Source organism: Natator depressus, chromosome 13, assembly GCF_965152275.1.
Source record: "Natator depressus isolate rNatDep1 chromosome 13, rNatDep2.hap1, whole genome shotgun sequence".
Taxonomy (NCBI): Eukaryota; Metazoa; Chordata; order Testudines; family Cheloniidae; genus Natator; species Natator depressus.
In genome coordinates, this window is record NC_134246.1 from 10950858 (window position 1) to 11506666 (window position 555809).

The following is a 555809-nucleotide window of genomic DNA, read 5'->3' on the forward strand; positions in this document are numbered from 1 at the left end:
AAATCAATTATGCGTGTGTCTGCACCTCAGTCAGATGATGATACAGACAAAGTTCAGCTGTGTTCCTAACCACCTGAGAAATTGCAGCCTTGCATCATGAGTGCATGCCTTACTGGTCCTGGCCCATTATACTGTGTTTGAACACAACTGTGAGTGAATATATGTTTGTAATGATTTTTTTAAAATACATCTGTTGCCATGTGTCCCATCATGACAACTGGTATCAGTAAGATTGGAACTGCTGACTGTCTTGCTATGCAATCTTGAGGGGCCAGGAGCAGCTGTAGAATTCTCACCTTGTGATCTATCCCAAAGTATATTAAAGGCACCATTGTGAACTAGAATTTGAAGTTTTCAGTTCCCCTTTTAGTTATATATTGCTTATGTTCTGTGGCTTTGCTGACCATTTGCCAAACTTTGTTCTCACTCTGGGATTAAAATGGGTGTGTTGTCTTTTTATCATAATTGATCTCTTCAGTATAGTTTATTAAGGCAGCCAGAGTGCCCACAAATTAAAGATCATCTTTATTTTATTAAAAATTACACCCAAAATAAAAAATGACAAGGGATTAGATGGGACCACTATATAAAATAAATAAAAGAGCATAACAGAAGCTGCCAGACCTTTTCAATAGGTTTCTTAATTAGTTGTGAAGGCAATTTGGAATGACATTGGCCCCCCAAAATAAACCAACACTTATTGCTGAGAGAATTACTATTTTCTTTTCCATCTCTATTAATGTCCTCAAGGAGATGCACTTTGCTGAATTATGCCACCTCTCTCAGCGTTGATTCAGATGAAAAAGAAATGATCCATTATATCTTTATAATGATAGGCCGAGTAGGACTCTCACTTGCCATTTACAACTACATAGGTTTTTAATGGCTTACAGTTTAAACAAATATCTGTCTGCAATGGCATTTATTCCACTATAATTATTATGGCACCAAATGCCCTCTGGTATCTGGAGACCAGAAGTTGAAAAGAAGGTTTAGTAATTTTCATTCTCTTATTTAATTATTATTTTATTTTAAATCATCAGGCCAGGTGATGAGCCTGTGTATGTAACAGGAGGGTATTTGGAGGGTCCTGTGCTAAGATTTTGCATAGATTATGGTCTAGAGACATAGATACACTTAAAAAGACAGATACATACTGATGCACAAATGCTTCTATGCATTTACTTGTCTGGGATTCTGGCAAATGCTAGTATTCTAAGGGATAGTGCTGTGAGCTTGTAATTTTAGAATTTAGTTGATTAAAATCCCAGAGTGAAATCTGTGTTTAGTTACTTTCAGTAGTAATATTAATTGGCTTTCATGTTCTCATTGTTTTATATTTTCTTAGCATTTTCATTGTTGGAGAGTTTTAGCTGAATCTGCCTATGATTGTATAAGACACCAATCATTTTGTGGATTTACTTGGCTTTTCAGTCTCTTCAGCATCCCTGGAACTCCCTGGTCTCACCTTTTTGGCCTCCCTGGACCCCTCCATTTTTGAGTCTTCAGCCTCCTTAGAACTCTCCAAACTCATCTTTTCAGATTCGTTGGACCTCTCCAGTCTCAGCTCCTCAGATTCTTTGGACCTTTCGAGCAACACTTCTTCATCCTCCCTGGACCTCTCTGATCTCGCCTCTTCATCTTCTCTGGACCTCTCTAGTTGCAGCTCTTTGGCCTCTCTGGATGTCTCCAGCATTAACACTTCAGTTTCCTTGGAGCTCTCCAGTCTCACGTCTTCAGATTCCTTGCAGCTCTCCAGTCTCACGTCTTCAATCTCGTTGGACCTTTCCAGTCTCACCTTTTCAGGCTCTCTGGACCTTTCTAATCCCAGCTCTTCAGTATCCTTGGACCTCTCCGGTTCCACTTCTTCTGCCTCCTTGGACCTCTCCAGTTTCTCATCTTCACCCTCCCTAGACTTCTCCAGTCACACCTCTTCAGCTTCCTTGGACCTTCCTTATGCAGTCTCTTCACCCTTTCTGGATGTATCTGATCTCACCTCTTCAACCTCTTCACCCTCACTAGACCTCACTAATTTTAACACTTTAACATCTCAGGGTTCCTCTGATTTATCCTTATCAACCTCTCTGGATGTTTCTAATCTCGTCTCTTCACCCTTTCTGGACCTCTCTGACCTCACCTTTCAGGATGCCTCTTCTCTCACCTCTTCAGTTTCTCTGGACCTTTCCAATCTCACCTCTTTAGAATCTCAGGACCTCTCTGTTAGAGCTCTCTAAATGAGTTCCTTTTTGGGAGAGTTCTGGGTTTGGGGCGAGTTCTATAAATTGTACTCAACCCTGGGTATGAAAACAGTTTGTACAGATCTGTAATGGTGCCTTGTTTATGGCTGCAGAAAAGTTATTCATCTATATTATAGAGTTTTTGTAAAGCTCTGCTTTTATGTTCATACACTAAGCCTCATTCTGTCTCAGCCTGCTACCTCTCTCAGAACCCTGCCTCTTTTTAGAAACTCATATTGATTTTTCATCTTCCTACCAAAGATCAACGGATGACAAAAGGGCTAAATGGTCAAATAATTGTACTCAGTTTGCATGTCTGCAAAACTTGAGCAAAGTGTGCGCAGTTCAAGGTAGGTACTATGTCACACTGATCTATGGTGAGAGGAAAGACATGGATAAAAGTGGAAGGCAGGATGAAAAAAAAGAAAGACCAAAGAGGAAGAGAGAGAGACAGAGCTAGAAAGACAGGCACGAGATGGAGTTGGGAAGACAGAGAAAAGTAGAGTAACATTTAGTGGGATAAATTTACGCAGGGCTTCTAATATCCTAATAAATTATCTTGGTGGTTTGGGCAACACATGAGGCATCAAATGACCTTGCTTGGAGCTATGGTATTTATCAAATGAAATCACCAGGTGTAACAAGTCAAAGCAACCCTAGTTTAAAAATAACCCTTCCGTCTCTCCAACCAATACTAAAATAACTTGGATTTAACAAATAGAACAGTTAGCTGTGCATCACCTAATTTGTTGGCACAGTGGAGGTGAGCATATTCCAATGCTGCTTTCTGTCCTGCTGCTTTTTTTTGTTTGTTTGTTTGTTTCATCACTGATGCTACCTGTGCTTTCAGACTGTTGATTCAGTTTGTTGGGTTTGATATTGACTGACTGACTCTCTCTCTCTCTCTCTCTCTGGCTGTTGTGCCCAAAGTGCTGTGTGTGCAGTAGAAATAATTTGTGTTTCTGTAGTAATAGGTTACTTTTTACATGCTGGAAAACTATTCCAACATGCCATGTATGCCTCATAAGTAAGAGAGCAAAAATGACTTGTAGAAAACCAAGCAAGAAAATAAACACATCAAAGAAGATTATCTGCTTTTATAATAATTTTTGTGAAATTATAGGAGAAATTGTGAGATGTTTTTATTTTATAAAAGCTTTTAAAATTTAAGTTTGACTTCAACTGCTGCAATTGATGTCAAGCTGTTGAGTAGCCTCTTAAAAATCAGCAAATTAGTGGCTTAGGTGAAATGAGCTGGTCAAGTTCAGTTCTGTATAGATAAGTGTCCACCTTAAAACACACACAATAATCACCAGTAGCACTAATTGGAACCCTTGCTAGCAATCTCTATGGAAAGGTCAAGTAGGGAATGTAAACTCCTCCTTCCAGACTTACAGGGTTTTCAGGCACACTGGTGTGGCAAAATGGAGACGTTTTCACTTTTACTGCCTTTGCTGTACATGCTGTGTAACAGTCTGTATCTGTGCATGAATAGATGTCTCCAGGACTGAGTCTCACATCTTTCATCAGTGCTATCCACCAAGCTCAGGTTTGGATTCTGGGGAAGCTATGTTGTCATTCTTATCATGTATGAATTTTTTATTATCATGGTTTTTAGATCAAGTGGAAGCTCTAGTGCATTGAGAAATGACCTGTTCTTTGCCATGTAGAGACTTCTGTGTGTGAGACAGACACACTAATAAGTTGATATGTTTATTGGAGGGATTTGCCAAGTGCAGTGTCCTGCTTCTCTCTGATGGAATGAAATAGGCTTTGCTTCCATGATGAACCATTCAAATACTGCTTTTCTGGCAACAGCTCTGAAAGGATGATAGAGAGGCTGGTTTTCAGATCATGTCCAGTTTAAATCCATCTCCATAGCACCGTCTCTGCCCCTTCCCAGGACCCCTGCACCGGGAGCAGGCAAACATGCATATGTCATCTCGGAAGGCAACCAGCAGTAAATCTGCTTGAGGCTTCACTTCATAGTGGAGCCAGTTCACACTTGAGAAGTTTCCTTTAAAGGCATTCTAAGGAGCAGTCTCTACTGAGGAAATTTTTGCAGTGTAGCTTCTATGGAGACAGACTGCAGGATAGCCCAGAATAGCCATGGAAGAACAGTGAATCTGCATGAATGGCACAGGTCTTCAGGGATTCCCTAACACTTATGTTGATCCAAAGGGACCCATAATTTTTTGTTTTGTTTTTGGGGTGGGAGACTCACATGCACATACCTTAGTGGAAGAATTCCATGGGTCTGATCCAAAGCCCATTGATTTACATGAGCTTTGGCTCAGGCTCCATGAGGAAAGCTCAGAGATTCATCCTCAAATTTCTGACCTTCAATTTGCAGGAGGGCGTGCTTGCATCCATCTTTTTTTAAATTATTGTTGTTATATATGTAAAGTAACCCACTGTTTTCAGGCCACTGTAGAAAATGATTAAATTAGGGTTTCAGGTTAGTGGTATATATTTTCCCTCCTTTCCATGTCTATGTTTAGGCAAATGATGGGTATAGTTTTCAGGAGTATACAAATATTAAAAAGACAGCTTTCTTTTGTTATATATAAAGGAGGACCCTTTTAAAGCCTCACTTTCCCAAGGATGAGGTCTGTGAGTGTGGGAGAATTTTAGGGTCTGCAGACACCTTTGCTAACAATTTTCAGCTCTTCAGATATGATTATCTGGGCGTGGGTTATGTGCATTTTATAAAAGCATATCTCAGATGTTTGCTTCAGCTATATTTTAGTCAGTTGTAACCTAAAACCCTACTGAAAGGTGTTATATAAATGTAAAATGCCATTATGTGATGATGAATAAGACCATCAACTGTTCTCCAGCCTTGTAGAAAATAATTAAGGTTTCCTTTCTGTTTTATTTTGTCCTAACTTTTGGTGATTTTCAAGCAAGTTACTGGCAGTGGTTTTAGAAATGAAAAACCAAGGCCCTGATCCTGAAACTGGTTCCCTTGAGACAGACCTCTGAACTCATGTAGCACCCCATTAGTGTTTGAAACATTGTGCAGGTCAGCAAAAAGAAAGGGAGTACTTGTGGCACCTTAGAGACTAACATATTTATCTGAGCATAAGCTTTCGTGAGCTACAGCTTATGCTCAAATAAATTTGTTAGTCTCTAAGGTGCTACAAGTACTCCTTTTCTTTTTGCAGATACAGACTAACAGGGCTGCTACTCTGAAACCTATGCAGGTCAGAGGTCTGCCAGCCCAGAGACAGTTGTCAGGAGTGGGGCTGTGGTGTCTAGGGTTAACAATACCCCCAGATTGTTGAACATTAGAAAACATTTTCATAAAAATATATTCTTCAGTGAACAGTCAACTTGAAATCTAGTCAACTTCAAGAGAGTTCTGGATACTACACCTACCCTTACATCCCCTTCCCCAATTTTAGTGTGGTTTTTTTCCCCTCTCTCTCTGGTTGTTGTGTTAAAGGCCCACACAAAGCAACAGGGGGAAAAGGCCCTGATCCTGTAAACTGTTCCCTGCAGGTGGGCCTCCTTTGGCTTTATGAAACCCGGAATCAGGTCCTAATTGGCCATTGATCAGGGAAGAGTGGCACTGACTGCCCCCAAGGCATTCTTGAATGCACCAAGAAACAGAAAGGGAGGGATGTTTTCCCCTAATCTCGTTCAGTGACAGAGATCTTGGGTGTCACCTGGGGCAGCAGTAGGCGAGGCAGATTTCAGACAGAAGTGTGGGGTTTTAGGTTAACGATGCCCGTGCGGGGGTTATCGTGTTCGCACGACCTAGCCAGGGCTGTGGAGGTGGCGCTCCGCCTGGACTGAGCGGGGCTTGGGGCAGGCCCACTCGGGGCTAGCGCTGGGGGCAAACCCCACCCCTGCGCTGACTGGCTCAGCCTCGGTGAGATTTCGCCTGCAGGGGCTCGGGGCGCGACCCGTGGTGGCTGGGCGGTGCCACAGGTGCTATGCCGGGGATTTCTTGCCGCCGCAGCCGCACACCCAGGCCCGTCAGGGGCCGCCGGTTGGCCACGAGCGCCCACCTGCCTCCCGCCCGCACCGCTTTGCGGCCAAACCTGGCAGCAAACGGGGCGGTGCCAGGTCACTCCGCACTCTGATTGGCGGCACAGGGGAATCGTGTTGTGATTGGTGGGAAGAGCTAGTTGGCCGCGATTGGCCGAGTTCCTTGAGGTGATGTAAACTTTGATTGGTGAAATGGGACGGCTTCTGATTGGTTACCGGCGAGTTCCTCGGCCTTTTCTCTTCCGGTGCGCGCTGACCTTGGTGCTTGGGGGTCTCGGCTGCTCGCGCCCTGAGGCCCCGGAACCGCAGCCATGGTGGCGTACTGGAGACAGGCCGGGCTCAGGTACCGGCTGCTCGCGGCCAGCCCGCGCCTGCCTTATACCCCCGTCTCCTGCGGCTGCGGGGGGAGCGCTGAGGCCTGGCTCGAAGGCGCCTCAGACGCTAGTGGGGCAGCGGCTCCTCAGTGTCCCCGAGCGGAGGGGTGCCCCGTGGCCGCCTGGGGTCCAGGCGCGGCGGGGAGGAGGCCCCTGGAGAGCCGAGGTTGGGAGCCCCGCCTGGCCGCTGCCGAGCTAGGGAGCGGTCCTGGGTGTTGCCCTGGAACAAATTCTGTAGCGAGGGAGCTGAGAGCCATTGAAGGAAAGCGCAAACCCTGTATGCGATGGAAACAATTTCGAGCCAGGAGGTGCTGCCACACCCCTAGCTTCAGCCCTGTTGGCCTCGTGGGGCCAACGGCGAGAGCCTGTCCTCCCCGTCCCCCCCCGTGCGATCACACCCACTGACCGGCGATGTTCTGGCTCCTCACCAGGCAGAGGAGGGGCCCTCGCCAGGAAGGGCCCGCAACAGAGGGAACTGCCTAAAAACGTGGCAGTACAGTTGTTGGCAGCACCTTCGGCTGCTGTTAGAGTCCCTGGAGCTGATTATGTTAATTCTTGGGCCCCGCCTGATTTTCATCCTTTTGTTTCCTCTTTTCAGCTACATCCGCTATTCCCAGATCTGTGCCAAGGCTGTCAGAGCAGCAATGAAACCACAATACAAAGCTGAGGCAGAAAAAGCTGCTGTGGCCACTATAAAAATAGTGAAACCTAAAAAGGAGTAAGATGTAAGTAAATAGTATGGGAAGGGTTTTTTGGATCCCTTATTATAGGTTCCTAACTTCTTCTCAAGGTGAGTGATATTGAGGAATCCTCTCATATTACCTTTCAGGTTAACAACAATCTAAAACCTGCAAGTAGCTTGTACACTGTGCAGAAAGTGTAGCCCAGATCTTAGTGCATAAGACTGGTTGCATAGGCTGTTGAGTAGCATGTTGGAGCTGTGTGCAGATTTCTTGGACTACCAGTTGGTTCAGGGATAGGAGGAAACTATTTAATCTCAGCTCAGTAAAATGAGATCCTCTCAGCCCTCAAACAAGAGTTTAGGCTGTGGGGACTTTGAGTTCTATTTGTGTCTGGTTGGGTCAAACTGTTACAGGCGGCTTAAAAGGTTTTCGCTTGAATAGCTGTTTTGTTTGGGGGGGGGGTTCCCCTCTTGTGTGTTTTGTTTTGTTTTAGAGTTTCTCCACTTCATTTGAACAAGACCAAGCAATTGATTTGGAATCTAAACTCTGCCCCGCCCTACCCCCTGCCCAACCTAGCAAACAGAGCCAAAGTTCATTCCTAAATAACCATCTGGGGAAGAGTTAACAGGCAACTTAATCTCCCCTACATTGTTTTTCTGTTGAGCAAATGTTTTATGCTTGTGAAAGGTGGATACTACTTGTCCCTTCACTTGTAAGGGTATGTACACTGCAAGCAATTAAAGATGTGTTTTTCCAGCTATCTATGGACTGGAATGACTATTGATGAGAAATCTAGTGTGTGTGTGTCTGGTTTAGCCTGGCTAGTCAAAACAGGCCAAAGAATACATGAAGTCATGTGACTAGAACTGCAGTCTGAGATATCTATCTTTCTCAGTAAAGGTGCCATGTTTTCCTTCAGCATCATGGGCAAAACTTCCATTGTATTTATGTTGATAGTAACCATGTCTGCATAGTGTCACTATTCAAGAAGTTGGAGCAATGTTATCTAAAAATTTGCAGATAAATGTAAAAACTGAAATACAAACAACTGAACTAGGATCATCTGTTACAAAGGTTGACAAAGTAAATAACTTCAGTCTTAGTGTATTATTGTCCTCTGAACACAAAGGGCTAGATTTACAAATTGGGCACTTACTTGGGAGGTGGGAGCTCCTAGTTTGAATCCCCAAATTGGAGCAGGGATTTGAACAGTTGAGTGCCCTGACCACTCAGTGTCGTATTCATGGGTGGGTCTCTTTATGTTGATGCTGTTCCATGTTGAATAAATCATTGTTCATTGAGCTAGTGAGACTTATTATGTTCTTTAAATCTCTCATAGGATTGACCCTGTGATGAACTGTATGGACAAACTATCAAGTGAAGACAAGGTTATGGGTCTGCAGATGTGCAATGTAGTCTCTCCATGTTAGCTATAAAATCTGTCTGCATGTGTAAATCAACATGCTAATAAACTGAACTGTTAGTTCACTATGACCATAGAAGCTATTGTGGTTTCTCTTTGAAAGCATGAGTTACTATCTTTGGAAGGGGCATTTACTTTTACTTTTGTGTGTGAGACAAATTATTAGACTTCTTCTTAGAGGAAATTTTAGTGGCTTTTATATTGGAAATTCATGCTCCATCTACTCTAGATGGCTTAATTACTGCAAAATGAATAAAATGGTGAATTTGAGGAGTTTAATAAAAGCTGAGAGGGGAAGAGGGTTTTTTTGGTTAGACTACTCAACTACTTACCTTCAGTGACTAATGAACATCTTGGAGAAAGGCATTCAATCTTTACAAAAAGGCATCTATCTCCTTTGAGGAGCTCACAATAAACATGTTCTGTGATACCCCTTCACTCCCAACAAGTCTACTACCAAAGCCCAAGGATACCAGAGTTGACATTCCTGGTATTTTGAAAGTAAAAAAACCAGGGGGGAAAATAAAGGCACAAATCCAGGTTCTTCACAGATTATCTTTAGGACTTGATGTTCCCAATTCACTGCAAGCATTAAACAAACTTCGACATTCAAGAAATGGTAAATTTTTGGACACATTAATAGTTCTAAAATGTGTGATATCTAAAGACCAAATTTCCTCTGAAGGTTATAATTTTCTTCAGCTTAACACCTGTTACAGTCTTCTATTGACAAGTGTCATAGCTGTGTATGGAAAGAAATGGAAACCATTCCGTTAGCGTACTTTAGTTTCCTCTGAAGGGATTTCATATGTTGAACATTACTTTCATTCCTTGGTCTGAAAGGAGCTCTCCTGTTTTTCTGGATTGTACTAAAGGGTGTTCATAAGTAACAGCAATAGCATTACTGTTTCTGAGTTTGGAACCAGGAGGGTGTCCTCTTTCCCAGAATGCCTACATAGGGAAAGGGGCCTTTTCTCTGCAAACTCCCAAGGAAGCCCCTTTCACTGCATAGATATCTACTTTCCAGGTTGCTCAGCAAGTGAGGTCAGGATTGAGGTTATGTATGTGCACAAAATGTGTGTGGCCCTAAGAACTGTTCCTTGCGGGAAAAGTCTGTTTAAAAACCTCGGCAAGGAAGCAGAAAATTCTAGAAATGTTTAAAAAGAAAAAATTCCAGGCATGCTATTGAAGACACAAGAATTTTACCAAATTGCAATTATTTTTAAAAAGCAGTCAATGTGGAAACAATTCAAGCTCATAGACTTGAATGAGGATGAGTTTGGGGTGTAGGAGGGTGCTCTGGGCTGGGACTGAGGGGTTTGGAGGGGAGGAGGGTTATGGGGCTGGGGTACAGGAAGGGGTGTAGGTTCCAGCTGGGGGTGTGGGCTTGGGTGGGTCTTGGGATGAGAGGTTTGGTGTGCAGGAGCGTGCTCCAGGCTGGGATTGAGGGGCTTAGAGAGCAGGAGGGGGATCAGGGCTGGGGCAGGGGGTTGGGGCGTGGAGAGAGGCGCAGGATCCGAGCAGTGCTTACCTCAAGCGGCTCCCAGAAGCGGTGGCATATCCCTTCTCTGGCTCTGGTGCAGCCAGGTGGCTCTGCACGCTGCCCCATCCGCTGGCACTGCCCCTTCAGCTCCCATTGGAGCATGTAGGAGCCGGAGCGGGTTAATGCCACGGCTTCCAGGAGCCATGTGGTGTGGCCCCCAGCTGGAGCACCAGAGCAGGGCCAAGCTGCGTGGGGCGGCCCTCATCCTGTGGCTGGAGTGGGGCCAAGCTGTGTGATCTGACCTCCGACCCAGCACCTTGGCCAGAGCAGGGCCAAGCTGTGTGGTCCAGCCACCGACCCAGTTCCCTGGCTGGAGCGGGGCCGAGCCGCGTGGTGCAGACCGTAGTTTGCCCAGCCCTGTTCTAAGACACTTTGCTTGCTTTTTAAAATCTCACTTTTTTTTTTTTTCTCTTGAAATTTATGCAACAATCACAGTTAAACTCTACTCAAACACTTGAAAATTATGGGTGCCTTGTACATGGTATTTTTTGCCACACTTGCTGAATCTTTCTTCTGGGTTGCTATGTTTTATGGGGCAGTTAGAAAGACACTATGGGGAGGAGGTTTCCATGGTGGTTGAGTGGCCCTACCATCGATCAGCTAACCTTTTTATTGTAGCTACAGGAAACAGTAAGAACCCACAATGTTCCAGTAGAAGGTGACAAAACATGAATTTGACTAATAAAGTGCATCTCATGTTTTTTTGTTACTGAAATCACAACTCTGACAACCCCAGTACTAAGTACAGTGCCCGAGGTTTTTTTGTACCATTCCGTTACTACCCCTTCCCCCAGAGTCTAGTTGTCTAGTCTCTAAAGGTACAAATGTTCTATATAAATTTAATAACATCTGATGCTCTGGTCCTATCTTTAATACTTGAACATTCGTCAGCACTCACACATCATTGTGTGGGCAGAATAACAGGAAGGTGGGGTATACACCACAACCAATTCTATGGGTCATTTCTTGTAAGTTGACACAGTTTCACCGACAGTAATGACAGTCATAAAAGGATAGGATACTCAAATGTGTTCACCAAAAATAGAGCAGTATGGGAGTAAAGGGGAAATAGCAAACTGCAAAGGGGTGTCTCAGCTAGAATGTGGCTCTCCCAACAGAGGTGGACTGTATGGCCCACAACTTTGCTAACCTATCCTAATTCAGATGAAATAGATACACGCCATCTAAGATTCTGACTTTGTTCAGCTATTCCTGTTCGCATATAATGATAGGAAAATGGAAATAGCATATGCAGAATTGTCACTAAGTAGAACAACTAGTTTTCATTAAAAGACAGCATCTTTAAAAATAATTCAGTGTCATTGAGGCTTTCATACTCCTAACTTGTTACTTATCTCTTTGCTACAGGAGTCCTTTCAAAGTTAATCATTCAGCAACAGAATGTGTGAGCTATGTAACATTGTCCAAGTTTAGGTGTACAGAATAGCTGGGTCACTGGGGTGTGTTCACTTGTATGACCAGACTAATGCAACTGAAGCGTCAAGCATTTTGTTCTGGACAGTACACAAATCTTGAACAAGTTTTTAATGTTCTTGGTTCCTTGTATTTGAATTTTTTACAGAAGGAAAAAGTTACCTTAAAGGCATGTATAAACTTCAGAGTGCTACTTGGCTTGTAATACAGTTATCTAGACAAAGTTCAAGTTCCATTTCTCAAAACAGAAGGCCAAAGAGTAGAGGTCTAGATGTGACAGAGCAGGTCATTGCGCAAATGAACTACTGCAGGAGAACCTGTTCCTTGGAGACTTTCAGTCTAACCTAAGCTGTGGCTCAGAAGAGTAATGGTACAGATTCGGTTTCTGACTTGGGAGTGAGTATGAGTGAAAAGCTTAGTGCTCAGAGAGAGACACTTTGGCTGGGATTTTCCAAACAGCCTAAAACTTTTTCTAGATTAGGATGTAAAGTTGTGATGTTTGCTAATATGTGCTAGCTAACGTGTTTGAAAAGCCCTGTGTAGACAAAGCACAATGTAGTGAACAAACTGGGTGAAAGTTGCAGTTCTTCCCAAGCCACTGGGACTTGTGCTCCTAAATCAGGCTCATTTGAAAATGTCACCTTTTGTTTAATGACTCTTTTCTGACAGAGGGAATGCTGTGGACCATGTTGTCTGCATTTGAAGCAAGAGACTTATAAACAGGTCAGACCTGGCTCTTCCACAGATAACTGGCTCGATTGTCTTATTTCCCAGATAAGTAGTAACCAAGTTTTGTGGTTTGGGCTGAGAAAAATAAATGTCTTTTATCCATTCATGATGGGGCTTACCCTACTCTTAGCATCGCAGTGGGGACTGAGTAATCTACATACATAGTCGTAACCCATTTGCACAGCAAGACTTAGTTAAGTCACCTTGCCATTCACCTCTCATTGGAAGAGAATGTAGTCAGTTCGTTGGTACAGACCATAAAAAGACAGATGAAATCACATTTTTAAAATACTTTCAGAACATACACAACTGAACTATGATTCTGTAGTTGATTCTAATAGCCACTGGCTGTAAGATTTTAAAGTGTTCATGTGTTAAGTGGAATTGAATATTAATGGGACTTGCATTCATCTTTTAAGGTTCTACCCTAGAAAAGTTAATTATTTCATCTCCAAGCAAGTGGCAAAGTTAGAGCTTGAAAGGATGGGAAAGAAATGACCTAACAATTTTTGTCTTTTCTTTTTATTTAAATAATGCATAACTTAAAAAAGCTCAAATTTGTCTGGAACATAAACATTTGTTTTTTATGAGATTTAACTTTTAATGAAGCACATTTGATGGACAAGGAAAAATATTTTCAAAAGAGTCTTGTAAAGTTCTTAGAAATTATTTGAGTAAACTGTTAAATATTCGTTTAAAGTGGGGGAATGATTCAGGAAACATCAAAACACCACAGTAATAGTTGCTATATTATAAATAGCATTGAATGGATAACACCACCACAACGGCTAGCAACAGGATCTGTCTTTGAGTGAGATGCATTGTTGTTTTTAACTTTCCTAAATTTTGTAAACTGAATTGTGACATTGGGGTTACATCTCAAACTAGCTGCAAACCATTCTATTTAGTTCACTGTATGAAACGATAAGAGGAAAAGTTATAAATACACTTTTTAAAGGGAGAGGGAAGGCACCAAAAGAAACTTCTAGATAAAGTTCACAAAACTATGAGCTAATATAAACCACTCTAAATATGTAATTGAAGATGAAATATAAAAACATTGTGAATACAAAAAATCTTCCATAATATAAAACTAAAAGAAAGTGATGTTATTGGTTAATACTCTTTCAATCTGTTAAGAAATGTTTTAGAAGGTACCTTAAAACTTTTTTCTACACTCCTTAACAAACACTGATTCAGCTTGCTGATTGGTGTGCAGAACAAAATAGGTACTTACTGTTATAACCTGATGGATAAATACACATGTATGCTTCTAAAATTCCCAAATGTAAAACCTAAATCTGCATTTGCCTGAGAATAAATAAACGTTATGACAGTTTAGAGCATATTACACCAACACTCATTGTCATGACTTTTGTCACACACAACACGCTGTTACATTCAGAATCTGACTATACCATTCTAAAAGCTAGTGAATTGTGAAGATGGCTGACATAGCACAACTTGCTCTCGTGGTTGTTATTTTTGTGGGGTTTGCTGTACCAGACATTGTTTACGAGGAAAAGGCACCATGGGTGTTAATTTCAGCGTCACAATACTTTATACTCATATATACAGTGGATATGCTTTGATTTAATATAGAGAAAAGTAGATACTTTTAAGAGTTCTCCCTTCAGATAGGTAGGTGAGTATTACTTTTTAATAGAGGATGTACATTCAGTAAGTGTTCTTGGATAGTGTTCTGATATTAAAAATCTTTTTCAAGTGTTTCTTGTTCTTGGTTAACTTCCACTTCTACCTCTTTATATTCATCTACATCTCCTGAGGCATCCTGATACTGTTGGTACTCAGACACCAAGTCATTGGTATTGCCTTCTGCTTCAGAAAACTCCATCTCATCCATACCTTCACCAGTATACCAGTGGAGAAATGCTTTCCGTCTGAACATAGCTGAGAACTGTTCAGAAACTCTAATGAAGAGCTCTTGGATGGCTGTGTTGTTGCCTATAAAGGTGGCTGCCATCTTCAGCCCTCGTGGTGGTATGTCACACACTGCCACTTTCACATTGTTAGGGATCCACTCCACAAAGTAGGCACTATCTTTGGTCTGGATAGCCAGCAACTGTTCATCCACTTCTCTGGTAGACATCTGGCCTCTGAAGATGCATGCCACAGTCAAATAGCGTCCATGACGAGGGTCACAGGCTGCCATCATGTTCCGTGCATCAAACATTTGTTGGGTAAGCTCTGGGACCGAGAGGGCTCTGTATTGCTGACTGCCTCGAGCTGTCAGTGGAGCAAAGCCAGGCATAAAGAAGTGCAGGCGAGGGAAAGGCACCATGTTGACAGCCAGCTTCCTCAGATCTGCATTGAGTTGACCAGGAAAACGGACTGAGGTGGTGACGCCACTCATGGTCAGGGACACCAGATGGTTGAGGTCACCATAGGTGGGGCTGCGGAGCTTTAGGGTTCTAAAGCATATGTCGTACAGAGCTTCATTGTCAATACAAAAGGTGTCATCTGTGTTCTCTATCAGCTGGTGGATAGACAGTATGGCATTATATGGCTCTACAACTGTGTCTGATACTTTGGGTGAAGGCACTACGCTGAAAGTATTAATAATCCTATCAGGGTATTCTTCTCTGATTTTGTTGATAAGGAGTGTGCCCATACCAGATCCTGTGCCTCCTCCAAGTGAATGGATGAGCTGAAACCCCTGCAGGCAATCACAGCTCTCACACTCATTCCTGACCACATCCATTACACTGTCAATCAGCTCAGCTCCTTCTGTGTAATGGCCTTTAGCCCAGTTGTTGCCAGCACCTGAATTACCTGTGAATATAATTACAGAAAACCAGCCACAAAGTTACCAAGCCAAATGTAAAAAGTCATTAATAAATGCTGCCAAATACTGACAGATGTAGAAAGGCCATAGAACAAATGACATAGTGGACAGACATCATAACTGCCCACAAATACAAAAAAAGATGTTCTAAAGAGGCCAGTGTCTAATCATTCCCATTGACTAAGGAGTAATGTGCATTCACTGAATCTGGGAAAACTTGGGTTGGACAAACTCCATATATGCAATTGCACACCTCTCTTCCACATTCAGTTCAGGAAAGAGTCAACAAACTGATATGTTTCCTCCAAAATTGTTATGAAGAAATGGAATTTCCTTATTTTGCTATTTATCTTCTTTTGAATTTTAACACAGTTCTGCTGTTAGTTGCTAAATTTCTAAATTCATACAAAATTGCTACCATTTTCAATAGTAACACAATTCTTTATTACGTGCTGCTTACACACTCAAAGTTTCCAATAGCACTAGCACAAGTTGCTGCATTTCAAATACAGATAAAAAATGGGAATTTATTAAACTTTTTCAGATACAAAATATCTATGACTCATCCCTTTTGTGAACCCAGAACCATTCCAGGGTAAAACTCCTGTATCTTGATTTTCAATAACCCTCTAAACCTCTCCTTAATCATAATACCCTAACTATTTCTGCAACTAAAAACATTCAGAATGTTACTTATTCCCCAGAATGTTATATTTTCACTATGGCTTTATTGGCATACTTTCCAATTTAAAAAAAATGGTTTTCTCTTCCACGTTGCTCTGAGAAAAGGACCCTACACACAACAGAGGAAATATGGACACTGACTATATACAAAGGGTTTTCAAATGCAAAAAGTAAACTGAGAAAAACAGAAATTTTTATCTGCTTATCTCTTCCAATCTTTGTAATTTTAGGTGTTAATTGCAACATTTTGCACACTATTTTCTAATTATTTGACTTCTTGACATTAAAAAGACAAATTCTGCCAAGATTTTGAAAAACTTGTTTTGAATAGGATGCGTTGCTTAGCTTAGCAGCTGGGATTTTAAAGACCCACTGGCATCTGTATATGTTTCTAAAACTTAGGTTTTGTATAAACCCGTTTTACAAATCTGAAGGTACAATAAAAATGATTTCTTGAAATATTTTGTTTTAAATTCCTGTGCAAAGTGTTCTGGGTTGTTGGGTTTTGTTTTTGTTTTTTTGCATTTTAACATTCCCAGGCATTTTGGGGGACGCAGTCATTGCAGTATTGCATTAGCTGACAAAGGCTGAAAAGTGAAATTGACTAGTCTGTTTTAATTGAATTAAATGCATACAGAATTAACAGTGAAGAGTGAATCAGATTTCAAAAATTCAGTTTTAACAATTTAAGTTCTTATTACTATCCCAGACGTAAACTTAAACAAAATTGTCCATAACGGTCTCCCTCTAACACTATTGTAGCAATTCTTTGTTAAGGGTGAATACTGTTTTGATTTATGTAGGGATGCTTTTAAAAACAAGCAAACAAACAAAAACGATATATTTTAGGGAGACCCTGTGTTTGGGATTCTGGGTCTGTCAACCTTCGCAGTGTCCCCATAATGTCCTATTTATATGATTAACAACATATTGCACATACCATGAATAAAATTGTCAGGTCGAAAGAGTGGGCCTATTTTGCTGGATCGTACACTGTCCATGGTTCCAGGTTCCAAGTCCACCAAGATAGAACGGGGCACAAACTTCTTGGCTGTGGCAAAAGGAAAGTAAGACTATGTTGACAGGTAGCCAGGCAAAATCTTACCCCCATCACATCACATCACATCTCCTCAGTTTAGACATTTCAGTCAGCACATTCTACAAAAATTCTACCTTCTACAACAGAGCAAAGTGCAATCCATGCTATTGAAGTGATAGTCCCTTTAATAATTACAGAAGATCAACTAATGTCACAACCTGGAAAAACCCTCATTGGTCAATCAACATTGGGCCCACTCCTCTAGTGCTTATAGGGAAAACTTTTCTTGATTTCAGTGGGAGCTTTGATTTGTAAGAACAAGCTAGGACTACACGACAGGGAGAGAAGACACAGGGTGGTATTTTTCTAAAGCACCAAAGTAACTTAGGAGAACGATTCCAATTGGCAATGGGACTTGTGCTCCTAAAACACTGACTTTGAAAATCCCACCCACCCACAGTGTTTTTTATTTTAACCCTCCCGTGTTGAATCTGCTCAGCCAACCCATTAAAGACCCTGAGCACTTACAATGAGCTTCGTTGAAGTACACATTAATTCTCTCAAGCTGCAGTGGCGAATCACCGTGGTAGTTCCCAGTGACATCAATTCCATGTTCATCACTTATCACTTCCCAGAACTGAAAAGGAAACAGGGCTAAATACAATCAAGTAAGCGATTCTTCAGTCCCACTATTTACCTATAAACACTGCAACAAGGGGGAAAACATCTTACCTAATACAAGCAGCCTCATATGAAATGCATCAGAGGCATTAATAGCAAAATCCATAAGCGCCACACACAAAAAGTCAACAGATATGTGTTTACAGTTCTAGGCATCAACTGCGCAAGTTGGCTAAAGAAGGTCATTATAGTCAATGGCAAGACTCCCATTGATTTTTGAGGGAAGTAGCACCAGGCCCAGCCTATATGATCATATACAGTAAGGGTCAGCCTGTGGCTTTTGAGGATTGGCCAGAACTGAAGTGAGTGCGAAGGAATTCTAACTGAGTCAGACAAGTTTACACATTACAACCAGAACTCAGTCACCCTTTCCTTGGGTGTAGCTTGCATACCTCTCAATACCAAACCAATGGGACCAGTTAGCTACATAAGTGATCACTGCCACATGCAGTTGCACACACAGTCCAAGTAGCTGTGCATGGGCATTAGGTCTGCAGTTGTGTTTGGGTTTCTCTGAAGATAATAGAATAAGGAGTCTGGCATTGAAATTGTCAGATTCTAGGATGCAGATGCAGAAAATACATTCAAGAGTTCAAGCTTGAGTTTACATTCTAAGCCATTTCACTTTTCCTAATGAATCATATTTAATTTTAGTAATGCAGGTTTAGTGATACACATTTGACAGTGTTTGGATCTGGAGTTTGCTTCTGGCCCATAACTATTCAAAATAAACACGGCTTTCTTTTAAGAGGCAGACTTGAAGGCAACACGCTCAGAGCATACAGGAACAGATCATCAAAAAACAAAATTAGCAAAACTCCAATCTAGACCTCTCTGCATACATCCAGCCCTGGAGTCTCTTATCTAAGCAGCTCACTACAGCAGTGTTAATGCAGTCACACCCTCTGTCATGAGCAGGCTAGTTTAATTTTAAAAGTCTCTTGCCTTTAGCACATAACTTCATTTTAAATTTATAAATGTAGCAAATCTAGATGATGGCCCCTTGTATTGTGTTTTGCACCAACATTACTAGAGACCAGCAATTTGCAGAGCAGAGTTTCTGAGTATGTGTGGATGTGTAAGAGAGAGAGTAAAGTGTATACACCTTTAAAAAGCCACATTGACTTTTTCATTCAGAAAATATTTCCTCTCGGACTAGTCCTGCATTTCCCAGGGAAAGAAGTCAGTGGGCACTGTGGATGGGTGAGAAATCCAGGCCCAGTCTTTCTGTTTTATCCATCTGCTAAAAAGCTAATTTTTCTGAATTGTCACACGTCATTTTGATAGACTCCTACTAAAGAGAAAAACTCCTGCAAAAGTCATGCAGCACAAACAGTATTTCTCCCATAGCCTGTGAACACAATATATAACCATTTCCATCACAGCCTATGATATAGGTTTACGCTTAAATAATATTTCTTTCTTCACATACAAACAAAATAAGTTACAGTCACAAGTAATGGCAGGAACCCTAACCCTAAGTGCTGACAACATCACTTAAAGCCCCGGGGCAGTAAAACTTCAGGATACACTACAACCTCTTCATTAATATCATCCCCATCTAGATTGCTGCAAAGAGGTGTTCCCTGTCTGTTCTGTCTACTTTTTATGCCATCTATCACTGCCGCATCTGCGTTAATGCTTGTATTTAATTAGCAGGGTACTTACTGTATAGCATTTTATGTGCAGTATATGACACTCAAAGGTCATTGAAAAATTAGCCATCTTATACCCTACAACGCGCTTTAACAGCAATCTCTGTGAAGCTATTTCCAGGGTATGTATCTCTATGTATATAGATCTCTCAAAAATCGTTGAATCAGTTTATCTAAGGATTTTTTTTAATCGCTTTTGGTCTGAACTCTGGTCCTTGATGCAGTTGTTTTAGAGTTATGTGAATATAAATATATATTTATTTGTCTTTTGTAAGGGGAGTTTTAGACTGGAACCTTAACTCTGCTGTCTGTCAACCTGGGAAAATTCTACTCACTCATTTATCAAAGTCAAGTAATTTTTTTTTAAGGTCAAGTAAAACACCTTTTAAAATAAATTATTATGATCAGGAACATATGGAGTGTGGGGGGTAGTACATTATTTGGCTAGACAAATACATTTGCATGAGAACTTTTCAAGACTGGTATAAATAGGTTACCCACACACATTCCAATGTTTTTTGGCAGGACTGAGTTCCCTTGAATGCTGATAATCTTCACCTAACCAGATCGTCACGTAACTATTGCAGATGTTTTATGCTCAGCCCTTGCAGTTGCCCGATGAAGAAGCTTGTACATATTACATTAAAACCTACACCTTCACTTCTCATGCTTCTCAAGCTGCCTATGAACAGAATTCCATGATACCCCACATCAGGCCGTATTTAATCACTCCTGTACTGCCCATATGGTCCCAAATCATTTACCACTAACGATGGTTACTGAAAAACAATTCTCACCTTAGCTCCAACTTGGTTTCCACATTGGCCAATCTGAAGATGCACAATTTCACGCATTTTATGTAGATTGGAAAGTTCAGCCTACAGCCTATTCCAGTTCCTCTAGGCTCAGCCTCTGGCAGAAACCCTCTCTCTCCTGCAGTATCAGCTACAGCCACACTGGACTCATTTCAAAAGGGGCCGTTTTTATACGCCGTCACTCAAACAAGCTTCAGGGGAGTATCCAACTCCACACGTTATGCTCATCTTCCTATTAACAAAGCCTGCGTACATATAGGCAAAACTCCCATTCACTGGGCTTTCTTCCTGTGTATGGAATGTACGATCAGACTTACGTTGCAGAGTAAGTGGAGAGGAAGAATTTGCTTCTCCCTCAACTAATGTTAATTCTGTGCGGCATGAGGAATGTGTCGGTTCAGACACAGAGGCACTAAAAGTGCCTATATTCCATATTGAAGGAGTGCGGCTCTCTTATCTTAAGACTGCTTTAGACACAGAGGCAAACAAACTCAAGCCAAATCCTCATCTGTTTCTGAAATAAAGGTGTGATTGTTAAATGCCACATCCTCTCATCAATCTTCAAGCAAAACTCCCATGGATTTCAATGAGAGCGCCATGCATGGATTGATAGTGGGCTGTTGCCCATAACTCACTAAAATATAGTCTCATCGCTACAATACAAAGCTCCAAATACTGAGCAGCAGTGAGGATGAAATCTAAACATCTGCCAACACCAGTGCTATTTACATCCCTAAAATGATGGTCTGAATAGAACTAGTATCCATGACTTTATAGCACTATTCTGTTTAAGAGAAAGGGCTGGAGTCCAAAAGAATCAGCTGCTTTCTCCAGACATTACACATAGTCCCCATAAAAACCCTTGCTAACTTAGAGATATGTGTGTTTCCTCACCACAATTAAGTTAAGGCAACATTCACACCCAGTAGTGACCTTCAAGCATTAGGCCACTACTCTCACAACTCAGCCATATCAATATCTTCTGACATTTTTCAGTTCAACAACTTTATCAGCACAACACAGGGCACAACACAAAGAACTGAAAATCACTTGGTAATGCATACCCTTAACTCTGACCTTAATAATTTAATTAAATTATCTTAAAAATTACAGTTTTAGTCTCTTCATTTACTATACCCCAGGCAGGGGAACAACCAAAATCAATTACATACTCAACCTCTCTCTATTTTGCCTTCATTTCTTTTGCCTGCACCTCTCTCGCTCTCTCCCGCATCCCTGCAACTATTTTATATTTTAACGTTGTAACTGGTATTCACCCTATGAAGCACTTTGGGTTACATGCTGAGGCAAAGCATGGGGGTGTTTTGTTTTATTGCTATTCATTGGCTTACTATAATCCATGTTACACTGCCATGAAGTACTGAACATTTGTACAAGGCTGCTGTGAAATCCTCCTTATAACACAGGGACATTACTGCCACCCACGAGGAATTTGGCTAGGAAGAAAGACTAGTACGTCCCATAGAATCTGCGATCAAAATAGAGGGGTAAAAGCCTGGCCCCATTGCAGTTACTGATAAAAAAGAGTGTTCCCAAGGAACACTGGAAGTGCTTCATTGCATCAAAGAAGTAACATAACGCCAACCAGTCCTATGACATAGGCATGTCCCCTGCAGATAGACACAGATCTGGTATCTCAGAGCACCAGATGTCCAAGCCAGGACACTTTTGTGAGTTTAAGATGGCTTCATTTTACATTAAGCACGTAGTACAGTTCAGTGACATGCGCCTTTCAGTGTCCAACTAGGAAGAAGAATTAAGAAGATGATTCCTTTAAATGTTTATTTTGAATAAACACATAAGACCAGCCCAGTGGAAGAACGTGGCTCATTGAATGAAGTTCTAGTAATTCGTTTTATCACATTATGGCTCACTATAAATAAAAGCAGACAATCTAGAGGCCTCCTGTCACACCACCCAAAAGGAATATCTTCCTAATCCAGACTTCCCCACCACCATGTAGTGTCAATCTTGCTAGCTACTAAAGAAAGAGCCAATGTAAATAAGCCACAGAGTAAAAAATGCTCCCAGAACAACTGTTTGCAGGGAATATAGCGCAACGTGTATGTGTAAGCACCAGGATAATGACCCTGTTGCACCTAGACCAACCTATCAACCCTTCCCATGGCTGAGCATTATAATTCACCCAGTAATTAATAACGATAGCAATAAGAGGTAGAATGAGATCATTTCATGTTTTCTTTAGAATGGGATAAGTGCATCATCTTTCAGATGCAGAAGAGATTCTAACCATTCTGTTTTAACAGACAAGGAAGTTGTATCTAGCTCAGGGATGGCCAACCTGAGCCTGAGAAGGAGCCAGAATTTACTGATGTATATTGCCAAAGAGCCACAGTAATACATCAGCAGCGCCCCATCAGTTCCCTCCTGCACCAGCAGCCCTGCCAGTCAGCACCTGCCACAATCAGCTGTTTCTCACGTGCAGGTGGCTCGGCGTGGGAGGAGGAAAGGGGGAAGCAGTGAGTGCATGGCAGTCTCGGGGGAAGGGGCATGGGCCTTGGAGGGATGGGGGGAGTAGGGGCAGGGCTTGGGGAAGAGCAGAGAGCAGGGGGTTGAGTAGTGAGCACCCCCTGGCACACTGGATCTTAATATCTGTAGCTCCAGCCCCAGAGTCGGCGCCTATGCAAGGAACAGCATATTAACCACCCCTGATCTCGACTATCATGTTCACCTACTGCATCATGGGTATTTTCTAGAGCTGGAAGAATGAGGGAACAATTATTTGTGAATTTGCCTTTGAATTGGAAAGCAAATTTGAATTTGGCCATATATATTGGGGGTGAGGGATAGCTCAGTGGTTTGAGCATTGGCCTGCTAAACCTAGGGTTGTGAGTTCAATCCCTGAGGGGGCCATTTAGGGATCTGGGGCAAAAATTGGGGATTGGTCCTGCTTTGAACAGGGGGTTGGACTAGATGACCTCCTGAGGTCCCTGATATTTTGTGTTCACTGCCTGAAAACATTCAAAAACTCAAAGTCTACTGATAGGAATATTTGCACAGTCAAATTGCACATTCAGGTCTCAAGTGGAGCTTAGTTCCATCAGTCATCTAGTTAGGGCAAAGAACCAACATTGCCTGACCAATGAAATTTACTTACACAGTTTGGATTGTAAATAATTACAATTAGCTAATGAGTGGCAACCAAGAATGAGTTGCTGATGAAATTGGCAGAATGGTTTTGAGTAACCCACAAATTTGAGATTGTCGCAATCTTTTTGAGAACAATTCCTGAGCAAAGAACAAAGAATGTGAAAATAAATTATTCACAGAGACTCATTCATCCTTCGTTAGTATATTTTTCGCTGACGATAACCACCTGAACCCGTTTGCCTTTTTTAACAGCTTCTGAATACAGCCTAGATAAATTGTTGCCGGGGGCAAAAAGTACCTTCATATCTTCAAATATGGAATTGTTTAAAATGCACTTTTCTGTAATGCACCGTCTTTATACAAACAACTCTGGTTTTTACCCTGTCATTCCTTGGCAATTTCAGGCCTGTTTAATAACACTAAGGCATTTGCTATCTGCCAATGCTGTACATGTGTTACCATTGATAAGCAGTGTATGTTTTCAAGTGATCAGCAGCTGTAGCATGCAGGGACATGGCTGGAGGGGTGCTGCTCTATAAATATATTGACTTAGTTTAAGTGAATGTGACAAAGTGCAGGAGAGCGCTGTAGTGCACATTAATAGTATCAGCCCACTCCATGTTTCCACTGACTTTAATGTGCGTTACATAGGGGCAAGGCATAAAGATGGGCCCCAGCCTAGTAACAAGTCAATTTCTTTGGATTCCCCCCCCCCCCCCGCAGCATTGTCATCATTAGGACTAAGTGCACGTTTCGCTTTTTTAAAATCTATTTAGTGCTTGCTGAAGGAGATAGCCTCTCAGTCCTGGAGAGACCTCTGTACCTAGCCACAAATTGGGTGCAGCAGTCAGTGCCAGCATACAAGCTACACCCTCTGGTCTCATCCTTGGCATGCCTGGCTCACAACTGAGGCGAGGAGGTGGAGGGAGAGGAGTGGACTACACTCTGGAAGGCTTGATTAATCCTTGGTTTATTTGCTGAGACTGCCAACAAGACAGTCATTGAGAATTCACTGTTACAATGGTGTTCTGTTTTGTTTTGTTTTTGGGGGGAGGGGAAGGAGCTTATGTATTTATTTATTTGTTTTAATTTTATTGTGATGAGACTGGACTGAGGCCAGCAAATAATTTGACTTACAGGGCACAGACGGGCCACCAGCCTGTAACCAATTCTAGTCACAACCAAGCTGGGCCATAATGCCATTTCTGGGACTGTTACAAACAGTATTCCGCACGGCCAGCGCATGTGCCAGCTTCAAAGCCATTTACAACCCCTGTTTAAAGTCAAGCCACTTGTGTTCCACTTATAAAAGTATAGAAATAGGTCATGCTGCAACACAGAAACGAAACTGCTTGTTGCAAGCGTAAGATGTTTGCTTTCGAAGTTTCTCTCTCTCAATACAGTTTAGGTTAAAAGACCAGCCATTTACTTTTTCTGCAAAATTTCATCTCGTCAATCAGGCTTAATGAAGTCATCAACAGGCTAGGCGTTGTGCAGGTAAGATGGGCCCTGCTGCCTCATGGACCGTTTTAATGCTATCTGACCTTCACCCACATTTTGGGATCGCAACAGGCATTTTCTTTATGGTGCACAAATTACATGACTGCCGGGTAAAATTTTCTGCTAATTGGCATTTTCAAAGAAGTGCTGCAGCCACCCCAATGCTGCAGCCACCCCAAGTGCTGCAGCCACCCCCCAAGGAGGTGCTCATAGCTGTCGCCCAAGCCCAAGTCCTGCAGGCCCTGCAGCAGAATTGCCACAAAGAGCCAATCACAAGCGTGCGCTGAGCATGCCTACAGCCTGACACCTGTCAGACCCTGCAGCAGGAGGGCCTGATGATGGCCACTGTTAGGAGGGGACAGAGGCAGCGTTAGCACCTGCACAAAAGACAGCCAGGGCACAGTGAAACACAGGGCAACCATTAGCGAGGTATTGTGCATATGAGAGTGTTCTGGCTGCGAGGGCATGGGCTACTGAAGTGACTGACCTGACCTAGGTGGAGGATAGTGTTTGCAGCTGAGGATCCTGAGCAGAGGGAGGAGCCTAGCTCTGGCATGTCAGCCACATGCACCAACTCAGCCACTTAGGCACCTAAATCCCTCTTCGTCCCCCTCTCTCCCCTTCTTGGCATTTCATGCCTGGCTACATTCGCTGGTTCCCCACTCAGCTTGCTGGCTTTTGAAAAGCCCTTTCTTAGGCACTTAATTACCCCCTTGCACTCCACAGGGAGCTGCTTAAGTTGCGGCTGAAAATTCCAGTAGGCACCAGGCCACGTAAGGGCTAGGCATTGCTCCACCCAGCCAAGCAATGCCAAAAATCCCTTAAAAAAACTGGCCTTCATTGGCTTGCAATTGGATTAAGGCTCGTGACTGCCTAGCACTTTTGAAAACAGGAATTAGGCTTTTAAGTCACGTTAGGGCTTTTGAAACTTTTCCACATCGATATATTTCTATATATAAAATCTGTAAAAACCAGCACAGGAAGGCCTGAGAGGTTAAAAACTCATGGCTAACAAAAATGGCCATGCCTGTGGTCATGTAATCTCTGGCCACAGCTTACCAATGTGGTGTTGTGTAGCTCTGTGCTTCCAAGCATCTCCTGCATCTTTTCATACATGAGGGGGCCTTTCACCTGGAATGTGTCATCTTTTCAAAGCATTTGTCCTAATGCATGTGGATCACAAACCTTTGTGTTGGGAGCATCACATCGGTTGCCTCATCTCCGTATGCTAAGTGCAGCAGACGCTATTTATTTTCAAATTCAGTTTTAGTTTTAAAAAAGTGTCACTCCCAGCCTGAGCCTTCAGGTGTCAATCTTAATCCCACAGCAACACCGGCGGAGTTGGGAAAATTCTAGCAGAGTGGACGGAATGTCCCAGCTGCCATGGCCTGAATGTGGGGAGCAGCTAGCACAGGGATCTGAACTCGCTCACCAGTTCATTGTTGATCAAAACTGGCACAAGAGGATAATGACCAAAAATTGTTACTAGCTAATGGCTTTAGTGACTTATATGTAGTGCATTTCATGTCCCCTAGTGCCTAATGGACAGGTTTCCATATCACCAAAGAACTGGGGAAAACCCACTACCAAAATTCCCCCCCACCCCCATGTTTGTCAGCTCAACAGAAAGGACAATCACTGAACAACCATGGAAACCGAACCCTCAGAGATGCTCATCCCAGGTCAGCGTTAAGACATATCAGTGCACTGGAGGGAGCTTGCACTGCCATTGCCAGCCTACATTGTACCTGTTTGATAGTTCAGCGGAGGATTTCAGTCTCCGGGGCTGGAAAGATGGCACTTTTCATATGCATGACATTCACTTAGAAAAATAACTGTCAGGGATTTGTGTTTGTACCACTGTGTGCCAGCAAAATGTGCAATTTAATTTAATTCTCCAGAAAGAAGTGTTATGAGACACAAAAGTTGCACAACAGTCAGAAATGGGCATAAAAATTGCACCACAACTGGTTTTGCTTCTGCTTTCTGTTCCCAGCCAGAGTTTGGTCAGCACTCTAAAGGTATATCTACACTGCACAAAACCACACCACCAGCTGTGAGGCTCAGAGGCTGTCTTCACAGACTGGGGCTTGTGAGTTATGCTAGGGTGTTTTTAGCTGGAATTACCGTAGCTGTTCCTGCTTGGGCTCCAGCACTTGACCAGGGGGAGGGTGTCAGAGCCTGAGTTCCAGCCTGAGCTGAACATCTACACTGCTATTTTTAGTGCCACAGTGTGAACCTGAGTCTACAGACCTGGGCTCTGAGACTTGCTGTCACAGGGGTTTGGGTTGGGGTTTTTTTTTTTGCCATGTAGACATGCTATCTGTGGTTTAGAGCAGTACTGGGACGTGGAATGCAAGGCAGTGGGTCGCGGCGGCTCTGGTCAGCACCACCGATCAGACCATTACAAGTCCTGTTGGTGGCGCTGCCCGGCTCATGCAGGCTAGTTCCTACCTGTTCTGACACCGTGCTGTGCCCTGGAAGCGGCCAGCAGCAGGTCCAGCTCCTATGCGCGGGGGGATGGGGCTCCATGTGCTGCCCCCCACCCCGAGCACCAGCTCCACACTCCCATTGGCCAGGAACCATAAGATGGGCGGGGGTGCGGGAGGAAACAGTGCCTGTGGGCGAGAGCTGTGCAGAGCCGCTTGCATACCTCCGCCTAGGAGCCGGACGTGCTGCTGGCCACTTCTGGGGCACAGCGTGGTCCGCGGTGCCAGGACAGGCAGGAAGCCTGCCTTAGCACCCACACTGTGCTGCTGACCAGGAGCCACCAGAGGTAAACCTGCACCCCAATCCCCTGCCCCAGCCCTGAGCCCCCACAACCCAGAGCCCCTTCCTGCACCCCTGAACCCCTCATCCCGGTCCCACCCCAGAGCCTGCACCCAGAGCCCTGACCCTTTCCTGCACCCCAACCCCCAGCCCAGAGCCCTCTCCCACACCCTGAACCCCTCATCCTCAGCTCCCTTGGGTCACGGGCATCAACAATTTTCTTCAAGTGGGTCGCCAGAAAAAAAGTTTGAAAAAAACCCCAAACCCTTGTTTGGACCACGCTCCTGCAAAGATTTCAGTGGGATTACTCACAGTGCATAAAGTTACGCACATGCACACTTCTGGCAGGATCAGGGCCTTGATGGAAATACGTCTTAAAGAACATTGTTAAGGATTTATACAGGCAGGGGCCTCAGTGTTTCTGTAGGCTGCCTGGGGGAACTGCCCTGCCCAGTGAAGTCTGTACCCTGGCCTGAAAAACATCTGACCATAGCACGAAGGCACTTTCTTGGCAGATACCAGATGTTCCTGCACGTTTATTAAGAGAAACCATCGCAGTGTAAGGCGGGAAGGCAAGGGGGGAACGGGCTGCAAAGAGGCCGCTGAGCGCTCAGGACCCCGTTCCTCTGTCTGCAAATGCCTCTAACTCCCGCTGGAGGAAGGCGCCTGCTCGAGCAACCGAACACACCCGAGACTGCGGGGCCGCTGGGGCGGTCCACGCCTGGGATTCGCGGCGAGGCCGAGCCAGTCCCAGGAGAGCCGCTGACCCTGGCCCCTCTTGCGACACGCGCTCGCCGCCCATTCCCCGCGGGCGGACCCCGGGCCCGGCGCCTCCCGCGCCGCGGGTTCGTGTCCCTCCCAGCCCAGGGCGCAGCTGGGGATTGGCAGAGTCCAGCCCCTGGCTGACTCAGGCGCCGCAACCTTCTCTTATATGCTGGCGCCGACGGGGGGAAACCGGCCCGGCTGCGCAGGAAGCAGCTGCCGCTCCAGGACCATGCCCAGGCTGCCCCAGCGTCTCCCCCCGCTCCTCCTGCTGCTGCTGCTCGGGGGCTGCCTCTGCCCGGCCTCCGACGCCGGCCTCTACTTCAGGGAGGGGCAGCACTGCTACAAACCGGCCCCGCGCAAGCCCCCCGGGCTCAGGTGAGCGCAGGGCTGGGCGGGAGGAAGCGGGAGCCACGAGCAACGCCGCCGCTACTCCCGGGCCGCTGGCCGGGCGAGGGGCGTAGAGGGAGCAGACAGCAGATGTGAAAACTCCGGAGGGGGTGCGGGGGTAATAGGAGCCTATATAAGAAAAAGACCCACAAATCGGGACTGTCCCTATAAAATGGGGACAGCTGGTCACCCTAGGAGGGGCGGCTCCTTGCTGCAGGGAGACTGGGGCCCGGGACTCGGGAGAAGCCGCGGCCAGCCTCTCACGCGCTTCCCGAGCCAGGCAGGCAGAGCCCAGCTGCCGGCCGGAGCCTGCGGGGCCAGGGTTGCGGGATGCAGGGAGGAATCAGCTGGGGCTGAAATCCCGGACTGTCACTGTTCACGGGATGCCGAGGCCGTGGCAGCCTCTCCTTCCTGTACCCCGCCTGCACCCTCGGGCTTTGCCCTGCCCCTGCCCGACCTGAAGTGACCCCTCCTAACTGCCTAGACCTGCACCGCCGGGACCAATTCCTTTCGATTACATCCATGCTCCTCACCATCCCCTAGGGAGGTGGGGAAACGGGGTGTTTGCAATTGGCCCCAGTTTCAGCAGCAGGGCCAAGGATTCTCTGCTTCTCTAGGCGGCAAATGGCCAGGGCCCAACTCCTCAGAGGGAATTTGGTGCCTAAATACTGTGGGCACAGGGTGATCATTGTGGGGAGACAGGGATTTGCCCTGCTGCTAAATTATTCCTTGATACAGGACTCCTGAGTGATGCAGAGGGGGAACACTAAACCCATCCTCTTAGTTTTGAGAGTAGATAGAAAACAGCGTGAAGCCTGGAGTGTTTCATGTGAACTCCTGGGAAGTGCTGCAGTGGCCAGGCCTCTCATTTCTCAATCCCCACTGCCTACCTGGGAGCTGTTTCTGTGAGTTAACACTAGTCACCAGACCATATATAGAAGAGCATTAAAGGTCATGGTGGCTAGAGCTGTCATGTGATCTCAAGCTAGGCTGGAAATTCTCACACATCATATTGAGACGGGAAGATTTTTTTTTTTTCCTTTTCTCTCTCTGAAAATATAAAAGTCATCTACTACTTTGTTTCCATATAGAACCTACCCTCGACCTCATGAGTACCTGGACATCGCTAAACTTCCCCCGAGCTGGGATTGGCGAAATGTAAATGGGACCAATTTTGCTAGTACCACCCGGAACCAGCACATTCCTCAGTACTGTGGGTCTTGTTGGGCTCATGGCAGCACCAGTGCCTTAGCAGGTACTTGTTACTGGGTATCTGTTGTTATCGGGTATTGCTTTTTTGCCAGTCAGTCCATTTCCAGGATCCCCCAACATTCTGAACCCCTGATGATGGGTATCTTCGAATTGCAGGATTATCAGCACTATTAAGGGATGTCACTGCACAAGACTAAGGGCCTAACTCCTAAGTAGCTTTGATTATCTGAGCCAAGGTACCTGTCCTACATAAGACACACAGAGGCAGGGGGAGAGGGGAAGGAAGAGTCTAAAATGAAGGTGGTTTTGGTGGTAGCAGGTGCTGTAGGAATTCCCCAAATGGCAGCTGAGGAGGGGAATTTTTTTTTTTGCTGGTGGAATATACCATTGTGGTAGGGGTATCCACCCTCATTTAGAATTATACACAGATTAAAAAGGAAAAATTGGAGTGATTAAAACATACGTAGCAGAATGGACATTGCTTGTGGGGTGGGGATGTCGCACTCCCTTCACTGTACAGTTCTCTTCTCCCCCTTCCATTCAGTCACCGTTAGGCCCCAGAAAGCCAGGAGAAGTTGGTAGATAAATTATTCTACCAATACAGTGAAGACCGAGATACAACTGTGACTTCCCTTTTTTTGGGCGGGGGAAGCTGCTCAGCTGGAGTTTAGCTTTGGGTGGAGGAGTTTCTCTGTGCAACAGCAGCAGAGGGACAGATGCACATGGGGCTGGGAGCACGTTATACAGGTTGAGCGGACATACTGAAGCAGGGGAAGTCTCACAGGGATGAGATTTCACTACCCGTCACTCAGGGAAATAGAAGTACAGGTTTCATTGCCAGTGTACATGGCCCTCTGCAAAACACATGCAGATGCCTGCAGAGCTTATCTGTTAATTCGGATAAATATAATACATAAACAGTGTCTGGGGTGGGGGGTGGGGGGGAGATGCAGAATAGAGACAGTAGGGGCTGATGGGGAAACTAGTCAGGGACAAAGATGGAGTTATGAAGAACCAGGTTTTTAATTAATCCAAAAATGCAGATAGCCAGGCAGGGCTTGGTGATCATGTATATCAGGGAGCTGGACTTCAGTGTAAACACAACTGAAGTTTCTGATTGGCTTTGTTTATTGTTTTGAGAAAAAAATAAAGGTGCCCAGGACATTAAAACAAAATCAAACTTATAAAAATTCCTTAACTTTAGTAATAGAAGGGATGTCAAATCTCTGCTTCCTTGCTTTCACTGGAGGACCAGGGAAGTAGAGTGGAAGTTTTCTCAGGCCTCAGTTGAAGCAGTAAGAGTGTCTACATTTCATAAAAAGCTCTTCTCAGACCTCTGAGAAGAATTAATTATCATTATGATTGGGGTAGAAGCATTACCCAAGGGTTCCAGTTAGGATCATGGCCCCATCGTAGTAAGCATTGTACAAATGCTTATTATAAAGTCCCTGTCCCCAAAGAACTCAGTCTAAGTACACAAACAAGTGGGAGGGCAGAGAAAGCAAAGAGGTGGAAGAGCAAGTAAGAGTAAACCAAGCAAGTACAATTGGGCATAAACTGTCAGAAAATTTGGCCCTTGGTCTCTTTGCTGCCTAAATCTATGCAGATTTGAGATTTCAGAGCTTAGCAGAACATCTAGTGGACCTGGGATCTACAGCCAGCCATACCCCTGACCTGCTGGGTGACCTGGGGCAAGTCACTCGACCTCTCTTTTTCCTTTATCTGTAAAAGAGGGATAGTTATGCTTCCAAGCTTTGTAAAGGGCTTTGAGATCTGTAGATGAAATATGGCATAGAAGAGCCAGGTATTATTGTTAGTTACACCTGAGTGCTTTCATAACTGGTAGATGTTAGGATTTACCTAATTAACGACTGAAATGAAACATGTTCATCCAAATATATCTGCTCCTGAAGCCAAACTTAGAATGGAAAATGTTAGCTGCACCTGCAAAACACACAGACGCCATCATTGTGCCCACTCAGATTGGGTCATGGTGTGTGCACCTAGCCATTCTGTTGGCATACTGTAGGCTTTTGTACCCACAGCTGTCTGCAGATATTTAACAGATGCAACTAAGGAGACGTAGCCGAAACATTTGGCCCAAAATGAGCTACAAACAGTAAAACTAACAAGCACCAATTGCTTATTCTTTTGTTATTACCACAGATCGCATCAATATTAAGAGAAAAGGAGCTTGGCCTTCTGCCTACCTCTCTGTTCAGAATGTTATTGACTGTGCCAACGCAGGGTCCTGCGAAGGTGGAGACCACTCAGGTGTTTGGATGTATGCTCACAACCATGGCATTCCAGATGAGACCTGTAACAACTACCAAGCCAAAGACCAAAGTATGGCAACAGATTGCAAACCTTCCTAACTACTACTCACTCTTATTTGGCAGGGGTTGGTATTAGCTTTAAAGGAACATAAATATAATTTATGTAACACACCCATTTCTTTTTCTGCTTCTACCTACTGCTGGCTGCTAGTGAAGCACCTGCTATCTGCCTAGGAGCAGCAGGTTCCCTTAGAGTAGCTGTTTGGGTTATTTTTGCACCAGAATCAGACAGCATAGTGTGTTAGCAGCATGTCTGAACAAGCATCCACCATCCAGGCTGCTAATTTGAACTCACTAGTCACTGATGTGCATCGGTGCTTCCATGCAGTAATATTTAGAAGTGTCATCTTAAGTTACCAGGCAGAACTTCAGTCTGTTCTACTTACTTGCAAACAAATCCCTTGAATTGTTTCTATAGCTCCACAGAAGCAGTTTAATTATTTGCATACCGAGACACTTATCAGGAAGTAAAAAGAAAAGGAGGACTTGTGGCACTTGAGAGCTCTCCCCACTGTATTTTCCACTGAATGCATCCGACGAAGTGAGCTGTAGCTCACGAAAGGTTATGCTCAAATAAATTGATTAGTCTCTAAGGTGCCACAAGTCCTCCTTTTCTTTTTGCGAATACAGACTAACATGGCTGCTACTCTGAAATTTATCAGGAAGTAGTTTTTATAACCTACGACTGAAAAGCATGTTTGAAGGCTGTCACAGATAAAGAGCGCATATCATTGAAATATTATTGACTGTGGAGACTGCCTTAATTAGCAATCTGAACTTGCAGCTTTATTTAACCTGAAGAAACAAGCAGTTTTCTCTGCTATATTTAATCTTATAATTATGGATCCCAAAATGGAATTAAAGTTTACCATTAATTATATTTCATTTGAATAATTAACTGTAAGAAGAAAAACACTAGCTTGCAATGGTAATCTAATGTCACTGCTTCTTTATAGCATGTAAGAAGTTTAACCAGTGTGGAACATGTGTTACCTTTGGGGAATGCCATGTGATAAAGAACTACACGCTCTGGAAAATTGCTGACTATGGCTCTGTCAGTGGGAGAGAAAAAATGATGGCAGAAATCTATGCCAATGGTCCAATCAGGTAAAGACAGTATTACAGGGTAAGAGTTATCCTGTTAATTTTTATTAAAGTTGTTTTCAGTTTATCGCAGGAAGCTTGCAGAGCCTCCTTGTGTAGCTCATTCAGCGCTTCTTCACCAGAACAGGCCTTAGCCTCTGAAGACTGAAGTGTGCTAAACTTTTGCACAATATCTTATATATAGATCCACTTAAGTTAAGAACTTTTCATTTGAAATGAGAGAAGGTGATGGACACTGTTCTCCTTTAGCCTGCTATAAAAATTATTTTTGAATGAAGAACCTCTTTTTGCTTGTTACAGTTGTGGCATAATGGCTACTGCACAGCTGGATGCGTACACTGGAGGACTTTATGCTGAATACAACCCCTCAGCTGTGGTGAATCACATTGTATCTGTGGCTGGCTGGGGTGTGGAAAACGGAACTGAATACTGGATTGTCCGTAACTCCTGGGGCGAACCATGGGTAAGGAAGAGAGAAAAGGGATGTCCTCAAAGATTTTAAAAATGTGCATTTCATTTTGCAAACTCCAGAAATTTCTGTATTACAAGCTGTACAACTAGCTTGTTTATAAAAAACTAAGTCTCCCTCTTAGCCATAGGAGTTGTCTCAATCTATGATTTTTAATACAGCTGACAACTAGGAAAAAAATCTAAATGGAATGTAATGTTACCCTGCCACAAAGAACACCACATAAGGCAATAAGAGCAGGCCAGCCTCTGTGTGGTGTCAACTCCGTAAATCCTAATGCTGCCCTCATATGTGTATGCAACTCCCATTGAAGCCAGTGGTAAATAGCTATTGGAACCATAAGTCAAACTCATTTGGCTATGGAGAGTAGGATATGGAAATGGATTCCTGGCTGGAAACAAATGAGTTCACCAGAGAACCACTATTTCAAATATGCTTGTTTTGTGAATCCCACTCAAACCCTTTGCAGGTATCTGCCTTCACCTCTAGTCACCCTTGCTCTGCCCAAAGTACACTGCTTATGAGACAAGTTACTTTGTTACTAATTTATAAACTTTTTGCCAATACTAATGAAAATTAATTTACTATAGGGTGAACTGGGCTGGCTGAGGATTGTGACAAGTGCATATAAAGGTGGAAAAGGAGCTGAGTACAATCTCGCTATTGAAGAAGATTGTGCCTACGGAGATCCTGTATTACCTTGATTGTTTCTAGAGTTTATGGGGTACTTTCTGGCTTTGAAATTTCAGGGTTTTTTTGTTTTTTCCTCCAATCAAGTCTTTTTTTTTTTTAATTAAAAGGCAGTTAAGAGGAATTAGCCCAGATCACCATTATGTTTTAAAGTGGAAAAACTGCCTCTAGATTTTGAACTTACACTGCATATTGAAAAGCAGTTGTTTGCTTAAAAGACAAACTTGCTTATCCTCTGCTTTATGTGCCTGGTACTTACCAAGCAACTTATCAGAAGTTTTAGGTACAAATCCTCTCATTGGAAAAATCATTCACTTGACAATATTTAATCTAAAGGAATATATAAGATTTATTTTGCACTTGTAACAAAGGAGGTTTTCCTTCTAGTACAAACTTTAAAGTTTGCTCAAAGCAAGAGGTACTGATTTCTTTTAAAAAATTTGGGTTTAGAGACTTGTAAATCATATACACAAAGTACAATAGCACATAGTAAATATCACTGAGCTACATAAATGCAGAGACCATACTATGTTTTTTGTTCTCTGTTTAAAAACTGTGTCCTATAGTCACATCCTATTGTTTCACTAAGGCATGTGTTGCATTGCAGATTGTCATTTTTATCTCATTGAAAGTGATGCAACAGTAATCAAATCTCTTTAAAACTACTGGAAAATGTTTAATATAAACACTGATTGTTATTTCCTGGTGCTTTCTTTGCTCTAATTCTAGGCTTTGGCATTTGAATGGCTGTGCTATTTTTCTGCATTAGAACAATGACCGGTTTTTTTTAAAGGGGGGGAAGGGAGAAAAGGGGAAAAGGGTTCTAATGAGACATAACTTTTAACACGTGCTTTTAGCATACAAGGAAAGATGGTATGTTATCTTCCTCTTTCCTGCTTACTCAACCTGATGTGCCTAGTTCTCTAATGGTGTAAATTACAACCCAGACCATATCAAACATTAACTGAATCACAGTTGTTCAACTGACATTGTTTCGTATGTTAAGTGATTAGAGGGTGTGCAAGTGGATTGTAAGAGTTTAATGGAATTTGTTTCTCAGCATTAACTTACTGGTACCTATGGCAGCATCTCCTGGCAGGGCACAGACATGGTTTAAACAGAATCTGTACTTTAGTTAAATGCCACCATGAGGTGCCAGTGAAGGATGAGTGGGGGAATGGAGCCACGTTCAATGACAGCACGTGTATAGGAGTGAACTAAGGACTCCCTACAACTGCACAGAAACTGAGTGCCCCATGTCACCAAGGGTCCTGCTCCTGGACTGAGATGCTAATCAACCACAACATACTACATGTGGCAGTATGTACTGAAGGTCACATTTACCTAGAGCAGAGATTAGGGTCTGCATTTCAGGTGTGCTATAGGGGAGCTACAGCATTCTGCATTTCATCTTGGCAAGTTAAGGAGAAACTGATCTTCCAATGTCTTAAAACATCTCTAATTTCCAGAGCCAGAGAATGTGCCAAGCTCATACAGCTGTCTTTTTGTTTTAAATAAAAGCTTACTTGTTCACCTGTGACCTACAACTGACAGGCACATTACTCATCTACAGTTGTTTCATTGTGACGGGCTTTATTTTACAAATTATTAGCTCCATCACTGTCCCACTGATCTTTAGCACCATTGCTGCTGCTGCTTTGATAAAGCGATACCAGGTCCAATCTTTACCTTCAATCTCACAGGGAGAAAACTCTCAAACTAGTTGCCTAGCAAAATACAGAGGACAGTCTAGGGGCCTATGATCCATATTAGAACATGCAGCATTGTCTCATAGATACAGTATAGGATGAGGGCCACAAGAGCTACATTTATTCCTAGTTGTGACAGATGTTCTTTGTGAACTTGACCAAATGCCTTTCCTTTAGCTGTCAAAAAAGGATACTAAAACATTAAGGTTGCAAAGTTAATAGTCTTTAGTTACATGGTTGAATGTTAGCATAATTCATATATGCAAAGTAAAGGTGCATGGGCAACCTCAGTTCTGCACTGCTGACTCTTGAAAGCTCAACTTTGCACCCTTCCTATTCTTTAAATGTTTTTTTAAGTTAATTTTAGGTTTACTAAAAATCTAAGTTCCACAAGATGGAGCTACAGTGACCCACATGGGTCATCAGCAGGGTTGTCCCTTGAGGTCCACACCACTGACCTTTCACTTGAAGGCCAAAATATGGTTGTAGGGGCAACTTGAATTTTGACATTTCCTAACTCTTGAAAGCTCAGCCTTAAGGTTCTTTTTAACAGGATTGGGGAGGAGTTAGCTATCAGCCTCTGTGAGCCCACCACTGGTAGGGGATGAGGTACACTAGCTGACCTTGGATTTCACTGCTATTTGCTGATAGCAGAGTAACGAGATCGAAGAATCCTGGGTACCATTCCAGTTTCTGGAAAGGAGTGTTTTCAAGTAATTATAAACCCTTTTACCATCTGCCCCATTGCAGGGGAGTTAGATTGCTTCCTCCTCACTGCCCAGGCATCAATAGGGGAAAACACAGAAATGCAAACAAAACATTCTCCCTCCGTTCAGTCCAGTTGCCAGGAGCAGCAATTCCAAGGCAAGTCCTGCTTTGCTGCTACAGGGAAGGAGCATGCTCAGTACCAACTGAACACTGCTGCCAGCCTCTAACAAACCTCAACTTACCTTTGTGCAAACTGAATTTTCAGAGGCCAAATGTGTGGATTTTCAGCAAAGACCATTTGCCTGAGAGCAGGATGATTCCTGCTTCAACACATGGAGGTAGTAGAGCTTCTCAGTGAAACAGTTGTAAGAAATTTTTCAACATGGGCAAAACATTCAGCATGGAAAACTGCAACCTGAATGCTTATAATTTGGTAAAGTTTAAACTGTTGAAAATAATTTATAATGGAAAGTGTTAGCCACCTTGACAGCTATTTATATGGCAGTCATGTCATGGAGTGAGTTGTGCTAGGCACTGTATGAAAAGAACAAAAGCTTACAATTTAAGTAGAAGACAAGACAAGAGATGGATATAGATGGGGGAGAACAAGGAAACAATATTGGTCAGCATGGTAAGCACTAGTCTTGGCATACCAGTGGCCTAGCCATTTTTTGTAGGCATCACAGCAAAGGAGAGTTTTAAGGAGGATAATGAGGTAATTATCCTGATGTTTATAGCAAGCCCCTCCCAACCACGAGGGGCAGCAGAGGGCAAAGCATGAAAGTACTTTCTTGGAAAGTTAACAAGAGGACAATGGAGGCCAATCCAAGGCAGGAGTCAATGTCTCAATAGCAAATGAGAGACGGTAATAGGGTGAGTATTGGCCATGAAAGGCTTTTAGAGGAAAGACAAACAGATTCTGTTTGGTGAGACAGAGAAGGGGGAGCTTATGGAAGACTGCAAAGAGTTAAAGTTGGGTGTCCCTGTCTACCTATAATACTCCCAGAGGTGCCTGAAGCCTTATATTTTAAATGTTGACAAAGCACTTTGGAATGCTCTAGCACCTTCCATTCAAGAACTAGGAAGCATTATTTATGCAAAAGATTCACCACCTTTAAGCAATGGGCCAGTGTTATGGTAGTAATAACCTAGAGTTGCTGCAGCAGCACTGTCTCTGATCTCTTTTAGGAAGCACTGTCCCCTTTACTCAACTACTACAGATTACAATCTGATAGAGAGTCCCACTTGTATTGGGAGCATGGGGGGAGAAAAGAAGGTTCTTGCAGTTCTGCAGAAGAGTCCACAAACAATGGCAAGTTATCTTGTGTATTAGTGCACCCATGCCTGCAGTATCTCATTACCAGAGACTCATGAACACGTTTATAACCCACTTAACTGGCTATTTTGAGGGTTTGGTTTCTTTTTATGAATGTCACTCTAAACAACAATTTTGTGCCTATCATCAGTTACAAGTGCAATTTATCGGGATGAAATTAGGGCATATAGATATTAACATTCCTTAAAATGGTATGGCAAGTTTGGCTTCTCTGTGCCCCCATTTTTTTCCGGCATGCGTTTGTGTGCGAAACAAAACAAAACAAAAAAAAAACACACCCCAGAATTAGGTTTTAAAAAGTCAGGCTAACCATATAAAGCATAAAAGAGGTCTCTGTCAAAGTACTGTTTATAAAAATGTAGATTAGAATCTCAGTGGTTTATTTCCACTGCACTTCTCCACACTAAATTAGTAAATGCTAAAGTAATAAAAAAAGCTACATCAGGAAGTGTTTATATATATTCAGATAATTTAGCTACAGTACCAATTGTGACATGGTAATGAAACTTACCAGTAACGTGTAACACATCTATTTAAACAAAAAAAAAAAAAAAAGAGAGAATTCAGAACAAGGCTCCTTGCACACAGAATTTGTCTAACAGTACAGAACTGGCCTTGATTATTACAACTCAGTTTGCGTTCCACAACACACGTAGTTTTTCAGAAGGTGATTTTGTAGGATATTCAGAACATTCACCTGTAGAACGCAATGACAAGAAAAATCATCATGGGTTCTCTGCAGCACAGGACTAACTGTGTGCTCATCAAACCACAAGATCAAAGCCTGCAGCACTCAGGGTTACAGTCACTAGAAAAGTGTCGAGGGACGTGTGTGTGTGTGTGCGTGTGCGTGCGTTACATACACACACACACGATCAGTAGAAGAAATTTCTACAATCTGTGAAAGTAAAAAAAAACATTCCTTGAAATAGGACTATTTCTCATGTTGCTCTTAGGCTGGCAAACTGATTTTTGTAATAAAAATATCCTGAAGTATTAATTCACTTATGGATTGATCCTTTCCCAAAGATGCAATAGAAGACCTCTAGAATAAAGTTCAGTTACTGTGCAATATGGATCAGCAAGCATCTCTACACTTCTTCCTTGTTGGCTGCCATTGTATTATCCAACTACAGAACCCTACTGGTGATGGGCATGGCAAAGAAGTGATTGTCCATAACCTCAGTATTCATGGTGCTCTGCATTCTTGTTTTCTCGCTTCCTCAGTTCACCATAATGAAGTTAGATTTGCAATGAGCTTAAAGAAAAAAGATTTAAAAAAATTGTTCAGCACATTGTTTTGGTTATAACTGCTTTCATGTGCAATGTCTGCATTATATAATTGGTTTGTGACAATTCAGTAAGTTAAAATCTAGGAAACAGATTGACCCTTTTTGTTCTGATGCATGAGTGCGCTATGGAGGCAATAGGAAGGGACTTGCACTGCTATACAGCAACCTCTCTAGAAGCACTGGTGAAGGACTTTCAAAGGAAGTCCCATCTAGCCATCCCTGGTTAAAGGAAAATCTCTCCACATGGGTCTTTAAGAGGAAAGGGAAACTGGAATGTACACAATAGTGCCTGTATAATATATTCTGTTAAATGTAATCCCCCTCCCACAAATATTATCTTCAGAATGTAACAGGTATGTAAGGGAGTGAGGAGTGAACAAACATCTTACCTATGAATTCTGTGACAGGGTCATGTTCACCTTCTGTTTTAATAGTGCCTGCAATGCTTTCATTCTCTAAGATTGGAAGGAAAAGCTGCACAAAGTCTGAAGTATATGGAGGAGCAATCACATCCAGTACCTGAGATGTCAGACAGAGAACTGTGGGTTACTTTTCCAGTTTGGTGATTGGCAGAGACCACTGACTTGAGTTACCCTCCTTCCTTAAATCAAACTGGTGGTACATTACTAATTCACATTTCTTTCACACCACCTCTACTCTCCTACCATGCTTGGGCCCTGTACTGCCTCTAGCTTGCTGATGTTGCAAACAAACCTTTTTAAAATCACTACAGGAACTCCTGCCCCCTGAAAACAGTATGCCATGTCCTAGTGAGTGTCCAGTGTTAAGTGTATATCTCAGAATCTGTGTCGTCTTGAAGTACAGGTATTTGTAAAATCATCAGTTAGTAATCTCTACCAATAGTCTAATCCAAATAGATATAAAACCTATATTAAATCTCTTCTGGTTGTGTGCTAGTTGTCCCTTCTCAAAGCAAAAGGAACAAAAAGAGCTACATGAATAAAAGTGAGCAGCTGACCTCGGTAACAAAGTATCTAATGAGTGAGATGTCTGTGTCTAGTTTCTCCAGACACTTGCGGATATAACCAACGACAGGTAGGACATATCCCCGACTGAGTAAGTGAACCATTCTGTCCAGAAGGGTTTTCTTCAATTCCAGCTGAAAAGACAAGAGGAGAAAAAAACATGCATATGAATCAGAATCACCTAAAAAAAGGTGTTATTGTTCATCCCTATCAATTCAGTCTGTTAAGTAACTTTTTATGATGACATAATATTCTTGAAGCAAGTTCCACTGGGAATGTTGGGGCAGCAAGATCAGTTGTCATGAGTCTAACTAACAGATAAAGGATTTGTTCTTTATGTTGCTCCTTAAGTATCACCTGTTCCATGACATCAAGCTGGGAGTGTTCCGTTTCAAAGAGCTTGACAAGAAGTTGCAGAACTTGGGGGTGAAGCAGCTGATGGCACGTGCTGATCTGCAAATATGAGGTAGTGTTAAGATTACCAGTATTTCTACTTTAAAAGACAGTTATTCAAGCAGGCTTACCCTTATTTTCAGTTATTGATCCACTGCTCAGTACAGAATTCTTCAGGACTGAATGTATACAACTGCCAGTCATCCCTTTGGGGGCTAGAGTTGCAAACTCAGTGGGACTTGCTCTAGGAAATCCCATCTCATTGTACCAAGCAGTTAACTTGGGGTGCTGAAATGGATTTGTAACAGTAAACTGACTGATGTAATCCAGTGTGTGACTTCAATGGACTTTGGATCAGGCCCTTAGTTCCACTCACAAACCTAAAAATTGCCATTACCATCACCATTCAGTAACATATCCATTATGGTCTTACCTCATCTAGTAATGCCAGATGCACTGGAGTGTGATCAGTCTGAAGCTGAAAATATCGTGGTTCTGACACTGTCCAGTCCACCCACTTTAATACACCCATTGCCACCACAGGAAACCTAAATAGAATAAGCTCCATTACACAAACTGATTTAGATACTCAGTCCTAAAGTGTGTTTTTAGTCTTGCCTACAAATCAGCTGAAACTTTCATATTTAACTTAGATTAGAATTAATTCTCAGAGAGGAAAAGAAATACTCTTCCTGCTACCAGCATGTTCAGAACAGGCTCCACTGATAAAGTAAAAGGAGATGCTCAGCCTAGAGAAATTTCTTTTCCCTTCACAAGAATGCTCCCTTAGCAGAGAATGGTATGTCCCATACACCGTGGGCAAGATGATCTCGCTCCATATAATCTACTGTAAGGCTGAGCAGGCCCAAGAATTTTCCAGTCAGATTACTCAACATCAGCTGTCTCAGACTTGGGGGAGGGTGGGGATTGGGGGGACTGTGGTGTGTGTGAAAGGAAAGATTTTTGTGCTGAGAAAGATTCATTAGGTAGGAAAAAGTGACTCCGATGTGACTCATCTCCTTCCAACTGTACAAATGCACAGTCTTCTACAGTACAGAACATTTCAGTTTGGGGAACGGAGTAATAAGATGGAGGTAGACCAAGCCGACTTGATTACAGACTGATCCTGATGAGGTATATTTGGAGCCTCAATGTCGCTTATACCCTTGCAAATATGGCCATGAGAGATCTTTCACATATAGGCTCAGAATGATGATACTCCTAATAGTGCCCACAAGGAAGCAACTGCTCCGGACGAGTGAGCTGTGCATAGAAATGGAAATAGCTTCCCAGTTCAACATTCCCAGAAAAGGTCTTTTTGGACCTAGTTATCTATCCAGAACACAGCAATTATATCACAACTTATTACTGAGAAATACACCTCCCCATGAACAGCAATTCTGAAGACTGAAGGAGTTTCACAGAAATACTACACGTTCTCCCAAGGGCTGCAGCGCAGTTACATTACATAATACAGAAAAGAAAGAGAAGCAAGAAAAAACAGAAGTCAACATCTAAATAACAATCCTCTGAAGCCAGTGACGTGTAGCATTATGAAATACAAAACAGAGCTAGCTACAGCTTGCACTATTTGCTTCCTTTTATTACTACGTACTTTCTTGTTAACAGAAAGGAGTTTCAGCTCAGGAATAGACTTTCTACCTACCTGATGCACTGATAGAGGGTGCTCAGCTCTGCAACCAGCTCTGAAGCTCCTTTGTTCTCGTTGCAGCAAAGATTGTGAACAGTTTCAACAGCTTTCGAAGTTGATTTCAGCTCGTCTTTGTTTATGCTCACTCTCTTGTTCTGAAAATATTTCAGAATTAAGCTCTGAATGCAAGAGTTGTGAATTTACAGGAAATTGTTGGCTGTTTAGGGAAAGAATTATTATATGACACGTCTCACATAGCTTTACCTTTCACAATGCTGAAATCTGTATATAAATTTGTAAAGTAACCGAAGTCCAGATGCGTGTAAAGTACTATGAATGTTTATCTTGTATTATTAAAAGGACTATTTTCATAATTTTAAATTAATTCATTTGCTTCTAAAAGGAGAGTTCAGATTTTCTAGCACAGCACAGACCACTGCAATTGCTACTGTAAGATACAATGGCAAAAACCCCCAAACATTTAATTCCAAACGTTTGCTCTACTGGCCTAATCTACAGAAGACCTGGAGTTCCCATTTTTTTCAGTTGGAGCTGGGGGTCTTTAATTCCTCTGAAAAATCAGGTGCACACAGTTTTAGTCTAAGCAATGATGGACCTTAAACAACAAGCCTGGATTTTCCTTAAGTATATTTACATTACTGCATTAACTTTAACTTCTGCACAAAGAATCTGATATTACCTTTTTCCATGTCTCCACTACACTGGCCGCATATGCTAATATGTGGATATACTTGTGTTTATGGTCCTGATTGATCTTAGCACCTGGCTTAAATAGTGACTGCATGAAAAGGTCCAGAAAGGCGGGTACTCGAATCTGTGAAGGAAACACAGGGTTTCATTAGTGCAACAGATTAAAAAGCACCAAATAAATAATATCTGCATCTTATGTACACACACAGAATAGGGTACAATAATGCATTAGCTGCTGAGTGACAGACCAGATGGTTTAATGGGTCATATTTTTAAAGGGGCTCAAATCAAAGTGCTGGCATAAAGTGGAGAGTACAATGAGTAGCATAGACAATATTATTTAGAGATCTAAATTTTCCTGTTTATTACTTGAACTCCACACATAATCAGGTATTTAGAAATCTAAACAGGATCATTTGCACCTGTAATTAACTGTGAGGACACTTTTTAAAATTTGACCTAATAGATCTTTTCCATATTCAACTTCTGGGAAATGTTGTAAAAGCATTCATAATTAGATGCTACATGTAGCATGATCACATTTCTGTATCCCTTAATGAGAGGAGTCTCCATAATGAGTAACTGAGTGCTAGCAAGCGGCAGCACTTATTACTATCTCTTATTTTGGTGTTTGTACAGCACCTTGCGCGATGGGGCCTGAAGCCCTGATTAAGGCCTTGAGATACTTATGTCACAGAAATAAAAAGAAAAACTTAACAGTATAAAGAGGCAACTACAAACCAGTTCTACTGGAGGTGGGTCCATGCTTGTAAACATTTTGAACAGGACTGTGATGTCCGCTGGATTCAGAGCTCCTTTGGATAACATGGCACCGAGTGCTTGACATGCTCGAGGGTAGGAGGCTGCAGTACCCAGGGCTAGAGTGATCTGACTAGCATCGTGGCCTCTTGGTAAAGAGCAAGACACACATGGGCATTATATTTTTCTTATAAAGAAATGGAAACATGTTAATTTTAGCCTCAGAAACATACAGATAGAATAATCAGCGTTTGTCAGCTAGTGTGCAGAAGACAGCCTTAAAGACTGAACCCTTTCCTCAGTGAGATAATACCAATGTGGCTAAAGCAGGAAATAAAAGATTTGCATAGGATATTTTAACAAGTTTTTACACAATCAGAAAATCAACATTAATTAATTCTTTCATAATTGCTACTTCAGGTATCCCAAAACTGGAAAAAGGGCTTGTTTGTTGCTCTGTAGATAGTTGTTTATTGACCACACCTGAGCAGCTCTCTTACTGTGCAGCTTTATCCTACTACGAGCAGGATGAAGAAATTTAGAAATTCTCTTTGTCAATCAAGAATGGGTAAAGCTGACATTTTGTGATTTACCATACTTTTACCAGTGAAAGTCTGCTCGTGTGAGAAAGACAAATTAACAAGGACTTACTTCTCATGAGCAAATCGCTGAACCTCCTGAGCAATCCTGTGCACAGCAGACCCACCTTGCTCTTCTTGGGCTAATATGGACATCATGGATTGAGCAAAGAGATATGTGTGTTCTCCATGGCAAACCATTTTCTGTGAACACATTCAAGAAGATGTTATTGGCCAGTCTGAAAAATCTGGGTCACCCTTCAACAAATATATTGCCTTAATAGCAGCAGCAAGGTCAGTTATGGTGCTGTCCAGTTTTGGGCCCCACACTACAAGAAGGATGTGGAAAAATTGGAAAGTGTCCAGCAGAGGGCAACAAAAATGATTAGGGGACTGGAACACATGATTTATGAGGAGAGGCTGAGGGAACTGGGATTGTTTAGTCTGCAGAAGAGAAGAATGACGGGGGATTTGATAGCTGCTTTCAACTACCTGAAAGGGGGTTCCAAAGAAGATGGATCTAGACTGTTCTCAGTGGTAGCAGATGACAGAACAAGTAGTAATGGTCTCAAGTTGCAGTAGGGAAGGTTTAGGATGGATATTAGGAAAAACTTTTTCACTAGGAGGGTGGAGAAGCACTGGAATGCGTTACCTAGGGAACTGGTGGAATCTCCTTCCTCCGAGGTTTTTAAGGTCAGGCTTGACAAAGTCCTGGCTGGGATGATTTAGTTGGGGATTGGTCCTGCTTTGAGCAGGGGGCTGGACTAGATGACTTCCTGAGGTCCCTTCCAACCCTGATATTCTATGATTCTAAATAACTGAGTAAGCTATAATGTAAATGGAAAGGTGATACCAGAAAATCCAGTGCAGAATGACATCCTTGTATGTGATGCTATTCCAGAACAAGCTAGATCTAGAGATCCTGCTTCACTTTACTAACCAACATAAAAGGCTTCTTGGAATTCTCTCTTCTGCACCCAACTGTCAGATCTCATGGTTTTCCAGTATTTCTCTCACTAAATTTAGAGAATTTATTAGCATTAAGCTATCCAAACCTCACTACAATATTTAACAGAAAAGAGCACGCACTTGTCACAATTCAGGGCAACTGCACCTGTATTTCCCCTCAGTGGTACATCAACGGGGTACCCACCCTCAGACATCCCGCTCCGCATCTGTTGCCTTTCTTGGATGGACACACATTTCTCTATCCCTTCTGACTGGGGTATTCTCAGGCTGCACAAGGGTATTCCCTTGACTTTACTTTTAATTCCCAGCACAGAAAGGTTGCCCTAGGACACCTGCTTGCTTTCTCTTCAGGACAGAGAACAGTATAAATTGCTTGAGATATAAGTTACCACACAGTTATTTCTAAGCAAGCCTACTTTATTCTTCAGAGGAAACCTATTAAAAACAATAAAAGACACATGCTAATAAGCTTACCAGAGTTCATCCCAACTCTCACATAGGCTTTGGCAAGTGCAGTCTTTTAATACCCCCATCCCAGGGGCATCCTTGTGGTTACAAGTTCATCAGAGCTTCAGCTCAGAACAAGCACACAGTCTTATGAGGCCCCACTAGGCCAAGTCCTTCCATTCCTCCCCTAAGCACTGGGATCCTCCATGAACCAGGGGTCCTGTCCATTTGCTGGAACAGGAAGAAGGCCCTGAGGCAGATTAAACCCCAGGCTTTTATCCAGAAGTATTTCCTTTGTCCGTTGGTCCCTGAAGAATCCAATTTGAACTAGTATATTTATTTCTCTGCGTGAGGGTGACTTCAAAGGGTCGATAATGGAGGCAGTATATTAGCCCCGCTCCTTACTAGAGAAGGTACATACAACGCCACAATACAAACACAACTGCATTTTTACTACCATGTTCCCAAAGGTGTTAACCCTAATGAATGAGGTTTAATTTAGTAACAGAGCATCAGCAGCAAATTCCCAGTCCCAGACTTTCCCCCAGAAATGTGCATCTTTTACTGCCCCGTCCTCTTCTGGGCAACACAAATTCATATAATATTAATAGAAAATGATATGCACAAATCCTGTTATCTCAAATGGAATTTCCCAAACACTTCTATCCAAGCACACTGTTGGATGCTGAGGAACTTCCAAGAGTTGCTGCCTTGAGGTCCCGCATCATAACCAACATTCTTCTGGGTCTAGATTTTCTAGACCACTACAATTATGCCAGGACTGATACCCCGCTGTGAACTGATAGCATGTGTCCATCAGGACACTGGTGATACTGCTGAAAGCATAATGGGCTCTAAAATTCCTGCTAGACTTCTACACCTTCAAATTATTCAGATTAATGAACCTCAAAAAAGTTATTTTTGAGGCATAACTCTTGGTGTGCAGTTTTTTCTGTGGGCCCATAAACAAGACTGCATAACCATTTCACAACATTCTGAAGATACACTGAAGTTTCTACACCTCCCTTATCACCAGGGAAGCAGTGAGATTCCTTTTGACAAAAGGTAAAATGACACTTACTGCAAACTCCGGGAGGTTCTTCTCAAGGTTTTCTTCCCCTCCATCTAAAATTGTAGCCAGAGAAGTTCGTAGCACTCGAGAAAAGACTTCTAATTGCTGACATGCTGTTGATACACTGGTTATTTCCCCTTGATAACCAGCATCAGATATAAGCTATAACAACAAACAGTTAAAATGATTTTTGTATCTCAGCACAGCTTAGCAAGATTGGATGAAACTACACTGCACAGAATGTGCAAAGAGTCTCTGCATACACTCCATGGAATCCAGGTAATACAAATAAATAATAATCAGCATCTAGACAGACTAAAAAATTTGATAACAGGACAGGTGGATAAACCCAGGTCATAACATGGGGAGGAATAGCTCAGGGGTTTGAGCATTGGCCTGCTAAACCCAGGGTTGTGAGTTCAATCCCTGAGGGGGCCATTTAGGGATTTTGGGCAAAAATAAGGGAGGATACTTGGTCCTGCTGTGAAGGCAGGGCACTGGACTCAATGACCTTTCAAGGTCCCTTCAAGCTCTATGAGATAGGTATATCTCCATTTATTAGTGGGGATCAGTGGTTTGAGCATTGGCCTTCTAAACCCAGGGTTGTGAATTCAATCCTTGAGAGGGCCATTTGGGACAAAATTGGGGATTGGTCCTGCTTTGAGCAGGGGGTTGGACTAGATGACCTCCTGAGGTCCCTTCCAAGCCTGATATTCTATGATAACACATTCCCTGTACTTTCTGGAAAAAAGAAAAAACCTCTAGGACATAATATAAAACAATGCATTTCCATTCCCTCTCAGTGAAAGGTTTTGCTAATGTCATAAATTGTTAAAGCAAAGTTAAAGCAGTTCACATAAAATATAAGATTCACCCATGAACTGAATTAAGCTTCCTAATTAAGTGTTCTCATTGCTATCAGGCACCATTAAGTTACCTGCAAAACCTTACACAAAACAAGTTTATGAAGCAGTTAGTCTCCTGGTTTGCCTGTGTGCATGTAAGAGATCCAGGAGACTATCTACTTCTTGACACACTACCAAAAAAAGGTTAACCATCGGTCAGCTGTTCTATAACCTACACGAAATGGGTTGGTGGTCAGTCTCCCTTTACATCACAAAAATACACCGTAACTGTTGGCATCCTTGCAAGTGGTTTAAAGGAGGCAATCAAGAATGGGTCCCCTGAGGTGAAGCCTGTACTGGGGACATCTGTACAAATACCTGCTCTTCACGTAACCAGAATGCTATAGATTTCAGTACATTATATTTCATAAACACCAAACTCACTTTAAAGAAGCCTTACCACATGGCAGTCATAATGAGAATGGTTTAGATTGCCTACAAATGAAATGTAACAATTTACTATTAAAATCCACACATATAGATTACTGTCTTTGATCCTTGATTTAGCTATGTCAAACTAAAAGAAAAATATTTCCAAGATGCAGTCTGCAACATTCTTCCCATAGGAAATAAACTCTTAAAATGCACAGAGTTAACAATACGATAAATAGTATTAATATGAATGCCCAAGAGATTGGGAAAGGTTACAGTTGGCATGATTGGAGGAAGAATTAGCTTATTACTGAAACAATGATTTCTGTTTATTAGACTCCAGTATTGATTACCTTAACAGTAAAATTAAGCATCAGACAGTCTGGATGGGCTTCAGCCAGTTTGTAAAAAAGATCTCTCCATGTAGGATGTGCTATCATTTGCTCAAGCCAGGCTGGAGTCTGCAAAAATTACAAAGACAGAAAGAAACACTGCTGTACAGTGCCATAAAAAAACTGAATCTAAACATTTATATAATCCAACAGATTCCACTTCTTAAGCTTATCCAGAGTAAAATTTTTACATGCATTATTTCAAGAGTCTTGAAAGAGAAATAGCTAACTGGAACCTTGTAACAAAATAATATGTATTCAGCACTGAGCAGTTTCCACTGTCTAAGTGAACCTACAGGGCTGCTTAGATATGCAGAGTAATTTTAACAGAGGGCTAGTTTTAGAAAAGTATTAAAGAGGAATCTACAGCTTCCTTCCCCAGTATTTGAATCCAAGGGCCACATTTACCTTGGTCTAAAGAGATACAACCTCATACAGATGAGCTCAGAGACATTATGTCCAACTATTGCAATCCTGAGTTTGGCCACTGAGCAGCTGGTCTGTACTTGGCAATGTGTATTCTATGCATTACCTCGCCTTCCTCTGTAAAGATGGAATCTGCTTTCCGAGGGTCAAAGTGTTTGATGAGTAAACTTTTCAAGTGATTTTCTACAGTTTCCTGAACCTGCACCGGCTCAACACCTGCAAGGAAGGAAATGTCACTGGGTGGAATCTAAACTGTCAGAGCAGTAGCAACTCCTTGAAGTTTCTCATTGCTATTAGAATAATAGAACAGAAGTCATCTAACAAATTAACTAAGAGGCAAAAAGGGAGACAGTATTCAAAACTCAAAATAGGAATATCAAGCAATATTAAATCAGATTTGAAGAATTTCTCTCTCCTCAACACAGACCTACCAACTGTATTGCACAGACACACACATGTGCAGGTTACACTAATCCTTTTCTCAACTTGTCTTCTCCACTCATGTGAGCAAGCTGGGCACTGACATTTACAATACACCTAAATAGGCTGATAAGTACGTTTCAATATCTTGTCTGTTCACAAGAAAACATATGGAGAATAGAGAGTGAACCTACATGGCTACAAACTAAAAGACAGCTGCTTCCCATATGATAGGTTCAAATACACGCCCACCAGCCTCCAAGTATCCTTTTGAATAACGTGTAATGAAGTAACCAGTATCTGTACTGTGATTGCAGTGATTTAAGACATTTCCAACAGTGTGCATATATGCTTTTCATACTAGTTACATTTGAATCTACCAAGATGTAGATTTCACCTCTTCATTACACCATGGCAAAAATCCAGCAAAATTTACACTGTGAACTTGCCCCTTAAGAGGCAGAGCTGCAGAGATCCCAGAAGGTTTGACAGTAAAGAATTTCATTCTCAATCAGTACTTTTGATAACTGCATTTACAAAACTGTATATTTAACTGATCCACAAAAAGCAGACTGCAACTAAAATGTAGTTAAATCAATATTAATTATGTTATGCTATAATAAGATGTTAGGTATTTCTAGAGTATCTATCACAACACTACCTAAACACTATTCTCTTCACATGGGATTAAAATAATAGACAAAAAGCAAAAAGTCTAATAGACAATAGCTCCTTTCATACTACAATTTTAGTATTTTTAGTGTTCATCACCACACTACCTCACTCATCTCTTGGGTACAATTGTGTTCTATTAGACAGCTGCCACATCACTACACAAAAGTGGAACTAAAAATATTCCCATCAGGTATATCGGGATTAAAGGCAAAAAAATGAATTTAGTCATATATTTCGGTATACAATGGCAACTTTGACATCATCCACCTTTTGGGTATGATCAATGTTGTCACAGAATCACAGAATATCAGGGTTGGAAGGGACCTCAGGAGGTCATCTAGTCCAACCCCCTGCTCAAAGCAGGACTAATCCCCCATAGTTTCCCCACATCCCTAAATGGCCCCCTCAGGGATTGAACTCACAACCCTGGGTTTAGCAGGCCAATGCTCAAACCACTGAGCTATCCCTCCCCGCCCCATATCTGCCAACAGTTCAGAGGTTTCTGATGTATAAAGAAAAACTACAGCCACAGGACAATGTTAGGCCACTGTAGCATACCTGTTTGAATGAGCCACTCTGCCAGTAGATTTACAGTTTGTGCCACTGCAGTATAATTCTCTGACAGCAGTTGGATAACATTCTCTGGAGAGCCACCTGCCTGGAAATACCTGACACAGGATTAAAAAAAAAAGAAAAAAAGGGCAGTTATTTCAAAACTAACTTAAGAAACAAAAAGCACCCCACCCCTATGTAAAGACAGAACAATGCACTCAGGTATCATTTTCACACAGTTTCTCTTACATGCAACATATTATCATTACCTATCAAAATCTTTCACACTCACCTTTTCAGTGTGTTAAATATAGAGGGTTCCATTATATAATCTCGAGTGGAAAATTTATGCAAACATTCTTGCTGGACTTCAGCATCATCTTCTCCTTCTCCATACTCATCATCCTGCTGTTTACAAACACAGAGCCAGAGCAGTTATTTCTCTTTTACATTTGTTTTTTTCTACTGTGCTAGTTACATTTTAAATATCTTGCTCGTTGCCTATAAAGGTGCACATACACCATGATTTCCTACAGCAAATGCCTTCTACAGTAGAAAGCACAAGCTCTTAACAGAGTTTACTTCAACACCTAACTGCATTTAGGGAAAAAATGTATTTTTAGGGGGGAAAATGTATTTTTAGGAAGGCGAGCACAATCAAACCTTAAATACAAATAATACTGCAACTGTAGAATCAGGGCATTAAATTATAAATCTCTTGGAGCAAGACATGTCTCTTTCCTTTATACTTTTTCAGCATCAACTGTGAAAAAATCCAGGCACCAGAAGCAGCCATAAAGAATAGGATTTTTTAAAATATACCCCACATTTACAGTATTTGCCATGTGAAGGCGGACTGGCAGGGTCTAAAGATCAACCATGATTGCCAGGAACTCATCCCAAAAAGGACAGGGGCTCAGGAGAGCACAGGTTTTGATATCACAGGGGAAACCAAAGTTATTTTAAATACTGAGGAAACATTTTTTATTACTCCTGACAATCACAGAGGGGAACCCCGTGCCCCCTCTGACCATGCCAATGGGTCAGCGAATAGGAAGCAGGCAGGCAGACATTTGGGGCCACCGAGGACACTACAACCCACCCTCAGCACGGCAAGAGGAGAGAGGCTGTGCTGCTATGTGCAAGAGAAGCTGCTCTGGTGATGGCGCAGCGGGGACAGGACAAGGGGAGAGTCAGCCTCTCGGAATACCCCTGGTATGAAGTGTGGGGGGGGGAGTGGAGCTCCCTAGCCAATATTCCCGCCTCTGCTCCCCCTCCAGAAGGGACCTCCAGCCACAACCCCTCCGCCAAGCCCCCCCCGCCTCTCACCGCCCCTCCATCCGCATCGTCCCCCCACTCCGCCGCGCTGCCGCCGAAGTAGTCAGTGTCCTCCATGGGCTCCTTCCGCTGTGAGCCTCCGGCCGAAACCCCCGCCCGCCAGCCCGGCTCGGCCGGCGGAACCAGGCCAGGCCCAGGGGGAGGGATCCCTGGGGGGCGGGGAGCCGCATGTGACGGCGGGGGCGGGTCTCGACCGATGGGGGGGTTGGCTGGGCGGGGAAGAAGCTGGGCAGGGCCTGGCCGCGTGGGCTGAGGCGGGCGGGCCCGGGGCCGCGCGCGGTGGGGGGCGGGGCCGCGCTGCGCGGCCGTGGGGAAGGCTCCTCGGCGCGGCGGGGTCACGGTGCTAGGGTCTCCCCGAGTCGCGCTTGCCCGCCGCCCCGGCGGGAAAGAAGGGGCCCCTCGCTGCCCAGGGCGGCGCCTTCCGCAGCCCCTGCTGAAAAGGGGCAGCGAGCGGGGCGCTCCCTGCGTCACGCCGGGCCGGAAAGCTGCCGCCACACGGCGGCGCGCCACCCCCGGGTGTCGCGGGGGCCGGGGCCCACCCCGATTTGCTTTTCCGTGCAGGACGGAGCCCCACGCGGGGGGGAGACTCCATCGCCGCCCGAGCCGGTTCGCCAGCCGCCCTGGAGCGCGCGACTTACCTCAGACCCGCAGCCGCCGAGCCCGCGGGCAGGTCGGCCGGGCACGGCCCGGGTGTCCGTGGTGGGTCCTGGAGGCAGATGGTCTCGCTGCAAATTTCAGAACATTTCCCCTGTTTTATGGAGTGAAATGGTCACAGCTGAACAAAACTCTGGGGTTTAACCCCCCCCCCCGCGTCAGTATTTGTGGATTGACACGTTCACGGTTGCAGGAGGGTAGGGGGTGGGGGACAGAAAACCAGGGGCTCTCAAACTTCATTGCAGGCGACTCCCCTTCTGACAACAAAAGCTACTACGTGACGGGGGGGGGGACTGAAGCCTGAGGGGGCCCCCCGCCTCAGGCATGGGGGAGGTAAAAGGGGGGGGACAGAGTCCGAGCCCCCTTGCCCCATGCAGGTGGGACAAAGTCAAAGCCCAAGGGCTTCACCCTCGGGTGGGGGGGGCCTGTAACCTGAGCCCCACCTCCAGCCCCGCGTGGTGGAGCTTGGGCTTCAGCCCCAGGTCCGAGCAAATCTAATGGCAGCCCTGGTGACCCCATTAAAACGGAGTCATGACCCACTTTGGGGTCCCAACCCACAGTTTGAGAACCGCTATAGTAGACATTAAGACTCAAAAAGTTAAAAATTTATAACTGTTAAAACAAATGATCAATGTCACATGTCAAAATATATAAAGTAAATATCCTTACGTCAAAATCAAGTAAGTTCTCAAGCAGCATTTTTCTTACTTTGCCTACCCATAAATGTTGTTGATCATCAATGGAAATATTTTCTTGTATGTTTGTGTGTGTAGTGTGAAATTGATTTTTTACCAACATTCACCCATAAAAACCAAATCCTTCCAAGCTTACATATGGGGTTTGATGGCAGAAAGCCGCAGGTTAATAAACAGCAGGTCTGTGAATATCAAGAGAGTAAGTATGAAAGATCAGCCATGAGTCCACTTCTCCAAGATGTCTAGCACCTCTCAATGCCCAGAAGGTTCCCACCACCTCACAGGCTCAGGTAACTGGTCAGAGATGGTTCAAACAAAATCTGGGACACATTGCCAAGTGATCTTTGTCTCCCAGCCCACTATTCTATTCTCCTGTACCATGCCAGCTGTTTGTGTAGGTGGTGGTGGGGTACTGTTGTTATTCCCAAAGAGGCTATGGTCCAGGATTTACACCCAAGGAGAATAGTGGGTGGAAATTATGTGTTAATAAGGAGGAAAGAAACTAGGATGCATTCTGACGAGAGCCACAATAAAGGGGGAGAGACTCTAAATCCCAAGGGTTCTCAAGTTATCCCCATGATGCACTTTTTACACCAAGCATCACTGAAGAATGAGTCCTTAACATCCCATTAGCATTAGTGGGCCTCAGAAGTCTCCTGCAGTTACAGGTGTGGCAACCTGATGTGAACGGACTCTGAGTCTTCTTTACAACAAGCACATAAGAAATTATGAGATAGGATCATTGTTTTTGAGAGGAGAGAGATGGGTCTATGGATGAAGCATATTGTACTCCTCGGGGAATTCTGCGCCACTGTGTGTGTGCAGAATTCATGTCCCCTGCACATATCTTTGCTTCCCCGCAGAAAAATGACTTTCTGATAGGGAAGCAAAGGGAATCTGCAAGACTAGACACACACAACTCCCTAGCTGGGCAGGTATATGGTTTCAGGAACCCGGAGCAGCCAGCGGAGAGGTAAATCACCACAGGGCTAGGGATACCCCAGCCAGTGGCTCCTACCCTGAACCGGGATCAGCTGCTAGTCCTGTCTGGTCTGGACGCAGAAGAGGGCAGGACTTCCTCTTCCCTTGCAAGGGGTGGCTGGGGCTGTATTAGAATCACCCCCAGAAACCTCCCACCGGTAGCAGGAAGTTCAGCATCCTCCCCTGCTTCCTGCCCCCATCGCTCCTCAGCTGCGGGGGGAGGAGTCACTGTACGGGAAGCTGCTCCCCCATCTGCCCAGCCCCCATGCATCTGGACCTCCCATACCCAGACACCCCCACCACGCCTCATCCCAGACACCCGGAACCGCCCTAGCCTTCCATACCCAAAATGAACCTCAACCCTTCATCTGGAGCCCCCTGTCTTCAAATCCCCACCCCTGCACCCAGCCCACCCGCCACAGAGCTCCCTGCACTCAAATCTCCACCCTGATGAGCCCCACCCCTCTGCATCACCATGAGCCCCCACATCCAGACCCCCAGGTCACTGATCCCCAATTAGTTCCACTCGGTCCCCCACTCCACCAAGCCCCGCTCCTCCACCCAGACCCCCTGCTGAGACCCCCACACGCAGACCCCTCCACTGAGCCCCAACCACTTTCACCTGGAAGCCCCAGCAGAGTCCCATTGCCCCAGCACCTGGAACCCCCCCCAACAAGCCTCTGTGGATCCAGATCCCCCCTCACCTAAACCCCCCACTGAGCTGCCTGCACCGACTGTCCCACACAGAATCCTCTCACCCCACACTGAGCCCCTCTACACTTGGATCCTGCTTGGTTGAGCGTGCCTGCCCCACACCTGGTGTGCCTGGCACAGAGGGGCAGGGCTCCAGGGTGTTTCTGTGTCAGGGTTAGGTGCAGCCTCACCACTGAGTCCATGTCCCTGGGGTGTGGAGGCTGCTCGGTGATCTCCCACCTTCGTGGAGCCAGTGGCCTGTGCTCCCCACTACCATGCTGGAGCCTCTGAATTTATTTATTGGCAAATAAAGCTTGCAGAATTTTGAAATGTTCTGTGCAAATTTTTTAATTTTTTGGCATAGAATGCCCTCAGGAGTAATATAGAGATAGTTTATTTGTAAATATGGATTGTGTTGCATTTCTTCTGTCTTATGTATTCAGAGTTTCCTTCCTGGATACTGTGTAAACATAGGTCTGCCCCTTTTCTTGAAAATATTTTAAATATTTCTATTTAAACCCTAATTCCAGCTACCATATATTTAATAAAGGGGGAAAAGGAGCTTTGATGCAGCTCTTCTACATAAGAAGTTCCTCGTGTTGCTTTCCTGAAGTTCCAGTATTCACTGCCTCTATAATTAGCATTTGTTTTGCTTAGGGAATTGTGAATGTTTTACATACTTGCTGGAAACAAATTGTTTCTCTCTTTCTTGCTCTTTTAAGCATGTTTGTAAAAGCCACTAGTTGGTAAATTATGGGTGAAACCATTTTGAGCTTGGGCAGATACAAATGAAATGTGACAATTAAAGACTGGCGCAGTAATGGCATTTTCCAGTGTGGGGTGTGTTTGTTCTGTCTGCTCCATTTTAAGTGATTTATCCCTGGTTACAGTTGCTACCAGAAATTGAAGGCTAAAGGCACAATGATATTAGCAAAAACATTAAGCTAGATGTCAGTTAGAAGAGAGGGGGGAAAGTAGCTACACACTGAAGTTGTGAGTTCGTAGCAACAGCTTCCTACTTACTGTTCTTTGAAATGCTGAGGTGAAATGGGAAAGCCAGTGATAAGTTTGTTATTAAATATTTATGTTGTGGTTGCATATAAACACTACACCAGGTTAGGGCCTAATGTGTAAACATATATAAGCAATTACCCCCCCCCCCTTCTGTTTTTTTCCCCTTAGGACATGCTCTATACAAAGACATCCACTTGTATGATCTTATGGACATAAACTGTACATCTTGTTTACTACATTTAAAAAAATAATTCCTGGTGTGTCCTGGTAGTAATAAATCATATTAGGACCAGAGCCCATGTATTCTACAGCCAGAGCACAGAATTGTGTTTCAGAGTCTTAGTCTCTTGTGTGTTTGCATGGGTTTTTTAAGGTTTACTTCAAGTTTTTCTGGTTGTGAATAAGACCTTCCAAATGATAATCAAGTGGTAATTATTGCCCTCCTGGGTCTACAGAGAGCCCGAAACTGTAGCTCTGAAATCTGAATTACTCTGCTCATTCATTTCATCTGATGTTAACTGTAAAGCCTACATATAACATTTTAAATGTCAAGTTTCAGAGTAGCAGCCGTGTTAGTCTGTATCCGCAAAAAGAAAAGGAGTACTTGTGGCACCTTAGAGACTAACACATTTATTTGAGCATAAGCTTTCGTGAGCTACAGCTCACTTCATCGGATGCATTCTGTGGAAAATACAGTGGGGAGATTTATATACACAGAGAACATGAAACAATGGGTGTTACCATACACACTGTAATGAGAGTGATCAGGTAAGGTGAGCTATTACCAGCGCTAGATCAACCTTTGTGTTGACTTTTGGAACCCCATATAGCCCATATCAGAATTTGGCCCTCTGATGTTTAGTCCAAATGTACAACGGTTAATCAAACTAATGTGACGTGGAGTGCTAACCTAAGGAAATAGGCCAACAGTGGTGCCAAAGTGAAGGGAAAGACTGGAATAGCTGCACCAGGAAGGGAATAAAAAAGGCAGGGGGAGGAGGAAAGGAAGAGAACTCAAAAACTGAAATGAAAACTGATCAAACTATCTTTAAATAAGGCAAAGAGATGAGTATTATCAAAACTGAGCATGAGAGCAATATACAGAGTCCCTTTGTTTTAGTTCAGATTGACTTCCTTTCTTAAGTTGTATAAGAGCTTATATGTGAGACATAGGAGGATGAGGGTGTATTCTGCAGCCCGTAGCTGATTAGTTAAAAGATCCTTTATTCCAGTTCAGGATCCCTTTAATTGGAGGGAGGGAATTATACTCTCTTCCATGCTTGTCTCCATCTCATGAAATCATGTAGTAGAAAGGAGCAAAAGACCTGTCTATAATTAATTTCCAATAGGTCCTGCTACAGATGCACTCCTGAAATATCCAAGTGATGATAAGCAGTGTTAGTTTATTCCCCTTGCAATTTTGATTGGATGAAATAGTTGTTTGCATGTGCCCCTGAACTGGGTGTAGATTGGCTGTATTGCACTTTGCCACAAGCACAGCTGTGTTTCATTGGTGGGCATTTGTAAGAGTTTTGGGAACAAAAATTCTAGATAAATGTAGAGTAATATCTCATGATCCTGCCAAGGAGGAAAAGAGACCTCTTCACAAACACAAGGACTGAAGCAAAGAGGAGAAAGGAGCAGGCCTGTGATACTGTTCTTCACCTGTGCTGACATTGCTTCCTGGCTGCAGGAGTGTAAGACACAAAGTAACATTTCAATTATTAAAGCAACGTTGACCACTTTTATGAGAAAAGACTGGGAGTAAAGTGACAGTGAGAGCCTGGAGGCCAATGGAAATCTCCCTTTAGAATAAAGAGCATGTTCTACTTCTGAGGGCATTCTGTGCCAAAAAAATAAAAATTCTGTGTACAATATTTTAAAATTCTACAAATTGTATTTGTCAAATAAATGTGGAGGCTCCATCATGGCATTGGGGAGCACAGGCCATTTGCTGCCCATAGGTGGAAGATCATTGTGCAGCTCCTGCCCCGAGACACGGGACTCAGTGGTGAGGCTGCATCCAACTCTGACACAGCACAGGGGCTGGGTCTGCCCCAGAAACACCCCAGGACCCTGACACGCTGTGCCAGGTGCACCAAGTGTGGGCAGGCAGGCTCAGCAAGGATTCAAGTGTGGAGGGATCCATGTGTGGGTTGAGAGGGTTCTGTGTGGGGCAACCTGGGTGTGGGCAGCTCAGTGGGAGATCCGGGTGCAAGGGGCTCTGGATGGACAGGGGCTTGTTGGAGGGTTCTGGGTGCAATGGTAATGGGACTCTGCAGGGGGGTCCAGGTGAAGGTGGTTGGGGCTCAGTGGGTGGGAGGTCTGGGTGTGGAGGGGAGGGGAGGGGATAGAGCTCGGGGGGGGGAGGATGTGGGGTCTAGATGCTGGGGGTGTGGGGCTCAGTGGAGTGGGGATCTGGATGCAGGTGGTTAATTGGGGTGGTCCAGGTACAGGGGTAATGGAGCTCATCAGGAGGGTTCTGAGTGTGTGAGGGGGGTGGGAAGGGGAGGCCCAGGATGCATGGGGATTGGGTGAATGGAGGAGCAGCTCCCTGTATAGGGATTCCTCCCACTGCAGCTGAGGAGTGATGGGTGCAGGAAGTGGGGGGAGTTTGCAGAGCTTCCTGCAGCCAGGGGAGAAATCTGTGGGTGGGTCTGACCCTGCCCTAGATGCCATGCAGGGGAAGAAGAAGTCTCATCTTCCCCAGCCCAGCTGGGACTAGCAGCTGAGCCTGCGCAGTGTAGGAGTCCCCTGCCCCTCAGTGATTTACCTCTCTGCCAGCTGCCCTGGATACCCAAAACATACTTCTGGGGAAGGTTGCATGACCGCTTTTGTGGTTTCCCTTTGCTTCCCCATCAGAAAGTCATTTTTCTGCAGGGAAGCAAAGAAATCTGCAGGGGACATAAATTCTGCGTATGCGCAGTGGTGCATAATTTCCCCAGGAGTAATGCTCAAACCACAGCTTTTGGTACATTTCCCTTTAGTCAGGTGGTAATCAGCACCTGACCGCAGTTAAAGGAGAAGACCATAATCCCAATGACTGGATGGGTGCTAACAACGTGGAGCAATTCAACTTATGGGAGTGGCACTAAGCAGTAGGCAAATGGTACCTCATTTTTTGGATAATGGTATGGGTAATTCAACCCCAAGTTTTGTTTTCAGTCTACATATATTTTAGTTGGTGCAGCCCCACATAGCTAACAGAAGCAATATCTGTGCTATTTTTGGGTTATCGGATTCTAATGCTACCAGTGTCGCTGCTGAGCAGATTGCGCTGTTGTAACCAACTCCTGAGTGCTGAAACTCTGTGGATAAAAAAGGCAAGTACTAAGCAGCAATGCAATGTGTTAGCAGTTAGAAATGCCCCATTCAAGCTCAAGGAGAAGTGAGAACTCCAATTACATCTTCAGTTCTGGTGTGAGTAGTTTTAATTCTGTCTCAAGGTACATGGCACACCTGAGCTGTATGGAATAGTTGACTTACAGAGATAGAAATAAGACATTTCTATACTGCACCTGAAGCTACTCTAGCCAGAGCAAAGACAAGAGGCAGATCCTCCGAGAGTAACAAAAATGCATGTACCCCTCATGCTTCATCAGCTCACTTGTATGTTGTGTTTATAACCCAGAAAGGCTGCAAACTGTAGGACACATTTTTGGAGGATAGTTGTAGGACAGCTACTCTGCTGTCCCATCTAATGGAAGGTGGAGGAAATTCAAGACAAGTTATCCTGTATGAAAAAGGAAACCAAACATTAAGACTTCAAAGTCCAGCCTGATCAATACTCACATGGGAAACCACAAAGCAAAAACCTGGTATTGCCAAGAGTAGTGCCGGTGACTGCCCAGAGCTCCCTTCTCTCTGAGTAACACAGAACATCCCAGCATTAGTGGGGATGTGGTTGTTACTGCAACTTTCATAGGATCTGTAATACCAAGGTCTGAACCATTTCTGATTGTTTGAGATCTGCTGCACCTTTTGGAAAAGTAACATGTTAACCTAAGAGCTATGTACAAACTCCAAATCAAGCTGTTACGTTGGTCTTTCTGAATTCTCCTTCCTCTTTCAATTGGATTGTTAGTTTCTCCTAACAAAAAAAACAAAACAAAAAAGAAACAAACAGAAAAAAAAAACCCATTTCAGTGCCTATATACCACATGCATGTGTTATATAGAAATGATTTACATAAAGTAGCACTGGTACAGAATGGCTACAAGAAGGCTATATTTTGCTGGTGGCTGAAGTGATCCCTGGATATATATAATGAACCATAAAGCACTTTGCAGACTTGTTATCTTTAAAGTATTCTCATTACTAGAAGGCTTTCACTGCCCTAGCCTTTATTGTTTGTGATGTATGTCATTAGAGAATTCTGGGTGTTTCTCTGGATTGTAACTAAGAGGTTTTTCCATACAAATGTGTAGCCGTTATGATACAAGTTATTTCTGTCATCTGTATACACTAGATTTCAGTTAAAATATTACAATCCTTTCACTATGAAGAGGAAACGTGGATCAATTATTAATTTATATAGAGACAAATTATTTGCATAGGCTCCTAACTTTGGCATTTTACTGTGCGTCATGTCATGTTCCTTGCTTCAAAAGCACCATGCAAAGTAACATGATTATTTCTGTAGCTATTTGGAAGAGGTCCAGGCTTGCATTTTATTACCACGTTACATTTTCTGGTGTAGATAAGACAAAACGATGGAAGATAAGCAGCTGCTTAACTCTTTTGGTTACTGCAGATCAATACCCAACATAATCTATGTGCTGGGAATACAAACAAAACAAGTAGACAGGGCCTGGATGGAAGCCATATAGATTTCAAAATACAATCTTTAACATTAAAATGCACTGTGCAGCAGTGACTTGCAAAATTATGCCTGTATATTTGCACCCACAAATAGTTGCAAACTATTCTATAGAACTCTAACACGTAAAACACTGCATCTTCAACACTATAAAATACACATGCAAAAATGGAAGGGATGGTTGTGGAGAAAGGGGGACACATCAAAGACCCTTTTGGAAATCAGGGCATGACAGTGAAATTCTTCCTTCACTGATGTTAAAGCGGTTCTGTGGCTTTGAAGGTAAAATTTACTCCTTACTATGCACGTAAGTTTGGTTTGTCCCCACTCTAGGCAGACATGGAAATTGAAGAATGAGCTTAAATTTAAATGTGGCCTGTATTCTTGGTCTGTGGTATTGAATATAGAGGATAAATTCATGGCTGAGCTCAGTAATGCAAGAGTCAGGTTTCTCCTGGAACAAGTTGGCAGGTATTGGTGAAAGTTGCCTGCTGAGTCTGGAAGGAAGTGGGGGAAGGTGGAAGGACGAAGTGATTTACCTCACTGCACACCAACCCCTCTGGCTAGTTAATTAGTAGCAATGACATGCTCATAAAGAAGTTTCTAGTCCTCCCTCAGCCAGCAGGATAGCAGCAAGAAGGAAGTAGCTGAATATTGGTGGTTATATATAAGGAAAGAATCAGGGAGAGAGGCCGTCCCAGAAAACCACTGAGGGAATGGAGACAAGATTGGAGAGAGGTATTGGGAAACAAAACAACAGCCTTGACAAACGGAACAGAAAGTTCCAGTCCAATTATCAAAAGTGGATGCATCTTAAAATGTGGCTGTACTCTGACAAGTGACACTACAATGGTAGTAGGAGGTCTGTGTGGATCTTATTGATTCCCTATATAATAAGTTCAGTATACAAGTAAAAATGTGTTTTCCTTTAAATGCCAGTCCTGCAAGGTAAGCTCAGTTATTTCTTGCTTCTACTGCATCACCATAAATAGACAAGAACTGTCCCACTAGAACAGACCAATTATCCATGTAGTGCAGTGGCCAGTAGCAGATGGCAACGTTCAAGAAACCCATAGACAGAACCTGAAAAACCCACGGCGAGGGGAAGTGGCTTCCTCACCCTTATCAGTTAGTATTGACATTTGCTTTGAAGCATGAGGGATGATTTTTTTTACCCTATCTCATTTGAAATAAGTGTCTGGATTATACCCAAGAGGTTTTTCCATGCAAATATTTAGCAGTTATGATACAAGTTATTTCTGTGGTAGTTACAGTCATCTGCAAACACTGGATTTCAGTTAACATTTTTACAATCCTTTCACTTTGAAGAGGAAGTTCGAAGAGCCTTTATCAAATTCCACCAACCTCTTGGCCTCAATGATTTCATGTGGCAACGAAGTCCACAGGTTAATCACATGTGGTGCAAAAAGTTTTTTCCAATAAATACGTTTTACAGGCCAAATTCTGCCCTTAGTTACACTTTCGCAATCTCTCTGTCTACAGAGGGCAGAATTAGGCTCTGCCAGTGGAACTTGTTTAACAATGCAGTTAATAATGCACAAACCAGAATAGAATCTGTTCTTTCTCCCACAGCTGTACTATTGTATTCTAATAGGTTCCTGTGCCATCTTCATCACCATGTTATTTGGATTCCATAGCACCTATGAGCCCCAGCCATGTACCAGAGCCCCATTGTGCTAGGGTGCCATGCAAACATCTAAGCACCTTCCAGTAGTGCAATAAGTGACATGACTTAACATGTCACAGGTGCTTCATTCTCTCTCATCCTCTCCTCCTGGGAAGAATTGTGTGTGCCATGCAGTTTTGTGTTCTTTATTAAATGTGCATGCTGCTCTGTGTTTGTTAGAGAGGGTAGGTTGAAGAAATGAGCCTTGCTTTTGGAAGGTAGCAAGGTCTGTGACGGCACTGAGTCTGCAGTTCTGAGGTTTATTATTTTACAGAACCTAAGAGTGTCTTGGGCATTTTGTAATAAAGACATTGCCACTGTCCCAGAGAGCTTACTGTCTAGTTGCAGACATGAGGCAATGAATGGGAGTAATAAAAACAATACAGAAGGGTTTGAAGAGGAAGGAGAGGGAAGACGTCAGTGAAAGCTATATCAAAGTAAATAAATGGTCACTAAAATCTATATATGGCATTGCTGGCTCATATCGTGGAGGTATAAATAATTTATATTTCACCCCACACAAACTATAGGTTTAGGACCAAATCTTCATTCCCTACAGAAAGCCCAAATAAAGGAGCTTTGCACAGCAGATCTCAGGGAGGTGTGTGCATGTGTGGGAATACCATTCCCCCACTACCCTCTGACGTGTGCACCTCTTAAGTAGGGTGTTTGGCCAGTGGACAGATCTGTTATGTTTAGCGCTTCACAGTCAACACACTCTGTTCGTAGTCCCCATAAGCATTCCCAGTACAGATTGAGAATTCACCCAATGACAATGATCAGGACTACTGTCCTCTGGGGGTGACAATTACAGTCTTGCTATAATACCTAAACTTATCACCTAGGCCGTGCAGGAGGATTCAATAGTCCACAGCAGCAAATGCCATCATTAGATCCAATATTAAGAATAACTGATATGAGCACTTTCAATGACTGGATCTTAACATTAAAATAAGTTTTTAACTCTTTTTATATTTGTATTTCTTTATTTTGATTACAGTAACAGAAAATTAATTTTCACCTTTTTATATATAAGAATGAACAATACTCAAAGCATTTACTTCCAACTTTCCTGGAGAGGAAAACTAGGGACTGCACCAAAGTCAAACTTTAGCTGAATGACCCTTTCAAACTTTAGCTGAATGACCCTTTGCAGAAAAAGCGTGATCTCCAGGCTTTTTCCCCCTAGGTCAATAAACAGCAGGCAAGATGAGATAAGAAAGACAGCCTCAACGTATCAGTTAAATTGTTACTAAATAGTCTGAGTTTACCCGAACTTGCAATTTGCAAACTATGCTTTTACAACTCTGAATAGAAACAATGTTGATGTCCCCTTGGAATTATTGTACTTTCCTGTATGCATTGGTGTTTTTCAAGGTTTCAATGCAACGTTTAATGTTGCATTATAATGAATGCACTTAAATTTACCTGAATGTCCTAGAGGTTTTTCATTTTCCAGTAAATAAACAAACAGGACTTCCCCTCTTAATTGCACAGTTAATTTACAATACCTTTCTTTCATATGTGAGGCTAACATGGTCCAGAGGAATAAGCTATGGGTGGACTGTCAAATGCCTGAATTTTAATTCAACCCCTGCAATCAAGTAGCTGTGTGGTCTTGAACAAGTCACTATACCTGCTAGCCTTAGACTTCCTACTGCACAGGGCTGTTGTGAGGATTAGTAAAGCACTATGCAAGTGCTAGGTATTGTATCAGAGACCTGGATGTGAGTGTGACCAACCTGACTTATATGCAAGACTGGGAAATATTTGTTGCAAACTAAAGCTTATCAGGGAAATAAAAATAAAACAAAAAACAAACCCCAAGGAAAAGAGCTGATTTCATACCAAAGTTTGTCTTTCATTTATGTTTTCACACATTCCACCCTGGAATTGTTCTCTCTAACCTAATTACCCCTGCCCTCACCTCTCACTGTGTTCATTTAGTAGAAGCTAGTATTTCAGTAATCAGTAGCCCTTTAAGACCCAGTCAATACATTCAAATAGAGATAAGAAGGTTCTAATAGCTTTCAGATCCACCAAGAAAATATAGCAGCATCAAGTTAGGCTAATGAGATGTGGCTGAAGGGTTCTTACTCTTGGAAGAAAAGCTCAAGATTAAGCACTTTTTTGACCTTGAGATTCACAATTTAAGGGTAACACTGCAACATGAAGACAATTCGCTAGGTATCTGGGAAATACTTTAGAGACAAAACAAGAAAGTGGGGGAAGAGAGCATGAGTGGCCACTAATTAGAGAAGAAGCAGCACAATTATAATACCTCTTTAAAATGTTCAGCTAAACTATTTTTACATACTGTAAATTGCTAAACAACAGACTCTCACAATACACGCAGGTGCTTTTCAAATGGAACCTAGAGCAAAACCATGTTACCTAATACCAGAGCAAGCACCAACCAATCTCTTCGTGTTACATGTGCATAAGCATGCTTACACTTTACTTAAAAACTTGTCGATTTCCCTTGTACTTTGGATATTTTATGTTTTTCAGTCACGTTCCTTAGTTTAGGGCCTCCTAATCTTTTTAATGAACTAGCTCCCATTGCCGTGGAAAAGTTTTATAAAGATCCAAACTTGAGAAACTTACTCTGAGGAATGAAAAATTCCTCCCAATTTTTTTTTTCTACCCCTGACACAGGCATTAAATGCCTATTTAACTCATTTTCTCCAGTTCCTTTGATCCTTCATGGGGCTGTCTCCTGCTGTCTTTCAAAGCAGCTGTGGAAAAGAAAGAGGCACAACCCAGTGGTATTCCCAAGAGCAGAGTAGAGGCTCATGGGGGGCACAGTACTGAACCAAACAACCTGGTTGCGGTGGAATTTTAGGCACAGGTCTGTTATTAACATGCTATTGTGTGTATGAGCACTGGGCTCGCAGAGCCTGGTACACATGTGGAACTTTGCAGCCCAGCATGGCTCTAACCTGCGGGAATGGAAATCAGGGCAAGCCCTTTCCAGAGGCTTTCATATAATCTATTCCTTAGACTCCCTTTTGGAGATGGTGCCTTCAAGCAAACAGCAGAACTCAGATTATGGCTACTGAGAATCATCATCAACTCTTCCCAAGATACCTGCATTGTTTCATAGAGTTCTGGGTTTATAGAAGGTTTAAGGTGTCTTCGTCCATCAGTCTCTATTGGGTTTTTATCACTCCCTTCCATGGAAATTCTCCTTGACTTGGCAAATCTAGGAGTGGTAACAGAGTGAAAATGAACTTGAATGGGAATCCCTTCAAAGGGCCCTCAATACTGCATTCACAGAATTTAAGTGGTGCTTAGGATCCTGGTGAGACAAACCCGGTTCTCTGGCTGCCCCTCACCTTCACCCTGGAATATTGCTTGTACGAATTATACAAGCAAATTCTTACATGGGACCAAGAGCGGGACAATTACAAAAGGAAAAAAAACATACTTCATGTTTTATAGTCAAATGAAAGTAACTGTCCCACAAACATTATTTAGATTATATAACAAATCAGCAAAATCAAACAAATTCCAAACACCACTACCTCTGTCCTCAGCCTGCACTCAATTTGTCCTTACTCACGCCTTGATGAGGTATTGCAGAGGTTTGACATTAGCACAGGGTAGTTATTACATGACATTTTTAATGCAAAAAGAACCAACGTGAGTTAAGGAAGGAGAGGAGAGGAGAGATGTTCAAGCCTTAATTTTTGAAATTCTTTGCATTTGTTCCAGCCTCAGAGTGCAGTTAGCTCTATTTGATAAGAGACTACATAAAGATAGCATCTCTTCTTACTCAACACATGGGTCTATTCTGGGTCATGTTTTCAAACTTTATTGACCTAAGTAAATTTTTGCTGCTTTTCATATTAGCAATGCAGAGCCAGTGGAATGAGCTGTGGATTCTATTCTATCTTGTTCCTCATCAAGACAATTGTTTACCAACTTTCAGTCAACTACATCTCACTGCATAGGTGTCAGTGAACTGTTATTACTGTGATGATGCACAAGATGGAAAGAACCCAGCTTGACTTCCAGAGCCCTGGCCAAATTTGCAGGGCTGGCAGACAAGTAAAAAGGCATTTTCCCTATCAAGCACATTTGATGCAGAAATCAGTGACAGACATGGACACAGAGCCCCACAACATCACTCTTTGAAGAATCGCTTTAAACTGTGCTCATTTTAGAATAAAAGAAATGTAGCACTGGAATGGACCTCAAGAGGTCATCTAGGTCAGCTCCTTGCACTGAGGCAGGACCAAGCATGGGTGGCACGTAATGGAGGCTGGGGGAGGCTAAGTCTCCCAAACCTTGCACTGTCCGGGGAGGTGGGGGCAATGGCAGATTACTGCATGGGCCTACAGGACTCCAGCCAATTTGGGGTTCCCAGAAAAATCTCCCCTCTCCATAGCCCCAGGCCTGGAGGAGCAAGTCATGGGGCCACAGTGTATGTGTGTGTGTGTGTGGGGGGGAGCGGGGAGGGCTGAGAGGAGCAAGTGGGGGGCAGGGCCATGGGGGAAGGTGCGGAACGGGGGAGGAGAAGCTCTGGGCTCAGAGCTCCAGCAAGGGCTGAAAGCTTCACCATGGTCCCTGCTGGGACTGAGTGCTTGACCCTGGACAAGCTCTCAGCCCTGGGCCTCCCATGGCCCTAACCGAGCTCTCAGCCATTCCCACCCCCTGCCCTGGCTGGGGCTACGTGGCGGGGCTGAGAGCAGTGAGTGGGGGCCTGGCCTCGGCCGGAAGAGGCAGGGCAGGGGGCTTCACCTGGAACCCATGGGAGCCAGTAAATCTAGACCACCCTGACAGGTGTTTGTCTAACCTATTCTTAAAAACCTACGACAGGGATTCCAAAACATCTCTCAGTAACCAATTCCAGTACTTAGCTATCCTTATAGTTAGGTTTTTCCTAATATCTAACCTAAATCTCCTTTGCGCCAATCACTTCTTTTCCTACCCTTGGTGGACATGTAGGAGAATTGATTATCGACCTCTTTGTAAAACCTTTAACATATGAGAAGACTATCAGGTCCACCCTCAGACATCTCTCTTTTCACAGTTTTTTCAACCTTTCCTCATACGTCAGGTTTTCTAAACTTATCATTTTTGCAGCTCTCCTCTGGACTCTCTCCAATTTGCCTACAACTTTCTTAAAGTGTGGTGCTCAAAGTTGGACACAGTACTCCAGCTGAGTCCTCACCAGTGCTGAGTAGAGTGGGACAATTATGTCCCATGTCTTACATACACTACTCCTGTAAACAGGGCTGTCTCTAGGGGGGTGTGGGGCCCGGTACAAATCAGCCCCCGCCGACTTGAGGGCCTGCTCTGCATCGGCAGCGGGGCAGAGCCCTGGGCATGCAGTGCAGCAGCTGGGACCCCAGGGCGGCAGCCGAGAACCTAGGGGTGCTGCATCATCCCCTGCACTCATAGTTCCTGCACCTATGTCTTCCGGGACCGATCGCGCTGGCCAATCGCATCGGCCTGCGGGGCCCCCCAAAGCGCAGGGCCCAGAGCGGTTGCCCTAATTCACCCTACCCAAGGGACTGCTCTGCCTGTTAATACACCCCAGAATGATATTAGTCTTTTTCATCACTGCATGACAGTGTTGACCCATATTCACTTTGTGATTCACTATCACCCCAAAATCCTTTTCAGCTTTGCTCAGCACATTAAAAGTAGACAGGATGAAAAGCAGTTTTCACCATTAATAAAGAAATTTAACTGAAAATACAATTATGTACAACCATTATTATGAGCCCAATACTGATGGCTGCCATTTACTGACCTCTGTGTGACACTGACAGGATGATACTCAAAAGCAGTTCCCATCCTGCTCTAACACTGACCTAAGAAATGAAATACCATCTTGCATGCTTAATATTTAAACAAACCGATTAACTTCATTTTTGGATGGTTTCACCAATATTAACATAGGATGGAAACTAGTTCCGTATGTTATGCTGGAACTCCCACCTTGCCAGTCTCCAAATGAGGTCATTTTTTGGTGTCAGGAGTTTCACCAACTGAGGTTCAGAAATCCCCTTTGTAACTTATTTTATTTTCAAAAGCTTTTCTAAGTTTGTTAAAGCAGAAGAAGGTTCCTCCCCCTAACGCTGAACTTTCAGAAACACCAAGCTGAAGGAGAGGGATACAGTTTTCCTCTGTGAATGCAAAGAGATTTTGCCTATAAATACTTTTCATGGTGGTACAAACACAACATACGTTATGAAGGAACAAGCGTCCAGTTTTGTAAGTTACTGACTGCCCTCAGCCGCCACTGATGCCACTCGATGTGCCTGATTCTGCTTTTTAAAGTTAACAGGAGTTTTGTCATTGACTTCACAGGGAAAAGGATTCAGTGCTAAGATTGCCAACTTGGATAAACACATGTATTGTACGAAAAGGCATAGACGGGGTTTCTCCTCCAATGTAACTTGTATTGATAGCTCATAATTATTTTATCTACCTTCAGCATTTATATAGCACCAATAACCAATGGTTTCATTGTTAAGGCACTGGACTGGGACTCGGATGACCTGGGTTCTAGCCCCAAATTTGCAACCAGCTTCCTGTGTGGTTTAGGTAAATCATTTCATTTTTTTGTACCTCATTTCCCCATTCGTAAAACGGGGATTTAATACAAACATCCCACTTCACAGGAATGTTCATGGTTATAAGGTGCACAGATACTACAGTGATGAGCACCACAAAAACATCTATAAACAAATGATAAATCTATGCATAGATTTATTGGTTAAAAAATATTCTTCTGTGTGTACCAATTTTGATAGTGTGCAGTATGAGACAACAGGAATTAGCTCCCGTTCCTCATGTTAGTCCCCATTCACACACTTTCGGTGAAATCCTGGCCCAGTGAAGTGATTGGTAAGAAAACGAGTCCCATTGACTTCTGTCAGGCCAGGATGTCACCCTCTATTTAAAAAAATCATTGTTGATTCTGTCTGAGCTATCTGGGTTTGTAGGGTAAATCCTCCACAGTTAATAGATTATTTCCCTCAACAGACTGTAGAAAGCACCTCTGGAGACACGACTATTGACTGTATCACACTGGCTGCTGCACATATACACTAAGTCCACACTGTTCAAAATCCTTGGGTTGAAATAAGTTACTGCAAATGCACAGTAGCTGATTTTGAAACCACGACACTGCTACCATTTATTATTATCATTTTTACAAAATACCCAAAGTGATCAGATCATATGGTAGATTACTGGCTTGCCAAAGGTTATGTTTTAAATCAAAACCGTTTTTGAGTTATACAAGTGCCAAAAATATCTTGAACCAATCATTTTTTTAAAATCAACCCCTGTCCAACAAAACAGTTGTATAATTTAAAACAGAACCAAAAGTTTGTGTTGGAAATTGTTTAAAAACCAACCCTCCAAATCATGCTTGAGCAGAAGCCTTGTATGGCAAGATTTAGCCTGGGGCAATTTGGTGCCAAGGTATAGACTCCCCTATGGGTTTATAATGGAAATACTGACACAACCTTAACTATATAGTGATGCAAATGTGCCCCTAAAACACTGTATTTGTTTTTATTAATAGAAGTGGTAGTGTTTACATTTGCAGGTATCTTACACTTCAGCATCAATGAATACTGAGTAGAATGAGTAAAGTCTTGGATGTAAGGGTCAGAAATTCCCAAACAGGTGAATGAGACAAAAGGTGAAAGTCCTCAATTATGAAAACAAGAAGTTCAAATAAATAAATGAGGGAAGGGGAGGGAAAATAACAAAACTAAGAAAATATAAGCAAGCATTAAGTTGGAATGGTTCAAATAACTTCAAATTATGGCTACTAAATTAAAGACAGAAGAAAACACACTTACTAATTAAACAGCAAGCATTAAAGCTTTATGGTTTTGTATTAAAAATAAAAACAAAACAAAAAAGAAAAGCTGTTAAAAATAAGACTTGCGTTTACCAGGCCACCAAACTGCATGGACTACTAAAGAAACTAACAAAGGCAATACTGAGACATTAAGACACACACACACTCCATACATGTGCAACCTGACTTTTCAATACACTGCCTTCTCTCTCTCTCTCTCTCTCTCTCTCTCTCTCTCAAAAAAAGCATCTCCTAAACATTTCCATTCATATAAAGCTTTATAGGAAAGTTTCTTAAAATGGTATTGTCTTATCTATTTCTTCTTTGTTACATATGCTTGTGTATCCTTGTCATTGTCAGAGGAAGGAGTTTGACATTGTTTTTTTATTTTTAAGAGGAGGTGCTTTCTTTTTCTCAGATCAGAGATTACATTCCTTACCATTAAGAAAAGGAGGACTTGTGGCACCTTAGAGACTAACCAATTTATTTGAGCATAAGCTTTCGTGAGCTACAGCTCACTTCATCGGATGCATTTCCACTGAATGCATCCGATGAGTGAGCTGTAGCTCACGAAAGCTTATGCTCAAATAAATTGGTTAGTCTCTAAGGTGCCACAAGTACTCCTTTTCTTTTTGCGAATACAGACTAACATGGCTGCTGCTCTGAAACCATTCCTTACCATTAGATTTCCCCCACTTGTATATAAATTTGATGCTTCCACCAACTCCCTCCAGGCTTAAAAAGATAAGAGTTGGCACTAAACTTAAAAGGTTTTTGCTCCTGTAACAAAAATTAAGGCTCATGTTTTATTTTCTTTTTTTCCCCGTCCCACTTTTACCTACTGAAACCCCAACCCTTAACCTCCAGATTGTGATGCCAATCGAAGAATGTGAGGGCTATTTTGGGTCAGGCTCTTCTACCGATTTACAAAGCTAAGGTGGCAGCTTTCCAAATTGTGAACTCGACAGACAGGTTTTTCAAATCTGATTAGCAATTGCAGCCAAAGTTTCAAGACAATTTAACGTCTTCTGAAAGATCACTAGTCATTTTGAACCAAATGGGGAATGAGATATTACCAACACTAAGTCCTTGCTTTCTACATGTGTTAAAAAGGACCAGGTGGTTAATTTTCTCATTAAAGGAAGCCACAAAAGCAAAAAATTCTCAATTCTGAATGGTTACAGTTTGTAACATTAAAAAGGCATCTGGTACCTGTAGCAAATCTAGCCACACACACATTGCTGACCACACCCTAGCATTAATTTAAATTGGACCTCTTCCCAAAAAGTAATTAACATCTTGTGAAAAAAAAGCTAGTGTGAAAGGCAAAGAGGTAATTTTTAAAAAATTCACTGCATTAAGATCCAGATTGGTTTGGGGGAGTAAGTAGGAGGGAGGGAGTGGAGAAGGGCGTTTGAGTAATATATGCTAACACTGTTCTAGATGTGTTATTACAGCTGTAAGTTCTGACTTTGTACAAATTGTACACGTAGGTTTAGACACATGAAAAAGTAATACACTCACAGAGACATAAAACACCTAGGTATAAAATATAAAGCAGTGTAGTAGTTACTAAAATTACATGCTCTCTTATTGCTACAGTGATTTTTGCTCTTTTTTCTTTTTACTGTACCACATGTTGTTCTAAGCATATAATTTGCATAAATTATTCAAGTTTAAGAAAAAATCCACACATCTTCACTTTAAGCTACTTATATAGTTAATATAAAATAAAAAGGTTCTAAGATATCTCTTTATTAAAAGAGAGATAAAAATGTCATTTGAAACTGGAATTCAGTGACCAAATCCAAGGGCGGTATACACCTTATCATTCTTGTAGTATTATGCCCACGCAGGATAGTGGAGTTTGGTGGGGTGTTTGGCCCAGTCTACAGATGGTCAGCAGACCTGCATGATGCCTATGTGTTTGTTTTTGTTCTGTTTTTGACTTTTGTGAAAAGGACTATGAATGACCAAAGACTAACATTTATAATTTGTAGCAAAATTTGGTTTATGTAGAAACAAGCCATGTTTTGCATTTGGATAGAGATTTAAATGAATTAAAGCTAAAAATTAAAAAGCATGATGCTGCAACATCTGGTCACTTGTTGAAGACCTCACTTTTAAAGTGGTTAAGTTTGCACAATTTGTACTTTTTTTTTGTTTTTTTGTTTTTTACTAAACAGTATTTTTCCTTCTTTTATAAACCAGAAAAACTAAACTACAGATAAATTTTCCCTACCTTGAGCTAATGCTGCAGATAGGGTTGACAAAGCTGTACAGCGCAATCAAACATACTTACATCTTAGCTCATTGTACAGGTACAGCCATAATCAAGGCACAAAGATCTTCTACAAGTTATTTTTTCAATAAAGTTGTACAAAATAATACATTTTACAGTCTGTACAAGAATAATAATCCAGCAGTAAAATAAAAAAATGAGGGCAGGGGAGAAGAAAAAGAAGGGAAAGACCGTGAGGACTAAAGTCCAGATAATGATTTTTATAGCAGACAGGATCATCAGTGGACAAACGGAAAACAGTGTGTGGTTAACTCTTTCTGCAATCACAGGCCATACGCAGTTCAATTCATAACGTCCATGGTCATCTTAAGACCACCAAGACTGGATTTAAAAATACCCTTCTGAAAGGTAGCGGTTAGTTTTTGCACTGTCTAGGTCTGTTGTAGAATTGTCAGTATTTCCGTTCAAAGCCACATTACAGTCAGAGAACCAAACTCAAGTGTCTGTCTTCAAACTTGGTCTGTGACTTGGCACCTTCTTTTGTCTGATGCAGTGAATGGATACAAAGTTGAAATCATGGGTTATATGATTATGCCCACAACAGTGCTAAATTACCTAAGGTTTTCTCTCCCCATTTTTTTGTTTACTTTTTTAATTTTATCCCCAATCCTTTCAGGTGCTCCACATTCAGGGCCCTTAATTCATTAATTAATTAATTTTGTTAACAACAGTGTTAGGGAACCCACCATGAAAATGGCCTTTAAGTTTTAGGTGCCATCTCAAACTGTCTGAGGGGGACACAAGCAAGCTTAGAAGTGCTGCTGTTGTCCAGCAAGGAGAAAAAGTTGAGGGGTGCAAATCAGAGGGAGACTGCAACAGTTCTCTTCCACCCTATGTGGGCAAGGGTTTTTTTTGTTTCTTTTTTGTTTTTCTTTTTTTTTTTTTTAATAAGGAATAAGGAGTCCAAAACACAGAAAAAAGTGCTCTCCATCACAACAACTCATATTGGCGAAGGTGCATCCGTTGAATAATGTCCCGACAGTCATTGAAAACCCTCCGGATGTTTTCTGTATCCACTGCACAGGTGAAGTGAGGATAGCAGTAATGTCTTCCATCTCCACTTGCTGTGCTGATTCTCTGTAGAAATAATACAGAGAAATTGTGTGTCAAAATAAAATTGTCTGGAAAAATGATGCTCTCAAGCCTCAGCTGAATGTTGGCGAGGACATTATGTAAGTTCTAAGACAGGGGTTCTCCAACTTCATTGCGCCACGACCCCCTTCTGACAACAAAAGTTACTACACAACCACAGAAGGGGGGGCCCTGAAATCTGAGCCTGTCCTAGGCCCGCTGCATGGATGGTGGGGGCCGAAGCCCAAGGGCTTCAGCTCCAGGCAGGGGGCCTGTAACCTGAGCCCCGCTGCCCAGGGCTGAAGCCCTCAGGCTTCGGCCCCGGACTGCAGCAAGTCTAAGTCAGCCCTGGCAACCCCATTAAAATGGGGTCGCAACCCACTTTGGGGTCCTGACCCACAGTTTGAGAACTGCTGTTCTAAGATGAAATCTGGAGCCCACTGAAGTCAGTGGCAAAACTCCCATTGACTTCAGTGGGATCAGGTTTTCACCCCAAGGATTTAACTTGAGGGGAACAGGGTTGCTTGCGGAAAAATTGAGTATTTGGGAACTTTGGAACTGAACTGTAGCTACAGAGATAAGAGAACTTCACTGATTCACATTAATGGGGAAATTTATGTGCAGGTGGGAGGGAACTGGCCCACACAACTCCCATAGTGAACTTCCCCCTCCAGAGCGCTGAATTTTGCCTGCGTATGAATCTTCAGCCCCTCTTCACAAACTACACACACACAGCCTCTCAGTATTTCTTTTGGCTCTGGTATAGATGAGTCCCAATTTTTATTGCAATGCTCAGTATCCCTAATAATAATGACACCCAATTCAGGTACTTATTGTACAAATACTTAAACAATTGTTACTACAACTAATCAGCTGGCTAATGAGATGATGGGAATGATACAGGAGAATATTAATATTCAGCAGATAATATATTGATTTGAACCACAACTTCCTTTAGAAGTGATGTAGTGGATGAAATCTTGGCTCCCATTGAAGTCAATGCGAGTTTTGCTACTGAGATCAGTGGGGTTAGGGATTCACCCATTATCTCCCATTTGAGAATTACAGATTCTCCACAATTATTCTAACCATTTAACTGTGTATCTTGTTAAACAAATATATGAAAAGTAGCTAAAAAACCCAACACCTTTTAACCCTCTAGCTTAGGTACATTACCTAGCACCCAGGTTAAGTATAAGCCACTGAAAGGGCAGGCAAACAGTTCTGCAATATTAAAACACAGTTAAGTGTATGATAGAAAAACATACGTAGAAAAAAGAAAATACTTACAAGAAACTCATCTCTAATAAAATACTTGGCCCTTGTAACTCTGGGATCCTCACCAGGCTCTGGTGTTGCTAGTTAATAATAATAATAATAAATAATAATAATAATACAATAAGCATTTGTTAAAGTAGGTGTTTCACAGTAACGATTCTGAAAATCATAACTTACCCACTGACTATCAACTTTATGAACTAGTCTGTGTTTTCTGCTCAGTTGCAATAGAAACAATTTTCTTAACGTAAAATATTATAGTTCTAGTCTCTAATATGGTACCTAAAACAACAAGACTCCAGGAAAGCAAGAAAACATGATGGTGCCCATAATGTCAGAATTTAAGGAAATATTAGTGCAAATACGAGCTTCGGTTAGAAACTTACAGGTAACCTGCATAACCATATGACCCCTAATGCCATTGACTGGGTTGGCTGAACTACTCTGGTTGCAGATAAAGGAAGGCTGATGGGCATTAAAGTATATTTATTTGATAAGTAACCACATAATATGAGATGGAAACTTCCTTAGAGAGTCTTTTTTTTTTTTTTTTTTTTAAAGGATCATTACTGACCCCACTTAGTTATTCTAACTTCTTGCTACCTACCACACCTGGGATAAGGGACAAAATGAACCTTCAGTGCTCTCACACACAGCAAGGGTGTTCCCATGGAATCTTGCACCTCAAAGGACACTGCTGCACCCCACCACTGCACTGAGGCTGCAGTGGAGTCCAGCAACGAAGTGCGTAATAAAACACTAGCATGCTGAGATGCCTCTGTGTATGTCCAACAGATAATGTCCTCTACTGGGACTGAAGAAATATTTAAATTACAATTTGTCCGAAAGGTACTGAACATTTTTTCAACGCTGGAAATTTGCTTGCTTTAAAGTTTATCTGAAACTTCCAATAAATGTTATGTACACAATTAACATATACTATAGTCCAAGGAAGTGGTACTTTGATGATACTGGTTTATTAAAAAGATGAGAACAATGCTCTTACCATCCTCTGGTGTAGTGTAGCGAGCAAATTCTGGAAAGTACTCTTCAATTTTAGATTTCCCTGCCAAAACTTTCTCTGCTAGCAAATCCTGTTTATTCAGGAAAAGAATTACTGAAATGGTCCGTAGCCATCTAAAGAAAATTGAAGCCAAATATTGTTAGAATGTATGGCTGAGCTTAAACACCAATAACAAAAAACATAATGCACTACACTTTAGAGAAGTGGTTTTCAACCTGTGGTCTGCAGACCTCTGCAGGTCCACAGACTATGTCTAAGATTTCCAAAGGGGTCCACACCTCAATTTGAAATATTTTAGGGATCTGCAAATGAAAAAAGGTTGAAAACCACTGCTTTAGAGAATATATTCATATTCTGTACTATCACAGTTTTTCTTAAGCTTATTTTATTTTTTTCCAGTTTTATGACTTCCATTTTTCCAATACTGTGTAGTTTTCTTCCTTTAGATTTTAATACTGTATGTTAGTATTCCATATAGCAAGTTTACAGTGGAGATCAAAGATAATGATTGAATGGGCCATGTCAGAAATAGAAATGGTGCACTTTGTACCAAAGATTAACTTTATCAATATAACACAGTGTTACTAATGCATGTGAAATTAATGATAAAACTTCAATTCATGGACCTGTTGTTCCAGATACTCTTGAAGAGGTTTAGTGCTTCTTGAAGCCGATTGGTCTGATTGTCCTCTCGTATAACCATGTTGTAGCTACTGCTGGCCACCACAAATATGATAGCAGTCACATCTAAATCAAGAAACACCCAGTAGTTAACATCAAGATCCCGAAAATTTTTGACTAGATTTAGCTTTACAAAATTATGTGAACAAAAGAAATGCTTCACACACAACTGATATACAGACACCTCGGGGAGAGGGGGAGGGAATGCAGCAGCTGTACAAAACTCACACACATTAGGTTCAGGACACATAGGCCTATGGACAATTTAAACTACAGGGGGAATTTACGAAAGACTAGATTACTCAAAATGAATTTTGGCCAGGACACAAAAAAAGTGTTAACAGTCCAGCTCTTGAGAAAAGCGCGAAGGACTTTTAAGTGCCATTCTAGAGGAAGGAGCTTACCAAGGAGCTTTCCCCAGCAAGGTGGTTAGCGTTTTCCTGGTCAATTTAGACAGGGCCTAACACATTCTATACGATTATTTTAAAAGCTGTCCTACAGAAATACATGGGTGCCTAAGAAAGTGCAACAATTTCAAAACTCAGTGGAAAACTTTATGAGCAGTGCCACTCCAGACCTCAATTTTACAACTTATCCAAAAGACAGAACCTCCAAAGGGCTCCCTAGCACCATACTGAGGCAATGGTTCACTCTTAACTTGGAAGAGTGGCATCTCCTGGGTCAGCAACATAGCTTCTCTTACACACAATAATGTGTGCATTCTAATTTGATCATCCGTATTTATGCTGTACCTCTCCAGAAGACATGTAGCCCTTCACTTGTTAAGACAGAACAGACAGAGTTTGGAAATTCGTGGGCAAATCACAAAAGGGAGAACGAATTAAATGACAGCAGGAAGTTTGGATAAACTATTCTAATTTACCCAGCTTGCTTTCCTTCCCACCCAAATTTTCACTCAAGACATTCAGAAGAGTTACAGTAGATTACATGATGATACAAATTCCAGCCAATCTGTCTGTTCAAAGAGACACCTTATGATTTCAGACAACTGAAGAGGACAGGAGTTAAATATCATGTGCTGTTATTTACATTAAAATATTGCAATGAACTTTTATTTTTTAAATTTTATAAAAAAAATAAATCCAAAATCTTACCATTGAAACATTGGATCCATTTTCGGCGTTCATCTCGCTGCCCTCCAACATCAAACATGCTAAAGAGGAAAAAATCTTAGTCACTTACTGTACAAAAACACCGCTGCTCTCCTGACTCGGACATACAGTATTTAAAGTAAGGGTAAATGCTGTATGTGAATAGAGCATGTAAACAACCTCAGGACTCCCCATTTTTTAGAACCTAATGAGACAAAGGACTGCCAGAATCTGCAGGTAGGAGTAACAGCCTATTTGTCAGTGCAAAGAGGTTTTCACCCCAGAAAGTAATGTAGTACTTTTAGGGCTACATGAAAAGTTAGTGTGCGGCAAGCTGGGGTGTAAATCTACGGAACACAAGACAACTGCACATGAACTGTTGTCCGTGTGGATGGACTCTCTACGGCGCACTAAAAGTCTTACAGTTCTATTTGAAATAGCAGTATGTCACAGCACACTATCAAACTTTTAATACGTGGTAGCAGGATCACACAGTGACTTAGTGAGCTATACATTCATACCTGGCTTGCCGCCCACCAAGTTTTCATGCAGACAAGCCCATTCCCTCTTTTGCATTAAAAAGACAAGAAAAACTAGAATTGCTGAAGCATACCACAGGGTTCTTATTTGTCCTTACTGATCAAAGAGACATTTAATAAAACTACTACGAGAGGTTTCCTGACACAGATACTGTAGATCTAGATTCAACAATATCAGACTGATATTTAAGAGTCAGCATTTTTGGGTCAAGGCCATCAAACAACCGTTAAGCATCAGCTCCTTATAAACTGGAAAAGGGCGGAAAGTGTGCACCTTCTGTTACTCTGATACACACACGGATTTTGGACAGCTTTGTCAGTACACTGATTTTAAACTTTCGTTATACATGGAACACGACAGACCTGGAAGAAAAGGAGGCATAGAAGCAGTTCAAAGAAAAGTTTCTCTCTGTTCTTTTATATTTAGATAAAACTGGTTGACAGACACTCTCCAAGAGATAATATGAAAGGCAACAGGAAGGAGAGGAAAAGGAAACTACAGGAAACCAAAAGAGAATTAAAAAGGCAAGCAGAGTACAGACCAACTCCAGAGTTTAAATTAGAGATTAGGTCATAAAATGAAGAGATTCGGGAAAAAGAATCTAGGTAACAGCGCAGATAGTACAAAAAGGCCTGTGGCAGTGAGTCTCAGAGCCTGGGTCAGGTGACTTGCGCTTGCAGGGAGGCTTGAGCTGTGGAGCCACAAACAGCGGTGTACATGTTTGGGCTTGGGCTGGAGCCCAGGCTCTGAAACCCGGTGAGGGTCAGGGTCCCAGGGCCCGGGCTCCATTTTAAGCCCATACATCTACACTGCAATTTTATGGCCCCGCAACCTGAGCCCCACGGCCCGAGCCAACTGATACAGGCCAACCACTGGCGTTTTATTGCAGTGTAGACAGACTCTTAGTGCTGAAGCAAACAACAAGATCCCAGAGTACAATTTTAGGTCCCAATCTTAAAAGTGAGATATGTTTAGGCAGGTGCCATAGCCTACACCAAGTGCCACTGAAATCAGGAGGGCTCCACTCAGATGCAGTGGCCCACCTGTACAGATTGGGCCTAAGTGACTAATTTCAAAAATTGTGCTCTGTGGGACAAATTATATGCGGTTTCCACTGAGAACAACGAGAGCTGCAGACCCTTACCAGAGGGCAGAATTGGTCCAATAAAATGGTTTTTGTATACATCTTCTTTTAAACGTGTGTGTGTGTACATATCTTCTTTTAACTCTACTGCTGCGCAATTAAAAAAAATAAGTAGACATGGCCCCATTATTTTAATATTATCTATAAAAGTGCATTTTCTGCTTCCTCTTCTGGCTTTGCATTATCAGAGAAGTTGATACAAATGCACAAAACAGATATTTTGGTAGGATAAAATGCTATATACACATTTGTTGCTAAACAAAACAGTATCCATTTTAACGTCAGCTGCATTAAAACCGAAGAAAAGATGTTTGCCATTTAAAAAAAGCAGAATCAGCAGGAAAGTTATTTTCAGGCTTATAGAAAGACAGAGTAAAGGAGAATCAAGTTATCAAAAAGCTTTATCAAAACTTGTGAAAAAAACCCACCAGTTCTTTGGCATTAAATCAAAAGCAGAAAGAGGTCGGCCAATTCCCATGGTGTTTTTAAAACTTAAAATGGAAAGCTCCTAGACAGAAGTATCTGAAAATAATTGCTTTCCGTTAAGTGTTAAATTCAGCAATACGAATGCTGTCTCCAGCATATAAACTGGCCTAAAATGGCATTTTCTCCTCTTTGCCTAATCACTTTTGCCAGGTGTCATTCTTCGGAATATTAAATGAAGAAAGATACTTACTGAAAGTTTACTTTGTCCACCTGAAACTTGGTTTCAAAAATTCCTGATGTCAAAACTCTGCATCTCAGCAGGTCCTAGAGAACAAGAGAAAAAGTCATTTATTCAAAGCAGTGATCTGATTATTCTTCAAACCTCCAAATTTGAAAAGAAAATATAATAATTTGCTGAGTGCTGCTCTTGTACTCAGTGCTGTAGAGAAACGGCACGTATGTGAAGTTGGGTGAAGTTGAGAATCAAAGACCCCCATCCTAAAAACTTGTACACATGCTTAACAAGCATTTGCACAATCAGGATCCGAGTGCCAAATCCTGAGAAGCAACGAACATTTGCAAAATGGCAAACGCAGGTGCTGAGCACTTCTGAGGATGTGGCCTTCAGATCTACTAAATCTTATAAGAATCCACTGAAGGTCTGACATTCAGGTGATGAGCCACAACTTCCACTGCTTTACAGAGGGGCAGTGAATGCTCAGCACCACCTTTAAAAATCAGACTATAAACTTCTGAGCATAAGACAACAAAATTAAACATGCAGGCGAATAGTGGATGGCTTTGTCACACAGGAGTGCAAAATAACCTACATTTCTGTTTCCCCACATGAGACAGCACCATGCCCTATAGTGAGGGATTAAGACTGAGAGGCTACATGGAACAGGCTCACCTTGAGAAAAGTAGATGCTTAACACACTGATATATGGATAATAAAATGTTAAGCTTTTCAAAATAGATAACTGAGCTCACACTGCTATTTGCTTATCCTGTAGCTTGGTGAAGCATCGTTAGGGACAACAGATGCCACACAGCAATTGTCATCCCAAACATCACATTTTTGTTCAAAAAAGGAGCAACAATCTACCAAATAACCAAAATTATTATGGCTTCATACATTCAGGAATGTATCAGGCTGACATTCTCCAATGGCTACCCCCCGCCTCCCACTGGAGTTCCTTTTAAGTCGAACATGGCTCTTCCCATAGGGTTTCTTTCTCCAGAGAACCCAGACTTGCCCCTGGGGAGCAGTATTTAAAACCAAACTGTAAAGTCTAATATTAAAGCTCAAAGCAAACACAAGAGGCTTCTTCCTCCTGAGGTTCCCGATTCTCCCCAGAGATTTGAGGGTTAAAGGAGATGTAAGCAGGCAGAGCTCTCCCAATCACTGGGAGATACTTCCAGCTCCTGCCTCCATCCGCTGTCTCTCCTGTTATCAGAGAAAAATGTGCTTATTTTCTGCTTCCCTTCCCAGTGTGTCATGCTGGGGAGGCCTAGACACCCCAACACCCCCTGACACTACACTTCCTAGAAATGCTTTTGGCTGAGGGGTTGGGGGCCATGAACTTGCCCACACTTCCAGGCCTGTTCCCAAGCCCTAAACAGACTGCAGCCTGGATTCTCTCCCAAACCCAGCACTGCTAAGTCTTGCAAGAGGAGGGTTAGAAGGAGCTTCCAGACACTGGGCGGCAATAACCTTAATGAAGTGGCACTTTAAGATTTCTCCCCTTCTTCCCAATACCTGGCTACTAGGGAAAGCATGAGGCTCATGTTATTATTGGTAAGAACTAGGAACTCAAATGATGGAATGTTATGTGAAACAGATTTTTAAAAATGTGATCATATTAGGGTTTTCCTATAGAGACACAAAACAATCAGATCCCCAGAGCTGCCAACAAGTGAGACAGCCATAAAGTCAGAAAGTTGTGATATTGGCCTACATAATAAACAAAAGCCACCAGAGGTGTTTTGTATGGATTGGAAAGCACGTAGGCAGCCTAAAGCAGAGGTTCTCAAACTGTGGTCCGAGCTCCATTCAGGTGATCTGCGGATAGTTCCTTCTAAGGAATGCACCTGGGTGGCCGCCCATGAAAGAATGAAGGGCTGCCCACCTAATAAGTGGAGCCGCACAGGCGTGACTCCACTAATTAGGTGCCTGGACCCTGGAGAAGATGCACATGTAAGGTGAAGTGGTGGCCTTGGGGGGAATAGAGGGTAGGTGTGGCAGTGGGGTGAGGTGGGGGAAATAGGAGGTGGTGGGGGGGGAAGTGGGGTGAGAAGAAGGGGTAGGGGGAATTTAGGATGTGAAGGGCTGCGGCAGCCAGAGAAAGAGGAGACTTGCTCCAGTTCTAGGGCTGCGGCTGCAGGTGAGAGAACCCCCTCCTTCCCAGCCCAGCTCGGTGGCTGCCATGGTGGGGGAGAGACTACTGATATTAAAATATGAGTTGTGTGCTTTTATTTTGTAGAAAAAAATCATGTTAATTAGGTTTTTTTATATAGCACTTTTATCCAAAGAGCTTTACAATAGTTAGCTAATGGTACAAACAACATTTGGAAAGATCATTAAGTGGTCCACCAAGACCCTCAGCAATTTTCAAGTGGTCCGCGAAAAAATAAGTTTGAGAACCACTGGCCTAAAGGGTAATTAACATAGACGCAAATAGATATAGATAGAACATGAACTTTCAAGATTTAATTTATTTGAAGCCTATCAGGAAACATAATTTTGAATCTGACTGAAGGTTTTTAAAATCCAGGACTTAAACTACCATGGTTACTAATCTTGGTATTACTGAGACTGTACTGGGCACTGTTACAAATGGATCTTACATTTGGACCATACAGATAAGACCACAAGAATGGAGAAGAATATTAAAGAATTGATGAGTGCATTAAAAGCCACTCCCTTATTGCACTGATCTTATATTAAAAGAATCATAAGTTAGTCACTGTTTAAGCTTAAAGAGTCACACAACTATACAAAATCCAAAGGTTAGACAATACTGTTAAATAGTTAAACAAAATGGCTGCATTTTACAGACACTTCTTTAAGAGCAAATTGTTGCAAACTTGCTAGTTTTCTTGAACACTTATTATATTTGATATATGTGTGCTGAAATATTCTAACTAGATCCATTTGTTAGGAATAATTTTTTAAAAAAATTATCCGATAATTAACAAATGAAATATGAAAAAACTAGAAGCTGTCAGGCTCTAGAATCAGTGCAAGTTTCAAAACACAAGTGGCCATCTTCAAAATGTCTGAAGAGAAGCACTACTCCACATGGGCATTCTCCTGCACATATATGAAGCTCCACTGAAGTGGTCAGTGGTCCTAAACAAGCACATAATTAATAAGTATACACAAAGCTCCTGCCATCACTGGCCTCCAATATAAAATTGAAACATTACATTTATGATTTAATATCTGCAGGCTAATCTCTTTGCAATTCAAAAAGAAACTTTTCAGGTAATCTGTGTTTATTTTTTAATACAGATAATTGATCCCAATTTTTTTTTAAAAAAAGAATAAATAGTTTTTAAGAAACTCAGCTTTTAGAAGGATAAATGAGTAAATTGACCCCCAAGTAATCTCAAGAGCAAAAGATGCAAATTGGTCTCTCCTCATCACTGTTGCTTGAAACAGTTCTGGGAAAACTAACGCTGCAGCTGTGCTTTTGTAAGGTGCACACTGGGCTGTAGCTGCTCTTTGTCGCTGGGAGAGAGCTCTCCAGGCGACTAAATGAAACAACCTCCAGTGAGGGGCAGTAGCTTTGTTGGCGGGAGAGCGTCCCCCACCGACTAAACGCTGTCCACACTGGCGCTTTTCGTTGTTAATACTTTTGTTCTTCTGGGAGGTGTTTTTTCACATGGCCTAACATTTTTGGCTACTGTTCTGCAGAAACTCATGTGCACGCTTTATGGGACTACTCATGAGCACAAAGTCAAGTGCATGTGCATTGTGTCTTGGGATTGGTGGTTTGGTCCTCAAACAAAAGCTCAAATTATTTGCAAACTAAACAAAAGCTACAATCCTTATAGTGACAGAAATAAAATGTTGTTGGTGTAGCTGTGTTGATCCCAGGATATTCGAGAGACAAGGTGGGTGAGGAAATATCTTCTACTGGACCAACTTCTGTCGGCAAAAGAGAGAAGCTTTCAAGCTACACAGAGCTCTTCAGATCTTGTATTTTTCATAAACACAACTGGTCTGATAAAAGATATTACCTCACCCACTTTGTCTGAAAAATAAAGCACACTGACAAAGCTGCTGTATACAAAGCTCTTTTCCAGTAACTCTGGAAAGACAATTAGAAGAACCCTGAAGGGACTTTAGACTATTAGAGGAAATTAGATGAAAGGGTGATTTTAGAAGGGACAAAGAAAATCAGAGTTGTAAGTGGGTAAAAGTCAGTCTGCACTTCTAATCCTTCCTGAAAACAGGGGTTAGATAACACTGAGCATGAATTAAATTTCAGATCATCATCAACTATTGGAAAACTTACAAATCAGAAATGACTACACTTATTTTATGACCATTCTATCTGGTAACTTGAGAAACGGTTCTCTCATAAAGAGGAGGGTCTCCACCTGAAGAGGAAGCAATCTGTCAGAACGCTCTTTTTTCTCTTTGTGGTAATTAAAAACTGACTTTTCTACTTCTTCAAACTTCTTGAACCCTGATCCTGCCTTAAGATCTAATGGAAGATCCCTATGGCCCACGTGGAGTCCCCTGGAACTCTGCACAGGTACAGGAAGTCTGCTTGCATGGATCCAGTCATGGGATCGCATTTCTTAATTTATGATGAGCTGGCCAGTTCACATAAAGAACCATATTTTGTTCAATATGAGTTAAAGGGATTGCAACAGATTCTAAAGAAATAATCAAAGGCTATTTTGATGTAGGGAAATGTTTAGAAGTATCAAGTACTGTTAGAGAAGCCACAGTAATAGAAAGCTCTACCAAATCCTAACAAAACATGTCCTACTACAGCCTCTGGTCTACTGGAATTGGATTCTTTTCAAGGGGAGGTTTCAGAGTAGCAGCCGTGTTAGTCTGTATTCGCAAAAAGAAAAGGAGGACTTGTGGCACCTTAGAGACTAACCAATTTATTTGAGCATAAGCTTTCGTGAGCTACAGCTCACTTCATCGGATGAAGTGCTCAAATAAATTGGTTAGTCTCTAAGGTGCCACCAGTACTCCTTTTCTTTTTTCAAGGGGAGGGTGTTGATTCTAATCTATCCATAGCAGCCTGACCTTTAAAATTCGTTCAGTTGTTTGACTGTTTTAGTAGAATGTGAAAGCTTTGTTGTTCTGCTGTCTAGATATCTATTCACTGGGCCACGCATATGATAAGTCTTGTGAGCAATTTTTGGCCCCGATGCTGCAGTCGGATCCATGAGGGTAGATCTCCGAGTGCTTGCAGAGCACTGGAGCTGTGGACAGGCACAAGAGCTCACTTATGTGGATCAGGGCTTGGATATGGACTTGAGTGTTTTAAAATGGATGTTGTTGTTGAACAGCATGTTAATAAATAAAATCAAGGACTGCCACATATTTTGCTTATATAAAGTACAGTCCAGCTATGTACCAAAAACTGACAACAGCTGGCTTTATCCAGGCTCCTGTGCATTATGGAGTAGTAACTGGTCCACAGTTTGTTATAATTAGGTTTCCCTAGCCCAATTAGTTTTACATTTGCATACTCTACCATAATGTTAATTTAAATCTGAGAAACTGAAATACTAGCTGTACTTTAAGCATACTTTTTTGGGGGTAACTAATGAAGTGATTCTGCATGAAAGTGGGCATATTATGAAAATAGGATAGCTTCACTTTGATTGGGCAGAACATGCCTGGAGTTTAGCTTCTGCTAGCTCTGGATGCATTGATCCCAAGCCAGTGTCATTTGCAAAGGAAGTTTTGCCAGTGCTATTGACACTTGCCTTTAATTACAAAACACTGAGTCAGACTACATTTTCACTACAACAATATTGTCCTGTAGAAAATGCTGTTTTAAACTGATAGACTATTGATTGGTAGGCTATTCTGCCATTCAGTTTAATAAAAGGCAGTCCTCTGATTTTACAGGTAACATGTATGAAAAGGGCTGGAAAGCTAATCTTTAATTGTCAGCAATGTGGCCCCCTGCCTTATGTAGAGAGCTAGTTTGCAGTGGGAGCCAGGAGGACTGAGAAAGCATAAACCAAATTTAAGTTAAGAAGGAATATCTATGGCAGTTATTCAGCTGGCGGAGTTGACTTTATGAAGCTCGAATTCCAATGGTTACAAGGGAAGGCTTTTACTAGTGCAGAAGTTTGACCTTTACTTTAACCTGGGCAGTTTTTCTCGTCACAGTTCTTTGCTCCTGATACACTTGAGCTGAGATCAAAGCATATAAATGTAAACTTTATTTTCAATGCAATGTTAAACATCATACAACATAGGTTGGCATCTATCATGGAGACTGCAGCTGCCAATTCAACAAAAGGAAGCTAAAATATATATTGTGAAATTCAAAGCTTAGTTATTCTTGGCAATGGGAAATAGATAGAGGTTGGGTTATAGAATTACTTAATAGAAATTTTACTCACCTGGTCAGACGGTGTATATTCATTTTGTTTGACTATGTCAATCTTGTCTAGAAAACTGGGAAAAAAATTCATTGTCAAATAAATTTGTGATCTGTATCTAAAGTTTAAGTACAACTTTTGAGTACGCTTCACCTAAAAGATAGGCTATCAGGCATTTGGGTCGTCCCCACCCCCGTCTTACATTTCATACATACAAAAAATGCTGAGGTGATGTAAATTATTTAACATACATATGGCACTGTGTCTGCAAGAGCAATATAAAAAGAATTGCATTGGCTACCGCTAACCAGCAGGGGGCCAGGAACACAAATTTAATCAACTGTTCTGATAATCTCATTACAGTTTTCACTAAAACAGTTTCATTGTTAAGAAACACACATGTAGTTTTATTTTTACAAACCGTGTGGACAAATATCAATATCTAAACATTAACATAACTTGTGCTATGATACTCTGCTATTCCAAACATTAGAACATTAGGCAAAATATTTCTTTCATTGCATTTAGTTATTACAAAAATAAGACATGAACACTGTTTTGAAATCAAACTTTACTACTTTATTTCAAAAGAATGGGTGAAATCCCTGCACCAATTATGTCGCTAATGAAGTTCAGAGTAAGGTAGGACTGATCCGTCCTTTGTTTGCAGAAGTGCTTCTAGTTTACTTACCAGAGTAGGCAATGGAAGATTAATTAGCCATAACAAGATATGTATTACTCAAATTGATTAATACAACTAAAGAAGATATCAAGGCTAACGTGGTCTTTAAAATGCCTTTAGCAGTAATCATTCCCTCCTGATTTCCTTTCATTTTAACTGGAAGGAAAAATCCCAGGAGCAGCTTTATTAATTACTTGTTTCACAGCAGTTGCAAAATACTCACACATTTATCAAGAAAATGCCTTAATATATATGCTTTATACCCCACTAGTACAAAGACAAACAATGGATGAAGAGAACAGGCTGTAGTGTACATTGACACCAATGCAACTCAACTATATGAAAGTTCTTCCCTCTCAGCCCACCTTTCATAGATTCTCAATATTTCTGCCTACAGCAATATCTAGATTTTATACTACAAACTTATCCATATCACACCTGTCATACCAAGTAGGCATCCAAGCGACACAGCACTTTTACAGTCTCCATATTCATATTACCGAGAGGCCTGAAAATACCTCTGCAGTTAGCTTTTTTGGTAATTTACTACAACCTAGAAGCACCGTATTTTTGAAAGATGCCACATTGAAATTCCTTCTGACCAAACTCCTCTGTCCATAGAACAGCAATAGCACAAGTAGTGGAAATACAAGTTTTCCCCTCCTGTTCCTACAGACTCTTTGAACAATGCATTTCAACCTTCACCTGGCTGACCTTCTCTAGGGTCAAGAAAGCATCTCAGTCTCCATGCATATTTATTCACTGGTCACTCTGCTAAGACTACAAATAGGGGCAATTAGCACCAACTCTACCATAGGCTTTGTGAAGTAGACGTTGTGCACTGGGAACTGGACAAAAATGATCAATTCCTTCCACAGGCCAGTGAAGAGTCACCAGCAATGAATTCTGGTCACTACGTACCCATATCAGACTTTTATACATTTCCAGGTTTGCACGTTTAAAAACATTTGGCTATATCTTAGGAAGCAGTAGTAGCATTATTTAAAAAAAATAAACACCTAAAAACCAGCTCCTATTGACAATGTTTTCACAGCGATACTGCTGAAGACTGAGGTAGAGCTAAAGGCATGAAAACAGAGCAGTATAGGGAAACTTGTATTGCCACTGCTCATACTGGATTTGTTCTCAAATCTTCCAGGGTATTAATCAAATAGTATGTGTTGTTTAAAGTAAAAAACAAACACCATTTTGAAAAAATTAAAAATCAGGGTGTTCATGGTAAGACTATCTATGGATTCAGACTAGACAAACGGTTCAACAGGTAATAAAGGCATTCTGCTTTTAAAACTGCAGTCTCAGGAACATGTGGTGACAATGTATATTTCATAAGCAGGAGAATATTTGATGCAGAAATTCTTGCTATGTTATGAACGCTGTTATATTAATCACCTATGCGACTTTGAAACATCCCAGTCTTTCCACACAATATATATCTCAGTGTAACATTTTACAACAGGCTTCCACAAACTCTCTTTTTCACTTTCATAAGAACGCAAGGGGTTTTGGAAACTCTGACAATTAGAAAACAACGAGAGATTTCTAAAACCTGGAACTGAAAGTACAAACCTCTTACTGTTGTTTATGCAGACTATTTTTAGACCTATGATTTCCTTGAAAAACACCAGCCACATAGGAGAAGCAGTAATGTACGGGAGATGAATTCCAACGGCTACATCCATGCCAGGTAAAATAAGTTTGAATGTAATAAATATTTCTTTCCCCACAAAAATAAATTGCAGCATTCAATGAAGTTTGATATTCAAAACAATACTACTTTAGAGGAAAGTATGTAATTGTGTGACAGTTACCAAAAAGCCTACAATCATCCTTCCAGCAGCATTTTTGGAGAAAGAGAGCAATGTAAGTTTTAAATACAGAGCTCTCCTTTCCGTGCATATTCCACTTCATGAAAAGTGTTTGAGAGACCTCAATTCCCAAAACACACACAAGAAAATCATACTGATTCATAGATGTATATGATACATATTTGTAGGGACACCTCTTGAACTGACTGAAGCTGCCTATCTGCAAAATTAAGGTGATATTTGCAATGAGAAAAAGACAAAAAGAAAACCAAAACGGCAGTGGAAAAGCTATCATCTCTCCTGTTGAAACTAAAGTGAGGGTGTGTTGGGGGTGGGGTTGGGGGGGTGGAAGTGAAGAGACCTCAGGAAAGCTCACAGTACAATACCTGGAGAATACCCAGTTACTACAAATCAAGACTGTTTTCTTTCTGAGTATGCAATTTATCCAGTAAAAGAGATTATGCCCAATGGGAGTGGAACACTTACAACTTTGGCTTCATTTTAACATGCAAAATCAGTGAGTAATTAAAAATACATACAAATTTATCGTAATCACTATTTTTCTTTCTGAAGTTCCTTTCATGATCTGTCCAAAATGTGAAGTTTTGAGTGAGGACATTTCAGTGCCAGTCTGCATTCACTATTAGGGTAGACAGGTACAATTCCACTGATTCCAGAGAAGATGTGCCCATTTATGTCAGCAGAAAATTTAGCTCTGAAAATGTATGTAAACAGATTTCATCTATGGGACTTCAGGCTGGAGATAGAAAATGAAGGGATGACACACATCTTCCAATTTACTGGAGAACATAATCTGCTGTGGAAGAGAAGTTGGAAAGTAATTTGTTATGGGCTCTGGGATGTTTAGAGGGACAGAGAAAGGTAGCTGTGATGAAATAAACAGCAAAACAGTTGCTGTGTTTCAGAAACAAAGGAGCCAAAATCCATCAAGCTAGATCTTGTATCAATAACAATTTCTGCTTCAAACTACAAAAACAAACACTGACATAAAAAACCAACCCCCCAAAACTACACTGCCTTTTTCCATGCTGCTTTCGTTGAGACTAGAGGAAGAATTTATTTTCCAGCAAGCAACCCTGCCATTCAGTCAGCAGTCATTCCCACTTCTCACTGGGGGCCCGAACCTGCCTTGGACCAAGTTGCAGGACCGGGTCCTTGCTCTGCAAAATGTTATCTCTTTGGCACAAAATATTCTCTCTTTATCTACACTATTAAAAAAAGTGCTAAGAAGCAGGGTGGGAGGTGTTAAATGATTTTAGTTAATTTGCAGCTAGCAAAACAAACCAACTGATTTCAACAGAAGCAGGAGCAGAGCTCTAGTACAGCATCAGACTTCTGTCTTGGATATTGAAATTCATTGTATTAAAACTTAAAGGTAAACTAAGATGATCTGAAACAAAACCAGGATTTTTCCTCAGACCGCCTCACCTAAGGGAAGGGAAAGGACACACAAAATGTAGGCGATATAAGCCATTGTGAACCATCAAATTCCCTTCCACTTTTTAGGAACTGCATTCATTAAACAAATCAGACAGAAAGCTGGCACAAAGGTTCCTTTTTTGCCCTTCTTGCCATAGCGTAAGGGGACACAGAAGTAACTGAATCATTCACTCCAAAGACTGTTCCAAATTTTAATAAACCTACCATTCCCCAAGCAAGATAAGATTTCCAGATAAAAGGATCTACTTATTTCCATTCTCTCTTCAGCAGTTCTGGAGTTTAAGAATTATCTGTTCAGAAATCTTTTCTGCTACTACTGTGTGTTCACATTTGGGGGTCTAGTTTAGCAAATGAAAATGGAGAGCTATTAGCATAATATTACCAAGGCTCCAGTTCCAATGAGGGAAGTTCCCCTTATTTTCCCCTTCAGAAAGATTTGTAACTTGAAATTTTAGTCTTTGAAATCTGATGAGGTGGTTGACAGACAAGCAAAAAATCTAAATCTCAGTCTAAAAGAGGCTTTTGTTCTAATCAAGGAGAATAGAGCAAAGGTCTCCTTCAACAGATCACACATCTATTTTCAGAGAGGCAAGTTTTATTCCTATCAGATACTGTTTTTTGTAAAACCATCACCTGAGTTTACAAGCAAAATGAAACCAACACTGACTTTTCTTCCTAGACCCCCTTCTCTGACACATTAACACCCCACAAGGTACCACTGCACATGATATATTTCAAAATATTTCAGGCTGAATTTTAAACAAAAACATTTATTTGAAACCTGTTTCTTAGTAGTATTAGCACTTCTGAGTTGTAAAGCTCCTTCCATCTGAGACTCTCAAAGAACTTTACAGATACCAAATCAGGCTCACAATGCCTGCCTCCCCACCCCAAGGGAAATATCAGTCACCCTGTTTTAAAGATGGGGAAATCAAGACACCAAGTAAAAGAGCTGCCCAAGGTCGTACATCAAGCCAACAAGAACAGATTCCAGGTCTCCTCTCAGTCTTGTGCGTTTATTACTACATTATTATCTGAACTAATCACAGTCCTATTTGTCGTGGTTAGGGGCACCTCCGAGGGAGCAGTCACAGTTCAGTTTCTGTTTCTGAAAATGAAACCATTAGTTGTTTACTGATTTTACCAATGAAGGGCCTGATTCAGCAGACATTACCTATGCAAACTTCCATCAAAATCAATGACAGTTTTGCCTCATCAAGCACAGCAAAATTAGGTTCTATTGTCATTTAAGAGAGAGAAAATAAACTGTAAATTAAGGGCAACACTAATATTATTTGTAAGTAACTTGTGCCTTTCTTGCTCCAGAAAGATCATCACCTTTACCTTTGAATTTTCTGCCTTTTGTCTCTTTACCATAATTTTAATGTTATTTAAGTGTAGCTTTTTAAAAAGCAAAAGATCTAAATATCTGAGAATTGAAATTCTTTTCTCAAAGACTTTGTCATTCTGCAGCTATGGAGTTCCAAGTTACTGTATAATTATATAATATTTTCCTTAAAGGGACATTAAGGCTGAGAAGTCCAAAATTTTATGTACTGTAACTTGAAAGTAGATTCCCCTTCCCCTTTCCCCCTCTCCAAACACATCCAGAAGAGTTTCCCAACCCCTGAAAAACAAGGACTGCAACACTGCTAAAACCCCAGCTTCTCACCCAGGTCAATATGCTGACAACAAATCCAGGGCACCAGGTTTATTTGCAGCCGCGAGCATGCACACGTCGGCTGTCCCTCCGTTTTGCCTACCCTTTCTACTCTTGGGAGCAAGCAGGATTTTGAAAAATACAAGAATTCTACTCTTTAAATTGGTGGAAGAGGTTTCCTGCATATTTCTACTAAGAGAAACAGAGAAGGCAGGGACAGTAGAGGATTGGTGGGATATGGAGGCAAACAAAAACGAAGCTGCTGGCATAATGTTAGATCTGCTAATCTTTATGGTGTCTCTGCAATCATGCATAGTAGATAAATACAAACCTGTCATGCAGTTATGATACATGATATTTCCTCAACATTTAGTAAAAATCCAAAGAGGAAATACTAACACTAGATTAAAAAAAAAAGCATAGGTTATTTAAAGTGAAATTTTCAAACGTTCACTAAGATGGGTCATGCAGACATGTTAAAATTCTTACAGATCTTTAAAAAACTTTCATATAGGCACAGTAATATTTAGAAAACTTAGAATGAAGGGTAAAGAATCCCACCAAAATCTTAGTTTATGGGTCTATTAAAATACTTGTAAAACTGCGTTTAACACCACAAACAATTGCTTTCAAATCAGAGGCACCCAAGAAAGCATGTAATGAATCTTGTACTTGTATAATAATGAGATGAGAATTGCAGTTAAAAAGAAAAAAAAGTGTTACTGGGATGAGATTTTACATCCAAGTTCTCAGACCCATTAAGGCACGTTTAAAAACAGAGATTTATAATGGAAAGCAGCTTTCCTACAACAGTGCAAGCAATGAAGCTGCAATAAACCAAAAGACACAACTATTAGTAAAAATATCCCCACTAAGCTAGAAATATATTTCTTTATATTTCCAGTTTTGAGTCAATTATTTATTAGGATGATCCTCATTTAAATGTACATTTTAAAAAATCATGCACAGGTCAGAACACTTTTAAGTATCCAAACTTTAGAATTTGTGTGTGTGTGTGAGTGTGTGTGTGAGTGTTACATCAAAGTGGTTTTGAGAGAAGAATCAGCTTTAATTTCAGAATAACCTCAGAGCATTCCAGCCACTTGGAGGCGGAGGGGCACCACTGGTCTAATTTTGAAGCAAATAATGAGAAAGCTGAAAAGTATGACTCCATATATTTGGAATCATCTTGCGGTAATCAAGGTTACAGTTCCTTATATGGCGTGGAGAGCACAAAGCACACACGAAAAATTTAATATTAAAACTACTGGATATGAAGAACTACAAAACTACAACCACTGTAAATTAAACCATTACTTTTGTGTTGCCACCAAAAAAACCCAGAACAACCCACCCTTCCTTAAAAACAAAAATGCAGCTTGGTTACGTGTATTGCTTCCTAAACTGCATAATTAAAAGCGTAACCCACAAGAGGCCACAGGACCGAAAATGCATTTTGTTTCACTGCAGGCAATACAAAGTAGAAAATGCATGCTTTTCAAAAACTTCCAAGAAAAGAACAAATGGGGAAAAAGTAGGAGAAACGGAAAGTGTATTTAAAGAAACTGTGGATGTTTTTTTTCTCTCTGCCTGTCTAAAGTTAGTCTGGCTTAGAGGATGCACTCACTTTCCCAATCAGTTTTACATTACAGCACAAGTCCAGAAATAGCTCCCAGCCGCCTTGGCCTCTAGCACGGTTGTCATGACAATGGAACCACAGTTCTATAAATAGATCATCAGCACCAAATCTTGTGAGACACATCTGGAATGGGGCCAGCCTAGCCCCAGCTTGACAAATAAAAAGAGGCAGAGGCTGTTTGAGAAGCTGAAAAGGCACAATGCATCTCTCAACTCATACACAGAGACAACCAGAGTGAGGCAGAGAAACAACTTTGATTGCTTTTTAATGCTGAGTTGAATTTATGGTAGGTTTACAAAAAAAAGTGACATCACTAACATGAAAGCTGCAGTTTTCCATCCCCCTCCCCCTCCCCCTCCCCCCCGCCCCCCCATCTGTGGCAAACCATGCCACTTTAAAGAGTAACAGTACAATCACTTGCTTGTGAGGCCTTTTTTAAAAAAGATTTTTGTATATTTTCTTTAAGGCTTTGGCCTGAATTCAGTAAGTTTCTGTTCTTACAATAACTAGATGAGAGACAGGCAGACATCATGGGTCTGATGGGAAAAGGGCTTAAGCAAGTATCTCCAAGTCACCGGGAATTACAGGTGCTCAGCACCTTTCAGGATCATGTATTTTGAAAGCTTACTCATACTACTTTGCCACCTCCTAAGTTGCAGCACTCTAGCTATTCTTGTTCTAGTTCTTGCAGGCAAATACTGCCACTTTGTCCCAAACGGCATGGAGATTTCTGAAGGACAAATAATATAACAGAGACTAGACTAAGATCACAAATTAGCTTTACTTGAACTCAAGTCAATCTGAACTCTTGAATTCAGAGGTGAAAGGCAAAACCTTTAAGTCACTGCAGAACTTCGTTCACTTCCCTATGCCCCTATTCGACGATGGCTGCCTTTAAAACATCCATTTTCATGGATGAGAGAATTTTATATTTTTAGCACATAGCCTTGATCAATCCATTCAATTATGTCCAAATTATCTATATGGGCACAGATTTGTGTCAAAAATGTTAGCTGGTTTAGCTGACAGCAAACATTTGTACAATCATGAGATTCAGCTACCAGCTGATACATCAACAGTCTAGGAATAAGCCTTATGAAGTTATATATAATAAATGATTTCACGGATATCAGAAATAGCAGCCATTGTGATGTAAAATAGGCAAGAGAGATTAGATCCGTTAATGAAGTAACCATATTTTATTCTATAATCAAGAAACGAGACAATACACAAAATATAAAGTCTTAGTAATTCATCAAAAAACAATGGGGACTGCAGACGTAATCAAAGTAGTGCAGCTGTAATAAGCATTTAAACCACGGCAAAATATCTTCCAAATGCCATAAAGACACGAATACAGGCATTCTATGCAAACTGCACCATCAGCCCACAGGATTCCTTTAGGTCCCTACATGGATATTTTCATTTCTAAAAATTGTAGAGTAAGTTCCATCCAGGCTCAAATATATATAAGAGCTTCTCCCCCTCCCCCATTAACCACATATATTTTGTTCGTTTGCCATTTGAACAATGCACATTTCAGAAAAACAGCAGATTTCATAGAAATTCTTTGGAAAGATGTACTTCGTAACATGCATGTTACATATAATTCAGAATTTCCATTCATTTATTCTGAAAAGATACTCCAAAAGCTTGGGATTGGTGTAAGCAACGGAAATCAGTGCCAAGCTTCATCTAGCATGAATCACAAGACACGATAAAGAATAAAGAAACATTTTTCAATGTTTTACTAATTCGGAGTGGAATCTTCTTCAGTCACAGAATGCCTAAGTTTTCTGGCTTTGTGTTGGTGAAGCACGGGAGTGAGAGTGATTGAAGACAGAGAAATTAGCTCTGCAGCAGTGCACCCATGGCTAGTACCTAGAGCTGGGCAGGACATGGTTTTCCTGTCTTGTGAATATTTAAAAATGGTTACCCTCCCAAATCAAGACGAAGAGTCACAATCTAGAAAATGTTAGTGTATCCAAAAGACCCCCCCCTCCCCTTTTCAGGTCAATCAAAATGTGGCGTTTTTATTTTGACGGTACTACTTTAACATTTTTCAATCTAATTAACTTAAATTTCTGAATGAAAAATCATTTTGAACCAGAATACTGGATTTTTTTTGGTTTCCAAAATATGAAAATGAAATAATTAGACAATTAAAAACTTGTCAACTTTTTTTTTTTTTTTTTTTGAGTCAGGGGATTTGTAAAAACCAGCCCTGTTTCGTGACATTTTGGTTCCGACAAACTGGCATTTTTGGATGGGAAAAGTATTAGTTAAAAAATCCCAGACTAACCCTATTGCTACCTCCAGCCTACAGTCTCCGAGCAGTCATACCACTTCCAGGCCACTTGTGCATGGTATTAAAGCAACTAGATGCTTGCTTCCCCCAAATCACTGGCCTGCCCCATTATTGCTCAGGCCATGTCTATACTGCAGCTGCTACAGCAGCACATATATGGTGCTAAAGTAATGCTGGTGTAGCACGAGAGCATACACGTTTACTGCTGTGACAGAAGGGATTTTCCAGTCACTGTAGATTATCAGCCTCCCCAAGCGGCAATAGCTAGGTTGATGGAAAAATTCTATGCTAGGGTTAGGTTGACTTAACTACAGTACTAAAGCGTGTGAATTTTGCACACTACATAGCTAGGTAGATCTAAGTCAGGGATCTTAAACTGAAATCACCCTGAGGGCCACATGAGGACAAGTATATTGGCCCGAGGGCCGCATCACTCACACCTTTTCATACGAAGATACAAAAGCCCCCCTCCCTGCCTCCGCTCCACTCCTTCCATGAGGCCCTGCCCCACCTCATCCCACCCCCTCCCTGCCCCTATTCCAACCCCTTCCCCAAATCCCCGCCCTGGCTCCACCTCTTCTCCGCTTCCTCCCCTGAGCGCGCTGTGTCCCCGCTCCTCCCACCTGGAAAGTCCTAAGCACAGCCAAACAGTCGTTTGGCGGTAGGAAGCGCTGGTAGGTAGGCGGAGGAGTGGGGACTTGGTGCGCTGGGAGGGTGGAGGTGGAGGGGGGTGAGGGGAGCTATGGCAGGCCACAGGAAATAATTCCGTGGGCTGGTCGCGTGTTTGAGACCCCTGAGTAAGTGCAGACCGTCTCTGCAACATACAGTGGGAGTGGATGCCTCCACATGCAGCTGTTTTTCCAGTCCTCCACGCTCTCCACTAAACCAGGGCAAATTTAATTCTAGAAGTTTATGTCCATTTTCGATGTCTTGGCCCCTTGAATGTATTTGATTATCCACCTCCCAAGCCAAACATCCTCCTCATAGCCCCCCAAATAAACAACACAATTAAGGCTTCTCCAATTGCTTTATCCATACCTTTTTAACTTGTAACGAGGCATTTTGGCACTCTCAACTATCAAAATCAACAGAGTGTTTAAAAAACTTACTACTGTATGCCTGCATGGCTCACTCTTCACTGCAAGCCTGCATATGTCAAATAACTTCAGAACAACCCCTCACCCCACCCCAGAAAATTATTTCACCAACCCAGTAGAAAGCTTAAACCAATCCAAGCACACAGGGTGCAGAAATGAAAGGTAACGGTATGAAGGAGATCATGGTGTCATGATTCAATTCCTGGGCAAGCCTGAGGCTGGAACACTGTGTGTTAGTGAGCAGTGACGAACATGCAGCAATCCCTGTTAACTCGTTTTTGTTTTTTTAATATAGCTTAATTCATCATGTTTCCTTTTTTTCTTCTTTGCAGCCTAAAGTGTTCACATATCAAACCCCAGGACTTATTCAAGTCTAGAGACCCAAAACACCCCCCCCCACATTTTTTTTTTTGGCAAACCCTCTTCTCCCTGAATTTTGGGCAGTAGGATAAAAATGGAAACCAGTTCTGATTCATGATCCTTATTCTAACAAAAACATAATCAAAACAGCTTTTCTGGCACAGGTGCATCCAGAATACTATTTCCTTGGACTCAGCATCCCGCATCCCAGCCAGTTATTTAGATGTAGGCCTAAGAGGAACTCAAAGTGCAGTGACCTTATGCAAGTTTTTTCTCCCTTTTTAAAAAGCAAGCTTGCTTGGATGGCTCACCTTAGTTTACCTAACTCTATTTACCATGCACTTTGGAATAAAAGGACAAAGCTGAATTAACGAGGTCAAATTAAGACTCCCATCCCTTAAACAGGCCACATGTTAATTCGAGGTGGATTGAAAGGCAATGGTATATATTATTCCTAAGTAAGGCTAACTTCAAGATGTTCACGTGGGAACTAAGATCAGCTACAGTTTGTGTAAAAGTTGATAGGAATGCTAAGTGCTAATGTTCAAAGCTGTCTCTATAAAATATCTAAGCGATTTCTGCCTTTTTTGCTATTTAATGTGATTTTAACTTTGTATAATTCTCAGACAAAAACTGTTGTCTAGAAGAATGAAATTCTGTAGGGATGCCTGGAAGACTCATGACTTTTTCAGTTATTTCACTGAGAAGGCGCATACGCTAAATACTACAATTTGTACTTTTACATGAGTAATTAAAAGCAACAGACTAACAGGTCAGCTTAATGCTGTATGTTAATCAATGATACAATGAATCTTGCTTTCATGGTCTTTAGCCACCCTCAATACCATCAAGCTAGAAGAATTAGGGCATTTCTACATGGGGAGTTAAGACCAATTAACTAAAGGCGTGACGTTAATGTGTGTAAGTTAAAGAGCATTAAATTCCCATCTGAATGGTCAACGAGAGCATCTACATGGGATTTCATGCTTTTTAACTAATGTGCATTAACTTCACACCTTTAATTAATTTGTCTTAACTTTCCTAAGTGTCAATGTGTAGAGAACCCCATAGTGATCAAGTCTGGCTGACCATACATGGGTCTGATCATAAACATATCTTTCTGTCTTTTCGCATCCATGTTTCACAAATGTTTTTGTCCCACCTGTCTGCTGGAAGATGCTTATCTGAAAGGGGATAGGTCAGTGGTTCTCAAACTTTTGTACTGGTGACCCCTTTCACATAGCAAGTCTCTGAGTGCGACCCCCCCTTATAAATCAAAAACACTTTTTAATATATTTAACACCATTATAAATGCTGGAGGCAAAGCGGGGTTTGGGGTGGAGGCTGACAGCTCACGACCCCCCATGTAATAACCTCGCGATCCCCTGAGGGGTCCCAACCCCCAGTTTGAGAACCTCTGGAATAGGTGCTTAAGAACCAAACATTTACTTGTATGATGTCAGTTAACATGCTTTCTCTCTCCTTACTTCCACAGTTTTATAATGTTGTACAGCTGCAGGATTGTTACCTTCGCTGACTGAGGAATTTGGTGAAATTTGAGACCATATCTCTCCCAGCTGCAATATGGGCTGGCCTTGACAGTATCATTCTGAGTGTAAGGCCACACAGTTATTCATGGACTGAGGATGTGTAGAAGAAAGAAGCAGGACTGTGTCACAGAGATGGTTTACTTTCGCACAAGTTGGACTGCATGGTGGCTGAGCTGATGGGGAACTATTTTATGGATCTTCAGAGCCAGCTGACAGATCAGTGTGGCTGTTGTAGGCTGTAAGGGCTAGAGTCCATGTAATGCCAAAATAGATGGGGATGTGTCCTCTGGTGAAGTCTTTAGATCTTGTCTACACACAAATTTGTACCAGTAACTAAAGCAGTGTTTTAAAATTGATTTAATTAAACCAGTGAAAATCCCTGTATGGACACTGTTAAACTGGTTAAAATGACTGATATTGATGTATCTAAGGTGGTAAATTACTGATTTAAATTACATTTTAAAAAATCCATTTTAAATCCAATTTAGGAGTGTCCAAACAGGAACTAAATCAAATTTAAAACACACCTTTAGTTAAACTGATAATGACCAGCAATGAGATTTTAGACATTTCATTTTTAGGAAGACCACAGTCTGGTATGCAAAATGTGTATTAGGGGCCGCTCTAAATAGTTAAGAAATAGATGAACCTGATGGGATATCCTTTAATTGTGTGTTAACTAAATATTTATACGGACTTTCTCCTCATGGTCTTTAGCTCCCACCAGTGCCATCAAATAAGTAGAATTATTTTCCTCTCAATAAAAATAATTTACCACATCAATACAATCTTTTAAAATTTAAATTAATACATCTTCTAAAACTCCCTGGAGTAGAGAAGTCAGGTATTTCTGAAAGGCAAACATCAGATTTTTGCAATGTAATTTTTCTGATAATTTACTATGAGTAAGGTGACGATTTAATCATGGAGGTCACGGCAGTCATGGATTCCGTGACTTTGCCGGACACTCCATGCCTTCTAGGGCTTCAGGAAGAGGAGGCAGGACTGTGCGCCCTCGCCCTGCAACGGGGGCTGACTGGAACAAGGACCCTGCACCCCGAGCCCTGCGACTTCCTCCAGGGGCTGCAGCCAGGCCGGGGTTGTCGCAGCGCTGCAACACCCAAGCCCCCTGGCTTCCTGGGCATGGAGGGGCTGCAGCCGGGGCTGCAGCCAGGGCCACGCGCCCCAGCCCCGCAGCTGGTCCAGCTCTGGAGCAAGGGCTGTGTCCCCCCTGTAGCTGTACCCCCCACTGTGGCCACTGGAGTTGGGGCTGTGCCACCTACCATGGCGGGGATCTCGGCCTGTCAGTTCCTCCCCGCCCTGTCAGTCCTTTCGTCCCCCTGGTTATTTTTAGTAAAGTAACAGACAGGTCACGGGCTCTGTGAATTTTTGTTTATTGCTCGTGACCTGTTCGTGACTTTTACTAAAAATAACCATGAAAATATCTTAGTCTTAACTATGAGATAATGTGGCTATTTTACGTAAGATAGAGTGTATTTTTCTAGTGTCCTTCATGCAGGTGGCAGAAAATGCAGAGTGATGGGAAAGGTAACATTGCAGAATTAGATGCAAGTAGAAATGGAAAAAGATTGGGTAAAAAGTTGACATTTAACAACACTGAAGAATGTTAGCATCAGCAGACTAATTAAAACAGGTGAGTGAGAAAAGAAAGGAAGATGTTGTAACAAGGGATGGGAAAGGAGAGGAGAGTTTAGGTTCCACGAAAGCTAAAATGAACAGGAACGTTTTAAGGTGAAATTTAAATAGATGAAGTGACTTCTTTCGGGTAGTTGAAGTGATGTCCTGAAAGTGTACCTAAGCATTTACTGTGGAAAGGGAGAATGCCAAGACTGGAGGAAGAAATTCAGTAACTGAAGGGGCTAAATGAAAAATAGATCAGAGGTGGTCATAACAATGTATACTTCCATGAATTTTCCCATTCAAGGGCCATGAATTGGTCTATAGACAGTAAGCCTCACACCACCTCTTTGAAATGGGAAAGTATTACTTCCATTTCACAAATGGGTCAAACAATACAGAGATTCAATGACTCGAAGTCAGTGAGTGACAGTGCTGTGAATAGCCTTTATTTCTCCTTACTCACATGTGCCAAGTATAGTCTAAAACCTAGGTTCCCTCTAGGCAAAGTTGCACAGTACTGACAGAGAGAGTTCTGAAAAGTGGAAATGGAATTTTGAACTGTAGTTAAAGATAACGAGAGAAACAGGGATGGTATGATTTCACTTTCTAGGGAACGAGAGAGAGTATTCTGAACACAGGATTCTGGTTTCCCTGGAAGATTAGGAATGATTCAGGAATTCAAATAGTTGACAGGCCAGGTCAAAGTAAGGATAAATGATGGTCATGTTCTGGAGATGGTGACAGTGAGACCCTACCTGCCTACTTTTGAATATGCTTAAACACAAAAGTTCTTCAGATTAATATATCAAATAATTCAATATATTTAAAAATACAGCATGTAAATTCAGCAGAAGGTAAATGTTCATGTCTTTGCCTTGCAAGTCAACGTCAAACTTGAGATATTATGTTCTGTATTTTCAAGTAAAATTCTTTTGCAAAAAGTAAATACTTTTGACCTGTTCTCCTCATGGGAAGCTCAAATCCACATCACATCTTCATGCCAATCCTCATATCCCCAGGCAGTTGTTGGGACTGGAATGGCAGTAAGTTCCTTTACAGAAACAACCTGTCGATACCTGTTCTGGAGTTGATCGCTTAAACCGTTCACAACAACTCACATTTCAGGTTTTGTTTTCCTCTGGGGCAAGCTACCCATTTTTTCTTTTTCAAACTTAAGAAAAACAACTCGAGGCCTCTGCAAGTGGAGACACACAAATTGGCATCTACTGTTGAAGCTCCTACAAAAGGTTCAGTGCTCTAGAATTGAATCAGGATATAAAATTATTATCCTTTCTTCTGACAAACATTCCATTTGGCCATGCAGGCTAATACCAGAGACAGATTAAAAGCCTGACTTCTAATCCAATTTATGGCAAGTGAGCTAAAGCTCCAAAATTGATTTTACAAAATTTGGTATATTTTAGAGCAACTCAGGCCTATTTTTCTTTTCTCGGGTGCAAATGCCCTAAGAAATTTTCACCTGCCAAATCTCTGACTTTTTCTGCCATAAAATAAAATAAAAAGGTGCACAAATGAGAGCACTTGCCCCTCTGCCTGTTTTGTACCCATACTAATGTAGACAGAGGCACAAATATTCAGGTTTGCACCCATTCTCCAAGGTGAGGACAAAGTTGAAGGTGTAAATTTTGAGGGCACAACCTGCATATACGAAAGAGAAACCACCCTTCTGAAAATTTCCAAAATGGTCTTACTTTGATATAAACTTTAACAAGTAAAATGATAAATCCATCCAAATTTCACTGTTTGTAGCTCACTTAGTCCTGGTCTACACTACAGGGTTAGGTTGAATTTAGCTGTGTTAGGTTGATTTTAAAACGAATGCGTCTACACAACCAACCCCATTCCGTTGACCTAAAGGGCTCTTAAAATCGACTTCTGTACTCCTTCCTGGCGAGGGGAGTAGCGCTAAAATCGACCTTGCTGGGTCAAATTTGAGGTAGTGTAGACACAATTCAACGATATTGGCCTCTGGGAGCTATCCCAGAGTGCTCCAAGGTGACCGCTCTGGACAGCACTTTGAACTCCGATGCACTAGCCAGGTACACAGGAAAAGCCCCAGGAAATTTTGAATTTCATTTCTTGTTTGATCAGCATGGCGAGCTCAGCAGCACAGCTGACCATGCAGTCCCCCAGAATCGCAAATAAGCTCCAGTATGGAGCGAAAGGGAGACACTGGATCTGACTGCTGTATGGGGAGAAGAATCTGTGCAGGCCGAACTCCAATCAAAAAGAAGAAATGCTAATATATATGCCAAAATCGCACAGGGCATGGTGGAGAGAGGCTACAACAGGGACACACAACAGTGCCGTGTGAAAGTTAAGGCGCTCAGGCAAGCCGACCAAAAGACAAAGGAGGCAAACGGTTGCTCCGGGTCAGAGCCCCATACATGCTGCTTCTATGATCAGCTGCATGGCATTCTAAGGGGGGACCCTACTACTATTCCACCACTGTCTGTGGACACCTGCAAGGGGGGAGTCTCATGCAACAATTTTGTGGAGGAGGAAAACGCGCAGCAGGCAAGCGGTGAATCCGTTCTCCCAGTCAGCCAGGACCTTTTCATCACCCTGGAGCCAATACCCTCCCAAGGCTCCCCGACCCTGAAGCCGGAGAAGGCAGCTCTGGTGGGTGCACATTTGTAACTACAGTACAGGGTTTAAAAGCAATAGTTTTTAATGTTTGATTTGCCCTGAAGAATTGGGATGCATTCGCAGCCAATACAGCTACTGAAAAAGTCTGTTAATGTGTCTGGGGATGGAGCGGGAATCCTCCAGGGACATCTCCATGAAGCTCTCCTGGAGGTACTCTGAAAGCCTTTACAGAAGGTTTCTGAGGAGGGCTGCCTTATTTCGTCCTCCACAGTAGGACACTTCACCACGCCAAGCCAGTAGCAAGTAGTCTGGAATCACTGCAGCACAAAGCATGGTAGCGAATGGTCCTGGGTTTTGGTCGCATTCAAGCAACATTCGGCCTATATCTTTCTGTTAGCCTCAGGAAAGTGAGATCATTCATGGTCACCAGGTTGAAATAGGGGAATTTTTGTAAGGGAACAATAAAAGGACCCCGTTCATGCTGGGTTGTTTGCACTTGGCTAAAAGGGATCACGTGGCTGGGGGAGGGGTGAAGGGATCATCCAGGAGAATAGTCACGTGGCGGGATGGGGGGAGGTGTGTGCTGCATATCCACCTGAAAACCGCAGGCCCTCCTTTTAAATGTGAAACCCAACCGGCATTGCTTGCTATGAGAAAGGGTGGTGCTGCAGTTTGAAACCACTCCCACATGTTATGAAGGTGTAAGAAGCCAACCACGCATACCATGGCTGCCTGGAAACTGAATTCTGTTGTCCAGCCATTTGTGATGTGTCACCATATCGGCAGGCACTCAATATAAAAGGCAAAATGCAACCTTGTACCTAAAGCACATGTGCTGTCTGCTGTGAATTGCTTGATTCACTGTGAAAGAGTCTCCCTTTTGTTCTCAGAAATGTATCATCTTAAATTTTACTCTCCCTTTTTATCCCCCTGCAGGTGCAAATGTTTCTATGCTCCCCCTAACATCTCTGTCCCTGAGGTTACTGCAGATTAAAAGGCGAAAAAAATGCACTTGCGATGACATGTTTTCCGAGCTCATGCAGTCCTCCTGCACTGATAGGGCACAGCTTAATGCACGGAGGCATTCAGTGGCAGAGGCCAAGAAAGCATTAAGTGAGAGCGAAGAACAGAGGCAGGCGGCGATGCTGAAGCTAATGTGGGAGGAAATGGACATGATGAAGCATCTATTGGAGCTGCAGGAAAGCCAACAAGAGCACAGACCCCCACTGCATCCATTGTATAACCGCCTGCCCTCCTCCCCAAGTTCCATATCCTCCTTACCCAGATGCCCAAGAACGCGCGTGCGGGGGGGGGGGCACCCTGCCACTCCACTCCAGAGGATGGCCCAAGCAACAGAAGGCTGTCATTCAAACAGTTTTGATTTGTAGTGTGGCTACAATAAGCAATGTGGCCTTGTCCTTCCCTCCTCCCGCACCCCACCCCACCCAGGCTACCTTGTCAGTTATCTCACTTTTTTTAATTAATAAAGAAAGAATGAATGGTTTCAAAACAATAGTTACTTTATTTCCTTTGCCAGCTGTGATAGAAGGGGGGAGGGTGGTTGGCTTACAGGGAATTAAAACAACAAAGGGGGCAGGTTTGCAGCAAGGAGAAACACACGCAACTGTCACACCGTAGCCTGGCCAGTCATGAAACTGGTTTTCAAAGCCTCTCTGATATGCAGCGCGCCTAGCTGTGCTCTTCTAATTGCCCTGGTGTCTGGCTGCTCAAAAACGTCCGCCAGGCGATTTACCTCAACCTCCCACCCTGCCATAAATGTCTCCCCCTTACTCTCATAGGTATTATGGAGCACACAGCAAGCAGCAATAACAATGGGAATGTTGGTTGTGCTGAGGTCTAACCTAGTCAGCAAACAGTGCCAGTGAGCTTTTAAACGTCCAAAGGCACATTCTACCACCATTCTTCACTTGCTCAGCCTATAGTTGAACTGCTTCTTACTACTGTCCAGGCTGCTTGTGTACGGCTTCATGAGCCATAGGAACAAGGGGTAGGCTGGGTCCCCAAAGATAACTATTGCCATTTCAACATCCCCAACGGTAATTTTCTGGTCTGGGAAGTAAGTCCCTTCTTGCAACTGCTCGAACAGCCCGGAGTTCCTAAAGATGCGAGTGTCATGCACCTTTCCCAGCCATCCCATGTTGATGTCGGTGAAAAGTCCCTTGTGATCCACCAATGCTTGCAGCACCATTGAGAAGTACCCCTTGCAGTTTACGTTCTGGTTGGCACGGTGGTCCGGTGCCAAGATAGGGATATGCGTTCCGTCTATCGCCCTACCACAGTTAGGGAACCCCATTGCAGCAAAGCCATCCAATATGACCTGCACATTTCCCAGAGTCACTACCCTTGATAACAGAAGTCAGTGACTGCATGGGCAACTTGGCTCACAGCAGTCCCCACAGTAGACTTGCCCACTCCAAATTGAGTCCTGACTGACTGGTCGCAGTCAGGTGTTGCAAGCTTCCACAGGGCTATCACCACTCGCTTCTCAACTGTCAGGGAAGCTCTCATCTTGGTATTCCTGCACTTCAGGGCGGAGGAAAGCAACTCACAAAGTTCAAGGAAAGTGGCCTTACGCATGCGAAAGTTTTGCAGCCACTGTGAATCATCCCATACCTGCAACACTATGTGGTCCCACCAGTCTTTGCTTGTTCACCGGGCCCAGAATCGGCATTCCACTGTATCAACCATCCCTACTGCCACCATGATGTCCCAATTGCCAAAGTCCGTGCTTTCAGGAACATCTGTGTCCATGTCCTCCTCACAATCATCCTCGTGCTGGCATCTCTTAGCCCGGTTCTGCACATACCCCAAGATAATGTGTGAGGTGTTTACAATGCTCACAACAGCAGCGGTGAGCTGAGTGGGCTCCATGCTTGCCGTGGTATGGCGTCTGCACGGGTAACCCAGGAAAAAAGGCGCAAAACGATTGTCTGCTGTTGCTTTCATGGAGGGAGGGAGGGAGGGGCGACTGGCGACGTACCCAAAACCACCTGCGACAATGTTTTTGCCCCATCAGGCATTGGGAGCTTAACCCAGAATTCCAATGGGCAGCGGAGACTGCAGGAACTGTGGGATAGCTAACCACAGTGCACCTCTTCGTAAGTCGATGCTAGCCACGGTATTGAGGACGCACTCTGCCGACTTAATGTGCTTAGTCGGGACATACATAATCGACTGTATAAAATCGATTTCTAAAAACCGACTTCTATAAAATCGACCTAATTTTGTAGTGTAGACATACCCTCAGATACACTTTTCATGTTCCTCGCTTCTCTTTGTAGAAGCAAAATCTAACAAACCACCAAGATCTGGATAAAACCCTCGGCCTTCACTCAGGGAAGTTATCCTCAATAACTTTTAAAGAAGGTGATAAATTTCCAGAACTGTTTACAAAGGTATTTTGATAAGTTTTTAATTTTAAAAATTGCAGTGGAAACTTCACAGAACACCAAAGTTTTACAGTCAGACAGGTACTGTCCGTCTGTTGCGGGTGGCATGGTATGCCATTTTAGAATAAAATAGATAAACCATTTTGGTGCCACTTTTTCGCCCAGGTCTACTGGTTGTGAGAAATTTATTCTTAAACAAAATTTCCATCAATTAATTTTTCAAATATTTAAAGAAAACCCAGCAACATGGTGTAGGTTTTTTTTGGCAGACCATCAACATGTTATTAAGACTAAAACAACAGCAGGGTTCATACAGCTATGAGCACAGGGAACGTAAAAGCCCTGACAAGGCACGACTTCAGCTTTTCCTCTACAAGCTAAGAATCACGTTCTTGATTTCAGCATACAGAGGGATTTCCATTGTGATTTAATGACTCATGCAAGAGGAGGCAGATGCCACAAATAATGGAGCAGAAACAGTGTTAGAGTTGGTGTGTATGTGTAGGGGGAGGTGTACACAGACCAGGAAGAGGGAGGGAACCGGAGGGATTGTTTAAATCCCCTGTTCTTAAAACTTTAACTTATCTACTTAAGAAAATGAAATAATGAGGGAACAGTGGAGAGTATGGCCCTTTCAGACACAAAGTGGTTTTAAATTAGCTGCATGGTACCTAGTTACTATACTGACAGGAGTTTTATAAATACCTAGCTAGATCAATAGATAGAACAGTATCCCACTGAAAGACAGTCCCCAAAGTTTCAGTAAAAAACTATTAAAGACATTAAAAAATAAAACACCAAAATGGAGGGAATGGATGGCTCAGAATAAGAGCAGGAAACTGAGCCTTTCACTGATCAAAATATCAAGTGCAGGTTTATATCAAATATCGAAGACGGTGGTTCAGTGACTTGCATGAAATGATCTGATGCTCTCAATATGCATCACAGAAAAGCACCATCACATCTGGCATCATTGTTAGCAGACTCAGAAGGCTGAATGGTCCCTGGAAAATTAACTCTCCAAAAGGTGGTCACTCCAGTTCAAGGCTGAATCACACTGGCAGGTGGCAGAGGAGTCCTGAATGGAAACTACCTGGGCTAGGGCTCAAATTGGGCGGTTATGTGATGATATGGCATACTGGTGGCAACCCTCCCATCTGCCTTCTTGGTCTCCAAAAGCTCAGCTTTCACTTTTTTTTTTTTCTTTTTAAAGTAAGTCGCTAGCTGTTGCAAAGTAAACCTTGTAAATGTGATTCATGTGCAAAGCAATGCTGTGACATCTGCCTGAGCATGTGGAGAGTGTGAAACAGCAGTTCTGAGAGGTATGCACTGCCTTCATCTCAATGGATGTTAATTCAGAAGCTCAGTGATGACAATTTAAAAGTTAGCATCATTGACTATTTCACTGCAGGGAGGAAGGAAAATATATTATGAATATTTACATAATCAACTCTGAGTAACAGCTCATTTTAACATCACAAGTGGGTGGACCTGATACATTACAAACACTTAGTTTTTCCCCCCTCCTCAGTAAAGAAGCAGTCAGTCCCAAACTTCCCAGCAGGACCTCTGAGCCTCTTTAAAGGGAGCCAAACCCAAGGAGCCCAATAGAGTTAATGGGTGGGAGTTACACTAGCAAAAGACTGAAAGTCCAAGGAGTCAAGAGGAGCACACGTGATCAGATTTTTAACATCCACACAGCCTGAGAACAGTGTCTCATTTTTGCATTTGAAATGGGTAAAGCTTGGAAGAATACCACTACTTTTGTTTTCCTTCCTGATTTCACCTATGCTATGTTGTATATTTTCTGGGGTTCAGTATCAAGAGATGCTAATTCACCAATTTGCATAATGAATAAGTTACAAAATTCAGATTAAAAACCCTAGAATGTATTTACTGAATGGAAAATTGGGCTGATGTGCAGCAAGGTAATGCCAAAGTGGAGAAGGAGCTGAGCAGCAGGGGGTCTACTTTCACTAGTTTTATCTGTGAAACAGACCCTCCAAATTCTCCATCTATACTCATCCAGACCCAACTTCAGACGCTAAGAGGAAGCTCTAAAAACCGTTTAAACACTTTGACACGTCTAAGATTTCCCTCACCAGCATTGACTCTCTCAAAGCTCTCTCCATCCTCATTTCCCACCCCCTTCTTCAAGTCCTAAACCTTAATTATCTCCACCGTCAACATAAAAAGGAAGAATTTAGACAATCTAATGACAAACTGAACAGAACTGGGCATTTTAAAGCAGTGTTCAAGAACACCACCACATTAACTTCTATCTAGACAATCAAAGGTAAAATCTCTTTACAATATCTCATTGCAGGGAAACACCACTAATTGCACAGCACACTTTAATATTGCAGTGACAGCACTGAGTCTGAGCCCAAACCACAGTGGGAAGCTTGCACCCACTGCTTCCAGGCCCAGAGGTGAGAGTACTACTAATTAGTTCAAAGTTATACTAGCCACTTCACAGATCTATACCAAACCTCGTGGAATGATTCAGAATTCGTCAGACTCTTCGGGTCACCTATTACTTTTATACCTGTAACTTAGCACTTGTATGATCTACAGTGCAAAAGACAATTCCAGGATTTCCATTTGTTTTGCATTACTATAATTAGAGCTTCCGGATTACGGTTTAGATTCTAGACGAACAGCAGGAACTCTGGGGGTAGAAGAGAGTCAACTGGGATCGATACGGGAGGGAACTTATTTTTAAAGGAATAAGTGATTCTGGATGAAATGGGGTTGTGTTACACCATGCTATATCATATGATATAAAAATATGATTAAAATACTATATATAAATATTGTAGCTTCACTTAAAATATCAACTTTTACCACACTGCAGTGTTTTGACTCCACTGAAGAATTTCCTATAGTTAGAATGTAAAATATATACTGCAGCAAAGTATTAAACTTTCCACAGTAAAAGAGATGACTTTGAAAGCAACAACCGTAACTTTAAGTACTAGTTAGTATTAATAATGTGCAACTACTAAATATAAGAGTTTTTGGTTCCGCCTTTCCTTTGCTCTTCAAATCTTTTCCAGCACAACAAGGCTTTCAGTACCTTGAACATATTGTCTGGCCTCCAGTGATGATGACCCTGAGAGCCAGTGCCAAGAAGAGGCCTACCAGGATGTGCTGTAAGGGGCCCCTTTTTTCATCTTTCTTCTTCTTCAACACATCTAGATGCTATTTCTTATGTAACTTTACTTATCTTTGAAACAAACAAACCAACCCCATGCACAGCAAGTTCTGTGGCTGGAATACCAGCATGCAGCTAGGAAGGCTGGAAGTCAAGATGCCAGAGTAGTTGGGAACCACCAACCTCTCTAGAAATCTATATTTCATGAAGAAGAAAATTAGATGTAAACAAAAGTTTAAACGTAGCATGGTAAAAATATTTATTGCATGGGGAAGTCCGTCCTGCATTTCCATTAAGGAGAAAATACTATTCCTTCCCTTTAATTAAATAATTTTAATTTCCAAGACTTACATTTTAATAATAGGTACCACAGCTTTTCTGTTTAGCACAGGAGACTAGCTACTCTGATTTACGTTGGGGTCACAAATTTTCTTGATAGTGATTCTAAATGCTATATTGTTGTTTTTGTTTTTTAACTTCCCTATGCGCTAATGCGACCACATGTTATTCTATAAATATCACAGGTCTTGTGTAGTCAAGGTTGGAAGTACCACAGAGAAAAACCATCAACATGATGGGAAAAGTGTGATTTTTCTGTTGCTTTAGCAATTTTCCACTTTTATGCATCCGATGAAGTGAGCTGTAGCTCACGAAAGCTTATCCTCAAATAAATTGGTTAGTCTCTAAGGTGCCACAAGTACTCCTTTTCTTTTTGCGAATACAGACTAACACGGCTGTTACTCTGAAAAAAATCCTGATATTAATTAAACTGAGGTAAAAACAGAAGAAATAGCTATTTAGGTTTTTAAGTATTAAGAGTACTTAAACAAACAAACAAAGAAGTCAGCCATACACAAAATCTTTTTCATGATGAGACTGGAACTGTTCCAGAGTTTCCTACCTTTGGTAAAATATGTATAGAAGTCCAACCAAAACCTATAATGTCTCTGCCCCACACTTAGGGCTAGTCTACATTGGCAGCACTTTGACATGCTTTGTGTGGTTGCGGTGCAGTGCTGGGAGAGCTCTTTGACTTTAAGACTCCAGAGTTTGAGCTGCTGTCTTGAGGGAAAATCAGTTTGGTATTCCTTAGCAGACATGTGTCTGTATCATAAAACTAATGTACAGAGCTCTCCCAGTGCTCTAAAAACCCCACCTCCACGAGGGGCGTGGCTCCCAGCACTGGTGCACTGTCTACACTAGTGCTTTACAGCACTGAAACTTGCTGCGCACAGCGGAGTGTTTTTTCACACCCCTGAGCAAGAAAGCTGCAGCGCCAGACAAGCCCTGAGTATTCTTCTTAATACCCTCTCTGGGGTTGCTATTACGAATAAATGTTAGACAGGAGACAATTTCAGAAAAACACTATTAAGACGTGAATGTTGCAATCTACCAGTTCTGTAGTCCAAACTTTTATAAAAGGGACTTTTGCTACTCCAGATTGTTTATTCTTTAATAAAAAAAATTGATGGCAAGTAAACTTCAGTTTCAGACCGATAAATATCTGATGCTCTATGCAGTATCAAAATGGTGATTAAGTGTCACTCCTATCTTAGAATTTACATTTTCATTTAAATTACATAGAACAAAACAGAACGGCTCATGACACCTTAACTGGGGAGCAGATACCACATCTCCATAATAATAGTAGGAAAATCATTTTATTGCTACAGTTAAGGCAAAACTAGTTTTTTGTTAAAACATTTCTTACAAACATTTCTTTCACCCTGTAGTAAGGTGATTAAGCTTAATGGATGAAACACTAATCTTTCACTTTAAGACACCAGGGTTTGAGCTGCTGTCTTGAGGGAAAATCAGTTTGGTATTCCTTAGCATACATGTATCTGTATCACAAAACTAATGTACACAATTTTGGCATTATTAGCAGACTTTTCTTAAATAAGGCCCAGGAGCAAGCTCTTATGGAAACAATCACCTTTCACTTCCTTATGGAAAGTCAGAGCTGAAACAGAGATACATTCTTGTCGCTGCATGCAACAGCAAAGATCCTACCTATTTTTAGGTTTCAGAGTAGCAGCCATGTAAGTCTGTATCAGCAAAAAGAAAAGGAGTACTTGTGGCACCTTAGAGACTCCTTTTCTTTTTACCTATTTTTAGTTCACTTTTTCACTAAGAAAACAGCTGGGAGCCTGATAAAAATACTTTGGTGACAAATTTAATGGTTTGAATTTTAAAGCTATTTTTAAACAAGATTCTAGTCATCTTTCAAAATAAGAAACATGGTTAAGCATCACTTGGGTTACTGCCTGATAAGGCTCTGTGATCCAATCAGAGCAAAACTGGGAAACTTATCAACACCTCCTCTGATCCTCAAGTTGGTTGCAGGCCAGCTTTTTTCTTTGAATGAAAGCAGCTCTGCTTTGACCTGCCTTGTTTTCCTTTCTCCCCTTCCCTGGGCTCTAACCTTCCTTGTGCAATGCTCTGTATCAACTACAGAATTAGTGATCTACCTACGCTGAATATACATTGTGAAGCAAACAGATGTCGAGATCACTGCTTCTGGAGACAGCCTGTGAAAGCTGGAAATTGCATTTGGTAATAAGGTGGGTGGGTCCTATGGTAGTGTGACTCCATGGAGCACGGGCAGAAAGTAAAGTGTTCTAGCAGAAATGGGGAAAGGTCAAGGATCTCCTCTATGAAAGCACTCTCTGAAAGAATGCAAAGGAATTCACAACTCACAATCTATTGATGTTTATAAAAATATTAACGACCACATAATTTACATTAAGATCAGGATATTAGCACTAATCTTGCATATATTGTTATCCTCTAATCTTCAAATCTGCATTCCAATCTACTGCTTTAAAAACAAACCTTTTAATGACATGTTCATCTGATAGAATATGCTCATGATTGTTACACGTATTTTACTTTTACTAATAACTTCACTTACTGATACATCAGGTTACATACACCGTACATCTAATTTCCGCAGCCAGTGATATTACCCACAGGAATAATGATTATGTAAGACTATATTGCTACTTTGAATTCACTTGATATCTTATATCCATACATTTCAAAGCACTTTGCAAATATGAATCTCTACACCTTTGTGTGGTAGGGAAGTATTAGGCCTATTTTACAGATGGGGAAATTAAGGCACAAAGAGGTTAACTGGCTCACCCAAGTTCCCAAAGGAAGTTTGTGGCAGAGCCAGGAATAGAACTCATCTTGTGCCTTAACCACAAGTCTATCCTTCCTTCCTACTGCACATAAATATGTACAGTACTAAGGCACAGTAGGAAAGAAAAATTCCAGTTCTAGTATTGTACTAGAAAACTAGGTAAAATAAAGACCAGATCATTGCTGAGACTCAACTGAGTATAAAATATCAAGAACCAAGTAAACTACTACATTCATAGTTTGTTATAAAATTACCATAGGCAGAAAGTTGCCTTGGCAGTCATGAATTTTGCAGATGCCTAGAGTACCATCTTAAAGGTGTTATTCAAAGATTTTGGAATGTCTATACAGGAATAGTTAAAGTTCAGTTGTGGCAGCTTGATATCTAGTGAGCTAGATAGGTACTGCATTCTACATACCGTCTTCAGTAATTTCACAAATACTTCCTGCCAGTATTTTACAATACATGAAGAGGAATAGTAAATTAACCTCAGTTTCCAGGATTTTAAGTGTACTTGATTATATAGTGATCACTTTTCAGTTCAGAAAAGATCTAATTTGAATAATTTTTACACAAGTTGCTATAAAAATGCTGCAGTACTGAGAGGCCACATGATCAGGGCTTGATATAGCTCACCGCAGGGATACGCCCCTCTGATATGCCCTCCTACATGACCCAAAGCCCTTACCCTCCCCCAACTGCAGCAGCCTTGGTAAAAATAGCTCTTTGCTGGCTTTTGCTTTGCCTGTAGTTTACATAAGCACTTTGGGGGAAGGGGACCCTTGCAGTGGATTTAAGTTACTCAGCAGTCTAGTAGAAAATGTCTTGGGTGGCTGGTGCATTTTGAATACAAATTGTGGAGCAAGACTGTTGGAATTGGCCTTAGATGTGCATACCTTTTTGCAATATTAGTGTAACATACACATAGGTTTTACAGTAACTGTAATTATTCATTTTCACACAATTCAGATAAAAAAATCAATTTATAATATGTTTATTGGTTTATATTACACATTGTGTTTTAAATCCCAGTAGCCATCAATTCAGATGCTGCCCACAAAACACTGAAATGGGTAACATAAATCATGCTTATTTAAAAATTAGCTATCAAATTTTTTCTTTACCAGCTAATGGTTTATCTAAGATTAATTTAGACATGTATTATAAATAGTATTTTTGAATGATTTTTTTAACCTGATGAAAATGTTTGTTCCTCATGCAGAAGAGAATACAGTATATGGCATTACAAAACAGCTTTTTATATTTCATACAATACAGGTCTGATAAACTTATCACACTTCATTTTAGTCATGTTTCTTCTTCCCTCCCTCCCCCCCCCCAGATCTGTTCTTTCTTTCCCCCCATCCCTCTGGTTTTCCCCCCCCGCCTGCTCCTCCAAGCATCCCACCTTTTGCACACCCCATTTTACACCCTTATTTCCAGTACCATAAAAACGTCGTATCAGCCCCTCCCACATAGCCACTAGATGCACCTCCTTCAATAGCCTGTCAGTACAGCTCCTAGATCTGCCACAGAAAGTGTTACACCACAATGGAAGTGCGCTCTCACCCTGGGAACCCTGTGTGCTGCATCTGCAGTGCTCCCAGCCCAGGGAAAGACTGGGAATCGAACCTGGCTCTATCACATGACACGACAAATCACTGCCAACTCGGCTGGCCTCGATTCATGTTTGTGTCTGAAATTTTCTATTGCATTTTACCTTTTGGAATACTTTTAGCTTTATTCTATTTTTTTAAACAGATATTTTGTGAGGTTTTGCTGTCACTCTCTTTAGGTGTTGACTTGATAAATGCATTCCTTCAATTGTCTTCCTCACTCTCATAATGTTCCTTCTGTGTCGACACACCAAAAGTAACAAGAGCTCTCACAGCAGCTCTATATTTTACAAGGTGTAGTGCTCCCTGAGAGGGAGCATCAGAAATGACCGATTCCAAAGTCAGGCAAAAATTTCTTAGCGGCTATTCATAAACAATGTCAAGTAAACTGTAAAATTCTAAAAATATCACTGTCACACACCTGTTCCACATTTGCTGCTGTCAGAACGCTTTGTAAAAACATACCACTTCAGTAAGCTATTTCCTGTCAGAGCAGCATTTGCTCTGGGCCTTTCACAAAACCACCCAGTCCTAAATGGAGAAACTCCCTTGCAGGTCCCCTGTATGAAAAGCTGATTGTTCCAGCCAATAGAATTCTGCAGTTAACATCAGCTGTCATGACACTTTAATCATAGTGGAGTCGACTAGCCTATCATAAAATCCACTCAGCAAATACGAGTCTGGCTATTACAAAGGTAATGCAAAAATGACGCAGTCAACTCTGCACTCTTTTTTGCTTCCTCAAGCATTTATTTATAACTTATAACTACATTTTATGCCCACAGATTTTCTTTCCAACAGATGTTGCCTTAGTACACAGCTGCAGAGAGACTTTCCTTTTTTAAAAATTTTCCTATTGTGCTGAAATGCTACTCTCCCTCCACGCCACTCCCCCCCATCACAACTTGAAACAACCTCACACAAGGATTTTTTTAGCTGCACAAAAAGAGTTGGTGAGAGAGAAGGCGGGGGGGAGTGAAAATGAATGATCAGGAAGCAATATTAAAGAATGTTAGAATACCCTCATTTTGATTTATTTTAACACTCAAACACTGTGGTTTTACACAGGAATAGCAACCAAAGTCCAATATAGTTTTTAAAAAGAAATTTCTGACAATTTACATTTCCAATTATTATTGAAAACGAAAACAAATTAAATTATGCACAGAGAGTTTTGCTGATTTTCTCAGCTTTTTTTTTTACACTATTAAAAGTTAACAGAAGCAAAACAATCTATTGAAGCATACTGGTACCTCAAAAGCAAGTAACTAAACACTGTATACGGTTTATAGAAACACAACCACTTCCCCCCACTTAACCCTCCGACATGTCATCCTAAGTAAATCCATTCCAGCACAGACTGAACACAAGTTTTCTTTTACAGAGGAAGCTAATTAAAGGAAATTTTTAGCACACAAAAATAAAAAATTCAGCACAAAAATAACCTACTTTCTTATTGGTTCACATTTTAATTTTAAATGGCTGTTTCTTTTAAACAGAATATAATTTTCGCCAAGTACCCAACGGCAGAGAAAAATTATTTCCCCCCCCCAAGTTATACAGATGCTAACGCATGTTCTTTGGAAGGCAAACTTTACAGTATTCAGCTTATGGAAGACATACTTCACCTATAATGTTACAGTTTACTCTGTGTAAATTTGATTTATTCAGAACATTACTTTCATGTCTTTTAAATCAACATTTTAAAAAATGTATTTGGTGTCAGGAGGACATAAATTTGATGCTCATGAAAAGGAAAGATTAATAACATCTGTTAGAGCCAAGTATAGTGATAGCAAGCACTATGAAATTCCCCCACTTAGCTCTATCAACATGTCTCAAATCTCTGGGTATGGCACATGGCTGCTTTTTGACCCTTAAGCTTTTCTTGTGATGAAAATGTCAATTATGCCATTTTCTTGCCAATTATAGCCTGGTACTATGATGAGGTACCTAGTACAGGGCTAGAATCACAAAACTTAAAAATCTCCTGGTGACGTAAGCTAAGATTTTAAAACAAAACGCTTTTACTCCAGCCCAACACATGCACAGCGCACCCGGTCAACAAATTCTTTAAAAGTTAAACTGCTACTTAAAATAGTTACTAAAGATGATAAAGCCTAATTCATTGTGGGTCTAAGATTACTAACTTTTAATAAAGTTACAACAAGGATGAATTCAGCCCATTAAATCTTTATTAAGTTTTACAATCATAAAACAAAATAATTAAGTAATACAATGTTTGATATAAAAGAGTGTTGCTTTATATTGTACTACTAAAAATGCACCATGAATTTCATGAAGAATTTATTTTGAGTCAATGCTGGGGCAATACTGATTAACTATTTAGTAAGAACTTGGAATACATCCATCAAATCACACATTAATGGATTATTCTTATAAGTATTGGACATTATAGTTAAACTGAAAATAGCCAACAAAGCCTCTAACCTTCACAATTTATTGTCAACCTGTCAAGAGTTTTACACCATCTCTCAGTGACCCCAGATGAACTTTATCTGCCCTGACAAGTTATGAATTTAAATTCTTCTCATATGGCCATCAAGTAAATCTGTCTTAATTGCAAGTTAAAAAATATTGGCTTTGCAAAAAAGAAAACATTGTCTAACTGAAATTTGCTTGCCTAAAAAAAGATAAATTTGTCTTTATGTTCAGCCTTCTACCCCCTTGCTCCCCTATATAATTACTAGCACTTTGGTAATATATTCCATTGGTTTATATTCTGTAGCTGAGTTTGCATTTATGTATTAAAAGTGCTCTCTTCACAAAAGCAACAAAAGCCAATCTGAAATCTGCCACTCTCTGCAAAAGAGTTTAAGATATAAAAACCATAAACAGACACTGAAAACAAATTTACAAATGGTCTTCCCATCCTATTGTTCTCATGTTGATAATTTATGGAACAACAAAGCAAACTTTGGGGAAGACAAGCATTTCAACTAAAATACAAAAGCCAGCTAAAGTTAAACCACAAACTTTTGACATATTTTGTAGCTTCCTTTGTACCAAACTTCCAAAAAAATCTCAGTAAATTTGAAAGGGCAGATTTGTACAGTCCAATTCACCAATGCCATCAAAACACATGGTTCATTGCAGATATAGGTTTGTGTGAGAAATGTATGCAGTAAAAAATTTCAAATATTAATACTGTATCAGAGCAACTCCACCCACCAATAATACATACTGTACGTCTGCTTTAAAAAAGTTTAGCTCTAGATTTTTTCTCTGTCTGAAATAGAAATCGCACGTGTTTATTCATATATTGTCAATCATCTGTACTACTCATACTCATTAGAACATTGCAAACCATGCAGTGATGTAACCATAATATCCTTTATCAAACAACAATGAAATTTGCCATTTTTACCATGAAAATCTATCATCTTCATCAATGACTCATGGAAGTCTTTAAATATATATTTCTAATACCTGATTGTACTATTTTAGCATCATGTTAATTTTATGGACATATGGCAAGGTCATGAAGAAAAATGGGTGTATAACAATTTCACTTTAGTCTGTAGAACGTTCAAATCCAAGTGAATTACTTTCAGTATTGTATCATTTAGTTGGCTACTTTCTGCAGATTGTATCTGTTTTCAAAATTATAATTTAGTGCTTACTCATGTGATCACATTCTTTCATATTAACTTTGATTTTAAAATAGCCTATTAAAAGTAAAAAGTGTTAGATACAGAACATATGCTGAGCAAATGATCTTCCAGATTCGCATCAATGTATATATTCTTTAGCAGCCCAGAATTTTATTGTGCTTTGTCACTTCAGCATACATGTCACCAGCTGACTCCTTGTGCCTTTGCCATTCAAAACAATCTTAAATGTACTCCTTTCTTTTAGAAGGGAGAAAGTCTAACTGGTTATCTGAACAAAACCCTTATGGCTCTACCTAGCCCTAAAACAAAATGCAATTTTACTAGAGAAAATTATTTGAAAACTTTTTTTATTCCAGTAGACACTGTACAACAGATTAATTGTAGTTTTTTAAAAAAATGTATACATGCAACTGCACACCTGTTCAGTTAACTCAGTTGCCATGACTTTGCATACGTTAGAGATTTGAACATGCAAATGGATATGTAGGCATGACTATCTGCATGAGCAAATGCACTATTAGCATGTGAAATTAATGGAACCTACAGCTAAAATGAATGCTCATTTTCTGAAAATCAGCCACTAAGCATTTTGATGATAGCTCATCCTTAAACCTTAAAGGCACTGGGGATTATATTGTTCACTTTGGACAATCCAGTTTCCTAGGTTGTGAAGTGCTGTTAGGGTGTGCTATGAGCAGGAAAAGGGAGGATCTGCTTGGAAGCAGGGTCAGGTTGGGACTCTTAAGAGGAGCCAGTTCCAACCCAATCTCTTTGTTTCGTCTCTCCAAGGAGAGTGCTTCACAGTGCAGGTAGACAGACATGCTATTTCTGCTTGAGCTAGCACACTAAAAATAGCAATGTAGTTGCAGTGACATGGACTAGCCACCCACGTACATACCCAGGGGGTCGGGCAGCCAGCCCTACCTGGCACCTTTAAGTTTGTTTGGGGATGTGGACCACTACTTTCTAAGCGATGAACAGAGGTAGGGATGGGGTTCCAGTCACCAATTATCTATCTGTGGTGGTGATCACGTGCTCTGGATGAGGTAGGATGGTCTTGTGGTTAAGGCACTGGACTATCAATCAAGAGTTTGGGCTCCATTCCCAGATTCCACACAGACTCCCTGCGTGGCCTCGGACAAGTAACAGTCTTTTTGCTTCAGTATTCCACCTGTAAAATGGGGATAATAATATTTCCCAACCACCCAGTGATGCTGTAAGGATCTATTCATTCATGTCTGAATAGGGGCCATAGAGCCTCTGTCCTGTTTGAAAGAATATTGAATGTGACACATCATAAGTAGCCCACAGAACTGTGTCAAGGGATGGGACTCAGCCACCAAATCAAAATGGTACTAAACAAAGAGATTAGAAGTACTTGTGGCACCTTAGAGACTAACAAATTTATTTGAGCATAAGCTTTCATGAGCTACAGCATCCGATGAAGTGAGCTGTAGCTCACGAAAGCTTATGCTCAAATAAATTTGTTAGTCTCTAAGGTGCCACAAGTCCTCCTTTTCTTTTTGCGAACTCAGACTAACACGGCTGCTACTCTGAAAAGAGATTGGAGCCATTTTAATAAATACTAGGAAAAGGAAGCTAGGCTAACACAAAAGTGGCCCCATTAAGCCAGGTATTACCTGTAAAGGACTGACTTTCAGCAGGAGACCCACTCTTTATTGGCAAGAGTGAGAGAGAAGCTTGTAACAAAATGCAGTCAGTGTGGAGGAGGATTATCAAGGAGTAAACTTGGGGGTCTTAACTGCCTACCCTTCGCTACTGGACAGACTCACAGAAAACACACACAATAAAAACAGAGATTAAAAATAAAGAGTTCCAACACCATGACAAATTAAAAATAAAATCCCCATACATCCGTGCCGGCTGGCTTTTTATCAGCTGGTGCTATTGTGCAGAATTACTATACTGCACTCTTCCTGCTAAAGTAGTTAAAAACAAATGAATTTTTAAAAATTATTATTCATAAAGTTCTCCTGGAGTTGCCTGGCTCATTTTCAGGCCATCAGAGTAGCTCTGCTGGTGTTGAATTACAAGAAACGTGTCCCACTGTACCTACACTGGCAACCTCCCCTAGCTTTCTCCTTCTCTGAAATGGCAGACAGCAGCAGAAGAAAACATAGCAAGGCATTCAAGCAGGAAATAGCGTGAGAACAGGCTCTCTCACGCTACTTCCAGCCCTTCCTGATGTTGGAGGAGTGTGAAATGGCTTGCGAATAGCTTCTCTCACACTGTTTCCCTTTCCACTCCAGTCAAAGTGTCAGCTTTGATGTGCACAAAGAGATGTGCACAAAAAGCACAGTATTAAAATGAACCAAAAATCAAATTGTAAACAAGGTACCCTAGGCAAGCCAAAGCTAATTAAACCAGAAATTCAAATGTTGGGGGGCACAGTCCACTGCTTAGAATTGTGTAAATTCACTAGGAAAGTTCTATTCCCAAACTCTGCCTCTCACTTGCTTAGGCCTGACCCAAAGACTACTGCAGTCAGTCAGTTATTCCATGGACTTCAATGGGTTTTGGATTAGGCATCATGGGATCCTGAGCAAGTCACTTAAATCCTTTTTGCCTTAACTGACCCTGTGAAAGGGGAACACAACTTATTGTTCCTACCCACTCTATGGGTGTTTGTGAGGCTTTAAAAAAAAAGAGAGAGAGATCCTTGGATGAAAGATGTTGTACAAGTGCTCACTATTATATTACTATTAAAGAGCTCAGGACTGTTCTCATTTATAAAATGGTTCATCTATCTCCAGTCACAAATGAAGCTTCTCTGACTGACATCAGCTCTGAGAGTTCATTATCAGGTACAGTTTTAAAAGGCTCCCTGAGCATGATCCAAGTAGCCATTAAAATGGTCACCAGACTGGATGGAGTCTGGGACGAGAGTTTGAAGAACTTTCCCCAATTACCTCAAAGAATCAGCAGGCACGGCAGATCTATGAAGTAACCTGTGGTTCAGCTGCTGCAGAGGCTATTTCTAATATTACACATACAAAAACTAAGTTAAAAGATTATGATGAAGGTTGCAAAGTCAAGCACTCAAAAGCTAGGAAATGAAAGAATTATGGTTGCCAGTGCAACCCTAATTTGGCCCCCTTATATATATGCATTATGACACAGTCATTAATTACGTGATGGCATAATATTTTTTCACAGGATCCTGCCTCATTTGGTGCACAGGATGGACGGTGCTCACTTTATGAGCATCTATTCAAATACTTTATTTTTTCCTCATTGTTCAGTGTGTGGTTATATTTGCTGCACACTTTTCAAACCCGTCTGCATTGAAAACAGAAATAATTTCCACATGAGGTTTTCTATGGTGCTCATCACTAAGTCCTTCACAAACATTAACAAAAATATTTTCACAACACTCCTGTGACATGAGGGGACATTATTAATCCCATTTTACAGATGGGGAACTGGGGCACGGAGAGATTAAGGTCAAAACGATCCACTGATTTTGAGTGCACAATTTGAGATGCCCAGGAAATGATTTTTCAGAGTACTTAATGTTATATAGCACTTTATATGTTCAAAGCACAGCTCCCATTACTTCAGTAGCATCTATGAGTGCTCAGCAAATGAGACCCCAGGGTCTCTTGTTGGGGATCCAGAAAATAGAACACAATTAGTGATCACGTGTGAAAAGTTTAGTTTAAGTGACTTGACTAGCATCACAGAGGCTATAGTTATGTCTACACTTAAAATGCAACAGCAGTCGCACTTCCATGCGTAGAGACTCCCCACAGTGACAGGAGGGGTTCTCCCATCGCTGTAGTTAATCCACCTCCCTGACAGGTAGTAGCTAGATCAACAGTATTCTTCTGTCACCCTAAAACTGTCTATAGTTAGGTCAGCACAGCATAGCTGAGTTAGGTCAGCATAGCTACATCTCTCAAGCGTGTGGACTTTTCACATCCTTGACAGACACAGGGCTTGTCTACACTGGCACTTTACAGCGCTGCAGCTTTCTCGCTCAAGGGTGTGAAAAAAACACACCCCTGAGCGCATCAAGTTTCAGTGCTGTGAAGTGCCAGTGTAGACAGTGCACCAGCACTGGGAACCGCACTCCCAGCGCTGGTAGCTACGCCCCTCGGGGAGGTGTTCTTTTTTGAGCGCTGGGAGAGCTCTCTCCCAGTGGCCTGCCACAACTACACAAGCCATGGTAAAGCGCTGCCGCGGCAGCACCTTAACATTGCCAGTGTAGGTTAGCCCATAGTTATGCCTGTGTAAGTTTTCAGTGAAGACCAACCCTATGTCTTCACTACAGATTTATCTTGAATTATCTACACTCAAATTAATGCCTCTTGAGTTAGCCTGGCTTGAGTTAGTGGCCACACTGCAGGTAACACTTGGCTGCACAGAGTGGACTGGATTACTGCACAGAATGATTGTATTAGTAACACAGAGTGATTGCATTAGCACCTGACAAGTTGTGCCAACTAGCTCAGCGTTTCTCAAATGCGGCCACCAGGAGCTTTTCCTGTGGCCACAATTTCCTGGGCAGTGACCGGGGGTGAGGGGGGGAAGTGGACCCCCTCTCCCAGGGCTCCCAGCATGGGTTGGACCCTGACCCCTCATGGAGCCACAAACACTGGAAAAACAGGTAGCCAGCGAGTTCCCACCTTTCCGGGGCAGTGAGGCTCTAGCTTTGGGCTTCAGCCCTGGGGTGGGGGAGCAGAAGGCTTCAGTCAAGGGGCTTTACCCCAGTCACACGGAAGCATGTGCTTGGATCACCACCATCCCTTGGATCACCCCTGGACCCCGCTGTCTCCCTACCCACCTCCCCATCCAGGGCTAAATTTGTCCCCTGGCTTTCCAGGGTTAAGTAACTCTGCTGTGAAAACTGATATTTGTATGTTTGTTAATATCACTTTTCACAGCCTTCCAGCTAGCTAGTAAGTCTGCTGTGAAAAGTGATATTAACAAATATTACTTTTCACAGCAACAGACTTACTAGCTAGCAAGTCTTTTTAAAAAAGCAACCAAAAAAAGCAAAAGAAACAACAACAAAAAGACAAGAATGTGCAAAGCACCTTATTTGTATCTGTATTCTGTTTAGATCCAGTAAAGAATAGAGACAACTGTATGTTATGTTTATTATTGAGCCTGCAAAAAGAAACTCTACGTAAATAAATTTGGACATGTATATTTATTTGTTTTTCCTGACTTTAGTTAAGTATTTTAGCAAAAATTGTCAGAGTGACCACCACACAATTATCAGAGAGGGCACCACTCTGAGGCCACCAAAAAAATTGTTGTGAGAAGCCCTGAATTAGCTAGCTCTGGCCTATACCTCCTGATGGGCCAGCCAACACAACATTCAAGCTAAGGGTTTTTGTGCATGCACGGGACTCAAGTTAGGATGTCAGCATAGGATTGCCAGGTGTCCAGCCGAAAAGGGAACCTGGGAGTGTCCAGTCAGATGTACTGACCGAACACCAGAAGTCCAGTTACCGCATGTGGGGAGGAAGTCGCCCAGCCCTGTAGTGGTGGCTCCCGTGGCAGCATAGATGCACCAGCTTTGGCCACAGGTGGCCCCTTCAAGGAGCATGGTTTGCAGTGCTGCAGTGGAGGACAGAGTGTGGGGGCCCATGATGAGCTGGGTAAGGGGCTCTCAGTGGGCATGGAATATTTCCCAGGAGGAAAGGAACACAAGCTGCTCTTCCAGCTGGCACTTCCTCCGTCCACGCTCTCAGGCAGCTCCAGGGCAGGGAGAGCTCAAGCAGGCAGGGAAGGGGGCTGCGGGGCAGGCAGCACAGAGAGATGCAGGGGGGCAACGAGGCAGGAGAGAGACCTCATCTGGAATACTATGTGCAGTTCTGGTCTCCCGTGTTTAAGAAGGATGAATTCAAACTGAAACAGGTACAGAGAAGGGCTACTAGGATGAGCCGAGGAATGGAAAACCTGTCTTATGAAAGGAGACTCAAGGAGCTTGGCTTGTTTAGCCTAACCAAAACAAGGTTGAGGGGAGATATAATTGCTCTCTGTAAATATATCAAAGGGATAAATACCAGAGAGGGAGAGGAATTATTTAAGCTCACTACCAATGTGGACACAAGAACAAATGGATATAAACTGGCCATCAGGAAGTTTAGACTTGAAATTAGATGAAGGTTTCTAACCATCAGAGTGAAGTTCTGGAATAGCCTTCCAAGGGAAGCAGTGGGGGCAAAAGACCTATCTGGCTTCAAGATTAAACTCGATAAGTTTATGGAGGAGATGGTATGATGGGATAACATGATTTTGGCAATTAACTGATCTTTAACTATTCATGGTAAATAGGCCCAATGGCCTGTGATGGGATGTTAGTTGGGGTGGGATCTGAGTTACTACAGAGAATTCTTTCCTGGGTATCTGGCTGGTGAATCTTGACCACATGCTCAGGGTTCAGCTGATCGCTATATTTGGGGTCGGGAAGGAATTTTCCTCCACAGCAGATTGGAAGAGGCCCTTGGGGGTTTTCGCCTTCCTCTGTAGCATGGGGCACGGCTCACTTGCTGGAGGATTCTCTGCACCTTGAAGTCTTTAAACCACGATTTGAGGACTTAATAGCTCAGGCATAGGTGAGAAGTTTATTGCAGGAGTGGGTTGGTGAGATTCTGTGGCCTGCATTGTGCAGGAGGTCAGACTAGATGATCATAATGGTCCCTTCTGACCTTAATATCTCTGAGTCTGTGAGGAGAGCCGTGTCCTAGCTGGTCAGTGGGGCTGCCTGGTTGCTCCCATACAGCCGCAGGGCTCTTCTGATCTGCGCTCTCAGGCAGCCTGCTGGAGCTGGGGTTTGCAAGTCCCTTGGGAATGCTCGTTCTGGAACTGAGGGGGGAGAGCAGTGAGCAATGGGAGGAGGCTGGGAGAGGAGTAAGTGGGGCGTGTGGGGCGTTGGGGGGAAAAGACAGGGACGGGGTGGGGCCAGTTTTCAGACTTCACGTCAGCAGAGAGTAATTGAGAGCACAGGAGAGATGGTCTCCCTGCTCTCAGTTCAGGTGCCTGAATCCCACATAGCCAATAGCAGCCCAGAGCTCTACACTGACGAATGCCCAGCGCAGAGGGAATCTTGAGGGAATTTAGCTGCTGAAATCTAAGAAGCGTACTGAGTGCTGTAGAACCTCAGAATTAAGAACACCAAAGTCACGAGCTGACTGGTCAACCACACACCTCATTTGGAGCCAGAAGTACGCAATCAGGCAGCAGCAGAAACAAGCAAACAAACAAAAAGCAAACAGAGTACCAGACTGTGTTAAATGTAGAAGACTAAACAATAAAGGGAAAGTTTAAAAAAAGATTTGACAAGGTTAGGAAAGTGTTTTTGTGCTTGCTTCATTAAAATTAAGATGGTTAAAAGTAGCATTTTTCTTCTGCATAGTAAAGTTTCAAAGCTGTATTAAGTCAATGTTCAGTTGTAAACTTTTGAAAGAACAACCATAAAATTTTGTTCAGAATTACAAAGATTTCAGAGTTACAAACAACCTCTATTCCTGACGTGTTCATAACTCGGAGCTGCTACTGTATGTGCAAACTGCGTTTTTTCAAAGGCTTATTCCTTGGCCAAGTTTGGGCAGATTTCACAGACTCCAAAAGTCGTATCCCTGACATAAAAGCCACCTCAAACAAAGTTAAAGTCCCTGCTCTAAAGCATGGGGGTGGCTAGAACTTTTCAAAAAACCCCAACTTTTTAATTTGGGCAAAACAATCCATTTTCCCCTAGTCTTGCTCTTGGAAATGGCTGAACCGTATTGGATAAAATTTTCCCAAAAAATTCAGCCTGAGGCAGACACTTGGCATGCAAAATTTCATACCAAATTATTAAAGTGTGGCAAAGTTATAAGCACCTGAAAACAGGGTCCTATCATGGGAAGTATCTCACAACTTCAGTAACAGCTGGTTTTAACAGACCTGCCTATACTAGCTGAGCCCTAAAACATTAAAATAATTATTCAGATTAGTTTTAGGATTGTGTGGGATAAGATTGCACTTGACTAAAAACATTTGCTGTGTATACAGCACAATTTCTGAAGTGGGTTTAAAAAATGTTAACAATCTGTGTGGACAGCTTGATCAGGCAAAAGTCTCCTCATGAAAAAATGGTAGTAATTACTGTAGTCTGATCCTTGAGCTCCTAGACCATAAATTAAATCTTAATACATTCCTTTTTTATATATATTTAGACTCTTAATGTTTCCTACTGTATCCAGTTTCACAAAAGTAGAATATTAACTCATTCACAAATTACAGCAAAATTAATGGCCCTGCTGAATTAACTCGATACACTTGTGTTCTGGAATCCTGTGGTTTTGGTAATATATTTAAGACAACAATCAGTGCAACTTGTATTTTCTGATAACAAGACAGCCCTCCAAATGAGATTATGTCCCTTAATGGATTTTATTCCTTATAAACATTATACGAACTGCAAGGTAGATCGATGTAAAGACTGCCTTGAACATTAGTGACAGGAAGCAGTCTGATTAATCAAGAGCACAGCATCAAGACAATGCATTAGAACCTAGTTAATCCATACCTCAAGTGTCTGCATGTACAAACAGTGATCTCCCCAGTTCTGAAAGATTTAACAGCAGAGGCTGTAGTGAGGACTCACATTACTAAGATTTCACTACTTTTACAAAATGCACCGCGGAACATTGACAAGTACACTAAGCATTACAACTATTTTAAAATAAATTATAAATGTCAAAATCGAAGAAGAGAGGATAAAAATTTTAAAAGGTATTTTGGCATCTATCTGCATCTTTAGGCACCTAAATACTTTTACAAATCTGAACCACAACAAATTTGTTATGTGTTTGTACAGTACCAGGTAAAATGGGGCCCTCCCCCCACAGGTGCTACCTCAATACATATAACCACACCAATGTGTATTTTGTGATGATTATTATTGTTTTGTAGCTGTGTGGCTTCACTTGCCCATTAACCATTAAAATTCAGCTGATAGTTCACAATGGCTATCCCACCCATTAATACGATGCAGTGAAGCTTTATTACAAGACAAAACCAAATTCAAGCTACAGAAATGTGCCTTTGGTGCTGCAAACAAGTACTGAGGCAGTAAAATGGAGACAATGAACCTTACGTTCTTTAATATTAAATAGTAATGTGTATCTTTGAATAAAAATGCAGTTTTGTGCTCTTCATGGACTAGACAGGAATGTTGTTAAATCATCTATCATTGCTTTGAGTTTTCTGTATTCTATAACACCAGCCAGAAATAATGATAAATACGACAGGGCAACTTCTGTAAACATTTCTGTTTTTTCCCCCAATGTGAATCTCTAGAATATTCAAGGACAAGGAGTCCTATTTTCCTCCTCAATGTAGTTCCCTTCTCACACCTACAGAACATTCCGTATTGAGTGAAACTGATGAAAGCTCCCAGACAACACATTTTCTAAAAACAGAACTGAAAGTAACTAGTTACTAAGTTCAGTTAAGAGAAGGGAAACAGTCTCCTTCCTACTCCCCTGAAACTACAAGCGTTAGTAAGCAGGAAGCACAGTAAAGCTCATGATAAGTAGAGGCAGCTACTCTTTCAAAATCAACAGGGATGCCACTATGCTGACAAATTTTATTTACTCTCAGCAAACCTGGGTATAGTTTCAAGCTGCAGAACTGGAAGAGGGGTATTAAAGGCATAAGTGAGGGACAGAAGACAGCAGAAGAGTTGTTCTTACAGTTAAAGTTACAGCCCTGCACCTCCCAAGTAGTTCTATGTAAATTTCATCATAAAGCCTATTTCGGTGGGGAGGAAGGGGAAGAGAAAGAAAGAGGTATTCCGGGTGCATTAAATATTTAACCTACCATGGGAAGATGCTGAAGTTTTTAAATAGTCAGGATAAAGTAACTATAGGGCTTAGCTGCTGGACATGCATGGGAGAGAGATACTATTCCAAGATACTGATGCCTAGACAATACAGTGAAGTGTGCTCTAAAAATATGACTGATTAGATAGGGGATGGGGCTTCTTTCATGACGATGGGAGAGGCAGCTAGGATAAGCGCCTCTGCTCTACACATGGGTGCACTTTTCTTGGTCTGTGAAAGAGTGAGTCTGCACATCCCAAAATCTCTTGCTTTTCAACATGACCTAAAAGTAACATCATAATTTAAAATATCTTGGAACCCTCTGTTGGAAAATAGCTATTCTTTCTCTCAATATAGAGAACCAACTTTCCTCTTTAAACACCCCGCCCCCCAACTATAAAAGGAGAAACAAAGCTATGCAGAAGTAAGACCAGCCAACTCCTCAGATTTTTCCACTTAAAAAAAAGAGACTAGAGGGGCCAAATTATTTCACTTTTTAATTTCTAAAAGAATGAAGGTCAATCTAGGCCATGGGGCAGGGCTTAGTCTTTCCATCTTGGCAAGTTACAGATAGGCAGATGGATTCAGAGAGAAGAAACAGAATGCAAGCCCCAAACCTAGGAAAAATAAAGCTCAATTCACACACCATTACACACAAATTGCTGGCTTGAGGTGTGTCTCGCCCTAATACAGAAGGCCCACCCCTCTGAATCATTTTAACCTCCGTTGTGCCGCTGTGCAAGGAGGCATGCATGTGGAAAGACCATGCAGGTCTGTCTCCATGCTCCCTTTGCACTGCCAAGAGGACTACAGCTCTGGCTCCAAATCAGCAAGTGGGAAATGAAAGGGAGGAGTCACAGAGTCTGCCCCCAAAAATGCATAAGAGGATCCATGGAGGGGGCAGTGGCTGCTGTGCTAGCTCACTGGCTGGAACAGTAGCCATGCAGGGGCTGGATCACAGCCTGCCCACTGACTGAAGGCAGATGCCATCCCTCAACCTCCATTCTTCCTGCACAAAGCCTTTGTGTGGGCTTTCTGCAGGCTCTGCACAGGGATGGGTCAAGTTCACCTTGATAAGCAAACTTTTGGAATGCCAAATAAATACATAAATTCCAAGTTGATTTCTTCACTGTTACTTTATAGAAAGACTAAAAAGCTTGGTTTCAAACAACTTATGAAACCCAAGTGTCCTGTATCTTTCAAAGCCTTTTGTACATTAATACACTACCTGCAAGAGTGCAAACATGCTTATTAGTAATATATATAAACATATATAAATAAAATAATTAGACTGCTCCTGTAAAACACAACTATGTATTACACACTTGCAAGCAGTCCTAGTGAACATGACTATGGTAAAAAGTAATACACATTTACAAAAAAACACCAATCAGCCTTAGAAGTTGATAATTGTCAATCTCTAACAGCAAAATTGTATAAACTTAGAGTGAGTAGCTCAGAGGAGACAGAAGTCACTGAACATTTTTAAAAAGATTAACTTTGAGGAGCAAAAAAACTTCTTGGAAACTACATTTATTTTGAAAACAGAAGATGATTAATAGAATTTTTATTATTTAAATTCAGTAGTGCCCATTTCTTGTTTTACTCTGCAGTTTTAAAAAGCAAAAAGCATTTAAAAACCTTGGATATTTTCTCTGAACAAATTGTCCACTTAGAAGAGTAATTTTACTGTAGAATAGAAACCTAGCTGCCATTACTATTATTAATGGCGGTCTTCACATTGAAACCAGAATAGCCCTCAGTGATGGAATCTCTGTTTTGTCTTTGGTGGATTTCTTTTATTGGTTTGTTTTAAATGTGGCCACTGGATTACTTTCAAGATAATCAGTCTGTCATTATAATTTTGCTAAAAGTACTTTTTGATACTTTTCCAGAAGATTCAGTAGCAATGAGGTATGCTGTGATTTCGAAGCAGAGTTAATTTCTGAGCAAACATTTCTCATTATCAACTTTTTCCCTTTGGTTCTATGATATGAAAATTACTGAATAGTGCAGTATCAAAAAGCACCAAAAGGAACTATGACTAACAAGGACAAAATTCTTTATAAAAAGAACTACTAAAATGTTGCAATAAATTCTAAGTTAAAAAACAATCTGAACTTTGAGATTGTGGAATAAATTAAAAACAAAATTGGACAATGAAAAATAATCTAGAAAAAATTCTGCAATTTGTCACCAGTGGTTAGGATTTATTTTTGGTTCAACAACCCATGCTGTAAAAATCAATGTTCCACTAGATGGAGCAGGATGGTAAAACCATCAAAGGCCATTCCTGCCTGCTGACCCAACACAAAATCCATGTCCAGCGATCATGAATGACTGCAAAAAATATTTTAAGTTTTCTCCTGAGTTTTCATCTTAAGCAAAACATAAAACTGGTATCCCATTCCAGTACAGATCAATGTGACAGAGGGAGCACAAGTTCCTAATATTACCTACTTCTGCTATGCTAGCAGAAACACAAGGTAACAAACACTGCCAGAAACATGGTTTTTACTAGTTCCGTTAGTAAGGACAGGGCAACACTTCAGAGCATAGTGTTAAACTCAAAATCCCAAGCCCTTAAATATTTCTTGTTGTGTAGCAAATAAACTTACAATGAAACCACTTTAAGTGACCACATAAAGGACTAGAAAAATATCAGTAACCTAGAGGAGGGGGGTCTAAATGCAGGTCAAACAAAATTGTCCTAGAAACACTGTCATAACTTTAAAGTGGTTTCTTAAGACCCAGAACCGTGCAAGAGTCATAGTAAGCAGTCTCTTTATAGCAAAGATAATTTTAGACTTACTTTTGGTCTGAGGTAAACAGAGACATAAAATCATATTCTACTTTATCTAATGCTTTTAAACTTGTGAAAGACCCAGTCCTAAACACACAGTCTCAAGCACTCCAGACCGCTGATCGTTATATGAAATGAGATGCAACTGTTTCCCCAATCACAAAATCTTGCTTTTGACTTCTACCCTAAGCTAAAGAGAAAGACAGACTCCAATATTCATAGATGGTACCTTTTAACTATAACTCTTCCAAATAAAAAAGGTTTCATTATGCACTCGAGAACTAGATGTTCTGGTGGTCCCTTTTGGCCTTCAACTCTAAGACTATGACCAAAGTATAAAGTAATCTTTATAGAAAACATACTAACATAGTAAAACAACCAAACTTCTGAACTATGCTATGAGTAAAGAACTGCAAATCTGCCTCCAATCTCTTAACATCCCTATAATTATTACTATACATAGTAATATTAATATGGGAGTGAAGCGATTCCCATTCTGAAATGTGCATGACCTGTGCATCAAGCCCCTGCTGGTGGTTCCACCACCTTCTTTTTAGCTGCTCAATTGCATTAAAAAGCTACAAATAAAGTAGATGTTCCTCCCGGTATAACTTTTCCACGTAAACAATTGCTGATGCCGCAGGGATTTTATTTGATTGCCAGTGGAAAAGGAGGTGGGGTCCAAGTGATTGTCACTGGAAAGGAAGGGGACTGGCTTTCAGATACACTATTAAGACACAGTTTATCTCAGGAAAAATTGAGTCCCCTGTCAAGACTGCTTAAAGGGATCTCCAATGTTTGCAATACAATTTTTCTTTAACATGTAAAGACTACCATTAGCTGACTATTTTTAGAGGTCCCACAAGTGGCTGATTAAGATAATGTTTACTATACAGTGAAACCTTATTCTTTTCATGGGACAGAATGTGTGTGTGTCAGGAAACAAAGTGAATTCTATCATTTGCAAATACTAAAATTATAGCTATTGACAATATATATCAGAACAGAAGTACTACTTACTACTGTGCACAATCAATCAGTTGATATTCATTAGACCTCTCGTAGCAGGCTTTCACACCTTCATCTTGCCAAAGTGTTTTTGTGTGTTCATAAAACTCCTGAAAGCAAAACAGAGGGGGAAAAAGTCAGCAGGAAAAGGAGTATGTACATACAAAGAAAAACAATTATAAATGTTTTATGCTTAGTGCTAACTTTAGAGCACAGCTAGATTTCTGCACCATCTTGAGTTTATACAAACTGATACACTGTCTCTGAACTGTTTTGTCTGTGGGCACAGATCATGTTCTCATACATGTACAGCTTTGAGCATGCTGTTGGTACTTCTCAATAAGTACCGCTAACTGTTTGGCAAAGCTTGCTCCCTAATTTCTCTCTTCTGCCAACTCTTGGTATTACCTTCCCTATGTTACTTAGTTCACCATTTTCAGGGGCTAGCATGTTTACATTGCAGAGTGCCAAGTCTTTTTTATTTTATTTTTTTTCACAAGGCATACATACCTGTAATTCTTATGTAAAGGTAGAGACCACATCCCTGATTTTAGACACAAGATGCAGAGGCTCAACAACAAACTAAAATAATTTAGAACTCTTGGGGAATCCACAGGCCATGTGACCAAAGGGCATACACAGAATATCACCGCCTCTGTCAGCTTCAAACAACAACAAAACTCCAATTCACAGGAGGTGACTGAGTGTGGATCTAGGTAAAATTTTCCAAAAGCACTAAAGTGACCGTTTTCAAAAGTGACTTAAGTGCCTAAGTCCCGCTAACTTTCAATGATGTGGGTTCCCAAGTGCCTACTCCACTTCTGAAAATGAGAGCTAGGCTCCTAAGTGATTTAAGTGCGTTCAAAAATGTGATTCCGCTAAAATAAATCACTACCTGCAGAGAACAGGAACTTTCTTCTCCACCAATAGATCCATGCCTGAAGACTACAAAGATCAAAGGATGTCTCTTAAAAAGAACATTTGCTTTTGTAAAAGTAAAATGTCAGGAATAAAACCTCACAGAGATAACTCAACCAAAAGCCTAGATTGGGAGGAGTAAGAGGTGGAAAAAGATGTCATAAAAAGTAAGGTAACAGAAACACACTTCTGACATCTGTCCCCCAGATCCTCAATATCTACAAGTAACAGTGGTGGGACACTAGCCCTACCTACTACATTCCATAATGTGACAGTCTGAAATCACACACACTGCAGCAGGAACATTTCTCAAATCAAAACAGAGCATGACCAATACATTAGTAAAATGATTCCATGCAGTAAGTCAAAATCCTAATTCAGAAAATATGTATGGTAACAAATAAAACCCTCCCTCTTAATAAATGTACTAAAAATAAAAATACATATCTTCAGTTTACCTGTACACTTAGATTATCTGAGAAATATATATCTACAAATTCCAGTTCCGCACAATATGGGTATAATAAGGAACTAATGGGGAAAAGGAGACAAATAAACAATACATGCTATAGTACGTTCTAAGTAGATAGTGATGCAGCTACCTGAAAAGTATTTCCACACAGACCTACAAAAGAAACAGTGAAACATCCCATCCCAGAATGCAGACGTAATACAAATTGGAAAGCATGTGCTATGCAAAAACACTGACACTTTTTCAAAAAGACACAGAAATAAAACAGTGCAAAGGTCTCTCTCTTTGTCGTAAATTTTTTTGTTTATTTAGTTTATTTATTTATTTTTGAAGTAAAAGGAGAGTGCAGATCCAAATCGACTTTCTCCAAGAGATGATTCACAACTTGTAGATTATATTGACTGACTCTACATGCTAGTGACAACTGATTTCCCTGCTGCGTAAGTGACCACTTGGAAGGACGGTTTGGACACAGTTCAATACCCAACTTTGAGAGTTTTCTGATATAAGCAGGAAGATCTTGTACTGTCCATATGTGCAGAGAGTAAAAATAAATAAATATTTAATTAAAAAAACAACAACAAATGCCTGAATATCTGGTTTGAACAACATAAATTCCAAGAACACCAGGCCTCCAAAAGTCTAAAATGCATAAGGGGCCACTCTCCATCTCAGTCCATCATTGTGACAACAGGAGGCCTGAAAATTTCAAATTCCTTGAGGGAAGGAATATTTGCTGTGTAAGATATTTCAAGAGATGCATCAATGTGATTTACTTGAAGACTGGGTAGAAGTTTTAGGTAGAGCAAAATGCAGACACTTGCTGGGCAGAATAGGGCTAAAGGAAAAGGGAATACCTGTGCTTTGAGCTTTGCACTGGCTTCCTGTTTGCTTCCAAGTGCAACTCAACATATTGATTATCTCCAAAGACCACATCTCTCTATGCTATGCTACTGCTGGCTGGAATACCATTACTAAACCCAGCGATGGGCAACAGTGAGCTCTTGGCTAAGGGTTACCACCTCTGAAGCCTGCTTGGCTGTTCATCTATCAAAATGACAGCCTATCAAACTGCAGTAAACTCTACACTTGATTAACACACATTCAGTTCCTTAATTTGTACATATACTTTGCACAGATTAAATACTACAGGGCCACATTCATCCAGTGGAATGATTTATTTATCTAATCAGAATTTTTTTTCCAGTCTTTTCATTTATTAATGACTAATAAGTTAATTTCCACAGAAAGAGGTTCATTATAGGGGCAGCTTGTCATTTACCCGACCTGCTGAAAATAAACAATGTTTAAAAAAATTAAAAGGGAAAAATAAGAATTCTAAATTTAGTTTTGAGGCATTTAAGCTGGGCCATAACAAACATTCTGGCTCCCTTTCAAGTTCCCCAAATCCGCTATGATAAAAATATTTATTTTATTCTTTTCCTCACTTAATGGTGATATATTGCCTGAATTTAAGGTCTTTGTTTATAGTTTTGGAAGTGTCAGCAATCCACTCAATTAAAAAAAAAATTAAAAAACACAGACTGGTTCATTTGTGTTCAAATCTACACAGAAGTGTAAAGGTATTGCTCTTCTGGGTTCCAAATAAGTGGTGATTGCTGGAAGGTATCTGTATCTCAAGAATAATATAATTGGACAACATCAGACTTCTAACATCTGTATCTTACAAAATAAATTATCAAAGGATTTACAGGATTTAACTTTTTGCAGTGTAACAACAGATGTAAGCACACTGGATTTATGGATTAAAAGCACCATACAAAAGCTAGATATTATTATTATGCCAGAGTTAAATACTACATATGTTCCTAAAATGGATTATAATAAAACACATATCCCAGGAAAGCTCTATACTTCAGTACACCTGCCACAGACATACTAAAAATACTATATGAAAAAAGGCTTTCTGCATGTGAAAAAGTAAGTTTCAGCTCCAGCAACTTTACATGTTTCATATATAATCATATTTCTTGCTTCTAGCCCAAGAAAGGATTTTTGAATAAACTTAAAAGAAACAAGCAACAACTTAGTAATTTAAGTACACAAAACACTGCACACATTACTGTTACAAATAACCAGAGTCTTTTCTGCCTATCAGAGCTTTTAAGCAGTTTGGATTTAATTCCCTTAGACCGGTTATTCACTGGCTCAAGTACTATATTCTGGTCACCTTTTCTGCGAGCAGAACTGCACGTGACCTTTCAAATAATCATTGTACAGTTGTTGGGTTTTTTAAAATTACATTTCCCCTACTTCTTGTTTAAAGGAAAGAAATTTCTCTAAACAGCCCTGCAGTTTTAAGACACCATTGCTTGGATATCTCTTCAGGAGCTCGGCTATGGAAATGGCAGTTTACCAATGAGCAGAATATTCCTGTTTCATGGGCATACGTGTTTAGGTTACACCCTCGCCAGAAAAATACGTCAGAAGCGCCTCACATTCTTATACTGTCCATGTGATCATAAGACAGCAGCCATATCCAAACCCAATTCCCAAAGTTTTATTTTAGGACCTCTACAAAGAAATTCAGCTTCTTGGTTTTTGCCAGCTGAAACCCCCCTTTCAGCCAATGTGTTTAGTTACAGCTCTAACTATTCTAGTATGTTAATGGTGATCACAGAATCATAGGACTGGATTGGACCTCAAAAGGTCATCTAGTCCAGTCCCCTGCTCTCATGGCACGATTATCATCAAGACCATCTGCCATTTGTTAACTGGAAGTAGATTTAGCAGTCCAGATGAATTTGCAGGTCTAATCTGCACACATGATCACCCTGAGTGTTTGTGCAATTGTGGCAAGCAAGCATCTAAATGAACGGTCAAGCACACATTAATCACTATTGGGTGTTCACTCTCAGTAACAGTGCACACAAATTAGACACAAATGTGCACTCATTTTTGAATTTCCCCAATGGTGTAATCCTAATCCTCCCTCCACACATTTTTTTTTTCTATTGAGGGCATGGAAAAATGTATTTAGAGAATGAGGTTAATTTTTTCAGCCTTTTTTTTTTCTTAAGTGTTTATGGAACGAAAAGCTCAATTTGACATCAACTGGTGTTACACCAAAGAAAGACTGTGGGATTCTAAATATTAACAGTATTAAAGTTAAGTCAAATTCAAAACCGCAGCTGTCTCTCTTTAACATCAAAACAACAAGGAGTCTGGTGGCATCTTAGCCTTTAAGGTGCCACCGGACTCCTTGTTTTTGTGGATATAGACTAACACGGCTACCCCGTCTCTAACATGAATTTTAATCGATATTTGCAGAAAGAGAAACAACAATTTCCTTGCGAAGGAAAATGCGGGTGGGATAGGAGAAGCAGGATAAAGTTTCAATCACTATTACTTCAAAAATCTCTCTTGCCACTCTTGTTAGTTCAGGGTAGTTCTTTTCCTTCCCCCCATCCCTTTTTTGTGCCCAATTAATTTTCTACTTCAGTAAATTCTTAATTCTCAGTCTTGGTTTCATTTCTCCTACCCCATGAGTTGCCCTCCGATTAAAACTTTGTATTTTCTAGGCATTTCTTGTTCTGATTGTTCCTTTCCCCTGGTCCCAAAACTTGGAGTTTATTTTTAGTTATAAAGCTATTCACAGTGCAGCGAGGGAAAGGACGTGTTGTCCAAAGTCCCTGCTGCTCCGGTTACCTGAGAAGAAAGGAGGAGAAAGAAAGATCGATTTGCATTTCCGTGGAATTTTCTCATAGCTAAACTCTTATTGCCCTAACAGATTTGGGATAGCTAGCCCAGCAGTTTGGTGTACATTTAGTATGAAAACAGACTTAAACTGAAGACATCATCTGAAAGGTGAATTATCTTCATATACGCCCTAAAATATTAAGTTTCTTTTTTCAGATCAGCAATCAGCATAAAAATGAACACAAATTTACAAAAACGTCAGCAAACCATATAGCGTCCTCAGGCGCTGCAAATGTATGTTTGTATTAGGAGAAAAGAAACAGCAGCTTAATGAAAAAAAATGCATTAGAACAATGAACCTCTGTTGCATCTATCCAGGATCTTAACTTTATGTTCCAACACACTTTTGATCTTCCTCCCCCACTCTTGCCATCTCTCCCATTAACTTCTCGTCCCAGAGTTTTGTTACCTTGATGCGTCTCTTCAAAACAAGCAACAGCAAAACAACTGAAGAAATATAAAACTACCACAATTTTACTGTACTTTTTACGTTGTATTAACTACTTAGCTGCTGAATGATTTATCAAGGCTGTTCAGCATGTTCTGTTCCAAGACTGTTCAGTGTTCTGACTTTCTATTTATTTGAAGTCCATGCCTAAGAATGCTCAGTGTAGAACTTTTATTACTGTAATCGTGGACAGAAAAGACCACAAGCTTTTTGAGATTGTGGCATAATTTACACTAATTTAATTCTCACGTATCCAGCTCTCATACCTATGGGCAGGCTGACCTTGTAAGTTAATGACAGCCTCTTTTCACCCTGAACTATCATCCAGGGACAGCAATGTCTCACTTTGGCTCACCTCAGCAAAACACAACCAAGCAGTCAAAGGGGCAGTGACACACATTAACCTGTAAAATGCCTAAATCTCAAACCGCGAGGTTGGAACCTTCCACGGTTGAACCTACTTCAGTCCCCCAATGGCTGGCGTGTTAATCAGTGAGAGAAGGAATCTCCCCACCTCTCAAATGCACCAAGAGCGATAGGTAATAGACTTCCCCTATTAATGATGATTTAAAAGTCAGTCAATTCTAATACATTGCACTTTTCCAGACCCTTTTAACCCAGAACCCTAACATGCTTTGCAAACATTAATAAATTTAGTCTCAACCCCTGTGAGGAAGGAACCAAGGCACAGAGGTTGGATAACTTGCTCAGGATCCTAGAGGAAATCTCTGGCACAGCTAGGAACAGAACTCCTGGACTCCCGACTCCCATTCTGATGTCTTACTCACATTTTACAGTAAGAGCTTCTCAGGAGGACTATTCATCACAGCAATTAGGTCTAAGAGCAGCAAGCTTATGTGAACAGAGGAAAGTAAAAATAAACCATGAAAAAACCTCCCTGGAAACTCAACATGGAAGCAATTTAAAAATGGACATTTTCCAGAACAAGCCAATGTAATAACCACGCTGAAAATATAACCAAAGCATTTCATCCTACAACCAGGATAACCTAGTGCAGGACAGAAACAAGATACAGTAGTTAAGCACATAACTGAATATACACTACTCTTACAGGAAGGAGATTAGGAGAAGCTCCTCTTGTCATGATGTTATAGAGGAGGAAAAATAACACCAGATTATTGCATTACAAGCTTTTAGGGCCATGTGAGCTCTAGGCTAGTCAGCAGAAAGGCTGAGTCTGGACTTGACACCTAATCAGTGACGTGCCAGAAAGAGTGTCCTCACAGTGATATATCCCATGTCCCCAAAATAACATTTGGGTCACTATAGTGGGAGATGGGTAAACGAGAGGCCATCTTCTTTATCCTCCTTCCTGTCATAATAGGCAGGAAGACTGGGCCAAATTAGCAATAAAATATTTTAATACTGCAGATTAGACTTTTCTGGTGTCTGTCCTGCTAATCTGAACTGCACCCACAAATATTTATGCAATCTTTTTAATATGGTTATTAACTGTTCATGTGGGATGGAAAAAGAATTCAAGTCCACATTCCTTGAACTTTATTGGTGTTTCAAAATCAGGAAGTACAATAAACAGTGAGTAAGAGATTAGTGTCTTAGAAAGTAAGAATTGTTTTTTTTGTTTTGTTTTGCCCATGTGGGGCAATCTTTTGTCTTGAGACCATCTCAAAAAATCCTCAAACCTTTTGGCCTCAATTCTGATATCGCTTACACAAGTGCAAATCAGGAGTGTAAAACTGGTGAGAGATGAGAACCAGACACAGGGAGTATAACTATGCTCTACCTTTATTAGAAAACCACTTCCATTTCAAGCAGCTGATGTGAGTAATTTAAAGCATGTTAATTGGTTTCTTAAAACAGATTTCAATCTTTAAAAATTACAACAGCTGCACTCTAAGGATTCTGAAATAATCTTTAGTATCACTAAATTAGCAACATGAAGGATGCATGTAGCAATAATAAACGGGAAAGGAAAAAAACTGGAGAAAACCTTAAGGTCACATTTAATTCACAGATGTTTGCCTGAGGGGCAAGATAAGGTTGGAAGATGTTTGCTTACGGAAAATATAAATTTTTTGCTTCATATTTAGGTGAAAAGCAGAAACTAACTGAAGTCAAGCAAGGCCACTGTGGAGAAGCGAAATAAATTCTTTGCACTGGTCATCATGGCTGAAGACGTGAGGGAGATTTCCAAACCTGAACCATTCTTTTTAGGTGAGAAATCTGAGGAATTGTCCCAGATTGAGATGTCAGTAGAGGTGGTTTTGGAACAAATTGACAGTAATAAGTCACCAGGACCAGATGGTATTCACCCAAGAGTTCTGAAGGAACTCAAATGTGAAATTGCAGAACTACTAACTGTAGTCTGTAACCTATCATTTAAATCAGCGGAGGATAGCTAATGTGACGTCAATTTTTAAAAAGGGCTCCAGAGGTGATCCCAGAAATTACAGGCCAGTAAACTTGACTTTAGTACCGGGCAAACTGGTTGAAACTATAGTAAAAAACACAACTGTTAGACACATAGATGAATATGATTGGTTGGGGAAGAGTCAACGTAAAGGGAAATCATGCCTCACCAATCTACTAGAATTCTTTGAGGGGGTCAACAAGCATGTGGATAAGGGGGATCCAGTGGATATAATGTACGTAGATTTTCAGAAAGCCTTTGACAAGGTCCCTCACAAAAGGTTCTTAAGCAAAGTAAGCGGTCATGTGATAAGAGGGAAGTTTCTCTCATGGACTCATAACTGGTTAAAAGATAAAAAACAAAGGATAGGAATAAATAGTCAGTTTTCAGAATGGAGAGAGGTAAATAGTGGTGTCCTCCAGGGGTCTGTACTGGACCCAGTTCTATTCAACAATTCATAAATGATCTGGAAAAAGGAGTAAATAGTGAGGTGGCAAAATTTGCAGATGACAGCAAACTACTCAAGATAGTTAAGCCCCAGGCAGACTGCGAAAAGCTACAAAAGGCTCTCTCAAAACGGAATGACCAGGCAACAAAATGGCAGATGAAATTCACTGTTGATAAATGCAAAGTAATGCACATTGGAAAACATAATCCCAACTATACATCTAAAATGATGGGGTCTAAATTAGCTGTTACCACTCAAGAAAGAGATCTCAGAGTCATTGTGGAAAGTTCTCTGAAAACATCCACTCAATGTGCAGCAGCAGTCAAAAAAGTGAACAGAATGTTGGGAATCATTAAGAAAGGGATTGATAATAAGTCAGAAAATATCATATTGCCTCTGTATAAATCCATGGTACGCCCACATCTTGAATACTGCGTGCAGATTTGGTCGCCCCATCTCAAAAAAGATCTATTGGAATTGGAAAAGATTCAGTGAAGAGCCACAAAATGATTAGGGGGTATGGAACGGCTGCCATATGAGGAGAGATTAACAAGATTGGGATTTTTCAGCTTGGAAAAGAGACGACTAAAGTGGGATATAATAGAGGTCTACAAAATCATGACTGGTGTGGAGACAGTAAATAAGGAAGTGTTATTTATTCCTTCTCAAAACACAAGAACTAGGGGTCACCAAATGAAATTTAATAGGCAGCAGATTTAAAATAAACAAAAAGAAGTATTTTTTCACACAATGCACAGTCAACCTGTGGAACTCCTTGCCAGAGATGTTGTGAAGGTCAAGACTACAACAGGGTTCAAAAAAGAACTAGATAAATTCATGGAGGATAGGTCCATCAATGGCTATTAGCCAGGATGGGCAGGGATGGTGTCCCTAACCTCTGTTTGCCAGAAGCTGGAAATGGCAACAGGGGATGGATCACTTGATGATTACCTTTTCTGTTCATTCCCTCTGGGGCACTTGGCATTGGCCACAGTCGGAAGACAGGATACTGGGCTAGATGGACCTTTGGTCTGACCGAGTATGACCTTTCTTGTGTTATGTTCTTAAGTCGCAAGCTTTTGAGTTTGAACAATTCTGATTTGTATCTTCTATAAAAACAATTAAATAGGAACCAAAAGTAGCCAAAAATTACCTATCACATTTTGTAGTAGGGAAGTTTCCTGGAAAGAAATAGCCAGGAGACTAGTCCTTGCATATCTATTTCTTGTTTCCTATAACACTAATTCATCTGTCTCAAATACAATATACTATATAATTCATCAAATACAATATACTATATAGCAGTGTCAATGTAGGTTTTTTCTGCACTATATAATGAAACCCTTTAATAGGACTAAAAACAAACCAGAATGACATTTTAATGACGGATGAGACCCCATAATCTTATAAGATCTAAAACCTTAGTCCAAAAGTTATCAATATCATTGGACAACTACAGTAGAGCTACCAGTCTGCGTTAACTGATTAGAATAGTTTAGTTCATCCCAGTAATTTCCCACTAAAATGAATTAACAGTTGCACAACACACATCCAAACTGTTGTTGAACTGGTGTAAGCTATAGTAGAGTTTCAAAACCACTGCTGACAACATGGCACACCTGAGCAGGGTGAAGAGAGATTCTTCCTGAAAAGCATGAGCATAGTTTGGGGGGAGGGAAGGACAGGGGGAACGTTGCCCCCCAAACTGCAAGCCTCAGAAGGTTTGGAATTTGCCTACCCCATGCTTAGCCCCACTGGCCTTACTGGAGCTGTCCCCGTTCCCCCCAAATATAGAAGTCAAACTATGCCTATGCTGAAAACCATGTTAACGAGACTGTGCACTTGCCACCTCAGTAGTGTATAATTCAGTTTCATGACACAGTGATAACATAATTCCGAGGAGGGAAGGAAAAAAAAAATCCATGCCCAAAGCGGTCAGGAAAACCACGCTAGCATGACACTGACTATAGTGAGGACAGGGCCGGAGTTGAAACTGTGCATGTGGGGTAAGGACACGGGCTATCAAGCTGCAAGTTTGAGCACACTCCTTAAGCAACAGGCCACACTCCCTTGAAACTCCAGATTATAGGTCAGTACACTACCTGGGCATGCCTTCGGAGTGTTTGCTTGTGTGCTAGGAAGGTCAGGGATCGCATGCTACTCCTTACACAGAGGTAATGTGGGTTGTGGAGGAAAAAATGCCCTTTTCATTCCATCTAATGTTCATCATGCACACAATATTCTGATCAGGGCAGGATCTAGACCAATATTTGTAGCAAATGTTAAGTGGTTCACTTTCAAACTGAGCAATGGGAAAAGATATATTGTTAGTAAACAGAAAAGAGCCAAGAATATCGATGAGAGGCTTGAGAAACAAAAAATAAAAGATGAAATCTCCAAACTGCAGGTCAGTAAAACTCAAATGTATTATAGTATGAATATACAACAGACTACTCTATTTGCATGCTTGAAAGTAGGGATACAAATCTGATAGATTTCTTGAAGCAACAGCCCTGAAAATTCTGAGGCTAGATACAGAAGGTGACACAGTAACATGATAATATTTAAGATTCCTAATTTACATGACAAAAACATGCTTAGTGGGGCTTTTTGTTTTATTTACTAGGAGATGCTTTATTCCTCTGTGAATTGTGGAGAATACTCCAATACAGTGAATGAATAAGCAATAGTTTGAGTCTACATATATTTATTTATGGTAGTTTAAGCAGACTTCTGGAAGGGAAAAAACTATTTACAAGTGAGACAAAGAAACAGCGTTCCACCCAGGAAAGAAGTTAGCGAGATAAAACACTGGATGACAGCAAGGGTATGCTCTACTCAGTAGTGCAGAATCTAATCAAGTTAAAATGCTCTTTATAATAGAGGGGTCGGCAACCTGTGGCACACAAGCCGATTTTTGCTGGCACACTGCTGCCAGCCAGGGTCCCAGCCGCTGCCCCTGGTCAGCCCGCTGCTGGCCTGGGTGAACGGAACCTAAGGCTGGCAGCGGGCAGAGAGGGGCCGGTGGCTGGGACCCCGGCTGGCAGGAGCCGGCAGACGGAACCCCAGACCGGCCGCGGGCTGAGCCGCTCAGCCCGTGGCCGGTCTGGGGTTCTGTCCGCTGGTGTAGTGTATTAAATTTCTCCCCATAGGAATGTGCTACTTGCGGTGCACCAGGACTGGCAGCCATAAGTAAGTAGCACATTCCTATGGGGCGAAATTTAATACACTACACCTGGGTGGGGAAAGCTCTGCCTCCCCAAACAGCCTGCCCCCTATCCGCCCCCTCCCACTTCCCACTCCCTTACTGCCCTCCTCATAACCCCTGACCCATCCAACCCCCCCCCACTCCTTGCTCCCTGACCAATCCCCTCCACTCCCCCCCCCCGGACCCTCCACCCCTATCTGCCCCCTCCCCTGGGACCCCACCTCCCCATCCAACCCCCCTGCTTCCTGTCCGCTGACTGCCCCGACCCCTATCCACACCCCTGACGGACCCCCCCGGGACTCCCACCCCTATCCAACCACTCCTGTTCCCTGTCCCCTTACCATGCCGCTCAGAGCATCAGGACTGGCAGCCATAAGTAGTACACCGTAAGTAGCATCTTTCTATGGGGAGAAACTTAATACACTACACCTGGCCCCGCTCAGCCCACTGACGGTCTGGAGTCCTCAAAATATGTTCTCTCACCCCTTATAAAAAATTACACTACAATTAGCTTTAAAACATTGTTTGTATATTACAGTAATTGTTAAAAAATATATATAATGTTAATAAATACATAGGGTTGATGAAACAAAGTAGTTGTACTTATGTGCCTGTGCTTAATTTGTGTTTTCGATGATTTACCTTCTAAAAAAAAAAAATCTCACATCTCGCACCCCCAGAAAGGGGATCTCACACCCCCAGGGGGTGCGTGCACCCCAGGTTAAGAACCACTGCACTAAACTGATAAGATCTGCATTTTAATTTAATTTTAAATGAAGCTTCTTAAACATTTTAAAAACCTTGTTTACTTTACATACAACAATAGTTTAGTTACATAATATAGACTTGTAGAGAGAGACCCTCTAAAAACGTTTAAATGTATTACTGGCACACGAAACGTTAAATTAGAGTGAATAAATGAAGACTCGGCACACCACTTCTGAAAGGTTGCCGACCCCTGGCTTAGACAAATGTTTAGTAAATTTAAGTAATGGCATCCAGGTGAGCTAGTGTTCTATAAATGTCAGCTAGAGAAAGTGTTAAAGACTTAAGAACACTTGAGGTTGAATGCTTCTCTCTCTCTCTCTTTTTTTTAAAAAAATATAATCCTCAGGAGAAACTCCAGGCCTGGGAAAAAAATAAGAATCCAAGACCAGGCTCTTGAGAGACATTTTAAAGGATAAAGTATTAGTAGAAGAAAGAAAGAAAAAACTGGACAAACTGTCTGAAAGGCTTTGTTCCCTCCAAATATATAAATACCCAAGAGACTTTTTAAAATGTAGTTTATGAAGCCATGTTTTATAGGCATTATGAAGTTGGCAGGGCAAGTGAAACCATGACACCACATTCACAGGAACATGGATGCATAATCTTACCTTCTCTTTGTAAAATATAACGTAGGGTGGATCTGACATTAGAACTGCTTGTTTACTGATTCCAGCTAAGTCAATGTTACTTGGGGAAAAAAAAAAACTTAAAAAGGTGTGTACAGCAGTTACACAATGTTGTGGTTAAAACTGGGATTCAATTTCGTTAGGACAAAGTTCAATGTCCCATGAAACTACACGTTTCATAATAAGAGTTTTAAATAGGTCATCCCCTAGTAAACCTAGTGATTAAAGGTCAAACAAAATCACGTCCTGAGCTGTAAAACCGTATCTCAGGAGACATTTCTCTTCCAGGTTGTTTAGTCTTTAGACATAAAAATAACCCCAAAACCTTGGTTGCAAATTCCCTTACAACCAAGATCTATAAACTGTGGACCTACAAAGTTTACTTTTGTGAGAGTCAAGCAGCATTGTTGCATTCCACTTACACCTCGGTATAAGAACATAGGAGCTCCAGCAGGAACTGCAGAGGTTGATTTTTCTTTCTAGGATAAGCAAATACAAGAGAAACAGATTTATTTTATTCTACTCTGATTTGAAATCAAATTGAGTACTACTGATGTTAAGGCTACTCAGACTAGGAACCCAAATGTACCACTAACATTTATGGGATAACAGAATACAAGGTTTAATTAGCTGCTCATTTGGATAGGAAATCATCCACATTCCTAAATGGTGTGAATAAGTGCTAATTATTGCTTGCTATTTCAGGGGAAATGTGGTACTGATGCTATCGCAAAGGAAACACACACCTACGAATAGTTTAAGATATTCTCAAGTAACTGGCTTGTATCCAAAGCTGAACACAAAGCTCTATGGGAGGGGCCAGGGTACTCAGCACTTTCTGTAACAAACATTTTGAGTGAGGATTCAGTCCCATTATCAAGAGTTTTTCATGCTTAGAAACAAACAAGGAAGATGAAATATTTTGGACTACTGCCTGCAGCACCACTGTCCTCAGATTTCTGGTAGCACAAGTTATACCGGACTTGGCTGGAAGGGGAAGAGTGGATGGTGGGAGGGGAACTGTGTTCCAGAAGCACCTGTGAAATTTAAACTTTCATTTTCTCCTTTGCTAGCATTCAGAACCCTACTGTATTCAGCACACAGTTCTGTATCCATTATCTGCACAATGCCTTTGGTTAAAAAGCGATCACTAGCATGGTCACGTATTTCCATTTTTTCCCCCTTCCCTCCTCAACAACATACCACATAGGCTGCCTTTGCTGCAACACAAACCCTGAGAGCTTTATTTCTCTTCTGTATGTAACCACCCATTAAAAACACCAACCTCATTCTGAAGGGGAGGAAGAATGGACTCGTGGTTAAGGCATTGAGCTAGAAGTCAGGGCATTTGGGTTCTATCCTCTGGTCTGCCAGAGGCTCACTGTGTAACCCTGGGTGAGGCACTCAACTTCCCTGTAATTCTTTTCAGTAATTATTAATGCTTAGCAATACAACATCCCTTTGGAAGGGAGCAAACTCATTAACGGGTTAAATTCACACAACGCTCTCTGTACCACTTTGGCTCTGTGGTGGGGCACAGAACACAGAGGCCAGGGATGCACTGCAAAACCTCTGACAGAGTGTGGATTTGAGAATGCTTTGAGATTTTTATTTTTTTTGAGTCTTTTAACCTGAGGATTGAGAGACTCCTTTAACATCAAGTCAGTTAGTTGATTTTTGTATTGTGTGCACTTGCAGAGATGTGATAAGTACATGGTAAATTTTAAAATAAATACTCAAATCTAGTGGTTTTATCACCCTATGTAATTGTGGCAAACCATAATTCCAACCCATGCACTGAAGGGAGAGGCCATAAAGGGGCTGTACTGTAGCCCTGCTGCCACCTTTCAGGTTGGAGAGAGAAAAATCTATCCCCTCCCACAAATCTCCACATTGTGGCCTGCACAAAGTGCAAATCTGGTTTTATGCAGGAGAGGTGAATTTCATCTAATGATTCTAAACTACTGAGCACTGTATCATCTACTCAGGATTATCCTTTACTAAAATAGATCGTTTTTAAATCAATGGCCAGTGATTGGTTGGCCTAAGTTAGCCAAAGAATTCAAAACCATTAAGTATCTTGTAAATCCAACAGTAGGATCGAAGTCTAAGTCACCTTACATACTCAGTCAAATGTGGCTTTTAGACACTAATGAACCTGGCTTCTAGATGCAATTACTACTCCATAATGTTTTTTTTTTTTCACTGGACAAAATGAAAAACGCTTTGATTCTTAGAAGATCCTGTACATTGGTTTACCTAAAAGTATAACTGGTCAGCTGAAGCAGCCAGGCAGAGATCATCAACAGAAGAGGGTAAAATGAAATAATGTACTTGATTTTTTTGCATATTAGAAAACAAGAAAAGACTGAGGATCTCTCTCAAACCATCCTACTCACTTTTTTCTGGAGAGAAATTCTATGTATGTATTACTCAGAGAATGGTTTGTATGACAAAGACAAAGCGAACACAGTTTGGAAAGGAGGAGTTAAAAAAAAAAATCAAGCAAGGCGATATTGAGGAGGAGCAGGCTGCCTAGTTTTCCTTGCAAGCCAGTGCATGTTTTATTTTCACTTATCCAATGAACACTGAAAAGGCGGGAACAATTTCAACGTTGGCTTCCCATTTCACATCTGTGACTGAAAACAGAGGATGATGATGAATAAAAGTGAGTTTATATGATGTTATCTACCCCTCATGTAAGCTCATAAGCAAGTGCATGATTCGTAAGTAGAGCCCTGCAAATCCAGAGATATCCGTGGACCATTTTTGCAGATAGTGGATCGGATGCAGATACAACTGGGCAGGGCTCTACTCATCAGTGGCACCTGGCCTGCGGTGTCTGTCTCGGGCAGCCTGGGGTACGCAGTGCTCTCAGGGCCAGCAGCCAATGGCTTGGGCTAAGCGGCAAGTTGGAGCTAGGGCTGTCCAGCACCCTCTTGCCACGCCGCTTCCTGTCCAGCAGCTCAGGCCCCTGAGGCAGCGCCAGTGTCCCCACCACAGCCCAGCCCAGCAGCACTGGCTCTGCTTCCAGTCCCGGGCCTGGCCCTGGCCCGCCACCGCCTGGGTAGCAGGGTTCGGGCCCTGCCCTAGGGATTGGAGTGGGCAGGGCCCCGGCACCCCACCCCTCCACCCCACTGTGATGCAATGCCCTCCTGCTGCCATGTGCCATTGCTTGCAAACACCCAGGAGCAGCACGCTATGTGCTGCCCCTTCCTCTCAGTCTCCCCTCTGGGCGCCCCTTCCCCTCTGGGCGCCCCTTGTCCCTGCGCTGCTCCTTACCCCCAATCCCCACCTTCGCGCTGCCTCTTCCCTGCAAGACCCTGCCGCCCTCCTCGCACCCTCCTCCTACCCCCCCCCCAAGTCGCTAGCCCTTGTGAGACGGCTTGCTGTTGGGGTGTGGATGCAAGTAAAAGACAGCTAGTGGATTGCAGGTTGATACTGGCGGTTGCAGATCCACATTTTTGAATACACGCAGGGCTCTATTCATAAGAATACACAGATCTGATTTTTAGAGAGAGGCTCAAGTCCATGCAACACTCTCTGTGCCTTCATCTGCATCCATGAGGACAGTATGTGTGCCCAGAAGAGGCCAGACAGGTAGGTATCTAGGCATTAGCAGGTGCAAATAGAAGTATAAACATGCACATGAAGCTCATGTTTCTAATTTTTAAAAATATCTTGCTCTGAATGTACAATTTATTACCCCCGTATGTAGTTATAGCTATCAAACTGTTTACACTCTACCCTGACTTTAGTATAAGCTGTTCAAGCTATGTGCTTTCAGGAGAGCTATAGAGGTGATATTAGCATCTGAAAGTATTACTATGATGTGGGATAACTCAGAAATTTACTATGGAGGGATTTAAATCAGAATGCTCCCTTAAATCTAATTCATGTTCATGACCCAAGTTACAAAGGAAAGCATTAGGTCCTGCTGCTTTCATCCAGCTTTTTGGAACTCAAGCACAAACACCCATTAGAAGGTAGTGTTATGTTAAATAGAACAAAACAGATTCAAATTATATGCATAGTTTTATAAAAGAAATGGAGATGCTTTTACTGATCCTATCAAGGGGAAAGGAGAGACCTAGAAGGTGTTCTGACTTAGGAACAGAACAGTTTCCTGAGTTTAGCAGAAAGCTTTGAGAACTTGCTAGTTGGTTTTCTGGAGAGCAGGAATCTATGAGAGAGATTTGGAAAGTGTACAATGTAGACAACACATATATAATCTAACAGAGAAATAAAGCTGGCTGTACTTTATCCACGTGGCAACTCATGTGTATGTCCAGGGCTTATACAAAATTTTGCTTGAGAATAAAAATTCCAGGCCCTAACCAGCATGTTTTTCTGCCTGAGCAAACCTTTATTTGCACGTGAGGTCCAACCAGCTTTCATTGGGACCACAACAGGAGTGAGGTCCTACTTGTGGATTCATTTGCAAGGCTGAATACTGAGTGTTTACACATTTCTCTAGCCTCAGTTCTAACTAAAACTAATGTAACTGTTCTATTCCATGCCGTAAAGCAATTTCTCTCTTTGTAGGGATTTCTGGAGTTTACACCTATTTATTGGGGAAATATTTCAATAGCTTTCTGAATTTGAGATAGTAAGCGAAACTGTGCAAAAAAACACAATAAACATTGTGTACAATACCGTAATGCTAAAGAACAACAAATCTAGCACTGAAGGACATGTACAAAAAGACAGACAGTGATATCAGTAAAATTGATATTTACTTAACATCAAATAGCTTGCACTGACATTTAGGTTTTCCTTTAAAAAAGTTTTTTATAAAATCTAAGATCATTAGAAATGTTGATGACTTTAAAAAAGAAAATTCACCTTCAATAGTGAAAATAAATTTTAATTTTTAAAATTCTTCAAGATTTACTTAAGGTGTGATTAGCAACATCAGCTGGGAAAAGGGTTTTTTTCTTTTTCTTAATTGCATCATTTTTAACCTGACAGCACCCTTTTTAAAAGAATAGCATAACCATAAATCAGTTTGTAGGTCTTCTATAGAGCTAAAGTTCTTGTGAGCCCTTGGTGTAAACTCTTAACATTTCTGTATATTTTCAACAAGATTCAGCTGACATCTGCTTTTATTTCGGTAGCAATTTAATTAATCTGTTCCTACACTTTAAAATTGCTTTGAGAAAAGCAAAGAAAATTATACCTAAATTTAAGGCACTACTTCCCCAACATGGATTCAATCCTAAATAAGAACTCATGAACCTAATATTGCAGGACTGTGGGGATTTGCTGGGTGTGCACACAAATTTATGATATTAAATATCTCGTGTACTATTTAAATAAATTAATAAAGAGCAAAGTACTAAAAATAAAGCAGTCAATAACATTGTACAGTAGAAGTTTTTCACCATCATAATTACTACAGAAGTGATATGTGCACAATGTCATATAAAAATAGTGCTGAATTTTGGGTGATGTAGTTTGAGAAACTCTTAAAAGTTTTCTGTTGAACCGTGTAGATGCCTTGCTGAGAACACTGCAGTAACTGAAGGGCATAATCATACAATTTTCTAGCTGACAATATCTTAAATTTATGCACGAGATGTTATTTTATGGCACGTGACAAATTAGAACCTAAGGCCAGGTCTACACTACCCACCGGATCGGCAGGTAGTGATCGATCTATCGGGGATCGATTTATCGCATCTAGTGTAGACGTGATAAATCGATCCCCGATCGCTCTGCTGTCGACTCTGGAACTCCACCAGAGCGAGAGGCGGAAGCAGAGTCGACGGGGGAGCGGCGGCCATCGATCCCGCGCCGCGAGGACGCGAAGTGATTCTAATTCGATCTAAGTGGGGTTTGAATTGCTGATACTGGCACAATCTTTGGATCATTATTAAAAAAGAAGGCGGGGTTACACTCTTTCCTGCAGCTGCTGACACATTTACTTAGCAGCTAAATCAGGTGGGTTTTTTTGTTGTTGTTTTTCTTTCTTTTTTTTTTTTTTTAAAAGAACTAGGAAGTACTGTAGCAAACAAACCAAGCAACCAACCACTGTATAAAAAACAATATTGTTAGAAAGGCTATTTTTATCTTATAATATGTCCCATTTCATATCTGTTTAAGAAACAAGACAGGACTCTTTTTTTTTTTTAAACAGACCTGTATTCAAAGTTTTGAGCTGACAGCAAAATGGTATTGCTCTTCCAAAAGATTGTATGAAATATTTATCCTCAATGCAGACTTCAAGAGAATTTCGACATTGCATGAGTGGTGCATGCTGCAATGCAAACCTTCTGCCTTTTTGACTCTTTAGCAGTGGAAACCAGTCCCAGCACCTTTTGTTACAATTGAAGCTTGTTAGGAAAAATAAATACAAATCGAAAGGCAAAGCTAGGAAACTTAAAAAAAAAAAAAAAAAAAAAAAATAGGATCAGGCAAACTAATAAAGCTGGCTGCCAATGTTACTACAGAAAGGGAAAAGGAGATTAATTATAGAGCATATCAGCAGAGAGCTACTTTGCTAGAGATACTGTCATATCTTTTCTGACTATAAATTGGTTAAAAAAAAAGAAAAAAGAAGAAGTCCTGTATGTTGTAGACTGCATTGATAATGTAGTAATAGATTAAAATGTTTCCTGTTTCATGGACCTAGTAAAATAGGACCTATTCTTTCATATCTGAAACACATCAAAATCTCACTAATTCAAACAAGTGCAGCCTACACAATTCAGTAAATCGGGCCCTGATCCTGCAAAAAGTTATCACCTGGTATAGTGCATACTCCTGAAAGTGACCAGTTGAAGTCAGCTACTACTCACTACTATGCACAGGTTTCAGAGTAGCAGCCGTGTTAGTCTGTATTCGCAAAAAGAAAAGGAGTACTTGTGGCACCTTAGATAAGACTAAAATTTATTTGAGCATAAGCTTTCGTGAGCTACAGCTCACTTCATCGGATGCATTTGTATTTTCCACTGAATGCATCCGATGAAGTGAGCTGTAGCTCACGAAAGCTTATGCTCAAATAAATTTGTTAGTCTCTAAGGTGCCACGAGTCCTTCTTTTCTTTTTACTATGCACAGTGTGCATTATCATGAATAGCAGTTACTTACAAAGGGACCACTCTCAGTAATCTGCAAAATGTTAACACTGGGCTTATTGCATGATCAAGCCTTAGTCAATAAGTAAACATTATTTAAAAAAATCAAGGATATTGCACCACAAAGTATACTTATAGTTTATATATTTTGACAAGTGTACTTTAGTTTCAATTATTTATTGTGAAACTTCATAATATCCTAGCACATGTACTATGTTTTGTAAAAGTAATGGGGCTAATGCGAGATCTAGCTACAATCTCTGTTTTTAAAGTGGGGAGACATCAGTGGGGTTTTTGTTGAGAATTAGCCGGACTGCAGGTTAGCGAAGTGTGAATTAGTGAGATTTTACTATTTAAAAAAAATTTCCCATAGCCACGTGGCGCAAATCAGAGCCACAACAAGCAGCTATGCTGCATCTAATTAGTACAGTAGTTATATACTTTTTAATGAAAAACACAAGAATGAACCTGAGGGGCTAAGTCAGAGCCCCCTCTGTTAAAAGGCTTTATAAAACCCTTCCTTCCTAATTCATCAGTACTCAGGATTTTATTTGTATTGTTGAAGCTGGCTGTTTGTTCTTATCCTGTACTTCTGGCTCGCCAAACTCAGTTGAGGTAACAAACCCCTGAGGCTAACTGAATTGTTTGACTATTCATTAGAAGAGCTGTTTACTGAGAAGGCGGTGGAGTGAAGAAGACATAAAAGTGTACAGAGATGACATCAGAGGCTCAAACATCCAATCAGATCAGCCTCTGATCATATCTGGAGCATGTCTTATTGCTTTTTAATAAAGATGGTAAAAAACACATTGCACTTCTGTAACACCGACCAGTTGAGCATCTCAAACTACTTTATAAACACTAGTAATTTAAGCCTCACAACAGACCCCCTGAGATAGACAGATACACGTATTTTATAAATGAGAAAAACATGACAGAATAGTTGACTTGGCCAAGGTCACACAGCAAGTCTGTGGCAGAACCAGGAATAGAAGCCAGAGCTGCCCACAAGTCCTGTTCTTTAACGGCTACACTATGCTCCCTGTTGTCCATAGACACCCCAGATAACAGTTTCTCTGTTTTCCAGCTCACCACTATTACCTACTAGATAATATGTTTTCCCTATCTCCACCCTCAAAATCTATGAAATTTAGAACTGTGTGAAGATGACATTCCAATTTAGAAGTGAACAGGTTTGTCACTGCACCGTATGGCTACGGAAGAAGACTGGCAAATGACAGTCAAGCACTGTGTTGAACCTGGTAACCTTTTAGACTCTACCTTTGTGACTAAGATATCAATAAAAATTCTGCTAGCATGCACTAAGCTTTTTATGGCAATCATGTGCAGTATATAAGCAGATCTAACTTTTCTGTATTTTTTTTCTGCTGTACCTTAAATCATTATTTCTTTGATCTGGACTAAATCAGACTGTTCTGTTTAGGAAAATATTTACAATTCTTCTGTAATAGAAAAATGTAATTCGGAAGAGCGGAATTTACTGTTGCTATGTTGGTCTTGCACTGCAGGATTGTGAATCAGAGAGACCAACTTACACTGTATTTTGCAGTTCCCATGAGTAAGCAGGACTTCGAAAGGTCATAGGATTAAGAGGACAACAATTTATGACTCTTTCCACGCAGAAGGATTAATTTTCCTTTCCATACACATACAACAAATGTTATTGGGAATTATACATGTATGTCAATGTAAGTAGAAATCTCAGCATTGGCAAGTGTATTTTGCTGGATAAGAAAATCAGTTACACCATATTTGTGGTATTTGGTATAGAAATTATAAATCAATTACATTTGTTAACTATTTTCCTGCACACATAGTTCAGAGAAGATCATTTCAAATCATAAGTAAGAGACAATAGCATGTACATAAAAAATCTTGTTTACATTTTCTTAAATTTCCTTTCTCCATAGATTCCCCAAACTCCTTCAATACCCCTTACTGCTCTGGTATAGAATTTAAAAGGGGATCTAGAATTTTTAATATCTAGTTAATAGAAATTATGTCAAGAGAGTTGAAATGACTTTTCATTCTAGTTAAAAAACACATCTGGTCAATTATTAAGTTAAGTACAAACTTAGAAATAGCAAGCAAGAGTGAGTATCAGTGATACTCAGACTGTGGCTCTTTAATGTGTCTCATGAACCGCAACGGGAAAGAGCACATTTGGTAGAGATATAGCAAGAAGAGAGAATGCAACATTTTAAAAGAGATGAATGCAAATGAATGCATACTGCCATCTTCCCCAGCTAACACTGGAAAGTCTATTCAAGACTGCCACAACGTTAGAATAGTTTGTTGCAAAAAGTTCATCCAAAGTTCTGAGAAGTCACAAAGCGCACTTCTTCCTGTACTTAAGATTTAATTTGCTGCAAAATTTCTTAACATAATGTGACTGCTTCAACTACAGACTCTCTACACAACTCTAAGCGACCAGTCAGAAAATACTTTTGTGGGCCTGCAACCACAGGGACTATCATTCCCGAGGGAATTCTGCACCAAAAAAGGAAAAATTGTGCACCCGCCCACCAAAAAAAAAAGTATTCTGCACACAGTATTTTAAAATTCTGTAAAATTTTAGAAATTTTATTGGTCAATAAATAAATGTGGAGCTCCAGTATGGCAGCGGGGAGCATAGGCCACTGGCTGCACAGTATGAAGGTGGGAGATCACGCTGCAGCCCTGCCCTCTTGCCCTCCCCAGGACATGGACTCGGCATTGATACCGCACCCGACCCTGAAGCACAGCGCAAGGGCTGGGCCTGCTCGAGAAACACCCTGGGGCCCTGCCCCTCCCCACCAGGTGCACCAGTAGGCAGGCTCAGCCCTGCAGGATCCAAGTATGGAGGGGCGGATCCAGGTGTGGAGTAAGAGGGTTCTGTGCGGTGCAGTCTGAGTGCAGGTGGGTCAGTGAGGAGTCTGGGTGCAGGGTGGATCTGGATGCACCGGAGCTCTTGGGGTGGGGGTCCAGTTGAAGATGGTTGGGACTTAGCGGGGGTGTGTGAGGGGGAAGGGGCTCAGCAGGGGGAGTCTGGGTGCTGGGAGAGTGGGGCTTGGTGGGCTGGGGGTCTGGGTGCAGCTGTTGGAGCTCAGTGGGTGGGGGTTTGGGTGCAGGGGGCTTGTCAGGGTGGTCTAGGTACATAGGGGGTGGGGCTTGTCAGGGTGACTGTTTGAGTGCGTGGAGCTCAGCAGAGGGTGGTGTGGATGCAGGGGTGAGGGGTCAGCGGGGAAGGGCAGGTGCAGGGAGATGGGGCTCAGAGGGGACAGCAGGAGTCTGGGTAGGGAGATGTCCAGATGCATGGGGGTTGGGCAATGGGGGAGCAGCTCCCTATACAGTGACCCCCTCCCCCCATGGCTGAAGAGTGATGAGGGCAGGAAGTGCGAGGAGGTTTCTAGGGATGGGTCTGACCCGGACCCGGCTGCTCCATGCAGGGGAACTGTAGTTCTCCCCCACCCCTAGCCCAGCCAGGACTACCAGCTGAGCTCAGAGCAGGGTAGGAGCCACCGGACGGGGTGTCCCCAGCACCCCGCAGTGATTTACCCCTCCATCGGGGTGAAAGTAGCTTAACGGATTTACTGGTACGCAGGGTGGCAGGAGTCCTGGGCAAGGTTGGGCAGGGGGGCGGCTCTGGGCCCCTGGAAGAGGTGGGGCTGGGGCCAGACTCCCCCAGCCAACCCTTCAGCGCTGCCTGGCCCGCGGCGGCGATTTAAAGGGCCCAGGGCTCCGGCCACTGGTGCCCTTTAAATCACCACTGGAGCCCTATGGTAGTGGTGGCCGGGAGCCCCAGGGCTTTGGCCGCTGCCCGGAGCCCTGGGCCCTTTTAAATCCCTGGGCCCAGTGGCAGCTGCCTCTTTTGCCCAGCCCACATCAGTGGCCCTGCCACTACGCTCGGCTGTGTAGTGGCAGCCACTTTCTTACCAGTACATCGTACTGGACCGTAGCGGCTTACTTTCACCTCTGCTCTCCACTGGCTGCTCTGGGCACCCACCACCATAGTTGGTGATGGGGGTGGAGAAACCCCCCTACAGCACTACGAAGTATGGGGATCAAGTGTAAAAACATCACTTCCACCACATTTCTAGTCCATCACCACTCTGAACTCAAACTGGACAGAAAGATAGTCAAGATTATCTGAATTTTCCCCAGGCCCATTTTCACATCTCACGGAAACTGCAGAGGGGGTATTCTACTGTGTTGCACCAAAAGTGAACCAAATGCATCAAAGAAACATACTCATGGAGACCACATTCTGTTATGACTTACCCCACCCCGCACCCTTGGGAACACCACTGAAATAGCAACATGGACTGGTTTATGTTTTCCATTTTAACATATTCTACAACCTCAAACATAGAGCTGTGATGTTCTCGCAGTTTTTAAGCATCGAGTTGTCCCCTATACAGCATTTATTATTCTGATTACATGGAAAATGAGAGAGTATCACCTAATCTTGGACAATTCAGTTGGCTGAGAGATGACAGTACAGGGAATATGATGGGTGAAGTAAAAGCAGTCCTAGCACAAACTCAGCAAGATCTCCCACTTATTAGGTTTTTCACTCAAGCCATAAACCAAAACATTTCTATTTGCTACATTTGCAAAGTAACCTCAGTGATCAATGTTTATCCCATACTTCAATTCCTCACATCCCAATAAAAATCAAATTTCTCCTCATTCTTTATTTTTTCTAATGACCGAACCATACATTTTCTAAAAGATTCAGGACAGAAAACCAACAACTATTTAGATTATTCTGTATTTTTACAATGTGTCCACAGGAAGAAAAATCACGCCAATTCTAAGGCTTCCTATCATTTCTGTTTATCATCAGCTCTGTTACAATTAACCTCCTCAGCTATCTTGACCTGGTTCACTTTGATTAACAGAGCATTTTTGTCAACTTATTTTCCTCCCCTAAACTAATCACACTGATCATTGTAAATTTAAAACCATAAATTTCTACTACAGAAAAATATCATCATTCGGTTTCAAAATTTAAACCCTGGTTTCAATGATGTACTTTTCTATTCACCTAAAGAAGTGAAGGACAATGATGCTGTCTTCAGGATTGTCTTTTTTATTTTTTATTTTTACACACACACACACGCAAATGTGCAGTAATCCAACATCCATTCTAAGCAATTTAGAAACCAATATGTAAAACTGGCTGCTAGTTAATAAAAAGGAAAAAGTTCACAAATGAGAATTTTTCCAAGCTTCACGCACCATCAAGAAAAGTGGTTTCTACCTCTTCCCACATTTTTCACAGAGCTAAACTGAGGTCTCATATTACTACACAAATCATATTACTACATAAGCCTTCATTAGCTTTACAAAATATATAACAGAACGCTTACTAGAACACTAGGAAGTACAATGGGTACAACTGACTTGATCTCAGATACTTCAAAACTGTTGAGAACTTCTGAACACTGATAAAATGCTTCTTACTGTGACTATATAGGACATGGGGTTTTGAATCTCTTGATGCCGCCAGGCAGGTGCTTTTGCTGGGAAGCACAAACTACAGCAAATTCATGTGTAGCTAAGGGAAAACCCTTATAACCAGCTGTAAATGGCCAGAAATTTTCTAATTATTAGGAATTATTTTGGTACTGCTGGTTTACACTATTTTTTTTAACTTTGGATTTCTCTCTTTAAAAATGTTTCTAGAGTTCATAAATAGTGCAAATTTTACAGTTCCTGAAGGATGAAATCCATTGTTCATCCACAGACACGGTACCAACATGGCCATGGCAAGTGCTGGGCTTCCCTCAAATCTTGTCTGGAAGCAACACCTTATAAGAAGACTTTTGAATCTCTATGTCCATTCAATCTTTTTCCTTTGCTTGGACTGCCCAAAATTGTGTGTCAGTTACGTTGGAGGTTCTTAGGGTGAGGACCAAAGCCTCTCATTTCTCATAGGCCACAGAACAGTCCATCAAATGGTAATGATTACTTGTGGCCACTTCTGATCCAGACTGGGTTCAGACTGGAAACTTGTCGACAGTCTCCATGTTATTTTATCAATCCCCTAACTCAGCCAGTCCCCTTTTAAAATTTAGATATTTGTATATTTAGATTTCAGAAACTATCTGCTGAAAATATGCTGAAGACAAGACGTTGGATACAGTGCTATTCAAAACACATTGAAGCTCTTTGGATAAGTGTCAGTAAAACAGAGAAGGTTTTCTCTGAAGGTTCATAGCTTCAAGGGAGTCTCCTAGCCTCCTGCCACTGGAATACAAGGTACACTGAAACAGGAAGCAAGGATTTAAAAAATGGGGATGTTACTGTGAATTAAGCACTTAACTGCTTACTGTCAGCTGGCCAGATCGCCTGCCACTAAATGCTAATACAAAAACCAAGCACTTGTTTTCAGGAAATCTAGTTGTCCATTACCAAACGTGCTGAATTTTTAACTAAATCATGTCACCAAATACACTGTCTTCCTCTCAATTTAAAGTCATGTTTAAGGCTAAGATTATGTCATGGAAGTCACAGATTCCGTGACATTTTCTGCTTCAGCCCCTGGGGGGGGCCCCCCCAGAGATCCCTGCTGCCGCGGGTGGTGGGGCGAGGGAGCCCTGGCGCTCCCAGCCACCATGGGGAGCAGCTGCTGGACTCCACCTTCCCCTCCCACAGCAGGGCTTAGGCTTTGCCCCATTTTGTCACAGTTGTTCTTAGTAAAAGTCAGGAGCAGGTCACGGGCGCTCGTGAATTTGTGTTTACTGTCCGTGACTTTTATTACAAAAAACTGTGACACAATCTTAACCTTAGTCACATTTAATAAGACACTGCAGTATATCAAATTTATTCCCAACTCAGAATCTTAGGTGTTCCTAAGTTATGTTTAAGACACATCTTTCAAATAGCTCAGTACATTAGTGAAGATAATTTTACTTTTTTTTATTCATTTTTCTGCTCTAGCCAGATTGCATGGTCTAAAGCAGGGGTTCTCAAACTGGGGGTCAGGACCCCTCAGGGGGTCACGAGGTTATTACATGAGGGGTCGCAAGCTGTCAGCCTCCACCCCAAACCCTGCTTTGTCTCCAGCATTCATAATGGTGTTAAATATATCAAAAAGTGTTTTTAATTTATATGGGGGGGGGGAGGGGTCACACTCAGAAGCTTGCTATGTGAAAGGGGTCACCAGCACAAAAGTTTGAGAACCACTGGTCTAAAGAAACTTGAGTTCTAACAAAATTCTACCAGTGACAATGAAGTGTACGTAAATCACTTAGGTAGTGAAGTCTTAGGTGAATCAATTAATGTCTCATATCTCTGTTTCCTCATCTACAAAAGGGATGTTATGAAGATTAGCTAATGAATAATGTTAAATACATAAGAACGGCCATATTGGATCAGACCAATGATCCATCTAACCCAGTATCCTGTCTTCAAACAGTGGCCAATACCAGATACTTCAGTGGGAAAGAACAGCATAGACAATCAGCAAGTGATCCATGCCCTGTGGTCCACCCCAGCTTCTGGCAGTCAGAGGCTAGGGACACCCAGAGCATGCGGTTGCAACCCTGACCATCTTTGCAAATAGGCACTGATGGACCTATCCTCTATGAACTTATCTAATTCTTTTTCGAACCCCATTATAGTTTTGGCCTTCACAACATCTCCTGGCCACAAGTTCCACAGGTTGATTGTGCGCTGTGTGAAGAAATACTTCCTTTTGTTTTAAACCTGCTGCCTATTAATTTCATTGGGTGACCCCTAGTTCTTGTGTTATGGAAAAGGGTAAATAACATTGCCTTATTCACTTTCTCCACACTATTCATGATTTTATAGACCTCTATCATATCCCCCCGCCGTTAGTCGTCTCTTTTCCAAACTGGGGGGGGGGGGGGGAAGGCAACCCAAACACCAAAATGTCATGTGGGTGTTAAATTCTGTTTATCTTTGACTCAGCACTTAGAAAACATGTGTTTTCCAGACCACCTGCAAATGAGTACTTTGAAGATGATCATGTGAGGTGAATTCAAATGGCAGAGTGCTCAGCATCTTGCATTATCTGGCCCTAAATATCTATAGCCCTCAAAGGGCAACTCCTTTATATTTTGGAGATGTAACAGCACAAGTGTTCTCTCTATTATGTTTCTCCATCTGCTTACTTTGCAGTTTCTGCATATCCTCATAGAAAATCCAGTTCAAACACCACACTGAGAGCAGAGTGTCTGGATACCAGCTGGAACATGAGTTCCAAATGAGCAAATGGGAAAGAAAGTTGGTAGACCCTAAGATGTAAAAGAGTATATCTATTATTGCATTTAAATGCAATTAGATATCATCACTACTGCTAAAAAAACTCCCCAAATTCCACAGCATTAACACCCAATATATGAAAGGTGTCATTACTATCTTATTTAAAAAAAGGGGTGGAATGTGTTGTTTCAATGTGCTGCTGCTAGCCCCAAACACTGGTAAAGAGTCAGAGCAGGTAAAGTCCTTCTATATTTGGGTATTGGCACTGCATGTGTCTGGGGGTAAAGCAATGTACAAGAAAAGACAGAAAGTGTGGGAAGGGTAGAGAAGCAAACTTATTGGGGGACCTTTTACATTCTCCCTTCCCTCGCCCCACAAAGACTGATACTGTAGCTTTCTCAGGTTAAAATAAAGTATTAACTCCCATATTGTGTCTCTTCTGTGAATTCAAACATGTAGGCATAAGCAGAAAGTAAAGTTAAATGAATAATTTGCTTTTAGAATTCCCTTATTTTTTCTCTCAACTAATTACAGGTTTCATTTTTATTTTAAGTGATAGTATTTACATTTAAAAAGTAGTAAGTGGAGGTTACTGCAGCACACACATACAGTGATACTGGCACCTTGCAGCCTCTTAAAACAGTTTAAAATGATTTTAGTGAATGATGACATTTATCATATAACCAGGATCTGCTTAGCTGTACTGAATAACTTGCAAACCAGAGGGCTGAGGCTTCTCTCTCCACCTACAGAAAATTGTGGGCTTTTTGGAGTTTTAGATTTTGTGTTTTTTTGTGCAATCTGGGGCATTTAAATCCTCCACAGCACATAAAGTTTGCATCATTCCTACCGAGACATTCACAGACTATATATTTCAATTACTATGCCCGGGGAGTTAACATCTCGGGACATCCTCAGTCTTTAATTTATTTAATTCACATAATTAATACACAGGTTACATTTTTTAGGTGCCAGTGGAATATAACCTACACTCAAATCAGGTCAGCTGAGACTACAGTTCATATCATCACTGGGGACAGAACCTGCTAACAGTATTTGTCCAAGTTGGTAGCTAACGGAAACCCAGTTTAAAACCTCAAATTTTTCAAACACTTATATACAACATGCTTAACTTTAAATATGCCAATTGGACTACTCAAAGAGCATAATGTTAAGCACATACATACGTCTTTGCATGATCGGTGCTTAAAAATTGAAACAATTTCTTTGCTCAAGAAAACATGGGAGTTCCATGAAGCATTTGTAATCACCCTAAACTGGTGATTTGTATCCCTAAACTGGTGTGTCGCCTTTTACCTTAGAAATATACACACAAAGGCTCTTGTCTGGAGATGAAATATCTGTGGACTTGGGCAGATTCCCTCTCTTACTTCACACACAACCAACACAGGAGAAAGAGCAGATATTAAGGGAGGTGGCTAAGAGGAGTAGTAGTATAACAGGAACAAAGTGGATGATAATCCTTCCATTCCTGCAGCATCAGAGCTATTCTAACAAAAAGAGTTTTCGGAAGCTGGATGATGGAATGTTAGGGCCCAAAGCATCAGTTGTAGTTGGGAAGCCCATTTTGGAGAGCTGGCACTGGAATGTTTAGTTCTGTACATAACCTGCCAGCTGGGGGCACTAGACCGCTCAGTAAGGAGAAAGAAAAGGAGTACTTGTGGCACCTTAGATTTGTTAGTCTCTAAGGTGCCACAAGTACTCCTTTTCTTTATGCGAATATAGACTAACACGGCTGCTACTCTGAAACCTGTCAGAAAGGAGAGAAACCAGAAGTGGGGGAGGTGGGAAATTTAAAAGAAGCTCTCGTCCTAAGCTCTGATGGATCAAGTCCCATTCTTCTCTCTCACAAGCTGATAGAGATAACTGGGGCTTCACAGCAGTTAGTCAGCTTAGAAGAAAAACGGTCCAGCTGAGTGAGAGGCAGGAGAAGTGGGCCAGTGCCCTCAGTAAAAAATTGCTCAGAATACCAGAATTCTTGTCTCTCTTCTTTCACACTTCCCCATCAATGCGGGAATGAAGGGGTTTTCCAGCCTCACTAGTGTTTGCATTCGCATGGTAGTCTGTAGCTTCAGCCACAAGTGTGTAAGCATCCCAAAGCAGAGCTGCTCTCTCTGGGGGTTCATATCCAATATTGACAGATTAACCCTTTCTTTCTGTGGGATCATCCATGACTGACAAGTCATCACCTAACAATCAGTTTTCCTAGGATTCTGCCAGCCCACTGTATCTGTGGAGTGCCAGATGTCTTCAAGTCTTGGCAGTGGATCAGTGTCAACAGAACCCACTTGCTAGTCTGTAACCATCATAAGAATACAGACCAGATCTCACTATGAAGCTCTTAGGGCATAGTATTTAGAGATGTCTATATAACAATAAAGACACCACTGACCACGCCTCTTGCTCATGCCAAGGACACCAAGGGTTGCAGTTGTATAAATACAAAACAACGGCCTATCAGTCAGTCAGGTGAATCAATGCCAGAAGAATCAATCGTATCTTCCACTTCTTCAGTACTTTCCATTAAAAATCCCACAAACCTCTACAAACGTTAATGAATTAATCAACACAATATCCTTATGAGGTTGGATTGTATTAGTCCCTAGGATAACTCTCATAAAAAGTAGAATTTGAAATTATCACAAAACTAAAATATTGTAAAAATGGTTCATTTATTAACGGAAGCAGGGAGAAGATCGTTAAACAAGTTCAAATACATCTGAAAGAGAATAAGATTGCTTCTATGAATTCTACCTTGCTCTAACGCATGAAGACATTTATACTGGATGAATATAGCACATATATTCTATTACTAAGGACCATGGAACAAACCCCAAAAATACTTCATTGTGTGACTGTTTCTAACCTTGCTGGATTTGTAAAGAAACATTCCCTAAAAATTGTATTTCTATAACTAATTGCCTTCAATCCAGACTGTTGATTTACTCAGCTCTTAATCTGTAAATAAAATAAGGCAAACTTTTGAGGCTTCCTGATTGATTAGAAAAGGACTGATCCATTTATGTTGCTAGAGAGAATAGCAAACAAATATTCCATATTATATTGAGCATTCCCCAACCAGATCTTTGTGTCCCTCAAAATAAGCATGTCTCAAAGCCACCAAAAGGAAATCCTATATTTATGAGAAAAAGCACAGAGGATATTCCAAATATGTAAGAGGAATCTCTACTAACTGCAAGCAGGACTGAGAAAGGGTCCAGATGAAAGTTTTTCAGGTTGTGACTGGATTGAAAAAAAACAGGCTGGACCTCTTGATTTTCTTCATTGTATATTGAACACAGCTTAATTTACTGTACATGCATGTGCACATGCATTGTCGGTTTATTCAATTATTTGCTGTTCCCAGACTATAAAACTATCGCTTGCTTCAGGAAAAAAGTCACAAATATCACTAACTGGAAGAAAACTCTGAGGCCTGCAACAAGCCAAAAGAGAAGAGTCAGATTTAAAAATCAGAGGTTGATCACAGAGAATCATAGGAAAATATCACATTATTATATGTCTGAACCTGAAGCACCAAAAAATGCTGGTCTTGGTGAGACCTGCAGCCAATGCAAGAGTGAGTGGAGAGGTAATGCTTTGGCCCTCAGAAATACTTCTAACTATTGCACTCAAAACATGGAATTCTTTGTAGCACTGAAGCACAAGATTTTTCATTTAACTAAAAAACATGAGAGGTAGTTTTAAATTAAAATCTTACGTGGATTCACTGCTTTACAGAGATTGATTGTTTATGCTAATTACTACTACTACTTTGGTATTCTTACTATATTGGCTTTGGGGCAAACAAGACATTACCCCACCTTTCTGATTTTGTTGAACTTTGCTGGTTCTCTGGATTGTGAGATCACAGTGCCAATCTCAATATTGGAGTGCTGGTCATTAGTGACATGTTCGTTAGATACAAGGTATGTGAGGACATTCCTTGTGTAAGCTGACTGATGCAGAAAAATTATCGGCAGCAATAATAGCTATAAAATGTCTCCATCGCTGAATTTGTAGACTAGCTGGTTTAAACAATTTTTAAAGCTTAGATGGGTCAAAATCTTGCCAGGGCAAGCGATCCCACATCTTCAGGACTTCTTGCACCTTTCTATCTAGCATCTGGTGCTGGTCACTGCTAGAGACAAAATATTGGACTAGATGGACCCTAGCTTTGTTACAGTATAGTAATACACCCTTCAGTCCTCTGGAACCCATGAAATCTTTTGAAACTTGCCACTGGAACTGCTGCCATAACACTACAACTAAGTATCATATGCTATGAGGTAATTAACAAAACTGCCTTTCCAGTGGTTTTCGAAGTAACTAGAAGTAGCACCTTGTATTTTTATGGGGCTGCTGAATGTCTCCAAGGTCAAGTGACAGCATTAGCAAGCCAGAGGCAGCAGATATATCCTCAAAAAACAAGTTAACTAATGATACCTTTTGTCATTTACTCTGGGCTTGCTCTGGCTTTAAAGCCATTGGCTAGGTTTAATGAGGTTCAGGGAGTGAGGAGGGGCAGTCCACTAGTGAGAACTCTCAGTGTAGCTCTGGATAGGTTAGCTGTGGTGGCATGTAGGATGGAGTCATGCCAGAACTCTGCCACCCTTCCAAAAGATATAGCATGCATCATCCCCTACACTAGCTCAACACTGCCGGCTAATGAGCTTGACCCCACCCTATCTGGACAGGCTGGCTTGCAGCAGTGCACCATCAGAACTGCCAGTCCTACATCCCCTAGATCAGTGGCTCTCAACCTTTCAAAACTACTGTACCCCTTTCAGAGTCTGATTTGTCTTGAATACCCCCAAGTTACACCTCACTTAAAAACTATTTGCTTATAAAATCAGACATAAAAATATGAAAGTATGATAGCATACTATTACTGAAAAATTGCTTACTTTCCAATGTTTCCAATTATAAATCAACTGAAATATAAATATTGTACTTATATTTCCATGTATAGTATTTAGAGCAGTACAAACAATTACTTGTTTGTAGGAAATTTTAGTTTGTACTGTCTTTGCTAGTGAGTTTTATGTAGCCTGTTGTAAAACTAGGCAAATATCTAAATGAGTTGATGTACCCTCTGGAAGACCTCTGTGTACCCCTGGTTCAGAACCACTGCCTTAGATTGTGGCTGGCTAAATAAGAGAAACAGGGGGGAGAGGAGTGAGCTCCTGGAGTCCCAGGCAGGACAACCCACAATCTGGTCCTGCATATTTTAGTTATGTTACTGTATATTTTATTTACTTAACCAACACAAAAAGTAACCCAAGCGGGACTTGTCATTTATATGGATAACAAGAATAGCATTAGCTATTATGGCTAGCTATCAAAAAACTTGGGAAGGGGATATAAAACCTAATGTTTCAGTGCTTAAACTATCTCTAACTATATGGGATTAGAAGGAGATCTTCATGAGGGACAAAATTATCCCACATTTGCCTGCTGGGGGGCTTCTTGCACCTCTTCCTCAGCATCAGGTACTGGCTTTTGTCAGAGAGAGTTTACTGGTCTCGATGGACAACTGGTCTCACCCAGTATGGGAGTTCCTATGTGCCCAGTAAAGAAGGCTCATTGAATTGCATGATATTCTTGTAAACATCTACTGTGACACAGGTGAAAAATAATCATCCAAACAAAAAGTATGATTATAACCGAAGAGGAAATTTACTTACTGGTGAGAAATCAAAGTCTATCTGGTTAGCTAAGTTTAAGATATAATCGATTCGAAACTGGTTCTCTGGATTGGCTAGCTCCACTGGTGGTGCCAAATTGCCCATTGCTGTCACTATTGTCTGCAAAGAGAAAAATACCCCATATTTGTTAATGAGATAGTGGTTAAAAACAGCTTTTAGAAGCAAGAAATAATGGTTTGTAGACTTACCTCTATAGCTTCTTTAATATTGTTTTTAATATCCTGAATTTTCATTTTTTTCTCCCTGTAACCAAGGAAACATACGAATTAAATTTATGCACCACAAAAACAGAGGTTTCTGAAGTGGAATGCAAATGAAAAAGTACTTCATTAGAACAAAACATACAACAAGTGAGATGCCTGCTTACTCCCATTCAGTCACTGAACACATCTGTAGTTAGACCACCAACTATCTTACCTGTTTAGGAAAACAGATTTTGATTTCAGATACATGTGTTTAATCATAATAAACCCATATAAACTTATTAAAATTGCAGTCTTGGATGGAGAGGAACTAGTCTTAGTGCTACTACGGACCTACTGTAGATCAAGCAGGTTTGGATTCATTTGAGTGCAAAGAATAGAAATACCTGGAGGCTGTTTATAGACGAGCGGAAAAGAAGAGATAAAAGAGACAAGTTACCAAAAGTCAAAACAACCAAGAAAAAACAAAGCAGACCAGGGTAACACAAAGATTTAAGGGTGAAAAGAAAATCAGAGAGGAAAACGTCTGTAACAGAGAGCTCAGACCAGAAGGAGATATATAATTTAACCACCTGAACATGCAAAGTATAGTGTGGATAGGAGGGCTAATCTATTACATAGAATTACCAACATAATACAGGGGACAAGATGGGTGAGGTAATATCTTTTGTTGGTCCAGCTTCTGTTGGGGGAAGGGACAAGCTTTCGAGCTTCACAGAGCTCTTCTTCAGGTCCTGAAGACATTGACTAACAAAATTACTCTCAAGGTAAATCCATCAGGTATGTCATGTAATGTACGTCATAAGCAAATCTGACCACAAAAGTTATTTTAATATTAAATATTTAATATTAAATCAAAGATGATGTATAATCAACATATTAAAAACACCTGATGTAACCATGAATCTTAATGCAGTAAAATGAAACTGGAAGTATAATCAGCAATCAGGAATGCAGAAGAAGAGCTGAAGGAAAAAAATTCTGCTTCAACAATAATACAGGCAGACATAGTTGGCTGGAGATGGGTGGAGAAATCTGTTTATAGAATAAAACATGAATAAAAAGCCTTTGGGGAAGAAGACAAAGTCCAAGAACACACATACAGTGCACTAGCTGCTTGCCACGTTGCATTTTGTGACTTGCTGCAGGTCTGGAGGTAATTTTTCTACAGCTGCTAGGATCCAGCTTGTGGTGCAAGCGTTGCACTTATGGACTGAAAGAACACAGCAGCATTAAGGCATCTTGCACTGATGCGCCATGTACCTTGAAACAGACAGGCAGGGTAGTGGAATTCTAGAATCAAATAGATGTGAAATCTCAGTTGTGGTTGTGTTCCTAGTCTACCTACAGACCACCTGATTCCAAATTTATTGTATTTGACGACTACCAGTTTTTGCTTCAGGGATTTGACACAGCTGATGGGAACAAAGCAATGAATCAGTAGAGGCCAAAAGCACTGAACTAAGAAAAATACGTAAATAAGGGAAGGACGGGCGCCTGCTCTCCCTCTTTTCCTTTTCATTGTCCTCCTTTCATTTCTATTCCCGCTGCGCGTGCACGCGCGCGCACACACACACACACTAAAGAGATGACAAGGGATTCCCTCCCTCCCACCGCCCCCCCCCCAACACCAAGCACACTAACATTTTACAAGACATAAAGGTGGGTACAAAAATGCTATGCAGTTAATACAACAATTGCATTAACCGCTGTGACTTCCCACTTTTAAAGGTTAGTGCTCTTACAGAATAGGGTAAACATTAAACAAAACAATGCAATGAAACTGCTAGGGATGAGAGAAGATGGAAGGCAGGAAGCAAATGGGAACTGATTCAAACTTCTCAGTGAGAGACTTTCATTTACTCTGGTTTGATTTTGTTCCCTTTATTCAAAGGGTCCCTGAATCTGCAAACACACGCAGTTCTACTGAAGTCAACGGGACTACTCATCTCCTCAAGTTAGACGTAGGTGTCAGTGTTTCTGCAGGACTGGGATCAAACAAAGAATGGTTATACTTAATTATTTTGCCTTATTTTGGTACGGCATTTAAAAAGGCAAAACAAAAATCTAATAGGTTTTAGTGTTTGTTTGGAGACAAGGTGGATGAGGTAATATCTTCTATTGATCTGAAGAAGAGCTCTATGTAAACTCTAATGCTTGTATTTCTCACCAACAGAAGTTGGTTCAATAAAAGACATTAGCTCACCCATCTTGTCTCTAATATCCTGGGACCAACACAGCTACAACAATGCATACAATTAATGTACATATGTTTGTTTTAAAAAAAGTCAAACATAATCACACTCTTCTCCAAAACAAATGAGGTTTTATTTAGAAAATTTTCTCAATGTATTTGCTAAGTGTGCATTCATGAAAAATTCCCAAATCACACCACAAAAGCTATATACTTAATATTACATTCAGATTTTCAGTCAATCTTTCATATTTACATTCACAGGTCCTCAAGCTATCAGTATCACAATAAAGTGATAATGGATTCTGAAGTAGTGTAAAACTCCTACAATTAACAAATTGCTAGGTAATCATCACCATCTTTACTACAGGAATACTTCGACCCCCTATTTGTGTTTTTGTTGCCATGGCCCTGTGGTATGTCCTGTAAACAAAGAATCTTATTACACAGCAATGAATGTATCATCTCATTTTCTGTTTTATAATGTTTACTAAGCATAAATTTTCCATAGCAATGAGGTGCCTCACTCTTCAGGAAACTCAATGTGCTCATCAATAGTTCAGCCAATATCTGATGTACAGTGCAATTGTTTTTAAAAAGTGCTACTTCGTACCAGCTTTTATTCAGGGATTTATAAAGTGTAGTGAATTCATCTCTTCACATAAAAACACTATTTTCACAAATTATACAAATATTTTTAGCCTACTGAGTTCTGAAACCACCACCACCACCCATTCACCACTGCTAGAATTATTTTTAAAGGAACATTGCCAGGCTAAAAATATTTTCTAATTTAAAACAGCTTTTCCTCTTGTATTAATAATAAGACAGCTCAGATTTTAAAAACGAAGAATTTTAAAAATCACCTACATCTCACCATTAATGTTGATTGTTTACTTGCGCACAATATTCAGCTTTAAACTGAAAACATTAGTTTGTGTGCTAGCCCAATCCCCAAAACTGCAAGGGAATGTTTATATCCCAACCAAATCTTTTCATGGGGACAGATTAGATAGAATATCATGGAAACTTTTATGTTTAATTTACTGACAGCTCTATATGTCTTCTCCACAGCTTGTGGTATACATAGATCCATGCGGGGATTAAAGGCACCTTTTAATACTCAGTTTATAACATGGTTTGGGCCAGTCCGCACAGCCCAGAACAAAGGGTTAAATTCTGTTGCGGTTGTGCAGTTTTAACAGTAGTTATCAGACGCCATTGTTTTGGCTATTTAAAAGGGTGGGAGGAAAGCTGTATCCATTTATCAATGAAGGCCACTAAAATCTGTTTGAGGAACCATGGAAAATATTACCTTTAATTTCAAAAAGGGAAGAAAGTCAAAACACAAACCACCTTAAAGCTTAAGAGACTCAATCCTTCCTTGAAGTGCACGCCTAGACCCTGATTAGTAAAAGCATCCCTATTCAGTAAAGCACTTCATGTGTAAGTGTTTTTCTGAATCAGTGCCCTAATGATTTTCTATTAAAGAAGACGACTACTATTTTTTTGTTTTGACTTTATAATGCTTTATCAAATCCTACATAGCCAGCAGGCTACCAAGCAAGTTTACTTTTTGTAGTCTGATTTAATTGCAACTTTTATTGCATTTTAGAACCCAGGAACTATATGAATATCCATCTGTAAACTGGGTATAGGGACCTTTTGAAAAAACTTACAACTTCTACATTAATATTCCAAAAGCTTTATTGGTGGCAGCAAAGACCAGGAAGTCAGTTCACTCTTTGTGAACCAATGTACGCTTTGCTAGGAGGAGGGGAGAAAATCAGACTGTTGGCCTGAAGGCATTAAATAAAATGTGCTATGGTAATTATTAAAACATGGTCATATTAATAAAACGTGTGACATGATTGTTCTACTGGTTAAAATAATTGACAGAACAAAGTATTAGTTTCAACCTCTCATTAATCACATGTTCAGTTAGAACTGCTGGCAGGTTAAAAGTCATGTACTGTACTATAAAGGAATGGGTACAGTACTGTTGGTGTTAAGAATACAAATAATACAAAGAAAAAGCAAGTTTAAAATCAGATACTAGAGTGTTTTACTCTTTCTACAAAACAATTACTATTAAATATATTCTATAAAGAGACATGATAAAGAAAAAAAATACTTTTCTCTATATGCTATGGCAGGCCTTCAGTGAGACTGCTGGAAAAACAAAACCCAAATCCCTCAGAAATTCAGAGTAACAAAACTGTTTTAATTATTTTTTCCCTAGAAAGTTAAAAAAAATCCATTACAATGTGCCACCATCATTTCAACGTTCATGAAGTACCTAAATTCTTTTTTAAAAGTGATAGAGAAACATTTTCCCAATAAAATGGGGACTGCACAGCAAATTTCACAGCCTGATTATAAAAACATTTTTAGTTACCAAATGTGTTATAAAAGATGCAGTGAAGAGGTGATTAGTAGCTGTTTGATGTACTATACCTTGGAGTCAAAGTAAAAGCCTTTGATCAGAGAGTACATAACAAAGAAACACTTCTAATGAAGGTGAAGTGTATTTATGAAAGTGGATTATGATGCTAGTTAATCCAGGCATGAAGACCACCTAAAGCAGGGATGTTCCCTGAAAAACATAATACACTTAGGCCTACTGTAATGTGAGTACAATAATTAAACCTCAGCATTGCTTATATAAGCTATGCTGACATTCATTTTTAAAGGATGTTTGCTTTCTTTATTGCTGAGCCTGCCTTAAAATCTGCAAGAAATGAATAGAAGTGTCCTAGGCATAATGCATTTCCTTTGCTTGTGAAATAGTAGTATGCCCTTCAGTTCCATTAATGTATTATTTGACCAACAGCCAACCTGTCCAGAACCCTAAAGGGATTAGTAGGATACCTGATTGGAAACAGGAACTCTTCCCTGTGATCATTGAGTCCAGATTATGTAACTTTTCTCAAATAGAATTAAACACACTTATTCATTATTCTCGGATGCTGCCAATTTACTGTAGCTGTCAGACTGCACTATAATTTACTAAATATTTATATGACTGCTGCAAACAACAAACAGCAAAATTCCCTTTAAATCTACATTGCCAAATAGAACAACCAGAGGGATATTTGTTTTAATATACCATATTAATTGACTTCAGCTTCCTCTCAAGGCTGTTAACAACCTGGCTTTTGCCACTTACAACGGTCAATGTCTTAGGCATTATTGCATAAATATCTCAACTTCTGAAACAATGACAAAATTAGCTCACTGTCCTGAATTGCTTACATGACCATTCCACTAACTTGTGGGGGCGAAAAAACTACCAATTTGTACCTGGCAACACTATGTTTCCAGTTAAACAAACTAGTTGCTAAACAAAAACAGTACATATAACCAGCATAATTTTTATAAAAGTACCCAAAAAAGCAACTTCACTTAGCTCTCTATCACTGAAAAAAAGATATGTACCTGTACTGAACTAACAGAATATCAATTTGTTTTCATATTTTACAAATGAATGGAAAGGCTGAGAATCACTAGCAGTGGAGCACACCCCTCTTGTGTGCTTACAAGAGCTCATCACAATTGGAAAGCAGAAGAATAGCCTCCTGCAGGTAAGGAATAATCCATATCACAGCACTGATTTAAAAATAGTATAATTTTTATATTACATATAAATAAAATATTGTATCAGCAGATGTTCTTTGCATCTGAATTTACTGTAGCTGTACATAGTCATTTTTTCAGCTATACTAATGTGCTAGTGTAAGGGAAATCATGGCTCACCAATCTACTAGAATTCTTTGAGGGGTTCAACAAGCATGTGGCAAGGGGGATCCAGTGGATATAGTGAATTTAGATTTTCAGAAAGCCTTTGACAAGGTCCTTCACAAAAGGCTCTTAAGCAAAGTAAGCAGCCAAGGGATAAGAAGGAAGTTCCTCTCATGGATTGTTAACTGCTTAAAAGATAGGAAACAAAAGGGTAGGAATAAATGGTCAGTTTTCAGAATGGAGAGAGGTAAATAGTGATGTCCCCTCAGGAGTCTGTACTGTTAAACATATTCATAAATGATCTGCAAAAGAGGGGTAAACAGTGAGGTGGCAAAATTTGCAGAAGATACAAAACTACTCAAGATAGTTAAGTCCCAGGCAGACTGTGAAGAGATGGTGTCCCTAGCCTCTGTTTGCCAGAAGCTGGGAATGGGCGATATGGAATGGATCACTTGATGATTACCTGTTCTGTTAATTCCCTCTGGGGCACTGGCCACTCTCGGAAGACAGGATACTAGACTAGATGAACCTTTGGTCTGACCCAGTATGGCCGTTCTTATGTTCTTATCAGTATTCACAAAATGTATATTAACATTTATGTAGTCCTCCTATGAAAGTTGATAAAAAAGTAAAATATGCACCATTTTTGAGTTTGCCTAAAATATATCCAAGATCTACAGGATTAGGACTATAGGCCATGAAATTCATCAGTATTATGAAGATAAAGACAACAAAACTAAATTAGGGTACATATTTACAGAAATTTCCTAAATTACTTTGTGATTCAGCAGTAAGCCAAGTTTTGCAGCCTGGCTTTACCAAAATTCTTCCGTTATGCACATTATGATAAGATTCTAAAGTCCAAAGAGCTTTCTGTTTTGAGTCAAAGTACTCTCTTTTATAAACACATGACTGAGACAATGCAATAGGTTAGTTTAGTTTACCAGCACCCTGTCTATTTGAAATATGTGACGGTCACCAGAGTTTTGAGTTTGCCTAAAATATATCCAGATTACTTTGTTCATTTTAAGTAAACTATCTCGAAATGAAGTGCAGCAAATTAACAATAAAAGTACCTTTTTAAACTGGCATAATAAATCCGTGTTGGATGCACTTCATTTCGATATAGTTAAACATTAGGTCCATACAACTCTGTGCTCATTTAAATTAACCTTGTAGCATTCTGGGAAGATATCTCATGGTGCAGCATTCCGCTGTTCAGCAATTTCTCGCAGTGCACTGTATGGGGTGCCTACCGGAAGTGACAGGAATTCTGGGAGTTGGAGTCAAACTAACAAACTCCTAAGATTACTCTCCACATCCCATAAATCATCTGTAGTTTGCCAGTGCCATTTGTGAACAGCTATCAGGTAGCATGGACACCACACTGCCAAGTGCAACAACCATGACAGTCACTAATAAGAACAGCATGATGCACGTGTATTGGCAGTCACGCAGCTGGATGGATTTGGCTTGGAGTCTTCCGATGCCACAATGATATGGCTACAGGTGGAGGAGAAGCAGTTAGATGAAACTGAGCAGTTACTTCTGCAGGGGCATTTATCTGGCGCAGCTTTAGTTGGTGGAGCACCGCTTATGGGCTCAGGCAGTCAGCACTGACCAGTGAGACAGGACACTGCTGCAGAACAGGGACGACTAGCAATGGCACATAATACTTACTAGTAGAGCTCCCCATCAGCAGCATCTTCAGGCTGGCTACCAGCAGAGCTGTCCTCCACAGCTGTTTCAGTCTGCTTGTCTGCATGGGATTCATGTAATCTCTGAATCTGCTGCGCCGTATATTTCTTGGCTGCCCAGGAAAAAATCTCCTGTGGTTGGACCCCATGGTATAAGTAGGGTCATGGTTGCCTTCTGTGGAGTCTTGGGTGCTTGGCATGCTGTCTTGGTACTTGTGGTGTTGTCTGGGATGCTTTCTGGATAACTATCCATCATATCATTCTTGGGTGCCGTGGTGACATTGCTTGCAAAAATGCACTCCCAAGTGCCAGCATTTAAATGGAGATGTGACAATCAGTCATGACCCTGGAGCAGTGGAGGGCACACAAGTACAAAGACTGGCCAATCAAGCTGTGAAGCAATGCAGTATGGGATAGCAGTTGCGAGGACTACCAGCAGTGGAGTAGTTAGGAATGGGTCCACACAAACCTTAAAGTGAACAGACTCACTGCGAAGCTAAATTATTCCTGTTTGGAGGAGGATTATTTACTCTAGCCTAAAACGCCAAATAATTTGCTTTAAACAATGCATGTGTGTGGGTGCAGGGTACTGTAAGGTAAAAAACCCTAAAATTACTCCAATGTAACATCCCTCTGTCCCACATGCCACTTGTGCTAACACCACCACTATTTTCAGGGCAAGATGTTATGATTTTCAATGTCTCGATTTCTTAATGGATTATAATCTTCATTACCTTAAATACTTCCTAAATATAGCCTTACAACACGCTAGAGAGTAGATTTTGAAAGTTCTTGCCTGTCAAACTGATAGGTGACAAAATACAATTTTATCTTCTGATTTTAAAAGGAATGTCTTAGTTGGCCCACTGAAAATATACAGATTTCAGAAGGGTAATTTTCAACTGACATTAACCTAGAAATAGGAAAAAACAGGAGGTAGATAAGTAAGTACAATTTACGACTATACCAAAACCTGGGCAAATTCTCCAAAACAAGTTTTCACAAATATTCACTTACATTTTTCCACATGAATTAGCTATGGTCACTCTCGCTCCCTTTTAGTCCCCGTCTTTATGTGCAAAAAGGGTGCTAGATGTCTAAACACTAAGATGGGTAAACTTGAGTGCCTGGTATTCAATGAAGATATTGATATAACATCACAGAAACTTGGTGGAACAATGATAATCAATGGGACAAAGTAATATCAGGATACAAAATATACAGGAATGACAGAGTAGATCATGCTGGTGGGGAAGTGGCACTGTATGTAAAAGAAAGCAGAGTCAAATATAAAAATAGTCTTAAATGACTCAAACTGTACCACAGAATCTGTATGGATAGAAATTTCATGCTTGAATAATCAGAGTATAGCAGTAGGAATATACTACCGACCACCTGACCAGGATGGTAATGGTGACTGTGAAACGCTCAGGGAGATTAGAGAAGACAAAAACAGAAAACTCAATAATAATAGGGGACTTAAACAATTTTCATATTGACTGGGTTCGTGTCACTTCAGGATGGGATGCAGAGATAATTTCTAGACACTATTAACGACTGCTTCTTGGAGCAGCTAGTCCTGAGACCCAAAAGGGGAGAGAAAATTCTTGATTTAGTCCTAAGTGGAGCCCAGGATCTGGCCCAAGAGGTGAATATAGTTGAACTCCTCCGCAATAGCAACCATAATGTAATTAAATTTAACACCCTTGCAGGAGGAAAAATACCAAAGCTACTTACCACAGTAGCATTTCACTTCAAAAAGGGGAAGTGCACAAAAATGAGGAAGCTAGTTAACCCGAAATTTAAAGGAACCATCACAAGAGTGAAATGCCTGCAAGCTGCATGGAAATTTTTTAAACACACCATACATAATACAGGCTCAAATTAAAGGTATACCCCAAATTAAAAATAAAACAGCAAGAGCACCCAAAAAATGCCACCATGGCTAAACAGAGTAAGAGAGGCAGTTAGAGACAAAAAGGCATCCCTCTGAAATTGGAAGTAAAATCCTACTGAGGAAAACAGAAAGGAGCATAAACCCTGGCACGTCAAGTGTAAAAGTATAATTAGGCAGGCCAAAAAATAATTTGAAGAGCAACTAGCAAAAGACGCAAAAACAAACTGCAAATAAATTTTAAGTACATCAGAAACAGGATGTCTGACAAATAACCGACAGGGGCACTGGATGATTGAGGTGCTAAAGGAGCACTCAAGGAAGACCAGCCCATTGCGGAGAAGCTACGTGAATTATTTGTATTGGTCTTATTGCAGAGGATGTGAGGGAGATTCCCAAACCTGGGCCATTCTTTTTAGGTCACAAATCTGAGGAACTGTCCCAGACTGAGGTGACAATAGAGGATGTTTTGTAACAAATTGATAAATTAAACAGTAGTAAGTTATAAGGACCAAATGGTATTCAACCAAGAGTTCTGAAGGAACTCAAATATGAAACTGAAGAATTTCTAATTGTGGTATGAAACCTCTTGCTTAAATCAGCCTCTGTCCAGATGACTGGAGGATAGCTAATGTAACACCGATTTTAAAAAAGGCTCCATAGGTGATCCTGGCAATTACAGGCAGTAAAACTAAGTTCAGTACCAGGAAAATTGGTTGAAACTATAGCAAAGAACAGAATTATCAGACATATAGCTGAACACAGTTCGTTGGGGAAGAGTTAACATGGCTTTTGTAAAGGGAAATCATGCCTCACTAATTAACCAGAATTCTTTAATGGGGTCAACAAATGTGGACAAGATGATCCAGTGGACATAGTGTACCTGGACCTTCAGAAACCTTTTGACAAGGTCCCTCACCAAAGGCTCTTAAGCAATGTAAGCAGTCATGGAATAAGAGAAAAGATCCTCTCATGGATCAGTAACTAGTCAAAAGGTAGGAAACAAAGGGTAGGAATAAGTTATCAATTTTCCAAATGGAAAGAGGTAAATAGCAGGGTCCCTCAAGGATCTGTAATGAGACCTATGCTGTTTAACATATCTGTCAGTGATTTGTAAAAAGAGGTAAACAGTGAGGTGGCAGAGTTTGAAGATGATACAAAATTACTCAAGATAGTTAAGTGCAAAGCAAACTGCTAAGATTTACAAAGGAATCTCACAAAACTGCAAAACGGCAGATGAAATTCAGTGCTGATAAATGTGGAGTAATGCACATTGGCAAACATAATCCCAACTATACATACAAAATGATGGGGTCTAAATTAGCTGTTGCTACTCAAGAAAGATCTTGGCATCATTGTGGATAGCTCTCTGAAAATATCTGCTCAATGTACAGCAGCAGTCAAAAAAGCTAACAGAATGTTAGGAAACATTAGAACAGGGATAGATAAGAAGACATTAAATGTCATAATGCCACTATATAAATCCATGGTATGCCCACATCTTGAATACTGTGTGCAATTCCAGTTGCCCTATCTCAAAAAAGATACATTAGAATTGCAAAAAGTACAGAAAAGGGCAACAAAAATGATTAGGAGTATGGAACCACTTCCACGGGAGAAGAGAGTTAAAAAGGCTGGGAAAAAAGATGATTAAGGGGCGAATGTGACAGAGGGAATAGTGTAGAGAAAGGGAATAAGGACGTTTTATTTACTCCTTCACATAACACAAGAACCAGGGATCACCTGATGAAATTAATAGGCAGCAGGTTTAAAACAAACAAAAGCAAGTACTTCTTCACACAACTCACAGTGTACCTGTGGATCTCATTGCCAGGGGATGTGGTGAAGGCCAAAAGTATAACTGGGTTAAAAAAAAATTAGATAAATTCATGGAGGATTAGGTCCATCAGCAGCTATTAGCCAAGATGTTCAGGGACACATCATCATTCTCTGGGTGTCCCTAAGCCTCTGACTGTCAGATGCTGGGACTGGATGACAGGGGATGACTCACTTGGTAACTGCCCTGTTCTGTTCATTCCCTCTGAAGCATCTGGCCCTGACCACTGTTGGATGACAGGATACAGAGCTAGATGGACCACTGGTCTGACAAAGGACGGTCATTCTTAAGTTCTTAAGGGGTATTTTTCAATTGAGTTCATGAGATCAACTTAGTTTAATGCGAGCAAAAAGCCTCATTGAGATGCCTACGGTGCCTAAAGGACAACACAGCCACCTCATGTAGCTTCAGACGTGTTAGCTGACATCTTAATGAAGCTTTCAATTCTTTAAGCTAACTCCATTGAGCTAAACACACCCTCTTTTTGCCCATCAAGACATACGCTTTGTGTTGCTTCCTCCAAATATTTAAGTGGTTGAGGTTTACTGATATGAATGTTTGTGGAAAATGAATTTAAAAGTTGCATGCACAAGTATTCATGGAAATTCATACATAAGAATAACTGGACAAGAAAAGTTCTTTCAAACACATCCTATCAGGGAGCAGAGAGACCATACCATGTAACTGATCTAATTAATCACAGCTAGCCAAACCAGCTCAGTTGTTTGCAGAAAGCTATATGCTATTAATTCACAGACGATTTTTTAAAAAGTGGAGATATCACCATCTGTCTTTATATACTCTGTAAACAAAGAAAGATGATAAATCCAAATAAATTCATCATGAATTATTCACTCAATTCCAGTTATAGACTTCAGTCTGAAGGGCAGTTGTGTTTTCCTCAAAAGGAAGATATAACCAAGACGCTCACCCTATGAATTCTGTGGTAAGTTTCTAGAAGTCCCCTGCATTCTGCTGGAGATTCTGCAGCAGCTTCAGATCCAATTTTTAAAAATTGGAAGTTTTTATTGAACATGAAAATTAATAGAACAATTATTATATCACCTCTACTATTTAATTTGATCTTAAAGTCCGTTTATTTTTCATGAACCCATTTTTAAAAAAATTTCCATGTGCTATAGAATTTAGTGTTCACTTCTGTAATGCAGTTATGTTTTAGTCATCAGGGAGAAGCAGTTGCATAGGAGATGTGAACTTTTGGCACCTTGAAAGGTGTGGGAGGCAGTTTTAGAGGTGGGGGATAAGTACGTTAGCTGGAATTAAAATGATCAGCAGTGAAATAGTTCATGTCAATTAAAATTGTATAGTTATATTTCAAAGTTAACACTCCATTGAGATGAATGGAACATTTCCTATTTCTCAAAGCTGTTTTAGGCTGTCTGCACACTCAAGCAAGCATCACTGCTTTCTTTACCACCATGCACCTAGAAACTTGATTTTGGAGCACAATTCTGAATCAAGGCAGGATTCTGCAGTAAATTCCAGAGATACATAATTGCAGAGAGCAACGAACCCTAAGTACTACTCTTACAAAGATTTTTTTTTTTTTAAATGCAAAAATGCCTGAATTAGAGCCCTGTGCAGGACTAGCCTAAAGCCCTGCAGTGAGACTGAGATCCTGCGAGTCCCTCAGGACCCACTGCCATAATAGTGGGAGTAGGATTAAATAGCCTGAGCCCTATTTACACAAATGCTTACAACCCCAGTAGTAATGGGGTAGTTGAAAATTAGTTCCAGTTATCTTAGTGTTTTGAAAGCCGAGATTCATAGCCATTCTTATTAACGTACTATGCCATATATGTAGCTGTCAGTATCTTAAAAATAAATTAATGTCTAGTTATGATTTACATGGACACGATTAAAAAGCTAAATATCGTTAAAAAGCTATGTTCATTAAAATTATAGATAAGGCTCTGTTATTGTTTCAATGAAAACAAAAACAAACCAACCTGTTTACTTGGAATTACTACTCAACAGTACAAATTCATTCTGTGCAAAAACTTGGCAGGTAGGGTTATAGTTTAAAAACTGTGCATGTGCATTTGTGCACCCACTTAGTATATGCAGTTATTGTGACTGCATATGCAAATCATGTTTCCAGCATGCACAAATGAGGTAATTAACATTCAAAATAGGCATGTAAATGAGCTGTTCTGAAAATCTGGCCAATAAATTTCAAGTCCAATACATAGAATTCCAAATAATTTTATAAGAAATAAGTCCATAATGTGGGCACAATGCTGACAACTTTGGCAGATATCCAATGAAACCCTTTAGCACACATTTAACTTTAAGCCCATGAGTAATTCTACTGACTCTAATAGGACTACTCATGCTTAAACCTGGATGGTATTGGGGCCACAGCACTCTGTACCTTGCAGGATCAGCCCTTATTACATGGGCTATGTTAGATGGGAAAATAAAAGAATTATCACAAAGTTAGCTATTGAATATGAATGTTATTCTCCATCAGAAAGCAAAACTTAACTGCAAGTCAAGCACATCTCTCTCTGTGTAAACATGGAGATATGGGCTATTCTGCAGACTGGGAATATAACCCAAGAATTTAGTCATAAAACTTAATACAAAAACTCTCACAAGGAGGAGGTTCTCATATCTTTGTATACCTTTGTTTTTCTTTTACAGCCCAGTATTATTCCCACATTTTGCTAATTAGGCTATCTACACAAAACTGGATACGTTCGCTGGAGGGAAGTAATCTTTGACAAATTAAGCTTATTCCTCTAAATAAAATAGTAGCAAATAAAGTAAAAAAAAGTTTGCTATACAATAAACTCTCAGACAGTCCTTGCTTATATAGATATCAAGGTCATATGTCAAAATGAGGCAAAAAAAAAAAAAAAAAGGTGAATTTAGGAATATTTTCAACCGTTCAACTCTGATCTGCTGTTGCCTCAGGTATTTAGCACACCCATGTTATACAAACTCCTAAATATAAACACAATATGTGAGGAAAGTCATATTTGAGTAAAGGACCAGATGTGTTTGTATTTTTAATTTAACAATTATTTTGATCAATTCAACACTAAACATGTATTACCAAGAACATACCGCATTGAGATTTTCTAGTTTGAAAATTCTATAAAACATCAAAGAATAGGCTGTTTTGTTGGTCTCTGATCAGCATTCTCTAGAATGCTGTAAATTTCTGTTATCCAAAGGAAGGTGGTGAGATTTTTACCATATTATAGAAACAGACTTTCTAAAACATAAATAAAAGAAAATGGGACATAATGTTATCCTACTTCCTTACATGACGACAAAACAATTGTTTTTGTGTCGGCCCTAGATTATATCTTCTGCAACTTCCTCAGCAATAGAATGGTACACTTTTTAAAAAGAACTTAGAATTCAGAGACAATTCCCTCAAAGTAACATTTAAAAACAGACTGTTTAGATTCTAAACTATTGATAGAGTCCCTGTAATTCTGGGCACGATTTTCCATTCATTAAAATAGTGTAGCACTCAATTTACTCTTTATTACAATACCACTGTTTTTCCAATTTAGAGGTGTTTCTTTTTTAAGCCATTCATTTATTTAGGAAGTTTTAACAAGGTTACAAGTCCTTGCCATGTAGCTATGAAAGACAATACAATAATCATTACAACGGTGAGCTTTTGTTCAAAAGAAACATGATCTACCTGCTACTGAAAGTGAAGCCGCCTACCCTCTTCCTCCCTATCCCTTCCTAAACCCCAATGCTAGTTGTGTAAGCAGTGAAGAAATCTGAACTGAACAAACAGTTGCCGAGTTATCTTGTGATTACTGTGTTTCTGTAATTAATGATCCTACCCCTACCCTATTCTCCTACATCATCTCAAGTAATCTACACTTGGAGCTAGGGCTGTGACTCCCAGTTCACACAGATATACTTACGTTAGCGCTCACCAGGCTAGCATGCTAAAAATAGAGTAGCTGCAGCAGCACAGGAAGCCGTGAGCAGAGGCATGGGCTAGCCACCCTGAGTACAAACCTGCCTGGACCCTATGTGTATGTCTACACTGCCATCAGACACCCATGGCTGGCCCGTGCCAGCTGACTTGGGCTCATAGGGCTTGGACTCACAGGGCTATTTAATTGTGGTATATATGTTTGGGCTTGGGCTGGAGCTCTGGGACCCTCCGACCTTGCAGCCCAAGTTAGCCGGCACAGGCCGGCTGCGGGGGTTTTATTGCAGTGTAGACATACCCTGTGGGTACATATTTGGGGCAGTGAGCCCATGATGCCACTTGTCAGTTTCTGTGCTACTGCGGCTACATTACTATTTTTAGCATGCTAGCTCAATGAGAGCTATTGCAAGTATCTGTCTATTCAAGCCGGGAATCACAGCAATAGCCACTTAATATAGAACCATTACCACAGTATCTGAATACCTCACAACTCCCCTGTGAGGTAGGGAAGTTCTATTATCCCCAGATGAGGAACTTAGGGACTGACAGATTAAGTAACTTGCCCAAGGTCACACAGGAAGTCTGTGGCAGAGCAAGGTTTTGACAGCAGGTCTCTCAAGTCTCAGGTTAGTGTCTGAGCCAGTGGGCCATCCCTCCTTTCTTTCTAGTGAAGGTGCAGACATCTGTTTCTTGCAACTTTCAGTTTCCACTGATTAGTCTAGATATTTTTGTTCTAGATTTAAACACCCACACAATTTGGAAGAGTTTGGAACATAATCCTAAATGGAGTTCAAACCCATCTCTTGTTTATTCAGTGGGATATGACCAAGTTCTTGTATAGTCCTGACCACTCAAAATTCCTTGCCACTTACAAATCTTTCATTACTATACAAAAGTGAGCAAGTAACCCCCTTTCCAATTTAGGGGGGAAAAAAACTTGTGTTCTAGCAATTCTGCATGGAGAATCCTGGAATTAAGTGCATCACTTGGGAAACATCTACATTAAAAGCTAGAGATGTGATTCCCAACTCATATACACATACTCACACAGGCAAGATGACAGCTAGCAGGAGTATAAATAGCAGTGTAGCCACAGTAGTATGGGCTGCGGCATCATGGCTTAGGTGTGCCAAGTACAAGCTCACCTGAGACCCATGGGTACACACTCAGGATGGCTAAACAGTTTTCAAAAAGGAGCCTAATGCATCCGATGAAGCGAGCTGTAGCTCACGAAAGCTCATGCTCAAATAAACTGGTTAGTCTCTAAGGTGCCACAAGTACTCCTTTTCTTTTTGCGAATACAGACTAACACGGTTGTTACTCTGAAACCTATTCCCTACTGAAATTCACTGGGAATTGAGCACTTAACTTCCTCAGAGTCTTCGGACAATCCTAGCCTTATACATTAGGAGTTGCTCACACTGGTCCAAAGGGTGCTTCACAGAGAAAAATTGTGGGCACATTTCCTTATTATGTTCAATCTCCATATCTTTATATAGCATGGGTTTGTCGCTGTCAAGCTGATGCATTTCTTGCTTATTTCTGTGCAATAAAGAGCAACTACATCATGACATGATCAATGATACAGGAAAATTAAAAAAAAAAAAAACACCCAGCAAATAGATGGTCAGCTAGTCCCATTAAATAGCCTTTGCAATCCGAAATCAAAACTTTTGCACAGAGATGTAGGTCTAAATATGTGGATTCTACTGCTGCTAAGAAACACTCCTCTTCTTGCACAATTGGTGAAGCCATTGTTGATACTACATTTTTACTGAGATGAGGCAGTTGGATAAGAGGCCACAAAAACACGGCAGCCATGAGCTATGCTCAGAGTGCATTTCTTGCTAGGGGAGGAGTTCTGATACTTGTGAGTGGTTCCTAAATAAGCTACCATGCTGGATTACTGCTGTGGGGGAGGGATCAAGGATTGAACAAGACTCATAGAAGGTGGAACTCAAGCTGCCATGCAGGTCAGGCATGAACAGGCCACTCATTATGCTTTAGAAACTAAAATTTCCTTTAGAGAAATGATATCTGCAATGACAGTTAGATGGCACAAGCCAACTCTCTTAAGCCAGAAGCATCAAAATGTTTCTACTGAGGGGCAAAATTCATCCCCATGCACGTGGCGATCACAAGGGCTACTCAAGTTTCAATTAAGCCTTATTTTGAGTGCCTGAGTTGTGGTGGCCCTCTGTACAATGGTAAGTTTCATCCATTAGACAATTCTTGTCCCTGTTTAAATATCTTGAAGATCTAAGTACAATAAAGTTGGTTCAGTTACAAACAATGGCCACTAGTATAGTCAAGATGAAACATGCCATATCCTCCGTAAGAAAAGGGAAGAAATAATTGCACTTAAAAGTGTTTAGTAGGAAGTGCATGAGCAATCACAGTGTTCAAATGTGTTCTAGAAGAGTCAAGGGAAATTTGTAATTATTAACATGAAACTATACAATTGAGAAGGTATATTTTTTCCTGGTACAGGATGCAGTCATCTTTAAAATCTCAATTCTGATTTTTTTTTTAAAACCTACTACTGTTACAAGTAACACTTAAGTTTAATAAAACCCAAAGAGATTAGTGGGGAAAATTCTCTGGCTTTTTAGACTGGTTCTTTTATACATTTGACTGCACTTTTTAAAGAGTCAGTTTCATTCTTTTCTCTGAATAGTCAGTTTCTCCTGTTTTGTGTGAGAAGAGAAACATTTTTTTAAAAAAAGGAAAATGTGATAGTAAAAGCATACAAAAGGGGAGGAGGATTCTGGAACTGGTATAGTAAACCCCAAACAAGGTTTAACTCTACATTTGTAACTGATTAGATTTAAAGTTGATGCTGTTCCATTGATACATCCCATGTTAAAAAAAAAATCAACTAAACTTATGCATACACAAGTCTCTGAAGAGGAATTCAGAAGGGACAGACAAGACAGCACACTGGGAAACCAATACATTTGCTAATGGATCTGCAGCCAGCTCTAAAACTTGAGCAATGAAGTGGCAGAAGAGATACGGTTAAAATAGGGCATTCTATTGGAGAAATATACATAAAAACAGAAATCTCCACTTTTGAGAAATATGTAATATGTACAAGCAATATTTTTCAATTCAAAAGCACAAATTATTTGTAAGAAATAATTAACATACTTTCTTCTGATGTTCAGTAAACCTTTATCATACTAAATAAAGATATCCTGACAGTGGAGTGGCTCTATAAGCTAATGCTACAGTCTGCACAGCTCAGGTTCTCTAATGTGTAAACTGTCTAGCTAGGATTAGGATTGCCAGGTGTCTGGTTTTCAACTGGAATGCCCGGTCGAAAACGGACCCTGGCAACTCTGGTCAGCACTGCTGACCAGGCTGTTAAAAGTCCAGTTGGCGTTGCTGCGGGTCTAAGGCAGGCTAGTCCCTACCTGTCCTGGCACTGCACTGCACCCTGGAAGCGGCAAGCAGGTCCGGCTCCAAGGCAGGGGGACCCCAGGGCTCTGTGTGCTGCCCCTGCCCCGAGCACCAACTTCACACTCCCATTGGAATCACAGCCAATGGGAGCTCGGGGTACGGTGCCTAGGGGCAAGAGCAACGCAAGGAGCCTCGTGGCCTCCCTGCCTAGGAGCTAGGGCGTTTGGCCGCTTCCGGGGATCAGTGCTAAGCCAGGACAGGTAGGGAGCCTGCTTTAGCCCCGCTGCATCGATGAGCGGGAGCTGCCTGAGGTAAGCCCATGCCCCAACCCCCTACCTCATCCCTGAACCCCCCCCCAACCCGGAACCCCCTCCTGCACCCCATCCCCAGACCCCTAGAGCCCTCACCCCCCACCGGCACCCTCCCCCACCCCAGAACCCCTCCGCCCTCCAAACCCCTCGATCTCAGCCCAGAGCATCCTCCTGCACCCCAAACGCTTCATCCCCAGACCCACTCTAGAGCCCGCACTCCCATCTGGAGCCCTCACCCCTCCACGACCCAACCTCCTGCCCCAGCCCAGAGCCACCCCGCCCCCGTACTCCGAACCCCTCAACCACAGCACGGAGCACCCGCCTGCATCCCAAATCCCTCATCCCATGCCCCATGCTGGAGTCTGCACCTCTCCCTGCATCCCAACCCTCTATCCCAGCCCTGAGCCCCCTCCTTCACCCTGAACCCCTCATTTTTGACCCCACCCCATCCCAGAGCCTGTACCCTCTCCCACACCCCAACCTCCTGCCTCAGCCGAGAGCCCCCTCCCATACTCTGAACCCCTCAGCTCCACCCTCCAGCCCGGAGGCCCCTCCTGAACCCCAAACCCCTCATCCCTGGCCCCACAGCAGAGCCCGCACCCCCAGCTGGAGACCGTGCCTCCTCCCGCATCCTAACCCCCTGCCTCAGCCCGGAGCCTCCTCCTGCACCCTGAACTCCTCTTTTCTGGCCCCACCCTGGAGCCTGCACCCCCAGCCTGAGCCCACACCCCCTCCCACACCACAACCCCGAGCCAGCCCAGTGAAAATGAGCTGGGTGTGGAGAGCGAGCAACAGAGAGGGGGGATGGAATGAGCAGGGGCGGGGCCTTGGAGAAGGGGTGGGGCAAGGGCGTTTGGTTTTGTGCGAGTAGAAAGTTAGCAACCCTAGCTAGGATTCACTTCTCATGCAACAAGTGAACAGATCAACCCCTTATACTGTTATTGTTTGCCCTTGTCTGGTGAGCTGGATTTTTACCGTTTTTTAGGAAGGCTGCTCAGAAACGATTTTACAAGATCAGTTAATTATAATGACTTCTCTGTGTCCAGGCTTTAAACCATACATATTTACTTGGGATACTTGTTTGAATAGGTAATATAGCCTCAACATAAAAGAAAAAGACAGCCATTTTATCTATGAAGACCACAATTCAATTAAGCAGGAAGAACTCAGAAACTACAGCAATAGATACTAGTACAAGCAAACCCAGAAGACTGGTAATGTCCTCTAGCCACCTTTCGCTTTGGCTGCTCCTGTTACAGTTCCTTTTTGGCAATATTTTCAGCACTGGTCCAACTATTCCACAACAGGAGGTGGCAAGCCTGACAACGTGAACACCAGATTTCAGAGGGGAAATACACAAGTATTAGCCAGTAAGCCAGAAACCTCACAAAAATGGTTTATTGAAATGGACTTTGTCCCTGGGTGTTCTAGAACAGTAGTTCTTAAATCTCTGGGTAGCATAGCAGATTTTCAGAAATTAGCAAAGTGCACAGCCAAGAATTAGAGCCCTTGAACCAGTGGGCCACAACAAGGAGCAGAACAGTTGTCATAAGAACAGCATGCCCCCCTGAAGTAAGTTCTTTAGGGGGGCCCCAGTTGAGGGAGTCTCTTCCCCAAGCAATATGCTGATATCCAAATTAAAATGAAGAAAAAAAATGTAATCTGAGTCATTGTTCAGGCTGCTACTGAGGTATCAAATGGATGTCAGTTTTCTCTTGAATACAGTATTTCCCTCACTATTAAAACCACAGCTATCTTGCTCCACAATTACCAGTGTAAAGAGCATATACACAACAGGCTACAGTGATTTTTCTATTCTGTATAGTAAAGACACATGGAAGCAGTGGAGATAAATAACATTTGTAGACTTCAATTTGCTTCAAGGACATATTGCACCTCTCCTTTTGAAGGTTCCTTATTGTTTAGCAGTTCTCAAACAGAACACATCATAAGCAACACTTTTGTAGTACCTGATCAAATAGGGGAGTCATGAAACCTGTAAAAGTATTGTACCATTTACATAGAAATTTTAGTTCTGATGAAAGAAAATACTTTCATTTCTGACAACTTCAAAGAAACAGTCATTGTGGGAAATCAACTAATTTTAGTTATGTTCTATTACTGTATTATCTATTTTTAGTTACTGGATACAGTTTGATTGTTTAATAATCCTGAAAGTCAAAAATATTCCCAAAGCTAAAACAGGCCCAAAAGGTTGATTTTGGAACAGTAAAAGTCCGATCGCAGCCTGGGGTTTGTGTTCCATTTTTCCTGCCCCATTGGCAAGTAATGTTGTGGGTTCTATCAAGAATCATAAAAGTAAACATATGCTATCATCAATGTTCTCAATATATGACTGAATTATTTACAAATATTCAGATTATCAGGATTTTAGAAACGGCTCAAAGTTAATAACATGGACCCTGATCCTACAAGGTAAGGTCCATTTGGTTTCTGAAGCCACCCTACTCCCTGGGCTTCAGAGCCTGAGCTCCAGCCGAAGCTGCAACTTCAAAGTGCTTTCTACACAGCTATTTTTAAGGGGCAAGTGCAAGCCCCAGTAGCCCAAGTCCAGCAAACCGAGCTGAGAGGATCACTTCCATGGACTCCAACACACTGTGTAGACATAAATAGGTCAAATTCTTCCCTGATTTCAGTAGAGTTGCAGGGATGACCTTGATTCAGTATCTTAGTTTTTCAAACACAATACAGATGTGCCTGACCTAAATACTCTAACGGGCACCACAGTGGACATTAAATTAAACTCCACAGTAGGAGGGAAAAAATACATTCTTGATTTAGTTTTACATTTCCTTTGCTGTATCACAGCAAACTATTTTTAACTACAAAAGCTTAAGAAGACATGACTGCAGTGGACACCAGCAAGAGTTTGCAATTATGGTTTTTAAGAGCATAACTAGTACCCACTGCTAAACTTTTAGGTTAGCCTTGACTAGATCACTGGATGTTACGAGGTCTCTTCTTTTAGAGAATTAAATTCTTGTTATAAAGGCCTATCACTGTGCCAGGCATTGGATTTGCAAAGCACTGTATTTACTAAATATTTTTTCTAAACTCCTGGCAAACATCAGTGCAGAGATTTCACATGGACAAGGTCCCCTCACAAGGGACGAGGTTATTGGCAAGCTATCATCTTAGAGGCGGTGACACTGACTTGCCTAGCCACAGTTCAAGGTGATGAGCTAGTTCAGCAATATCACAGTAAGGTCTGTCTTAAATGTAAGCCCCCCCCGCAAATTACCACTCTCTTTAAAAGCCTCTCATAATCCTGTTCATAAATTGGAGGGACATTACAATGCTGTTATTTTATGTGCTGCCAGTATCCTTTCATCTCTCCATTAGAAATCTGTATTACACTCAACCTGCCTTTCTGCTTATTGCATAGTTATCTTCTCCTTCCTTAACAGAGTTTGCCATTGCTAATGGAGAGGTCTTGAACAAGGACATTCATTATTTCCCTCAGACAACTGTGATTTCTTTCGGGCATTAATCTACCTTCATCTGTATTTATAACATTGAGAGAAGAGTAGAATCAATGGGAAAAGAGGAGAAAAACGATATTGGGAAGAAAGAATTATTACACTATGCTTATACAACATATTATCTAATGACGTAACGCTTCTTTTACAAGTTATTTAAAATTTATCATAATTTTTGCTATGCTATTTAATATTCTAATTTTACAATTTTAGAAATGAGCCATTTATAAGCTCTTAACCCTTTCATTTATGTGTGATGATATTTTAGGACATTTTAAGTATCACAACTAAAACAGACTTGTCTCTTCAGCACATTTATGCTCTTATAATCATATCCACATTAGGAAAGTTGTACTAGCACAGCTGAAGTGAAACAACTTGTGTTTGTAGAAAAGACTTAACATTTCTACAGGTAGATAAGAAAAATAAATAAGTTACAGTTCATAGTGAGATAGTATGTAATATAATGGGGTTTTCAGGCACTAGAGAAATCTGAGAAATAGCTTTCTTGATGTTTAACCAATATGCATTAATCAAAATACACAAATTCCATTATAAGTTGTCCCGTTACATTCACAATTTACTATTTGTATATTTAAATGCACACAGTCGTAAAAAAATTTATAACAGAAATCAGCCATTCATTAAAACAATATCTCAAGAGAATGTGTGCTCACTATGAAAAATTATTAAACAATAAATAATTTAACAGTACAGGTTGGACATATTTATTGATTCAATTCGATGCTTCACGGGTCATTATGTGAGTACAATAACAGAACTCAATTTGTCATCAGAATCTGATCCTGCTTCGTTTGACTCTCATCGGGCTCCACGTGGTCACAAGGCTTCGTCTATGCACAGAAAGCAGCTTGCAGGATCTGGGCCCTATTCATTGCACCCAAGCATTTATGCAGAGAAATAATATAAAGGAAATATCTGTGGATATTTTTTAAAACTCATCTAAAAAAGTCTCTTTAGTTATTAATCCTTTCATTTTATATTAAGAAAAAAAGAATGATGAAATTAGTAAATGTGATTTTATTTTTAAATCTGTTACGAACCTTGCCTTCTACAGATATACTAGTAGTTGAGGTATTTGTTGTTGTTTTCAGAGCTCCTCCTAGTACCAAAAATTTAAGTTGACAAAAAGTTCAAAGTAGTACTTGGAAATAATTAATATTGACCACACCGCACCTTTAAGCGGAGGGGTGGGGTTGTCCATCTTGCCAGAAGGAGAGGGAATTGTGCTTTACCAGCAGTGGGGAAATGAGGCTCAAAAGCTGCTGCAAAAGCAGGAGAGAGTCAGCATCCCCAGGGACTGGAAGGGCTGGGGAGTTCAAAAGGAGTAAAACCGGCAGGGGAAGCCCCTTTTCCCTGAACCAGGTGGCGCAGCACGCACCTACCCTCCCGCCCCCTGAGGTGGCAAAATACCACGTTTGGTCAAGACCTGCTGTGGGCATCATGCTAGCTGCTCCTTTCTAGGGGACCTGGGAAGGAATTTTTTTCCTCACTAGCAGGTTGGCCTAGGTGGAGTGGGGGGTTTTCAACTTCCCCACAGCGGGTTGTTATGGTGAGTCGGGAAGTGTCTGTTCTGTCGTAGCTCATTATGTGAGGGTGGGGTGGATGTGCAGTACAAGTACTCCATAGGGAAGGTATACAGTGACAGGATAAAGGGCATAGTAAAGGACTTAAAAAGGAAGTATTGGTTAAAGGAGCGGAACAGGGGGTGGGGGTTCAGGGCCCTATGACTGGTATGGGAGGGAGACAACCCCCCTTTCTTATAGCCCACCATAACCCTTGTTTGTGGCAGGGAAGGGATGGTAAGGTCCAAGCAATGGGTTGGCTTGGGGGACTGGATGGAAAAAAAACAGGTGGCTGGCGGAAGCCCCCCAGGTAGATATTGAAAGAACAGGGAGTTACCTGCCCTGTATAATTTTCTCTCCTGGGTATAGTCCCATACATCTAATAATAAAGTTGCAGCCTAATGAAAACCATATCAAGTGCCTCCTCTCCTTCTTTTAGTATAGCCGGACAATTGTCAATGTGTATTTAAAAAACAAAACAAAAAAAACAAACGCTATTCGTATTCTGAGCTATCCATGAGTTCAAATAAAGCAACGGTGTACTTTAAAAAGGGAAGCTGTTTCTCAGCCAGTGGGCAAAGCACAAAATTTTGGCAATGCTTGTCTTGGAGTGAAGACTGTACAATGAAAAGATGCCTTTTTATCAATGGAAAATATAAAATTTTGTCAATTGGATTGAAGGGCTAAGAGCCGTTTTCCAAGAGGATCTTTTGGCAAGTTACTCTAGGGAACAAAAAAACTCTAAAGGGATACAAACAGTTTAAACTTAATATCCCTATCTGGAGATTTAAGTGGACCTGGGTGTGCATCCTTCTCTCAGCTTTGTTTCACCTGTGTAAAGGAGGAAATGTGAGACTTACCTCTGAAAGGTTCAATTTCTACAATTTATAATCTTGCTTTGCTGAAGAAATTTAACAGAAAAAGAAAAAAAACCTTTATCTCTCCCCCCTCCACCAAGTACATATTCTTAAACAGGTGAACTTTAACAACACTTAAGATGCAGAAAGGTGATGTTGTAATACACAAAGACCCTTGTTTGATAACATTTTAAAAGCAAAAAGACAATTACGAAGTGGTCTGATAATATGTCTAACGAAAGCTGTAAAATTTAAAGAAATTCAACATACTGATCTCTGCTGCTTCCCCACTGTACCTGGGTATCATCTAATCAAGAAATCTGGACCTAGTACACATCAAGGTAATGAAAGTGATCACTTGTAGGGCCCGCATTCTTTAAAATGGAATGAAATGTTCCAAATTATATGTTTGAATGGGTTATCTGTAGTTCGTGCTAATGAAAAAATATGAGCAAAAGTCATAAAAAAATTTTAATGGAATCACTCTAAGCCTAGTAGAAAACCACATTAGGACTGAGATTTTTTCAAATGCTGTACAGTCATTAACTAGTTAAACCTCACAACTTTCCTAGGAGAGCGGTTAAGTATTAAAGTACATCCAAGGTGTGGCATTGTATCAGTGTATCACATGCCTTCTGGCAGCTTATGCTTACATAATTATGACTGCTTCTCCTATCAACTTCATTCTTGTGAGGACAAACTGAGTATTCAAAAAATAAACAAAACACCAAACCATGACAATACTGAACTTTACAAAATGGCATGGAATTGACAGAGTAATCCTGCTGGACAACTAGCAACATAAGCTGTGTACCTGTACCTGGATACCAGGAATATGAAACCATGAACTGAAAAATTAAAATAACTATAGTCATGCTGAATGGAGATTATGATGTGATGTAGAAGTTTGTATGTTATGCCTCAGAGCCTACTCAAAATATCTATTTGACTTTGCTGCACATTTATTATTATTTTCCCATTAACAAAGAGAGGAGAAAAAAATGTCAACTGGGTAATTTTCCCCTCAGGCCATCAACTCTTACATCCAGTCATTAATATCCATGAAACGCCCCAAGTACCGATCATTAATCATTACGTATCATCACACCGGGGAAAATCTTACTACACATCTGTATTGACATCGTAAGCACCAAATTTCTAACACAATTCCTTGCAAGTTTAAAAGTTCTTCTCAGTATCAGGAGATACTACGGGTACAGCAAAGTCCACCTTTGGACCAAGTTAACATCTTCTGAAATCCAGAAGCTGCAATTTAATAACTTCCCGTTCTTCTGCAGCTTGAAGACATATTCAGGGCATTTAAAAATATTAATAACTTCTTGAAGACGGAGGAGGAAGTAAGATGTTGGCACCCAGCCAGAGGTTGTCATGTAACACCAAAGATTCTTGAAGTTAGAGTACTTAAAGAACTCAAAAAAGAGCTCCTTGCATTAAACAAGGTGCCACTATTCTATTTCTCCTAAAATTATACATCCACAATTTGGCTCTGTAAAATGTTTACAGGTTTACTCCTGGGCTCCCACAATCCAATTTCTGGGAAATATGAGGAACAGCATTCAAATGGTCTTAAGAGGTCAACCAAATGAGGTGATTTCCACTGAAATCAATGGACACTTAGTATCTTATAAGAATGGCACTAAGGGCCAGATTTTTAAATGTATTTAGATGCTTAAAGATATAGAAAGATGCCAAGTGGGATTTTCAGAAATGCCTAAGTGTGTAACACTCATTGACTACAAAATTTCTGACTAGCTGCTAGTTATATCTTTAGGCACATAAATACCTTTAAAATCTGCCTTTTAGTATTTTTAAGAAAAGTACAGTTAAAATGTTTCTTTTTTTAAAAGACTTACAGAAATATTTGTATGGCAATTTGATCACTTCTTCCAGAGCCAATTTTCAGCAACAAAAGTTTGACAGCAGATGATTTAGCTAACAAAACCGGATGTATGAGTTGTAACTGGAACTGAAGTTAACACTCCAAGAAACCTGAATTCATTAGGTTTCCTCCATGGATCCAGCCATGGATCGGTTATGAAAAAGCATTTAATGCCCAGACAATATCTTAGTAGCTATTTTTATATACACATTTACAAATGAATAAAAGAAAAATCTACTTTTAGAGGGGAAATTCAAAAAGGCAACAGTACTCAATTTCTAAGTGGCTACCAATTCTAGGGAGATAAAAAGCCATCTCAAAAAAAGAACACAATGAAAAAGCAACCATAAACAACCCAAAAAACAAACATGTCATGTATTTACATTATATTCTCCAGAACCTCCTCCATTTTTGCCACAAAGAGGATTTCCACAAACTAAATGGATGCACTTCTGTTTTGTTGAAACTAAAGCCAGACAGAAGGAAACAAAACCACAGAGTTCTGAATCTGCTACTTTAATTTTGGTGTCATGTTTACTTTGTACCCTAAAATTTAAGAGTTTGCAGTCACACTTTTTATTAGCTCCTGCATAGTTAGTTTATAAAGTGTGAAGTGATTAATAATAATAAACAGTGTATTAAATTGTATATCTAGATCCTGGAAAACTGTGTTTCAAGCATGTTCAGAAATCTTGCTTCCCAGATAATTATCAGCATTTATTTTATTTGGTTTTAAATGACTCAGAGAGCTGTACAACAGTTCTAGTGGATAACTTTGTCAACCCTGGGAGCTGTTAACCCTAGAAAATATCATATGGTATGGTTCTGGATCCACATATTAACAGAAAGAAGAGTAACAGATCACCAGCTGACTCAAGTCCACCAAAATCTGCTACTGGCTGGTAATACACCATCACCCTCTTATCCTAGGGCAAACTAGATCTTCCCTCTTGATTATTAATTTTTCCCCATGGTCTCCTCAGGCCTGCACATTCATCAACATCTGGATGGTTTGCAGCTGGATTATAAAATTCAAAATATAAAGTGCACTCCTGATAATCTCAAAGTATCTTCCCATAAATTGGTCCAATAAAAGATATTACCTCACCCATCTTGTCTCTCAAAGAATATTCCTAACCTTCAAAATGTCCGATTTTTACAAGCTCACTTATGGGGGATGCAGAAGAGTAGGAAGATGTATTGTCATGAGATGCTGTGAATTTGCATTCAGTTTTTGTCTTTATTTGTGTGACTCAAAGAAAGATTCCCATATTATATGGTTTCTCTCTCACTCATATCTTATACAAAGTCAAAATGGAAGCCTCTTGCCAAAACTGCCTAACCGGTCATCCAGCATATAAATACGATCAACCATGAGACTTAACACAAAAGGTGCACAACAATGAATGAATGTCACACTGTGAAGAAAATACATGGCTGGTATGTATTTCTCCCTTCCACAGACATGATGGGTAGGGTACATCTACACTTGGGCTGCAGGGCTAAAAACTGCAGCATAGACACTCAGGCTGGTGCCTGGGCTCAGAGACCCAGCAAGGGAGACCAGACACCAGCCCGAGCTCCTCAGTTCAGCTGTCTCCAGAGTTGCAGGTTTTTTAATCGCAGCATATACATACCTTACGTGAACAATTTGAAATACATTGTGTATGAATGATGTGTGTACAAAATGAATCTGAATCAGGGATTTGCTACATTGCTACTTCTGACTCATGTTGAGTAAATCTCCTATTATGTTGATTCACAAAATAAGTAGGACTGTGCTTTTCAGACCACCTCCTTAGAAAGTAGACTGAAAACTAAGGCATTCAGTCATGAGAGGATGAGGTGAATATTCTCTACAGTGAAACTTCCGTGACAATTTAATTTGCTATAGGATGACTGTATGTTACCCAGAGTTCCAGATCAATGTATCAGAATTTGCTTTTGGTTTTCTAGCAGAAAGGCAGAAAGATTGTTCACTGCTGAATTTTTTTGAGTTTAATTCTGAGATTTTAAACTTATTAAGCTTTAATTATGGGCAGGGCTGGTAGCAATGGCATAAAAATGCAAATGAACAAAACAGCTGAATTAAGGTTACACCGGCAACCTTAATTATGGCATTTCCTAATTTCTGAATGCTTGACTTTACAACTTTAATAATGTTCTTTTCATGTGGTTGTGTGTGTGTGGGATGATTATATTCATTTTAATTCAAAATAAAGAAAACAATACAGGCCCTAAGATGATAAAACTGCTGGTTCCTGCTGAAACCAGCTCTTTCAATATCAACTTCAGCCTTCGCCAAGCTATCCTTGCCTTTGAAGGTTTAGAACACCTGCGGCTCATATTGAAGCCATTTTCCACATAGGAGATAGAAAGAATATAAAAAAATAAAATAAAAAATACTACTTCTTAACCAGTAGAGAAGTGATTCTCAACTTTTTTTCATTTGCAGACCCTACAAAATTTCAAATGGAGGTGCGGACCCCTTTGGAAATCTATTGTCTGTATATATAGTTGAATTCTTTTCAGTCAGTTTTCAGTCAAAGTTTTTTGCAGTTTCTGAAGACAGTCTGCGGACCGCCATGGGTCCGCAAGCCACAGGCTGTGAATCACTGCACTAGAGCACTATCTAGCAGTACAGGCCCTAAATTTCACCTACATACCTCTAGTTTATGTTCTAGTTGGGAAGATCTTCTGGATTCTAAATATTTTAATGAAGTGCAGTATACCATCAGTTTAGTAGTCTCAGTTAAATTTGTTCTGCAGCTGACATCAGTGATGCTAATGCATCAATAAAGAAATCAACACCACCACTCTCCATGTTAATTTAAAGCTCAATTAGAAACATAGGAAGTCAATATTTGTCAAATAAAGAAATACACAAACCAACCAACTCCCTGCCCCTTGGGACTGAATTCTGCTCTCAGCTGCATGAACCACAAAAGCAATTGACTTCATCTTTCACTGAAAGGAAAAATAGCCCTTTATTAAATAATCCTATGATTGTTTTTACAGTGCTTTGAAAATATGAAGAACTACTTAGGTGCTAAATATTAGCCATTTCAGGACACCAGTTCCAAAACTTTCCACTCCCCATCCCATCCCTCATGAAACTCATCATTCATGCCCATCAGAAGGCATCTTATGTTCAATAACACCACTCACTTCATTTTTTAATATTTCTCCATGTGCAGAAGTACTGTTGAGGTTGTCTGGTAACAAGTGAGACATATCAGAAAAAGAGAGAGGGTCCAGAATGAATGGAACAGAAAAACAGTCGCATCTAGTTTCACTAAGGGAAATTAAGGCCCCCCCAAATTTGAATTTTGCTTAGTGAAGCAAAGATCCTGCAATCTGTTATGAATGAAGATAGACCCATATACATACAGAGTCCCACTGAAGTAATTAATAGGGCTCCACACGTGCATACATGTCCACCCACACAACAAATTAGAGGCTCAGGGCCTAAACTTTTACTTGCCTTAACAGTAACAGCAGTTTGGAATCTTGAAGGCTAGCCCACTAGGAATCATTGTGCATATTTCTCCCAGGAGTAACATCAGTATTTAATAGATATCCTGGGGTTTTCATTCCCGGATTTAACAGAAGAGATGCTATGAAGAAGTATATAGCTTTACAAAATGAAGAGCTGCTACAGTGATTCTGTTTATGACCCGAATGATCAGGACCTTAATCTTCTTTTGGGATGGCTAGGGGAAAATAACCCATTGCTGTTTCAAGGAGATGTGTTAATGTGTCTACATACAGTACTTGATAGCAAAAAGTAATTGGTTTTAAAAATGTTAGTTTCCCACAGCAAAGGTCTAAGAATCTTTCTTCCTTTTATCTCCACCTCTTTTTCCTTCCTTCATTCCTCTTATGTTTCCAAGACACCAGATGTTGTACAAAGAAATGAAATTTCACCACAAAATTCTGCCCATGCTCTTGCAACATACTCTGAGGTGCTAGGGAGAATGCAAAATGGTCAAAAACCACTTCACTAAACTTAATCATTTTCACATTGTTTCTACCTTCTGACCTTCAACTGTGGTAAAGATAGGATCACTCATCTTTACATAGCACAATGAGATCCTCTGATGAAAGCCATTATGCAGGAATTAAGTATTACTTCCAGGGCTGTCCAATGTAGGTAAAGGCAAAACACAGAAGCAATACGGAACATTCTAGATTCTCATAAACTAAGTAATAAAATAAATAAAGGCAAATAAAGCTTTCTGTTTTTAAAATCAATCTTTTTTGCATCACATTTCTACAATACTTAAAAATTTTTCTAGATATATTATCGGCAAGACTGGAAGCACCACCTATTACTAAGGTTGCCTGACAACTCTTTACTGTAAGACACTGTTTTCAGTTGCTTGTAACTTTGCCAAACTCATTGTATGGGCTGAAATTTTCCATGCTGGGTGTCTGCCTCAAGCTGATTTTTTTTCTGAAAATTTCAGCCAGAATTGTTCAGCCATATTAGTCGACGCTGGAGAAAATACGTTGTTTTTCCAATGTTAAAAAAATTCTGGCAATCTTTTCTTTGGAAAGTTCTAGTGCCCCCATACTTTTGAGCCAGGAATTGAAATACGGCATAATTGGGATAGTCTTTGTGTGAGGGACGTGCCTTTTGCTGGCCCCATTAAAATCCACCCAAATTGGCTATTAGCTTTTGGGGAGTGGAGAATCTCGCAGTTTGCACATGCTCAGTTGAGACTTGCTAGAGTTTAACTATTAAAAGCTTGACTATTCCTTCACTGAACATGCTTGACCCTCACACAACTCCTATTCCAGACTGCATATGTGCCATCCCTACAATGCAACTGAGCATGCTCCCTCCAGCCAAGGCTAAAGGGGCAAAGCTTGACTTTCCCTGCAACAGCTGCTGAGGGCCAGGATAGGGCTGTTCACAGAACAGACCTGCTCTTGGAATGAATCAGGGTTACGTAGTGAAGGAGACTTGTCTATAGGTAGGACCCTACCAAATTCACAGCCATGAAAAACGCACCACAGACTGTAAAATCTGGTCTCCCACCATGAAATCCGGTCTTTTGTGCGCTTTTACCCTACATGATACAGATTTCACAGGGGAGACCAGGATTTTTCAAATTGGGGGTCCCAAGCCAAAAGGGAGTTGCAGGGGAGTCACAAGGTTTATTTTAGGGCGATCGTGGTATTTCCACCCTTACTTCTGCACTGCCTTCAGAGCTGGACAGCCAGAGAGCAGCAGCTGTTGGCCGGGTGCTCAGCTCTGAAGGCAGCGCCCTGCCAGCAGCAGTGCAGAAGTAAGCGTGACAATACCATACCATGCCAGCCTTACTTCTGCGCTGCTGCCTTCAGAGCAGGGCAGCTGGAGAATGGCAGCTGCTGACTGAGGGCCCAGCTCTGCAGGCAGCAGTGCAGAAGTAAGGATGGCCTGGTATGGTATTGCCACCCTTACTTCTGTGCTGCTGCTGGCGGCAGCTCTGCCTTCAGAGCTGGGATCCCAGCCAGCTGCCGCCGTTCTCGAGCTGCCCAATTCTGAAGGCAGCAGCGCATAAGTAAGGGTAGCAATACTGCAACCCCCCCCACTATAACCTTGTGACACCCCCCCCCTTTTGGGTCAGGACCCCTACAATTAAAACACCATGAAATTTCAGATTTAAATAGCTCAAATCATGAAAGCTATGATTTTTTAAATCCTATGACTGTGAAATTGGTAGGGCCCTAGCTATAGAAGTTGAAAGGTGTGTCATGAATGAGGCAGGATTCCTGTGGAAAAAATAGTAGATCATGTACTTAAATGACTATATAATAATGCATATGCACAATGGGGTCAAATTAAGATAAGGTTACCTGTGCAACTTCTGGAAGTTATTAAGTTTTGACTGCTTGACTTTGCAACATTAACAATGTTCTTTTAATGTAATTTTTTTGTAATGTTTGTGGTACATATTTTTCCTTGATGGTTCTGCCTATTCCGAACCAAGTTTCTTCCTTTGAGTCAGGCATCCAAAATGGTTGTGTCCTACAACTCATCAGTTTTACTTTTAAAAACAAAAGTTATCTATTTTTCTCACAAACTATTTTGTTACGCTCAGATTTGTCTAGTGAAGCTTTAGCCTTTCCTACCCCAAATTCTGAAAATACAAACAACTCTTAGAAATAATTGAAAAACAAATTTTTGTCGATATAATTCAATCACTGACCATTCAGCCAAAATTACTAACATGAGAGTTATTCCCATAAATCAGAACCTCCACAAGATTGAGCAATATACTTAACATTACTTGCAGCAAGTGAAGCACAAGACATAGGAAACAGTGCACCTAAACGGACACTGACCTATTGGGATGTTTTTTCAAACCTTAAAAATACTCTCCTGTTGCACAAAATAGATAAAGGGGACAGGATGTCTAGAGGACACAATGGACCCAGAGCCAAGTACTATTCTGTTACAACTCCATAAGTAACTCTGGACTTACATAGTGCAGAGCAGAACTGGCCCATGAATTCTATTCCCAGCTCTTCCACCAACCTACTGTGTGACCTTGAGTAATTCACTTATCCTCATTTTACAGGTAAGAAAACAGAAGCGCAAAGAGGTTAACACTTACTTAGCATTATAAAGTGCTTTGAGAACCTTACAGATGCTATACTACTAGTATGTATTCACTTTACAGATGCAGAAAACAAAAAGTATTTTTTAATTAGCTGATATTCTGAGACCGATGTCTTTACAGGTAGGGAGTTTTGCTTATATTTTAACAATATTATTACATACTAGATATATATTTGGGTCTTTCTGTAAAATGGCCGTAAAGAGTTTAGCTAGAATACAAAATATCGAAGTTGTTCTACCAATCACTTGATGCAATTAAATTAATTCATAAAGTGAATTAAGTAGTTTCATTTTTCCACAGTAATGACATGGTAAATCAAAATTTTAAACTACTTAAATCAAGGTTAAAAAAATAGATATACAGACAGTTTGCTGAACTTACATCATGTATGGAAGTGTCCCATTACACAGTCTATAAAAAACCGAAGGGAAAATAAAATACCAAGAGAGATAAGGGTAGACCATCGTCCCAGATGCGAACCTAGGAAAGCAGCCTAGTGCAATCAAAACCACAACGTTCTACACGAATGTTTTCTATTGAATCTAAACATTTTCTAAAAAATTCTATTTAGAATCAAAATAATCTATTAACAGCTGGAGTACAACATTAAAGTGTATGCGTGTGCATGTGGGGGTGTGGAACTTGTATCTAGGGACAGTATTTGAATCACAATAGTTAAAAAGACAGTGACAAAATCATAAGAATAAATTGTATGAAAATCCCTTAGCTAGCTATTAGGTTGCTATTCAGGGCTAAATGTGATGTCTCCTGAGAGCATCTGAAGCCTCAGAAGGAAGTATTCCACACCTCCACTGTTCCATTAGCTCAGTGCTCTTGGGAGTCTACAAAGGTGCAGCAGGGACAGATGATTATTTTCTCGTGCCTCAACTAAAAATACAAGCGAACACAGTGACTTATTTAATAATCCTTTGGAGAATACAGTAAACAAAGAGGTAACTAATCCATCCGGTCACAATCCTAATGCAAGAACATCTGACACAAAGCAGAATACCTGGTCAAGATATGCCACAATTATCTTGTTCAAAAAGTAGAGAATTTTGTCCAGTGGCTACCAAAAATGTACTTATAAGTACTGTTGACTGTAAATAACTAGGCCAACTGAAAAGAGCACCCAATTATAATTAACTATGTTCTTAGATCTAAAAGCAAAACATGTAACTCATGATTAAAAGGGGGCTGCTATTGTGCATGTGTTAAGTTACAAGGTCTCACGTGTGCACCAGCAAGTCAAACCAGAACTATCTGAACAGAACAGGCGATATTGTATTAATCTGGGTAAATGAGGAAATTTTCAATGCAATTAATCCTTATCAGCGGACATGCCCTTATTTTAGTTACTGAGATTTGACTGTACAATTTATTTATTTATTCTTAGCCCTGCCCCAGCTCTTCATTAGAGATGTGGCCTGCACAACCATTGGGGTAGATAATAAGACAGAAAATATCACAATGCCGCTATATAAAGCCATGATACACCAACACCTTGAATACTGCATGCAGTTCTGGTCGCCTGCTCTCAAAAAAGATATATTAGAATTGGAAAAGATACAAACAAGGGCAACAAAAATGATAAGGGGTATAGAACAGCTTCCACAGGAGGACTGATTAAAAAGTCTGGGATTGCTGGAAAGGAGGGATATGATAGAGATCTACAAAATCACAAATGGTATGGAGAAAGAGAATAAAGAACAGCTATTTACCCCTTCACTTAATACATGAATGAGGGGTCACCCAATGAAATTGTTAATAGGCAGCAAATTTAAAACAAACATAAGCAAGTATTTCTTCACACAACACACAGTCAACCAGTAGAACTGCTGCCAGGGGATGCTGTGAAGGCCAAAAGTAGAACTGGGTTCAAAAAAGAGCTAAATAATTTCATGGACGATAGGTCCATCAATGGCTACTAGCCAGGATGGTCAGGGATGCAATACCATGATCTGGGTGTCCCTAAGCCTCTGACTGCCAGATGCTGGGACTGGATGCCAGGTAGGGTGACCAGACAGCAAATGTGAAAAATCGGGACGGGGGTGGGTGGTAATAGGAGCCTATATAAGAAAAAGACCCAAAAATTGGGACTGTCCCTATAAAATAGGGACATCTGGTCACCCTAATGCCAGGGGATGGATCATGTGATAATTGCCCTGTTCTGTTCATTCCCTCAGAAGCACCTGCAATTGATCACTGCTGGAAGACAGAATACTGGGCTAGACGGACCACTGTTCTAACCCAGGATGGCTATTCTTATGTTATGATGTTCCCCTAACATATAAAAGGCAAGACATGTCTAAAAATAAAGATGGAGATTAATCTCAGCAGGCTAAGCTGCATATTTGACTCCAAAGCATTAAATTATACTTGCCACAATCTTCGAGAAATCCTGAAAGGATGCAAAAAATTGAAATCAACATGTTGGTGAGCCTTATAGCAATTTATTCCCTTGTCATCATCAACACTGAATCCACCCTAAAGACCAACAGAAATGGTATAATACAATCACATCTTCACCCTCAAGTTTGAAACTCATTGTGTACAAAACATAGCAACCAGTGCAAGAAGCCAAGTCATTCAGATATTTAGTTTGAAGGAGCATACAGTAAAGAGATTGTATTGATGAATAAAGCATCTTTGACAGGATCAGCTCACTGGAATTTGAGAAACAGATTTCCTCCTGGGAAAATTCTAGCTGAAATTCTATGCTTGATTAAGGACATAGAGAAAATGGAGTTTCTGCTGAAACATGGAGAGACTCAAAGGGTTATAAAAATCTGAACGTATGGTTTTAAAAGTAAAAATGCAACACTCCACGAGGCTGGAAAGCTCAGGAAGGCTCTGTCCATGAACAAAAGTATTCATTTTTCCCCAATAGGAAAATGTCAAGAAAACAGCAATTTTAACTGGGAAAACATTTGTGGGAGAGAGAGAGAGAGAGAGAGAGAGAGAGAGAGAGAATCAAATTACCCCATGGTCTGCCCATTTAAAAGGGTCTGGACAAATACAAAGCTAAGAACATTCATGGTAAGATGCTGATGAGATGAATTGAAACTGGGCACAGACTCTGTGCAACAGAAAGAATATAACAAGCAGCATGTTGGTCAAATTCTTGAGGGAACTATAGGAGGCTGGTAGGAGGAAGCAAGACATGCTGAAATTTCTTCAGGATAGAGTTTGGGATATGAGCAAATTACATGGAACACCTGTATGACCAGTGACTCTTTTCTTTAGCTCTGTGTTTTGTAGCAGTATTTGATGATACAGCTTTAGATTGTCGCCGTGCAAAAGATTAGGAAGATGACAATATTCTGCTCTACAGTTACATGGCAAAAATTTACTGTCGGAAATTATGGACAGGGGGACAGATAATTTTGAGAAATAATGTTACATCCCCTTTAGACCCCGATATTTTTCTGAGTATTTTTGCTCCAATCATTCTCAAAGTGTTCAAAAACATGTTTTGAATTAGCAACATTTTTACTGCAGCTGTAGGTGATTTTTTGATATGAGGGAAGGAAAAGGAGAGATCCTTGGAAAGTCATGAGATACAGACCACAGACATTTGTTTTAGTTTTAACCATTGTCAATAAGTAATTAACAAAAAACAAAAGACACACACAAAGTCAGTTCTGGAATAGTTTGCAATTTATTTTCAGCAGACAATAATCTTTAAAGGACTGTTTTATTTTTCCATTTTGTTTCTCAGATGACATCAGTCATGCTTCTTCCACTATTTGTAATCATAATCATTGCCCTCAATGCCCTCTAGAACTAACACTAAAGCTCTGTACTAGATTGAAAACTCCCTATGCATACTTAACGAGCTTGAGTGAAATTTAAACCTCAAAACTGAAGTGACAGCAAATGCTATATTTTTGTACAGTCCTCCTAATATGCAATAAAGACTTAATAAATCAAGCTGCTTGTGACATATGTAAATGTAGTTTAAAGGAAGAGATTACCATTGCAGTTTATCAGAAAACTGCAACATTTAAATACAAGCACAAATATCAAGTTACAAGGCCAGGAACAATAATTCAAGAGACAAACAGTTCTTTACTTGTGACAATATTAACTGGCAGAGTGACTACTGTTTTACCAGAAGGACTCTCAGTTCTCCACACCCCCCCCGGCCCCAAATAAATAAATCTGCATAGTCTGCCATCGAAAACGCTGTTATTCTTTCATATGCAACCAAAATCTAGCAAATTTTCTGAGGGGGAATAAATCACCAAGACAATCAATTTGCAAATAAAACATTCTTTCAAGCAATATATCTTTAAAAAAAAAAAACAAAGTCTGAATCTTCTCTTCGATAGTGTGCTTTAAAACTAAAGCCTTTACATAGCAGCATGATTCTGATAGAAATAGACAGGACTCTCCGTTTTTAAGGAACTCTCAAATGTTTGTGTGTCAGCTGTCTGCATGTTATTGTATTTTAAGTGACTACAAACAAAAAAATTCAGTTCAGTGTATTTGACAATATATTCTTAGGGCCTGATTCAAAGCCCACGGCAGTCAATGAATAGGAGGAGTTCTTCCACTGATTTTAGTGGGCTTTGGATCCAGCCCTTAGAGACTTATGTTCATTTCCAGAGGACATTAGTGTTTGTAGACCAAATTAAGCGACGCACAAGGCAGACGCTATGAAGTATTAGCACTTTCAGAAGGATAGTCTTGGCATATGGATCATACACTTCTCCTACAAGGAGATTCTCCTGTCCAGCGTGTGTAGTCTTTTCAAAAGAAGTCTCCCTCCAACTCAGAATTCAAGAGCCACACAGCAGCTGCTTTCAATGCTAACTTTCTAAGAATATGAAAGAGACAGTTGATTTGGAAGTCAAAGCCTAAAGGCCATGACATGAACAACTGCCCACCTCAGATTGCAGCTCAAAGGCTAAATGATCTTCAGGATCTCCACCAAGAAAGATGAAGGGTACATCTACACTGGCAGAGTTACATCGCTGGCAGTTACAGCGACACTCAGAGTGCTGAAGGGAAACCGCTGTTGTGTGTTCACACTGTCAGCTGCCTGCGCAATAGCATGTTCACACTTGTGGCATTTGCAGTGTTATTCAGAGCGGTGCACTCTGGGCAGCTATCCCACAGAGCATCTCTTCCTCTTCTGCTACCAAGAGTTGTGGGAAGGCAGAAGGGGTCGCCGGGTATCCTGTCCCAATGCTCCATGATACATTGCTTTGCATCCCAGCAACCCCTGTGCTTCAGTCTGCATTTGGCGCTTTCAACGGTTTGTGCACTGCGCGCTCGGCCTCTTCAGTCTGCAGGAATGGATCCTGCACCGTTGACCAATATGCTGCTCGCTCTCACTAACACATCACGAGTGGCAGTGGAGTTATTCCTTAAACTACAAAGGCAAGAAGAGTTCAACATTGATCTCGCCACGCGTAGTAGCTACAGACATGAGATTGCCTGTGGCATTCACGGAGGTGCTGACCACAGTGGAATGCTGCTTCTGGGCTCGGGAAACAAGTACTGAGTGGTCGGATCACATCATCATGCTTGTCTGGGATGAGAAGCAGTGGCTGCAGAATTTTCGGATGAGGAACGACACATTCATGGGACTGTGTGATGAGCTCATCCAATCCCGCAGCGCAAGGACACGAGAATGAGAGCTGCCCTGTTGTTGGAGAAGCGCATGGCAATTGCACTGGGGAAACTGGCTACTCTAGACTGCTACTGATCGGCTGCTAACCAGTTCGGCGTGGGAAAGTCGACCATTGGACTCGTGTTGACAGAAGGCTGCAGGGCCATTAATCACATCCTGCTCCAAAAGACCGTGGCTCTGGGCAACGTGCGTGACATTGTGGATGGCTTTGCACAAATGGGCTTCCGTAACTGCAGAGGGGCAATAGATGGTATGCATATTCCAATTCTGGCACCAGACCACCTAGCCACCAGTACATCAATCAAAAGAGGTATTTCTCTATGGGTCTCCAGGCGCTTGTGGATCACCATGGGCATTTCATGGACACTAATGCAGGCTGGTCCAGAAAGATGCATGATGCACGTGTTTTGGAACACTGGCCTGTTCAGGAAGCTGCAAGCAGGGACTTTCTTCCCGGACCAGCAGATCAACGTAGGGGAAATTAATGCCATGGCTTATAAAGCCATACGCAGGGCACCTTGACACAGCAAAGAGCGGTTCAACAACAAGCTGAGCAAGTGCAGAAAGACTGCTGAATGTGCTTTTGGCCGTTTAAAGGCCCGCTGGTGCTGCCTATATGGGAGGCTGGACATGGCCAATGACAATATTCCTATGCTTATAGCCGCATGCTGTATGATACATAATATTTGTGAAGGGAAGGGTGAAAGCTTCACTCAGGGCTGACTGCTGAGGCTCAGTGCCTGGAGGCTGAATTTGAAAAGCCAGAGACCAGGGCTATTAGAGAGGTGCAGAGCAGAGCCACAAGGATCAGGGCTGCCTTGAGGCAGCAATTTGAAGCTGAAATCCACTAATATTTATTGCTGTGCTCGGGAGTGCAGTGCTTGTAATGCTAGGAGGTATTTGTGATTGGTGCAGACAATGCACTATGAAGGTTTAAGAAAATTGTCTGTTGCTTTGCAGGGCTCTGTTTGATTTCAATTAATGGAATAGATTGCTTTCAAACCAAAACAATTATTTTATTAAAAAACAACCACCGGAGGAGAGAGACAACCAAAAAAAACACATCAGCACTATGGGGGTTTGGGAAAGGGAGGGTCCCAGGAGGAGGTGGGGCCCAGGACAGTTAAAGATTTGTGTATGTCCAGGTATCATATGCAACCTTATCCTTTGGAGTACAGTGCAGTGGGTACTGTACTTCAGCAGGACTAAACTGCAGAGGGATGGGTGTTGAGTGTAGTGGGAGTCTGCAGTGCTGGACTGTGATGGGGCAGGAGTGGAATGCAACGGATACAGACTGGAGCCAGGAGGTTGATAAGAGTGTGCTGGAGGTGTCTGGGGGGCGCATGGGAAAAAGAGAGTTTTGTGACAGCAGCTGCAGGGGAGGGCGGGGGCGGAACAGCTCAGTTTGTAGTGCTTGTAGCACCTGGAGTGTGTCCGCTTGGCGCTCCATTACTTTTAAAAACCGCTCCATGGTTTCATTCTGGCACACCGCATTCTCTTTTCGGTCCCTCTTCTTGCTGTCCTGCAACTCCTTCAATTCTTGTTTTTCGGCCGCAGAGTGCAGAAAGTCTTCTTCAGTTCTTCATGGCCCGTTTCTAATTCTGCGCAGCTGTTCAGCCGGTGATAACAAAGAAGGAGGCTGGGCTCCCAAGATCCTATCTGTGAAGCCAAAAATGCAACATTTTACAGAAGCAGTATTGTTTGCAACACACGGACCACTGACTCATTGATTTAAAACACAGCCACTATTCACATACCTGTCACTAACTGGCTAACCCCAGGTAAGCACACATGAGCCACAAGACTCCCAAAATGGTAAGTAACCGCAGGAGCAGGGGAAATCATTGTTGCAGGACCGTACTGTACCCAGGGTATGTGGCTCTTGGGGACAGCCAGAACTGTAGGGGGGTAGGCCTTATAATCATTACTGTCCCCACATTTTCCACAGGCTGTGATTATTATGGAAGATATCTTGCTGCTGAGGTGAGCAGGGAATCAAGGGAGGGTCTTCTCCAAGACTGCGGCTTCTGCCCTGGCCCTTATGCGGCTCGCCTGTGTGCGGAAATGGTCCCCCCCCAGTGACGGCACAGTGGCGCAGGAAAGTTACCCTTAATGGGGAAAGAAACAAAAGCAGCTCTGCCAAAGAACCTGTGGCAGTGGATTTCCCAGTATCTCCATGAGAGCTTCATGGAGATCTGAGGGAGATTCCCATGAAGTGAGGGAGTCAATCAACACCTTGTTCCGCCGTTCAGACTAGGCATGTGGTGGTATGCGCATCATACAGATGAAAGCCTGCTTTCTGCAACCCTCCTGCCCCCAACAACTTACTTCAGTGATTCCCAAAATCAAAGCTACTTACCAGGGACCTCCTCTCCTGTTTGCACCCCACCAAGCTCCAACAGCTGTGACTGGCTAGCCTCCTCCAGGGTAGAGATGAGCTCCTGGCTGCATGCATCTCTGAGCTCCGAGTCGTCTTCTGCCTCTGGGTCCCCCTCCCCGACCAAGATTTCCTCCTCCTGGCTCAGTTCACTCTCAACTGGCACGCGAGCCACTGAAGCATCCACAGCGGCCTTCACAGTGGAGGTAGCGTTGCCACCAAATATTGCATCCAGCTCTTTGTAGAACGGGCAGCTCATGGGTGCAGCACGGAGCGGCAGTTTGCCTCCCACACCTTGTGGTAGCTCCCTCCGTAGCTCCCTCACTTTGACCCTGCACTGCAACGTGTCCTGGTCATAGCCCCTTTCTGGCATGCATCGTGAAATCTGTCCGTAGGTATCATAATTCCTACGGCTGGAGTGCAGCTGGAACTGGACAGCCTCCTCTCCCCAAATGCTGATGAGCAGCTCGGCATTGCTCCAAGCGGGGAATCATCTGATGCGTGGAGCAGGCATGGTCACCTGGAAAGATGCGCTGTGACCACTGCACATGTCACCAAGCAAACAGGAAGGGGACTTTCAAAATTCCCAAGGAATTTAAGGGGTGGGGCTGACAGTTGGTCACCTGAGGGCAGGGCAGTAGAGTTCAAACCAATGACCAGAGAGGTGAGAACAGCCATTGTGGGACACCTCCTGGAGGCCAATCGCAGTGCTGTAATCGACCAGGGTGTCTACACTGGCACCGCGGCGCTGTAGCTCCGACGCAGAAAGCTGTACGCCTCTCATCAGGGTGGTTCTGTGCACTAAGTGGCTTGGCAGTGGGTACACCTCGGGAGTTATACTGCAGAAAGCTGCTTTACTGTGTGGAAACTTGACAGGGTAGACAAGGCTGAAGAGACAAGACTGGGTTTTGCTGTCTCTTTAAAAGGGTGATTACCCCCCCCTTCTAGAAATTAAAATGTTTTCCATAATATTTAAAAAAAAAAAATCACCTTAACACAACATTCAGGTTCCTAACAACCAAGTTTTTTATTTCATCAGATATAATAGTCTTCCATCAGACTGAAAAAAATCGGAGAAGACAATGTTTAGCTTTTATAAACAGTGTTGCATCCATTGCAAGACACATGCAGGACCAAGTTTTAATCACAATATCTACTCAACTGACACACTGCCAGTTTATTATTATATAAGTAGCCTTATCAAAAGACAACCACATTTATTTTTAATAAAAGATTTATAATACAATAAACTGAAATAAATTCTTCCTCCCCTATTGATTCACCCTTTATCTCACATTCCACAACACAGACCCCCCTATCAAAATCCATGACTAGTTGTTCAGTGGGAAAGGGAGTTTTGAAGATTCTTCAAGGAAACCCCACATGCTCAAACACAGAATTTGCAGGCTATTACACCTAAATGGCTCAAACAACTTGTGAGTTTTACTTGACCACCAGAAAAACTTGTTTCTGTTGTTAATGGGAAGGAATCTGCTAAAGTCACTTTATGTTTCCTGCTAATGCACTGACAAAAACCATTCTGAAAAAATGATTCTTGTCTGAAACAAATAGTGAAGACACAGGAACAACGTTTGTATGTGTAATATCCTATCTATATAGAAGATTTTCCTCTTCCTTCTAAATGACTTAATTAGAATTGTTATATTCTTTCCCTTTGTCTTAACGATTGATTTTTTTAAATTGCAAAATAAACCAAGACCAACATTTAGAAAACAAAACCCAAAAGCTCAATAATTCTTAGATATCAACTGTTCAAAAATGCATTTCAAAGGATAGGTTTGGAGAATGAGTCAAAGATTGCATATGCTGGGGAACTGGATGGTTGAGGGGAATAGGTATTGTGGACCAATATACTTGTAAGGTCACTTGTCTTAATTTAGTCTGGATTGACAGTGACCACACAGTTTTTCACTCTGTCATTCACTGGCTTATGCAAAATAATTGAGGTCTAGTGGACCAGTGTACAAACAGGGATTACATTGTGTATCAGACAATATCTCCACATTCCTGTTAATATACCCCAGAATATTAGCCTCTTTTCCTAGTGCATCACATTGTTGACTCATATTCAATTTCTAGTCCACTATAACCCACAGATCCTATACAGCAGTACTACTGCCTAACCAGTTATTCCCCATTTTGTATTTGTGAATTTGATTTTTCCTTCCTAAGTGTAGTACCTTGTCCTTGTCTTTACTGAATATCATCTTGTTGATTTCAGACCAATTCTCCAATTTGTCAACTTTATTTTGAATTCTGATCACAGAATCAGATTCATAGAAATGCATTGCTGGAAAGGACTTTGAAAGGTATGCTAGTTCAGCCCCCTGTACTGAGGCGGGACCAAGTATACCTAGACCATCTCTGACAGGTGTTTGTCTAACGTTCTAAAAAACCTCCAATGACAGCAAATCCTCCACCTTCCTTGAAAGCTTATATGGGTAGTTAAGTTCTGGAATAGTTGGGAAGTTTTCCTAATATCTAACCTAAATCTATCTTGCTGCAGATTAAGCCCATTACTTTTGTCCTACCTCCAGTGGACACTGAGAACAACTGATCACTGTCCTTTTTCAAACACCTCCAATGCTGTCCTCCAAAGTGCTTGCAACCCCTTCCAGTTGGTGTCATCTGCAACTTTTATAAGCACACTCTCCACTCCGTTATCTCAGTTGTTAATGAAAATGTTGAATGGTACCAATACCAGAGACAAGGCAGACCCCGGTGGGACACCAGTAAATACGTTCTCCCAGTTTGACAATGAACCACTAACAACTACTTCTTGAGTATGGTTTTCCAATCAGCTGTGTACCCACCTTATCATAAATTTAATTGAGACCACATTTCCCTAGTTTGCTTATGAGACTGTCATGTGGGGCTGTGTCAAAAGCTCTACTAAAAATCAAAATACATCATATCTACTGTTCCCCTGTTCACTAGGCCAGTTTCTCCCATTATCTTTAATAAATAATTTGCATTTCTATCAAGCTTTACATAAAGTGCTTTAAAATATTAGTAAACTAAGCATGAGATATTTAAGTATTATGGGAAAACTGAGGCACAGAGAAGCTACTTGATCTATTCATGGTCTTGCAATAAGACTGAGCCAGAAATGCAATCCAAGTCTACTAACTAGAAAGCCATCTTTCCCTTATTTGTCACTTTTCCCAGTTGATTTCCTGTGTCTCTTTTTCAACACCTGATTTCCAGCATTGTTTCATTTCTGTTGAACTATTTCAACCTCTCCTCTTTTTTAATAAGTCTTTTCCAGATTACCCATTCCCTGTTTATTCCTCCCTTTCTGAAGCCACACACGATAGTGACCCTCCCTCCAGAGCCTGTCAACCTAAGCTGTCACCAAAACACCATTTTTTTAACCCCTAAATCAACTCCTCCTTGTGTCTGCCCTTGTCGTCGTCTCCATTCAGTTTGCTCCCTCCTGTTTCATTGAGGCTGGTATATTGAATCCTGCACATAATACTTCCAAAGGAGGAGCAAAGTCAAAGAGAAAAGGATCATATCAGTTTCACTTTATTACCAGTTGCTGGAAAAATGCAACATGCAGCAGCACAGACCTGCTCCTTTGCAGTATTCTTATGAAAATACAGTTTCAAAATATTAAGGAGGGAGGGAAGGGAAGTCACAGGCTTCCTGCTATTAGTTGCTGAATTTAAACCCTTACTACATCACAAGGGGCCCCATTGTTGGCAGTCTTGTGGAGGCACAAAGGATTTGGTTGGGATGGTGTCTGAACTATCTTTAAAGATGGCTTCTCCTAGTCAAGGATGAGGCACAGCGAAAAGGCAGCATGGGGAAGCTTGTACTCCCAGTGCCCACGCTGTAACTGCTGTGTGAATATGTCAGTCCACAGTGTTACCAATTCAATACCTTCTATAAGAATTGCAAGCACTTACGCTAATGCGAAGCACTTCTGAAAATCCCATCCTAGATATATTTCTATTATAGACCATGTCCTGCTTCCCCAATATCACAGAAGTTGTTCACCCATACCACAATGCTTTATCTCCCTCTCATAAGGAAGACAGACATTTTTTTCTGTTCACAACCAGGATATAAGACCTATGTTTGATTTTCTGAAGCAGTCTTTGCTGTAGTTACCCAGCTAAAAAACTTTAACCACCTTCAAATTCACCTCAATGCAGATAACAATTAAACATCTTAATTATTTGGAAAACACTCGCCATTCCTCAAATAACTAATTAGCTAAAACAATCAAGAATTTGAATCCCACAAGGACAATTTATAGTTTGGTATGTATGTATAAATAAAAAGATTCCACCTATTTAAATACTACACATAGGACTCAAGGCCAAGTTTAGCTGAGTGCTCAGATACAATTGCCTTTGATATAAAATAGTGGTTTTCAACTTTTTTTCATTTGCGGACCCCTAAAACATTGCAAATGGAGGTGCAGACCCTTTTGGAAACCTTCAACAGTCTGTGGACCCTCAGGTGTCTGTGGATCGCAGATTGAAAACCACAAATATAGAATAAAGGCAGAATACAAAAATTGCTGCAGTAAACTAGCACTGGAAGTTTAATTAGCAGAATTTAAAAATATCTGACCAACAAAGAAAAAAAACTTGCACCACCAAGCACATTACGTGTCTTTTACAAGATGTACTTTCTTTCTGCTTGTAACACACAAGATCACAGAGGTGACCAAATCAAGGACATCCAAGCTTTCAACAGTACAACCAACCTAGATTTCTTTTAAGCCACACAGTTAACCTGCATCACTGGAAAAGATTTAAAACCACATCCATGGTAGACAGCTGAAGGCATTCCAAAGGATAATTTATACTAATGAATAACTCCTCACTTACAGTGTATTACAGCATTTACAAACAACCTATCATAAGAATATAAGCCAAACTGGGTGAGACCAAAGGTCCACCCAACCCAATATCCTGTCTCCAATGGTGGCCAGTACCAGAGCTTCAGGGGGAAATGTATAAAAACAGGGCAGTTGGAGCCATCCAGCCCATCTTCTACTCCTGGCTGCCCGAGGTTTAGGGTTGCACCAAGCATGGGATTGCATCCCTGGCCATGTTGGCTAATAGCCATTGATGGACCTGACATCCACAAACTTATCCAGTTCTTTTTTGAACCCAGTTATACTTTTGATCATCACACATCCCAAGGCAATGAGTTCCACAAGTCATTCATCACATCCATTTATTTTGTTGTTGTATATGTGACTGAGTTTATCCTTGACTTTTTCTAATGGGATTAGTATGATAAATAAAATAAAAAATGTTTAATTTACCAGACCAGAAAATTAAATCCCTACTTCTTATATATTGAAAATCTGGCAGGGAATCAAGTGCGTAGGCTGCAGGGGGATGGGCAAGAAAGAAGGAAGATGCAGGGAGCAATTAACTCACTTTAAGAAAAATACAAATAATGTAAGGAACTAGTGTAAAATCTGCAAGGTCCTCACCATTCTTAAACATACCTTTCCCCTAACATTTGAAGGGTAAGTTATGATTTATTTATTCTTTGGGGAGCAATTAAAAAAAAACTTAGATGCCACATGACATGCTTTTCCCACATTCTGTATGCTTCTCTACTGTGGTTTCCATGTAACTAAATGTCCCAACACCTATTAGTGATAGAGGGAACGTATGAAGGCAACGTGTCACTCGTTACTCATGAGCCACATCACATTTGCAACCATTAATATCTTTACTAGATTTAATGTGTCGGTTTTATGGGCCAATTTCTGAAAGATACCCATTAACGTCAATGGGAGTTACATATGCCGAGTATTGCAGATGCTTAGCAATTCTCAGCATCTGATCCTATGTCAGGGTCAAATCCTACAACCCTCTACCCACCTGACTAGCCAAATTAAATTAATGAAGATTACTCGCATGAGTAAGATTTTGCAGGATTGGGCCCTAGACAGAGAATGTTGTCTTGGGCAAAGAGAAAATATTCTTTACAAATAGCAGCTAAAAGGTCACAGTGTAGAATGTTATTTATTGTCAGACAGTGTAAACTTTCTTTCAAGAGAATGCGTACCTTATGCTGAACTAGCGTTTGGGGATTACGAGGAAGTATTGTCCAGGTTCTTTGGCTGGATGTTTAGCTCAGACATTTGTCCTGAACAATTATCTACTGAAAAACTAACTAATTCTCTGAGACAGACAATTCATATACTAAATGATGATGTCTGAAAGTCAAAATATCACACAATTGAAAAATATATTATCTTTGAAGAAAGTATAATGTGGATACAAAGCAATCTAACAAAAAGATGCTGGGCTTTGAAATTCCAGTGCCCAGAAATCAAGTTGAAATTGTTGTAATTCTAAGAGCACACACCTTTCTCAAGCAGAGATTGTCTGTAAGCATAAACAAAAGCCAGGAGGAATCATTATCTCACCTCAATAGGATTAAGTGAAAAATTAGAAAACAAAAACCTTTCGACCAAAAAATACGGTTCCAGGGGTTTTTTGTCCAGTTAATGGTACAGAAGTCTAATTAATTATTATTATTATCATCATCATCAACAACTTGCTATAGCATTGAAATAAAGCTGAAAAGTTGTTTTAACTATATGTAAAGTTAAAAACTGAACTATTGATAAGAATGACTTTTTATGCCTAACACTTTCCCCATCAATACTGCCAAATAATATAACATATATAATATAAATAAGTGTAAACACAGAAAGCTTTAAGCAACATTATTTAATACACCATCACTGTAGTCAAACAGCAAACACAGGAAGAGAAAAGAAATTCCAACCCAGAATCCCAATACCTCACAAACCAGAGTATATAATAAAGATACTGAAACATAAGCTCCATGTTCGAAATAAAGAAAACTGCATTTGTTTCGTACTTTCGAATCTAACGAGAAAATGTTTACAGCAGCATGAATCAATGTGCTACAGCAGAGGTAAATCAGTGTCAGCCATGTTATGAAAGAAACTGCAGTGGAAGAAAAAAATCTTAGTCTTAATCAAGTCTGGTACACAGAGCCTTGATAAAATCATTGTATAGCAATGTCACTTATTTATTACTAGTGTCCGACTTCTTCCAGATAAACTGCACATAAGAACATTAGATGGGAATAATCAAACATACACAGCTAAATTCTCAAAGTCATAACATTACGAAGGAAATATACTGGATATAACACAAAAGCAACCACTATTGAATAGTACACACATCCTAAGGTATGGAGTGAAAAAGATGAATGCACTTACTCAGCATTAAATCCATTCACATGTAAGATCCTCATCTGTTTGACTATTGTGCTTTTACCAGATTCACCAGCACCTAGAAAATGAAAGTAAATCAGTTTCAGAAGGAAGCATGAGTGATGCAGGGGCACATAAGAATCTTCTCTTCAGGAGCAAAATCAAAAAAATTTGGATTACTCAGTGCGAGAGTGAAAAGTGAAAGAAAAAAGTAACTGCCATAGGAAACTGCAGACATGGCTAAAAATAAATGCCCATTTCCAGTCATGTGTCAGAGCTCAAACTTGAAGATTTTACCGACCATTATTTCTAGTGTCAATGTTAAAAGCAGGCTGGTGGTTTGGAGGAAGAGACAGGGGCAACTTTAAGATTTTTTATTTTTATTTTTGGGGAGGGGGAGGACTGACAAGTTTGAATCTTCTCATTTGGTCACCACTTTCTGGTGGAGAGAAAGATCAAGTCAATGAAACCCATGTGATGCAAAAGCATTTTTTAGTTAGATCCTCAAAATCTTTGAGCCTTAAATGTAGTGCCTGTCATACAAACACTGAAACTTAACCACTCAATATGCAAGATACGGACATTATCATCTGAATAAGGAAAGCAGTCCCTCTGACCCCTCCACCCACACATTTGCAGAAAAGCTCCCTCCTCCTACCCCAGTCTGCATCCTGTAAGCAGCCTCCCCTATTCTCTCCACATGCTCCAAACCTCTCTCTCACACACACTCTATGGGTTGCAGAGAAAGCCCTCTCCAGTCTGCATCCTGTAAGCAGCCCTTCTTGTCTTCTCCCACCCCCACACACACCCTGAACTAAAGAGAAAGCCCCTTCACTTTAGTCAGCTTCCTATAAGCAGTACCTTTCTGGTTTTCCCCCACCCTACACACTGAGCCTAGGCTGTGGAGAAAGCCCCCTTTCTCCCATTCCAGTCTGCACATTGTACCCACTCCTCCTGCATACTAAAGGGCTTCGGCAACAAAATCCAATTGAGCCATCCACACGTTCAGATCGGTGGCTCTCTGTGCAAAGCAGACAGACATTTTTTGCAGAGTAAACCCCCTTGTCCTAGTGAATTATACACATAGATGCTCTCTCTAGCATCCTTTGGCTGCTTGTTTTCCCCTGTCGTGAGCCTGGGTCTCACTAACAGAAAGCGCACACAGACCTTTGCAGGATGGGTTCATGGAAGCACAGTTTGTGTTTCTAGGATGCCAGGCCTTCCCTAGCACACACTGACAGCACAAGCCTCCATTTTGAGTCTCACGTTCAAAACTGCATTTTAGTAGTTATATTTCAAAATTTGTTTTCTGACAGAGACACTCACCTCTGTCTTCTGCCATAAAAGCTGTTTTTCCCCCCCACCCAAGTCCTTAATAGGCCTGCCCTCCTTCCAAACAAGCCTCTTTAGACATTTTGCTGCCCAGACGCCAAAACCTTATGCCTCTTTTCTCCCCTTTTCACCAGTTAAGAATAGTTTCTGCCCCTATCTTTGCATGTAGACAACCACCATATCCCCCCACCAACAAAAAGCAACCTTGGCATCTGGTAAGACAGGGAGCAAAACCAATCAAAAACATGAACATTCCCAGTTAAAGCAGAAACTGGGTCATCTCCACAACTGGAAATAACCTGTGTATTGCAGTGAATGTTGCATCTGCTGAGATACTTACACACAGAGTAATTAATAACAGAATTTCAACTCTAATGCGGAATTTCCTAATGATTGCCTCAGACAGATTTTAACTTCCAGTTTCTTAATTTCCTTTTCTAGTTTTATTTTGTTAAGAGTAAAAACAGAGTATAAAATGTGTAATTGACATGCCATGGAATTAGAGGCTTGTCTGGACCAGACAGAACATCAGTGGACCAAGTTGAAGCTTTATATATTGCTCTGAATGAGCCCGTTCCAAAAATGTGTAGCTCCTTATGGAGCAACAGGGACATATAAAGGCCCCAGTAGTGTGAACGCTTACATACATGCTTAACTTTACCATCATCGGTAGTCCTACTGATTTCAGGGAGACTACTCATGTTTACAGGACTAGAGCCTAAGAACAGTATTACCGATGCATCAGATGGAACGTATTTAGGTACTCTGTATTATTCTTAATATTTTCTCACATACTGTTATTATAATGCTTTGCATTTAAGAGTTTCTCATTTATAGATTTCAAGTGCTCTACAGAAGTGGATAAGCATAAGACAATAATACACAAATACAGGCATTTTACCATTAAGGTATGTGTGTTATGGATTTCACATAAATTCATGACAGCTACTGTTTTAAATGTGGGTCATTCACATTAAAAAAAAAAAACATGAAGAGGCCTTATACCTATTATAAAGAGCCTACAAGTTTTCATTTATAGATATCTGAGCCATTTTCCCATTACCAAAGACAAAAAAAAGCACATCACAACCAAATGTCTTCTATTTTTTGAAATCTTGTGGCTTGCTTACACAAACTAATTTGATAGGATTTTCCTGTGTGAATATTTATAAAACAGTCTTTTGAATCTCTGGCTGAAATTTCCCCCAGACTGAAAGCCAAACTGTACTAAAAAGAGGGGTCTTCTATGGGAATGCTGACAGACCCTTAAGCATAGGGGATGCTACAATAATTCTTCTGGTTATTTCTCCATTTATGCCAAACCTCTTTGCTTCTTCTAAATCGGCACTTTAAAGATTTTACTCTAAGTCTGCACCCCACCAAAAAAAAAAATTAAGATGTCATTTCATAACAGAACTGACTCAGTTTTACCTAGGGCAACCTCTCCTCCACACAAAAAGAAATCCTTAATACGTTCACGAGCAATACACTCTACAGTGACTGAATTTGCTTACATCTCATTTTAAAAACATTTCAGAACAATATGCCTGCCCCAATACAATAAAAATATTAATTAAAAAACATAATTTTGGGGCCTTCACCACCCTTTAAACCTCAACCTGTATTTCTAATTGTATCTGCTCAAAAATACCACACATGCAAATAACCCAGTCATTATATATATATGTGTGTGTGTGTGTGTGTATATATATATATATATATAAAATAAATAAATAAATATAAAAAGGACCAAGCCATAAATGCTCCCCAGAACAAATAACATTTAACTAGATTTGCAACAAAAAAATAATAATAATAATGGTAACTGACATGACAGAGGAGAGAGTATATGTCCATGACCCTCTGAAAAACAGCCTGTTTCCCACCACAACCCTGACATTACACTTCACTGCCTCCCCACCACAGATATTCACACACACCCAATCCCTTTCCTTGTTCCCCTCAAGGATTAACATCCCTTCTCCAACCACTTCCCCATCCTATTTTCCAACACAGTATCCCCCTCATTAAAAATCCATTTCCCCATCTCTCTCCTCCACAGCCTGGCTTGTAAGGTGCATTTCCCTGTTCTCATCCCCGATTTCAAAGAGGGGGAGTTCCTCCTGATCTCCCTTCCCCACCCACACCCCAACAAGCCCATTTAATTCCTCCTTCCCCAACAGTAAGTGGGATCAGTGAGTTGCCCTGTAGACATGCTCATCCGTGAATAACTCCTTCCCCTCCCTTAATCACCCCACTCCCTGTGCCCCTGAACCCTGTTCCCTCCCTCACCTATTAGGAAGAGCCTGAGTAGGCCCTGAAGATTTACTAGCTCTTTCTGAACAGCTGCTTCCCCCCACATCTCCCTCTAGGCTCAAACCCCGATCTTTCCCAGTCCCCAACCCCCTTACCAGACCTATTTATCGTCCCATAACTCCCTCTCTCAGACCCAACTCTTTTCCCGCACCCCTTTACACAGGGTCAGGTCCTCAGGAGCCAATGAGCATCCCTACAGACCCACTTGGACCATGTGCTTTCTTTTCCCCAAGGCCTTCTCCAGTCCCTCATTACCCAGCAAGAACCCTCATCTGCTTCTCCCCCTTTCGGAAACCTCCACCCAGACCACTCTTCTTACGGACTCCCCCAATAGATGGTGCTTTTGACCTGTTTCTCCCAGCTCCCCCAGGCCTTCTCCTTTACTCAATGAAACTGCGGGGCCCTAGAGACCTACTTCCCACCAGCCCCCCTCCTCCTGGCCTAGGGCCACCCCACCTTCCCCAGGGAGAGTAGCCTAGACCTTCCTCCCAACCACTCTCTCCCCTAACTCCTGAGAGACGAGCCAATGAGTGGGCCCTACACACCTACTTCCCCCGGGCCAGGCCCCTGTCTCCTCACCCACCCACCCACCCCCCGGAAGAGCAGCTCGTGCGTGGCCCTACAGACCTGCTCCCCCAGACCCCCGTCTCCCCAGGGCCCCCCTGGAAGAGCAGCCGGTGCTTAGCCCTACAGACCCCAGCCCTGTCTCCCCAGCCCCCTCACCCAGCAAGAGCAGCCGGGTGCGTGGCCCTACAGACCTGCTCCCCCAGGCCCCCGTCTCCCCAGCAAGAGCAGCCGGGTGCGTGGCCCTACAGACCTGCTCCCCCAGGGCCCCCCTCACCCAGCAAGAGCAGCCGGGTGCGTGGCCCTACAGACCTGCTCCCCCAGGGCCCCGCCTCCCCAGGGCCCCCCTCACCCAGCAAGAGCAGCCGGGTGCGTGGCCCTGCACACCCCAGGCCCCTGTCTCCCCAGCAAGAGCAGCCGGGTGCGTGGCCCTACAGACCTGCTCCCCCAGGCCCCCGTCTCCCCAGCAAGAGCAGCCGGGTGCGTGGCCCTACAGACCTGCTCCCCCAGGGCCCCCCTTACCCAGTAAGAGCAGCCGGTGCGTGGCCCTATAGACCTGCTTGTCCTTCTGCAGCTGCTTCTCGATTTTCTTGTTGGCTTCTCGCTGCGCCTTCTCCTCGTTGCGCTGATCCTCGGTCTTGCTGTTCCCTAAACAGCCCATCTTGGGGAGGGGGCGGCAGGGGGGACCAGGGGAAGGGGGCAGGAGGCGGCTGGGGCTGCTGGGGGGAGGGAGGGAAGGGAGGGAGACACTCTCCCGGGCTCCCTTCTTCTTCCTCCTCCTCCTCCTCCCCCCCCTTTACTCGCTGCTGTGGCTGCCGCTGCCCAGAGACATGGAGAGAGCGGAGCCAGCCAAGGGGGGGCCGATGGCGATGACTTTGCTGCTGCTGCTCAGCCGGGCCTCCTCCCCAGCAGCTGCTGCTTCTTCTCACTCTCCCTCCCAGACCCGCTCCGATCCCCTCAATGCACCTTTCCCGAGAGAAAAAAAAATAGGGGATCTCCGCACCCCTGGCTGGATCACCGGTTAGTTCGGATTAAAAAAAAAAAAATCCACCCCCCGTTTCCCCTACACACACACACAAACAAACACACAACAAATCCAGTTGCAGGTCCACCCCCCCACAAAAAATAATTCTCCTTAGATCCAAGGCACAGGCTCCAGACGGAGAAACCTCCCCAAATCCTGATCACAGAGAATCTAGAAATGTCTCTTCCTTGCCTCTCCCCCCTCTCCAAAGGGCTGAAGCACCCAAAGGGGTCAATCCAACCCCCAGCTCCCTGCTGGATAAGAAGTCCCTTTTCCTCTCTGAGCAGTGTGGGTTTTCCTCTTCTGCTGCCGCCGCTTCTTCCTCCCTAATGGTGGTTTTTCCAGTCCAAGGCCCCCCTTTTTTTTTTCCTTGCTGCTGCTGCTGCTTTTTCACATTAGGTTTCCAGGCTGCTGAATCCTTTGGCTTTTCCAGCAAACAGAGGGAGTGGGGGGCAGGGAGGGGTGGGGGGGAGAGAGAAGTAAAAGCCGGTTTGGTCTCCCCCCCAAGCAAAACTGGCCCCCCACTAGCGGGTTTTCCCCCTAATTTGTTTTTTCTCCTCTCTCTTTTGCATTTCTCTTAGAGAGAGAGGGAGATATTTATTGAGATCTATAGAGAAGGGAGAGAGAGATGGGGTGGGGCAAGCAAGCTCACACACTGAACCATGGGAACTGAACCATTCACATGATACCCAAACGTCAGGAGTTGCTGACTAGAGGCGCCCTCTTCAAACAAACGCCCAGGGAGGCACCAGGTCCCAGAGACGAGCTGTAGGGAGAGGCGAGCGTGCTCGCTCTTATGCGCCCTTTTAAATGCTCCCCATTTGTTCTTCACGTTCAGAAGTTTGCTTATTTAGTGGCTTGGCTACAGCAACAGTGCAAACAAGTAGAACAGCGGAATTTCCCTTGACAGGGCATCCTTGTTTGTGTGACATGCAAAACCAAGGTCCCGAGCACTTGTGTTCAGTAAATCCCACCGCAGTTTTGGTATGTGAGCTTTGCTGTCTGGTCCTAGTAATACTTTTCTACCTCCTAAAAATGCCCCTGCCAGTTTCAGAAAAAATATTTTACTTTTCTTCCTCCATCCTGATTTCTTTATAGTGGTGCAGTGTAAACAGCTACTTCATTTCCCCACTAAACTCACCATATTAGGGGTAGGTTTCAGAGTAGCAGCCCTGTTAGTCTGTATTCACAAGAAGAAAAGGAGGACTTGTGGCACCTTAGAGACTAACAAATTTATTTGAGCATAAGCTTTCGTGAGCTACACCTCACTTCATTGGATGCATTCAGTGCCTGTCCTGCAAACACCACAACATAAGGCTTCCTGCACCCTACAGGCCCACTGAAGTCATTGTAGTCTGATTAGTTTATCCAATTTAGGACTAAATTATCTTAATTTTATTCATTAGTATCATGTTTTAATGTTCTAGGCCTGATGCTGCAAACAATTTGGTACATGCATAACTTGAATGACTTTAAATTTAACAATCTCATGGAAAGACTATTCATGCTTAAAGTTAAGTATGTGCCTAAGTGTTTGCAGGATTGGAGGTTTAACTATTTGATTAAAGTTTAAAAACTTTATTCCATACACATTTTAACTAAGCTGTTCATGGGGAAACAGGTGTCACTTTATAAACAAAATACTTATTAGAGAACATCTTTGTATTTAAATGTACATGTGTGCATGTCATTGGTTGATGAATTTTAAGCCTTTTCTAAACTACATAAGGCCCATCCTGAAAACACTTAAGCATATGACCTTTACTTGATGTAGGTGGTTCTATGTGAGTAAAGTTACTCAACTAGATGTTTGCCACAACAGTCCCATCTACTTTGATCCTGGAAGGAGCTCAGCATGGGCAGAATCATCTCCCTGCAGGCCTGGGACCAGAGGCAGATGTGTAATTTTAAGCATGCAAATAATTCCACAAACTAAATGGGACTACTCAGACGGTTAAAGTAAGATTGCTGGATTAAAGCTTTAGACTACATTGCACTACATCCTGTCCCTTGTGTAAATGCCTTTTGCTAGCTAACCATTTCTGGTTTATTTTTAAAAGATTCAAAAAATAAAAATACCCTACCCAAAGCAGGCAGTAACAAGCATAAACAAGTGAACTGCACTTGCAGTTGAAAAATAAAGGTTAGTGCCTTAGTGTTTCTTCTTGTAAAATACTAGTTCCCCAACATTTAGCAAAAAGGGATTTGTTTCTCTAAGGCTCTCATCCTGTAATCTGCAGGTGGAAGGAGGCTGTGCAGAGCCTCACAGACTTCAGTGGGGCTTCATGGAGGTATAGGTATGTTTATGCAGAGACACTTACAAGGTCAATGCCAAAGAGTTATTTTAAAAAAAAACAAACCTGGCACTGTAGCCTCGATCCTGCAAACACTTGCACATCTATTAACTTTATGTTTTCATGTGGGTGAAGTTAATTCCTGAAGGGTTTGCAGGACCGGGGGCCATTTTTGTAAAAACCCTTAAATTTGTGCTCCCTCTGTTGACTTCCTATCAGCAAAAACTAGTCTCAAAGTTGTGCTAATACTGTTGGTCAGGCTGGTACAGAAGCAAAGATATTTGGCATGATGTTCTGGCATTCCGTAAGCTGAAGTTGTCAAACAAAATGACTGTATTGATATCCACTCCATTCAAAACACCAGAGGAAAAGAAAAGATCAGGGACTGCCTAATGGAAAAGAACAAGATGGGCAGGGAAAAAATATTTTAAGTTTTTAAAAATATTAAAGCACACAATGAAGATATAGATACAATTACCTGATAGGTAAAATATCAGTTTGGGGTAGATGCTAACTAAGATTCTATATTAGTTATCACTGTATTCTCTCTGAGATTAGTGAAAATGTATGTCCCTCATTCCAAGTAAATTTATTTATCCTCCTTTGGAAAATTAAATTCTGCATAAGAAAATTCCAGTGCTCATCATCCAGTTAAAATACTGGCAACCACCTGCAGTAACATAGTTACCTGAATACAGTAAGCATCCAGGAAGTCATCTTGACCTATTAGACCGCACCTATTCTGTTGTCCTTACTTACAGGGACATGGATCTGAAAGCAATCATAGGTCTGGAACAGAATACCCACCCAGCCTAAGGCTTTGGAGATTTTTCATGGCTTTCAGTGATTCTGTTGGTGTCAATCATGAAAGTGACAGGGAATCTGGGCCCTGATCCATAATCCTTTGAAGACAATGGGAAGACTCCTAGCGACTTTACCGGGCATTGGGTCAGGCCCAAAGAAGACCTCAAAGATTTGTCTTGAATCCCCAATGCCCAGAATCAATTGAAGCAGAAGATATATAATTTTCCTGGCTTTTATTAATTATTATTTGAAATGTATTTGGAGTCAATTTATTTTCAAACAAATGCCAGTGATATAATAGGGTATTTGCAGTGGGGTGGGGGCCATAGAAGCCAGAGTAAAATTTACACTGAAAATAAAGTAAAAACTAGGATTGTCAAGAGATTTTAAAAAATTAATTGCGATTAATCGCACTGTCAATAATATAATACCATTTATTTAAATATTTTGGATGGTTTCTACATTTTCAAATATATTGATTTCAGTTACAACACAGAATACAAAGTGTACAGTGCTCACTTTATATTTATTTTTTATTACAAATATTTGCACTGAAAAAACAAAAGAAATAGTATATTTCAATTCACCTAATACAAGTACTGTAGTGCAATCTCTTTATAATGAAAGTTGAATTTACAAATGTATAAAAAATAACTGCATTCAAAAATAAAACAACGTAAAACTTTAGAACCTATAAGTCCTCTCAGTCTTACTTCAGCTAATCACTCAAACAAATAAGTTTGATTACAATTTGCAGGAGATAATGCTGCTCACATCTTGTTTACAATGTCACCTGAAAGTGAGAACAGGTGTTCGCATGGCACTGTTGTAGTCGGCATTGCAAGGTATTTATATGCCAGATGCGCTAAAGATTCATATGTCCCTTCATGCTTCAACCACCATTCCGGAAGACATGCGTCCATGCTGATGATGGGTTCTGCTCGATAATGATCCAAAGCAGAGCGGACTGATGCATGTTCATTTTCATCATCTGAGTCAGATGCCACCAGCAGAAGGTTGATTTTCTTTTTTGGTGGTTTGGGTTCTGTAGTTTCCGCATCCAAGTGTTGCTCTTTTAAGACATCTGAAAGCATTCTCCACACCTCATCACTGTCAGATTTTGGAAGGCACTTCAGATTTTTAAGCCGTGGGTCGAGTGCTGTAGCTATCGAGTGCTGTATCTCCCATTGGTACCTTCTTTGCGTTTAGTCAAATCTGCAATGAAAGTGTTCTTAAAACGAACATGTGTTGAGTCATCATCCGAGACTGCTATAACATGAAATATATGGCAGAATGCAGGTAAAGCAAAACAGGAGACATACAATTCTCCCTCAAGGAGTTCAGTCACAAATTTAATTAAGGTTTCAGAGTAGCAGCCGTGTTAGTCTGTATCCGCAAAAAGAAAACGAGTACTTGTGGCACCTTAGAGCATTTTTTTTAATGAGTATTATCAGCATGAAAGCATGTCCTCTGGAATGGTGGCCAAAGCATGAATGGGCATATGAATGTTTAGCATATCTGGCATGTAAATACCTTGCAACGCCAGCTACAAAAATGCCGTGCGAACGCCTGTTCTCACTTTCAGGTGACATCGTAAATAAGAAGCAGGCAGCAGTATATCCTGTAAATGTAAACAAACTTGTTTGTCTTAGCAATTGGCTGAACAAGAAGTAGGACTGAGTGGACTTGTAGACTCTAAAGTTTTACACTGTTTTGTTTTTGAGTGCAGTTATGTAACAATAAAAAAATCTACATTTGTAAGTTATACTTTCATGATAAAGAGATTGCACTATAGTAGTTGTATGAGGTGAATTGAAAAATACTATTTCTTTTGTTTATAATTTTTACAGTGCAAAAATTTGTAATACAAATAATAATACAAAGTGAGCACTGTACACTTTGTATTCTGTGTTGTAATAGAAATCACTATATTTGAAAATGTAGAAGAACATCCAAAAATATTAGTAAATTTCAATTGGTATTCTATTGTTTAACAGTGCGATTAATCGCAATACATTTTTTTAATCACAGTTAACTCAAAAAAATTAATTGCGTGACTTAACTGCGATTAATCGACAACCCTAGTAAAAACTCATCCGTTACCCATTGTAACAGTTATGAAGAGAATGCAGAATTGTCAATATGTACCACCTTATGAAGAAGGGGAAATCTGCCCTCAGCCTGAAGGCGCTTCTGTATTTTCTTTGTCATTAGTCCCTTCCAGATGCGGGGAGATCTTTAACTGGAGTCTCAAAGTATTTACAAATGTGTACACAAATATGATAGTAATTGGAGGTGGAGACAGAAGAAGGCTAAACAAGCTCTCTGGATGGGAAGTGTGGTAGAACATTCACCAACAAGTGCATCATTGCTGTGAAATTGTTTGCATTTGTATATGATGGAACTGGCCATCAGGAAGTTTAGACTTGAAATTAGATGAAGGTTTCTAACCATCAGAGGAATGAAGTTCTGGAACAGACTTCCAAGGGGAGCAGTGGAGGCAAAAGACATATCTGGCTTCAAGACTAAGCTTGATAAGTTTATGGAGGGGATGGTATGATGGGATTTTGGCATTTAATCGATCTTTGACTATTAGCAGTAAAGATGCCGAATGGCCTATGATGGGATATTAGATGGGGTGTGAGCTGAGTTACTACAGAGAATTCTTTCCTGGGTGTCTGGCTGGTGAGTCTTGCCCACATGCTCAGGGTTTAGCTGATCGCCATATTTAGGGTCAGGAAGGAATTTTCCTCCAGGGAAGATTGGCAGGGGTCCTGGGGTTTTTTCACCTTCCTCTGTAGCATGGGGCCAAGGTGACTTGCTGGAGAATTCTTTGCACCTTGAAGTCTTTAAACCATGATTTGAGGACTTCAATAGCTAAGACATAGGTTAAGGGTTTATTACAGGAGTGGGTGGGTGAGATTCTGTGGCCTACGTTGTGCAGGAGGTCAGACTAGACGATCATAATGGTCCCTTCTGACCTTAAAGTCTATGATCACTATTCTAAAACAAAATGTGAATTACGTGTGTGCTGAAATGACACAATGATCTGTATATCTGGAGCAGCTGCAGGACAAAGGAATTGTGAAGGTCCTCATATACTGTATACCTGTGTCCTTCTGGGTGGAATAAGACCTTGGGCTACGGTGTTGGATAAGAAGGATGTATTCAACTAATTTACAAAACTCCCATTGATTTACAGTGGAATCAAGATTTGGCCCATTGTGTTAAAACTGGTGCTCTCTTTATTAAAAACGGTAAAAAAGGAAGGATCCAAAATTGTGCATTCTGTGATCACATGACACTTGTATTAGGGACTGTTCCTCATTTATCTGAAAAATGTCTTCTTCACCCACTGCAGGCCTAGACATAGGGAGACAAAACCTATTGACCAGAACTGCACTGTTTAAGTTAATGGGAGATCAGGTTCTACACGCATTAATTTGTGAGGCTGGGCAACTTTTAGTTTTTACTGTGTTTCACACTTTCAGCTAAATATTAAAACCTGTTGATATTCCTCCTGGGTCTAAATACAACGATAGGTAAAAGCTCCAGAAGAAATGTTATACTGCAACCCAGTATTATCCTGTTGCAGATTCTTTTTTACAGTCTAAAAGAAACATTCCCAAGGAAACTGATACCTCTGCGTGGGTCTAGATCTATGGATTTTGAGGAAAGGGGCATGGAATTTACCCTGGTGGCAAGACAACAATATTCTGTCAAGGTGGTTTATACCTGAAGTTAAAAATTGCTCCAAAGCAGAGACAGTAGGATCTTTGGAAATCAGTAACATTAAAAGACCACCTTTGTACTTAGGTGATTGTGAGAGGTTTATGTATTGGTAAGTTTCATATAATACTTTTGATTATATTTGATAGATTTGCTGAATTAATAATAATTAATTAACACAATTATACGCAGTGGGTGCCCAAAAAAGTTCCACTGGTCCTGAGCACCTGGCAGGATTGGACCCTTGAGTAGAAATGAGAGTTTTCCTTGGGAGAGGTCCATGGTTACTCAGCACATTGTGCTGCTGCCCCATAGGTTGATGACCCTAATGTTCCAGTGAGTCTCAGAGAATTCCTCCTTGTAAAAATAGGGAGCATCTCTGGAACCAGGTGGCACTTTTTAAGGGCACCTAGTGTATCTCTGAGTGTGTGCACGGACACTCATGTGTTGATTAGAGATGTTTTCTCTCTTCTGCAGGCTAGGTTTTTTTTTTCATTTAGCATAATAAATAAACAAAAGCATAAAAGGCCTATGCTTTTGGGTTAAGACTTCAGAAATGCAGGATCAGACCTATAATTCTCAACATGATTAATTCCCAGTAAACTTGGCCTTCCCGCCAGTCTGATGTGGTGATTAATTAAAGCTACGATTTAGACTCAGATCCACCTTTTATTTACCTTGATTAGTTCTGTCATTGCCCGAACAATTCCTCGGAGGAGGTCTCAAAATGCCACAGAGACCCCAATTGCCTCTTGCAGTGAATCAAGTCTACTGCTTACACTTCTGCTAGATGGAGCCATCTTCCACCAGCCATCATCATGCAAAATCCTTTGGGCTCGAAATTAACAACATCTCAGTGATAAAAAAGTTTCTAAGTCTCCTGCTTGCCCTTTGATATGGTAAACAAGGAACCCTTGAGCAGTGGTTCTCAACCAGGGGTCCGGGGCCCCCTGGGGGGGGCCATGAGCAGGTTTCAGGGGGGGCACCAAGCATTGCCAGCATTAGACTCACTGGGACCCAGGACAGAAAGCTGAAGTCCTGCCACATGGGGCTGAAGCCCAGGGCCCTGAGAGCTGCCACCTGGAGCTGAAGCTGAAGCCTGAGCAATGTAGCTTTGTGGGAGCCCCTGTGGCATGGCCCCCAGGCAATTGCCCTGCTTGTTCTCCCCTAATGCCAGCCCTGGATTTTATATGCAGAAAAACAATTATTGTGGCACAGGTGGGCGGGCCTTGGAGTCTTTATAGCATGTTGGGGGGGGGGGGCCTCAGAAAGAAAAAGGTTGAGACCCCCGCCCTAGAGTAGCCTCACGCCGGTTTAAGGGGAACAAATACCTTTTAGCCAAGCAATAATCTCATAAGGAAAAACAAAGTGAACTGGACATGGAGCTATCAGCCTATGCAAATTTTTGTCCCCTGCAGTCACCAGCAAAAAAAAAACAGTGAACAAGCAGTAACAGGCGAACCAGGTCAAAAATTAAATTATCCTCAATGAAACCCAGGTAGATCAAGAAACTATCATCAAGTAGGACGACAGAAGGTCCTATCAAATAGGAAACGATCAGGGTGTAATAAAATGTGCAATGTCACTAATAAACAAGGAGGTGTGCCATCAATAGTTTCTCAAAAGAACAAACTGAAAACACTTTATGAACACACCAAAACAAACAGAGCTAATAGGAAAGGTTTCCCTCTCCGGTAGAATAGAAGAATGTTCCCTACAAAAATTCTCAGCTTAAAGTTTAAAAAAAAAATCCCCAAACCTACTTATCGAATCGGCCACAATGTTGTTGGTTTTTTGAAGTCCTACCTTCCTCCTTCTAAACTTCTCTTTAACTAAATGAAAACAGACTTTAAGGAATTCGGGATTATGATAATAAAGACACAAACTTAGAGCCTTTCATCTTCTACCTTCACCCATCTTCTCTTTTTTATTATTTATTTGTTTCCCAACCATTCTGGCATTCAGCATTGAACTTTGTAAAAAGTTTCTTATGAAATTGCAGCACAAGTACATCCTAGTGCTCCAGGCAGCACATGTGACATGTTGCTTTCAAAGGGTGGGATCTGAGAGGCAGATTATGAGTCTGAGTTACAATTTCATTACCAGTTTGTTCTTTAGGCAGTGCACGGTTTAGCCCTAAATAATATTATTATTAATTACTGACTGCGCATTCTCATTTTATGGAATGTAACAGGAAGGGGTATAAGAGGATTTCTAAATAGATCTTGGTACATTGTCACAGGTTCTAATGTGCTGTAAACCATCTGCCACTTTTTACATTTTTAATTCAAACTGCATTCAAACTATCACACGCAAAATAGATTTTATCATTGCACATATGTTTGAGTGTGGCAAAGCTATAGTACTTTCAATACCAACCGCCATTATTAAAGGTCACCTGCAAAGGAAACAGAATTGAGTTTTTGCTGTTTTTCTTACCACAGAAAGCCTGAAAGGGTTATCTAAAAAAATATTTTTTTCTTGCCTTGTTATTTTTACATTAAAAACTAAGGCCCCTATCTTAAAGCTGTATTCATACAGCACACAAATGCAGTTCTAGAGCTTAAGTTCTTATCTACGCTGACTTTTTTCCTGGAAGACTCTACAGATAACTGGAGATTTGATAGGACTATGATTTCAGAGGTGCCATGCAATGAAACCATTAAGTCAATGGAGAGGCATTGCAGTCTAGTGGACAAAGCATGGAATTGGTATTCAAGATACCTGGAATCTAGACCTAGCTCTGCCTCTGATCTGCTGTGCAACCTTGGGCAAATCACTTGGCCTCTCTTTCCCCTTCCATCCTTTGTCAGTTTGGCCTCCTCAGATTGTAAGCACTTCAGGGCAGGGACCATTTCTTATGACTATGTACAGTACCCAGGAAAATGAAGCCTCCATCTCAGTTGAGATCTTTAGGCACTACTGTAATATAAATAAATAAAATAAATAATTATTACAGTGGGAAGTGATCTTTAGTAGACTGTAAAACTGTTTTGTTTTTTATTAATACCTATTTAACTCAAACTTTTGGGAGAACGATGGCTTTGTTAAAGTTTTAACGCTCTTGTATTTCAGTGGCGGTCTCAGAAAACTCCCAGTTCTCATCTGAGCTCCCAACATTTCCATACATTTTATATACTTAAGGTAACAAAGAAGCAAACTTTCCTTTTTGGAAATATACACACACACACACACACACACTTTTCAGGCCTTCTTTATCCACCATCAAGAAGCAAACAGGGCAGAAACCCAATGGCTTGTTCTTTTACAGGTCACCTGTTTGCTTCATGCTCTTTGGTATTGTAATGCGGAATTTGTTTTTCCATTGCTCCATGCATGCTCTCTCGTCTGAGTAATAGCCTATCCACTTCTGGAGCAATCAGCTTGTTACAGCTTAGGCTACACCACGTAAACATTGAGCAAGTTTCATAGCTGAGAGCCCAGTCCTGGCAGGTGCTGAGCATATTCAGCCTGCATGGCCTTCAATGGGAGTGGAAGATGCTCAGTATCTTATAGCATTCGGCCCTTAGTTACTAAGCCTCCTGCTTGCTCCACATAAATGAATGAGTAATACTGTATGTGTACATCACCCTCTCCTCTTCAGTCTGTGGGGTCACTGTATTTGTGCTAGTAAAGAGCTGTTGGTAGAAATTCACCCCTCCCTGCACTAACGCTGAGAAATCAGGATTTGTGTAGGGAATGCTGCAAAAGTGAGGACTCAGATGGAATTCACACCCCACCGCCCCCACAGGCGGTAAGGCTGCAGAAAAGCCTTCAGTGTGTCCTTTGCATGGTTTTGGAATAACTAGATTCAAGAAAGTGCAGGTGCAGAATGGGGCTCCTGGCAGACTCCTTCTCCCTAATAACTCTTCTGCTGCAGTCTACTTGAAACAGCGTTGAGTCCCCTCTAGCACAGCGTTTTCCAAACTGTGTTCCGCGGAACACCGGTGTTCCGCACGATGTGAATAGGTGTTCCGTGAAAGAATCGTAATGAAAAAAAAGGGTCTTACACTTTATTTTTGTACTACTTTATACGCGCTTTCCAGTTAGAAATTGTTAGTTCAAGTTATTTTACATTTGTATTTTTGCTTTGTTTTATAAAATAAAATATATTTGAGCATAAATAATGCAATTTTTTATTTGAAAACCAAACGACTACAAAATAATATTATAAGTGTTCCGTAAATATATACCAGGTGTTCCGTGGCCAAAAAAGTTTGGGAAACGCTGCTCTAGCATATAGGGGAGGGACAGTCCCATGCTCCATGCAGGGTTCTCTCACTTAGCTGCATTTCATTTACATAGCCACACATTTATCCTGCAATATTTTAGCTTGGGATTGGTGTGAGTATTACTGAGGAAGACACTAACTCCATGCAAATGACTGGTCAGGCAGGCGTCTCCCAAGGATGTCTTCCAGAGGAAAATTTCAGCAGCCACATTATTTGTTTTGTTTAAAATGATTTCGGTCTTGATAGTGTCTCTGTAGCAAAGCGGCACACGTGCTAAGCATGCACAGCACTGCCTATTGTGAGATACACAGAAAGGGATAGATTTAATTGATTTTGTTATTTGAAATATCTTGTAGCTGCAGGGAGAATCCTAGCCAGCAAGCTGAAATACAACCAAGCTTTTAGAGGACATTTTGGGGCCTAACGTTCCTGCATTGCCTTTTTAGGATTCAGCCTTAACTTTGTATTTCTAGGCCCCTGCCCTGTTTGGCCTAACTCATGCATGGGCATGTGTGTTATTACTACTAGAGCTGGGCGAATGCCACACAATATTTTCCATGAATATACACTTGAATGAAAAGCGTGTTCACTTTCCCTGAATATTCTAGTGAGCGCGTTTATAGACAGTCTCCTCAAAGAGAGACTTTCTCCTTTAATATTGTCTCTGATCCTTTGGTCATGTGCCCAGGCTGAGAAAGTCCAGCCTCTTCCCCCCAGGCAGGGATTCTGCAGAGAGTTCATCATCATTTTTGTGAGTGGGTTGTTGGGAGATGGTCAAAGCTGATGTTCCTAGATTGCTCTGTGTCAGCTCCTGAGGCAGTCATTCAGTCAAGCCTCTGCTACAAAATAGATGCTGTAATGCACAATGGGAGTTGCAATGCAAGATGAAGGTCACCCTCCAAAATGAAAGTTACAGTAAAAATGTCGTTCACAAAACAATGGTGCTCACAACATGGCACTAACATCCCCCAGTGTCACAATCACAGTGCATCCAGGAAGACAAGATTACAGAGAGAAAAGGTAGGAAGGGCTGCCTATCTGGTGGACACTGACCAAACCAGGACTCACAGGAGAGGTGAGATCAGACTATAAGGGATGTGTTGAGGACTGGGTTATTTTTCAAAGATCTGTAGCTCTCTAGTGCTGTTTAAGAGTAAAGTGACTATTATTGCTAAGCCTTGCTGTCCTGCCACGTTGTCCCTGAAGGAGTTAATTAAGACGTTCAGAGTGCCAACAACATTCATGCATTTTTTTAAAGAAAAGTGTATTGCTGCAGAAGTTGAACGTGCTGATATCCACAGTTATACAGGGAGGCGTCCTATTTGCCATGGGTTAGCAGATTTTTCAATCTCTGCTCAGGTACACATGCAGCTGTCATGTATTCTATACATATGTGAACGACTGACATCTTTCTAGATGAAGTACAGCATATTGTGGTTTTAGCTCAAGGTTGTTATTTGTCTTTGTTTCTTGGAATGTTAGGTGTAGTACATTTGCTAAAGCCCCATGCACTTCCAACTTGTTTAGAGACTGTTTAATCCAGTGGTTCTCAACAAAGGGAAGGCGAAACTTTGGGGGTACACAGAGGTCTTCCAGGGGGTACATCAACTCATCTAGAGGTTTGCCTAGTTTTACAACAGGGTACATAAAAAGCAGTAGCAAAGTCAGTACAAACTAAAATTTTATATAGACAATTACTTGGTTATATGGCTCTATATACTATACACTGAAATGTAAGTACAATATTTATATTCCAATTGATTTATTTTATAATTATATGGTCAAAATGATAATGTAAGCAATTTTTCAGTAACAGTGTGCTGTGACACTTTTGTATTTTTAGGTCTGATTTTGTAAGCAAGTAGTTTTTAAGTGAGGTGAAACTTGGGGGTATGCAAGACAAATAGGACTCCTGAAAGGGGTACAATAGTCTGGAAACATTGAGAGCCACTGATCTGGTCTAATCAACTGATCTGTTCCCTGTCTTGTATTCCTTGCCTTGATCTACACTTGCTACAGTAGATGTATTGAAGCGTGATGGCTGTAATTTAGCGTATAATTTTTTGGTTGGGGAGGGGGGGGAAGGCTACACTGAGTGAATGAATATACATTCTGCCAGCACAGCTATGATCCTAAAATAGAATTAAATTATTATGCTGCTCCTACACTCTACACCCTTTACCCATTCTAAAACAAATCTTTTGCTCTAATCCTTTTTAGATTAACTACTGAACTATATGAGGAAATATGGGGCAAATGGGAAGATCTGATACAGAATCCCCCCTATAACTTTTACAAAAACAATATATACCTACTGTCATTCATAACCTATAATACCTCAACTCTTCTGTATTCCTTTACCATTGGCATTTGTTACATCTCTTAATATGTACGTAAGAAAATAAGGATCCACCTGGCTGCGGGAGCGCTGGTTTTCTAGTTAAATTCATCAGGGCCAACAGGAGAGTAAAGCAAGAACACAGACTTAGCAAAGGACTTCCTAACCACAAACATTTTACTCTTAAAAAAGCACAGTAGAATTATGGAAAACAAACTCCTGAATTCAACCTACCTCCCGCAGTCTGATCTCACCCTGTCTGTGAGTCCTGGTTCTGGCCAGCATCTTTAGGCAAGGGAGAGTCTCTCCTGTCTTCACTCTCTCCAGGAAGTTCTGCTTACAAGTGGTGACAGAATACATAGCCCCTTCCTTAGAAACCTCATCTAACCTTTCTTTTAAAGCCATCTCCCTCCCATTCTGTCCAGGAATTCTCCGCTCCAGCCCTATGTCTCCTCGCCCCTGCTTCTGTGTCTTTTGTCTCAAGGAACTGGATTAGTCATTGAGAGCCATTCCAAGTCAATGGCCCTGCTAGTAGAGAACTCATTGTTCCAGTAGGGAAGAATCATTCAATGAAATGAGAGAGCTAGCAAGGGCCTTTATTAGCCCTCTTTGAGGTGACCCACACCTTATCACCAATACACAGTCTCTAGAATAGACTGACTATTAGGATTAGATTGGTCTAATTATTAGATTGGTCTAACTATTAGATTAGATCTAACCAGGATTAGACTGGTTTTCAACACAGACTGGATATCTTAGTCTAACATGGACATTGCAACACACAGTGAGGCTGCAGTAAAGGTTACAATCACAAAATGGCATTCACAAAGCAAAACGGAATCTGCAATTGAATACAGACATATCTCCAAAATGGTCACCAGATCAACTATTATATTGATCTTTAATAAAAACGTTTTAGTCACTAAAATACATTTTGTTCTTTTTTATACCGATTTGTACAAATATTTCTATGGATTCATCTTTGGCTACAAAAAAAAAAATCTATTTTTTCAAACTACATTCCAGTGTAGGAACATTTCACTTTACCTGCTTTACTTTAATGCTATCATGAAAGGAACCTCTTTGAAGTTTTCTTATTAGAAAAGCTTTAAAAATTAAGCAATCTGAATTATTTTTCTATGAACCATATTATCTTCTTAAGCAGTAAAAAGTTAACTTCAACTCAAATCATTTTATTGGAAAAATTTATAAAGAGAGTAGACCAGATTCACATATTGCTGCCCTATATTCTCTCTAAACGTAACATCTAAATTCTTAGAATTTTTCATGTTAAAGTTTACAGCCAATTGAGTTTGGCTTTTATATCAGAAAGTTTGTCATGTCAATGTCATTCTCTAGCTGTAACAAACCCATTAATGAATATGATCCCCAAGAAAACGTACATTTCAGCACCAAATCCAAGTTCAACCATGGTACTTCAAAACACAATCACATTTGACTCATTGTGTAAGAAAATTGTATCTTGAAGATGCTGTATGTTCAAAACCAAAAAGACCAGCATAGGTTCAATTCACACATTGTTCTCAATATATTCTGGCTTCTGAATTGTCAAACATATCAGTTGTCAAGATTTTGTGTTATTGTCAAAGGGACATGGTCGATTACTTTCTATAATTAATTGGGTGTGGTTTTTTTTTTGTTTATTTGTTTTTCAGTACAGTTATCAATTGTTTAGCAGAAATGGGCTAAAGAGTCAATGCTGGGGTTTCAATTCCAGGCTAGTTTAGGAACAATGTTCCCATTTGGCTTCAATGGTTATGGCACCAAAACCGCATGAAGTCTTCTATTGAGATATCACTTCCATCCAAACAGGAAAGAGAAAATAGTCCCTTTCTGGTTTTGAATCCAACCCAGACTCAGATCTGGGGAGGCAGGTTCAGATCCAGGAATTTATATACAACTCCCTTGAAATGTGCAGAGATTCCATATTAACGGTGCCATTTTTGGCCTCTCTCAGTTGTTTAGTAATACTTAGTTTAACCCATTTTCCTCTGACAAACTGCAGTCCCCACCCTCATTTCCTGTAGACCACAAATCAACATGGCTTTTACTTGTTTATTTCGTTATTTGATTTCTACTAACCTGATTTATGGTGCCATGATTGTTGACATCCCATGGCTCTCCGAATAGTGGCTGTTAGTTAACTTGTGCTCCCTCTACTGTCTGACTTGCTTTGCAAAAGCACAGCAAATATAGTGAAGAACTTTTCAAATTTCCTGGTGACAAAGAAGTCTATTTTATTTTTTTAATTTTAGAACAAAAGGTTATTTGCCTGCAGATTTTAATGATTGCAACAAGGTCCTAAATTAGAATCTTTTCAAGATGAGAGAGAGTATGTATCCCTCTTGTAAGGCCTGCATAGTGCAAAAGCAACATGCATACAACTCCGACTGAAGTCCATATTTTCAGAACATTTGTCTTCCTTTTCTGACAGCACTGTGAGGAACAAAGGGATAATGGTCCTGCTCCAGCTGAACTCAGTGGACAGAATTGGGCAATATGTTAGCTAATAACTGTGGACCAGATTTTCAGAAATGCTGAGCAGCCAGGATTCCAGTTAAAGTCAGTGTAAGCTGCAAATGCTCAGCCCATGTGAACATCACCTCCTTTTATCTTGATTATTACGAAGATTAGACCAAATCCTTCAAAAGGGAGCAAAGCCTGAGTAAAAGGGCTGCTGTGGGTTCCATGTTTCAGCATGCTGTTATGTGCTATGCTTGGACCCACTACTTCTGTTTGACAAGCCTGTGCTCCCCTCATTTCCTTTGGAAAACCCACCTGCAAACTGCCCATCAACAGTGCACATGCAAGGATGTGGAAACCCTTCTGTGATCCCTTCACCTTTGTAGCAGCAACACAGGCTTTCCCACTGCTTATGGGAAGAGATGTGCTCTCTAGTCATAAACTCTGAATCTAGCTGAACAGCTCTTGGATGCAAGATTTTGACTGGAGACACTCTCTCTCCTTTAGAGCTTTTGGTGGCCACATTACCCAACTTGCAGAGTGACTTCTGTAATTCCTAGAAATATTTGCAAAAATTTATATCCAAGTCATTTTTATCCCTTCCACCTGAAGTAATATTTATAAACTAGAACCAAACAAATTAGAGCAATTTCAATTTTAACTCTGAGGCTAGGCAAGAGCTTAAAGATCCTACTGCACTATTTACTGTATTTCCCTCTATTTAATATTTTGCAAGCAGAATAGGTTAGAACAGGGGTTCTCAACCTTTTTCTTTCTGAGCCCCCCCATGCTATAAAATACCTATGCCACAACAACTAGTTTTCTGCGTATAAAAGCCAGGACCGGCATTAGGGAGTAGCAAGCAGAGCATTTGCCTGGGGCCCCATGCTACAAGGGACCCCAGGAAGCTAAACTGCTCAGGCATCGACTTCAGTCGCAGGTGTAAGTGCTCAGGGCCCCGGGCTTCAGCCCCATGTGTGGGACTTCACCTTTCTGCCCTGGGCCCCAGCAAGTCTAACACTGGCCCTGCTTGGTCAACCCCCTGAAACCTGAATATGTGCCCCCCTCTCCCCCCAGAGGGCCCCAGACCCCTGGTTGAGAATCCACTGGGTTAGAACAGTTGCAAAGAGCTATTCCATTTAAATAATTTGTCCAACTAGAAGGTTAGGTAGTATATGGACATGTATGAAATATTTTGGGCCTGTACTGCACTTGTAAATAGGTGATAAACCCATCTTTCCCGTAAGTGATTCAGCAACAATAAGTACTTACTGTTATTTAATGATGCAATGGTTTAAAGACTTGACTACTGTACAGCATGTAATCTGACTCAACAACAGACAATACATTGGGCTGAAAGGCCATTCAGAGAAAAGAATAATAGATTTAACCTCTGTGTTTAAAAAAAAAAAAGGAAATATTCTGTTACTCTTAGAAAAGGAAAACGTATAAGAAGAAAATGAATAAAATAGAAGAGAGGTTTATTCTATCTTTAGAGATGACAATTTGGGTCAGTTTATTTTATAAACTACAACATTATTCCAAAAAGTAGTTAAATAGTTATTCCTCTTGGGAATTAGGGATGAATTGGAATGGTTCACATCAGACTATAGCTGAAATGCACATGAAAATAAATTCCAGTAAAAATAAGCCTATAAAATGTTGTTTACGCTGGCAAGTAACCAGCTGGACTATAAAAGCCAATGGTACGATTGACTACCTTACTTATTTTGCAACTGTTACACTAAATAGGTGTTTTAGAGAATCAATTTCCTCACAAGAGATACCTTAAACAGACTTATGGGGCTTAAAACAAAGAGAATCAGACTTTTGGGATCGATTTCCTGTTTATTATTGTACTTAATTATACTTTAAGGATGAAATTCTCCCTTCCTCAAACAAAGCACAAGTAAGTGATTGCCACTTAGTGGTGAGGTGGCTATGATTTCCTCCCACCTGAAAAGCCCACTGTTTTTTGTTTTAATGCAGTGAAAATACTCACTGAAAAAATCCTCACAAAGCCTTTATGAAATGACACTCAAAACACCTCCTATGTGATTTGCTTTGTAAGCATAGTTATTCCTCAGACACACAAGAGCACACACCTATTGTCCAGAATTAAAAACTTGTAATTCTATAAGTCAAACACAGTAACACAATAACCAAGTCCCCGCTCACTAATTAGTTAGGCCTGCCATTCTTCTGTATCTGCTTATAGATACTTATGCACTTTAACCAACTTATTTGCTTTTTCAGCAACTTAACTTCTTATGATGTTTCAATCAAATCAGTCCTAATGTGCTAAAAGCCCAATGCATTGGTGCTGAGCTGGCCAGACAGGACCACATTTTGAGATGAGCATGAATCCCGTCTGTAAAATCTTGACAATATTTACATTTTACTTTAGAAGAACTATATCTGTTTACATTACTTTACTCCATTCACTCATTTGTTTCCTACCACCTCTTTCAACTTTATGCATGTATAATTCTCATTATAGAGAGACTTCAGTGCAAATGAGAATCAGGCCCACAGATTTAGATAAATTTTTACACTGATGTTTGGTAATTGCAAAACATTAAACTCCAGTTTGTAGCACTGATCAACAGCTTTCATGTTTAGTACAGTTAGAACGAAAAATACTGAGCAAATCCAACTCTACAAAGACTTAAAAATTAAGTTGAGCAAGACAGGTTTCTATAGAACATTGTATGGGATACCCTTCTCACCTTCCAGAAATTTCTAGATTCCAGAAAACAAACCTGCAAACACTAGTTCACAACTTCACTCCTTTCTCTTCAACATTCTCTGACAGTTCATTCCACTCATTAGCCACATGCCTCTTTAATCACAGATGTAATAGCACGTTTCCTTTCTCTATACTTCTGGGCAGCTTTATAACATTCTTATTGTTTCTAAATAATAAGGACATTAGAACCTAATGTTGTTGTGTGTGTGTGCGTAACACCCTTTTAAATATAGGATGCATTCATGTAAAACTTTCGCAGTGACAAGCATTTTTAACAAAATTTAAAAAAACACCTTATTTTAGGCCTCTATTTTCAAAAATTACACATGTTCAGTTATAGGCTCCAAAATGCATGCCTAATTTGTCATGCAATTGCCACAACAAGGCATGCAGTGATGGTAACAATACGTGCAAGTGAGACAGTCCTGAAAAGTGGGCCCTTTATGGCAGGCATTACAACTGAATTGTAGATTTCAGACTATAAGACAGGAGGTCACATTTACAAGAGCTGAACATTTTTAATACAAGTGAAGAAAGGTATCAAATGACAAAGAGGGCACATTACCAGAAAGCAGGCAGAGGCATGAACAATAAATTCCTGTAGATTCCATACAGCTACAGGTTTCAAAGTAGCAGCGCATACAGCTACAGTGAACTACAGGGAAAGAATTCCATAACACACCCTGAGAACAGTGGCATAAATATAGAGTCACAAATATATGATTGGGCTTAAGTAAAAAGGCAAATAATTTTAAATACTTGCTAGCAAATAAATTCTGGTAATAAAATTATAGTCTTCAAAGAATTCTAAATGGGCTATTATTGATGAATCTGGACTTTTTGATGATTGACAGGTGCCCCCAGAAACTTGATGTAGGTGTGAGAGGTTTGCTGAATTCAGTGGAGCAGCCACTGCTTTGCTGTACTTGAAGAAATCTTACCTGTAAAGTATAGTAGAACCTCAGAGTTACGACCACCAGAGTTACGAACTGACCAGTAAACCACACACCTCATTTGGAACCCAGAGTACACAATCAGGCAGCAGCCAGAGACCCCGTCCCCCGGCACCCCAAAAAAAGCAAATACAGTACAGTACTGTGTTACATGTAAACTACTAAAAAAAAGGGAAAGTTAAAAAAAAGATTTCACAAGGGAAGGAAACTGTTTCTTTGCTTGTTTCATTTAAATTAAGATGGTTAAAAGCAGCATTTTTCTTCTGCATAGTAAAGTTTCAAAGCTGTATTAAGTCAATGTTCAGTTGTAAACTTTTGAAAGAACAACCATAACGTGTTGTTCAGAGTTACGAACAGTTCAGAGTTATGAACAACCTCCATTCCTGAGTGGTTCGTAACTCTGAGGTACTACTATACTGATGTTATGTCATAGAACCGATCAGCATTAAACAAGTCAATTACACTCTTCAGGAAATGATTTCCTGAACTACCAATGTGATATATGCCATCATGTGCCAGCAATGCCCCTCTGCCATGTACACTGGCCAAACCAGACAGTCTCTACACAAAAGAATAAATGGACACAAATCGGACATCAGGAATCATAACATTCAAAAACCGGTAGGAGAACACGTCAACCTCTCTGGCCACTCAGTAAAAGACTTAAGGGTGGAAATTCTGCAACAGAAAAGCTTCAAAAACAGACTCCAACGAGAAACTGCTGAGCTTGAATTAATATGCAAACTAGATACCATTAACTTGGGTTTGAATAGAGACTGGGAGTGGCTGCATCATTACACATATTGAATCTATTTCCATATGTTAAGTATCCTCACACCTTCTTGTCAACTGTCTAAATGGGCCATCTTGATTATCACTACAAAAGTTTTTTTCTCCTGCTGATTATAGCTCATCTTAATTAATTAGCCTCTTACAGTTTGTATGGCAAATTCCACCTCTGTGTATGTGTGTATATATATATATATATATATCTTCTTACTATATGTTCCATTCAATGCATCCAATGAAGTGGGCTGTAGCCCACAAAAGCTTATGCTCTAATAAATTTGTTAGTCTCTAAGGTGCCACAAGTACTCCTGTTTTTTAACAATTCAAAATGACCCACTGTTTCGGATGATAGTCATGGATTCTACCTAGCTTCATGCGTTCAAAGGTGCTTATGGTTTGCTAAATTGATCTCTCTGCTTGTAAAATGCACTTTTTTGGTGCACATCTTTTTTGTACGTTGTCACAGGGCTGCTAATAAGAATTAGCAGGACTTGAACAGGTTTCTGCAATTGATTCTGATAATCTGTTCATACTGAAGCTAGCTGGGCAACTGAAACTTTCTTTTGGGGTAAAAATTTCAGAAGTGCCTGTGGGCCAGATTTCTAAATGTAATTAGGCACGAATTGGGATTTTCAAAAGCACCTAGGCAACTGTGGAAGTTAGGCACCTAGGCCTTTTTGAAAACCACACTCTCTATCTGCATCTTTAAGCACCTAAATACCTTTAAAAATCGGGCCCACGTGATTTAGGAGCCTATGTCCCATTTTCAAAAGTATCGGAGGCATGTAGGCTCCTAAATCACTTGGGTGCTTTTGAAAATATTGCCCTTGGTCCAGTCCATGGGAGTCTTTTACAGCGATCCCAAAGAGGGTGAACATTTATTACCATTTGTTTCTCTACTTGCCCACTCCAAATTAGCTATCGATCAAGCTTTCTTTTTATTTGGGAAGATGTACTACAAGCTCTCACACTGTACAGACACTGTTGATTCCCAATGGATTCTGACAAGTGTTGCAGCCTAATATTGTGTGACTCTGTACACACAAATGCCTGTTTCCATGTGCAGAGACTTTACAATTATTTTGAAGAAATGCCTATTACTTTTTATTCAATGACCGTGCTTGGAGTTTGTTCCTTCACTGCTCCTCGGTCGGTCGTTCCTGTTAACTGCTGGAAATGGCCCACCTTGATTATCACTACAAAAGGTTTCCCCCCCCACCCCAGCTCTCCTGCTGGTAATAGCTCATCTTAAGTGATCACTCTCGTTACAGTGTGTATGGTAACACCCATTGTTTCATGTTCTCTATGTATATAAATCTCCTCACTGTATTTTCCACCGAATGCATCCGACGAAGTGAGCTGTAGCTCACGAAAGCTTATGTTCACATAAATTTGTTAGTCTCTAAGGTGCCACAAGTCCTCCTTTTCTTTTTGTGAATACAGACTAACACGGCTGCTACTCTGATTCCTTCATTCACTTTTCAATCTTTTCCTGTTCCTTCTTTGTCTCCAGAAGCAGCATTTTTCCTACGGCCACAGTGACAGTTTTGCCTTTAAGCCTTCAATTAATATCCTCTCATTAGTGATGTATTTCATTCATTTAGACATGCACGTACAGTTCTGCATTTGCCACTGCAAGTTTATAATGAAAACGGTGATTATATCTGAACACCTCCTGTTTGCTTGCAAAATGTGAAACACGGATGAACACACACATATCTGTACAAAGGTCCAGTCTTGCAAACGCATGTGAGCAAAGGGCCCCAGGCCCAACCCCAGGCTAGGCGTGTGTATGCCATTCTACAGATGACTGTTGTACATGCAGTTATCTGTACTCTTCCTCTTTTTCTAGGTGTGCATCTCCTTTAGAAAGTAGGGAAAATGTCAGCCTCCATGTAGCTCTTGCCATGTTCAGAATAATGAATTCAGGATTTAGCAGCTGTAAATGTATGCTTCAAAATCAACAACTATGCTGTATAAAATGAATCTGTCCCTCTATCTAAAAAAGAATGCCTCCCCTCTGCTCCCAAACTATCACAGGTTTTTTCCCTATCCGTTGCCCATTTTTCTCACAAAACTGCCATCTTCTGCTTTCTTACATATGCATGGGTTTCAGGGATTTCTGTTTCTGCTGCCTTCTCAGATTACAAATTTCTTTTGTGTTAATTAAGCTGAAAAAAATTGAAAGAATGTCACTGACTCTACAAAGAACACAAAACAGACTTGCTTGAAAAGCTAAAAATAGATTGTTCCGTCCTGAGTACGGACTGCTCAGTTTTCAAACTATTTGTACAATGCAAATTAATTGCAGCTGGCCAATTCATCTATTTAGATCTATGTGACAGAAATGAATGTACTACTGTAAGTGTGAAGCCCTTTCAGGTAGCTGGATCATGTCGAATACGGTGGTGGCATGCTTTTAACGTTCTGAAAATGCAACTTGGCAAATGGTCTATTGATTTGACACTCTCCCTCAATAAAACAAAACTGAATCCAAACAGCTGAGATTTTAGATATGAGGCTGATGTGCACATACAGAAAGCTATAAGCAATCTTTCATGTATATTTTTAGCATCCAGAGTATATGTATGAAAGCAGTTGCATTCATCTTGCTAAAAATAAGCTTTTCCGTAAGGTACCTAAAAATGTCTCTACCCACCTCTTTAAGATAATTTCAAAAAGGATAAATAAATAATCAGATCTTTTTGTCTTTTCTATGCCTAAATATTTCCATTAAATAATTTTATAAAACTTTTCTGGGTTTTCTCCCCAAAAGGAAATTAAATAACAAGCTACATTATAGCTATTAAGGAGAAAACATCAGGAAAATCTAAAAGGAGGCTGACAGTCAATCCTGGCTGTTATTGCTGTATCGCTGGTTGGATCTTCCAAAATATTGTGAATTAGGCAAGGATCCATATATTTTAAACTGTGAAATTAAAACATCAGTAAAATAAGACACATTGTTCGGGAATCAAAATGATCTGTGTCAGAGCTTCGCAGCAGATCCTGCCTCGCAGGAGTCCTGCTCTATCCTAAAAATTAAAAATGTTGTTTGGGATTCCTCTAAATACTGCCAAGAAAGAGAAACTAAATATCACAGAGTCACTTCCTACTCCAGCGTCTCTCCTTTGCAACGTCACTACTTCACATTCCCCAAATGCTCTTTGTAGCCTTACTTTCTTGAAAAATGTTGTGCAAAGATTAATACAATACACAAAGGACCTTTGCCAACGCGGTGGTAAGAAAACCTCCCAAGAAGCTTCAGATGGCATTTTATTAGCATGCTGATAACATCACAGAAATAATATTTTTTAAGAGAACATAATGCGTTGGGAACATTTTCCAAAGCTGCTCTCTGCGTTTTGAAGCATTTATTACAATTTGAACTTTTAAAATCAAGGCTGGATATCTTTCAAAAGTTACACTCAAACACTGGGCTTGATGCAGAAATTACTGAGTTTCTGTTGTGTTATGCAGGAGATCACGCTAGATGATCATAATGGTCCCTTCTGCCCTTAAAATCCATTAATCTTTTTCCCGTATTGCTGCTCCCTATGAAATGTTTCTGATGAAGCATGTGGATATTACATGGCCACGCTAGTTGCAAGAGGGGGACTCACACCCCTCTTTTCCTTTCCACCATCCCCATATTTTAAGTTATGTTGCTATTTGGGGCCCCATTCAAATTTCCATGTGAAAAAGTTGGTCTCTAAGTAATACAGTACAAATTGAAAAGGAGTACTTGTGGCACCTTAGAGACTAACCAATTTATTTGAGCATAAGCTTTCGTGAGCTACAGCTCACTTCATCGGATGCATACTGTGGAAACTGCAGAAGAAGAAGAAGAAGAAGTCTTCTGCAGTTTCCACAGTATGCATCCGATGAAGTGAGCTGTAGCTCACGAAAGCTTATGCTCAAATAAATTGGTTAGTCTCTAAGGTGCCACAAGTACTCCTTTTCTTTTTGCGAATACAGACTACCACGGCTGTTACTCTGAAACAGTACAAATTATATATTGCACTGCAGCTGCTTTTCAAGTTAAAAAAAGGAGTTAAGGAAGGCTATTTAAACAAGAAATAAATTCTTTGTGCGGGGGCTGAAAAAACTGTAGGGTGCTGCCCCTTGAAAAGTGAACTCTGTCCTGTACTTTTCCAATGGTTAGCCTGTACTACCTTGAAATTCAGGAGGTCGCTCTTATTGGAGAGGCAGACAATAAAGCTGCTGAATAACAGCTCTATCCATAAAGAGGGAAGAGTGGACTAGTTCCCACCAGTTCTGAACAGGTCCAAGTATTAAGCCCAAATCTTTCTGCAAGTTCAATTTCTCTTTGCAATGTTGGCAAGTCTCAGTGTTTTGTGTTTTTCTTAATGCCCCAGCTCCTGGAATCATGTGATTAAGTGAGACTCCCAGCTTTAGTTAAAACAAACAAAAAAGTAAGTTTCTAGCCCTACTGGTTGCAGTGAGAAGCTTGCAAATGTGCACCCTAAAGGTGCAAAAATCAGGATGCAAATAAAGAGACCCAAACCACATTATTATTTTTTTTAAAAATCATGATTTTCTTGGGCCTGACATTTTTCAGCACTTGGCGTGGGCAACATTGCACTTTGTCTAGCATTTGCTTCTACCCTCTCTCACAATCTAAGACCTCTTCTTCCACCAACAAGTTCTTCTCCTTTACAGGAGCACAGGATACAGCTTCATGCGAAGAGCCAAACGCGTCGCCATTTGCCTGGGCAACGGTTGCTCAGAAGCTCCTATGTGACTGTTATTCCAGTCTCTGAATTGAAATGGTGAGTGGGACCTCTGTGTAAACCCTCTCCCCTGCACCCCCACAACGGTTGTTTATGGCTCTAATCCATGCTGACAGCTCTACCTGCTACCACTCTATTCCCCCACTTCTGGTAGACTATGCAGAGTTGGGTGTTACCACAGCTGGCAAAAAGGCTAAAAAACTTTCCACAACATTTTCGTTTAGAGTATTTGTTTGCTTGCTTTTCAAGTTTGAAATTTCAATTAAAAAACTTTGACTTTAAAAAAAGAAATTTAAATTTGTGTTGATCAGCTGTGTGTGTATCACCAATCTCTGTGGCAGGCAGGGCTCGCTTGGGCTTCCTGCTCCCCTACTCTGCGGCGTCTATGCACAGTGGAACCACCACAGGGTTTGGGGCCCAACTCCCCTGGATGAATCCCAGCCAATATGGGTGGTGCTTTTCTAAACAGAGGACGCTAGGGCTGCTATGTGGATACAATAGTAAAATTGTTTATGCTCCAGAGCTGCTCTATGGCCTGAGGCGTCCAGTGTGTCCTGAGGCCCCTGAGACTTGGGGGAAACCAGATAATGGGTTGTACGTACAGGGAAGAGAGAGCTGGAGTCAAACTGGGCACAAGAAAAGATCTGGATGGACTGAAAGAAATGCTCCAGAGAAGAACCCAGAGTGGATCTGAACGCCGACTTTGCAGCCTACTTATCACTGGTCATAAATATGCCAATGTGACTCATCATTCTCGGCACTGTGCCAGAAGGTCCCAGGTTCAAGTGCAGTAGCACTGGGGGGAGGGGGTGCTGCCTGCTGAAAGGTGCCAACTTTCAGAGGAAACCCTTTCTACCCTCATTGCTAAATGGTTTTAAAATGCATGATTAAATTCCCTACCCGCCTTAGCAAGAGGCACATCCTTATTGCTCTTCTGTTGTTGCAAGGAAAAGGCTCAACATAAGGGCAAATCTTTCTCTTTCCCTTGAGAGTAAACAGCAGCAGAGCTGGTGCCATTCCACTCCATGGGGAGTTTTGGGGGAAAGCAGGGGTGTCACTTAGTCAAGCGAGAGCCTGTGCACAGGCAGCAGAGGCTACTGTGCCTAAATTATGGGGGGAAGGAGAGGGCCCTTGAATGTCAAGTGGCATGCTTCAGTAAGGGAGCCATATGACAGAAGAGAGGTAGGCCCTAAAAATAATATAGCAGCCAGCCTCCCCGTCTCCACCCCTTACCCCCAATTCAAGCAGTAGAGGGCCAGGCTCTGTGCTGTCTCTATCGTACAGAGGGTTTTGTGGGTGCAATACACAGTTGGTGCTACATTTACGCTTCGTATCTGTAGAGTATCGCACTCTGTGAGGCTTTCCCCCCAGAGGCAGGAGAGCAGGGATCACTCCAAGATTTGGAGGAAACCTTTGATCCTTTTGCTCTGTTTTATGTCTGTTTGTCAGCCAGATTAATGTGACCAATGCACCAGTTCTCTTCAAGCAAAGAGGAAATTCCAATCCACCCTAGCATCCCTGTTCAGAGTTTGTGCCTGTCAATTTGGTTCAGTTAAAATCAACCACAACAAAGTGTTACAGACTGATGGAAAATGATGATTTCTAAGAGCACTATAGTATTTCTCCTTCGTGCAAGGGCTGTGCAGTTTTTGCATTATCCAGCAGAACACACCATGTCAACACTAAAACAACAATTTACTAGTGTCTGTCTTTTTCTTGTTTGCATTCAAAACAAGCTCTTGATTTATTTGCATGGTGGGTGGTAACGAAAAATTAAATGTTGGTAGGTGTCACAAGCAGGATTGGTCAAAGCTATCTTTTTCATGGGAACGGAACCAGAGATGTCACAAAAAGTAACAAGCCAGGACATTGCTTCCACCCATGTCTGATCCAGGAGGAAACTGCAGCTTGGTGCAATTGCTTTGTAATTGTTTTCATGTTTACTATGAATCTAAAGTGTGTGTGTGGAAATCTGCATTTGAAATGGGTGTAGAAAACAAAGGGAATCTGCACAAGCACTTGAAAAGGAAAAAGCAATTGCAGATTTCTTACGGTGGCATGGCAGATTCTGCAGGGATCCAGTCCTTGCACATGCACTGACAGAGAGACCTTGTTGCTTTCTCCACCTATTTCTGTTAATATTTTTGCTATTTCTAAAGAGTTATGGTTTGTAGATAAAGCAAACAACCTCTGAAAGGAGCTTCACTATCTGAAACAGTGACTGCTGTGTCAACTTTTCCGAATAATGGATTAACGCAATACCTTGTTATGTCCCAGAAAGGAGACAAATGTAGATCTGTGTTGATAGACAGAAATGGCCATTGTCAGGCAATCAAATATCTTCGAAGTATTGTCAAGGTAAAAGGAGATGTTTAAACAGACATAGTCCTAGAGCAGGCCTGTGGGAAAGATGGTTATAGAATATTCTATTATGTGCTCTTTGCATGTGTGCAGAAAGGAACTCACACTTAGGCTGACCCTTAACTCTAGGGGCGGGCTACTGAAGAATCAAGATTGAGAATATTCTGTCCTTTGAAACTCCCAGCAGTGTGTATTACACGTGGTGGTGAACACTCATACCATCAGGTCCCTTGCCTGTGTGTGGTCCCTGTGCAGGGTGAAAGGGTGACAGCCTTGGGCTACACATAGAGGTGCCAGCTACAACGGTACCAGGGCTCCACCGGACTGGTTCGACTGTCAGCATTAGTTTAATTGACAGGGCTACGTCTCCTATTCCCTGTATACCTGACACAGAGAGCACCCTCTCCAAGGCAGCACACCAGCTGTGCTGTCCTGTGCTCCAGGAAGGGAGCGTGCTTCCCCAGGCATGATTCCACATGGCGCTCCCATGGGAGCGCCTGTGCACATATCCCATTGCAGGCCATTAGCGAGCCCATTAGGTTCATTTCACTGCTTTCACTGGGAAAACTGGCCAGCTCATATCTCACACTCTTGCTTCCCATGGAAATGCAGGACTCCTAAAGGATAGTTCAGTTCCCACAAATACTGCTTGGCGTTTGTTTTATTGTTTCCTTGGGGTTGCTGCAAACATCTCAGCATTCTGAGGGCCATTTTCCTTCTGGAAGGATCTGGCGACATTTGCTTTGCATTTTCCCTTTTGATTGTCTGTAAAAAGCTTTACTCATGGCAGGAGAGAGAAAACTTCCTTTGCCAAAAGGAGAAAAGCCAATTAGACAATAAGGCGAAACAGAAGAGAGCCATGTTATTAACAAATAAACAGATATCAAAAAATAAGCCTTCCACTTACTGGGTAACTGAAAATCTGTAAACAGTTTCATGTAGACATTGGTCCAAATCATCCCTTCCATTTTCACTGCACTCTTGATAGCTTCAGTCCACAAGGGGCAGAGCCTAATCTTTGCACAACATGCTCTGAGAAGAGGTAAATCACATCATGGTAAAAATTAGGGATGTAAAAGTTTAACCGGTTAACCGATAAGCTTGATGTTTATCGGTTTCTGTTAACGATTAAACTCCTCCCGGGGTCCCGGCTCCCTGGGTACCAGTTGCCAGCCCTGCCTCCCAGGTCCCAGCATGCACGAGATCCCGGCTGCTGCCATTCGCCCGGGGCTCTGCGCAGGGCTGGCAGCCGGAAACCCCAGGCACGAGGTCAGCAGTGGGGAATTCCTGGGCGTGAGGCTGGCAGTGGAGTCCCTCCTAAAATATGGGAGTGGTGCAGCACCCCCCGTACCCCTAGTTCCCCAGTTAAACATTTAACTGTGTAATCAATAGAATTTTAATTGGTTACATGATTATTGTTTTTACACATTATTTACATCCCTAGTAAAAATGCTGCAGGAGCCACTGATGGAGCATCACTGGGATTAGCAATAGTGGAGAAAAAAATGCCACAGAACCCTAGCACAGACTCAGGCTAAGCTATCAACAAGTACAATCAAGTGGTTGGGGCTGAAAAACTGAGAGAATGCACAGGGAGTCCGACTGTCCAAGAGTACGGGCCTGATTTTCAGAGGGGTTGAGCACCCCCAGCTGCTATTGGCTTCAATTAGAGTGGTGACTTCTCAGGTCCGTGGGACACGGCAAGCACGACAAAGCATCTCACACACATCTGGAGAGAGGTTTCCAAAAGGACAGCGAGCAAGCTTACAGAACGCAAGTTACCAAAGCATAGACCTGAAGGATGATTTCCTTTCAGGGACAGCTGACAATCTAAAATCTTAAACAGAGTGCAGCATCTTGGAATTGCAACCGCACTAGAAAAATCCAGTAACACACAAGACAAAGACCACACATTTACGTACCAAATGCCTAACTGAGGAACCACACTATTCGTTCAAATTACGACAACAACAGGGAGAAAGTAGCTTAGACGTTGAAATGATACTTCATAGATTGAAAATTGTCAAATGAAAACATTTCTCTAGCTGCAATGTTTTCTAAGCATTTACAACAAGGAATCAAAAATGATTAGAGCAATGTGTGTTTTATTAATTTTTTTCCAAAGTCACCACAAGAAGGTGTAACAGACAGCTCAAGAGAAGGCAAATCAAACACATTAACTAACTTTTCAGCACTGGGATCTTCAAAAACCCACAAAAATGAGTTTTTCCTTTATGTTTACTTAGGTAGCCTTGCACAGGGTCAGGATAAGATTCAACATTTGCACTGCCATTCTGATGCTCAGCAAAGGGGGGGAAAAAAGTACATTACTTACCACTTCAGCGTTTTTCTGAAATTGTAAGGAGTAGGGATTTAAACTTTCACTCATCAAGCAAAATGCTGGTGAGTGAAAGTTTAAATCCCTGCTCCGGTAGCTTTCTCAATTGGAGGAAGAAAACTAGATCTTAGCCACAGAAGAACAGACTCAAGAAGTGGCAACCTGTCATTCATTTTCCATTTAGGTTTGGCTCTGAGCCAGTGTTAGACATTGGAAAGTCGAAGCATCCCAGGATTAATAGAGGGAGAAGAAAAGTTAAGGATTTATTCTGCTCCTTACACATTTATTGCTCCTGTTCTGACTGAAATGCTTGATCCTTTGGGACAGGAGCTGCTATTGAAAAGGAGGCGATGCAGCTGAACTACAGATCACAGGAGTTTTGGGGAAGGAGGGGAAAAAAACAACAAAAAACAACTCACAACAGCCTCATGGCTTTCCAGAAGGGCTGAGTGAGGACTTGGGACATCCATGTGTCCATTAGTCCCTGATTTTTTATTTTAAACACCAATTTGGTCAATGTCTAATGTAAATGAGTCCTCGTGTAAATACCAGGAACTTTTAAAAGCAGTCATGTGCTGTTGTGTTCTGAAACCATTTATATATAACCCCCCCCACCCCATGTTAAATTTCCCCTTCTCTGTAATTCAAAAAACAACCTTGACCAATTGCTTCAGGTTTTACCCAGATCAGAAATGTCGCCTCCGGCTTGAGATTTCACATGAGAATTTTCATGCCAAATGGAATTTGTTCTTTAGACACAGCTGGAGAGGGGGGATTAAAAATAGACCTAATAATAGACAGCTGGTTCCATCTTTAACCATGGAACCATGACCATGACTCCATAATAGCATCAATAGTTTTCAAAATATGGGTATTGTGCTATACATAACACTGAAACGTCGTGGTCTCGGCTAATTCTCTGCGCCTGCATGGTTTCCATTTTATTTTTCCAAGCAACTAATTCTAAGTCTGGGATTTTAAATTTGGAAGCACCAAGCAGCTGCTGCCGCCCTAAAGTGGCAGTTTTGATACTGGCTGCTGCATCTTTTTAATTTCCAGCCAGTAAGTAATGTTCTCTCTTATATTGCTGAGTAGATCCACAGTCTCACAGGTATTAAATATGGTTCATGATAAATATGTTGATGGTAACGACAATGTATAGTGAGATGGAATGTGCAAAAAAAAAATTTGACACGAGGGAGCAAAAAGTTCCCAGATTTCAGGGGGTGGGGTTGGACGAGCCGCAAAACAACTGCATTTAGGCAAGTTTGTTATAAAAAACATGAGGTTCTCAATGTGCTTATGCGAGCGGTTCTGTTGCTGGACCAGTGAGCCAAGCTCACATCAAAGGAGTGTTTTCACTGCAACTCCAAATCAACGGATGAACATCAGGATAGCCACTAACAGCGCCACAAGGTACTTCAGAACATTTGTTGGCTTAGAAGTAGCGTAGGCCATTAGCAGGCCAATGACAGCAAACCAAGGGTATTAAACATTTGAAAGAAAGCAGCTACTGTATGATTTAACTTGCTTGATACAGTTACACTCCAGCGAGAAGCAATCCCTTTGCTTTTGCATTTAAGGGTTTAGGACCAGGTATAATTTGGGCAGGGAATGGACAACTTGTCTGCACCCTACTCTGTAAGGTAAGAGTTCTTTTTTGTAAGTGGACATGCCCGAAGGAGAACCTGAATTTCCAGGCAAGTTGTCCCAGAAGGATTAAAGGTTGTCCTGTTTCTTCCCATTCCTTGCTGTAGCCATTCATAACTTGTTGTATGTTCTCTTCCCAAAGTGCACATGGGTGAATGTAGCCAAAAGCGGAATTTAAGCAAATCAGTAGCCCAGACTGGCATATCATCTCCCTCTTCAGCAGTCTGATGTCATGTACAGAAAAGGGAAGGGGAAGACTTCATTTTCAGCTTCTGATCAGTCATACTTGTCAATTCAATGCATCCAAGGTTAGTAGCTTGTGTGGCAGTCAGTAAGTAGTTAGATTTCATTTATCCATGGCTGCCAAACAATAACTACATCATTGGCATACTAGGGTTTCAATAATCCTTGTAATGTGTTCTGATATAGTGGTAATGAGCTTAGTATAAATCCTTACATAGGCAATTATAGATTTCCTAATCAGCACATTTACCATCGCAACCTGTTCTCTTTCAGTCCTGAAACCCTTTTGACCAGACCATCGGATGCGCCATACTGTTGGGTGGTTCTATGGTGGAAACAAATATCCACTGTGGACTACTATGTCACAATGAAGCCCCTTTCCACCCAAGCAGTACTTAAACCTGGAGAGTTAAACATTGGCTCAATATAATGCCCTACCTACACTACACTCATTCCCACAGGGGGATGGCACACTTTTGGGGATGATTACTGAAAATAAAGTGGGCCTCTTGACATCTATAGCCATGCCTGTAGGTGACATCCACTGTCAACTACTACTCCTTGACTCAGGCAGACATGGCCTCTAAATCAACACCATGGCTATCCTGTTATCTGTATGTGGCATGAATGGATAAACCACACAGACCTGAGCAGAGCCAAATTCAGGCGAAATAAAATTAATACTCAAGTATTCTGTTCACCAGTGCCTCACTGCAGAAAGGAGGAGCCCAGCTGGCCCAGCAAAGGCCTCCTTGGGCCTCCTCTATGGTCTGAGGGCCATAAGAAGCTGGAGTCAGTGAAAGAGGTGCTCCCTGGTACATAGTACCAGTCTCCCTCTCTCTTCTGTAGGAATAAGGGACAGCTGCTGCCAAGAAGAAAGAGAACTCCAGCAGTAGGGATTGGCAAACAGGCTATTTGTTCTGGGGAGTCAAATGTGTCCTGAATATTAGTGTAACCCACACACCTTCTGGGTATGGTGTTCTGTCCCATCTAGTGGCACTGAGACCTCTTAGAGAGAGAGAGAGATTAATGAGTCTGCTCTACAGCCTTAGCTAAGAGCCTTGGCAAAATAACTGGCAAAAAAAGTTGTACTATATGTTTAGCAGAATAAAGAATATTGCACGCACGTGCACGCACGCATACGCGCACACACACACCCCTTCATGCCCCAGCTGTTTTGTTTGTGTCCAGAACTCAGAGATCAGCACCACTATGACACCGGGCCAGATCCTGCATGCCTACTCAGGCAACGTTCCCAGAAAAATAACTGGGAACTTTGCCTGCACAAGGGCTTCAACTGGGCTTTATAGTTAAGGCTAGAAACTACTGTGTTCTGGGTACTGGCATGCAAAAGATCACAACAAGCGTCCAACTTTGCTTATAAAACTCCCATATTCAGCACAGCCACAACAGAGAGCTTTAAAAATCAGAGCAGGGTTTTCCCATATATGGGAAAACTGACCCGCTGTGCAGTTCCTCAAGCAAAGCATTATCACAGAATAGCAGTCTGATCCTGAGAAGTCCTGCCTGCCTGCAACTTCTGCTATCTCCAATGGGAGATGGGAAGTGCTCAGCACTGAATTACAACACATAGTTAAATGTAAGTCAACCCATAAGGATTTGCAAGAAAGCATACAGTCAATTTATTCTCTTATGTTGGACTCACTCACCTGCATGACTGATAATGGATCAACAGGGCTGTTAACTTCAAAAGGCTAATGGTTTTAAACCTGGCTGCCTAAAGTGAGGCTCTTAAGTCCGTATCTTTGCACTTAAAGGAGGCCTGATTTTCAGAGATACTGAGCACCTGCAGCTCCAATTGGATTTCTGGTCTTACCACACTAATGAAAATCAGGCCACTTTAAATTTAGGTGCAGAATATACAGACTTAGGAGCCTAACTTTAGGGCGTCAGGTCTAGAAATTTTGGCCAAGATGGACAAATCACAGGTGAGACTGTGTGGCCAAATTTCAAGCTGCAGCTAACTTCTGCAGTGGAGAGATGAACTCCTGAAATCAGTCCCTTATAATGGAAGTGCTAGTAAACTCTTACCTAGAGCTTCACAAAGAATATTTGAATAAATAATATTTATGCAGTTTCCGTGAACGGAATCACCCGCAAAGGCTTGAGGAACGGTGTCTGCTTTCCCAGCTGATGGGCTGATTAATCCCCCTCCTGTCACCAGTCTCCCGCAGCAAAGTTCCCCTGCACAAAGCCTGGCTGTTTAGGGAAGGGGAATTGTATCTGACCCATCATCACTAATTGCATCGAAATACTGAAATCAAGAGTCTATTATTTTAAATTCATCGTAAGCCTATAGAAATCAATAGCACAGTGAGATAGGGGAAGCCAGTCACCGCAAAGACAGGAATTTTATACTGATTTTGAAATGCTGCCTCTCAATAAAAGAGAGTGCTATGAAGACAGATCTCTTAAATGGATTTGGTACAATAAACTGCAGGTCATTTTAACTGCACCAAATAGCGCATCTGCTCACAGAAACAAACCTAGAATAGAGAGAACATTTACAACTTCTTAAAGCAGAGCAGCATGGATATGGTGAGAAATATATTCAAGCATTTCTGGTTGTACTGAATAGAAGTGTACTCTCAATAACATTGGGAGATTCTTCATTTGTTGGCAGGGGATCTCTTGTAATAATCCCCAGGAGTTTGTTTTCAGTAGGCATATGCTGTTTTAGGGAGAGATTTTTGAGTGGTTTGTTATGTCAATGATACCTGGGTATATCTCCCTCCCTCCCCAAAATCCCAAATGACAGAGGGATTTACAGAGCACAAATGATTTGCCTGAGTAAGCACTCCTAATCACGAAATAATCATCGATACATATTTTCCCACAGTGGTTAAAGCGATGTGGACCAATCATCTATTATTTTCAAGTTTCTAAACGGACATTTTATTCACTCTAGGTTTCAAAAATCTGAAATGCACATTAACATGATTGTTAGGAGTTTAGGGCCTGATCCAAAACCCACTGAAATCCATGGGAATCTTTCACTGATTTCAGGGTTTTGGATCCGGTCCTAGAGCAGTTACAGTCCATCATGCAAACTCTTACACACATCCAAGGATTTACTGAGAAAGACTCTGACAGAACTCTCAGGAAATCAGAACTTAGAAACTGTTAGTTGCAACACAGATGAACAAAACAATGTCACAACTGAGGCTGACTCTTCAACCTTAACTATCCTAAAGTGCTATAAGGCTTTCCTGCAAAGTTTGCTTCCATGCCTAATAGCAAAAATGAGTTAGGGATGGATTGCTTGGTTTATGTTTGAATTTTTTTCTTTTATCAGACTGCAGCGTTACATAGTGTGTCTGTTAATAATTACACCAGTGGTTTTAATGTGAATGAACTTAATAGAGTCTTGTCTTTTCAATTTGCCAAAGCATCAAGAATATTTCAAAGACAATACTTTTAAGATGTGCAAAACAGAGCTGGGCCACTACTGAGAGTTCTGTCCAAGGCTCCTTATTCCTTCACTTAACTCAGGAGGGTACGGATTGTTTTATTTTTTTAAGAGGGGCCAGGATCCAAACCTTCAGTGGGTTTGGTTCTGCAAATACTATAAGTGACCAGTGAAGTTTTCCAAACCACCTACAATTTTCCCCTTGTCTAGTGTGAATTTATAAAAACAAGTGCAATATTAGCATAAAGTTACTTAAGGGTTTGTTCCTGCACTCCTTGCATACAAAGAGGATAGGGGAGGAAAGGGGTTGATCTGGGAACACAAGGAAAGCAGCATGAGGCCTTTAGTGATTATCTGTCAAACACAGTTCTGGGCAATTTTTCAAGAGAGACATCACTCTTTTTAAATGAAGGAAGATAAGTGCATGGTGGTTTCATGGTTTGAACAATCTCAGCAAACATGAGCTGACTCCATCCTCCTCCACCAAAAAGAAAATACTATTTTCCTTGTTTGAATTTTGTCTTACCAAAAATTATAAGGGGTCAATTTAAAATCCTCCAATTAGTGTCTCACTGGTGACATTGCTTCTGTTATTTAAAAATGCAATTTTAAAAACATATCAAAGTGAAACATGCTATAACTTCCCAGAATATTGGTTTTCTTTGTGTATGTGGGATTGAGTTTGCTATTTTCATCATCAACTGGATGATTCTGGTATTTAATTTTAACTTTAGATTTTAAATGTTTAAATGTCTTTTTTGTAATCAACTTGTAAATTAATTGTTTTTCACATTTAAAATTCATAAATAACTTCCTATTAATAGTAGATTTGCTACTACATTTTCTTTTAAATGTAGTCATTGTTATTAAATATTTAACACTGTGGATGTAAATCACCTTTGGCACAAAGCTGATCCTTGTCTAAAGAATTTACGGTGTAAAGATTAAAAAACAAAATTTGTGAACCAATTTTATATCAATTTATAGCCTCCATGCATTTTAGCACATTTTAAAATAACATGGACTAAATTAAGTATCAGTCTGATACTCTTCTCATGTTTAATCGAAAATCTGATCTACTATAATCTCATTAGCTATAATAGGATCTTATAATTTCTGTAATCTCATTACAGAAATATCTGTATCTAAAAATAAAAGGAATGTTTCCATGATTTTTGATGAAGGAAAATTTTAGCTATTCCTAAATTGTTCTCATTTGGATCTAAAATTCAGACTGACATTTTTATTTAGTTCTTAAAAAAAGACAGAGATATACTTTGAACTATTACGACAGAAAATGAAGGGACACACTCTCGAGTATTTCAAATATCCCATCTGGAAATTTGTTGCAATAAATGTGTTGTGGCTTTTCTGTTATTTTAGTTTTGTTTTTTCATTTACAGTTCAAAAATTGAATGGAGAGGTATTTTTCCTGGTTAGGAGTCCAAATATCAAAGGAGTTATTCAAAATTTCCTGCTTCTTCGCTCTCATCTTTTACATTCTCTGTATGATATCAGGCAACCGACAAATTCCCCAGGAAAAAAATATGTTAATTTAATTCTTTTAGGGGCATACAGAATTGTATTTATTGCCCTAGCAATTTTTTTTGAGGGTCACATCTCTAACTTTCTAGGGCTCAATTCTGAATCCCTATTCTAAAACTGCTACTGATGTCAGTGTCATTTTTGACAAACAAACAATGCAAGATCCTATATATAATAGTCTAACAATACTGTCTGTCTTCATGACTAAGAAATAGAGCATTTCACTCTTACAAAAATTGACTCATATTTTACATATCCCCCCCAAGATTACCTCACTATATTTATACCAACATATTAAAATTTTAAAAATACATAGTTTATCTAGCTAATTATAACTGTTCTTCATTTCAAATTATGGTGTTACCTATCATGTGTGTTTCCAACCTTATATGTATGTATTTAGTTTCTTTATTTTTATATTTTCATTTTTACTTTAAGTTTAGAGGCTGTTTTAAAACTATATATTGGCATTTTAATCACTTTCTGTGTTTTTACTGGATGAATTGTTGAACACCGTGCCAGCTGCAGAAGGAGTTTACATATTACTGTTATTTATATTTTCACTTGAAAATAGCAGAATCACATAAAAATCACATTTACATAAAACTTGATTTATGTAAGTCTCAGAGAGGTGAAAAAATATAAATTGTGGAATTCTTTTACTCTAAAATGACATAATTCCAGTGGGTAACTCTTAGTTAGCTGTTTATTTATCAATATGAAAAGAGGTGTCAACTGTGTTCTAAAAATGAGAAAAGTAAAAATCTGAGAAAACAATCTGTTATTATGAGCAGGAGGTCGAATAACTCAAAGAGAGAACACTAAGAACTTTCTAGCAGAGTGACATTAAAAAAATCAGACTTATTTCATACCTTACTGATAGGTACCTTTAGGCTACAATAGAACAACAAACAGATTACAATTTTTATTCTAATTTAACATGAGTATATTCCACAGCAATCCTATATCAATAATACAATTTATATATTTTCAACTGTATACAATTTCATAGTGCATTAATACTAAATATTAAGAAATCCTCTCCATTCATTATCTTGTATGTACCTGAATCTTTAAATTTTTCATCAACTACATCTCAAAACTCCATCAGATTTTAAAGTTCCTAATTTATTCATTTTCAGAATACATTTTAGTTAATTTCCCTGTTTTTGGCACCAGAAATTGTAAACTGGAAGAAAGTAAATGTGTAAAAACCCCAGCTGCTTTGGAATAATGATTTCTGGAACAGCCCACACATTGTAACCAAAAATCTATTCAAGATTAGAGGTGGTCACAATATTTTTCGGACACCTAGCAATTAGTCAATTATTGTTAATGTGAGCAAATTATTAAATAGGCAAAAAAGCATTTCTGACTTCTATAAACCATACCAATTTATTGGGTCTGGAATAAATTAACACATCCATATATTTCTTTGCTTACTGTGCCAAACAAAGTCTGTAATATCCTTGCATAATAATATTTTGATAGGCAAGTGAATGTTCAGTTTGGATTTATACACAGAAATTTCTTCATTCTGTTAGTTGTGCTGAATCTAGTATGTGATTATCAAATTTTTAAAAAATCACCAGCAATTTAATTAAAATAAAATTGACATAACCAGGTAACAGTTTTAACTGAATACAAAAACATTTTTTCTATTTACTTTATAGTAAATGAAAGTACTCTTCTGTTTTTAAAATGACACTGTTTAAAGGAATTAGTTATACATCATATTAATTATATTTAAACATCAAAACATTTAAAATGACCTAGAGAAGCAAGCTGTGGAATATCCAATCCTTTAAAAAAAAGCAATTAAATGCTAAATTCTTAGCATGCTAAATACGATTAAGGACATTCACCTTCTCATTCACTTTAGCTTGATAAAACATACACACAAAATGTGAGAGAGGTTTGCAGAAAAGCATTTGACAAACACCTTTGGTGATAATTTCAGGCTTTTAAAAAAAGTACTGTTTAAACTCAGTTCTTGAATTAGTCGTCTCCGGATGCTATAGTAATATTTCAACCAAATTGTGTGGTCTGAACTATCCTCTAGTTTTCTTATTAATACGTATTTGTCTGATACTGTACAAATGAGATACATGAACATCTTAACTATCCTGCATGCATAGATCTGTTTCTAAGTAAATATACCAGAAGAGAATTGTGACTGAATTTTATTCTGAAAAGGAACTGTGCTCTCTCTGGTCTGCAAAAAATGGTCGGGACATTTCATTTACTACTGACTAGAGTTACCATGTTAAATTTAAAGAGGCAATATGATTGATTAGGAAGTGAGCTGCTCCAAAGTCAAAACAATACACTTTCAGATCCACCAATGTCTTTCACCTGGGTGATTAAAAGGGGTTGAATGCTCTAGATATTTTGATAGAAAATTAAGAAAGTTACTGTAATCTCTAAACTAAACAAACTTCACTTTTCTCCACCCTCAGTCAGCTAGGACAGTTTCAATAACAGGTCTGTCTGTCTGTGATTTCTAAATATTTCTGCCTCAGTTATCTAGTCCAGTCAAAACAAGCACCATATTTACAGCCAGGGCTGCGAGAGATTTCAAAAAAGCTGCAAATCCTTCCACACTCATCAGGCCAAGAATATCCCTAAGTCCCCTGTCCTTCCTTAACTGAATCCTGCCCATAACCTTCCTCCTGCCCCCTCCCTGATTCATTTTCTGGAACCACCTCATTCCTTGATCTCCTAATCTCCCTAGTCCCCTCAGGAAAGATGGAGTCAATCCCCTGCTCCAAAGAAAAGAGCTTGTCCTTTTTCTATCACACAGCTGAGTGGCTTCCCTTTTGCTATCACACAAGTCTCCTGGAGAAGAGCCTGCACCTTCTCATCTGTAGGAAACACAGTAGAACGCCACTGCACCTCAAAACCTCCCTTTGGAGGAACCACAGGGGAAGCTGCTGCCCTCAAGAGTCACAGATCTGCAAATCTGTTGAAGATTTATAATCCATCTGTCTGGCTGCTTGTGGCCAGCACAGGGGGGGTTGGAATAGGAAAAGAACATTCAAAACTGGTTTGATAAAAGCAAAAGAAGGTCTTTAAAAACAAACTCAGAAAAACTGAATAAAGAAAAAGGAAACTTTGAATTTGTCTTTCCCAATTCCTGGGCATAAGGCTCAGCAAAACAGGAATTTGCCCCCCTCACTGGCACTGAGTCTCAAAAATAAATAAATTAAAAATAAAATTAAATTAAAATAGCCAAAACCCATTCTCTGCCGTTTACAAAGTACTGATTGAGTCTGCCATTGTACAGAGGGATCTGCCTTGGGATTTCTCTCTACAGAATAAATAGGGAACAGGGCAGGACTGAATGAGAAGGGAAATGTTCCCAAGAGAGTTTCACAAGTTACAGCACATTTATTTCACCAGATGCTATTTTTAAACCAGCTGTTGCTATTTTTATAAAATGTCAGTGTTTTCCATTTACTGAACTCTGTCCTCATCTAGGCAGTACTGTGCTCCTCCCCTCAAAACTCCCCACCCAACACACTCTTTCAGTCAAACCACCCACACACACAACCTTTCCCCCATAACTAACCACTCACCTACCCACGCTCCCTCCTCTCTCTCACACATGACCCCCCCCCACTGTCCTCTCATGGCCACACTCTCCTCCCCCACACTTCCTCTCCAACTTCCCCCAAAATGGCCCCTATTCCTGGTCTTTCTCTCCCCCCACCCACTTAACCCCAGCCCCCGTCATTCCCCAAGTGCTTTCATTTCGACTGTGCATCAGATCCGGCAAAGCTGCTTTCTTAAAACAATATTTGAAAAGCCTGTCTTCACCCTCCCTCTTCCCCCCTTCAAAAAAAAACAAAACAAAACAAAACAAAACAAAAAAACCCCACAACCAAAAACAGTTGTGCACAGTGCAAAGTCCAAGCTGGATCACCCAACAAATCTCCTGCTTTAGCTTCATTCCTCTCCAAGCACATTCCTGCCAAAGTGCGGGGGGGGGGGGGGGGAGGGGAGGGAAGAGAGAGCAAACAAACGGGACTGTTGCTAAGTTTTGCACTTTATACCCTTTTATATTTACAATCCTCTTCAGGCTAAAAATAGCAACACATGATCCATTTATAACTGGCCGGACGTGCCCTGAAGCTGCTGGCGGGGCCCTGGCTGATGAGGGGAGCTTTTTGCGTTCTTTCTACCTGAGCTCATTCCGCATTTAAAAGGGTCAGACAACTAATCTCCTACAAAGCACACACTCAAATGTCTAGCTTCCGGGGGAGATCAGACCCTTAGGTCTGGTCTACAAGTTAGATTGACCTAGCTATGTGGTTCAGGGCTGTGAAAAAATTTTGCACCACGGTTACGTCAATTTAATCCCTGGTGAAGACATGGCAAGGTCGATAGAAGAATTCTTCTGTCGACCTAGCTATCGCCTCTTGGAGAGATGGATTAACTACATTGCTGGACAAACCCCTTCCATCAATGTAGCTATGCTGCTGTAGTATAGACATCCCCTTAGGATAATGGGTGTAAAGAGACATTAAACTGTAGACCATCCCAGACCTCCCAAGTGAGTGACCAAGATCCCAAAGGAAGAGCACACAAAATTCATACCGAATACTTCAAAAGCTGTGGGATTCATTCCTTCAGTATAATGAACTTGTTCCATAGCTTTACACTTCCATGATGTTTTATTTCTGATGTTAAAAGGAGGAAAAAAAAATGGCAGGGGAGAGAGTCACAAAATCTGTGTGGAATGTAAGTAACTTTGGGTCTAAAATGAGTGATGGCCGTTGAAACAAGAGGTTTGGTCAGTTCATCTGCAAGTAAAGGATATAGGATATTTCCTCAATTAGACGAATCAGATATTAGATATTGCTATTGCTTCTAACTTTAGTCCCGGCTAGTGCTTTATGCACATGAATTTAACTAAGCCTCACAGTTGGTCTGGGACGTAGGTATTCCTCTCCTTTTACAAAAGCACAGCGGACCAAATTAAGAGGGAGTGTAAATTACACATCAGCAGTGGGTGTAAAGGAGCACAAATAGGTGAGAGTTACATATTAACAGGCTAGAAGACTGTTAGAAGAGGTTAGAGTGGCTTATCAGTATTGCCAACCCTGTGTGTGCAAAAGTCATGAGTCAGACCCTAAACATTATGAAAGTATTTTAAGGCTGAGCTTAAAACACCAAAACAACCCAAAAGAAATCCCAACACAAAACCAATTGGGTAGTTTTTATTTGTCCTCTGGCTTTTGATCCTTAGGGTGTATTTGAGTCATATTTTCCATCGTTTTCCTACAGCCATGGAAGCTAGTAACTTGCTTTTTTATTATTTTAAAAGAAAGGTGATATAATCCCATGACTCCAGGAGCTGTGACATTAAAAAAAATACTATTATTATGAGACCTATATAAAATTGCAAGAACTGGCAACACTGTAACCTTCATTTACACCTTTTAAAAAACTTTTGCATTAGTTGTGTTTCCTGCTACTCGCCTCAATTCTGGATTCTCAGCAGATAAATCACATTATCTTCGTCCTTGTCTACAGAGGAAAGTTTTTCACTCCATGTTTTTCTGCTATAACTATATTGAAAGAGTATGTCCACGCTGCTTTGTTTATGCTGGCTTAAAATATTTCCTGTGTGAATCATTGCGTCCACACAGCTCTGTGCTTTTCTGACATAACAACCCAGCCCTTTAGATAGATATCCCATGGAGCAACGTTCTGCCACTAGACTTACGCATTCTGGGATTTTTCTCCCAGCACGTTGTGGGATATCTACCAGAATTATGGGACTTTGGGTCAAACTAACAAACTCCCATGATTCCTTTCCTGTTATCCCATAATTCATCTAGTTTTAGCAAACCAGCACCATTTTCAAATTGCTGTCAGTGTTTCCTTCATGCTGCCTGCTGAATGCCATAATCGTAGAGTCATGAGTACAAACAGGGTGCTCCAGATGTATTATGCTGCTATTATGCTGCACAAATACTGCTAGAAGAGGAGGAGGAGGAGGAGGAGGAAGAGGAAGAGAAGTACTGTGGTGACAGCACTGAGCAGTTCCTTCTGCGTGACATTTTCCTGGAGTGGCTTCAGTAGGCAGAGCACCACTTCTGAGCTTGGCCAAGCAGCACTGAACGGCGGGGCAGGACAGTGCTGCAGACTTGGGATAACCAGCGGCGGTATCTGAACTTCAGACTGCAGAAGCTGCTTTCTTCAAGATCTGTGCAGCGCTCATCCTGGAGCTGCAGCAGCACAAACGCCAACGTGAGAATTCCCCTGAGCGTGGAGAAGCATGTGGCCATCATTGTCGGGAATCCTGCCATCCCTGATTGCTACCAGTCAGTAGCTAACCACTTTGGTAGATCAACAGTCAGGGCTGCTGTCACGATGGCGCTGTAGCTCTGTGTCATAAAGCTGGGCAATGCACAGGAGGTTGTTGATGGATTTACTTGGTTGGGATTCCTAGCTGTATAGGGGGACCACTGATGCGATTCAGGTGCCCATTATTTGTCCCCTAGTCCCTGATCCCCGGGCTTCAGAGTTCAATCAGATCTTGTATTCCTCTTCTGTTGATAACCATGGTACATTCACCAGTATTAATGTGGGGTGGTCCGGAAGGTCCGTGCTGCCAGTATCTTCAGAAACTCACTCTTCTTTTACAGACTGCTCCCTGTACTTCTCTCTCTTGTTCTTATCCTGGGGCATGAGGCCGTCCCTCCAATTTTCTGTCTTCTTGGCCCGCTCTTGGGATGCTATCAGCAAACACGTCTTCCCTCATCCTGTTTCTCTCCCCTCATAGGTTTCTCAGGCATTCAGGAACTGATAATGCCCCTTTCTGTGAGGGCTGTAGCATGTCGGGTGCTAGGGCAACAAAGAAGCAATCCAAAGTTATTATAATACTTACTGGTTGAGGTCCCCTCCACAGCCCTGTCAGACTGGCTCTCTGTCTGGGTCTCAGGGGCCACCTCTGTACCTGGGTTTCTAGTACAGGGTTCGGTGTGCCAAAGAGATCGTGTTTGTCCAGGGGAATCCCTTCCTCACTGCGGTCTGTGGTCGGCCTTCCAAACTGTCCATAACATAAAGGGATTCCATGATGGCCTCCCTGGCAAAGGTCTGGTCTGGCTCTGAACAGAATGCATAGGCACTGGGAGCATTGCTGGAGGGCTTGTTTTTTTCCCTAGCAGTTTTATAATTCTGCCAGAAATACTTGGCTTTGGTTCAGCCCTGAGCCTTGTCCTGGGAGTGCCCCTTCTCCTGCGTTTGCTCCAATACCCGCACAGATCTTCTCATCCTGGTGATTCCTGTTAAGACAGGGCTGGATGTGCTTCTCTCCCCAGAGGGCAAGGAAATTCAGACCAGAACTATTGGATAGGGCCATGCAGAAGCACCATGCATGGCTGTTATGATGGACTCCAGGCATCATGGGTGCTGACTCTGTGGGTGCTCTGGGGCTGGAGTACCCATGAGGAAAAAATGGTGGGTGCACCCACCGGCAGCCCCCCATCAGCCGCCCCCCCCCCGCTTCTCAGAATTTGCTGCTGGCTGGCAGGTCCTGCTAATCAGCGCCTCCCCTCCTACCCCATGCCTCCCGCCCACCGCAATCAGCTGTTTCATGGCACGCAGGAGGCTTTGGGAGGGAGGGGGAAGAGCAAGGGTATGGTGTGCTGGGGGAGGGGGTGGAGTAAACAAACAGGGTGTGAAGCAATGCAGGGTGTGAAGGAATGCAGTGTAGGACAGCCATGGAGAACTGTCTGAAGCGGTAAAGTTAATTAGAAATAGGGGTGCATCCACATGGGCCTTATACCGGTATAACTCATTCCAGAATAGAGAGTTATGTTGCTTCCAAAGCGGATTAATTAAAGCAGGATAAGACACCAGATCAATACATTTATAAATTTTATTTAAAATTCTGGAAAAACTGAAGTTGTACCAAAAACATCCTCCATGTAGACAAGGCCTGAGACTCCCTCATGCCCACTTCCTAACCTAAAACTTGCAACACTTTGCCCATTACCTCTATATTTCACCCAGAGAATTCAAGTGGCTTGCCTGCCTCGTGTCCCAAAATGAGTTTGTGGCAGAGCTGGGAAGAGTATCTAGATCTCATCCTCTTCAGAAAGGTGCACCATCTACTCGATGATCTTGGCCAAAAGGTGAAACACAAACATATCTGCAGCCATTGAAGGAAACAATCAAATCCTTACAAACAGCAATAGTTTCTGTAGCGCTGTCACAGAAAATCAGCACTTAACCCTTTGTGAGAACCCTTTCCCCCAACGTCAGGCACAACGCTAGATAGTTGTGGTTAGGACTGTGTCAGGGACCTCGACACTTTACAAGTGTGTCAAGCAGGATAATGGTTTCTAGAGAAGAAAAGCTCTCATCTACTGTGGTGTACAACCCAAGGTAATTCCACTGCAATGCACTGCAAATTTGCACAGGCAGAGTTCAGAGCAGAATTTGGCCCAAAAGGCTTAACGTGTCCCTATTTTTTTCTTTAAAGTTTAAGTAGATGACAGTGGCCAGAAAGTGAGGTCTGTTACCACCAAGCAGACACATCTCTGTGACATGATCCCCAGACTATTTAGCCTAAGTTCAAATCACTGAACTTTTAGATTTGTTTATTTTTAAAGATATTTTGGCCAATTTTATTTGCCTCTCGAGTCAAACAATTAAGCTATTTTTAGATTCTTTCCCCTCCCCTTTCTTTAACCTGTGGTCCTGTTTTTTCCTGGAAAGCTGAGGTACCTTGAATATTAGGGTACATTCAACCCTTCTTCCAGGCACAAATACTAACAGCAGAATGTGGTCTAAATGTTGCAATTCTATATCCTACAAATTGAGATCACTTAGGGGAATTTGTCTTTGCAATTCCATACAAAGCTAGGTAAACCCATGCATTAAAACTGTATACAATACAGATTAGCACAATATTACAGCCTATGTTCATTGAGGTATCTTTACACAGTGGCTCTCTAAAACTTAGGGACATTATTGTTTTACATATGTGAATGTTATTAGGAGTGATTCCCTCTGCTGTCTCCAATATCGTGCATATTCATTACCCCTTCAAATGCTGTGAAGATCCAGGCTAGCCATTAGATGCTATTCTTGCATTGCACTCTAGGGAATCACCGTCGCATGATTCACTTCTATAGGCAACTGGATACTTCTCTATATTTTTAAATAAAGACAAAATCGTAGGAGAGTTGACCTTCTTGGACCAGCACAAGTTGGGAATCATGTGGAGGAGGCACAGCCAGTGCCGAGGAGAAAGCAGATTCTACAGAACCATACAACTGGCATTCTGTCATCCAGGTAAAGCCACTTTAACCTTGGAAAGGACTGTGAGCCCTATTGGCTAAAACAGAGGTGGGCAAACTACGGCCCAGGGGCCACATCCGGCCCTCCAGACGTTTAAATATGGCCCTTGAGCTCCTACTGGGAAGCAGGGTCTGGGGCTTGCCCCGCTCCAGCCAGGTAGCGGGGATTGGGGTCTTGCCCCACTCCACACAACTCCCGGAAGCAGCGGCATGCCCCCTCTCTGGCTCCTATGTGTAGGGGCAGCCAGGGGGCTCCGCATGCTGTCCCCACCCCAGGCGCCACCCCCGCAGCTCCCATTGGCTGGAACCTCAGCCAATGGGAGCTGCAGGGGCAGCACCTGCGCATAGGGCAGCGTGTAGAGCCGCCTGGCAGCGCCTCCACATAGGAGCCGGAGAGGGGACATGCTGCTGTTTCTGGGAGATGCTTGAGGTAAGCACCGCCCAGAGCCTGCCCCCCTGACCCTCTCCCGTGCCCCAACCCCCTGCCCCAGCCCTGATCCCCCTCCCACCCTCCAAACCCCTCAGTCCAAGCCTGGAGCACCCTCCTGCACCCCAAACTCCTCATCCCCGGCCCCACCCCAGAGCCTGCACCCCTCGCCGGAGCTCTCACACCCTCCCGTACCCCAACCCCCAATTTTGTGAGCATTCATGGCCTGCCATACACCAGATGTGGGCGGGCCAAAAAGTTTGCCCACGCCTGGGCTAGAAAGTCAGGGACTGAGCCTGTAATTAAGGGCCCCTTAGTATAGTGGTGCAACTGCTGATGAACAGGGTGGGAGAGATGGGATTTTACCAAACAAAATGATGGTACAGTAAGCATGGCGAAGGCCTATACCATTTTAACAGTACGGGTTTAGTTAAAATGGTACATTTGGATACAGTCAAATTGGTATAAAGGTGCTGTGTGCTAGGAGAGCTGACGATGCTCACCATCTTGCAGGATCTGGCCCTTTGTCAGGTTGGGTGGGTGAGGAAACTAACACGCTGCCCTTCCTACCACAATCTGTAAGAACAGAATCATATTTACCACACAGCAGTTTAAAAAAACCTGAACAAACCCTGAAACCAGTATGTTTTCTTTTGCACTACTGTTGTTATTTAAAAATAGCATTAACTGTTTGTTTTCTTCTTAAAAAAAACACATTTTTAAAGCAAATTTATAGAAAAAAGAAATAATTTGTGCTCTCTTGTTGAGACTGAATGCACAGAGTCAACCTGGCATGAGATTTTATAGCAGAATTGTAAACCTCTGCAAGTTTAAAAAAAGTGGCTTATGAGAGAGACACTAGTAGACCTTTAAACTGCAGGAGCACTTGAGGGCGCTGCTGTAATAAGTTTCTCTCACCCAAAACAATCCCAGTTAGCTTTGTTAGGAGCTAAGTCTGTCTATTACGTAGTTTAGAAAAGGCTTACATTCATCAACCAATGACATGTACAAATGTACATTTAAATATAAATATTTGGTTTGATGTTCTCTAATAAGTATTTTATTTATAAAGTGACACCTCTTTCCCCATGAACAGCTCAGTTAAAATGTGTATGGAATAAAGTTTTTAAACTTTAATCAAATAGTTAAACTTCCAATCCTGCAAACATTTAGGCACATACTTAACTTTAAGCATGAATAGTCTTTCCATGAGATTATTAAATTTAAAGTCATTCAAGTTATGCATGTACCAAATTGTTTGCAGCATCAGGCCTAGAACATTAAAACATGATACTAATGAATAAAATTAAGATAATTTAGTCCTAAATTGGATAAACCAATCAGACTACAATGACTTCAGTGGGCCTGTAGGGTGCAGGAAGCCTTATGCCGTGGTGTTTGCAGGACAGGCACTGAATGCATCCGATGAAGTGAGCTGTAGCTCACGAAAGCTTATGCTCAAATAAGTTTGTTAGTCTCTAAGGAGCCACAAGTCCTCCTTTTCTTTTTGCGGATACAGACTAACACGGCTGCTACTCTGAAACCTATTACAATATGAGTTACCCTCCTAAGTTGCTACTTACATTCTTGCTGTTACATAGTGGCCCCACTGTTATAGTAAGCAATGAACAGAGGTGTGTTCTAGCATTAAACATTCAAGGTTAGCACCAGTTATTGTTTAAAATATTTACACGAGGAAGTGATACATGGTGGGAGGAAGAGAAAGCAGTTTAGTTAGCTTTGGAGTGACAGTATTTTTCTTTTTCCACATTTTACTGGCCCTTCCTTGCAAGTAGTACAAAGGAGCGGTTATTGTGCAGCGCGCTGAGATGGTGTTGGGGGAACATGGCGATGGAAATCACCCTCTAACCCTGAGGGTTGGCCTATGGAGCAGGAATAGCTGCCACGGCTCCTCTGCATCCAACTTTTGTGGGTTTGGGTTCACTGTGGCTATGTGATTATCCTCACTCTCTCCACAACTGGAACCAGTCGGGAGCCCCCCCAGCATCATGGTGAAGAGACTCCACCACCACCCATCTACACCCTTTTCCCCCCCCCCGCCATGTCCCTTCTCCCCCTCTCTCTTCTGCAGGGCAATAGGGCCTGATCCAAATCCCACCGAAGTCAGAGAGATTTCCTTGGATCAGGGTTGTTAGTGCTCCTGTGTCGCCACAAGTTTTCCTTGCGCTAGGAAGAGGTTTGTGGCTTTCCTTATTTCATTAAATCACCCCCCCCCCCAAGCCTTTCTGCTCCAGTCTGAAGCAAAACTTTTCATTTTGTGTTAGAAACCGTCTTTTTCTTTAAGTAAAGCTGTAACTTGCCTGCCTGACAAATTGTTCTGTTCAAAAGCTCTGCAATTACAATGCTGCATTTGATAGCATTCCTTCTTTATCACAGGACTCTCGTATTTAGTGCTGTTTCTGAATTTTTGGCTGCTCTGCTCAACAACAATTTTCACTGTTTCACTTTAGCTACTGCAGTTTTCTTCAGTACAAATACGTTTTGCTCTATAGGAAAAACAAAATTACAAGAAAGCAATTTTAGGGAAATGGGAAATCTACAGAAATCTACCAGAAAGCAGTATATATACTGTAAGAGGAGAGTTTGAGAACACGAGCTGAAGTAGGCTCATGAGCATGGACAGAGGTTCACCTCAGTTTGAAGCCAATTCAGCTTCAATCCCACAAACACACATGGAAATAAAGTTTATACATGTAAGTAATCTCATTGACTTTAATGGGACTGCTTATGTGAATGTTTGCAGGGCCAGGCCTATATGGTAAAAGTAAAAAAAAAGAATATGTAATGGAAACAGTGTGGATGAAGCTAGTGAAATGAAGGCAATGGAAGCAAACTGTCTCAGAAGCCTCAATCACTTAGGAAAAGAAAGGGAAACAAATACCACCTAGACCAAAAAGTGTTTGAGAAAAAATAACGTACCTCCATCGATAAAACATCATTATTTGCTGTTATGTTCAGTTAAATTAAAGAGAATTTAAACAGTAAAAAAAAAAACACACCCAGCAACATACGTACCCAATTCTAGCGGTTTTCTTTGCTACCATATTATTTTGATCTCTCTGGTTGTATCTGTTGGCCGCAGCCTGAATGGAATTCTTTATTTTTTCAGCTTGTTTTCTTTTTAACTAGCTCTTTGGGTTGGGAAGACTGAATGGGCCTTGATGCCATGCTGCCTTCCTGAGTCTGCAGACAGACAGAATGAAACTATAGGCCTCCTCTATAGGCCAGCTCCATTACAGGCTGACTTGAAAAGAAAGAACAAGGTTCCTGCCTAGAAAGTGCAAATGGGGTTACATGGGGTAGTCAACGTCTGCATTTTAAAACCCTGCTGCAAATAAGAAACTCTACTCAAACTTGGGCAAACAGGTCCAAATGAATAGGAACAAAATCATATGGTAACAAAAATAAACTGTACCAACATTTACAATGACTCAGAAAAGGCAAAAGGTCTTACAGTTCAATGGGAACTCTGATACGATCTCTGGGTCATCTGCTAAACTGAATATGCCATATTATAGTTAGCTAGACAACACTGCAAAATGTTTTGAAATATGGCCATGCAATAGGCGATACCTCTCTAGTGCCCCTTCGGGGAGAGGGTGGGCACTGCTCCTGTCTCAGGGTCCAGGCAAAGCCCTCTAGCTATCCAGTGGTTCTCAACCTGTGGCCCAATCAGCACAGAGCTGCAGCCCATGTGACATCCTCAGGGCCATATAGTATTGGATGCGGCCCACAATAGTAAACAGGTTGAGAACCACTGAGCTATGCTGTTCAAGATGTCAGCTCCCTTGGGGGAGGTGAGGGGGCAGATTAAAGCAGTCCAAACCAAGTGGGTATGTTTCCACAGCCCACTAAAGCAGAGTCCTAGGCCTTTGGGAAGCCAACGATGGGGAGGAGAAAAACAACCAACCCAAAGTACTGGCCTTTCTCCTTTCTGGGTGGCCAAGGCTTTCAAGCGGTTTTCCCAGTCAGCAACCCCTGCTTCCAGGGCCCAGAGAGCTCGGAGTTGCGGTTCTACTCTTTCTGAGTGCCCCCATGCCTTGAGCAGGGATCCTCCCTGCGTGCTGGTTGAGACTGATTGTGCCCACTGGAGCTCTTTAGCCTCCTGACTGGGGTTGAGATCTCCCCCCATCACGGACCCTTCCCCCTCAAGAGTGAGCTCAAGATCGCATCAACCGAGCCCGACTTCCCCCATTTCCCACAAAAAGAAGCCCACATTGCTATGCTTCTTTCCTGTGCGATGCTGTACTCTAAACCAATGGGGACTGGTGAGACAAGTACCATCACATAACGCCTGGGTTCATTTCCCTCCTCATATTTAGCCACTGGAGTGGGTGGAGCGTGACCCATAATGAGAGAGAAAATATTACCCAGGAAATAGTAACAAAGAGCTTCTATGGCCCACTTGACAGCCAGTGCTTGCTTTTTTGATCAAGAGAAAAGATCTTGTGCCCGGGGAACAGCTTCTCGTGTAGGACACCTAATATCCCTTGAGACTGTTGCCCATGTAACAGTTTCAATACAGGACTGGACACTCCTCGCCACGCACCTCTTGCGAAAGTACTGCCCCCAGGCCTACATCAGAGATGTCCATCTGAAAAACAAACTCTTCTGAAAAATTGAGATGGAAGAGGATAGGCTCTCAGCATAGCCAGACAATGCCTGCATCTTGCTGACTAACGGCGTAAGTCACTTCCTGATTCACCAACTTGCATTTTGCTGGATTGGGTGAGGGGCCGCCTCAGCCCAGGATCGGAAGATTGCCCGGACCTGTCTCAAGTGGTCATCCCAGTTGTCACTGTATATAGCTGTGTTGTCTAACTACACGTTGGCACACTGTGGGTGTGGTCTGAGTACTCTGTCCATCAATCATTGAAACACTGCCGCTGCTCTGTGTAAGTCAAAGGGTATTGTCTTGAAGTGAAAGGGCTCGAAGGCTGTTTTTTCCCTTGTGATGTGGATGACAAGGGGACCTGCCAATACTCTTTTGTAAGGTCTAAGGTACGGATATACCTGGCAGCCCCTAAACATTCCGATAGTTCATCCACCCATGGCATCAAGTACTTAAACTTCAAGATCACATTAGCTTTTCAAAAGTCTATGCAGAAGGGTATTGAACCACTGGATTTTGAAACAAGAATGATGTGACTTCACCAGTTGCTTTGGGGTTCCTTGATTACCCCTAGATCCAGCATGACATGACATGCAACTCCTCCTGGACTGTCTCCCACATCTTCCAAAGTAAGGGCTGAAGACTCTCTCTTATCCGCTGTCCCATGGCTGTCTCGATACGGCGGTGTATCAGCCAGGTCTGGCCGGGTGCATGTGTAAAACCTGAGCTTTGTGTTTTGGTAAGAGTTCGGGGTCCAGCAGAAATTATGCTGGCTCTTGAGGATTAGATGCTTCAGGCCCCAGCTCCAGCTGGTAAGGAGTTATTAATATCCTTTCTCTGGTTTTCTAGGGCTATAGCAGGTTCTACAGCCTAGTTTCTTTCCTCCTCCAGGGCAGGTGTGCCTCACAGTCCACAGGGCTAACGTGACAAACCTCTTCAAAAGGCCCTTGCCGTCCGGTATCAACTTTGGTTCTGTGCTGGGAAACAACAGCAGCACTCGGTCCCCAGGTTGGCAGTTCTGTAGGCATGCACCCTGGTTATATGTTTGTTTTTGTGCCTACTGGGCCCCCCCCAATAGGTTTCCATTAGCAAACCCCAAGCTCTCTTGAGATGCTCCCCAAGTTAGATAATATACTGTAATATATTGGATGCCTTCAGGTTCCCTGCCCTCCTGTAGGATGTGTCATATCCTTTGAGGATGTTGCCCATATAACAGTTAAAAGGGAGAGAACCTGGTAAAAGCTTGTAGTACCTCTCCCTTATGGTGGAGGAAGTAGTTGGTCCCAATGATTGGGATCAGAGGCCACAAATCTTAGCATCAACTTCTGGATTTTACTGAATTTCTCAACTAATCCATCCATTTGCAGATGAAAGATGGAGGTTCTTAGTGATTTGATCTTCAATGGGGAGTACAGCCCCTTCCTTACTTGGTATGTAGAATTGATTCCCTGATCTTTATTTCTCGGGGGATCCCTACTTGAGAAAAGAGCTTCATGAGTTCTGAGGTGACTGCTGTCACCTTTGAGGAGCACAGAAGGATGCCTTCTGGGTATCGGAAGGCACAGTCTACAGTCACAAGTATGTACTGATGTCCCATCACACTTTTCTCCAAGGGGCCCACCACATCTATCCCAATTCCCTTGAAAGCAGTTTCAGTTAGAGGGAGTGGAATCCAGGGGGCCTTTGGGATGCCCTCTGGTTAACTGGCACTCAGGGAAGGAGGCATAGCATTCTCTGATCTTTTAGTAGACCTCAGCTACCACTCCTCCCAGCCTAGTTGTCCAGTACAAGGGATGTCATGTGCTAGTCGCAGATGTTCCCAGCAGTACAATGGAGTACAAGTAATTGGGTCCTTTCCCTCCCAGGTTTTTTTAAATCACATGATGTAACTTTGCCCAGAGCATAAAATGGGGCAATTGCCTCAGGCATTGGGGTCTATCATCTCATTGTTCATGGCAGCAATTTGATTGCAGACCCTACTCAGAATAGGGTCCCCGCTTTGTTCACAGACAAAATCTGTGTTGCAGCTCAGGGCTTTTGAATCTGGCAATGGCTGTTGCCCAGCTCCTGCTCTTGTCTGCGACTAGGATGGGTGTCCTGTGGATCCTGAACTCCCCTTAAGGTGGTCTTCTGGTTCTCTTAACCTGGCTAGTCCAACTAGTGCAGGACCTGCCTCAGGCAGTGGCTCTACCGCCCTAGCACCCTCTTGGAGAGAGGATGGATGCTGCTCCTGTCTCAGAGTTCAGGTCACAGACCCCCCTGCTGTGCTATTCAAGATGTTGGTCACCCTGCGGGAAGAAGCTAAAGCAGTCCAGAAAAGTCAGTATGCTTCCACAGCCCCCCAAAAGAAGAGTCCTAGGCCTTTGGGAAGCCAAAGGAAAAAAAGAAAACTACTGGCCTTTCTCCTTTCTGAGAAGGCCTACATGGCCACAGTGCGCTAGCCATTTCTGTGGTCAGCAATCCCTACTTCCATGGGCTAGGGAGCTCGGAGTTCCAGTCCTGCTCTTTCAGAATACCAGTCTGCACTGAGCAGGGATCCTCCTCCCTTTTTAAGGCCTAGCTCCAGGCTTCACAAGCCTCACAGGTTTGAGACTGACTGTGCTCAGAAGAGCTCTTTAACTCTTTTTTGACAGGGATGAGAACACTGACAAAGAGAACTAATTGCTCAGACACAGTGAATGCATCAGATGATACAAACAAACCTGTATCTCACTCCACCCAGCTTAGTTACTCACTGTGGGCCTGAGGCCAACTAATTAAAAAATAAAAAATAGAAGCTAAATAAAGAAATCCCAACGTGTATCATTTAGAGCCTGCAGTTCATGGATTCACAGCCATGACAGGTCAAAAGGCCTGGGGCAGTTTGGGGAATATATCTGTGTCAATTTATGAATTCCTTTTCGTTTTGTGAAATATAATTTTAGGATTGTAACCTCCAGTAAGGATTAGAACGTCCACTTTGCTGCAGAGACAGACCATGTCTGGGAAGATGAAATAAGACTACCAAAGTGTCATTGAAACTGAATAGTACTACCTGGGTGGGACACTGGGGTTGCTACTGGCAGAACCATTGACTTTTAATGACTCTCTGTCCAACCTGGGGTAGGGGTTGAGTATAGAAAATCCCCAACAGAAGGACAGTCAGAGAAACGGTGTCCCAACCTGCTTGTAAATGTGACGTGCTCTGTGGGCACGGGAAGCCACCCCATTGCAAGAAACAGAAAGATACATTTGTAAGAGGGGGAGGCACGAGGGACTTGGCTTTCCCACAATGAGGCACCCAAGGACACTCGGGAGTGGGAAGGACACTGAGAAGGGATTGCGTTCAGATATTTTGTGTCTTACATATAACTGTAATGCTTTTGTGCTGTTTAAGAGTGAAGTGATTGTTTAAGAAGGTCCTGTGCAATTTCTTGTGTGAGCTAAGCATTGTTGTTCCCCTTGACATATGGGATTGCAGATTCTGTTTTTTATTTCTGCAAGGAACTGCACTGAATAGCGAAGCCATGACCAGTGTGTTCACACAAGTGAAGTTAATGGAAAGTCATAGCTCTGGATCCTGGTTAGCCTAGCCTGAGTGTGAGCATCCCCCTGCAATGTCTTACCTGCATTACGGAGTCCTCACAGTTTCTGCACTTGTGTGCGTGTGTGCGTCTGGGACAATATCCCACAGTTCTTTGTACCGAGATGCTCTAGGATTCTTTCCCAGTCAATTGTATCAATTGTGAGAGAACTTGTCAGGCGGAATTGTGGGAAGGTCACTGGAGGACTGTCAGCAGTCAGGTGATTTAGCCTGCATCCTCATTGCAAAGTGGGGGAGTTACAGCCTAAGTTAAAGCAGAACCAACCCCCACCTCCTCCATCCAACCAGGTAGGCTAGCCTGCGCTTGAAAGCACCTCCAAACCCAGACCAGCGATTTTTCTTTGTGGATTGCAGGGGTGTTCAGACTAAAACCCGGATAACAGCCTAGGTTAGCTGTGCTGTGAAGATGTACCCTTAATAGCCGTCAGCCAAGGCTAGTATTACTCTAGCCTCATCTACGTAAAAGAGCTCAAGCAAACTGAAAAGCTCCCACATATAGAGCGAGATTCCTCCATATACTTTATGAAGACCAGTTTGTTCCCACTGGGACTTAGTAGAGATCCCTCAGTTCTCAAAAGCCACAGCTTAGCACTTCAGCTACCAATCTCGTAAAACACAGTAGCTCTGCTAGCATCTTGCAGGCCTCCAACCAGAGAGCAGATGAGACATTACTTATTGCTACACTTCAAACACAAGAAGTGTTTGACTCTGAGGGCAAAAACACAAAGGTCTGTTCTTGCTCAGAACAAGTTCTTGCCCAGAGCTTTGTCGACTCACAGATTCCAAGACCTGGCCAGAAGGGATCATTGCGATTATCTAGTCTGGTCTCCCGTTCAACACAGAACTTTCTCAAAATAATTCTCAGAGCAGATCTTTTAGAAAAACATCCAATCTTGATTTAAACATTGCAGGGGATGGAGAATGGACCACAGACCTCGGTAAATTGTTCCGGGGTAGATTATTCTCACTATTTAAAATGTATACCTTATTTCCAGGCTGAATTTGTCTAGCTTCAACTTCTAGCTATTGGATCACGTTATACCTTTCTCTGGTAGACTGAAGAGCCTATTTTTAAATATTTGTTCCTCAGGTAGGTATTTATAGACTGTAAACAAGTCACCAGTTAACCTTCTCTTTGTTAAGCTAAATAGATTGAACTCCTGGAGTCTTTAAGGCGTGTTTTCTAATCTTTTAATCATTCTCGTTGCTCTTCTCTGAACCCTCTCCAAATTTAGCAACATCCTTCTTGAATTGTGGACATCAGAACTAGACACAATATTCCAGCAGCAATCGCACCAGTGCCAAATATAGTGGCAAAATAACCTCTCTAATCCTACTTGAGATTCCCCTGTTTATGCATCCAAGGACTGCCACAGCATTGTACTGGGAGCTCATATTCAGTTGATTAGCCATCACGACACTCAAACCTTTTTCAGAGTCACTGCTCTCCATGATAGAGTCCTCCATCCTTTAAATATGCCCTACATTCCTATACGGATACATTTTGCCATATAAAAGTGCATATCATTTGCAAGTGTCCAGTTTACCATTTGATCCAGATCAGTCTGTGTCAGTGACCTGTGCTCATTACTATGTACCATTCTCCCAATTTGTGTGTGATCAGCAAAGGTTATCAGTGTTGATTTTATGTTTTCTTCCAGGTCATTAATAAAAATGTTAAAATAGCGTAGGGCCAAGAAACAATCCCTTTGGGACCCGTCTGGAAACACACCCACTCAGTGAGGATTCCCCATTTACAATTACATTTTGAGATCTACTAGTTAGTCAGCTTTCAATCCACTGAATGTGTGCCACGTTAATTTTATATCATTTTAGCTTTTAAATCAAGATGTTGTGTGGTACCAAGTCAAATGCCTTACAGAAGTCTAAGTATATTACATGAACACTTATTTTTATTAACCAATCTTGTAATCTCATCAGAAAAGAAATAAAGTTAATTTGACAGGAATTTTTTTTCTATAAACCAACGCTGATTGGCATTAACTATATTACCCTCCTTTATTAATCAAGTCCTGAATCAGCCACTTCGTTATCTTGCCTAGGACTAACGTCAGACTGACAGGCCTATAATTACCTGGGTCATCCCATTTACCCTTTTTAAATATTGGCACAAGAGTAGCTTTTTTCCAGTCTTCTGTAACTTTCCCAGTGTTCCAAGACTTATTGAAAATTGACATTAATGGTCTAGTGAGCTCCTTAGCCAGCTCTTTTAAAAGGCTTGTATGCAAGTTATCTGGACCTGCTGATATAATAATGTCTAACTTTAATAGCTGCTGTTTAACATCCTCCTGATATACTAGTGGAATGAAAAGAGTGTTATCGGATATGATGTCACAGGGAGTGCTCCCTCACCCTGGAGTTCTCTTAGCAAGCAGTCCTCACACACTCTAATGCAAGTTCATCATAGTATACTTTCTTTACAAAGTCTTATACAGTTTCATCTCCCATCACCATAAGGCTTCTCCCAAGCTACAACATACCCTCTAAGAAGGGGTGAGGGGAGGGAGAAGAGAGGTCTTACCTCTTTGCCCTTCCTTCCAGGTTTCCCTCTCCCTACCTGTCTCCCTTTTAACTGTCCCGGCTGACGAGCTGAATCCCCTATATTAATTGGTTAATCACCCAGTCCTTGATCAATTATCTCCTCAATTTAGCCCCTACAGGGAAGCTTACGGACTGTAAAGAATGGTGAGTCAGCCTTAGGCCACTCCTACTGTCACATATGACTGCATCATCTGTTTTTTCCCCAGTAGAGAACAGAAATGTTTTTAAACACTGCTGCCTTGATAATTCTACTATTGATAATTCTACCATTTCCATCTACTAATGGATCAGTAGTTAGGATTGTTAGGATTATTTTTGTTCCCCATACTTAAAATACTCCTTTCTATTGTCCTTATCTCTGCTGGCCATAGATTTCTCCTGGTGCTTCCCTTATCAATGTTCTGCAACTTTCCTTATCAAGTTTGTCCAGCTATTCTTCCTTTACATACTTTTCAAGCTGGTGCATACTACACTGCACTGGGCTATTCATTGAAATATAAGGTATGAACCATGAATTGGGCACCAGTTTCAGTATCAATAAGCATTTACTCTGTGTCACAACCTGACGTTGTGCTGCTGCATGACAAGCCCTGAAATTAATTCAGAACTAATTCATTGTCCTGCAACACACTGGAGAGAGCTGTACAAATTTTGGGTTAAGGGGAAGCATAAGTAACCCTGGCTACTTGCTACAGGGAAAGGAATTTAGAAATGCTGGTTTATGAATAGCTTAGAATAGATTGGATGGATGGGCCAGATAAAAGTGTGAGGAATATGGGATCTGAACAGGGTACTATCAGAATCGAGGCGGTGGCCAGATCCCTTGAGATTTGCAAGGTCTTAAATGAAACAGCATTACTTTAAGTACTCACAGGAGGTGTGACAGATATTGCAATTGCATGCAATATATTTGGGGACCATACTGTATTAAATCTATTAATAGCTTATTTATGATTGTATTCTACTTCAGGGATAGAGTTACCACATCTCCTACAGAAATTAAGAACAACGGAAGACAATTAAGGTGAATCACTGAAACTAAACTCTAGAGAGGTATTACCCCCTGGAGAGGTTGGCATGTACTGGTTCAAGCTGAGTTGTCTAGAGACTTAGAGACAAAGAAAGGGATTTTGGTATAAAAAGAGGAGTTTGTATTGACCAGGGCCTTCCTTCTGATCCAACAAACAGACAGGACTTTCTGTCAAATAGGGGCCCCAAACCTGGTGGAAGGGATCGAAAGACTTTGGCCCCATAAGACCGATGGGTGACTCCTGGTATATTTGGTGTTTGTTGAAATCTGTTTATTGGTTTTTATTATGTTTTTGCTGGAATACGTTTACCTTAAAAATAAAGGTGCTTGCTTAGAAATAGCCATATGGTAACTTGTAGCTGTGGGCAATGCACTGGTCACAACTTGCAGAGAGAAAGCAAAGCACAGGTGCTGGCCTTTCAGCAGACTGGCTTGCAGTGGATATCACAGTGTAAGCAAAGGGAGCTGTACAGTCTTAAAACCCATTCAGAAGGGAGCAGGAGAAGGATCCCTGCCCAGAGATAGGGGATGGCTGGAGACATGAGACCTCCTGGGAGACTGGGAACCCCTGGTGGTGACGGTGGTAGGGGAGATACAGAGGCTGGAAGCTGGGACTGGATGACAGGGGATGGATCATTCAGTAAATATCCCTCTTCTGTTCACTCCCTTTGAAATATCTGGAACTGGCCCCTGTTGGAACACAGAATACTGGGCTAGACGGAGCATTCATCTGGCCCACTATGGTCATTCTTATGAAACTGAAGGTAGGTTGTTGATCATATCAATCACGCTAAGCAAATAATTCAAAATCTTAGAATTCTTCTCCTGGAACAAATAGACTCTGGCTATTTTGATATGGACCGTCTCTTACTTAGGATAAATGCCATCACTGTGGGAGATAAAATCAGCTGATTCAAAACACATAAAAGTCCCCCATATGTATAAAATTATCACAGATCCTGACAGTTAAGTTGCAGAGAACCAGAAGTATCTGTCTGGGTCAAAAACGAACAATTCTAGACATTCTACCAGCAAGCAACTGAACTGCTCACAGATTTTCAGTGCCTGCTTAAGATGGAAAATATATCAATACTATTAATCTAGTCTTCTCAGGTCACAGGATAGAAAACTTTCTGATGATTTGTAGCTGCATCGGGTGCCAACTGCTCTACCTATTGCAATGGCCCAGATGCATATTCCTCTAATAGAAAGTTCTAATAATTTCCATCCATTGTCAATAAATCAAGCCATTTGTGGTACCTCAGCACGGTATGTTTATTCTGATTGCTGGTTTCCCATAGACTTTTAATGGTCTCTTTAAGAGGCAGCTTTCTTTAGTCTTCAACAGGAAATCTAAATCAGTGGACATATGCATGCCAGATTACTTAATGCATCCCACTCTGAGTACTTACAATGGATTCACTCCAAAATTTTCCAGGGTCACACAATATTCTGTGATGCTATTTCCCAGTCAAGGAACGGTTTGGAGCTAAATCCTTTGCAACCCTCTATCTGGAGGCAAAGTTGAAGAAAGGGCATGGTGAAAAAAATCTGGGATCCTGGGAATAAAATAAACCAAAAATGCAGAAAGATCTACCTAGATAACGTACCTGTAACATAACATTTTTTTAATTGGAAAGAGCTGTAACTCCAATTTAGATGATGCCAGAATGTATAACGGATATGGTAATTATCATCAAAATCTCCCACTGCTGCATGCTAATTCCTACCCTCAAATGCACATGTTTTGCTTTTATTAACTTCAGTAGGCAAAGTTTGGTTTTATGCAATTATCTGGTCAACAGTTACCATGTAAACAGTGACGATTTACAGGATATTTGTGCCCTGTGAAATAAGGGTTAGTCAGATTTGCATAAGCACATGGATTAATTAGGGCTGCCTGGAGATCTCTTTTTGTTCTGAGGTTTGGCTTTTATTATTATTCATAGTTATTAACGTAGAGACAGATGGCAAATGTAGTGATGGGTTAGCAGAAGTGGATTTGCAAGGAGGGATTTGAAAGATGAGGGAAGGAGCCTGGGTTACAAGGATAGGGAGCTCATGCCAGCCACAGGGGCAGAGTGAAGAAGGGACAAAGATGGGAGTGGGATAAGGAACAGATGGGAAGGGTGAGATGGGTGTTATAGGTGGGTGGGTGTCATGTTCCAGGGTGCAATCCAGACCAGTGAAGAATTATGTCACCTCTTGCCCCGTATCCCAGAGTGCCTTACAATGCCTGACTACTGTAGGTCTCTGCCAGGGATGCCCAGAGTCAGCAACAACCATGCACTCTCTACCTATGTATCGGGCAGCCCTGGTCCAAGACTTTGGATCTAGGAGCCTGCCTGCAATACCATTGGTCTCTACCAGCCTTGGTTAACGATTAGTAAGGTGACTTCATACTCCCCCAGCCCCGCATTTCCCGAAAAATGTGTGTTCTGAAATGTCCAGCCCTGTCCTGGAACAATCAGAGGAACATTAAGGTTCATTGCTCCTGTAAAGAGTCAATGTTCAACAGTTTGTTACTTTAACAGGAGTTACCAAAAAGTTCAGTTCAAATACTACACTGGATTGGTTTAGATTAGGGCTCTCAAGTGATTAAAAAAAAAAATTAACAGCGATTAAATGCTCTGTTAAACAATAATAGAATACCATTTATTTAAATATTTTGGGATGTTTTCTACATTTTCAAATATATTGATTTCAATTACAACACAGAATACAAAGTGTACGGTGCTCACTTTATATTTATTTTTTATTACAAATATTTGTACTGTAAAAAACAAAAGAAACCGTATATTTCAATTCACCTAATATAAGTACTGTAGTGCAATCTCTTTATAACGAAAGTTGAATTTACAAATGTAGAATTATGTACAAAAATAAAACAACGTAAAACTTTAGAGCCTACAAGTCCACTCAGTCCTACTTCAGCCAATCACTCAGACAAATAAGTTTGGTTACAATTTGCAGGAGATAAATGCTGCCCGCTTCTTGTTCACAATGTCATCTGAAAATGAGAATAGGTGTTCTCATGGCACTGTTGTAGCTGGCGTCACAAGATATTTACATGCCAGATGCGCTAAAAATTCATATGTCCCTTCATGCTTCAACTACCATTCCAAAGGACATGCGGCCATGCTGATGATGGGTTCTGCTCGATAACAATCCAAAGCAAAGCGGACTGACGCATGTTCATTTTCATCATGAGTCAGATGCCACCAGCAGAAGGTTGATTTTATTTTTTGGTGGTGGTTCGGGTTCTGTAATTTCTGCATCAGAATGTTGCTCTTTTAAGACTTCTGAAAGCATGCTCCACACCTCGACCCTCTCAGATTTTGGATGGCACTTCAGATTCTTAAACCTTGGGTCGAGCGCTGTATCTATCCGTAGAAATCTCACATTGGTACCTTCTTTGCGTTTTGTCAAATCTGCTGTGAAAGTGTTCTTAAAATTAGCATGTTCTGGGTCATCATCCGAGACTGCTATAACATGAAATACATGGCAGAATGCGGGTAAAACAGAACATGAGACATACAATTCTCCCCCAAGGAGTTCAGTCACAAATTTAATTAACAGATTATTTTTTTAATGAGCATCATCATCATGGAAGCATGTCCTCTGGAATGGTGGCCGAAGTATGAAGGCGTATACGAATGTTTAGCATATCTGGCATGTAAATACCTTGCAACACTGGCTACAAATGTGCCATGCGAACGCCAGTTCTCACTTTCGGGTGACACTGTAAATAAGAAGCAGGCAGCAATATCTCCCGTAAATGTAACCAAACTTGTTTGTCTTAGCGATTGGCTGAACAAGAAGCAGGACTGAGTGGACTTGTAGACTCTAAAGTTTTACGTTGTTTTGTTTTTGAGTGCAGTTATGTAACAAAAATCTACATTTGTAAGTTATACTTTCACAATAAAGAGATTGTACTACAGTACTTCTATGAGGTGAAGTGAAAAATACTATTTCTTTTATCATTTTTATAGTGCAAATATTTGTAATAAAAATAATATAAAGGGAGCACTGTACACTTTGTATTCTGAGTTGTAACAGAAATCAATATATTTGAAAATGTTGAAAAACATCCAAAATATTTCATAAATTTCAATTGGTATTCTACTGTTTAACAATGCAATTAATTGCAGTTAATTTTTTTGAGTTAATCACGTGAGTTAACTGTGATTAATCAACAGCTCTAATTTAGATTCAAAATAAAACAAGTTTATTTAATTACAAAGAGAAATTTTAAGTGAGTACAAGTACGAGGATTAAAGTCAGAAATGGTTACAAGAGAAATAAAGATAAAACACTTTCTAGTAACTAAAACTTAACAAGCTAAACTGAGCCACCCTGAGTTTAGGTGCTCGAACCCTGTAAAAATGCAGATTACTTACTGCTGATTCATGGTGTCAGAAGGATTTTGCTAGCTCTAAACAGAAAATGAACAAGTGTGGAATATCAATCTGGGCAGAGGGGACTAGGAAGTAGAGATCCTACATAGAAACCCTAAGATCAGTCAAGTTTAGAGGAAGAAAGCTTAGGTGAGGTTTCTTTTGTTATTCTCGGAGTTACCAATAAAGCCAAACCCCAGGGAAAGGGTAAATTTGGACTATATTTGTTGTGCATGTACCCTTTGTGGATCCAGGTGGGAAATCCACCTGATTAGAGTGGCATTATTAGTAATCCAGGTCGCAGAATTTTATAGGCCACTGGTAAACACACACATCTCATCCTCTTGGTTTGCCTCTCCAAGGAACCTTTTGACATCGAGCGATTTAATATTTTTATTTCCAGTTCTGAAAAAGGCATTTCCTGTCTTAAACTCAAAACAGAAACATACTAGTAGATTTAAATAAAATAAAAAGCACAGCTATTGAGGGATGGGGGGAAAAGAGTGACAGGAATCCATTAGAAAAGGACAAATCAACATTTTTCCCCAAGGGAAGCCACTTGCCGGACACCTGGGTATCGGAGCTCCAAGATCCTGGAGAAGGGAACACTCACTGCATTATCTAAGTCTTATCTTTCAAAACAGAAATCTGAAAGAAAACCTGACACAAGAAACTCCAGCCCCTCCCTAAGCAACAAAGGCAGAAACAGTCTCCTGGCCCAAAAAAACAGCAAAACAGACTCCCTAAAGAAATGGCCTTATTTTCGTCTTGTCGCCTCGCTCTGCAACATACCCTCAGGTATCTGTGGTCTGTTTGGGTTTATTATGACTGGATATGTTCCCAATCCCAAAGACCTATGAATACCACCGGGGGTAGTTACATATGAAAACAGATGCTCTTTGCTGGCACAAAAAGCCACAACACCAGCTGAGGACAACAGGAATTGGGGGTGCTCCACAACTTGCAGGATGGGGTCTAGAGTGGGCCAAACTCAGCTCTGACTTCAGTGAAATCAAATGGGATGCAAGTCAGTGTTGATCAACACAGAATGCTGTTTTTTTGAGGTGGCAGGTCTGGATCATTAGCAGCTTATTCCACGTCTCTGTTCCATTCCATTCCATTCCACATGCTGGAGGATAATCTCAGCAGGCGCAGGGATTTTCATCTCAGACTCTCCCAAATCTGCTTTTTAAGGGCTTCGTGGCTTCTCCTCCGCTGCTGCATCTTTGCTGCTTACACTGCTTCGATCAGTCGCTCCATAACAGATAAAGGCATTGCTGCTTCTCGCCCCATGTGTTTCATTAGCAAAAGAGTGAAGCTGGATACCACTTAAGTGGAACAAGCGGAACTTTATTAAACCCTGTGTGCTGTTCTGTCCATGTGGCTGAGTTGCTTCCACTTTAACTCTCTGTGTTCCCTGATCCACTGGTGTCTTGTCAACAACAGTCCCTCAGAGAACATGGGCCCTCTGACTCCCGTTCCACTAATCAGGATACATCTTCCCTATTTTACAAACAAACACTAAAAAACAAACAATTGATGGCCAAACCCCCATCCTAGGTCCCTCCGGCCAGAGGTTGCTAGCACATAAGTCTCTTTCTCTTAAAGCTAGGTGGATGCCATCTTCATACTTGAATGGCCTCGAAATTACTGGAGGCAGATCATTCATAAGTAACTAGAAGAATGTTAGGGCAAGAACAAATGCTTTCTTCCAGGTCCCCATTGTGCTCAGTTTATTTCCTGGCATTGCTTGGAATGGTTTGTTTTGAAGCAGCATTTCCGCAGCCATAACAGCCCATTGCATTAACATCTTTGACTTCTTGACCAGCAGGCTAGTGTGCCAGGTGGTATCATATACAGTACTACTGTATTGCTATGAAACACAGCCCCTATCTTTTCCTTCTTCTGAAAACCATTTCCTAAGTAGATGGTAAGAGTTCCTATTAGGCCTGAAACCTGCCTGGTCTACTGTGGGCATGATTCTTTGCAGAATTAATTGCCCCAAAAGTTTGTAAGCACAACTCAGAAATTATACTGGACAGAAAGTAGCTGGAAGAGGATGGTCTTTTCTTGGGTTTCGTATAGCTATCAACAGAGCTTTCCACCATATCTTAGGCATCTTGATCTCTTGGATGCAATGGGATATGAAAATTGACAACTATTTTATCCTTACCAAAGTGTAGTAGCAGTTCTGGTGAAATCTTGTCAAATGCTTTTCCTGCTTTCTTGCGGCTCAGTGTTTTCTCCACTCCCTCAGTGGAGAAACACTGGAAGATACCCTCCTAACTTCAAGGTGGGACAGTTAGTATCAGTGCCGTTCCCTCTTTACTGAGTCCCCAAATGGCTCATCCCTGTTGGCTTTTGCCATGTTAGACAGGTGTGTGGCAATGCTGTTCGGGGACACTTTACACTGAAGTATGGGTAGTGGTGTCTGTGCTGCTCCAAACTTTCTTGGCCGCGCTTTCCTGCTAGAGCTTGTCATGCCCGTATTTGATGCAACTTCTTCCCAATGTTCCCTGGATGTCATCAATGTGGTGGTTTGCTATCTCTGAGTCACCAGACCTTTCCCACTGCTTCAGAAGTTCTTCACATTCCTCACGTAAACAGAGTATGTAAAAATAGCTGCTATGCTACTTCTTGACTAAGGAGGGTGGTGGACAAAATTTCCCCTACACCATCATGTCAGTGTCAATTTCAGCTAGTCAGGATCTGCAAGTATTGGGGGTGGAGGGAAGAAGGGTGTGTGTGTTTAGGATTCCCCTGCTTGATTAGCATGTAATCACTGCATATAGTAGAAACATGTCACTGCGTTGGCACTGTTGCCTTATTCCTGGCTTCCCAGTTTCCAGCAATCTTTAAATTTACCTTGCAAAACTAGAAAAGACAGCACATCACTTGATTTTTAGTGGCCAAAGAAAGAACTAAACTGCCTAAGTATGATGTAAAATGATCTTTTTTAAAGTATATGTTTATTGTGTACAAAAGAAGAGGATTTAATTACAAATGATGACGTTTAACTGTCCAGATTCCCCCCCACCAAACACTTTTCTAAAACTAAAGTTTGGCAGCTGTATTAGGGTTCCGTTGTGAGTCTTCTAAGCAATTCCTTGGAAAGACTTTACACTTGGTACCAGGCAAGAAGTCAAAATCAACATTTAAAAAACACACCCTGTATAATTTCCAGGATTCTGCAGCATTAAGGTATACTTATGGGAGGAGGGAGGAGAACTGCTTTCTGTGCTGTTTGACTTCGTGTATAAAGCTAGTCTTCAGACAAGGAAGTTTATATTTCAAATAATATTTTTAACTACATGCGGTCAAGCACATAACTTATCAGGCTACCCTGCCTTTTCCCCCCAGAGCAAACCTTGAACGCTGAATCTTAAAATATATCTGTTTGCTATATTTATTTTTTGCTTAGATTTAAAGTAGAAGCAACAGACTCCCAGACCTTTACAAAATAGGGTTATTTGAAGCATGCGTGTTGAAAATAAAATTCTACTAAACTCTTTAAAATTAAAAAAGTGACTTAAAAATATATTTCTTTATTTGGGCCAAAACTTCCAAATACTTACTCACATTAAGAATTTTATTCATAGGAGTAAGTCCCATTGAAATCAACGAGACTGCTCATGAAAGTATAGTTACTCACATATGTGTTTGCAGAATCTGAGCTTTCGGCCTGATCTGTTCCTTTCTGTTCCCCATGCAAGAGGAGAACTCTCTGAAATGGATGTCATATATCCTTTTCAGATATCTCTTACATACCTGTTTGACATGTAGGTCGTGTTTTTCTCTTAATGGCAGCAGGGAGAAGAGTAAGGGCAGAAAGGGTAAAATTAACTACTTAGTGAAGTGAAAGGAAAAAGGAGATACCTTTGACCTATAATGAAGTACTGTACAAGGAGAATCTGGAATAGCAAGGAATTAACCTGGGTTTGGTAGAAGGCACTTTCCACGGCTGGGATCTTTAATCCCAGGAATCTGTTCGTTTTGCTTCTGGGGGCATCCACCACAGCGGACACTGCTGCCTGGTGTATATAGGTATGGACAGTCTGACCTTCACATGCACAACCTAACCTGTGATAAGAGAGAACAAAAGGGGCTCCTGTAACACCACAAATATTCTAATTTTTTTCTTTTTGGACTTTCTGCTCTTTTGAGAGAGTTTCAGATGAGCGCCTGAGAAGCTTTTATGTCCTTTCAGAAATGTATCAGTCAATAGTCTGTGGAACAATTCAGCCAAAGGCAAACAAGATTCTTAAAAGAGAGGGAGATAGTTGCTTGAAAGTTGAGGTGATCTGCCTATATTTGCCAACAGGGAGAAATTATACACAAACATGATGGTTATTTTGCCTAAACTGAAGATAAAATCCCCACACTTTTCTAGGGGAAAAAAATCCATTGGAAAAAGTCATTTAAGATTTATTAAAAAATTCACTTGGTATGCATATTTATTCTTCAGACTTAAAGACACACACATTGTCCAAGATAAAAAAAAGTTAGCAGTACTGTAAGTAAAACAAGAACACAATAAATCATTCCCCAGAATATAAACTAATTAGCTACCACTTTTATATCTTCCCCTTGACATAGGCGTGCTTTTTTGCAGCTTGTTTGGTTTTTCACCTCCTAACCTGTTGCAATCTTTGGACCAAGCCAATCAAACCATACTACGGACATGTCACTGAGCTGGCTGGAGAGGAATAAAGATCTTTTAAAAAAGTCACAATTCTGAATTCAACTGTCCTGTCTTCCATGAATTTGCTTCCACAATTTCCCACCATTTTGAGGCCAGCAACCACAACATAAACTTCTTTGCAAAGAGAGGAGGTAAAAAACTGAATCCTAAATTTTAAAAAACTAGAAGAAAAAGAACAAAACTTTGGTTTGTGTTCCCTCAGTCATGTTACAACCACTATTTCCTGTTCTTAGCTCAACTATTATGTTCTCCTTGGCTTAGATTCTATCACTAATTTAAATTTGTTCTTAAGCTTTGTCCTTAGGTGGATCTAGAACTTTGTTGTTAATTAAATCAAACTGGCTTTCATCCTAGACTGCAACAGTAGCATCACCAGCGTATAATCTGTTAAAGCTTTATGAAACCTCCTTCAATTGCTTTCACAAATTTAGTTCCTCTGTACAGAGTTCCTAGTTATGTAAAACGTACGTCACACATGACATTTTGATCAAAGGCGTCCCCTAGTGCACAACAGGAATTTCATCAAATTATCATAACATTAGCGAGAGTGTAGACACACCCTCTTCCTGAAAATTCCACCAAATATCATTTGAAAGCTGGTACCTCCATCCTCCTTTTGAGGTCAACCATGAGCCTGCAGAAGATCTTTTGACATTCCACCAGGTATTACTTCTCTCTCAACAAGGCTTAAATAGCCTAGTAAACACTAACTGCACCTAAGAAATTCTTATTTTCTTCATTTTATTTTCCCACTGACTAAATGGCCTCCTTGTCAGACTCTCTCTGAATTCCTGGATGGTATCTTCAGCAATTTGGACACAATAGTCTTTCCAATGCATAGGCATCTTTTCAGATACAAAAATCAACAGCATGAAGAATGTAATTTTTCCCTGTTGAGATGCTTGGAATTATTATTGGGCCTTTTGCAGGAAGAGGAGAAATTCAGCTTGCCCTCTGACATTATGGGCTAGACTGCTCTATTGAATTGCTAAGGGAAGCTTGCAGAAGGTGTGGTAACATGGCATGCTCAGCTAGGCCACTTTCACAGGCATGCACTCACGCCCTGGCTCTCGCACACAGAATCCTCCGGCTATCCTAAAAGGAAGGTCAACAGATTTTGATGACTGAAAATCCAACTCATGTGAAGTTCCCAGCAGTTTCTCAGAAGAAACACACACTAAAGCTCTGTTGCGGACAGCAACGTGTTGAAAGCGGCACACTCAGATGAAGGCAAAAAAACAGATCAGAGCGGTGTTGCAGCAGCACAGCAGAGGGAGTCTGAATTTAAGAGGAATATTGTTTAAGCCTGAGTTGTCTCCATTGTGGTGGAATGAGGCGATCTATCCCAGGATGTAGTGGATGCCCATATGTGAGAACATTTTTTTGGTCCATAATCCTGTTCTCAAGTGTTGGGGTTGATACATAAGAATACCATTTTTATAAAATCTGAAGTACAGGACATTTTTACCAAAAAGCACAATTTTTTTCTCCCAACAAACATGATGGGTGATATTTTTGCCTATTCTTTGTAAGGTATATCAGGAGAACAAAACTATTCTTCACTGTTAGGATTCTCTCAAAGATGTATTTGGGATTGTTGGTTTTAATGAGAGGAAGTACTTATAACACTCTATTTTTAAAAACAAATCTAATTGCATAAACCACCAATTAATTAATAAAAACCAAACTTTTTATGGAAATACCAGCCCTATCCTCAATGGAAAGTGACTTTTTTTCCTTTCAGTAAAATACAAATTTAGGCAATTTCCCATAATTCTTAATATTCTTTGTACAAACTAAAAATGAGTTTTTATATGACCAAACAGTCCCTCCTCTAGGACAACGTGAGAAAATTAAACATCAGGAAATCAAAAGAGGGTGCAATACTGCACAGAAATTAATTTATCAAAACTTTTTCAAGACAAATGGTATTTTTAGAAGACAGAAATCTGGTGGAATGCCTTAAATTTTCTCTGGAGTGAAAGACAAAATAAGATTCATTTTGTTTTAAAAAGAGATCTGTACCGGAAAAAGATTCTCAAATATTTTGCTGGTGTGGTATGCAGACCTGCCAAGTGTCAAACATTCAGACGACACAGGATTTGGCAGCACTGACAGATGTGTGCGTATCTTAGGTAAAATGTCAAGCACTTCAAAATGACTGACAGACACTCTTCCCTCTCCCATGAAGTACCGTTTAGTTTAAGGGAAGTCGTACAGGGCTGGAATCTAGGAGCCCATGGATTCTGGTCCCACTTTTTTGTATTGATTGCTGTTCATATTTCAAAGCAGTTCACAAACCTTATTTTACTGACCAGCTATCAATATCCCCACCTCAGGAAACAGAAGACAGCTATCATTCCTCCACATTTTAGAAATAAATAAAGGCTGCACAGGTGACTTCAAGCACAAGCTGGGAATAGGACCCAGCTCTCTAATATGACAACACCAAGTCATCCTCTCAGCATGAATGTATCAAATGTATATATTTGTACGTCCTGTCTACAACCAATACTTTAAGCACTAGATCACACTGTTTCCAGAGTCAGGAATACAACTCAAGAATCTTAATAGCCAGCATTCCACTACTGTCTTACAAACAGTTTATAATCCACTGGCACAGTGTGTCATGTCCTCCTTGGGGGTTAGTCTATATGGAGGATAACAGCCTGCAACTGCTACAAGGTGCTACTTTTGCTCAAGAGAAAGAAGGCTGTGCTCTGTATTGGCAGGTCCTGGGTTCACACCTATACATATGGAAAATATGCTATGTGATTATGCAATAATAAATCATCATAATTCATAAACACAAGGGGGAAACTAAGATCAAAAGGGTAACCATAAATCTGGCATTTTTTAAGTTTTTGACTCTGCAACCTTTTTTTAAACAGTTCTTGGTGTGTGTATATTCCAAGCACAGCATGTTATTAACTAGTGTATATGTGGGACACTGAACTTCAAAGTAGCACCCAGGACCCCCGCTATGATATGATGATGCTGTGTTTTATACATTGCTATTCTGTTTGATTGTAAATACCAGCAGTTCTCAAACTCTGGGTCAGGACCCCAAAGTGGCTCGGGTCCCCATTTTAATGGGGTCGCCAAGGGCTGGTATTTGCCTTGCTGGGGCCCAGGACTGAAGCCCGAGCCCCACTGCCTGGGGCCGAAGCCAGGGCTTGAGCCCTGAGTGTGCGCTGGGGGGAGCGGGGATGCACTCAGGTAACATGCCCCCTGCCTGGGGCTGAAGCCCTTGGGATTCCCCATTGCCTTCAGTGAATTTTGAAAATGGGACACGGCACGGGGCTGGCACCACTGCTTGCTCGAACCCTGCCTGCTCCCCGCACAAGGCTGACAATGGCATCGCTTGTTTGAGCCCTGCCTCCCACCCGGTGTGGGGCTGGCTTCACTGCTCACCTCCCCCCCGCACCCTGCGCCTGCCGAGATTATCGTCCAGCATGTGGAATGGAATGGAATGGAACAGAGATGTGGAATAAGCTGCTAATGATCCAGACCTGCCACCTCAAAAAAATAGCATTCTGTGTTGATCAGCACTGATTTGCATCCCATTTGATTTCACCGAAGTCAGAGCTGAGTTTGGCCCACTCTAGACCCCATCCTGCAAGTTGTGGAGCACCCCCAATTCCTGTTGTCCTCAGCTGGTGTTGTGGCTTCTTGTGCCAGCAAAGAGCATCTGTTTTCATATGTAACTACCCCCGGTGGTATTCATAGGCCTTTGGGATTGGGAACATATCCAGTCATAATAAACCCAAACAGACCATAGATACCTGAGGGTATGTTGCAGAGCGAGGCGACAAGACGAAAATAAGGCCATTTCTTTAGGGAGTCTGTTTTGCTGTTTTTTTGGGCCAGGAGACTGTTTCTGCCTTTGTTGCTTAGGGAGGGGCTGGAGTTTCTTGTGTCAGGTTTTCTTTCAGATTTCTGTTTTGAAAGATAAGACTTAGATAATGCAGTGAGTGTTCCCTTCTCCAGGATCTTGGAGCTCCGATACCCAGGTGTCCGGCAAGTGGCTTCCCTTGGGGAAAAATGTTGATTTGTCCTTTTCTAATGGATTCCTGTCACTCTTTTCCCCCCATCCCTCAATAGCTGTGCTTTTTATTTTATTTAAATCTACTAGTATGTTTCTGTTTTGAGTTTAAGACAGGAAATGCCTTTTTCAGAACTGGAAATAAAAATATTAAATCGCTCGATGTCAAAAGGTTCCTTGGAGAGGCAAACCAAGAGGATGAGATGTGTGTGTTTACCAGTGGCCTATAAAATTCTGCGACCTGGATTACTAATAATGCCACTCTAATCAGGTGGATTTCCCACCTGGATCCACAAAGGGTACATGCACAACAAATATAGTCCAAATTTACCCTTTCCCTGGGGTTTGGCTTTATTGGTAACTCCGAGAATAACAAAAGAAACTTCACCTAAAAAAACCCCAAAAAACATAATTCTGGGATGTATTAGCAGGAGTGTTGTAAGCAAGACAAGAGAAAGTAATTCTTCCGCTCTACTCAGCACTGATAAGGCCTCAACTGGGGTACTGTGTCCAGTTGTGGGCACCATAATTCAGGGGAAAATGAGGAGAAAGTCCAGAGGAGAGCAACAACAATGATTAAAGGTCCAGAAAACATGACCTATGAGGAAAAATTGAAAAACGTGGGTTTGTTTAGTCTGTAGAATAGAAGACTGAGGAGGGATCTGATAACAGTTCTCAAGTACATAAAAGGTTGTTATAAAGAGGAACATGATAAATTGTTCTCCATAACCACAGAGGACAGGACAACAACGAACGGGTTTAAATTTCAGCAAGGGAGATTTAGATTAAAAATTAGGAAAAACTTCCTAACTCTAAGGGTAGGTAAGTACTGGAACAAATTACCTAGGGTGGTTGTGGAATCTCTGTCATTGGTGGTTTTTAAGAACAGATTAGACAAACACCTGCCAGGGATGGTTTAGACCTAGGGTTGCCAACTTTGGTTGGACGAATTCCTGGAGATTTCATCACATAACAATCTTTAATTAAAAATTAATCTTTAATTCCTGGAGACTCCAGGACAATCCTGAAGGGTTGGAACCCTATGTAGATCATACTTGTCCAGTTCCCTGCACTGAGGTAGGACTTAGATGACCTACTGCAGTCCCCTCCAATCCTGCATTTTTATGGTTGTGTGGAAACAAAGCCATTCTTCTGACTAACGTAGGCTGCAGAGGCCGAGGCACCTTTCACTGGGCACTCCTCTGCTGCAGGGCCAGTCACAGGACTCAGCTCCCCTACCACAGTTCTCTTTCCAGCAGAGTTCTCTCAGTCCTGTACAGGCACCGACAGACTCCTTACCAGATGGGATTGATATCTGAACAGGGCTGGCTGTCCCCTGTGACCATAAAGGGGCAGATCACCCTATTACAACAGGTTTTTAACAAAACCAAACAAAACATCAGCATTTAAATATTCCAACATCCTCTTCCTTCCCAGCTGCTTGGTTGTCAATCTGTTGTGAGGTCCAAGTCACACAAATTCTCCAGTGCTCCAAAGAGCTCTCCAGCTAAAAAAGGGACAGTGAAATTTCAGATTGCTAATGTAAAAAACCAATCAGGGGAAAAAAAAAAACTTCAAGCTTCCCACACTCCACCCCTGTCCTTTTCAAACAAATAATCTCTTTTTATGCCTCACAAAGCAGCAAAAATAAGACAAATCCACACCTGTAAACAAAACTAAACTTCCCCATCTCTCATTTCAGTGCCATACTTCAGCCCACTGCAGTCGCTCAAAGGGTCACAACCAGAGTTCTACTACTGCACTCTGACTATTCTCAGTTTCTACCCAGGCAGCCACACATCGGCTAGAGCAGCCTCTGGTTTACACTGGGGACCCCACTGATCTCAGGCCAGCCCCCATATCTGGAGTAGCATACAGCCACATTTCCCCGCTTCCTCCACCTCAGCTCCGTCAGAGCTCAGAATCAGCATCTTAATAGCAAGGCTCCTATAGTAGCTCAGGAAGAGATTTAGAGAACTGGTAACTTTCACCGTAAAATTATTTTAATGATTTTCACTCTATGCCTTTGATCCACGAAGGTATGTTTACAGCCAAAAATATTATAAATCAGAGCTCGTAAGATCCATTCGGAAGCCAGCAGAATGTATAGATTCGGTGAAAGTAAAGAATGGGAATTCACATTTCGTCGCTAGTGTGAAAATTAACAGATGTAAAATTAAAGAGTTCGATGGGACAGACTGAACAGAGTGGAATGTTTACCTTGATCTAACTGTACTCCCTGGCCATCTGAGAGTGTTGGTTTATTGCAGTCCACGGCAACATGACTAGTTTAAACCCCTGAATAACAATGTCCCTTTTGTGGGATATTTATGCTCACCTTGGGTTGTTTGGTTTCTTCAAAGGTGAAAACCACCCCTTCTGGACACAGCCCAGGCTAATCAGGGTTTGTGTACAGTATTAAGGAAGGTGGATAAATGCAGCTGCTTCTCAAGCTGCAATAACAGCTACTGTGACTCCTTGTTTCACCTGAAAGGCTTGAATCTCAGTTGTTTCATGGCACCTTTATGTTGCTCAGCTGCATGAAGCATCAGTAGAGAGGGTGGAAGTGACTCCTGGGGAATATTTCCCATGTTAGTGGTGTCCGCTGTTGACCCAAAGCTCCTAGAAGGGCAGTATATCAACATCCCTTCCATCCCCATCTTAGGGAGCGTGGCAAGAGCACTGCTGTACTCCAGCTTTTCCTAGCTTGTGAATGGCCCATAAGGGGCTGTTGCAGCCATAGTGTAAATCAGAGTAGCCCTGAAGTTGCTCTAACTTATGCTGGAGGCCCAGCAAGCTTCTGGGCAACTTGACAGTACAGCAAGTACCACCCATCCCTTCTCTCTTCCAGACTCCCCCCATTCTTGAACTGGTTTTAGGGCTACTGGATCAACACAGCTGGAGGCCCTCTAGCCTGCCTCACATCTCCTCTATGGACCAATCTATCGGAGACTGGACTGGAGAGCCCTTTGCAATGTGAAATAGGTACAGAGCTCCCTCTGCATTGTTATAGCTCCCTTCCACAATGCCACTGTACAGCTTCAGGGATGCTGAGGATCATCCACCTTCCAGTTGAGTCTCACTCCAAAAGCTCCCTAGAACTTATCTTGCTCACCCCCAGAACAGAAATCAGCCCCAACATCGAAGTAACATTTTTAATTATAAAATTATTGCAAAAGTAAATTGACCCTCACTATTGCTTACATTGCAAAAACAAATTGTTGAATTACAACAGCCAGAAGTAATGACAGGTTTCAGAGTAACAGCCGTGTTAGTCTGTATTCGTAAAAAGAAAAAAGAAAAGGAGTACTTGTGGCACCTTAGAGACTAACCAGTTTATTTGAGCATGAGCTTTCGTGAGCTACAGCTCACTTCATCGGATGCATAGCATATCGTGATATGCTATGCATCCGATGAAGTGAGCTGTAGCTCACGAAAGCTCATGCTCAAATAAACTGGTTAGTCTCTAAGGTGCCACAAGTACTCCTTTTCTTTTTTCTTTTTACGAACAGCCAGAAGAACTCTCTCCTCACTGGGTATGCTAATGTTTCCAAGTCGCTGGGCAGAAAACTAGAATTTGGGATCTCAAATTATCCAGGTCCTAACTCTGGTTTGGAGGGTTCTGTTGTTTTGAATTCAGCTTTTGTCAATAAACACCAATGTACTGATGAGAAAATAGAACCGTGCTCTCCACAAACACTGGCATGAAAAGCTTTACGGACGCTTCTCCTGGGCAGTAAAACAGTGGCCTAAACTTAAAAGTGATTATACAAAATGTAGACTTGACCCAAACGAGCTACAACCAGATACCACCACTAGCGAGTAGAACATCCCACCTTGCCAAACTTGCCAATTGCTGTGCGAGATTGGACAGGGAGCTTGGCCAAAAACAGCCCTTTATGCACATCAGTGATACTACCATTTCTGGGGGGTTTTAAGGCATCCAGAGGAACAGAGTTTTAAATTCTATTCTCCATAGTTCAACGGAGACCTCTGTTCATGTGCAGCAGCAGTCAGAAAAGCTAACAAAAAAGATGCATAGGGAATGGGATAGAAATTAAAAGTAAAATTACTACAATGTAATTGCATACGTCAATCAGACACCCTCTCTTCGAATACTGTACCCAGTTCTGGTCACCCCGTCCATGGCCATCCCTAGCTATTCTGGGGCCCTACGCAGCCCCCCTGAGGGGTGTATGTGTGGGCCCCCAGGCCTCTGTGGGGGGGGCAGGGCTGGCTTGGGGGGCAAGGGAGGAACCACCCCCCAGCACTCCCCAGCAGCACGTCTGGGTCTGGATCGCTGCACTTCCCGCCGCCGATGAGTGCAGGCCTGACCCTACTGCAGTCCTCAGGGGAGTGGGGGCGGGGCTGGGGTGGAGCAGGGGTGGGAAGAGGCAGGGCTGGGGTGGAGAAAGGGTGGGCTGGGGGTGGAGCAGGGTGGGGGTTTTGGGGAAGGAGGGGTGGGGGCGGAGCAGGGGCTAGGGCGGAGCAGCACGCAGCTGCGCAGGGCACCAGGAAATTTGCCCCAAAATTTCCTGGTGCCCTAAGCAGCTGCGTACTTTGTGTACGGGTAAGGACGGCCCTGACCCCGTCTCAAAAATGGGACAGCAGAAATAGTGAGGTTTCAGAGATAGGCCATACAAATGGTCAGAAGTGTGGATAAAAGCCTATTTTAAAAGATTGGGACTGTTTTAGTTTAGTGACAGAATGAACAACAGGGGACATAACAGGCATACAAAGTAAAGAGTTTTCCTATTTCCCCTCTCTCACAATACAAGAACAGGGCAACGTTCCATGAAATTGAAGAACAGCAACACTTAAAAAAAAGTGATAATTATTTTTAAATAAAGCAAAGCATAGAAAACCTGTGAAACATGCTTCCACAAGATATCTCCAAGATCAATGCAGTGCAGGTTTCAAGAAAGATTGGATGCTAATATGGATAATGAGAGTAGAAAAATAACAGACGTTACCTCACTTACCTTGTCTTTCTCAATAAGAATACACACATTTTAAAAGAGCTTTGTAGAAGAGATATAAGCATACTTCAGGGCATAGGTCAGTTTGCGGAGTTGGATAGGCGCAAACTCCTTCTATGAACAAGTTGTGCCCTTACTGTTCACCATGGGGTTTCTTTCGTGTATTTTATACTGGCCACTGTCAGCCAGTTTGGTGGACTATGGGGGCGATTAGTCTGATCTAGTGTGGCAACTCCTATGTGCCATGGTGCAAAGACAGCAAAGCAGTGGAAGAAATTTAGTGCACAGAAATTAAAAAGCCCTCCTGACCTCTGAAAATAGACAACATAAAAAACAAAGTCATGGCTGGATGCACTACAGCACATTAAGGACATCTTACAAAGCTGAGAACCATGCACTTTGGTCCCTCTGCTCCTTGCATTCATAGAACTTCCAATGCGCTGGGCATGGAACTCACCCAAAGCCCAAGTAATAGTGCAGAGAATCCTGTAGGGGTGAGGCAGGAAGGTATTCACCAGCCCTTAGCCAGGCAGCCCCTTTGTGTCTACTAGTCCAGGCTGTGCCAGTGGCCACTCTGAACCCCTAATACAAAATTCCTGGGCCCCAGAATGTGCATCCAGCACTCCTAATTAAGCTCCATCTAAATTAGAAGTACATTTTTAACATGTGTTATAATCCTAATGTGAACACAGTAAACTGTGTTAACTGGTCGGGTAAACCCTAGGCGGGAGACTTGGGTTTACCACGACCAGCTAATCCATGTTAAAACTACAGTTTACCTTGTCTACGCTAGGATTTTAAACATGTGAAATTTTAACATGTTGGCTAACACCTTTTCTCCTTGTGAGTCTTACACCCTTTGGCGCTTCTTAGCTGATGCATCATAAGCTCATTGATCTACAGTGTGATAGTAACAATTTGTTGTTTTATTTCAGCCAGAAATAGGAAGAGGTAACAATGCGTTTCAAGAATTAATGAATGACCAAGTTCAGGTCTTATATGTTTACCCTAAATATGTTCCTAACTTCTTGCCAAGAGGATTTTGCTGTTGTATTTCATGCTGGTTTGAGAAATGCTGCTGATCTGTCCCTACATAGTTAAGAGAATCTCACAGACAGGATGCTGGCATTACCACTTCCCCAAAATAGGATCAGGAAGGACTTTAGCAATTTCCTGTGGCTCTTCTTTAAACAGGCAGCTTCATAGCGAACTGGTGGCTCATAGAGGCAGATCTTTGCCTTTAGATTTTAAGCAGCTTGGGGGAGGATGGTATCTTCTTCTGCTGTGTCTTGTGTGGCTCAGAACTAGAGCTGGGAGAATAATGGATTTTTTGGTTTGTTGGCAATTTTGAAAAGTCAAAATAATCATTTTGGGTCAAACTAAACATTTAATTTCAATTACAAGTATTTTTAAATGATTAAAAAATAAAAGAAAAGGAAATTTCAAAATGAAAACTTGTTTCAAACCAAAACATTGAAACATTTTGAGTTTCTGAATTTTTGTAGTTTTTTTTAAATGAAAAAGTCAATGAAATTGGCATGAATTTATGAAAAGTTTAGAGTTATCAAATCTGCATTTTTAGCTGAAAAACATTTGGTGGAAGAATTTCACCCACCTCTACTCAGAACACACTGTGTACTTAAAAAATAAGCTATCATCAGCGTCTTTCAACCCAACATGCTTTACAAGCTCATATACAGCCTCTACACAGGGGTCACTCTATTTACCATGAGGCTGAGACTCAGCAGCTGTTAATGGTAGGAAGAACCATCCTACAACAGTCTGGGGCAGGAAGTGAGAAATCCCTTTTCCACATGTCATTGCTGGGGAATCTGAGGCAGGATGTAATTAGCCAGTGGACATCAGGGTGAACATTTCTATTCTTACAAGTAACAGAATCTTTAAAATGTACATTTTGGCATCTTCAGCTGCACACCAGAACAACCCCTAACACCAAGCTGCGGGTTTTCGTTCTGAACTGACTCAGGGAGAAGAGCATCCTCTCCTGAATCATGTATCCCTTAGCTATTCCCTGAAGATTTCCCACCCAGGTACTGTCTGAGGCTGAAAGCTTCTGAATTTCTGGCAGTCTGATGGGCAAAATCAAGCACACAGACCAAAATCACAGCACAACGCAGTATGTTTCAGAGTAACAGTGAAGAGGTGGTTGTTGGAGTGCATAGAAATATATAGTAAGGATCCTAATCACTAGATTATTGGAAATGGTGTTTTAAAATACATGCATCTTCAATGTGACTATACTGCAAAAGTGCCTTTCCGGTCATGTCTGCAGGACTCCATCTCACAAACCATCCTTAGTTCATTATGGGGGCTTACTGGGCTGAGGGGTGGGCTGCTGCTATTTTAAACAAGTGCTCCCACAATTCTTTTTCCTCTAGATGGAGGCAAACCCCATTCTGCAGAGATGAGTGTGCTCACCAATGGGAGACGAGCGGGGCTGGGCCATCTATTCATTTGTTTTTCCACTGACATAAGAACACTTCCTTATGACCATAGCCAAGTAGGGAGAATTTTCAGTAAACTTATATGAAGCTGTCCCTGGCTGCAAATGTTTGTACTTTGGTCCTGAAAACTATTCTGAGTATATTGACAGCACAGCATAACCTTCAACCTTTATGATTTGGGGGTGGGGTAGGTTAAGACCTCTAGCAGGTTGCGGGTTCCATTTCTGGGAAATTTGGTTCATTCTCAAGGCAAAAAAAAAAAAAAAAAAAACCTCTCTCGCCGGAAGCATTTTTATGAGCTACAAGAGTAAGTCCTCTCTGGTCAGAGTGATTTAGTTGCATCTGCGGATGTGGGAGGGGAGATAAGGAGAGGGAAGACTCCACCAGAGGCAGGAAAATCATGCAAACTCTTCCTGCAGTTTGGGTGCAGAATTTTAACAGGGTCCCCTCAGGGTTTTCAGTAGCTCCCCTTCCAGCACATTACTGCAAAGTCTAGGAAAAAAACTAGTAGATAGGCTAACACCCCATCCAAAACCCTCCTCCCATCCAGCTGGGACTGAGCCAGGACCCACCCCTCCCATCTAGCAATTTGGGAAGCAGAAGGTGGTAGCAACCACCTTACACCTGTTCACCTCCAAATTGAAAACCCCTGAGCTAAGGTGTTCACTGTTCCTTAATGGAGGAAATATTCATCCTTTTCTTTAAGTGACAACAAGCTTGTGAGAGGCTGCTAATAAATAGATACCGCAGGTTTCCTTTGCAGTAGGAACTCATTAGAGGAAGTAAAAAACCACTTCATCTGTCCTATTTATAAAATACATGCGGTCTTGTTTCTCAAATACCTCATTGAACCAAGGGTAAATTAGAGTAAGTCACACAACTAACATTCCCTTCTTGTTACACATCCTTCACCTTCAGAAGTATATGGATCAATGTCCACTATAATCACATTTCAGAGGCTCCCTTCAGTCAACAAACATTTGGAGTTCTGTTCATTTGGGTGAATTACCAAGCCTCTTATTATATGGTTGTTGATTATACCAACTAGAAGGAAAATTAAATGAAAATACATGATTATATATACTTGGACAAGCACAGGACCAAAATTTAAGGGGGAGAAAAAACAACAGAAGTATGACCGGGTGTATATATTGAGGGTCTGATGCACAGATAGGAAAAATCAGCTCCTACATAGTGCTTTTCCTCCACAGATCTCAAAGCACATTAAGAAGCTGATTAAGTATCATTATCCTGGTTAAAGAGACAGAGAGCTGTTATTGTTATTTTTTTGTATGGATGATTATCAATTCCTCCTCACAGACAATACCAACTTTGATCATATTGTGGTCACTGGACAATATTATTTTTTAGCTTCTTACTAGAAACCTAAGCACAAGTGGGAGGAGTTCCTCCCACTTCTAGAAGCTAAACCATTGTCCACATGGAAGCTGTTCCAGGGCAGACTGCACTGGCAAGGCAGCCAGAAGCTTGTGCCAAGGTGCCCCACAGTTCCATAGAGTTGTGCATAGATGTACTTGCTATGCAAACACTTAGCAGTCCACCCTTTAAACTGAAGAGATGCAGTCAGGATTCTGCACCACAGTGAAAAGCTCCTGACTAGGGCCTAATTTTGCTAGGTAGGAAATGCCCTCAATAATCACAGACATCGACAGGCAGTAGAGGCTGTTGTGGGGGGGTACTGACCCTGTGAGATCAGGATCTAGTCCAGCACTATGGGCACGATCTACCTCTTGCAGAAGTCAAACGCAAAACTCCCAGTGGCTTCCAAGACGCTCTAAAGTAGCAAACTATCCCACAAAAGGAGTGGAATGCAAACACCCAACAACACAAAAATGAACTTGAAATGGTTTTAAAATTAATATTTGGAGCTTAAATTTAAACAAACTGATGCATCAGCCATATGGAATTCAAAGGGAGGGAATTCCACTAAACCAGCACCAGATGGACAGAAGCAGAACATTGTGAAACAGCAAACAGAAAGGATAGGCTCAAGAAGCGCTAAGGTGAGAAACTGAATGTACATTTCAAGAGGCATAAATGTGAACCAGACTCTCACTGACTCCAGCTGGAGTTGTGGGGACTCGGCACTTCTGAAAAACCAGGCCCTGCAATGACTCTTAAAAGTTAACAGAAAGACTCTGAAGCTAGTTCTCAGATGCAGTCTCCTGAATAGTGGAGCTACGTCGAAGTGACGAGGACAGCAGTGCCATAGGGGAACAAGGTCCATAATACACTAGGACATAGCCTGAAACGTGAAGCATTAGATGGAATTACTGCAAATTATGTTATGATGCATGAGCCAAATCCTAGCCCCAATGAAGTTGGCGTGCGCTTTGCCATTCATTTTAGTGGCAGTAAGATCTGGGCTCAGTTAGATTGGGTACCATTACCAGCTTTCCAGTTGTGTGAGCAGCATTAGTTTTTAGACTTGCAGGTGATAACTTAAAATGGTCACTGCTCCATTCAGCGTTTCTAAGCCAGTTCTCTTCCTGCCCGGAAGTATTTCTTCAAAACTAAAGGGATGTTTTGATCAGAGGCAGATTACTGTTTTGTGGGGCCTGGGCTAGAGCAAGTGGGGGTCCCTCCCTGTCCTTTCCACCTGCAGTCCCCCTCCCCAGCCCCCCAGTACTCCTGCAGGGGAAATGGAGTCTGGGCATGGGGACTTGCCTTGCCCTGCCTGCTCGGCATGCCTGCCGGGGAGTGGGATTGAGACACGGGGCTTCCCCCGCAAGAGTGCCAGATGGGCGGAGCGGGTCAGGGCATTCCCATTTTTTCAGGGCTCCCCAATTGGCTGGGGCCCCGGGCATGGGCCCTGTTAGCCCAGTGGCTAATCCGCCACTGGTTTTGATAATGTAGCAGAATTAAGCAGCCTGACACGCAAACTCTTAAAGCATCTGCTGCATTTTCAAAGCATTCCTTTAGTTTGGGAAAAATATTTCCCCAAACTTCATCTTACTCCTTTGAAGTTCTCCAACAGTCCAAGGAAGAGAGACAAGCCTTCTTGGGGATTCAGTACTCAGAAGAATCAAAAGAACATTTTGCAAGGGACACATAGATAACGGGATGGTAAGCTGCCTTCCTGGAGCCAAGACACAAAACCTCACCTAAGTTCCTTGTAAGCTGTGTGGCCGCGCAGCAACCTATTAAGCGCCATGCAGGCGGACCTGCTGTGGCTGGGGGACAGACGCCCCTCCCCCAGTCTGAACCTAGCCCAGCCCCTGACTTGCCGTGGCCGAGGAACAGGCACCCCTCCCCCGGCCTGAACCTAGCCCGGCCCCCGACTTGCCGTGGCCGAGGGACAGGCACCCCTTTCCCCCATCCGAGGTGCTGCTGCGGGGAGAGAGCGCTGGGGCGCTAGGGAGGAGTCCTCTCCATGCTGTAGCCCCAGATAGCCTGCATCCCAAACCCCTCATCCCCAGCCCCACCCCAGAGCCTGCACCCCCAGCCGGAGCCCTCACCCCCCACCCCAACCCTCTGCCCCAGCCCTGAACCCCTCAGCCCCAGCCCCACCCCAGAGGCCACACCCCCAGCCAGAGCCCTCACACCCCTGCATCCCAACCCTCTGTCCCAGCCCTGAGCCCCCTCCCACACTGCAAACCCTCAGCCCCACCCCCACCACATGAATTTTCTTATGTGCACAAATATGAAGGTGATGTGTCACACATCACTTCCATATTGGTACACGTAACAAAATTCATTCCGCACAAGTGTGGGAAAAATTAGAGGGAATACTGGACCTCACTCAAAGATTGGATAGGCTTCTGAAATCGACGGGCAAGGATCCATTGGTGATGGTTCATATGTGCATGAATGACACTACTTCTCAGGATATCTCACCACTAATAGACGATGTCAGGGAACACAGAAGCGTACTGAGCAAGAAGAATGTCTCATATGATCTTCTCTGAGGTACTTCCTGTCCACTAGTGAAGGAAGGCAGAAGATTCTGGAAGTGATCTGCTGGCTAGGTAAATGGTGCAAGGTTTGGGTTTGGGGGAACAATGGTCCATCTTCTATGGAGAGAGGAAGGGGCTGTATAGTTTGGAAGGCCTCCAGCTCAGTAGAAGGGGAACCAATCTCCTTAGGAACAGGCTAATAACAAAAGAAGGAAGATAGGAGCACTCATTCAGCACAGAATCAAGATGCTGAAAACAAAATTAATCAAGGAACCAAAGGATATGAAGAGACAAAATTGTTGCTTTACCTATTCACAAATGCTAAGAACCTTGGTTACAAACAAGAGGAATTAGAATTGCTCATTTATGAGCATAAATTTGATCCAATTGATATTTCTGAAACCTAGTGGGATGATTTGCATGTTAAAATCTATGGTTTTAACCATTTAGAAGGGATCGAGTGGACAAAACAGGGAGCGGGAGTGGCACTTTATGTCAAAAATGAGTCACTGATAACTTGGAAGAAAATGATCTTGTAATGCTTATGGATCAACGTCCTAACAGATAAAAGAACCACAAAAAGATATTAGTTTGTGTCTGCTACACCAAATCACACCAGGGAACAGGATAACCAGCTCCTTATTCACCTACCTATAATGTGCAGGAAAAAAAGCTGTGTGATCATGTGATCACTTCAATCTGAGTGGCATATGGTGGAGATCTCATGCTGCCAATACTAAAACATCCTTGGAATTTCTAAATATTATAGATGACAATTTCCTAACTCAAAAAAAATTCCCCTCGAATATGGGGGAATTCTATATTAGGCCTTGTCTTGACAGAAAGAGGAACTGATCACTGAACTAAAAATTAATGGCAGTTTAGGTTCAAGTGATCATGGCTAGATCACATTTACAATGTGCAAACAGATTAAAGTCCAGGCCAGTAATGTATACTCTTGATGCTTTAAAATGGCCAGTGTCACAAAGCTGAGAACAATTATGCGCCAAATCAGCTGGGAGGAATTTCATTGGAAAAAGAATGTGACTGATAACTGGGAATTGTTTCAGAGCACTTTATTAGGTGCCCCAAAAGCCACAATCAAGCAAGAAGGATGTAGTGGATAAAAACACCAACCTGATTTAGAGAGGAGGAGAAGGCTGCTATAAAAAATTAAATAATAATATGTAATAAATGGAAAAAAGGAGAAGTTGATACTAATGTATGTAAATCAGAAGGTAGGAATTGTGGAGAATTGATAAACGGAGCAAAGAGTCACAGAGAGAAATGTATCACTATTAGAGTTAAGGAGAAGAAGTAGTTTTTAAAATATATTAGGAAGAAAAAGAATTTTAACAATGGTATTGGTCCATTACTAGATAGAAACAGTAGAATTATCAATAATAATGCAGAAAAGGCAGAAGCGTTTAATAAATATTTCTGTTCTGTACTTGGGGGGGGAAACGATGATGTAGTCATATCATATTTCATTTCACTAATATCTCAGGAACATGTTTAACCCCAACTGCTAAAGTTAGACATTTTTAAAATCAGCAGATCCAGATAACTTGCATCTGAGAGTTTTAAAAGAGCAGGCTGAGGAGCTCGCTGGACCATTAATGTTGATTTCAATAAGTCTTGGAGCACTGGGGAAATTCCTGAAGACATCTACCATTGTGCCAGTATTTAAAAAGGGCAAATAGGATGATCTGGGTTATTGGCCTGCCAGTCTGATATCAATCCCAGGCAAGATAATGGAGCAGCTGATACACAACTCAATTAATAAAGAATTAAAGGAGGGCAATATAATTAATGCCAATCAACATGGATTTATGGAAAATAGATCCTGTCAAACTAACCTTATATTTTTTGGGAGATTACAAGTTTGGTTGATAAACGTCATAGTGTTTAGAAAATATATTTAGACTTCTTAGGCATGAGACTTGGTACCACACAACATCTTGATTAAAAAAACTAGAACAATAGAAAATTAGCATGGCACATATTAAATGGATTAAAAGCTGGCTAACAGATAGGTCTCAATGTGTAACTGTAGAGAGGGAATTATCATTGAATGGGTATGTTTCTAGTGAGGACCCGCAGGGATCGGTTCTTAGCCATATACTATTTAACATTTTTATCAATGACCTGGAAGAAAACATAAAATTATCAGTGATAAAGTTTGCAGGTGGCAAAAATGGGGGGAGTGGTAAATAGAGAAGAGACCATGTCACTGATACAGAGTGATCTGGATTTGAATAAGGCTAACCTAGGAACAAAGAACTTAGGCTGTACTTACAGAATGGGGGACTCGGGAAGCAGTGACTGAAAAAGATTTGGGAATTGTGGGGGATAAGCAGCTGAACATAAGTTCCCACTGTGACACTGTGGCCAAAAGGGCTAATGCAACCCTTGGATTAATAAAACAGGGGACTCTTAAATAGGAGTAGATTATTTTAACTCTGAGTTTGGCACTCATTCGACTGCTGTGGGAACACTGTGTCCACAATATAAGAAGGATGTTGCTAAACTGGAGAGGGTTCAGAGAAGAGCCACAAGAACGCTTAAAGGATTAGAAAACCCATCGCATAGTGAGAGACTCAAGTAGCTCCATCTAATTAGCTTAACAAAGAGAAGTTAAGGGGTGACTTGATTACAGTCTGTAAGTACCTACATGGGGAACAAATATTTAATAACGGGCTCTTCAATCTAGCAGAGAAAGATGTAACATGATCCAATGGCTGGAAACGGAAGCTAGACACATTCAGACGGGAAATAAAGGTGTACATTTTTAGAAAGTAAAGGTAATTATTCATTCTAACCACTTGCCAACAGTTGTGGTGGATTCTCCATCACTGACCATTTTAAAATCAAGATTGGATATTTTTTCTAAAAGATTTGCTCTAGGAATTATTTTGGGGCAGTTCTCTGGCCTGTGTTACACAGGAGGTCAGACTAGATGCTCACAATGATCTTTTCTGGCTTTGGAATCGATGAATCACTGAGGTGTTACAGGCATCCCAGCAGATTGCTGACTGATAAGCACCTTTCCCACAGCCCAGAATGTGGACCCATCTGGTTTTATGTTTGTAAGATAACTCTGGCCAGACTTAACAATGTTTCAGAGGCCCTTACTTGTGCTCGGATCAGGCCTGTGATAACTGTGCAATTTCATAACACCCAAGGGGCCAAAAAGTCTGTGCTCACCACTGTCAGGGAACATGTGCCAGGATCATGCCAGCAACAACTGGATTTCAACAGGGTTGTAGCTCACCCAAATCTGAAACTGGTGCGGACAGGGCCTTCGGGGCATTATCAGTGATAATGCCAAGCAAGTCTGTCATGAAAATAAAATAAGAACTAGGTGGGCCTATATTGTGGGAGATTTGCACCTAGAGTGTCTCCTGCTCTCGTGCTGCTTGGAGTGGAACTCCCCTCCATTTCTCAAAAAGAAAAGGAGTACTTGTGGCACCTTAGAGACTAACAAATTTATTTGAGCATAAGCTTTTGTGAGCTACAGCTCACTTCATCGGATGCATTCAGTGGATACAGACTAACACGGCTGCTACTCTGAAACCTCCATTTCTCAGAATCAGTTGCATGTGAACATCACACATGGCGCATGCATGTGGGGGGAGAGAGAGGCAGTAAACCTTAAGTAATCATTTAAAAAGTTTCTTCTCTCTTTGTTTTTTTCCCTTTTCATTCAGTCTTTTTCTCTCCTTTTTATTCTAGAATCCTGGTTTTTTTCCCTCCTCCCGCTTCATCTTTTTCAGCCTCTTTCCTTTCAGTCTAATCTCTCCCTCATTGTGTTTTTTCCTCTCCCATGCTCTTGTCAAACACCACCATCTTCCCTTCCATGTCTGTTTTGTTTTCTCTCAGTGCCCTTTCCCAGCCCCTCTCTCTCCCACATTCTCTTTTCTAACTATCCTCCCCCAATCTCTCCTTTCTTTCTTCGGTTTCTCCAAATTTTTGCTCCATCTGTTAATCAAACACTCTTTGAGGACTGCCTCCCATGTCAAGCACACATACATTTCCTTATTCACAGCTTCCCCATCCGTGCATTTACTCACTCATTCAGTATCGCCAATCCCACATGTTCAAAAATCATGAGTCAGCCCTCTTCCCGAAATCATGAGACTGGCTTATCATGAGCTTTTTAAAAATAAAGTTTGGCTTCTTTTTAGTTGTCTTCAGGTTTTGAGCCTTTAGGGTTCATGTTTTCAAGCTTTCATCCATGTCCAGGAGGGCTAGAAAGTTTTTTTTTTTTAAATGAAAGCTGAGATTCTTCCAGAATCATATGGCTCCAGAGCTGGGGATTTATTATAAATACAAATACTGTGAGTGAGACTTGCAATGAAATCACGAGAGGTGGCAACACTGCATGTACCCATTCGACCACAGCGCCAAACACACTTAACAAAAACCTATAGTCCCACCACTCACTATTCCTCCCCCAAACCACATGCCCAGTACTCATCAACTATCTGCCCATCACACAAAATCGGGATCTCTCATCCTGTCCCTTTATTTCTAAGGTTCCTCAGATTTTTGCCTCTCTCGTTTACCACACGGTAGATCTCTCAGGTCCTCTGCCTTTGAGTTGCTCCTTTATGGGACACCCACAGGCACTTCAGAATTATCTTTTTGCCTCTCCCATTTCCTCTTTCCCATTCTGAGTTAAAAACAAGAGCCCAGTAAGCAAAAGAAAAGGACATGGGGAGGAGTTTAATGGTTGGGTTTGGGGCAAGGGAAGAGCTGGAAAGACCAACAGGATCTGGGCAAGCAGGAGAAACAGTGTTGTGGTAACAGAAGCAGCAGGCTGGCTGCCACTCTTGGCCCACAGCCTGGATTGCAATTAGGGTTGCTAGGTGTCTTTTTTTTTTTTACCAGAACACCTGGTCAAAAAGGGATCCTGGTGGCACCGGTCCTGTTAAGAGTCTGGCTGGTGGGGCTGGCAGACTCCCTACCTGGTTCTGTGCGGCTCCCAGAAACAGCAAAATGTTCCTGCAGCCCCTAGGCAGAGGGACAGCCAGGGGGGTCTCTACGCGCTGCCTTCACCCCGAGCGCCGGCTCCACAGCTCCCATTGCCCAGGAACTGTGGCCAATGGGAGCTGCGGGGGTGGTGCCTGCGGGTGGAGGCAGTGCGCATCATGCAGAGCCGCCTGGCTGCACCTCCACTGAGGAGCCGAGGGATACGTTGCCACGCCCGAGGTAAACGCTGCCGGGAGCCCACACTCCCTCCCACGCCCCAACCGCCAGCCTGAACCCCCTCCCATGCCCAAACCCCCTCCTATAGCCCAACCCCAGAGCCCATACCCGCAGCCGGAGCCCTCATACCCCTGCACCCCTTGCCCCAGCCCACTCCCTCCTGTACCGCAATCCCCTCATCCCTAGCCCCACCCCAGAGCCTGCAGTCCCTGCACTCCAACCCCCTGCCCCAGCCCCCTCCTGTACCCCTCATTTCTGGCCTCACCCTCCAGCCCAGAGCCAGTACCCCCTCCCACACTCCGAACCCTTTGGCCCCAGCCTGGAGCCCCATCCTGCACTCCAAATCCCTTGGCCAACCCAGAGCCACCTCCTGCACCCCAAACCCCTCAAACCTGGCCCCACCCCAGAGCCCGTTCCCCCAGCTAGAACCTGCACCCCAGCCCCCTGCCTGAGCCCCAGTGAAAATGAACAAGTGAGTGAGGGTGGGGGAGAGCGAGCAACAGAGGGAGGGGGGAATGGAGTGAGCGTGGGCAGGGCCTCCGAGAAGAGGCGTGGGAAGGGTGTTCAGTTTTGTGCTATTAAAGTTGGCAACCCTAATTACAATCAGGGCAAAGGAAGTCCCCTACTCATCCACCTGAAGGAGGAAGTGTTTATGGGTCTTCCAGCTCATATGACCCCTCTTCATACACATGTCTAGTGCCTGCCAGTCCAGCCTGCAACAGTCAGAGATCTTTTGAGCAGCCCACAAAAATGCAGCCATAACTCCAATTATTTTACCAGCAGAGAGAGAGAGAGAGAGAGAGAGAGAGAGAGAGAGAAATTACGGAGAGTTACAGTTCAATTTTGTGGATGGCTCCAAAGAGCTCATCTGTACCATATAAATCAAACACAGGGCATTTGCCTGGATTTTATTATAGCATTAAACTTTAAAAATAAATAATTTTTACATGCATAGCCTCCATTGCCTTTGGCCTCACTTCTCTCTCCTTTTCCTGTATCTTTGCTTCTTTTTCAGATTTGTAATTTTTTCCTCCTCCTCAAACCCCTTTGCCTTTCAGGACATTCCTCTTTAGATTAATTTCTCCTTCTCTCCCTCACTTTCTTTTCCAGTGTTTACCCCTTTCCCTTTCCATATTTTTTCCAAAAGATTCCAGCTTTCCAGTCTTTTCCCTTCCCCCTTCTGCCTCTCCTCCATCTTCTTCCCCATCCCAAACTTCCCAATTATCCTAATCTCCCCATCTCACTCTTCTTGCTTCAATTCAATGCCCTCTCTTTCTGTACTACCTCCCCTCACCATCACTCCATTTCTTTCACTAAATCATCCAGACACCCATGAGCTCACTCAACCAACTTTTCCCACACACACCACTCCCAATCCCCACCACACTCCCATATTACCTCAGCCGCAGATCCACAGATCCACGTACCCATCAGCCACCCTGATGAGATTTTCAGGGCACCCTTCTGTTGGAGCTTCAAGTGCTCACCACATTTTCTGGGATTCCTCCCCACTGGGGTTCGGAGGCCTTCCTCCATTCCCCTGCTGAGGGTCTCAGTCTCCTTTCATCTCTTACTGGAGTTCTCACTTCCCTCTCCTGGGACTCTTTCTATGTCAGATGATGGGGCACGGAAATACACTCTGAGATATTCACTGCACACACTGCGTGGAGGAAGGAGGATCAGCCCAACTCATTACTCAGGTGGGTTCAGGGGTCCTGGCTGCACTGAAAATAAACAGTGCCAACTTAGTTACAGGAAGACAACCATGTGGCAACTTAGGCCCAATCACTGCTAGAAGCCAGGGCTACTAGCCAAGAATTAGCCATGTGATGCACTAACACCAAGCATTTAGAGCCCACCATGCCACTAATTGGTTACAAACTCAAGTCAAAAATTACAGTGTGGACAAGGCTTAAGTGTTACAATTTGATTGTTACGGTGCTTGGCTGGCAATTCCTCTCTGAACTTGTAATTGAAGACTATAAACAGGGGTTGCCAGTACAAACAAGCTGGAGTTATTGCTTTACTGAGTCAGCCTTTCAGTCAGTTTAGTTATTTGCTCTGGAGAATGAGATAATATAGACTTATTTTTTGCTGCAGAGGAACCTGATAAGTTCCAGCCACACTCTATTCCTTACTCACTTATGATTCCAGCTAGGGGTTATGCCAAGTTATCCTTAACTTCTGAAGGCAATAACTGAAGATGTGTTATACAATCCAGTTCAGATGGTGTTATATGGTGGTCACCCACTCCATAATCTAGATTATAGCTATGCTGGGGACAGGGCAAAAACCTCATTGAAGCTGATGGGCTTAATAGACGCCTTTTAGTCAGATTAAATGTAAGAAGCAATTAAGCTCCTTTTGGAATAATATAGCTGAAACATGAGGAGCCACCACCCACAACACAGGCTGGTCAGGCATTGAGTTATAAGGGTGGGGTTAAATGCAAATGCAGAGGACAGGATATTGTTTTGGTGGGGGGGGGGAAGAGAGAGAGAGCGTGTGTGTGTGTGTACAACAGCAAGCCAAAGACAGCTGGAGGGCACTTGTAGCATGACCTTGAGAGAAAGCTTTTTGGGTAGAGTACTTGCTGGAAAAAGAGGCTTAGAAGATTGAGCATAAGAGAATGTCTTTTGTTTTAATCCTGCTGTGTTCAGGGAAACAGGATTGCAGCCGAGAAATACCTATCAGCAATTTATTCTCCTAAAGAAAACAGCCCACAAGACCCTGAATATTGACTAACCACTCAGGTCCAAAGGAATAACTCTGGTGTTTTAGAGGGATCCAGTTTCCAGGGAGAAAAGTTGTGAGCTGGCATTCCTGTTGAACCAAAATAATGGAGGTGCTCACAAAACTCAAAGATGGCCAAAAGAATTTAAAACTAGAGCTGGAGGCTTCACAAATGGAATTAATGTAGCCTCTGGAGGTCTCTGAGAGATGACCTGCAGGTGGAAATGAAATCTTTGTTGGGACAGGAACTACAAATTGTCTGGGCAGATTAGGAAGCCCAACTGCAACACTCCCAGTCTGGAATGGTAAAATGGATCAGTGAGGTGATGGCAGCCTGACTGCCGTGGACCAGAAGGACCACTTGATGATCACCTGTTCTGTTCATTCCCTCTAGGGCACCTGGCATTGGCCACTGTCAATAGACAGGATACTGGGCTAGATGGACCTTTGGTCTGACCCAGTATGGCCATTCTTATGTTCTAAGGCAGGGGTTCTCAAACTGGGGGTCAGGACCCCTCAGGGGGTCGTGAGCTTATTACATGGGGGGTCATGAGCTGTCAGCCTCCACCCCAAACCCTGCATTGCGTCCAGCATTTATAATGGTGTTAAATATATTTAAAAGTTTTTTTAATTTATAAGGCGGGGGGTTGCACTCAGAGACTTGCTATGTGAAAGGGGCAAAAATTTGAGAACCACGGTTCTAAGGTATTCTATGAAGGAGAGGAGACTGGGAAAGCGTTGATGAACTTGCTAACAGAGATGAGCTGCAGCAAGGACTTAAGGAGCTGAAAAATCACCTTGAGAAGAAAATCAGAGTGACAGACCATAGAGGAAGTCAGCTGCCTGGACATGGAATTGGGTTAGTCAGAGAGCTTGGGTAACAGGACTTTTTCAATACTACCTTGTTTGTAATCCAGAGGCCCAGAGGGAAGAGGTCAGATGGTCTCAGCTCAGCTTCTATCTTTGAAGGAAAAATTCCAACTCCCTGAGCGGCTTATTTGGTTCAATTCAGCATCACAGCCCAAACAAATGAGTGGGCACATGAACAGAAAGGAGGGTTCTAGCAGCCAACTTGAGAGGTCCTATTCTGAAAGTGCTGCAGAACTTCGCCCCAGAAAAAAGACTGAGTTATCCAGACCTGGTACAAACCTTTGATATGTGGTTTGGAGCCAGCCAGGCTACAGGGCAAAGCTAAGAGCTAGGAAAGGGAAAGAAGAGACGCAACCTGAACTGGCAGAGGACCTGTGGAGACTTGGGTTTCTGGCATACCCAGGTACTAACAAGGGATTCCAAGATAAATGGGTAATGGACCAATTTGTAGATGCTCAGGCTGATCTTGATCTGCAAATCAACATCTGTGACAGGAGGCAGGGGTACTAGAACAGGCAGGGCTAGGGGGTCATGGGCCTCCCACTTTTTACCAGTCGTAAGGGTGAGCGACGAGGGAAATGGGATGGAGAGGAGCGAGCAGGGGACAGGGTCTTGTGGGGGGAAGAGACGAAGGGCTGGCATGGGGGCAGGGCCACAATTCAGGCACTGTTGGGCCCCCCTCCCTTTTAGGGACCAGCTGATGCTTCTGACAGGAGGCCAAAGACATTCTGAGATGCTGTGGTATTTGTCATGGAACTCAAATATTTCCTTGCAACGGTTCACCAGAACCAGTAAGTAAGATGAAAGCTGATCAACATAAGCCCTGTAAGTCTGAGACGTAGGATGGAAAAGGGGATTCTAATCAAGTTCATGATGACATTTTTGAACATTTAGGAAAAACAATAATTTGGTTTGTAACACAGAGGAAATTAGCAATGGCACAAAAAGTATCCGATGAAGTGAGCTGTAGCTCACGAAAGCTTATGCTCAAATAAATTGGTTAGTCTCTAAGGTGCCACAAGTACTCCTTTTCTTTTTGCGAATACAGACTAACATGGCTGTTACTCTGAAACAAAAAGTAAGGGAAGCAATTGAGATAATGCTGGTAGTGTGAAAGAAATTGGCCACATAATGAAGGACTGTTACCAATATAAGGCAGAACAGGACAGAGCACCACAAGTGTCTAGTGAAACCCCCTTACCCAGCTCAGAAAACTGGGGGACAGCAAACTGAAGGGACAAAGCTTGGAGATACAAGGTTCAACCCAACTGTTTTTGTTTAGGTCTGGGCAGTTAAACAAGAATAATGGAAATTTGGGTATTAAGTGTGTAATTGGATCTATGAAATACACAGGAATAGTGGACACTGGCTCAAACATGACAGTTATTAGAGTAGAGATGCTAAAAAGGCTGGGGGATAGGGGATTCATAAACCTGACCTCCTACTTGGTCTCAAATTGAGAAAGTTACTGGAGAACGTGCACGTGATCAAAAATGGGGAACGCGGGTTTGCAAACTGGACTTCGAAATAGCCAAGATAATAGATGAGCTAATAATCTGTTTGGATCTCATTGTGTGTGTAATACGTATCAGGAAAGGTGTCCTATAAATTCAACCTGTGGAAATTCTCTTTAGAAATGTGGCCCATATGAACTAAAGGATTTTTAGGCTATTGGTTTGTAGTGAACAAGTTGCCTGCCTCCGGGGCAGACGCTGGAACGACTCCATCCCGTGGTAACCTTCCAGCAAAGAGAAGATGGGAAGTGGTTGAAAAATGCTTTAAGACTCAGGGTCTCATGCCAATTTTAGCTGCTCAAGCTCTTGTGGATTTGAAAGAGGAATGGCTTCCTGTTTGTGGAATGTTTCTAACAAGCAGCAAATAGTAATAATGGGAAACACAGGCAGCAAAATGTAAAGCAGAAGATCTAGTAAATGCTGGTATAGAAGAAAACTACGAGAAGGAAGGTGGAGGTGAGCTCCCAGAGTTTCTATTGGACTTTCCAGTGCAGTGCTGTACGTGTAAATGAGGAGCAGCAGAGCATTCTAAGAGACTTTCTGGTTAGGATTGAGTCAGGAGTCGTTCTCCTGATCCAACAAAGATATAGGTTGTATTGCATTGGTCTAGCACAAGATTAATGGGCTCTTTTCTGTCACTATCCAACAGCCACCACACATTTACCTGTAGCACAGAGGGAAGATGATGTACAGGTCATTAACAAATGTATCAGGAAGGCACAAATGAGCCTTCAATCACTCCTTGGACCTCATCACTAGTGCTGGTTAAGTACTAAGATGGCACCACCAGATACTACGTGGACTACAGAAAACTAAATTAAGTCCCTTTAAAGGATTTTTCTGCAAGATTAATCACACTGTTAAACAATAATAGAATACCATTTATTTAAATATTTTTGGATGTTTTCTACGTTTTCAAATATATTGATTTCAATTACAACACAGAATGCAAAGTATACAGTGCTCACTTTACATTCATTTCTGATTACAAATATTTGCACTGTAAAAAATAGTATTTTTCAATTCACCTAATACAAGTACTGTAGTGCAATCTCTTTATCATGAAAATTGATATGTAGAATTATGTACAAAAAATAGCTGCATTCAAAAATAAAATAATGTAAAACTTTAGAGCCCACAAGTCCACTCAGTCCTATTTCTTGTTCAGCCAATCGCTCAGACAAACAAGTTTGTTTACATTTTCAGGAGATAATGTTGCCTGCTCCTTGTTCACAATGTCACCGGAAAGTGAAAACATACATTAGCATCACACTATTGTAGCCAGCATCGCAAGATATTTACATGCCAGAGGTGCTAAAGATTCAGATGTCCCTTCTTGCTTCAGCCACCATTCCAGAGGACATGCATCCATGCTGATGACAGATTCTGCTCGATAACAATCCAAAGCAGTGCGGATCGATGCATGTTCATTTTCACCCTCTCAGTCAGATGCCACCAGCAGAAGGTTGATTATCTTTTTTGGTGATTCAGGTTCTGTAGTTTCCACATTGTAGTGTTGTTCTTTTATGACTTCTGAAAGCATGCTCCACACCTCGCCCCTCTCAACAGGGCTGGCTCCAGGCACCAGCAAAGGAAGCAAGTGCCTGGGGCAGCCAATAGAAAGGGGCAGCACTCCATCAGTTATTGGGGCGGCACGTCCGGGTCTTTGGCGGCAATTCGATGGCGAGCCCTTCATTCCCTCTGTTCCACTTCGGCGGCAGCTCAACCAGGTTTTTTTTGTGTGTGTGTTTTTTTTCGCCACTTGGGGCAGCAAAAAAACTGGAGCCGGCCCTGCCTCTCAAATTTTGGAAGGCACATACATTTCTTGCAATGCTGGCTACAGAAGTCCCATGCGAATGCCTCTTCTCACTTTCTTGTGACATTGTAAATAAGAAGTGAGCAGCATTATCTCCCATTAATGTAATCAAAAACTTGTCTTAGTGATTGGCTGAAGAAGAAGTAGGACTGAGTGGATTTGTAGGCTCTCAAGTTTTGCATTGTTTTGAATGCAGTTATGTAACAAAAAAAATCGACATTTGTAAGTTGCACTTTCATGATAATGAGATTGCACTACAGTACTTGTATGAGGTGAATTGAAAAATACTATTTCTTTTGATTTTATTACAAATATTTGCATTGTAAAAATGGTAAATAATATAAAATAAGCAGAGTACACTTTGTATTCTGTGTTGTAATAGAAATCAATATATTTGAAAAGGTAGAAAAACATCCAAAATATTTAAAAAATTTCAGTTGGTATTCTACTGTTTAACAGTGCAACTAAAACTGCAATTAATCACGATTAATTTACTGTTTTTAATCACGATTAATTTTTTGAGTTATTCGAGTGAGCTAACTGCGATTAATCAACAGTCCTAATTACCATGTATAGACGATACTGTGGATGTGGTAGCAGGTTCAATCTGGTTTTTCACATTAGATCTTCCAAGTGGGTATTGGCAAGTGGAAGTGGATCCAAAGAACAGGGAAAACACTCTTTTCACAAGAGGACAAAGCCTGTGTTAAAGTGGTGGCTTTTGGCATGTGTAATGCACTCAACAAAGGGTATTGCCTCTCTCAGCCTGTTTTTATATCTAGATGATATCCTGGTGTGTGTTAAGCTGTGATAAATTTAAGGCTGCCAATCTGAAACTGAACCAAAAAGAGAGTGTTGTTTCATAAAGAGGTAATTTACTTTGATTACACAATCAGTAAAGGGGGGAATTTCCACCAATGAAAAGCAAATTGAGGCTGTGCAGATCTGGCCAACTCTCCAGACATTGATAGATGTTTTATGGACTCTGCACCTTATAGAAGATCTATTTATGGTTTTGCCAATATTGGAAAACCATTGCATAGTGAGGGTGAGAAAAGGAGTCAGTGGTCAGCAGAATATTGACCAAAGAAGTGGTCTATGGTTTGATTCCTACTGTGCTCAGAGAAACAGGACTTTGCATACTTGCTGTATAAATAAACAGAATTGCACCAAAGAAATACTTAACTATGATCAATTGCTCTATAGGAAAGAATCTGCAAGTCCCCAAATATTGGGTCAAAAGGGGCAAGAGCAATATCATTACTACTACCCCTTTGCTGAACAAAAGCCGGTGTCAGGGCCTTGCGGGTCAGTTTCCAGTTTGGAGCAGATATTGTAATAGCAGTTGCCAACTTGGTATTATAACATGAGAAAAGATTCTGGAGACTTTTTAAGTAACAGTAAACACTTTACTTGTTGCTGAGAACAGTACAGATAGGTGTTTCTGGTTTGCCTGCCTGGCTCCAAGTGCTGTAGCAACCTGCTTCTGCTGATAAGGCTCATAAGGCTAACTATATAATGATGGATACATGCAAAGTAATGCACATTGGAAAACATAATCCCAATTATACATATAAAATGATGGGGTCCAAATTAGCTGTTACCACTCAAGAAAGAGATCTCGGCAGCATTGTGGAAAGTTCTCTGAAAACATCCACTCAATGTGCAGCGGCAGTCAAAAAAAGGGAACAGAATGTTGGGAACCATTAAGAAAGGGATAGATAGTAAGACAGAAAATATCATATTGCCTCTGTATAAATCCATGGTATGCCCACATCTCGAATACTGCGTGCAGATGTGGTCGTCCCATCTCAAAAAAGATATATTGGAATTGGAAAAGGTTCAGAAAAGGGCAACAAAAATGATTAGGGGTATGGAATAGCTTCCGTATGAGGAGAGATTAATAAGATTGGGACTTTTCATCTTGGAAAAGAGATGACCAAGGAGGGATATGATATAGGTCCATAAAATCATGACAGTTGTGAAGAAAGTAAATAAGGAAGTGTTATTTAATCCTTCTCATAACACAAGAACTAGGGGTCACCAAATGAAATTAATAGGCAGCAGGTTTAAAACAAACAAAAGGAAGTATTTCTTCACACAACACACAGTCAACCCGTGGAACTCCTTGCCAGAGGATGTTGTGAAGGCCAAGACTATAACAGGGTTCAAAAAAGAACTAGATAAATTCATGGAAGATAGGTCCATCAATGGCTATTAGCCAGGATGGGCAGGAATGGTGCCTCTAGCCTCTGTTTGCAGAAGCTGGGAATGGGCGAGAGGGGATGGATCATTTGATGATTACCTGTTCTGTTCAGAGTAGCAGCTGTATTAGTCTGTATCCATAAAAAGAAAAGGATTACTTGTGGCACCTTAGAGACTAACAATTTGTAAATAAATTTCTTAGTCTCTAAGGTGCCACACATACTCCTTTTCTGTTCTGTTCATTCCATCTGGGGCACCTGGCATTGGCCACTTAAAAGACAGGATACTGGGCTAGATGGACCTTTGGTCTGACCCAGTATGGCCGTTCTTATGTTCTTTTGATTCCCCCCATACAACCCTAGGGGTGACTCTGGTTCCTATTCCAAAGCTCCTACTGTCATTACTGATATTGATGATATGGAGTAAGATTTTTTTTAGTGTAATTTATGTTCATGTTTTAAATTTAATAGTCCCTGTTTCCTTGAACAGAGGTGGGTACAACCACAACACAGGCAGCTCACTTTTATAGAAACCTCAGGTAAGGTACCCGCTGCCCTGTCCCAGGAAGCAGCTGCCATGGGCCTGTCTCTCTCCAGAACTTTCGCTCATCTCAGACAGATCCAACTGCTCAGACACACTACGTGACCCCCTGCTTTCCCTGCACTTTACAGTTGGAAAACCCTTAGGGCATGTCTACATTACAGCCCTAAGTCAACCTGTGTTAGGTTGACTTACAGCCACCGCCATAATTATGCCGGTGGCTGATGTCCACACTACCCTCCTTATGTTGGTGGTACCAGTCCTCACTACCCATTGAAGAGGGGCAGTGTGGGGGCTGAGAGCCAGGGCTCTCAGCTCCATGCAGCTTCTTGCTCAGAGCCCAGCTGCCCCCTCTGGGCTTCTCTCCTTAGTGAGCCTCTGGGCAGCAGCCCAGCTGGGAGCAAGGAGCCGGACTATAGCTGCCTGTCTTTCTTGTCTATTTCACAGCTCCAGCATGGAGCCGTGAAATCGACAAGAGAGCCAACAGCTGATGTAAGCACACCAACATAAGCCCTGGCTTCTCGTGGAGGTGGAGTTAGTATGTTGGTGTAGGAGGGCACTTACATCCACAGGAGCAAGATTGTAGTGTGTACACTGACATAGTTAGGTCAACATAAGGCAGTTTATGTTGACCTAACTGAGGGCTTGACTTCACTATAGAGTTAAATCGGTGCTGCTGCAATCGATGCAGTGGCATCGATTTAGCGGGTCTAGTGAAGACATGCTCAATCAATGGGAGAGTGCTCTCCCATCGATTTCTGTACTCCACCTCAACGAGAGGCGGAAGCAATGTCGGCGGGAGAGCGTCTCCCGTCGACATAGCGTAGTGTGGACCCCACAGTAAGTAGATCTAAGCTGTGTTGACTTGAGTTACGCTACAAATGTAACTCAAATTGTGTAGCTTAAATCGACCACCCACTGTAGTGTAGAATAGGCCTTAGGAAGGTAGACTGGGCTTAAGTCTAAATTTCTCCCTAGAAAGCATGGTCTGAAATAGGTGACCTGCTCATTAATCCTCCTTTTACGTGTTTGCTCTGCAACACAAAGGAAGATCAGAAAGCTCTAAGGGCTCAGACGAATGGCTGGTCTTCACTGTGGGGAGATCGACACTGCTGCAATCTATGAAGAACATGACTGGAATGCAGAGTGGGCACAAGAGGCGGCGGAGGGGTGAGAAGAGCCAGGGGAGGCGGCATAGGGACAGGCTGGAACTGATTACCAAGACTCCCTGCTCCCACTATTCCTATGATGTCTAGCAAATAGCTGTGAAAGGGACAGGAACTTTTATGTCTTATCCACCTCTGAGGCTGCTCCGCAGAGTGGGTGCCAGCCTACTATCACAATCAGTAACTAGTTCGCTCATTTGGTTGAGGTCTACTCTCTTGATTGAAATGGCCCAGCCCTGCTGATCACCCATGGCGAGGTGTGTGTCATTGTCATTCCTTCTTTTGGAATTTCTGTTTTCTTCAGTTTGCTTAAAAAAAATAAAAAAAAAAATATAAAAAGGACGTTAGATACAAAAGCTACATTAAGTGTCTCAAAAATTAGGACTGCCAGAGTTAAGGTTAGTTGTGCAACCTTAATTCAGCTCCTTGGTGTGTCTGTATTATGATACAGTCTTTAATTACAGATCACATACTATGTGTTTTCAAAGGATTTCAGCCTTATTCAGGGCCCAGGATATATGGTGCTCAAGGAAGGAATCAGAGTTGTGTAGTGTATGAGGCTGTTGTCTGTATGATCTCTGCCTCATATAGGCTCTGACCCTGCAAACACTTACACATGCACTTAACTTTACTACTGTGAACAGTCCTCCCCCAAAAATCACTGGAACTGCTCATGAGGGTAAAGAGCATGCATAAGTAGTTGCAGGATTGAGACCTGTTATGTTATGTCATAGCGCTAAAGAACAGGAGTAGCCAACAGGGCGGGAGTTTTCAGAGAGGAAGTGGGAGAGCTAGATACATCTGATTAACATTCTCTAAACTTAAGGCAATAAACCATCCCTCCCCATAGAAACAAAACAAAGAAAGAAAACCCAACATAAAAAGCTGCCAGAGTAAAAAGAGAATGCAGGCAGAAGTCCAGCAACTTGGGGATGGGGGTGGGGACTATCCAGTTTATTGCACTGAATGCCGCGTGTATGATTACTTACCTTATGGGGCTGGGGGGTGTATGTGTTCATTCAGTGCAAAGAACTCTTGGCCCTCAGAGACCAAGTACGGGCTCTGGAGACCAGAGTGGCTGAACAGGAGGAGCTAAGGGAGACAGAGAGGTATATAGAAGAGACTGGTCCCACCACCAGTCTGACAGCCTCTGAACCGTTGAGGAGGAAGAAAGTCTCAGTGAAGGAGATCAAAGAGGAGTGGAGGGAAACGATCTCATAGTTGGGACCCTCCCTCCAGATGATGTCATGGTATCCTCTCACACTGAAGATGCCTCTCTGGGGGAGGGAACCCTAGTTATTAGGAAGAGACAGGTAATAGTAGTGGTGGAGTTGATCATTAGAAACCTAGATAGCTGGGTTTGTGATGATTAGGAGAACTGCATGGTGAATTGCCTGCTGGGTGCGGCGGTTGCAGATCTCTTGAGACGTCTAGGCAGGGTTATGTGTAGTACTGGGGAGGAGATGGTGGTCATGATACATGTAGGTACGAATGACATAGGGAAAGGCAGGAGATAGGTCCTGGAGGCCAAATTTAAGCAGCAAGGTAAGAGATTGGAGTTCAGAACCTCTGCGGTAGCATTCTCTGAAATGTTTCTAGTTCCACGCGCAGGGCTAGTTAGACAGTCAGAACTACAGGGTCTCAAGGCGTGGATGAGACAGTGGTGCAGGGAAGAGGAGTTTAGATTTATTAGGAAATGGGGAACCTTTGGGGAAAGGAGGAGCCTATACAAGAAGGATGGGCTCCACCTAAACCAAAATGGAACCAGATTGTTGGCACTTAAAATTAAAAAGGTCATAGAGGAGTTTTTAAACTAAGGGCTGGGGGAAAACTGAGAAGTGTGGAGGAGCACACAGTTCAGACAGAGTCATCCCTTAGGGGAGGATCTATTAATCGGGATTCTCTATATCCTAGTAAGGAGAAGCGTATGGAAGATGATAAAGTACAGGTAGGATCTGACAAGAAAACAGTCAAATGAAATAAAAGTCCCATTCAATTACATCACATAATGGCAGACTGCTAAAAAGTGACATTTTATAAGTGCCTATGTACAAATGCTAGAAGTCTAAATACTAGATGGGTGGACTTGAGTGCTTGATATTAAACGAGGATATGGATATAACAGGCATCACAGAAACTTGGTGGAATGAGGATTATCAATGGGACATTATAATACCAGGGTACAAAATAATGTGGCTTTGCTGCTGATCCCTGTCATACCCGTTTGTCTGTATCCCCTGTGCAATTTGCTTGCAGGTGTTCACATTTCCATGGCTGGTCTGTAGCTCTGCCTGCAGAGGCTCTTCTCCTCAGAGGCCCAGGAGATCCAAAATCCTGCCTCCCCAAGGGAGGAACTCATCCAGGGCATGGAGCTGGCCTGGTGAGTTGCACACTACAGGGGCAAGCTGCTAGATGTGTTTGCAGAGGTGGGCAGTCAGGAAAAGACATTTCAAAAATATGCAGAGGTTTTACAGTGGTGTGTATGTGACTTCCGGTCTCTGTGACCCTGTGGCAGTGGAGTTTAAGGTACTTACCAGAGCGGCCACTGTTGCAGGGAATGGGACATTGTGGGACAGCTGTCAGGGTCAACACAGGTCCTGCAATGTCTATCTGCTCACTATGTCAACCTCAGTAGGTTGACCATGGCTCTCTGCCATTCAGGGAGGTGGTTTTACTGCACAGCTGCAACAGGGTGCTTGTGTCAGCCAGAGAGAAATTTGAGCGAGCAAACTGACTTATGTCAAACTAACTTTGTAGTGTAGGCCAGGCCTTAGATACTGGAACATCTATTCAGTGACAAATATGGGTAAATGAAAATATTTGTTAACAACATGATGACTTCAGGCCTAATGCAAAGCCCACTGAAGTCAATAGAAAGACAACAATTGATTTTGAGAAGCATTGGATCAAACCCACAGATAGAAGTTGTTATTATTAAGGCCTCAATCCTGCAATTTACAATGTGAAGTCAGACTGCTACACCTATGTTGAGCTCCACTTATGTCAGGCTTCTGAACTAGTGCTGCAAATCTACCCTCATGTTGTAAGTTGCAGGATCAGGGCCTATATCAATAACAGAATATTAACACTTTATTAAGCTTTAAACATTTTTTATCTAGACTTTAGATTTTGCTACAGTCCTGAAGTGGTTTGCTGATTTCAAAATTTGGTAATTTATTTGCTAAAAAGAAACAAAAATGAGTTAAACTCACCAAAGTATTTCTTAAAAGGCTCCACTTAGCATTATTTTAACGCAGTAACAGTTTACATGGAAATTCAACCAACCAAATCAAACACTGTCCTCAAAGAGTAAATGCTGTAATTTAGGAAGGATACACTGTACACATTACAAAGATTTTTGATCCCTATTTTTTATGAGCAAATCCTCCATCATGTATTATATTGTGGTATAAACTACATGTGTATATAAACACAAACACATACACACACACAAAAGTTTTATGTCCCTTCCATTCTTGCTATTCTTCCTGGGGAAGCCAATTATTCTCTCCATTGTGCTCCTGACTACCTCTCAAAACACACATTTTTGAAGGTAAATACCGGGGCTAATATAATCTTGACAGCAGATAAGAATCACATGGAACATATCTCTTGCAAACAGTAAATATTTAGTACTGGAAAAATATACCAGTGGTTTAAACAGATATATACCATATTGATTCTTTGCTTCATGGCTTGTCATCTTAAATTACAATTAAAGAACTGTTATTTTATCCTGCTTCATCTAATCTATGGTATTTATAGAGAGGAATCAAACTCTGAACACTTCACAGGAACTTCTAAACCTGCTTGGAATAACCAGAAAAACCCAGCCTCTCCATGTAATTGTTTATTCCCATTTTTAAAATCACCTCTTAACCCCTTTGATTTCCCAACCATGCAGCTGCACGATCTATCCCCTCCTTGAATAACTTCACCTGACTGTTACAATGAGTGGGCCAATGGAAGAACGCTTCTCTGAATCAAGGCACAGTGATGCCGAATCAACACCCTGGATACTTGCTCCATAATCAACTTTAACCTGTCAAACCACCGCTGGGTGATGTCCAGCCCTGGGAGTGCTTGTTCTTCTTCCAGCTCATTTGGACACCCTTGAAATAACGAACACGCTACACGGCTCCCGCTCCACGCCACGGAGGGAAGCGTCCTGATCTCCAAGACGCTTTCCCGTCAGTTCGGAAGTCAGTAAAGTCTGCGAGTTTCAAACCAGACACAGGCAGCCGCCAACAAGAGACAGCCAGCGCCCCGCAGCGCATCACCACCGCCAACGGTGTTTAAAGGAGGACGACAGACGCTGCCAGGGACTTGCAAGCCCTCCTTCGCCGCTAGCCCACGGGGGGCTGCCCACACGCACGCCCTGGGCTGGCTACACAGGCAGCTTCTCAGCCCAGGGACCGGCCCCCGGCGCCCGCGGGTCTCCGGCAGCGCACGCTCGCCCCGCCAGCCCGTAGCCCCCGCCGCGCTCGCTCACCCAGCAAAAGCAGCCGGTGGGTCTGCTTGTACTCCCGCTTCTCGGCTTTCAGCGTCTTGTCAATGCTCTTGCTCCGCTTCTTCTCCGCCTTCTCCCTGGCGATCAGCTCGTCCCGGAGCCTGTGGATCAGCTGGGGGTCCGCATGCTCCAGCTGCCCGGCGTGCGGCTCCCCATCGCCGCCGTAGGCGATGGAGGGGTGGGCTCCGAGCAGCCTGGCTCGCAGGCTGTAACACAGCCCCATGGTGCAAAGCTGGGGGGGTCCCTGTCTCGTGCCCTTTAACAAGCCCCGGGCATGGTCTCCAGCAGGGCGCCTAGGGAGCAAGTCTGGCTGGGGGATTCTCCCGATGGCCTCTTAAGGTGGAACTGCTTCCCCTGGACTCGGGGGCACATTTTCCCCTCCCCCTTTTGGTTCATTTTTTTTTTCTTTCCACACTCATAAGGGGAAATATACACGTGATCCAGACATGGTTACCGTATTCTCCAGAAAACCCAGGCGCGGAAGACACTGTACTTTTTTCTTCTTCTTCTTTTTCTTTCTTCTTTTTTACAATGGCTTTGCCTGCTGTGGGTGGTGCTGGGTTGTGTAAGCGGCGTCTACTTCGCCGCCGCCTCCTCCTCCATTCGCTGAAGATCGGCCACTCTTCCCTTTGAGGTTGCTTGGGAATTGACTCCAAGGGCTGTTCGAAGCTGGACAATCCCGCTGAGGGAGATTTAAAATAAATACGATGGCTGAGGTTTGTAAATATCTCATGGAAACACAGGAAGCAAAATCATTTTTTAACTGAGAAGGCTTCATCCAACCCATGCACTTCAGAGCCCTTCCTACTTTAAAGGGACACTGTCAGATTAAAATGAGGTATTTTTCAATAACCACAACTCCTTTCTTGGGCTACTGCTAACATCTGAGCTATCAGAACAGACCAGTACAAGTCTGCCCAGAAGTGTGTATTATTTTATTGTGCTGGCTCAGGGGAAAAAAAAAAAAATCCTACCCGAATGGACAGTTGAATCTCTGTGCCTTCTAATCAGCCTTGGCTTTTGATGAGTGATAACTTTTTGCATCTGTAGCAGTTCGCAATTGGATGATAATATAAAGGCAAGAATTATTTGAGGACAAATAGATCTCTGTCTTCAGTGCATATTAGGGAGAGAGATATTTATGGGTACTATCACTTTTCAGTGGAAGATTACATTGATTGGTAGCTTTCTGATCCTGGGTACCCCTTTTCTAGCCATGTACAGTCCCACAACCTGCAAATGTGTCAACAATAAATCCTATGCCCAGGCCTCAACTGGTGTAAATCCATGTACATTTGCAGTTCAGGACCTGGCCTGTTTTTTAGTGACAAGAATTTAAAAAATCTAATTTGTCGCATTTTTTGCTGTTTCTTTACTCTTTGGATATTATTAGTTATTTCCATTGTGGTTACATCTGGAGGGGGCTTAATCTCATTGCTTTAGGCACTACACAAACATACACCAAAGGGATGGTCCCCTCCCTAAAGAGTTTTATATTATATGGCCCAATCTATAATCCCTACTCATGTTATTCATCTCATTGAGGTCAATGGGATGGCTTTGAATGAATAAGAATTGGGCATTAGGGAGCCATGTTTCTTCCAGTTACTCTCCTATGTCAGGGCTTGTCAACATGAGTGATTTCCCCCCCACACCCCAGATTAGATTCGCATGCACGGACAGTTTTGTAATAGTTATTCTGAAATAATTGCATCCACATGGCTTCTTCCCTCTGAATCAGTATATACACATGGTACTGCCTTTTTTCCAAAATAAGTGCTCAGAATTCTGACTAGGTCTCCACTGGCTGGTGAGCTCTATGCATGTTGGGATTTTTCTCACAGTGCATTGTGGGACAGCTACCAGAAGCCGTGTGAATTCAGGGATTTGGGGTCACAGTAGCAAATTCCTATGAATCCTCTGCTGGTATCCCATGATTTACCCACCTTTTGTGCATCAGGGCCATTTTCAAACTGCTATCAGCCAGCACAGAAGGAACATGGCTGTGTGCTATGGTCCAGACACTCATGAACGTACAGAGGTTGCTACACATGCATTAGCGATCATGCACCTGGATGGCTTTGGAAGCCAGCCACTGTGCTGCTGAGCTGATTTTGGCAGAGGAGAAAGAAACTGAGCAGCTAATTGTGGGGAAAAAATTTGTCCTAGAGAAGATTCATTCAAATGAGAGCTGTTTCTGGACTCACGAAACCAACATTGACTGCTGGGAAAGGCTAGTGATGATGCAGCTCAGTATTTGGAGGATCAGACCTTAGACTGGAAACAGACTAGTCATTTTCACTTTCTGTTTCTCTTGATGCTACATACATTATTTCTGGCAGCATCCATGTACTAGGCACTGTACAAAACAAAGGAAATAATAATAGCAAGAGATTGCTGCAATGTGAACAGTGCAAAGCAATTCTTAAAACAAAAATGTTCTTTTAATCAAAGGGCTGTTCTTTGCCCTGATTCTGCATCTGAGTAACTGTATGCACTCGTGTGTATAACTGGAGATCCAGGGCCTTTGGGGGGAACTTCAGGGGAGAGAAAAGCAGTTAGGGCTAGATTGAGGCTTTGGTTGTAAAAGCCATGTCATGCAATCACACCGCCGCAGAAAGAGAGGAAAAAAAATTATGACTCAGAGGTACCCCTAAGAGTCATAATTCCCCAGGAGATCCTCCGCTGCACAAGTAGGGGGAACAGCATGTTCCATCAGCCCATTGCTATACACAGCACATTCCCTCTTTTGTGCTCCGTTAGCTCAGCCATTTGGCACAGGTGTGGTGGGTAAAGCCAAGAGTCAACCACATCCCTGCTCTTCCCTATGCATCTCTGGTCTCTTCCTGTCCACTTGCGTGCTGTGGGAATTGTGACTCTATTGAACCAGCTCTTATCTCGGTATTTGGGCTTCCTATCTGTGCAAGCCCTCCATGATCATCCAGGGTGTGCATGTGGAGGGAGGTTCAGCAGCATTGTCTTATGCTCTCTTACCCCTCTATACAACCATACAGGGCTAGGTTACAGTTTAACACTTAGGAAATAAGAAAATGTGATTGTAAAACACTAAAAATAGGCAGGGGGAGCCAAGGCCAGTGTAATATCTGAACTGAACTTTAACACGTTTTTGAAAAACTGAACTAGATTTCAAGTCGGTGGAGTCCCTTTAAAAAACCCCACAGAAATATTTCTACAAATATTAAGGGCATGTGATGGTTTCAGTGTTTGTTTTTAATGTTGTTCTTATTTAGGTTTATACAGGGGTGAAAGTAACTTAAGGGACTTACTGGTACTCAGGACTGGAGTCCTGAGCAACGGGGGAGGAGGGCTCAACCAGAAGGGGTGAGGCCTTTTAATCGCCGCTGCTACCCCGGGGCTCCGGCAGTGGGGCTCCTGCAGCGATTTAAAGGGCCTGGGGCTCCGGCTGCGGTAGCAGCGGCTGGGAACCCCGGGCCCTTTAAATTGCCGGCCTGGGGAGGCTGCCCCCTGCTGGTACGGTCAGCTGTGTACTGGCTCTTGCCGGTACGTCGTACCATACCGTACCAACTTACTTTCACCTCCGGGTTTATAGTTTAATGTGCTTTATGAATTCCTGAGGGAGGCATTTCTGGGCCTAAGTAATGAGAGAGCTGGTCTTCATGATAGTTTCACAATCCAGGAATGGAAATACTCTGAGAAGACACAATCTTGCAAAACATACACACACACACACACATACTCTCTCTCTCTCTCAGGCTTTCTTGAGTCCCTGCAGAACCAGATGCATAGCCCTGTCTAAAGTTAGTTTTCATTAAAAAAAAAAACAACAGTAAATTTGGGGGTTATCTATACTTGCTTCCAGTGTCCCTTTATGAATTGACTTCTCTAGGAGCTGGGATTACGATGAGTAGCACAAAGGTAAATTTGCAACTAAACCACAAGAGTGGGTTTCTGGAACTCCAGAGCAGACCACACCCATGTCTTGGGGATGTTGCTCATTTCAAACCAAAGTTTACCTCCATCTGACACAATGTTTTCTTGCGTTTGTTACAATAGATAATTTAAGGCCAGATTATCCCACCTTTACACTCTGAGTAGTACTTTACTCCATGAGTAGTCCCATGGAAGTCAATGGGACTACTCCCAGAGTAAGGTACCACTCATCATAAGCAAGGTAGGGGGCAGAATCTAACTTTGCTATTTGTTTCCTCCCGTTTATTATAATGTACCTTAACAATGCTCTAGATGCCCATTCAATGCTCTGGTGCCTGGATATTACCGTATTTGGTGCCTTGTAAATAAATACCAGAGAGAGATTAGATAGCTATACAAACTACTGCTCAGCAGAAAAATTCACCACAGCTGTGCGGCCATGACGCAAAATTGTAGAAACAATTATTTTGTGCTGCAGAAATGAATCAACCCCACGTCTTCACTAGTTTTTTGTGTCCCTCATTGTGCTGTCTTTCCCACAGGACTGAACTTCCGTCTGTCTCATTTGTGTACTCAAGTGACAGAAATGTAAGACACTGAGGGACTATAAAGGCCAGGCAAGCGGATTTGAGGAGCATTATTAATAGTTCTTTCCCTCCACCCCAACTCCATCTGTGGCTTTCGGAGAGGCACTAGAACAAGAGTAAGGTTATATTTAGAGCTGAGATGATTCTTTGAGGCACACTAAGTTACAAAAGTCAGTGCGCTGCCATTGCCTGAAAAAGGAACAAGAGCCCTTGACTGGCTGTGAGGGTGGGGGAGGGGAAAGAGCAAAGTGAAAGGATAGAACAGACGGCAGCATTCAGCTACAGAATCAGATCCCCCAGGGCTTCAGAAGGACAAATATTATCAGCTTTGCGTGGTGCACAACAATGAGACTTTGAAATGTTAGGATTAGTTGGTTTGGCTGCAATTAAAATTTGGAAACCTTTCCAAAGAGGAGTTCTTTCCAAGTGTTTTTAACAGCTGTCTTGATTGGCGTTTTACACAGCATGCAACACCCATTCTTACTGCAACGAGCCTTATAAAAAGTGATACCCTACCAAACAATAGGTAAAGGTGTTAGCTAAAAACTCAGACACACTAGCCAGTCCTTTGCCTTCTGCCAACAACATGTCTTTAAATTCCTAGAGCAAACATGACAGCACCATACTAAAACAGCAGGTGGAGTTAGATACAGGTATCTGGTAAGAAAAGGAGATATAAGAGCAGCTTGAAATTAAAATGTGTAAATCCTGGTCTACTCCTGGCTACCATCCATGCCTGTAGTTACTGTATAACTCTGAATTCTTTCAACTTCCTCAATCACTGTGTCTTCTCACTATACTGATCAGCATTTCTGGACTGTTTATTGGCCACTCAGATGGCAAAACTTTGATTGAATTCAGTGGCAGCATGATAGGGTCTTCGTTTTCTATTTCACAGTTAGGTGCATTACAAAGATATTGATTAATTTTGAAAGTCACACAGGTCTGAATAATACCTGATGGTCAAAGTATCTTTTATTACATATGGGCATGAACATTGTAGAGGCATTTACACAGTGGGACAGAATTCGGCCACAAAAGCAGAGGTTTAATCATAGTTTACACAAAGTGCACTGACAGGATGTGAAGCCAGGTTTCTAAAGAGTTCTGCCTCCGTTCTCCATGTTAACGCCATGGTTGTGCACATGTACTGGCTAGTTGCCTAGGCCCTCGCAGTAGTTATGTGTTCTCAGATGTGCAACTCTGTGCTTAACTTCTTCGAAAGACTCCTTAAAGGGAGTACTAATATCTCATATTCACTTCCTATGCACATTAAAGAGAGCTGGGACAAGAGGCAAGACATTGCTAAACACCTACTGTGATATGTTAACAGCTGTTTTTCCAGAGAGCAGTTTGACAGTGAATAAGAGTGAAATACTGTTAAAAAAACCCGAAAACAAAAATAATCACCCAGGATGTTGATTGTGTCCTGTAATAATAATAATTATACATAGCTCCTAAACAGCACTTTTCATCAGTAGATCTCAAAACACTTCACAAAGGAGGTAAGAATCATTATTTCCATTTTACAGAGGGGGAAGTGGAGGCATGGGAAGGTGAAGTGACTCACACAAGGCCAACCTGTCGGAGACCAATACATGGGCAGTCAGACCTCACAGTTGGAGCAGCAGTCAGTAGCCAGGAATGGAGACAGACTCAGAGGCAAGGGTCAGAGCCAAAGTCAGAAATTGGAGCTGAGTGGCAGAGCCACGTTACCTGGAGCAAGGCAAGTCTGAGTCCAAGGCAGGGGACTATCATAGCCATGAACAAATTCCTTAAGCAGCCACTAAATAACTGCTGACTCTTCCCACCAATCAGGCAGTCTACTACAGGCCAGCTGTACTTACAGGCTGCCAAGAGACAGGCTTATAGGCTGTAGGCCCTGCTTCCTGACACAGCCAGCTAGCTAGGGGTGAGCTGGGACTAGAACCCAGTTCTCCTGAATCTCAGTCTAGTGCACTATCCACTCACCCCGGGGTTAGGAGCAGTACAGAACACTTGGAGCCACTCTGTTTCAAGAATTCCTCCCTAAGCTGCTGGGCACATAGAAGTGTCATGCCTACTGATCCATCCCATAAGGGGGTACAGTTTGCTACTCCTCCATGCCCCCTCCCTACCACTCTCTGACTGATGCACAGAGCAGAGGTGAACTGAAACCCTGCCACTTTCCCATACCCAGGGAGGGGAGCAGTTCCAGCAGGGACTATGATTCTGCGTAGACTTTATATTTATGCAAGTTGCGCACAGATTCCAGTCACTTTGATATCATGGGACAACAGAAAATTTGTTTCGAGTTGTACTGGGGTTGGAATACAACTTATTGCAAAACACGTTTGAAGTAGTAAGGGTCTAAGTTGTCCTCAGACACATGCACAGGGCTCTCTTCAAAGTCAATAGAAGTTGGGTACACACACATCTTAGGGCAGGATTTAGCCCTTGGGCTGGAGAAAATCAAAGAAACATTGCAAGGGAGTGGTATCTGTTTCAGCTTCATTTAAAGCAGGGGTGGCCAATCTGAACCTGAGAAGGAGCTAGAATTTCCTGATGTACATTGCCAAAGAGCCACAGTAATACATCAGCAGCCCCCACCAGCTCCCCCATCCCACTCCCAGTGCCTCCCACCCACTGGCAGCTCCACCGATCAGCACCTCCCTCTCCCTCCCTCCCCGCACCTCCCCATCAGCTGTTTTGTGGCGTGCAGGAGGCTCAGGGGGGGGGCGGAGGCGGGGGGGAGGAGCGAGGGCACGGCAGGCTCAGGGGAGGGGGTGGGAAGCGGTGGAGTGGAGGCAGGGCCTGTGGCAGAGCTGGGGGTTGGGCAGTGAGCACCCCTCGGTACCTTGGAAAGTTGGCGCCTGTAGCTTCAGCCCTGGAGTTGGTGCTAATACAAGGAGCTGCATATTAACTTCTGAAGAGCCACACGTTAGTCACCGCTGATTTAAAGCAACAAGCGAATGTGATTTGGGTTAACATTTCATATTTTGAGCATGAGGCTAGGAGTTGGGAAGACCTGGGCTCTATTCCTGTCTGTGACCAGTGACTGTGTGACCTCATGCAAGTCACGTCCATTCTCTGTGCTTCAGCCTGCACCGTCTATAAAATGGGGTTAACGATATTCAACATGCAGCAGTGCTCAGATGCTTAGTCAATATTTTAAAGCACTTAATGCTCTTTGCAAGCAAGGTGCTATATAAAGTGTATCATTATAGGGACCAAGCCTGGCAGGCTTACTTACGTTGAACAGTATTGTACTCCAGAAGTAATAATATTTGACTATTTTCACTTGTAAATTTCAAAGTGCTTTACAACCAAGGGTAAGTAGCATTATGCCCAGAAACCAAGGCAGAGAGTTGAGTGACCTGCTCAAGCCCACACAAGCGGGTTAGTGGAAGAGGAGGGAATAGAATGCAGATCACCTGCTTTTTAGCTTGGTGCCTTGTCCACCAGACCACATTGCCTTAATTGGCCCATTGAGTTCAGTGAGACTACTTGAGAAAGAAGTTTCCTATGTGGTGTATGGAAGAGAAGCAGAATCAGGCCCATAGTAAATAAAAGGGATTATGGATAAAATTTTAAAAAGTACCAAAAAGATTTAGGCTCTTAAATTCCCTCAGTCTACAGGATTGAGGGTCCTAAGAGATTTAGGCACTTTTGAAAATGTCACTCTGTGTATTTATATTAAATATAATACCATTAATATTAGCTGGAAACCATCGTCAGCATATCAGAATTCAGTTTACTAAATCATTGGACTTTAAGGACCAGATCCTCAGTCCCTATTCTGGCTGCTTTACATTGCTAAGGCAACCTAGAGAGTAAAGAAAATGAGTGGTATAACTGGGAGAAAAATAATCTACAACTATGGATTAGACTAGACTAGACCGTGTTTCTTTCACTTTATTCAGAATAGCATCAAGGTAGGTTAGAGCTGTTTTGGCTTCAGTATGGTGCAACATTCACTTAGGTCCCTACATTCTTGTAGCTCTTGGGAGCATTTCTACTTCCAACACACAGACATTTAAAACAGGGCACTCTAACCATCAAAGGATGTTGAGTTTCTGTATTCCTTCCTCCCTTAGAGTGTCTTCTGTATGAGATAACTACTTTTCATAGGACTCAACATTTCTGACAAACCATTAAGTTCATCTCTGTTTTCCATGGAAAGTGATTCTTAGGAATGCCGTAAATAATTAGAGTAATGTGAGATTAATTAATACCAGCTGCCCTCTTGGAAGGTAGGTGGACCACCATCTGCAGCATAAAGAGGTGGTGGGGTTATGGAGCGCACAAATAGAGTGCAAGAACTTTACTCCTGGATGAACACCAGGAAATATGCCAGCAGAAGAAACAGAAATGAGTAAAATTCATATTATTTGTGCCATGGGTTGGAAAGAAAATGATTCAGGTAAAAGCATCCTCTGAACAAAAACCAAACCCACTACACCTGAATAATTCATACTTGAGATTTTCATTTGTCATTGCAAAATATTAACATGGCAGAGTCGCTTGCAACCTCTAAGGTGCTCCTCTCCCAAACTCAGGCCTTGGCAAGCCAACTCAGTTGGGCTCAGATTAAGGGGGCCAGACATAGGCATCTAACAAAGTAGCCAGATTTGTAGAGGTGTGAGCACCTAGAATTTCCAGTGAAGTTAATGGGAACTGAGCAGGCTCAGCATTTTGAAAAATCAGGTCACACCAGTGCAAAAATATGGGTTTAGGTGCTTAAAGTTAGACACCTACATTTGAAAATTTGGGTCTGAGTATTTACAAAGTTATGCCCATTGAAGACTGAGGTTGATTTTATCGGGAGCAAGTTCCAACTCTTCTTCTGCATCTTTTTGCTATGCTTCAGTCCATCAGGAGTTTGCTGTCCAGCGACCTACTCTAGGTACTTAACTCCTTTGCTTGGCCTTCTGGATAGACACTGATCTACAGGGATGAAAATGGGATTGTAAATCAGAAACTCCTAATCTCTAATCCTACCTTTACTGGCAGGGGATTTTGTTATCTCACTTAACTTCCTTGTGACCCAGCTCATCTATAAAGGGAAGATAATGATGCTTACTCATTTCACACGGAGTGGGAAAAAGAGGATGTGGAAAAAATTAGTGAATATGAACAGTACTTCCAAAATATAAAATGAAAAGAATTATAACAAATGCTTCCAGTCAAGGGAGCAGGGCTTCCTACTGGATTGTCAACATATGCTGTATTACTTCAAGATATTCTCAACAGTTCATCCTGGCATCACAAATAGGAGGAGGATCTAGATCAACAGATTCAAGTTATCAGAAGTATAAGATGAATGAAGTTTTTCTGCTGATGATATGAGAATGTAGCCTATGAATACAGTAGGAGGAGATAGCTCACTGTCTAAGCTTCAAGTTTTATACCCTCAGGCTCCCTGAAAGCAGTGGGCACAGTGCTATGCAGTTTACTGTGTGTAGCTCCCTTATCAGAGACCTTAAAAATTAAGTTAGTTTAGGTGATGATCTGCTTTTGTGGTCTTTGATCTTTGTTTCGTGGTAGCTGAAACAACAGAAGCCAAGGCATGGACCAGTATAGGAAGGCCTCAGTAGAAGCTGAACCATGCAGCCCAAGGAGTTTCCCTGGAGACTGTTTGGAAGTGCAGGGGCTGGGGTGCATGAGAACAACAGAGACTGTGGCTATGTCTACACTATAGCCTATGTGGGCAAAACTTATGTCGCTCAGGGGTGTGAATATTCCCCCCCCCCCGAGTGACATAAGTTACGCCAACAGAAGTGATTGTATGCACAGCTTATGCCGCTCGTGGAGGTGGGTTTTTTATGCCAACGGGAGAGCTCTCTCCCATCAGCATAGAGCGTCTTCACCACCCACGCTACAGTGGTGCATCTGTACTGGTACAGCTCTCTCTGTGTGTGTGTGTATGTGTGTGTGTGTGTGTGTGTAGAGAGAGAGAGTTGGGTGTGTGTGTGTGTGTGTGTGGAGAGAGAGAGAGAGAGAGAGAGAGAGAGAGAGAGTTGGGCTTCTGAATAGGGACACTGCCGGCTGTTTGTTCCTGTTGTGTTCAGGGAAACTTCATGAACATTCTTTGTAAATAAACAGGATTGCACAAAAGGAATACTTGGCTCTCAGCCGTTTCTCCTTCTAATGGAAACAACCTGGCAAGGCCCCAACTATTGGCTACCTGCTTGGGTCAAGGGGCAACAATATCTTAGCCTGCGCCTTCCAACAAAATTCCCTTAACAAAAAAACCCACAAAAAACCCAAGAAAGAATCAACTAAGAATTGACTTTAAAGGCAGTTTGTCCTGTTTAGTCTTTGGAATAATTTAATAGAGAATTAGCTTATCTTCCAATGTTTTAAAAATAGCAGCCAGTTTACTCAAGAGTGATTAGGTAGTTAAAGTTCTACCAATAAAGATTTCCTCATTTCTCTGAGCCGCTGGAAGGTTAACAGTTCATGTTGAAGTGTGAGGCCAGCCTAACTTTGCCTCTTAGTCTCTGTTCATAGAGTCATAGAATCATAGAATATCAGGGTTGGAAGGGACCTCAGGAGGTCATCTAGTCCAACCCCCTGCTCAAAGCAGGACCAATCCCCAACTAAATCATCCCAGCCAGGGCTTTGTCAAGCCTGACCTTAAAAATATCTAAGGAAGGAGATTCCACCACCTCCCTAGGTAACGCATTCCAGTGTTTCACCACCCTCCTAGTGAAAAAGATTTTCCTAATATCCAACCTAAACCTCCCCCACTGCAACTTGAGACCATTACTGCTTGTTCTGTCATCGGCTACCACCAAGAACAGTCTAGATCCATCCTCTTTGCAACCCCCTTTCAGGTAGTTGAAAGCAGCTATCAAATCCCCCGTCATTCTTCTCTTCTGCAGACTAAACAATCCCAGTTCCCTCAGCCTCTCCTCATAAGTCATGTGTTCCAGTCCCCTAATCATTTTTGTTGCCCTCCGCTGGACTCTTTCCAATTTTTCCACATCCTTCTTGTAGTGTGAGGCCCAAAACTGGACACAGTACTCCAGTACTGGACAGTACTCCAGATGAGGCCTCACCAATGTCGAATAGAGGGGAACAATCACGTCCCTCGATCTGCTGGCAATGCCCCTACTTATACATCCCAAAATGCCATTGGCCTTCTTGGCAACAAGTGCGCACTGTTGATTCATATCCAGCTTCTCGTCCACTGTAATCCCTAGGTCCTTTTCTGCAGAACTGCTGTTGTTCTTATGCACACATAAGAAGTTAAATGAAAAAAAAATAGCAGGAACGTACTTTCATAATGAAAGATGATCATGAAATAGGGTGACCATATTTCCCAAAGGGAAAATAGGACACCTGCAGGGCTTGCCTGAGCATCCCCCACAAGCTGCTGGCCCAAGCTACCCCCGGCACTGTGGAGCTGGCCCTCTCCCCCGAGCGCCCTGGGGCTCAACCGAGCCCCCTCCCACATGCAGGGCTGGTTTGAGCGGCCTAGCATCACTGCTCGCCCAAGCCCCACAGGGCTAACATTACTGCTCACCCCCTGGAATGTTCCTCTGCACCTCCATAGGGGGGCATACGCCACTTTTTTTTGCAAAACTGTGCATTTGTCCTGTTTGCTCTTGCCAACTGATCATCAGTGGGCAAGACCAAACGGGACAAATGCACAGTTTTACCAAAAAAACCAGGACGCCCAGAACAGGGTTTAAAAAGGGGACTGTCCTGGCCAATACAGAACGGATAGTCGCTCTATAATGAAAAAATGAGGTCCTCCAGAGAAGGAACCTTGCATTCTCCCTGGCATCATAAGACCAAATCCATGCAGCTCTGGGACTAGAGACGAAGAGTTTTCTAGTGCACCCATTGTTTGTGGGCATTGGGGCAATCCTGCCGGCCCTCCTACTGTAGGACTCTTTGCCATAATAAAATAAAACAATAACAATACTTAGCTCTTCTATAGCACTTTTAATCAGTAGCTCTCCAAGTGCTTTGTAAGGGAGGTCAGTTTCATTATCCCCATGTGACAGATGGGGAAACTGAGGCACAGGGTGCTGAAATGACTTGTCCAGTAGGCAAGTGGCAGAGCCAGGAATAGTTGCCAGGTCTCTTGAGTCCCAGCCCGTGCTCAATCCATTAGGGCATGAATGAGACCTAAAAGCCAAGATCAAAAGCTGCAGCTGCCAGGAATAGGGGACTCGGGGTGCCCTGGGGGCTCTTTGTAAGATAATGCAGTATTCTATACTGTAGATTTCAAAGGATTCAGAAGACAAGGATGTCAGAGAAGTCCAGCCCTACAGCTGCATCTCCATCCTTGTTACACAGTCATGCCCCCGAAGAGCCCGCAGAGCCCTAAAAACCCATGGATTTTATATGGAGGAGCTGCTGTGGGTTGCATGAGGGGGTTGAATGTTGTTGCTGAAATGGTGTCAAACAGCTGGAATGGGGACACAGGGCAAGTCTGCCACTGAGGATTGTTTGAGCTCTCCGCTCAGGCACAAGAGAGATTGATTCACATTAGTAGTATTTAATTTCATTAAAAATTGTCAGTACAAACAGGAATTTTATTGACCTGCCCACATTATGTAATGCTGCCCGTATGGCCCAAGTGGTTAGCCAGCATTCACACCTTGCAGGGGTGTTCTGCTAGGAACAGAAATCAACGATATGAGTCAGTTAAATCCTTTGATGTAACCTTGTTTATTTACACAAAGCGCTGTTTCCCTGAACACATTAGAAACAAGCAGCAGCAGATAGTTTGCCTGCTCAGATAATTTCAGGTGTGTCACTCCAGCTGGCTCTATGCCCACAAGCTTGGTCTCTGCTTCTCCTCAGGGTCACACGCATAATTGCTTCTCTGGGATTTTTGTGCCTCTAACACAAGCCAGTTAAAAAGCCAATATCCTAGCCCCTGTGTTGGCAATCCAGGGACCTCCTCATCCCACACAGTTCAGCTCTGACCTGACATGTGCCTTAGGCAGTCCCTCTCTTGTTTGTTATCATAAAGAACTTCCCACCAGGGAGTACTATGGTATGATTATGTCTCGAAATTTAGAGAACTCTACTGCCAGGAAGTGTTGGATGAAAGAGTATATGAGCAGGAAGGAACAAAGCCTGAATGTTGCCCTCTCTCGGTTCTTTCCTTTTTTATGCCCAGATACTGAATAGTTTGTAGTTTTCTCTATTACATAAAGGCATTTAATTGTTCCTTCCTTTGAATCTGATAGAGTGCTGGGTATGCTCACTGACTTTAACGCCCTCTGTGATTGTCTTCGGATCAAAGACTCACCTGATGGCAGCCACTGGCACCTTTTAACATTACAGTAATGTTACTTCAGAAGGCTCTTGTCATCAGTCCTCTTATTAACCCAGCCCTGCTTATACTTATTACCAGAGCCCCCCATGTTTCACAAATATGAAATGACATGAAATAATAAAAACCAAACCTATCAAACGAGATAAAATGAAAACCTTACCCTGCAGCGGCAGCTCCTGTCCCGCAGGGCTGGACCAGCTCCCTGCTCTGGGCGTTGTGACCTGGCGCACAAGGTCACAGACCCGCTCAGGTTTGGTCTGTCCATCCCTCTGTCATGACAGGGGGTGTGGGAGAGCCAAATTTGAGTGAGTGGGTTGTGACCTGGCACACAGGGTTGCAGTGCCACTCACTCGAATTTGACACAGGTGTCCTTACAAGTCATTGCAATTACGCCCTAAGGGCAGCAAGATACATTGATACGCATTGGAGTTATGCATGCATTGTCTATGGAAGGAAGAATGGTGGTTTTGTTCTTTTATTGTTTGCAGAAGCAGCGCTAACTTGATTGTTAATTAAATATGGAACTGTGATGAATTGAGAAGCATAAAGTCAAAGTGTTTTCTCTGTGGATTATTATACTTACACGGAGCAAAATTTTGTTTTCACTTATTTACACCAGAGTCAACTCAGATTAACTGGCAGCAGAATTTGGCCCAGGGTTTGGAAGGAATATCATCGATCTCCCTGTATACAAAGATGTAGACAATGCAGGCAATTCTCATCCTCTAGATGTCACTACTGTAATAGGGAGACAAGGTGGGTGAGGTAGTATTTTCTGTTGGTGAGAGAGACAAGCTTTCAAGTTTACACAGAGCTTTTCTTCATTATTACTACTGTCATGGCTTGCGTGTTCCTCTTGGCAATACTACAACTCAGTGTCGTACTATAGCGAGCGGAGGAAGAGTTAAAGGAACATGGATCCGTTTAAAAACACTTTATGTATGTATTTATTTTTTCAAATTGCTAATGACGCTTCCTGTATTAAAACTGGAAATATTTAAAAAAACCTAATTTACTTCTCGTTATTTGTGTGGTTTCTTTACTAGTTGCGTTTCTCTCTGCTCTTTCCCAGCCAGTTTCTAATTGACTCAGATACCTGGCGGGTTCTCACACATTAGCCAGTGTTGCAATATTTGGGCTTCAAATATGGCTGCAGAATGTTCATTGGTTTATATGATTTTTTCCACTGGAATTAAAAGAAAAAAAGGTTTAGGGAAACATTTCATGCTGCTTCTCATCCCCCGATCAAGGTTGCATTTTGCTGTTATCAGGTGATATAGCTTCCATCTTCCTGATGATTTCTACCAAACAACAATTCAGTAACTGCTAGTCCTGATCTCTTTCTCTGCGATTAGAGAAGAAGGAGGAGCATTGTCCAAGGGGCATGTTTAAGTCTGGGAGGAGGGAGTGCCTTGCTCACGAATGTCCCCTCTGTGGGTCTAAAAAACTATGCTAGTAAGGTTGGTCTTAGCTGGACTGCATGGAGGAGCCTCAAGGGAAGGATTAGCAAGTCAGTGGAGAAAATGGGGTTCCTCAAGCCTCTTATTTGTAATGCTCTTTGGAGAATGTGAAGTGCTATGTGACATCCTCATCACTACTGAGCCCTGCAGCCCAAGCCCCATGAGCCCGAGGCAGCTGACCTGGGCCAGCAGCAGCTTTGCCATGGGTCTTTTATTGGAGTGTAGACACACCCACAGAGAACTTTTCTCTTACTTTCTATGCTGTAAGCAAGACATTTTATTGTCCCACACTGAAAGAAGTTGTTGCCAAAAGATGTATCCATAATGGGAATAAAGCCATCTGTTCTAGAACTGGTTGGAAAATATAATCAATTTGAGAAAATGTTTACAAAACTGAAAAAAACAACCCACCACAATTACCCTTTCCCCTAAAAATAAAAAAAGATTTTTTGGGAAAAAAATTACAGAAATTTTCATAATTTTTAACTAGCATTATTCCAAACATTACCCAATCTCATAGGCAGGTGAGTATTATTATTCCTATATTACAGAGGGGAACCAGATGCTGAGATGTTATATGATTCCAAAATGCACAAAGCGTGTCTGTCAGTATCAGGACAGGTTTAAAACTGAGGAGTTTCTGGTTCCTTATCCTAACTATGCCTTACTTATGACACAATATTTACTCCGGTCTGCAGTGCCCTCCCTCTCTAGCAAGCCATGAATTTTACAAATAAATCACTGCAGAATTTTCTTTTAAACTGTGTGAGAACCTTAAGCTATGACTTCACTGCAAAATAATGTGTTTCTACAACAAGATAGCTAACTTGATGTAAACTTCTCTAGGAGACAAATCACTGGTAGTTTTACCTTCACTAGCTACATAGGGGTGAGAACTACAGTGTTTTGTATCCACTAAGATTTTGAATCAAGATAGCTATTCTGATGTAAAAAGCCCCCGTGTCTATTTTTTGCAGTGAAGACATAGCCACAGAACCTACACATGGCACCGCAGGGATGGTAAAATAAGGTTTCAAAAACAAGCCTCTCTCATTAGCACATCATTCTAGATGCTTTGCAAAAGGACACTGAAAACCATAATGTTATTTCAGTTTTCAGTGGGAATGATTAGTTGGTCTTCTCATACACTATATACAGACTCCACACATTTGTCTGGCTGAAAGTCTGTCTTCATTTCATATGCCTACATAGGCTTTAAAAAAAGAAGCTTACCTTCCCCTTTCAAAGTCTACAAACCCAGGGGACAAAACAAGCGAATAGCATGGTGGACAGAATTAAAGATCTAATGACAATACCTAAAAGTGAATGTTACTATTTGTGTAGAGAGCCCAGCCAAGATCAGGACCCATTGTGCTAAGCACTGCACATACACATAGTAAGGGACAGTCCTTGCCCCAGAGATCTTACAATCTAAGTAGACAAGACAGATGAAGGAAGGATTATTATCCCTATTTTAAGGGGAACTGGTGCAGAGAGATTAAGTGACTTGCCAAAGGTCACCCAGAAAAGACCCAGGACCTGAACTCAGGTTTCTTGAGTGCCTTAACCACAAAACAAAACTTCCTCTCTAACATTACTCTTAGAAATCCCTTACCCTCATATTGAGTTTTTTGTAATTAATTATAACATAATCAATAGCATGATTCTCTTCAAGGGGCCAAATTCTGCTTCCATTGGGGTCTGTCTGGCAAAGTGCTGTTGACTTCACTAGATCATACCACATCTCTTGAAGGCCTGTATTTATTATTCATTCACTGCTAGAACTGAAAAGCCTTTGTAAAGAACTTAATCATAATATGTTTTCTGTTGATGATATAGACTGGATGTGTCATTCTTGATGCATTGCCATGGGGAAAAGACTGAGTAAGTATTTTCCAAGTCTAACTTCTATAGTTCTATAATTCTTTTGCAAGAGAAGAGAATTAAAAACAAAAAACAACCCACCCACCAAAGCACTTTACACTTATGCTACACAAGCCTTCAGGTTGCTATACACAGACATAAGAGACAAATCGTTTAAGAGAATGTAACATATAGATTTATCCTGTATTTGGGCATCCAAAGCTTACTATGGGCCAGTGTTCCAGCACTGCACACACTTATCTAGCCATTTGCCACAAACTTGTATAAATTAGGCACTCAAATGTGCACACAATTCTGTAAGTCTGGGCCTTTAGGTTTTTGTTTATTCTACGGAAGGTCACTTCAACCATCAACCCCACTGGCCTGATTTGAAGGTTAGGCTGAGGTCAATGGGGTTGCATAGATAAAAAATGAAGGCAAAATAGGCCAATAGTTTCTAGAAACTGCAGTGCACATACGGGCTGACATCTATATTTTAGACTATATTATCTGGTCATCAGTTTAGCTGTCTCTTTATCTCTACATAATATGAGATCCTTTATTTTCCATGCCATTTTAAAATGTGCTTTCCGTCTATGATGTCAATTACATCTTAAGTGCTAAGTTTCCTGTGCTGGCAAAGGAGGACTTGATGCGCTTTACTGTTTTGCTGATAGTCATTTACCTCCACTGCCATTATCAAAATGTTTCTTTCGACAGCTGGTGCCAGAGGAGCTATCCTCATGTAATGATCTTTCCAAAAGGATTTTAGAGGTAGAACACTGTTAACTACTAGACAGTCTCCATGTGAAACAAATAGGTTTATAGGACTGAATATAGTCTTTAGAGTAGAGCAACTCTGGAGTTAAAGTACATAAACAGATACGTGCATTTAGTTTGGAAATAGTCTCCTAATTGACACATTCATGCAAATAGAACTTCAGTAATACCTGAAAGGGATTGATGCTCGGCAGAGACAGTGACAAACCCCCCGGACCAGATTATGCAATTAAGGCACCAGTCTCTTACCTAAAGCCATTAGAGTGTGGGGATAATGTGCATCTGCAGAGCACTGGAAGGAACTCCGGGCAGCATTGTCACTCAGGGTATAATTCCACCACCTGTATTATTTGCTCACTCGTACAAACATGTCACAGCCTTCTGGATGGTCTCTGTAAAGGGAGTTCTGTTTTACCATATGATGAATTCTCTTTTTAAGGTTTCAGAGTAGCAGCCATGTTAGTCTGTATTCGCAAAAAGAAAAGGAGTACTTGTGGCCCCTTAGGGACTAACCAATTTATTTGAGCATAAGCTTTTGTGAGCTACAGCTCACTTCATCGGATGCAGTGAAGTGAGCTGTAGCTCACGAAAGCTTATGCTCAAATAAATTGGTTAGTCTCTAAGGTGCCACAAGTCCTCCTTTTCTCTTTTTAAGCTAAATATAATGTTAATGTCCTATAAAGGGGCCATGCACACCCAATGCCGATCTCAAAATGGCTTATAATTGCTTTTTTGGCAGAAGTGTGAATTATCTTTAGCAGCTTTGAGGCTACAGAAAAATTCTTCAGTTGACTTAGCTGCCACCTCCTGGGGAAGTGGATTACCTACGTTGAAGGGAGAACCCCTCTGGTCACTGACATGTCACAGTGGTGCAGTGGCAGCATTGCAGCTGAACTGCTGTGGTGTTTTAAGTGTAGACAAGTCTCAGAGTCTAAGCCAGGGGTAGTCAATTATTTTTTGTCAAGGTCCAAATTTCTGGGTCAAGGTCTAATCAAGGTTCAGACTCCAGAGAAAATAATTAAAAAAAACCAATAATGATAATAATAAGTAAATAAAAAGATTTCAGGGTCTGTTCAAAAGCATCTGGTGGTCTGGATTTGGCCCATAGTCTGCCTTTTGACTACCGGTCTAAGAGATGTAAACTGGCATAGCTCCATTGAAGTCATGTGAGTAATGCCAAATGCCAGTAAGTGAGGATCTGGATCATTGCATTTTGCACCTATTTCTCACAAGGGGGTGTGTTATTTTTAGAGCTGTTGATTAATCACAGTTAACTCATGCAATTAACTCGATTAACGTGATTAAAAATTAGTCGCGATTAATTGCAGTTTTAATCGCACTGTTAAACAATAGAATACCAATTGAAATGTATTAAATATTTTGGATGTTCTTCTACATTTTCATATATATTGTATTCTGTGTTGTAATTGAAATCAAAGAGTATATTATTTGTATTACAAATATTTGCACTATAAGAATGATAAACAAAAGAAATAGTATTTTTCAATTCATACAAGTACTGTAGTGCAATCTATTCGTTGTGAAAGTGCAACTTACAAATGTAGATTTTTTTTTACATAACTGCACTCAAAAACAAAATAATAAAACTTCAGAGCCTACAAATCCACTCAGTCCTACTTCTTGTTCACCCAACCGCTAAGACAAACAAGTTTGTTTACATTTACAGGAGATAATGCTGCCCGCTTCTTTTTTTACAATGTCACCAGAAAGGTTGAACAGGCATTTGATTGGCACTTTTGTAGCTGGCATTGCAAGGTATTTACATGCCAGGTATGCTAAACATTCGTATGCCCCTTTATGCTTCGGCCACCATTCGAGCGGACGTGCTTCCATGCTGATGACGCTCCTTAAAAAAATAATGCGTTAATGAAATTTGTGACTGAACTCCTTGGGGGAGAATTGTACGTCCCCTGCTCTGTTTCACCCACATTCTGCCATAGATTTCATGTTCTAGCCATCTTGGATGATGACCCAGCACATGGTTTTCACTTTCACTGCAGATTTGACAAAATGCAAAGAAGGTACCAACGTGAGATTTCTAAAGACAGCTACAGCACTCGACCCAGGGTTTAAGAATCTGAAGTGCCTTCCGAAATCTGAGAGGGGGATGAGGAGTGGAGCATGCTTTCAGAAGTCTTAAAAGAGCAACATTCTGATGTGGAAATTACAGAACCCGAACCACCAAAAAAGAAAAATCAACCTTCTGCTGGTGGCACCTGACTCAGATGATGCAAACGAACACGTGTCAGTCCACACTGCTTTGGATTGTTATCCAGCAGAATCTGTCATCAGCATGGACACATGTCCTCTGGAATTGTGGTTGAAGCATGAAGGGACATATGAATCTTCAGCGTGTTTGGCATGTAAATACCTTGTGGTGCTGGCTACACCAGAACCATGAGAATGCCTGTTCTCACTTTCAGGTGACATTGTAAACAAAAAGCAGACAGCATTATCTCCTGCAAATGTAAACAAACTTGTTTTCTGAGCAATTGGCTGAATAAGAAGTAGGACTGAATGGACTTGCTGGCTGTAAAATGTTACATTGTTTTATTTTTGAATGCAGGTTTTTTTGTACATAATTCTACCTTTGTAAGTTCAGCTTTCATGATAAAGAGATTGCACTACAGAACTTGTATTCGGTGAACTGAAAAATACTATTTCTTTTGTTTTTTTACAGTGCAAATACTTGTAATCAAAAATAAATATGAAGTTAGAGAATAATCTAGTGTTAAATCAACTGAACAACAGCAAACCTGGAGAAGCGAGGAGAAATACTGACTAAAAATTTGCTATCAATCATTTTTACTAAACTACTGTGATTTTCAAAGAAAACGATGGCCAAAACTTGTCCCAATGCAGATCACACACAAACCTAAGACATATGTTAGCTCAGATACACTGACTGCTTTGTATAAATATTGCTAATGATTCACTTATGTTGTCTTCTTTCTTGGATATTCTTCAACATTTGAGGAAGATGTAGAGATTGACATCAAGGTTAAGACAATGTCAGCACCGTATTCATAGAAATGTAGGGCTAGAAGGCACCTTGAGAGGTCATCAAGTCCAGCCCCCTCCAATGATGGTGATTCCTCCCTTGCAGGGCCGGCTCTACGATTTTTGCTGCCCCAAGGAAAAAAATTTTGGGCCGGCCCCATTTTTTTTCCGTGCCCCCTGTCTCCGGCTCCGCCCCTTCCCAACCCCTTTCCCAAATCCCCGGCCCCGCCTCCTCCCCCAGGCGTGCCACATTCCCCTTCCCATTGCTTCCTGCGGCTCCCCCCCGCAACCCCCTCCCTAGCTCACCTATGCTCCGCCTGCTCCCCTGAACATGCCGCCGTGCCGCTTCCCCCCCCCCCAGGTGACGGAGAGGCAGTGCATTCAGGGGAGCAGGCGGAGCGGAGGTGAGCGAGGGTGGGGGGGGAGGGTAGGAAGTAAAGGGGGGGGTAGAAGAACCGCTCCCCGCCCCAGCTTGCCTCCGCTCCACCGCCGCCGCCGCCCGGCTTCTCCTCCCTCCCTCCCAGGCTTGCCGCGCGAACCAGCAAGCCTGGCAGGGAGGGGAGAGAAGCGGAGCGGGCGGAGGTGGAGCGGAGGCGAGCTGGGGCACATTTCTAGGGGCGGCATGGCCGGCGCCGGAACGCCGCCCCTAGAAATGTGCCACCCCAAGCACCTGCTTGTTTTGCTGGTGCCTAGAGCTGGCCCTGCTCACTGGGAAGCCTATTCCAGAGCTTAACTACACTTACAGTTAAAAAGTTTTTCCGAATATCTAAACTAAACCTCCTTTGCGGCAGATTAAGCCCCTATTGTAACCACAGACATGGATGGCTCGTGAACCTGTGGCTGGGGGAGGCTCGTCCCAGCCCCGCCTCTTCTGTCCGCTCTGGAACCCAGAGCCCCCCCCACCGCAGCCGCTGGGCTCCATCCCAGGCTGGCTGGTGCCCACAGCCCCGCCCAGCCCCGGAGCACCAGGAGGGAGAGTGCGTGGTGGCGCTGCTGCAGGCTCCCCAGCACTGGGAAGGCGGATGGCGTGGCCCCAGGCCCTGGAGCCCAGCGGCACTGCCGAAGCAGGGTCCTGGAGATGGAATGTGGGCGGGGTCATGCCTGATTGTTTGGGGAGGTACCGCCTCCCCCACCTGCTGCCCGTGACCACAGAGCACGAGCATGAGAGAGGCTCAGTCCTATACAAACATACAGGAGGAGACAATCCTTACCTTGAAGAGCTTCTAATCTAAATAGACAAGACAGTAACAGAGAAGCAATGTATAAGGAGAACATTAGAGACATTTCTCTTCCCCACTGACCGGGTGCTACAGCTGATCACACCATCATTCTTGCTCACCTCACAGAAATAGATTCTGGTTCAGCAGGAGTGCCGGCTTTAAAAAAGCCTATCTGATAGAGAAAGTATTGAAAGGTGGCTTCAGTGGCTTCAGTTCCTGCCCTGTGGAAGCTCCTGACACAGCTCTGGGCTGTTTCCATGGGTTGGGATCAGGGGCCAGCAGTTTCTACTGCACCCCTGCAGTGCTTGCTGGCAGCTTCTTTGCTCACCCGGTGAGAAGTATGGTTTCCACTGTGGATTTTTCTGCAGATGACAAGCTGGAATAGGGAGGTCAAACAAGCATGAGACAGAGGCCTTTCCAAGGAATACTGTGCTTTCTACAACAGACACATTATGTGGCTGTTGTGAGACAGACAGTGTATCACACCAAGCTCCAGTAAGGGAGTTCATATATTGTTAGTGAACATGACAAAAGCATTTTGGACAGCCCAGTGGCAGCTTCTTCATTGTCATGTGGAGGCTTGGATTGCATTTCCATCTACTTGTCTCACTTCCCCAGAACCCCATGCAGGCAGCAAATTCAGTCCCTGGGGAGAAGCAGGTGTTGTTCAGTAGCAATTCCTCTGCATGATTAAAGAAGCCACATTGACAGAGATGGTTGGAAGACCGGGGCGCAGCGGAAAAGAGAAAGAAGGCTGGGGAGAGGGATGCTAAGGGCTGCAAAGGGCTCTTGGGAGGGAAGAGTTCTAATTTAAGCAGAAAAAGTCCTGGGAAATCACCCACAATGCAATTACTCCAAAGCCTTTTATTTCTAGAGCAACTATGAGAGCCCAAAGCACTTTACCCAGAGCTCACCATGTAACCCACCATTGAAATACAGTGGCTTGCAGCCACCTTGGGCCAGCAACACTCTACTTCAATCTTTAGGCTTGGAAGTGACAAATAAATGCCGCAAGTGAAACTGCAGGGGAATTTAGATCTCAGGAACAAATGAGCATTAGCTGAGTGTTTGTGAGATAATTAGCCCCTTAGTCACTGTGCATGTATGCCCATGACCTAAGTTAGGATCCATGGACCAAATACTATCCTGCTGAAAACTCAAACTGAAATCACTAGAGCTTAATTTCCACCCAAAGACCTGATCCAATGGTCATTGAAATCAGTGGAAAGACTCCCACTGACTTTAATGGGGATTGGATCAGGCTCCAAGTGAATTGCTGCATTCCCAATGTCTAGAGATGTACAGCCTCAGTGAAAAGTGTTACAATGTTGCAAGTAATATTGTAGTTTATACTTGTTTTTAAACAAACTGGAGATACAGTTGTGTAAAAAAGATATATGCGGGATTGTAAGACATTTGGATTGCTGCTTAGACCTCTCCGTCCCTTTGAAATCTCTTTCCTTAATTAACTACGCTTTTTGCTAAGCATATACAAGGAGGTACTTTATTCTTCAATATACAATTGGTTGTATTTGATGAGTAATCCAGGTTAAACTTTCAATGGCCACTGGCAATTCATTAGGAAAGAGAAACAAAACAAACAATCAAAGAAACCATCTATAATACTTGGGGTTTGGGGAAAAATTCCTATTTGCAGTTTAGAGCATAGTTCTAGTCTGACTACTTATTAGGACCTGGAAAACAACAAGGAAGGAGACTTTGGAAAGAAAGATCAATGTAGCTCTGACAGCCAAGTTTAAGAATACTTGTTCAGCACTAAAGAGAAAAAGGCTGGATTAAAGTGGGAAAGAAAGAAGGGATCAATAGTTCCCATCTCAGAGAAAATGAGGATTACTGGACAAGTCCCTGATCTTAGCCTTCTGGTTGCTGTAACAATTTCTTACTCAGAAATCGATTGCCTCTCTGATCACATTTTTAATGCAGTTTTGTAAGGGTTTGGGTTTACATTTAAAAAGGACAAACAGAAAGGGATAGAAGTCAGAAAAGGCCACCAGTACTGAACCAGGGTTTGTGGATGCCTCCCAGTTCCCGGCAACACCCTGAGGAGAGAAGAGCATGGCGAATAATTTAGCCTGTGGGCTGCTTTTCAGATTAGTTTTGCCATTTTCCTTGATAGCAGGTAAGAAAATTTCCATTCATGTTTAAAGAGTAATGTATCACGATGGTACAAAAAGTGGGCAAAATTTACCTTTGATGTAATTCCATGGAGGACAGTAGATGTAGACCAGGGATGCAATTGGCCAAATTCATTTAAAATTCAACCAAAACCAGTATGAGAGCTAAAAGAAAGAAGTTTTAACAAGTTGGTTTTAGAGAACTGCATTTGGCTACAATTTGAACAAGAGATAGTATATAAAATACAACATTGCATTGGATAGAACATCACATACTTCAGATGGGAAGAATACTAGGCAGCCACCTATTTATAGTGTGGTATTATTCATTTACAGAAGATGGAAAACACATTACATTTTCCTGAACCTTGTATTCAAGTGCTATGGTGGTAAGTAATACACAAGGATGTATGTTTTGGGACATCTTGGAAGATGTTCTCCCTATTTTCCAAAATATCTTCCTGATGGATAATACTTTTAGAGAAAATTGTTTTGCAATGAAGGATCACTACCAAAATATCATGGCCCCCCTTTGAGGGCCCTCAGATTAAATCCTATTTTGCTCAGTTGATAGGTCTTCTTTTTTAGTGAAGGTCTGTTTAGTGTATTCTTCTAATGAAGGCCCTGATTATAAAATGTGAATTGATAAAATTGCACTATATTATTATAATTTAATTTATCCATTTATAATTTAATTTATCCTGCTGAGATCTTACTGTTTTTGTACAGCTACTATATCTCTTAAGTTTTAATCATATAACTCTATCCTGGCAAAAACGCATGGACAAAATATTTTCTTTCATTGTTCTACTCTACTAGTCAATTTCATACGCAGGTTTCAATTCAGATAGCTTTGTCTTTACCGCACCAGGCAAACCTGCTCTCCTAAGTTCATATTTTCTTATTGTGGCTTGATTTCTTATTGTTGTACACTTTTGTTTTGAAAAACACTTTGTATTTAATGTACTCAGTAATACTTTGCACTTACAGAGCGAGAGGCTACATTTAGGAAATTTAGCATATAATAATACAAGTTTATATTAGGGTTAACTGATCATAAAAATATATCAGCTAAAGATTAATTGCAGCTTTGTCCTACATCCTGTATAAGTAAACAATCCTTGAAAGTAGAAACCTGCAACTTCATTACTGTTTTCATAATATTTATTACATTTATTACATAAAATTGGTCTGGATTATACATTTCTTTGTATGGTTTATAATCTAGGTTTCTTTTCCAAATACAATGCTTGAAAGGTGAATTTCCACAGCAAAAATGCTTTGCCTTGCAAAGCTGGCCAATTTTTTGTTGTTTTTTAACTTGGTAATATTAGTTTTATAGCTGATTAAATGAAATGCATATTTTCAATGGTTTGCATGTGTTATTGAAAATTTACTTGAAATGGAGGATTGAGGTCAATATACATTTTAGAGTTTAGTGGTCCATTTCCCAACTCTTTCATAAGACCAGGATCCCTTTGATTTCAGTGCAAGCTGTTATAAGAAGTGCAGGATTATACTGTGTGTTTATAGACAGAGGGGTACATGGGAATAGTTATATCTCCTCCCCTCAAAAAAACCCTTCATTAAAATCAAGCATGCTTCAAGCGCATTTCTCATCTATATAATCACAACACAAAAATCTTAAAAATCCCTGGCAAAGGAAAAGTTTGCATCCAAACTACCCCAACTTTAGATTCACAACCACATACTCATCCATATTCCCTTCCTACATACCACCACAACATATTCCCTGCCAATACAAACCTATATCTATCCTCAGTTCATACATCTGATTACTTATGATTAAATCTTTATCCTAAGAGTGACTGCTGTAAGTGTGGTAAGGATAATCTTTTTCATACATTATAAAGACATTTAATCTGCACTATGACAACAGGCCACAACAGAGCCTTAATTACGGAATGGTACTGATTCATGTGATAATTCAAGTGATCATCACTTTGATTGTAGAGCATGTTTTATCACTTTCCAGAACTCTTCATAGTTACCATCGATACTTATATGGCTTCCATTAGCAAGCTATCTGAGCAACAAACAGCCTTTAATGTATTTATCCTCACAATACCCCTGTTAGGTAGGGCAGTGTTGTTATGCCCATTTTACAGATGAGGAATTAAAGCAGAGACTGAGTGAGTTGCTCCAGGTCACACAGGAAGTCTGTGGCAGAGTAAGGAACTTCTGAGACCAAGGCTAGTGTCCTAGCCACTTTTCCCCCGTGTTTGTCTCTTTACACTGTAAGCACTTTAGGAATGGGAGTGTATCTTGCTATATGTCTGCAGATATCCGCAGATATCCGCACCTAGGATATTATGGGTCCATTAAAATAGTAATAAAGAAGAAAAATGAATCTGAGAATGATTAACTGAAGAGATAACAAGGGGCAAAAAATAAAATCAAAGAAGCAAGAGGCAGAGCAAAATAACAGAATACATAATCATGGCTCTTGTACCAAAGAGTGGGGTAGTCTTATGGTGAGAAGTTAGAGGGAATGAGCGATATCTTTGAAGTAAAATATCTAAATTCCTCTACTGATCCAGTGTTAATGACACATACATTGATAGGCTTCGTTTTTATTCCAGTTTATGTCTCAAAGTCACATTTGATTATTTCACAGCGATATCGTTCAGATACAACGGGTTGTCTCTGGCCTATCTCATCTTTCTACTGCTTATTCCACTATTCCCCAAGCCTACAGCTGTCACAATGAAAGGTAGGTGACCGCCTTCAAGTTCTAGACTATCAATATTGTGTTAAAACAAATTAAATTAATTGAATAAGTAGATTCCACCTTGTAGAATTCTATAGAGGCACATTGTGCTATGTTCTTATTTACTTCCTTTATTTGATGTTTAAAGAGCGTAGCTGCAGTTGTATATCTTTCTATTTATTAGTCCTGGTGGATGGCCCCACTCATGGGCCTTGGGCTGGTGGATGTTTGGCCTTTCTGTGGGTGGAATTGTTTTTGTTCACAGTGCAGTTGGGAAGGGCAGGGAGCTGTTGCCCCATGCATTGTATCCATCTGATTTAGTCTGTTAGTTCTTAGGGCAGGGACCTTGGCTCGTCATGTTTTGTAGGATTCTTGGTGCACTATCGTAACAAAGCCAGCATTTTATTTTTCAGGAGACACACAGCAGTTGCTTAGAGCGATAAATTACACCAGCTTCACTTTCCTTATGATCCAAGTGGCGTTTCAGATTGCATTCTACTATCTGCCACCTAATGGTAAATTTCATTTCCACTGCAATAATTTATCCTATGGTAAAGAGCCCAAGGAATTCATCTAGGGGAGCAGAATGCCATCATTAGAGATGGGCCTGGATCCAATTACCCCTGAGCTATAAAGGTTTTGATTGATCTCAACTTCTCCTCTGATTGCATTTCTACTCTGGGCTGAAACAAACCCTGGGTCCAAATGTTGCAGTTCAGATACAGCTCTCATTGCTCCTAAAGGTGCCCCTAATGCATTTAAACGTGCTTCAATCCCACTGAAATCCCACAATTGCTAGTCCCTTTCGGAAATCTTGACCCACATGCTTTACAGGTGCAGACGAAGCATTTTGCTTGTGCAAATAATGCAAGCATGTTCTTTGGAAGTCTTTTGAAACTCCTTAAAAGTAAAATAGATTATATTCCTGTCACCCCAGTTTTGTTGCCGTATAAAGTGATCCATATCAATGAATCTTGTTTTGGGGTGTTATACTGCACTCACTGAAGACAATAGCAAAAGCCCTCCCTATTTTACTGTTCTGCATGTTATGCAGTATTTCCACCGTCTATAGATTTACTTTCCAGAAGGATGCAGGCAGGAAAGCAAGACGCAAGCCTATTGATGAGAATGAATGTTTGGGTTGGAAAACATTAGGGCAGTGGTTCCCAAGCTTGTTCTGCCACTTGTGCAGGGAAAGCCCCTGGTGCGCCAGGCCGGTTTGTTTACCTGCCGCATCCTCAGGTTTGGCCGATCGCGGCTCCCAGTGGCCGCGGTTCGCTGCTCCAGGCCAATGGGAGCTGCTGGAAGCGGCGCGGGCCGAGGGATGTACTGGCCGCCGCTTCCAGCAGCCCCCATTGACCTGGAGCAGTGAACTGCAGCCACAGGGAGCCGTGATTGGCCAAACCTGCGGATGCGGCAGGTAAACAAACTGGCCCGGCCCACCAGGGGCTTTCCCTGAACAAGCAGCAGAACAAGTTTGGGAACCACTGCATTAGGGAATCAGTTTATAAACAGGTCTCTTTGTTCTTTTCCGTTAGGCTATGGTTGGGAGGATGTGCTTGGTCATTTTGGAATTCTAAGGTAGGATATCAGTTGCATGTCTCTTCTTTTAAGATGTAGACACGAAAATTGAATGCTTAATAATAATATCACAGACTTGTTCAGGTCCGTAAGAAAGCACCAAATTATGCATGAGAACCCTAGTATTGCAGGGAATTACAATCCTTCTGCAAGCTATGTGAGCACATTTTGAAGGGGAGAATTAGTTCTTTAGGGTAGGGACCATCTCCTTATCACGTGTTTGTACAGTGCCTAGCAAGCAGAGGGCCTGACTCTGACTGGGGCCTTTAGGTCCTATTGTATTATACTTAAAAATAAGAGCAATATTATTTTAGTGGTTGATTTAGCAAGTATGGTCAATTAAATATACACTTAGATGTTGCAGATGGGATTGTCTGTTAATATTGGAGATCTCTCTTTTTTTGCTGATCTGAATGAGCTGTAAAAACCTTTCTATCCTATTGGTGTGGGGAAAAAAATCCATTGAATTTTCTTTACTGAGGTCTCCACTTTGCCAGGCTTGACGGTTTGCTCTGAAAAAAAATACACTACAAATTCTAACGCCATTTGAACCAGAGATGCAGACTAAATGAACTTGAAACATACACCACTGGAGCTGGTAATTTTGACCAAGTGTTCTATGGCTGACTTTTATAACAAAAAACAATAAAAAAAATGTAAATACAGAGTATCAACAACTCTTTTCTTAATGTTGCAAACGTTATAAGCTGGGTTTATAATAAAACCCTTAGTTTGCTCACGTTCTGCTAATAAAAGATCAAGAGATTTGAAGATTATATTTCTTCGTTTCAGCAGATGTTCAATGCCAATTGTGGAAAAAAAAAACATCTTAAAAAATTCTGCTCAGTATCTAAGTGTAATATTACCTACTATTTAATAATGTGGTATTGTACTCTGCTGTGGAATACTGAACTACAATAAAGCAAATTGCAATAGGATAACCAAGTGCACTTCATTCTTAGGTCCTTTTTTTAATGCACAGATGCATTTCTGGGATTAGTTTTCAGATTAATTATTACAGGAACATTTGGAAAAATTAGACTGTCATTTCTGAGCACTAGCCTCATGTTTCACTCATGTGCTTTCCACTCTGCAGGCTCAGCAAAGTTGATGCTGGAAATGTCATCCGCCTGCTGGTTCCTGACATTGGAATGTTTTTCACTGGCTTCATGGTTATAAGGCTTTGTAAAAAACAGGTGAAACCTCATATTCCCAAAATGCAGCTTCATTCTGAAGACCAGGAGCAGGATGATGATGAGGAGGATGAGGAGGTGGTGGTGGTATGTTCAGCATCCTCTTACATGAATTAAGAGACTTCAACAGGCTAAACCATTGGACATTGGGGCAAAATGAATTGGGCTGTGTGTGTGGGAGCTACATGGGCACTGGATTACATTCACTTATAGAAACAAAACCCGATGACTGCTCCATAGTGGGCCCGCTATGCAGGGAACTAAAGAAACAATTCCACTCCCTAAGCCAGTGGAGTGAGTCCTGCCTTATGTACACAGACATGAGAGTTGCTTTCTCCCTATTCATGACTGTCTGTCTAGCCTGATGAGATCACAGGAACAAGCGCTCACACCTCAGACTGTATGGTTTCAGTGAAGTATTTAGGGACTCAAACGTGCCATGGCCATTATGTTTTTCAGTAGCCTTTTGTGCCTAATGCTGCACTGCAGCATATCCATGCTGTAAACCATAGTCCTGGGATCTGTCTGGCAACACTTGGTTTTCATGCTCGGATCTTGCTTAGACATTCTTGTTTCCACAGGACTATGAAACGGAAGAAGGAGACAGTGATGAGGAAGAGACCAACTGTTTATCTGAAGAGGATTTGGGAAAAGAGGCAGGTGACCGAAAACCAGGTTTCATTCAGAAAGTCACTACGTTCCTAGCAGGCTTGAAAATCATATTTGAAGCCATCCTGACAAGTGCTGGAAAGGTGGTAGCAACTCTTCTATTAGGCTTAGCAGGTAAGAATGTTAAAGCAGGAGGTTAAAAGGAAGTAAGAGTCTTCGTCCCGTAAACAAAGCATGAAAAAACAAGACAAGCAGCTAGAAGCAATCCTTTTCATCTCCATTGCTTGTTATTTGCTGTTGCCCAGTTATTTTTTTGTTTGATCTATGCATTGTTGTGTTGTTGTCAGCCTTTATTGTCATAGGTTATTGTTGCAAAATTGCAATCACTTATAGGGCAGAATTTCCTTTTCAGAGCTGCAGGGAGACCTTTACACAGCTGTTCATTGGAGGTTGGAGAGGGGAATTTGTCTGCAATGGGCAAGTTCCTTGGCCCACTGAAAACTGTGAGGGTCTCATTTTCTTTTCTAGTTAGTTAAGATGGTTGAAGGCATCACCTGAGACTGTGTTCTGCGTGCTTAATATTTATTCATATGGAAATTAATAAATGGCACTTTCACAGTGGCTTCTCTTACTAGTTGGGGTCACCGTCCATCAATTGAGGAGCCACTTTGGCCTGATCTGTGTATCCTGTTTGCTGTGGAACAGAAGCCCTTTCATGGCCTGTTTTTCCCCCCTAGGTATAATTTTGCCTTCTGTGACTTCTGCAGTCTACTTTTTCACCTTTCTCGGCTTGTGCTCCTGGTGGGCTTGTCATCGTCCCATTACTATGGTCACCTTCAGCAGTTTGTGTGTGATGATGGCTATATTCAGTGCAGGTCACCTTGCTGCCCTTTACCTGTACCAGTTGCCATATTTTCAGGACCTGGTTCCTCCTGATGACATTTATGCCAGGTAAAGATGTCAGCTTCCATACAGAAAAGGATAGGGTTAATACTTTAAAATAAACTGCTCTAAAGGCAGAATTGAAATATATACGAAAGATCCTAAGTTGACCCAATGAGGCAGTATAAAAACAAGTAACATATCAACATTTCCCAAGGAGAGAGATCTGTAGGGAACATTTTTTCTTTTAAGCTTTTAGGACTTCAGTTACTTTGCTGTTGCCTAGTACCTTTTATCGGAGGAGTTCATAGCAATTTATAAACATTAACTAAGCCACAAGTTTTCTGTGTTTTATCATCATCATCATCTCCATTTTATAAGTGGAGGAGTTGAGGCTAAATAACTTCCCCAAAGTCACACAGGAAAACTGTGGCAGGAGAATAGAATGTAATCCAGAAAAATCCTGGCCCAATTGAAGTCAATGGGAGTTTTGCTGTTGACCTCATTGGGCTAGGAGGTCACTTGAGGACTCATGCCCAGTTGCCTTCTCTAACCACTAGGGTGCATCAGGAATTTGTCATTGTCTCTTTAATAATTACTCTCAGTTGCAAATAAAGGCAGTTTGACAGAACAATAAAAATGAGGATGATCAATGAGATCTTATTTTTAGTAGTAAAGTATTTAGTATTATTTGACATTATTCTTAAAAATTCTAAATAATAAAACAGCAATAGTAAAAATTATAGAACACAACCAGTGCTAGCACTGTCTCCAACTTTTGTTTCTCCAGGCTCCTGGGGATGGTGGCGCTTATCAAGACAAACACCACAGAAATCTGGAAGCTGCAGATTCATTCTGGATTAAGCTGGCCTGTGTTTTTAAATCCTCTTTTGCTGTTTGTATTGTATTATTCACTGGTCATGTTGCTACAGCAGTGGGCTCTGAGTCCTAAGGTAATGCATGGGTCAAAGTGCAGAATGGACAGGACAGATCACAAATGGCACCATAATTAAATACAGCCACATTCAAGAGAGAAATCAAGAAAAAAAATCTGTCTTTCCATATGATTTCTCCATTCCCCCCCTGGAATTTATGAGGGAGGCCTGGCAAGAAGTTCTTTAAATATTCATCCCTCTTGTCCTGTGCACTGCACAAATGTGAAAATAGGCCATGCCTGCTGTACCAGTTCCCACCTGGATCATGTCCATGGAATATAATAAGGATGATGGCCAGTAACAGTGCAGTAACAATTGCATTGGATGGCATGTACTGCGTCCAGAGGTGGTGTGACATCTGTGTGTTATATTTCCTTTAATACAGGAATGTGAAGAGGGCATCCAGTCACCACCAGAAGAGCAGAGTAAGTTGGATGTGGACACCATGCTCTGGATGGCAAAGAATGAGAAGAAAAAGGTAATGGCTATCTTAAGAAGGTTTCTGCAACTGTTACAGGGGATATTAATGGTTCAGAATAGGCCCATCATTTAGGTTTTGTACAAAGGGCCAACATTTTCACCAGTGAATGCCTAAAGGTAGGCCCTTAAATCCATAATTAGACACCTCAGTAAGTGGCTGGATTGCCGAGACTGCTGAGCATCTAAGAACTCCCATAGACACCACATTGGGTGCAGTCACTTCGCTTCACTGTTTTCTTTGTGCACTCTGGAAACCAGCTGTGACATTTACAGGGCTAGCTGCATCTCTGTCTCCTTTCTGGTCTCCGAGTACACTCCTTCAGGTGTCAGGCCTTGTGCCTTTTCCTGCCCCAGCGTGGACTATTGCAATTCTTCCACTCTTAGGCTGGGCCCTGGGATTCAGTACCCTATGTATCAACTGGTCTTACATAGTTACATGAAATCTTACTGAATTTGGGCCCCTGCAGTTCTTCCCTTTGGGAGTCTGACTAGTGGTGAACACTGTGCTCAGACAGCCTTCTGAAAACTACATATTGTTTATTCTAACAGTAGGAACAAGGGATTTTAACCAACCAAACAGTCCACATTCATCTCTTACTTAAAAATGTATCATCTCCCAATATGGTAATCTATGCAGGTGTAACTTCTTCAGATACCTCACTGTGCCTCCATCTTAGTCTGGTTCTCCCAAACCGCCTCCCACTTTTGACCTCCTATGTTTGCAGGACTTTTCCTGTCCTGGCTTTTTCTCTTAAAAACTCTCAGGTGTTTGCTGCGAAGTGGCTTATCTTGAGCCATTCTTTCCCTTCTTGCTTGTTTACCCACTGCCAGTCTCCTGTTAGTCCCCAGTATAGTCATACAATAAACATCCCAATAGCCAGGTCAACAGACAGTATTCATCAATTACAGAGTAGCTCCAAATCTGTCACACCAGCATCCTAGACTAATGCATGGCACAGTGTCTGTAGAAAAGCAAGGCAGGAGAGACACTATTCTATTTCCTTTTCTAGGTGGCATATTTTTCAAATGGAAGCTGGCAGGACACGCCCCTTTTACAGTGTGAACATGGCAGGAGCCTCACAGCCAGTGCGGACACCAGTGAAGGACACAGCGCTCCTCTCTCAGGTACTGTACATCTCAAAGTGATGTTTGAATCATTGCATGAAAAAGCATGACACACAAACCATGAAGTGTAGTAGGCATCTATCACCTTGGAAAGCAGGCAGCACCAAGAAGACTAGGAAAGAAAGAATTTGATTTCATTCTGCATTTGTCATACTCACAGCATCTCCCAGTACATTTTTCTGATCGAGGTTATACAGGTAGACCAGGCTCCTCCTTCTACAGCTGGCTCTGTCACTGCCATCTTGGAAAACAGGCTAATTTTTGAATGAGGTGTGGAATGCAGCATCCTCGGTGAGTGAGGCCAAGGAATCTTGTGCATTAGATGATACCTGCAGCAAGGCAAAAGCTGCAGGTAAATGAGTTTGCATTACGGGGAGTTATATTTGCACATGTAAAGCAAGAATTTATCTCCATGCATTTAATATTGATTATTTCGGAGGTATATTTTCTACACAGTATCTGTGGAGGTATGGTCAACTCCTTCCAGAGTTCAGCGGAGTTGCACGCATACTTCCTTAAGTGCAGTCACAAAACACACACCCCTAAGACAAGACTTCTAAAGGATACAGAATACCATCAATTCTCAAAATAAGGGCTCAGCTGTGTACTAGAGACCCTTCAATCACCTTATCTATACACTTTACATTTCTTACAGAGGATAGCACCTGCCCTGAAAATGCAGACGCTGATGGGGATGGGACTAGCAGTATGGCAGTACTGGGGCAGTTCATTATGAATCAAAGTTATGTCAGTGCACTGATTGCCATGATGGTAAGATATGGAGTTGATGGAACTCTTTTTTGTGCCTTCGTGTCATTTTCTGTTTTCCATTTGCCTTTCTAAAGAGCTTGTTATAGCGTGGAATACATTCATTGGTGCGGGGAGGAAAACATTGTAGAGTGTCTCTAAACCTTGTAGAGACGGATTCACTGCTTTCTTCTAGGGCAAGGCTTCATATTCTGCACTACTTTCATGAAGCCCAACAAAATTCTGCATATATTGTGCATGTGGAATGTGTTGTAGAATCAGGAATGGTGAATAGATCAGCACTGCCCATTGCAGAGTAAAATGTTAGTAAGGAGTAATACAGCAATGACTGGATTCTGATCTGCTACATAGTAAATCCACAGCAAATTCACTTTCAGAGCAAGCTCTGAGAATATTCTCCCCTTGCCATTGCAATGAAGAACACAAATAGAAAATGCATATCTGGTCATAAGAAATCCTATCTACTCTGATTTTGTAATGGGCAGTGCACTTTGGGCTAAATTTTCAGCTAATCTCAAACTGGCCTACCGTTTTGTGTCCACCTTTGCACAGATGAGCGCATGTACCTGTGTTACACGCAGAGAACCTGCACCTGGGTGTAAATCAGGCTGCTGGTTGTCCAGCTGCATGATAGCGGGACATGAAATAGAAATACGTTCACTTTTGTGGCCACAGGTGCATGTGCCAAAGTGGAGTGCAAAATTAAAGACTAAGGCTGGTAATATGCCTCTTGCTTTTCAGCTGTCCCTGATTTTGGCTTCATTAAGATTTAAACAGCAGCATTCTTTCACTTAGATGTATCTGTTTGCAGGTTTGGAGCATCACCCACAACAGCTGGCTGACTTTTGTTCTGCTGATTTGGTCTTGTATCATTTGGATGGTTCGTGACCGGCGTCGTTATGCCATGCGTAGCTCTCCGTTCCTTGCCATCTATGGGAATATCCTGGTGATCCTCAATTTCTTTGTAGGGTTCAATATTTCACAAGAAGAACTGTTTCCTGAAATTCCAACCTCCGTGCTCATTGACTTTGATTTAAAACCATATTCTTTCCCATGTGTGCATCTTGGTGTTAAGGTACAGACTTGGTGTTTTCTCATTTAATTGCAATGCTAGTAATGCAGACATAGGAAAGAACCAAGAAAATACATATTTATAAGTTGCGCCTCCATTTTGGGAGAAAAAAATTGAGATCGTGATCAGGGACCAAATGAGAAAGACTCACAGACTCGATAGAGATAGTCACAAGAGATTTACACAGTGTGGTCATCATGTACTTATCAAACCCAATTAATTTCTTTGAAAGAATGGTAGTGAAAGCAGAAAGGGCCTGATGAAGTTGGCTTAATTTGCTTGGACTTTTATGAGGCTTTGATTCAGCACAGTGTGCCTGGTTACCAAGAGGTGGGTCTGAGCCACAAAATTTGGAACCAGATATATATCTGAAGTTGCTGAAAGGTTCAGGGTGTTCAGATTTGGGTTTCGGTCTCAGTGCATTATACAGATTGAGGCCAGCTGCAAAATTCAGATCTGGGTCCAAACTCTCCCAGAGTTCAGGGGTTTGATCCAGGCTCATCTCTAGCCTGTGGAGATTGGTTAATACTCAGTTGGTTAAAAATGGACTTTGTAAGAGAGGCCAAGAAGTGGAGGCAAGAAGTGGTGGCAAATAGTTAAGATCAAGTATGTGTAAGAGAAAATGAAGGTGAACCAGAATCCCTATGAATTAATAAATCCTCACAGGGAGGTTTTATTTTCTCTTTATATACTTCACCTCAGGACTTGTGTAGTTTTTATACCAGAGTTGGGGAGGAAGAACATTTGGGATGGTGTCACAGAAGCCACATTTTGCCTTCTGCCTAAGCCAAACTCATTAAGCTGGCAACAAATGAAGCAACAATGTTATCACTAAAAAAGTTGGTTTGCAAATGATTGTTCTCAGTTTGTACTGCAGTAGTGCCTGGGATCAACCCCACTGTGCTAGGTGCTATACAAACACATAATAAAAGATAAGTGCGACCCCTAAGACCTTGCAACCTAGACTCTGCTCCTTAGTTATAATTTAAACATATGTAAAATCTAAGCACTAGACCAGCTTTTTCTTTTTCCCACTGTGCTACTAATTTTTCCACTTCATTGGGACAGAGAATAGGAATCTATATTCCTAGGGAGAGGAGTTATTTGCATTTCTATGTGGGTTCTTTCCATGAAAAAGTAAGGCACAAATGTGGTTTCATTGCAGATCTTTTATGCATTCACGTTCTGGCTATTGCTAAGGCAGCATATGATCAAAAGACATATGGAGGAGAAGCAAGAAACTCTCACAGAAGTGACAGTGGATGCGAATGGTAAGAAAATGTAACACTATATCATCGGACCACCCTGATACTCCATCTGACTGTTGTGGTTCTAGCTCCCCATCACCGTTGTTCCTATGAGTCACCATTGTGGGGGAGGGATAGCTCAGTGGTTTGAGCATTGGCCTGCAAAACCCAGGGTTATGAGTTCAATCCTTGAGGAGGCCATTTAGGGATCTAGGGCAAAAATTGGGGATTGGTCCTGCTTTGAGCAGGGGGTTGGACTAGATGACCTCCTGAGGTCTCTTCCAACCCTGATGGTCTATGATTCCATATAGAAGATGCCAAATCTCTTGATGTATTAGGTCATTTAACAAGCCCAGGAAGCCATTGCAATATTATTACTATATTAGCAATACATTATATTGCTATATTATTTATTTGTCTTACTTTAGCATCTTTGCTTACTTTAGCCCCAGTCCTGGGCCAGAACCCCACTGTGTGAGGTGCTGTACAAACACAGAACAAAAAAGTTGGTCCCTGCCCCAAAAATCTAAGTATATGACACAGTTGCAATCTAATCTGTGACATAGTTTAACATGGGACATTAAACACATTAGGATCAATATTTGCTAGCCTAGGAATGTAGAATGTTAATAAAGGTATTAGAATGTTACAGTAACCAAGCACATCCTAGTGTCACACCTGACAGATTTGCATTGCTCTTTTTACAGAAAGGGAAATCCCGCACAATCCTCTGCTGGAAATATTTGGCTCTCTGATTAAAGGAATGCTGGTTAAATACTGGATCTATTTCTGCGCTGCCATGTTTTTCATTGTCAGTTTCAATGGCAAAGTAGTGGTCTACAAGATTCTGTACATTATGCTCTTTCTGTTCTGTGTAGCTTTATATCAGGTAAGCAAACTGGAATTTAAAGTTCTCACACTCTCCACTTTGTTTCCTGCAGGGCAGATCCACAGCTGGTGTAAATTGTCATAGCTCGATTGACTTCAATGCAGCTCTGACAATTTGCACCAGCTATGGATTTGCCCTTTTGTATCCTGCTTTGCCTACAGTATGATTATCTTGATATATATATATAGCTACTGTATATAGCTACTGGCCTATATTTTGTCCTTAGTCTATGAAGCTTCTCATTTGCTATGGCTACCATTCAATTTGAATTGAAATGACTGTCTCAAATAGAATATAGATATCCAAGCTGCTCATTTTGTTGGGAAACCTTTGAGACACACACACACTTTGTCAAATGTTCCAGACTCATCAATAGGAGTTCTCAGTTTAGCATTTTGGATAGGAGAGGGGATTTGACCTAGATGCTGTCAGCGGGCTGTCTTCAGTTTACTTAACAAACCGAGGTTCATCTAACCTGAAATGCATTTGGTTTCAGGTTCACTATGAGTGGTGGAGACGAATTCTGAAGTATTTTTGGCTCACTGTTGTCTCTTATTCAATGGTGGTCCTCATTGTTGTGTACGCCTACCAATTCAAAACCATTTCTGGGTTCTTGCTCCTGACTTTGGGACTGTCAGAGGAGGGGTAAGGACTCAAATTATATTTTAAAGAAATGAAACAATATTATCCTCCTGGAAATCCTATTTCACTCATTTTATCTAGGAATCTATATTATTTATATGTATTATGGTAGCACTTTGAGGCATCAACCCTAGATTAGGGCCCACTGTGCTAGGTAGTATACAAACATATCAAGCAACAGTCCCTACCCCAAAGACCTTACAGTCTAATAGACAACACAGAGATTATAGACCAGACTGTGATATGCTCACTCACCCTGAATAGTGTCCTATACCACAAATAGTGCTACTGACATTAATGGAACTTTGCCAATGAGGATCTGCCTCAGAATCTGCTCACCTGCATTAAGCATGATGATGACCATGATGGGGAATAAATGAACATTTATTGGCCCATCCAAAAATTATTCACCCCAGGTACGATGAGAGGAGGAATTTTTCAAGGCTGAAGGAATCACTTTCACAGTGTAGACTGGTTATTCAGGTACCCTTACTCCAAATGCCCCCTGACTCCATAAGGATAGCTACTGATTTCAGTGGAACTCAAAGTAAGTGTGAGTCACACAGCATGAGTAAAGATATCAGTATCTGGCTCTTGGATCACCCGACACACTATGTGTCCCCCACCCCAACAGTTACATGAAGCCACTAAAATCCATTGCTAATAGTAGCTGGTTCTTATCTCTCCATCATCAGGTATAGCTGCTGCCTTAGATTCCCTTCAGGATCAGTACCCGATGGGTGTGGACATTTTAGCCCTTTAGCCAAACTTACAAGGCCACCCCTTGCAGGATATCCAAAGTCCCAAGTAAACAACTGGGCAGCCTGACCACAAGAATTCACTATACACACTGCCTCCTCATTGGGTTTCTTCACCCAGGCATTTCCACCCTAGAGGCTGATGTAAAAGAGCCATAAACAAAGAAAAGAAGGCCCAAAATACACAGTCCCTGGGTGGATCCTTGGCTACTTGATCACAGGCTCCCTCTGCTGAAGTGGGGAATGTGGGGCTTCCTTCCTTCCCCTCCCCCCTCCTCAGCAGGAAGACACAACTCTGGTCACTTCACCCAGGAGAAGAAAACTCTAGGCAAAGCCCTAAAAAACTCCTTTGCCAAAGGTTTTCATCTTTACCCAGCCCCAAGACCTTTCTCAGATACCTTTGCTCAGTTCCTAGGTCTGTCCTGGAGAAATCCACCAGCAGCTACCACTCTTCTCAAAACCTCTCTGGGATGAGGGACAAAAGGGTCTATAAACCAGGTCCTCTTTTCCAGCATGCCCTGCAGGCCAGTAGACCTGTTTTTAAAGAGCTCATACACACTGTTACACTGATCACCATTCAATCATAATTCCCACCCCATCACTCCTTTATAGCGCAATTAAATTACAACCTCCCTTATCACATCCTGTGAGCCCATCCCATCCCCAATAGCCTGATTCCAAAGCCTATGGAAAGACTCCCTTTGACTTCAGCAAGCTTTGGATCAGTGCCTAAAAGCCTGTTAAGGTTAGTAAGTATGTGCCTGGAATGTCAGTAAATTTGAGCTATGTTGTATTAGTTAATGATTGTCGCCACACTGAGGTGCATGGATGAAAGGACTAGTATGGGTCCAGTCCTACAAGGTGCTAAGTGCCTCCTCTGATTTCAGTGTGAGCTGGGTACCTCAGCACTTCCCTTGATAAAGCCCAATAAATTCACAGCATTATTATGAGATTAATAGTGCAGTGAGGATGTGTTACCCTATTTCCTTTATGGGAACGTACAACAGCTCCCGGTGGTTTCTGTATTTTCAATGATGTGGCTAAGGCAGGAGGATGTAGGGTATAACCCAAACAAACCACAGTGGGTGACTTGCTGAAATATAAACCCCAGGCTTGCTTGAGGGACTCATCTTTTTTTCTTTGGGGAACTATTGCTGATGTTAGCTTGAAAATATTGTAGCCAGCTTTTCTGGAAAGACTCTGTACTTTGTTTAGTTAAATAGTTTGAGGGTTTTCACAGTAACTGTAGCCACATAGTGGTAGATTTTCTAAGATCAATGGAGTTTATTCCCCCACACAAAGTTGGACTTGGATCTTTCCTGAGGTTAGAGAAAGAGAGAGACAGCAGGAAAGAAATTTGGGAATAACATTCTGTGCTCGAAAAAGACAACAGGGTTCTTTATGTGAACTCAAGATAATCTCTGTAGATGAAGTGTAGTGAATAGCCCCTGCCGTTACTTCAGAATCCAGGACAGGATTTAGGGAGACCATGACTGGTAGCACAAGGCTCCATCAGTCTTCTGGAATCTTGAGATCTAGAGAGAACTATATGGTCTCTCTGCATCCAGAAAGCCTCAATGAAGAATCTCCTTGATGCTCATTAAAACTGAGATCAGTCTATTATATAGTAGCTCCATATAACTAGCTACCTCACTATATTCTAGAGTAACCTTTTTCCTGTATCCTTACTAGAAATTTGTCCCTTAGTTAATAAGGCTGACCTGTGAAAGGCTTTTTCCTTTTTACCTGACAGGTTAAAAGACCTGGGTCTTGAACAGTATGACACGGTAGAACTGTTTGCTAAGATTCTGCTTCCTTCCACTTTTCTCCTGGCCTGCATCCTTCAGCTTCATTACTTTAGTGAGGATTTTCTGAAGATCACTGACCTGAGTAACATTCCCATCAAGCATGAATATACTTTTGGCAGGTATGTGACCAGATCTGCACATTGGTAAACTGCCAAGCATGTGAGCATGTCCTTACCGAAGCGTTATCAGCTGGAAAATGAGACTTGAAAGTGCTTTACAGTTTATATATTTACAAGAATTTATATTGGTTTTCTGATGCACATGGAGGAACAAAGGCACTTTACAGATAAGTTAGGCTGGCAATTACAGCAAGTCTAATCGGTGCATGCATTTATTACAGCTGCACATACAAAATGGTACCTCCAGAAACAAATACTTAGTTCTGATAATTTGTCCTGCACTTACTCAGCTGGGGGAATTTCACATACACACTGGTCACATATATGCATGTGCAATTACTATGCCTCGCTTATTTGAAATCTGGTCTTTTAAACATAATAGGCCAAATTTTCAAAGCCATGCACAGTGGTTGTGCCCATAAAGAGGTGTGAACAGTAATCCCACTTTTGCATTCAAAAATTCCTCTTTCCATGCAAAATTCTGGGGCTTTCTGGGTGCATTGGTATGGAAACCTTGTTTGAAAATTTGCCTCAAAATAAGAGTCAGACAAGAACAGAACAACATAAGCTTTCCTTACTTTCCAAAATATTGGCAGGAATTTTCATGGAAATCTTATTATTTGTGGAAATACATTAATATGTTACTTTCCCCTAATGAATTGTAATGACTCCTATTATACCTAAAATATTCCATGTTGATTTTCTTTGGATAATAAATATTGTGTGGTTTTTTTCCCCCTGAATGGAGGGGATGGGGATAATAGAAATAAGCCAATATATATGATACATACATAAAGAGCCTGCTCCCACTGAAATTCCAGTTAGTTTTGTTATTGATTTCAATGGGAGCAACACTGAGCACATTACTCTACTGAAGATGAGTTTCACACTGAACCATTGCCACACGTAGCTTGCAACATAGGTAAATGTTCCTAACAGAGAAAGGGCCCAATTTTCAAACTTGGGTGCCTAAAACCTTAATCCTGCATTAGGCCATGCCAGCATGGAGCCCCATGCCTCTGAGGATTCCCATAAATGCAAAAAAGATCCTTGAAACATGTGTTAGGTGCCTAGGTGTTAGTTTGAGCACCCAGAAGCACAAATGCATTCCCTAATTTAGTAACCCAGCTTTGACAATTGAACTCTGTATAATGCCAGAAATATTGGTCTCATCTTATTTTTGGAGGGATTTTTGGAAAGGAAGGCACTAGTGCTGAACCTCATTGTGATGCAGAAGATAATGTGGGAGGATGAGTCACATCCTGTCAGCCATGTGCTAAAGAGAACATATGTTGACTTCATGCTATATTTTCTCTCTAGTAAAAAGAAAACTGAAACTCAGGTGTATCTCTTGGCTGACATGTGAGTTCATTTAATTTCTTCACCCTTTTCCAAACATTTTCTTTTTAACTATATCCAACACCGTTATTTTGATTGTCGTTCATTCTGCCATAGGACAACGCACAATGGAGCTCAGCAAGGATAGTAAAATATGTCACTGATGGAGAGGGGAAGGAGAAACAGGAAGTAGGCCATCAATAACCTTCCCATACATGTCCTGGCCAACATTTTCTTTCCTGTATTGTAGGGCAGTATTCTGTGTGCAAGTTCGCTGCTTTCCTCACTCAAGGTGGATGCACTGTAGTTGGTGCAGTGTAGGTTCAAAACACTTGTTTAGTGTGTTGAATTCTCTCTCTCTAATGGTTCTCCCCAGCAAGGATAATCACTGGCTGCTTTCTGTTAGCTGCTTACTGATAGCTCGAGTGGTAGGTGCTGAAGGTGTTGGGTTTGATTCCTATTAATAACCAGGGATACTGTATGAATGTGGCCATATATAAATTTGTGAATTGCTGTGGGCCTGTTGGGATGAAAGTCTCCATAAATCTGTAAGGGATTCATATTGGTACTTGTAGAAAACTAGACAGATAAAATCCAATATTTGATGTTATATTTTTCCTGCTTTTAATTTTCAGGCTTAAAGAAAGTATTTGGAAACTGCAAAACAGGTGAGAATGAAAATGACACTGAGGAATGCATTTCTCTGTATGCTTCATTGGAGTCTACTTTGCTCTTGATGCCTGGATGACACATAGGTGTAGCTCTGATTAGGAGTAAATGGATTTACTCGTGTTACTTCTCCATGGATTTATAGTAGAACCAACTAGTATAGTTTGTACTTAGAAATCTGACATTGGGAACAAGTGTTCCCAATATGCAGCGCTGTCATAGCATGTCTAAGAAAATAGTGGAGACAGATTTTTTAAAAAATGGATTAACATGAGATTTGTTTGCTTTAGTTTAGACCCCAGGCTCACAACACAGTAGTATTATTTACAAACATAATAAGGTGGGATTTTCAAACTTGACAGCTTTGGTTCAGTTCTGCTCCTGTTAAATTCAGTGGGAGTTCTACCACTGATTTTAATCAGAGCGAGGCAAACCATGAGCTCATTTGAAAATCCCACCCATAAATTATACATCTATCACAGGTGTATACCTCAACTTTGTATTCTGTTCCCTTTCAGTTTAGTTGCAGGCAATTAAAAATGGATCACAATTTGTGTAATATCAGCATATATCTAACTCTGTTTAACACCACAAGGTAAAGGGATCAATGTCTAAGTTGTCTGGCATTAGCAACTTTCTTGTGTTCCCAACAGGCTGGCAGCCAATGAACTGCATGGTGAAAATCAAACCACCTTGGACAAGATAGAGAAGACAACAATGGATGAACCCCTGGGAGAGGCTCAGCAGGAGAAATCAGGTGATGATATGATATTGCAGCATTGGTTGAATGATTTTTTTTTTTTTTTACATGGAGCAAAGCCAATACTATGTAGTTTATAGGCAAGTACTTGAATATTCTTATTCTAGGGGTTGACTTCAGGCATTGTAGGTGTATGGCAGTGGGACTCCTGCCCAAGGGCTGACCATACTTGCAGTCCTTGTCCTCCCTAAACACAAAGGTGATAGGAAGCAATAATGATTAGCGAGTATGGAGATATAAAGCATGGTGGATACATAGTTTTTTGTATCTAGGCCCCAAATACAATTTTGCTTTGTTCTTTATTCCTAACCTGACTTTGCTCTAGCAGGAACTTTGATTCAGTGGAATTCACAGCTTATTTCTTAAAGCTTAATTGCGCCAATACAAAATAGTCACCAAATCCAGAGGAAGGAATAGCTCTCCATGTATGAGCTATTGTTGACCTGTTTAATCCCATATTTCTCCACCACAATACTGCCGCCCCTGAATTCTTCCTTCCTTACTCGGATGTGGAGTATGAAGTTATAGCTGACAAATCATTTGACAAAGCAGTAAAAATAGTAAAGGATTTCTATTGTTCTGTCTCCAAAATCTTTAAAAGTTATTTTAAATCACTAACCCAGCACTTTTCTTTTCTTAGTGGGAGGGCCTAATAAATGGAGCCTGGTGATCGACAAGTTGGCTTCGGTTCTCCTGCAGCTTTTGGAAAAGTTTCATAAAACTCAGGTGTTAGCCTGGAGAGTCCTAGAGCTGCACATCCTTAAAATTGTCTCCACTTGGGTCATCTGGATCACGATCCAGGAGGTCGGTGAATAGTATGAAGATCCTGAAAATATCATTTGTTTTCTGCAAACACCTTTCCTGGTGCTACAAGAGACTCAGATCTCCTCCAAATTAGCAGCCATGGCCAGTTATGTTTGTATTTTAGGCCAGTAACTGTAATCCTCTAAGTACATAGAAATGTATATTAGTGGTGGTTTGTTCCCGCTTCTAATGAAGTCTACACACGCTGCATATTGTCCAACCTGAGCAGCTTCCTGGAGTTTGGCTTTATTGTTAAGTCAAACAAATCTCAATCTAAATGATCTCTGCAAGCTGGCTGTTTAGGGTTTTCCATCCAACACCTCTCCCCCATTCCCTAGTTTCCTCTGCTTCTTGAAAGGCTCTAAACACTTTTATATATTCTAGATGGACCTGACTGAATCGACGTGCTGGTACTTCTCTGCTATAAATTCCAATGCACCTTCATAAAGGGTTCATTTATATGTAGAGTTCTAGAGTCTGCCAACCTGCTACAAGGCTTCACTGTGCCTTTAATGTGCCAGCTTGCACACTGCCTCCAAGGTCTCTGGGGGAGTGCAGCCAGCATGCCACCCTTAAAGAAGGTGTAGCACGAACTCTCATCTGATGAACAGCTCTGCTAACTTCTGTGGTGGATGACAGAGCCATGGCCTCACTTCGACCCTATTCTTCCCTGCCCCTTTAGTTAAGTTTATTTGAATTCAGGAGAGCACAGGGACTGCTATTGTGCCTAGATGTGGGGCACCATCTGACTTGTTTTAGAATTTTTATCATGATGTGATATGCCATAATAGAGCCTACTTGGTTTTCTTCTCGGTTTGCTAAGCAAAGTTTCCTTTCCTCCCTGCAGCCATCAGAATAAACCTTAGTTGAGACTCAGGTGGCTTATGTAAGTCAGACCCAAGATTTCATAATTAAATGCATGTGCAAATATCTAGTTAGACAGGGCTTCACCAGAACCCAAAATTGTTCCTGTTTGTTTCTGTTAAGATCCAGGTTTTCATAAATGTTTTTCATGAATCTGTCTGTGCAAACTGTAGACATCAAAATTTTACAGAGCTAGGAAACTACATAACAGTGACCTAAATGTCACTTAGTCCCTTGCAAGGTCAAAAGTCATCCTTAAATATCAGTAAGAGAAAAATGTAAATGAAAACATATCACTTACTACATTTACATAAGACAAGATTTTCTAAACATCAGGAAAGGACCTTTCTGCCCAGCAGTATTACTTGCCATCCCAAACCATCAGGGCAAGTATTTTTTCCTCAAATAGTCTTTTGCTTTATCTAATAGTATATCTGTTATTCCGTGTTGTGTTGCAAATACCACAAGCTGAATTCCTCAACCCACAAACACACCAGCAAAGAGGTAAGTTACAGTGAAACAACTCTGATTTTTTTCCTGCAATGATTTTAGGTATCTTTGATGAATTACCCTTTCTTCATCCTTTGGGTGTTTGCCCTGCCCTATCCCAAGCTCCGCCCTCATGCATCAAAGATCTGCACAGTTTGGTCCTGTGTGATGGTTATCTGTAAAATGATGTATCAGTTGAAATTCGTCAGGCCGCATGACTACTCCTCAAACTGTATGCAGGTGAGCATTCTAAAGAACTCGGGTCCTGATTCTGCAACCACTCGGGATATATCTAGCATAGCATTTTGAGTGAGCAAAAGCGAGCCTCCCAGCCTGGGTCAACAGACTCTGACCAGCGAGGCTCACTCTGGCCCTCTAAAATTAGCTGTATAGACGGTGCTTTGATGTTGCATCTCAGACTAGAGTTCAGGCTCTGAAGCCTAGGGAGGGGATGGGGTTCTTAGTACATCGCACTCAGCAAAGATCTGTGACCAGCCAGCAAGCAGTGTCCTTCAAGTTCAAGAATATCTTTGAATAATGTGCAACTTCCATGCCACTACAAGACAAGATTTAACATAGACCTGGGAATGCAGTTCTCTCAGCCAAATCTTTCCTGAGATGCTTTTGTAGGTTTGCATTTGATAAACACCTGTGCAATGTGAAAGGGAATGGAAAGTTTTGAAACTTGCTTGTTGAAAGATAGTAAAGAACCGGGGCTATTGAAGATAAATGGAGACCTTCCTTTTGTGGGCACAGTTCATACCTACAGTTTTCACATCTGCAAAATTGGTGGGTTAAATTTTTGTGTTGGCAAACGAATTAGAGTCTCAAATATTAAGCAGGACGGATAGCTACCTGATTAGTATCAGCTACCTGATACTCTGAGCTTCAAAGTGATGTCAAATTGAGACAAAAAGAAGTTACTTGCTCATGGTCACACAGCAAGCAGCAGACCCAGGATTCATGAGTCCTGACTGAGGGCATGTCTACACAAAGATTTCATGTGTAACAAGCTGGGATGTAAATTTACTGTGCTGCAATGTGCCATGCACAGATAGTGCATGTGGAACCTGCTGCATACTAAACATACCCTGTTTCAGCAGCAGGTCAAAGTACACTAAGGAACTTAACTTCCTTTACTCAATCACTTCTCTCTCATGTTACTTACTGGGCACAAAGAAATGAATTGTCAGTAGGCTTATAAAATTAAAAGATGTATAAATGATAGCTATGCACATAGAAGTGTTGCCAAGCAAGAAATAAACCAAGCACTCTTAGGTGAAGTTTTTGAAATAGAAAATTATCCATGCCTACCACAAAAGCTAAATTAGAAGGCATCTGTTCCGTTTGTGTGCATTACATACTGGATATAAATAAAAAAAAAACTTTAAACACAGTAGGGGAGCTATTAGAACTTGCGCTTACCCTTATTAAGGAGGGTTAATTTGAAGGAGTTAGTTTCTGAGAGTGTATTTCAGACAAACATGCTTCATTCCATAGGGACTGTACCAGAACAGAACCTACTCTCACGACAGCCTGGACGAGCTGTTGCAGAAATCAGCACTGTATGTTGCTCCTGTTGATCCTGCCGATTGGTGTGGAGGGTTACGGAAGTGCGGTGACAATGTTTTACCCTGCCTGAAGGTAGGATTCTTATTGGGCTGTCTGATGTCACTGTTACTAAATAGAGTAACTGGGGTAATCAGCAGCTTCACTCAGCACAAACCCCCTGCTGCTATGTCAGACTTTGACATGCACAAGCAGAAAGAGGAGCTTGAAATAGGAAGAGGGAGCAACATGGGAATCTGAAAATTTCTTTAAAATAAATTCTGGTTAGATCTTAATGAGAAGATGTGATAAAAAAAGGTGATAGGATAAATGGAAGAGAGAGGAGATCTACCAAAGAAGAGGAGGCGGTTTTCTCAGCCATTCTTCTGTACTTGGTTGTCTTCTCATTCTGCTTCAGCAGCTGATGAGACACCAGTAAATGTTCTTCATACCTTCAAGAGTCATTATTGTTTGTCTCAAGGAACAGCTTATCCCTTGAAATTGCCACTGGTCTGTATCCAACTTAGCTATTACTCCAGTATTATGGGAGAGAAGTCCATGGGAGACTCTTTCCCAACACAGCATGTTGCAATGTTCCAGGAGAGAAGAAGCATTTATCATTCATTTCTCATAGCACTTATTATTCTCATGAGACATTTTTATAGTGCTGTAAATGTACCTGGCACTTCACAGAACAGAGCAAAAGCAGAGCCCCTGGCATCCAATGTAATGGACAAGACACAGCTCAGAACAGCAGCTTAGTTGTTGTAAGCTCCATTTGTCCTGCCGTTTGCCTTTCTCAGTGTGGGTTGCTCAATATCGCATTTAGGATGCCATTAACATCTGGGCCATTTCATTCTGCCCTTGCAGAACCATCTCACCATCTTGGCATTAATGGTATTAGAAGTGACTGTGCATCACCACCAGCTCTTCTACCGGACTCAAAACCAGCTGACACCACCCGTTACGGGGATCATTTTTGATACCATCACCCGAGAGCACCTGGATGATGGGTTACTCAGCTGCATCAAATACTTTATCAACTATAGTTTCTACAAGTTTGGACTAGAGGTGAGCAAATATCAGGGGAGAACAATCCTCTTTGGACTTGGTCCCCAGCAATAGCTCACTGAGGCATTAAGAAGCCTGTGGAAAACACACACACAGAATCTAAATTCCCTTCTGGTTTAAACAAGCACAACTCCATTGACTCCCTCTAGAAAATTTGTTCCCATGCAGATATGGGCAGCAATTACCAGTGAGATCAGATTTGCACAGATGCAGAGCTCTTAGGGCTTGATTCACCTCCCTGGTTGGAGCTGGTTGCAGTTTGAAGCCTTCCCTGCCCAGGTTGCCACACCAGAGAGCAGATTACAGTGTCAGGGATTCAGTCTGGGGAGGGCAGCTTTAAAATCCAGGCTGCCTGCAATTTATGGCCTGCTCTTCTTGGGCTTATCATGCTCCATTTCAGGGTGGCAGCAGTGGGCTCCTGTGCCCCCATGGAGTGCTGTGCTCCCTCTCCCAGAGGATAAGGAGGGGGAAGTTCAGCAGAAAGTTTTATTTCTGCTATAAACAATTTAACATGTCAGCAGGTCCTTTTTTTTGCCTTCTGGTGATGGTTTTCACTGTAGCATGAGGTAAATGCATTGTTTTGTGGGTACATCCTCTTTGAAAACCTGGCCCTTGTCATTCCCTTCACTACATGAGCTTCTCTCAGTGTTTCTCTTCATAGCATTGGTTCAGGGGAAGTCACCCTTGTGGAAGGAAAGGCAGAATTTTCCTCTTCGTATCTTATTCCCTAGTGACCAACTCTCCTTTCTTGAATCTATCAACTTTGACTACGGCCTTGTCTACATGGGAAAGTCTTACCAATACCGTTAAACCACTATAGTTACATGGGTATAACACTCATGTGGAGACTCTTATTCTGGAATGAGCGCCTTGTTCAGATTAGTTTAAACTCCTTTTCAAGTGATGTAAGTTAAACTGAAAAAAGCCTCTCTTATGCCAGAGTAAGAGCATCCACATGGCAGGGCTATACTGCTAAAATTATATTGGTTTAAATTCACATCTTAGCTGATACCAATACGACTTTCCCACACAGCCAAGTGCTAACACTCCCTGCAGTGGTGACCTTTGAAAAAGTAAGCAGTCAGGAGGGCTTTCTGAGTGACCGTGGGCTTTAACCGATGCTGATGCCGCCTGGTTCACTGGAACATTCCATTCTTTCAGATGTGTCTCATCGTGGTTGTGAATGTCATTAAGCAGCGTATGGATTTCTATGCCCTTCTCCACGGCTGCTGGCTTGTCTACCTGCTGCACCGCCGCCGAAGGAAAGCAGTGGCTGAGGTCTGGCCGAGATACTGTTCTTTCCTTGCCAGTGTCATGACCTTTCAGTATTTGCTGTGCATTGGCCTCCCTCCTGCTTTCTGCAAAGGTAAATGCAACACGGTGCATTGTCTGAGTGGGGGCAGTTGAGTGAACACATAGAAAAGCCCCCAGCAGTCACTGATAACCTGAAAGAGGACTGGCCAAGTCATGACTGGTGAGGGTGGTTATCCCATCCATATCCCATGAGCCATATCCCATCCAGCTCTGCAAGGAGAAGAGGGCATACAGGGACACCGAAAGGGGAAAGTCCCTGGTGATGGTGTGTAAGCTAGTGGGGGGGTAAGGGGTGTTCTACCAACCAGGGAATGGAAATAACACTCCAAGCCTCAATCATCTAACACCCTTTCCTCAGGGCTTGTTTATTATATGCCCCTCAAACCACCACCAAATCAACTGAAAACCACTGGGCAATAATCCCCAGAGGCTACTGCCCGCTCGGAGAGGAGACCCATCCTTTCCTCTTAGTTCTCTTGTGTTCCAGCTTACCTTTTCTCTTAGACTCCACCACGAGCATCCAGTGACCAGACTTGTTAAACCCATTTAAGCTGAAGCACCTTTATCTGGTCAGGTGACCCCCAAAACATACCCAAACATTATATTAGTATTACGATGATTATTATTACATCCCTGTAAAATTGTGTCTTGTCTGTAGCTTCTCTCTCCCTCTCTTTTCCTCTCTATGGTTTTTCCCTTCAAAAGGTTACAGTCATATTAGGCTGACTGGCTTGGTTTCACCTCCTAGCATAGGTGACACCCCATGTGCTCTCCCTGCACTATGAGAATCAGAAGAGCCAAGCTATTCCATGATTCCAGAGACACCAGGTACAGCCAAGGGACGGGAGGGGAGGGGGCACCGAGGCTATGGCAGAGAAACAGATGAGGTGAGGTATTTCAGGGGGACCAAATAGCTTTAACTCACTGGCTGGGATCAGCTGGCTCTGAGCTACAACAAGCAGAGGTCAGAGAACACACTGGAACAGACCAGGACAATTCCATCTCTATTCAATCCCAAGCCCATGTGGTAAACTGCATGCCAGGAATAACACTACGAAGCTTTTAAGTTCTGGTCCAGCTCCCATTAAAGTCAGTTGAAAGATTCTCTCACGGGGTGCATTACTCACGGCCAGGCTGGCGCCTCCTCGTGAGGACTTTGGGGATTAGCTCGAGGCTGACGCACCCTGTCCACAGCTTGCACACCATCACTCCGTCCCTGATTCCACCTACAGCCCCTCCCTCAGCTGCCGGAACTGCAGCATCCTCTTCATGGCTCAGCCCTTTGACCATGTCACTATCCATGTTCCCCCTTCTGGGGGTTAGTGTCTCAGTCCAATAATCATGCCACTTCCCTAGTGGCAACTGGGATGGGGGGGACAGACCTGGGCCCACCCACTACTCCAGGTCCCAGCCCAGGGACCCTGTATCTTGCAGCCTCCTGCTGCACCTCTAGTTCCTCTAATCACTGCTACGATCCCCTGGACCACTTCTCCATGGCCCCAGCATCTTCTTTGCCCTTACTGCAGGGCACTCAGCTGTTCAGTTCCTGTAGCCAATCAGGAGCTGTCTCTTGCTCCCTCAGTCCCTGCCAGCAACTGACCTGTCCGTGGTGCTGGCTTTCTTTCAGTCTGTTAGGGACACAGTCCTCATCCTTTGGACTCCCAGCAGCTACTGACCTTTATTCTGCCCTGCAGCTCCTTTTATGTGAACCTGCTGGGCCCCGATTGGCTGTTCCTTGCAGCCTCTCTCCTATTGACTGCACCCCATGCAGTCTCTCTAGGCCTCTTTTAACTCTTTACATGCCAGTGAGGGGTGGACGCCCTGTCACAGACTCCCATTGAATTCTTCAGAGGCTTGATCCAACTCACACTGGAGAACTCATGTCCTCAACACTAGTTGTTTCAGCACTGATGAGCGCTCACTTTTATTGGTAGCAATCGTGCCAACCCTGTGCTATCAGGAGGATGTGCTGTTATCCTGACATGTGCCATTTCCCTTGAGAAATGCCGGTGCGCTTCAACTCGAACATTTCTAGGCTGTAAGCTCAGAAATTAGCTTAAAATGTTTTGTGTGATAAAAAGAACCCCTTTGCCAACAGATTATCCATGGAGAACCTCTCACTGGACAATCCATTCCAATCTGATTAAGTGGCTCTATCTGCCTGATTTTGCCAAGAGACCTGATGCCAGTTTTCTCCTGTGTAAGTATCAATCATCCAGTGCAGCATTTTACTGTCTGAAATTCCTGCTGCTATCTACTAATCATTGTCACCATAATATTAAACATAACCAGAGCAGTCTTGCCTGAAGCTGCTAAGAAGCTGTTTTCCTGTCTCCTCCCAGATGACTTCCTGCTTCTGCTTTTTGCCTCTCTGCAATGGCAGGTATTCGAAGATGAGAATAAGGCTTGTGTGCGAATAAAGGCAGGAGATAATGTGGAGATCAGCCGTGAATTAGACCCAGCTGCTCTCAGCCAGTACAGCCCTGTGCCAAACTTTATCCACTGCAGGTAGGAACCAACAAGTTTTGCTTTGGACAAGTATAACAGGTGGAAACATGGAATCTGGATTTTGAAAGGTGTTTGGATATAAGATTTTATCAGGCCTTTAAGAGAAGTAGAGGGCAGCTGTGCAGTTTGGATCTGGAGCCAGGTTTGTGCTCAGAGTCCCCATCCAATCCATAGTTTGTGGGTGTTTGTAGGTGGGGCTCATCTTTAGTTACAAACCCTTTAATAATTAATAGATTTCAAAACCAGAAGGGACCACTAGATCACCCAGTCTGGCTTTCTGTGCAACACAGGGCAGAGAATTTCACCCACTTACCCCTGTTTTGAGCCCAGTAACTTGTGTTTGACTAAATCATAGTTTCAGGATGGGCATCCAGTCTTTATCCGAAGACATCAAGAGATGGGGAATCCACCACTTCTTTAGGTAGTTTGTCCCAACAGTTCATCACCATCACCCTTAAAAATTATAAGCTGACCCACTGCTGCCATGCTGCTAATCTCTAGCACTCTGTTGGAATTCCCTATGTCTTATATAGTACAGTAGCTGGCTTTTAGTATACTCAATGCATCCAAATAAAATGTCATTTCATTACAAGGAGGCATGATATCAGAGAATGGACTGTTATAATATCCTAGGATAAAGATCAAAATAGATTTAGTTAACTTTATCAGCTCATTAGCAAAAGATCTTGAGTGGGTCTATGCAAAGTTCATACTGCGTGGAAATTTTTTGCACATAGCATCTTTTCTCTTCTCTGTCTGAACCAGCAATGTATTTATGAACCACTTTAATTTTTAGTGTAATAGACAGATAAAATAACTGTTTGCAAAAGGAGTGGGCAAGCCTATTATCTCAGTTCACCAGGTAGAGCTTCTACCTAGGGAACACAAAGTTCACTGATCTAGTCTCGACTGAGCTGGTGTATAATGTGTAGATGCAATGGGGTGCTGCCATAAGTCAAGGGGCGCTGTTGGTTTACATATTTAAGTGCACGGCCACCAATTGGCAGACACGAGAGTCTTCCTGATACTGCTCTGACACTTCATTTCCCCTTCCACAGGTCCTATTTGGATATGGCTAAAGTGGTTGTGTTCGGCTATCACTTCTGGTTTGTGCTCTGCCTGATTTTTATCACTGGGACAACTCGAATCAACATATTCTGTCTGGGCTACCTGACAGCCTGTTTCTACTTTATGCTCTTTGGAAGCGGTATCCTTCTAAAGCCGGTCAAGAATGTTCTCAGATTGTGGGACTATTTGACGGCATACACTGCCTTAGTTATAGTGATGAAGAATCTTCTGGCTGTATGTATTGTCTTTCACAGAATTAGGGAAATATCTGCCCTCTGGCTATTTTTAATATTACAGTAGGACCTAGAGTCACCATCCGAAATCTGGGACCCAGTGGGCTAAGGAATTTACATGTGTATGATGAAAAATGTCCCTGCCCCACGAGTTTACTATCTAAGGCCCTGATCCTATGATGACCTCCTCATGGGCAGATCCTTGAAGTCAGTGAGGTTCTTGACAGACAAAAGATAGAAGAAAGGGAAGTATTAGTATCCCCACTTTTCAGATGGAGGGGACTGAAGGACACAGAGTTCATGTGACTTTCCCAAGGTCACACAGGTAGTGTGTGGCAGAGTGGAGAACATCACCCAGAACTCATGAGTCCCAGTCCAGTGCTTGAACTGCAAGACCATCCATCCTCTCTATTTCCACAGCCAAGTAATAGCCAGCTGGCAGTGGAATCAGTGGGCTTCTGCTGTGTGTGGGGAAAGCAGGATGTGGAGAGCATGGGAAAAGGGGCCCCACACTTTCTGCAAATACAGAGCTGTGGGTGAGGTTGGTTTCAGGAGCTGTGGTGTGCAGGGAGGTGAGTTTCAGGACAAGACTGGGGAGTTACAAGGGCATGACCAGGGCTTCCGCAATGAAGTGGCTTCACTGGCTAAAGCCTTTCTCTCCATGCATGAAGGGATGGGGACACAGCCGCTTTGAAGGCTAATAAGTCCTGAGGCCAAGTAGTGGCTCTGTTACTGGCCTATGGCCTCTGGGGCAGGATTCTGCCACCCATTTGTGGAACTCCTCTGGGCACAGCCCACTTACGCTCTCTGTGACAGTGACTGGAATACGGCCCTGTTTGACTTTTCCAGTTCAGTTGATTTAAGCCCTTCTATATGATGATAAATGTTACATAATAAAATTATGCACATTTCAAAAAAATAATCTGGCCTATATCTCTTTCCCCTAGAGGGTAGGGAAGCATTCACAGCTGTGGTCTGTGCTGGAGCTCTTCTGTGGATGAAAGGAAGATGTCTTTCCCCAGGCTACTCATGCAGCACCTTTAATGAAAACTAAATTCACTTTAAAAGTAAAAAAGAGTTTTCAGAAATAGCTTCCTGCTCATGAAAATCTATCAGTCCATCCATTAGGGACATGTGGCATGGCTTGGCCCCAGCTTTCCACGTGCGGGCCCTCCCAAAGCAAACAGAGAGCAAAGCACTTTTCTCTAATTACAGGCCATTCCTCCATGTTGCCTATCTTCTCTGTTCCTTTGGCAGGAAAGTGGGATACCTGAGAATCCTCTTCTCTAGCTAATTCAGGAACAGCAGCTAGAAAGGCTCATTAAACTGACCCATCACACTACTTTAGATAAAAACAGCAAGTGCAATTAGAGCTTAGATAAATGAATACAAGGAACAAAATGCTGCTGAGCCTTTTCACTGTTTCCTTTTTGATTGTAGATTGGAGCGTGTGCCTATCTTGATAAGTTACTGAGAAACCATTGCTGGCTAATACAGACCTTTGGCATGTTCTGTACTATACCGGGGTATGACTTGGGTAAGTAGCAAATAATGAACAGGCAGAGAGGAGGTACCATTTGACTGTAATTTCAGGAAAACATTTTCTTACTGAAGGATAAGCAAAAGTCTAGTCCACTTTTTCTACAAAGCCAATAAAACACTGTATCAGTAGCTGTGCAAGCAGAGACCTGTTTATTGAAGTGGAGGTCACAAATGTGTATGGCATGTAACAATTCCATGTGGAAACATACCATGGCCCAGCTAGTCTGGGAAACAGATAGGAGCTAGATGCTCCAGAGAAATGTAGAAAGCCACCGTAATACACCCTAGTCATTCCAATGTGTTATTCCATGTGGGGTGTGTGTATGTGAGAGAGACGGTGACCACAAAAGAGCCCAGAAGCCTCTAGTGGAATTGTATAATGGCTTACACAGGGTCTGATCCAAAGGCCATTGAAGCCAATGAGAGTCTTTTCATTGAATTCACTGGGCTTTGGATCAGATCATAGAGAATGAAAATAGGAACTGAACCGGTAGTCCTGACTTGCTGCCGTCCTATTCACGGTTGCACTGTTTCATGATGTCTATAGCAGAACCTGAAGGTTCTTTATAGGCTGCAAATTGCTGCAGGTTAAGTATATGTGTCTGTCAGTTTTTTCCTGCTGTGTTGTAGCATGAAGACTGGATAGTGCCTGTCTCAGAGGGACAACATGCAGTGAAGCGTTTGTACAGCTGGTGTGACGCTTTCGATCTTCAGTGATCTAAAAATTACAAAGGAGTCCTACAAAAAGTGGAAACTAGTGGAAATAACACAAGTATGTAGGGACAAAATTAGAAAGTCCAAGGCACAAAACGAGATCAAACTATCTGGAGACATAAAGGGTAACAAGAAAACATTCTACAAATACATTAGAAGTAAGAGGAAGCCCAAGGAAAGGGTAGGCCTGCTGCTCAATGCGGGAGGGGGAGAATAATAACAGAAAATGTGGAAATGGCAGAGGTGCTTAATGACTTATTTGTTTCGGTTTTCACCAAGAAGGTTGGTGCTGATTGGACATCTTATGTAGTGAATACCAGTGAAAATGAGGTAGGATCAGAAGAGGCTAAAATAGGGAAAGAACAAGTTAACAATTACTTGGACAAATTAGATGTCTTCAAGTAACCTGGGCCTGATGAAATGCATTCTAGACTACTCAGGGAGCTGACTGAGGAGACATCTGAGCCATTAGCAATTATCTTTGAGAAGTCATGGTAGACGGGAAAGATTCCAGAAGACTGGAAAAGGGCAAATATAGTGCCAATCTATAAAAAAGGAAAATAAGGACAACCCAGGGAATTACAGACCAGTTAGCTTAACTTCTGTACCTGGAAAGATAATCGAGCAAATAATTAAGCAATCAGTTTGCAAACATCTAGAAGACAATAAGGTGATAAGTAACAGACCGCATGGTTTTGTCAAGAACAGATCGTGTCAAACCGACCTGATAGCTTTTTTTGACAGGATAACAAGCCTTGTGGATGGGGGAAGCGGTGGATGTGGTATATCTTGACTTTAGTAGAGCTTTTGATACTGTCTTGCATGACCTTCTCATACACAAACTAGGAGAATGCAACCTAGATGGAGCTACTAAGGTGGGTGCAAAACTGGTTGCAAACTGTTCCCAGAGAGTAGTTATCAGTGGTTCACAGTCATACTGGAAGGGCATAACGAGTAGGGTCCGGCAGGCATCAGTTCTGGGTCCGGTTCTGTTCAATATCTTCATCAATGAGTTAGATAATGGCATAGAGAGTACACTTATAAAGTTTGCAGATGATACCAAATGGGGAGGGGATGCAAATGCTTTGGAGGATAGGATTATAATTCAAAATGATCTGGATAAACTGGAGAAATGGTCTGAAGTAAATAGGATGAAATTAAATAAGGACAAATGCAAAGTACTCCATTTAGGAAAGAACAATCAGTTGCACACATACAAAATGGGAAATGACTGCCTAAGAAGTAGTACTGTGGAAAGAGATCTGGGGGTCACAGTGGACCACAAGCTAAATATGAGTCAACAGTGTAACGCTGTTGCAAAAAAAGTGAACATCATTCTGGCATGTATTAGCAGCAGTGTTTTAAGCAAGACACGAGAAGTAATTCTTCTGCTCTACTCTGTGCTGATTAGGTCTGAACTGGAGTACTGTTCCAGTTCTGGGCGCCACATTTCAGGAAGGATGTGGACAAATTGGAGAGAGTCCAGAGAAGAGCGACAAAAATGATTAAAGGTCTAGAAAACATGACCTATGAGGGAAGATTGAAAAAATTGGGTTTGTTTAGTCTGGAGAAGAGAAGACTGAGAGGGGACATGATAACAGTTTTCAAGTATGTAAAAGGTTGTCACAAGGAGGAGGGAGAAAAATTGTTCTTCTTAACCTCCGAGGATAGGATAAGAAGCAGTGGGCTTAAATTGCAGGAAGGGAGGTTTACACTGGACATTAGGAAAACTTCCTAACTGTCAGGGTGGTTAAGTGCTGGAATAAATTGCCTAGGGAGGTTGTGGAATCTCCATCATTAGAGATTTTTAAGAGCAGGTTAGACAAACACCTACCAGGGATGGTCTAGGTAATACTTAGTCCTGCCACGAGTGCAGAGGACTGGACTAGATGACCTCTCGAGGTCCCTTCCAGTCCTATGATTCTATGATTCTATGATTTCTCCTGTGTAGCTCTTCCTGAGGACGAGAAATGCGAGCTGCCTGAAAATGAAGCAGGGGTTGTTTGGGACGCGATAAGTTTCACTTTCTTGCTGGTCCAGCGGAGAGTCTTTGTGAGCTATTACTTCCTCTACGTAGTGGCAGATCTGAAGGCTGCCAAGATCTTAGCTTCCAGGTACATGCACTGGATGTAACAAGTTTAAACCAACAGTCCTCAATGGTGCAGAGAATTTGGAGGCTCCCGCCTCTCTGTAAAGAAATCTGGTCTCTCTGGGATTTGGATTTCTGGGGATAATAATGGGGAGCCTCCCAAGGTGTGTGTTCCAAAAACAAGGGATCCAGTCAGAGAATTATTAATACTTGCTGAGCACTGATAATGTGCTCAGTGCTGTAAAAATAAACAAAATATGGCGCCTGCCCCAAGAAGCTTACAACCTGACTCAAGCCTCTATAATGCCCTGGGTGATAATGCAAACTCAAGGTGGGGAAGAAATCTTGCAAAGGTTTCATGTAAGGAGTGTGACTTAAGAAGGCAGATGTTTTAAGTGCTTGAGGCTCCATTGCAATGATCATGCCTTAGCCAATTTGTCAGTGAGGCAAGAGATGAGGATGGGTCTATGGTAAACCTGGCTTTGCATCCTAACTTTCGGGACCACATACTTCACACAATGAGCAGGGTGGGGAATATAGACCTTTTGTGACTGTTATAACATTCATCTGTAGTTCTGAGGATTTCAGTGGAAATCCTGAAGGGTTTGACAAGCAGATAGCCATGTGTTTAGGAGCTATGTTTGGGCAGTACCAGAAAGTGACAGAGACAGAAAATATGGCATGTGCCATAAAAAAAATGTCACCTAGAATAGATAATGTGCAACTCTGAACTGTGGGATTATAATTCTATTGGGACGTTCATGGGACACCGTAGTCCATGAAAGAGAAGCTTCTTGAGGTGGAGAGGATTCCCTTTACCCTTTCTACATTCCTCTCCCACTTCAAGTTTCTGTTTCTCGTTGTCCCTTATCCATTATCTATATCTGCTTGTCTGTTTCTGCACTTACAATACACCCCTTAATATGGTGTTTAATATCTATCAAGCCCTCTCTCTGTTCAAATTTCTGCTGGAGTGATTTACCCTGAATCATCCGTCTCACTGCCAGAGTGGCTCTTCACTGAAATCTTCAGAAACTGCTGTTTTTATTGGTGGAATCAGAGGTCTGATGTCAATCTCTTTTTGACCAGAACTCACCAATTAGAGCCCGGAGAATGATGTAATTGCTGTCAATTACCTTAATCCACCAATGAGAACGGAGACAGAAGTGTCACTCCAGTGTGATTTACCAGCTTGATAATGCTCTGGTTAGCGGGGTATGTTTAACACGGTCTACCCCTTTGTGATGTGAAGATAGTTGCATGCTGCACAGCGAAGTGTTTATCGAACGATCTGGTTTGTTTCACACACACAGAGGAGCTGAACTGTTTGAAGTGAAGCTGAAAAAAGTTGTGGCGCTCAGATTGGAGGAAGAGAAAAAATCATTACAAGCCATGAGGAGACAGTAAGTTTGCTGTTCATTTAAAATCACACACTACTTATACACCACATATCTAACCGGTGACTACGGGGATGTGTAATCTCTTCACTTCTCTCTCTGTTCTATACGACAGTATAGGATACTATATTTTCCATCCTCTTTGATTCCCCTTCCCCCAACCTTCTTAGTGACTCATAACTCAAATCCTTTCCCGCCACTATGAGGAAGAGTGAGGGATAATGCTACAAACAACAACAATGGCAATCAAATGAAAATAGTTACTGACGAGCTTCCAATGGAAGGGGTCAAAATATGTACTCAGTGCCCAACACACAGTAAAAACTCCCTGCCCTTATTCTTCTGTGGGACTTTAGGATCCTGATAGAGGTAGTTCTAGGAGAGTTTTGGACTCTCGACGGCAAGACCAGAAAGCTGTTGACTCCGCTCCATGGTTGATACTACAGAGGAATTGTAACACAGGCCAGCTGTTTGGCTGGTACAAGATCCCTTGTGCTGGACGACAATCAGCTGTTCTATGCCATGGAATTTTAGGCTTTTCACTGTTTGAGAACAAATTGCCAATAGGATCAATGATGGTATCCAATCAGAAGGATTGTCTACATTAGGGCTTTAGCCAGTAGTGTAGCTACACTGGTACAAACCATACCATATTGCGCTGGGGTAAACTGAGGCTGGCACTGGTACAATATATCCCAGTTTGAAATCAGGGTAAGTGGCATTGGTGCAAGTCCCCATTAACACATCACATCTACAAAAGGGACTGGCACCGGTACAACTACACCAGTGCAGCTATAACACAAGGCTTTATTAAAGAGTCCCTCACTGGAGATGCCCCCATTCAGACAAAGAAAAATCAACCTAGAGACGTATTAAACTTCCCTCGAAGACTGAAAGGATGTGTGAAATGGGGACCTGCACTGTGCCTATAATCATTGGCCCCACAGGGGTGATAAATCTGATTGTGCTTTGCAGTGTCAAGTCCCTGGTGCTACCTGATTACTGATGTGGTATAGGCGACAGCCCTGTAAGAAACAATACAATCTGCCTGGTGCTGTCAGACTGGAATAATGAGACCCACATTCTGTCTTGCAGTGGGGACTGGATGAAACCTTGATTACTTGTTAGATAAGCAAAGCTTGATCAAACATTTCATGTCATCTGCTGCAGAATTTCACAGATGTTTCCTTGCAAAACTCCTAAGTTAAATGCCAAACATTTCCTCACCACATGCAAAGTTGGCCAAAAGCCAAACATTGGCGGAGTTTATTTTGGTTTGGCCTATAGTATTACATGCATATATCAAACTGCTTCCTGTTTTGAATATCAGATCTTGGAATCGATAGCTTCCAAATCTTAGCCAGGTCCAAAGTAAGCTGTGCTCAGTAAAAAAAAAATAATAATAATACTCGCAACAGTATACATAGTCAGATGAATAATTATGCTTTTATTATTTCCTGGCTGGCTAGCTTGCATGTGTTCTTATGGAGGTAACCAGCCTTCTCAGAGACATATGCTGAGCCCATTCTGGCCAAAGGGTATGTTATTATCACAACCTTTTTTCTTAGCTGTCAAAGGAGTGCTCCTCAGCATCTGTATTCAGAGCTGAAGCCAATTCCTACTGAAGTCCATGCAAAGATTCCCCTTGACTTCAGTGGGGTTTGGATTAGCCCTGTTACAATGTTAATATTCTCGAGTTAATTTAAGCCCAATGAAGACACAGGCCTCCTGTTTTAGTATCAGTTATAATATTTTAGATAGATATGCCCTGGGGCTAGTGTTAGTGCTTGTGATAAAAGCTTCAGAATGAAGCGTATTGGTGACACTTCAGGTGTTAGGAGGAGATGGTGGGGAACGAGATTGAAAGAGAAAGAGAGAAAAAGAAGTGTCTAGTTTGGGTACAGGACTGGGAGCTGAAAACTCCTGAGATCAAGACCCAGCTCTGACAAAGCCTCTGCTCCATCTGTGTCGTCGGACAAACTGTTTCCACATTTACCAGCTGGTGCTTGTTACCAGGGCTGTTCCAAATTTTTTTCGATGAAAAAATTGGGTTTTTGACAGAACACAGTGTGTAGAATGCGTGTAGTTCCTTGAAAATTTTTTACTTTCTTCAAAAAACCCAAACCCCAAACATTTTTAGCCGAAAACAACATTTTTGGATTTTGGTAGTTTTTGGCCAAAAATGTTTATTTATTTTGCGTTTTGTTTTGTTGTTGGTTTTTTTTGACAAAAAGTCAACATTTAACATGAGGAAAAACACCCATTTTCTGATCACCTCTATTATTAATACTATGTTGGAGATAACAATGACCAAGTTGGGGCTCATATGTCATGGGGATTTTTTGAGGATCACTATGTAATGTTTGCAAAAAGAAAAGGAGTACTTGTGGCACCTTAGAAACTAACCAATTTATTTGAGCATAAGCTTTCGTGAGCTACAGCTCACTTCATCGGATGCATTCAGTGGAAAATACAGTGAGGAGATTTATATATACACAGAACATGAAAAAATGGGTGTTTATCATGCACACTGTAAGGAGAGTGATCACTTAAGATGAGCTATTACCAACAGGAGAGTGGGGGGGGGGAAACCTTTTGTAGCGATAATCAAGGTGGGCCATTTCCAGCAGTTAACAAGAACGTCTGAGGAACAGTTGGGGGGGAGGGGGCGGAATAAACAAGAGGAAATAGTTTTACTTTGTGTAATGACTCAACCACTCCCAGTCTCTATTCAAGCCGAAGTTAATTGTATCCAATTTGCAAATTAATTCCAATTCAGCAGTCTCTCGTTGGAGTCTGTTTTTGAAGTTTTTTTGTTGAAGAATAGCCACTTTTAGGTCAGAAATTGAGTGACCAGAGAGATTGAAGTGTTCTCCGACTGGTTTATGAATGTTAAAATTCTTGACATCTGATTTGTGTCCATTTATTCTTTTATGTAGAGACTGTCCAGTTTGACCAATGTACATGGCAGAGGGGCATTGCTGACACATGATGGCATATATCACATTGGTAGATGTGCAGGTGAACGAGCCTCTGATAGTGTGGCTGATGTGATTAGGCCCTATGATGGTGTCCCCTGAATAGATATGTGGGCACAGTTGGCAAAGGGCTTTGTTGCAAGGATAGGTTCCTGGGTTAGTGGTTCTGTTGTGTGGTGTGTGGTTGCTGGTGAGTATTTGCTTCAGGTTGGGGGGCTGTCTGTAGGCAAGGACTGGCCTGTCTCCCAAGATCTGTGAGAGTGATGGGTCGTCCTTCAGGATAGGTTGTAGATCCTTGATGATGCGTTGGAGAGGTTTTAGTTGGGGGCTGAAGGTGACGGCTAGTGGCGTTCTGTTATTTTCTTTGTTGGGCCTGTCCTGTAGTAGGTGACTTCTGGGTACTCTTCTGGCTCTTTCAATCTGTTTCTTCACTTCAGCAGATTGGTGCTGTAGTTGTAAGAATGTTTGATAGAGATCTTCTAGGCGTTTGTCTCTGTCTGAGGGTTTGGAGCAAATGCAGTTGTATCGTAGAGCTTGGCTGTAGACAATGGATCGTGTGGTGTGGTCTGGGTGAAAGCTGGAGGCATGTAGGTAGGAATAGCGGTCAGTAGGTTTCCGGTATAGGGTGGGGTTTATGTGACCATCGCTTATTAACACCGTAGTGTCCAGGAAGTGGATCTCTTGTGTGGACTGGTCCAGGCTGAGGTTGATAATGGGATGGAAATTGTTGAAATCATGGTGGAATTCCTAAGGGCTTCTTTTCCATGGGTCCAGATGATGAAGATGTCATCAATATAGCGCAAGTAGAGTGGGGGCATTAGGGGACGAGAACTGAGGAAGCGTTGTTCTAAGTCAGCCATAAAAATGTTCGCATATTGTGGGGCCATGTGGGTACCCATAGCAGTGCCTCTGATTTGAAGGTATACATTGAAGACAGAAAGCACTTACTTATCTAAATGCTAATGATTTTGATACTCCTGTCTGTGTTCTGTCTTAAACCTATAGAATGGAACTAATCAAATTGAAGCAGAAGAAACTTGACAATTTGAAGCAAATGACACCAAGCCCAGAAGAAACAGCTGTGGATCAATCCGCCAAAGAGCAGCAGCTGCTAGAGCTAGGTGAAATGATGTCACGTTAAATAGCCTGTGTAGTGACAAGAACATGGAGAGAGATCACTGTGCCTTCCCTTCCTCTGCTTTCCGTTTTTGCACTGCTGTGTTCCACAGTACACAGTAAATTGCCTTTTCACAACCCCAGTGCTGCTGAAGCTGAAATTAACATTCAGCCTTCGCATCCAAAGCCAAAATAACTGGGCTCTGTCCAGGCCTTGTCTGTAGGTCTGTGGGATGAATTTAATCCCTGAAACCCACAGTTAGGCCACTGGTCTTTGATATAAACTCCCTCTGCTGCTCCTCACGATGGGGTGTCTAGGCAATGGGATTCTGGGGTATGAGATCCAGGGAATGGATCCTGCCTGCAATTCAGAGCTGCTGTGGAGAACCCCCCCAGGGCTCACAAAGAATGAAGAGGTCTACCTGTACATTGGAGCCAACCCACAGGCTCCAATGCAGTCCCACAGTGGGCCCTGCACAGTTTTGTGCATTGAGAAATGTAATTCTTTTAAGTTGTGGAGAGGGGAAAAAAGACCTGTCCATCTGTTTCACGACGTACATTTTACAACCACCTTTGCAGAGGAGGGCGGCAACAAGGAAAACAAGGACAAGAAGATATGGTGGCAACCCTGGGTGACCCACACCTCCAGTAAGTTTTCTGTGTGCGCTAAAGGTTTGTGAGCCACAACTAACTGGAAAAATGACATGTATAAGTTAGGGCAATGTAGCCTGCTAGAAACAGTGTCTTTGCACACAGTTGCTGGGATTGTACACAACAAGAACCTGCAGAAACTTTTTGTTTGGTTGGATGGTTGCGTTTTAGCCCCACACGCAAAAAAACAACAACAAACCACCCAAAAAACAAAACAAAACAAAAATACAAGCATAGGGCTTCATGTAGAAGTCAATGGGAGTTTTGCCATTAACTCTAGTGGGAGCAGGCTTATGATTCTGCTGTAAACCTAAGGCCAGATTCTGCTCTCGGCAGGAATACCTCCCCTGCTGCACACACAGCAGGCTGGCAGGAAAAAGGAAACATCATGGGTTGGGGGGGGACCCATAGAGGACAATTGTCTTTATTTAATTCGGGGTCAGCTGACAATTACATGATTTATAAAACACATTTATAATGCAACCAATCTGTTCTTCAATAGCTGTCCTAACAGTCAGCCCTATTTAGGAAGGATGCTTGCTATGTGTATCTTAGCGAAAACCGTACAATTTGTCTGCTCTGTCCCTTCCAAGCCCTCTCCTAGCCCTACATATTTCACTGCTGTTGAAATGTGGTTTTCTTTCCCAATGTCCCTATTCATAGCCTAAGGGCTGCTCTAAAGTATATTAAGCATAAAGATACTAATCAAGCAAATAAAAAATAGTAACAGCAAAAATACTCGCATGCTCCACTATGCTAATTAATATTTACTAAAACGTGTTCTGTTAAAATGGCTAGACTAGGATTTTCAAAGCCACATAGATAGGCAGCTCCTATTTAGATGTGCAACTCCTATTGATTTCAAGGGGACTTGTGCATCTAAATCCCCTGGGCAGCTTTGCAAAATCTCAGCCACATCTCTTTCTGGAACTGATTTTAGTGATTCGAGCTGGGAGCTACTACCTCTTTGAGACAGACAGTGAGGAAGAAGAGAAACAAGGGCAGACAGAAAAGAGGGGGGAAGAATCACCAAAGAAGAAAACAGCATTCCAGGTGCAGGACTTACTTATGATAATATTGAGCAGTGTTGCCTAGTGGATTGAGCACTGGACTGGGACTCAGGAGACTTGGGTTCTATTTCCAAATCTGCCTCTGGATTCCTGTGTGACCTTGAGCAAGTCACCTGATTTCCCGGTGTCTCAGTTTTGCCTTCTGTAAAATGGCAATGATGATGCTTATGTCTTTTGTAAAATGCTTTGAGACTTACGGGTGAAAAGAGTGAGGTATTATTATTAATTTATTATTAATCATTAATTATGATTATTTTACAAGGTTACCTTTTTTCAAAAAAATCCCAAGAGATTTACTGCAAACTACCAAAATATTTTCCTAATGTTGCTCTTCCATGGAAGCAATTGCTGTTGTTACTAGGGGGGTGTTAGGTGTCTGTAAAGGAAAGTGGAAGGCGTCAATGAATTCCCAGTGAGAGGGAAAGTGGTCTGTAGACCCATGAATGGGAGAGGAGCAAAGGGATTCATCTGAATGGAAGTGGGAACGGGGGACACACCACATATTTGATCCACTCTATTAAAAAGTTTGTGAAGCCCCGGCATACCGGAGTACGTCAAACAAAACACAGCTTAGGCTTGATCAGCCGGATGGAAGCACCAGGCTTCTCACCAAAGACTAATGGGGTTTCTCCATGCAGCTTGCATATGAAGCCTGGATGTCCAGCTCTAAATCAGCTCTAACAACAAGAAAACAAGATGAAACCAGAGAGCAGAGGAAGAAAGAGGAGGAGGAGCAACTGCGACTGGCAGGTAATGGGAAGAATGCACAGACACCTGCGCACAGGGGCTGCTTGGCCAAATTAGACAAAAAAAGAACTGTTTGAATGAGAGAGGCTGTAATTCCTACAGGAAGAATCACTAATAGAACATTAAGGGTAGTCATTTACATGTGGCCAGGTCAGGAAACGCTGACACCAGCTTTAATTACCATCCATATCGCCTGCCCGCAGCACATCCCACATGCTGGATGAAGACTTCCCTTTTCCATACCATAATGCCCTTAACTCTGCCCCACATACATGTGCATTTCAATACAGTGTCTTGTTATCTGATTACGTAACCTGCAGCTGGATTCATAACCCCATTGATTTCACTGGGCATTGGGCTGGGCTCATAATTCCTGAATAGCTGGAAAGATGTCAAGGCAAAGTTTCTCTCCTCTATAGCTCTGTTTATGTTCCTATATGATACAGGAGAGGTGAAGTTGGAATTTCATGAAGAGAAAGGGGAGATATCAGTCACTGAAGAGAACCTAGATGAGCCAGGTGAGTAGCTCCATATTGTATCAGCAAACCAGAAGCCCTTGCTCAGATGACTTCATAGACTCATAGACTTTAAGACCATAAGGGACCATCATGATCTAGTCTGATCTCCTGCATTCCAGGCCACAGAACCTCACCCACCTACTCCTGTAATAGATCCAAAGCCTCTGGCTGAGTTACTGACGTCTCAAGATTTGAAGACTTCAGGTTACAGTGAATCTACCATTTACTCTAGTTCAAACCAGCAAGTGACCTGAACCCACATTGCAGAGGAAGGCAAAAAACAACCCAGGGTCTCTGCCAGTCTGACCTGTGGGAAAATTCCTTCCCATCTCCACAAATGGCAATCAATTAGACCCTGAACATGTGGGCGAGACCCAGCAGCCAGAAACCTGTGAAAGAATTCTCTGTAGTAACTCAGAGCCCTCTCCATCCAGTGTCCCATCTCCAACTGTTGGAGATATTTACTACTAGCAGATGTAGATGGGCCATATGCCATTGTAGGCAATCTCATCATATCATCTCCTCCATACATTTATCATGCTCAGTTTATTTCCCCCATTACTCCCTTTGGAAGGCTGATCCAGAACTTCATTCCTCTGATGGTTAGAAACCTTTATTTAATTTCAAGTCTAAACTTATGGATGGCCAGTTTATATCCATTTGTTCTTGTGCCAACATTGGCCCTTAACTTAAATAACTCCTCTCCGTCCCTGGTGTTTATCCCTCTGCTGTATTCATAGAGAATAATCATGTCTCCTGTCAGCCTTCATTTTGTTAGTCTAATCAAGCCAAGCTCCTTAAGGAGGGGTTGCAAGTGCTTTGGAGGATAGGATTATAATTCAAAATTATGTGAACAAACTAGAGAAATGGTCTGAAGTAAATAGGATGAAATTAAATAAGGACAAATGCAAAGTACTCCATTTATGAAGGAACAATCAGTTGCACACATACAAAATGGGAAATGGCTGCCTAGGAAGGAGTACTGCGGAAAGAGATCTGGGGGGTCCTAGTGGACCGCAAGCTATGAGTCAACAGTGTAACACTGTTGGAAAAAAAGGAAACATCATTCTGGGATGTATTAGTAGGAGTCTTGTAAGCAAGACACAAGAAGTAATTCTTCCGCTCTACTCTGCGCTGATTAGGCCTCAACTGGAGTATTGTGTCCAGTTCTGGGCGCCACATTTCAGGAAAGATGTGCACAAATTGGAGAGAGTCCAGAAAAGAGCAACAAAAATGATTAAAGGTCTAGAAAACATGACCTATGAGGGAAGATTGGAAAAATTGGGTTTGTTTAGTCTGGAGAAGAGAAGACTGAGAGGGAACATGATGACAGTTTTCAAGTACATAAATGTTGTTACAAGGAGGGAGAAAAATTGTTCTTCTCAACCTCTGAGGATAGGACAAGAAGTAATGGGTGTAAATTGCAGGAAGGGAGGTTTAGGTTGGACATTAGGAAAAAATTCCTAACTGTCAGGGTGGTTAAGCACTGGAATAAATTGCTTAGGGAGGTTATGGAATTTTCATCATTGGATATTTTTAAGAGCAGGTTAGAAAAACACCTGCCAGGGATGGTCTAGATAATACTTAATCCTGCCATGAGTGCAGGGGACGGGACTAGATGACCTCTCGAGGTCCCTTCCAGTCCTATGATTCTAAGTCCTCTCTTGTAAAATAGGTTCTCCGCTCCTCTGATCATCCTAGTAGCTCTTCTCCGTACCTGTTCCAGTTTGAATTCATCTTTCTTAAACATAGGAAACCAGAATGCCACACAGTATTCCAGATGAGGTCTCATCAGTGCTTTGTATCATGGTACTAACACTTCCCTATCTCTAGTGGAAATACCTTGCCTGATGCATCCTACGATTGCATTAGCGTTTTCATGGCCACATCATATTGATGGCTCATAGTCATCCTGTGATCAACCAATACACCCAGGTCTTTCTCCGCCTCTGTCACTTCCAGCTGATATGTCCCAATTTTATAGGGATTAACAAGAATTTTTCTTAAATGCATGACCTGGCACTTTACACTATTAAATTTCATCCCATTTCTATTACTCCTGTTTTCAAGGTCATTCAAATCTTAATGTATGATATTCTGGTCCACCTCCGTATGGGCAATACCCACTTCAGTAAGATGGATCAGGATTGGATGGGAATAAAGATAACCTAAACTGACCTTTGAAATCCTTTATCACTGTGTCTCAGCCAATGCTGAGGAACTGGTTGAAATAGAATAGTGCATAGAACCATTTCCTGTTTGTAACTGTATATGTTTTTTCCCCTTTTGACAGAAAGTATAATTGAAAGGATAATCAATACAGTCAAGTTTACTTGGGTCTTTGTTCAGGCATTGCTAGATGATACTACAGAGGCACTGAACTCTCTATGTAAAAATAACCTGGACATAGCAAATGTGCTGAGAATTGAAAGGTGCATGCTATGGCGAGAAATTAATAAGGTAAGATCACTGTCATTTTACACAATGTCCTGGGTTTTTTTGTTTATGTAACAGGATGTCTGACTATATTCAACTGTAACAAGCCAGAAATTCTGGGCTCTGTCCTGAAATCTTTATATACGCAAAATTCTCATTGAGCTAGATATGCATAAAAATGCCCCACTGAGCACAAGCTCATTGATAGAGGTGTCTTGAAAAGAGAAAAGTCACATAAAATTTTCATTGGTCACTTCAATTCCAGTCCAAGACTCCATTTCAAGTCACTTTTAATTTTCTTTTTCATTTTCAAAATATGATGTCCAGGTTTTTTATTGAAGTTTTCCAACCAGTTTCTCTGATTATTTATGCATTACAATAGCAACTAGGAATATGGTTTATTCATGTTCATTTGTGGACCAATCTTTCTGCATTAGGTCATGTTCTGAAACCCATTGTTACTCCCCTTAAAGAGACTTGATGTCAATATAAATTCTGAGCGCTGCTTACATCACTGAACAAAAGTATTCCAGGTGCCTGAAAGACTGACTTGCAAGGAAAGATTAAAAGAGCTAATATTTAGAGCTGGTTGAACAATTTTCATTGAAACTATTTGCTAATGAAAAATGGCTTTTTGATTAAATGGGAACTTTCATGAAAAAAAATCCTGTTATTGTAAAAAAAAAAAATTGGGGTTTTCTTTTAAAAAATAAAACGGAGTGTTTTTTAGTTTTCAGCAACAACAAATTGAAAAAAATTGTTTACATTTTTTGTTTTTTCAACAAGAACCAGGAAAATTTTAAGAAAAGTTTTGGTGAAACTGAAAATCATTTGTCTTCATTTAAATTTTTCATGGAGAAAATCTCCAATAATTTAATAAGAACATAGGAACTGGTGTATTGCAGTGGTTCTCTAACTGTGGGTTGGGACCCCAAAGTGGGTTGCAACCCCGTTTTAATGGGGTCGCCAGAGTTGAAGCCTGAGCCCAACCACCTGGGGTCAAAGCCTGAGGGCTTCTGCCCTGGGTGGTGGGGCTCAGGTTAAGACCCCCCCCAGCCTGGGGCTGAAGCCCTTGGGCTTCGGCCCCCCCCACACCCAGGGCCGTGGGGCTTAGGCTTTGGCCTGCCCTGCCCAGGGCAGTGGGGCTTGGGCAGGTTCAGGCTTTGGTCCACTCTTCTGGGGTCATGTAGTAATTTTTGTTGTCAGAAGGGGGTCGCGGTGAAAAGAAGTTTGAGAACCCCTGGTGTACTGAATCAGAACCAAGGTGCAGTTAGTCCAGTGTCCATGACAGTTAGTCCAGTGAAAGTGGCCAGCACCAGATTCTTCAGAAGAAGATGTAAGAAACTCCACAGTAGGGAGAAAGGGGTCTCCTCTTGGTCTCTAATAGAGATTGGCTTAAATCACAAAACATGAGGTTTAATATTCCTTTCAAAATTTGTGCTATTATTAATTTATGATAACACTGGATATTCTTGAGATCCAAATAAATGTCCATTCCCACAGGTTTCTACTAACTATGTTTAGTTGACTAAGAGCTGTCATGCTTATATTCTGAAGGGCATTAACAGCAAGGAAGGGAACATCTTATTTAGTGTGGGACACAAGGATATAAAATGAGCACCAGCCATCAGTTTTAAAGATGGGAATTCCCCATGGGAAGTAGGGGTCTCAAAGGGTAATATGGGATTACAATCGCTTCCATTGACAGAAACGAGGACAGCATTTTTCCCATCTGACTGATTTTGTATTCATTTTTTAAGGGAAAAGAGGCCTCGCCAGACACAATTCTCCAATATTACAACATGAAGAAGACTCAGCAAGTGCAAGCAAATCCTTATGGAGGAAATAAAATGAAAGGCACATGGGAGGATCAGCGTGAAGACACATTAGAGTGCCAGCAGATACCCAGCGGGGGAACCCAGCTACCTCATGAGAGCAGTGCATCCAGGTGAATAGACCATGGAACATTATCCTTGTCAGAACTTCTCATAAGAGCTGGTCAAACCTATAGTGAGGTAATGTGCAGCTAGGCAATATTTGCTGGATTTGTTACAAACCTAAGGTGTTTATCTGCTCCCCCAACCCCAGCCATAGTATCTGAGCAGCTAACAATATTTTAATGTATGTATCCTCACAACTCCCTGGAAGGTGCTGTTATCCGCATTCTACAGCTGGGAACTGAGGCACAGGGAGGCTACATGACGTGCCAAAGGTCACACAGGAAGTCTATGGTGGAGCAGGGACTTGAAGCCAGGTTTCCTAAACCCTAGGCTAGTGCTCTGATCACTGAGCCATCCTTCCTCTCAAGCCTCCAAGCCTGGGTTGTGGAGTGAACCTGGTCCCAGTTCAGAGTGAGTCTGGAATAACTGATGGTTTGAATGGAAGCTGGGTGAAGCTTGGCAGCTCTGCTTTGCTTCACTTTGAGATTTTTAAATTCATTTGAGCTCAAAGCAAAAACTGTGGCATGAAGCAGGAGTAATCCCAAGGGAGGGGTATCAGTGTCATCAGTTAGCCACACCTGGAGTCAGCCAATGAATGGTTACAGTGAGATGAGGTGGCATCCAGCAAAATTCAGAACTGATAGGTAAGGTCCCAGGAAGAAAATCTAAGGGAAAAAAGGAGTTCAGGAGAACTGGTGGTTTCTCAAGGAGACAATATGAAAGACACAACTGCAAGCTATCCTGATGCAAAGGAAAGACAGGAAGAATAGTAAGAGGCCAATATGGCTCCATCAGGAGCTCTTTAATGACCGGAAAATCAAAAAGAAATCCTAAAAAAAAGTGGAATCATGGACAAATTTCTAAGGAGGAGTACAAATGAATAGCACAAGCATGTAAGGGCAAAATCAGAACAGGTAAGGCACACAATGAGTTACACCTAGCAAGGGACATAAAAGGCAGTAAGAAGAGGTTCTTCAAATACATTAGAAGCAAGAGAAAGATGAAGGAAAGTCTGCTTAGCAGGAAAGGAGGGCTAATAACTGATGACATAAAAAGAAAGCTGACATGTTTAATGCCTAGTGGGTCACACATTGAATATAAATTAACAATATGATGCAGCTGCGAAAAAGACGAATATCATTGAGGGATGTTTTAGCAGGAGTATCATATGTAAGACACGGTAGGTATTTGTCCTGCTCTACTCAGCACTGGTAAAGTCTCAGCTGGAAAGCTGTGTCTAATTCTGGGTGCCACACTTTAGGAAAGATGGGAACAAATTGGAGAGAATCTAGAGGAAAGCAACAAAAATGATGAAACGTTTAGAAAACCTGACTTATGAGGGATGGTTAAAAAAAAACTGGGCATGTTTAGTCTTGAGAAAAGACGACCAAGTAAGGACCTGATAACAGTCTTCAAATGTGTTAAGGGCGGTTATAAAAAGGATGGTGATCAATTGTTCTCCATGTCCACTGAAAGTGGGACAAGAAGTAATGGGCTTAATCTGCAGCAAAGGAAATTTAGGTTAGATGTTAGGAAAAACTTTTGAACTATAAAAGGTAGGTAAGCTCTGAAATAGGCTTCCAGGGGAGGTTGCGGAATACATATTAGTGGAGGTTTTTCAGAACACGTTGGACAAACACCTGTCAGGGATAGTCTAGGTTTACGTGGTCCTGCTACAGAGCAGGGGGCTGGATGTGGTGACTTCTTGAATCCCTTCCAGCCTTACATTTCTATGGTTTATGATTCTATGAAAAATAGCCCCTAGGGCAGTGGTTCTCAAATTTTTGTACTGGTGATCCCTTTCACACAGCAAGCCTGTGAGTGCGACCCTCCTAATAAATTAAAAACACTTTTTTATATATGTAACACCATTATAAATACTGGAGGTAAAGCGGGGTTTGGGGTGGAGGCTGACAGCTCGTGACCCCCAGGTAATAACCTCATGACCCCCTAAGGGGTCCTGACCCCCAGTTTGAGAACCCCTGCTCTAGGGAGTGGCTACAGGGAGGTCAGTTAGCAACAGCTAAACTCGGGGGAATGATTGCAGCGGAATTAGCTGGCATGCAGCTGGAGTAACCCATGTGTAATATTGCAGAGAGATCAATTAGCATGCAGCTCATACAATGACTGCCGTGAGGCCAGTTAGCCTGCAACTAGTGTGATGCAACATGAAATACTTTGAGTACTTTAAAAGAACAAGCTTGTATGGAAATAACGTTAAATTCTGTGTGAATCCTTTGTAATCACTGTCACCATGACCTTAGATGTTAAAATTCTTAGCTGGATTCTGAATTTATGGTGAGTGAGCCCCTTCTCCCTTTGGCATGAGACAGGAGGTTTCATATTAGTACAATTATTTCAATGTCAATTAAGAAACTTAACTTATGATTTTCAGTGATTTTTTTTAAATAAAGAAACTCATTCTGGATCTAGGACACCTGATGAAGTTGCTGAGGAAATTAATGGAGATGAGGCAGGACAGAAGGTGGAAGATGAAGACAGCGTCAAAGAAGCTGCCCCAGAAATGACCACTCCTCTTCCTTCCTCTGAAACAAAAGATTATGCTGTTTCCCCATCAGCTGAGAGGAGCAAAGAAGCAGGCAGGCCATTAAATGAAGTTCCTGTTATCATGACTGCCAGTGAGCTGCTTCTGAACAGGCAAGAAAGACCTAAAGTCAAACCCAGCTGCAGAGATACCCACAATGTGTTCATGGAATGATGATGTGCCTTAAACAGCATGGCGCCATTTGATTGTTTCTAGTTTTTTCACTTGCACAAGCTGACATGGGACATTGTGTTTGATGTCAGACTAAAAAGAGACTTTATGGGGCAGATGCTCAGCTGGCGTAAGTCAGTGTAGCTCCATCCATAGTAAAGCTATGTCAGTTTTCACCAGCTGGGGGATATGGAATTATGGATTATATTCTCCACCCATGAGACTAAAACTACTACATGGTCGAACTGGTCAAAAATTTTCACATTAAAAGTCCCCCCCCCCGCAGCTTTTTTTTTTCCAAAATGAAACTTTTCATAACAAGTTGTTGAAATTCTCATTTTTTGCAAATTTTTCCATATGATTTTTACTGAAATTTTTACCAAAATAGATTTTGTTGCTTACCACAAACAGTTACTGATTGAAAATGGTGGTTGTGGTAAATGAAAAAATATTTAAAAAACAAATTAAAATTTCAGTAAAAAAAAACCCAAAAACCCACCCCCACAGAACATTTTAGGCCCAGTTTGAACCCTGTGAGATGGAAACAAGTCAGAAATTTCAAAAATGTCACTAAGGTGTTTTTTTGTTGTTGTTTTGTGTCCCCTCCTCCCCCCTCTTCTCCCCCCCCCCGCCCCCCGACCAGCTCTACTATTAGGGATAGATTTAAAGAGCTGTGCCCATGCAGCAGAGGCATTTGTGTTCATAGGAGCACTATGGTCGTTATGCACTAATGCTACTGAATTGGTGAATTAAGGGCTAAGGTCAACAAAAATGGAGGGTGCTCAGCAGCACCTCCAAGAGTTGCTTTGTACTTGGAGGTTTAAATGTGCAAACACACCCATGTTTTGTGGGGGCCACTGAGCAGGTGCTGTTCAGAATGAGGGTGGGGGACTATGAGTGTACGTGAGTTAGGTCAGTGACAGCTTTCACAGAAGATTTGGTTGACAAAGTATCACAGCTTTAGTCATGCAGTTCTGAAGAGATGATATTATGCCATACATCTGGTCTCATATATATATATATATAATCTTCTGTATTCAAAATACTAGCTTGTAGCCTTGCACCAATTTTGTGAGGAAATATAATTAATCTATTTTTATATATATTTTTTTGTTCTGTGATTCAGGATGATTCATGACAATGAACTGGAGCAGTCAGACAAGTTTTATCAGAGTCTGCCTCGATCCCTGAAGTTGGGCTTTGCTTTGTACAATGCGATGGTGTCCAAGTCAGAAATGCTCTGCTATTTTGTCATCATTCTCAACCACATGGTCTCTGCTTCTGTCCTCACTTTGGTTCTGCCCATCCTTATATTCCTGTGGGCCATGTTATCCATTCCAAGACCTACTAAATTCTTCTGGATGATGGCTATCATTTATACAGAGGTATGCAACAGCCAGAAAATTGCCTTGCTGCAGACATAAGTGTCTCTCTGCAAACAAGTACTATTCTTTTTCTTTACATTAAAGAGCAATAAACTTCTGTTAGAATGGATGTTAATGGGGTAGACTAAATGGCAGACGTGACTAAAGGATTCTGGTAGGTCTGAAGGTAGTTCATGAACCGCAGGTAATTTGCTGAACATAAAACCAGAAATAAAGAAAATTAGAGAACATCTATATGGGATGAAACACCACTGGATCCCAAAGCAAGGCTGGCTCTTCAGGATCGCAAGCCAGCAAAAATGCTGTCTGGAGTCTTTCCCTGTATTTGGAAGATCTACAAACTCTTCTGAGTTTAAGGCTAGCTGTTGCCCTGCCAGGCCATGTCTTCCAACTAACTTTGTCTTTTTTTTTCCTCTCTAGGTAACAGTAGTCGTCAAATATTTTGCTCAGTTTGGATTCTTTCCCTGGACCACTAAGTTATACTGTGGCATCAATGCAGAAGAGCCATTTGTTCTGCCAAACATTGTTGGGATTGAGAAGAAGGATGGCTATGTGCATTTTGATCTTGTGCAGCTGCTGGCTTTGTTCTTTCACAGGTCTGTCTTGAAGGTAACTTGTTCTTGAAGAGAAGGAGAAGAAATGGCTAATTTCTTAGAGCTCTGCTGAATGTTGGCAGAGAAAAACTGAAACTCTGCTAAACTTGCCTGGTCTTCATTTCTGTTATAAATTCAAAACTCATCCCATCCTTTGGGGGCAGGGACTCAGACTCCAAACCCAGGTTTGGATTTAAACTTAGCATTTGGCCCTCAACTCCAATGGTCTGAACAAAATCCCAGATATGAACACTTATGGGCCTAATTCTTTACAAATAAATGCCATTTGCTTTAATGTGAGATACTCACATGCTGTGATGGGAGATTAGAGTCCTTGGGGTGAAATCCTAGCCCTGCTGAAGCAATAAGAGGTTTGCCCCTGGATTTTAAAGGCTTTGAAGTGTGGATCCAAAACTGGGGACTTGTGCCCATTCCCTACCCACCGTGAAACCAACCGTTCATCTCAAGTGTTGCCTCCCCCTGTTTCTCTCTCCCCCATTCTGTGTCTTTCCGTCTCCGCCTGCAGAGGGATTCATGGTTACTGTGAATGAAAGATGGTGTGCTGAGGACACAGTGTATCAAACTGTATTAATCATTCTTTAAATGTTCCCATTAGCGCCATGGACTCTGGGATTCCAACGGTGTCAATGTGTCTGATTCCAAGAAAAGGAGATTTTCTAGGAGGCAAAAGAACCAGGAGTCCAGAGGTGGCCTGCAGGAAGAGGAGCCTGGATTGGGGGCATGGCACCTTTTCAGACATCACAATCCCTCAGGGAGTGTCTTCAGAGGAAGGAAGACAGCCTCCGTTAACAGAGGTAGTGGGGGCCACACTGAGCTATTTTTAGACACTAAGGGGGCTTTCATTTTAAAATTCAGGTGGAGAAAATACTATAAGAGCCAAATTTTCAGTTGTTCAGCTTCCTTTCTCTGGATGCACCTGAAAATAGGGAGATTGTGCCTTAGGCGGTTGTAGTCTCTACCCCCCCATACTAGAGTATTACTGTGATTTTTTTCCCTAATGTGCCCAGTAGCATGGTATATAAGTGCCAAATAATTCCTTCTGAGTAACTTAGTGTATTTGCTAGCCCAAGAAACTATATTCATAGGACATTCTCAAACACTGATTTCTTGAGAGATAACCCTACTGGCTGAATTACTGCCTTATTGGAACATCTAAGGTTAAACAGAATTGTAAACCTTTGTGACAAAATTAGGACCTGGCTGTTAAGAAAAGAACGGCCCTTAGACAAACCTGTGATTTGTCTTCCCTTTGGTAGGCAAGACTCAGAAGAATGAAGCCAGGAAGAAATGGAGGCTTTTTAGAAAGAGTCCCATCAGCAAGAAGAAACTTCTTAAGGAAAAGATGAAACAACTGATATTGAAAGCAAAGAAGCTGGTGATTAAAATGTAATTGGGGTATTATTTGTAACATCTCTTACGAAAATGAGACATTGTTGCACTTCAGTTCAGTAGAGTAATTATAATTCCAGTTTTTATGGGTCTTCTATGGAAGATGTGCACTAGATACATTCATCTGATCGTTCTGAGGATGCATTGTTACAATTTCCATTGAACTAGATTATACCTGTTTTTACCCCTAGTGTCCTTCAAATCTATCGACCTATCAGGCAGTTCTTCTACGACATTATTCATCCGGAGTACAGCCCCGTCTGTGATGTCTATGCACTGATGTTCCTGGTTGACGTGATCAATTTTATAATTGTTATCTTTGGATACTGGGCTTTTGGCGTAAGCACAAATGCACTTTCTTTATATAGACTGCAAAGCAAATAGCTTGATTATTAACTTGGTGACTGTGGTATGTAGTCAGCAGTCTCTACCATGACTGCATACTCCAGGATTTAGGGAGACACGAGAGGCACAGGCTAAGTTAATCAGTCTGGGAGCCAGGAGGAACCACAGTGTCCTGTGTGTGTGTGAATAAAGAACACACTTTGTATTCACGACAGTTGATTCCTCTCTCTTCTCTACCACCAGGGACATGATGGAAATTTCCCCTGAATTACAGCCACTCTTTTTTGTTTGTTTTTGATTCAACCTTAAATTCTCTTGAGCAAGGAGTCTCCATAGACTAGAGAAGAGACTATCTACAAAAGACAGGCTAACTGATACAGATAACACAGTGACTAATGATGAGGGAGAGGCTCAACAGCAGACACTGGGCAGGGAGTACCATTGTTTCCCAAAGAAAGCAAATGTTTCACTTTGTTCGATCATGAATTCTGTTTGTTCCGTTCCCCGCCCCCGCTTCTCTAGACTTTGTTTTATTTATTTTATAGAGAGTAGATCACCTCAGTGCAGATATTTTAGATGGAAATCTAATCAAAAGAAAGGAGAAAGGGAGGGTTACCTAGGGCCTTGATCCTGTGAGGTACTGAAACCCTTCTGCAAGGTGAAGAACACCATAGACATTAATGGGAGCCGAGGGCAGCCTCTTTCAGGAGAGGGTCCTCCTGCACAGAGAGCCTGTTTCATTTCCAGAAGGGCTATAACACCAAACCGATGGCAAAGTGACAATGCAGTGTAGGCTTCTGGAACAGAAGCACAACCCAGTCAGTGAGTGCTATGCTTATACTCTCAGCATTGCTGCTTGCACATTGTGCTTGGCTGCCCTAGCACTTGGTTGTGCTTTCCACGTCTGGATGTTGTTGTTATGTCTCAAAGGAATCTGATTCTGCTTCCAAGTGGGGGAACGATCAGTGATAACAACAGATGAGTCTATTAAGATCCTTAAAGGCTTGGTTTCATGCAAAATAGTCCTAGTTATAAAAACTTAGGGAGGAGAAAGAGAAAGCAAGGGATGGAGATGGATCCAAACCACAGCTCTGAAGCCCTGATATTTTTATAATGGGTCTAGTTAAAACTCCATATCTGAACCCTCCCAAGCATGAGTGGGTATTTGAAATCTGGATCTGAATATTTCCAAAACACAGGGTGTTTGATTTTGGCAGGTTCAAGCTACAAACATGGACCTGGCTCTGGATGTAGGGTAGATGCCCATTGCTCTATAACACAAAGGAATAGAATTATTTAAAAACCAGTTGTTCTTCAGACTCCTCCATGGGGCATCAGCAGCGGCTCACTGTCATTTTATCTGTGTCTTTATTTAAGATGCTTCTACTTAGTGCCTGCAGAGTAGAGATTTGCTTGTAGAGAGGAGGGATTAGAGCTTTGCCTTTCCAACCCTTACAGAAAATGCAGCACTTACTTACAGCTGTAAGCCCCCTTACACTCAGGGGAAATACTTGCCTGAATAAGGACTACTCACATAAGTAAAGGTCTGGAGTTTCCCACTATCCGATGGGTTATATAAAATCATTGGATAAATCCTGAGTGGTATTGCTTTGTAACTAGATTTTCCCCTTATTTGTTATGATTAATTTCAGAAACACTCAGCAGCTGCTGACATAACTGAATCCCTGTCGGAAGACCAGGTCCCTGAAGCCTTCCTGGTGATGCTTCTGATTCAGTTTGGCACCATGATAGTGGACCGGGCCATTTACTTGAGGAAGACTATGTTTGGGAAGTGTGTATTCCAGGTTGTCCTTGTCTTTGGCATTCACTTCTGGATGTTCTTCATCTTGCCAGGTGTTACCGAAAGGTACAACTGTGGCCAGTGTCACATGAAAATCTCTCTCTCTCTCGTGAGCAGGACTTGCTTTCAATGGGAAAACAGACAGTAGCCTTGGTGGCTTTGAAGTCTGACATTTCTGCATGCTTTCAGCAGTGATTTAATTTGTGCTGTTGGCACTTATGCTGGGATGGGTGGGTTTGGAAATGGATAGATGGACAACTTAATTTCCTGCCACAGTCTTCACGTTGAAAGTGCGGCACGCTTTGGGTAAAGAGAACAAAAGAGAGTGCAATTATGTGTGCAAAATGCTACTGCGTTGCACACCTACTTTATTTGAGCAAATAGCCAGGTATGTGGTTCGGTTCGTATGCAAGCTCAGTTATGTCTGTGCATCTGACTCTTTGAAAATGAGATCTCAGGAGAAAGGAGACATCTGCAGACTTATGAAGTATGGCAAGGGGAAAAAACCCTGGAAGAAATAGTCTCCCAACTTTAGACATATCCTACTTTGAAACTGCTCACTATTGGTCAACACCCTCCTTTCATGGATGGACATTTATTATTCAAGCTGCAGGGAAAAGAAGCTCCATTTAACAAGACCCATGGCCTCAAGTGATGACATATGGCCACTCACTTTACATCTCATTTTCACTAGGTTCCAATCGAGTCTGAGGAGGTTATATTAACATGAAGGTCAAACTAGTGATTGAGAAACTGTCACATTAAAAAAAAATGTAAGGACTTTCGGTGACCAAAATAGTGTAATGAAATCTCTGTTTTATTCACTTACAGGAGATTTAACAGAAACCATGTGGCTCAGCTTTGGTACTTGGTCAAATGTGTTTATTTTGGCCTGTCCGCGTATCAGATCAAATGTGGTTATCCGAATCGGGTCCTAGGCAACTTTCTGACAAAGAGTTACAATTTCGTAAACCTTTTCCTATTCCAAGGGTAAGCAGAGAGGCGATGTTCAGCTTTTATAATAGAGGCTAAAAACCTGCGGGCCAAGTCCTAGTCTCATTAAAGCCAATGGTACAATCCTCACTCAAGTCAGTGGGACCAGCATTTAGCTCTATGAATGTTGACTGTTCTTTCTAGGGGTATGTGTGATTTATGGCAAGTATATCAGAAATCAAGCTCAAGCCTTAAGTTTGCACTTTAGAGGAAAGGAGAGCAGGGTCTAAATGCCATAATTTGACTCTTGAATCCAACCCACATTTCTTGTTGCTGTAGCCGAGCTTTTCCCCTAACCTGATTGCTACTTTTCTACATAATCGCTCAATAAACTTCTCGGACAAATCCTCTCACTTCCTGGCAGTCTCCCCTTAGCTAGATCGTTTCTGATTGCCTAGAATAGCTGCTTATTCCTCCAGCATGGGTCTCTGGAATGTATATGCTGTGATCCAGTGTCAAGAGGCAAGGAAATATTAGCAGAATTCAATGTAAATATTGTGTAAATCATCCTGAAATAGCATGGTTGTGAGATGAACCTAACTGAAAGTTAAATAGACTAAGTAAATATAGACTAAATATATTCCATGCCTGGAATTGCCACTGGAATGGATCCAGACAGGAAATATGTTGATACACAGTCTTGTGGCAGAGATATTAAAAAGCCATTGGCCAGTTTGGTCATATTTGGGATGAATTTTATGTACTCAATGCATTTTTAAATACATGCTGAGTTACATATTATTAACCTAAAAAACCCTATGGAAAAAATATCCATTTCCCATATGGGCTAACATTGCATGGAGCAATCTGTGGGTTTTGTATAAAGGAAGAGGCTCTGAAAGGAACTTTAAGGGAGGAATCTCTCTCTTGCATATTTGTGGCCTAGTTTTCAAGCTTTGGCCTCCAGTGGGCCATGCAGAAACACTGCACTGCAGTTTTGAGTGGTATTACCTGCCAACTCAGGGGATAGCAACAATGATTTGTGCACAAAGGGGATAGGCTTTGCAGACACACATCCATCAGGATCAATGGATGTTCCATGAATAAACTCCATCTCTTACATCCACAGGTGAGCGAATCTGTCAGTTTGGGTTAGAGACTATACTACTCTGTACAGCACCTAGTACAATTAGACACCATTCTTGGGTGGTCTTTTGTACACAGGCGCTGACACCTGAAAAGGACGCACACAGGTATTTGCACAGGAACAAGAGGAGGCCAAGTCAAGGCCCCACTGGAAATTTGGCTTTTAAAGAAGATCTTCCAAATTTGAATCATTCCCTGGTGGGTGAATAGGTTTATAGGAACTGCCAGATGGGATCAGATGAGTGATCCATCCAGTCCAGTACCCTGCCTCTGATAGTGGCCAGTACCAGATGCTTCAGACTTCCCATAATGGAAAATTGTGGGATAATTTGCCCATAGGGGAAGTTTCTTCTTACCCCCGGGCAGTTAGCATTCGGCTTCTGCCCCGAAGCATGAAGGTTTCTGTGATTTCTGAAATCCCTGGGCACTCTGTACAGTCTCAGTACTATACAACTACACACTGGAAACTGTTTTTCAGGAGCTGATAAAGGAAAAGTCCCCCAAAATCAAGGAGGATTGTGCCAGGGAAAAAGATTTCAATAAATGCCTGAAAATTATCTGCTAGCACTCTGCTAGGCTCTGATATTTAACACAGATGTCACTCTAAAAGGTTAATAACATTCTTTCTTTCTTCAACTGGTAGGTTTCGTATGGTGCCTTTCCTTACTGAGCTGAGAGCTGTCATGGACTGGGTTTGGACGGACACCACACTGAGTCTTTCCAGCTGGATCTGTGTGGAGGATTTATATGCAAATGTTTTCATTATGAAATGCCTGAGAGAGTCTGAGAAAGTGAGTGATTCCAGTTGTACAATCCCGTCTCATCAAATTCTCTGACAGATGTTTCTGAGGCCAGTTGAGGCTGTGGAGGGAGAATAATGCACCCTTCAGAAAAAATTGGACTTGGGAAGATGGTATGTTTGAGCAGAACCTTCCCTTGCTCACTGTGCACCGCAATGCTACAGATAAATGGAGATGCCTGTAGCATTCTGACTGTATAGTTAAACAAGGCAGCCGTAATTACGCAGTCAGCAATGTCTCGGGCATATACCTGTTTTACTCAGAGTGGGGATTTTGGCGGGGACTCCAAGATTATGGGATCTTTTGCCTTTAGTCAGACAGACACTAGAGATGGGAGTTTGGTTTTGCCTAGCAGTACATCCCCATTCCAGTACCACTTCAGCGTCAGCATTGGTTTGAGCCCATCTGCGGGATCTTTTATGTTATCAAAAGCTACTCTTGCACTTACAGAATAGTCACTGTGGGTGGCATTCTGGCCCCACTGAAGTCAGTGTCAAAGCTCCTGTTGACTTCAATGGAGCCAGGATTTCACCCTCTCTCTGTAAGGTGAGGAGGAGAATTCCTTGCCCATATCTAAAAAAACCTCTCCCTTACAGGGGTTTCCAGCTAGACAGTTCTTCCTTATTTATAAGTACAACTCATATCTCCTGGTGGGGATGAGGGAATATATTAAATATAGCTTCCACTAGTTGTTTTGGAATCAAACGAGGGAGCCAGCTCCATCTCAGATTTGTCCTCAATATCTGAATGCCATGCTCTGCCGCCAGCTGCTGCTGCTTTCTGTGGAGAGCAGCGCCCTTTCACTGGAAGGAGCTGGGGGACATCTCGTTTCTACCAAGACTTTAGGCTCCCAGCCCTTCTCCCTTTAGATACTGCTTCCTAGCCCTGTAGCCTTTTTACAGCCTTGCCCCGGTCTATTTCGCTAGTGCTGTTTCCTCAAAGAGCTGTTCCATGGCAGTGGCTACTCAGTCCTGAGAGGGAGCAATGGGCTACTCTAAGAACATCATATATACATTATACTGATAATTTCTACTGAATTATAAGTGTGTACAGTTCATTACAACCCCAACCCTCACAAATAAAATAGTGAGCATTTACAGCTTATGCATGTCTTAAAAACTTTATAATTTTTAAATAGTTCATTAGAAGTGAATAGATAAGTTACAAGTGGAATAACTAATTTGAGGTTGTGTGTTTTCCAGTTGGTCTACACATGGGGTGTGTGTGTGCGTGTGTATTGAGTAATCTGCCACTCAGTGTGCATGCAAAACAGTTAGGTTGTTTTCCAAATGCTCTATCTCATAGCCTCAAAATGGTCACCAAGTTCCTTCCTGCCTGGTTTCCCTGCCATGCTACAATTGCATCATACTCAATTATATCTTTTTATTTGCAGAAATATCCTCAGCCTTCTGGCCAGAAGAAGAAAATGATCGTGAAATATGGAATAGGGGGCTGCATTGTCTTTATATTGGTCTGCATAGTGTGGTTCCCACTGCTTCTTATGTCACTGGTTAAATCTGTGGCAGGAGTAACCAATCAGCCCCTGGATGTCTCAGTCCAAATTACCATTAGCGGTTATGAGGTAAGGGGAGTATTCTTACAGGACTGTGACTGACACTGACACACACACGGGCTAAGTGGATTTACACTAGGGTCAGAATCTTTTCATCTTATTGTTCATTGGTGTGCACGTGGCCTATGCTAGGGGCGATTGAAGGCTGCTGTCACTGGAAGGCTGTTCAGTGCCCTGTGTGAAATGGCAGTGGAAGCAATAGAAAAGGGAAAGGTATTAAGAAGAAAGAAAAGGGGAGGTGGCAAATTCTATTTGGTTTCATGCTTCATACCAGTGGTATGGATTTTCTCTGTATTGCGACAGTGCCTGGAGGCACAGGGGTCCCAGGCTGCACTGAGAATGCCAGATCTGTGATTCGCCCTCTCTTTCTTGCCTAGTCATTATTCACCATGAGCGCTCAGCAGAGGAATCTGATCCCTTTCTCTCCAGCAGCTTATAACGAGCTGGCTAATCAATATGCCCTTCACCCGGTAAGTGTCAGGGCTCATTTAATCAGAGCGCCCAGATTCCCTCCACTCATCCCTCAATGTTAGTGCTGCTCAGTGAGAGTTCTCCAGCAGGTGTCAGGTGCTTTGGTGGACATATCTTCCCTTTCCTGGAGTGAGCCCCTCACAAAACTGCAGTGATTTTTTTAGCCCAAGTTATGTCTACAGAGGGATTTCAGCAGTGCTTAGAAGTCATGGCACATGCTGGCAGGGTGACTCAGCAGAAACAAAACACAGGGGTAGTCAGCCTGGGTCTTTCCTTAAGAGGGAATGTTTACAACTTAAAGTCAAAGCAAAAAACAAAAGTCACCAAATATTTCCCCCAGTCTAGAGCCTGACAAACCCTAAAATCACTCTTCTCCTCACTGCCCTAAGCAGCCAATTTATAGCCCTTCCCCACAGCACCTGTGCAAGGGGGGAGGGAATGCTGAGCTGGTGTTAACCCCTTGTTCACCAAGAACCAGGTAGTGCCACTGCACCCTGTCACACCTGGTTTAAATCTGGCTGCAGGTTAAACTGGTTTCTAACCCTACTCTAGGGTACATCCCTGCTTCTATTAGGGTTAGTGGGCCCTCAGTCCAGTTATGGCCCCTTTGTTACACTCAGGAAGTGCAAAGGAACCATAATTCAGCTCCAAATGCCCAGCAGAGAATTCTCCTGCTGGAGGAGAGGCCCTATCAGCACATCAGTGCTGCTGCCAGGTCCTGTTCTCCCAGCCAAGGGCAGAAGGAGGGCATAGAGGGGGGGAAGGTGAGGCTCTATTCCACTATGCCAATCTTTCCTGGCAGCAGCTCTGTGACGGCTGTTCCTTGGTGACCCCATTCCTGTCCCTCCTGGAGCTCTGGGACCTTGGCCGTGAGGGAGGATTGGGCCCAGCACTAGGTTTTTGAGTAGTGCCTCCGACAGCCTGGCCCTGCTCTCAGCAGTCGAGCTACCTGAGGTAAACGCCACAGTTTGGCTGCTGTTGAGTTTGAGCCATTTTAAATGGGTTGGTTCCCTGTTGCAAAACCTGTGTAGATGAGGCCCTAACGAGAAGCCAACAGGTTCCTGTCTTGATGTTTTACCCCTTCTATCCCTTCCCAAGTCTGCCATGCAGTTTATAGTGAACTACGGCCCAGAGGACATCATCATTGCTAAAATAAAGAGCAATGCCAGCTTGCTATGGAGCATCAGTCCTGCCAGCCGAGAGGCCATGATGGACGAGCTCTCCAGCTCCGCTGCTGTCTACGTCGACTTTCACTGGACCATTCTCAGGTAAATGAAGCATCGTGGTTAACACTGCAATCGGTTAATGCAGCTCAAGTTCTATATTTTAAAAGTACTTTTCAGAGGAGTGACAAGTCAGTTTTAACAACATCAATTAATGAATTATATAGCGGTTATACTCATTCATTCAAACTTCACTATGGTTAGCCTGCTGGTGTGCTGAGGTCCCTGCCACTCATGCTGTCGCATTGTGTCCTGTGCTTCCCCTGCCTGTCTTATACAGAGTGGGAGCTCTTTGGGGCAGGGACCATCTTTGTGTTCTGTGTTAGTACAGCACCCAGCACAAAGGGGGCCTGGTCCATGTCAGGGGCTCCTAAGAGCTACCACAATACAAATACACAATAATAATAATTAGTTAATTAATGGCTTCCATTCAGGGATCTCAAAGCTCTTTACAAACATTCATTCATGACATGAGCCTTACACCTACCTCCGCTGAGAGGCTGGTGTAATTATCCTCTGAAATCTCTGTAGCACTCTGTGTTGCAGCTTCACCTCCAACATGTCCCCTTCCACAGGGCTTGCAAGGGACCCTCATAAGAAAGCCCGTAGCTGTCGTATACAGTGCCTGCACCAGAGGAATTCTTTCCCCACCAGTTAAATGACTTTTACAGCCCCTGAACACCTCCACAGCAGCACACATGGCCCACAGCAGGAAGAAGAATCCCTCCCAGTAAGTCTTATCTTGGAACTACATTTGTGTACCACACCTGAATATACCTCACTTGATTTTCTCTGGGCAGGAATGCTTCTCTGGTGAAGAATGTGGAAGCATCTGGCAAGCACACCGTGCGGTACGAAGAGAAGGAGATAAGAGAACAAATTGTTCAAATGCTAAATGGGACCAGGAAAGAGCCAATGTCAGTATTTTTCTTCTGTTTGAGCAGCATTTTCAAAATGCGCCATGGCAAAGAATTGTTGTTGGTGAACACAGTAGAGGGGATTGTTCACACGTTAAATGGGAGGGTCATTCCTTTCATAAACATTATAACCATGCTATGTTAGGACTTCCCCCTGTTTGATGACAAGGAGGGGCAGGGGCGTTGTAGTCACTCCTAGAAGTATTTTAGCTCCCATTTACGGTCATCCTTTTCTAAAATACATTGCATATGAACAATGGTGTCTGTACAGCCCTAGAGACTGAAGCCCTGGATTCCACAAAGCAGCTACAACTCAGGCAGCAGCTGCCCTGCACACGTGCCTGGAGGGATCATCTCCGTGGTTTCGGGGTGGTTGGTTTCCAGAACCCAGTCGACCCCAGGACTCTTTCCTGAGGCTGCCAAAAATGGGCAACTAATGAGGAAGACTGGAAGGATGATCTAGTTTTTAGGGTGCTAGCCTAGAACTCCACAGACGTGGGTTCAATTCCTGACTTTGCCACAGACTTCCTGCAGGACCTTGGGCAGGTCACTCAGATGTAGATCCACAAAGTTATTTAGAGACCTAACTCGTGTTGATTTCAATAGGGAGTTAGGCATCTAACTACCTTTGAGGGTCAAGGCCTCATTTTCCCATCTGTATAATGGGGATAATGTCACTGCCCTACCTCACAAGGGTCTTGGGAGGTTAAATATGTTAATAATTTGAGGCACTCACATACTGCAGCAATGGGGGGGCAATATAGGTACCTTAGCTAGTTTCTCTGTTATGCTCCTTGAGAGCTAGACAGAGCCATTCTGTTAACAGATATGGGTGGGAGTTGCAAAGTTCAGATTCACTCTGGGGGGTTGATCCAAGCACACTTCTAAGTGGTAATGATCCAGAAGATTAATGCATAGCACTGAAGTATTTGATAACTCCAAGGCAATGTTGGCTTCCACTTGTTTCTAGACTGCTTCCCGGCGTGGTACCAAGATACCTCAGGGCTACTGCTGGAGCAGAAGCTAAAACTGCACATCGCTTGCAAGTTGGTAAGCAGTTGCAATAAAGTAATTATGTTTTGGTCTCAGAGTTCCTTAGTGGAAACCGAAGTGGTACCCACTGTGGGCTAAGAGGGGAAATATTGTGAGTCTCACACACATTTCCAAGTATCACAAAGATCCTTCACCAAAGTGGCTGAAATGGAAATATTTCCCCAGTAACAAATTCCCATAAATTTGTGAGCACATCAGTTTTTACATGTGCAAGAAAGCAGATCCACTGCACTGCTCTACAGAACAGATTCTCTTCTCTGAAGAGGAGTACCTGGAGAAGAAAATAGCATGCAGGGAAGGGAAGCATAGAACTGAAAGGTATTAGGCATGTAGGGAAAAAGCTCCTAATTTTATCTTTGCATTTGGGAACCAGCTCATTCTCATAAACCACAAGATGTAGACAAAATGGCTTTCTTCCGAAACATAACCATAAAACTACAGCAGCTGGCCATCAACTCGTCTTCCAGCCAAGTTACTGAGTGGTGGGTTATTCAAGAGTGGAATCCTACCTGCTCTGGTAATGCTTGCAGCAAAAATATGGAGCTTATCATCTACAATGACAAAGTCAGCCCTTCCAGTCTGGGATTCCTGGCAGGCTACGGGTAAGGATGGCATGCTACGCTACAAAAATACTCCCCATTGCTCTTCCTAGGTGGTGGAATACTTTATTTGGGTTTATTAGGTAGTTATTCAGTCTCGGCATTTCCCTACACAACCAGGCAGAATATATATCTATTCTGTCTGATTGTGTTTGACAGGTTCGTTCTTTCATAATTTTTCAACATTTTGTATATGGCTCAAAAGCTGAGCCTGTCAGGCACCGCTCTGAAAGATAAGCCCCCTTATCTTATCTTTCAGAGCGGTGCCTGACAGGCTCAGCTTTTGAGCCATATACAAAATGTTGAAAAATTATGAAAGAACGAACCTGTCAAACACAATCAGACAGAATAGATATATATATAAGCTGGGTTATTAGCAACTGAAATGGAGGTGTAGGGTTATCACCAACCAGATCTAACATTTGATTACTCCTCTTTGATCCTGCTGTAGTCAATGAAGTTGCACAAGTGTAACTGAGAGCAGAATTTAGCCCGCTATGCACAAAACTGCATGCAAGCTAACGTTTGATCTACGTCAGTCAAACTGTTGCAAAGTGCTACAGCTTTCAAAATTAGCAGTGATTCTGAGGGAAAATAGTCACATAAAGCAATTCCATTTCCGTGTCCCCCACAGTAGGTTTTATGCACCACCTAGCAATTTACTGAAGTCCTAGGTCTGTGTTCCGAAAGGGCTTGAAGGCACAGGTGCTTTATTCTCCTTCAAAACTGAGAACAAATTCCTTGGGTTTTGCCAGTGAGCAGTCCTTATATCCCTAAAAATCACACGTCTTTCAGTAAATGTGAAAACAAAGAGGAAAAAAGTCCCCTTCCCAGAGCACTAGGCTGGGAGCTACTTTGGACCCAGTTTCCAATCCCTGGGTTAGGAGATTTTATTTCAGACTAGAAATAAAGCAGAAATTTAATAGTGAAGGGTAATTAGCCATCGGCACACCTTAGCTAAGGAGGTGGTGATTTAAAGAATTCATGTGATGGAAAACCCAAGATTGGATTTCTTTCTAAAAAAACATGCGGTAGCTCAACCACAAGTTATGGGTTTAATGCAGGCAGCACCGGGGGAGGTAATTCTATGGCCTGTGTTATGCAAGAGGTCATAGCTGATCACAATGGTCTCTCCTTCTGGCCTATTAATCTACCTTAATCTGCACTGGTAGTCTCACTGAAATTAGTGGAACTTTGTATAACTATTCAAGGTAAGGATGGTAAAGTTGGGCCCTTTAGGAAAAGCTAAATTGCACATTAATGGATACCTAAATAGCTTGCTTATTATAGACATTTATGCACAACTCCCATAGAGTGGGCAGATAGCATGACCATATTAGGGAAGAGATATGGTTCCTTATTTCTTCTCCCAGTTCTGATCAACCCTATACTCCCCTCTTCTCCTCAGCATCGTTGGCCTCTATATGTCTGTTGTCCTTGTCATTGGGAAGTTTATCCGAGAGTTCTTCAATGGCATCTCCCGTTCAATAATGTTTGAAGAGCTGCCCAACGTGGACCGCATCCTGAAACTCTGCACGGACATCTTCCTGGTGAGGGAGATTGGGGAGCTGGAGCTGGAGGAACAACTGTTTGCCAAACTCATCTTTTTGTACAGATCTCCTGAAACTATGATCAAGTGGACTAGAGAGTCAAAGGAACAATGACAGGACAAATATTTGTTTAGTGAAGATCAGGCTTAGGAAGCAAGCTATTGTCATGGGCTGCTTCAGAAGCAAATATAACATTCAGGAACGGGAGATGCTGTGAGCATCTCCTCTCCATTGGCGTATTTCCACCTTAAGCTTTTCCAAAAGTTCCTCACCAAAACGTATCATGTTTAGGCAGCAAGCGTACTTTTCAGGCCAGTGACTTCCCTTTGCTCAACCAGAGAAGACCTAGTATTGATCCCCTACAGACTGCATCCCACAATCATGGGTGCAGAGAGCTCGGCCCAAGTCCACCTGATTTTATCTGCAAAGCAGCTAAAAACTTCCTCACAGAAACTTCTAATCAGCCTCTGAGCAACTGCAGCTTGGGCTAACCAAGCTGAGCACCACTAATGGCTGAAGATAAATTATAGGGAGGAAATTTTAATCGGGCTAATTTACAAGAGTCTAGGTTCAAATGCAAGATTTAAAAAAAAACACTTAAAGGGGTACTAGGACATGGGTGATGAGGCTTCCATGCTCATTGGACAAAATGCACAGACTCAAGATGTGCAAACATTCCAGTTTAGAACATAAAAACAAGCCATTCGAAGACAAAATAAAAGAACAGAATGGGGCAGGGCATGATCTCTCTAGCTAGGCCTAAGGTCCCTTCAATTCTTAAGAGGTCTCTACCACAGTCTTTACTCAACTAATATTCTACTTCATAGTTTGGAGAGGTTTTCTATCTTGCTCTGCTTTTAAGTGGATACTCACTCCTTCCAGGTGAGAGTTCATCCACTTTTTCCTCGCTGCAGAATCACTGAAAAATGGGTTGGCAGAAGAGAACAAGGGTATTGGGCAATGTTTTGTTAGGTTAAAATGGAGGGGTTACCTGAGTGGCATCCAGGATGGTACCCCAGCATAGGGACAAGGGGATGGAGTAGGGCAGTTCTTTTACAAATAAAAATGTCTGAGGAGGCAGCATGCCTCCAGCGGACAGGGCACTGGACTGAGCATCAGGAGCCCCAGGGTTTCTATTTCCAGTTCTGCCAAGCTGTGAAACTCTGGGAAAGTCACTTCCCTCCTCCGTGCCTGGTTCCCCTCCCAAGATCCTGTCTGTCTTGTTTATTTAGACTAGAAGCTCCTCTGGACAGGGTCTGTCTCTCACTATGTGTGTGCACAGTATCTAGCACAACAGGCCCTTAATCTCTGCTCAGTGAATCGAGTGAGAGAATTTGGTATTCTCATTCCAGTCATTAGCGGAAGCTCCTCTGCACCTAGTCATTCAGCACAAGTGGCAGCAGCTCCTGGGAGGAAAAGAGTGCTGTGGGTCTGATCTGAAGTGCAGCAGTAGAGCTGGGCGTGAGAACTTGCACAGCGCAGTCCATTCAGACTCTCGTTTGAGGAACACCCAGTACTTTCGGAAATACAAATAATGCCATGAAGTTCCATGCTGGGATACACAAATGGCTTTAATAAACTCAGACCATGCATGTGCGAAGCAGACAGAAGCAAGCAACCACTTTGCTTTGTAAACCAAGTTTATTCATAGTCCCACTATTTCTTTTTTTCTTTCAAAGTGAATATGTTCTGTTATCTGAAAGAGTAAGAGCAACATGGAATTGCGTTTTGGCCCACTCTTTTGTTGATTGTAATGGTCAGCAAAAGCTTAACATGCAGGTTCTGCCCCTTACTAAAATAAAAAGCCTTTTCCCATTAGACCTTCTTTGCTGCTAAGCTGAATTGCCACAGAATAAGCTGAGCCTACAGTGGTTTTTTTCTTCCTCAAATAACTCTGTTGTGAGAAGCAGTGGGGCCTGTAAGAATCAATAAAACCTCATGGAAAGTAAAGGAAATCAGAAGGCCTGGTAAGCAAGAGTTGCAGTGGCTTATTCATGCATTAATGCACTGAGCAAGTTTTGAGAGGTGCTTTAAGGAGGACATTTCCCTCCCTCCACTAAAGCTAGCGGAGCTCAGAGATTGCAAGGTCAATGTTGTTCAGCAACTGTGTGCACAAATAGTTTAAAAAACAAAAGAATAGGCCATTTCATCAGAAATAAGTAATCGATCTCATCATGACAGTTAAAAAAAAATGGCAGTTTCCCAAATGTGGTATTTTCTTTGCTTCAGAACGGATCGGTGCAAGGTGAGGTAATACAGGCGCCCCATCGGTAAGTGCTGGGGAACATTAAACAAGGCGTCGCCTTTTAGAATCTCTCTCCATCTCCTCATCTGGAGAGTCTCCATTGCATCCCAGAGGGGACACCATGTTCAGCAGAGGATCTTCGGATGCACGGCCAAACAGGGACAGCAACAAAGCCACTCCATAACCAGTAGCTCGTTCGCCCTAGAAAAAAATGGGTACACTTCAGATTTTAATATCACTTGGGTATTGCACTCATCCTCACTCTTTTCCAAGGAGAATCCAGGCACATCCAGACAGAGAGCTGACCCATGAGTCTGCTCACATTCTTGGGGTGGCATTTTCCAAAGTGCCTAGGGAGTGGGAGGTCCAACTCCCTTAGCTGCTTTGGAAAATCCCACCTTTTATGCCGCACTTGGCAGAACTCTGAAGAAGCTGGCAGCGTGCTCACAGGCAGGCATTTCTGAGGGATCCTGCTGAAATGAAAGTGCTAAATAAGTGGGCACCACACATAAAGGAGAAAAACGGAGAATCCCACTAATACTCTAAGATATGCAGATGTCTAGAAACATACACACTACTAATGCAGAAATCCCAGTCTGCTCTGTAATAATACAAATGAACACAGCACAACATCCTTTACAATGATCTTTAACATCAAAGCAAGAACGTATTCTATGAAACTGATCTACAGATGAGTTGGAAGTAGTACATGGTTGCTCTATAAGAGAAGCCTCCTCTGTTTCTCTGGAACTGTACTCTGTGGGTTAAGTTACGGCTGATATTGGTGAGTGGGTGAAGTTTGCACTCTACTGTAGTTTAGTAGGAGGCAGAGTACAGTTGATTTGCGTCAGAGAGACTGACAATTACTGTGTTGTGTTTATCCTAACCCCTCTCACAGCAGAGAATCCACAATTCAATACCAGAGAGGAAAATCCAGCTGCACAATTTTGTTTTGTTTTTTAAAAACAGCAAAGCAGCTAGTTGGTTAGCAAGAGAAGAATGAGGGTGCAAATATCTGCTGAGGCATTGGGGGAGCAGATAGAGCCCCACAGAAATTTGACAGGCAGCCCGGACAAGACAATCGGGAACAGACACAACAAAGCAAACCACCATGAGAGGATATTGGGCTAAATCACTTAGCACATGTAATGTACTCATTTCTTAAATCTGTAGAAGGCATTTAGTTGGGTTAAGAAAGCACATGCTGTTGAAACCAGAAATTAGACTAAGTAACATTTAGAGATTTTTTTTTAAATAAAAAACCCAAATAAGTTGCCAGAATAAAGCAGTTATCTTTCTAAAATCTAGATCTCTTTGTACAGTCATTACTTCCTACAAGAAAGCTTTCCTGTCTAATTCCCCCACCCCACAGCAGAGAGCTCTGCAAAAGCAGCAGGCAGGAAAGGTGATATTTCACACGACAAATGAACACACTCACCGCATGGACAGGTGCTGCAATGTCTATATGGACCCAGACACCAGACCAATCGAAACCAATGTGAGAAGCAATAAAGAGCCCAGCACAGGAGCTCGGAGTATTGTCTCTGTCCTGGAGAAACAATAAAAAGTTTGTTTTTGTGAGATAATTTGTCTTTAAAAATATTATTTGTCTAAAAATAACTCCTAACAATTTCTTTACATTACCCACCATTTTAGAAGAGGGGTTCTCAACCTTTTTCTTTCTGAGGCCCCCACAACATGCTATAAAAATTCCACAACCTGTCTGCGCCACCACTGTTTTTCTGCATATAAAAACCAGGACCAGCATAGGGGGCAGCAAGCAGGGCAACTGCCTGGGGCCCATCGCCACAAGAGGCCCTGTGAAGCTAAGTTGCTCAGGTTTCGACTTCAGCCCCGGGTGGCAGGGCTTGGAGCCCTGGGCTTCAGCCCCAGGTGGTGGGGCTTTGGCTTTCTGCCCTGGGTCCCAGCAAGTCTAATGCCGGTCCTGCTTGGCGGCCTCCCTGAAACCTGCTTGTGGAACCCGGACCCCTGGCTGAGAACCACTGTTTTAGAAGACAGTGTACAAATCCATCTCTCATAAGGCACTCTTAAAAGCCGTAACTTAAGGCTGGCCTTAGTATATGCCAGCAAGTTCTCAGGTATGCAAGAACAAACTAACGCCTGCTGCTCCTTTCTGGAGTTATCGGCTCTCCCCACTCAGCTGTGTTTTCTCCTTACCTCCTTTCCCCTTACTAAACAGAACCACTGTACTTTTGCTGGGGCAGAAGGGGTGGGTTACACAGCCATGATGCATGTGGTAGTTAAGAAGGCAATGCAGAATCCTCCATCACACCAATTCCAACCCCCAAAACATTTTGGCACCTGTTTAGCTTAGACGTACCAAGGTCAACAGCTGGAGTCACCCCAGCCAGACCTGAGGCCCAGCCTTGCTCCCTTTGTCAAAAACAGAGTTGTTTGCAAGTGTCAATGGCAGGCAGGTAGGTTTCTAAAAGCTTTTAACAACTTCCCATACATCATCTTTGTATCTTCTAGCCCCTCCTACAACTGGTGCATTATGCAGAACATGCACCGGGAGTCTGGCCTGAACAATTCTGATTGAATAAAGGAATAAAAAATAATAAAAAAAACAACCTACTGCCACAGAGTTCTTCATATCAGCTACAGCAGAGGTAAATTCACTAAAATGGAGCTCAGGACAATACACAAGAGGATGGACCAGGTCTCCGCAGTTCCTGCCAGCTATAACACAGGCCTTCTCCCAGTCTTCATTGTTGGTGAGGACAGCAGCATGGTATTTCCCTGTGGCAATTCCCTAGTGAGGGATAAGACACAACCGGGTAGGATTAATATGGGTTTAGTCCCAAACTTTTTAGCGGATGTGCTGGATAGAACAATTTTCTGCTCCCTACTTGGCGCTAGCAGTTGCCTGCCACGGAACATGGCTATCAATAAAATTCCCACTTAGAAAACATATCTGAAAACTAAAGAAAAAGACTGAGGTGTTATAAATAAACAGAGGGGTTCTGGGCATCATCAAAACATTTTACATTTCTGATAAGAAATCCATTTCACAGTGAAATATTCCACATTCATCTGGACTAACACAACAGCAGACACACAAACATCTCCCTGGGGTTTCATAGCCAACAAACGATACGGCCGTATGACTACACTCCCCATGTTTGTTGGTCCAGCAATGAATAATAAATAAGATGGCTCACATGCACATAGAACCAACCTAGGTCAACCACACATAACATGGACCCTGTGAATGCAGGACCCTTCATAGGAAAAGTCATTTCACCCTAGATCTGCATTTAGGTCTTGGATTCGACCTGAAACCTAGAAGCCATATGTTGTTAGTGTTTTCCACACTGGTACCATAGGGCAGACATAAGGCAAGTTTTCAAAAGGGCACTGTTACATTGGCATGCACAACCCCTGATGAATGCAAACAGCATGCTTCCAGGAACTACCCAATTTTTTTTCAATGAAGACTAATTCTACCCCCAGACATCCAGGCTAGATCTCATCACAGGAACTACTGCCTGTCCACACCATCTTGTATAAAAATGTTACAGTGGTTTACAAAAGTGATATTTCAATGTCAGTTTTTACCCTTTTACTAATATATACTGTGTGTAACATATGCCCTACATTATATAACATACTTTGTAAATCAAGACTTTGCCAAATGATTAACTGCAGATGCCGGGCCAGATACTCAGCTGGTGGAAATCTACATAGCTCCACTAACTTTTAAGGAACTAGTGTGATTTACATCAGCTGAAGGTCTGGCCCACTAATCTCAATCTCGTATAGAACTTCCAGCTCTTGCAACTGTTAAACAATATCCAGCTATAGTTACAACATCAGATAAAAATGTGCTAGGCCAAGCACAAAGTTCCCTTACCCGTCCTTGTGATGATTATAAAGCCTAACAACATTTCACTCCTTCATACAACACATGTCTTGTGCCTAAGCCAAAGGGATGAGCCAAATTTGCTAGGCTGAATTTAGAAACACCCATGTGTTCACCATTATTGATGGTTATTACCTCCAGCTCAGTAAACCCCCCAGGGACTTCAATGGGAACAGGATCAGACCATGAAAACTGACAACAGCATCTTAAACACTGGTTCAAGTTCTCTCAAGGAGAAATTGATAAAACTGTCAACTTTTGAATAATACTGGAGCATTTACATGAGTTTCATTTGTGTCTGAATAAACTTCATTTTTTTACTCAATTATGTATGAGATATAAAACCCCACAAGGTACACAAACCATGTCTGACTAATGTAGTTATAAATGTAACATGCTGGCAAAGTGTGTCGTATTCCCCTCTGGTGGCTGGTTCATGTAGAGGATAACAGCCTTTTACTGCTGCTAGCTAACAGAATTACTTCTCCAGATCAAGTTGTAGAGACCTGTGGTTTGTAGCTAAAAGCGCAGCTTGATGTCTCCACAGACAAACTACAGTGGTGGCATGGGGCCGTTACAATAAAAAGCTGTCCTCCAGCAACCCAGAGGCTTTGCAAACAAGTACCTGAGCTCCGGTGAGAGTGGCCATGTCAAGAATGATATCAGCTCCGAGATCCTTGCACGCATATGCGACTCCATCAGCCAACACCAGCCTGCCCTCTGCATCAGTATTGTTGATTTCCACAGTTCTAGGAAGAAGACATGTTATTTAATGCAACAACGCTTCAGGTTGGGAATGACGTCTGCAAAGAGATCCTGCTCAGCAGCTCTAAGAGCCAACACTGCTGCAAAGCGAAAAATATAAAGAAAATGCATTTACTTCTAATTTGAAGCAAGGGACCCTTTCCTTTAAAGTTCCACAACAGGGCGTACCTGAGCGACTAATGCTGGCTTTATCATAGATCCTACAGTCTGCAGAGCAGGGACCATCTTTCTATTGGGTTTGTACAGTCTCTCGCACAATGGGGCTGGGATTTCTAGGCACTACTGCAACATAAATAAGAATATACACAAACAGCAACAGCTACCTATCTTCAGCTTAAAGAGCCCTAAACACTCAGGCAATCCTAACCTATTACTGGAACTGGGACTCTACAAAGCCAGGGTGAAAATGGACAAAATCTGATGCTGTTCTGCTCAGAGGGGAATCAGATTATAAAGATATCTTACAACGGGCTAGCCAGAAGAAAGCATCCACTTCTAAACACACAGGAAACTCACAACTACGGCTATGTGAAATAGTGGCATCAGGATTTGGGGGGGGGGGGAATGAAATTAGAGGTTTTTGCATTTTCATTTGCCCTCAGAAAAACTGTCATTTTCCAGGGAACCTGTAAAACTTTGAGGGTCTCCCCCGCAGCTGCATCTCAGGGAAAAAAAGTTAACTCTTGTGTGAAAATGTTCTTGTGAAATGGTGAGATTTCATGCAAACAGCTCCAAACTTTCAGCCAAGGACACAGGTTGTGATGTTCTATTTCATACTTTTAGGGTAGTCGCTTTCCCAATGTCATTTCCATGACTGCTCTTCAAAGAAAAGGGTGATATTTGCTCTCCCATTCAATGCTAAAAGTAAGCAGTGAATAAGAGTAGCTTTAATGACAGAACAGTTGTCTGGGAATCAGGTAAGAATCCTTTATTATCGAAGCCCATTTCAGGACTTAATGAGCAGATTTTCAAGATACTGATGAAGATTTCATTGCAAAGATTTGTCAAAAAACCTGGTTTAATTTTTTCAGATTTTGAAATTTCAAAATGGAAAACGAGGATGAAAATTGTCATTTTCCATCCCCATCCCATTTTTCAACCAGCTCTAGCTGACAGAGATGTAACATGAGATTTTTACAGCATAATATTGCGTACAATAAACACCTCATAACCATCTTTTGTTTCTTTATATTCTCCAATTTAAAACTTGCTGCAGATGTTAATTTTGTTTGATTTATTCTCAGTTACTTAGGTAAGGTAGCGTGGATTTCATTTGGCATGTGGCTATAGCAGGGAAATGTATCAATGATACGAGCGTTTATTATTTGTATTGTGGTAGCATCTACAACCCTCGTGCTGGATCAGCACCCCGTTATGCTAGCTGCTGTACAAACACAGAATGACAACAATAAAAGGTCCTTGCCCCTCTAAGAGCTTATGATATAAGAAAATAGATTCTACAGCTATACCTGTTGTTCACTTGAACAAATAAAGTGGAGAGACAAAGCACTACTAAACAGGTCTATGAAAGGGACGGACAATCTTACTTTCCCGAGTAAAGGACATGGATGTCATCAGGTCTTGTTGAATTAGGCCCAACAGAATTTTCAGCCAAGCAAAAAACAGCATGAAGATTGTCTTTAAAGCCCTGTAACAATAAGAGGAGAGATGCAATTCAACATAATGTACATAGTAGTTTACTGGGACTGAAATTAATGAGGGATTATGGCTTTTAGATAGAACTATTACCATGAAATGCATTTATCACATGCAAAATCTGGGACAAGTGGCTTCTAGCCTGCAGCGGATATCAAGATATGTAAACTCACTAGGGCAGGGACTATCTTTTTGTTCTGTGTTTGTACAATGCCTAGCACAATGGAATCCCGATCCATGACTGGGGCTCCCAGGTGCTTTGGTAATACAAATAATTAAAAAAACGACAGCGTACAAGTACATTGATTTGTAGCTTCTGAGTTTTCAGTGGAGAGATAACAAGGAACCTAACAGAAGGAAAGCAGCACATGCTGAGAAGAGAGATCTTGTGTATGTGTGTGTTAGGGAGGGGAACTAAAGCTTTTGCCAGCTGCATAAATCACTGAATTCAGCCTCTTTCACTCTCTGGCACATAAAAGTTTAGTCTCTGTGGGTGTCGTTTATTTTGGACTGTTGTTGGGTTGAGTGTGCGGCGCTGGTGGGCTGTGATATACAGGAGGTCAGATTAGATGACACAGTGGTCTCTTCTGGCCTTAAATTCTGTGACATCAGAATTAAAGTGTCTTCTGTTCAAGATGTCTGCATCAACAGAGCTGGTTGAAACGTTGTGAAATTTGATTCTTCGATAAAAATAATCTAGAAGTTTTTGCAAATTAGTTTTGCTCTTTTTGACCAGCAACTTCCAAAGCCTATTGAAGTTGATGGGTGTCTTCTAACTGACTTCAATGGGCTTTGGATCAGGCCCCTGCTAACACAAGCTCCTTATACATAAAACCAGAGTATTATTATGTGAGCAACAGTGGTGCAGATTTTCAAAGATGTGCTACTGCACATGTTCAACCTCAATACAGCCATAAAGGCATCCTCAAAACACAGAGAATAGGGACATCTGGGCCAATATTTCTAGCTACTTCATCATCTCTAGCCACAAATAAAAGATTCAGATAATAAATCCTTTGAACATGACAATTATAAAGACTTGTGACAGCATGTTAAAAGTAGTTCATGATGAATGGGCTTTTATTTTCCAATGCTTGTGTTTTCTATTACTTCTGTTTTGCTCTTGAGTGATGCCAAAGACTATAACTTGGGGGCCTTTGATAAATTGCTCCCATCCCTATCACTTACTGAAATCTCAGGGAAAAGCCTGTAGTAGTTATGAAGGACAGATACAACAACAGTTGGTCTACAACCATTTGTGAACTGTAAGCCTTCTAAAGAGGAACCCTAAAAGAACAACTGCCTGACTACGTGGACCCCAACCGGATTGAACCAGATGCCAGAAGAGATCTGCTGGAAGGTCGATTCTCCAGACAAGCTGAGTGACCTTACTGCCCATTATCTGTTCATTGCCCTGCAAGGCCTAATTATAATTAATCTCCCTGTAGAGGACATGCCAATGCCTCCTGACTTTAAGAAATTCCACTATGGAGAGTTCTTTTGGAAGACGACTGGGAGTCCTAGAGTATGGAATTCACGTGTGTCAATGCATCACTTCCCATCCCATACCACTCTACTGCAGGGTTTCTCACACCTCAACGTCCATAAGAGACAAGATACTTGTCCATCCAGTCCACAGGTCCGATCCAATACAGCAATTCCTATGGTTTCCCCACTTCTAAATGGTACCATAAGGTGTCTCACAACAAAAAAGAATTATCACGGTGTGGTCTCCTATTTTGCTGTGAGCTACACGGCATACTCTTAGGAGCTGGCAAATAATTTGCATTTTCCATTCCCTCTTTTTCTCTCTTTCTGATTAAGTCCCACTCTGTTTTTTTCTGGTTTATAACCACTTTATATTTGTATTTTGTTTGATGACATTTTAGAATATATCACTGTTTTCATGTGTACAACATGCCGAGTACCCTGGGATGGGGGGCCTCTTTTTAGTGGGGGAGAAGGAGGAAAGCGTGGCAGCTGTGTCTTAATAAATAAATAAATCTGCTTTGATCCCCTTTCACAATTTTCAACAGCACCAGCTGCTTTTAAAAGAAGCAAACTCTCGGTTGTGTCAGAGGTCAGTTTCACTAGGGATCTTTTGATAAGCTTCACCTGCTAGAGACGCCAGCACTTGCTGAGCCAGCTCATGGTCTTAAGTCCAAAGGGCTAATCCAAGAGTTAGATTGGCTCTTTGTACGTTGTAAAATAAAGCCAACAACCATTCCTACAAATGGACGGCAGCGGGGAACCATCAAATAACCTCACACACAAGAGCTGGGGTACTTTGCAAACAAAGGGATACAAGAGACACTGTGCTAACCAGAACCCCCTGCTGGGCAAAGTTGGTCTGCATGACAAAAAGCTGTTCTATTCATGTTCCATAAAAGGAATTCCACCAAGCAGGTGTATATTTACTCCTCTAAATAGGAAATGCAGCTAAACTAATGCTGAGAAAGGGGGACATTCCATCCCATTATCAAATGTCCCCTGACAGATGAGTGAATCCTGTTTTGCAGGTTCTACACGTTGCTTTTAAAATACCTTAAATGAGTAACAAAAATGAATACTCCTCTACTGTCCAAATTACAACTTTGAAGATAGCTTCTATTTGGGCTTATTTACCTTACATTTATTCTAGACATTTTAAAACTACGCAATAAGATCTCGGAGTTTAAAAATACGCAGGCCTGGATTTTCTGAGCAATACAACAGCCTTTGCAGGCTTAATTTGCCCAGACTAATTTTACTGCCATATTGCACAGTCATAGTAATTGTGTGTGAAAATGACCAGCCATTTCCATGCACATTTATCACGATTGCGAGCAATAACTGCACACAATTAGGTAACACATGCACTTGTAAATCTTTGGTGCACAATCACTGAGGGATAATTAGTATAAAACTAAGTCAAGTTGTCAGGCTGACAGCAGACATGGCTTTTGTAGTCCCATCGGAGTGCTGTGAAAATTCTGCCTTGTCTTTGGAATTATGTGTGTGAGAGATTTAAACTATTTGAGGCATGAGAGTTATGTGAAGCTGCTAGCTCTGTAAGTTGCTCCTTGCAAATTTGCTTCCAACTGCAAGTCTCTGCAGATAACTATGAGGTTTATAGTCCCTCAACATCAAACGCTCCTGTTATGGCCAAACACACAGCTAAAGTCATAGTAAACTGCTGCGAAATGGAAGTTTGGCACCTGACCACCTCCTGGACAGATCTTCTCTTACACCTATATGTTAATCCACAGCAGCAAATGTTCTTTGAACCCTAGATATTTCTTGGAAGCAAGGGTGGCTCCATCAGCAAGACTTACAGTGACTGGATTTGTGGTGAAAGCTGAATCCCTCTGGCAGCATCCACACTAGGTTTATTATTATTATTATTACTCAGAAGGGTTCCCAATATTTCAAGGTTTGGCTTTATGTTGGTCTCCTTCTACCTTCTGGCCACAACAGCAAACCAAAAGCCAGCTCCTTGTAAGACCATAAACTGGGGAAAGATAAGCCTGTTTTCCCAGTGTTCATACCTTATCTACCTGTTTGCTGACAATAAGGAAAACACCCAATGCCCTCACCTGAGGCAGATGATTAACAGCGTATGACAACACTACATAACAATAGCGCAGGAAGAGAAGAGCAACACTCTTGCATTGTTATGTAGTGCTAACACAAAGATATTATTCTTCTCAGCAACAGCAGCTACCAACAATTCTGCAGAATGGATGTGACCTAAGAACTAGCATCAATGAAATCCTCAGGATAGGAGCATATTTAACAACTTACATATATAGGTTCCGGTTTGGGAAAGTGGTTTCTCGAATCGGGGCCCTAGTGCTTTACAAACATTAATTCCCAAGACCCCAGTGATGTATGTAAAACAGCAACCTCCCCATTTTACAGAGACAGGCACTGATCTGTAGCAAGCTGTCCAAGGCAACTAACAGTTAGAATTCTGGCGCTCCTAGGCCCCAGTCCAGGGAACGCACCACTAGACAAGATGGCATCTTCTTGGGAATACGTAAACTTAGGCAAGAATTCTGATCTAAGTTATGTTGACTAAGATTTCACTTACTTGCTTTACCGTGGCTTTGAAGGCACCCAAAACAGCAGCCGCTCCGCCACAGTCACGTTTCATGCCAGGCATAGTGGTCTATTTAAAACAGAAATATATATATTTGTGTGTGTTTGCGTGTGTGTGTGTGTGTGTGTTTGCGTGCGCGCGAGAAGTCAAAAACATAAGGAAGAGTCACAGTTTTAGTCCCTGTTAAAACTAGAATCTCTGATGCAACCTTACCTCTCGTCTTGTGAGGGCTTGTCTACAATACACAGATCAGGAGGGTCTCTCACCCTGTGTGAAATTACAATCACTTTCCAAAGTGTTAACTCTTGCTCTGCACCTTAAGCTTTTAAGACACAAAACGTATAAATGCTATTGCTAACCCAGTGAAAATGAACCGCTTGCACTTTTTTGCTACACAAGCGAAGCTTTCACAACATGATCTGCATCCTCGACAAGCCAATTTTATGTTAAATACAGTCAATTCTCCAGACGTTGTTTCTGTCTGGCTCTTACTGGATCCTGTTTTAAAACTGAAAATACTAAACTTCTGTTGCTATTTCAGTATATAAAGTTAACAGGCTGCAATGTTCTCTATGGGCCTGACATGAGTTAAAGTTGATGAGTGTCCTTCCATTGACTTGGAAGGGCTTAGGATCAGACTTTGTGTTCAGGAACGAAGGCCCTTCAATTCTGGCTTTCTTCTAATGCAGCGAACTACTGCAGGAGGAAAATACCAGCAATTTAACTGCTTTGCCACATGTTCCCAGACTCTTATTTGCCACTTTCACCCTTATAGCTTGTTTACAGATATGCAACTGTGCACATGGGAAGGATCTCAAGTACAAGTGTTTAACCCAAAAGAAAAACAGCTCATTTTCCATGGACATTTCTGACATAAATTATCCACTTCAACTTTATCACAAGCAAAGATGGAAGCAGGACACTGGGTACGTCTACGCTGCAATCAGAGCTGTGAATGCAGCACATGTAGACAGACCTGAGCTAGCTTTGACCCAGCTAGCACAAAAAGAGTAGTTAAACCATGGGCTATATGTTCCTGTCCCGGGTATGTAGTGGAGAGACGTGCTGCGGAACGTGCTGCTGTAGCTTAACTGCTCTTGTCATTTGACATAGCTAGAAGGAAGCTAGTTCGAATACATCTGCATGTGCTGACTGAAGTGTAGACATTCCCCCAGCCACCTATTCTATCTACAGATACAGCATTTACATACCTTTCCCTTAATGCTGAGGCCTCCGGTGTCATACACAATCCCTTTCCCAACCCACGCAATGGTTTGTGTAGCACCATCCGGGGTGTGACTGAGTACTGCTAGGGCAGGTGGATGCACAGCTGCTTTGCCAACTCCATAGATACCTGGAAAAGAAAGATTGAAAAACCCGAGTTGTTGTTAGGGAACTCTGTGTGTGTGTGGGGTAGGGGGTGGGAATGTATGGCACTGTGTTCTCTTTGAACCAGCCTGGGGTTATACAGGGAATTTCAGGGCTATAAAATTGTGCCCAATTTGTATAAACAACAAAAGTCATAATGAAGTGGACACTATCCTGAAGTAAACTGAAGATGAAAGACTGAGCTTTCAGCAAGACATACCTCCAAATCCCTTCTCATTCAGCTCCTCATCACGAATAATGGTTGGAACAATCCCAAGATCCTTGCCAACTTTTTTGATTTCCTTTAAGGTTATCATAAAAAAAAAATATATAAAATTAAAGAATAATAATTAGCCAATGTTGATTAGAATGTACATGTGTCTTTCCAAAGCTAAAGATGCCCACCCACACATCCACTGTGTGCAAAGCCACAAAACGTACAAGATCTTGGGCCTGATGCTGATCTCTTGATAGTGTAATTCTTTTTACTTCAGTGGAGATACCACTGATTTATGACAGCGTGAGGGCTGACTCTGGCCTTTAAGTTCTGATCGAGAGAGGAGCTTTTAAATAGGAAGGTCAGCCAGCCTCCACAGAAGGCACTTGCTTATAATCAGACCATGATGAAATAGAGAAGGAAAGTTAATGCTCTCAAAACCTTTGCATAATAGTAAAATAATTTTCACATATGGCTCCTTTCACCCCATGGTGTCAGAAACACTTTACAGTGATAACTGAATAGCATTCCCTTTTCACGGATGGGAAACAAGTGGCTAAGGGCCTCATTTCCAAAAGAGGGCAGCACCCTAGAATCAGTGGGAACTGTGAGCATCCAGTACCTCTGAAATATCAGCCTTAAGTGACCTGTCCAAAAATCACGGAACAAGCCAGTGGCACAGTCAGAAAGAGAATCCAGCTTTCCGGACTCGTGATCTAACTGTTTAACTGGGCTTCCCTCAAACTCACCAGTGCTCTTGAGCTGCGAAAGGGTCCATTAATGACAAGCCTGTAGCAGCTTCTTGGGAATGCCTGCCATCATTCACACTGCACAAGACTTCACTAAGAGATGCCAGCATTATTTCTAGACTCTGACATTCAAGACAGACTTCCAATAAGCAACCCTGTTGTAACGTGTATCACCAACCTCCAGGAAGCTGTTAGTGTTCATCTCATTGCATGGAGTGTCCACAATGCGAGCAGCCAGCCTTACCCCTTCTGTAGCACTTGCCAAACACTGGAAATAAAAGAAATGGAAGGCACAGACAAACGAGAGTTGGCTGACTAATTGCACAACGCTCACAGAAATTGGGTTCAGTGTAAAGACAAAGATGTGCAGTTCCCCGATTCCCAACTGCAACAGATCCTTGTTCAAGTCCAACACTCTTGCACTGCCTGTTCTTAAACTCCAATTAATTCTGCTGTGCCTTAGGAAACTGAATTCTGTTTCAGCATGAATTGACAGCACAATGTAACAGTCTTTTTCACTGTCCTACTGAACAATCTCAGTGCAATGTGAAGTTACGAATGCAATGGAGAGGGCATGAAACCGATTCATATAACCAAGGGCTCACATAAACGGTGGGCTGCTTATGCTGGAAGCCTGTGGAAATGATATAGTCCAGGGATTGGCAACCTTTGGCAATGATATGGTCCAGGGAAAGCCCCTGGCGGGCTGGGCCAGTTTGTTTACCTACCACGTCCGCAGTTTCGGCCGATCACAGCTCCCACTGGCTGCAGTTCACTGCTCCAGACCAATGGGGGCTGCGGGAAGGGCGGCCAGCTCATCCCTCGGCCTGTGGCGCTTCCCTCAGCCCCCATTGGCCTGGGACGGCAAACCGCGGCCGGCGAGAGCCACGATCGGCTGAACCCGTGGACGCGGCAGGTAAACAAACTGTCCCGGCCTGCCAGGGGCTTTCCCTGATGGGCCGTGTGCCAAAGGTTGCCGATCCCTGATCTAGTTCTTTGGAGGGGAGGCTGTAGAGTTGATTAACTCTGGAGGCTTCAACGCTGAAGTTTACTATAGCAATACATTCTACATGGGCCTCCACCTTAAACCGGCCCAGACAAGGGAGATGGTGCAGAACAGAGCGGCCTGCCTGGTGAGTGGTGTATCCCAAAGGGAGCACGTGACATCAGTGCTCTGGGGTCTGCACGAGCCATCTCATATTTTCTGGGTTGAATTTACAGAGTGAAATCCTAGCCTCACTGAAGTCAATGAGAGTTTTTTCACTGAACTCAGTTGGGGAAAAGGTGTCAGGATTTCACTCTAGGGCAGTGGTTCTCAAACGTATTTGATCGCGCCCCCCTTCTGTGTGTCTGTAATAGTTTATGACCGCTTGCCACCCAAGTACATATACTGATAAAAAAAAATCCACATGCAACTCACTAAATATCAAAAACAGAGAAGGTGCTGATTCAAACAGAGCCATTTAAGTATACAGCAATACCATACCATGCCAGCCTTACTTCTGCACTGCTACTGGCAGAGAGCAGCAACTGCTGGCCGGATGCCCAAGTGTGAAGGCAGCGCTGCTCCCAGCAGCTTCTCATATCCCCCGCCCCCCACCCGCAGAATGTATTCAGCGCCTCCGGGGGGGCCATACCCCAGTTTGAGAACTTCTGCTCTAGGGGTTGGTTTTGAGCCATAAAGCCTTAAGTGGCTTGGGCCCTGCCTCCTTGACGGGGTCTGTTTTCATTATTCATATGATAACACTTAGTCCTGCCATGAGTGCAGGGGACTATACCTCTCGACGTCCCTTTCAGTCTTATGATTCTATGGTTTTCTCGTTTGGGGTGAGGAGCAGCTGCTGTTACCCGACTGCCCTATATTGTACTATACTGTCATAGCAAAGATGCTCAGAGCTTGGGAAAGCCACTTTAAAAAAGAAATAAACACCACTATATCCTGCCCTTAGCCAGTCTATGAATACTTCCCTGCCATCCTCGCGAAAACTGATTAGCTGGGGTGGCATGACTTTGTGTTGTGTAGCTAACCAGCTCGCAGGTCAGGGCAGAAGCAAAGGCCCCCAAACCCCACTTTGCCTCCAGCATTTATAATAGTGTTAAATACAAAAAAAGTGTTTTTAATTTATAAGGGGGGGGGGTCGCACGCATAGGTTTGCTGTGTGAAAGAGATCACCAGTACAAAAGTTTGAGAAACATTGCCCTAGTGTCACATTTCTGGCTACAAAGTTTCACTGGGAGAATAAAACCATGAGGTGATGTAATGTCACATATAAATACCATAGGCCACATTCTGGCCCCAAAACATTCAGCTTCTGGTGACTTCAACGAGAGATGCACTTATGTAACCAATGGTAGAATTCAGCGTCATAGAAGCAGGATAAACTTACTATAACTTCCTTTGCCTGGAAACACATGCACATGCCTGATTCAATGCAATATTAGGCCATAGGTTAAAATCTATTACTTGCACCTAATACAAATATTATAGATGTGAAGTCTCTTTGTGTGATGTGTTTGTACAGTTCTCCGAGGACACAGCAGTCTGACCCCTAATTGAGATCTTTAAGTACCTCTGCAAAAATATCTTCAATATTACCAATTCTGAATGCTATAAAGTTATATTCACACAAGTGATAATAAAACTGAATTGATCTGTGACCATTTCTTATCTTGGGTGCTGCAGATATTCTACATTCATGAGATACTGAATGGTAATTCATATCAGTGTAACAATTCTGAAAGAAAACTGGGCTGGATATACAAGGAGCAACGTGACAGCTAACTGAGGGAAAATCTGTAACTTACTTTAAGCGTTGCCACTTCTATGGGCCCATTGTTCTGTCCAACCAGGAAAAACTCCACAGTTACAGTTTTCTTCTCTGTGCGCCTAGAGGCACTGGACCGGTGCGTAAACAGTGGGAAAGCCCTGGCAAGCGCACAAGCCGAGGCAAAGACTTCAGAGCGCTCACAGACCATCTGAAATACCAGCAAGAAGACAAATGGGTCACAAAGTGTTAGAAGGGGATGAAACTGGATTATGGGGTCTGTTATCCTTGATAAGAGTGCCAGTGACAGAAAAGAGAAGGAGCTCAGGCCCGGCCTATATGCAGACTTTAAACTAGTTGAACTATTTCAGTTAGGGACTGATTTTTTTCCTGAAATAGTTATACTGGTATAACCCCTCATGTGGACACAGTTATACTGGGATAAAGGGGCCTTAGACCAGTCTAGCTTCTTCCGCTTCCCATACGGGGATAAGCTGTACTGCAGAACCCTGTAGCACTTTTATCCAGTTGTAAGTATGTCCACACTGGGGTGTGTGTACTAATTTAATTACATTGCTGTAGTCAAAGCATTTCAACTTTAGTGCATAGTCAAAGCCTAAGAAGCGTGGGAACTGCCCTTCTATTTTCCAAGCACATTGACAGGAAATTACTACTATGGCTAAGGCTAAATATTAACTTCAGGCTCTTGATACATGCAGTAGATTCTTGAAGTTTACACTAGGAATGGGAAATGGAAAACTGTTTTAGAGAAACATTACAAATGTTAACTCAGACAGAACAGACTTAGACCAACTGGCCTCCCAACTAATTTTTCATGTGACGAGTGCTGTAGATAGCCTAACAGTTTATCTAGAGAAAGTTTCATTACTGACAGTAACCTGAAAGTCACCTTCAAACTGGTCTACAGGAGATTCCTATCAAATTAAAAAGTCTCTCCAGTTGCAGCAGTTTAACTAAATCCTTATCTAGACTAGGATTTAAGGTCTGACAATAGCAGGTGTTAGCTAACACGTTTTAAGAGTCTAGTGCAGACAAGATACATTGCCTCTAATATGTCCTAACCGGATTGTGTAGCATGTATTAAAGGCAGGAGGCTGCTTCTACATTATACTTTTAAAACACACTCGCTACTATGTGTTAACGTCACACCTTAGATCTCGTCTAGACAAGGCATCTATTGCTGCGAACACTTTGTTTGGACTCTTATTCCAGATGAAGAGTGCATTCAAAAACAGAGTAAAAACCATTCTTAAAGTGATTTAGTTACACTGGTGCTCACCTTGTGCACAGACTAGCTCTTCCACTTAGTCCTTGGCTATGCTAGAAAGTTGTACCACATTATGGGTATGTCTACACTGCAGCTGGGAGCGTGCCAACAGCGGAGCAGCATGCCAACAACAGGTCCAGGGGGTCCAAGCGGGTTTGTACTCAGGTGGCTAGCCTGAGCCACTGCCCATGCTACCTCCCAGATACGCTGCTTTTTAGCGCATTAGCTAGAGCAGAGCTACCGTGTCTGTCTACCTGCACTGGGAAACACCTTCCCAGCTGCAGTGTAGAAAACCCCTGTAACTATACCAGTAGAGTTATACCTACGCAACCAACCCCTCCTAGCACAGATGCAGTCATATTGCTATGAAGTGCTATATACTAGTACAGCTAGCCCAACACGGAAGAGGGAATAAACTATGCCAGTATAAATCTTCTTTACGGTGGTATAATTGTGTCCACACTAGGGCTTTTATTGCTTTAACTGTTTTGGTAAAAAAACAAACAAAAAACCCCACCCCTCCCTGAATGAAATAATTTTATAACTTTCAAGTACAGACCAGGCCTTCTACAGATCGGACTTCCTCGAATATAGGAAAATGCTTAACTTGGCTTTTTACCAAAGGTACTTTCTAACTGTCACTTACAACAATACATCTGTTGATGCCTCCTGGAAGACAGTTTCGAACAAGGCGGGTGATGAAGTGAGCCGCAGAAGGGCTATTGTGTCTGCTAACTCTGGAAGGTAAAGCAGCTACGGTGGCATAGTTCAGGTAGAGGGGACAGTTGTCGGTAGGATTTGGATTCAGAGTGCTTAATGCAGCCTGCCATATCTGAGAGGAAGAGAAAGGGAAACAGATTAAAAACAAAGAACTGCAGGACAACACTTTTCTATCAGTCTCACTCTTGGTATTTCTGATGGATTGCCCAACTGTAATATTCAGGTGCGGAAAGTGTAGAACGATGCACCTGAGTTTAAATACAGTATCCACTAGTATCCCCATGAAGCTTTTTAAATGATGTTTTTATACACACAATTTAAATATGGGAAACCAATTTGTTAATCAGGAAGATACATACTTCCATAGGCAGTGCAAGTTATGTTTGATACTACATTAAACATGGAAACAGGCCATTTTATATAATAGCTATTCTCATAGAGTCATAGACTTTAAGGTCAGAAGGGACCATTATGATCGTCTAGTCTGACCTCCTGCACAACGCAGGCCACAGAATCTCACCCACCCACTCCTGTAATAAACCCCTAACCTATGTCTGAGCTACTGAAGTCCTCAATTCAAGGTGCAGAGAATCCTCCAGCAAGTGACCCGTGCCCCACACTGCAGAGGAAGGCAAAAAACCCCCAGGGCCTCTGCCAATCTGCCCTGGAGGAAAATTCCTTCCCAACCCCAAATATGGCTATCAGCTAAAAACCCTGAGCATGTGGGCAAAACTCACCAGCCAGACACCCAGGAAAGAATTCTCTGTAGTCACTCAGATCCCATCCCATCCCAGGCCATTGGGCATATTTACCGCTAATAGTCAAAGATCAATTAATTGCCAAAATTAGGCTATTCCATCATACCATCCCCTCCATAAACTTATCAAGCTTAGTCTTGAAGCCAGATATGTCTTTTGCCCCCACTGCTTCCCTTGGAAGGCTCTTCCAGAACTTCACTCCTCTAATGGTTAGAAAACTTTGTCTAATTTCAAGTCTAAACTTCCTGATGGCCAGTTTATATCCATTTGTTCTTCAAAGCCTTTTTAATTAAAAAACTGTTTTAATAGTGATAAAAAGCTGGTTTGATTTATTAGCATAGAATATACAGCTATTTCACATGGCCATTTAATTAAAAAAGGAGATGAGAGCCAATTGTTCTTCACAAGAGACACACAGTCCAATCAAGAACTGCCACACATCTAGCAAGCTAAAAACCATAATGCAAAAATATTTGTGGTTGTCCCATAATTTTTAAAAAGTCATTAGGAGCATGAAAATAAAAGCAGATTTACACATTCCATCCAAACAGCTGGGAGAGGGGGGAAAAACCACAGGATATGTTTCACCCTTTTCTGAAAATGCGATTTAGGTCTCAAGCTTGCCATTTGGCATGCAAGAATATATATTTCAATAATTACATTAGTTACAATATCCTCACCTGGCACTGCTAGAACACCTGTGACCTCAAAGGAACATAAAGCACTTTACACCCATCAAAGCAGAGGGAAGGTAAGATCAGTTCTACATTTTAAGTTGCAATGGTCCCCTCTGTGGGCACATGGCAAATCCCACAGATCTTCCAGCACAACAACAGACTCCTGCCAGAAGTTGCTGTCTTAACTGTTGTGCCTGGAAGCTCTACAGACCCCTATACTGGGAAAATGACCTGCCACGTCTCTCTCAGCCGGGAGGGGGGATTCCTCTGAGGAGGAGCTATTTTAAGGTTCATTTAAAGCATCATTCATTGAGAGGCAAAGCATTTTGCTTTGTGAGTTTCAAGGAGACATTTAAAATCTCATTTCACTTGAGAGGGCCCTGCTAAGCCCTCCTTCCCCACAACACTCTGCCCCCAGCCCCAATCCCCTGAACGGGGCTGCAAGAAGCAAGGAAACCACACCACGGTCTTAGGCAGGGCTCTGAGGCCCCCTTCACCAGAAACTGCTCTCCTAGGACAGGCAATCATAGCTAGTCGCTTCCGGTCATAGCAACTGTATTTCTGCTCAGAAAACACATGAAGGTGCAGGGTCAAACACCCTGTGATTTCCTTCCCAGTCCCCACCCTGCAGTGGCAGGCTCAACCAGCTGCAAAGCCAGGAGATTAGAGGGAGTGCAACTCACCCTGGAAGAAGAACGATGCTCTGATGGAGCCCAGGCACAGAGGGATTGGGTAGAGACTACTCCCAGAAGGATGCTCATTCAAATGACAAGCCCCCCAGGGAATTTAGCCCAGGGGGCTTAAACCCCCCCCCCCAGAGGGGGACTATGCCACCCCCAGAACACCCAAACCAAACCCCACTCCAGGAGGAAATCATGCACCTTAAGCCCTCCAGAGTCTCCCTCCACACACACACAGGGGCCCAATCATGCATTCCGGTGGAATGAGTAACCCAGGGGAAAGAGCCAGGGAAAATAATCAGCCTTGACCCTAAAAAAACCCAACCCTGGGCAGGGGCGCTGGAACCATTTGTAGGGTGGGTGTGCTGAGGGGCATTGAATCAAATTGCAAACCCTGTATGTGACGGAATCCATTTGAAGCCAGGGGCTGGGGAAGCAGTTCCTGCACCTTTGCCCCTGTGGAGCTGGGGGAGATCATACGCCCCGCGTCCCTGGAGAAAAGGGGCCCTAGAGAGGAGAGCGAACGTGCGTCCTGGCGCCCAGGGAGACAGCATGCACCCCGCAGCCCACAGCCCCGGGGGGGAGTAGGGGGGGATCGCGCATCCCGCAAGGGGGGGCACCGTGCACCCCGCAGCCCCGGGGGGCGAAGTCGGGGGGGCGCGAATAGAGCACCCCGCAGCTCCGGGGGAGTCGGGGGGGGGGTCGCGAGGGACACGGAGCAGCAGTCAGCGAGCTGCGGGGGAATCGTGCCCCCGGCCCGGCCTCACCTCCTCGCTGACTCGTGGCTGCAGCTTGCCCCGCAGCTGGGCCCAGGGCAGGCGATGCAGGTTGTGCAGCTGGCCCAGCACGAGCAGCGGGCGGCTCTGCGGATCCGCCTCCCCGGCGCTGGCCTGGAACTCCAGCTGCACGTTCGCCATCTTCCCGCTCGCCCGCCGCCCCGGCCCGGCCGCCTCCCCGCGCAGCGCCGCCGCGGGCGCCCCCCGCGGCCGCGCCGGGCACAGCCGCGCTCCGCGGGGCGGCGCGGGGGCACATCCCTCCCGTGCGTTCTGGCTTGCAGCGAGCTCAGCCGTTCGCAGCGCCCTCGCCTTGCCCCGAGGGAGGCGGCTAGTTAGGAACAAATAAAATCACTCCTCCCGGACCCCCCCCCCCTTTTTTTTTGGCTGAAAAATTCTGAAATTCAAAATGACAAAGGCCTGGCTGGGATGATGTAGTGGGGTTGGTCCTGCCTTGAGCGGTGGGTTGGACTCGATGATCTCCTGAGGTCTCTTCCAACCCTGCTCTTCTGTGATTCTATGAAACGTTTCCAGCTGCCCCTAGGCCAAGCGACAGGCAGCCGCTCAGGCTTCCTGCTCCCCGTGTGTAAGAGGCTGGAAGAGGGGCGAGGGAGAGCGTCGCGCTGGGATGGGTTTGGAGAGCAAGAGAAATGTGTGACCTGCATCTGGCTGGGGAGCGGTTGAGCTTTTGCAGCCTTTGATCCCGGGGGGTTAAAGAGAGGCCTTTCTCTGGGGAGAGAGGATCGCAGGTCAAGAAGGGGAAACGCCTTGGATGGTTTGACCAGAAGGACAAACATCTGTGACAGCCTAAGACCACAACCAGTGATCAGTCAGCACACTTGGGCTAAGGGCGGCTGGTGGCTCCAAGAACACCCAGCCCAGAGGGTAGCTTGGGGGGGGAGGTCTGTGAGTGGATAGGACGCTGCCCCAGGAACTGTGGGGCTTTGCTAGCAGGACCTACGCCAGTCTAGTAAGTGAAGACAGAGTGATAGGGGAAGAAGAGAAACATATCTGTGGTGTACCTTCAAGGAAGAGAGGAATCATTTAGAGAGGAAGAAGGGTAACAAGATGGAAGCTAATATAAAAGAACATTTGGGGTAAATACACATTCAAACATTTCAGAGTAAAAACAGGTTGTGGACTAGTTTCCTAAAGGAAGTGGGAAAACTTCATTGCTTGGGATATTTAAATACAGGCTTGATAAAGCAACATGGCCTAGCAGAGGATGGCATACATCTAGGGGGCTTCAGCTTTTCTATAGTGGGAGAGGATCTAACTCCTATTGAGCTGGGACACCCTTCCAACACTATCTTAAGGGCAGAGTGGTCCTAGTTGTGGCCCCAGGCTGAGAAATCCTGAGCGAGATGATCTAACATGTTTTTGCATTTAATGTAACTTTCAATAAATATACTAAGATTTTTTTTAAATGGTTTACTTATACATTACAAACAGTTCACAGGGTGAAATGGAAGAAAATATACTGTACATAGTTGTTCAAAACATGAGATCCCTTGTGTTACACTCCACAGATTAAGGTAGTAATTCATATTTTGGGGAAATGAATGGAAGTTATTAGCACTGATTCCAGCTACCATCCACCTACAATGAAAAATATGCACCCTTTATAAAAGGAAGCACTCAAGTTACACATTCTTGATGGGTTTTTTGATACCTTCTAACTGATGGAAATTGTAAACAGATAAAGTGTTAATTTCATAGGTGACTAATTATTAAATATAAATGGAAAGCTGAATTTTCTTCTTTGCATTCACAAAACCATAACTAAGTATCAAACCTAAATTATGTTTATAAAGGAACATGCCAAAAACCAGAAGAAATGGCCAAACTGTGCTCTAAGTTACAGCATGTGGATTCACTAACAGGAAACAATGTTCTCCATGCTCCACTTTTAGTAGTAAACTATGTTTAAACCAAACATATTGGGGTATATTTTCATCTCTGCATATTTGGTCAGCTGGAGATAGACACAAATGGGTGGAGGGTCTACATATCAAAGAGGGAGTGGATTTATTTATGGTGGCAAAGCGGAATGTAAGTGCAAGTAAAGAGAAGACATTTAAAAAGGAAAAATTTAGGCTGAATACCAGGAAAAGCTTCCTTATGGTCAGATCTTATTAGGCTGTGGGACAGCCTCCCAAAAGGAAGTGGTGAATGCCTCACTGCCTGAATCCTTTAAAACTAGCCTGGATACAGAAAGTATATTGTAGAGAACAATCCTGCATTGCTCGGGAACGGACAGGATGACCTACTACATAGGTTTAGCGATATTACTGAGCCAGAGAACATACTCCACTAGGGATTCAATTCTATTCCAATACACATGGACAAATTATGGTGGGAGATAGGAGAAATAGGAATAAACAGGAGTATTTTGGATTTAGACATTAAAACAATCTACAATTGGAAAAGAACATTAGGTCATCTAATCCAAATTCCAGGATGTTAACATGCTCAGTAGGTAAGATTTGGAATGGGTGAAAAGCACTGATACTTAGGCTCGATCCTACCTTCATTGAAATCAATGGTAAAGCTCGCCTTGAGTTTAATGGTGCAAGATCAGGGTCTTAATCAAGGCTCTGGACTGGCTGCAAGCCTAATCTCTTTCTGAAGCCTTGTCTATGCTGTGAAAATTTCCTAAAATTTCTGCCCAGCCCCCCCGCCATTGGTTTCTAATAGCATTTGCACTGGTGTTAACAACGGTGAGAGCCCTAGCACAGACAACTAAAATCCATGGCCACTGCAATTTTTAACCTTGTGCCCATTCAACGGTGTTTATGGAATCAAGCAACTACTAAAGACTTAAATGACAGGTTTCAGAGTAGCAGCCGTGTTAGTCTGTATCCGCAAAAAGAAAAGGAGTACTTGTGGCACCTTAGAGACTAACAAATTTGAGCATAAGCTTTCGTGAGCTACAGCTCACTTCATCACTAGCATCCGATGAAGTGAGCTGTAGCTCACGAAACCTTATGCTCAAATAAATTTGTTAGTCTCTAAGGTGCCACAAGTACTCCTTTTTTAAAGACTTAAACGATTACTTACAATTCAGCACCTGGGGGGTGGAGGTGGGAGGTTGGACTAGATAACCTACTGAGGTCCCTTCCAACCCTGATATTCTATGATTCTATGAACACTGTACTGGGTTCCTTATTTTAAGTGTTTATTTTATAAATCCAAGTTTTGATCTATTTTATCTGGGTACAGGCACTATTTGGGGATCTAAATCAAGAAAATATTTTGATGAATGTGGAAAACACTCTTGGAGTTCAGGAAAATTACTATGCAAAGTAAGAAAAGTTATGTCCCTATGTTTATCCATCTGTTTGGAAAAAGGGGTGCTGAGCAGAAAAAGCCCTGACAATGCCTTAAGCAAGCACTGCTACTTGTCCCAGTCTTTTACCAAAGTTTTCTTACAATGAAACCATTAGGGATAAACAGAAGAGATCTCAAGTTTGCAAACCCCTTTGGAATGTACATATTTTACATTTAGTCTAGCTCAAAAACTAGGCTGTTAAACCCAAATTATGTTGTCAAATCATTTGCTTTTTCTTCCTCTCCCCTAAAACAATGTAATTTCTTCTAATTACAAGTGGATAAATTACAATATACACAAAATCCCAGAAGCTTTCCTCAACCAACTCATAAAGCTCTATTTTGACAAATAGAGTGTAACTTTTCATTCTGATGCCTCATGCACTAACAAAGATATACTCTAAGGACCGGTTTACATTAATACCTCTTTGCAGATTACACAGGACATGAGAGGGTTTTTTGGTAGATAAAATTATTTTACTATGTTTTCTTTAGCAAAATCAAAATGTTAACTGTTTGTCACCTCTTGTTTCCTTATGTACGGTGCATGGCTGTACTGAAAGCCAGAAGATTTGTAAAAGTTAAGCAAAACAGATAAAATTAAAGTTTCATAACAGAGTGCATACAGCAAGTATCAAACATTTCAGTTTGTTATATCCTACATTAAAAAGCCCCAGTGAACACTAAACCATTAGTCATCATTCCACTGCCAATTAGGCCCTGAGGCCTAGAAGTGGTGTTAATGCTTACATTGTGTGTTTTAAGGAGAACCAGTACACATTTTCAGTTTTTAGAGAGGGGTCAAAGTGGCACCTAATATTCTATTGACAGTAGCTTACAAGACTTTGTAGTTTTCAAACATTTAATGAAGTTTGATTCTAATAAGTTTGATTTACACTTAAATGTAGATTTGGTCATTTTTGTAAGCTTGTTTGTGTTTAAGTGGAGAATTTTAATACAAGTCAATAGGCTGGCCAAGGAGACCTGTAGGCCAGGGATGTATTCAGGACAGGTAAGGAGAGCCTTGCATTCTTGGAGAACACATTCTTGCAATGTTTATTCTGCTGGCTCTTGCAGGTGTCTGCCTTCTCAGCTAAATAGCTTTCCACATCAAGGACTGAATCCTAACACGTTCTCCCACTCTGCCCTTTGTGCCCACAGCAGATTCTGAACATATCCTGGGGCTCCACTACAGATAGGGAGGTGTCTGGAGACCGGGAAGAGGTGGACACCCCACCTGCCATAGAATACATTGCATTGGCTTTCTCCACAGCATGCAAGGGAGGTTAGAGGCATGGCCAATAGGTTGATGAGATTATGCTGATCCAATGGCCCAAATCCTCTGTGTAGGTGTAACAACTTCTGATACAGCTCACGGGCTGTTGTGGCTGTACAGCTGCTCCACAGCCTAGGTTAGAAGGGTAATACCATCCGTTTTTAACCTCCAGGAGATTAAAGACAGATTATTCCAGCCTTGCATAAACGACTATGCTTTGGCTCTGAATAAGTATCTAGGATGGATTATAATGAAATTCAGACATTTGGAATGATATAGGAAATAAAATCCTATCAAAGATCCACTCTCTCAGATAAACACAGTAACACTATACATCAGCTTCAACAATTTCTAGCTCATCATGAATTATGCTTGACAGTGTATCTGAGCTTAAACATGTCATTTGCACTGTGTATAAAATGTGCACCTCTATTTAAAATGTTCACATTTGTTAAATATTTTCTATCACTTTCATTTCAGCAATACTTATAGATGAATGCTGTCCCTTTCCTAATTTTGGCTACGTATAGTAAAGTGTTTATGCTACATGAGATTTAACATTAGTTAAAAAGAGCACTAATTTTCCAGGATCTTCTATGTCATTACTGCTTCCATTAAATTTGACAGACTACAAACACAAAATTATTTTTGTTTAAGAAACAACAAAGTAAGTGCTTAACTATTTTATTTTAGTATAAATATGTAAGAAAAATGAATAACAATTAACCAATTAATTTGGAAATGTTGTTGTTTTATTATGTCTAAATTTATCAGCTAGAATAAAACAACAAAAGCACTGGTCAAGGCAGAAATAAATAACATCTTAGAGTGAAAGTTGCAATACAGTAAATTAAATTAAAGCGGTGTTTACTGCTTCGCACCAAATGATTCAGATAGCAGTATCACACTTAGGAGACAGTAGTTGTAGTCACAATCATCAAAAAGATCTATGCCAACACTGGGGAGCTGCACACCAGCTACAAAAATAAAGAATTTTATTCTACCTTTTACAAATTGTGTGTGTGAATTTAGTGCTGGTGAAAAGTCTAGATTGGCAGTTTCTGGAGACCAAACTCATCTTTACCCAGAAAACAAATAGTGGGAGTAGAAGCAGTGCATGGATTCCCACACTGTCCCACATTTCAAGGCCAGAAGATAGTCCAGTCTCATTGGCCTATCAGTTAAGATTTGCGAAGTGTGCCAATTAGTGCCAGTTTGTGAAATGGGCCTGAAACTATCATCTTATTCCACAGAGGCGATGAATTATCCATTAGGTGGAGGTAACTAAAGGTTGTTACCAAACTTGGAACGGATTTCAACCAGTAACCTACAGGTGAATGGCTCCACATATTCCATCACCGATCCAAAGAACCATCCAGCCCCTCAGTAAATTTATTTTGCCCTATTCCCCATATCAAATAAGCATTTTCCAAGTATGAGCTCTCACTTTAATCAGCAAGAACCCCGTTAGTCCGCAGTTATCCTGAAAATGTCTGTAGTGTGTAACCCTGTGGGTCATGGTGCTGCATGCAGGCAAACTATTTGCTCAGAATTCTATCCCATTTCATAAGATACTGTGTATTAGGTAGGGTTCTGCCCTCATAAAGTCAGTCACAATACTTTAATGAACCTCCTCCCCATTAGTCTCCTATCATCTGCATGATTCATAAAGGACAAATGCTTCTCCCAACCAAGGGAGACTATTAATAAAAAGTGAAAATTAATCCAGTTCCAAGGAAGTTCCCTGGCACACTCATCTTGCAAAAGGCAGCAACTTAAGCACATGCTAGGGATTTCTCTCTTTAGCCTGCAATATCTTCTCCATTTTTAATAGAGAAAACACCCATTATTCATTATGAAGGACATCCATGTGTCTCCTCTGCCTTGTGGCTACTAACACCAATTCTTCAGTGGCATAGGGGAAGGCAGAGGAGAAAGGGGTTGGCAGGAGAGGGGAGGCGAGAATATCCACTTCATTAGTGGATCTCTTTCCATCAGAGTAAATCGGTCTGGTTTAATTTGCCATACATAACACCTAGAGATTTGGAACTGACACTGAAGTATCCCAGCAAGTAAACAGATACCCTAAACACCTTAATGACTGAAGAGCTTGTCAAACAAAGGAAAATCGATAAAATTGATAGCTAGAAGTACTTTTTAAAGGGCCATATCTTAATATTATGTCTTAGTATGCCAAGGAAGACCCATGTATGCCATCATTATTAGGGAAAGTAGGGGTTGGTGGATGGCATACATGACCCATTACAGGAAGAAAGCTGGCAAGAGTCTGTGCACGGATATGGACAGAGGATCCCAATCCCCCATGTCCAATTTTAGAATCATTATATTGTGTACCTGAGCTTCAGTGGCTTTGGGCACAACATCACTGCAAGCACAAATCGGAACAGAAAGTGCCATTAGTACAAGCTATACCCTCTTAGAGAAACCAAATATTCAATACAGAAAAGCCTTGTTAAAAATATTAAAGCAATGCCCCTAAAATTGTGCAACACTTTGGACCATATTAAACCATTAATATCCCACTGCTCAAGATTTCTCTTCTCTCTCTCCCCTGACCTACAGCAAATTGTACTGCTGCAGAATCACAGCAAGCCAGAAATCCTGCACCAAAGGTCTGATGAATGCTCATACCAGTACATCATTTTAATCATGGTCAACACTGCATCTTAAACTTGTCCCCTTACAAAGTCTGGCCTGGGCAATGACTGCACTACATATTGTACCCATATTGAAATACTTATTTAGGTTGAGTGTATGGATAGATGCACTGTAAATGTTTGGGACCACTTGTACGTGAAGACAGCCTACCATCCACTGTTGTGGGACACCTGATGGAGGGAAATAGATGAAGGATACAGGTGGCTAAATGGAGAATTTTCTTTCTATTGCACGTTTAGCTCAAACCATTAAAACTATTTTAATGTAGCTGGCTGTACTTAATATATAACCAAGAAATTTGCAATAGTAAATATCATGCATGATCTTTTTGATGAGGAAAAATTATCCCTATGATTACTTAGGCTTAGGAAGCTATTTTAATTAACTATAAATTAACTGTGTTAAATTATACCAGTGATTAACTCTTGTTATTTACACTTTTAAGTACTATCTTGATAATTACTAACGATGCAAAATCTAAATTAAGATCACAGGGGTTTAATTATGCTCTGTTTTAAGAGGTTTCTTTTTTAATAGTCAATCCAAATATATTTTTTTAAAGTTTGGAGAAAAGTAGGTGAAATCAAACAGTTAGAATTTTGTGCATCTTTTAAGGCATTTAACCTCCAAATCATAGTCCCATAAAAACCTTTATAGTTTACAAAATTGCAACATAAGACTATAAAGAACAGCACACTTTTTTGCACACAGTGAAATACTAATTATTGTACTTTCTTGTAAACTTCTACTCTTATTTTCCATAATTTTTTTAAAATACTGCACAGTATTCTTTATCCATGTTTGGATAAAGAACTGGATGACCAATTTGGTAGCATTATCAAGTGACCTGGCATTTTCTGTACAAGTTTTACAAACACCTCTGGTATCACCGAAGCATGTATTATGAAAAGAGTTCTACTGAAACATTGCACAGACTTTGTACCACTAGGGCTTATACATTCAAAGGCAACTTTCAGGAGTGCAGGTCCATCCATTCAGATTAGGAAAAATAATTACATACACACAAAAATAAGAAAATCATAGAGCTGTTACCTAGTGTGACTTTACACCAACAAGAACAACAATAAGTACAATTACTATTACAAATAAAATTAAAATGACAAACATCTTCCGATTCTTCTTCTGATATTGTTCAGCCTATAGAAACAAAAGAAAGGTAGTTAATATGTTGATTTCAGCACTGTGCAAAAGCAGACCCTGGCATGATCCAGCTTTAGTATCTAGACACCTACTAGACACGTACACTGTTTTTATGGTTATAACTTTACATTTCACATTATACTGCAAGGCGGCCATTTTGGGTACATCTATGCTGCAATTAAACACCTGTGTCTGGCCCGTGTCAGCTGAGTCAGGCTTGGGCTGTGGGGTTGCATAACCGTGGTGTAGATGTTTGGGTTTGGGCTGGAGCTTGCGCTCTGGGAACCTTCCCGCTCATGGGCTGCAGCCCGAGTCCAAATGTCTACACAAGTTCACAGCCCCACAGCCTGAGCCCCACAAACCTGACTTAGCGGACATGAGCCAACCAAGGGTGTTTAATTGCAATGTAGACATAGCCTTATAACTCAATAACTCATGTCATCATTGTACAGATTTCTTTGACTTGGTATAGATGTGCTGAAGATAAGTATGTCCTGAAACCCCATTTATCCACATTAGATTAATTCAGAGAAGAGGGAAACTTCATGTCACAGAATTTGATCTCTTGTCAATTAAACAAAGTTGGGCTGTGCTTATCTTTAGTTCTTGGAAAAGCTGTATACCCCATAGGGTGCTGTGTAAAATATTACTTTACAAAGAATAGAGGTGGCACATCTGAAAGTGTAAATGATAACTAAAATCAGAATTTTAGATTGTTTAGGTGCGGAAATTACCTAAATTGTGGACACAAATCAGGTAGTTGTGTGTACAAATGTCTCTAAGTAATAGAGCTGGTCAAAAATTCTTCAAACTTTTTTTTGGTATTATGTTAACAAAAGTGGTTTTTGAAGGAAATGAAATGTTCAAAAAAAGCTTTAATTTCCTTTCAAATGTATTTTTTGATATAACAAATCAAAATGAAAATTCTTTTTGTTTCAATAATAATATTAATGGCATCACGTTTCCAAAGTGAATTAATGCAAATCAGTTGGTGTACAGAGTTTGAAATAGCTTGACAGTTTGAAATAGCTGTGCACATTAAAGCAGAAAAGAAAACTGACAACATATGCCTTAAAGAAAAAAAGAGATCCCAATCACATTGAAAATAGCAGGCACTATCTGTTTTACAGTATCATGATGACTTGCATATATATATTTTCTGTGACTGATTAGATTTCTATCAAGTGCTTAGCTACACCTCACATCTACAGAAAACAGTCAGTATAAAATGTATATTGCACTAAGGATCCAAGCTCTAATCAGTATGTCACAAAGGGTCACAATCAGTATGTCACCCTGTGGCAGGGTCACTAACGACTATCTTTCCAGTTCTGATCATTTATTTATTTCTAGCCCATTTTGTGTAAACTGCTGGTCATTAATTTAATAATTACAGCCAGGGGATCACTGCCCTGTTTTCAGTAGTCACCAATTCATCTTTATACACAAGCAGAAAAAAGAAACTAGGTAGTAATATCTTATGCTCTTCTCCAATGGCACTTTTCTGCTGACAGTGTATCAGAAATCTGCAATATGAGAAGACTGAGTTGGCAGTATAGAGACTTGCAAGTTTCCAAAATATAATGGGCCACTGAGATTCTGAGGTTGAATATAAACCTCTCATTCCACGTTGCCAGCCATGGAAGGAGTCAATTGAACTAACAGAACAAAATCCTATATTTTTTAAAAAAAGAGAAAAAAGCCTTTTTGTATCATTTTGCTGGAGTCCAAGCTTTTCAACTACCTCAAAGCTAAGATGTCCAGAGCAGAAGCATAAAGTTGGACTAAAATCCTAGCTGATGCCACAGAAAAAAGGAAAATAACTACTGTTAGCTCCACAAAAAGCAATGCCTGCATATTAAACCCAGGCCTCAAGGGACAACATTTGCAAACTTGGGCACCTAAAATGAGGGATTTAAGTCCACAATGAGGGACCTAAGTAACTAGCCTGATTTTCTGTGTAAGCTATATGTGGCTCAGCAATTGGAAGTCAGGCCACCTGTATTTAGGTGCTCAACTATGGATTGGGTGCCTAATGCCAGGAATCACACTTGCGAATATTACCCAGTAAAGTTCCTGGTAGAGTTAGATCATAGATTTCACTTGCTGTTGCATCCACAGTTGCCACAGAGCAATTGTACGTGACAGAAGAGGCACCAGTTTTGTTTTTGTTTTTAATTTGGCCATGGTGTTTGATGGATCTTCTTAAAAATGTTAAAGAGTATCATGTAACAAAGTATATAGCATCTTAAACATCCTCTGTTTACCTTATGTAATTGTTTCAATCCCTCTTCAGTTTTTACACACGACTGCTCAACATTGTAGTCAATTCTGTCCAGAACTGTACCCTGAATAACAAACAACAGTTATAATGAGCATGAACCTGAACCTAAATAAATACTACAGAACAAATCAGTTACAGTTAATAAGAGGGTGATAAATAGGGTTCACAGAAGATAACTGATGAACTATGCAGGCTAAGCACATCTTCAAAAGAAAGAACTGGTCAAGAAAATAAAATGTTGTCTTTAAAGGAGTTCCTAGTTTGGTTGCCTAAATAATGGGACTGTTACACACCTCAAATTGTGCATGCTTTAACAGTGATCATTTCAGTTTTTAAAGTATAAATGCAGATCCAGTTACTTGTAATGACCAAGAGTTTCTTGCAACTTTAACACATTTTCATGGTCCTGGGAAATAATGTTGTACTCTTGGTTGGTTTTCTTCACCCCTGAATTCCTTGCACCATGGAAATGAACAGAAACAATGGGCATCCAAACTCTTTGGGTATATCTACATAGCAACTGGGAGGGTGCTTCCGATACAGACACACACTAGAAAAGATTGCCAGAATTTCTTTTAACATGGGCAAACATTCTTCCCTAGCCTGGAAACCATGGGGGGGGGGGGGGAGGAAGGGGGGAATATGCAAACTAGCTTGAGGCAGACACCAAGCATGGAATAGCACGGAACCAGCCCAAATGGCTGAAATTTGGAAAAAGCTGTAAGAAATTGAAAAGGGGGTCTTACAGTGAGCAGTGTCAGGCAACCTTAATAACAGGCAGTGCTATCAGCTCTGTCTGTAGTGCTGATACCATGGGTCCACACACCTGTTCCACTATCATTGCTCCAAGGTCCCTAAATATTTCATTGAGATCAGAGATTGATTGTACAATCTGGCGGATTTCTCTTTCCCGCTCTTCCACCATTAATGTGTTTTGTTCCACCAATACTAACTGGTCATCTGTAAAACCCTGTAGAAATAGAAGATTTAAATGATGAGCTAACAGTAATAACATGGAACACAAGTAGTAACAAATATAAAGCACTGTCATCCTAATGCCAGGGCCTCTTTGGAACTCCCATAGCAGCCACAGACATCGTTAAGAAAAAAAATCTTAGCGTGCAACTGTGACAGAATATGTAACAGATTTAGGGCTGCCACAAAAATTATTTGGATTGTCACCTGAATTTCTGCTAGAGATGATTTAAATCCAGCTATGCATAATTTAAAAAGAAGAAACTTGCACACCCAAAATAGACTAGCAGTTTAAATGTCAGCAGGGCATAAAAATCTGTCTGAAAGCAAGTTTGTCTGCATGTATAAAACCAAGAAAGTGGCAAAACATACATGTCAATGGTAGTAGGTATGGCCTATCTACTTAATGCTCAGTGTACAGAACATCTCATAAGGTCAACTGCTGCTAAAGTGTGTACATTACTGCAAGGATTGTGTTTGCAGAATCCTTTTGTATTACACAGACATTACTATTTTTATCTCCTAAGGCCATTCACTACAAAGCACTGTGCTCATTTTCAGGCTTTCTTGTTTAGAGGTCAAGTGGAACACTACTTTTATTATCTTGCATGGTGTCAAGTATCAGGGGGTAGCCGTGTTAGTCTGTATCCACAAAAACAACAAGGAGTCCGGTGGCACCTTAAAGACTAACAGATTTATTTGAGCATAAGCTTTCGTGGGTAAAAACCTCACTTCTTGATCTGAAGAAGTGAGGTTTTTACCCACGAAAGCTTATGCTCAAATAAATCTGTTAGTCTTTAAGGTGTCACCGGATTCCTTGTTACTTTTATTATGCTAGTTGAAATACAGTCCGCCACCTTTTCTACGAGTTTGCTGCTTAATCCTTTAGCATTGGAGGTAATAGTGTTTTGCAGTACAAACAGAGGCATACTGAGAAACACTGACACAGCAGTGATACGCAGTTCCCTGAAACACTGATGTGGGCACTTATAAGGGACGCATCTGGCATGCGTGGTAATGCTGGAGATGTGTATTGTGTCATATACCAAGTAGGTGAGGTAGAGGTGAAGCATTAAATTGGACCCATTCTTCGTATCTATGCTCCATAAGGTCTGTGCAGAAAACTTCAACTTCTTTGTCAACATGAAATAGAGCCATAGGCATTCACTCCTAATGATTGCACATTGCTACCATCCAGTTGAAGCTACTATCCTGACAACTGATGACAGTTCTCTTCAGAACCCCTGCATGTGCCCTGGGAAGATGGAGTGAGGGGTGACGATGCTGCCTCTGCAGAGCTCCTAGTCCCTAGCAGGAGAATGAGAGTTTGACTCCTGAACTCATGTCTCCCACACTTCAAAAATCAAAGCTAATCCCAACTTCCTAACATTATGGATGACAATCTGTGTTCTTCCTTTTCACCAAAAATGCATGGCATGGTACGTATTACTAAACACATCTTACCGATGATATATCAGAGCAGGAAAAAAACTTTTTTTTAAATTAAAGACTTTAACCACCTCCACCCCCATTTACAACAGTGTTTATTAGGAAAACACTAAGACAACTGGCTAGATGGAACTCCCATATGGTTTGATGCATACATCAGACACAATCTGATTTTTGATTCATTCTCATGATTCTCATATTTAAGACCACAGTAAAAAACAACAAACCTCACTCTCTAATATACTTCACTTAAAACCTATTAACTTACCCGATCATAAAGAGTACTGTCCTCTCCATCATCCATAAGCGGGACTGACGTATCAAAGAAATGCTTGGCTCTTTCTTCTCGATTTTTCATGCCTGTAAAAAGAGAAAAGCTGTGGTTGAGTATAATATTTAGATACACAAAACAGAAAGTCACTCAGATCCACTATTACCATTTTGAAATGCAACATTCTGAATGTTAATGTACTTCAGGTGAAATAATATTTTTCCAGAAGCTTCAGGAGGACACAAGAGATGTGCAGAAGAGAAGAGGTCAAGTTATTTATGCAGAGTGATATCACGCCATTAGCCAGATTTTCCTAAGTGACATGCACTGAATTTTAATCAGCATATATCGATTGCTATTTACAAAGCATGACCAACTTTCACTACACAAGATTCTGGCTAGATCAGCAACTCTTAATCATTATGTTCCATGAACTTCAAGTAATTTAGCATGCTCTAACATTCAGCATATCTAATTTAAAGTAATTTAAAAGGAGCTTTTTTTGTTGTTGCCCCATCTTTAAAAAATTATTTTATTTCTTTTTGCAGAGAAACACATTATTAGGATTGAGCAAAACTAGAGGTGATGCGTAAATACAGATACTCAAGTGATGTGGGCCCAAAAGCACTTAGGTAGATACACGCACTATGTCACCCCGCAAGTTATCTTCTAACAAAGAAATCCTCTCAGGTGCATGTCTCCTCCTAGTCATGATCCCAAACTTTACCTGTGGCAACTATAGTGCTGGGCTACAGGATGAAGAGATATTAGGCCAATATTAAGTGGAGAAGATAAAAATAAGTTGGTGCATTTGCCAAGTTACAGAATTTTGGATACTGCACATTGTATATATGATATACTGCACGTAGCATTTTGCATCTGTGTTTTCTCTCCTCTATGGCTGTTGGACATTAAAATTTATTAGCAATCAATCTCCACTTGTTGCCTACAGCTCCCACTGCTCTAATCTCTGTAGGGCACTTTGCAGTTTGGTTTTTAATTCTTGTCTTTTTGATACTCTCTTTAATTTTGGTGTCAGCCACAAATGTAATCAATTTTATTTACACCAAAGAAACACAGCTGAATTTAAACCAAAGAGAGAGATGAAGCAGCCTTGTAGCATCCTTTTACTTTTTGACTTTAGTTTGACAAAACACACCTTTGGAAGTCCTAAAGGTCCTGAATTTGGATTCAACTAGCAGCAGGCATCACTGATTGAAGACTAACAACTGCTTCATCAATGTAACAGAAGTTCTGCAGATGACTTGCAGGCAATTCACACACCACAAAAGTGTTTCACAAAACATAACTTGAGAAAGAATTAGGTAGTCGAAACTTTGATAGCAGACTAAGTTAGTCTGTACATAAGACTTCACTCATATATTTACACCTCATATATGTACTTGTATCAAGACCAAGCTAAGCATATTAACTTATTGTATAAATAAGAACAAAAGAGGCACAGTTAAGTGGTTTTGAGCACAGGACTTAGAGCCAGGAACTCCTGAATTCTACTACTAGAATTGGACAAGAATCTTAGAATTAGAATCTTGGACAAGTCACTGAACCTCTCTGTGCTTCTGTTTCCCCAACCCAGAAAATGGGGATACCACCTTCACAGCACAAATGGAATAGGGCAAAGGTGAGTATTTGTTCAATACTTTGCAGACAGAAGGCACTTAGTACTGTATGTCTTTGCAGATGCTTACGTTTGAGATAGTCAGACTGTGCATGCCTAAAGTTGGTGGATAGGTCCTGAAGGGACTGTGCTAAGGAAGACACTATGTTTCTGAGAACATGTTCTTCTTGTTCTGTACAATTACGTGACCTGCTCTGCAAGGCCTGGACTGCTCTCTGGCATCTGTGAAATAGCTGAAAAAATAATTCCCATTAGTCAAGAATAGTAAGACATTTTAATTATCACATGGCTCAAATGTTGAATGAATGACTGTAATACTTTAACATAAGGATTTTTAAAGAAAAGAAAAGTACATTGATGTCCAGGCTGTCATTTAAATGGATATAAAAACACAGCACTCAGATGAAGACTAAAATCCAAACAATTTTGCAGCTAAATGTAAATGAAAGTTTTCTGTAAACTAGATTTTGTAACTGATTAAAGGATTTGTGATTAAGCAAATGACGATATTTACTTTGTGAATAAAAAGGCATTCAAGAGAGCATGCAGGTTGTTCTGCCCAAGAACAATATTTACTCCATTCGAAAGTAATTACTTCTATTCAGAATGGCGGTTGCATATTTAGTAATACTATTTTATAACTCCTTTACAAACATGAATTACTTGAGCCTCACAATCCTATGGCAAGGGGGTTAACATCTATATTACAGATGGGTAAACTGAGGCACAGAGCAAGTAAGTGACTTGTCATCATAGAGTCAGTCATAGAGTATAAGGCCAGAAGAGACCACCAGATCATCCAGTCTGACCTCCGGTATATCACAGGCCACCCCCCCGGCCCCAGGATCTCAGTGACATAGTGGAAGAACTAGGCACAGAACCCCAAAGTTCTGGCTCAATCACCTATTCTAACCACAAGAGGGCACTGATTATCAAATGTGAACTTTATTTCAAACAAGTCAGTGCCACACCAGGATAGAGCTAAGTAAAACTGTGGCTTCGGAACTGAATTAACATCTTCTCTGAAAATATTTTATCTGCACCTGTGTGATCTCTTGGGTAGTAATTTCTATTGCATGTTCTTCTTCGCTGCTATCATCCAAAGTAGGTCTGTTTAAATATTTGTCGTGAAGACTGGCTAATTCTTTCATCTTCTGTTTAATCCTGCTGATATCATCCTGAATCTAAAAGAAATGGAGAAAGGACAGTAATGCCACAGAGGAAAAGGTTCCGACAAATATCTGATAGACTTAATTTATGTAAAGACATAATTAACAGAAGCGTGTACTGTAGAAAAACAGGCCAAATATTTTAAGCCAAAATGTACAAAGTTGGCCTCTGAGTGTGTGGTTTGTGACCTTGTTGCTCTTTTGACATTTTAACTTAGCATAAACCCTCCACCAGTACACACTGGATGGGACTATGGTGCTTTCAAAGATATAACTCCACTGGACTGGACCATAATACAGTCAGAGAATCACTCAAATTATATTAAAAACGAATAGTAAAAATCAAAAATGTAAATTTAGAATGGAACATGAAAAATCCAGATTGCATCTTCACCCATATCACATGGTGTTGTAATACAAACCAAGCATAATGGTATAAATTAAAGGGCATAATTTCAAATTGGCTTCTACCAATACAACTGTAAAGTCATAAGCCAGATGTCTGCAAGCAGCGTATTGTGCTTGTAAAGGCTGAATACCCATTTTTGTGCACATATGATGGTTTTTGTATACAGAAAAGGACGTGACTGTAAATTTTGTGAGCACATTTTCAGAGGCCTTTTTGAAATCTGTACTAGTAGGTTCAGCCTCACTTTTTACACCGTATTTCTTGCATTAGAATTTACAAAAAGACCTCACTTCAATTAACTCCTTTGTAAATTACTATTACAATAAACCTTATTGCATTAGTGTTGTCACAGCTATTTTCCCATTAAAATCCTTGAACAAGAAACTACACCCAACAATAACATGTAAGTAACTTACTTCTCCCACTCCATCAACCCATTTGGGGGGTAGCCGCTTTGTTACACAAACTGCTGCTTCGGGATCTAAACTGATCCCTGATACTAGTGCCATGCGATCATCAGCAAGCTACAAAAGGGAAAAGCAACAAATTTAAAGACAGAAAACTATGTCTATTCAGATTATATTCATCCAATTCAGGTATCTGTAATCACTGTAACTGCAACCTCCCTTAAAAAAAGCCAGCTTAACAGAGTAGTTAATGCACTCCATGTACAGTTTACTCATCCGATGAAGTGAGCTGTAGCTCACGAAAGCTCATGCTCAAATAAATTGGTTAGTCTCTAAGGTGCCTCAAGTACTCCTTTTCTTTTTGCGAATACAGACTAACATGGCTGTTACTCTGAAACCTGTCATTTGTGATGGATGCTCCTCATTTCCTGGCTTGTTTCTCACACATTAATTAGCAATGTCCTTGTGTCCTACCAGGACTCAGGAGATAGAATCCACTCTGCAACTAGCGGGCAGCCACAGTTTCCTTTCTGCTTCAAAGTTGGGACTCAGGAAGCCCTTGAGCTGGAGTAAGGGAAGTGGCCTCACTCTATGTGAGAGCTTGTTGCCACTGGACCCTTGTATTAGCCACATTTCTCTGCAGATCAGGGCCAGCCAAAAGTTTCACACTTTAAATCTTTGAAATGAAATTAATTTTTAAAAAAAATATATATTGTTTTGTAGTCTCAAACAATAGTATGAAATTTCCAAATAACGAAAGATAGTGTTTATTAGCTCCCTGTGAAGCTAAGAAAAGAAAGTTTTCCATATTCTCAGTCTCCAGGGAGTTCTTTCAGATAAATACTGTATTTGATTCATTCGGAATCTCAGATACTAGGTGGACACGGGCTAGATAAGTACCTAGATCAATATATTTAATAAATGATCACGTGTAGGGTCTTCTAGAATTGATATGAAGAAAAACTGGAGGATCCAAATCATGACCACCAGCAAGTTGGGGCAGCAAACGGAGGGCACAGGGTATAGAAATACTTTTCCAAGAAGCCCTACAGATTCCCAGGAGGTGGAGAGTAGGGCAGAGCCCAGATGTGACTTCCCCCTGGTCCAGAGCAGTGCTGGAGGTGGCAGAGGGAGGGAAGAAACCCACTCTTACTTCCACAGCCTAAGAACCCAAGTATGTTCCCCAACTATGTGTTCTCAGGGGAGGAGAAGCAACACTTGTGGGCAGGCTACCCACTCCGGGAGCCCAGATGACTCTTATTGCCACCTTCTGAGCCTTGAAAACCAGTGACATCAAGACATCTACTCCATACTTGAACACAAATCTTCTGAGGGGAGGAACCTTTGAAGCTTTGATGGCCCCCCAGCCTCAGATAGGGAGGGGACCCCCTCATCTCAGGGTATTGGGGGGATAGTTTATATTAAAAAATACTAATAATGGTAGGTAGAGAAGCAGTCTGGAAGAGGCAGGGGAGAAAGCAAAAATAAATAAAATGGTATACAACCAGGCAGTGTGCCCAGAGTCACCTTATTTGGGGTAGGAGAATTTTAATAAAACCTGAGGGGCTATGTTTTTAGGAGGCATGTTTACAATAACAAAACTAGTATAAATGATCTATACCTGTGCAATAATAAGCCAACATAAATCCATGTTATCCCTATCCTCCCTTCCCTACTCCCTTCTGCATGTTGCACTCACTTGTTGCATCTTGTCTACTTAGGCCCCAATCCTGCAGAGATCCATGCAGGGCCCCACTGACATCAACAAGGGTCTGCCTGCATGGAGCTCACTGCAACATCAGGGGCTTAGATTGTATGTATACTTGTATTTGTACAGTGCCTAGCACAACCGGGTCTTGATCCTAATTAAGGCCTCTGGGAGTAATTATAAAATAAGTAATAATAGTAGCAACCCTGGCAAGGAAATAAATAACCACATAGACGAAGCTGCCAACAGAAATGCTGTTAGAAGAAAACAACCTCAAAACCATTTTGTACGTACCGGTAATTACATTAACTCTCATAGTGAAAGTAAGCCTTGAAAAAGTGGCCCGCTAACATCATAGCATGTTCTCTAGAACAGCACAAATACAAAGAGGAAAAACAGCCTGTATATATCACAATTCATAGGAGTCAAATAATTTGAATGATAGAAGAAGACGTTTTAATAGGTGTCATGATATAGAGTTCAATGTTATTGGGAGCTGAAGTATATTAATTTATTTATATTAGTGTTGTAAACGTTTTAAAATGAGGGTGTAGTACACTGAGGAGAATTAGATAGTATACTTGAAAACAGAGTGTGGATTTCATTAAAACATACCATGACTGCAACCAGATTTGAAAAGTTGAAAGGTTTTAAGGGAAAGAGAGAGAGAATTAATAATAAAGATTATCTGCAGAGTTGCAAATGCTTACAGTAAGTGTGCAGGAGCCTTATTTTCCAAATCTTACTGTTAGGCGTAGGTCAAAAAAATTTCACTTTACCCTCAAGAGGCATCTAATAAAGCCTTAATATACAACAAAAAAGCTAAAAAGAGCATAACATCTTTGCTCAGTCTGGCAAAGACTAAAGGCCCAGTTTTGATGTCAGATATGCTGATGCATTATATGCTGTTATAGGATTTGACATCATTAATGATGAAATACATTTGTTTATCTTGAAGCAGAATTGTGTCCTTAAGGTGTGGAGTGGGTGGAAGGAAGATGGAACATTTATTTCCTTACCCTAGCAATCTCTTAGTGCCCTCCCTGACACTCCTTTTTACTGCCCAAAAGCTAGTAACAACAGAAGAATCTTAAACTGATTTAGACACATAGAACAAGGTACTGTATATACTCGTTCATAAGCCGAATATTTTTGGTAAAAAAGTGACGCATCAAAGAGCGGGGGTTGGCTTATAAACGGGTCTACACCAAAATTTGATGATATAAAACTCTATGAAAATCATTGAATTGAATATCTAATACATTGTCGTTTTGTCTACCTGGTGTGTCTGCAGGCATGGAGCCCCTCAGTTCTCTGTGGCCATGGTTTGCTGTTCCCAGCCAATGGGAGCTGTGGGAAGTGGCACCACTTCCCGCAGCTCCCATTGGCTGGGAATGGCAAACCGCGGCCACCGGGAGCTGAGGGGCTCCATGCCTCCAACACTCCAGGTAAACAAAATGTCCCAACCCGCCAGAAGCTTACCCTGATGGGCCAGGAGCCGAAGTTTGCCAACCCCTGAAATATAGAGTCGGCTTATGAAAGGGTCATACAGTTTTTACCATTTTTCCTTATCCATCTTGTGGGGGGGTCAGCTTCTAAACGAACTGGCTTATGATCGAGTATATACGGTAGTTTACCTGGATCCGTTCTTTTTGCTGAGTTAGCTGCTGTAACCTCAGTATTTTTTATATGCAATTGAAATAACTTGTAATTAAAAAGGGAAATGATCACAGGATGTAGTTACACCAGTAAGGCTCATTACAGCTCTGTATAAACAAGAAAACTCTGAGGTAAGGCTGATAGTACAATAAATAACGTAAACCACTTCATACTTCTATAGCACTTTCATTCTGAGTACCTTAGAAGGAAAACTTTAACTCACAAATCCCTTGAAGTAGTAGCCTAATATAACTGATGGGTAAACAGGGGCACTGAGAGGTTAAATGATTTGTCCACAGAAAATTTATAGAAGAGCTCGAAATGAGACCTAGGTCTCTTGACTCCCAGTCCTGTGATCTACCTACTAGGCCATGCTTTCTAACTTAATTCACTCAGCCTCCTCTCATTTCCACTGAAGTACTGCTGCAACGCTCTGCTCCAGCTACAAACAGAAACACTCCGCTTTTTTATAGGACATTGAACAAATAACAGAATGGATTTATTTTATAATTAAATAAAGAAGCACGAATGGTATCTGATAATTTACTTTACATTAAGAAAAAGCTAACTGAAGTACATTTTCTTCAGTTCATTTTCTGTGGGTTGCATTTTGAAGTAGGTTGCTGTGCCTATACAAATGGATTATACGTGATTGCAAAGGCAAGATTTTTCAAAATGTCAAGTAAACCGGAGATGTCACATTAGAGAAATCCCACCAACACTACTTTGTGTGAGCAGATGGCAACATGTATATTTTGTAGCTGTGCAGACAATCAAAAACTGTGCAAATTAATTGTTTCTAGTGTATAATGCTTTTCTCATTTAAAAGTTTAAGCTTTGAAGATCTGTTGATAATAGGGATACTCCCAAAGGCCCTATTGCTGCAAACATTACTCGGCACACTGCTTAGTCCATTGAAACCTAAGGGACTACTCACAGTAATAAGCCCTATGCCTGCTATAGTTTACAAAAGCAGGAACAACATTTAATGGTTTCACTGTATAAAGTTTTTATATGTAGTGTGTAACAGTGTAACAGCAAATCTGGACAGTTTTATGTAAGTATATAGTAATACTGTAATGTGACTACCCTGAACATCAAAATGTCTCATGAAAGCTCTCCTTCACGCTAATGAAAACACTGCCTCATCCTTGTATTGTGAAAAAACCATCAGTGATCTCACACTGTTAAATCTAAAAAATTAACAGTAAAAAGAAATGAGTGTTCTAACTAATCATCATCTATATTGGATGCACCATGGTGGAACAAAACATAAAAAAAACAATACCTCATCCAGCTCCTGATATGATTGGTTGATTCCATCAGCCCCATCCATTTAGGGACAGCAAAAGGTAAAAGAGAGAGAGAGAGAGACACACAGGACAGAAATAGGGTACAGTCAGTTGAGAAAATCCTGAAACTTTATTTTTTTAAAATTGACAGTTTACCGAGAAAAAAAACCAAAGAGGCTCTTAAAACAATAACGACTAATAAAATACAGCATTCTCAATGTATCTACATAAGCATTTAGTCTGGTGCACAAAAGCACGTTTTTCTTTAAAAGTTATTTCAGTAGTTTTCTGGTAAACAGGAACACAATTTTTGTTTAAAAAAAATCAAGAAAGTCAATAAATTGACTTAAATACAATATATGATTTCAAATACCAACTATCAGATAGAAGAATTGCTATGTAAAACATGTTTAATGTGAATTGAATGTAGCAAGGATCATGTGCTCATGCTATTCAAAATCCAGGATAAATTTTGACACATTCAATTCAAGAAAGAGATTGGAGGACCTGTACGCATTTTGGTTTGATATTTTTATTAGGCAAAGCTTGAAAAATTGACTCAAGACACACATTTATTGATAAGCATCCCAGTCACCTTAAGAAGACATAGGGAAGAGCAAAAAAAAGCCACACCAAAACACCAAAAGATGAAAGATTTAGTTTAGTATACTCTAGTTATCAAATAATGTTATTGTCCTTATAGTTGAAAACCATATAAAAGACTAGCAACTACAATATATTTGCGACTTTACCAGTGAAACCACTGCGTTATCTTTGTATAGTGTATGAAAAGGGGACCAGAAGGATCATTGAAAAATTAATAAAGCAAACATTACTTTTAAAGCAAGGACAAAATGCTTAGAGGTAAAAAGGTGTCTCATGTTACACTTAAATACTTCTTATATTTACATACTCAGCTTTAGAAATAAAAAGTTATTTAAGAATGCTAAGGACTTAAACTTTGCCCGAGTATTTAAAATTTCAGTTGCATTGATCCAATGACTGTCAGTATCAGAAGGCTGAACTATTCTAATGCAGGATAAAAAAAGTGAACTTTTTACAGCAATTTCTAGTACTCATGAAGGGTGGTAGACCAACAACCCTGGAACCTGTTTATCCAAAAACAAGATAAGGCAAGGTAGTGACAATTAGGCTTTGTCAACCTGCCAGCGGGCTTCATCCCTGCTCTGGAGGCCTATGTTAGGGGAGGAAAAGGCAATTTGCATAGATGTTATACGGATAGGTGTAGTTATAGGCACCCCAGACAAATATATGACAGATAGCTCGGTCTATACAGTTTTTGGATTTCCTGCTGAGACTAACCTGGATTTAACTAAGTAGCAATTATGGAACAGACACCTGTCCACTAGGAATTAGGTCCAACTATTAATTCATTTCACACAGGGCAACAAAGGCCTGGTCTACACTGGGGGTGGGGGTTGGGGGGAATCGATCTACACTAGACGTGATAAATCGATCCCTGATAGATCGATCACTACCCGCCAATCTGGTGGGTAGTGTAGACATGGCCAAAGAGACATGAAGCTTTTCAATCTCTGCCAATGCTGATTGCATTTACATGAGCACTTGACAAAACAGCTTTTTATTCCATCAATGCTAGTAAAGGCTTTGAAAATGTAAAGCTGTAAACAAGTGCTAAGTATTACAAACCCATTACCCTTTCAATGGATACTGAATTTGATTGGTCAGTTGCTTCTATGCCTGTTTTCATGATCAGTAACATTTCTAGGTAAATATTAAAATTTTAGAATGTCTAAAAAAATCCTGGTGATTTAACAACCTCTAATTATAATCTGCACAAATACAATTTTAGAAAAGCCAAATAGAGTGCCAGAATAAAGTACATTTAAAATATATTACTAGGTGTGACCTTTACTATTCTATAAATGTAATTTCAGAAGTAGCTTGTACAAAGATAGGTGGAAAAAAGCTAACCATGAACAAAGATTAGTCAATGGTAGCTCCCAGGTTGAAATGGAATTTATAACATTAAGTACCGTTTCTCTTTACAGAAAATGCACTAATGAAAAGCAACAAAGAAAGAAAGGAGGACCCATATGTTTACTGGAGGCTTTTCTAAATAAATGAGAAGATTGACCTTAAGTGGAAATAGACAGAGACAATTTTATACTAACGTAGTTTCAGTTACCAACCAGAAAACTACTTGGCTGGGCGGTCAAATGGGGTGCTTCGTTACTTACTGAAATCCAATTTTTAAAACTCAATTCAAATTGGCACTGTTTATGTGCATTTACAAAATCTTCTCTCTCTCTTTCGATAATTATTTCGTAAGTGATTTCAAAGCAACACTGGAATCTGAAGTTTTCCGTCATAGTCTGACCAGACCAAAATTTACAAACAGCCACAGGTATAGAGTTTGTCCTCTTGCACTTGAGGATTATGCTTGGTGGTATCTGCACTATGTATTATAACCACTTTGCAATAGAATACAAACAACAAAAGCTATAAAAACCGTTAGAGAAGAAAGAGAAAACAAACAGTAAGATATTAAGGAGAAAAATGGAAGGGCTTCTCCTTTCATATTTAAAACATCCAAACTGGAACTACAGCAATATATCTATATAAAATATAAATAAAATAACTTGCTGTATGTATAAATTACCAATGGAAAGAACACACTCCAAGCCCCAATCTGGCAAACTGATGAACAAGGGTGGACTCCTGTGCCTGCAGAGTCCAATTAGCTTCTACATTTGCTATTATACTATGGAGTATTTTCAAGTAGCTGAAATAATGTTTAGCTGAAAAAAATGTACAGAGTTTTGTGTGCTGGATTTTTTGCATACTTAGCTGTATATATAGCAGTGGAATGTGGCTTTATTAAAACAAGTGATTAAATTTCAGAATGGAAAAATAGCAAAGCTTATTCCTACTAGGGAAAGAAAAATTGAATGACCGATACATAACTAAACATGTCAAATCACTTATGGCCCTGATCTCACCTGCAGATGTGCTAATGAGCACATCTGTGCCTGCATGGTGGCCCGCTCTAATTACATCTTCTTGCAGGAATGGTAGCTATAATACAGACTTCATACAATGAGTTCAATTTTGCGATCCTTCCTAAAGGATTCAACAGGGGCTTTGCCTGTGTGAGTCAGTATTGGACCCTTTATGCATACGTACATGTTCTTTAAAACAAGGAAGAATCAAACTATGAACTAAAAGTGCACCTGGATTCAGACTGACTTGAAGATATAAAAAGCTGAGTGGCCGCAAATGGTTTTAAAACTAGAAAAATGTTATTTGATTATTGCTTTTGCTTAAATTGTTTCCTTGCTTTTTTCATCACTCTATGTACAACTGGAAAATAGATGTTTGCACTCGCTAAGATAACAGAGCTAGTTACTTTGGAAGTTCAAAGTCCTAATAAAATTCAGCTTTTAGATTGCTTCTGGATGACAAAATCCCTAAAGGGAATGGTAATTTTTTGGGGTAGCGTAAAACAGAGGCAAACAAACACTGGTTGTGTGGACAATTATAAGCCATCTTACTTCCTTTTTCTTATACTTTCACTAAGTGTAATTATGTGATGGTATTTTCAGAATTTGGAGATTGAATCATGGTAAATTTGGAATGCACCTATTGATCGAACAACTTCTACAACAAGAAACAACAAAAACATCTGTCAGCTCTAGGATGCCATGTTACATCAATTTCAAAAGGCATTCATGCATTTCATTTTAACAAATTTATGACACCATGATACATATGCCTCTTTTTTCCTTAATTAAAATATCAGATACACATTGAAGAGAGCACAGTCATTCATTTTACTTTGGAAAAGGGAAAAAAAAGAGATACCAGCAACTTGTCTCAAAGTAAGAAAAGGTTAAAACTATGGTGGTAAACTGCATTATAGGTTTTAACAGTGCCCACAACAAAGTGAGAAAAAGAGATCAGAATGAAAAGATAGCTTTGTTCCTTTCACCTGGGAAGGGAGATGGGGTTGGGAGAAAAAGGAGCGACAACAACTTAATGTCTAATAATAATGTGAAGATATTTAAATAATAAAGTTTATTATTTATGGAGCAAATAGACAAGATCAGTATAAGAGGAAAGATCTATTCTATTCATTTTAGATGGGGAGAGGACAGCGGGAGGGAGAGGTGGTGTTAGAAGTGTGGGACAAATGGAAGGTGGGAGATGGGGAGAAAGGGGGAAAGAGGTAGTAAGAGGAAAGGAGATGGGAGGAGGGAAAATATAGGGTGAGGAGAGGAAAGGGGAGCAGGGGGAGTTTAGGGGGGGGAAGGTGAGGCAAAGGAGCGTACGGGGGAGAGGAGATGGGGTGAAGAGAGGACGGAAGAGACAAGAACACTTGCTGTCTGACAGTCCTAAGCAGATGGCATTAGAGCAGCAAGTGTGGGATACAGTAGGATGAAGGGAGGAGACTCACCGCAGCAGCCATGCTACGTGAATTCAGAGGGCTGGAGGAGCTGTAACTACTCACTTGCTCGGCCAGCAGCTGCCGGTTTTGGATCGCGTTGTTCCGCAACAACAAGAACGCGTCTGTTAAACGCCGGGTGGCCATGGCTCTACTTCTAGGGCTCCCCTGGACTCCCCGCAGAGCTGTCACGGGACCCCTCGGCACCCCCAGGGGTCCCAGCCCCCAGCCCTCAAGGGCCCTCCCTGCACTCCCAGGGGCCCCAGCCCCGAGTCTTCAGCTCCCCCCCGCACTGCCAGGGGTCCCCGGATTCCTGGACTCCCCTTCGGCCTGCACGGGACACCCCGAGCCCCCCAGTGGCTTCTCTACCTAAGGACTCCCAGGTCAGCCTTGTGCCCTGAGCATCCCTCACCCCCTCGCAGGGAGCCCCGGAGCCTCCCCCGCTGTCCCAAGGCGCCCCCCCCGGGGGGGGGCTGGCTCTCCTAGGCCTGGGGCTCCCGCCCTAGCTCAGCCCAGACACCCCGGGGCGGATACAGCGCGAGTCCCTGGCGGCTCCTTCCCGCCGTTCACAGGGACCAAGGAGCGGGGACGAGCCCCGACTCCCGGCGGCAGCCCCCGGCTTCATCCATCCTTCCTCCCCGGATCTGACTGCGGCCCGGCTCACTTCCGCGTTGTGCATCCCTAGCCCTCCTCCCCCCCGACCCGCGCGCCGCGGCACCAACGTTCCGGGCCCCGGGGCGACCTGGGCACCTGCCCAGAATGGGAGGGGATGAGCCGGGTCGGGGAAGAAGCCTGTTGTACCTTTCATCCTGAGACTGAGATCCTGAGGGATTCCTCAGGGCTGCCCCATTGTTCCCAGCATCTCTGGGCAGTGCCATGGGGGTTGCCCTCGTGCCAAGCCGGTGGGTGCTGCAAGTGTCATGGGGGCCTTTGCTCGGGTTGCCAGCATTGTATTTCAGAAACAAGGGAGGTTTCAGAGTAGCAGCCCTGTTAGTCTGTATCCGCAAAAAGAAAAGGAGGACTTGTGGCACCTTCGAGACTAACACATTTATTTGAGCATAAGCTTTCGTGAGCTACAGCTCACTTCATCGGATGCATTCAGTGGAAAACAAGGGACTGTTTTCTTAGCACCTCTGCCCCACCCCTCCTGGTATTATTAATTATTATTAATAATATAATTAATAAGCAGTACTTGCCTATATTCGCCGGTGGTATTTTTTGCTGCTTTTTGCAGCACTCAGCAATTCCCGAGCTTATTGTACGGAGATGAAACAATAAGGGATGGATGTCCCATGTTTGTAACAATGTCCTCGCGGGGTCACTGTCTGCAGGGACCAAACTCCATGAAGGCATAAGCCTGTACTGATTGGGGAAAGGGCCAAATCTAGTGCTGTAGCTGGAGGGCAGCCACTGACTCATTAACCTCTCTACAGGACTAATCTCTAAAAGGGGTACAAAGAGCCAAACCGTTTGTAGGATCACCAACCCCAAGCATTCAGAAACCATTAGGTCCCAAAATCATGAGGTTGGCATAAAAATCATGAGCTATTAAAACTAATAAATGTTGGGTTCCGCTGATTTGCCTTCTGGTTTCCCAGCATTTACTGTTTACATGTTCCAGCTTTTCTCTGCAACCAGGAAGGCTGAAAATGAGTTTCTCACATAATCACAAGACTCCAGAAGGTGGGGCTTTAAGAAAAGCTCTGGCCATTGCAAGATTCTGGGTAAAATCATGACAGCTGGCAACACAGTGCATAAGCATCAGAGTAACACGGAATAGAGGAACAGAAAAGTGACCTCTCCAGGAGGGCTGCAGCCAGTACAGTTCTGGAATTCTTGTCTGCATTCATTTAAAGTGTGGGAGATGTTATTTACTAATTAAAACAAAAATACATATTTAAACATTAATTTATTTGAATTTTTCAAGTGGCAGAAAAAAAAACAGAACTGGGGTTGATTTAGAGAAGAATCTCAGGCTTTTCCGGTTTCCTTTGTTGCTGGATTGTTCTGTTGCACTGGACATTCTGTATGCTGTGCTGCTTCCTGGAACTGCCTGGGATCCTCCTTTTGGTATGGAGAGGGATCTATGCTTCTGCTGTCTGCCCAATGATCCAATGCGAGGGTCTACACATTCTTTCTTGTACTACAGCCCTGTCTCACCAGGTCCCCAAAGCTTACTTTTGAAACAGCAAGAATCTGAAGCCAATGTACTGTGGCAGGCAGCAGAGCAACTGTCCCACAGTGCACCTCTCTTGTCCTTCAGGAGATTCAGTGGCCTAAATTCTCAGAAAAAGATGTGTCATTTGTACATATGGTTCAGGCAGTTACCATAATCACAGATACCTTTTCCAGAAAAATCATTCCATTGTGTCTAACTACCTGGGTCAGCATTTATAGTGAGCAGTGGCCTTTGCCATTATAAGACCTTTTAGGACCTGTTCTTGAACAGCTCTTCTGACTCAATGGAAGAGACTAGAAATTTGGAAGTTGAGAGGGATATAGGCCTCAGTCCTGCAAAAACTTAGCCATGTGCTCCGTTTTCAGTGGTCTGGTGAAAATCTGTTTTGATTTTGGCTGAATCATAAAGGTTTAAAATATATACTTCACTCCTCTATGTGATTTTTTAAATATACTATAGCCATCTTTTATTCTGTGAGAACTGGTTTTTGCTAATGATCTTCCAACACTTTCTTGGCACTGCACGTGCATGTGTATGTAAGTGAGTTGAATTCTTCATTCAATAGGCAATCTCTCAACGTTTCTTTAGTTCTGGACATGTGTATATAAGAAAGCTGGTTGGAATTTCTCTGAATCTGATGAGGGTGCATATGAAACAAGCCCTTGTTCTGTACCATATTGCAAGGGGCAGATGGTACCTTAACTTTGGCATTTCATGACTTCGTTTTTACAAACTTTGATGTTCTTTTAGTATAGTTTTTCTTCCTTTCTTGTCTCCATTTAAAGATGTTTTTGGATTCCCAGGTCTCTGGCCACTTTTTGTATTATAACTCACTTGGTATTTTGTTGTTGTTTTTTAAGTGCTATTTCTTCCCCACTATTTCTTAGCATCTTTTCCTTGCTGCCCTTTTAGTGAACAATGGTACAGTACATGCTCTATGGACACTCACAATCCTCCATTCATGTTCTTTCCCACAACCAGGACCGAATCCAAAGCTCATTGAACTTGGTGGTAGTCTTTCCATTTACTACAGTGGGCTTTAGATCAGGCTCCCAAAGAAAGACAAAACTACGCCTTATTTCATCTAATAATTCTATTTTGAGGCAAACAGCTAAGCAAAATTTTTCAAAAATGGTTGGATAACTACAGCTACATTTTCAAAAGATGACTTTAAAATTGTGCCCACACGTTTTGGCATCTCAGTCTAGTTCCTAATGCAGCGCTATCCACATCATACTAGCAGGGGTGAAAGTAAGGCGGTACGGGCCGGTACAGTGTCCTGGTAAAAAGTAGCTGCCAGTGCTGGCCTGTACTGCTGACTTTAAAGTATTGGCGGCCCCAGGGATGGCGGGGGGCGCAGAGCCGGCCCCATACCAGTAAGAGCTCAATTTTACTTTCACCCCTGCATACTAGTCACCAGCTTTGTGTAACTATTCGGACTATTTAGCCAAGGGAGATCAGATCTCATGCTTCAGGGCTCAAAACAAGGGTCAGGAAGGAATGTCTTCTCCCTCCCCCATTGGTACATTTCATATGGGGGTAGCAGAGGGCACATTGCAATCCTCAGATGCTACGGGCCTGTGCTAGTGGCAGGATATTGGGCTAATAAGTCCAACTCAGCATGGCAAACCCTACAGTCCTTTCATAACTGGGACCTTTGTTGGCAATCTCAGCAGAGATGCTAAAGAATAAATAGGCCATGGTGACTGCATGACTCTGTCACTGCTAGATGTGATCCCTCCGGATGAGAGTTCAGGCATTTTGGAGGAAACCTGCACTTCCCTTGCAGCTGTTCAATGGATAAATAAATGGTTTCAGACACCAGGGGTGTTGGTGTGCCAGCTTTCATAGGTATTTCATTCATTTTAAAATTAAAACAGTGCACTGCTTTGACAGTGAATTGGGGTCCTGCCTTCTGCAGGTCGATGTGATTCTTGCAGGCTTTCTATAGGTGGTGCTATAGGGTAGCAAAATGAGAGTGGAAACATTCTAGACTTTTTTTTTTGGTAAATGAAATCTCCTTTGTTTCTACAAGTCCTTGGTATTTCAACTTTCTTAAAGAAAACTGGAGGTAATTGCCTATAATTTCTTTATTTTGCTGAACCATAACTAAAATGCACCCATTGGAAAGTTGTATAAACAGAAGAGAACTATTATTGCCCCTGTGTTACAAATGTGTGCCTATTACTTTTCTTTTCCTGGAAACCCACTGATTGAACAAGCTGTCTTTTCATATGATCTAAGTTAACTCAAATTTTAACAGAAGATTTTTTGGAGTTAGAGATTAAGAATATCACTAGGGAGAGACCCTGAATAGTAGGCATTTAAAATGCAGTAATGCTAGGAATTCATTTTCCAAAGTGGGGCTGGTTGTGTCTCGATCCACACTCAAAAGTCCTGTTGATTTCAACAGCCCTGCACACAGAACAATTGCAGAATTAGGCCATAAGAGTATACAGCTATCACTTACTATACCATTGAAACGCAGTCACATTCGGGGTGGAATATAGCATCTGTTTAACAGCATGTAGGAAATGAACAAGTATTATGTATCCAGGTGGAAATGCATGGGGAGTTTAATGGATCAGAATTTAATAGCCAGAGTTGGTGTATACATCTAGAAATGACATTAAAGTACCTCTGGTTCACATAGCTGAGTAGAAGGGGTATCCTGCCCAAAAGCAGATGTGAGATTTATAGTATATGATCTCCAGAAATCTTTTACATTCATATGCCAACCTAATGATGTATATGGTACTGTACCTAAACAAACACCCTCATTATCTTATTTGGGGCACCCCCCTTTCCTTCCCCTTTGTAGGATGTTAAGTCTCCAGTGTGATGTCATGTATCTATAACACAGATTGTCAATTACACAGCATTAATCTGGAGTAACTCTGCTGAAGTCATTTGGAGATACTCTGGATTTAAACTGGTGTAGCAGATTTCATAATTTGTTGCTGTGGCTTTATTCTTGTTGTAAAGAGCCATGAACACTTGTGCCACTATATACAGATGAATAGGAATGTAACCCTTCTGCCCATCAGAGTTGGCAGCAACAAGGGCCGGGTTCAATATCTAGGGGATCCATTCCAATAACACAATGCAAACCGGCTCGAGTCCCCACCCAGTGACCTGGGACAAATATATACCACCCCCGCTGGGCACCTCCAAGAGGCAATACTTCCCCTCTCGCAAGCACATAGTCTGAGTGTAGCAAAAAACCTTTTAATAACAGAGAGAAACAATGTGGCATTATGTTGGGGAAACACCACCAACAGGATTCATAACACAACCCATGAGCAAAAAAAACCCACCCCAAGCAAATTGGGGCATGCCCCTTTCCCTCGGGTTCTTGAGTCCCAGCACCCAAACGTCTCTTGAGTCCAGCAATCCACAAATCACCCAAAGTCCAAAAAGTCCAGCCCCAGAGTTCAATGTGCCTGTGTGTGGGGAAAAGGGGCAAGGGGCACCTTACGTGTCCTGAAGCTGACTGCCCCACAGGGCTCTGCTCTGCTACGCTGTCTCACGAATGGCTCTGCTCCACCACGACCGGCTCCGCTCTGCACAGCTCGCCGTCTCACAAACAGCTCTGCTCAGCTCGCCGTCTCACGAACACACCGCTGTCTCACAGACGGCTCCGCTCCACCACGACCAGCTCCACTCCGCACAGCTCGCCGTCTCACAAACAGTTCTGCTCAGCTCACCGTCTCACAAACACACCGCTGCACTCTAGATCTTCCGGCTCCCCACTACTTGACACAGTGCTCAGTGATTTCAGCTCTTAGTGATTTCAGCTCATAGTAGTGGGGGCCTTAGTGCTGGTGCACCTTAAGGCCAAAGTGAATGCAGCATAGTACCTGTAGCAAGACTCTTAATAGACCCAAAATTAGCTCTGACATTCCACAGTGGAGAGAAACAGAGGTACAATTGGTGCTTCCAGCCCTCACAAAGGGACCCACACCACCAGGTACTAATACCTGTCTCAAGTCTCTCTCAATTCACACAGTTTTGGAACCCATGACCCTTGCCTAGCGAGTGCTACTTAGTTGATGGTGAGTCCCTCCATCATAGCAAAAGGCCAAGTACAGTTCCAAGCACAGTTCCCATAATCAGGGTAATAACAATTTATTCTTCCTGCCCCAATAACAGAGACACTGGGGATCCCACAGCAGCCGAAGTGACCATTTGGGCAGCTATGGCCTCAGTCTAGGCGGCATGGGTGTGCCTATGCAAATGAGATCAGCCCCTGAAGTTTTTTTTTCCACAACTTGCCACACCTCACCACCAGATGTCAGGGTGGAGCTCATCCTGACACTGCTTACAGGAATAATGGATAATAACTAATGTAACACGAACCCAGTACTGCTCACACTGAAGTCAATGGCAAAGCTCTCATTGACTTCATTGGGAACTGGACCATATGGGACTGTGATGAACAGAAAGGGTCAAGTTATAGTATTATTATTTATGTAATAACGTGGATAGACCTGGTGCTAGACAAAATAAAAACATGGATGGACGGTACTAGACAAAATAAAATATAGAGAGATCCCGATTCCCATCTCACACCATTGAAAACCAGGAACAATATCACTGAAGTAAAAGGTTTCAGAGTAGCAGCCGTGTTAGTCTGTATTCGCAAAAAGAAAAGGAGAACTTGTGGCACCTTAGAGACTAACCAATTTATTTGAGCATAAGCTTTCGTGAGCTACAGCTCACTAAAAGGAGTTAAATTGCTGTGAAAACTGTACAAATGAGATCAGACTCAAGCCAGATTATCTGCAATAATGAGCCCACCTCCTCCCTGATGTGACTCAGACTCATACAACTGAGATGATTTTGTAAAGCTCCAGGATGAGACACAGGGAAAGTGAGGAGAGATCATTATTCATTATTTGTATTGCAGTAGCACATAGAGGCCCCAACTGTGATCAGAGCCCCATAGTGCTAGGCGCGGTACAAACCCATAATAGAAGACAGTCCCTGCCCTTAAGAGCTTATCATCTAAATGCCCAAAACATAAAAGGAAGTACCACTATCTGTACTTTACAAATGGGGAATCAAAGCATAAAGAAATTCATTAAGTGATTTGGCCATGGTCACATAGGATGTGAGAGCTAGGAATTGAATCCAGAAAGCAGACGTGTCTTCATTGTACAGATGAGGAAACAGGCACAGAATGATTAAGTGACTTTTCCAAGGGTACACACAGGATGTCTGGGGCCGAGTCAGGAACTGACCTAGATTTTTTGAGTTCCAATCTGGTATCTTAACCTAAGTTCCCTCTGAGCTGCACGGCAGCAACCTATTAAGTGCCATGCAGGTGCTCAGGGCTGCGGCAGGGAGAGATGCCTCTCCCCTAGCCCTGGACCTGCTGCGGTGGGGAGAGACACCTCTCCCCACTGGCCCCAGCCCAGCTCTGGACCTGTTGCAGCCTGGGGAGAGGCCCTCTCCCCTGGCCTCAACCCAGCCCCCAGCCTGGACCTGCCGTGGCTGAAGGAGAGGTGCCTATCCTATGGCCCCAGCTCTGGAGCTGCCGTGGTGGGGAGAGGTCCCTCTCCCCCCCCGCAGCCCAGGTGCTGCTGCGGGGAGAGAGAGCTGTGGGGAGTCCTCTCTCCCCGCTGTAGCCCTGGGGCAGTCTGCACCCCAAACCCCTCATCCCAGCCCCACCCTAGAGCCCGCACCCCCAGCTGAAGTCCTCACCCCCTGCATCCAAACCCTCTGCCCCAGCCCTGAGCCCCCTCCTTCATGCCAAACCCCTCGGCCCACCCCCGCCACATGAATTTTGTTATGTGCACCAATATGGAGATGATGTGTCACACATCACCTCCATATTGGTGCATATAACAAAATTAATTCCGCACGTGCATGGGAAATATTAGAGGGAACACTGATTAACCCCTAGACAATCTTTCTTCCCTGATTTCCCTGAGAAATCACTGCTGAGGAGACCAATGTGAGCAATTTTCCCAGGAGCTATGGGATTTAAGGAGGAAGAGGAAGATTGTTCCAGATGAACAAGAAGCCTGCCCTTGTTCAGAAAGGGAACCACAGACTGTCATGTCCCCAGTCCCCAGCTTCTGCTTGTGTTCACCCTCTGAAAGACTTTATCTCTTCAAATTAGAAGGGTTTTTAACTGCTAATAAAATTTAGTAGAGTGATTAAGAAAGCAGCAACACAGATCATGGCCTGACATTCATTCCAGCAATAACAATTCTTATCAAAGAAGGATCTCTTTCATACACTTAGGAAACAGTCAGGCCAAAATGTCTTTCCAAAGAAATTAATAGCTTTTGCACATTGAAATATACATTTGCAAACAGCAGAGGGCAAGCAGGAGCAGGCATCTAGTTAGCAAATCTAAACTCTCCTGGTCTAGATTTTCCTACAGAATTAGGAACTCTGAATAGTGACTTTCTTAACGAATTGGTGCCCAGTGGCTAGAAAATTTCTTAAATGGGTATCCTCAAAACAGGGCTTCCTGGATTTCCAAAATGGCAAGATGCGGCTTTGCATGGTGTTTATTGCTATTCTCAGAGGTCCTTAGAAGTGGGAAATGCAAGAATCTGAGACAAATACAGGGATGATGTAAGAAACCAGACCATACAAAAAAAAAAAAAAAAAAGCTTATTAGACCATGTGAAGTGAGGGGGTAGAGGTGCAGCTCTGAGTAGCTGAGGAGAGAAGATGAAAAGCCTTTTCTGCCTGAAATAGCCTCATACAACTATATATTAAAAAAGCAAACCACACTTCCTAAAACAATATTGGGGGCTTGTAAGAATCAGCAGCAGGTCCAGGAGAGGACCTGCTGTCTCACTAGCTTTTCCTCTTTTCTTTATGTTCAGAAAACACAATTACAGTGTTTCTATGAACACATATGGACACTTCTATAGTGCCTGTCAAAGAACTTTTATTAACATGAATCAAAGCCTCCCAAATTCCTAGTGAAGTAGGTGATTCTTATTGTCACCATTTTACAGATGAGGAAACTAATGCGCAGAGAGCTTGAGACTCTTTTAGGGCCAAGGTTTGCACTTCATTATCCCTGTGCAATCCCACTGAAGGCACAGACTTCCTGTGTGACCTTGGACAAATCACTTAGTCTCTCTGGGCCTCAGTTTCCTATCTGTACAATGGGAGTGATAGCACTGCCCTACCTCATAGGGGTGTTGTGAGGATAAACACATGAAGGAGCCTGCAATGATGGAGGCCATATAAACAATATAGATAGATAGCGATTCAAATTCTGCCCGGATTTTATCTTATAAGTCAAGGACACTGAAGGGGGTAACTGGGACAGAATTTGGCCAGGTGTGGGTTTTTTGAGGCATTCTGTCCAAGTGAAACTCAGCCTTTGCCCAACTCCAGCTAGGATTCCTGACCAAAGGCGAGATACTAGGAACTGATCTACAGTTCCTGAGAGGAGCCTTTGGAGTCTCTGCTGCTTTTCTTTCTCCTCCTCCAGTGCTTCAAAGCAAAACAGCTACCAACTCCTTGAGACTGAGGATGTGCTGACTGGTCTGGCAGAAATTCAGGGGGAGGCAAACAAGCCCCACCCACCAATAGCAAGGGCTCTGTACCACCTGCTGTCCATGTGTCCCCTACACACTGACTCCCCATTAATTGCATCTCCATAAACCTCAGTCTGGAGAAATGGCTGATCATTGCACCATTTTGTGTCATATGAAATACCAGGTGATGCACCACACTCTGGCCTTAGGCAAAGAGCTTGTCCACTGATGGGGAGATACTCTCAAGGCAAGGCTGGAAAATGTGCACTTTTCCAATTCATGGTCTATGGGACTCAGTTTGACTCAGTTTGCTTGTGGGTATTTAGGGAAATGGGGAAAGGAAGCAGGCAGGTCAGAGACATCTTCGGTTCATGAGCTCAAATGTGTCAGATTGGTAGGTGGCCCCAAGGCTTTTGATGGAAGGCCAGTTAGTTTCTAAAGATCAGTTCCTATTACAGTTGGATTTTTGGGGATAAACACAGCAGACCACATTCACCTGTGGGGTAAGATGAAGAGTGCTGAGCTGATTTCAGTGAAGCTACATCAGGATGAACTGGACCAATTGTAAGTCTGGCTCCAAATCCAGTTAAAAATTTCTTCTTGCTGCACTAGATGTGACTTACTATCTCCTCCTGTGTGACTGGAAGTAATTTTTCTATGTCTGGCTGAGGCAAGGAATGACTTGGTCCTCCTTGTGTTTGTTTCTATTTGCCACTAGATCAAGGAGCTAGAGAGATCTAGGAATACCTTTCTGTGCTCTCCTGCATCCATTTGGTTCTCTAGACATGATGACAGCTACAAACTGCACATTTTCTGTTTCCAGCTAACTTTTCACTCTTTTGAGCAAGCCATCAGTCACTATAACCAACCTGTAGACCACTGTAAAGAACACTATGATCCTAATATCTACACAGCAAAGAAAAACCTGCAGCTGGCCCATCCCAGCCGGCTAGGGCTGTGGGGATTCATTGCTGTGTAGATTTCTTTTGAAAATCTGGCCATAAGTCGTGGGTGTAGTTTGGGGTGGGGGTGGAGGGCAGAAGGGGCGTTGCATCCCCAAACTGTAAGCCTTGGGCAGGCGCAGAATTTGCCCCTCACAGGTGTGGCCCCATTGGCCTGACTGGAGCTGCCCCCCCTCCCCGATATGTAGAAGTCAAACTATGCCTATGCCGTAAGTGTCACAATAGGAGCTGCTGGGTACTGAGCACCACTGAAAATCTGGCCCCATATGTCTCCCTTAGTCACTTTCCATCTCTTTTCAGCCTGCTGTTCTTTATGTCTAACTCTGAAGCTTTATTATTTACCTCTGCAAAGCATTCTGAGCTATAGTTTTTATCCATGTTTAGGATACGGTTTGCATGAAAGACTGTACAAAATAAAGTCGTACTGTCTTGTAATTTCCAATACATTTAAGTCTATGCATACCAATACGGCATTTGAGTTGTATTCACTTGGCCACCCATTTGTGTGATCTATTTTTTTTTTTTTTTTAGGGGAAAGCTGAAGAGTGAGAAAAGTACCCGGGGAGAAAACGATAAAGAAGGAACCCCGAGGAAGCCAGTATGTTCACGACTAGACCAGGGAATGGCAAATTCCACATGGGAAAAGAGATTTCTGAGCCACAGCTTTCATGGCCTGGGTCTGATAATGATCTTAGGGCCTGGTTCAGCTCCCACTGATACAGGAAATCTTCCCTTTGACTTTCGGGGGTGCTGGATTGGGCTCTGAATAAGTGAAATTAATGCTGTTTATGAGAGGAAAATGAAGAGCACTGGGCTGCATTGAAAGTGGTAGCTTTAAATAACAAGTACGATGGATAAAGCAGTGTGAATGCCGTCATCTATCTGTCAATCAAACAATCTATCTATCCCTCTAGCATTTGATTACGAGAATTGTTTTCCTGCTGTTCAGGAATATTTTGAATGGGAAGGAAAGGAAAGACAATTCTTTGCTAGGATGCCTTCTGCCTACCATCTCATCACTGTGGTGCACAAAATGTATCTTTCCTGTGGTTCTCTCATTTAGCTAAATGTGAAAGCTGCCCAACGGGCACAGTGCACGTGGCGGGCATGTGCTACAGGCAGCCCTGTGGATGGGAGGGGACAGCCACATGGCAGTATCTTAGGGAATGGCTGCTTGTGCCGCTAGCAGTTTGCAGGCATACCATGTTGCTATTGCCCCTTTATCATGCTTTCCTGCTGGTGGTGCTGCTCACACTGTCGAGGTAGGTTAACCGGCAGCCACCAAACCTCCCCACACCAAGCAGGTCAGTTCTGGAACACAGAGTCACCCAACTTCACAGAGAAATGTGGCTACTGAACCTGACCCTGGAGTCTGCCAATGCTCTTTCCTCTAGCAACCTTGGCATTAAAGATTGTAGCTATTCCTCTCTGAATTTTCTGGTGCCGGCTCTTTCATAGTCTTGCTCTTTCAGCCTTGTTCTACATATTGGACACGCCTCCCATTTACACATCAGATTTTTGAACAGGTGTGTGTCACTTGGACACACAATTGCCCGGTGTGGTCCCATTGTATAGCTGCACCGATGACTGAGACACCTTGGCCATTTCACTTCTACAACTGTCCACCTAATTTGCAGACACAATTCCTTGCAACAGAACACACAGTTGGGAGTAACGGTGCTCACAAATAACCATTTATGGTCCTTTTGTGTGTGCTGCTGCATTCCTCATTCCTTGAACAGCCAGGCCCCAGGTGGCTCAGTTTGGTTTCCATGTGGACTTGGTGGAGCTAATCTGAAAAAATCCTTAATGCAGTGATAACTCCTTGTTTTTTTAATGCAGGAGCTGAACAGCAAAACCAGAGTGTGAGTACAACATTCCTCTGTGTGTGTATGTGTATGTGTGAGTGCGTGCATGCACATGCCTCTAGAAAGGTTTCTGGTTGTTTATATAACAGAAGTGTCATGTAACAGAGCTGTTTGCTTTGAAGAGCAAAGACTTAATGAGTAATGTTCAATTAAAGTCTGCAGAGGAGAAAAGGCAAGTGAGAACAATCTACTCTGTTCCTTCTATCTGGTTTGTTTCACATGCATTTTTTGGAATGTTTCTTTTTAAACACATATGTTTCATTTCTGCTTTGAGGCCAGATTTTCTAATGGCCCCCTGAAAAAGCGACTTCAAAATGTGCTTGCACATCCATTTGCCATCTGCAAAATGGGGTGACATGTATGGACATACAAGACAGTAGCAGTTTCCCACAAGGGGTTCTGATCTGGTTTTTACAGTCAGAGGTTGCTTAGAGAGGAAGGTTAGTCTAGTGGTAGAGAGGTTGCCTTGGACTCATAAGATCCAAGTTTAATTCCTGCCAGTGGCAGAGTTTCTGTGTGAGCTTGCGCAAGTCACTAAGTCTCTTTGGGAATAACATGGGGCTCACCGTTCTTCCCTATCTCACAGGGTCTTATGAGGATAAATACATTAAAACTCAGATCCTACAAGGACAGGAGTCATATAAGTACCTGAGGGGTGTGTGTATATGTATATATAGGTTGAGAGAGGGTGCTGAAGTGCTCTGGACCCAACAGGGGCATTTTGGTGGCCTCTGAGTCCAGGACTGTTGAGCTGGTGCAGGCCAAGGCTAGAGCTGTATAGTTCCTCTCACCCCCATACTAGTCCTAGGAAGAGAGGGGCCAGTGCCATATTGTTCCTGTGCAGTAACCACTGCTGGCAGCGCTTGGAAAATGTTGAACTTTCAAGCTATGAAAATAAACTGTTACTGAATTTTCTAATGTTACCACAATGCAAAAAATAGACTGGCTGTAAATGGTAGAGGAGACAAAGAATAGGCTGGATTTTAATGAATAGAGGAGAGAGACTTTCCTACGGCTGGTTAAAAGTTTCCATTCTATGAGCACTGATAGTATATTCAGTCCCGTGTATGCTGCAACACACTTTTATCACTGGGGAATGTTGCAGCCTGGGTGTGGAGTTAGTAATTCCTCTACATTCCCCTTAATGCGGAAAGTCTGGAGGCAGATGTTTTGCTTGGGAGGGGCACAGCAGCAAGAGCTCCTTTGGTGAAGCCAGTATTGCCTCTTTTCAAAGTGACTCAGACATCAAAGGTGCATGAGATTGAGAATGTTTTTCTCAGAGTGAAAAAAAGAGCAAGGATAATTTTATGGAAGACTAAATCCAGGCACCTACCATGTACAGGGAGAGGTGCATGGCACACCTCAAATATGAACCAACTCAGAGGAGTCCAGATCCATGGCCTTGATTCAGCCTGTTATGCAGGTGGTGACCATACCAAGCGGGGTAGGTAGAATAAATATTATTCCCATTTTGTGGAAGGGAAAACTGAGGCACAGAGAAAGTAAGTGACTCAGCCGGGGTCATGCAGCAAGTCAGAGGCAGAGCCAGGAATAGAATCCATGTCTTCTACTTCCAGGCTATATCCAGTGGCCCAAATTGCCTCAGTCTCCCCAGCTCTAAAGTCGATAATAAAATGTACAACGGGCTATCTCACAGGGCTTTTGTGAGGATTAACTAATGGCTGTGAAGCGCTTTATAAACTTATAGGTCCGTAGCATGTGTAGGTACCCTATTATCCCCATCTCTCTAGCGAATGCTAGGGTAGGGGTACCAGCTCCTTCTCTAGATGGCACACTAGACCTCACATGAAGGCAAGTTCTGCCCGGTCCCCAGCTGGCTAGAGCATAGGTTGTGGTGTTCAGTGAACACAATCTGAGGGCACATGCTGCTCTTTCCTAAAGGAGCATCAGTGCGCTCCTCACCAAGTACAGCTGCTGCCCAGCTGAGCCATTTTGCCCTGCTCCAGCAAAATGGCTCTGGTGCTGAATGTGTGGCCAGCACCCTTCCCCCACCTCCAGCTTTCTGTATCTAAGGGCAGGATTTTGCCCCGTAAATATAGGTATCACTTCACCACCCACTGAAATGCAGCCACTTCTGGGCTAGAATGTGGAACAGGATTTACCCGCACTATACAAAGCAAGTAAAGAGAGGCATTTGCTTAGACATCATGGGTCAAATTTATCCCTGGTGTAAGTCTAGTGACTTCAGTGGACTTATTCCAGAGATGAATTAGGTCCCATGAGTCAGGTCCCATACTTTCTGGAGCAGGGACTGACAGTTTTGTTTTGTGTTTGTATGCCACCTAGCACAATAGGGTCCTGGGCCATGACTGGGCATTACCCCAACAGAAATAATAAATGGAGAAAAACCCTTTCTTGCCTAGATTTGCAAATAAATGTCTTAGTTGTTTCTCTGATATTGTCTATGTCTGAGCAGCCTACTCAGAGGAAATCTTGTTCTTTTCATCCCAGCATGCCTGCTGCTTTCTATCTATCTATCTTCTTGCATTGCACCCATCACCAGGGTATCAGAGCACGTGAAGCCTGATGGGCTTATGTCTCACCCGGAAAAATCAGCCTTCCTAAGGTTGAGGAATTTCGTTCTGGGCCTCTGATAAAACCATTACATGGAGATGAATAACTCGTGTGGTTTTATGTTTCCTGTCCCTGAAATGCCATTAGGAACATCAAACACTTCTGTGTTTATTCAAGAAAATTTCCTACCCAGGTTGTGCATGCGGGGCGGGGGGGGGGGAGGGAGAGATGGAAGGGAGGGGCGGAGAGGGGAGCTGGGCCCAAATTATGCTGCTCATTTGCAGTGTCTGAGTGAGAGCTGCAGAGTCCGGCTTTTTGCCTCATTTAAATCCATTGGTGGTACCATGAGGTGCACCCAGGATAAATTACATTGTTGGAGGAGGGGGGTTGAAAGACCACATCAAAGCCTCATACAGATCAAAGGTGAAGTGACAGGCATCCCTCTGCCCCCCACCCCCCAGGGTCGTCTGTCAGACCTTCCCTTCCCTTTAGTTTTCACTTTGAATTTGATGCTGCAACCTGAACTCAGCCTTTTATGCTGCAGCGTTCCACAGGGTGCAGGGGGTGTGCAGCCAGTATCTCATCGTCATGCCACATGGGGCATAGGGTTTCCAGAGCTTAGCTCTCAGGGTCAGGAGATATTGAAAAGGTCTATAGTTCTGAATGAGTCAATGCAGGATTGATTGAATCAATGCAATAAAGCAGCTGCCCACAGAACTGGGGTGCGGAAAGGTGGCGAAAAGCCCCCAGGGATCCGATCCATAGTGAATTGTTAAATATTATTATTATTTGTATTACAGTAAAACCTAAGGGGCCAGTCAGGATCATGGCCCCATTGTGCTAGGTGCTATACAAACAGTAGATTTTTCTGGAGAGAATTCAGCATGTGAAGGAATGGATTTCTGGGAAGGATAGAAGAGACATGATTGCGGTGAGGTTGGACTCGTAATCTCGTGGAATGACTCCACAAAAAGTACAAATGCTGCCAACGAGGGCCTTTCCCCCAAGAGACAACTTTTACATCAAGATGTGAACGTAAGTGGAAAAGAGAAACAGCAAACTCCGGCCTCTGGGTCTATCCTAGTGCTATGAGCCTGGATGTGGAGCCCAAATCATTCTGAAGGAAATATTCTCTCCCCTAGCTCTCAAGCTGCAAGCTGAGCTCCTATGAGCACCTTTTGCTGGGACTTAGGCAGGGCCCATGAACCCACTCCCAAAATATTACTGAACCCAGGCCATAACCCCTCTTCAATATTTTTCTTCTGATAAATATGAGCAAAGTTCTCTAGGAATACAGGCGAGGTCCTCATTATGTCTGTGCAGCTCCCTCCCAGACATGGGAGTGGGTGAACAGTTGCCCATTATCAAGGGGAGAAAAGAGCTTGTGATTGTTTCACGTGCAGTTCAGGAAGCTCAGCCTTACAATTTAAAAACACTTTTAAACAATCAAGGCCAATACATAAGCATTTGCAGGCAGTATAAACATTTTCATAGTTGCGATGTGACTGCCAGCAGTAAGCAGACCCATGTGTATGAAACTGCTTTTCACAGCTCCCTCTTCTCCTCATGAAATGAGAAGCACATGTAGATGACCCTGTCTCTGAAACTCCAGCAGGATGGCCATGCAGTCAGCATAAGCCTCATTTCTGTTCCTAACTGCAGCATATTGTAAACTCGATCTACCTATCTATTGAGCTATCTATCTATCTATGTACAGTTCTTATATGACCCAAAATGGCAACAAATGGCAGATGAAATTTAATGTTGATAAATGCAAGGTAATGCACATTGGAAAGCATAATCCCAACTATACATATAAAATGATGGGGTCTAAATTAGCTGTTAACACTCAAGAAAGAGATCTTGGAGTCATGGATAGTTCTCTAAAACATCCACTCAATGTGCAGTGGCAGTCAAAAAAGCGATCAGAATGCTGGGAATAATTAAGAAAGGGATAGATAATAGGACAGAAAATATCATGTTGCCTTTATATCAGGGATTGGCAACCTCTGGCACACGGCCCATCAGGGAAATCTGCTGGCGGGTCGGGACGGTTTGTTTACCTGCAGTGTCTGCAGGTTTGGCCGATCGCAGCTCCCACTAGCTGTGGTTCGCTGTGCGAGGCCAATGGGGGCTGCGGGAAGCGGCAGCCAGCACATCCCTCGGCCCACGCCACATTCCCGCAGCCCCCATTGGCCTGGAATGGTGAACCGCAGCCAGTGGGAGCTGCAATCGGCCGAACCTGCGGATGCTGCAAGTAAACAAACCGTCGCGGCCCGCCAGTGGATTTCCCTAATGGGCCGCATACCAAAGGTTGCCAATCCCTGCTCTATATAAATCCATGGAACGCCCACATCTTGAATACTGCATGCAGATGTGGTTGCCCCATCTCAAAAAAGATATATCGGAATTGGAAAAGGTTCAGAAAAGGGCAACAAAAATGATTAGGGGTATGGAACAGCTTCTGTATGAGGAGAGATTAATAAAACTGGGACTTTTCAGCTTGGAAAAGAGATGACTAAGAGGGGATATGATTGAGGTCTACAAAATCATGACTGGTGCAGAGAAAGTAGATAAGGAAGTGTTATTTACTCCTTCTCATAACACAAGAACTAGTGGCCACCAAATGAAATTAATAGGCAGTAGGTTTCAAACAAATAAAAGGAAGTATTTCTTCACTCAACGCACAGTCAACCTGTGGAACTCCTTGCCAGAGGATGTTGTGAAGGCCAAGACCATAACAGGGTTCAAAAAAGAACTAGATAAATTCATGGAGGATAGGTCCATCAATGGCTATTAGCCAGGATGGGCAGGAATGGTGTCCCTAGGCTCTGTTTGCCAGAAGCTGGGAATGAGTAACAGGGGATGGATCTCTTGATGATTACCTGTTCTGTTCATTCCCTCTGTGGAACCTGGCACTGGCCACTGTCGGAAGACAGGATCCTGGGCTAGATGGACTTTTGGTCTGACTCAGTAGGGCCATTCTTATGTTCTTATGTTTTTAATACATAGTAATAAGAAGAAGACCAGAATTCATGGTGCTTTGGCAGAGTGGAGTGTGGTGGCTCACACAATGACTTCCTGTACTAGGCCCCAGTTTAAGTCACTGCAATTAGCTCCTAATTTAATGAGAGTAGAATTAACTCACATATCAGGAAGGAAGGAGGGACGTGTATAGTAGGTGTTTAGCAAAGAAGTTTCACAGGAATGCCTTTTTCCTTTGCAGAAGTTCTTGGAATCCAAATGATGGCGGCTGAGATACCCCATGGGGCATGATTCACTGCAGGAGCTGTACGGGGAAAAGCTAGTGCAGGTTCTCTGGTTAGAAAGTCTGCCCTGAGGCAGTTGCTACAGCACAGGAAATCTGCAACCTTCTCTTCACCAGGGAGCCTGCACATGGCTTACACATCTCCAAAGGTGAGGTCAGGATGCCCTGATTCAGCCCTCTCTTAGCTGGCCGGCATGTGATGGAGATTAAAACTGCCACCCCCATTGAAAGCCCAGAGGAGAGCTGCACTGGCGAAGGGAGCTGTGCTCAGGATGTCCAAAAACCAGGCTATTCGCCTCACTGCACCTCAGCTTCTCTCTTTGCAAAGTGGGGTTAATCACTGTTACCTGCCAAAAAGGGTGCTGTGGTGGTAATGGTGGCAAAGCACTTTGACATGGAAGGTACTGTAGGTGTGTGGTTATTACATGAAACAAACCTGTGCTGATTTGGGTATAAACACTGCAGTTGTTTAGCTCCACAAAGAGCATTTGGGATCTACTTGAACCCAGCTTTCTCTGGTGAGGCTACAATAGTGCAAGTGGTGCAGTAGTGCCGGGGTCCACAAGGTTATGGGGGCCCAGCCAGCAGATGCTGCTCTACCTTAGGCACCACTGTAGTTTTGCCACAGTCTACCTGAAGGCAGACTTGACAGCTGCCTGCCAGCCAGGACTCCAAGGAGCAGGAAGCAGCCCTGTGCCGGACTTCTGGGGAAGTGCTCCTGCCCCCTGCTCAGCTAGAATGCGTTTCTCCTAACTAGGCTAGATTCACTGGTGCACTCTAGCTCTTACGTAACATTTTGGCAATGGAAAACCACTGTCAACCTAGTTTGATCAGCCAGTTAAATTGAGTTTTTGGGGTGGCCCCAAAGAAGCTGGAGCATACCAGTGAATCTTGCCCTATATGGAGTAGGCTCAAACTCTATCCGAATAGTGCGTGCACCTTAGAGGTACTTCGAAGATATTACAGATGTTGGGGAGGGCTGTCTTTTTATCTAGGTCAGATAACATTTCTGTGATATGAAAGCAGACATACCATAAGTGCCTGACTTATATAGTAATAGAAAATGGACTAGGTGTGATTTTGAGAAGTGCTGAGGATGTAGTTTTTTAATAGTGGATTTTTTAAAAAAAACTTCATTGCAGAATGGATCCTTCTGTTTGGTTTCTCTGACAAAGACACCACATTTTCGAGAGTGGTCTGTATATCTGTGACAACACTTATTTGGATATTGTGCCCAGGCACATGACTGTGCTCAAACTGCAAGCTTTTCCATGGGCAAAACTGTGGGTTCACGTATTGACTTGGGCTTGATTCCCCATTGCATTACTCCTCTTTTACAGTGGTGTAACTCTATTAAGGTAGTTCCAATAGAGTTGCCCCAGTTTGAAACTGGAATAACACAATGATGACTCAAGCCCTTGGGCCTTTGACTAACTACTTGTGTGCTGTGGATGTGCCTTGCTACTTAGTTTTAAGTTTTAGTTTTAAGTATGGCATGTAAAAGGTGAGTTATGTGTGTTTTATGTTGATATGATATGTGTATTTAAGATGAATATGTAGAAAACTCATAATTGCTGTTACCCAGACTTTTAATGAGAAAAAATAACAGATAAAATGTCAGTAAGGTTTGGAACATGGGTGCTTTACCTTATGATGAGGTCACGCATAAGATAGCTTTTGGAGACTCTCTCGTATGTGACAGACTCATTGAGGTAATTTCCGCAGGGCTCCTGCACTAAAAAGGTAGTACTACATCACGGCCAGTGGTTTCAGCTCTGCAGCATGTAACAAGACTCCTAACTGAATCTAAATGAGCTATTTGTATCCAGGTGTAAAGAGCTTGCAAAAATACATAGGCATAACCTGCATACATTTGTGTACTTGTGGATAAGACGGATATGTTCTGATTTTCCAAGATGGTAAAGGTAAGTAACGCTTTAGATTTCAGAATCGGGAAGGGGGCCGTTAACCTATTCCTCCACCAGGGCCTCTAGGACCTTGCCCCATCTCTCCCCATGTAATGTTGCCATGGCATGCTCAGACTAGCAGGACCATGGTTTAATAGGGGAAGCTACCATTTATGCTGGATTACTCAAATGGGTGATTTATATTTGGGGGAGATGAGGTTGGCTTTGAGGTAGGGTGACCAGATGTCCCGAATTTTATAGGGACAGTCCTGATTTTGGGGTCTTTTTCTTATATAGGCTCCTATTACCCCCCACCCCCTGTCCTAATTTTTCACTATTGCTCTCTGGTCACCCTACTTTGAGGAGAGCAGGCAGTGGTTCTTCCCCATCTCTAATTCCTGAGTGAATCTGCAAAGAAAAACACTATGCCTCTCACCCAAAGAAGTTTTGTTTTCTCCAGCAGAAAGCTTTGCAAACCATTTGCTCCCAGTTCTCATGGTCTCCCCAACCACTCTAGCATTCTGTAACAGCCTCCAACAGAAAGACAGTGGAATGTTTCAAGCTAGGAATGGTCCTTATTTACATTAGCAACAGCTGCTTTCTTCTTAATTTAATTCTACATTCTGGAGTCTCTTTATGAAAGCTGCCATTAATTATGTTTTTCATCAGTCAATGTTCAGAGATGGCTAATGGCCCAGCACACCTAATTAGTCCTTCATGTATGATAAAGTTTCAGCAAATCTATAGTTAGCCATGCGGGGCTGATATCTCCTGCGTGGTGGAGTTGTGACTGGGGCTGTACAAACTCTCCTGGTGTGTGTCAGAGAGTGTTACAGATCTGTTCCACTGCTCTTTCCAACATCTGGGCAGCTGTGGGCTGCAATTACTGGGATGTGATGATAATAGCGAGTGCCAAAAACGGCTTCTAATGTCACTCATAACATGCTAATGAAAGGGTGAAACATTCAAGATGCCTTTTGAAACCTCTTTGAAGACCATTAGTGCATAGACTAGACTTAGAGCTACACTTTTTTTTTAAGTGATGCACTTGGGATATATAGTAGAGCACTAGCTGGGGCTTCCAGCTCTACACAATTGCCCATAGAAGCATTAACATATGTTTAAAAGGATTTATCTGGATCCAGACAGCAGCTCTGGAGTAACAAGTAGTCTCCTCTTTGTTCAAACATATTTAAAACTATACTGACTGAAATACTAGCCAATACTAGAGATGGGCATAAGCTATCGAGTTTGAATGTCAGTCAGAATCCGAAGGTTGAAGGTGTCTGTGTCTGGGGATTTGGTTTGGTGGTCTGTAGCTGGGTAGACACCCGCTCCTGCCCTGAGGGGCTTAGAACAGCCCTGGAGAGGGCTCTGGCTGGGGACAATAAGCCTGGGCTGATTCGGGAAGGCAGCAACAGCCGGGCCATGCCCCAGTCAGGCCCAGCTGGCCCCTACAAGAGGCTGTGAGCCAGGCGTCCAAACATACTCTCTCTGCCTGTAGAGAGAGAAGGGCCTGGCTGCTGGGGAGCCTAACCAAGTGCCTAGATTGGAGCAGGGCTGGGGAAAGGCCAAGGGAGCTGGAGATCTCCGGCCTGGAAACCCCCCAGGCTGCGGCCTAGTCAAAGGCCAGTTGGGTACTGGTGTTGCAGGGGGCAGCCTGCGGATAGGCAGAGGCAGCAGGTCCAAACCCCCGTTGCCGGTGATGAGTGGCTTATATACTGCAGTCAGCCCCAGTGAACGGGGGCTAGCTAGTGACTGGGCAGTAGCCAAAGACTGAGGAGAGGTGGGGATAGGGGGTGGGGGTTCCCCTGGGTGGGGAGACCCTGCAAGTGAGGGGTTACTGCCAGGGGGCAGCACCCTGGCATACAAGGGGTACTGGGTCTGGGAGGGACACGGGGGCCCAGCGTTCCAAGGCTGGAAGTAGAGCTAATTCCCAGGACACCAGCAGGAGGCGCCACAGGGGTGAGTCCAACACACTTACATGGTCCTTGCCTTGAAAATGTACTGTAGAGAACGCTCTTGCATTGGGTATGTAATGGAGCTTATGGGCTGAATGACCGAATGCAAGGGATGTTTAAAATGGTTGAGTGCACGGGGAAGAGAAATATGTTAAATATTTACCATAATTGATAACTGCACTTGAAAATCCAGTAAGTGTGCATGCATGTAGTTGGCTCTGGTCATTTGCCCATGCTTTTATCTGATCTGCTCATGCCACCACGGAAATTGCATGCAAATATTAGGAGCACGTGGTGTTCACCGTTGTTGAAAACTGGCAGAAGCCCCAATCACAAGTTGCAGTGTATTGTATAGGGCATGTTCAAACATTCCTGCTTTAGGAAAGAGGCCAAGACTTGCACAAGCTACACGTATGATGTGTGTGACAGTAGGATCTACTGTGATTATTGCAGAGTAGGACTCACTGTGCTCTGATCCCTCTCCCTTCCCCGAAAAGAGCACACCACACAATCCTGATCCCTCTAGAGCAGACTCACTGCCTTGTGCTTTATTCACATGACTTTTGTTCACCATAGGTCGCGCTTGGAAAGGGAAACAAGTGAAATAAAACTAACCACATTTGCTTATAATAAGAAAAAATCCTCTATTGACTATTTTAGCATGTTTGGGTTTGAATAATGTTAGAAAGCTCTGGTACGTTCTTTAACATTGGAAATTTTATTTTCTTTAGGCATTGGAAGTAGATCAGCACAGGGAGGTGTCCTTTGGCCATTATCCCAATGGGCCAAATTCTACCTATGCTTCCTCAGTGAAGTCAAAACCAGTTGATTTCTGCTGAACTTGCCAGTTACCTCCAGGTAGAATGAACCTGCCAAGTTGCTGAATGGATCAGGCATTGTCCAGAACACATCTGTACTGCAGAATTTATCAGATACACCCTAACATTGCTTTGACTTCACTGCTCTTAATGGATGAGAGCAACAGCAGGTGCAGTGCAGGACTGGTACTGAAAGAGTTAAATAGGAACAGAAGTAAGAGCATCCCACGGTTGTTTTTAAAGAAGACCAGAAAATAACATTGACCCATCAAGGCACATATGTACTTAAGCCTCACGTCTCAAACTGCAGTGAACTTCTAGTGAACTGTAGTGTTATTTTAGTATAACACAGTTTTAAGTGGCTAGCAGGACAAGTGTCGTCATATTATTACTGTTATCCCGAGTTTGGTTTCTTTCCATGTCAGTTCTTTAATTACCTTAGCTATGAGCCGCTCGTCTGAAATTTCTCACTTGGAAAATACCAGATTCACAGCACCTTTGGAATGATAGTATAAAAATAATGTATTAGTGGTATCAAGATCTGGCTGTTCCTTAAATCAGTGTAAATCCAGAGTAACTCCAGTGGAGTTGATGGAGTTACTCTGATGTAACTGAGGGTGGAATTCATCTCTCTGTGCTTACATTTTGGGCTCTTCTGTTGGCATCTGAACCTGATGTAATATTGCAAAAACACATCATTTGAGTGAAAGTGATAAGAAAGACAAATGTTTGGCTTTTTCCAGAGAATTTAAAGAGGCTACAAACTCAGTGTCCTTTGAAGACTGCCGAGTTCTGCGCTGTGTTAGTTGTACATGTCTATCTTAAGAAAACACTCATTTCATCACAGCCGATGCCATAAATTCAAACTTGCAAGCAAATGGCTAGATTGAGTTAAATCACCTTTCTATCTGCTAATGGCATTTATGCCTTTACTTGATGATGAAGGTTATCTTGCTGTTTGGAAGTTATAACCTACAACTGTTAGACGACATTATCTTCAGACTTGGGCGAGATAAGTTGTATGAAAAATTCAAGCAATCTGAAACTTACTGGCTTCCATTCAGATGGGGCTGAAATGATTCAAGATTCCAGCTGCCTTCACATACTGCTTTACCAAAGCGCCTCCTGTTATACAGTAGAGAAAAAATAGCAGATGGCAGATGATTGATAACAATGCAGCAGTCCAGTAAAGGGTTCCTGTTGACATCATAAACAGGAATGGGAGCAGCTTGAGCTGTTTAAAAAACTCAAGAGGGGAATTTTGCCTCCAAGTGAATTAACTACCATTTTCTGCCTTTCCTCCTTCACCCCCACTCAAATTCCAAACTCGTTCAAGAGAAACAAACATCTGTAAAGACACAGCGTTAATTGTTGTACTTAGCACTGTTTACATTTTTGATGCAGGCAAGTCAAAGCACGTCAAGGGTATCTCCAAGCGGTCAAAACAAGCCAGCAGTGATGTTCCCACCGAAATAAAACAGGGTTGGGTTCAGATCTATTAGGCAAAGTTGCTCTGGGTTGATGCTGGCATAAATGAGATCTGAATATGGACCCCTCAAATGAGCAAAAAGCAGCAGAAGGGATCATCAGAGAGTAAACATGGCTGAGTCACTGGGGAATCCTTACAAGGATATTCCAGTTTTCCATTATCTTAAATATAGTTGGGGATTTCACTGCATTTATAAGGTTGGTAGGATGGGATTCCCTAAGCCCCTCTCCCATCAAAATCCAATATCATTGTTCTGTATTGGAAATGAGGAACTACTGCCATGCCCACATTCTGCTTCATGATTTCCACTATACTTGCATCCACTTAGAGTTCATTTTAATTTTAACACTTACAATGATCTATGAGCCAAGTGTGACCATGGGGTTCACAATCATTTGGTAATTAGTGTGTTAAGCAGGTCTCTTTAGGATGCCATTTCAATGGGCTCTGACACACACAATATTTTTTCTTGTTGTTGTCTGAGCCACTCCAGGCAGGAGATATTATACATGAGTCTCACAGGATCCATCACAACTGAGGATGGAACGGAATGTAATGTAATGAAAGAGGGTCTAGCTGAGTAGGCTATGAGATTGTCTTAGTTATATGGCTGACAAAACTTTGGCTGTGATTCAAAAAGGTGCTTGGCTTTCATCTGTCTTCCTTCCTCCATCCTTCTAAATATTAATGGCTGGGCTCATACCTCCCATACCCCTGACCTACTATAATTGTTCACAGGTTGTTGTGAATAATGGGATTGACCTTTTTGTCCTTACAGATGTAGAACTCTCTACCTGGGCCTGTGATGAGTGGCCCCTTCCACCCAGACTGCTGGGCCCAACCCTGCCTTGCTTGGTTCATTCCCAGGCAGCAGGAGCAGACTAGGCCATGTCTGCCAAACTGGTGTATTAGGGGAATTGGGATGGAGCTTTCCTGGTAAAGAAGAGGAAAGGAGGCACTGCAGGGCAGTGAGCCTGACACAATGGAGACATCCTGGGGACATGATCTGTCGGTGTTGCTGGCATTTCTCACCCACAGGAGCCCAGGGCAGCCTAGTTGTTGTAATGGATATTTAGACTATGGGTGTTTTTAGTGCTCAGACTTTGCTGTTCAGTTTTCCACTTGCTCTGTGATTCTCCTTTATGGTCTCAGGCAAACGTTAAAAGCTGGTGAGGGAAGTGAGTGGGCCCTAAGTGCTGAGGCCTGCATCCCCAGGGGGGTTGGGCCTGGAATGACTTTAAAAACTAAAATGGAAAAAAATTGGTGTAAAAAAGCTGCAGTCTCCAAATGGACCTGGCTGCATGTAGGCAAGGAGCTAAACACTGAGGGTCAAGTCCTGGCTTCACTGAAGACAATGGCAAAACTCAAGAGAGCCAAGATTTAACTCTGAGAGACTTGAAGGTCTGGATACTATGTCCAGGGATGGAGTAAGGCAAGAGCCTTGGCATTCAGGCTCACAGTCAGACTCTTAGGTTCAGGGCAGCAGGTGGTAATACAACACATAGCTGCCTGCAAGGTTGCCCTGGCTGGGTTGCCTCACTTGTGGGCAAAATCAAGGATTCAGAACTGAGTGGAAGAAGTCAGTTCATCCAGTGGGATTGGGCCAGGAAGAATTGTTTGTCTGGAGGTCCCAAAGTTTTGATGTATCTAGACCCCATTAAAAGCCAAGCTATAGCTTTAAGCCACTGGCCACATTGGCAGGACTGATGGGGGGTGGGGGAGTCAGCTGAGACCAGTGTCCCATTGTGCTAGGCACTGTCCCAATATAATCCCTGCCCCAAAGACCTTACAACCTAAAGGAACAAGCCAGAGACCAGAAGCATTATTATCTCCCTTTTAAAGACAGGCAACCATGGTGCAGAGAGATGACATGACTTCCCCAAGGTTACACAAGAAGCCACTGGTGAATCTGTGAGCTGAAGCCAATCCAGATCTCCTGAGTCCTGGTCTGATGCATTAAATGCAAGACCATCCTTTCTCTCTAATGGAGTACAAAGTGAACAGCCTCTCATGATTCTTAAGTTTCGGACAAGCAGAGGCAGCTGTGAAAAAGAAACATACTGAAGAAAAGTTAACAGATTTTTTTCAAAGTCTAAAGCGTTTCAGGTTGAGTTTGAATCAGGATGAAGATTCTGGGGGGAAAGGGTGCTCTGATTTTACCCAAATCATCTCTAATTGTAACCCGTAACTGAGCAATTGCCTTATATCCCATCCTTTGCACCATAAGCAAACAGAGGGAGTGTAACTGTATAGCGTATAAAGCCGTAAGCATGTCATACAGCCAGGACGTATGTATTTACAGAGAATGAATATACTACACCACTCCCCTTTCATGCTGGATTCTTCTCACTAGCACCACAAACACTTCTGCTGTATTACCACTTTCATTGGATGGCCTTTGCCTGATTTACAACGGCGGGGAGAACGGGAGAGAAAATTGCATTATTTTCCTTTAGAGAAATTGTGAGGCAACTGTGTTGGCCAAGTTCTGATCCTTATTAGCAATATTTGGCTATATTTGCTGTGAGAATCTCTAGTGCTTTCTAGTGCAAATAGCTCAACAGATTATGTTCTTTCAAAGTTTGTAATAGACATAAAGAAGGATTTTTTTCCTTTTCAGATGTTAACATTAATTAAATCAATATTTTAATACTGTGGCAATTAGTCAAACCAGATGTGATAGTAAATAAGACCACAGACACATGGATGCACAATTAAGATCTGCTCCAAAGGCCACTGAAGGAAATGAAAGACTCCCATTGATTTCAATGGGATTTGGATCAGGTCCCTAAAAACATTGTTTCTGTTCCATATAGATATTAAATAGCTTTTTTTCATTAAAGTGGGAACTTGGCCCAGTGTCCTTGGCCAGCATGTCCTCTCCCTGTGATGGGAGTTTGGTTCTTCTCTGTCAAGAGATGACTGCATGCCAATGGTGTGTGCGTGTGTGTATATACTGTAGATTAGAAATGCTTTGAGTGGAAAGATGTTATGTAAATGTAACTTATTATTAGTGGTTACTGCAGAGGACTGGAAGCTATTAGGGATATATTTTAATAATTTTTCCTTTAACTTAACATGATTATGGGCAATTTGTAGGGGGATGGACAGGATGATCTAATCAGTCTTTTCCATCGCTAACCTCTGTGATTCTGCAAGAGGCAAGGGGGGAAGTGGGTGTTAATACATAAGCAACCTGCAGATCTATGTTCAAACCTTGCTTCATTCAGAAGTGAACGGAGTTTGATGGTGTCATCCTAGCCCTTCGTGCAAATTTGTCCCTCTGACCAAAGCACCACACAATTCAGTACAGTGTAGAGTTGGCGAAAGAGTTCTAAGTGTAGGATAGCAGGCGTGCTATGAATTAGCATGGAAGTGCAGTGACATAGTTGAGTGGGAAGGAGTCCTGGACAAGTAGGTGTGGCAGCTCCCAGATGAAGCACATTGGCAAGCGCTGTGTGTGTGTGGGGGAGGGCTCAGGAATGGAATGGCAGTGGGTGTTGCAGGTCAAGACTGAGGTGCATTGGCAGAGCGGTGGGTGTGTGGGCAGGCTCAGCACCTGGCAGCACTATAGCTGGCTCTATTCAGAGTATTAGTCCTCGAACACTAGTGCTACCCACAAAATGTTTAGAAAAACAGAAGGAAACCATGCCTGCATGCAGGTTATAATAGCCAACTTTTAGCATCCTACCCTTCTTTTTCTTGGTCTCGAATCCTGTCAGCCTGTTGCAGTCCAGATCTGACTTCTTAAAACTGGAAGGCATTTTGCATAGCACACCGCCTCTAAATATTATAATAAGTCAAGTGTCAATGCATCAATGAAGCTCATTTTCCAGGCCAGTAACTCTGGTTTACCAGTTAATGAAAGGTATAGCATGAAGAACAAGGGCAGTGGGTGAGAGAAGGGAATAGGAAAGAAAAACGAAGGGAGTGGACATATACTGGTAGAAACATCCCGTTTCTTGAAAAGCTGATTTTGAGGTGTCTTGTCAAAGCAAACCCAATGTTTATTATGATTATTATATCACATGACCTTGGAGTGGTTTGCTGGTATTTCTCAAGGACCACCCAGAAGTGGGGCAGGTTTGGTTATTGGATTTACAAAACAGAACAAGAAACACGTAGCTCCTGCATGCTATTCAAAAATAATATTGCCAGGCAAGCAAACCACAGTGAGACCGCAGGCAGTTGAAGCCCATTTTCCACTTGCTTTGGGAACTGCCCTAGCTTGCCGCAGAACGAAGCCTCCATATGCTGGGAATGGTTCCCAAATGTGCTCCGTCCTGGCCGACTCACTCGCTGCTCAGCTTCCTTTCAGAAGCTGCATCCAGTAGAGACCCAGGGTAAGGAAGTGGCCCTGAACAGGATACTCACGGGTGTTGTCTGTGTGCAGCGAGGTGGAGAGAACAGGCTGTAATTGAAAACACAAAAATGGTGTTGGACTAGAACAGAGAGAGAGTGTCTGTTTCTCCTTTCCAAGGCTTCCAGAATTATGGCCTGTGGACCACCAGTTCTGCAGAGGGCTTGTTGGTGCTCCGCCACTTAGCCTGTGAGGAGGACGTGTGTCTGAGAAAGAGAGAGCATTGCTCCCATGTAATCAAGTCAAGCCCCTCTGATAAACTGTCTGTTCATTCTGCCACTAGGGGCCCTGTAGGAGGGAGTACAGCTCTCCTCCAGGCCGCTAGGCATGAGAACGAGAGAGAGCATATTTTGGTGGAAAGAGAGAATAGAATTCACCCCTCTCTAAGAAGCCATGGAGCTGGTGGCCAGAAAGAGAGAAAGAAGGGGTCTCTCTCCATCACTGGGGTATGTGTGGGGTTTTAGGAGGGCAGGTGGGGGCCAAGAGGCTTCCTCACAAAATGGTTTGCAGAAAGAAAGACTATGAGAGCCACATGCAGCTGTGGGAGTGAATATAACAAAATAAGGATAGAGCTAACTTACACCAATCCTTTGAAAACCAAGAGCCTGATTCTGCCCTGCCTTGCCCCTGTGGCTGTCACAGCTGTGGAAAGGGGGTGTAAAATGCTACCAAATCAGAATTCTCCACTCCCTTATATTAGCGTTAACACATCGCACCCACTTGATGTAAGGAGGGGAGAATCAGGCCCCTAACTCTCCATGCATTTTTGACCAAGTCACTTCTGTTTTCAGCCTACCAGCTCTTAAGAGGTTAATGGGAAAAGTTTCTTCACCTGACCTTTCACCTCCTAATGTGTTCCTTGATTTTTTATTTATTTATTTATTTCCCCCCCCCCTCCTGGGCATGATTTTTGTTTGGGAATGGACCACGCTTACTCACTCATATGCATTTGTTACACAGACACCATATTTAGGTACATCATCAATCAGAGGAAATGTCACTCTGTGTAAAAGCCCCATACTCAGTGACAACTGAGTTAGTGCTTGTGGTATGTGGCAGCCTTCTTGCCAAGTCTCTGCAGCTGGACATTTTAAACAAAACTAATTTATGAATAGATCCACAAACACAGAAATCTGCAATGGCCTAATGCAGTTCTTAGGATAGTGAGAGTTTATGCAATCCCTAGACAGCTTATTAAAGGCACAGAGAAGAAGAGGAACTGTATGGATGATGGTCCTGTTGCTTGCTGGGTCAAATACACCTCTGGTCAGTAATGATCAAAAGTTGTTCTCATCTGATGAGTCTTTAGTTGCTTGTGCAAAATGAGTTGTTGGTCTCAGTTCAATTCTTGTTGAATGGATTCCATGTCTCAAAAATTACCATCACTGTTGCTACTGATTGACACTCTAGTCTCAGCAGAAATGCCAAGTTCTGAATGGGCCATGAAGCCTGAACTTCCATCTGGCCTAGACTGGGTCAGGATTTTAGGCACATTGGTGGTGGTGATAGTCTTGCTTTTAGAAACCTTGACCAGCTTTTAGCTGATATTCACATATGAGAGACCCTGTTTCTTTCCAGGGAAAGTGTCACAGTTTTTGGGCTACTGATGGGTGCCTCCTGCTGTCTGGGCGCTGCAAAACCCACAGGGCACCCTGTCTCCATAAACAGGAGTCTCCCTGGTACAAAACTGAGCCAAGTAGTCTGACTGTGTTTGAAGTGGGGAAAAAATTTAATTCTGAAAAACTCAAATGTTTAGTTTTGACATTTCTTACATGAAATATTGCGACTTTCATTTCAAAATGACATTTTGTTTTGAAATTTAGCTAGATGTATTTAAAAAACAAAACAAAGTTTAAAAAACATCTGGGGGAAAAAAGAGAAAAATTGTTTCAAGTTGAATGAAACATTTTATTTCACCCAAAACAATTTCCCCCCCCAGTTTTTTCATTTTGGTAATAAAAATTGAAAAATTTCCATTTTTGGCCAATCCAGTACTATTTTTTTTCCCCCAGTTTTTCAGTTTAGTCACTGAACCAAAACCTTAGTTATTTGCTCGGCTCTGTTTATTACCATAGCTCAATCTCAGATGCTTCAAATTTTGAAAAAATGGCCTCTAAATTTATCCTGGTAAGTTTGCTTAGAGAATCATTTGCTGGCCCAAATAAGAGGATTTGGATGTCCAGCTACATGATTTACAGGAATGAAATGGTTGCATCAGCAACTGTTTGTTGAACTCAAGTATTTAGACATCTAGAATGAAATCTTGGCCCCATTAAGGCCAATGGGTGTTTTGCCATTGACTTCAATGGTCCAGGATTTTTACTCCTACATCCTACTGATGAATTTGTTCCTGCAAGTGAGTGTCATGCAGGTGCCAATAATTTGGGCTTGCATATTTAGACTCTGAGTTGTTGCCTATTTATAAACCAAGTCCTAAGGTTTACATTACTTATATTTTTATAGAGACAAGGTGGCTGAGATTATATCTTTTTATTGGACCAAATTCTGTTGGTGAAAGTGACAAGGTTTTGAGCTACACAACTTTTCTCCAGGTCTGGGAAAGGTACTCAGGGGTTGTCTACACTTAAAATGTTATAGCACCGCAGCTGTGCTGCTGTAGCAGTTCAGTGTAGATCAGGGATCGGCAACCTTTGGCACACGTCCCATCAGGAAAAGCCACTGGCGGGCAGGGATGGTTTGTTTACCTGCAGTGTCCACCGGTTCAGCCCATCGCAGCTCCCACTGGCCACGGGTTGCTACCCCAGGACAATGGGGGCTGTGGGAAGCGGCGCGGGCCAAGGGATGCGCTGGCCACCGCTTCCTGCAGCTCACATTGGTTTGGAATCGCAAACCATGGCCAGTGGGAGCCGTGATCAGCCGAACCTGTGGACGCTGCAGGTAAACAAACTGTCCCGTCCCGCCAGTGGCTTTCCCTGATGGGATGCGTCCCAAAGGTTGCTGATCCCTGGTGTCGACACTACCTACACCAACAGGAGGGATTCTCCCTTCAGTGTAGGTAGTCTACCTCTCCAAGAGGCAGTAGCTAAGTCAATGGAAGTTTTTTTTTCTGTCAGCCTAGCACTATCTACATGGGGTTTTATATTGGCTTAACTGTGCTGCTCAGGGTTAGGGATTTTTCACATCCCTGAGCAATGTAGTTATGATCTAATTTTCCAGTGTAGGCCAGGCCTCAGAGTGTCACAACTAAATACAAGGTGTAACAGATTGTTTAGCATAAGTAGCTCACCTATTCTGAGACCATTCAAGGTGAAGTGGCTATTTAACACCTCTCCAGTCATAGGACAAAAAAGGGGGGTTAGTGGGTTACAGATTGTTGTAATCAGCCATAAATCCAGTGTTCTTTATTAAGCCCACGATTTTTAGTGTCTAGCAAAGTTATAAATTTAAGCTGACAGGCTTGTCTTTGAAAGTGTTGGGCCGGTTTCCTTTGAGGATGAGGACTGAGAGGTCAGATATGGAGTGATCGCTTTGTGAAAAGTATTAGCCCACGGGTAATAGGGTGTTTTTTATCTTTTCTAGTTTTTCTGTGTGAGTTCATTTGAGAGTTTCACCCACATAGCTGTTTTGGGGGCATTTAGTGTACTGGATGAGGCACATGTTGTGATAGGGATGTGTAGGACCCCTTGGTCTTGAGAAGCGTGGTGTGGGGAATATTGATCATTGTAGCAATGGAGATTTATTTGAAGGTTTTGCGTCTGTCTGGTGCTGCTTTGAGTTGTTGTGCCCTGGTCTGGGGGGAGCTTGCTTCTGTTAACAAGGTTGGTGAGGTTGTCGGGTTGTCTGAAGGCCAGAACAGGGGGTTTAGGAAAGATTTCTTTCGGGGATGTGGTCTCCATTGAGTCTGGGTTGTAATTGCCTAATGATACCCTGTGTGGGTTCCAGTTTGGGGTGAGAGGTGACAACTAGGAGTGCGTGGCAGGAGGGTTTTTCAGTATTGAAGCAGGTTCTCCCAGTATGTTTGGGTGGCCAGTTCCATGCTGAAATATTTTTTTATAGATGGGTGTAAATACCCTGAACTTTGAAGAGGAGGCTCAATCCAAATTCGGCTTCAGATTTACATTTTGTACCTGGCCCTTATTTGTATAAATAAAGCTGGTGGAGAAATTTTTTTTTTCCTTTGTGAAAGTTTTCAGAAGAAACATTTTTATACACATTTCTCATTTGAATTTCTTGTTGGGAAATTTCTAAATGAAATAAAATGAAAAATTTTGAATTTCAAAGACAAGCTTGGCAGCTTAAATTCATAAAATTTTTTCAATTTGAATTTGAAAACCAAACTGAAATGAAAAGTGCAATTCAAAACAGAACAAATTTCATGTTGTTCAGAAATTTCCCATAGAAATTTTCTTTAAAAATAATTGAAAATAACATTTTCTCTCTCTAAACAAAAAAATAAGTTTTCGATGAAAGCCCATTTTTCCATAGGAAAATATTTTGCTGACAAATTTCAACCATCTTTATTTATTATTGGCTTTAGGAGAAATTATTATTTTAAAGCAGGGACTGATCTCCACAGTGGGGTACCCAGATCTCCAGGGTGCTCAAATCTAAATCTGAATTGGGAATAGGATCTGATTTTTGAGGTGTGGGCTACAATTTTTTTGTGTTGTGGTGAAAGAATACCCTTTTTTTTTAAAGCAGAAAAAGAAAATGTGGCACCATGATTTCTCCTTAATATGTGGGAGTACAGAGCTCTTTCAAAAATAGATTGTGATTGCCCTAGCTATACAAAGAGATTAATCTTGTGAAGGAAGAAAATTCCATGTGTTCCCATTCTGAAAGGCTGGTATTCTGAAATGGCGGAAATGGTGTCAGGTGAGTATCACATATGAGATTAATGACTACATAGAGAAATCTTACGTGCTATGGGAGCAATTTATTTCTTGCATAAAGAATAATACAGATGTGTAACTGAGAAGTATGTGAGATCACAAAGGATGGGTGGTATTACTGCAATGTGGCAGTCAGTGATTTTATTCTTGGTTAAGTGTTAGTTCGATATTTGCTTGTAGTAGTTGGGTTATATTGGGAAACAATTAAAAAAAGTTACATGTGCAAATGTGTATATGATTGCATGTCTAATCTGAACTTGCAGTTACTGCGATTGCATGTGCAAATTAGCTATTTGCACAAGCAAATGACTAGCTGTGCAACTTGCACATGCCAATATCCAATTTGCTCATGAACTTGCAGTAACTGTCTAGGGATCTCAAAATGGCATGCATTCTTTTGAAAATCTGGCCCATATTTTATTAGCTTCTACTTTTGTAACTCTCTTATGTATAGTTTTGTATCTTTGTTTAAAAACTACTAAAGGTACATTATTGGAGAAATATTGGTTCTTAATTTCAAGGTCAGCTCTCCCAGGAGAGGTAGATAAGCCCCATTTCTAGGACAGCTATTTTTTCAGGCTACATTTTTATATGAATGATTTTGTGGCCCGATTACAGAGACTGAAAATAACCCTCACCATCCTCTGCCTGGCAAAATGATATCATTTTTGCAGCATACATTTCTTAAATCATTTTGGTCCATAGCCACATATAAAAGGGTCAGATGATAGCAGTAGGTAAAGGCAATGCTGCCGGGTGCTGTGAGGTCTGGCTTAGAGGACACAATAAACCTTTTCCTAGTAGAACAGTATTATTCTGCTTCTTCCAATATGTTTTAGCCTGACAGGTTAGGGAAGAAGCATTGGTGGCAAAAACACAACATATTTCCCCTTTGAGTGAAACAGACTTGTGTCTCAAACACATATTACAAATGTCTTTCATATTCTTGTCAATTTCTCAAATACCGTACTGGACATGTACTCCTTATCTAATCTTGGCTGTTGCGTTAAACTGGTACATACTATTCTAATTGATGCATTGCGTAACTTTAGACGTGGTTTCTATTTTTTTTGCAGCTAACCAAGGTAGCATATAACTGCTTAGGAAATGTTAACATCTGCTAAGAAAAAAAAAAAGTAAAGGAATTAATCAAAGCCCTGAAATTTATGAGCTCAATCCTTGGCCCCTGGTCCAGCTGTTCTGTGCTGCTTAGCACATAGCAGCCAGAATGCTGCCTTAGTGGAGTAACTGAGGATTCCCTCTAACACGGAGGAAGGGTTGTGCAAAACTGCCACAGCTGGCTCTGTGCAGTCTGTCCACCACCCCCTCTCCACATATGGGGAAGAGCACACAGCATTCAGTCCCATCCTTTGTTAGCTCAGCACCTGGCTGCGCTGGTGTAATTTACTACAGCCCTGAGGCTGTTCTAAGTTGTTCTGGAGACCATTTCAGCCCAAGATTGGCTCTGGTTCAGGGGAGTAGAAAGATGCTTTAGAGCTACTTTTCCCCACAATTCTCCGCAGCTCCCCTGAGCATAAACTCAATGTCGCTGAGGACTGAGCCCCATCTTGCAGTCTATACAGTCTGGATTTTTTTTTTTTTTTTTTTTACTCTGAGTTTTGATTCACTGAATCTGACACACTGACTGCGTAAGGGATTCTCTGGTTTGCTCAGTTTATTTGGAATACTTTTTTTTGTGTTGAAACTGTGTAGACGTGGCCCACAAGGAAAGTGTTACTGATGATACTGACATTTACAAGTTTTGCAAAGTTACAATGGTGAAAGTAGGCTAGACTTGCTTGCATGGGCTGGAATGCAGGGGTGCTAAAGCTCACCTACCCTCAAGGGTAACTTGTAACGGACACATTATCTACCCTAGCAAACTTCATAGCCACGATTCACCACTGGTGTAGCTCCACTAGTGGTATAAAGAGAACCAGGTGCCTTTACCACTGTGCCACCAACCTGATGTATTTGAAGTAGTAAATAAAAGCTTAATATTGAATTAATACTAAATGATGCAGCATCTCAAGGTGATGTGTTCTTGACTCTAACATGGTGTGTGTGTCCCTGTATCTCTTTCCCCTTTTGTCTTGCAGTGTCTGGTGAGAATCAGCAGAAAAAATTACATATCCTGCCATCAAGGGTAACAATTTCCTTGAAACCCATGGGAGTCCCCCCATTACATCCTCTGCATGGAAGAGTGAGAGCACGTAGCCTTAGGTACAAACCCTATTGTAGGAACTCTAGACCTTTCTAATGGTGAGTGAGGCCTGAAACAAAACCCTGGATCTGAACAGCTCCAAGTTTGGGGAAAGTTCGGATCTAGCTCTCAACTTTGTGGGTTGGGCCCATCTTTCTTTCTAAGCTTTAAGGGTCAAATTTTCAAACACTGTTCTTAATATCTTTTGTACCTGTCATCTGCAGGCATTAATAACTAGGGGCATAATTTTACAAGCAGCTATCTGTGAGAGCAGCAATGCAGGTCATTTAGATGTTTAAGTACCAGCCTGAGCTGCAATTATTTGCCATTTGTGGTGATCCAAAAATGGAGGCCCAGTTAAGGCAGATCTGAAAATCTGAGCATGAGGACTCAATTCCCCTGTCACTTCCACTGTAGGAAGGACTCCGCTGACATAAATGGATCTACAATGGGGTATAAAATTGCTGGCAGTGAGATGAGAATTAGGTCCTGTGGATTCTTTGGGAGAAAAAAGTCACTACTTAATGCTATTTATTGTTTAGTCATCATTTTTTGGGTCTTTAAAGGTATTGTTGGCCCTTTGCAGTTTTTCTGCCATGTATAGTAAGTCAATTATGTGGTGGTGTAACCGTGCAGAGGCTTTCAGTAACACTAGTGCTGCTGGTTTCTTGCTTTGTGTTTTTTTTTCTTTTTAAAGAAGCACTAAGGAATTAAGACTGGAAGTGGAGAAGCCAAAGTCCATGGGAATGTTTTACTGTTCACAGAAGATTACCTGCATTTTAGAGGTTTCACAAGTACCACTGATACTTTAGGTGTCAAGCTGTTATGGTCTGCTAGAAACAGACACTTAGATTGGATACCCATTACTGAAACTGATAGTGGGCATTTGGAATGAAAATTATGGGCTCTTTTTAAAGTTTTGGTTGTCACTTGCAGCATTAATACCATGAACTGGAATACAATGTAGAAGCATAAAGAGATTTGCTGTTATGGAAATGGCTATGTTGCATGATGTAGTGCTGTGCTATTAGACAATGAGACATTTCATGAATAAAACAATAGATCTTAAAACACAGTTTATACAGGAAAAACTGATGGCTCCTGAATCTGATCTCATTTACTCTCTTGCTTTGCATCAAGGTGACTCTGTTGACTGGACTTATTCCCACTGTTCTGTGCAGTGTTGTGGCCATATTGGTCCCAGGATGTTAAAGAGACAAGGTGGGTGAGGTAATATCTTTAATTGGACCAACTTTTATTGGTGAGACGCTTTCAAGCTTACATCAAGCTCCTCTTCAGGCCTCCTACCTTGAAGCTCTGTAAGCTCGAAAGCTTGTCTCTCTCACCAGCAGAATTTGGTCCAATAAAAGATATTACTTCACCCACCTTGTCTCTCTGTGGAATTACTTCAAGCGAGGGGGAATATTAAGCCCTAATAGTTAGTTAATGTTTGAAAGGTGCTTAGAAGAGGAAAAACGTATAATGCTGCAAGTAGAAAAGGAGGACTTGTGGCACCTTAGAGATTAACCAATTTATTTGAGCATAAGCTTTTGTGAGCTACAGCTCACTAAGCTGTAGCTCACGAAAGCTTATGCTCAAATAAATTGGTTAATCTCTAAGGTGCCACAAGTCCTCCTTTTCTTTTTGCAACTACAGACTAACACGGCTGCTACTCTGAAACCTGTCAATGCTGATTCTGCTCCCTATGATAATGCTTAACACTTGCAGCAGAGTTGTGCAGTTGATCTTCCCACCCATTTCAAGAGCATTGGGCCAAGGAGGTTGTGTTTTGTGATTTTGCAAGTGCAAATAGTAGTGCACATAGAATTGCAAGTGCAATAATTAGAGGCTGTGTAGAGGCCCCTTGCAAATATGATCCTTATTATGTATTTATATTTCTTTGTTTATTTTGTTGTCCCCCTTTCCCCACTTTTAATTTCTGCTACAAACATGGGGCCAGGTCCTTGATCTGCTGCATGCAAGGCTCTTACTGCTGATTATATAAACTAAGGGCCTGATCTGCAAATACTTTCTACTGAGTGAGTTGCTTACTATGGGTAGTCCACTGAGGCTAATATCAATGGCAAAACACTCAGTTAAGCATTACACTCAGTAGTAACTGTTTGCACAATTAGGCCCTAAGCATATGCTCTCTGAATGGGTTTTTCCAGGCTCTTACTTCTCTAATAATAAGTTGCATGGATGGAACATATTAAAATGAATACACCAGTGTTAACTAAGCTGGAAAATTCTGTATTGCCTCAAGTTACACATTAGATGCTTTAAAGCCACAATACACTTGAAATATAATTAGTGAGGGATCCAGTAATTTTTGATCTTGAAGTTTATTTTAGCTGTGCTAAGCATCTCAAAAAAAAAAAAAAAAAGACAATAAGCACTTGATGTTCTAGAGTGGCTCTAGAAAAGAAGCTTTTCAGTCGTTTCCCCTCTTGATTTGTTTTGACGGCCAGCTCATTTTAAAGAGCTGCAGTTGTGGCAATAAAATACAAATTTGCCACAAAACAAACACACACAAAAAGCCTCCCCCAAAATTACTTTTTTGGGGGGGAAGGGGCTTGACTGCTGGAAAGTTGTAAAGAAGTTAGAGCCCAATGAATTTCCTCAGGAGGCAGAAGCCATTAGCGAATGCATGAAAGACAGCAAGCAGATTATTGTGAAAAAGATATTTGTACAGTTATTTCAGTAACACTTTAAATAAAGTTTTGGGTTGCTGGCACTTAGACAGTATGTGTGACTGGGTTAGGGAATGGTTATTGCCAAAAAACAGACTCACTAAGAACCTTTAGCAGTCTGCTAGAAAACTGCAGGAAAAGAAGCAGTTCCAAGTAAAGAAGTTTATACACACACACACATCTCTGTTTAATTTAAAAAAAAAATTCTATTAAGATACAGGGAGAAGGAAAGGACAAAGATACTGATGGAGGATTTATACAGGGGGAGTTATACTTTTAAAGGGCCACCACCTTTATTCTCATTGATTTTTAATGGGAGTTAGGTGCCTAAACACATTTGAGGATCTGGGCCCATGTCCTTGACTGGTGCAACGTCTAAATGGGGCTTCTTGTAGATGCTGGTAGAACAGAATCATCCCTACACAGCATCAGGGAATCACTGATGTCAGAACCACTAACAGGGCTCGTCCTTCAAGGGTTCCAAACCAATGTGGGCCAGGTCCTTAGGGTATGTCTACAATGCAATTAAAACCCACAGCTGGCCCGTGCCAGCTGACTTGGGCTTGAGGGGCTCGGGCTAAGGGGCTGTTCAGTTGTGGGGTAATCTTCGGGCTCAGGCTTCAGCCTGATCTTTGGGACCTTCCCACCTAGCAGGATCCTAGAGCCCGGGTCAACCCTGGCTATCTAATTGCAGTGTAGTCCTACCCTTAGGAACAAGCAGAAATAGGTATCATGTTACTTGCAGCCAGTGGGAGTTACACCTGCTTATGGCAGGGCTCAGTTTAGTCCCATGAACCCAATGGGCAACACAAAATACATACATACCCAAGTTTGCTGAGGCAGTCAGGAATATGCAAATTCAGAGGCCATCTTGGGGCAAGCTGAAAATGCGGCCCTTGAATTATCTATGACAGAGTTTGTGAATGGGGACTTCTTGGGTTTCTTTTTTGCATGCCATTATTTATTCACTCTTTCCAACCAATTCATTGTAAACCTAAAATCTGGGCAAATGAACTTTAAGAAAATTTGATTTTTCCATAGCTTTTCATATTAATGGATTCCAGCAGAGGAAGGTGGGTTGTTATGTTTTTTTTCATTTAAACAAAAAACCAAAAAATCCACAAAAAATTTAGAATGATATGAAAATGTTTCATTCTTTCAAAAACTTTAGTGGAAAATATAAAGCATTTTTCCTCAAATCAGCACTAAATATTATTCGTATATTAATATATATTTTTTCATTTTTAATGATTCATGTGGAGCTCACACCAAGATGCTGCATTATACAGTGATGGCCAGATTCTCATTTTGCCATCATGAATCAGGAGTAAATCTATTGAAATAAATGGACTGGCTTATACCAGCGTAACTGAGAGCAGATTCTGGTCCCATTGGTCAAATTCTGGTTTTAGTTATATAGGTATAAATCTGGAACAAGTCCATTGAAGTCAAAGGAGTACCTCATGTTTTACTCCAATGTAACTGAGAAGGGATTCTGGCCCTAAGTCTTTAAATATTACATATTTTCATTGATTATGGAATGAAAAATACATTTGTGTTATGTTGGTTACTTAAAGACCGTGTTAGCTACATACCCAAGGAGCACACAAGAGCTTTCTGTTCTTTAAGAAAATACATTAACTCGAGGAAGAGAGTTCTTACTATAACCCTGATTACTATTTCCCTTAATTCCATCAAAATGACTTCTCCGTAACCCACTCTCCCAGCCAGATGATCGACTCTGCCTGTGGAGTGTACAAACTCCCTTCATCTTTTCTGCAGTTAATGTTTTGCAGATTTCAGCAAGGCTCCCGGGCTGTGTCTAAAAGTACAGTTTAAGCAGTGACAAATAGAAAGCACATGCTTATTACAGCTAGATTACACAACTCCTGAGCTGTTTTAATGTCCTCTGCTCCTAAAACAACAAACCTGTGGGGACTTGTGCCTGTGTGTGTATGTGTCTTGGAAAGGGAAGGTTGGTTTGGGATTATGATGACTCATGAGTGCTCATGGGGAGAGATCTGGGGACTTGTGGGGCATGCCAGGAACAGAAGTAACTAGAAGACACCACACAGAACAAAGTGGCCATCTGATTAATAGATAGACAGGTATAGTTTATACAAGCTCTATCAAGTCCTAAACCAGGCAGCATCTAGCTTGCATAGTGTGGCTGGCCGAAGCCCCTTTTCCCCCAGAGCAATGTCCTCATCATAACAATAAGAGACATATGGGATGCTGTGGTAGATTGACAGCTGGTGTTTACTTGATTAACCCTATGAAAACCCCGGATGTGAACACTCTTCAATTCCAGGCAAATTTGGATTCAGATTTAGACCCAAATTTTGCAATTCAGGTTTATCCCTAATTAATACTCCTCATTATGCAGCGAGAGATCACTCTGGCTGATGGTGGTGTGTACTGCCAATATGTATGAATAGTTATTTTTCCTTTGGGGGAAGGTCTTTGTTTGCTGCTGTCATTCTGCTACGAGGGGCTATTAAGGAGTGGGAATGGCTCTGTGAAAGTAGGAAACCTTTAAGAATTTGGGTGCCTTCCCCCTGCACTTCTATCCCCCACAAATTTGTTGGTGTTTAACGGCCCTTGAATGTTTTCAGCTGTCTGGCTTTGTTTTACATAGAATCTGAGACAGGCTTTGCAAGCCAAACTTCTAATCTTTTTTTATTTTGGTTCCTAGAGCTCGGAAACATACGGTACATAATTGGTATGCAGCAGTAGTAGCATCTGATTTAGACAAATGTTCTCTGTGTGAACTTAAAGGCCACGTTTTATTTAATTTTGTCATTTCCAATTAAACACTGCCCGTCCTGTTTAGTACTAATATTTAATGTGTGACTCACTTCAAGGTGTTTTTCTTATTTCTGGTGCACATTTCAAACATTCATTCAAAGACAAAAAATAGTGTTTGATTTTAGATTATTTCTTTCTTCTGTAATATCTGGGGTTGGTGGAATACAATGTAGACAGAGTCAATTCATATTGTATCACTATTTTCTATATTTGAAAGTGGCAAAGTCCCCCACCCCACAACCCAGCAAAGGCTCCCAAGCCCTGTAACATGTAAAACTAAAAGAAGAAAAGTGAAATAACATTGAGTATTATCACAATTTTTTAAAAAATGCTTTCTGAAGTAATCTGTATATTTTAAGTTTCCCACAGTGATATACTTTAAGTTTTTAAAACAACACAAACATTTACTTTGGCTAATGGCCTAGTATGAAGAATAAAAATTATCAACACAACTAAATGGCTTAAAAAGACAAGGTATTCTCCCCCAGGAAAAGCGGAGAATGTTAAAGTAATCTGTGCGGGCGTGATCCTATTCAGATGCAGCCAGCAAAAACAAACCAGTCCAGTCAGCTATCTCTTTTAAATGGACAGATTTCTTTCTTTACCTGTCCATCATCTCTCTAGGATGCTCACGTACACGGTCTGACTAGGCTATTTTAAGTACAATTAATATTTGTTCTGTATCTTGCTGGTGCCTTTTCAGTAATAACACGACATTTATTTATTGGTATTCTGCAGGAATTAAATCTTAAAAAAAAAAAAAAAAAAAGATTTGGAGACCAATGATCTGAAGGATGCTTGCGGGCAGGTTATCTCACTGTGTAAACCTGTGGGGTTCATCTGTCAATGAACTAAGGCCTGTTGCATTGGCGCATGTCATTTAAATACGTTTTCCCTCTTTGTTTTTTGTTCTTTGTTCTTCAGCCTTGCTGTGAAAATGAGCAATGAAGTTCAAAACTGTCACGCTGAATTCCTTGGCAGCTTCCTAAAGGCGCCCGGAAACCATTGTGAAAGCTTCCATAATCAGATAATGACTGATATACAGTGTGTGTGTCGATAGAAATGTTGGAAAATAAAATACAGGGTTGCTATAAAATGGGTTTGTGAGACAGTAAATAACATTTCAAATATGCATCAGAATCAGATTCCAGTTGTGTTTGTTCTCTGCCCCCTTCCTTTCCTAGAGGGCTTGGTCTATTTCTGGGAAGAACAGAACAAGACCAAGCAAACTGGATTGCTATGGTGACTACTTGTCTTGCTGGGCTCTACTGAAGTGAAGTTCACTGTTCCTCCATTCAGATTCTTCTTTGTGCCTCCCTCTTTGCAGGTCAGCGTTTTTAGCAGAGGAGGAAGGGAGTTGAATTTATAGTCGATGCCACCAAGTTTGATGTCTGATGGAATTCAAGAGTGACTGCTACCAGTAGTCCTGTCTGTCTGTCTCCACCTGTTGCCTCTCGTCTTATACTTTGATTGTGGTATGCAACGTTGTTGTAGCCATGTCTGTCCCAGGATATTAGAGAGACAAGGTGGGTGAGGTAATATCTGTTATTGGACCAACTTCTGTTGGTGAGTGAGACAAGCTTTCAGGCTACACAGAGCTAACTATTGGTTTGACCTTGTATTTAGCTGTGACACCAAGTACCTTTCCCAGACCCGAGGAAGAGCTCTGTGTAGCTCAAATGCTTGTCTCTCTCACCAACAGAAGTTGCTCCAATAAAAAAAATATTACCTCACCCACCTCGTCTCTCACTTAGACTGTGAGCTCGTTGGGGCAGGGGCCGTCTTTTTGTTTTGTGTTTGTGCAGCGCCTAGCACAATGGGGTTCTGGTCCATGACTGGGATTCCTAGGCACTAAGATAATACAAGTAATGAATTGCCTCTCCTCCTATTCAGCTGTCTTTCCTCGTTGCCAGAGGCTGCTCAGCAGAGAGGCCTGCTCAACAGCAAGTAGCTGGTTGGGAGGGAAGGTGCAGGGACTTGAGGATTATCACTGGGAGCTCTGGTTAATGCCACACCTTTCCGCTGTGATTTGGTCTGGGGAGCTGCCCCAAACTGCGGTCATGGTGATTGTGTGTTCCTCTGATTTCTAAGGACAGTCTTGAGCAGATATGTGGGTTGGGGGAAGAAAGAAATGTAATTACCTGTAAATCAATGACTCAAAAATCAGACTCACGGCCCAAAGGTTCGGTCTGCATGCATTACCTCAACTAGCATTTTCAAATGCCTTTCTCCTAGCTTCACAAGGAGAAAGGCAAAGAACCTACTTGTGCTTGTTTAAAGGAAAGCCAAGGTCAGTTTGCACATTTCTCGGTCTCTTCACGTGAAGAAGTGCAAAAGAGAAAGATTAAAAAATTTTTAGTGCAGCCCCTTGGTGTCCTCGCTAAACTCTTGTTGGGTGCCTCCCTGAAATTCCCCCGGTACATTCAGCTTTGTTTCCACACAATAGTTTATTTTTCTGTCCTTCTGGAAGAGTCCTATGGAATTTAATATGGCTGAAACCAAGAGAAATTTAACATGGTCACTTTCTGAAAGAATAGAATGTAATAGGGAATAATATCTCTTCTACAACTATCCTATACAATTCTTTAAAGGAGATATATTTTAATATCTACCAAATGCCATAGGATGGTTCACAAGACCTATAGAAATGTTAGCATTGTCTATTAAATTCCACAGGACTTTGGCATAGGAATGTCCCAAACTATCATGCAAGTGCTGATGTGGACCTTAATCAAGGTCTAACTTTAAGCACATGAATAGCTTCACTGATGACAACAGGACTAATTACGTGCTTAAAAATAGGACTGTGCTCAAGTACCTTGATGAACTGTGTTCTTAAATGATTGCTGATGTCTGCCCCAAAGGAGGCTACATTTCACTAATGGTAAAGTAAGCCCAGTTTACATAGGCCCAAATATTGTCCTCTGGTATGGGTATGTAATTCCTAGAACCTTTAATTTTAAAGGGAGTTTTGTGAGCACCTCTGAAAGCAGAATGCCCGTCTGTTGATCTGTGGATGAAAGGGCTTGTATAAATGTCAGCCTTGATTATTGTTAAGAATTTCTGGCTTCTGTTAAGACATTTTATATGGATTTTTCTGTGTATCTCTGTCTGATAGTTTGGATTTAATGTTTGTCACAGATTTCACTGACATTCCATGGAGGGCCAGTGCTTTAACTTTGTGTTCTTTTAATGTTTCCTTCCTTTCAGGGAAGACATCTCTTTAAAAAAAGGTGGCAGCAGCAGCAACAACAAAAAATGACCTCATAAAAATGGAGTAGCCCATTCCCACTCTGAGCTCTTTATTCTTCTCCTGGCCTGACCTCCAGGAAGACTATAAATTCATTTGGTCTACAAAACAGAGATAAATCTTCACTGCAATGTGTGGGGATATAGCCACTTAACTCCCATTAACTTTAATGGGAATTTAATATTTATTTACCTCACAGCATATAAATCTTAGCCTACGGTTTCTTTCTAAAATGTTTTCATTGTTTTAAGGATCCTGGTTATCCACCTAGAAAGTTTACCAGGGTGTCGGCATAAAAGACATATATGGAGACTTACCTCCCTTCTCCTCACCTAAGCTGTAAAATGCATGTGAGATATGTAATGTGAACTTTCTGACCTCTGTGTGTGATTCACCCAATTGATTCAGACCCCAAGTTGACACAAATCTGTACTGCTTGGTGCTGGCACCCTCGTTGTTTCTAGGATCCAGAATTATGTGATGCTGAGAAACCTTTTGGAGCAAAAATCCTGAGCAATAATTGAATTGTGGTTGGAAATAGGTTGAGAACCACAGTTAAATCAACTATGAAACTGGTGGGGAGAAGGGAGCAGGACTGCATGGAAAATCAAAGCCTGAGCAGAAGTTTCCCACGTAAATAATTTACCAGTGAAAGCTGCTCTCCCCTCCGCTCCCTAATGTACCGGATGATCATTGTTTTTGAAAAGACCCTTTTCAAATCAAAATAACCTAAACATTTTTAAAATGGGCCTGATTCATGATCTCACACTGTTATGAATCAGGAGTAACTCTACTGGTGGCCAGGTCTGACGAGCCCAGTTCTGATCTCACTTACAGAGGTTTTATATCATCATAACTTCATGGACGTCATTGGGGTTACCCCTGATTTACATCAGAGGACTTGCATTTGTCTTGCACTCTGCAGTCTTGTCGTTTTCAGCAGGAGTTGAAGGCACACAAGTTTTGCAAGGCATGGACTTTCATGGCCGTCTCACAGACAAAGCCACATCCCTGAACTACGGGCCTGAGCCGAGTGTGCATTTCTGAAAATATTTTTTCTTTCGTGTATTGAAACTGTGGCTTTTATCAGCCTTGACCTCATCACTAACTGCACCTGTCAGGTTCCAACTGAGAGAGGAATGAGAGCAGTCTCTGGGTTTGTTTTCATAGCTCAAAAACACAGACAGGGATTCATTAGGAGGCCGTTATGCAGTACACCACCATTGGTTGTGGAGTCATTTTCCCTTGTGAACAAAGGTTTTTTTTTTAAGGAACAGATTGTGGGCTGAGTTACATGGGTATAAATGCATAGTAACGCTCTTGACTTCAATGGAGTTACTCCAGACTTAAACAGGTATAAACGAGAGCAAAATATGGCTTCCTGCATTCAGATTGCACATACTAAAAAGCTGTCACTATACTTAAGAATACAGGATCCCAGAGTCTATGAACGATTAAAACATAAGGGGATAGTTATTATTCTTATTGTAAAATGTATTAAAAACACGTGGACCATAAACAATAGGCATACATGCAGTATTTTTTTCAATCACATTTACCATGTATTTATTGCTTCTTAAATGCAGATTGAAGGAAATTTGCAGAAAGTCCTATTCTGAATTTTGATTCCTTCAAATCAGTTTACTCAAGAAATCTCCATTCAGATATTCTTTCTTATTTACTAGCTAGCTGAACTATGGCAGCTTTCATCAAAGTTTTTTTTCCTCCAGCTGCTGTAAAATAAATATCAATATAATATGCAATATAAACACCATAGCAGCTCATATTTAGCAAGCACATTTCTTTCTGAATGATCCAGAAGGGCCTTAAGAACTATATACGATTCAAATGCATTCATTAGGGAAATGTAACTATCTATGGGGTGGGATGCCCAGTTGTTCAACAGTGTACAGTAGCACTGCACAACACAGGGAAGGTAGACATAGCAGATTGTAATTACCTCAGTTTAAACTTGGCAAGGACATCAGGGGCTAAACTCATAGCTCCTGTGAAAAACACCATTGCACCTTTAATGATCACAAAGGGCCAGAACCTCAAGTTTTACCCTTCGTCTGAAAGATAGCATGCCACTCTTAAACACTATCCTGGGCGTTAGGACTTCAGTCCAGCAGAGCACTTAAGCATGTGCATAACTTTAAGCATGTGAGTGGTCCCAGTGCACTAGTTCCATACTCGGGTGGAAGAGCGCTACCCACCTCACTGAATCACCAGAGGACTTCCTGCCCCATTCTCAATTTCCCTTGAAGATCTGCCATCCAAGTACTGATTCAGCCTGGCCCTCCTAGTTTATTCAAGCTTATGAGATCATAGTTGCTGGCAGTATGGCAATATCACGTGTGACTAAATATACAGTTATGCCATCGGGCAATATCACATAACTAATTGTGTGGATATACCTTCAACCACATGTTGTCTGGAGCTTGTTAGATCCTGAAATGTGTGGGAGCTGTTGAGGAAAATGGCAGTCTCAGCTCCTAGCCAGCAGCAAAATTGTTAGAACTCTTGTAAATTTCATCCTCTTCAGAACCACTCCTTGTGCCATATTCCCAACAGCAGGTACAGACATCTTCAGGATCCAACAGGCTCTCAAGAATAGAAAGTGTGTTTTAACTAAAAATAAATATAATTAAACTGTAGCAGGGAAAATATGTTGAAGATCATCACATACAGCTATTTGGAATATGTGTCCTGGGGAAATATGTTTGAACTTATTGGCAGGTATAATATGTTTTCCTCAAAGAGAAAATTGCCAGAAAAATCACAGAGTATATTTAATTAATTAAAAATGAAAGGGGGGAGGGGTGGTAAATCACTTTTGTCCTGTTGGTAGGCAAATTGTTTAATGATATATCCTATTTCTATTGGAACCAGCTAATTGTTGCCTGCTCTATCACATTTCTTAGGACCTGTGCTATATGCAAGGAGCTGTGAAAGTTGATAGCAAGCATGCTCTTTCCATTTCTCTGAATTACGCAGGTCGACTTGGCCCAAAGCCCTGAGTTTCCTTGAAGCGTAGATCATGTTATCTGAAAAAGGCCAGTAACTGAAACTCCCAAATAAATCTGGTCAGATTATTGGTTACAGATTAATGATCCAATGAATTTAGCCCTGTTTTATGTTTGTGACTCCTTCATTCCTCTGATGTTTTACGTGTTCATGAGCTTTCTTGTAATCCTTTCCAAAACAAATTTCAGCTGTTGAGCTGTTCACAAATTTGTTTGGTTTAACTTGCTGATATTTGGGATGTATTTGCTCCCCAAAGTCACAGAATGCCATTTCTGATCCCTGCATGCTGAGAAATTTTTCAAAGAGGAGAGTAGTGAGTGACAAACGGGGAATGCCATGTTTTCCAGCCTTTTCTTAAAGAATAATCATGACAAATTATTTGTGTTAAAATTCATGACACTTTTGGAATCTGAAAACATATTCACAAATACACCAGCAAGAATCATGTGAATACTCACAAACTAGTAATACTATGATCCCACAAATAACTTCCAAAGAAAACAAATATCAGCAATGAGTAGTCTTAAAGAAATATTTTTGTTTCTCTATTATGTAGGGTAGAAATGGAGTTTTCAACTTTTACTAAATTTTAAGCTCTGTGAATGGGATCTTTTCTGGTGATAATATGAGTACGATGTTCATTCATACTCCTAATAATGGAATAACAATCCCTGACATACCCATAAGGGTTTAAGGACTTCAGTATTTGTGTCTGCATGCATTTGTTAGGGTTGTGTCCAAATGAGTTCCATCGGCTTCAACAGGAGTTGCGGGTACTCGGTACCTCACAAGCCGCATCGAACACCTTGCAGGATCTGGCTATGGGAGTTTTATTTTCTGAATAAAGGTGGAAGGATCCCTTCCTCTATATTTACTCAAAACACTTCCAGATATTAATGCTCAGTAGCCATATTTAGTGGTTAGTACACATTATGCTACTGCCCTACCTTCATTACAACATGGGCATGTGAGAACATTGAGACACTACCACTATGGAACACATAACAAACGAAAACAAACGGAAAGCCTAACAAATTGTCAGGTTAGGTGGCAACTTTCTGTTTAGCTGCCAGGGAGTTCATTAACGGTTCATGTCACATACGCTCATTGAAAAGTAACTATTGGCAGTTAGCTCTTTTGGAGCCAAAGGCTGAAGAAAAACTTTGCTGGAAAAGTCCCTAAGGCCATTTCATTTAAAAAAATTGCCTAAGCTTTCGAAAGCATATAATTATGCTTCATCCCTGCTGTCTTATCTCACATTAAATCTAATTGCTCTTGAAACTTGGCAACATTCTTGTACTCATTTAAAGAAATTAAGTGGTTCTGTCATTTTTATGAAAGCGCCTCAGCTCAGACTATTTCTGACTAATTCACTCTATTCAGATAATTTCTACCTTTTTCTCTCTCCCTCCACCCCAAATACCTGGGCTTCTTAAAAGAACTGAACATAGAAGGAACCGATGAAGAGTTGTTTTTGACCCAAACTGACAAAAGTGATTAACGATTTCCAGTGTCTTCATTTTTAGAGTGGGTGCTGAGCACGTTCTGAAAGTAACACTCACCCAAAATATTGGTCTCTGTGTTTCCAGGAAAGTAGATTTAACAACCTTTGCCAAATATGCTGAGAGTAGCACTTGAAACAGGATATTTCAGCGCAAGCATCTGCTAGCTCAGCTAAGGGAGTAATTCCTTTAAGTAGTAGCGATAGTAGATTCAGCCTAGGATGAGTCTCATTTCACATAATAGCCCCTCCAACCTTAACCAACAGCTGCTACTACCTTTCAGTCACTACCAACCCAGAGTCAAACCAGCGTCATGGAAATGAAGGACTCCCTAACCTATTCCCATCTCTTTGAGCACCCTATTCCCCTATTTTTGCTGTTAATATCCCATAGTGTGGTTTGTTACAGCTCTTTTCCCTGGTTAGAGTGATATAGATGTACAGCTGCCCATTTATATAAAGTTATGGGTGTTTTTTTCTTTTGGAGAAATCAGGCTCTGAAACCATTTCAGCGGGTTTCAAGAGATGACAGATCCATGCATGCAGTAAAGTAGGCAAGCATAAACGCTGACAGCAAGGGTATGTCTACACTACGAAATTTGGTTGATTTTATAGAAGTTGATTTTTAGAAACTGATTTTATACAGTTGATTGTGTATGTCCCCACTAAGCGCATTAAGTCGGTGGAGTGCATCCTCACTACCGTGGCTAGCATCGACTCACAGAGCGGTGCACTGTGGGAAGCTATCCCACAGTTCCCACAGTCTCCACTGCCCGTTGGAATTCTGGGTTAAGCTCCCAATGCCTGATGGGGCAAAACATTGTTGCGGGTGGTTTTGGGTACATGTCGTCAGTCTCCCCTCCCTCCCTCCCTTCCTCCCTCTGTGAAAGCAACAGCAGACAATCATTTTGCGCCTTTTTTCCTGGGTTACCTGTGCAAATGCCATAGCACGGTAGTGTAGACCAGGGCCAAGATTAGAGATAGGGTGCAAACTGAGTTCGCTGAGTGAATACTGTTAACATTTGTTATTTATCTGAAGGCTTGTTTTTCAAGCATACAGTACACTTAATCCAACATGAAGTCTTGTATATTACATGTGCTTTGTGAGTATATGTTTTGTGGCACTTCATAGTAAAAAAAAAGAAAAAAGAAAAAAAATAGGACTTTGGCTTTTGGGGAGGGCTGTGTGTACGGGGGAAATTCCTTATGGTAAAAAAAAATGTGCATTTGTGACATGCAACAGACACTACATTTAAAAGCCCCTGTAGGGAGCCAGTGTGGCTCCCCTCCGAACCAGAGGGTAAGGAGCCACCCTCTGGGTCTGAGTGGGCGGGGCCAGGCCGAGCTTCCGCCAATCCCCGGAAGGGGAAAGGTGGGACAGGAAGTACAAAGGGCGGGGCTCTCTGCCCAGTGAAGAGAACACCAGGGAGGGAGACAGACACAGGTTGCCGGCTGCTCCCTCGCAAGCCTGCTGCTGACCCAGGCGAACCCCTGGGCAAGGAGAGGCCTTACCGGGGGGAAGGCCTGTGGCAACCAGGGCTGCCGGCCGCTGAATATCCGGAGGAACCAGGGCTGCCTGCAGCTGAATATCCGGAGGAACCGGGGCTGCCCGCAGCGGGTTATCCGGAAGAACCGGGGCTGCCCACAGCAGATTATCTGGAAGAACCGGAGCTGCCCGCAGCAGATTATCCAGAGGAGATGGAGATTCAGGAGCTGCCCGCAGCGGAATACCCGGAGGAGATGGAGGGACCGGAGCGACCCGCCTGAGAGAGAGCAGGTAGGAAGTAGCCCAGGGGCCCAACTACACCGTGGGGTGGGTGTGTTTTGTCAGCGGGTGCGGATTGCCCGCTGACCCAGCGGCGGGACCTTCGCCTCCCGCCACTGTCAGGGCCCTGGGCTGGAATGCAGTGGAGTTGGGTGGGCCTGCGTTCCCCTACCCTGGCGCTCCCCTGCCCGAGGGGCGCGCTACTGACTCTTGCCGGCGCCCCCCTGCCCGAGGGGCGCGCTACTGACTCTTGCCGGCGCTCCCCTGCCTGAGGGGCGCGCTACTGACTCTTGCCGGCGCCCCCCTGCCTGAGGGGCGCGCTATTGACTCTTGCCGGCCCACCTCCCCGCTAATTCCCCAACGCCCGGAAGGTGGGGCCGAGGCCTGCCACAAAGACCACTGCTCTCCATCGCCCCTAGGGGCTCGGAGGACCGACACCCGTCACAAGTGGTGGAGAATGCGGGCAGGCGATCCCAACCCCTGCCGAAAGGGGTGAGTGCGAGGGCGCCTCTGAAGCTCCCCTATTGGAAAGATGGAGACGGAAAGGCTTCTCAAGTTCCTGGCTGAGAGCCAGCAACAGCAGCAGCACCAACTCGTGCAACAGCTGGGCGCCCACCAGCAGCAGTTGCTCCAAACCCTGGGGGCTCAGCACCAGGAACAACAAACCCAGTGCTTCCAGCAGCTTGCAACCCTGTGGACGGGCCATGGTGGCGCTCAACCGGAGCGGGCAACCACCCCGACCCCTCCCGCCCCACCGATCCGTCTGGCCAAGATGGGGCCTGAGGATGACCCGGAAGCCTACCTAGTGACTTTTGAGTGGGTGGCCTCAGTGGCTGGGTGGGCGCCGGACCAATGGGCAACACTCCTCGCCCCGTATCTGACGGGGCTAGCCCAGAAGGCTTATCGTGGGCTCCCAGATGATGAGGCCCGCGTTTATGCTCGAGTGAAAGCGGCTATCTTGGATGCCTTCGACATTACCCCGGAAACCTTTCGGTGACGGTTTCGGGAAAAGGTCTACCCACCGGGTGCGAGACCCCAGGCGGTGGCCCAGGAATTGAAGGACGCGGGTACCCGATGGCTCCAACCCGAGCGCCGAACCGCAGCTGAGGTGACTGAACAGGTCATCCTCGAGCAATTCGTGCACATCCTCCCACCCCAGGGGAGGGCTTGGGTGTTAAGGCACCGACCCCAAAGTCTGAGCTCGGCCGTCGCGCTTATGGAGGACTTTCTCGAGGCTGAGGCCCCGGTAGGACCGGCCGCCCGCCCCTCAAACCCTGGACCCAATGCACAGAAGCTTGAACAGAGGGGGGGGCCCACCTCCCAAACCAACGCATCCCACCGTACCCGACGCCCAGAAGGTGGCAGGACCGAGTTTTCTCGACAGCCCGAGTCTGCACCATACTCCGGCCCTGGACGCTTAACCCTACCACCAGGCCCCAGCCCTCTCTGTGGCCCCACTGGGGCCCCCAAGCGGCCGGCGCACCCAGAGGTAGGACCTTGTTTTCGATGTGGCGAGTATGGGCATCTGCAACGGGGCTGTCCTGCAATGGACTGCAACTTTGGCCTGGTGTGCACCGGCGAGCGACGGGCCCGTCTGCCCTCTGTGGCCAAACTGACAGCCCCCATGGAAGTCGCCGGGGTCCCCGTGGTGGGTCTAGTCGATTCGGGCTGTGGCCAGACCCTTGTCCGCCAGGCGCTCTTCTCGGACCCCCAGCGGACCGTCGGGGAAGTGCGGATTCAGTGCATCCACGGAGATGTAATATCGTACCCCACGGTGCGGGTCCCCATGACGGTGCGTGGAGTAACGCAGTTAATGAATGTGGCGGTGGCGTCATCCCTCGCCTATCCGGTGATCCTGGGCCGGGACTGGCCAGACTTCGTCGAGGTGCTCCAATCCCTACCCACCAAAGAGGCGTTCAAGGGAGGCCCGCCTGAGAAGAGGACAGGACCGGACTCGGGCTCCGACCCTGGAGCGGAACCAGGCCCCACCCCTGGGCAGGAGGGCCTGGAAATGGGGGGTCCTCCTCCCGACCTGGTGGACTTTAGCCGAGATCAAAGGGAGGATCCTACGCTCCGGTTTGCCTACGAACAGTTGGCCCGGGTGGACGGTGAGGTCGTGGAGGCGCAGCGCACCACCCAGTGGCCCAGGTTTGAACTCAACCACGAGCGGCTCTACCGCCTTGACCGCGACCCCCAGACCCAAGAGGTCCGGACCCAACTCGTGGTCCCCCGCATCCATCGTCGGGCTGTCCTGAAGCTTGCACATGACATCCCGGCTGCCGGCTATTTAGGGCAGGAAAAAACTGTGGCCAGGGTCCTGGCCAGGTTCTTCTGGCCTGGCGTCCACCGTGAGGTAAAGGAATATTGTGCGTCGTGCCCGGACTGCCAACATGCAGCCCTGGCCGGGGTACGGAAGGCCCCTCTGGTCCCGTTACCAGTCGTCGGGGTGCCATTTGAGCGGGTAGCAATGGACCTCGTCGGGCCCTTCCCAAAAAGCAAGGCGGGCCATCAATACATCCTCGTCCTGATGGACTACGCCACCCGCTTCCCGGAGGCCATCCCCTTAAGAAGTATCACCACCCGCACTATTGCTGCGGAGCTCGTGAAGATCTTCGCAAGGGTGGGCCTCCCACGGGAGATCCTCACTGATCAAGGGACCAACTTTACATCTAAGCTGTTCCGCCAGGTATCTGCCCTATTGGGGATTAAGAAATTGCAGACCTCGGTCTACCATCCCCAGACTGACGGATTGGTCGAGCGGTTCAACCGGACCCTGAAGGGGATGTTGCGACGTTTTCCCACCCAGGATCTCCGCCAGTGGGACCAGCTGCTCCCTCCTTTACTGCTGGCGATTCGAGAAGTCCCACAGGCATCCACGAAGTTCTCCCCGTTCGAGCTCCTCTATGGGCGGTGACCCCGTGGGGTGTTGGACCTCTTGAGGGAGACTTGGGAACAGAACCCGTCCGCAACACAGGGTCTCTTGCAATATGTCTTACAACTGCAGGGGCGGCTGGTGCGGGCAGGCGAGCTCGCGAGGGAGAACTTAAACACCGCCCAAAGAGCCCAGGAGCAACACTACAACCGGGGTGCCCAGGCTCGATCATTCAGGCCAGGGGACCGAGTACTCCTCCTGCTCCCCTCGGAGGAATCAAAGCTTTTTGCCCGCTGGCAGGGTCCGTATGACGTCCTCCGCCAGGTAGGGCCGGTAACCTATGAGATTCGGCAACCTGGTCGCCGTAAGGAAAGGCAGATTTATCATGTGAACCTCTTAAAACCGTGGCAGGACCGGGAAGGGCTCATGGTGGCCACATATCCCCCTGAACCGGAATTGGGGCCCCAACCACCCGAAGAGTCGGATGATGGTGAACCCGAGCTAGCAGAGACCCTCACTGTCGAGCAGCGAGAACAGGCACTCTGCTTAGTGAGGGCGTTCCCCAAGACGTTCACCACGAAACCCGGGCGGCCGACGCTCACCTACCATGTGATCCAGACGGAACCCGGGGTGGTGGTCTGAGAGGCAGCCCGGCCATTGCCGAGGCGAATGCGGGAGGCCGTAGAGGAGGAAGTCCAGGCGATGTAGGAACTGGGTGTTATTGAGCCCTCCCAGAGCGAGTGGCGGAGCCCCGTCGTCCTCGTACCAAAGCCCGATGGGAGCCGGCGGTTTTGCATTGACTTCCGGAGGGTCAACGCCATCTCAAAATTTGACGCCTATCCGATGCCCCGCGTCGATGAGCTTCTCGACCGGCTCGGGGAGGCCTGTTATATCACCACGTTAGATCTTACCAAAGGGTATTGGCAGATCCCCTTGGATCCCCGGTCCAAGGAGAAGACCGCGTTTGCCACCCCTTCAGGGTTGTACCATTTCACGCGGATGCCTTTCGGCCTACATGGGGCCCCGGCAACCTTCCAGCGTTTGATGGACCGGGTGTTGCAACCACACACGAAATACGCGGCGGCTTACCTGGACGATGTGGTCATCTATGGCAATAACTGGGAGGAGCATCTGAACCAAGTAGCTGCAGTCCTCTGGGACTTCCGCGCAGCCAGGCTGACGGCCAACCCGAAAAAATGCCGAATCGGGCGGGAGGAAACCACTTACCTGGGGTACACCTTGGGCCGCGGACAGGTCCGCCCCCTCATCGGGAAGGTCCAAGCACTCCAGGAATGTCCGGTGCCGACCACGAAGAGGCAAGTACGCCAATTTTTGGGATTAGCTGGTTATTACCGGCGGTTTGTACCCCACTTCGCAAGCATTACGGCCCCGCTGACGGAGCTCTTGACCAAGGACAGTCCTCGCCGGGTGCATTGGTCCAACGAGTGTGAGATGGCCTTTCGAACCATCAAAAAACGGCTGTGTAGCGATCCAATACTCTTCAGCCCCGACTTCCATTGGGACTTTATTGTCCAGACAGATGCCTCAGGTGTTGGGCTTGGGGCGGTCCTCTCGCAGGAGGTGGACGGGGAGGAACACCCGATTGTTTACCTCAGTCGGAAGCTGTTCCCCAGAGAACGGAACTACTCCGTCGTGGAGAAAGAGGCCTTAGCCGTCAAGTGGGCAGTCGAGGCTCTCCGATACTACCTCCTCGGGGCCCCCTTTATACTGGTTACGGACCACGCACCCCTGAAATGGCTCAACAAGATGAAGGACAATAATGCCAGGCTGATGCGATGGTATCTCGCTCTGCAGCCCTATGCCTTCACGATCCACCATCGGGCGGGACGAGACAACGCCAATGCGGATTTCCTATCCCGCCTCGGAGAAGGTGAGGATGCCAGCTCCGAAGATCGGGAGCTGGATTTGAGGGGTGGGGTATGTAGGGAGCCAGTGTGGCTCCCCTCCGAACCAGAGGGTAAGGAGCCACCCTCTGGGTCTGAGTGGGCGGGGCCAGGCCGAGCTTCCGCCAATCCCCGGAAGGGGAAGGGTGGGACAGGAAGTACAAAGGGCGGGGCTCTCTGCCCAGTGAAGAGAACACCAGGGAGGGAGACAGACACAGGCTGCTCCCTCGCAAGCCTGCTGCTGACCCAGGCGAACCCCTGGGCAAGGAGAGGCCTTACCGGGGGGAAGGCCTGTGGCAACCAGGGCTGCCGGCCGCTGAATATCCGGAGGAACCAGGGCTGCCTGCAGCTGAATATCCGGAGGAACCGGGGCTGCCCGCAGCGGGTTATCCGGAAGAACCGGGGCTGCCCGCAGCAGATCATCCAGAGGAGATGGAGATTCAGGAGCTGCCCGCAGCGGAATACCCGGAGGAGATGGAGGGACCGGAGCGACCCGCCTGAGAGAGACCGGGTAGGAAGTAGCCCAGGGGCCCAACTACACTGTGGGGTGGGTGTGTTTTGTCAGCGGGTGCAGATTGCCCGCTGACCCAGCGGCGGGACCTTCGCCTCCCGCCACTGTCAGGGCCCTGGGCTGGAACACAGTGGAGTTGGGTGGGCCTGCGTTCCCCTACCCCGGCGCTCCCCTGCCCGAGGGGGGCGCTATTGACTCTTGCCGGCGCTCCCCTGCCTGAGGGGCGCGCTATTGACTCTTGCCGGCCCACCTCCCCGCTAATTCCCCAACGCCCGGAAGGTGGGGCCGAGGCCTGCTACAAAGACCACTGCTCTCCATCGCCCCTAGGGGCTCGGAGGACCGACACCCGTCACAGCCCCCTAAAACAACAGGGCTGATTTGAGAGGTACTGAGCACTCACAACTCGCACTGTCCCCAATGTGTAGCTGCTTTCAGGATCGGGCCCAAATATAGCTCTGTAAATTAAACACATCCTGCGTTCTATGCACAGTGCAAAACAACAACATCCATAGAGTGACTGATGCTGCCAACCTGTGTGTTACATTTACTGGTTATGAATATTCCAAGAGTGAACATGAGCATCTACAAAAGAGCAAGTTATAAAGTTAATATAACCCCTTAGTCTTGGACAGATGATGTGTTATCCTGGGTGGATCAAAACGACTGTTCACAAACAGATTAGCTGAAGACGACACAGAATGGGCTACCATGGTTGCAAACTTTCAGTAATGGAGATGCTACACAAGAAGAAGATAGCCCCTCCTAAATGTTCTGTATCCTGACATGGAAATTGAAATGGAGAGATTTAACCCTAGATGCACTTGTGACTGGGAAACGTTGTAATATAAATGAAAGCAGAAGGCCTAGTGTTCTGAGCACAGGAATGGAACTGGGAGCCTGGAACCTGTTTCTGCTTTACAAATGATTCTCTTTGGAGTCTGAAGGGGAATCTTTCCATTGGCTTCATTGGGTTTCACAGTGCCCTTTGGGGCCTTGGATAAATTGTTGAACCTCTCTGCCTGAATCCTGGCTATAAAATGGAGTTAATATAATATTCACCTACCACACCTGGGGGTTGTAAGGGTTAATTAATGTTAGTAAAGAGATGTAATAAGTACTGTGTATTATTATTACAATGCCCTCAGAGAACAAAAGAAACTTAGTGTAGACATTTAAAACCTGACATTTGGAAGATAAAATAATGGGATAAAACAATTTAATAAAATATTATATTAAAATAAAACCTGCTCCTCCCTTAACTCTGCAGGTGACTGTGGGTTTGTCTACAAGGACCAGTTGGTGTGCAATACATCAGTGGCTTTAGAAATCACACCCCTCCAGTGCACATTGTGGCTCCATGTAAACAAGCCAGGGGCTCTGAGTTGTCATTTGTAGATAAAGCCCTATCCTGGGAGTCAGGAGGTCGGGCTCAAACCCTGGCTCTGCCTCGAGGTGCTACTGTAATACAAATAACTAATAATAGTTGCACAGTCTGGATAGTTAAAATGGAGCAGGGATTTACTCTGAGGCGACTTTGGTTAGCAGGAAAACCAGTGGAAAGCAAGTTCTCATCTGGATTGATCTACTGATTTTTGTACCAGTCCTTGCAAATGCCTGTGATTTTCTTTTCCCTTGTGATTCCCTGTCAGGATTGGAGGAATATTCCAGGACATGGTAGGCATCTGATCAATTTCAATACGTGCCTATTGACTGTTCCTCACTCCCTTGTCTTCTCCCATTGAAATAGTTACCTCCTCTCAGGGAGGTGGAGTACCTGCACTGACGGGAGAAGCTCTCCCACCGGCATAGGTCACATCTTCACTAAGCAGCGCAGCTGCAGCTCATAAGTGTAGACAAGCCCTTAGCTCCCCACAATGACTTACCATGCAAATGACAGAGGCCAAGACAAGTCAGCTGTTACAAGGATCTTTATGGTAGGACATCCCTAAGGGTTTTAATAATATGATTTATATATAGAAGAAATATTAACATAAAGAGAGGTTGGTTGTTTTACAGCAGGGATTGGCAACCTTTGGCATGCGGCCCGACAGGGAAAGCTGTTGACAGGCTGGGATGGTTTGTTTACCTGCAGCGTCCACAGGTTCGGCCAATCGCAGCTCCCACTGCCCACGGTTCACCGTTCCAGGCTGCGGGAAGCGACAGACAGCACATCCCTTGGCCCGCGCCGCTTCCCGCAGCCCCCATTGGCCTGGAGCGCTGAACTGCGGCCAGTGGGAGCTGCGATCGGCCGAACCTGTGGATGCTACAGGTAAACAAGCTGTCCCGGCCCACCAGTGGCTTTCCCTGATGCGCCGTGTGCCAAAGGTTGCCGTTCCCTGTTTTACAGTATACTGCACATTGCATTGCTATCCCGTGGATGGAAGTATTGTCAATTGAGGTCTCCCCCTGCTGTGGCGGCTCCACACCACCCACTCCCCCCACACTGTAAGGGGCGGGGAGAGGTGTGCTGGAGCGAAAGTAGGTGGGGCTAGAGAACTTTTGCTCTTTAGCTGGCCTGACGTGACTTAGAGCAGGCCCAGCTGGTCCAGAATTGAGAGAGTGGAAAGGTGGCTTAGTGCCACATTTCCTTCCTACTCTCCTTAGCTATACTTAGTATTAATTCATTGCAGCAGGGATCTGGCCCCGTCTGAGTAAGAATGGCAGAATCTGGCCCCGACTGCTCTGAGCCTCCCAGCTGGACAGCGCTACAGAAATAGTGCATGTTGTTATTTAGTCAAGGACAGTAGCAACCCAGCTGTAGTGCAGTCCTTTGTGTCCCTCTTTTCTCTGGTGCTTTTTACTCTCATTCAAGGTTTCCTATGACTTCATCCTTCTTTCCCCAAGATTTCCACAGTGTCATGGTTGTTGAAGTTAAAATCAAAACACACACATGTATGTTGCTTGAACTATTCTTTCCTTTTACAAATCACTCAGACCTCACACCTCTGCAGCAAAACAAATGTAATCCAAGGATCAGGTCATAAAATCTTGGAACATTTTTATTTGAACTGCTGGCATAGCTTCTAGTAGTGTGCTGGGGGCAGCTCTCCTTTCACGTTTCCCCGGAGCCATATAAAGAATTTCACTCCTAGTGACTGAGCTATAAATGCAGGCCTCATACCGTGCAGGCTCCAGGATACCAGGTGAGAAACCAGAGAGCTTTAGATATTTTTTTTTTTTTTGCAGAAGATCATCAAGGCACCTTTAAAAAGACACCGATTTCTGGTGTCACCTTGTCTCTCTCACCTTTCTTCCACCCGTTCTCTAAGGAACTGAAAGGTGTTGAACATTCTTTGACTCATGCAAACTAAACAAACTGCCCAGTAGATGGGAAGAATCTTGTCTCTAACTAGCTTTCACTGTCTGCCTTGGAGGCAGGTAACAGCTGTGGTATATTCTTGGGCAGTGGGATTCTGTAACAGCATTGTTGATTGCCAGTCATTTGATTACATGGTTGTATAGAGGCTGTCAGTAAGGTGAAAACAACTGGCGAACATGTTCATTTTCTTATCTGGTTTATATTCCATTGCCACAGAACTCAATGTGCTCTAGTGAAGACATTCCTCCTGTTATCTGGGGAAAGAAAGTGCCTTTGCAATTCCGTACTCTCTTTTTCCTTCTAGTAGCCGGCAGTGCACGCTTGACCTTTGAGGGATATGAACTGAGAGGAATCAGGTTAAAATATGTGGTCTTGATCCTTTAGTCTTCACTCAGTCAGTACTCCTGTTGACTCACTCTACCATTCATTATCTGATGCACTTTTATCATGTCCCCAAGCAGTGATGGAGCAACCGCGCAGCCACTGCTATAGTCTCAGGGCTGCAGTAGTGTCCACAGACCTTGTGCTCCTTTCTATCTGGTGTTTCACTGGCCGTGCCCCACACATCACCCCCGGTTGTTCCAGCCCATGTCGGGGGAATGAGAGATCTGCAGTGGAGCTGCACTCGGTAGCACAGTGTAGGGGGAATAGAAGAACTGCAGCTCTCGAGATGTATTTGAAGCCTTCAGCAGCCTTTCCTTGACTCCTAAACTTGATTGGACTCTAAGTTATTCAAACACCATGCTCGGATCCAGAGGAGGCCACGTCCCTGGAGAGATCCTTATTAGAGAATAAACATTTCAAAGAGCTGAACATAATTATTTTGTTCTAAAGGCAGAACTAATCTGTGTCTCTAGCACAGCTCCTGCCTGACTGGATCTGGTTAGTGATTGGTGGCTGAAAGTTCTTCCATCCCAGTATTTTAACTGGTATCAAGCCTTCTATTGTAATATATTTCTGTAAAGAAAAATGGTAACATTTGAATTCTAAAAGCCACAAAAGAGGAAATATTCTTCCCTGTGGATTAGTGGCTCCCCCTTTTAGAAATGATCTTTTTACCAAAGGTGAATAGCAGCAACAGGCTATATTTTTAAGGGCTTGATTTTGCAACTGCCTGTGTAGTCTCGGGTGCTCTATCCCCAATTCCTCTGCATCAGGAGCTGGGTGCATGCAACCTGAAAGAGCATAAAATATCCCTAGAAAATCCAGTGGCATGAATGCTGTTGCAAATAGAGTTCAGCTCATCTGCTTCTGAAGAATAGATTTTATGTACTGAAAACAAATAGGAGACCAATTAGAAAAGGTGAGAAGAAGCATTAGGAAGAAAGGGTGTAATTAAATGAAACGGGGAAGGGAAAAGGAACATGAAAAGGAAAATCCAAGGGGTTAGAAAGAGAGTTTAAAGGAAGGGATACAAAAAGGAGACTAAAGCAAAATTACAAATATTAAAACCCTGTGCCTTTGCAAGTTCTTTCTTGAAATTTTAGCAGAAGGACTAACTTGGAGAAGGACATTGTGCAAAGAAATAAATGCTGAGGTGAAAAAAGGTAACTCAAGGTTAAGATAATGTAAATAGCTTTCTGAGATCTGAGGCTTTTCTTAAAAGAACTCACACACCTGGTGTCATTTATACCATCTGAGTGAAGTATTACATTTTAAAGTCAATAGCCATATTTTTCCATGTCCTTTCCTAGCTCACTTCGTAAAATGAGGTGGATTTTTTTGGTTTCAGATAAAGTCATTTTTCTTCGTCTTCTTTTTCTTTTTAAAAACTGCAATACATTTTTCATATTAAGAAAACAAGAGATTGAAAGGTTGCTTTTGGCACTTCCCACCTATGACCCCATTTGTTGCTGATGTGAGAATAAAGCAAAAGACAGTTCTTTACTGAAACTGCCGTCCCTAGAAATGCCAGATGGGAGCCATGTGACTGTCTTGCTGAGTGCAGGATGGAGAATTGTTAGCCTGTGTAAATTCACACTCACCCAGACTATGCTAAATGCCAACACGCACCTGCAGGAATATTAATGGATGAGCTACACTTAGGGCCATGTCCTGCGGTCCCTGCACAGTCCCCTGTGAATCATCACTAAATTTCCTCACCTTATGTGAAGGGCTGTTGACAGAATGAAAACTGCCATGGAGATGTAATGAACTACTCTGCAAGTAGATTCCTGAATGCACAGCCAATCTCATCCCTTAGCAAATGAAATCTGCAGCTTGCTAGATGTGAACCAAATATGTGATTTTTTTTTTTTGGTCTTTCCTTTGCTGTAAACTTTAACACCTCCCAGCCCTTTCATTTCCTTTGACAGTGTGTGAGACATTCCACCCCTGGTCTTCATAAGCAGTCTAGCAATGCCATCTAGCCTGAAGTCAGAACATGTCTTTCCTTAGCACAGGATAAAAGTGCCTGAGAGATTCATACAAGTGGCTATGATTTGTTTGCCTTTTACTGTGCTGAAAGCCATACTTAGTTGGACAAGCCTTTCCTAAAAATACTGTCTTTCCAATCCCTAAATCCACCTTCTTTCTCGGTCTTCTGAACCTTTGCCATAAAGCCATTTGTAAAACTAAGTGCTCAGACTAGGGGAACACTTATCTCTTTTGACTTCTAACTGACTCCCTGGCCAGTGTATTCTAGGGCCCTGTTTGCCTTTTGTGCAAGTTCTGCTGTTGTCAACTGGTCTGTTTCCTTTTTAGTTTCCTCAAGAAGAAGTCCATCCAAAGTACATTTTGTATTTTTATTGGGCCTCCACAGATGTGTAGCCTTTCATTTACTGACATTGAATCCATATGCTAATCTCATCAGAGTGTGCAAACTTCAGAAAAGTTACCTGTAGCACTCCCTTGATGAGTCAACTTCTGTTTTCCAGGACATCGCCTCATATTCCCATTTCCCACAAGCATCACACCTTCTCCCATGCAACCTCTGTACCTGGAATGGTCTGCCTATCCTATGGAACAGGGAGCTGCCTCCTCCTCCTTCAAAACCCATCTCAACACACACCTTCCCCCCGCACCAATGATCCTCTAATTAATTTCCTTTAAAACGTTACATTAAATATAGACTGTGAAAAGGAACTACCGTGATGCACATAGCAGTACCCACCCAGACAGCTCCATCATCGGGCACTTGCCCCCTTTCTGGGAGTTCAGAAGTAACAACGAATAACCTTGTTCTGTGTATTCCCTATGGTGTCCACACTTGGACTCAGTTTAGATTTTAAATTCTTTGGAGCTTTATTCCGGGGGTGGGGTGGGGGGCTGATGCAAAGTCCATTTAAGTCAATGGAAATCTTTCTGTTGACTTAAATGGACTTTGGATCAGGCTCTATACCAGTTGAGTGGAGTGTGGAGGGGCTAGGGAGGTAAAATCCACCTCTGCAACTCAAGGCCAGTGAGCAGGTCTGCTGACCCTGCAGGGTGGAAGAGCAGCTGTCAAGGTTCCTCCCCCACTCTGAACGCTAGGGTACAGATGTGGGGACCTGCATGAAAACCTCCTAAGCTTATCTTTACCAGCTTAGGTCAAAAAGTTCCCCAAGGTACAAAATATTCCACCCTTTGTCCTGGGATTGGCCGCTACCACCACCAAACAAATACTGGTTACTGGGGAAGAGCTGTTTGGAAACGTCTTTCCCCCCCAAATACTTCCCAAAACCTTGCACTCCACTTCCTGGACAAGGTTTGGTAAAAAGCCTCACCAATTTGCCTAGGTGACTACAGACCCAGACCCTTGGATCTTAAGAACAATGAACAATCCTCCCAGCACTTGCACCCCCCCCTTTCCTGGGAAATGTTGGATAAAAAGCCTCACCAATCTGCATAGGTGACCACAGACCCAAACCCTTGGATCTGAGAACAATGAAAAAGCATTCAGTTTTCTTACAAGAAGACTTTTAATAGAAATAGGAGTAAATAGAAGTAAAGAAATCCCCTCTGTAAAATCAGGATAGTAGATACCTTACAGGGTAATTAGATTCAAAACATAGAGAATCCCTCTAGGCAAAAACTTAAGTTACAAAAAAGATACACAGACAGAAATAGTTATTCTATTCAGCACACTTCTTTTCTCAGCCATTTAAAGAAATCATAATCTAACACGTACCTAGCTAGATTACTTACTAAAAGTTCTAAGACTCCATTCCTGGTCTATCCCCGGCAAAGGCAGCATAAAGAAAGACACACAGACCCTTTGTTTCTCTCCCTCCTCCCAGCTTTTGAAAGTATCTTGTCTCCTCATTGGTCATTTTGGTCAGGTGCCAGCGAGGTTACCTTTAGCTTCTTAACCCTTTACAGGTGAGAGGAGTTTTCCTCTGGCCAGGAGGGATTTTAAAGGGGTTTACCCTTCCCTTTATATTTATGACAGCAGCCATAGCCAGTTCCTACTTTGTAAATACAGATCCTGTGCCCCCCGCCCCTCCAGCCCATCTCAGTCTGCTGTCTGTGTGGGATAGCACAGAGACACTTTCTTTGTTGGCTAAGGGGTGCACAGCCACCCCTGCATGCTCACTTAGCCTGCAGTCCCTCTCCCCCTCTTGTGGCAAGGAGTGTCTTGTGCTGGCCCTCTGCACCATGGGCGAATTTCACCCTAATGTTTGCTGGCAATGCTCAGAGGAAAGGAGGATGGATTCAGAGGTCTATTATTAAATGGAATAGTTAACCAAACAAAGGCAGAGCGCTCCATCCGCTTTCGCTGTCAGCCTCCTATGACGTGGATGGAATCTTCAGGGTTTCTCCGCTGGGGTCAGAACAGATGTGACCCCATTTTTCCAGGCTTTTGCTTAAAAAGACAAATAAAATTAGGAGTGCTGGCGAGATGTCTGGGCCATGGGAAGTACTCAGCTTCTGGCCTTGTGCCTCATGTCACACCTGAAGCATGATGATATCTGGGAACATATGCACCGTGTCAAGTGTTGGTCTTTTCTTATGGATCAGTCCTTAATTATGGGTCTGTTCTTCCACTGTGGCATGTGTGTAACTCCTCTTGACATTAATAGGATTTACATGTTCATACACACAAAAGAAATATGGACCTCCTTGAAATAGGGTCTCCAGTTAAAGCCTGAAAGATGCTTTCCATTCGAAGTTCTATTTCTGCCTTGATCGCAACAAAGCAAAGCAAGAAAATCTCCCTTTGTTGTGATATTTTTCATTAATCCCTGCACAGTAAAACTTGCCTTAGGCAACCATCCAATGGACCAGTGAAATATTGGTTGCCTGTTAGAGAGGATCTTTAACTACTTGTCAATGAAAATTATACTGGGATCCTAGAGGATGCAATCAAGTTGTCCCCTAGGTTAGGAGTTTGCCAATTGGAGGTGATGCTTAGTGTAAGTGTCACTCAGCATATATATCACATCTGCTAATTTTCCACAAATGATTCCTGATTTTCAGTGGACCTTAAGTCAGTCTTTAGCTGCTTAAAACTTTATTTCACACTGAGGTCTTTTGGCAACATAGAGTTCCTTGGCACAAATTAGCAGAGAGTTATTTTCAGGGATTCACTTAAGGAGCTTGTGAATGGAAAGTGACATTTTTAGCAAATGATACAGTGTCTTCTTCTTTTATTGAATAGAAGGATGGTCGGGTGGTTAAGGCACGAGACTCAATTTCAGGAAATCTCAGTTGGATTCCTAGCTCTACTGCAGATTTGCTGTGTGACACTAGGTAAATCATTTAATTCCTCTGTGCCTTAATTTCCCATCTATAAAACAGGGACTTCCTTTTTCCGTCTTGTCTATTTAGGTGTGAATTTTCAAAGGTGACCAAATCCCGTAGCTTTTTAATGGGATTTGAGCATCTAAGTTTAGGTTCTTTTGGAAATACCAGGTTTAGCTTGCAAATTCTTCAGAGCAAGGACTATTTATATGGGCAGCACCTAGTCCAGCTGGGCCCTGAAGGTACTACCTTACAAATGATGATGTTTCAATCCTAGTGCTCAATACAATGGAATTAGTTTGTGTGTTTGTGTGCACGCGACAAATTCATCCATGTACTAGCTGCATATTTTTAAGAAGGTGCTTTACACACATAACATGTTTGCAAACTTCTAGCCACTTTTCCTGGCCCTTTATTTGGTAGATTCAATTATTCACACTGCTTTATTATGTGTGGTTTTAGCTTGGTTTAGAAAACCTGATGGACTGGTTGATTGAGCCATTTTTCTCTTTACACATATAATATGGACTGTTTCCTCCCTCTGGGCACTTGACTGTTTTAAATCAAGACATCTTTGTTCACAGAGACTAGGAAATATTCTTATAAAACGTCTTATTTCTTCCTTAAATTTATATAAACGTACTTTATTGGACAAGAGGAAAACATAACACGTAGCTTGTGTGGATAACCCACTGTGTGATTAAGAATATAATATGCAGAACTTCCCCATAATAGGTCCCTTTATAAAAGACCATTGTTCTCTGGCTCCCAGCTCCATGCTAAACCCCCTTACACACTCTTCATTATACTTGTTCCCAAGATCAGACTCATAGGCAAGGAGCACTGCATATTACCAGACTGATATTGAAGGGGCTATGTTGATAAATGGAAGAGAAAACATGCTATATTGGTTTGGTTTCCTGTAAAATCAAGGCTAATACTGTAAGTCTGTCTATAGGTTCAGGACCAGTGCTCTAAGGGCATGATCCAAAGGCTCCCATTGATTTCAATGGGCTTTTGGTTGGTCCCTAAATGCAGAGCTCACAGCTGCATCGGATCCTTTGTGGCACCCCAAAATAGAAGTTGACTCTTCACTCCTTGAGACATCTCTGCTGGCCCCCGGCATGGTGCCTCTGTGAATTCTTTCCTGATCCCTTGTGCAGCAGAGTCTGAGGCATAGGGTTTGCTGTGCACATAAAAAATTCAAAGGGGAAGCACTGGGGTGGGCCTCAGCGTGGGTGTAGTTGGGCTGCAAGCTAGGGAGGACATGAAGGCAGCAGGGGAGTGGGTCTGGTTAAGGCTGGAGAAATAATCTAGCCACTGATAATGAAGGGAGGTTATACCCGCAATGAGAAGAGCCCCAACCCCAGCACTTCTCACAAGTTGTCTGAACCTCTTGAACTCCTGCATGGCCCTAGTTGAAATCTTCAGGGGCCCACAGATTTCATAGTGCTGGCTCTGTTCAGAGTCACAGTGCATCATACAATATAACTGTTATGCTCTGCCACAGTACACATTAACTGCCCAACTGCTCAATAAATAAGGTAAGACAACATTGCCAGCACCTTATAACTGAGCAAAAGTTTATGGGGCATTGGCTAATGCCTTAGGTTGATATCTTATCTTTTGTGCTAAGAAAAAAAAATCTCTAACTGAAGTACAGAATCATTTTTATAGTCAGCAAATATGTTGCACGTGGATCCATTGTGAAAAATGGTTTTAGCTTGAAATATATTACTCCAACAAAGGATATGAAAGAAAAACAAGGGCTTATTGTTGAAGGACACAGTGTAATTAATAGTTTTATTTTACTGTGTTAAAGGTGCTAAAATAAGATCAATAGAATCAAGTCAAAGTACAAATGTTTGGGGTTGGCAATAACGTTACAAAATCATGAGCCAGGAGCCAAAAACCATGAGATTGGCCGAAAAATCATGTTTTGTTTTGCTCTGAAATACATTTTGGGTTCCTTTTATTTTTTGAGCCTTTAGGGTGCATATGGGTCCCATTTCTCAGCTTTTCTATGCCACCATGAAAGCTAGAAATGGACTTTTTTGGAAGGCGAAAGCTGAGATTCTCAACTAATTGTCTGTCTCTAAGAGCTGGTGCTTTACGTTAAACATCAAATATCGTGAGACTCATGATAGAATCCCAAGAGCTATCAAAACTATATAAAATAAATAGGCTGTGAATCTGCTACATCTATCTCTCCGTGTTGTTGGTTTATAGAAAATTCTGTTTGGGATAATCTTTAGAAGGGCAGAGAGGTTAATGTGATATGCAAAATCCCAAGGAGCACCAAACTTTCAGTGAATTCCATGGAGTTACACCCTGGATAAATTTGGTCCAATCTATGAACTAAAAAAAAAGGTAAAATTTTAAAATAATAATTGTAATGACTAGCAGGGTTTTCTATGTTCTTAGGGTTCTTTTCAGAAGATAGTCTTTAACCTTTACGCCTGTGCGGTATGTGTTCAAAGGTAAATCTGCCCACAGCCTATGCGGTACATACACAAGCCATATTTTTAAGTACAGTATGAAAGGTGGGGGCTGACATTCCCACTATCAGTGTTTCATGCATGAGTTATGAGCCACCGTAAAACATTTTCATATTGCAACAATGAAAACTGAAGCTGCTCTGTGGTCGTCTTGCTCGAGCTGATAGCTAACCGAGCATTCTTTGTTATGTTTAGTTGTGGAAAAAAAGGGAATTAAATTATTAATATTTTTGAATTCTGACATTACTTCTTGTAAATTTCTGGCAAAGAAAGAACATTTTCTACAGTTGTTTATGGAGTTCCTGGATAAAGATATTAAATATTAGCTTATGGGGAGTTGCAAAGGTTTTAAATGTTCAGAGCGGTTCAAAGAGTTCTGGATGGGCTGAGCTGAGTTGTCCACAGAGCAGCTAAACAAGTAGCTTCACTCAAACTGAGAAGTTTTCAGGAAATATGGTACTATGTATTTTAGTTAGTCTCCACCATAATGTTTTCCATACAGTCTGTTCTCATGAGGGTTTTTTCAGTTTCTTTAACTAGTTTGTTCAGGAAAATGCTGGGTGTTGAATGTGTTAGGATAAAGTCAGAGGTCTACCAGGCATTCTTTCCAATTCAAAACATATGAGATTAAACAAAGACACACAGCATGAGAAATACAAATAAAGCCAAGACAGAGGTCAGTTTAAAGTCTTGTTTATTAAACAATAAATTTGATATATTTTGTTTAGAGGACAAGTATGCCTTATGGGTTCTTTGATACAGCATAGCTGGGTGGAGACACCATACATATTAGCTCTGTCTCTGTCAGGAGGCAGCTCTCTCATGGTTTTTGATAAATATTTCAGATTTAGGCCCTGATCCTGAAAGGTGCTGTACTCCCTGAACTTACATGGGTTTTCCTGGAATCACCTAATAGAACTTTAGTCCATTATCTGTAGCAAATGTGCAATACATTGAGGATGGATAAAAAGGGACTGGTTTGGGCTATGCATTGGTTATGTTTTGAAAAATTGAAACTGGAGAGGTTCTGATCTGGTTTCACTTTACTGCTTTCTCAAAGCTTGGTGTTTGGATAAATGGTTCTGACTGTGGTTCACTTGTGTTTTAACCAGAGGTGAGCAAAATCAGCAGTGGCTTTGGTTTTGAAAAACCTTATCAGCCCAGTTTTTATTTTAAAAAAGCAAAACCAAGGTTGGTTTGGATCCAGATCTGACCGATCATAAATAGTTCCAGTTCCAGCCCCTCTCTACCATAAACTGCCGAAATGCATTTTGAAGTGGGTTGGCAGATGCACATGTAATTGCCGTTCAGAAGATCTGGGTTCAGAAAATAGTAGCAGGTCACTGCCATCAAAACACATGATTAGCTGGGGGAGAGGCAGGGGGAAGAGTAACAACATCAGTCCTCGAGCCATTTGAAATGAATCTATTGAATAGCATCATAGGGAGCTGTCATTTGAGTTTAGCCCTACTGGCATTTCTTATAATTGTGTATTTAGAGTCTGGGAATGGAAATCCAGCGTTCTGGATTCTAGTCCTGACAGTATCACTGATTCTGTATTTGACCTTGGGCAAGACATTGAACTTCTCTGTTTCTCAGATTCCCTGCCTGTGGAATGGGACTAATAATGCTTTCCTGCGGGAGTATTGTGCAGCTTAACGAATTACAATTTAAAAGGCACTTTGAGAGGACAGACATCCGCACGTGAACAGTGGATTCAAAGCGTATGAGTGAGAGCTTGTTATTTATGCTGTGACTTTTAATGATGTCCACAGGAAATGTCACAGATAGTAAATATCAGTTCAGAGTTTCTGCACTTCTGCTTTAAATTGTTCCATAAAGCATGAAGATCACACACAGCTGGGATTTTCAAAGAGGCCTAACTCCTTTAGGCTCCTTTGAAACTTCCAGATGAGGTTATCCCTGTATACCTAGCAAATTTAAACATTTTCAAATGGGTGGTCGGGGGATGGAGGTGATTGATCCTTTAATTGTCACAATAAACAACAAGATATGAAATACCCTGATGAAACAACAACAAAAGCATCAAGGCAAATTGCACAGTCAAGGGGGCTGATTCTGTTGCTCTCAGTACCTTGTAGTTCCCATGCTGATTTCAAAGTCAGTGGCACAGGGGTATCGAGGGAAGAATTGGGCCCTGTGGACTGCATGGGTGTAACCAAGAACAGTTTGGCTCTCTGTCATTTGTAGAGGATTTGATGTTTTTCCCCCCTCTCTGTGTTTTTCCATGAACATGAGAAAAATGCATATAACTGCTCAAAGAAACAACAACCTTTGCAAAGGCTCAGTAGAGGGGGTCAGCCTATTTTCTGTTCTCTGCTCCACAATATTGTTATGAGCTAGGTGAAACATTGCTTTTGGCTGAGATGAAACCCAGTTGAGATTAGTAGTTGTGAACTCACTCTTCTACTAACATAACTGTAAGCAGAAGCCCCATCAAAAACAAAAGGTGTGGGTGAACCCACCCAAGACTTTTGACTGAGGATTGTTTTGAGTAGTGGCGTATGTGCATGTGAAAGAAGAGAGATCACACAGAAACTGAGGTCAGAACAGCCTGAAGGAGCCGCTGAAAGCATAGTAGCTGACTCTGGAAGAAACATGGAAAGAGGTTTTTGGGTCTGAGGTGCAGGCTGGAATGAGTGCTCTTGGTGCTGTGAACAAAAGAAGCTGTTGCCTGCAATTTGGTTCCTTCTGTGTTCAGAGACACAGGACTTTGTATATTCTTTGTAAATAAACAAAACTGCATCAAAGAAATACCTGACTATCCCCAATTTCTACTCCCAACTGGAACATACCGAAGGCCCCAAACTTTGACTAGCTGCTCAGGTCAAAAAGAGGCAACAATATTTTACTTTTTGGGGGGGTGTGCACCTTAGAACCCATATATACATCTTTGGTGCTTTTACAATGAGTTGATTCTGTTCAGCCTCACCAGGTACCAGGGGGAGGGGGAGAGGAACTGAATTTTCAAACTGATGACACATTTATACCAGAATTCTAACTTTATAATATTATTGTATCATTTGACTTACATGTATACTTTGGAATGTTTATAACAACTGTAAATCATAGGCAAGACTAGCCAAAAGAATTCCATGCAACATTCCAAGCACAACTTGTAAAATAAACACAACAATCACAGAGGAACAATAGGGAAACGTAACAGCTCCAGAGCAGATGGGAACACAGGACAAAGCCTTCAGTAAAATCTGTATGAAGACTAGATACATGCGAGAAGATTTTTTTTTCTGCGTTGCCAGCTGTATTGTACCTTTGCTCTGTGCTAAAGACTTCAAAGAACAACGTGTTATCAAGCCAGTATAAATCAAGTATTGTACCTTTGGGAGAAATGACATAGCTGACAATATCTTGTTGGTAATATAAGTTAGCAGCACTTTTCCCTTCTTTTATGTGACATCCCAAGCTTCTTGGAAATATCTTTCTTCCTCTGTGTTATGTGACTGTTGAAAAGCCATCTCAGTACAGTAACATGACCATGACCCCTAACCAACTTGCCTTCCAAGGCACCTAAAGGAGAATAAAAATTTACTAATTCCTGAACCATAAAATTGTGTGGCTGATTTCTAACCCATTAACCTTCATTTTTCCTTTTGAGGTTTATGGTCCTTTTATGATTTGGCCAGTGAATTGTAAAATAAACATTTAAATGCGTTCTAGCCAGATAACAATCTCATCATTAAAACATCTAGGTTACCTTGTTTGAAGTTAGTCACTATAAAACTCTTTTGGATTCATCAGCACACTTAATAATACCTGTCTTGTTCTCCATGAAATGGGCAATGTAATATGATACACCCAATGACTTTATTCCTTAGGCTCCAGTAAAAATGATTGCAAAACTTTTGTCACTTCCCTTCTCCTTCAGGGCGAAAGGCTGAAGGAGAGTCAACTCAAAAGCTAAATCAATTATACCATCAAAAGTTAAAAATTAAGCAGGTTCTGAGACCAGAAGCAAGTTGAGATCGAAGTAATAGAATGTCATGTTTGTCTTGTCTTACTATGATAAAAACATGTACTTAAAAAGCAAGTACAATACAGTAACATGGTGAAGGCAGAAATAAAACTCCAAGGACAGGAATCTGTCTGAATGTTTGTCAATGGAAAGACTCCCACTGACTTCAACAGATTTTGAATCAATTCCCAGTAAGCCATTAACACATTGCAGTGGAGCAGTGTGGATGGCTTAAGGACCTGATTCAAAGTCTGTTGAAGTCAGTGGGAGTCTTTCCATTGACTCCAGTTCAGGCCCTTAGGGGATGTCTACACAATAGCTGGGAGTGAGCTTCCCAGCCCAAGTAGACAGACTCGTGATGTGGACATTGAGACTTGGGTTGCAGCTCAGGCTATCAAGCCACAGTGACCTCTTTCAAGCGTGAGAACCTGAGCCGCAACGTCCACACTGCTATTTTTAGTGTACTAACTCTAGCGCTGCTTGCGCAAGTCTGTCTCCCTGGGCTGGGAAGTTCGCTCTCAGCTGCAGTACAGACATACGCAGATTGATCAGAGCAGCCAGCAAGTGTTGCTTCTCAGCGTAGTCATGGTTCCCAAACACAGTGGAAAGGTCAGTGCCAAAGGATCACTCAGCTGGGCCTCCCTTCTCTGGTGCCAATCCTGCAAGCGCTTCTGCATGTGCTTAATTTTATGAGAGTAGCCCCGCTGTGGTCAATGGGACTGCCCACGTGCTTGAATTTAAGCATGTAAGTAAACATTTGAAGGATCAGGGGCCAATGCTGGAACTCCCACTGAAGGCTGTTTTGATGGTAAATGGCTGGAACTGGCCAAATTGCACACATCGCTGGTAGGCAGGACTAGACCCAGAGGGCTATCTTGCGCTGCAGGAGCCAGGCATGTTATGTAGAATACAAAGCCAGTTTAAGACGCTGGGAGGCAGAGAGTATAATCAGCGGGAGTCCGACGTTGCTTTTTGCACAGTGAAGGTGGGGAAAAGCTGCTTGTGCAGCAGAACTGATCCCTTTAAACCCAACATTCTTAGGTGCTATTGCAAAGCTTCTCCCTCTGTCAGGTTCGTAACCCACCAAGAAGATTTCCCTGGATCTTCTATAATGTCTCCTTTGCTGTTACACTCAGCAATAAAAAGATCTAATTTTAATAAATTCCTTCTTGTCTATTTAACCAAAAATCTAATGGATTTAGTCAATTTGCACATGCAAATGCTCATTTTGTGAGTACAATATAAGAGCAGCCTTTGGCCTTTCCATTTGAAAAACACATCCCTAGAAGGGTGTTTATAGAAGCCTAAATGCAGGTTTACCTGTTCTAATCACTCCAGGACATTTTGTTTTTCAACACAAAGAGAATATATACAAGCAGCAACATTAACATTAAAGTTATGACACACTCCTAGAAAAGCCCGGAAATCCCATTTTAAAGCAGACATTTCATCCTTAACTACTGTTGCTTTTATGTTTCTTCTCTCTTAATGGCATGAGTTGAGGCTAGACTCAGAGTGTTATTTTAAGCAGAGGGACTCAACTTCAAACAGGCATCTGGATAGACATCTTAAGTTAATGTGTATAAGTACACACTAAGGGCCCAGCTGTGCTGCCATTGAAGGCAATAGCAAAACTCGCATTGTCTTTCATGGTGAAGGAGCATTTGAAAGTAATATCTGGGATTCCATTGTATTAAGTAGGAATTAAAGACCATTAAATAATAATAATAATTAATAAATTAATAATAAAGGCCATCTTGAGGGAGTTTGCCTCAGAGCAGCCTCTTGTGTTTATTTTCTGTAATCCTTAACTCTCACTTTTCTGGCTTTCCTGTTAGTATTTACAATAAAATTATTGCAACATAGTTCTTGTGTTTAATATTCCCTGTTTCAAAATGTGAAATTGCAGCTAACTCCCTGGATCCTTCTGGGATAAACACAGAAAAGGTTTTACTTAACAGCTGCTATATATTATATTAATTATTATTATATATTACATCATATCTAATTACAGCTCGATTACAAGTTTCCCTAAAACCTAATATCATACTCTGAAATTGTGTACAGCAAAACTAGAAATAGGCCAAAAAAGAAAAATTGAAATGTTCAGATCCCAACATGAGGCCAAACTTACTCAATGCTCAGGTTTGTTCAGACCCAGCATTTAGATTCATTCCTTCTAAAGAAATGGACCAGCTGCAAAGTTTTGATGAGGTACCACAGTGATTTGTGTAGCATTATACATAGAATCATAATCTTTTCAGGCCAGTTTTCAGCTGGTATAAATCCCAATGAGGATATGCTTTTCCTTATGGCCCCCATCCTCTCTCTATGAAATTGTAAAATAGAGAGATTAGAGCAGAGCAAATGATTTGCAGTGAATAATTAAATCAGTTAAGCAAAGCCAAGCAAATGAATTTTGATGTGTGTGAACACTGGCTGAAGTTTTATTGCAGTAATCTTCCTGCTCTGTTTATGACATATAGCAAAAAACCTGGAGCACACGACAGAGAACTTTTGGAATTGCTTGCAGTCCCTGAACACAGATGAAAGTTGAGCTCCTTTGAAACCTTGAAGACACAGGGCTAGAGTCTGCTCTCATGCCTCTCCATTGAAGTGGATTGCACAGGTGGATGTAAAAGCCATGGTTGACCCTCAAAGAAGCTGATAGAGTTTCTTTGGCATCATTTTATGAAAACATTAACTACAAATCTCAAACCCACCTTTGCTTCTTTTTATTCCTCTCAAGTTTTCTCAGAACCCCATACAGGCTCTCAAACAGCCACTTGGCTAGGCAGAAATATCAAACTATGGCCCTGTGGCTACAAAGCCTTCTGCACAGGAGGAACGCTTCTTATTAGGGTAAATCTTCTTTGTGTATAAGTCTTTGCGGGATCAGTCCCTTAGTCAGTAAAGATGTTTTACAGAATAAAATAAAGACAATCAAGGTAACTATCCCTGTCCACGTATTAATATTTCTAAATGTCTTTGCTTTACAGCTATGGTTTTAGGTAGCTTGGCCAACTTTTTTAAAATGTTACTATTTCTTGACAAAATGTCAAGTAAGTTTTCAGGGGGGAATACTTCATAACTAAGGTATGTTTTCCTAAGGGCAATAAACCATGAATAAATGTACTTTTTTCCCTATCCGGTCTTTGAGCCAAAACCTTCACAAGTTTTTCAGAGAAATAAAATTATAGGTGTTTTTCAGCAGTAGGGTGAACCTGGGTGGCAGTGAACTAAAGCTGGGCAAATTTTATACATCCAAAGGGGGAAGATTTTTTCTGGCATCCATGGGGATAAAGCCTTAGTTTCTTAAGACATCAGGAAATTTTTGCCCATCCAGTGTATTGCTTCTAGCTCTTCAGACCCATGGAAGGCTTCTCCAGCTGGAAAGAAAACTTTTTTCAGTGACATGGTAAGAGGAATAAAAAGCCAGACTTTCAATTATTGCTCTATCTGATAAACACTTGGCTTGCATATATGCTGTTTTGTGATACCAGAAGAACATGAAGTGAACTAAAAATAATGAATTGGTCAACACAGTTTTAATTTGATCTTAATCTGTATAGAATCGTAGAATATCAGGGTTGGATGGGACCTCAGGAGGTCATCTAGTCCAACCCGCTGCTCAAAGCAGGACCAATCCCCAATTTTTGCACCAGATCCCTAAATGACCCCCTCAAGGATTGAACTCGCAATCCTGGGTTTAGCAGGCCAATGCTCAAACCACTGAGCTCTCCCTTGGGTCTGCAGTGGTCTCATGTAGTTTTCATTTGCTGAACATGAGCAGTATGGTCCAGTGGATAGGGTAGTGGATTGGGATTCAGAAGACTCTGCTAGGCCAATGTAAGAGGCAGTTGGTATTTCGTTGTGATTGATAGAAGTGGTGAGCTGATGGAACTGCACATTTGGTTTGGTAACTTTAAATCCTTAGCAGGGTGTTCAGGGTGTGGACACTTTTCGCTATTCTAAAATAAAAGACTGACTTGCTATGTGACTGGTGAATAAGTCACTTCCCTCCTCAGAGCCTCTGTTTCCCCTTGCACTCTTTGTCTATCTTGTACATTTAGACTAAATTCTTCAGGGCAGGGACTGTCTCTTGCTATGTGTTTGTACAACTCCTAGCACAATGGTGCCTCACTCTTGTGTGGGCCTCTAGGCACTGCTGTCTCTTGCCAGAGGGGTGTAATTAAATGACTTTAGTTCCCCAGGACCCTGCCTGCTTCCACAGCCATATCCACTGTACATTTGTGGAAGGAAACAAGGCAAAGGGGCATGTGGCAAAGTGAATCCTGCAGAATGTGTGGTAAAGTGAAATCCAGTTCAAAGAAACAACAGTGATTGCAAGTTGTAAAAGAAAGGACTAGTTCTAATCACGGATGAGTCTTCACAAATAAAGTGCACAAGGGAAATAAAAGTAAAGCTTAAAGTGAAGCCGATCAGCTTCTTGTCTGATTGGAATAAACTACACTAACCAGGGCTTGTCGACATGGCATGTTCCTGCACACTAGTTGGCGTGTAACTTCTAGTGTGCACTAGTGCATCGGGCACTCACTGTCTGTGTGGCCCCTGCTGGCTCACAATAAAAGTTCCCTAGTGCAAGTTGAGATAGTCCCAACCGCACCATGTCACTGCACACTGGGGAACTTTTAGTATGTGCCAGTAGGGGTCACACGGACAGTTAGCACGTGACATGCTGGAGTGCACTTGAATTTACATCCCAGCTGCTGTGCACTAATGCACCATACAGACAACTTGCAGACATCCAGAAGTGCTAACATGCCCAGTGTACGTACGTGTATTATTTGTCAAGGAGCTATCAAAATAACATAATCTTTTTATCATAGCGTGTGGGCTTTGTAGGGAAAAAATAATTATTCTGATATCAGAAGTTCTTTTTATGGATTAGAAAGTCCCCTCCCGCCGATCAAAGAGAAAGCTGTTTCTTGGACGATGTGACATAAGGAAATTTGTCATATGCTTCACAGTATAGTTTTGGGTCAGTGGTGGTTATCAGTGTTCTAAGCATTTATATGGCCCCCATCACTGAACCATCTGGGCACCCATATTTAATGGGTTCATCCTCAGCTCTGTGAGTTAAGGCAGTGCTATAACCTACATTTAACAGATAGGGAATTGAGAGGTTAAGTAACACATCCAAGGTCACACAGAAGGCTGTGGCACAGCAGGGAAGTGAACCCAGGTCTCCAAAGCTCCAGGCAAGGACCCTGCTCCTCCTCCTTATCATTTGACCCTCCTTCCTTTCCTAGAGCTAAATTACTTTGTGATGTGATGTTGAGCCAAAATGTATCCATTTTGAAGCCATGTTACAGTACAGGGGAAGTCTACAACATATGGCTTTGATCCTCCTCACACAGAAATCAATGACAAGACTCCCATTCATTCAAATGGGAGAAGAATTGCTCCTTATGTTACCGCTCTTAAGAATTTGCCTCTTCTCAAACCTGAGTCAAGTATTCTTAAATGTAAGCGGCATAGCTCTGCCTCTTGAGCTAGGAGAGATTCTTAATTCGCTCCTTAGTTATCAGCAGCGCTAAAAAAATCTCTAGCAACCTTCTGCCCTCATAAAGGTGAATGCATCTTGCATTTTCAACATTGTAGCACAGCTCAGGGCTCTGAGCACACAATGACTCAGAAGTGCTTCATTTCAGTGTGTGTGTGACTTGTATACCTGTCCAGCAGTCACTACACAGTATTAGCAAGTAGATTCTGCACTCCTTGCACTGAGTGTCACTTACTCACCCAAGTAGTCCTATTGACCTCAGTGGGACTTTCTGCACAAGTAAGCACTACTCAATGTGAGTAAGGGCTGCAGAATCTGTCATTAAGAAAGGAAAGACTCTGGGGAAAAGTTAGAAAAATAACAACTAAGTTTATTAACCGTAAGAAATTAGTACAACTAAACTCAGGTGAAACTGCAGAAGAGAAGAGTTCCAGTGTCCTCCAATTGCATAAAACACCCACCTCCACCTGAGGTTCTCTAATGGGGTATCAAGTTACAAACATTGCACCAACTATTGTTGTAGGCTTTCATTGTCTTATTAACACACCCTGCAGGCATGTCACTGCTTCTGGATATTTCGGACTCTTTTTCCTTTCATGGGGTGTCACATATGTGAGAAGGCAATGGCGCTAAATCCCAAGTTGGACCCAATATGAAGGGCCTATCCCTAGTGGGGGTGGAAACCAGGGTTCAAAAGCTCTCCTATTTGGGAATTAAAAGAGATTCTCCTGTGAAAGATTTCAGTGCATGCTGCCATTGAAGTCAGTGGCAAAACTCCAGCTGACTTCAGTGGGATAAGGGTCAGGTGCACAGCTTATAATAGTAGCCAGCTCCTCCAGGCATTTAACCAGAGCACCTAGAAGACAGTACCTCAGGGCAACATGCACTGATTATGTATAAAGAAAGACTGACTAAAAAAAATAAAAATGCAAGCAGCATGCCAAGGAGTTTGGGGGACTAGATCCTGATCAAACACTGTGTAGTTTAAGGAGGAGATTTCAGTAAGATGGCCAAGTAGGGACTGGGGAGTAGATCATTTAGTGTTTTACAAGCTGTAGATCCCAGTGTTAACACATTATTTCAACAAGCTGCATGGATGAATGGGGTACTAGCTGATGTTAGGCACAATGAAAAGAAAACTGTTTGGCTTTATGTAACAGATATTGGCAGATACATATAACTGAATCTTCTAAACCCACAGCAGAATTTTCAGCACTAATTGGGTGGTTCAATATCAGGTTATGGCTTGTGTGGGTTGTATGGGGCGTCTTACTGTTCTAGCAAATAACTGACCTACTGCTCTGCAAACATTTAGAGTACGCAGTGACCTATTTGGATGATGTCTTGATTTATAGTAATGCATGGGAAGAACCCCTACAGCACCTGAAACCAATCTTTCAGCAACTCAAGGAAGCTGAGTTAACTTTTAACTCCCCAAAGTGCTCAATAAGAAAGCAGGAAACCAGATACGTATTTGGGGACATGTACTAGGAGTAAGGGAGTTATGAAACCAGAGATATGTAAGAGTAGAGGCTATTAAAATGTACCCATTACTAACTACTAAGTGACAGGTGTGATCTTTTCTGGGTATTGTGGAATATTATTGAAAATTTATTCCACATTTTGAAACTCTGGCTGCTCCATTAACTGATCTCACCAGGAAAAAATCATCTAATAAAATAAGTATGACCCCAAGATGTGAACTGGTCTTTCAAGAACTAAAATTGGTTCTTAGAGATCAAATGGTTTTGATGAGACTGGATTTTTTATTTATCTTATTTTAACATTTAATGGTGAATATCAATGTTACTGATATTGGGTTAAGGGCAAAATTAGGCCAAGCCTTTACGAGTGGCAAAAAAAAAGCACCTTATGCTCAAATCATAAACTGTGCAGTACCTGAAAGAAATTAGATACCTTGTGATAGGTACGTGGAGACAAGTAATAAAGTAGGCCTTGAAAATACTGAAATAGCATCTCTTTGGAAGGAAAAATGTACCACACTAAATCACAGCATTTTAAGATGGTTAAACAACAGAGAAGACAGAAACTGAATTAAAACTTAGTGGTACTTGGCCTTTCAACTTTATATAGTAGGCTTTTTGTGGTACTGTGGACAAGGTCTAAATGTGCCTGGTTCTATTTTTAGTCCAGAGCAATTAAGAATAAGAATGGATCAATTTAAGGGAATGCAATTTCACATTAATGGGGTGGATGCAGTACAGATCTTTCCAAATAGATATGTTAAAAACATAAGAAAAACTTTTCACAGCAGAAAACAAATAATGTCATTGGTACATTGGTTTGCTTGATGTTTTGCATCAGAAAACAGTATTGCAAAGAGGCATTACTGCACAGGCTGGACTTGGTCTTGTTCACATTCACCTCTCAGACCTGCCAAGGCCCAAACGAGGGGCAAAAAAAAGTTATTCATGCAGGACACTTGAAATGTTGTGTGATTAATTCTTTTACTAGCAGGCACAACTGTTTTCATAGCCTTAGTTTCATGATCCTTTACTTCTGACACAAATCGTTTTGAACAGTTAGCGTGAGGAAACACCCAGTTTGTGTGGAGCATAGGTAATTTTTGTCTCTTGACATAAGGTGTAGTCTAGGCCAAAAGGAAAAACAATTTAAACATGTGCTAAATACAGGAGAGAAGTGTGCGGGGCAAGTGATATAACCAGTCTCTTGTCTGCTCCGTGGCAGTTATGCTCCCAGGTGGCAGAGAGAAGAATTGCACAGGTGAGTGGTGAAGCAAGGTTATTACAATCCTAGAGACTGCCACTGGTGTATTCAAAATAAGCTGTGTCCTCAGTCTGGGAAATTATTGCTAGTTCAATCATAGTGATCCTGTAATTAGCGCCTCTCTCTATGTAACGTCTTAAGTATCTTTTGTGGACAGTTTTGTTGATACGGTGTCTTAAGAATACAATGTTCAGTAGTACTAAGGAAGAGATACTTCCAGCAGCACAGGGCACTGTGAGAATGGATCGTCCAAGCCTCAACATAAATTCTTAGGATGGAATCCACAAAGGGGCTTCAGCATTGCAATGCTGAGCCTTACTTTTAGAAACCTAGAAAATCACAAGAACAACACTGTGACCCACCAAGGTAAGTTAGCCCCCAAGACCCCTAAACAACAAATGGGGAGAGATGGGGCATAAGAATGCAATTCACCAAAGCCAGCATGCTAGGAGCCAATGGGAGCCAATGCTGACCGGAGGGGTGTGTGCTAAGTCCTGCTTCTCTCTGGGAGATAAGTGTCTAAGCTGGGGAGGCACCTATCCCTGCTAGCAATTAATGAACTGGGGTGGGGACGGGTGAGGTGGGGAATTAGGCATTTGGCTGCCTACATTGTGTGCAGGGCCCAAAACAAAACAGCAGAAGGCGGCCTCCTCCCTTGTAACCCTTAGCCTCATGGCTAGGGTACTCACCCAGAAGATGGGAGACCCCTGGTTCATATCCCCCTGCTTCTGTGGGGGAGAATGGATGCTACAATCACTAGGTTTTAGAGTCACTCTAACTCGTTTATTGGCCCAATTAATATTTAGTCAGTTAAAGTAGAACAACTTCAACAGGAGCGATTGGGGGAGCTCCACAGCAGGATATTCTATCGCCCAGTGGTTAAGGCCCTCACCTCAGCAGTAGCAAATCCCTGTTCAAATACCTTCCCGCCTTCAGGAACAGTGGGGAGGTGAAGCACAGGCCTCCTACCTCCTGGGTGTGACTAGGCTAAAGGGAGGGCTTCACTAGTGTGGTGTGAACTTGCTTTAGGGGCCCAATCTTGTAGGCAGCCCCAGCATGCCTATCAGATCAGGGACCCTCCATGTCATGTAAGTGGCCCAACCCTTCTCTCTCCTAAGTTGCTCGGGGGCTTAGGTGGGAGATAGGCATCTGGGCTCCTATCAGGGGCAGCAGTGTGAATGCTTAGGGAAGAGACAGGCACCTAAAGCGAGGCTGCAGTGTGCATGCTCCATGGACAAAAGGTAGATGCAGAGTGCATTTTGGCACTTACAGGGATTAGATGACAGCCAAGAGGGAGTTGTGTGGATTGTACTGGTGCCTATAACAAGATTTAGGTTCCTAAGTACCTTTGTGGATTGGACCCTTACAGTGGGAAAGCTGGTACCCTCTTGGAGGCAGCAGTTTGCCACATTGTTACAGGTGCTTCTGTTCATCCCTTTAGGAAGATTGGCAACATGTCCACTGACCCCTTTGCATTTAGGGACTAATTCTGCCATATTTTAAAGACTGATATTGCACTGGAGCAACTGGGATTTTGGCAGTATTGGATCTCCAGTGCTTGAACCAATTGCATAAAAGTGCTGTACACAGCTGGGCATATTAAAACATTGTAAACTGCTAGAATAGCTCAGCAGAGTAATTCAAAATCACCACAGCCCTGGCGTTCCACCCTTCCTCACAGGCCGTCTCTCCCTTCTCTGGCCTCAGAAGCCAATTTATAGTCCTTCCCCACAATACCTGTGCAAGGAGACTAGGAAAGCTGAGCTGAGGTTAACACCATGTTCACCTGGGACTGGCATCCTGATACACCGGTCTGAAGACCTCCTCCAGTACTCACATTAGCTCAGGTAAGACACTGGTGAAAGAAGGGGACTAATTGCTTTTACCTTGGGAGTATTTCTCTTGGAAAGGTTTGATTGGCTAATTAACTCATCTAATGGTTACTTGGCCCCCAAACTGCCTCCTCCCCCAGTGACACATGAAATGTTGCTTTGTCACATGGTTTTTCAGTAAACAGGGGACCTGAGTTGTATTTTTTTTTAGCAGATACCAATTTGATTAATCGAAAAACATCAGAAGTAAAAATACCCCATTCCGATAACCTTGTATACCCACCTGAAGCCAGCAACCAAGATCTATTCATGCCTTTCTCATACTAAACTTTCTTAAGAATTTCTTCCTAAACTAAGCCAGAGTGTGATGCAACACCCTGTGCAGCACAGAAGATCTGGGAACGCTGGCTTGGCAAGTGAAATTAATTGTTGCATTCCATTAATTTTGAGTTATGTGCCTAGCTAGGAGAAGCTGTGAAAAACAAACTCACCACATTGTACTGTAATATTATTATTGGCTGCAACCTCAGCCAGCCTGCTGGGGACCTCCTCAGTAGCCTAGCTCCAGAGTGGTTTCCTCCACTAGCATCAGTAGGACAGCTGCTGTCTTCAGAGAGAAAGAGAGGCTGACCCTACATCTGGGGCTGCAAGAAGGCTACTGAGGCCCTCCTCAGAATCTTTAAACTCCAGCACAGCTTGAGATGGCAGTTGTATTTACTTCTCAGACTCCATTTAGGTATTATTTGCGATTGCCAAGTGACTGTTTGTAGTCTTTCCTGTTCATTTCATATCTTAAGCATGGGACCATGCCCTGGGAATTGAGATGTTCATGGGGAAGTGACTTTAAAGGTCACTAGGACAAAGAAGACCCACAGAGCCCCAGTGGAGTTCATGTAAAATTGTTTGCCTCACCGAGCTTGTCCGCTGCAAACTTTTTTATTTTAGCCTGAGAGCAGAGTGGGTTAATGTGACTCAGTGTGGAGCTGCTGCCCATCCTAAATGCTGTATTCAAATATTGTTACCTGTGAGTCATCCCAGTTCCCGCCGGGTGATGCACTTACAGTAAAGCACAGCCGACTCAGCTGACAGTAAATGAAGTCCCTATCCAGTGATAACATGGACAGGGTTCTTTTATGGGAAAACTTGGTGCAGATACTTTCATTTGGCCCTGGCCTTGCAGCATCTAGGCATGTCTCTATGCCTCAAGAGGATGTTGTCGTATGTGTTGAGTCTGTCAGCTACATCTGCTGATGCATCTTCTAAACAGTAGGAGCAAGGGACAAGCCAAGGGTTCCCAGCCTTTTCCACACCATGGCTCCATGTTACAACAGACAAAAGGTAGGGGTGGGACCCCCACACCGGGGACTCATAAAATAAGCCCTTCACTTCATATACAGCAGTTAGCCGGCACATGATAGTTGCAACCTCCTCCAGGCCTGTTTGTGACCCCGTGGGCTTCAAACCCCCAGGTTGTGGACTCATACGATAAACCGTTCACTTCATGTACAGCAATAAGCAGGTACAATCTCCCAAACCTCACAGCTCTACAGCTGCTCATAGTGAAATGCACAAGCTACTTGCAGTGTGGGGTATCACAGCAGCTCCCAGTCCTCAGGTAAGGGTAAGAAAGGTACCCAGGTAAGAAAGGTACTCAGGTAAGTCCTCAGGTAAGAAAATTCCTGTTCTTTTTCTCATTTGAATTATTTTGGCGGATGTTACTTGGCTGGAAGTTTGTATTAACTGAGGGACATCTTCTGTCCCCTTATATCTTGTGGTGACTCTGCTAATGGTTTGCACTTAGCACATATCTGGGTTCTATTAATATCTACTGTTCGGTTTATCTGAAGCAAGCTATCGTCTTTTATTTGGAATCAGGCTGTGCTATGTTTCACCAAGGCCACCCAGGAGAATCTCTGTTCACCTCTTTTTACTGGCAATGTCAACAAAACTCTTTCCCCAACCTCCTTTGCTAACATCAGTTTCCAGTCTCTTTCTGACAGATAACAAAGCACATAAGTGCTGTGTCGTCCCAGGTATCTCAGGGCATCAAAACTCATCCCTAAAACGAACAGAAATGACTTGACATAGTTCAGGCTCTTGCTGTTTGTGCACTTGGATGCCACTAGCATGCATCATTTCTGGCTCTTTTCTTGATTTAGCTTTGTGCTGTCAGGCTGCTCATTGTGTGTGGGAAGAGAGATGAGCCGAGGAGACCAATGTCAGAGATAAAACCAGCTACACAGGAAATTTGTGAAGGCTCTCACTGACTGCTCGGATAAAATTAGGAGGAGGATTCCTCAAAGAGAATTTAGAGCTTGTGAAAGACGACTGACTGATTAAACTGCCTGTGTTTGCCACAGAACAGTTTCCTCACCCTGTGCCTCACCTCTGACCTGTGGGACCACCTCTAGGTTGAGAGGAGTTCAGACTGCCTGGCTCATGCAGCCCATGACCTCTCTGCTGAGACTGCCAACAAAGCCAAAGTGCATTGCGTCCTGAGAAGAAAGTGCTCTCTTTGTGTAGATACAGCGTGAGCAGTGTGACTAAGCTGACGTCACTCAAAGAGAAGAAGCACCAACTAGAGGGAATGAGAGATTCTTTGGGCTGCTCAAAAACAAACAAACAGACAAATACCCCGTTATTCAATAGAAAATTGGGGGTGGGGTTTATTACATTTAAAAATTTTAGTTTTTAGAAAAGCATCTACTTTCCCTGGAAAATTTCAACTTTTCAGCAAAAAATTTAAAACGGAAAAGTTTCCAGTTTTCTGCCCCCCCCCCCCCATTTTTGTGTTGTTTTTGACAAAACTGAAAATCTTCAGCAGCAAATTTTTATGAGAACTGTTTTTTTTCATTTCATTGAAATTGTCCACAGGGGAAAAACCAACCAAAGAAAAACATTTCCTGACCGGTTCAAGAGCCCCTATTTGCCAAGGCCTGAAGCCAAGCTCTGCATTGGGATCAATGTGGAGCTCCCCAACCCCAAGGGGAGTGCTGGCAAATATTGGGTACTTGAGCAATGGAGTTGCTGTGCCACCTTTAAAGAGGGTGCAGTGTACACTGTCTTCATGCCCAGTCCGGTCTGCTGGTAGATGAGGAGAGAGGACCCACTGTCCCTAATGCCTCTCCAGCCCCTTTACAGAGGCTAGTATCAACAGTGGTATTAACTAGAGCTGGCCAGGAACTTTCTGGCACAACATTTTTTCACTGGAAAATGCCAATCTGTTAAAACAAACTGTTCACGGAGAAGGGTCAGTTTTGATGAATTGTTCAACTCGAAAAAATGTGTCAAAATGGTCAACATTTTTGACCTTTTTTGAAACAAAAAGTCCTGGTTTTCTGTTTTGAAATGACTTCGGGGTTTCAAAATTTAAAATAATTATAGCACAAAAATTATCTTTTGAAATGAAAGTGATTGGACACAAAATGAAATGTTTCAAAATTATTGAAACAAAACATTTCGTTTGAGCCAAACTGAATTTTATTTTATTCATTTCTCCCAGATTTTGACTTTTCATCTTGATTTGGGCTGGGAAATGTTTTCAATATCTTAAAAATGTTTGTGGAACAGGAAACCCATGTCCCACGCAGCTCTCTTAACCCTGTGACGTTCATGTCTCTCATTGCGCCTGGCCAAGCTATACTGTAATTACACTAAGAAAAAAATAGCACTGTGAACTTTTCATCTGAGGATCTCAATGAGAAGTACACATATGAATGAATTAAATCCTGCATCCTCTCCTCCTGTCAGGTAGGCGTTATCTCCATTTTACAGCCAAAAAAAGGAGATGATGTGATTTACCCAAGTCACATAGCACTTCAGGGACGGAGCTGGAATAGAACTCGTGATTCCTGACTCCCACTTCCCCTGCTCTAACCATGAAACTACACTCCCACTTAACATCCAGAGAATATGGCCTGGAAAGGACATTTAAAATAAGAAGCTACCGCAGTGGCAAACACACTGACCTTCCTGGCACAGCTCTCATTGTCAATGCCATTCACTTGTCTTAGACAATGTGCTTTGCCCATGGAAGAGCTACTGCAACAGTACCTTTTGCAAGGTTTGTCACCTTCTGTTTACAGACCAAATACTGTTCTTGATTTGTAGGTTCAAGGAGGCATTTTGTAGAATACCCTGATGCATTAGATAGCCATCCCACAGCACAAAAGAAAACAAATCCTGCAAACGACTATGATAAAGTAACTGCTTATTCTCTCAGGATACCACATAAATCTCAGCATTCCCACCTGACCACTGAGAAAGCATGTGTCTGACTGTAATTTAGTCCTGGAACACTTTTGGGACTAAAGGGAGTGATGCCACTTTATTGTTTTCACAGACTAAAATCTATTAGAGCCTCTAACTTGTAAACCTTTCACACGTGGCACTCCCACTGAAGTCAATAGGAGCTTTGCACACAGAGACATGCAAGTTCAAGCTCAAATGGTTTTTGTTCCATCCCAGGCCAAGTTTTTGGAACGGGGAAGTTCCGCCTTCACAAAGAGGAATCAAATTTATCATTTGATCTGTTAAACAAAGAGGTATGATGTGACAGACTGTCGAGGAATTTAGATGAGGGTGCCCAGAGAGACAGCTCTTTTATGGGATATATACTCACAGTATTTTGGGAAATCATAGTTGATGCAGGCAGAATTTGAAGTATTTGGAGGACAAATAATTTTGTAGTAGCTGAAGGACAAGGCTTTTATAGTGGCAGGAAGACACAGACTTTACAGAAAGACCTATTGTTGCTAAGCTTTGGGGAAAAAATGAATGATTATATGGACTCTTTGAAATTGACAGTACTTATTGTACTGATTGTTTTATTACATTTAAACTGGGAAAATCATCATAAACTGCATTTAAACATATCAGTTCAACAGCACTGTCAACACAGCACAGCATGTGAACTTCATTATCAGGAAGCTTCTGGGGCTCATTCATCCACTAGCCAGCCTTTTGGTGGAACTCTTTGAGTATAACGGGGTGTCTTTTGGACTTCTAACCCCATGCATGTCAAGTTGAAAACACAGCTAACAAAGGCCAGATGGTTTGCGGCTGCTTCTCACTCCCCTAATATTGATCGGAACATTCTGGAGGGAGTGGATTTTGTCTAAGTCTTTGCCTTGCTCACAACATGATGCTAACCACATTTCAGCCTTTTGCCGTGTTTGGTGCTAAATGGATTCAAATGTTTCCTGGATCTCTAGTAAATGAATGAAGTGCAGTCTGAAAAAAAAAATCAAGTCTTATTAGAGAAGGTTTTACTCTTCATGAAGTATCTAAAGTGCTTCGTTTCTGACAGCTGGACAATCCTTCATTACTGAATTCCGCTGGAAAGTTTCTGAATCGTTCATTATAAAAGTACATTCATCTCTGCCAAAATGCATGGAAACAAATCCTGGGCCAAATTCTGGTCCCATTGAAGTCCATGGGCGTTTGCCATTGATCTCAGTGGGATCAAGATTTGGCACAAAATGATCAGAATTGGTGGGCAGGATACTGTAATCTAGGGACAACTGATTTGCACATCCCAGTGCTATTTTTACCATTTAAGCTGCACTACACAACATTAGAGGACTCATATATATAACCGTCTGGGCCCCCTCCAGCTAGACCTAGTAAAAAAGGACTGGTTAAGTTACAAAAACAATCCTGCAGCATGCTGCAGATACCATAGATCTTTGTTTAGGAGCTGCCTTCTGTTGGTAAATGCCTGCGGTTAGTAATCTCACCTTTACTGTGTAGTTTTAAATAGGAGCTGCCTTCATTTTGAAGCTAGCTCACTTTGAAGCTGCAGAGAGAAGCAATTAAATTTGATAGAACTTGCAGTTTCTAACTGAAGATTTATGGTACATACTGCAAGCTGTCTCCTGACATTGGGACCTGCTCATATATTTTGTTAGAAGGAGCTGATTTATTTTCTCCAAGTATCTTTGCTAGTCATATTTTCCTGGATTCCACATTTCTTTGGCTGAAATCAGACACATTGTCCTCTCATGTTATGTTCTGCAGTATTGTTGGCTATGCAAACTATATATGTTGAAATGCAGTGGTTGGAACATATGACATTTATGTCTGTGTACCTGCCAATCATTTTGTTACTTTGCAGCCATCTGGTCTATGAAGAGACCTTCAAAAATGATATTGAGAAATGTAACAGTCATTCAGCATAAGAAGCTAATTCTGGAAGACACTTGCAGCACATTTATTGCATTTCAACGGAAGGTTGACACACAAACACTGCACATCTCTGTCTTTTCCTGTCTAATTCATACAGACCAATGAGGGCTGTGTTTTCACAAAAGGCCTCTTTGAGTCTGATTCTGCATGGTGCTGAGTGCCAGCAACCTTCATTAACTTCAGCTGAGGGTGCTCAGCATCCTGCAGGAGAACTCAGCACCTTGTAAGTTTGAGCCCTATATTTGCACATTCAGGTTCTGCATGCACAATCTGTTGGGAGTCCATTCTAACTGAGCAGATAGACACCTATCGAGTTTGGTAGTGCACATTGCTCTAGAGAGGCCTGATTTGCAAAGCCCAGATCCTGATTTCAACTTTTCCAAATTTTAGAGGTGCTGCATTCAAGATTTTAGATAGAACTTTGCCTCCCGTTCTTGCATGAAAAAAATTGCACATGCAGATCATGCTGGTATGAATTCAGAGTCCATGTTCAGAACACTTAAAGAAATGTGACCCTGAACACTTAGCAACCCTTCCATAGCCTTTATGTGTGAAAGAAGTGGAGCTATTAAGAGCCCACCCCTGCTTCAAGACCTCCCCTGGAGTTGCAAATGTCTGCATTTTATTCGCAGAGGTGATACCACTGTGGTTAGATATTCTCTCTGCAAGAACTATGCTCTCTATCTTCAGCTGGATCGCTCAATAGATTAAGGTTAACCAATTCTTGGAGGGATTTTTATAGGAAGTCTGCTCTGTCTTTTTGGAAATGAAGGAGGTTTGGAATTACTACACTTTCTTGTTGGTTGCATATTTATAAAGGACAGCGGATCCCTTGCAGTCACAGGCACACAAGTGGTGGCTGTCACATGCTTGCTCTTTCCCTTGTACTCCCAGATTCACTAGATCCCTGGAACCCCCTGGCTCACTCTTGCTTTGTGTTCGTGGAATACACAGATTCCTTTTCTTTGTAACTAAGGAGGCCCAAAAGTGCAGGGAGTGAGGGACACTAAATTGTAAGAACTTTCATTTGTGCATTATGTAACGTCACTTTTAAAAAAGAGAATCCTGCTGCCTGTAATAAGACCCCCATAACTCATCCTGTAACTGGTACTATGTCAGCTTTTCCCTCTTTAATTAGATAACTATTGAGTAGTGCGGCTGCTTTGGGTAACATTTCATCATCAGAATCCATTTTTATTTACAAAATTACATACACACACACACTTTCTTGGAGGATCAATTTTTAGATCATAAAATTCTAGAGATTAGTGGTGGTTGTAATTTGAGAGCGCCTGAGTGAACATTCTCCCCTTTCCAAGTTTTTCCTACTGTACAACCACCCTTTAGAATGTTATTGGAAGCCACACAGCTTAAAATGGTTTATGATCATTCAAACCAACTCCCATTGAAGTCAAAGGCAATTCCTTCAATTTACTTCCACGGGAGTTGGATCAGGTCCTTTCTGCAGCCTAAGAGAGCAGTAATAAACACTCTAGTTGATTGAAAGCCCTTTTTTTTGATCACTTGAATTCCCGACAGTTCTTGTCCCCGCCCCTCCATTTTCCTCTTAATAAATAGGCATCTTTTCACGGGTACATTGGGATATAGAAAGTCTTTGTGTCTGCAGCTTTCAGACCTCTCCATCCCATGATCTTTAGGGACATCTATGAGCTGTCATGAAAAATTCTCATCATCTCTGCTTCTGCTGGGTTTCTCCCCGAAGACGTGGATATAACAATAATGTCTGGGCTGCAAGCAACAATTGAGGCGCCTTTGAAAATGTTTTCTTTGGTCCAAACTGCTTAGGGGTTTTCTGAATCTTTGTTGTTACTTTCTCTCTCTGTGTGTGTCAAAGCACATGCACATGTATATCAGGGTGAGAGCAAGGAGCCACCAGGGGAACTGTCCATAATCTTGGCTATTTGTTGCTTTTAGTACAAATTTATCACTGATATTTTTTTCTGTCAGGAAGCTGGGAAGTACAGTTTCAAGCCGCTCACTTGGACTTAAACTACAGGCATGTGATACATTCAAATGATCAGAAGAGCAACTCATTCTGTACACTAGTTTCCTTGCATGCTGAGATGTTGAACCAGCTGGATTCAATATTATTTTTGGGTTAGGTTCATCTGTCCTATCAGATACAGTAGAACAAAATAACTGATTCCAATGATATAAATATAGCAAACCACAAGATGTTCTTAGAGTCTGAGCTTGTTTTTATCTGCTCCCTTTATGTCACTGGTCTGTAACCAGCAGGATATTGTAACTCACTCCTGCTCAGTTTCTGGCTCAAGTGGATCTTTGAGGAGCGTATGCAGGCCCTGTTTACTTGAAATGTTTGTAACATTTACATAGTTATAGCCTGAAGAATAGAAGCGCTTGGATCTCAGAGCCTTGGTGTGGAAAAATCACTCTTGTCACGCATTTTATCCTCTGTCCCTAGGGACTGTGCAGCCACTGGGTATCCAAGGGTGTGTAGACGGGTGAGGGAGGGCGTTATTTTTAAGTGAAAGTTCCACCACCACCATTGCTGTAACATTTGAGGATTGAAGATGTAGGGGGAGGGGGAAGCCCTTTGCTTTCTTTCCTTTTAATTGAGAAAAAAGAGATTGTTTAACTCAACATGAAGTTTTTCTTCACGACCAGCATCTTTGAGGTGAAAACTGTTAACAACTGAAGGGCTAGATTGTGCAATCCTCACTCGTGTTGGTGAGCACTGACTCCCAGGAGCAGTCCCCAACGGGTGTGTCTATGCCTGTGAGTAAATGCCCTGTGCAAAAGTTGCACAGTATAGCTCAAAATGTTTAGGCCTGCAACTGGGTTCCCATGTTGCTTGTATGCTTACTGTGATTTTGTGCTCAGACTGGGTAATTGTGCACATAGGTGACCAGAAGTGGCTATTTCCACATGTATTAATTATTATTATTATTATCATCTATCATGTTTATTACTGTAGTGCTTAGGTGCCAGCTGAGGATGGGGCCCAGTTGTGCCAGGTACTACACAAACAGAATAAGAGAACATCCCTGCCCTGAAGAGTTTACAATCTAAACAGACAAGACAGACAAAGGGTAGGTGAAAGGGATATAATATAATTTGCATGCTCATTAGAACTGCACACACAGACTAGGAACAGAGTTGTGCTTGCAGAATTGTTCATCTAGTCAAAAGTGACTAAAAATTTGGGGTGCCGTTGTGAGGAAGCTGATCCCCAGAAACAGCTGAAACCCTTCATTCTGAAAATCAGGCTTCCTTGAGGTGCCTCAAGTAGGGTACCCAAAAATTGAATCACCTTTGAAAATGTGGCCTTTAAATGCCGTGCACAATTCCTCTCCCCACAAACCAAACACCAACAAAAATATTTCCCTTTCTTTGTCTCCTATACTCCTGCATCCTCTTCATACCACTGGGGTGAATGGCTTTTTATTTTTTCATGGAATTTATTTATCAAAGTAATACCAGCAAAGCATCTCTTTATTGATGACCCTGATTCTGCAGGTGTGAAATGCTGGGTTGTGTAAGTGCTCAGATATCCTTGGACAAATAAACGCTCACAAATCCAAGTCACTTAGGACGAGCTCTTCTGCTATCATATCCATGCTGCCACCCACAAGTCCTAGGTAGTTTTAGCTGACATGAACAGATTTAGATAAAGAGATAAATGGTGTCAAATGTATGAAGAAAGGGATTTTTCTTGCAACAAAACCATACGAAAGAAGAGGAAAGTCCGTGGCTCTAAGAGGCCCTCACATGTTGCCCAGGTGTAGATTTGCATTTTATTTTGGTTTCCAAATATACAATTGTCACTGCTTGTGAAGTCAAAAAGTGACTGATTAGTTTTTCTACTCTTTGCTGTACACTGTGTTTTCACAAAATTATTCCCACCCACCCTGCACTGAAACTGTGATAAAAATATTTCTTTTAGGTTTTAATGGTGATTTAGCGTTACCAGGCAATAGCATACAATCATCCGTCCTTAGGGAGATCTATGATTACAGTATTAATACTACAGGGGATATCTCAGCTCAGTCCATGTGATATTGACTGTCAAAATGAGCATGTACCCCTACACTTTGTTTTATACATAGTATGAACAGCTAGATAGTGAGACGGAGTTCCCTTATCTGATCTGAAGCTATTACACTTTGGGGTAGTTTTGTGAAGGAAAATTCATGAAAAACACATACAGCAAGAGTACTAGGGACACATGGCTGAGCTTATGGTTCTGGATCAGGCCTCTTGCTGCTAAACAGGCCTTACTAAAGGCACTCCAGACAAAAGGCCTCATTAGGACAAAAAGTAGACTGGACAATCAAAATTGTAAGCTCTCTAAGATCTGATTCCATTTAGAGAGTTTAGTTGGCTAGTGACTCTATAATACAGATTTATTAGAGCTATAGACGTTTCATGGCTGGCCCTTCTAAACCCTCTGTGCCTTGTGGTTACAGCACAGAGCTGGGACACAAAACTCCTACAGTTCTGTTTTCTACTTGCCACCGACTCACAGAGTGACTTTGGGCAAGTCCTTTAACCTCTCCATGGCACAGTCTTTCCATGTGTCAAATGGATACAAAAAAACTTCCCTATCACATAGGGGTTTTGTGGGTCTTCATTATGACTGAGAGCTTGCTAAGTGCTTTGAGATGCTTAGATGAAAGGCTTATTTATTATTATCTGATGTACGGTACTTTCTTCCCAACCTCTCAGTTTACCAAAGACCCTGTATGAAATCCTTACTCCTTATAACACAACTCTCAAGGGGAGAAACCATGTGAACTGAGACCCAAAAAAATGTTTGCGTGAACCCCTCTGCAAACCAGAACAGCTGAGCCTCTCCCAGCCCTAGTTAGATTGAGGCTCGAGTCTTGGGTAGTTCTTTTGGTAGTGTGATAGGTAAAAACAAGTGGGAGAGAGTGGGATTATCCTGGGCTTTATCCCACTGATTGCTGACACTTGGTTATTAGCTACCAGGAAATGACAATCCTTAAAAAACATGCACATTTTATTAACTTTACGCTGAGAGTCATTATCGGCTTTGCCAATAGATCTCAGTCTTAGAAGTTGGGCATAAGCAATGGAATTATGGCAGGCTTTGAGCCTGAAGGCATCACACTGAAGAAGTCTGCTTCTGAGTAGCTAATAGCGGTAGCGACTCTTGAAACTTATCAGGGGCTGTAATAATAACGTCTAGTAATGGCATGCTGTGTTCTGGCATTCCAGATGAGAAAGAAAAGGATGGTGACTGCATATTTCCTGCCCTAAAAAAGCCATGGCACAGTGTTCTAATTCATTCTATATCCTCTCTAACCATGTCTGTTGCATAGTAACCCCAGGATGCTGGCAGATTCACTGATCTGACTGCAAATTGCTAATGCATTTTTCATCAAAGGCTGGCAGCTCCTGACTGGCAGTGCTGAATGGCTGACAATTATGCTAGTGCAAGTGGAGACCGTCACTGGATTTCTTGCTGTTTGTCACTGAGACGTTAGTCTACCAGGTGCCTCCTGGCACCTTTCTAAATATGTTAGGGTTTATTAAAAAAGGCATTTCATAGACTTTAAAATCCATTGTAAATATAGCACAAACTGACTTTAGTTGCATTTTCCTGGTGGTGTCTGAGTGTCTGATCTATTTCACACTTTGAGGTGGTTGGCCACACCAGCAATTCTGATCATGAGGAGTAAAAGATTTTGCAGTCCCAACTGTGTTGTATTATGACATGATCTACAATTGATTTAGTGAATCTAATTTATACACAGATGATATTTACTAAGGGAAATGGTCAATTCGTACTTGTGCATGCCTTGGGGGAAGTCATTTAGCATGTCAATGTGTGTGTGTTTTGGGTGGGCTGGTGAGAGATCTTCCCTTA

At 42.2% G+C, this 555809-nt stretch overlaps 8 protein-coding genes and 1 long non-coding RNA gene across 12 annotated transcripts; 3 read left to right on the forward strand and 6 right to left on the reverse strand.

Moving 5' to 3' along the window:
- Nucleotides 1-6416: 6416 nt before the first annotated feature.
- On the forward strand, nt 6417-8784 carry ATP5F1E (ATP synthase F1 subunit epsilon). Its single transcript, XM_074969759.1, has 3 exons — nt 6417-6576; nt 7206-7332; nt 8630-8784. Exons 1-2 carry the CDS (start codon nt 6545-6547, stop codon nt 7327-7329), a joined length of 156 nt encoding a protein of 51 aa, XP_074825860.1. The 5' UTR covers nt 6417-6544; the 3' UTR covers nt 7330-7332; nt 8630-8784.
- A 3032-nt stretch (nt 8785-11816) lies between these two features.
- On the reverse strand, nt 11817-20236 carry TUBB1 (tubulin beta 1 class VI). Its single transcript, XM_074969758.1, has 4 exons — nt 20082-20236; nt 17477-17585; nt 16850-16960; nt 11817-15212 (listed from the first exon to the last, which is right to left on the reverse strand). The coding sequence occupies exons 1-4, from the start codon at nt 20136-20138 to the stop codon at nt 14128-14130; spliced, it is 1362 nt and encodes a 453-aa protein (XP_074825859.1). The 5' UTR covers nt 20139-20236; the 3' UTR covers nt 11817-14127.
- Nucleotides 20237-28241: 8005 nt separating this feature from the next.
- Nucleotides 28242-35161, forward strand: CTSZ (cathepsin Z). The gene is made up of 6 exons (XM_074969763.1): nt 28242-28640; nt 29744-29907; nt 32031-32210; nt 33157-33307; nt 33605-33767; nt 34364-35161. Exons 1-6 carry the CDS (start codon nt 28432-28434, stop codon nt 34475-34477), a joined length of 981 nt encoding a protein of 326 aa, XP_074825864.1. The 5' UTR covers nt 28242-28431; the 3' UTR covers nt 34478-35161.
- Nucleotides 35162-38447: 3286 nt separating this feature from the next.
- On the reverse strand, nt 38448-52294 carry NELFCD (negative elongation factor complex member C/D). Its single transcript, XM_074969762.1, has 15 exons — nt 52146-52294; nt 51109-51224; nt 50823-50932; nt 49276-49385; nt 48705-48812; nt 47084-47236; nt 44660-44790; nt 43991-44156; nt 43239-43373; nt 42554-42693; nt 41321-41435; nt 40852-40947; nt 40488-40628; nt 39898-40027; nt 38448-39474 (listed from the first exon to the last, which is right to left on the reverse strand). Exons 1-15 carry the CDS (start codon nt 52209-52211, stop codon nt 39440-39442), a joined length of 1752 nt encoding a protein of 583 aa, XP_074825863.1. The 5' UTR covers nt 52212-52294; the 3' UTR covers nt 38448-39439.
- A 21205-nt stretch (nt 52295-73499) lies between these two features.
- GNAS (GNAS complex locus) lies at nt 73500-324062 on the reverse strand. Of its 2 annotated transcripts, none has more exons than XM_074969767.1 (12): nt 323666-324062; nt 215139-215211; nt 166384-166438; nt 166175-166294; nt 132166-132263; nt 86722-86776; nt 80360-80433; nt 78003-78061; nt 76833-76953; nt 76189-76319; nt 75195-75262; nt 73500-73910 (listed from the first exon to the last, which is right to left on the reverse strand). In XM_074969767.1, exons 1-12 carry the CDS (start codon nt 323904-323906, stop codon nt 73764-73766), a joined length of 1242 nt encoding a protein of 413 aa, XP_074825868.1. In that variant the 5' UTR covers nt 323907-324062; the 3' UTR covers nt 73500-73763. The 2 variants fall into 2 exon arrangements, with proteins under 2 accessions (XP_074825868.1, XP_074825869.1); XM_074969768.1 differs by lacking the exon at nt 323666-324062 and adding an exon at nt 219867-220028.
- Nucleotides 235413-260666, reverse strand: LOC141997325 (uncharacterized). The gene is made up of 3 exons (XR_012641711.1): nt 260640-260666; nt 239564-239653; nt 235413-236002 (listed from the first exon to the last, which is right to left on the reverse strand). It is a non-coding gene; the product is annotated as an uncharacterized LOC141997325 (long non-coding RNA).
- A 31798-nt stretch (nt 324063-355860) lies between the features above and the next one.
- On the forward strand, nt 355861-413291 carry LOC141997650 (piezo-type mechanosensitive ion channel component 2-like). The gene is made up of 45 exons (XM_074970075.1): nt 355861-355893; nt 356261-356353; nt 359060-359323; nt 360486-360591; nt 361275-361456; nt 361953-362101; nt 364610-364783; nt 366104-366145; nt 366757-366789; nt 367444-367547; nt 368191-368354; nt 369771-369947; nt 371220-371351; nt 372126-372326; nt 373488-373692; nt 375739-375840; nt 375983-376148; nt 377207-377450; nt 378890-378990; nt 380964-380973; nt 381674-381819; nt 383108-383197; nt 387175-387290; nt 387865-387933; nt 388877-388989; nt 389645-389756; nt 390200-390271; nt 392565-392731; nt 394468-394655; nt 397081-397305; nt 398490-398748; nt 399169-399357; nt 399958-400156; nt 400619-400748; nt 400943-401090; nt 402749-402963; nt 403729-403887; nt 405620-405767; nt 407170-407358; nt 407727-407819; nt 408919-409088; nt 409844-409960; nt 410931-411010; nt 411387-411615; nt 413021-413291. Exons 1-45 carry the CDS (start codon nt 355861-355863, stop codon nt 413274-413276), a joined length of 6561 nt encoding a protein of 2186 aa, XP_074826176.1. The 3' UTR covers nt 413277-413291.
- Nucleotides 413292-414734: 1443 nt separating this feature from the next.
- NPEPL1 (aminopeptidase like 1) lies at nt 414735-435966 on the reverse strand. The gene is made up of 12 exons (XM_074969769.1): nt 435782-435966; nt 432826-433011; nt 430932-431102; nt 428305-428394; nt 427381-427462; nt 427004-427146; nt 425784-425861; nt 421603-421703; nt 419916-420039; nt 418004-418180; nt 416846-416956; nt 414735-415608 (listed from the first exon to the last, which is right to left on the reverse strand). Exons 1-12 carry the CDS (start codon nt 435929-435931, stop codon nt 415450-415452), a joined length of 1572 nt encoding a protein of 523 aa, XP_074825870.1. The 5' UTR covers nt 435932-435966; the 3' UTR covers nt 414735-415449.
- Nucleotides 435967-438830: 2864 nt separating this feature from the next.
- STX16 (syntaxin 16) lies at nt 438831-462174 on the reverse strand. 3 transcript variants are annotated; one of them, XM_074969772.1, is made up of 9 exons: nt 461934-462174; nt 457492-457503; nt 452846-452953; nt 451895-452035; nt 450922-451084; nt 449210-449301; nt 447344-447487; nt 446501-446581; nt 438831-444230 (listed from the first exon to the last, which is right to left on the reverse strand). In XM_074969772.1, exons 1-9 carry the CDS (start codon nt 462066-462068, stop codon nt 444126-444128), a joined length of 981 nt encoding a protein of 326 aa, XP_074825873.1. In that variant the 5' UTR covers nt 462069-462174; the 3' UTR covers nt 438831-444125. The 3 variants fall into 3 exon arrangements, with proteins under 3 accessions (XP_074825873.1, XP_074825874.1, XP_074825875.1); XM_074969773.1 differs by lacking the exon at nt 457492-457503; XM_074969774.1 differs by lacking the exon at nt 457492-457503 and having other exon boundaries at nt 461988-462173.
- Between the last annotated feature and the right edge of the window lie 93635 nt (nt 462175-555809).

Bases quoted from the DNA above. Each gene is read 5' to 3' on its own strand.
- ATP5F1E (XM_074969759.1), top strand. From the start codon at position 6,545: ATGGTGGCGTACTGGAGACAGGCCGGGCTCAG. The intron at 6,577-7,205 runs GTACCGGCTGCT...TCCTCTTTTCAG, and splicing joins TGGAGACAGGCCGGGCTCAG to CTACATCCGCTATTCCCAGA.
- TUBB1 (XM_074969758.1), bottom strand. From the start codon at position 20,138: ATGCGTGAAATTGTGCATCTTCAGATTGGCCAATGTGGAAACCAAGTT. The intron at 16,961-17,476 runs GTAAGTGCTCAG...CTTTTGCCACAG, and splicing joins GTACTTCAACGAAGCTCATT to CCAAGAAGTTTGTGCCCCGT. The intron at 15,213-16,849 runs GTATGTGCAATA...TTATATTCACAG, and splicing joins ACCTGACAATTTTATTCATG to GTAATTCAGGTGCTGGCAAC.
- CTSZ (XM_074969763.1), top strand. From the start codon at position 28,432: ATGCTGGCGCCGACGGGGGGAAACCGGCCCGGCTGCGCAGGAAGCAGC. The intron at 28,641-29,743 runs GTGAGCGCAGGG...GTTTCCATATAG, and splicing joins CGCAAGCCCCCCGGGCTCAG to AACCTACCCTCGACCTCATG. The intron at 32,211-33,156 runs GTATGGCAACAG...GCTTCTTTATAG, and splicing joins CTACCAAGCCAAAGACCAAA to CATGTAAGAAGTTTAACCAG.
- NELFCD (XM_074969762.1), bottom strand. From the start codon at position 52,211: ATGGAGGACACTGACTACTTCGGCGGCAGCGCGGCGGAGTGGGGGGAC. The intron at 51,225-52,145 runs GTGAGAGGCGGG...GTTTGTAAACAG, and splicing joins ACGATGCGGATGGAGGGGCG to CAGGATGATGAGTATGGAGA. The intron at 50,933-51,108 runs GTGAGTGTGAAA...ATCCTGTGTCAG, and splicing joins ATATTTAACACACTGAAAAG to GTATTTCCAGGCAGGTGGCT.
- GNAS (XM_074969767.1), bottom strand. From the start codon at position 323,906: ATGGGGCTGTGTTACAGCCTGCGAGCCAGGCTGCTCGGAGCCCACCCC. The intron at 166,439-215,138 runs GTAAGTGCATTC...CCTTGGTTACAG, and splicing joins GTGAATGGATTTAATGCTGA to GGAGAAAAAAATGAAAATTC. The intron at 73,911-75,194 runs GTAAGTATTTTC...TTATTTCTACAG, and splicing joins TTATTAGAGATGAGTTTCTT to AGAATCAGCACAGCAAGTGG.
- LOC141997650 (XM_074970075.1), top strand. From the start codon at position 355,861: ATGTTGCTACAGCAGTGGGCTCTGAGTCCTAAG. The intron at 372,327-373,487 runs GTGAGCAAATAT...CCATTCTTTCAG, and splicing joins TCTACAAGTTTGGACTAGAG to ATGTGTCTCATCGTGGTTGT. The intron at 377,451-378,889 runs GTATGTATTGTC...TTTTGATTGTAG, and splicing joins TGATGAAGAATCTTCTGGCT to ATTGGAGCGTGTGCCTATCT.
- NPEPL1 (XM_074969769.1), bottom strand. From the start codon at position 435,931: ATGGCGAACGTGCAGCTGGAGTTCCAGGCCAGCGCCGGGGAGGCGGAT. The intron at 431,103-432,825 runs GTAAGTGACAGT...CTGGTATTTCAG, and splicing joins GCATCAACAGATGTATTGTT to ATGGTCTGTGAGCGCTCTGA. The intron at 428,395-430,931 runs GTAAGTTACAGA...TTTTATTTCCAG, and splicing joins TAGAAGTGGCAACGCTTAAA to TGTTTGGCAAGTGCTACAGA.
- STX16 (XM_074969772.1), bottom strand. From the start codon at position 462,068: ATGGCCACCCGGCGTTTAACAGACGCGTTCTTGTTGTTGCGGAACAAC. The intron at 449,302-450,921 runs GTAAGCATCTGC...CTCTTTTTACAG, and splicing joins ACAGTCTGACTATCTCAAAC to GCATGAAAAATCGAGAAGAA. The intron at 444,231-446,500 runs GTAAACAGAGGA...TTGTTTCTATAG, and splicing joins GATTGAAACAATTACATAAG to GCTGAACAATATCAGAAGAA.